The sequence below is a fragment of the Vulpes vulpes genome, chromosome 10 (genome assembly GCF_048418805.1).
Source record: "Vulpes vulpes isolate BD-2025 chromosome 10, VulVul3, whole genome shotgun sequence".
Classification (NCBI taxonomy): domain Eukaryota; kingdom Metazoa; phylum Chordata; class Mammalia; order Carnivora; family Canidae; genus Vulpes; species Vulpes vulpes.
In genome coordinates, this window is record NC_132789.1 from 51,827,153 (window position 1) to 52,255,068 (window position 427,916).

The following is a 427,916-nucleotide window of genomic DNA, read 5'->3' on the forward strand; positions in this document are numbered from 1 at the left end:
CCGTAGGGGAGGCAAGGGCTACAGGGGGCCTGGGGCAGGCAGGGGGCCTGAAAATATAGCTTTATATATTTATATTTATATGTCACATTCCACAGAGCGACTCACTAGGGGGCAGAGGGGAGGCAGGGCGGTGGGCAGAGAGGAGGCCATGCAGGGGGCAGGATGTGGCCACGGAGGGCCTCGCTCCCCGCAGAAGGCTGCAGGCGCCCTGGCCTGCCCCCCCCCCCACTCGGGCCTCCCCGGGATCCGAGCAGGGCCATGCAGAGGGTGTGCAAGTGTGGGCCTCACCTGGGGCGGGGGCTTGGGGAGGGGACAGCGAGCAGGACCCCAAGGCCCCCGGGCTCCCTGGGCTCGTGGAGGTAACTCCTCGGGGCGCCCGGGACCCCCCACGGCCGGGCGGCGGCCAGCGGTCAGTTGGGCAGCGTATCGAGTCCCAGCGAGGCGGCGTGCTGCTTGGCCCGGAGCCGCAGGTTCTCGATGCTCGTGGTTTTACTGTTCAGGGCGGCCGAGGCGGGCGCCAGGCCTGCGGGGGGCGCGGGCAGCAGCGGGGACCCCCACACGCCCTGGTGGGCCGCGGCGGCTGCCGACAGCGACTGGTAGTAGGACTGGCAGTGCAGCGAGCCGAGCGGGGCCATGTTGACGCCCAGGTAGGGCACGGCCGCGGCAGGGCCCGGGCCGCCCACCTCGAAGGACGAGTAGTGCACCAGGTTGTTGGTGGCCGCCATGTGCTGGCGGAACTGCTCCTGCAGGCGGAAGAGGCTCAGCGGGGACGACGAGTAGGAGTGCGAAGGGCCCAGGAGGCCACCGGCCGCGGGGGCCGCGGGGGCCAGGGCCAGGCCGCCCGGGGAATCTGCAAGCAGAGAACCGGGGGCCGGGCCTCAGGCCGGCGGGAGGGGTGCCCTCGGCACCCCCCCCCCCCCCCGAGCATCCCTGGGCGCCGGGCTTTGTGGGGAGCCCCCGAGGGCCCCGTGTCTGACTTCTTGGGGATACTCCTTCCCAAGGGCGCCCACTGCCCCTCGGCCAGCTCCCTGCCGGGCCTCAGGATGTGTGTCTGAGGCTCGCCTCCTGCCGCAGCTCTGTCCCCTTGAAACTGGCCTCTGGGTCTCTGTGACAATCCCGGGATCGGTGTGGCACTCACCGAACACGCGCTGGGGTGTCTGTACTGGTCGTTAAAGTGCCATCGCATTTCCATAGTGGTTGATAAATAGCTTTTGCCCCGAGCTCCTCCAACCCTCCCCAAACCCCGCAAGACCTTCTCAGGATTCAGCAAGTAAAGAGTGAATAGCCAGTGGCCCACTCTTTCCTAACGGGTTGGGGGGGTCAGGGCCGAGCGCCACACGTTAGAAGCTGACCCCACTCCCCGCCCCGATCCATCCCCCCTACCCCCCACCCCCGCACAGGCACCAGCCAAGCCTCACCTGCCTTGGGGCTGCTCCTCTTGCAGCCCAGCCCCTTTCTCTCAGCCCCAGGGCTCTTCTCCGTTTTGGGATCCTCCGCCCCTGCCCGAGGGTCCTCCTCCCGCTCTGGCTGGTCCTCGGGGGCTGACTCACTGGCCGACTGCTCAGACAGGCTCAGGTGAAGATCAGCAGGGGGGTCACCACTCGGCAGGCTTGGGGGCTGTTCAGTCTCCAGCTGGGTGTCTGGGGTTGGGGCCTCTGGCTTGCTTTCCCCATGGGAGCCCTCGGCCTCCTTCTGCTTCTGGAGCTGCTCTTTCTGCAGGCTGCGCTGCTTCTTCCGGAACTTGGCCCTGCGGTTCTTGAACCACACCTGAGGATGGGAGAGGAGCCGCGGGTTGTAGTTCTGGTGCTGCGAGAGGGGCCATGTGTGCTAACGGGGCTCCCCCCACCCCTGGGAAGCACACACCCTCAACCCCTTTCATACACCCTCAACCCCTTCGGAAGCTGCCCTCCTGTAGCTGCAGGCGCTGGTGGAGAGGGCAGTGACACCTGGCTCCTGGGCGGCAGGAAGCCAGGCAGATGGCCTGGTGCTTGGCTGCAAGGTCTCCTTGGAGGAACAGGGCCCTACCTGCACCCGGGCCTCCGGCAGGTTGGTACACATGGCTAGCCTCTCACGCATCACCACGTCCGGGTAGTGAGTCTTCTGGAAGGTCTTTTCCAGGGCCTCGAGTTGCTGAGCAGTGAACGCTGTGCGGCTGCGGCGCTGTTTGCGATGCTGCGAGCCATAGCGGGCCTCCAAGATGATGTCTTGAAATGTACAGCCGTTGGAGGGCAAGGAGAGGGGGCCCATTTAATTATGGGAAATGGGGGCAGCCCAGGTGGCTTAGCGGTTTAGTGCCACCTTTAGCCCAGGGTATGATCCTGGAGACCAGGGATCAAGTCCCACATCAGGCTTCCTGCATGGAGCCTGCTTATCTCTCTGCCTATGTCTCTGCCTCTCTCTCTCTCTCTCTCTCTGTGTGTGTGTGTGTGTGTGTGTGTGTCTCTCGTGAATAAATAAAATCTTAAAAAAAATAATTATGGGAAATGGGGAGTCTGCTTCTCCCTCTGTCTCTGCCCCTACCCCCACTCATGCTCTCTCGCACACTCGCTCTCTTTCTCGCTCTCAAATAAATAAACTTTTTTTAAAAAGAAAGGAAACAACTCAGGATAGAGGTCTGCCTATCAGCCCTTCTGCTTCACTAGACCCCGGTGGATGGACAGTAACTTGTCTCCCCAGGCTCCCATCATCCATAAATGGATCCTGGACGGTCTATATTGAAGAGAATCTGAGGGCTACCAGAGTTCTTCCCCAGACTCTGGGGAGTCATCCACAACATTCTAAATGAGGAAGGAAACAACTGGGTGTCCAGAAAGGCTCAGACTTTGGCTTGCTCTTTCCTCAGTTGAAAGGGAGCCCTGAACTTCTCACAAATTGTTACTAACCCCAGCCTGGACTGAGTGCATGCTGGTTACCTGGGGACTGGGGATCCCTCAGGCGGCCGAACCCTGGTGAGAGAGCAACAGCTCGACATCCTGCTACTGGCCCCAGGGACCATAAGGGTGGGTGATCATAGGGGAGGCCGGGCTGTCTGTACCATCGGCAAAACTTTCTGCCAGAAGGTGAGGCCTCCAAGCAAAGGCCCACGTGGAACTGATGTCCCCCTTCTTGAGAAGTAGAGAATGGGAGTAGGGCGCAAACATCCAGTTCCTCTACCCCACCAGCGGAGGTGAGCCTCCATCTCTGATTCCTCTGTGTCCAGCACAGTGAGAAGCTGGTGTCACCACAGGGAATTCACACACAGGGAATTCACTCCGAGGCAGGGAAGCAGCATAGCCAAGGCCAGAGCCACATTCCCACATTGGAGACGAATGCCCCACACTGATCTGGAGAAGGTAACCAGGGGCTCAGTTTTATCCACTGGGCCCTGCCCTGAGGCCTGGCAGAGTCTCCAGGAGTAGGAATGGCTGTTCCATCCTCCCTTCCAGGACAGCACCTCTTCCCAGGCAGGGTCCTCATATCCTGTCCCTCTACTGTGCCTTTGCTCATGTGGTCCCCTCACCAGTCATTCCTTTTTCGGGCCTGGCTCTGCCCCACAGCCTGCAGGAAGTCCTCTTAGACTGTACCAGCTGCCCCACCACCAAATCCTGCCCACCCCCCTGCCATGCTCTCCTATGCATCTCTGAGCACCTGCTCTCCCTGGGGGTGCTCTCAAGCCCCCAGAGTACTGCCTGGCACGGCGCTGGGCCCAAGGCAGCTCACCAGCCACTCAAGGTTTGACCTGGGACAGGAGAGAGTGGGTGGCACCACCTCCCAGGAATCATGCCCCTCGCTTATGCTGTCAAATCCTTCTCAGGCCCCGGGAGAGGCTGCAGGGCAAGGCAATGGTCAGTTGAAGGCAGAGGGGGACACAAGACAGCCACTCCCTCATGGGCACTTACCTTGGGACCTGAGCAATAATGACTTCTGAGCACTTTCTAGTCTCTGCCCAGTACTTTGCATACGTTACCTCAAATAACTTCCTGGCCAGCCTCTGGCCCCCACTTTGTAAGGGGAGATGCAGGCTCAGAGAGGAGAGGTAAACAGGCCCGGACTGCAAAGCTTATATTTTAGCCATCACCCAGGCCCACCCCCACCTAGACTGAACCTCTCTGAGCCTCAGTCTCCTTGTCCATAAAAGGGAGATAACAACCCCTCTTTATCAGACCTGAGTAATTTGACTCACAAAGTCTCACACAGCCCCTGATGCAGAATTGGCATTCAAAACATGGGTGCTGTAATTATTTGTGGGACCCCTGTGCCTGGAATAACCTCCCCTGGGCACCCCAGCCCTCTCCCAGCTACTGCCCAGCCCTAATCCTCGGGGCTGCTCCCTTCCCGTGCCCCCATCTGTGAGATGGGCTAACGAGTCCCCTTCGCAGGGTTGTCGAGGGAATCTGAAGGCCGGCCGCCCCGGCACCATGCCAGCCAATAAGGGGCACTATGGATGCTCATGCAGAGGTTTTGCATGGACACCTCTGTGTATCGCGGAGTGACCTGGGATGTCCAGGGCCCCCACAGGAAACACGGCCAGCACTCCGCCCCCCACCCCTCGGGGACCGCCGCCTCCACGGTTGTGTCCCCAGGGCCCCATCCCCAGGGCCCTTACCAGCCAGGCGCTCAGCCAGCGTGAGCGCGTGCACCGACGGCCGGTAGTCCGGGGCGTGCTGGGCCTGCTGGGCCGCCTGTTGGTGCAGGTTGTACATGGCACTGAGAGAGTTCATGGCGTGCAGCGAGTACCCATTCACCCCGTAGTGCTGCATCGCGGCGTGCGCCTGCAGACGGCAGGGAGAGGGAGCATGAAGCAGGCACCCCGCTCTAGCCCCCCCAGACCCAGGACGCCCCCTCGCGCCCAAGAGCTCCTCCCTCTCTGGGCTCTGGGGTCAGACGGCCTGGGCTGGAATCTCAATTCGGCCACTTAGGAGCTGTGTGACGTTGGGCAAGTCACTTATCTTCTCTGACCCTCAGTTTCTCCATCTGCTAATGGGGCTAATCATAGTACCTATCGCAGGAGATCGTGCAGGGATTTAGAGAAGGCTTGACCATAGGGCCTGGCACATGGCGTGTGCTAGAAAATGTTAGTCATTGTGATTTACCAGCCCCATTGCTGCTCTCTGAAGACGTGTTTTCACTTAGGCACCCAGGTGCTTTCTTATTTGTACCTTCATTGATTCACTCACACACTTACTATTCTATTCATTCAACAAACACCTAGTGGAGCCCACATGGGGCCAAGTCCAGAGCTGGACTGAGGACACAGAGGCATTTGCTCCAACGAGATAGTAGGGTCTTAGACCCTCTCGTGCCGCACAGACATAAGACTACTGACTGCTACATATTCACTACCGTTACCTTCCTCTATTTACCATTTCCTCCGAGAGCAAACCAACCCCATTTGCAGATGGCTCTGCTATGGCTTAGAGAAAGAGCAGGGCCATACAGAGGCCACACAGCCAAATCAGGGCCCCTCCTGCGCACCCAGCTTCCGCCTCATTCTTTGGCGGCCAAATCTTCATCCTTCCTACTGAGATGGCCCAGCTCAGCATGAGGTCCTATGAGCCCCAGGTCTCCTCTGGACCTTCATAATCCTCATCTGAGAGTCCACTGCATGTCAGCCTGAAATGTCACTTTTGGAATGTGGTCCCATGTCTGCAGTCTCCCAAAGAAACAGGTGCTTCCCGTTTCCTGGGTGTAGGAGGGAAAGGGGGACAGTGGGGCAAGGGCAGGTCCATTTGGTAAGAGGAAGAACTTGCCAAAGCGTCTCAACTCCCCACCCTCACTGAAGTAGACACTCAGGCTGCACACCACTAAACATCCACAGCGTACACGCCCGCGCACACACACCTTTCACACACAAATACCTGTACGTGGACATCCTCAGCAAGGCACTCACAGAAGTGGTCACCCTCAAACACAAACTCGGCAACATTTACCCATTCAGTGTCATTCTTCCCATGCTTCTGCACACACTCTCACGGATATCTATCCATGCAGCAGACATACCCACACACAAACCTTCCACTCTCACACATTTATATATTACACATATTCATCCAGTAAATATGTATGAAGCACCCAAACAAAGTCCTTGCGTCCATGGCACTTACATTCCAAAGGAGGACAACAGAACAGCAAATACATACATGTAATAATGTCAGGCAGGAACAAGTGCTCTGAAGAAAAATAAGACAGAGGAGGAGAATAACGAGAGGGAAAGGGAAGATTGTTTTAGAACATGAGGTCAGGAAAGGGCTCTCTGCTATTTGAAGGAAGCCATGCGAAGTTCTGGGGGAAAGGCTTTCCAGGCAGAAGGAACGGCAAGGACAAAGGCCCTGAAGCGTGAAGAAGCTTGGTGTGTCTGTAGACCAGCAAGAAAAGCCAGGGTAGCTGGAGCACAGAGGGGGAGGGAGCGAGCGAAGGGGATGGGACTGGAGGGAGAGGAGAGACCAGATACCACTACGCCCACCCTGCCCACCCCTCCAAGATAGCTTCTGGAGCTTCCACAGGGCCACTGTAAGGAGTGGGCTGGTGACGGGAGACTCCTGGAGGGTCTTGAATAAAGAGTAATGTGATACCATTTGTCATGAAAAGCTGGCTGCAGAGGAATCAAGGGGAAACGCAGAAGGACGCCTAGGTGGCTCAGCGTTTGAGCACCTGCTTTCAGCTCAGGTCATGATCTCGAAGTCCCTGGATCGAGTCCCGCATCGGGCTCCCCGCAGGGATCCTGCTTCTCCCTCTGCCTGTGTCTCTGCCTCTCTCATGAATAAATAAAAAAATTTTGAGAAGAAGAAGAAGAAGAAGAAGAAGAAGAAGAAGAAGAAGAAGAAGAAAGAGAGAGAGAGAGAGAGAGAGAGAAAGAAAGAAAGAAAGAAAGAAAGAAAGAAAGAAAGAAAGAAGAAAAAGAAGAAGAAAGAAGAAGAAGAAAAGCAGAAGAGACCAGGTCACAGAAGACTAGGCCAGCAACTGAGGTGCTTTCCGCCAGGCGGTAGGGGTGGACCTGGTGAGAAGTGGTCAGATTCACGACATCTTTTGAAGAATCAACAGGACTACTGATAGGTTAGCTATAAGCTGTAAGGTAAAGAGGTCAAAAAGGATGACGCCAGGTCTTGGCCGGCTCAGTCGGTAAAACATGCGACTCTTCATCTCGGGGTTGTGAGTTCAAGCCCCACTCTGTGTGTAGAGGCTACTTAAAAGGGATATTTTGGGTGGTTGAGTTAAGAAAATCCCTGAACAACTGAATGAAGATGCATCTTTTCTTGAGCCAGGAGCATTGAGGGAGAAGGGGGTCTGGGAAGGGAGCAATAGACATCAAGGTTTTTTGGGGGGACATGCTAATTGTAAAATATGGATCTGACTTCCAAGTAGGGGTGTTGAATTGGCAGGTGGATATACAAGTCAGGAGCTGAGGGCTGGATTTATAGATTTCTGAGTCAACACTCACATGTAACACCTACCAACAATGTTTACTTACAGAGGCCCACTCTATGCACTATAAACATGACCCCAAGGGCAGAGATCTAAGTGAAGAGAAGGACAGACAGGACAACACCATGTTTAAACACTGTATAATAGAATATACCATAGACAAAGCTAAGGAGCAAACAACAAACTTGGAAAAATCTTTACCATATCTATGACCTAGCAAGATTGATTTAAAAAATAATAAATAGCACAAATAAAAGTACGAGAATGTCCATAATATATAAAGAACTCTTTTCAAGAAACAAAAAGATGGTCACCTTAATAAAAGACTGCAACATAACTGAAGAGACAACTTATTAGGAAAAACACAAATAGCCACCTGACCTATGACAAAAAAAGCTCAGCCTTCCTTGTAACCAAAGAAATAAAAACAGAAACAATAAGATACAATTTTTTTTCACCCATGAGATTCACAAATATGAAAAAAAAATATTAGCCAGGGTTATCTAGAGGAGTGGGAAATGGTCCTTCTCCTACTTCACTGACAAAAGAGCTTTTTTAGTTCCTGCATCAAAGGCCTTTAGAAAGAGCATCATTTAACTCAACAATTCCATTTCCAGAAACGTATCCTTCAAATATGCAGAAGTGTGTACAGGAATGTTTATCACGGCTCTGCTTACGTGGCAAATGATTGGAAACCTCACTGTCCATCGAGATGGTTAGTTGAGTAAACGAGAGGCCAGTCATGCCGCCAGTGGAAAGCTGTGCCACAGTTTGAAACAATGATGTGTATCTGTGTGTGCTGATGCTCACAATATATCGTTGAGTGGAAGAAATGGGTAACAGTATGCATGATGTGATCCCATTTTTGTAATGTATGTATAAATATGCATAGAAAAGAAGTCTAGAAGGTTATACCCTGAAATGTTAACAGAGGTTATCTCTGGGAGGTAGCAGGTGGGATTACTGGTGATTTTCACATTTATATCTTTTCCTTTCTTTCTTTTTTTGAGGGTGGGGAGCCTCATCCATGCGTTCCAATGGATGTGGGGATGGAGCCAGGCCCCGAAAGGTGTCACAAGCTTCAGGTGGGGAAGAGGGAACAGAGTGTAGAAGTAATTTTATCCATCCCCTTCCCCCACCCCTGCGAGGCTTTGTTGCCTTAATACTCGTAGCTGTTGATGTGGTGACATCTTAATTGACTTAATTATTGCTGCTCTCACAGTTTTTGATGCACGACAAGTCTTTATTAACTAAAGCCAAGAGAGGTACCTCTTTCTCTCTCTCTCTCTCTCTTTCTCTCTCTCTCAGCGCCACAACTGCCCTGGCTCACTGGTCCTCTGAAGGTCTCCAAGACCTTCCCAGTCTGGCCTCTGCCCACCCCTCCAGCCAGATGCCCTCCCTTCCCCCAGCACACAGCAATCTCAGGTTACCTGCCACTCCCCCTTGTCGCAGCCTTGCCTATGCAGCCGCTGGGCCCTCCACCTGAAACACCCTTCCCTCCACCCCCTTCACCTGCCAAATTCCTCCTTCTCCAACCAGGTGAGTTCAACTGACGCCTCCTCCGAAACAGGGCCCTTCCCAACAAGTCCCTAAAAGGGCATCTCTCCCCTCTCTGGGCTCCAGACAGCCAGCACAGGTCACAGACATGATCATGCCAACAACAAGAAAACAAGAGCGACAGCTCCTGATTCCTGAACATGCCCTTCGAGCCCTAGCTCACCACACAAAAGCACCTTCTAGGGATTTTCTTAACTGAGCACCTGACTCGGAGTAGTGTGATGACACTTCCACCTCCCTGGCTAGACTGAGCCCCTTGAGGGCAGAAGGTGTATCTCATGCCTTTCTGGACTCCCCACCGGGGCCCAGATCACAAGGTCTGGCACAGAGGCAGGGCTCTGGAGGCGAGGATCGAGGATCGGATGAATAAATGAATGATAACAACTATGTATGAAGTGCCTCAGATACATCAGCCATCTCCATCAGTCCTCCCAACACCACAGGGGGTAGGGACTGTTTTTATCAGACGAGGAAGTGGAAGGTGAGAAAGACTGATTAATTTGTTAAAGGGCAGGCAGCTAGGAAGTGGTGGAACAGGTTTCCACGGTGAGATTCTTCCCACCAGCTAGTGGTTCTAACCCCAGGCTCTTACTCCAGTACGTTCTGTTCCCTGTTGTCCAGCATCTCTGATTCGATCGAAGGCAACAGCAGAGAAAAAGCACATTTCCCCACTGTGCATGCTCGTGCATGCATGTATGTGTGTGTGTGCACGCGTGCATGCATGCACGCACACATGTGTTGTGAGATAAGGCTGTGTTCACACACAAATCTTCCGAGCTGATCTCCTCTCTCCCCAGCCTCACACTCCTCTTCCGCACTCCAGGTAGACATCAGGGCCCCAGGTCTCCTCGGAGGCCACGGCAGGGTCCTTGTCTGTGGGTGGCACTGATCATCGTGGTACCACATGGTCCCATGTCTGCGGTTCCTCTCAGCTTTCAAGTGCACCCATGTCTGTGCGCAGCCTGACTGTGATTGGCCACATAACTGTGTGTGTGTGTCTGTGTTTATGTGGGTGTCGGCAGTTATTTATGCTTATGTTGTTGTGCGTATGTATGTCTGTGGCCCCATGTGCATGCCTGAATGGATGTGTGTAAGTGTGCGTGTGTATGACCAGGGGAACATACAGTAAACGTACCTTCCAAACAAGGTCTGAGGGAGAATGAGACAGAGAGATACAAAGAGAACAAAACAGGGAAAACCAAGAAGATGGAGTTTATGCAGAGACAGAAAGATCAACACAGAGAAAATGAGATTTGCCTCATTCATTTTTTTGTTTCTGCAACAGCCAGCACCGAGCCTGGTACAGAGCCAGTGTTTAGTGAATAGCAAATGTTGAATGGATGAGAAGGAACCTCAGGCTAAGAGAGATGAGGGACCAGTGCAGGAAGCGGGCCACCATGGCCCCATATGGTCCTCAGAGCAGAATGGACACTCAGAGTCCCAGTCCCATCACCTCCTGTGTCCCCAGGACCAGAAGCCAGGGTCTGGGGAGAACCCTGCCCAGTGGACCCTTTCCCAGCAATCAGCGCAGCCCAGACCTGCCGCCGGGGTCCTCAGCGAGGCCCAGCAGCTGGAACCCCATCCACATCCACTTCTGATGCCAGGGCCCGAGAAATAGGCCCAGAGCCGCCCAGGCCAGAGTCTGCGGGGCCGGCAGCAGCCTCCAGACAGGGTGCTGTGCTCCTGGCCCCAGGCCGGCCCCGCGCGGGCTCAGCCCACTGCACACTCCAAACAGAATCAATTATATATTTAAAAGGTGCCGCCCCGCAATTCCTGGTGAGCCAGGAGAGCCATCCATCACGGCGCGGCCGCGTTTCACAAGCTGTCGAATTGTGCTTACATTGGTTAAAAGAATCTTTATATTTCATTAAGCAAGCAGATCGGCGGATCTCCCGCCACAGGCGCCATATAGATGGCTTTAATTTTCCAAATCTGCAAATGCATCCGTTATGTCCCCGCGTCGCTGCTGGCTGCGGCCTAATGCCCAGCCAATCGAAGAATCAAGCAGAATTTTATTAGGGGGCATTTTTTATAAATTAACAGCAGGACTGCTAGGAAACTGCACGCGAGGCGTCTTTGATCACCGGGAGAGTGGACTCTTCCTTCCCGGGTCACTCCCCGCTCAGCACCCCCACAGGCCCAGGCCCTCTCTCCTCACCTCCTCGTCTGTTCTGAATTTTTAATCCCGCCTCGCTGTGGTGTCTTCTGGATCTCACAGGTGGGGAGCGAAGCAGAACAACTTTGTTTAAAGGGATGGAAACAAAGCAGGAAGGGAGGAACCAGGATCCTCTGAGGACCTGCCTCCTCTGTTCCCAGCCTGGCCAGACACATTATCTCAGGAACAATGACAGCCACCTTATAGCGCATACACGGACCATGAGCCAAGCCCTCTTCTCACTCACAAGCTTCAGAACAACCCTCCCAGGTAGGAATTATGATCTCCATTATGTGAATGAGAAAACCGAGGCTTGGGGAGGTAAAACCACCTGCCCCAGGTCCCACAGCATGAGAAGTGTGTAGCCCAGGGCTGGCCAGCCACCTGAGGGAGGCGGAGGAGGAGAGGGTCCCTCACGTGGGTACATGTGTGTGCACACACATGTCTGTGTGTGTGTGTGTTGGAGGAAGGTAGCTGAACAAGACGACCCAGGAGACTTCTGGCTCTAAGCAGGTGTGTCCACGATTTTGAGAGAAGCTCTGAGCTCTGAGACTCAACTGCGGGAACCTCACTAATCTCTTACCTCAGCTCTAGGAGGGAGCCACTGTTGCTATCTCTGCTTTACAGAGGAGGAGCTGAGGCTCAAGGAAGGTGAGTTACCCTGGACTGATTGGGAACAGGAAAAGCTGAGCCCCCATCCCAGTAAGAACCCCTATTCCCACATCGGTCCTTAGCCCTGAGTTGCCAAGAAAGAGCAATGGGAGCGTGTGATGTTCTGAGCAAGGACCCCGCGGGCACCAGGTCTGAGCGTGGACTTCAGATGAACGTGTCCCCAGCTGCTCCCTCTCTGGTGCTGTTTTACAGCCTCACTCTCAGGTCACTGCTGAACCCTCCAACTCCAAAAATCTCCTGTCAGGAACAGGCACTCAGTGGTGCAGAGAGCCCAGGAACTAGCCAGGACCTCCCCTTGCCAAGGGCCAGATTTCCCCATCCATGGCTCCCCTCCCAAGGGGGTGATCCAGGGCACCCAACAACTCAGTGATTCAACGTGGCCAGCAAGGCCACAGGAATTGGCCGAGGACACATTCTAGAGACACATATAAGGGCCAATGGCTGGAAACGTGGCATCATTTCCTCTCAGTGTCTGAGAGCTTGGGAATCTGGGGCACTTCCCTCAGATCCTCATCCCCTAGACTGCCAACCCCTGCCCCTCCGCTCCTATCGGTGCACATTTAAACCCATTTCCATTTCCCCCTTTTAAAATGAAAGGACTCATCTCTCAGGCCAGTTATCTCTGTTCCCTTTAAAGACTAATTTCTTGAAAAGCATTTCCAAAGTCATCATTTCCACTTCTCCCTAACCCACTACACCACACCACCCTCCCGCTGACCACTGAGATAGAGCTCTCCAAAGTCATCGTGTTGTGCCTCCTCCTCTGGGAACACTGTTCCTCCACCAGCATTCCCTGAAGAACTCCTGATCCCTCACGCTAGGCTTAGGCGTCCCCTTTTCCAAGAAGCCTCCCCCGGTACCCCAGGCTGGGCCAGGTGACTCCTTTGTACTATCATAGCATTGCCTCACCAGGTGAGTTGCCTACCTGCCTGCCCTTCACTCAAGACATAATAATCACTATTTTTTACCAGCCATCCTGATAGGGACCTGACAGGTAGCATCTCATTTAATCCTTAAAACAATCTCCTAATTCCCATTTGACTGATAAGGGACCTGGGATTCAGAGAGGTAAAGTCATATGCCCAAAGCCACACAGCTAAGCAGTTTAGCCAGGATGAAATCCAGGAAGTCTAACTCCACAGTGTGAACTCAGTGCTCACCATGAACTTGCCAGCTCCGGGGCTCCTGTAGGCAGGATCTGGCTCTAGAGCTAGTACTCAGTACCTAGCACAGGGGACATTAGACCCTCATTCCTCAAGGAAAGAGAGCCACTGTTTGTCAGGCAGTGGACTCTGTGGTAATGTAATGAGTTCTAGCCCCATGGGCTCAGATTCTGGGGGAATGGTCAGATGCCCTGGATGAGAAGAGACCGGCTTTAGAAATGATAAGAGCAGTAGAGCCCAGACCTAAGTGAGCCAAATCCCAGAGTCTCCTCCTAACCTGTCTGACCTGCCCTACCCATGCAGGAAAGATCGTATGACCCCACCAGAAGCCACACCATAGCTGGCTATAGCTGTGACCCTGACCTTGCCACCACACGATGCCCTGGCCACTGCTCTCACTCTGGTCATGCCCCATCTCCCAGTGGCATTTGATACAGGTACCATGACCCTACATTGCTACCATTAATCTCATGCTGCTTGATCCATGTGGAGACGGAATGGACTATTGCTGAGGTCCAGGAGCTCCAGCAGCCCCCTTCAGCTGAGGGCCCTCAAAGTGGTTCTGGATTTGGAGCCGAAGACCTCAGATGGGCCTCAGGGTGTGTACCTTTGCAAGGGTCAGATCAGATGGGGTGCTGGCCTGGCACCTAGAACTTATCAGTTCCTCAAAGGAGATTCTGACCTCCCCACTTGGTTCAGGGATGCCCTCCCTTGGCCAGAAGGGAGAGCTCCAGGGTCAGAGGTGGGCCTCAGGACAGGCCCCACCCCCAAGGCCCTCTGGAGGAGCCCAGGAGCTTAGTTCCCTACACAAACTGTTATCCATTAACATCCAATTATCCCTTGGTCCGAGCCATTAATTATAAATCAGAAGCTAATTGGGGTAATTAGCCCCCTGCAGGCTAATGGGCCGAGACTAAGGGAGGCCTCTCGGCCTACCCTCCTCTGATTTTCTGAGGTGCTTAGTGTTGGGGGGGTGCAAAGAAATCAGGCGGCTGGAGTTAATTTTTTTTAAGGCAGTGAAATGAGGCAGAGGGAGGGAGAAAAAAGATGAGAGAGGCCAATTTTTGTTCTTTTTTTCTCGAATCCCGAATCTCCTTCAGTGGGTCTGCTCTTGGGGACAGTCTAGGGTGGGGGGGGAGGCCTGACCCCGCGTCCTGGGAGTAGAACGCCAAAGTATTGCTTCCTCCCCACTTCCTTTCCAGCATAGATGCAGCTAGAACACCAGAGAAAACCGAGGAGACGTGGTCGGAGCCAGGGGGGCGCAGAGGTCTCAGCCCCGCAGAGGAGGGGTCTGGCCGCCTGGTGCGCCCCGGCCAGGGCTCCGCGGGCCGAGCTCGCCCACACCCAGGCCGGCGCGGCGCGGGGAACCGGCTGCAGGGTCCCCGCGGGGCCGCCGCTCAGGGCGCGGCCTCGGAGGAACCCGGGGAGGAGCGTGCGGGGCGGCTCGGCGAGCGTGGTGCCCGCCCGGCGCGGCCAGGACGCGAACAGCCCGGGGCTGGGGGCCGCGGTGCCCGTGACCTGGGCGCACCCAGGCAGCGCCCGCGGCGGGAGGCTGGCCGCAAGCGGGAGCCGCGTCCGCGGGAGGCTCTCCGATCCCTACAACTCCCGCTTTGCGCTGCCGGAAACCCGCTCAAGTTCGAAGAGCAGTCGGAGCCGAGCTGGGACTCCCGGCGGGTGGCGGCGGCGGCGGCGGCGGCGGCGGCGGTGGCGGTGCACGCCGGCGCGGCGGGGCTGCGTCAGGGAGCTTGTCCGAAGCCCCAGCCCCGACGTGCGACTAAACGGAGGGAGGCTGCTGGGTGGCGGGAGGGCCGGACTGGGCCACCGAGAGCCCCGCTCAGTGCCCTCCGGCCGGAGGAAGAGCAATGACTCCCCAAGGTCAGAGATGAGGGGTGCTCGGAGCAGGACGGCGCCCGGCCCGGCCCACACCCCGCTAGCAGCCCCCCCCAGCACCCCTCCCTACTCCGCCGCCCGCTCGGTAATGGGCTTTGGCGGGCGGCGCTGGCGTCGCCCGGGGCCTTGATTAGATATTTATTGCTGTCATTTACATGGGCACCGCAGGGCGGCCGAGCGGGACTGCGGGGGGGGGGGGGGGGGGGGGGGGGAAGGAGGGGAGGAATGGGGACGGGGGGGGGGGCGGGGCGGGGAGGAGGCCGGCACCACATGGGAGAGCGCGGGGGAATTGGGAGCGCTCAGGCCCGGCGCCAGGTGTAGACACGCAGGCCCTTGGGCTGCGGGGCAAAGAGGGAGGTGGGGTTGTTGCACCTCTGAGCTTTGTCCTCGGGGGTGTCTGCGTGTGAGGAGCAGTGAGTGTCCCTGTGAGTTTAACCTATGTACGTAACTGTCAGAGGGGTTCTGTGAGTGCGTGTCCCGCTGATCTGCCTGTGTGCCCCTATGTGTGTGTGTTCCTCTACCTGTGTAACTTCTCACCTTCGTGTGTCTTAGCGAGCTACCCCTAGCCCAGGTGAACCTATGCAGGCGGCTCTGGGTGGCAGTCAGTGTATGTGTGGCCCTGTGTATCTGTCCATCAGAATGGCCCTAAAATGTGTGTGTGTGTGTGTGTGTGTGTGCAGGATTAACTCAGAGATGGGGGTGGGAAGTTGTGTCCTTTGATCAGGTTCGCCCTTTTACCCCACAACCTACAGGTGGGGGTCAGGGTGCTCCAGTCCCCCAGAGCCCAGGCTCCAGGGAAGCTGGCACAGAAGGCAGTAACCAATCCCTCATTCCAAGCCCACAGGGCCAGAATACCACGGTTGGGGTCCTTTGGAAACTGTTTCCTGCTCAAGATCTAGCGTGGGAAGTGTGAGTGGGTGTGCAGGGGCCAGGTCTCCAGAACAAGTTGTTTGTATCTGAGCAGAGAAATGGCTCCAGTTGCATGACCACATTGGATAATGCCACATGTGAAAGTGACACTGACGGTGTGCAGGGGCCCCGAGACACTCACCCGGTGCCCTTGAAGCTGACCGGCAAGCCCGCCAACAGACAGAACCCATCCAGAGGCCCAGGGTGCTGGCCTTTGCGGGTGCCTTCGCCTGGGGCGGGTTTCCACTCCTCTGCACCTTTGCCCTTCTGTTTGGATTTCCACACAGGATTTGTTACACTGCAGCCAGCTTCCCATGTCCCAGCAGAAGTCCTCGCGGGAGAGGTCTGCCAGGGGGATGGTTGTTTACCCCCATTCTGAGTAGGGATTCCTGCTTCTGGTCCAAAGATTGTGCATACCCCAGCCACAGAGGAAAGAAATTTGAACCAATTATCTGGATAATTTGCTCTCACTAGGTAGCAAATTCGATTTTTTTCTGACTGCCTACACACACACATTAGCACAGCTGGCTCGCAGAGAGGGGAGGTAGGGACTAGGGACTAAATTCACCGATCCTTGGGTCAGACCGCTTTCCCTTTGGGGAAGTACTAGGGACGCTGGGAGTGAAAGGCGAATCCCAGCAAAATTGAAAACAAGTCCCTCCACCCCCCCTAAAGCTAATAGACGACAAGACCTCCCAGGAAGATGCTGGACGGGGCCAACCCGCCTGCAGCGCACGGGAGCCCGAGCTGGAGTGCAAGACACAGCGGCCACCGCCCGCCTCGGCTGCGAACTGGGAACTTGCACAATTTCCACGGCTGCAGCGCCAACAGCCTCCGAGAGCGAACTGCCTTCCCCCAACCCCTTTGGCAAGGCCCATGGAGTCTGTAAAGCCTTTCGCTCTTCCCGAGGTCCTTAAACCCGGGGAGCTTCACAAAACGAGCACCAGCCAGGCCGACTCAGCCTCTGCAGATTTTTCTAAAACGAAAAAGGTAGCCCGGGTCCGAGCGCAACCCGTCCTGAGGCTGCGCGGGAGACTCCGCGGGTTCGCTGCTTGGGGGGGACTCTGAACACCAACGACGGCGAACAGGCCGCGGATCCCAGGCCCCCCTCTCCCATCCAGACCTCCTCATCGAACAAGTCATCAGCCTCATGAGCCCCCATCCCGCCGCCGCCGGAATACAGAAAAGTTTAAGCCCCAGTTTCGGGGCGAATTTGCAGGAGACGTTACGGCGAGGCGCCCCCCGCGCCCCACCCGGGCCGCCGCGGCCCCAGCGCGGAGCCCGGGAACTTGTGACGGGCGAGAAAGTTGAGCCAGCGGCGTCCGGGACACCGCCGTTCCGCTCCTGAACCGGGTCGAGCAGCCGGGGAGGGCGTGCAGCGTCCCGGCCCCGTGGCCGCTCCTCCCGCTGCGCCGCGAGGGCCGCTCCGGGGACTGGCCCCAGCCTGCGGTTCCCGGGCTGCGCTCCCCCGACCCACGCCGGCCGAGGCCGCACAAGGCAAAACGAATTCCGGGGCCCGGGCCCGCCGCGCCCCGACCGTCCACCTGGGGTACCCTAGCCCGAGGCCGCACTCGCGCGGACAGAGGCAGGCTGCGCGCGGAACCACCCCGGACCGGAGCACTCGTGCAGAATCGCCATCCCGAGAGAAAAGGCGCGCTCGGCGGCGGCGAGTTGGAGCCGGACCTGAGCCGGATCCCGGGCAACGTCCCGGGCACCGAGGGGTTCGCCAGGCGGCGTGGACGCGGAAGCGGGGGGGGGGGCGTGGGCGGCCCCCGCGTTCCCCAGCCCCGGCCCCGGGCGCATCTGCTCCGCATTACCCCGGCCACCTCCTCCCCACCCCCTCCACACTGAGAAGGATTTGTCTCCGCTTAATATCCAAACCTTTTTTGTATTTATTTTTTTTCAGAGGCGAAGTAATATCTTCCAAATGAGGCACAACCGTGACGGATCCGAAGCGTTCTCTGCGGGCGCCTGCGTCCCCGCCGCGGCGCTCCTGCCCACGCTGTCTGCGCTCTGCCCCGGGATTCCGCGCGCCGCGCGCCGTCTGCCTCCTTGGGTCGCTCGCGGCCTCTGCCTCGTCTCCAGCCCTGGGTATCGCGCCCGCGCTCTCGCCCCGCGTCCCTCCGGCCTGCCCGCGGCCTCCTGTGTCCCTGCGCAGCCCGTCTTGGCTCCGGGTCCCCGACCGCAAGCAAACTTTCCAGTCCTCCCGCGGGCCCGGCAGGAGCGCAGAGCCGAGGCGGTCCCCGGGGTTCTCGGCCACGGCCCCCCGCCCCGGCGCCCCCCCGGCTCGGCCCGTCGGCCCCGCCCGCTCGCACCTGGTCTCCCCGGCCGCGCCGCCGCCGCCGCTGCCATCTACGCGCGCCGCGGCCGGGGCCGGAGTTTTAAACGGCGTTTCCCGGGCGCCCGGCGCGGGCCCATGCGCTCCCTAATGGCCCCGGCGGCTGCCAATCACGCGCCGTTCCCGCCCCCGCCCCGCCCCGCCCCGCCCGGGCCGCGGAGCCGCCGAGGGCCTAGGCCGCCCGGGTCCGACGGCCGGGGGCTCTGGGGGCCCCGCCAGCACCCGTCACCTCCTTCGAATCTTCAGTCGTTCGGGATCCCTGCCTCTCTCGGTTCTGCCGAAGTCGCAGGCCAATCCCTGGGACCGGGGTGGGGGGTCTGAGACACCTTTCCCTCCCAAGGCCTCACCCGCAACTGGGGGCTTGGCACCAGGATCAGCTGCGGTGGCTTGGGGGCGCTCCGGCTGACCCCCACCCCCACCGCCCTCCAAGATTGGTCCTGAGCTGCGCGCGCACACGGACACACTCTCTCTCCCCATAGGTCCCACGCCACCGGCACCGGCAGCCCTGCCACCCCCACGCCACCGCAGCACCACACAACCTGAAGTCAGAACTCCGGGCTAGCACACTCAGCCCATACACAGGATGGCGCTCCGAACCGCCGGCCTCCAGCCTGGCAGCTGCAGGCTTCCTGGAGAGGCTGCCATAGGAGACTCAGCTTCCCACGCAGGGCATGCACCTGTCTCAGGGGGGACAGACACACGGTTCCAGACCCACATGGGGAAAATCCTAGGCCCCGGGTGCTCACCCCCACATTCCTGCCAGTGCCCTACTCCCCCCCAGGCAGGACCAGTTCACAGGAAGATGACATTCTGGAGCTGGCTCTGGGGCCGGGTGGTGAAGGAGGCCAGCCACCTGTCTGAGGTGTGTGTCAGAGGGGCAGGATGACGCCCACACTACTGGCAGTGCCTGAGTGACAAGTGATTGTGTTGAGGCTCTGTGTGTGGCTGTGCGGTGACTGGAGAGGCACTTGGCCAAGGGTGTGTAGGTGTGGGGTGCATGTGGTGTGTGTCCCTGTGTGGCTAGGATTCTGTCCAGTCTGACTTTGGCCACAGTGGTAGCAACTGTGAGTCAAATGTGGAGCGTGTCCCTGTAACAAATGTTTTTGTGACTACAAGTCTACGTATAACTGTGGCCCTAAGTCCCTTTTGTGTGTGTAACCAATCTCTGTGTAATTGTGAGTGCAAGCATGATTGTGGATCCAGTTGGCTGTGTGTAAGACGGACACAGGGTGAGCACGTGATCTTAAACTTGGGGCTGGAGCAGCTGGACCCTGGCTCTGGCATTCCCTCTGGTAAGTGAAGCTCTCAGGAGCTGGGCTGTTTACTTGGGGGGCAAAGGCATGAGAGGTGGAAGATGGTGGCTGGCTGATGCTGCCCGGAGATTTGACTGTCCGGGCCTGGGTCGAGGAGGTCAGGAATTTTGGCCTGGGCAGGGCAGAGGGGCCATGGACAGATTTGAGGATTGATCCCCAGGCAGAGTTACGGGCTGAGCGCCTCGAGGGGGGGTGGGCAGGGAGTGGTGGGCCTCAGAAGGGAGGGGAGAGGAGGGGGCGGTAAGAGGATTAGGCCGCTTAGACCCTTCTCTCCCACCAGGATCCCCCACCCCCACCCCAAAGCTCCAGAAAAGATTTCTTCTGCCAAAGCAAAACCGTTTAGGCTCCATTTAAAGGGACAAGAAAGGTGGAGGCGGGGGCTTTAAATAACCTTTTAATTTCCCTTCAGGGATCCAGCCCTGTGAGGGAGGGGAGGGAGCAGGAGGGAAGGGAGGGAAGGGGAATGAAGCCTGTCTCTTTGGCTTAAATTATCCAGACTTTGGCCAGGGGCTTCACAAGCAGGAGAAATGGTGGGAAGGACATTGCGCCCCCACCTGGCTGCCCTCCACACACATGTGCACAGACCATCCTGGAGAAAACTGTAACCCCTGCACATGCACACGGTTATTCAGTCACACAGAAACCTCAATACAGGTGCACATATGGAGCATCCCATTTAGAGATGCACAAATGGAGGAGGGGTCACTGAAGTCCCTTCCATGGAAGCACAGATGTGGAATCCCTCCCTGCCCCAAACCATCTCTGCTTGGTGGTACCAGGGGAGGGTGCACTGAGGGCGCTCCCCCCAAGAGGAAGCTTGGCTTCAGTTGAGACTCCCTTCCCAGCAGGAAGGGGTTCATCTTTCTTTGCCCAGAGACCCAACTCTAACCCATCTCTCCCTAGTCCTCACCCCAGAGAGGACAGGGTGGAGCAGACTGCAAGGGTGGGGACCCCAACCCAGTCAGGGTTTACCAGGCCCAGACTTGCAGAGCAGGGCTGTTGAAAATAGTGGAGTTTCTGCTAGTGAGCAGAGGGGGAGCAGGGCGAGCAGATGATGGGGGATAGGGCCCAACTAGGCACCTGCTCTTTTTTTTTTTTTTTTTTTTTTTTTTTTAGATTTTATTTATTCATTCATGAGAGAAACAGAGAGAGAGGCAGAGACACAAGCAGAGGGAAAAGCAGGCTCCATGCAGGGAACCTGATGCAGGACTCGATCCAGGGTCTCCAGGGTCATATCCTGGGCCGAAGGCGGCACTAAACCGCTGAGCCACCCAGGTGGCACCTGCTCTTTGAGGGGAACTTGTCTGCCACACAGACTCTGAGCCTGGCTGGGGAAACCCCTCTTATCCCACGCCTCGGCCTGTTCCAGCTGTCCCAGTCCCAGAGGTCTGGAGGTGGTGGCTGGGTGGCCAGTATGCCTCAAGCCTCATGGTACACACTGGGCCTCCACAGACTGGAGTTCCCGGGCACCTGGAGAATCCCCCACTACCCTGCAGGGACACCAGGCCTCACAGAAGGGCACAGCGGCATGGGGGTCATCACTATATATTCTCACCCCCGTGTACTTCCAGAGACATTGCACCACACAGTGTTTAGGCCCCAGGCTGATTGTAGATTCTTACAGGACTGGGGGGCCGGGAAGGGAGGGGGGAGGTGAACAAAATCTCTGGCACAGGCTGGGACAGAAAGAGAGGAAAATGAGAGGAGGGGCAGAGGGAAGGTGTCCTTTTAGGAAGGCTTGGGGTGATGGGGAGCTTGGCAAGCCACAAGGTGGGTGGGTTTTACTGATTTAACAAAATGATTCCAAAGGTGCCACCGTCTAGACAGGAGCTAAGAAGTAGAAATGATTCAGGACTTCTCTCCCCTGCCAGCCCCTGGAACCTCCCACCCTCCCCGCCCCCCGCTGTGGCTGACACCTTCAAAGGGCTTAAAAGGAAGGCGTCCCCAGACTGGCTGGGGACCCGCCCCCAAAAGACTTTCCTGGGTTGCTGGGGCTGGGAGTGGGGGAAGCAGTGCATTTCGGGATGCGCTAGTATGTTTGTGTGCATTCATTACCCTGAGAGTCTCGGGCATGGGAGTTACATGTACGCACTCCTGTATTTGTGCATAACGTGCGCGCAGGCTTAAATACACGGTATGTGAATGCGCACTGTGCCTGTGCGGGCTGCGCGGCCTGTTGGGGCAGATGCTTCTAAACTGGACCCAGGCCGTGGGTGCGCAGGGATGGGTTAACTGGGGACCTGGGAGAAAACCGGGTGCTGCTAGGCCTGGAGACTCTGAGACCACGGGGTCCCAGCCACCTGTGCAGAAAGGTCTGGGAAGTGAGGGTCCGAGGTTCCCCAAAGTCCCAGCTCTGGGCCCAGTTTAGAGCAGCGATGCCGCACCAACCCCTTCCCCGCCGCCCCCACATGCACCCTCAAGGAGGACTCTGGCCTCCTCGGCCCCTCACAGCGCCAGAGGGAAGGGGGCAGATGCCCCAAGAGGCCGCTCGGTGGGCGCCCCAGACCCTCGAGCGGCCCGAACCCCGGCCCCATGGAAGAGGCTCTCCCCGCAGACTTGCGGCCGTGCCCCTCCCCGCTCCTTCGCGGAACCCCACTGTCCCCCGCGTCCCGATGAGACGCGAGTCGGGCCCCCAGTCCTGGCTCCGCATTGGGGGCGCCGGCCCCCCCCCGCCCCCACGGCCGGCGCTCCCCGGGGCAGTGGCCGTGGCCCGCGGCTTAGAGCTAATTCGAGAGTCGAAGGCGGCGGCCGGGCCCCCCGCGGCCTCCGCCCGCCCCCCCACCCCGGCCCCCCGCCCCCGCCCCCGCCCCCACCCCCGGGCAGGGCCGCGGGCCGCCCGCATCTGCGCGGTCCGCGGCGATTCATCATCTTGATCCATGGCGCGCGCTGACGGCGGCCCCGGCCGCGCTGACAAGACTAACAAAGCAATTTGCCACGAGCCATCTCCTGGACAGGTTATTAGCGCGGCCGCCGCTTAAAGAGCCCTCCCCCCGCTCCAGCCCTGCGCGGGCGGCTACCTGCGTCCGCTCCCTACGATGCCCACTGCCCCTCGCCGCTCGGATGCCCCTGCGAATTCCCGGCTCTCCGACCACCCCAAAGTCAGCCCCCCGCAACACGCACTCACCCTGCTGGCTGCCTGCGTTCCTGCCTCCCCTAGCTGGGGGTCCCTACCTGTTCCCCCCGCCTTCCTACCCCCTTCCCCCACGTCCCCAGCCGCCCCCCAACCCCCCACCACACCTGGCCCCTTCCCACCGTGTCTCAGCCTTATTCTCAACACTACCTGAATTAACTCCCACCTTCTTACTCCCAGAGGGTTCCCCCCCCCACTTCTCTGCGCCCTCCTCACCCCCTCTACCTATCCCCCTACCATCAGGGATTGGAAAACCCTATTAATTACCAGCTTTGGGAGGAAAGGGGTCTCCCCTACCCTGCTTTTGAATTTCCTCCCACCACTTTTGCCCTCAAGTAACCTAACTGTGGGGATCCGGGTGGCCCAAGGCAGCTGGTTAACTGTGGAGGTGGGAGGGCACTCTGACTTCTCCAATAGTACCTTGATAAGGGACCTTGATGGTGAGTTATGTGGCCTTTCTCTGAGGGGAGGCCATAAATGCCAGAGGAAAATGTTGGTCCCTATCCAAACAGAGGCTCAGAGAAATTCAGGGCCACACAGCAGGTCAGTGCAGAAGAGGGACTGGAACCAGGTGTGTGGCCTCCCAGGCCTCGGCTTCATCTCTGGATGCACCCCCTCTGGAAGTAAAGGAGGCGAGGAGATCTGGGCACCCTTCTTAAGCAACTCCTCTCCCACCTGCAGGGAGGGGTGGGGAGAGCTATAAATGAAAGGAGGTGTGTTTGGCCAGATTTATCTATGTATAAAAGATAATGAGAGAAGAACATGCCACATATTCAGGCCCCAAAAGCAAAGTGACTATTTGATCATTTCAGACAGAAATCTTCCTTTTTAAAAATCCTCTGGGTAGGGTGGATGTGGTTCTTTAGACATATGGCAGATCCCCATGAAGGGACTGGATGTGTCCTAGGTGAGCTGCTGGGTGTGTGTCTTGTACCGATAAAGCCAAGTGGTGTATACTTGTGCAGGTGGGGGGGATGTCAAGTGTGTCCCTCTGGATATACGTATGCACTGGGGGCCAAGTGTGTCTTTTTGAGTGTACATGGAGGCCTGGGGGTGGGCAGCAAGTGGCATATGTGTGGACATGTCAGTGCATACCTAGGGTAGCTGGCTTCAAACCAGGAAGGAGCCCCCACCCCATTGTTGACTCTTCTCCTAGATCCTCAACATTTCCACACTGTCAGCCTCTGTAGCTGGGTAATACAGAGAGGAGAGATGTGGCCAGGCTCTGAGAGCTGGGGTGGGGGGGTCGTGGCGCCCCTTCTAAGGGATTTGGATAGAGGAGGGGCACTCTCTCTGAAGGACAGGAGGTCTTGAACCTCTACCATGACCCAGGTTGGTGCTGAGTGCCCAGGTGGGGGCAGGGGAATGGACCATGTGCCAGGAACCTGACTTTCTTCTTTTCCTGTAGCCAACTAGGCCGTGTCTTCACCCGCAGGGAGACCCAGCTATGTCGCTGCCTGCGCCACCACTGCGTCCCTGACGTGAAATATGGGGGGCGCAGGCCGCGCTGGGGAGATTTGTCATCTGTGCTCAGCGGGTGACTCTATCTGCAGACTATTAGAGTATAAAATATATTTTACAAGAGTTTTAGCTACAGGTGACTTGCTCTTTATTACTAGATGTGGGCAAAATCAATACTTCTGTAACTAAAAGATCATTTATTTTGCTTTTTGAAACATTTTTCAACAGGGGCACTGGCTAAGCTTGCAAAGCTATGATTAAGAGTTATGGCGGCTCCTGTTTCCCTTAACCCTTTAAGGACCGCAGTCCAGGCGCTTCTAGTGCTGGTACCTGGCCCGGGAAAGCCAGACACACAGCCACACATCCCAGTTGCAGTAAACACAGACACACTGACTGAAGCACACAGGCCCCTATAAAGCCATTGTGCAGATCCTCGGATCCTCAGGTATGTATACACACACTCTCCCAGGTATGCACAGAAGTATAAGAGCATACACATTCCTTTCCACCCAGAAACCCAAATCAAATGCACATTTGCACAAATGCATGCTTCACGAAAGCCACCAGTGCATATGTCCACATACAAATGTTTCCCACCTCACATCTTACACTCACATATGTGCACCATGGCCCTGAGATGTGCACGATCACATCACACTAGCTGGTGACTCAGGGTCGGTGGCCAGCCGAGAATGGGGACTCTGAAAAGAGGTTGGAAGATGCTGAAGGGGGGCAGTGGGTCTCATGAATGCAGCTATGGCCACTACTGGGCAAGGAATGGAAAGAGGCCAGGAGTGTCAGAGCCAGAGATGGGATCTGTGGAATCTGGGCCCGACTCCAGTCAATCCAGCTCTCCCCAGGGCCTCATCCCCATGACTGCCCTGGACCTTTGCTGTCAACTAAAGTGGGGGGTGAGGCTGGGGGGTCTGGAAGCCACTGTATGAGAAAGCTGTAAAGTCACATAATTCTGTCAAAACTGCTCATTGGTGACCACCCCCAGCCTGGGTGGGTTCAGAATGATTAAGTGGCCACATGCCATTTCCAGAATGGCATCACCTAACCATCCTGGGACCATTAACTGATTCAGCAAATCGGCATTAGCAGTTGTTACTTATCTCAGGACTGGGGGGTAGACATGGAGGAGACAGGGACTTAACCCAACCATAGGTGAAGCTCTAATGGGGAGATTCCAGACCATGAGATTGGCCAAATGTATCAGTTCTCCGTCGTTGCATAACAGAGGACTCCTAAACTTAGGTGGCTTAAAACAAACAATTTACAGGCACACCTCAGGGATATTTTGCAAGTTTAGTTCCAGACCACCACAATAGAACAAATATCTCAATGAAGCAAGTCAAACGAATTTTGGGTTTCCTGGTGCATATAAAAGTTATGTTTTTACTATATTGTAGTCTGTTAAGTGAGTAGTAGCATTATATCTAAAAAACAATGTACAGGGACACCTGGGCGGCTCAGTAGTTGAACATCTGCCTTTGGTTCAGGGCATGGGATCAAGTCCCGCATCTCAGGCTCCCTGAGGGGAGCCTGCTTCTCCCTCTGCCTATGTCTCTGCCTCTCTCTGTGTGATTATTTATAAATAAATAAAATCTTCTAAAAACATAAAAATAGGGCAGCCCCGGTGGCCCAGCGGTTTAGCGCCGCCTTCAGCCCGGGGTGTGATCCTGGAGACCTGGGATCAAGTCCCACATCGGGCTCCCTGCGTGGAGCCTGCTTCTCCCTCTGCCTGTGTCTCTGCCTCTCTCTCTCTCTCTCTCTCTCTCTCTCTCTATCTATCTATCTATCTGTCATGAATAAATAAATAAAATCTTTAAAAAATAAAAAACAATGTACATATCCTTATTAAAAATACTTTATTGCTAAAAAATGCCAGTGATCATCTGAGCTTTCAGCAGGTCACACTCACTGATCACAGACCACGCTAAGAAATATAATAATGACAAAAAGATTTGGAATCTTGTAAGAATTACCAAAGTGTGCCACAGACATGAAGTGAGCAAATGCTGTTGAAAAAAAATGGCATTGATAGACCTGCTTGATGCAGGGTTGCCACAATCCTTCAATTCATAAAAAGAACAGAGTATCGACAAACTGAAATAAAGCAAAGCTCAATAAAGCGAAGGACACCTATATTATATCACAGTTTCTGAGGGGCAGGAATCCAGGAGCAGCTTAGCTGGTTCTGGCCTGGGGATCTCTTTTGGGTGGCAGTTGTATTGGTTGGGCTACACCCTCTGAAGTCTTGACTGGGGCTGGAGGATCTCTTCCAAGAGGGCTTCTTGGCATGGCTGGCATTTGGTGCTGGCTGTCAGCTGCGGTGCCTCAGTTCTCCTCCATGCAGGCTCTTCAGCAAGGTAGCCTGGACTTCTTTCTTATTAAATGGTGGCTGGAATATGAGAGAGCGAGAGAGGTCAAAATAGAGGCTGTAATCTTTTATACCTAATCTCAAAAGTGACATCCCATCACTTCCGCTATGTTCTTGTCTTGGTAAGCAAGTCACTGAGTCCAACCCACACTCAAGGAGAGGACAGTGAACTTCCACCACTCAAAGGAAGAAGTATCAAAGAATCTGGGAACATTATTTCTTTTTTTAAAAAGATTTTATTTATTTATTCATGAGAAACACACACACACACACACACACAGAGAGAGAGAGAGAGAGAGAGAGAGAGAAGGGCAGAGACACAGGCAGAGGGAGAAGCAGGCTCCATGCAGGAAGCTCGGTGTGGGACTCGATCCCAGGACTCCAGGATCACACCCAGAACCAAAGGCAAACTCTCAACCGCTGGGCCACCCAGGCATCCCTGTGGACATATTTCTTAAACTACCACAACTAAGCAAGAGGATGCTTCCATTCTACCCAGGGTCTGCAAAATGGCAAGCATCTCTTGATGCTTCCAAACAAACCCCAGGAAAACCATGGAGCATCCCGAGGTGAGGAAGGCATGGCCAGGTGATGGTGGACACACAGAGGTAACCCTTGCTCAGGGCCACAGTATAACAGTATAATTGCACAGTAATTCCAAGCATGGCCATGGAGCCAGACTAGCTGTGTGACTGTGGGCAAGTCACCCAACCTCTGTGCCTCAGTGTTCTTATATGTAAAATGGGGGAAATAATAGCACTTACCTCCTAGGGTTGTCATAAGGGTTACATGAGTTCACAGCACAGTACCTGGTATGTTATAAATCCCACATGAGTTTCAGCTGATACCATCAGTTCCTACCTCTCATTGGCGGATCCCTCCCTGTGGACAATTTCTCACAAGGAATTTATCGAACATCTTTGATGTTCCTCAAGCTAAGCCCATATAGCCACCACCAGCGCTCCAGTGCCCCTGGGCCCCTCCCTGTCCTGATCCCCTCAGGCAGGCCTGGTGGAGGGCTAAGCAGACAGGCTGGGCTCCATGAGCTCCATTTGACCCTGCCAGCCCAGCTCTGCCTTTTGTGGCCTCTCTGGGAATGTTGTGCAATATGTTGGCCACAAACATTTTATGAGCAAGAAGACAGGAAGAAATTTTCTTCTATCGACCCGCGGTCAGGCCTGCTCCCTCCCCCTCCTCTTCCTAGGTCTCCTTGGTGATGAGGGGGACAAGGTGAAGCCTGCTCTCACCGAACAGAGAAGCAGCCCAGTCCCACTGGCCCTTGGCTCCACCTCCCCAGGGTGAGACATGAAGCAACTAGCGCCCCCACCTGCCCCTGGCCCTTGAGAGGTAGGCAGGCCTGGGTCCTGGACACAACCCAGCCCCTTGGGGCAGGTACCCTCTCCATGTGCACCTGGTCCAGGAGTCCTAAGATGGTTTGCCCAAACAAGAGAAAAGTAAAATTAAAAAAAAAAGTAAAAATTTTAGAGGAAGTTGTGCAAAAAGCTACACCTATTCAATATGAAGCTCTATCCTCTCCATTCTGATATGATGTCTTTTCAACTTTTTTGATGTTCCGATATCCTTTCTTTTATGAAATGAGACTGAGAACAGTTGGTAACTTTCCTTCAGGGACCTCATATGGCAAAATTAATGGCTGGCAACTTTATGCGGGACCCCGCATTTTAAAAATATCACTCTGTTCTGTGCAAGAGGCACAAAGCAGTGCAGAGGAACACCTGCTGACCCCTGACCTGGGCTCAGACACCAGGTAAAAGAGGGAGCTCACCTCATCTCTGCCTCAGGTCTGCCGGTAACTTGGAATGACCCAGGACAAGCCCCTTTCTCTCCCCAGCCCTGGCTGGTCTCCCCATCTGCTGTATGGCAGGTTAGACAGATGCCCTTTTTCAGTCTGTGGTCCTAGACTCACTCTGACCTTTACCCTGGGTACCCCCACCCCTCCTTGCCCTCCACCCCCTTCAGCTCTAGCCTGAGATGACCACAGGTGGATGCTGACATGCTGGCAGAGCTGATGAGGCCGGGGGGTCACCTCTAACTGGCCTGAATGTCCCCTTGCCAGGGTCCACTGGAGACAGTCTCTGAGCTGGGGGCAGAGATGGGAGGGGTCTTCGGCCTTTGGCCAGGGGAACCCTCCGTGATGCTCCAGGGGGGAAGGGAAGGATTTGTCTCAGGGGCTCAGTCTAGGCCGAGTTCTTGGGACCCCCTCCCCTCCCTGCCCCCCAGGCTTGGCTGGAGCACAAGGGGCCCCTTTGTGGGGCCTAATCTCAAAGTACTGCGGCTTTAGCGACCTTCAGGGATGAAAGCGCCAGGAGCTGGCGGCCGGGAGGTGGTGTGGGGGCAGCCCCACTAATCCCTGCGCTTTCGCCAAACAAAGCTGCCAGGAGGGGCTGGCTCCCAGGAGATGATCCAGGGAACCAATTCCTGGAGCCTAACCCGCTCTGACAGCCCGAAAAGGAAAGGCCTGCCACTGCCCCAGTGGCCCCATCTTGGCCATGGGGGGATGTGGGAGGCCTGGCCGGGGACCTTCGGCACTTCCTCCTGTCCACCTGGGGACTCCTCTCCCTCTCAGTGACAATGTGCTCCTCTATTTTTCTGTCCCAGCTCAGCTCCACTGGGTGGTCCCTCAGCCCCGAACACCTTACCCTCTTTTCAGGTCTTGGAACCCTGGTCCCTCAACACGTGGCTCCTTGACTTTAGCATCCAAGTCTCCCAGTATCCCATTTCTCAGCATCCCAGGCTCGAATCCTTTAGCTCCCAATCCCCTGTCCCCTAATACCTCCCGGACTCCCAATGTCTCCACCTCTCCTCCCCAGCCCCTAACTCCCCAGCCTCAGGGCCCTCTGGCTCTCTTCCTCCTGCTCTCTTCCCCCGAGACCCCCACTCCTGCCTCAGAGATCTCCCAGCCCTGCCCAACCCCCTGTCTGACCTGATGCCCCTGCCATTTCCCCGGTGTGCCTGGCTCTCTGCCCCATTCCACTCCATCTGACCAGTCCTCAGCTTGGCCATGGAGAAGACTGAAGAGGGAAGTGACTCTGACTCAACCTTGATGAACCCCTGCGCCTCCCACCAGACACCCCCTCCAGCCAAGATCACCCTGGGATCCTGGCGTCAGCCCAGGCTCACAGGTAAGCACATCGTTGTGGTGGCCAGAAGAAAGGGCAGGGGCCCTGCTGGCTGAGGGAGCGGCCCAGAGGACCAGCTTCCCTGGGGCAGGGGGTGTCAGCAGGGCCGGGCTCTCTGCTGCTCCATCTCTCCCCGAGGACTCCAAAATCTCCACCAGATCCAGGGAGAGCCAGGTGCCAGGTGGGATCACCTGGGGCCAGCAGAGACCACTGAAGAGCCAGGGTGACTTTGGGGCCCTCGCGGAGGGACAGGGCAAGGCAAGAGGGCTGCATTCCCAGGAGAGGGGTGGGGGCCTGGCCAGCCCGAAGCATTTTCCCACCATAGCCTCCGCCGCCTCCACTCCACTAATCTGATTACGATATTTACCAACCTCCCATGGCCTGCTTAGGGCGGAGGGGGTGTTACACCGAGGAGCTCAGTTCCAGTTCCCAGCATAATGGGAGGCCTAGAAAGGTGTCTCTGGGTCCTGAAATGACTGTGCCAGCCCACCCCTCCTGCCTGCCAGCTCGCAGGGCTGTCTAAAAGACCCCTCGCCATCAGGCTGAGCCCCCTTCAGGAAGTCTGCTCTGGCACCCCCTGTCTCTAGATGCCTGGGTCCTCTCCAAGCCATTTCTAGGCCCTTCATGCTGCCCCACCCAGAGCCATAATTATTATGATATTATTCAAGTCCTGAGGCTGGGCCTTCCCTCCTAAACTTATGTGGGCTTTTAGGTAGGGAGGACAAAGAGGATGGTGGTGCAGGTCCCAAGAGGCCTCTCCATGCAGCTGGAGTCAATGTCACTCACACTTGCTTTGACCCCACACCCAGATTCAGGCCGTTCTTGAAGGAGTGTGGGGGTGGGGGATGCACCACAGCACCTGGCAGAGGTTTCACTGAGCAAAGAACCTAAGGAACCTTGGTGTGCTTCTCTCTCTCTCTCTCTCTCTCTCTCTCTCTCTCTCTCTCTCTCCTCTCTCTCTCTCTCACACACACATACACCTGTGCACTCACATGCACACATTATATATTAAAATGTCACAGACACAGCCGCACTGCTACACAGGGATGGTCTACCCACCCAGCCCCTCCCTCGCTTCTGCACCGCTGAGCACCAGACAGGTCCGTTGGGGACACCGTGGGCCTGAGGTGCGCTTACTGCCTCCCCAGCTGATGTAGGGGTGAAGTCCAGGGAGGGAGGACACTGCCTGTAGATGAGAGGAAAGTGCTCCTAAGGGGGCTGGAGGGCAGGGAGATGGCCCTCTCCAAGGAATGCCAGCACCTCTTCCTCCTCCCTCTCCCCAGAGGTCTGAGGCCCCAAGTTCAATCCTTGCAGGATTTCAAATAGAGTAGTTATTCTAAGAAACAGTCAAGTTTCTTTAAAAAGCTAACAATACAAGGCCAACTTCAGACCAGGACAAAGCTGGCCCCTTTCTGAGGGTTCCCACCCACAGTGTACTCAACACTTAGGTCTTTGGATCATTCTAGCTCTGAGTGACTCCCGCGGTGGGTTCTGAGACTAGAGCAAGGATTGGGCGCCCCCTGCTGTCTGACCTCCAGAACTGCGCCCTCTCCCCAGGGCTCCCCAGCCAGGATCCTTTGGTAGCTGCCTGCCGGGCCCCAATCACCCAAGGCCTCTTCCTCTCACCTCCCACCTCTGGATGCCCTTGGTTGAGTCAAAAAAACGTGTCCTGCTTGGGCTCCCAATTTCCCACTGGCAGCCACCTGGAGAAGGCAATAGCCTGGCTATAGGAGCAGTTGTTAGGGAGATGGAGTTCCATAGGCTGAATCTTGGCTTTTGGGTCCCTAAGGGGCTGAGGGAGACTAACAGGAGAATGGCAAAGAGAGGAGGTGACTGACTGGGGAGGAGGGGAAGGGAGAGGAGTCTGAGGAGGGAGGAGAGAGGGGGGCAGATCAGAGGGGCACAGGTGAGAAGACAGGTGAGATGGGCACAGGTGATGAGAAAAGGAGAGCAATGTACAGGTGAGGACACAGGTGAGCTGGGGAAGAGCAAAGGGGGCAGGAAAGATGCAGAGTGAAAAGAGGCCACCAAGGGCTCATGAGCAGGAGTCAAGTGCCCCCTGCCGCCTGCCATCTGCTGGGCCACATCCAACCGTGTGTCCAGCCAGCCCTGTGACTGATGGCCAGGCCTCTGCTGGGGCACTGAGGGCAGGCACGCAGCAGAGGCAAACAGCCAGGATGTCTGTGGCCTCTGGACTGTGGGGCATGGCAGGGGCACTGGGCAGAACAGATTGAGCTCAGTGCTGTGGTCGGAAGCCCAGGCCTGGGGGGAGGGGAAGACCTGTGGTTGTGAGCCAGGACCTGGGCTCCTCTCCTTCCCACTCCTCCACCTCTGCTGGACCCAGGGATCCTTTTTCAGCTGGGTTCAGCCTCTCTCTCCCATTTCAAAGCCCAGAGGGAGCCCTGTCCAGCTGGGATAGAGGCAGGGGTGCTCAGGCTTCTAGTCTGCCAGGTACCCTTAGGGCAGAAAAGACCTCTTCGTGGTGCACCCCACACTGACAGCTAGGCCAAGGAAGTGAGAGGGCAAGTTCACTTTCTGCTCTTAGCCTCATCTTCCTCCACCTGCTTAGTGCTGTGTATGTGTGGGTGGAGGGGGTATTAGTTAGACCCTACTCTCAGATTGTCCAGTGCCAAATTCATGATTTCTGCCTCCCAAAGCATTTATCTGCCCAGCCACCTGAGAGAAGCCAGGTTCATTATTTCCCTTTGTCAGGAAGGGCCCTTGGAGGTGGAGATGCGGGGAGGAGGCTGGGTGAGCAAGTGTAACTCCCCCATGGTCACCTGGCAGACAAGCCAGGCTAGGACTTGGGTGTCCTGCACCCTCCCAGGGCTCTGCCCACTACCTCCCCTGCCTCTCAGGGGCCCAGGAACGGGTCCAGCCATCGGGCTCCCAGCCTCTTAGAACCTTCACACACACACGATACATAAAGGCCAGAAGATCTATGGCCATGGAGAGGGGTGAGAACCAGGTGAGCAGACTTGATACAGATCTTCTGTCCCCAAATCCCGTGAGGTTGTCTTGGTCGTGAGGTGACTGCTTCTTAGGGGACCTCAGGTACCAAGAAAAGCCAATCAGGATCCCAAATAAGGGAGCACTAAAGCAACAAGGGGGCTGGGGAGATGCTGAGCTTACCATGCCTGGGAGAGTTCAAGAAGATTCTGTAGAAGGAAGGCTGGATGGGATGCTTCTTGAGGCTCCCTCCAAACCCTGGGCCCTGGGACACTCCTAGGTTGAAAAGGAAAGATCATCCACCTTCAGACCAACTCTTCTCCTCCCCAGACACATGGTCTAAGACACTGTCTGAGTGGCCTCATTTCTCCAACTTCCCTTTCCCCACCCACAAGCTCCCAAGGGAGCCTGGTGTCCAGGCTTAAAGATGGCCCAGCCAAACCCCCAGCAGCCTCCCACCTCGCCCCCCCGCCCCCCAGGCTTCTTTGGTGCCTGGCTGAGCAGGGATGGGGACCCCAGGGGCTGGGAAGGGGGCTCATCAGCAGTGCTGCTAATAGACCATCCTCAGCCACATCCTATTACCGCGCAGCCCCTCCCCAGCCCCCCAGCCTGGCTGGCCTGCGCCGCTCCGCGGCCCCGGGGACCACGCATCAGATTGGAGTCAAGATTCCGAGAGTGTCATTTGCCGCCGCTGATGGTGCTGATAATAGGGACGGGATGGCAGGCGGAGAGCAGCGGCGCATAGGCCGAGTCTCTATTAAGGCTTCCCCCTCGCAGCCACAAACGGGAGAGTTCTAGGATGGGCTGGGTGGCTCGCCCCTGCCATTAGTGCTGCCAGTTCCTGGAGGGGGTAGGTAGCTTGGGCTGGGTAGTTCCCAGATCCGGATCCAAGGAGGCCAAGTCCCAGAAGGATGGGACCGTGGAGAAATGGAAAGCCGCAGCCCACCCCTTCTCTTCTCAGCCACCGAAACTGTGGGTTCCTAACCCATCTCACTGCCTGGGAGCCCTGAGCCCTGCTGGGAGCTTGGCCAGGGGGTGTTCTTGGAGCAGGACCTCACTGCCCCCCCCCCGCACCCCCCTCCCCCACCACGGCTGGGCTGTCATCACTTCTGTTGTCACCATTACCAATGCTGAGCTCCCTCCATCACCATCCTTCCCACGCCCCCAGCACTCACCCTTGCTATCCCCAAGTCTGCCGGGGTCTCCAGCCAGCAAGGAGTCAAGGGCATAGCTCTGGAGCTCCTCTAATTACCAGCTGTGTACCTTCCATCAGGTATTTCAACACTTCTGTGCCTAAAGGTGTTTTATCACCTTTTAAATGGGGTTATTAGCCACCTCATAGGGTTAAGAGGATTCAAGTTACTACATGCAAAGTGCTTCCAATAGCAGGGCACGTGGTCAGCACTCCATAAACTGCAGGGTTGTTTTTACCATCCGTGCCCTCACCATTATCAACATCACTGCCACCATCTCTGTCCTCATCATTACTGTCCCCCCTTCCTTAAGAGCAATGGCAGCTGTCACTGACATAGTACCCCGTGCCAGGTGCTGCTCTAAGTATTTTATTTTATTTTATTTTTAAGATTTTATTTATTTATTTGAGGGAGAGAGCAGAGCAAGAGAGAGCACATGAATGGGGAGAAGGGGTAAAGGAAGAGAGAGAAGCAGGGAGCCTATGGGGCTGGATCCCAGGACCCTGACCTGAGCCAAAGCCAGATGTTTAACCAACTGAACCACCCAGGTGTCCCTGCTCTAAGTATTTTACATGGTGTGTGTGTGTGTGTGTGTGTGTGTGTGTGTGTGTGTTTTGGGGGGGTAGTATTTTACATGTGAACTCATTTAGCCCTTGATGAAGTAGGGATTATTATTATCTCTATCTTATAGATAAGGAAACTGAGGCAGAGAAAAGGTAAATAACTTGCCTATAGTCACACAGCTAGCAAATGTCAGAACCAGAAGTCAAACGCAGGCCAAATTCTTAGCTTCTCTACCAAGCTATCTCCCACTGGGGTTTACTTCCTTGCCTACAGTACTGCCACCTTTTGGCCATCGCCATCACTTCCCTGTCACCTCCACAATTATCAACACCTCCTACTCTCTCCCCACCTCTATTAGCACATTACCACCACCGCCATCTCCATGGCTGTCTCACCTGCATGGTCATCGTCCCATGCCAGTCTCAACCCCTACTGGTTCCTCAGCATGGTTACTCACAGCCTACCCAGAACAGAGTCTTGCTTTTGCCCTCCCTAGGCCCTGTGCTCCGAGAGGTATGAATGTTCCCTGACATACAGATCTGTTAATATGGCCAGACCTGGAAAAGACAGACAGAGAAATTTAAATTGCTACAAAGCTATTCAGGTACCAGCCAGAATTTAAGGTCAGCTGGAGCCGGCAAGACGTGCTTTGCAAAGCTGACTTCTCAGTTTCCCCAGGAGGCCCAGTATGGTTTAAACACCCTTTTAGCATTCTGAGAGCCTCTAATGTGGAAAGACATCTTCTACCTCACAAATAGCTTGGCTGAGAGCAGATTTGTCAATACAGACACAATCCCCTCCATTTGGCATCTTAGAAGTCTGTCTTCTCAGCCTACTAGAAGGCTTGAGGGTGGAGACACAGACTCATTCCTCTCCTTGTCCCATTTCTTCTCCAGGACACCCCCCACCTCCATCCCTGACCCCAACACACATCAACACACAATGAAAACAATGGACAGATGAGCCTAGTGGAGCCTGGAAGCGGGTGGATCTTGCTGTCCGTGGTACTGAGACAGAGTCTTGCTCTTTAGGGATCCACAGGTTCCCCCCTTATTCTCTACAGGTAAGAACTAGTCTTCAGTTTTTTCATGACTTGCCACTCCCATCACTATCCGCAAAGCCCATTACCATTTGCAGAACCTGTTCCTATTCACCAGGCCCATTATTGTTTGCAGAGCCTAGCATTATCTGCAGAGCCTGAAATTGTATGCCAAACTCATCAATGTTTACAGAGCCCATTACCATCTGTAGAGCACATCCCCTCCCTGATGTCTGAGCCTATTGCTGTTACAGATCCCATTGTAATTTTCAGAGTGTCTTACTATTTTCAGAACCTAAGACTTCACAACGACCATCCCAACTTGCTGGGCCAAACCCCACATTTGGATCTCATTATGATTTACAGAGCCTGTCCCCACCTGTAGAGCAAGGATCAAGGCTGAGTACATAGAGGGTGCTCAAGTGGCTCTTATGACCCATCCTGTCCAAGCACTGAGACAGAGAAAGACAGAAAGAAAGTAGGGAAATGAACAACGAGAAAATCTGTATTCATTCAGAAGATCCTATGGGCCTATGCTTCTGTTGGGCTCTATAAGCAAATGGGGGAATCCAATAAAAATGACTTCCAGTTCTTGAATCAGGCTCTGTCAAGTGTATTAGTCATGATCTCACTTTATCTTCACCATAATCTGGAGAGATAGGCACTGCTCGTATCCCCACTGATGAGGAGAATGTCCCTGGCTGGGAGAAGTCAAATAACTTACCCGTTATCACGGAGTGTATTCATAGCAGGTCCAGAATTTGAACCTGGGTTTTGCTTGTTTGTTTTGTGTTTACTCCAAAAGCCATCTCTACTGATTCTCATGGCATAAAAGAGAAGCTGGAGCCTACAGAAAGATTGGCTACCTGTCTGAATAGAGACAAAGCCCTGCCCTTGAAATAGTCTAAAGTGGGAGGCTAAGCCTTTAAAACTTTCAGAGTATCTCTGACCTGACTCAGACTGAGTACAAGTGCAAACTCTGGAGGACAAAACTCCCCCAGAGGGAACACTGAGCATCCAGGACACCCTGTCTCCCAGCCTCAGAACAAGCCAGCTTTCCCTCTCCATTCAGCTCTTGAGCTACAGTGACCTTTGAACCTGACCATAAAGATCTCCTGGAGCCATATAGAGACTTATCCAGTGTGAAAGACAAGCCTGGAGACAGGGATAGAGAGACACAGACTGAGAAACACCAGGATTCAGAGACAGGAAAGCAGAGGCAAAGAGAGACAAGCAAGAGCCAGAGAGAGAGAGTTGCAGATACAGATAGAGATACAGAATCAGACAAAGACTCAAATACAGATTCACAGGCTCATGGAGAGATAGAGTCAGAAACAAGGAGCCCCTGCGAGATAGAAATAGAAACAGAGAGACCAAGAGCAGCAGAGGCAGGGGATAGGAGCTGGAGGCGCATGAGGTAGAAGAAGGCTCAGTGGCATCAGTTGGGAGGAGCACCTGTTCGGGCCCAACTCAGAGGCTCCACAGCACCTGGCGAAGGTGAGGGAGGCTCTTACTGAAGAGGCAAAAGATGTCCTCCCCAGGATGCTCTGGATGCAGGCTGCTGAAGAATCTGCTGTATACAACCCCAGTCCTGGGTAAGAATGGGCACACAGCCCAAACCCAGGGTTTAAGCTCGCCTCTGCCCCCCTTTACCCACGTTGGGGGTGACTCAAAAGATCGCCACCTTGAATTCGAGTGGCTTCTGGGCCTGGGATTTGGTAGACAAGTGCTTTCCCTGAGCTTGAACCCAGGGTGGTGCCTTAGTGGCTTGGTGGCTTTAGCTCTCGCCTTCATCACCAGCGATGCCGATCCACCTAGATAGGAGGGCATCTTCGTAAAACAGCATGCTTGCTGTGCACACCCGGCAGGCAGCCACCCCAGCACCCCCCTATATGGAAATCCTCTGATTCCCACTACCAAGTCTTGCCCCCCAGGCTAGATAATTGGATGACTTTCTTGAAAAGGCCCCTGCTGGGGTCCAGCTGTGGCAAAGGCACAAAGTAAACAGGAGATGCTTGGGGGCCTAGCACCCAGTAGGTGCGATCAATTATGGTGGTGGTGTGGGCAGAGACCACTTGCCCACCCATGCCCAGGCTGGAGAAGAGCCTGCTGGGCTTGGCCTCTTCACCTGGTCAGAGAAAGGGAAGGGGGGGGAGCAAGGAGGCCTCAGGCGGAGCTGGAGTCTCATTCTAATCTGTACTCCACTAGCCCCTGCCCCTAGCCTCAGATGGGCCATGGGCTTCTCTCTCCGGGAAGGTAATGGCTTCTGGCCTGAAACAACTGAGCCGCTAAGCCACTTCAGATTGGCTTCTCCTCTCCCCATCCACTCCTCAGACGTGTACTTGGGCTGGAAGGGGGTAGCTAGGCTCCCTTCCCCTCAGGGCAGGCTGCCCAGACTGGCTCCCATCCCCTCTGTGCTCTCCTAGGTGATAAGCCTGAGTGGGGGCGGGAGGAATTGTAGTGGTCCCCATGTGTCCCTTCTCCCCAGCCTCCCTCCTGTTTGGGGTTCAGGGGTGGGGATGGGGGTGGTATGTCAAGACACCATTGGCTGTTAGAGTCCTTCTGCAGTCTGCTCTTCTGAAAATAATAGTAGTAACACAGTGCTCACAGCTTGGGTACCTACTATCGACCAGCCACCCTGCTACATGCCTTACATTTTCTTTATATGTATCCTATGAGGAAGGTATTATTTTATCCCCATTTTAAAGTTGGGCCCTAGGCCTACAAAGGTTAAGTACCTTATCCAAGGATACACGTATATTAAGCGATGCAGCAGGATATGGATCAGGACAGGCTGGCGGGGAAGGAAGGCCCAGCCCAGCTGAGGACCACTGAGGTCCTCTGAGCCCACACCTGGAGGCCCCCTAGGTGTGTCCAGATGGGGAGGCTTTTTCCTATCCTCATTTTCTTTAGTCCTACAGGCAGGCCTCCCCCTTGTGTACTCCTGAGGTGGGATCCTACCTAGGAGGCCCATCCCTACAGCCTGGTTGCTGATTATTTCTGACCAAGCCCTCCCTGCAGCCGAGGAATCGGATCTGCCCCATAGGCAGCCAGAGGAATCCTTCTTGAGCATGAAATTGGGTCTGATTGCCACATGCACCCCCACCTGGGCACCTCAGCAGGGGTTTGGTGCCAGGCCTGCTGGCAGGTCCTGCCCAGTGGGTCAGAGATGCTCAGGAGATTTCTTCTTCAGGGTCTTCTAGCCTTTCCTCCAATGGGTTCAGGACCAGAAAGGCTAGATCAGGGAGGGAAGGCCAGTGAGGGACTCAGGCCCAGGGAGGGGAATATCCTCCTACCATCCCCAGTGGCCTGAAATACCAGAGCACATCTTCATCCTACCACAGAATCCCCTCTCCCTCGACTGAATGGGATCCAGGGGTCAGCCCAGATCTCCAGGTGGATCCCAGATTCTGAGGGCAAGGTTCTCCCCTCCCCGCCCGGCCACACACACATATGCTCTTCCCAATGATAACAATGGTGTGTGCGATGGGCACGGAGTCACACATGTGCCTACAGCACAGGGGTGGGGGCAGCAGCCAGTGTTCTGCTTGAAGACTCATTAGCTGATTGAGTCAGCCACAGGGTCACTCTATCACTGCCTAGGGCATGGAGTGCGATGCCCTCCATGCCATGGTGATTGCCCTCTGCCGCCTAGGCAGCAGTTGTGAGAACTGAGAAGGCAACTCCATTTAGTGTTTACTGTCTGTGCATGCAAAGGATTGGCCTCTCTCAGAAGCTCAGTGTGTGTGTGTGTGTGCGTGTGTGTGTGTGTTAAAGTGTATGTTCACGGTCATTTTGTGTGTGTGGGATGAGCACCTTCTGTGTCTACAGTTATTATGTGTGGCTGTGATATTGTGTGAGGGGTGTGAGGCTAGGAATACACAAACCAGTGACCATGAATACACACTGTCCAAAAGCAGACATAGTACCCCAGACATACACAAAGACTATGAACATCACAGAGCATCAAAGCACATATATTCCCTGGACACACACTGATCACACATATGGAACATTTTACAGATAAAAAGAGAGTGGGGCTTTCCTGACATCTTGCCTGTGGTTGGCTTGTAGCTGGGTTCTGTGCTTTTCCCAGATGGAGAAGGGGAAGCTACCACCCTCTCTGCAACCACCTCCCTGACTGCACCTCAAGGAAGCAGTAGGCCCAGAGGACCTGGCGAGGAAAGTCTTGGACGCCCAGCCTGCAGAGAGAATGCCAGCACCTCTGCCCCTCACTAGCCAGAGTAGTCAAGGGGAACCAGCCTATCTCCCAGCCCGTACCTCCCTCCCTCCTGCCCGCCTGCCCTGAGAAGGCCCCATTGCAAAAGCCCAAGAGTAAGTGCAGACTCAGGAGATATGGGCTCTCCTGGCAGGCTCACACTCAAGCACACACATATTCACAGACAGTAGCACGCACTTGTCTTTAGGGTCCTTCCGAGGGAAAGGGTGGGGGAGGTCCTGCGAGGCTGTGCACCTGGCCACATCTCTGCCCGGGCCACAGTGTCGCTGACGTCATAGTCCTGGGGGGGGGGGGGCTTCCACTAGGATCACAGGAGGCGCCGCATCTGAATGTAGGAATGTGTGTCTGTCTGAGCGGTAGAGGGTCCGCCTGTGTGTCTGTGAGGGTGACCGGGAGCCCGCGTGTTGCACGCCTGGGTGAGCGACGGCGGGCCTGGCTTACGTGTGGTGCTGGGCGTGGGCGCGTGGGCGCGTGGGCGCACCTGCCTCCGCGTGTTCTCCACTGTCCCGGGCGCTTGGGAGGGGGCGGCGGGGGCTGTGCGCCTCGGGTCCCCGCGGGCCGTGGTGCGCGACTCGGCGTGCGTGCGCGTGTACTGCGCCTGCAGAGGGGCGGCCGCGGTGCGTCCGAGCGGCGCACGCCCCGCCCCGGCCCCGCCCGGCCCCCCCGGGCCCGCCCCGGCCCCGCCCCGGCCCCGCCGACCCGCCTCCGCTCGCCCCGCTGGGAGCCGCGCGGCCGCCCGCCGGGGGAGGCCCGCCCCCTCCGCCCCCTCCGCCCCCTCCGCCCGAGTAAACTTTTCCCAAATCCCCGAGCGGCTTAGGGCGAAGCCGCCCCCGCGGCCTAATCCGCGCCCCCCGCGGATCTGCATAATCGGGTTAGCGGCCGCGCTCCCTCCCGCTCCCGCCGCCGCCGCCGCCGCCGCGCGCGATTCTCTCGCTGTCACTTAGGGAGGCTCAGCGCGATTTGCGGCCTAATCCCCCGGGATCGCTCGGCCGCCGCTCCCCGAGGGGCCGCCAGATTGTTCCCTTCATAATTGATTGACTCTATTTGCCGGATTGGGACTTCAAAGCGCCGGCGGCGCGGGGGCGCCTGGGAAGGAGCGGGGCCCGCGGCGGGTCGGCGGGTCCGCGGGTCGGCGGGTCGGCGGGTCGGCGGGTCGGCGGGCGCCCTCCACCCCCGCAGCCCGTCCTCGGGCCCGGGCGCCGGCTGGAGCGCGGGACCCGCCTGCGACCGCGGTGGCCACGACGCGGGCTACGCGGACGGCCGGACGGCGGGGGGCGCGCCGTGACCGCGCCCGCACCCCCACCCCCATCCATCCCCCACCCCATCCCCCAATCCATCCCCCACCCCCATCCCCCATCCATCCCCCCACCTCCCATCCCCTATCCCCCATCCATCCCCCACCTCCTATCCCCCACCCCATCCCCCATCCATCCCCCCACCTCCCATCCCCTATCCCCCATCCATCCCCCCACCTCCCATCCCCTATCCCCCATCCATCCCCCACCTCCTATCCCCCACCCCATCCCCCATCCATCCCCCCACCTCCCATCCCCTATCCCCCATCCATCCCCCACCTCCTATCCCCCACCCCATCCCCCATCCATCCCCCACCTCCTATCCCCCACCCCATCCCCCATCCATCCCCCATTCCCCCCCCCCCCCCACGAGGGCGAGGGCGGGCTCGGAGCGCTCCGGGAGCCCAGGCTCTAAGTCCCCCCAACCTCCGGGCCTGCACAGTAGCCACGTCCCCATTTCACAGGTGAGGAAGCAGCTTCAGAGGGCGCTCTTCCTTCTCCAAAGAGCTTCTGTGGGCAGCGCTGTTTTCGGCTCTGGGGATCCAGCGGGAGCCAGACAGACGCTGCCTCTGCCACCAAGTGGGGCTTTAGTGAAGGGGGCAGCGCACACGCAGGAAGCGAGCAGAGAACGACTTGAACAGAAAGCAAGGCGAAGTGATGGGATGGTGCCTGCGGAGCTAACCCAGGCTGGGTGCTCAGAGAAAGCTGCTTCTGAAGGAGCGGCCCTTTCCCCTGAAACCTGAAAGCTGTGAAATGAAGGCACCAGCTTGGGGCAGCGCTTGGGTCCCCCCCACACACACACACCGGAGCAGAGGGGAACACCCCCCCCACCCCCCACCCCGCGCAAGGGCGTGCCTTTGGCAGGTAGTAAAGCCCAGGGGAGCCCTCAGGGCTGCTGGACTCCAGCCTCGAGAGGCTGAATCCCATTTCCTTTTGCACCTGCCCAGCCTAGACGAAGCACCGTCTTTAACACGGGCCGAGCCCCTGGCGAGAAATGCCCAGACCCAAGGCACAGGTACCTGTCCAGCTCCACACAGCCCACGCCTGGCTCCCGGGGCCTGGCCCATCAGTGCAGGAGGGCTGTGGCGCCGTATCCCATGGATCCAAGACTGCCTTGGGGGCAGCCCTGCACCCAGAGCCTTTTGGAAATAGGGCCTGCTGCCTCCTCCACTCCTGAAGAGACAGGGGCAGTGCAGGGGGCGGAGCTGGAGGGGGCCCCACACTCCTGCCCAGCCATAGCCAGGCTCCCAGGAATCCCTAGCCCAGACTCAGGAATCCCCAGAAACGCATAATTAATTCTTGATTACTCCCTATCTCGGCAGCTGCCATTAGCCACCTCCCCAGCCTGGGCCCAGTTAGGCCATGTAATTAAATTAGCGTAGGGAGAACACTTCCAGGCAGGAGCAAGGTATCCTTCCTCCTGCTGAGCCTCCTAGAAGTTCGGGGTGGGGGGCGCTGATGAGGAAGGCTCAGAAACACCAAGCAGACAGGGTCACACGGTGGGGCTAGAACAGGGGCTCGGGTGTAACCCCTCGAAATTAGTTCTGGCCCCCTCATCCCACCTCTCTTGAGACCTCTACTCTCAACACATATTTTAAACCTTAAGTGTCTTTAAAATGACAAGAGATTTGCTGCTGCCCTTAATTAAATTTATGCCAATTCACGGAGCTTTTGGAGAGATGGATTTGGGACAGAGGAGGGGAGAGCCGGATCTCCATGGGGTAGGAAGCAGAAGACAAGGGGGTTGCAGCAGAGGTGTCTCCCACCTTTGGATCAAAGGGGTGGGGTAGAAAGAGGTGGGAGCAGCAGGGTGGTGGCAGGGGAGGGAGGAGAGGCTCTGGCCACAGGATCTCCCTTGAGGGTGGGGTCTTCCTTCCTTCCTTCCTTCTTTCTTTCTTTCTTTTTCTTTCTTTCTTTTCAGAAACCAGAGAAAGTAGCCTAAAAGAACACCCAGAGGGTGGAAACTGAAGCCCTAAACCAAGGCAGAGGGGCTAGGGAATTAGGGCCTCTACACAGTGAAGAGGACCTCACTGGAGTCTAGACCGCCACATCCCAGGAACCAGGCTTCCCTCCCTGGATCCTTCCTTCCCTCAATCCTGGGAGATGCTGGCTGACAGCCCTCCCTCCCCCCAAACCCAGCTCCTTGTCACTTCAGAAAATCAGAAATAAGCCTTAGTGATTAGAGGGAGACGCGAATGAGATGGGGCTTAGAGGCCCAGGCTCAGGGAGGTGTTAAGAGGCGAGTGGGACTCAGAGTATTAGGGGGGCAGAGCTAATAGCTTCTCTGGATGCCCCTCCCCCCAGGACTGTGGTACTCAGGGGAGGAGGGGGGAGGCAAGGGATGAGATGATGTGGGGAAGAGAATGGAAAGAAGATGTGGAAGGGGAGAGGAGGCTGGGAAAGAGAGGAGCTGGAGGAGGGAGTGGGGAAAGGCGGGAAGAGGGATGGAGAAAGAGGGAGTGAGACTTGGAAGTAAAAGGTGAGGAAAGAGATGTACAAATGAAACTGGATGTCGCTGTCCCTGTTTGGTTGGGGGAAAAAATACATTTTATAAAGCTAATACCCAGTATTGATAGAGTAGGGACATGGATACTGGGGGTACAAATTCCCACAACCCTGGAGGGTCTAGAGGCAGAGGGCATTTTGGCAATAATCAGCAAAATTTTAAATATGCATCCCAGGGGCTAAACAATTGCACATTTCTGGGCATCTGTCCCACAGCAGCACTGGCCTGTGTGCAGGGTGGCATAAGGACAGGGATGGTTGCTGCCACGAAGCAGTACCTTGAGTGACGACAACCTAAGGCATCTCAGTGTGGCCATATCACAGAAGACTAGGTACCCAGGAAGAAGGAGGAGCTGGACCTGCGGGCCCTGGTTTGGGAAGACACAGCACATGTCCTTCAGTAACCAGAGTAGGTCATTAAACAATAGGAATAGTAGGGTTCCAATTTGAAATGTTAAAAAAAAAATCACTTAACACGATGTGGGGGTTGTGTGTGTGTAAATGTATACAATCAAATGGCTGGAAGGAAGGAGAACCCCCAGTTACTGTCAGTGGGATTCAGGGGTTAGGGATGGGGGGGCATTTAGCTTTTCACTTTGTATTCTTTTGCATTGTGTGTGTGTGTGTGTGTGTGTGTGTGTGTGTGTGTTTTAAGATTTGATTTTATTTGACACAGAGAGCACAAGCAGGGGGAGTGCCAGGTACCTGGAGAGGGAGAAGCAGGCTCCTCACTGAGCAGGGAGCCCGAGACACAGGGCTCCATCCCGGACCCCAGGATCTTGACCAATGCCTCTGCATTATGTTTTTAGAATGAGCTTTTTTTTTTTTGAACCTTGTATTAGTTATGTACACTTGAGAACAATGATTTTCTAAGAGGAGTGAGGAAGGGAGGGCAGGAGGAAGGAAGACAAGAAGGTGGTAAGGCCCAGAAGGAGAGGCCTTAGGAAGCAGAATGGCTGGGGCAGGAGTAGTGGTGCATGGGGGGTGGCCTCCAGGAAGGAGGGTGGCTTCCAACCAGGCAGTGCCCCAAAGTGCCCAGACACATTCCTTACCCCTGTCCCCATCACAGAAAATCTGGCTGAGGCCTGAGTAATTGAAGGCTAATTGGGTTTTAGGCTTGTTAATGCTCCTGCAGATGTTTGCACAGAGGAGAGCCAGTCGATCCGGATAAATGACTCCCCGTGGGACTCCAGTGGGGGAAGAGACACTGAGGAGAAAGGGAGCAGGAAGCAGTTTTTCAGCTCACTCGAGAGGGGTGTGGGTGTGGGTGTGGGTTCTGTCCCTGGGAACGCTGAGGAGCCCTTGTGCTTTGTGGAGTGGGGGAGGTGGAAGGGAGAAGCTGGGCCTGGGAAGTTTAGGCCCTAGTCAGGGCAGGATTCTGATCGCAGCAGGGAGGAGCCCAGGAGGGAAGCCAGGACTGGTGACCCTAGCCAGAACCCTACACACTGCAGCCGTGGGGATTCCTGTCTCCAAAGGAAGTGAGAGGGCAATCGAGCTACCTGTGATAGGCAGGGAGGACCACTAGAGCTTCTGCCCACACCCAGGAGCAAATTATTTGGCTCACAAAGAATGGGGTCCCTTTGAGAACTAGATCCTGGGCTGTGCTGAAGCACACCCTACGACCCTCTGAAGCATCCTGGACCTCCAGGCCTACCTCACAGTCCTCCCTCCCACATTCCTCACACCCCATCCTGCTCCAGAGCTGCCCAGCAGGAGGCAGCTTGCCTGCTGGGCTGCAGGATCTCTGAGGCTCCCCATTCTCTGACCAGTAGACATGTCAGCTTCTGGCTTTGAGCCTTTTGGAGGCTCCTGACTCTAGTACAAGCGTGTGAGAAGGAGGGATGGGACTAGAGGAATGATAGCCTCTCTAGGGCTCCCCTGAAGAGACCAGATGATGCCAGAGGAGCCCCCAGGAAGGGGAGTCAGGCCCAGACAGCCAAGGAAGAGAGAGGAAGACTCTAAGAAAACATAAAAGTGTTCTGTTTTGCAAAGTTACTGCTTGGGGGGAGGTCCATGTGCTACTTGGGAGCTGGAAATCTGGACTCAGGAGGAACCCATGGTGAGGCCCTTCCCCTGATAATCCCCAGCCTCCATAATCCCCTCATCTTCTCCAGGGGTCAGAAATACAGGATGTGCTTTTAAAGGATCAGCTGCACATTTGTTTCCTCTTCCTTCTCCTCCTCCTCTTCCTCCTCCTCTTCTTCCCCAGGCCTGATTCGGGGACTCAGGCCCCTCTGACAAGGCAGGGAAACGTTTAATGAGTTTGCACCCCTGAGAGTGCAGTGACTGACAGCCGCCCCGGGGGTCACCACTCTTCTTGTCCTGGAAGAGGATGCAGCAGCTGCTGGGCTCTGTGTGTGCATGTGCAAACACGCCTGTGCTCCCTGTACATGCACACCTGGGGCTGAGCTGGAGAGAGACTGGCCAGGGCCACCCTTCCTGGGGACAGAAGCTGCTTCGAGGGGCTGAGGAGAGGGGAAGGACTTGAGAGACTGCTTGGGGTCCTTTCTAGGGGTGCCTCTGGCCACAAGCCTCCACTCTCCCCCTGGTCTCCTCAGGTCACCCTCCACACTCTCAACTTAGGCCAGGCTGGTGGGAGGGAGGCCTGAGGCTGCCCACAGTGGGGTTTGAAGGAATTGGGGGGTATGGTCGATGTGAAGGCCTGAGTCTGCATGGGTAATGAGGCCAGGGACTGGCTTGTCAATAGCATTTAAGTACTTTTCTCCCATTTTCAGGCCAGACTGAATTATTTATTCGTTTCTGGTCAATCGCTGGTAATGTCATTAGCATTTGTCCATCAGAGGTAGGGAACAGAGTGGGAGTGTTCCCCCCCAACTGACCCCTGCATCCCAAACTGACTCAGAGGTCAATCCGTCCAGTTCCAGTTCCCTGCCCCTGTTCCTGAGTTACCCGAGGACCAGAATCTCTCAGAGGCCCTGCATCCAGAATGTGCTCTATCCCCTCATGTCACGGCTTCAAGCCTCATGGAGCTAAGGAGCCAGGTAGTGGGCATCCTTCCTATTCCTCTCATGCACACCCAGGTCATTAACTCAGAAAGTCGGTCCTCCCAGTCAGGCACCACACCAGCTGGCTGGCCCCTCGGAAGGCAGGCCAGGCCTGGCAAAGGAGGACCTGGGCTGACCGAGTGGCGGAAGGCCCTGGGAGCAGGCAGGCGGAGCACGGCCTGCCCCTTCTCGCGGCCCACAGCCTGCTCTACTTCCTCAAACTCAGCTCTTAACATGCTGTCCTTCTGTCCTTCCCTCTCAGACTGGGCTCCCAAGTCAAAGTTGTGCTTCTCCTCTCAGACCAGGCTCACAGGAAGTGACCTGCCTCCCCCCTCAGATTAAACTCTCAGAGCAGGCTTCCTTCTCTTGCCTCCTCTTTCAGGCCAAGACCCCAGGCTGGGTCTCCGGGGCAAGCCCTCCCTCCCAGCTCAGTCCACAGGATGGCCTACACCACAGAAACCCAGGGCCCCGTCCCCCGCAGGGTCCATCCTCAGGGAAGGGGCTGCTGCTGGCCCTTGCCTGGCTGACTGTGGGCATCGAGCTCAGGAGCTCCTAACGCCTGGCCCTTCAGTGACCAACTTCATCTTCCATCCTCAACTGTGGGACTCAGGAAAGCTGGCGAAGGGCAAGACGTCCTAAGGAGACCAGAGGGAGAAGAGGCTTGCTGGGGCGTGCTCTGGGGACCAAGCGTGCGAAGCAGCGGGACTGGGCAGAGGGAGAGGTCCAGCCGTGGTGCTGGGGCAACAGTGGCCTCAGCCGGTCCCATGGAAAGCTTGAGGTAAGGGGCCAGACCTTGTACTCCCGCGCTGACCAGTCATCTCAGGGAAAGGGCATAGCCTTGGGTGGGGCAACTGAGGCCCATTCCCCCATGAGAAAGTTGACCATGAGCCATGAGTAGCTGGCCCCAGGTGGCCACAGGAATGAGGACGCTGGGCAGCCCAGCAGCGGCCACACGGACTTTCCAGGCATCACAGATGCAGGGGCAGCAGGAGCCTCGGTGGGGTGGCTCAGTGTGTGGTTCAGTGTGTAGTCATGTAAGTCCGGGGGTGGCTACACGAGGCACTTTGGATGGGGATATAGGGATGAAAAGGTTTGGGGTCACAGAGAGGGCTGGGGTAGCATGAGGGACAAGGCAGAGATGGCCTGGGGGGACACCAGTGGACCAAAAGTTTGGAAGAAAGAGCTGGTGAGGGGGGTCTTCATGCTGCTGCCGCCTGGGCTGGGGCTGGGCTGGTGAGCTGGCCAGGTCTGGGCAGCCGGAGAAGAAGGGAAGGCCCCTCCTCAGCATGGTAGGCTCCTCAGTCACTAAGCAGGATTAGACTCCTCTTCCTCGGGAGGAGGGGCTCCCTCCTGCATCAGCTACCAGCTCTGGCCCTAATCCCCCTCGCTTTCTAATCCACCCACGACTTTCTTAGGCATTAACGTTGGGCTCTCAGCTCCCTAAGCACCACCCTGAAGATGGGAGCCGGGCTCTGAAGGGAATTAGGCCAGCCTCAGAGGATGGTTCTGCAGACAACCGGAGGGAGGCTGAGAACAGCCCCCACCCCAGCCTCTCCTCCTCTGCAGCCCACCCCTACCCTCCGGCCCCACCCCCAGACAGGGTCCAGAGTCTCCCAGGGGTCTCCTCCAGGTCACTGCTGGAGTCAGGCAAGGACGACAGGGGGTGAAGAAGTTCTGAAGAGGAAGAGGACCCCCTAGGGCGGGTGCTGAGTCTAGAGGTAGTGCCACGCACAGCCTGGCAAAGGCGAACAGGAGAGTTCAGGACACTGTGCCATGAGAGAGACGGGAAGGGTAAACTAAGGTCAGATGGTGTAGGGCCTTGAGCGCCAGCTGAGGAATGTGGACTTTACTGGGGGAAGAGTAAGGAGTCGTGGTGGGCAAGTGCCGGGATTCAGAGCCATTGCTTTGGTGCCTGCAAGGACTGGAGGGGTGGGGACAGAGACTGGGGATGGGGAGACCCCTGCTGTGAGGCTAGCAACAGGCAATGAGACACACTGAGGACCCCCACCCAAGGTCACCCAGCACAGCTAGACAGCATGGCACTCCATGTGGGGGCCGGGACAGGTGCAGCCCCCGTCAGGGAGGGTTTGCGGGAGCAACACTGAGGGTGCCCCAGAGGCAAGGTGGAGCAACAGCCTATTGGCTGTTGGAGGCTGCCTTCCAGGGCCTCTTAACCAATATTCAAACTATTAGAAACAGGTTGCAGCGCCTGCAGCACAGGACAGGAGTGGCCTGGTGGGCAGGACCTTCCCCTGCCCCAGGACACCTCCCTTTAGGGCTAAGTTATCTGCAGATGTTTGGGGGGTTGGTAATGAGTATTCATTAAACCAAGTACGTACTAAAATTCTCCTTATCGTACTAAAATTCTCCTTATCCTACCCCTCGGGCTGGGCAGCAGTTGTTTGCCCATTTTTTTACCCGTGAGAAAAATGAGGCTCAAAGGGAAGTCACTTTTCCTAGACCCACACAGCTAGTGACAGCACTGAAGCCAGGGATGCGGAGAGGGCAGGACAGCCATTCACAATTCGGGAAGGCAAAGTAGTGCAGTGGTTACAAATGTAAATTACTGGGGTCTGATGGGCTGGGGATCGAATCCACGCTCTGCCTGCCTACTACGGGGCAACCTCCTGGAGTTTCTCATTTGTCGATGGGTTAATAATACCAACTCACAGGACCCCCTTCAGTGAAGGACAGGGGAGGGGGAGGCCAGGGAGGAGAATATATGTACAGGGTTCCACTGGGAACCCAGGTCGGGGGCACATGGTTGCTGTTGTTGCTGCCGGAGGCCACCGAGTGGACAGAGGGACAGAGGCTGATTCCCGCTCTGTTTGCTTCTTGGATGCACCTTCCCAGAGGTGCTAGCAAACAGCTGGGGGCCCCAGACCCCTTGAGGGGGTTAGGCAGTAGGGCGGGCAAGTCAGGGAGTTGAGCAGGTGGTGGGATGTTAAAAGGCTTGGAGGTTCATCAGGGCAGGTTTGTTAGGCCCTCCTGGCAGGCCCCTCTCATTGGGCCCTGCTAATGAGCTTCCACTGGATTATCCGCTCCCACCTCCGCTCCGTTTACTCTGTCAAATCGAGTTTGCATTTTAAATGGGAATTTGACAAGACGGGCAATTTGTCTGCTGACGAGGTTAATGGGTGTTAGCCCTGCAGACTGTGGAGGGAGAACCCAGGCCCCAGCACGGCCTGGCCTCTGCCCAGATCAGTGACCCCGGCTGCTGCTCCTCCCGGCACTGCAGCCACTAGGGGCCTCCCGGTGGCCAGAGGCTATCCCTAGATGTCTGGCTCACCACCTCCAGGCAGTCTTCCCAAAAGCACTGTGCCCTACTGCTCAGGCTGGTGACATTCTCCTCCTCCTAGATCCAGACAGGGCTACCCAAGGCTGGGCCATGTCACCCCCTCTCAGACCCAGGTCCCCAGGGCAGTGGCAGATTTTCCCTCACAGTTGGGCTCTCAAGGGCTGGGCAGTGCCACCTCCTTCCTGCTCCCCCTCCCACTGACCTCTCCCAAATGTGACTTGAAATGGAGCCAGGAGGGCTGGAATCACCACATCCCTAGTCCCAGGGCTGGGATATGGACTGGTTGGCAAAAAAAAAAAAAAAAAAGAAGAAGAAGAAAAAGAAAGAGAAAGAAAGAAAGAAAGAAAGAAAGAAAGAAAGAAAGAAAGAAAGAAAGAAAAAAGAAAGATTGCAAAGCCATCACCTCCAAGCTTGGGACCCCATATAGACCAAGCCCCAGTGTTAAGGCTCACAGGGGAGCAGAGAACCCTGCTGAGACTTCCCGATGGGGCCCAAGTCCACCTCCCCCACATGGGACCCTTCATTGAGCCACCTCCTCCGAGGCTGAGCAAGAGCCCGGGTTCCTAGGACCCCAGCCAGAGCCAAGAACAGCACCAGGCCAGGGTGGGCTCAGGCCGTGGAAGATGCCTCGGCTGCCCCTCCTCCTGAGGACCCAGCGCCCTTCCCCGCCCCAGCTAATGTGCCACAATTACCTCCTAAGTGCCCAAACAAATGTGGCTGCTGGGGAAAGTGACACGGGCTCCAGGTGATGGATTCGTGCCATCGGGGAGCCGGGCGGAGCGGGCCCCGAGCGGGGGGGCAACACTAATATTGTATCAGCGTCGGCGCCGGCGCCACGAGCCGGTGATGAATATGTGTCACTTTACACGGCGCACACTCGGGGGCCTGGCTGCGCAGGCATGGAAAATAGAGTGTCTGGGATTAATGATATTGAAAATGATAGAGAGCAGATTGGAAATGGCTTCGCCCGCCCGACCCGCGGAGATGGAAACGTACCTCACAGCTATCTGCCCGGCCGGCCCCCACCTGCCCCCCCTCCACCAGCCACAGAGGCCCACGCAGGATAAGGACCCTGAGTCTTGTCCCCACCAGCAGCTCCTGGGGATGGCACATAGTTGGGGGGGGACACACCTGTGAGCCAAGACATAGGACATGAAGGAAATCTCAGCTTCTGATTGACCTTTGACCTTGGTCCCAGATGAGCCTGACCCCAGTCACCCAGTGAACCTTGACCTTGGCCACAGACCAATTCCTGACCCCAGCTCCAGCTGAGCCCTGCCTCTAGCCACAGACTGAGTCTGCTGGAGCCCGCCGAGCCTCCACAGACCACGAGGGCTGGGGCAGTGGAGCCAGGGAGGTGAGGAATGAGGTGGGAAGGTGTGGCTCACTCAACATAGGGCACCCGTGCTGGAGGGCAGCTAACAGGCCCGTCTGTTACTCCACGGTGTAGACCCCTGCGTCAGTAAACAAGCAAACAGGTGTCTTCTCCACTGATGTCATCTTGGTGGTTAACCGTGTTGGTACATGTTTGTGGGTATGTGTACATCTGTTCACAGATATACCTGTAGGGTGGTATCTAGTGGGTGCAGGGATGTGGGTAACGGGGCTTGCCCCCCTGCATGCCTTGGTGTGTCCAGACATCCACGGGGGCTTCTGAGCATGTATGTGAGTGTGCCTTATCTTAGGCCACTCTGTACAGGGGTGTAAGGATGCCTGTGGTGTGTGTGTGTGCATCTGTGTGTCTGTGAAGGTGCATGTCTGGTTGCCACAGATGGAGGGGCTCTGGTGGGTGGGCTCTAGTAGAGGGAAATCCTTCGATGAGGCCCAACCCTGTTTACAGGTTAAATTCCCAGTACCAGGGCAAGATGCCTCTCCCTGTTGGAATGGAATCTAGCACACTGGGATTTCAAATTTGCCACGTAGACAGCAAACCTGAGACCACCAGCCTGGCCTCATCCATCCCAACATCCATCCCAACCCAAACCAAGGTGAGGAGGATACATCTACATCAACATCATTCGTCCCATCATTCATTGGGCTCATCGTTGGTACTTACTGTCTTTGAAGAACAGAACAAACATGCAAGGTCCAGCCACCAGAGGAAACAGACACTAAAGGAGTAAACAGGTAAGTAAACAAATAATGACACAATGTAAAAAAATGCCACAAAATAAATACTCAAAAGACCACAATAGAGTTAATGGCGTGACCCATCATTAGACGGGGCAGGTGGTCAGGGTTGGCTCCTCTGTGCAGATGACATCTGAGCTGAGGGAGGAATGCAACAGGGAGTGCAAAGGCTCTGGGCCTAGTCTGGGCCCTGTCAGAGAGAAGTCAGGGGAGCAGCAGGAGGGGATGGTGCTAGAACAGACTGGCCTCAGGAACCAGGGTGAGGAGTTTAGGGGGTCGCTTCCAGTGAGATGTGGAGCCATCAGAAGGTTGAACCAAGAGTGTGATATGGTCATGTCTACATTTTTACAAGAAATTAGAGGTGTTGAGAGTACAAGCAGGAAACCTTCTAGGAGGGGGGCTTCTGGTAGCAGCTCGGGCCTGGTGTCCAAGTGCCCCCAGTACCATGAGCAGCTCCCACACATGCCATCATTAATACTACCACCAGCAGTAGCAGCAGGAAAGCCAACCGGTGTTTCATTGAGTCCATCCTAGCAGCGTCTGGGCGCCCTGGGTTCCCTGTCCACACTCTCCCCAGTCCTGCCACACCAGCCCCACCTGTACCCCTTTTCTGCCTCACTCTCCATCCTATGGGGTCTCCCGGACATGCTCCTTCTCCCAGACCACTGAGTCTTCCCAGCTTTGTTCTCATCCCAAGAACCAGTCCTGAGGAAGCCAAGAGCTCCTGCGAAGCTATGAACGTAGGTGGGAGCTTTACTGGTGGCAAGAAGCCAGCTCCTGGAGACAGCCTCCACCGCCCCCCTCAGGTCCCAAGGGAGAGGCACAGCTTACCCTGAACACCACCCCCTCCTGCCAGAGGATCCCATAAAGCCTAGTACACAGTAAGGCCAGGGGGCTCACCTCCCGGTCCGTGTGTCCCCTTGGCTGGGAGCCATGCGGGAGGAACCCTGGGTGTCTGGTTCGCCACTAGCATGGCGCTGGCACACACAGGGGCCTGCGGTGAAGCGTGTGGAGGGACAGGACTTGCAGCCAGTGCCACTGGGTGGGGGCAGAGCTGGGGGACCCGACTCCACCCCTAGACTAGGCCCCAGCCGCTCCCGCCCTGGCCCCCGGAGCCCCATGGCAGCGGCTTTTTGTACTTGGGGGAGGGGGAAGGGAGGGCTGTGAGCCCTCTGGGGGCTCCTCTTTCCCTCTCTGCTTCCCTCTCCGGCCTTCTGCGGGCTGCCTTCCTTCTCCTTCTCTCCACGCCTCTCCCGGCTCCTTTCTCTCCCTCCTTCCCTGCCTCTCTCTCCCGGAGTCATTTGCGGAGCGGAGATGGCCTAGCCCATCTGGGAGCGAGCGCGGTGACGGAGGCGCAGGTAATAGCGAGTGGAGGAGAGAGACGGGGAAATTTATGACATTGAAAATGACTGAGGGAGAGAGTGTGTGCGTGTGTGAGTGTGCAGGAGCGGGGGGGGGGGGGGGGCGGGGGGGGGGGAGCCCAGGCACTGGCTGGCTCTCACACGCACTCCCAGCCCTGCCCCCCTCCCTCCAACCTTGCAGAGAGGAGAGGACGGGAGCGGGCTGCCAGCCCCAGGAAAGACAGACGCGCAGACGGACCAACAGGCAGTGGGGAGGATGGAGAGGGCAAATGGGAGGAGGGGAAGACGAGCAGGTGAGAGGAGCCAGATCAAGCCAGACGGGGCAGGTGGTGGCGGCCCAGCAGCCGGCCCTGGGGCTGCACCCCCTTCAGGGCATCCCCCGGGCCGTAGCAACCCCCAGTCTGCAAGCTGAGTGAGACATTGTGGAAGGGACGAGGCTTGGGGTCGCAGGGCGGATCTCCTTCCTCCCAGCCCGGCTGTTTCCTGAAGGTGCTGGGGTGGGGGGAGCCAAGTAGACGGACTAGGTCTTGGAACCACCCCCTCTGGACCAGGAGGGAGGGGAATGGCCAGAATGACCTCCCCGCACCCTCTGGAAGTCAGGGGAGAACCTATTTCCTTGGGGTGCTAAGCCCAGAGTCCACTCTGCCCTAGCCACCCCTACACCAGGGTGTTACTGAAGACAAGAGTAATTAGACATCCTTTTTTTAAAATTTTTATTTATTTATGATAGTCACACACACACACACAGAGAGAGAGAGAGGCAGAGACATAGGCAGAGGGAGAAGCAGGCTCCATGCACCGGGAGCCCAACGTGGGATTCAATCCCGGGTCTCCAGGATCGCGCCCTGGGCCAAAGGCAGGCGCCAAACCGCTTCGCCACCCAGGGATCCCTAATTAGACATCCTTGAGAGAGCTGACCACTCCCCACCATGACCTGTGGCCACCCCAACCCCGAAGACTACACTCCACCCCCCTGTTCAGCCCCATTCTGCAGCCTCCTGGCCCTAATGCTGCTGAGTCTCCTCCTCGTCACCATGTCTTAACCCAGGGCTCTGTTCTTTGCTCAGATTCCTTCCTCCTCTGGGTCTAAGTTTTCCCATCTGTAAAATGGGAATAATAACGCCTACCTGTGCCCATTCTCCTTGGGCCAGAGAAGCGATGCCAGGACTCAGGGTAGACTTTGGTCTAAGTCTTGAGATTCTTCTCCATTGGAGAATGTGGGTCGTCTTAACTCCCAGGAGCTCTCAGCAGCTCTGGCTGACTCTGTGGGTGAAGGTGAAAGAAAAATACCCGACATACACATACACATGCATACACAAACACATACACACACACATACACACACACACACACACACACACATACACGCACACAGCCATCTATCTCCTGAGAAGGCCGACATATTATCAGGTATTCGAAGGGCAGAACCCGGGCACCCCCTTTGGCCCAGGGCACGATCCTGGAGACCCGGGATCGAATCCCACGTCGGGCTCCCAGTGCATGGAGCCTGCTTCTCCCTCAGCCTATGTCTCTGCCTCTCTCTCTCTCTCTCTCTCTCTCTCTCTGTGTGTGACTATCATAAATAAATTTTTAAAAAAAAGGGCAGAACCCTGCATGCCTCGGCTCTGGAAGAAGGCTGAAGCCTAGAGAAGGTGGAGCCTTGCCCCCGACGCAAGCTGAGGACCGAGCCAGGCCGTGGTCTACTAGTCCTGACCATGCGCCAGGCCCCTGGTCCTGCCAAGTGTGGGCAGAACAGGTGGCTTATTGCCTCCCTCCCAGCAGCTTGACTGAGAATAGGGGCCCAAGGTCACTTTCCCCTCCACAGCTCTGCCCCTTTCTCCCTGCCAGCCTGCCACTGAGGCCCCATCCTTCCCCTCTCTTCTCCTTCCTCCCCCGCCCTGCAGCCCTGTCCCTGACAGATTTCTTGGACTAACCCCGCCTAGCCCAGGGCATCTGAAGAGGTGACCGAATGCAGTAGTTTGAAGCACAAGCTTTCAACCCAAAAGACCCCAGATCACAGCTCTGCCCCTTGGCTAGGTGACCTTAGGCTCTTCATTGAATGTTTCTGAGCTTTATTTCCTCATCTGGCAAATGGAGCTATAACGGTCTGGCTCCAGGATTCCATGGTGATCCACGGTGAGGGTCCCAGGAAATCACGAATACAAAGTGCCTAGCACAGAGGAGTTGCTCAGCAAATGCCAAGGTGCTGGCTTCAGGCCCTCTGGCACCACATCTGTGTCTTAGCTTTCTGCTGTCCTTGGAGGGATGAGGGTGAGAGCTTAGGATAGAGAGAAGAGGAGGGGCAGTGGCAGCAGCTTCAGAAGACTCTTGCTCACTTAGAAGCAACAAAGCCAGAGCTACAGGGGAGAGACGCAGGTGAGCCCCAAGACGCACTTACCCTATTCTGAGAACCAAGAGGAAGCCACATTTTAAAGGGGCCGTCCAGTCTGTTCCAAGGCCCATATCCTCATCCTGGAGGCAGCTCCAAGGCAGCAGCGGCCACTGTCTGGGGAGCAGTGGGGGAGGTGAAGAGTTCACTGGGCCCATGGGCTGTGCTGGCCTCGGGCCTCCCACCCAGCCCCCTTGCCCTGGCCCGGCCCATTGTGGCCGCATAAAAGGTGACGGATGGTTAATGGGGGAGATAACAGGATTCATAAGGGAAATTTATCGGTCACTCTGGTGGTATAAATATGTTTATAGCAGACCAAGGGGAAATGAAGAAGCCCCAATAAATCATTGTGAAGCCACCAGCCACTAATAGGCGAGCGGTCGCGGGAACCCCAGCGTTGGCGCTTGCAGACACCCCCTCTGGCAGCCCGATAATGGCATGGTAGGGCTGCAGACTTGTCAGGCCAGACGCCCGGCCCACGCCATGGTGGGAACAGGACCCCAGAGGCTGCCTCTGCTGGACCTGAGCTGTCCTGCCCACTATGCAGCTTGTCCCTTCCGTAGTTCTGGGCTCATTCACACTCGCGGGGCTGAGGGAACCGGGCAGGGGTCACACTGGACCTCGTCTGGGAGGTCCTGTAGCGGAGGGGTTAAGGAAGCTCTGGAATCAGACCTGGCTTCAACCCTTTATGCCACTGCTTCCCAATCCCAGCCTCTCTTCATGTTTCCCTGTCCGCAAAGTGATTTCACATCATGGGGAAGTGGTTGGGAGGCAGAAAGGGATAATCCACTAATCATAGCACTTGGCACTTTGTAGGCCTCAGTATAGTAGCCATTCTTATTCTTTACTTTCCCTCTTGGGAGAGTGCTATGTACATGTGAGAACATTCTTAGAAAGTGTCCTGGGGACGCCTGGGTGGCTCAGCAGTTGAGCGTCTTCTTCGGCTCAGTACGTGATGCCAGGTCCTGGATGGAGTCCCACACAGGGCTCCTTGTGGGGAGCCTGCTTCTCCCTCTGCCTATGTCTCTGCCTCTCTCTCTCTCTCTCTCTCTCTCTCTCTCTGTGTGTGTGTGTGTGTGTGTGTGTGTGTGTGTATGTGTGTCTCATGAATAAATAAATAAAAAGTAAAAGAGAAAGAAAGTGTTCCAGTGTTCCAGATTAAGGAACTTGAGGCTCAGAAGTGAAGGGACTTGCCCCAGGTCACACAGCTAGGAGAGGCTTTGATGCCCAAGCCCAGACTCTTCCCTCTGTCCCATCTCAGACCCTGCTCCTTCTTCAGAGTTCCTGGGGGTTCCTCATCCCTACTGCCTCTAGGAGAGGCCTAGGATGCCAGGGACCCAGAAGTATAAGGCCTGGGGGCTCTGGCTGCAACTTACTGGTGCTGGTGGGCTGGGCCTCAGCTTCCGCCACCCCTCCCACCACCACCCCTACCCTCCTGCCCCTGCTCCTCCCCTGTTCTCCCCCAAGCCCTGCATAGCAACAGCTAGACTCAGTTTCTGTGATTTCACCCCAGCACGAGGGTGGCTTGAAGTTTTCCACTGATCTGTACAGAGTGCTTTACATGCAGCCCTGCCCTCTGAACCCTGAGCCTTGGTTACAGCCTCAGTCCAAGCCAAGGTCCCCTCTAGCCAGCTCACCCCTCCATTCACTTGTTCAACAAACGCTTAGGTAGCTCCGGGTAGCTCCCTCCAGAGGACCCAGGTGGGCAAGGCCCTGCCTCACCCCTGTTCAGGGTCTGCTGGAGAAGTTGGGCCTGGATTGTGGGACAGAACGGGGTGTGTGCTGGGCTGAGGCAGGTGCAGGTGCTGGAGAGGCCGGGAGGTGAAGCATTTCCAGGGAAGGGAACCGCTTGGGTGAGAGCCTGTGGGGCAGACAGGACTTCCAGAGTCCACTGAGGGTGGTTTCACCACCCCTCTCTCAATCCTGGGGCTCTGCAGACACCCCCAAGTCAGACTCTAGCCTCACTTTGGGCCTGTTTGGGCCTCTCCTCCTCTTCTGATGGTCACGCCCGCCAGCTCACCTCCACGCTGGACAACGCCCCAGCCTGCTCCCCGGTTTCCTGCCGGAACTGTGCTCCCCACCTTCCCCCGCAAGAGCTGGGACCAGCAGTCCGGTCTCCCCCAGCCCTGGAGGCCTAGGGTCCCTACACACAGGCGGGGGAGGGGAAACGGGGCCTCTGAGGTTCTGGCCGCTCCCCGCTCCCACCCCGACTCCCCCACCCCCGGCTCTCGGGAGAGGAGGGACCCAGCCGCCTTTGCCTGGCCGAGCCTCTGCGCGTTGGTCCAGGCCTCCACCTCCGGGTCCCCGCGGCTCTCTCCCGCCCGGTGTCGGGCTCCAGCTCCCGCCGTCGAGCCCTCCCGAGGCCGGGCGGGGGAGATCGCTCCGTAAATAGGCGGATGGCCCCGGGCGCTCCGGGCGCAGACACTCGTTTTTAGAGCCGGTAATTGACTCCTTTCAGTTGATAATTCATGGCTTGCATATGCGCTTTAATGCGGGCGCCCGGGGAGGCGCGGGGCGGGGGCGGGGGCGGGAGCGGGGGCGGCGGGGCTGGGGGGCTCCGCCGGGTCCGGGTGCCCGGGACCGCGCGGGGGACGGAGCTGGAGCGCGCCGGGTAAGGCGGAGAGGCTGCTGGCGGAGCCTGCCGAGGGCAGAGGGGGCGGGCAGACACGCGGCCCCCCGCCCGCGCAGCCGCGGGGGAAACTGAGGCCCCGGGGAGGCGAGCTCCTACCTGCGCCCCCAGCGCGGGATCAAGACCCGAGCTCAGGGCACCCCCTGCCCAAAGGGTCCTAGGCAGGAGCCTCCGTGCCAGGCTTTGTAGACACCCCGTCCCACTGGAATTCTTTTCTTTTCTTCTCTTTTCCTTTCTTTTCTTTTCTTTTCTTTTCTTTTCTTTTCTTTTCTTTTCTTTCTTTTCTCTTCTTTTTCTTTTCTTTCTTCCTTCCTTTCTTTTTCTTTCTTTTCCTTCCTTCCTTCTGTCCTTCCTTTTTTTAAAAAGATTTTATTTATTTATTTATTCAGAGAGAAGAGAGAGAGGCAGAGACATAGGCAGAAGGAGAAGCAGGCACCATGCAGAGAGCCCGATGTGGGACTCCATCCAGGGTCTCCAGGATCACGCCCTGGGATGAAGGTGGCGCTAAAATGCTGAGCCACCCGGGCTGCCCCTCCTTCCGTCCTTCCTTCCTTCCTTCCTCACAAGCAAGGAAAGTGCAGAAGCAGACTTCCCACTGAGCAGGGAGCCTGACGCAGGGCTCAATCCCAGGACCTTGGGTTCATCACCTGAGCCAAAGGCAGACGCTTAACCCACTGAGCCACTCAGGCTTCCTAATTCTCCGTTTTGAAGCTAAATTCCTCCCTGGAGTGACCCACTATTGCTCTCAGGCTCCTCCAGGAGGAGCTGGCTTTCCCAGGTGAATTCTGGACACTGACACCAGACCGGACTGAGGCAGCCTCTCAACCTGCAGTGACTCCCAGGCTGGGAGGGGACCCCGAGTCCTATCCCACCCGGCTTCCACCCTCTGGGGATCCGTCTCATCCGGTGGCTGGGGCAGATGTAGTCATTTCCACCTCACAGAAGAAGCAGGCTCAAAGAAGCTGGGGGACTTTCCCACTGCTCCCGGGCAGGCTGATCGGGAAGCAGGACACGTGTGCCCAGGCCAAGCCTTCTGCAACGGAAGTAACAGGAGTGGGAAGAGGAGAAGGAGGCAATGCCCTGTCCCTGGGCATCCCATGAGCACCCGCCCATGGCCTCAGCCACTACGGGAAGGGGCCCTGAGGAAGCCAATGACCTGACCATAGTCACACAGACCAGGGCTGATTTTAGCTGAAGACAATGCTGGCAGGTAGTGAGAGGTTACAGCTCAGTGCAGGAGCTGAAGCTGGAGCTGGGGAGGAAGGCAGTTTTGACCCAAATATCAGTTCAGGAGAAACAAGAGAAAGCCCAGCCTGGAGGGAAATCTGACCCAAGGAGAGGCTTCCCATGTCCTTGGCCCTTTGCGCTGGTATCGGCCACTCTTTCCCCAGGCTAATTTCAGACAAAATAGAATTCTGCGCCCTATCTCTTATAATCTGCTAATGTTGAAACCGCCACTTTATTCCCATGTTCCCCAATCCCAGTCTCCCCACCTCTAGTCTTCCAATCTGGACCACTGAGTTAAGGCTGGGAAAGTCCTGGTGACTGTGCATCTGCCAGCGGACAATTCTGGGCTGTGGAAAGCTCGATGCTGCCCCCTGGTGTCCAAGATGTTGCAGTCTCGGGAGCGAGAGAAGAGGCAGGAGGCACTTGAGGAAGAAAACCTCTTGGCCTCCCCCTCCCACCATTTTCTCCCAGCCTCCTAGACCTCCCTCTTAGGGGGGGAGAGGACAGAGCAGGAGCTCTACTAGCCCTGTGTGAGGAGAATCCATGAGGCTCCTTCTCCAGCAGAGACCTCAGCCTCTGGAGAGAGTAGAGGCCCCAGCGAGGTCAGCCCTGTCTCACCTGCACCGGGATACTCCACATGGTTCCTTCTGTTGCAGGGGGAGTCAGGCTTCCCTTCTGGTGTGATTTTTTTCTGAGTCAAACTCAGGTCTTTTTCTACCTGAAACTCCATCATTTGTGTTCATAGGAGGTACTTAACAAATGTAGGATTGTTACATTTGCAGGTGGGTGGGTGGATAGATGAAATCTATCCCTCTGCATTGAGGTTTTCTCTCCAGAGTCTCTGCTATGAGGCACAGAGAGCAATGAGTCCCTTAGCTTGCCTAGCTGGCTGGAAGTAGGACTGTAAAGAGGAGTGAGATACAAAAGGGTAAGTTTTGGGATGCCTAGTGGTTGAGCATCTGCCTTCAGCCCAGGGTGTAATTCTGGAGTCCCGGGTTCAAGTCCCACTTTGGGCTCCCTGCCTGGAGCCTGCTTCCCCCTCTGCCTGTGTCTCTGACTCTGTGTGTGTCTCTCATGAATAAATAAATAAAATCTTAAAAAAAAAAAAAAAGAAAAGGTAAGTTGTAATGGGGAAGGACTGCAAGAGAGTTCAGATGAAGGGAAGGTCATGGGAGAGTTGGAGGATCAAAGGCTTCCTGAAGGAAGTGGCATTTGATGCAGGGCTTGAAGGACAGAGAAGACAGTGAAGGTGTTTGGGTGGAGGCAATAATGTGACAGAGGCAGAGAAGCAAAAATGCAAAGTGCACTTGTGTGGCAAGAAAGCTCCAGGCTGAGGGAACAGAGGGAGGCTGTGCTGTGGTGGGGCCCTGGCCGAGGAGGCCATGGAGGATCTTGGGAGCTGCTGAGTGTCAAGCCAAGAAATAGGCACTTTGCAGGCTTTGCTCTGGACTGTGAGCCTGGGTGTGGGTCCCAACCTTCGATCTGTTCTGACTGGGTTTCACTCCCTTGGGCCTGCTCTTTGGAACTTTCTCTAGACAGCAGCGGAAGCCACGGCAGGTTCTTGATTGGGGAAGTGCTTACAAGTCACAGATCACAGAATAGTCTGGTTGGCAGGTTTCAAATCTAACCCTTTCAATTTGTAGATGAGAAAACTGAAGTCCAGAGAGGGGAAGTAACTTGCCCAGCATCACACAGCAAGCCAGTGGCAGAGCCAGGACTTGGACTCACCAGCCCCTCTGTTTGGAGCTCTCTCCCCTCTGCTGCAATCTGAGATGTCATCTGGGGGACTGAACTGGACGCAGAAGGCCACCAGGAGGCTACAGCCCCGCCTAGACCAGAGATCACAAGGCCGACCAATCAGAAATGTTTATTGAGCCCTTCACCCTGTGGCCCATCTTGGGCCAATCTGAAGAGTCCATGTATTGCGTACCCACGCAGAAGGACAACAAAGAAAAGGAATCCGGTGGGCTTCAAGGAGGAGAAGACATGAGGCACATACAGTATTCTTGAGAAGGGGCATCAGAAGCCAACTTCGAGGAGGCTGTAGGAAGGCCTCCAGGAGAAGGAGTGGCCTATAACTCTGGTTCCCTGTGGTTCTTGACTAAGGTCTCCACCTCCTTCATGAACCGGAGACACAGCTCCTCTTCCCATGGCAAAGCAATGCACTGCACCGCCACAGGGAGTCCCACGGACCCTTGTAAGGCCTGCCAGAGAGAGGGTGGGGGGACTTAGAGCCTGCTTTCCAGTCGCAGGCCTGTGCCCAGCCCCCCTCACCACCATACGCCTTAGCCCCAACATCACATCCCCAGGCTCTATTAAGGTAGAGATGTCCTGGGTCTCAGGGTTCCAGGCTTCCTCAGCTCTCAGGGAAACCTGGAGAAACTATTCTGACTTTACCTGTCTCTAGTTCTCCAAGGTTAAGATGTAAAACCTGCTACCTGTGCAGAGAGCTGACTGTAATCATGAAATATAAAAGTGATTATCCACCCAGTGTTCTCAGCAATGGAGGGAAGAATGTGCAAAGCCCTGATCCAGAGCCTGGTCATACTCCTGCAGTGAAAGAGGTACCTTGACCCCAAACACAGACTCAGGAACATGGGGACTGAACCTGAGTCCCTGCCATGAAATCCAAACATACTTATAGGAATTCAAACATGTTTTCATTGTTTTATGATGATAAGATAAGAACCCTTATTTGTCTATGTCCCTGGAGCCAAGTCAACTGGCTTCAAGTCCTGGCTCCCTCCACGTCAACTGCCCATGAGGTGTGGCGGCATTGGTCAAGTCTCTTAACCTACGTGTGCCCCCATTTCCAACTTTGTAAAACCTCACAGGACGGTTATCGGATTTAATGATTTAATATATATACAGCACTTTAAACAGCTCCTGGAACGGAGTAAGAGCTCAAGACACATTAGATAGTATCATTATTGTTATTTTCTCAGAATTCAGGTCAGCAGTTCCACTGGGTAACTCTAGCACTGAAATCAATTTCCCAAAAAGTAAGTTACTTAATGTCTGACTCAGACACATACATACTTTTCGGAGTCAGTCTGTCTCTCCTTCTCTTTCTCTCTGCCACCCAAGCAAGACAAGGTTGTTACTTTAGATCATGCATTAAATATGCGCATGAAGGGACACCTGGGTGGCTCAGCGGTTGAGTCTGCCTTTGGCCCAGGGTGTGATCCCAGGGTGCTGGAATTGAGTCTCACATCAGGCTCCTTGTGGGGAGCCTGCTTCTCCATCTGCCTATGTCTCTGCCTCTCTCTCTCTGTGTGTCTCTCATGAATAAACAAAGAAAATCTTTTAAAAATCTTTAAAATAAATCAATAAATAAATAAATACAATTAAATAAAATAAAAAATATATGCGCGTGGAAATATTTCCTTTTGTGAAGCCACCTCCAAATTAGTAATGGTAGCATGTATCGAACACTTCTTAGATACAAAACCTGATGCTAATTGCTTTCCAGTGTTTTGATGGAGACTTTAGGACAAACTGCAAAATAGATATTTTAATTCCCATTTTCCTGGCGAAGAAATTGAGTCTCGGAGAGGAGCCGTGTCCAGTCCAGTTACCTAATAAGCTCCTAACCCAGGGCATTTGCTCTACTCTTCCTGCCTCTGGGGTCAACCTTCCCTACGGAAGTGGCAAGAAGATTGGTGGTTTTGTAGTCTCCCCGAACAAGGACAGAGGCTGACTTGGAGCTCAAAGCCTGAGTCTTCGGAGGTGGGGTGAGACCACAGCAGACGTGACAATGGATGAACGCCAGGCATGACTGGCCTCACCCCACTCCCACTCGGAGACCCAGTCCTGGCTTGTGCCCCTGGGGGAGAGGCCCGCAGAGGGGAACTGACCTCCCGGAAATATGTGTCAGAACTGTCTCCGTAGTATCCCTTGTAGAAGGCCAGGTCCTCCTCGTCCTGCGGCGTCACACTGGTGACCCGCACCACGCCAATAGGGAAGTTCAGGATGTTGTACAGGTGCAAGTAGGAGAAGCTATCTGTAGGAAGATCCAGGCAAGCCCAGGGAATCTTCAGCGGACTGAAGACTCCAGTGAAGAAGCGTGTTGGGTGAGCACCCCGTCGGCACTGCAGCCCCCCCCCAGCCTGCCACATGGCCCCTTTGGGTGCTGGGCGCCCCCCTGACCACGGCCTCCTGCTCTCCCCACAGGGCAGGAGAGAATGGATGCTATTGAATCCTTACTCAGGGCCAGGCCCTCAGGCCAGTGCTGGCCTCCTTCCACTGCTGATTCCTGGAGTCCTCTCCACCCTGTGGGGCGGAGGGGACTCTTCCCTGTGTACAAATGAGGAAACCGAGGTGGTTGACGGGGGAGGTGGTTTTTCACGGGCCACAGTGTTGTTGGTGGCTGAGGCATGCAAGTCAAGCCTGAGTTAAAAGGCAGCTCCTGTGCAGCAGCCACCCATACGCAGGGAATAAGTGACAGAGGAGGGGCGGTGATGTCACAGAGGACATGGGTGCAGGGCCAGGGACAGGATGCGCCTTTGGGCAGCCACGGTGGGGGGAGCCAGGGAAGAGGAGTCCAGGCTTGAGGTGGGTTTTCATTCTGCATTGATAACACCTCTGAGGCCTGTGCCTCTGCTGGGCAGGGCGGCCCCACTTCTCCCACTCCCCCCACTTCCCCCACCCTTCCCACCCCCCTACCCCCCATTCCCCCAACTCCCACCACTTCCCCCACCCCTTCCACTTCCCCCACCCCCCAACCCCCACGTTGCCCCCATAAACTGCATTTCAGGGTGGCTAGACTAAAGCCACCTTCTGAAGTGAGACAGCAGGAAGTATGTTCAGAGCGAATGCATATGCTAAGTGAAAGAAGCCAGACACAAAAGCCTTCTTCCTTCTGATTCCATTTCTAGGAAACCCTAGGAAACGCCAAACTATAGTGACAGAAAGTAGATCAGTGGTTGCAGGATGCAGGGGCAGGGTGAACTGCCAAGGGCTATCAGGGAAACTTGGTGGATGATGATGAAAATAGTCTATTTTTATTATGACGGTGGTTATATGGCTATATGCATCTGTTAAAATTTATCAAATTACATTCTGAAAATTGGTCAGTCTCACAGCATGTAAATATATTTCAGTAAAGTTCATTTCTATCTTTTTTTTTTTTCTTTTTTAAGTAAGCTCTACACCCAACATGGGGCTTGAACTCATGACCCTGAGATCCGGAGTTGCATACTCTACTGACTGAGCCAGTCAGGTGCCCTTCAACAAAATTCATTTTCAAAGTGAATGGAAATTGGGAGTGTCTGCTAATGGGTACAGGTTTCTTTCAAAGATAATGGAAATGTTCTGGAATTAGATAGTGGTAGTTGTTGCACGGCATTCTAAATATACTCAAAACCACTAAATTGTACACTTCAAAATGATGAAATTTTATCTCAATTTAAGAATTTTTTTTTAATGGTGAATGGTGGGCAGCCCCGGTGGCTCAGCGGTTTAGCGCCGCCTTCAGCCCAGGGCATGATCCTGGAGACCCAGGATCGAGTCCCATGTTGGGCTCCCTGCATGGGGCCTGCTTCTTCCTCTGCCTGTGTCTCTGCCTCTCTCTCTCTCTGTGTCTCTGTGTCTCTCATGAATAAATAAATAAAATCTTTTAAAAAAATAAAATAAATGGTGAATGGTGACAGAAGTCAAGGCCACAGAGGCTGTGTGAAGTCCCAGACTCCGGGTTTCAACCCCACCAGGACCAGTGTTGTCTCACCTGATGCCTTGCCAGAATAGCCTACATCGAAGGCAGGGTCCACAGCTGGTGTCAGCAGCACATCCAGGTCTAAGGACCTCCACCTGGCTATGAACTCTTGCCTATATTCCTGCAGGAACAGTGGGGGATGGGAGGGGCAAGACCAGCAGAGGTCACTGTTTGTAGGACAAGGTCAGGTGCGACCAAGCCTCCCAGTACATTAGGCATGGGGAAGAATTCCCAGACTGCGAGATGCAGACTAAGATATCTGGGGAGGGTCAGGGCCTTCCCAGGGGCCCAGGTGAAGGGATGGGAAGGGGAGACTCAGGCTGCATTATTTGGGAACAACATATCATCCTGGTGCCAAAGAGAGGGACTAAATTAACCTCCCAGGTCGCCAAGCCTTCCCATCCAGGTGTAACTGGACCTCCCCTGCAGGCCAGGACAGAGCTCTGCCCCCATCTAGCCACTCCTGTCACCACCCAGGTCTCTTGCTGCCCCTGCTCCAGCAGTCCCTTGAGGTCTCTTCAGGCACACATCACCTCCACTGCACTGTGCTGCTCCCACAGCTTCTTGGGAGTCCTGGGGGAATAAGTAAGACTTCGAAGCCCAAAGGTTAGCATGAGAGGACCGACCCCCTTTTATACAATAGGGACATTACAATCAAGAGCTAGAGCCTAGAACCTAGTCTCAATGCAGGCTGCAAATCAGCTGACGGGCTGGGAATGACCCTGTGTCATGTTCTCTGACCAAAACACCTTGCTTGTCCAGTGTTCCCAAGAGTACACACCATCTGGTCAATGCCCCCCCCAACTACAGGGACTCACAGGCTACCCCCAAAACCACAGATTCTTCCCCTAACCTGTGAGGCCCCCATCAGCCCTAAGGCTACTACAGTCCCAATTCCAAACTAACCCCAGCCCCAACCACAACCCAAACCCAAACCCAACCTCAACTCAGGCCCAACCTTTACCCCAGCCTAAGCTAATTCTAGCCTGAACTCAGAGCTTAACTCCAAATCAAACCCCAGCCCCAAAGTAGCCCCAATCCCAACCCTACTCAAAAGCCTAAATTCAACCAGTGTCAGACACGACCCTAAAAATCTAATTAGATCCCAAAGTCTAAATAGTCCTCGCCCCCAGTGGATGCCAACTCTAGCCACATGGCCCTTCCCCAATTCCCTCCACCCCGTCGAAGATGCTTGTGAGCTTCACCTGAAGAGACTAGCACTCACCTCACCCCACGCATCTCTTCTAAATTCTGGCTAGCTCGGGGTTCCTAGAGAAGGGGAGAGAAGGAGCGACCCATTCAGAAACCACAGGGCAACACCAACCTGCCCAGAATTGAGGTCCAGGAGAATCATCTCTGCTCAGCCCATTGACTTGGAAGCTTCTACTCTCCCACAAGCCTTGAGCCCTGTCTAGGCCCCCACCTCCTCTCTAAAACCCCTTCCTCTTTCTGAGGCACCCCTCTCTCTGAAAGTACCCCTCTCTTGTGGCCCCCATAACCCCTTTTGGTTCCTCTTCTCTGAGCCCCCACCACTCTCTGGGGCCCATTCTCCTCTCTGAGTCCTTCTCCAATCTGGGCTTCTCCCTTCCTGAATGCCCCCCCTACCACCACCACCACCTTGGGCCTATACTCACTATGTACTTCAGGATCCAGGCCAAGAAACACTTGAGTAGGTCTGGCAAGCGGAGCTGGTTGATCATTGTCTTCATGCAAGGGTCCACAATGTCCCCCTCACTGAGGAACCACAGACAGTTATAGCCTTTCGGCCATCAACTGGCTCTCGTAGCCACCCAACTGCCCCTCCAGAGGCAAGCCCTGGATGGAGATGAGACCCAAAGAGACACTTCTGTTCCCCTCACCCCCACCCCAGGAACACATGCATACCAAATATGGAGCCCCAGTAGCTGACTTGCTGTTTAAAGTGACACAATTAACCAGAGGCATCCCACCATCCCAGGCCCATAGTCCCTTCCTAGGGCCCGAGTCCCTGCCAGCCCCGCCCCCAATCCCATGCCCTATATCTGAGTCCTGACAAATGTACAGCTTCTCCAGAAGGGTGGCTCCTCCATCGGCAAACAGACCCCCTACGAACAGGTGTTTGACAGCATACTCTATGCGGGGGATGGAGAAGGGGATGACCTGGGAAACAGAGGCTGAGTCAGGGCCTGGAATGCCCGGGATCCTCTCTACCTCCCTCAGGATTTAAAGAGAGGATACCACGTCACTGCTCATCTCCATCCACCTTAGCCCCTCTGCTCCCATGCACCCCACACAGAGATGCCATGGCATTCAAGCAACCCTCATTTCCTGCCTGCTTCACTGTAATCCTGCCCCCATGCCATGTGCTTCACATATATGAGCTCATTTAATATTCACTACCCCGCGTGGTAGAAAACTGAGGCTCAGGGGAGTTAAGAGACTGGCCCAAGATTACATAGGTACATGTGTCACCAATGAGAAATTCTCAAAGGGGAGGCAGGACTAGGACAAGCCATTGGATGTGGGAGGCAAGGACTGGGGTGGGGAGGTGATTTTGAGGACAGAGATCTCCTTACGGCCCTTTGATGGAGGCAGAAACCCAAGCTATAGGAGTTATAGGAGTGAGTCCCTGAGTCCCAACCACTGAAGTGGGAAGCTGCAAAATCTGGATGCCTTCCTCACAGGGTGGGCCCACCCTGCCTCCACCTGCAGCCCATCAGTCTTCTCCAGGAAACTTAGGGGGAAACAGTGATGTTAGCAGCTCACACTCAGATCTAACTCCCTTTCTCTCTAAGAATAGCCCAGCCCAGCATCCTCACCAGTCTGGCTTCCCTCCCTATCCAGGGCTAAGCAAGCCTACCTGATGTCCTGCATCCTGGAGCAGCCTGGAGGTGAGCCTCATGGCCCTGGCCATGCTCGGAGATGGTTGGGTGAAGCCATCTGATTCACAGTAGCCTATTCGAAGGGGCTGGTTACTGGAGTATATCTGTGGGCAAGAAGGGCTGGGTGGGGCTCTCAGGGGAGACTGGGTCTCTTGAAGAGCCAGACCAGGGCCTTGGGTCATGGTTGTCTTCAACCTAGAGGATTCTACAGAAGCTTCCCAAGAGCCCCTTCGGCTCCAAGGCCTCTCTATGTACTTTCCAGGCTCTAGGTCCTTTGGAGAAACCCCTGGAAGAGCAAATGGATGAGGACATAATTGGGTGGATGAAGTGGATAGGTAGATAGATTCATGAGTTGCGGGGTGGGCAGAGGGTTGAATGGATAGATGGGTGGATGGGAGAATGGATGGTTGGAATTGAGTGGGTAGGCAGGTAAGTAAGGAGATGAATAGACACAAAGACCTTTAAGCTAAGAAACAGCCAGGAGAGGATGGAGATGGAGAGATCAGTAGAGGCAAATAATGGATGATAGAAAGTGATCACGGGTTGATTATATTAGGATGTGTGGAGACATCAGATGAGTAGACATTGACTGAATGGTAGAGAGAGACTGTCCATATGGAGAAGGTTCTAGAGCAGTTAGGGCTGGCTTCAAAGTCCAGTTCTGCCAGTTACTAGCTATGTAACCTCACCTCATTTCCCCAAGTTTCCTTGCCTGTAAATGAGAAGCACAATGCTGGGGATCCCTGGGTGGCTCAGTGGTTTAGCACCACCTTCAGCCCTGGGGCGTGATCCTGGAGATCCGGGATCTAGTCCCACATTAGGCTTCCTGCACAGAGCCTGCTTCTCCCTCTGCCTGTGTCTCTGCCTCTCTCTCCTTCTGTGTCTCTCATGAATAAATAAATAAAATCTTTAAAAAAGAGAGAGAGAGAAGAATGATGCTTTCTATCAAATGAGTATTAGGATGAAGTACAAAGAGCTTGCACATAGTAGGTGCCAATAAATGTTATGAAATAAACTAATGAATAAATGAAGCTGCCAGAGCTGGAAGGGCCTGGAGCAATCTTCGTGTCCAACTTCTTTATTATACCAGTAGGGAGACTGAGGCCTAGAAAGATAACCTTGGCCAACGTTACCTGGAGGACTAAAAGCCCAGCTGAACCAGATACCAGACTCTCTAAACCATACCTGCTGAGTGTTATGTCTGTGTGTGTTGGGTATGTGACGATGGAGTCCTGCTCTGGGGGCAGTGTTAGCTATGGCTCCAAAGTAGCTGAGAGGCCAAAGCAGCTGGTATTCAGCAGGGGTGGGAGGTGTATATGGCTGAGGACTTCTTGGTCACTGGACCTTGGGCTGGGAAAGGATGTCTTCACAGAAGATGGCCAGATGGTAGACATGTCAATGAGGAATGAAGGGAGGAGAGAGGTGGGAGCCCTCCAAGCCTGCTCCCCAGGCCAGCTCACCTCCTCCCTGAAGGGCATGAAAGGCACAGTGGGGTCCAGTCGGTGCATGTCTTCACTTAGCAGGGCTCGCAGACACAGCACCAGGCTCTCCACATCCCGGGCCATGGGGCCAGCCACCGTGGTCACTGAAGAGAGAAGAGACAGATTCCTCTCCTCCTTTCTGCTCTGGGGACCCCCACTGCCTGGCCTTGGGGGGTGGGGCCCAGGGCCATGATGAATGTCAAAGGGGCCCTGGGGCCAACCTGGGTCAGGGATTGAGGACAAGGAAAGTTGCAAGCTGGTGCCTAACTGGAGAATCCCCTCTGGGGCAGAACATCAGGAGACAAGTAGGAGGGATTAAAGCTAAATAGTAGGAAGCACTTCTCACTGGCCTAGGGGAAGGCCAGGCGGGAGCCATGCTGTCCCCTCAAGCGCTTCATCACCAAGGGAGCTAATCTGTCTGAGACAGGGGCTGAGTGAACCGTCTTTGGGAGGAAGGCAGACAGATTTTCTTTCAATGGATATGGCCACAGGCACAGACAGGAGCATACCTGATTTCTGGCCCTTGATAGCAGAGGCAACTCCAGAGTAGCTGCAAAACCCCACCCACACAGTATCCAGCTCAGTACTTGCAGGGAGGAGCCTGAGTGCCAAGTACTTCCTGAGGGCCCAGCACCCAGAAAGAGGAGCTGCTTCAACCCTGCCATGACCCTACTGCCCACAGCATTAAGTCTGAACTCTCTAAATGCCTCCGAGGCTCTGGAGTATCCGCTTCTTCCATGGCTTCCCCTGCCAGCCCTTCCACATACACACATTACTCCAGGCAAAGTAAGCAGCTCAGTTTACAGCTTCTAGACTCTACACCATCTCTGTATACCCATCCTTCAAAGCCAAGCTCAGATTCCTTCTCTTTAAGGAAACTTTCCCTTCCCTTGCCCTGCCTCTGAAAGTTTAAAGTCTGGGCTTTTAATAAAACTCTGTTGAAGAAAAATGTCAGCTTTATCCTGTGATTCCCACAGGCTTTGACCATCTCTGAAACCCCACCACTTTCTGACTAAGCCATTTTCATGTCTAAGAGCACAAAAGGGGCTGGGACTGGGTCTGACAGTGTTCTGTGTCCCCAACATAGGGGCCACCCCAGTGTAGGTACTCAGGGTGGGGCTAAAAGATGAGTGAATGAATGAACAGAGGCAGATATGGGTGGATAGATAGTTGGCTAGGTGAGGGGATGACCGGGGAGGTAAATGGATGAGTGAGTGAATTAACAAATGGAAGGAAGGATGTGTATACATTTTTCAAGGGCTTCAATATTCATCCTTTTGTTTACCGATATATCCCATGTACCTAGGACACTGTCAATCACAGAGTGAACACTCAATAAATGTTTGTTAGATAAACTAAATGGTGGATGAATAGTGACATTGATTGATGGATAGAAACTGGGATGATGACTGTATAGGTGGGTGAATGGACAAAGGATGGATAGATGGAAAAATAAATGGACCAATGGGTGACTAAAGGAACAGGGAGGGAGAGGAGTCGACGTAAAGATAAATGAATTAATGAACAAATGAATTCATGAGTGAATGGAAGGTCTTTTCTATTGTCACCTATACCAGACATGGTGTGTTTATCTGGGGCTGAAACAGGAGTTCTTTGAAGCCCCCCTACCGTTAGCCACTTCCCCTAGTACTGAGATGAATGGATAAGACTAGATGTGCCAAGCAGACCCTCTGCACCCCCAGACCTCTGTTCCCCTAGGCGGGCTGAGCCTCCCCTTCCCCCTACACCAGCACCAAGTACCTGAGACGGTATCCTGTTGTCCGGAGGCCACAGACACCACAAAAGCTGGCTGGTATGCGGATGCTGCCTCCGGTGTCAGTACCCATGCCCAGGATGGAACCCCCTTGTGCAAGCAGGACTCCCTCGCCCCCCGAGGAGCCCCCTGGTGACTTCTTTAAGCGCAGAGGGTTCAGAGTCTGTCCGTAGATGGGGTTGCTGCACTCAGAGCTGACGGAAGCAGAAGAAAGGGGGGCTGGGAGGTGAAGGTTGAACTGGGGAAACATCCCTCCCCGTGTAGAGACCGATGCCCTCAGGAGTCCACCCGGGGCCTGCTTTGGCTCCCAAGCTCGTCCCCAGGGCTGAGCCCTCCTAGTCTCCCTTACGGCTGAGGGGAGGGCGCACGGGAAAGACCAAGAGTGGACACCAACCACAACTCCTAATTTAAGGACAGGAGGCCCCAGCCCTGCTGCCAGAGTTGGGAACAGGTTCCTCACAAAAGTAGGTAGTCTAAATGCTGAGGGAAAAGAGAGAGAATCAAGGGTGAGAAAAACTATGAGAGAGAGAAACTGAGATAATTAGGGAACTGGAAACTCTTCAGAACCTCAGAGCCTGAGGGCCCGTAGAGACTGTGAAGTCCACCCACACATTATAAAATAAGGAAACCAGGGCGCCTGGGTGGCTCAGTCAGATAGTCGTCTCCCTTTGGCTCAGGTCATGATCCCGGAGTCCTGGGATCGAACCCCAAGTTGAATGGGGCTCCCTGCTCAGCAGGGAGTCTGCTTCTCCCTCTCTCTCTGCCCTTCCCTGCTCATCTGTGCTCTCTCTTTCATAAATAAATAAAATCTTTTAAAAAATAAAAAGATGAAGAAACCGAGGCTCAGAGGACAGAAAAGACGGTCAACTTGACTGGCCCTCACCTCACCCTCCGCCCTGAATTGATACTTAAGTTGCCACCAGTCCTGGGCCCAGCCCCAAGCCCAGCCCTGCCTCCCCACTTCAGAGACCTGAACAGTGTCTGGGGGATGTTGGTCTTAACGAAGGGAATAGCTCCCTGGGCCTTCAGCACTTTCACAATGACCCCGTCCTTGGCCGCTGGCTTCTCCAGGAACTGGGCCAGGCCACACGTAGAGTCATGGCCCTGCAAGGAAGTGACATTAACTCCAGCCCATCGGGGTCAGGATGCAACCGCCCAGCGGACAGACTCTCATCCTCACTCTGCTCTCAATCACACACATTGTCACGGCCACTGAGACACACCTGCTATCCCCCTACAAGGTTCACGAGTGGCAGAAGAACGTGGTGGGCCAGAGCCAGACTGTCGGGCTCAGATCCCAGCTGGCCACGTTCTAGTTGTGCATCCTTCATTCAGTAACTCACCCAAAGTCACACACTCCGATGCTCACAAGCTCGGTGATATGTGAGGCGCACGAACATGCACACGTACGAACGTGTCCCTCCGGCTCACCTTGCAGTTGAAGGGGTCCTTGAGGCTGATGGGGACCCCATAGAGAAGGCCTCTCTCAGTCTTCTTGAGTTTCTTCAATGCCTGCAGTTGTTCCTCACACTCGTCCAGAAAATCCGTCAGGCAGTTTACCTCCTGGTGCACCGTCAGTGCCTGAGCAACAGTGAAGGGGTCGGGATAAGGGGCTCAGGCTGAGGCCAGACACGGGGCCAAGGCAGCTGGAGCACCAAGATGTCACAGCTGCCCCCCCACCTGTGAAGAGGACAACAGGTGACAGTCCCCACCCCAGTCCTGACCCCGAACCCCACCTCCTCTAAGTAGCTACAGAGGACGCTCTCCAGACTGAGCTCTTCATCCCACAGCTTCTGGACCAGCCTGTCCAGGGGCAGCTCCAAGATGGGCCTGGGGTCCAGGGACGGCTCCTGTGCAGAGGGGACAGCAGAGGCAATGACTGCTTCACTCCAGGCCACTCCCACCTACTCAGCATCACATCCCCACACTCCACTGGATACACAGCTGCATGCCCCTCACCCCTCCACCTGCTCCGCATAGGTTCCCGTGTGCATCCTTAGCATGAAGGACATTTCCTGGGATGTCTCCAGGCTGGCATGAAAGCCCAAGGGGGCAGATGTCCTCTCGGCCTCCGCCTCCCTGGTGCCCAGCCTGAAGCCTGGCATGGAGGAGGGCCTGCCCCCCACCCGTGTTCCCACCTAGAAGGGGCACAAGTGCTGTGGGAGTGGCTCTGTCTGCATGTTGTAGGATTCAAGGGTTATGGAAGTGAGGTTCATCTCTGTACGGTTTGCCTCTAGGGTCACCCCAACATCCCAGCTTTCCTTCCTACCCAGCCTTCCCACTCCTGGTGACCTGACCTGAGGAAGGGCAAGATCCAGTCTGGGTGGCAGGAGAGCAGGGACCCGGCCTTGGGCACACACACTGCTGGTCAGCTGAGTGACCCAGAGTGGATCCCTTCCCTCCCATGGCCATCGTCACTCCAAAGAAGAAAGGACTAGAAGCCAAACATGAGTTACCCAGCTGCTGCAAGCCGCATCCTTTGGGGTCTGAGGGGAGGCCTGACAGCAGCCCCTTAGGACTCTTGTCAGAGGCAAGTGTGACATAAGGACCTGGCACACAGCAGGCGCTCAGGAAGGTGAGGTTGTCTTCTTTTGTCCTGCTGGGCCCCAGATCGCCCCCACCCCTAAACTAGAGTGGGGGCTGGGTGGGAAGACAACACGGTGGGCCTTTCCTGGTCCTGGAGGGGAAGGCGCCAGACAAGGGAACTTCCCTGGGGGGTTACGGGCCCCCAAGGCTTCTCTTGAATTCTTCTTAGTCCTCATCTTACTGTCCTCAGTAGCATGTGACTCTTAGACTCTTTCCTTCTGGAAACTTTATGCCCTCAACTCTCCTGGCTTCCTCCTGTCCCGGACAGCTCCTTCTCAATCTCCTCTGCCCCTCTTCGTTCCTCTAAATAAATGTCGGTGCTCTTCAGGCCTTGGCCTCCTCTCTGCCTTCCCACCTACCTTCCCTGAGTATACTCAGACCTTAGCAGCCAGACGTGTCCCAGATTTCCCCGTGTCTGCAGCCCGGGCCTATTTCCTGCTATACCTCAGACCCACTTACTGACCCACAAGTCCACGGACACCCCGGGACTGATGGCTTTTCTCTCAAACCTGTTCTTCATGAAATTCCCAGTTGATGGTACTCATGTCACCACAGCAAAAATCCTCAGAGTCATCCCGGATCACTTCCTCACATCCCAGCTCTGATGAGAGTCGTGATAGCTCATCTCAATCACATGGAAGATGTGTTAACAGCACTCAATAAGTTTCAGGCCACATTCCAAGCATCTTACATATAATAGCTCATATCACTTACGACAACAACAACCTGAGGAGGTAGAGTGCGTTTTTTTCTCATGTTACAGTAGAAAGAGACACTGAGGCACAGAGAGCTATTTGTCCAAAGACCCAGCTCATTAAGCGGCAGGGCCTGGGTGCACACCTGGTGCCGGACCCCGCGACCATTCTCTTACCCACACGTATCGCTGATAGGTATTTCTGCCTCCTTCACATCTCCCACCTCTGACTCTCCAGGCTCCTTGCCTAGAATCTTCTCTGTCTCAGTATTCTTGGCAGCCTCCTCATTGGCTTCCCTGCCTCTAGTCTCTACCCCTCCAGCTCAGCCTCTTCGTTACAGCCCAGGGGACCCTTTTCAGATAAAGCCCATAGGTCCCAACTGCCCTCCGAATAAAGTTGCAAAACCACTCTCCTCGGTGTGTTTTACAGACCTTTCACTGTAAGCGTGTAACGTGTGTTCGTGTACGGACACACCAAGATTCACATTTACTGAGTACTTACTGTGTGGCTGGGAACCGTGTTAAGCACTTGGCCTGCACCATTTCATGAAATCCTCATGAAAACCCTTGGGTAGGTGCTTTTATTATCAATATTTTCACTTCACCAATAAAAGCAACTAGGACACACAGAGATTAACTCTCTGGCCCAAAGTCATAAAAGCAGACTTTTTTTTTTTTAAGGATTTCTTTTTTTTTTTTTTTAATCTTTTCCTTTTTTTTTTTTAAGATTTTATTTATTTATTCATAGACACAGAGAGAGGCAGAGACACACACAGGCAGAGGGAGAAGCAGGCTCCATGCAGGGAGCTCGATGTGGGACTCGATCCCAGGTCTTCCAGGATCACACCCCAGGCTGCAGGCGGCACCAAACCGCTGTGCCACCGGGGCTGCCCAAAGTAGAGAGACTTAAACCAAGGTTGTCTACACCCTCACCACTACCCTCAAATGGCTCTTGGGGAGGGAAGCTTTTCTGATGAAGCACTTCCTGAGTGCCAGGCACTCTACTAGGCCTTTTCCCTGCCTGGATCCTGGTAGGCCCATGTCAGCACCCTTGTCTTTCTCTGCCCCTGTCCCATATTCTGCTGTTTAGCCACACTGCCCAGTCCCTGGACTTGCTGGGCCTTTTTGCCACCTTGGTGTCTGAGTTCGGAACTCCCCTCCCCGTATGCCACAGGGACTTTCAGAAGAGCCCAGACGTGGATCCTTCTAGAATAGGGAGGGCATTTGGCTAGAATGCACCTCAGTGGCTGCACTGTGGCTAAAATGAAATCCTTCTGAGTCACTTAGCAAAAAGCCACTCACACGAGTACTCCACTGTCCCCAGCTGCCCTAGGCCCTGCCTTGGGACTCCACCCTCTCTTCACAGTCCAGCAGGTTAATGCCCAGCCCAGCAGGGACCCTCTAGGCACAGCCTCTGATTCCCTCAAGGACTGAGAAGACCCAGCCTATGCTCAGCCCTTGCCCTCACCCCCCCCCCCAGAGCCCTAAGGAGTCCCAGTAGGACCCCCTCCAGGGACCATCCACACACACAGTGACCATAGGCTCCAACCAAGACTGCCTGTCAACCCTGATTCCTACCCATCTACCTGGAGAGATGACACTGCTGGTGGCATGCCTGTTGGGACGTGCCCAGCGTCCATCTGGGCCTCTGAAGGACCTCCCCTGCAGTTGTCCTCACATGGCCACTGGTAAAAAGGGGAGACTCTCGGGGAGCTGGGGAGCGGTGGGGAGAGCAGACCGAGGGAGCTAATGGGGGCCACTGGAGGCGGCTGCTGGGACTGCTCCTCTGCCAGCACAGCGGGCACCCCAGGGACTGGGGCAGGTGGGGCTTTCAAGGGCCCAGCAATACATTCACAAACACAGTTACTCTTACTCGAGTGTCCCTTCCACCTAAAAGAATAAATTCATTGAAACTCACTACACACTGGCCCAACAAGGACAACATTAGTTTTACTGTTACTAAAGTGAGAGCCCTCACTTAGCTCCTGCTTGCTGCGAGCCAGACCCCACTGTGAACACTGACCAGCTGACCTAAGCACAACAACTGTAGTCCTCACCCCGTTGGAGACATGAGGCTGTTAAAGCACGAAGGACTTATTTACTATATACACATGTTGTGCCATATTGTTGGTTGGACAAGTGACCCTTGGTATGGGCTCAGGTTGTGATCTCAGGGTTGTGAGAGCCGGTGTTGGGCTCGGCATGGAGTCCACTTGAACTCTCCCTCTCCCTCTCCTGCTGCCTCGCCACCCCGCGCTCTCTCTCTCTAATAAATAAATAAATCTTATAAATAAATAAATAAATAAATAAATAAATAAATAAATAAATTTTAAAAATGCATCGGAGTCAGGATTCAAACACAGACAGCGGAGCCGTCTTTGAACGACCTTTTTTTAAAAAAAGATTTTATTTATTTATTTATTTGAGGGGTGGTGTGGAGGGGCAGAGGGAGAGAGAATCTCAAGCCAACTCCAGGCTAAGCACAGAGCCTGATGCAGAGCTCGATCTCACCACCTTGAGAGCATGACCTGAACCAAAACCAAGAGTTGAAAAAAACAAAAAACAAAATAAATAAGTAAATAAATAAATAATAAAATTTTTTAAAAAGAAAAAAAAAAACAAGAGTTGGACACTTAACCAACTGAGCCATCCAGGTGCCTCGAGATTGCTATAATTTATTTTGCCATTCTTCTTTTTTTTGTTTCAGATTTTATTTATTTATTTATTTATTTGAGAAAGAGAGAGAGAGAGAGAGACCGAGATAGCACAAGTGGGGGTGGGGAGAGGGAGAAGCAGGCTCCCGCTGAGCGGGGAGCCCAATGCAGGACTCCATCCCAGGAACCTGGGATCATGACTTGAGCTGAAGGCAGATGCTTAACTGACCAAGCCACTCCTATTATTCCCCTTTAATAATAATGTTTATGACTTAGCTGAGAATACAGATGCTTAATTATATAGAATCTGAGAGCATTAGAATAGCTAGACAATTATGAGCATACTTGCTACAGGTTTGGCAGAAGCTGAGTGAGGACTCAGTCCAAGGAGTGACATCACTGATGTGTACAGAAAGTCTCTACTTAATGAGACTGCCAGTCACCCAATAACTCTCAGTTTATTGGGAGATCTTTGAAAGATTGGGAAATCTTCCAAAGATGTGAGCCACTCAAAAGATCCCCACAAGTGTTCTAAAAATTAACACATTACTTGGACATTATTAGGATAATTTGATGAAAGAACTGAGCCTCAACTTATATCACTTACTTTTTAAAAATATTTTATTTATTTATTCATGAGAGACACAGAGAGAGAGAAGCAGAGACACAGACAAAGGGAGAGGCAGGCTCCATGCATGGAGCCCAACACGGGACTCGATCCCGGGTCTCCAGGATCACGCCCTGAGCCGATGGCAGACGCTCAACCACTGAGCCACCCAGGTGTCCCAACTTCTATCATTTTCAAGTCTTTTTAACACATACTTTGGGTTAGAACAAATCCCCCTCTTGCCAAGTCCCACGGCTCCATGCCTATCTCACCTTCTCTGTTCTCAACTGGCGCTGCCTCCTATCATGGTTTAAAAATCAAAGGAAATATATTGTTACGTTGTTATCAACGTATCAACATATTATTCATATTTATAGAGTGGTTGTGAAATATGTTTAATATAAAAACTCTAAAAAAATAAAAAATAAAAAATAAATAGAAACTCTCAACCTTCAGGGAGGCTAATTCCCCCTGAGGTGACCAGAGCTTTCCAGCCAGCCGCCTTCAGCCTTGAGCAGCTTGTCTATTATCCAGTGGACTGTGAGTATTATTTTCTATGTGCTCTACAGAAACAGTGATCTCAGGCTTTCCTCTCTCCGGCACTGCCTTTCCTCCTCCTTCCTCCTTTTGGAAAACTACACATCCTGTAAGGCTCAGCTCCAGGACCACCTCTCTGCGAAGCCTTCCCCACCCAGCCCTCTCCAGGTGGACCAAAGCCCTTCCTGCTGAGCCCTAGAGCTCTGCGGACATCCGGCCTTCACCACACTCAGCTGAGCTGCCTCCCATCACAGTTTGCGTAGATCTGTTCCCACCAGCAGGCCCCATTAGGACCAGGAGCACGTTTAAGGCAAGTCGAAGTCAGATGTCAGATTCATCTTGCTTATGAATCTGTCCCCAGGGTCCAGCAAAAGGCAAGACCCAGAGGAGCCCTCTGTAAAATTTTGTTAAGCTGAACTGAATTGGATTTGTTTGAACCCTGCCAGGGTTTGGCCTGTGTCTCAGTCCCCTACCTCCCTGGGACATATTGCTGGACACCTGAAGCCTTGAGGTGGGAAGGTACCCAGGACAGACTTGTGTGGCTTTGCTGGGGAGAGAATAAGGTACTGAGAGCCAGGAGGCCTGTAGCCTTGGGGGAAAGCTGGAGATCCCAGGGGTGACCTCACCCTAAACCCCTTCCACCGGCCAACCGACACACACACACACTCCCACCGGCTCCACATCCCAGATGCCCCCACGTATACCAAACAGATGCCCAGACCAACACAGAAGCGGATGTCCTCATGCGTCAGGCACCCGGCCACACACATACATGCTCAACCATTCAGACCCAAACCAGCCACACGCATCTAGATGTACACACTTGAATCAGTAATATAACACATACACAGCCAGCCAGGCACACACACCACAAGCCCATGACACAAGCACACACAGCCAGGCATCCCACTCGACCAACACACAAGAACAAGCTAGCAGGAGGCACACATAGGCAGGTTCTGGCGTGTGCAGTAAAGGCACCCAAACCCACCTCCACACGCGTGCGCACATGCACACACACACACACACACGAGAATCCTCTCCATCACGCTGATTCACCACAGCAACCCCATTAGCCCAGATTTCCTGCTCACCAACCGGGGAGGGGCAGCTGCTCTCTGGGGGCAGATTGATTTATCCAACTAATTAGCCCCAATTAATATTAATACACATTCTCAGGAACTGTAGCAGCTCAGGCAGAGAACCTGCCCCTCGGGGCCATCAATCACCATCCAGGGGACGGCAGAGGACACTCAGGAACTCCAGAGCGTGAGGCTAGCACCCCGGGCCCTGGCCCCAGCCCCCACTCCCAGGGCTCCCAGGTCACCATCAACCACAGTTGGGAATCCCGAGGTACCATAAGCCCACCCCTCACAGGGCAGTTGGGGAGCCCAGAAAGGGGCTGTCACGTTTTGCAGGCCCCCCAGCAGACCCCAAGAATGATGGAGGGTGGGCTGCCTCCCCTTCCCACCCTGCTCTCTGCCACCCTGGGCAGGTTCTGCTGGGACACCCACAGCTCAGTCCTTTCACCTTCAAGTCCCAGCCCAGCCACGATGACTGCCCCAGGGCCTTGAAATGTCCTCACCTAAGCTGTCAAAAGTCCCTTTAAGACGCATAGCTTCCTGGGAGGACCCCAATCCCAATGACCACTCTGTGCTTTGCATCTATCAGGTGCTCTCAAACATTTGCAGACCCCGGGGGTGGGGGCATGGGCGGGAGAAGGTGTAGCCAGGGTTCCTGTGTCAGTGGGGTTTGGGGGTATGCAGGGGCTGAAAGAGACTGGAAAGAAGATCTTCTGCCTCCAATCGCTGCCATCAATTTATCTTCTTTCTTTCTTTTTTTTTTTTTTTTAAGATTTTATTTATTTATTTGAGAGAGAGAGAGAGAGCAAGCACGAGCAGGAGGGAGGGAGAAGCAGACTGCCCGCTGAGCAGGGAGGCCGACGACATAGGCCTTGAACCCAGGACTCCAGGATCACGACCTGAGCCGAAGGCAGACACCCCACTGGCTGAGCCACCAGAAGCCCCAGTTTATCTCATTTCAACAAATAGCTTAAGTGAACACCCACCACGTTACTGAGTCATGTGGGGGCTCTGGGAAAACAAAGGAAAAACGGCCCCCCAGCTCATAGGCCCAGAGTGCATGGCTGGAGGGGGAACGGAGAGCAACACAAAAGCCAGCATGGGGGGGTGCAGGAGTGCCCCCACCAGGCTCCTCATCTTCTGAAGGCAACAGGGCAACGGCCCTGAGGTGGGACCCACCTGTTGGGATGGAGGGCTGGGGCCCCAGGGATAGATGTCCACTCACCTGCTCCCGGAGACGCCGTGCCAGGGCTTCCATCCGCTGCAGTGCCTCCACCCGGCGCTTCTGTGCCCTGGGGATCTTGCTCCGCGCTGGAGCACGCTGCCAGGAGTGCAGGGCAGCCACCAGCAGGGCCAGCAGGAGCAGCACCAGCAGCCAAGCCACCCCAGGCATCATGGAACCTGTTTGGACACAGCAACTGCTCCCTCAGGAGCACCACTTGCTTGCTTGCCAGCTATATGCTGGAGCACCCTCCCACCGCAGGATCACAGAGGGACAGAAACCACATATGACTCTGCCTGGGGCAGGATCCAAACTCCTCCCACCCAGTCCTTCTACCTACCTGGGCCTCCCAGGACCAAGCCCTCGTGCCCCAGGCAATGCAGAGGAAGAGGCTTTGGCAGAGACAAGCATGAGAGGCGGCCAAGCCTGCAGGTGGGCAGGTGACCAGGCTCTGACCAGACCTCCTCACATCCTTCTCCCCCACCCCACCCCTCATACACCCCACCAGAACCCTAGTCTGACCCATGGTAGCTCCTAATGGAGCTGCCCCTGGGGTTTCCTGTTTCTTCCAGAATAATTGCCAGCCCCCTTAACATGGTTCACAGGCTACATAGATGTAGACTGAACCGGTTCACTCTGGAGGGCGTCTGAGGCCCAAGCAGAGAAAAAAGGAGGGACTCTGGGGGCCGGGCAGGGTTCTGAAGGCCTCAGCCCCAGGGGAGACGATACAAGGGAGTGAGGACAGAGCAGTCAGGCATAGCCCCCTCCCCTGCCTCTGCTACCCTAGCTGCACTCTCATTCTTGACTGTAACACAAGGCCACATTCGTGATCCTGGGATTCCAGCCTCCTGGTAGACTGGTTCCCCCTTCCAGACTCATTTCCCATCTTCTCATCATTCCAGGAGCCCCCTATAGGCAGAGGGAGCAGTGGAGGGGAGTATGGAAGCTGGGGAGGTGAGGAGGTGCAGGTGGCTTCCTGGCAGAAGAGCAAAAAGTGATGGGAAGATATGGGGAAGCAGAACTGGAAGGACTGGTTTGGGAGCACTTTGGCTCTTGTTGGATCTTCTGACCCAGTTCAGAGGGGAGAGAGGAGCGACCCATCACAACTGAGGCTGACAGTCATCGGGACCGGGAGGATGATGGTTCCACCCTCAAGGCTGGGATGTTGGAAGCAGCAGGAGATACTTGTGGTTGGTGGGGTCTGAGCACCTGATGGTCACCTAAGGGCCAGTTGTTGAGTTGGCAATTGACCTGCTGCTCATGACCCAGAGGGTAACCCCAAGGCCATCTGCTCTCTAACACTCTGTGGCTTCACCAAAGGATCTCTGGAACTAGCCCCTCTCCATCCCCATGTCTTTCTTCTCTTTTCTGACCATTTCCTTCCCCCATACTCAGACTTCCCTCACTGAACCCCAGTTCTCCCCTGATGGCTCAGCTCCCCTAGGCCATTTGACATTTGCACCCCTTACAGCACCCTAAACCTTACTACATCATCCTTTCTCAAGTTGCACTCCTCCCTTAGCACATCACCCCATTTTATTTCGTCATCGCACTAATCATTAGCTGAAATTATCTTTTTTATTTACTTAGTCCTTGCCTCCCTCCCTAGAAAGTAAGTTCCATGAAAGAAGGACCTTGTCAGCCCTTTTCAAAATGTCCAACACAGAACAGGTGCTTGGTAATACTTCTTAAATGAAATCACAGGCAGGTTGAGCCCTTCCTTCCCAGCAACATTTAACATGCTTAAGTCTCTCTCATTAAAATAAAAAAAAAGAGGGGGTGCCTGGATGGCTCAGTTGGTTAAGCGTCTGACTCTTGATTTCACCTAAGGTCATGATCTCGGGGTGATGATCTCAGGACCAGGAGATTGAGCCCTGTGTCAGGCTCTGCGCTGGGCATGGAGCCTGCTTGGGATTCTCTCTCTCCCTCTGCTTCTCCCCCTTCCCCTACTCACTCTCAATAAAACAAAAAAACAAGCCTTCACCATGTACCTACTGAGTTCCAGGCACCGTGGTGGGTGCTGGATGCACAAGAGCAAATCCCACACCCCTTGAACCCAAATGGCCTCACCTGCCTAAGACACCCAGGGACACCACTCCCAAACTATGTAGTGGGAAACTTGAAGGGGGCAGCCCAGGCTGGCTGGTAGGCTCAGGAGTTGGTTCTGCGGGTGTCTTTTAAGGGTGTGGCCAATCAGATGGCCCTGGCAGGTGGCCTGGAGTGACACCCCAGGGTCTTTCCTTGGCCCTGATCCAATCAATATTGTATTGGTGACTCAGATGAAGTTAAAGAGGTCCAAAAGCTCAGACTTGTGGATGGACAAGCTGAGGCGGAGCAGAAACAGTGGCCAACAGAGCCGGGATCCCAAAGGCTCTCAATAGGCTGGGGCCCTGGGATGAGCCTAAAAGATGTTGCCTAACAGGGACAAATAGCAAGTTTTCCTGCTAAACATCAACGATCACAGCCCCAGGGAGACGAAGGGAGGGTGGACAGGCACATGATAGAACATCCCGTAGAGATACACCAGCAGGGGTGCCCAGTGAGTGGAACTTCCTCTGTCTCCAGTGTTTGTGATCACCTGCCCAGAACCTGGCACCCTGGATGTTTAGCGCATGTTCTCAGGATGATTGTGCAAACAAGGAAAATATACTTAGTCTGGAGTTGGCAGGTGGCTTCAAATCTCTGTGCAAGTCTTTGGCCTTGGGCAAATTGGCAACCATTTCTAAACTTGTTTCCCCACCTCTAAAATGGAAGTAATAACTCCCATTTTTTTCCAATGGGATAATGGGTTACCAATTCCACAGCCTAACAGACATCAGATTCTCTTACTAAGACACGGCCCCTGTTTTGGAGTATGAACAGGAGCACGAAAAAGCCCTTTCTGCCCAGCCTGCCAGCTGTAGAGGGAACACTGCCCTCACCTTGGTAAGTGGGAGGTCTGTAGGGGCAGATGTGAGGAAGAGCACGTATAGGAAGCAAACGGTGTGGAGGCGGGAGGTGTGCACGATGTCCCAAGTGCCACCCAAGGGCCACACTGGGACATAAGGCCTCGGGAAGGAGAGCAGAGTGGAGTGGCCAGCAGCACGGGTGGGTGAGGCATGGCCTTGAGGTCATGGCCAGGAGTCTGACCCAACATGAGTGATGCTCAAGGTTTCAGGCGTGATCGGAACTGTGTTTGGGAGGCCACCCAACTCCTATCTGAAGGACAATTGGAAAAGACCAGTCTAGAGCAGGGGAGGCCAGGCAAGAAGCCTGGCAGTGGACCTGGGGAGAGGGTAGAAGGCTGAGAACAGACAGTAGCCGCAGGGCCTTGAGGGCCTTGAGGCTGCGGGACTGACTGGTGGTCAGACAGGAAAGAGGTGGCTGGCTTGAGCCGTCACTCCTCCGTGCCTCAGGATTATGGGACACCAGGAAGAGCTCTCTGCCGAGACTCTGACATAAACTGACCCAGGTTTGATTCTCATCCCTCTTCTAGCTGTAAACCTTCCTGGAAAAAGGGGACAAAGACGCCTACCACAGGGTTAATGGGAAGATTAAATGACCCAAGGACGATCCAGTGCCCAGAAGGTAGAGAGTTGGGGATCCCTGGGTGGCTCAGCGGTTTGACGCCTGCCTTTGGCCCAGGGCGCTATTCTGGAGTCCCGGGATCGAGTCCCCCATCGGGCTCCAGGCATGGAGTCTGCTTCTCCCTCTGCCTGTATCTCTGCCTCTGTGTGTGTGTGTGTCTATCGTGAATAAATAAAATATTTTAAAAAAGAAGAAGGTAGACGGTTCATAGCGGGGTATGGGGCACATGTCATTCCGGATGCCCTTTCTCCTTTTTCCTGGTCAAGTCACCTTATCACTCCATGTATCTCCAGGGCCTTCACCAGCACACCTACCTGCCTCTCTTCCTCCTTTCATTCAACACACATCCTCCAGAATGTGAGCTCCAAGAGGACAGGAATCTAGTCTGTCCCAGTAATCACTCAGTCCCAGCACACAGGTCAGTGCCTGGTCCCTAGGACATGCTCATTTAATATTCACTGAACTAAGCACCTGATATGTGCCGCTCCACATGACAAGCATATAGTGATGAGCAAGACAACGTACAGCTCTCAGGAAGTTTGTTTGAGTGGAGGGGACCAAAAAAAAAAAAAAAAAAAAAAAGCTATATAATTCCAGATAGTGACAATGCTATAAAGTACAAAGGATGACATGGGAAGCTGTTTTATAAGTGGGTGATCAGGGATCCCTGGGTGGCTCAGCGGTTTGGCGCCTGCCTTCAGCCCAGGATATGATCCTGGGGTCCCGGGATCGAGTCCCACATCAGGCTCCCTGCATGGAGCCTGCTTCTCCCTCTACCTGTGTCTCTGACTCTATCTCTCTCTCTCTCTCATAAATAAATAAAATCTTAAAAAAAGAAAATAAGTGGGTGATCAGGGAAGGTGACACAGGAGCTGAGTGTTCCAAGCAGAGGGGACCAGTATAACACAAAAGCCCTGAAGCAGGGACCACCAGCTGGAGATGATCAAGAAATGGAAAGGTGCTCATGTGGCAGGAGCACAATGAATGAGAGGAAGACACGCCCAAGAGGAGGCTGGAGAGGTGAGCAAGGGCCATGTCCCACAGAGCCTCGTAAGACACAGGAAGAGACTGGATTTTATTCTGAGTTGGATGGGAAGCCTTTAGGTCTTGAGACAAGTGACTCGATCTGATTTACACTTTCAAAGCAACCCTCTGGCAACTGCATGGAAAATGGACTGGGGAACAGTGAGGCTGGAGGCAGGGAAGCCCAGTTAGGTTACTGCACAGTCCAGAGTGGGTGGCTTAGACCAGAGTGCTAGTGCGGCAGTGAAGGTGGAACTCGGGGGCCTCTCACTGGCTGCAGTGACCAGTTGCCCCATGCCACCCCCCACTCTCGGCAGCATTTGCCTCTTCGTCTAACCTTTCCCCAAGCCCTGATCACCAGGGAGCAGATGTGCCAGTGTTAATGTCCAAAACCCCCCGCTAAGTCCCAGAGCCTCTCAAGGATGGTAGCCAGGCTTAGGAGAGCTCTGGCACCGCTGAGCGCAGGGCTGGGCAAGGTCACGCCAGGGCTCAAAAGCAGCAAAGGAAAGAAGGCAGGCACCCCACAGCCAGCCACGTCGCTAACAGCACAAGGATATCAGTAACCAAAGAGAGAAATAGGGCAAGAGAAGGAAAAAAGTAGAGGCAGGTGGTTTTATGGAATGATGAGACAAATGGACACAGTAGTTACAAGGATCCAGGGCAAAATGAAGCAGCTACCCAGCCATCCCAATCTAGGCGTCCACGTGGGTTGCGCCCTCTCTGGTTACAGTGACCACCTGGCCCACCTCACCCCCACCCCCCCACCTCTTGGCATTTATCCCTTTGTCTAACCTTTCCTCAAGCCCTGATCACCCAGGGAGCAGATGTGCTAGATAATGTCCAACAGTCCCAAAAGCCCCAGGGCCTCTCAAGGATGGGAACCGGGCTTGGTAGAACTCCAGCACCACTGAGCACAGGGCAGGGCGAGTCCACACTGGGGCTCAAAGGGTGAAGCAGTGAAGGGAAGAGGACAGGCACCGCCCCACAGCCTTGTGACTAAGAGCACAAGGATATTGGGGCACCTGGGTGGCTCAGTTGGTTAAGCGTCTGACTCTTTGATTTCAGCTCAGGTCATGATGGTCTCAGGGTCCTGAGACCCAGCCCTTCCCTGCCTCTGGCTCCTCACACAGCAGGAAGTCAGCTTGAGGATTCTCTCTCCCTCTCTCTCTTCCCCCACCCCCCAACCCCCACTCCCACTCTGCTCATGCATGCACACTCTCTAAAATAAAGAATCTTTTCTTTTAAGATTCTATTTATGGGAAGGGGATGCACGAGCAGGGGGAGGGGTAGAGGGGGAGGGAGAGTGAGAAGCAGACTCCCCGCTGAGCAGGGAGCCTGACATGCGGCTCAATCCCAGGACCCTGGGATCATGACCTGAGCAGAAGGCAGAGGCTTAACTGACTGAGTGAGCTAGGCACCCCAATAAATCAATCTTTTATAAAATTTTTTAAAAAATCACATCAGTAACCAAAGAGAGAAATGGGGCGGAGTAAGACACCGAGGGACGGGGTGGTATAGATGATTCTAGGGAATTATATGGGGTGAAATGCCAGAGCAGTTACAAGGAATCTGGGCAAAGCATAGCAACTACCTGGCCATCCCACTCTAGGTGTCCATGTGGGTGAGGCCCTCCAATCAGCCCTGAAGTGTGAGGCCTCGGGTCTACCCTGAAATTGGTCCCACTGAGGCAGGGACACCACTGTCGGACAGTACAGGTGTCACTGGGCACGTAACCTGGAAGGAAAAGCCCTTCTGAAGGAGGAAAGTCAGGATGGAGAAGGAAGCCTCGGGAAGGCAGCCTGCCCTGAAAAGAATGTGAAGTGGGCCCCCGGTAGAACCAGGGACCTGCCCGACCCAAGACCCAGGCTCAGAAACACCTACAGTAAGCAGGGCAGTTAGGGCTGGGGCCAGGGAAGAGTAAGCTCTGCTTAAGGGAGCCAAGGAGCCCCCAGATTCGTCAGAGACTTGTCACCCCCTCACCCGCCAGGCAACGCAGTCCCCTAAGAGGCAGGCTGGCAGATTGGGTGGAGGGGAGACTGAGCTGAGACAGCTCCCTTCCGCCCCAACTGTTGATTCCCAAGCCACCCCTGTGCCACGGCCCTAGCTCAGGCCCCAGGCCCTCTTCCTCAGCTTAGGATTAGACCTCAGCCTCCATAACCCTCTCCAGGCGCTGTCCCCCCAGTCTACTCTCCTCACTGCATCTGTGTGATCCTTTAGGTGCTCCCCACTGCCCTTGAGACAGGATTCAAGTTCCTGAACCGACCTCCAAAGTCCACCTTGATTTGGCCTCCACCTACATCTCTGCTGCTTCTCCTACGCCCGTTCAATACTTCCATTTACTGAACTCAGTATGTCTGAGTTGGGTGTATGGCTCCTTCTCCCGGGAATGTCCTTACTCCCATCTCAGCTTCTGGGAACCTCCAACACTCAACACAGGTCCTCCTCCTCCGGGAAGCCTCTCTAGAACAATCCAGTTCCTGGCCGGCCCTGTGAGTGCTCTTGACCAGAGGCCTACAGGCCCCCTCCCCGCCACGGTGCCACCTCCTGGCCAGCACCCCAGACTCCCCGCTGCCCTGTGCTGGCCACTAAGGACAGAGCCTCAGGGGGGTCCCTGAGCATCAGGGTCCCTGCAGTCAAGGAGAGCCAGTGTGCTAAGAAAGGCAAAGCCACCCACAGATGCCCACCGCACAGGGCAGACTGGGAAGAAACAGCCCACCTATACCAGGGCTCAGAGGAAGGAGGGAAGGCCTTCTCGAGAAAGAGGGATCTGAGCAGGGCCTCCAAGGATTTAATGGCAGAGGAGCAGAAAGGGCATGCTTGGCAGACGGAAGGAGCAAAGAAAGGAGAGAAGGCAATGCCTAGCAAAGCAGGGCTTAGTCTAAGCGCAGGGAGCGGGGGAGGGGGAGGTGCCAGACCGCAAGACCCACTCTGAGAAGCCTGTGTCGCTCCTGAGGGTGTGGGGACCCAGGAGACTGCCAAGGCCGGAGTAGGGCTCAACCCTCAGTGCCCTGACAGTGACGGCCAGAAAGTACACAGACTAGAAACATTTCTTGACTGTTAAAGGCCTTTGCCCATGTCATACCCACCGCCTGCCACAGGGAGGGGTGTCAGGCCAGGGGGAGGGGACCAGGATGGAGAGCAAGGTCCAGACTCAGGGAGGACTGTGCTTCTTGTAGGGGATGGGGGGAGGCGGGGGACACAGAAGCCTCTGCCCCAGGCCGAACATTTCCTCTCAGGGTGGCAGCTGTGCCCAGGCTAGGCGGGGCACAGATGGAATGGTCTCAGGTCCTCCGGAGCCAGGCGAGGGGGGGCAGGCAGCAGTCAGGATGGCCGCTTTTCAGGGGTCATCAGTCGCTCCACCTCCCGCATGAACCGCAGACACAACTCTTCCTGCCAGGGCAGAGCCACACATTGCACAGCCACGGGCAGCCCCACACTCTTCTTCACAGCCTACAGGGGACACAGGCATCAGGAGGGCGGCAGTGGAGCAGAGCCCCTTCTCCCCCAGGGACCAGGAGGCACCGCAGCTGGAGAGGCTGCAGTCTTTCAGGCTCTCACATCAAGGTGGAGCCGGGCACGCAAGGGAGTGGCCAGCTGGCTCACTCAGTAGAGCATGCAACCCGATCTTGGGGTTGTGAGTTTGAGTCCCATGTTGGGTGTAGAGCTTACTGGAGAGGAGAGGAGAGGAGAGGAGAGGAGAGGAGAGGAGAGGAGAGGAGAGGAGAGGAGAGGAGAGGAGAAGAGAGAAGAGGGGAGGGGAGGGGAGGGGAGGGGAGGGGAGGGGAGGGGAGGAGAAAGGCAAGGAGAAAGGCAAGGCAAGGCAGGCAAGGCCTGCTCGTGCTTATGCTGCTTCCCTCACAGCAGCAGCCGGAGTTGGAGTGTGGGTAGGAGTCTAGGGGAAGGGGGACCCCAGGGGCCAGGCCAGGCCCTGCAGCCTCACCTTCTGTAGCATGTTGTCCCAAATATCCCCATAGTAGCCCTTGTAATGTTCCATCTGGGCCTCATCCTCGGTGGTCACCGTGGTGACAGGCACCACCCCCGCTGGGAAGTCCAGGCAGTTGTAGAGCACAGTGTAGCTGATAGCGGCTGAAAGGCAGCACAGGCAGTCGGAGCGGGCCGGTGATGCTCCTGCCAACTGTCTACCCTGGGAGATGGCACCCTGCCTCTCAGATGGGGAGAGGCTCTCTCCAGAGCCCAGACTTGAGGAGGGAGTGACAAAGCCCAGGAATCCAGATTCAGGGCAGGCTGCAGCACCTGCCGAGGCCTGTCTGGTGATGTTGCCCGGGGACCTTCCCCATCTGACCACTGGTCCTATTTTCTTGGTTTTCCTCAATCCCACCTGGACTGTAAACACCACCTCCCCAAACCATAAGCTCCATAACTCAAGATCTCCGACTTCAGTGGCGCTGAGGGCAGGGAGCTTGCTCCCTCCCAGAGAATCCCATCCAACTCCCATCTCTCCAGCCAGTTAGATTGAGGGAGGAAGGGTCCCAAGGGCAGGGCCCTCCCAACCCCAAGGCTCCTCCCACTTGCCGGCAGCCTGCTGGGCACTGGGCTGAACCCACAGAAGAGGAGAGGCAGGCGGGAGTGTCAGGGTGTAGTGGGGCAACAGGCCTCACCTGTGGCCTTGCCCGGGGCGTTCAAGTCCAGAGCGGGGCCCAGCATGGGGGTGAGCAGCACATCCAGGTCCAGGGCTCTCCACTGGGCAATCACGGAGTTGCGGTACACCTGGGAGGCGGCCAGCACACCAGAGGAAGCCCTCAGACCCAGCCCATCACACGGAGTCTTCAATGCAGGGACTGTGGCCGGGGTGGCTCTGGCCCCAGCACCTGGCCTGGGCTCTGGACTAAGCCACAGTGGGATGGAGGTGCTCAGGGCACACAAGCATGGCTGCTTTCAGGAGGCTCCACCTCCCACATGAACTGTGGACATCATTTTTCCTGCCAGAGCAGGGCCACCTAGTTCCCGACAGCACCAGTGGGCAAAGAGGCGTCCAGGCCAGCAGCCGTAGACTGACCTGGGCCCCAAGGATGAGCACCCAGCAAGTGAGGATCAGAGAGCAGGGCCTGAGTAGACCAGTCCAGGGGGCAGAAGGGGAAATGATAGGCCACTCCAGGGGACCAGCGGCTAAGAGATCCCATTGGCAGGTGTCCTGTCCAGCTCCACCCCATACCCCACCCCATAGTCTAGGGGCTCTGGCCTCACCTCAATCTCATGCTGCAGTTCCCAGAGCTTGCCGGCCGACCTGGGCAGAGGAAATGAGGTCACTGGCCATCGTGGCCACAGCCATGGAGAGTAGCAACATCAGATCCCTACTCTTAACACCTCCCAGATTTTACTCCTCCATGGACCCTTCTCAACTGTGGGAGCCCCGAGAGCTCCAGGAGCTACAAGAGTAGTACAGGAAAGGAGTTCAAATCCCTAAGTTCATGTCCTGTTGAGAAAATCAGGCCCCAAGAGGGATTTAGGCTATGTCACTCAGTGACTCTGCAGCAGAGTCAGGCCCAGCTCAGGCCTGATTCCCAATTATCCTCAGGATACAAGAGAGACCAGAGCTACCAAAGGTCCTAAATGCCTGGCAGTGAGAGAAGGGGCAAGTCCACAGGATGTCAGGGCCTAAAAATGAGGCCATTTGGGGCCTGCTTTCCCTACCCAAGCCACTAAGGGGACAGCAGGACCCAGCGCAGCTCAGTTCATGTCAGACCTCTAAGAGCAGCGTCTCTCAGGGCTTCCCCAGTGCCTCCCCAGTGCTTCCTTTCCTGGGCCTTTCTACCCTCACCTCGCCTCGCCTCGCCAGGCCTTCCCCTCTCTAGTCGGTCTCATCCCAAGATCTCCTCTCTAGCCAGACCTGGACCCCGCGAAGACCAATTTCAAGGTCCCATCTGAAAGCCACTGAGGTTGCCACCCTGGCCGGGCCACTTCCAGCCTCAGAAGCTACTTCCCTCCTCTCTTCCTGTCAAAAACCACTTAACCCCAGGTCAGGGAAAGAGGGAGGCAGATTCTAGGCATGGGAAAAGTCCTTACCGGGGCTTCATGCTGTTAAGAAAAGCTGCCACCCTCGGGAACTGCCGGAGGACAAACACAGTGTCAGTGACCCAGTGACTCAGTTCTGGGCTGAGTGCAGACAACATTCTTCCTCAAGCCAAGCCACCTGTGCCTCTTCCCTCTGTCCCTTCCCCCAGGTCCCAGGTCAGCACCTCTTTCAGCATGTGGGCTGGCTGAAGATTGCAGGGCATGGGGAGAGGAGAGGAGTCTGGGTAGGGGTTGGAGAGAAGAGGAGGCCATGCTTGCCCAAATCAAGAGAGGCGGAAGTGAGAGGGGACGAGCCCCACAGGCTCCCTCCCAGCCCACCCAGCCCTCTGCTCCTTGTGCCCTCACCAGAGGCTTCAGCAGGAAAGCCAGCAGTCCTTTCAACCAACTTGGCATCTTCAGAATTGAGATCAGGTCCCCCAGGCAGGGGTCCACGAAATCACCTTTGCTGGGAGACAAAGAGTCCAGTCCAGCACTCCCTTCCCAGGCCTCCCTCCTGGCTTGCCCCCATCCACAGCACCCCCAGTCAGTGTCATCTCTTCAGTGACACCCTCTCTATTCCCTCCCCACCAGACTCTGGTAACCACTGGTCTCCAACCCCTTCACTTGCCTCCTTTTTTTTTTTTTTTTTCCACTTTTCTCCTTTTATTTATTTTTTTAAGATTGTATTTCTTCTTGGGACCCCTGGGTCGCTCAGTGATTGAGCGTCTGCCTTTGGCTCAGGGCGTGATCCTGGGGTCCAGGGCTGAGTCCCACATCGGGTTCCCTGCAGGGAGCCTGCTTCTCTGCTTCTCCCTCTGTATATGTCTCTGCCTCTCTCTCTCTCTGTCTCATGAATAAATAAATAACATCTCTAAAAAATATTTTCTTTCTTTTTTTTTAAGTAATCTCTACACCCAACGTGGGGCTCAAATTCACAACCCCGAAATCAAGAGTCCTGTGCTGTACAAACTGAGCCAGCCAGGTGGCCCTATCTGCCTCCCTTTAGATATGTGACTTGTTTTTGCTGATCCTTTGGGACACCTGGACTCCACTCCATACCCGCTGGAGCTTCCCAAGGCAGGACTCTGTGTCTCCCTCCCTGGCAAACTCAGTTCAAAGCAATAAGGACTCATCTCCCTGGTGAGGGCTTGACACTGAGGACATCCCCTATGGATGCTGATGCCAGCTGAGAGGTACAAATGGAGCCCCCATGACTCTTATTTCTGAGGCTGTCTCTAGCTCTAGAACTCAGGCAAAGGTCTCAGGAGACTGACCCTAGGGCTTCATTCTGAGGGCCGGAGTGAGGAGCAGCTCCTTCTGCTGAAGCCTGTACCATACTCAGTATTAGAAGAGACCAGTCTTGGGGCAGCCCGGGTGGCTCAACGGTTTAGCGCCGCCTTCAGCCCAGAGCCTGATCCTGGAGACCTGGGATCGAATCCCAAGTCGGGCTCCCTGCATGGAGCCTGCTTCTCCCTCTGCCTGTGTCTCTGCCTCTCTCTCACTCACTCTGTGTCTCTCATGAATAAATAAATAAATAATAAAACCTTTAGAAGAGGCCAGTCAGCCCAGGCACATCCCCAAGAGATACCCTCACAGGTCTGTCTTGCACCCCTGTCACACTTAAGGACTGAAAGCTTCTTAGTAGAACCAGCTTCCCTAAACATGAGCTCTGCAAAAGTTGATTTGATCCAGCCCACCTACTCAATGAAAGAGAAAACTATTCAGACCCTGGGACACCTGGGTGGCTCAGTGGTTGAGCATCTGCTTTCAGCTCAGGTCATGATCCTGGAGTCCGGGGATGGAGTCCCACATCGGACTCCCCACAGGGAGCCTGCTTCTCCCTCCGCCTGTGTCTCTACCTCCCTCTGTGTCTCTCATGAATAAATAAATAAAATCTTAAAAAAAAAAAAGGCAAACTTTGCTCAATCAGAAGAGCCTGGAGTCACAGTATGATGTCTAGACCTCTCCCTTCCTGCTTCACCCTGCTCTTGTCTCTCAATCTTTCCCAAATAGATAAGCAACTCCCCTGCCCACCCCCTACCTCCCAACAAGCTCCCATCAATTGAGCTCTGCTCAATCCACCCTCCCCTCAAGCTGGTACCTTTCTAAAGTCTCCCTGGTGGGGTATCTCCAGGCTCAACCTGCACAGTTAGAGGGGCAGTGAGGTCCCTGCCTAGAATGCTCTGGCCTTCTTTGTGTTCAGCTGAGCCTGTCCCCCATCTTCTCCCAGAGTGGCCCATCTTGAGAATAACAGTAACCAGCTAGTCTCCCTGGCTCTACCCATGTCCTGACCCCACCCCAGACCCCAAAGTCTAACATCACTTACAAGTTCTGTAGGAAGCTGTGGCCGCCATCACTGAACAGCCCACCAGTTGACAGGGTCTCCAGAGCATGGGGTATGTTGCTTGGCAGGAAGGGAACCAGCTGCAGGATTGAGGGGTGTAAGGCCGCCACACCTAGAAACCCTTGACTCCCATGAACCCCATGCTGCCCATGCAGCCCAGGCCCCCCACCCTGCCCCACACAGGGTAGCCCTCACTGGAGCAGCCATACTGACCCACGAAAACTCCCTTAAAATGCACCTTATGAGAGAAGTCAGGCCACACATAAACTTCTCAGATGAACAGATTAAAACCCATTGGCCCACTATCCTGGGATGGTAGGAATCCTGGGATTGTGGTTGATGAAAGCCTCCCAATGCTGCACTCACCCATCCCCCACATAGGGTTGAGCTCATCATCAATCACTTAAATTAACACTCATGATCAGCCCTCTATCCACTGGTCCCACAGGGACAGAGTTCCCAACCCAACCACAAAACAATCAGGATGAAAGGACACCGGGGACAGGTGGCAGCCTTGGGTACCAGGAAGGTTTCCCTGAAAGAAGGCCTGTACCAGGACTTCCAGGTCCCCACAGCTATACCGTGTGGCCAGCAGCCTCAAGGCTCTGCTTGGTCTCCAGTACAGCCCGCTTCATGGCCGGGGTGGGCATGGTATAGTTGTCGGTCTCATAATACCCCACACGCAAGGGCCGAGAGCTTGTGTAGACCTGGGGGCAAGACACAGGAATCAGAACCAGGTCAAGGTAGGGAGGCCCAAAGTAGGGCTCTCAGAGATCGGAGAAGCTCCTCAGCCCCAGACACAGCTGAAAGGCTGCAGCCTGGATCCCCAGAAAACTGAGTGCTCAAGAGGCCAGCCCTTTCTACAGCGACCCTTTCACAAAACACCTTCACCAAGACCCTGCAGGAGGGGCCCAGCAAGGGTGAGGATTCCCCTGGGGCCATATGCTGAAACTGAAGGCTTCAGGTCTAGATAGGGAGATAGGCAAACAGGCCCTGAGTGGGGCTGGGACGTGCCAAAGTCCCCCCAGCGCAGACTTACACCACTAGGCCCAGAACCCAGGAATCCCGTCTCTTGGATTGAGGCCCTCCACTGCCTGTTTTGAGTCCTGGCTCCCATGATAATTTGTTCCAGACCACATAACGGGGACTTTGTCTCCTCTTCTCCTCCCTCTCAGGAAGGAGTTCTTAAACCACTGGGTTGTGAGAATATCCTCTGCCAAGGGGGGGCGGGGTCACCCCACCCAGCCCAGGTCTCCTGCCTGCCAAGAAACACCCTAGTGCTCCCTAGAGCAGAAGAGGCTGGGCCAGGAGGTGGGACCTTTCCTCAGCACAGGGAAACCCCCCTTCGCACCCCCACCCCCCCATAGGCATTCAGCACGTGGCTACAGACTGTCCCCACTGCTAGGCACAATCCATGAGGATCCAAACTCCAGGGCAAATGGGAATCCCACGGTTATGCGTCTTTAACAGGACCCCGATAATGAGAGAGGGGACCAGACCCCCCCTTCGCACCCCCCCCCCCCCACCAGCCTAAAAGCCCCAAGGTCACCGCATTCGGGCAAGAGCTCCATCTGGTGGCTGCTTGTGGAGCAGCAGCTGAGCCTGGCTTCAGACCCTTGGGGGCTGGTTTTCAGGGGACAGAGCCTCCAGGGCCTGCGCACACTGCCTGGGGGCTGCTCTCTGGGCTCAGGAGCACCAGTAATAACCAGACTCAATCCCATGCCCATCCCCGCCCCTGCTCACCTCCTCCTTGAAGGGCAGCGGGGGCACCGTGGGGTCCAGGCGGAACATGTCCTCACACAGCAGCGCTCGCAGGCACAGCGCTAGGCTCTCCACATCCCGGGCCATGGGGCCAGCTGAGAGCTGCACTGTGGGGCAGGCAGGGGAAGGAAGAAAGATCACCCTGCCCTAATGGGCTCTGGGGCTGGGGCCAGGCAAGGGCAGGGCGGGGGCCCAGGAGTGTGAGCAGAGACAAGGAGGTAGGAACTCAGACCTAGACTAGCCTGGGAGCCAAATCTGGCCCCTAGGAGAGGCCCAGGGAGAGGTGGGTGGGGCAGGCCCCCCCTCCTCCTCCAGGGCACGAGGGAACCCCAGACCTCACCTGCTACCTGTCCATAGACACAGCCCTTCAGGCCACTCTTGCTGGATAAGAAACACAAGATGTTGGAAACAGGAAACGGTCACCCTCTGTCCAACCACAAACCCATACAGCATCCTAGAACTCTCACCACTTTGGAGACTAGGAACCAAGGCCAACGGTGCCGTGACACTCCCTCCCAGCAAAACCCCAATGAGGGGATCCCTGCCTGGGGCCCAGAGAGGTTGGAAGCCAGGCCAAGATCACACAGCAAGAGACCCAGAAGCTCCCTTTACCCACCACTCCCACCATACCTGAGGCGGTTCGCCGTGGGCTTGAGGCCACAGATGCCACAGAAGGCGGAGGGAAAGCGGATGCTGCCTCCGATGTCAGTGCCTAAGCCGAGGGGGGAGCCTCCAGCTCCAATGAGGGCCCCTTCACCCCCGGAGGAGCCCCCTGGGCTTTTGGAGGACTTCCAAGGATTCAAAGTCTGGCCAAAGAGGGGGTTACTGCAGTCATAGCTGGGGGAAGCAGGAACGGGTCAGGGCAGGTCACAGCGGTGCCAGCGCCCCAGCCCCCACCCTGCACCCCATCCAACCTGAACATGGACTGAGGGATGTTGGTGTGCACGAAGGGCACAGCACCCTGTAGCTTCAGCACCTGCACCAGCACACTGTCACACTCCGCAGGCATGCTCTCGTTCAGGCTCAAGCCCAGGGTTGAGTCCTGGCCCTGGAGGGAGAGACGGGCACCCACGGGGGCATGGCTGATGGGTCCGGGCCCTCTGGTGGCAGAGGGTCCACTCCTCCACCGTCTCATAGGCCAGAGCAGGGCACACCACGGTCCCTCGCAAGGCCTCTGGACCCAATGTGTCCCATAAGAGCCCAGAGTAACCGAGGAGGCAGAGCTGGCGCCAGGGGAGGGGGGCTGAAGCCTGCTAGGAAGCAGGGCACACCTTGTAGCTGAAGCACTCCTTGAGGCTCACAGGGACGCCATAGAGCAGCCCTCGCCTCGGGGCCTGGGACAGCTGAGTCTCACAGTCCGCCAGGTAGGTGGTCACACAGTTGATCCCTTTGTTTACTTCCCAGGCCTGGAGGAGGGAGAATTGGACACAAGGCAGAGTGTCATTGGCCTTTTTTTATTTTTTAAACTGTGGTAGAGGGCAGCCCCGGTGGCGCAGCGGTTTGGCGCCACCTGCAGCCTGGGATGTGATCCTGGAGTCCCAGGATGGAGACCCACGTCAGGTTCCCTGCGTGGAGCCTGCTTCTCCCTCTGCTTGTGTCTCTGCCTCTCTCTCTCTCTCTCTCTCTGTGACTATCATAAATAAATAAATAAAAATTTAAAAAAATAAATAAATAAATAAAATTGGCTTTTTAAAGTATACCCAGCAAAAGGGTGACCAGCAGCATGGCCCAGAGCCAGCAGCACAAAGAATGTAGGGCCCAGCACCCACCTCGCTGGGGACACCTGGCCCCAGCCTTCCCTGGCAGTGTCTGGCCTCAACCCCAAGATGGAGACAATACTTCCTGGGCCAGGGCCCGGCCAAGCGCTCAAAGGAGCAAGACACGGGCCTCAGATGCCCCCCAGAGGGATGAGCTGGGAGGAGGGTGACCTTTGGCCACTCTACCTCTTCCTCTAAGCCACATCTCTGTCAGTGAAGCACATGGGAACCAGACAGGGGCAGATCCCCATCTGAGGCCACACTGGGAGTCAGCCCAGAGCAGGGCTAGACCCAGCTGCCAGCCTCCCAGAAGCCAGCAGGCTCTCTCCCACCCCGGGCCTGGCCCAAACCTGCCCCAGCTAAGCCTCTCCTCTCTGGGAAACTCTACAATGTGAGAACCAAGTCACCCCATCTGCCATGGGGCCTCTCCATGGCCCTCCACCCATACTCAGCAGCACCCTAGGGGAGGGCCAGTCAGGGCAGAACGATGCACGGCTTTCCACAATACTCCTGTCCCTGTGAGACATCTGAGGGAAATGGCGTGGGCCCCGCTGCCACACCCCGGCACGCGCAGTGTGTGTGTGGGCTGCCCACGGCCGGCAGGGACCAGGCTGATCTGTGACCAGAATGCTCTCCGGTGGGTGATTAGGAAGGGCAGCCACTTTCCAGGGACACGGAGAGAGGAGACACGGCACAGTCTGTTGAGGCCGCCTGTGTCCCCTGGGGCACCCAGTGCAGGGGCTGGAGGTCCTTTCTCTGTACGCAGCCTCCCTCCCCCTCACGCAGCTACAGTCACCCATACCCACAGTCACATGCACCCATCAGTCACCCGGCATGCACATCCGCTTGCTCAGTGGTCAGCCTCACTGTCACACATTCTGTTTCAAGAAACCACATGCAGGTCAACTCGTAAAGTACAGCTCTTTCTTTCCTGTTTCATTCCAAACATGTGCCTGGAACACTCCCTATGTGAAACACACAGTGTCCGGCATGAAGTCCCAAGACAAATGAGACAAGCTCTGTCCACAAGGAGCCCGCCTTGACAGCGGAAGGAGAAGGACGAGGCACACCCAACAACACGAAGAGTGTGAGAGAGTGGGCACTGAAGAGGGACGGACCCCTAACTCAGGCTGGGAGGGGAGGGGGGTCAGGGGACGCTTCCTAGAAGAGGGCCTCCTTCTCTGAGCCCCAAAGTTCAGCCAGCGGTGCCTGTTGCCCCAAATGGGTAAAGAAGAGGGAGAAGAACCTTCCAGGTGAAGGGGATCCCGCACAAGCCAGTGCTCAGTGTGGCAGGCTGGAGCCTGGGCCCCGCCAGGAGCTGAGCTACTGATGCCCACACTCCAGAAGGCCTGGGCCGGGCGGGACGCTGGAGACCAAGAGGAGCAGAAGAGCAGAATCTGAAGAACTGGAGGCCCCAGGGGGCATCTGGCCAGGAGGCAGGTGCTCCATCATGGAGGGAGATGGTGGTGGAGGATCAGAGTGGCTGCTGGGGGATGGGGACAGGGGATGGACTGGAGAGAGCTAGAGAAAGAGAACAGACCACACTTGATGACCCGTGGAGTGGAGGCGGGAGGGAGAAGGCAGTCTGGGCCGAAAGCCAAGTTTTGAGCTAAGACAACATGCTCAGTGTCGCCCCCACACAAACACACACACACAGAGTCAGCTCCTTTCCTCTCTCTCTCTCTCTCTCTCTCTCTCTCTCTCATGCAGCAGCTCCTGGCAGCCCCTGGCACTGTGGTCCCACCCTGGCCCTCAGAGAGCAATTCCAGGCCAGGTTTTCCCTACAACCCTTGCGGAGAGAAGCCTTCCGCTGGCCTTACCTTTCCCACATAGGTGAAGAGTGCAGCCTCAGGAGACAGCTCCCCGCTGTGTAACTTCTGCACCAGCTGAGGCAGGGGCAGGGCCAGCAGTGCCTCCGAGTCCAGGTCAGGGTTCTGGGAAGACACTCAGGTAAGTATCCCCTCACCCACAGGCCCCAAGCGCCTGCAGCAGGTCACCTGTGACCTGTGCCCCTAAGTCCCCACCCCTCGCCAGAGCAGATGCTAACTGTCACAGGCCCACCTGCAGCTGTCTGACACCTAGGCAGGCCCCTGTCACCTACAGACAATGCAGACATATCTCTTCCAGAAGCTTATCAGAGGGGGTGCCCTGGGAGAGGCCATGCCGGCCTCTGAGATTATTAAACCATCACAGACCACCACCACTGATGGCCCCTCAGGTTCATGCCAGCACACTCTCTGTCTTGGTCAAGTCTTGCTGCCGTTCCCACTGCACCGATAAACTGAGGCACAAAGAGGCTAAATGCGTCACCTAGGACCACACGGGTGAAGTGTGTGGTTCTCTCCCCATTCAGCACAGGCTGCCCACTGCCTAGCCACCTGCACTAACCACTCAGCCCCTAGTGGGGTGGGGGTGGAGGGCAGAAAAAGAAAAAGACACTGTTCTGGGGGTTGGGGTGTAGCTAGAGACCATGCCTAAGAGAGAGGATTTTTTCCTTCGTTCCAGGTACGTAGTACATGGATCAAGCACCACAGTGGGGATCCCACTGACCGGAAGGCATGGCCATGCTTGGGCAGCGGGCGGGCAATTCAGAAGGAAGCAGGAAGGACTTGAGGGAAACAAAACCCCGTGTGGTGAGTGGTGGGGCACAGGCAGGTAGAGGGGCGTCAGAGAGGAGCTCTCTGAAGGACGAGGTGCAATTTTTCAGACACCTGACTGCGGGACCCTGGAAGACTCTCAGAGTCTCTGAGGTCAGGACCTGCCTGCAACCCCAGCCTGTTCCTTCCTCAGAGGTATTGAGCCAATTAGCAAACACAGCTAGAGGAGGCTCTTGGAACCGCAGCCACCACTGTCCATCCCCACTCTCCGCTGCTCCTGCCAAGGTCATCAGGGACCTCCTGGTGCCAAATCCAAGAGTTTATTTGATTCTGTTATTTGCTCCCCATCTCCCTGAGGGATTCAAAGGCACTGAGGCCACACACTGGCTCTCTGCAACTTCCCCCTGGGCATGGAGATACTCCTCTCTCTGGTGTTGTCCTGCCACTCTGCTCTTCGGTCATCCATTTATTCAGTCAACAAACATGTTCTGAACACCTGCTATATGCCAAGGACTGGCTACGTCAAGGGCTATGAATTTAGAGGTAACTAAGACAAGTCTCTGCTTTCAGAGAGCCCACACTCAAGAAAAGAAACCAGTTAACAAACGACGGACAGCTCATGGAAAGTGCAAGAAGGCAAACGTACAGGGCTGTGATGGAAATAACAGAGGACTGACTCAGATGCAACGGTCAGGCCTCTCTGAGGTGACATTTCTTTCGGCTGTGATCCGAAAGATGAGAAGGAGACTTGAGATGTGAGAAGACACAGGTTCCTCTGGGCACCCCTTGTTACCTCTCTGATGCTGGGAGAAGTGAACCCTTCTCTCAAGGCTTCCAATCCAGGCTCTTCACCTACCCCATGGCCTCCTGACCCTCCACCCAGCCTCACCCAGTTGAGCCCTGGTGCTCATGGGCTAGTGTCATTGCCATCCACCCCTGTGTCCTTCTCCCCACCCCTGAGCTCCTGCCCCATGTACCCTTGCTCAGGGAAGGGCTGCCATCCAGCCATGTGGTAAAATGAGAAAAAAGGAGTCATCCCAGACTCCTCCCCCTCTCTTCCTCCCCCACATCCAAATCCAATCAGTCGCGGTGCCACTAAGTAGCTCTGGGAAACAGCCACTTCTCCATCCCCTCTACCAAGACCCTCACGGGAGCCCATCCTTTCTCTGCTGGGTCACACAGGGCCCAGCTAACCAGTTGCCATGCCCAAGCCTTGCCGCACTCACCCACCCTTCCTGCCAGGCCAAACAGTAAAAGCCAATCAGGGCTTGCCTCTCCCCTTGAGGTCCCTGTCACACCACAAGCTCCAGAAGTGTTCCAGGCTGTGGTCCTGTCAGACTCCTCTGTGCCCCTCCTTGAGCCGCCACCTACTCACACCCTCCAGGCCTGCCCACCACACAGCCTTTGTACCCCGGCCTTGAGAATAGGAACACTCTACCCCTTTCCCTTAATTTGTTAAACACATATAATACTTACATGGGACTTTTTTGTTTGTTTATAATACAGGGAGCCACAAAGAAAAAAATGGATCCATGATCTCTCCACACACACTAGATAATCCCTGTCTGTATATCTTTCAAAAAGATACGCAAAGTGAAAACTGAACATTTCATTTACCCCACCAACCCTGCCCTGTCCGTCTTCTAAAGAGGAAACCACAGTTAATGGTTTCTAATGAAACCTCATGGGGGGGGGGGTGTTTATGGAAAACCCACCATGTATATAATTATTTTTATATATTCTATTTTTGCACAAAGGAGTCATATTATAGATACAGTACTCACTACACCTTGCCTTTCTCACTTCCTGATGGAAATAGCAAAATTGCTTTACTTTTTTTTTTCTGATTATATAAATGTGCTCACTGTAGGAAAAAAAAAGTGCCTAACAGTATGGAGGAGAAAGTAAAAATCAGCTGAAAGCCCATCACACTAGGATAATTACCACCAACAGTCTGGTCACCAGCATCTCCCACCTTGCTACAAGATGCCACAAAGTCTCTGTGCGCCTCAGCCCTGAGCTATCAGCAAGTGCCCCTCTATTCTCAGCACAAATTTTAATTTTGTCCCGTGTTCTTTCATCTGGGTGGCTGATGACACCATTGCTAACAGTTATTTTTAAGTCTTCAACTAGTTATCAGGCAGCTGAGACATTTCCTCTTTCACAAGACACCCAAGAAAGCCCAGGAGGCCAGTCTACAAACACGGAGGCAATAAAGTTTGAATGGAGAATGCAGAGAAGTGTACAAATAAGTTCTAACTAAGCGTGTGGCCCCCTGTAGCAGTCCTTTCCAAGGGACAGATACTATAGCATTGCTGACCTGCTGTCCCCCCAGCAGCTGTCCCTTCTCCTTGAGTCCCCATACTGTCCCAATTTCAGGTATCCTACATCATCCTCCATGTCTTTTTTCTTTTCCCTCATGGTGTTTTTATCACTTTTGTTCTATTTCAAGATATCTTTTCCATTTGGTCATGTAGGCCATGGAGACTGGTCTCAACAAAAACTACTCTTCCTCAGTTCATCTACTGGATCATTTTGCTTTTAAAGAAAGGTTCAAGCTGGGCCTGGAGAAGGCCAGGAGACAGAATGACAGATCCAAGTGAAGGAAGTGGCATTTGTTAAGACCAGGGGGCTTCTGACAAGTGGGGCTGTAGGAGATGTCGGGGAGAGGCATTCAGGGTAAAACTCCAAGCGCAAAGGCACAGGGGCTTGTGCAGCTGCTCTGGCATCTCTCCCAGCCATCCTATTCCAGTGATGGCAGTCTCTCTCTTCAGTCTAGAAAGGATATTAAAACCCATTTGGGGGTAGGGTTGGCGGGGGAGGGGGGAGTAAAAGGGCAAAGAGTTGTTACAGATTAAGCCTCACATAGTCAACAGAGAGTTACCTGAAACAGGCCTGACTCTAGAGTTGTTCCAGAACTGAGAGAGGTGAACCATTTTGTGAGGATCCCAGAGATGCTTAGGGGTCCCCCTCCTCCAGCAATGCCTGGGAATGCCAGCGGTATCTGGGCTCCCAGCAAGTGGTGCCAGGAGTCTATGAGGCTGGAGAGGTACCAGGGCCCTGCTAACCTCACTGCCCCTTGCTCTTTGGGGCTGGACTGAAAAAAAAAAAAAAAAAAAAAACAGAAGGCTGCTGAGACAGCCTCAAAATCCACATTCCCATCCCCATCACCCAGCTACTCCAGAGCCAAGCAGAAAGGCACTTGGGGGCAGGATGGAGGAAGGACCTGGTCCCAAGTTCCCAAGGGACTGAGTTCAGCTAAACCACCTACCCCCAGGGCCTTGGGAGCCACTGTCATCAAGATCCCATCCCTTGGCTCACTATTCAAACCAATGAGCCTACTGAGATGGCTCTTTCTCCTCCACAGCCACGGGCAAATCAAAAAGTACTTTTCACCCACCTGGAAGAGCCAAGCTATTCTGAGAGCAGGCTTTCTTGCCCCAGGAGGGTGCATGAAGAGCTTTTTTGCGTTTTGGAGCCAAAACTTCTACCCTGGAAAATTTTGTTCTTAAAAATAATGAAAGGCGGCTGCTCCAGAGGGAAACTGTGTAGATCCTGGTGTTTGGAGCTAAAGTGGGGCGAAGACGCACCCTTCTACTACCTCACACCCCTGCGGTGGGTTTCTTGTGACTATGAGGGCAGTTCGGCAGGCAGGAGCTGTGGGCTGATCCCCGAGGCTGCCCCCACACAGTTCTTGCTGGTCGAACAGGCTGGCTGCAGTTCCAGCTGTTGCCGAAGACCTGGGGTCTGGGGAGCAGCTGAGGGTCTTCAGGCTGAGCTGGGTTATCATCGTCAGGATCCCTGAGGGGGGCACCTAGGAGCTGAGCCAGAGAAGGACTGGATAGTGAAGAACTGAGGCTCTGGTAGGGTCAGTGGTCAGTTTGGTGGGCTTTTCAGCCAGCTTGGTGAATAGAGGCTGAAACCAGATACATATTTACTTCAACAAATAAATGTGGGGATCCCTGGGTGGCTCAGCAGTTTGACGCCTGCCTTTGGCCTAGGGCATGGTCCTGGAGTCCAGAGATCGAGTCCTGCATCAGGCTCTCTGCATGGAGCCTGCTTCTCCCTCTGCCTGTGTCTCTGAGACACAGGCAGAGGGAGAAGCAGGCTCCCCATGGGGAGCCGGATGCAGGATCCTGTCCTGGGATCACGACCTGAACCAAAGGCAGATGGTCAACCCTAGAGCCACCTGATGCCCATCCCTACCCAATATCTTCCCCTTCTCTAGAATGATGCTGGGGAGTCCCACCGGGCATCTAGGTTCTAGTGGTTCCAGCTCTGCCCCAACTCTAAAATCACTTGCTGCAGGCGAGCATTGCCTTCTAGGTGCAATTTTCTGTGACTCTTTCCCTGGCTCCTACCCAGGCACATCCTCCTGATTCCTGCTGTGTCCCCAGTCACCTGGAATGGTTTCTCTCCCACCTGTCAGATCTGAGTCCTACCAAACACACACCGTCACAAACAACCGTGGCAAGTTTTTCCTCCCCCGGCAGGTGGGAACATGTCTCAGAATTTATCATTTTGACTTCTCGCTGGGTCCGGTGGCTCAAACACCTGGAGTGGAAGTCCTCCTCTAGGGCCCTGGCGCCTAAACACGCACTGAGCTGATCCGGAAGGAGAAAAGCTTGTTGACAGGTCACCCAGGGAAGGGCTGGAATTACACCTGCTCAAGGAAAAGGGGGCCTGGCAGGGCCGAGAAGGGACCCCCCGGGCGGCAGGGCAGGGCGGCGGGAGCCGACTGCAGCCCGGGCGGGCCCCTTGCACTCGGGCAAGTCCGCCTCTGGCTCGCTTTCAAGATCATCACGCGCAACCAACGACTTTGGACTGGGAGCTCCCCGGGTTCCCTTGCCCGTCGCTCCCTGATTCCAAAGTCCTAACCCCGAGCATCCTAATGGTTCTCCTGATGGTTCTCAGCCTCGCAGCTCAGCGTTCCACCAGTCCTGAGGTTCTCGGCCCCGAGCAAAGCCGTCTGTCTCGGACCGGCGCGGCGACGGCCCCCCACGACCTGCGGCCCCGCGGGCTCCCGCCTCCCGCTCGGCGGCACCTGACTCCGCGGGGCTCGGAGCGCAGCAGCGCGCCGGGCGGTTCCGAAAGCAAAACCTGCGCGGGTGCGGCCGACAATGCCGCCAGGGCCCCCCGCCCGGTGCCCCGTCCCCGGGCGGTCACCTGGAGGCGGAAGCGCTGCGCCGCCTTATCCATGGTCTCCAGGGCCGCCTGCTGCCTCCGCCGCGCCCGGGCCGCCGCGCCCCTCGCCGGCCGGCGACTGGACCAGCGCAGGGCCACGGCCGCCGCCACCAAGCAGCAGGCCAGGGCAGCCCCGGAGGCGCCGGACAGCGCGGCCCACAGCTCGTCCAGCACCATGGTCTCCCGCGGCCCACCGACGCCGGCAGCCGCGGACGAGGGCCCGGCACGCGCGCCCGCCGCCGCAAAACCCGGCCTGGATCGCCGGGGATCCCGCGCCCGCCTGCGCGGAAGGGCGGGAGGGGCGGGCGCGGCGGCCGCCCGCGGGGAGACGCGCCGTTCGTTGCCTGGCAGCGGCCCGCGGCCGTCGGCGCGCAAAGGTCAAGGTCAGGGCCGCACCCCGCGGGGAGGCGCGGGCCGCGCCACCGCCGCCCCGCCGCCGCCCGGAGCCCCAGCTCCCAGCTCCCGGAAGACGCGACCAGCCGAGGCCGGGCGGGAAAGGCCGGGCCGGCGATCGGGCTCGCGGACGCGGTCAAACCCCGCACACAGTTGCGAAGCATCTTCCCAGGCCCCCCCTCCCTGGGCGCCCACCTGTCCCGTGCTCGGGGCTTCCCGGGGCACCAGTGGGAGGGGCACAGGAAGGCCCCTGGGGAGCCCCGCTGCTGCCCCTTCTCTGTCCCAACCCCGGGACACCAAGTCTCTCTCCCAGGGCTTTTCTTCGTGGCCAGACCACCCATCGCTTGTCCTTTGGCTCAGCCACTTCCTACAGACTGGCCTTCTCCAGTCATGGGCCCTCCCGGACTCTACACACGGAGGACGCCTGGTCAGGACTCTGGGGACCCGGCCCTCTTCATTAGGGGGTAGGGGGTGGGAAACACTCCACAAAAACACTCCCATCCAGGCCTCTCTCATAGGACTTTATGTGCTTTTATCCTCCCAACAGACCTATAAGGAAGGCATTTTTAATTTTTTTTAAAGATTTATTCTTACATTTTTAAAAAAGATTTTATTTATTCATTCATGAGAGGCATAGACACAGGCAGAGGGAGAGGCAGGCTCTATGCAGGGAGCCTGATGTGGGACTCGATCCCGGGACCCCAGGATCATGCCCTGGGCTGAAGGCAGGCCCAGAACCGCTGAGCCACCCAGGCATCCCCAGAAGGCATTTTTTATTCTTATTTTACAGATAAGGTAACTGAAGGCAAGAGGGGTTAAACAACTGTGGGTCACACACGTGGCTGAGTAGGGACTGAAACTTAGCTCTAGTGCCAAACCATCAAGCTTTACCACCATTATGGCCCCCTGGAAATGAAACCCTGTGGGATGCAGGGTGGGAATGTGCTTTGTGGCTGGAAATGCTGTCTGCTGAAACCCTCTGCGGTTAACTCCAGTTCTATGTTTACCTCTCTGAATCTGTGCCTTAAGATGTAAAGGGTAAGATGGTTATGATGCCTACCTCACAGGATTGTTAGCTGTATGTGAGGTCCTTTATGATGGATGCCTGACACATAGTAGGCGCTCCATAAATGTTTATTGACTGAATAAAGGCCTACCTGCAAAGAGCCTAGATGTGGTAAATAAAAAATAAAACTATCAGTGGGGTGCTTGAGTGGCTCAGTCCATGGGTCCACCAGCTCTTCATTTTGGCTCAGGTCGTGATCTCAGGGTCAGGGGGATGAGTCCCGCCACCGGTACAGCCCTCCCCAGCCCAGAGTTTGCTTGAGATTCTCTTCCTTCCCATTTGTCAGCACCCCCCACCCTCTCTCTCTAAAATAAATAAAAATAAATCTTTAAAAATAAAACTATCAGTTATTTTAACAGCAAAATGGTTTATTTGAGAATAGCAGAGAGTTGCAACTCCTGACAACCAAGCCAGTTCAAAGCCACAGGCAAGTCTAGGAAACAAAGTGGACTCTCTTTTACAGAGGAAAGGGGGAAGTTAGGAGGGGTTGCAAGAAACAAAAAGTCCATTGGAGTAAACTGAGAAATTGAGGTATAGCGGCTTTTCATTGGCTGAGCTGTTGCTGGGAGAGAAGAAAAACTTTCTTTCCTCCAGCTGGGTAGTAAAATAGTAGGAATTTTTTAAGATTTTATTTATTTATTCATGAGAGACAGAGAGAGAGGGAGGGAGAGAGGCAGAGACACAGGCAGAGGGAGACGCAGGCTCCATGCAGGAACCCTGACATGGGACTCGATCCCGATCCAGGGTCTCCAGGATCAGGCCCTGGGCTGAAGGCAACGCTAAACCGCCAAGCCACCCAGGCTGCCCAAAATAGTAGGAATTTTTAAGATGTGTCCCATCCTGTTGGTTGTGCAATTGAGGAGTGATAGGGCGGGAGAGCTCTTCCCTCTGACCTGGTGACTCCACCTGAAATGAGGTTTTCCAAGGCACCTGGCTAGCTCAGTTGCTAGAACAGGTGATTTTTGAGCTTGGGGGTCATGAGTTTGAGCCCCACATCGGGTGTAGAGTTTACTTTAAAAATAAAATAATAAATGCAGTTTCCTTTTGTGAGTTTTCACACATGGTATTGGAAGAATCTGAACCTGAGGGTGTTCTTGTAAGTCGCTGTCAGGCCCTTGAGCATATTCTGGAGGGGTCCAAGGCCTTGTGTTTCTAAGTCTTCAATCCCAGTTGAAAGCTGCTGAGTTCCTACTTAGTAGCCCTTTTTAAGCTTCCCAGGACCTCAGTTTCCCTAGGAGAGCTGACAAAGCAGGATGATGGAAACCCCAATCTGAAATAGGTCTTGCAAGGTCATTTAAATCCATTTCCTGATAGATTAAAGGGATTCTAGCCCTTGATTCAAAGATTCAACGCTTGGCTTTCTGGGTGACCTTAGGTAACTCAGTTTTCCCTTTTGTAAAATGAGAAGCGTCCTTTCTGACACGCTCTCCCTCTCAAGAAAGAATTTAAGATTATAGTGGAGACACTGGGCAGGGCAGCCCGGGTGGCTCAGCGGTTTAGCGCCTGCCTTCAGCCCAGGACATGATCCTAGAAAACCCGGGATCAAGTCCCATGTGGGGCTCCCTGCATGGAGCCTGCTTCTCCGTCTGCCTGTGTCTCTGCCTCTCTCTCTCTCTCTCTCTCTCTCTCTCTCTCTCTGTGTGTCTAATGAATAAATAAATAAAATTGTTTAAAAATAAATAAAGTGGAGACACCATGGCCATTCTGAGGCGTAATCATGAAGTTTGTAACCTGCTGTGAGTTGGGCCAAAATTTGTTAATTTAGGAGCACCATTGACAAAATACTCACTTGTATTTCTTTGCTGTGATGATGGTTGCTCTAAGTAGTAGCTTCCTGGGGTCATATTAAACAAGATTTAATTAATTTTTTAAAAGATTTTATTTATTCATGAGAGACAGAGAGAGAGAGAGAGAGAGAGAGAGAGAGGCAGAGACACAGGCAGAGGGAGAAGCAGGCTCCATGCAGGGGGCCTGATGCGGGACTCGATCCCGGAACTCCAGGATCATGTCCTGAGCCAAAGGCAGGTGCTCAACCACTGAGCATCCCAAGCGTCCCAAGATTTAATTTATGGAACAGATATGGGGGATCTTGGTGGGGTCTGGAAGCCAAGATAGCAACTCCTGGATCAATTCTAATGTGCAGGTCAAGGTGGATGGCCACTTCATTCCTCTGAGAGAGGGTCGCTTCACCTTCTGATGTTCTGTGGTTTGATTCAACAGACTGCCACTGACTCCTGCTACTAATTAATAGAACTCTTGCTGTGAGCTGGGGAAATGGAGGCAAGTACCAGACCTCAGATGTGGCCTTGTGGAGCTCAAGGTCTGGTTGGGAAGGAAAAAACATGCATAGACCAAGAGACAAAGATATACTTTGGTGGAAAGGCAGCAATCATACTGCATAAACCCAAAGAGCCTTTGGATGCTGGGCCCTGGGCTAAACAACCCTTGGGGGAAGCAGATAGAACAGATACATAAAGCTCTGCTCTGAGGCTAACGTGTCTGGCAACCCATCCCTGTTGTGTGACTGTGCCCACTTCCTTACCTATAAAATGAGGACAATAATGGTAACCTCTCCCTCAATTCTAGTATTATAAGAATCAAAATTAGTTAATGCACATAACACAGAACAGGACCTAACATATAGCAAGGGTTCCATGCATGTTAACCATTGTATTATTATTATCATTATCATTATTATTATTATTATTATTATTATTATTATTATTATTTTATTTATCATTAAAAAAAATAGAGACCTACAGAGAAGGATTTTCTGGCCTGAGAAGCCCAAGCTCAGGAACCAGACTGCCTGAGTTCAACTCTTAAGTTTGACACTTGCTTACCAAGTAACCTTGAGGGATGCCTGAGTGGCTCAGTTGGTTGAGTACCTGCTTTTGGCTCAAGTCATAACCCCTGGGGTCCTGGGATCAAGTGCTGCATCGGGCTCCCCATGGGGAGCCTGCTTCTCCCTCTGCCTGTGTCTCTGCCCCTCTCTGTGTGTCTCTCATGAATAAATAAATAAATAAATAAAAATTTTTAAAAAAACCTTGAATAAGTCACTTTAACCTCTTGTGCCTCAGTTTCCTTATCTGCAAAATGGGGAATAATACTAGTGACTACCTCACAAAACTGGAAAGATTAAATGAGTTTAATCAAGGCAAGAGGTTAGAATAGCACCCGGCCCACTTAAGAGCTCAGTAAACATTAGTTCATTAGTAACCAGAAATGTGATGCAAGCCTACAGTGTCTGGAGAAAGTAATGTGGAGGAGGAGCGGGAGGCAGAGGCCACAGAATGGAAGAGCGAGCAGATGAGAGGATCCAGGGGGGATGGTTTCCAGAGCTCCACCTGTGTTATCCAGAAAGCATCCACTAATCAACACCATACCATTCTGTGAGCCAGAACAGCATGTACCTGCACTCAGGTGGTACAGGGAGAGTTGTTCCAGGTAAGAGCAATCTCTCCGGCAGGTCCTGGTGGCTCCTGAAGCAGGAGCAGGGTGTCCTCCCCCATTAATTGGTGACCTTCAGTAAGTCATCCCTGTGTGTCCTCCGTTGTTGGGAAGACAGGTAATACCCTGCCAGGTCCCCTGGGTGGTGGGAGCAGGGTTGCAAGAAGGGCAAGGAGAGCTTGTAGAAGGGAAGGGAGTTTCTCAGATTCCAGAGGGTTTAAAGTCTATCTTTGTTCTGGGGGTGAGAACATAGAGTGTGCCCCTGTTGCCAGCAATTGCTCTGCTTATCCATTTCCTTTTTTCTTTTTTTTTTTTTAAGATGAGGCAGAGACACAGGCAGAGGGAGAAGCAGGCTCCATGAAAGGAGCCCGATGCAGGACTCAATCCCAGGATCCCGGGATCACCCCCCAAGCCAAAGGCAGATGCTCAACCACTGAGCCACCCAGGTGCCCCTTCTCTGTTTCCTTTCGCTTATCTGAGCCTTTCCTCAGTACTTCAGGGGTGGGCAGGAGAGGGACACAGCCCTGCTCCAAGGAACTCACAGTCCCACAGGTAGGATACCATACTCTGAAGCATTACTTGTGGGGTGCTTTATAATTTTCAAAGCACTGTCTTTGACCTCAGTTGTCTGAGCCTCCTTACCACCTTAAAGACCCCCCAACCCCTACACTGTCCTCTGGGTTAGGGAAGTCTGTCTCCCGTGGTAAGCTGATTACATAAATGATGCCAATACTCCACCCCTTTCTAGCTCTATGCTTTTTGTAAAATAACTTTATACCTCCTCCCGTCAGGGGGTGTAATCTATTTTCTCACCCTTGTAAGCCTGGGCCGACCTTTGGGGCTTGCTTTAACAGAGTGCAGTGCAAGGCATGCTGTGCTAGTTCTGAGCCTAGGCTGCAAGAGTATTTTCTTTCCCTTTCCTGGAAGCCTGCCACTGCCATGAGAACAAGTCATGGCAAGCCAGACTGCCAGAGGATGAGACCATATGTGAAGGAACCTACTCAGCCCAGTCGTCCCTGCTCAGGCCCTTAACCCAGAGGAGAGCGCCCAGCCAAGATGAGCCACTCACATGCAAATACACGAATGAGTCTAACCAAAACCAGCTTAGCTCAGCACAACCACCAGTCCCCCAGTAGGCTCAGAGAATAATAATGGTGTTTAAACCACTACTGTTGAGGCTAATTTGTCACAAAGCAATAGCTAACTGATCCCCATTGCCCACATGACAACAAGCGACTTGCTCAGTGCTAATATAGCCAGTGTGTTTGTCTGTTGGGGGGTGGGGGGGTCCAACCATCCGTCTAACCTGATCTTTGAGACTCGCTGCTGACACAGATATCAAGACTTTTTTTTTTTTAAAGATTTTATTTATTCATGAGAGACACAGAGAAAGGCAGAGACACAGGCAGAGGGAGAAGCAGGCTCCATGCAGGGAGCCCGACGTAGAATCTGATCCCAGGTCTCCAGGATCATGCCCTGGTCCTAAGGCGGCACTAACTGTTAGGCCACCCAGGCTGCCCAGACATTGAGACTTTAGAACTGTTATTAAAAGTCCCTATTTGTTAGCTTGGAAACACATCAACCACACCTCACCTTAAATCTGTGTTCCTCAACCTGCTGTAGCCCATGCCCTCTTTGGACATTCACACATGCTCTGCTTTCTCGTTCCTAAATGTATTTGAAACTGTGGGGTAAGTTTCCTCACCATTCTGCCCCTGAGATTCCTTATCTGTAACATGGGGATATTGTACTACCTCAGTGGTTATGAGAATTAAATGAGTTAATGTCAGTAAAGTGTATAGAACAGTGCCTGATGTCTAGCAAAGGCCTTAAAAGGCCTTATTAAATAAAATAATAAAATAATGTGACTAGAAATGAGCCACAGCAGTAGCAGTTTTACTAGGGAAACATTTTTATTTTGATCCTGAAAGCTGCATATTTTTCACTTAGATCTGGTGACATCAGTATGAGTGTTGAGTCAGCTCATATGCCATAAGCTCTTCTCTCCAAGACGACGTGGGAGACATCACCTCGTGGGTGGCAAAGCAGTTCTTGAAAGCCAGACGTGCGGAAAAGCACACGCATCCCTTCTTGAGAAGCACTGGTGGACCATTATTACACATTTACCTCTTAGTCCACAGAGAGCATATTCCTGGTAGGTTGCATGGAAGTCAAATCCTAACATAAATCTGTGTCAAAGCTCATCTGGGGAATAATTTTGCAAAGTGAAGATGGCTTTTGTAAAGCAGATCAGTATCCCTTTGAGGGACATTCGAAATTTTGACTAGAGATGGATTTAGTTTCTTTGTATCTAAAACAAATCTGCCACCCAAGGTTCCCTCAAGGGACTCCAGTCCTTCTCTCTTTCCAGGATCCCCCCACAACTTCCAGGGCTGCCTGCTGCTGACCCTCAGTACAACCCCAAGAGGCATCCTCTCACTTGGCCTCTTGCCCTTGGCTCTCCAGGGCTGGGACCTGTGTGATTCCTGGCTCTACCGCAGTGAATCTCTTTGAAAACTGCAGGTGCAGAGCTGTTCTCTGCAGTGACTCTGATGTCCCTGTGCTGGCAATCTGGATGGGCAAGTACCAAGCTCTCTGGCTTCTTCCCTAGCAGGTAACAACCTGCTTAGAACTTCCTTCACAATGTGGTTTATGTATACAATGGAATATTACTTAGCCATTAGAAACGACACCCACCATTTGCTTCGATGTGGATGGAACTGGAGGGTATTATGCTGAGTGAAATGAGTCAATTGGAGAAGGACACACATTATATGGTTTCATTCATTTGGGGAATATAAAAAATAGTGAGAGGGAATAAAGGGGAAAGGAGAAAAAATGAGTGGGAAATATCAGAAAGGGAGACAGAACATGAGAGACTCTGGGAAATGAACTAGGGATGGTGGAAGGGGAGGTGGGCAGGGGGTGAGGGTGACTGGGTGACGGGCACTGAGGGGGGCACTTGATGGGATGAGCACTGGGTATTATTCCATATGTTGGCAAATTGAACACCAATAAAAAATAAATTTATAAAATTTTTTTAAAAAAGGAACTTCCTTCACAAACTGGGGCATCCAAGAGAGAACCCACAGTTCTAGCAGATGCCCACTTTTGGTTCTGGGAGTTGGGTGAACATAGATAGGGTTAAAACTCAGTATCTCATGGTTCTGGTAGGCTGTTGGGATGAGCACAAGTATGAAGAAGGGTCCTAGCTAACTTCTCAGCCTTCCTCAAACACTTTAGTCCTCAGTGTTGTCCTGTGCCTTTGAATACACCTTGACTTCTTTTTAAATTTTTTTAAAAGATTGTATTTATTCATGAGAGACACAGAGAGAGAGGCAGAGACACAGGCAGAGGGAGAAGCAGGTTCCTCGAGGGGAGCCCGATGCAGGACTCGATCCCGGGACCCCGGGGATCATGACCTGAGCCAAAGGCAGATGCTCAACCACTGAGCCACCCAGGTGACCCTATTCACTTGACCTCTAATGCCCAGTGTTCCTCCATATTCTTCTTCTAACCACCCTCGCCTGGAACACACAATGCCTGGAAACTTCTATTCATTCCTTAAGACCCAATTCAGAGGCCTCAGGTTCCAGATGGCAGATAAAGCTCACAATTATCTTCTCCATTAAAATAAGAGAGGAGGGGCAGCCCCGGTGGCCTGGTGGTTTAGCGCCACCTCCAGCCCGGGGTGTGATCCTAGAGACCGGGGATGGAGTCCCACATCAGGCTCCCTGCATGGAGCCTGCTTCTCCCTCTGCCTGTGTCTCTGCCTCTGTGTGTGTGTGTGTGTGTGTGTGTGTGTGTGTGTGTGTGTGTGATGAATAAATAATCTTTTTCAAAACTAAATAAATAAGAGACGGGATCCCTGAGTGGCTCAGCGGTTTGGTGCCTGCCTTTGGCCCAGGGCGTGATCCTGGAGTCCCGGGATCCAGTCCCACGTCAGGCTTCTGGCATGGAGCCTGCTTCTCCCTCTCCCTGTCTCTGCCTCTCTCTCTCTCTCTCTCTCTATCATGAATGAGTAAATAAATCTTTTTAATAAATAAATAAATAAACAAACAAACAAACAGTCCAGGTTTGAGTCTGGAGAAATACTCTGGAAATAAAGTGCTCCAGTCTGGGAAGAGCAACCACTAAGGGCATTAGGGCTTAGCAGGAATGGAACAGAAAGGAGTTGTACTCTGGTCCCCTATGATAGATCCAAAAGGGGGGGGGGGACATTGATATTGTAGGAGTCCCAATAAACTGCCCACTTCTTGGTCACACTCCCTTCTCGGAACCAGTCAGCCCTCTGGATCAGGGGAGAGGCCTCCCGGGAGGAAGCCATCCTACTATCCTACTCAGCTCCATAGGATATGCACACCACCAGCACCTTTACCCACCTTTGCCTGTGGTCCAATCTTTCTTTTGTTCCCTCGGGTACAGATGATTGAGTCCATCACATTCCTCAGTTTATAGCACATTATCATAATGGATCCATCCAAGCCCCTCTCATATTTAATCCATTTATTCTTTTTATCTTTGCACCCAATCTGGTCCTCCCCTTAGCCCACCTAGGCAACCACTGATCTGCTGTCCATCACTACAGATTGGGATGCATCTGATATTTTCTCTTCTATTCTCTCTTATTAAAAACGCAGAGTGGGCAGCCCAGGTGGCTCAGTGGTTTAGCACTGCCTTTAGCCCAGGGCATGATCCTGGAGATCCAGGATCGAGTCCCATGTCCGACTCACTGCATGGAGCCTGCTTCTCCCTCTGCCTGTGCCTCTGCTTTCTTTCTCTTTGTGTGTCTCTCATGAATAAATAAAATCTCTTATAAATTAATTAATTAATTAATTAATTAAATTTAATTTAATTAAAATGTGGAGGTTTTTCATAGCTGACTATGCCCGCTGCATCAGTCAGAACAGACCAAGTTCTACTTCAGTAACAACACAAACTTTCCGTGGCTTCACACAACCATGGTTATTTTTCACTCTTGCCACAAGCTTCACACAGGTCCATGGGGGCTCCACTTAGCACGGTCACCTGGGCACTCAAGCAGATGCAGATTCCATCTCAACAAATGTTCCTGTGTTGGGAATGATACAGTGAATCTGATGCTCACGTTCAAAGTTTCCATCCAGAAATATAGAAGAAAAACACCTTTTCTGCTAATATCACATAAAGCAAGTCACAGGGCCATGCCTGACTGCAGAGGGAGTGGGGATGGCAACTCTGCCCAGGGCCTGGGAGGATGAGTAACTTAGGAATCTATGAAAAGTCCTATAGCCTACCATACCCGCAAAACTGATTTCATGGCCACTGATGAGTCATGGTTGTGAACCATAGTTCAGAAAATACTAGCTTCAGGGCACCTGGCTGGCTCAGTCAGTGGACTGTGCGACTCATGATCTTGGGGTTGTGAGTTGGAGCCCCATACTGGATGCAGAGATTACTTAAAAATAAAATCTGGGAGAAAAAAAACCACACTAGCTTGAAGGTTTCTTATGGTGATCTGCAATCTGGACCACAACTTCTTACTAATGGCCCAACTCTACCCCTGCGGACACTCAACACACCTCTGCCCACCCTGCCTCAGAACAGTCCAGCTGAAGAAGGCATCTCTCTTCCCCAGGTGTTCCCCTCTCCTGGTTTAATACTCTCAATCCCCTCGACTCCTCTTCCCAGGCTGAGATTTTCAGTTTCCTCTCCTCCTCAGGCCCTCCCCACCTGCCCATGTACCTCCTAATATGTCATCTCAAAATGCAGTCTGAGCTGCTTGGCATTCAGCGACTCCCATACTTGGAGGGATGAAGCCTGAGCAAGCTGAAAGAGAGGACTGACCTTCAGAGGCAGCTTTGTTCAGCCTGTTATCTAATTTCCTCATTCAGCAAGTACTATTGATATATTCCCAGCGGGAGGCCCAAGGAAATCTGATCGGATCATTTTCTGGCTTAAAAATCCTATGACGGCTTCCAGTTACTCAGGATAAAACATCACTCCTTCAAGTGGCCTGCAAGGCCTGGGTGCAGTTGGCTTCGGCTTGCTTCTCTAACCTCGTGTTCCACAACCATCCCCTTCTGTTTCAGCACACTAGGCCACTTTCAGGTCCTGGAATATACCCTCTTCTTGCCTCACAGAGCAAGCTTCACAGTCATATGCCTTGTTCTCTTGAACATGCCCCAAATCCCCTTCTGCCTCCTTAACTCCCTCCTCCTCATCCTCAGGTCTGTTTAAACCTCTCTTCTCCCAGCTAGGTTAGGTCCCCTGGGTGAATGCACTCCACATTTTTCTCGGTACTCTGCTCACTTTCCACTTAGTTGAAATTCATTGGTAGTTACTTGTCTAGCTTACCCACTAGATTATACAACCTGTGAGAAGAACCACCTTGTCTGTTTTGTTCACCACTGTCTCCAGCATATAGGATTGGACCTCACACCCAACAGATACTGCCTACCTCATTAGGTACCAAGCGTGTTATTGGCGCTTGGGGGTTAGGGCTGCAAAGAATACTAGCTTCCTACCCCAAATAATTCCTAGTCTGGGGATGAGTCGAGAAGAAAAAACAAACATAGGAAGTGCTACATTCATAGGATATACAGAGTGCGAGGAAGCAGAGAGGAAGGAATAATTCGGTCTAGAGAGAGCAAGAGAGAATTTTCAGATTGTGTAATTTTTTGAAAGTGACAAGAGGTCTAAGCTTATTTCCTTACCTATAAAATGGAACTACAAAGAGTATCTCTCAGGGTTTTTGTGAGGACAAGAAAGAATGATGTCTATAAAACAGGGCTTAGCATCGGCCTGGGACAGACAACTGCTCAACAAGCAGTAGCGATTACTGCCACTGCTGTTAGGAGTGAGGCAAAAAGCGTAGCACAGTTCCCAGCTTGGGCAGCAGGCTCCTGGCAGCACTGTTTTGGGAGGTGAGGACTGCACACGGGAAGGAAGAGCAGGTTGGCAGAAGAGAGAATAGTGATTTGAGTTATTCCCCTTGCCCTCCTCTAAAGACTCTCAAATCCTGAGACCTTCTAACCCAAAGTTTTTGGTTATTTCCCTAAAAGTTTTCACCTTGGGGTTTGTGGATGGTCTTCAGGGAATGCTCAAACCCCTGAGACTATGTGTAAAATGCATTTTCCCCTGAGAATGCCAAGGCTTTTACCAATCTCTCAGATTTATGATCTCTGCCCCCCACAAGGTGAAGACCACAGACCCAAGCCATCTCTCTAATGTAACCCATGGCTGCCCCAACACTTGGTCCTCTGCCAAGGATGGGTTGTTGGATATCACACAGAAAGGTTAACTCACAAAGCAAGACTGAGGCACATTGCTAGGCTTCCAGGTCTCTAGATAGAGCCCCTCCCACAGCCCATATCAAGCCACATTTGGCATTATTATACTTTGTGACCTTGTTCTCTACCCCCTCCTCTATTTCTCTGATTATCACATGCACAAAATTGAATTAATCATAATCCTTTTTCATTATACATTTTTTTCATGTACAACATCCTTTAATGCATAGCTTTTTACTAATTTAGTTGACAATAACCTAATCTAACAATATGTTCCCTCCAGCTCCAACCAATCCCCCTTACCTGGGAACCATTATCTTGAATCCCACAGTGAGAATCCTTCCATCCTTTTTACATAGTTTTACTGCATATATGTTCTTTAAAAAGGTTTTTAAATTCTTAGTTGTATTTAACTCTAATAACATGAGAGAGATGCAAATTAAAACAATGAGATGCTCAGAGATACCAACTAGAATATAGTTTAAAACTGACAATACCAGGTATTAGCAAGGATGTGGAACAAAGCATTCTGTCTCTGGTTTGAATCACCATGGTCTGTGTAAGGAATCTTGGCGTTGAGGGAGCTCAAATTAGAAGTTCACGGAAAGGTTTTTATGCTACTCTGGCCATATAATCAAGTCAGACACCCATAACCAGTTAGGCCAGTTATAAACCATCAGTAAAGAAAGTGACCCTGGGAGTCATCAGGGGAGTTTCAGACTTTTTTTTTTTTTAAGATTTTATTTATTTATTCATGGGAGACACAGATCAAGAGAGAGGCAGAGACACAGGCAGAGGGAGAAGCAGACTCCATGCAGGGAGCCCGATGTGGGACTCGATCCTGGGTCTTCAGGACCATGCCCTGGGCTGAAGGCAGGCGCCAAACCGCTGAACCACCCAGGGATCCCGAGCTTCAGACTTTAAATGGCATATTAATAATTCTAGAATAGGCTAAACTATAGTGAAAGCAGATCAGTGGTTTCCTGGGACCAAGAATGGGTGGGGGAAAGGGATTGAGTACAAAGGAGCACGAGGAAGGTTTTTAGAAGATAGAATTATTGGAGATCCCTGGGTGGCTCAGCAGTTTAGCACCTGCCTTTGGCCCAGGGCATGGTCTTGGAGTCCCGGGATCGAGTCCCACGTCAGGCTCCCTGCTTCTCCCTCTGCCTGTGTCTCTGCCCCTCTCTCTCTCTCCCTCTCTCCGTGTCTCTCATGAATAAATAAGTAAAATCTTAAAAAAAAAAAAGAATTATTTTCTATACTTTATGGTGGTTGTTATTATAATTATCAAAATTCATTAATCCATTTAAAATTGATCAATTATGGGATCCCTGGGTGGCGCAGCGGTTTGGCGCCTGCCTTTGGCCAGGGGCGCGATCCTGGAGACCCAGGATCGAATCCCACGTCGGGCTCCTGGTGCATGGAGCCTGCTTCTCCCTCTGCCTGTGTCTCTGCCTCTCTCTCTCTCTGTGACTATCATAAATAAATAAAATAAATCTTTAAAAATAAAATAAAATAAAATTGATCAATTATATTGTATGTAAATAATAACAATTTTTTTTTCTTTTTTTTAGAGGGCATCATTGCTACATTTAATCTTTTGGAATTGAACTTTTTTATTTAATATTTAATTATAAAGATTCATCCATATCATTATGTAACACTGTGCTTCATTCGACAGCCATATAATATTCCATCATGTGAATATTCCAGTTTATTTGCCCACTCCACTGCTCATGGGCATTTGCAATTCCTTTTGGAATTGCTATGAACATTCTTGTACAAATCTTCCAGTGTATATGGAGGAGTTTCTCTTGGATTTACCCCTAATATTGGAATAACTGGGCTGTAGGGTAAGTAAATGTTCAATTACAGGAGATATTCAAACTTCTTTCCAAAGTAATTCTTTGCTTTTCCAAGCTGGGTCAGTCTGTCCAGGTTAGACTGGGACCCCAGGGGCAGGAGACCCAATCTTTTCCTGAATTAGCATTGCTTAGCATTCAGTTAGCACCAGGCTGGATACCCAGGAGCCCAAGGGCAGAAACCCAGGCACCTGAGGCCTCCCAGTCTCAGCCAATACTAAGAGCAAACAGCAGGCAGGCACCACATATCACACACAGAAGCTAATTAAAGTTCTACTCCCTGGAGCTCCCTCTTCCTAGTTTCACTTGATTTTGAGTATGAAAGATCTTCTACGGCCCTCAGTTATAATGCAAATCCCAAGAAAAGAGAAGGCTTAACCTTATCCAAAATCCTTCTCAGCTGACACCTCTAATACCAAAACAAGAATTGGCAGGAAAGGTATAAAGAGCAAAATGAGTGACAGAAAGAGGAAGAGGAGGGATAAAAAAAGTGGGGAGAACCAAGAACACAAATGTTCTAGAATTATACTCCCTTTTCTGCACAAGGATCAGTTTTTCAGAAAAAAAAATTTTTAATTAAAAAAAGCAGTATTTTGCAAGTGACCACGAGCAATTTTTAATATCCCTGCCATTAAGGGATTACCTTTTTATGTTCAAGTTACAAAAACAACATAATGAGCACACAGCAATGATATATTGCCCCAAACTTCACATCCTCTGGAAGGTGAGCCCCTGTGATACTGGGGAATAGCTCTCAGGGATTTGGTCGTGGGCCAAACAACTGGAGCTCAGCCACAGATCAGGAACAAGAAAAACAAAACAAAAAAAGCATAATATAACAGAAAAAGGCATCAGGAGATGCCTAGGTGCTCAGCAAAAGGAGGAGAGCTGCCATAAAAACAGATGAGTCTCATCTCCCAGCTGCTACTACACCTCCAACAGCTCCCTGGCTACCTGTCCCACCGGAGCTCAAGGAATACTTGCTGGATGAATGAAGAATGACAGAAACACACAGAAGAGGATCATAGCCCTGTGGTGGCAGCAGCTTTCTCAGCCACACAGGGCAGCAGTGCTGAGGACAGCAGGAGGTGGCTGCAATGATGCAGCTCAGGAGAGCTTTTTCCATGCAAGTAAGCAGATTATCATGATTGGCTTAACATTTTTAGTTGCTTGTTGCTTAAATTAGATCATGGGCCACCTGAAGAAACTACGGAGGCTCGCTTGGGCACGTTGGTTGCTGAGGACTGATCACACAGAACTCCAAGTGTGAGAGGTGCTCTGTAACCAGAGGTCTGTAACCAGGCTGAGTTCCTGGGCTTCGGGGCCCTAGGAGCTAGAGCACAGTAACAGCAGCTGGTACAAATGGAACTAACAGTACTTGGACCAATGTGAGGCCCCAACTACAGCCCCAGTGTGTGGAGCTTCAACAGTTTTATTGGCTAAATGCTTCTTCCCAAGTTTACAGCTTAAAGCGTAGGCCTCGTCACTGGCTCCTCCTCCTGAGCCCCTAATGGGGTAGGAACCTTTAGCACAGGCCTAGAAATGGGGGGAGAGGGTATAATAAGTGAGTTAGAAACCTGCTGATGCTCCACAACTGGACAGCAGGATGGAAAAACTCCTATTTTCTAATGATGGAAACTGTCTCTAGAAAGACAAACAGGATGGAGATAGGACCCAGGGTGCAGCTTTGCCACTGGTCTCAGTTTCTGGTGCCGCCATGGGAGTATACCCTTCACCTCCCCACACTAGGACTTCAGGAATAGGGTGATGCTAGGTCAGCCTACACATTTTGCAAAAGTACATGGGCCCAAAATTGGCCAAGAGGTTTGGAATTACCAGCTCCCCAACCTGGCAGGATGGGAAGAAAGAAAATGTGTCCATGAAAAGCTTTCGGAAGTGAGTCAGGTTTTCCACCTGAACCTTGATGCTGTACTGATTGGCCAGGAAGTCTATGGTGCCTTGCACCACATACTCGTTCTGTAAGTGTGACAGTGAACAAGTGGAATAGACAACGTGGCCTCCTGGTTTGGTGGCGAGGAGTCCAGCCCTGAAACCAGAAAGAGAAAAACAAGTGACTACTGAGTTCCCAGAAGCAGGAGGACAATGGAAGGAGCTGGAAGCATGGTGAGTGGAGTCTACTGTGGGATGGGCAGCTGTGTTAGCCTCTGAAGCCCCTTCCACAAAGATGCCCCTGAAAAAGTCATTCTCAAAGCAGGGAACAACCCGGCCCTACTCCACAGGCCCTCCTCCGGAAGCAATCCCCTGAACTCTGACTCTGGTTATGGTCCAAAATCTGACGTTAGCTGTGCATCGAGTCCTTACCAGCCCTACAGAGCCTTGACTTCAGTAACTTTTTTCAAGCTCTCAAACTTTTGCTACTCACTAGAACTGGGACAAGCAAGGAGGTAAGGTAATGTAATAAATCTGTGCGGCCCACCCTGCTCTGTGTGTCCTACCACGTAGGGCTTTCACGCTCCAGAGGACCCTCCTATCACGTCTGTCTCCTCCAGGTTGTTCCTCAGCCAGAAGACCCTTCTGTGACTGATGGTTGTGGCAAGAGCTTCCAATCCCCCAGGTGACCGGCCCCCTGGAGCCCTGTGGCACCGGGGCCTGAGTTTTTGTAAATCTGTTACTCACGCGAGCAGCTGCACCTGAAGCATAGGCAACATCTGCCGTTCCTTCTTCCTCGACCGCTGAAAGATGTTGTTCTCCTCCTCACGAAGGGAATGGCGGTCTGTGGTACAGGGCACATCCACCAGCACCTGCCAGAAGTGTTGAAGGGTATACAGTATCAGAGCTCCTTACAGGCTGTCTTCCTTATACCCTTGCCCCAAGAGGTTTCACGCAGTGCTCCCTCTGCCCATCCTTCAGATGCAGAGAACCTAACAAAGCTTCTCATTTTAACCTGGTTATTTCACAGATAACTGTGAAATAATGAGTGGTAACACAGTATATTTAGGTATACTTGTGGCTGGTCAAAAAACCAAAGCCAATGCCCAAATAACTATAATTAAATAACTAATATTGACCTAGAAAGAAGTCTTTTTTTTTAAAGATTTTTATTTTTAAGTAATCACTACACCCAACAAGGGGCTCGAACCTATAATGCTGAGATCAAGAGTTGCATGCTCTATCAACTGAGCCAACCAAGTGCTCCTAGTAAAGTCTTTCATCCTTTAGGGTTCTGTCTTTGGCTCCGTCTTTAGCTACTTGAATGAAACATCCAATTTACAGATGATACAATGCCCAGAAGGTAGCTAATATACTGAATAACAGGATCAGGATTCAAAATTATTTTATGCTGAAACATCATATCCAATATGGAAAAATTTTAAAGTGAGAAATATAAAATCACTCATGCATCTCCACTAAGAGCCTATATATTCTGTGCTAGGCACAAGAAAGAAAAACAAAAATTAAAACAACAAAAAAGGGCAGCCCCGGTGGCGCAGCAGTTTAGTGCCGCCTTCAGCCCAGGCGCTACCTCTTTCTGTGTCTCCTGTGAATAAATAAAAGCCTTAAAACAACAACAACAAAAGTCCTATATTTATGTTTCTTTTTTTTTTTTAAGATTTTATTTATTTATTCATGGCAAACACACACAGAGAGAGAGGGAAAGGCAGAGACACAGGTAGAGGGAGAAGCAGGCTCCATGCAGGGAGCCCAACATGGGTCTCCAACCCGGGTCTCCAGGATCACACCCTGGGCCAAAGGCGGCGCTAAACCGCTGAGCCACCAGGGCTGCCCTATATTTATGTTTCAAAAAAAATCATCTGTGGAAGAGATCTATGAATTTTAGTTAAGCAGAAGCTCCAAGTAAATTAATAATGATAATGAAAGCATGCAAGCACAAGCTGAGTAATGATGATGGCTATGTGTCTAATTTTCATGGCCAGGTACATGGCCAGGTACTATCCTATGTGCCTAATCTTCATGGCCAGGTACTACAATGATGGCTATGTGCCTAATCTTCATAGGCCAGGTACCATGATGATGGCTATGTGCCTAATATTCATGGCCAGGTACTACGATGATGGCTATGTGTCTAATCTTCATAGTCAGGTATTTCCTAAAATACTCTCAAGGAATTATCTGGATAATCCTATGTAGCAATATTTCCTACTTTACAAATGAAGAAGCTGAAATTTCAGCAAGATGAAGCAACTTGTCAGAAGTCAGTAAGTGGCAACCCTGGGGTACAGAAACAGGTTAGGGGACAGGAGCGGTCATGCTCTATCCACTCTGTTCTGCTGCCTCCATGTCAAAAAAGCTGAATACGGGATCCCTACACAGGCAAAAAACAGGCCTCTTAAGCCTATCCAAGATTCTATAAGCCTTAGAGTGGTTGAGGCAGAACAGTGAAAACTGAACAGGTCAGATCAACGAGTCAGATGACAAGAGAGACAATAGCTATATATTTTTTATATTTTTAGAAGCATATGTTTTAATAAATACTTTTAGAATATGCCAGTTAAAAGAAAATACAAATAACTTAAAAATAGGAAATGACTTTCAACATCATTCATAATAAGAGAATGTAAATTAGATGCTATCAGTTTGGCAAAACCCAAAAAGTTTAATAATACTAGCAGTGGCAGGATATGAGAACACAGTACTCTTACACATTACCAGTAGAAACAAAACCAATGTAACCCGCACAGAGAGTGATTTAGTACCCTCTGTCAAAATCTTACATCCATATAAATTGTTATCCAGCAATGATACTTAAAAAGCATAAAAGTAAAAAGGACTGAACCTCAGGGTATATTATTAAATGAAGAAACTACAAAGTTCAAATAGTGAGAATAATACATCACCATTCCTTTATTCAAAAATACACACATACTGGAACACCTATGTGGGCTCAATGATTTGGGCATTGGACTCTCGATTTCAGCTCAGGTCATGATCTCAGGGTCATGAGATCGAGCCCTACATCAAGCTTGTACTGAGTGTGGAGCCTGCTTGAGACTCTATCTCTGCCCCATGCTCTGCTCACACACACGCATGTGCGCATACATTTTCTCTAAAATAAACAAAACCCAACAACACACATGCACATTTGTATTTGTATATCCACAAAGAATAATTCTTAAAGGATACAGATGAAAACAAACAATGATCATCTGTGGGGAGAGGAAAGATAGCTGAGAGACAGAAGTAAAAGGGAAGCACCTTCTGAATTTTACACCATGTGCTGTATTAATATTCAAAAATAAATTAGGTTATTCATACTTATTTTAATGAGGGCTTCTCACCAACCAAAGAAGTTGAGAAATAAAATAAGTCTAATAACTCCTTTCCCACTCAGGTTCAAACTCTTTCCTGCTAACTGTCTTTAATGAAGATAACACCAATGATTGTGCAGATGTGCAGACTCTGTTCTCCCAATCACCCACAGAGCACGGGCCAGGTCCAGAAATGGCCGTACGTCCTCAAACATGGAGGTCTGGATCCCACCTTCTCAGGGCCTGGTGCTGGGATGGGAAGGCCAGATTTGGCTAGCTGGATATCAGGAATCACTTACCCGGTCATAGGTGTCTCCCTCCAGTTCTCCCCACTTCCTGCCATCCCATGAGGTGACTCGAACCCGATTTCTATCCCTGATATCTTGAGGCACATAGCTGCGAAGGACCCTCTGTAGTCTGCCTGTTCGAGAAGTGGACAGATCATTGGCAGCGAGATTGCCTGTAGGAATAGAAATTTTTTTTTAAGATTTTATTTATTTATTCATGATAGACATAGAGAGAGAGAGAGGAGAGAGGCAGAGACACAGGCAGAGGGAGAAGCAGGCTCCGTGCTAGGAGCCTGACGCGGGACTCAATCCTGGGACTCCAGGATTGCGCCCTGGGCCAAAGGCAGGCGCCAAACCGCTGAGCCATTCAGGGATCCCCAGGAATAGAAATTTTAACATTGTGAGCAGCCCTGGTGGCTCAGCAGTTTAGCACCGCCTTCAGCCCAGGGTGTGATCCTGGGGTCCCGGGATCAAGTCCCACATCAGGCTCCCTGCGTGTAGCCTGCTTCTCCCTCTGCCTGTGTCTCTGCCTCTATCTCTCTCTCTCTCTCTCTCTCTCTCTCTCTCTGTGTATCTCATGAATAAATAAATAAAATCTTTAAAGAAAAAAAATTTAGCATTTTTTTTTTCTAATTCTGAGAAAAAAAATGTCATTGGAACCTTGGCAGGAATTGCACTGAATCTATAGATGGCTGTGGGTAGTATGGACATTTTATGCCTGTGAGAATAAAGAAACTTCAGGTCATAGCCAAACAAAACATCCCACCAGCAATGGTGCTAATAAAGAGCCAAAACAATTCTCAGGCAGAGCCAATCAATGCAAATCCCAGGAGGAGAGGCAAGTGGAGAAGAAATGTTTGTTATGTACATGGCACAGTACTAGGTACTCTAGAACAGGGGTTGCAAGGGCAACCCCAGGCCAGAATGGATATGTAAATAAATAAATAAAACAGACCAAATATGAATATTTCTAAATAAATACGCTTTCTCCTACTTTTTTGAAACATGTGTCTCTCTCCAGCTTTGGCAGATTCTACACATTTTTTAAAAATTTTTTAAATTTAATTTAATTTTTTTATTCATGAGAGAGAGAGAGAGAGAGAGAGGCAGAGACACAGGCAGAGGGAGAAGCAGGCTCCATGCGGGAGCCTGACGTGGGACTTGATCCTGAGACTCCAGGGCCATGCCTAGGGTCAAAGGCAGGCACTAAACTGCTGAGCCATCCAGGGATCCCCTCTACACATTATTTAATCAAAATTTATTTTTCTCTCATTCCTTAGTAATAGAACTCTAATTTTATTTAAGAGAAAGGGGAACAACATGCCTCTTTTTTCCCTCCTTTTATAACTAAGTATGACTAAATTTTGGTCAATGAATTGTAGGCACAATTATTGTGTGGGACCTGTGGGAAGATGTTTAAAAGAAGGTAATACAATTAGATGTGCCCCCTTTACCCAATCTTTTCTTCCTGCCTTGAATCTAATGTGATAACTTAAGTTCTAGCAGCCACCTTGGACCATGAGGCAATCCTGAGGATGGATGCCAGAAACCGAATAGGCTGTAAAAAGAAAGAAGGAGCACAGGACACCTGGGTAGCTCAGAAGTTGAGCGTCTGCAGTCAGCCCAGGGCATGATCCTGGAGTCCCAGGATCGAGTCCCACATCAGGCTCCCTGCAGGGAGCCTGCTTCTCCCTCTGCCTATGTCTCTGCCTTTCTCTCTCTCTGTGTGTCTCTCATGAATAAATAAATAAAATCTTAAAAAAAGGAAGGAAGAAAGGAAGGAAGGAAGGAAGGAAGGAAGGAAGGAAGGAAGGAAGGAAGGAAGGAAGGGCGCGCAAGTTCCTGATGATTGTGGAGACTCCATACCAGCTATATCCTAGCTCTCTTATGTAAGAGAGAAATAAACTTTTCTTCTTTAAGCCAGTTCATTGATTTTCTATTGAATATGACCAAACCTAATCCATCTATCTTCTACTTTCCTTTTTGTGACAGACACAAATTCAAGAAATTGCTCACTTTGGGGCACCTCGGGCTGGTTAAGCATCTACCTTCAATTCAGGTCGAGATCCTAGGGTCCTGGGATTGAGTTCCATGTCAGATTCCCTGCTCAGTAGGCAATCTGCTGCTCTCTCTCCCTCTGCCCTTCCCCCCCTGCTCATGTGCTCATGCTGTCTCTCAAATAAATCAATAAAATCTTAAAAAAAAAAAAAAAAAAGCTTGCCTTGCTCTTGACTCTACCATAAGAAAAACCTTACTGCAAGTTTGATGATAAATGGTGATTGATACCTGGTCTCAGAGTCAAGAAGTGAAAGGGAGAGGCAGAACAATGGTGAAGAACTAGAGGGCACACCTTATCCGATGGGAGCAATCCACCATGCACCAGTTTAGTGTTTCCACACAGACCTAGAGTCCCAATTTTTGAGGAAACTCAAAGAAGTAAAAATTGGATTCTCTGCTCAGGAGGAATTTGTAAAAAGATGTGAATGGAGAACAGAAAAGCTGGGTTCTGGTTCTGGCTCTATCTCCAACTCAGGTAAAAGTTAAATTCTTAAATCTCTTCAGAGTCAATTTCCCCCTCCATAAAATACGAGGACTCTCTTGGGTGAGGAGCTGGCATGGGGGCAAGGTGCTGGTAATTTAATACACCTTACAAGAGCAACTCTCAATTACTTCTCATTGGCCCTTCTTCCACCTCTTAGAGTCCAGATCCTCCTCTTCTAGGTAACCCTACCTCACTCATCCTCTTTCTGATGGATTCCCACAGCACTGGGTCAGATCAGCCCAGCACAGAGGCTGGGCTCCTACACTGGACTCCTTAAACCATACTAACACTTTTTCTCCTCTGCCTCTGCACTACCAGAAGGGAAGACAAACATGGTACCATGCAATCACCCACAGGGCCTACCGTGAGGCTGGAAGCTAACTCAAACTGTGCAAGTAATTGGCTGACGAGAACTGGAAGACAAGGGGCTCAGCCCATCAAAAAGTCTAAGGCATAAGGCAAGAGAAGCCTGGCTGAGTTCCAAGGTGAGTGGAAAACCCATAGCCCCCCTCTGGATACTTCTCAGGTCCCTGTGGAACGAAAGGTGCCTATTTTAAGGCAGGATGTCAGCAAGTAGATAGCTGAAGTGAACATCATGGCGCACATGGCCCTGGCTGGTGGCTGCACTACTGAGATGAACAAGACTCGTGCCTGTCCCTAAGGAATTCATGCTTAGAGCAGGAGAAGATGCATACACCATAAAGCTCTGACACAGGCTAATGTGCTAACAGTTGCAAGAGTGACGCCCATGGCATGGGAGTGTAGGAGACTGAGGCATCACTTTGCAACCGGCTAGCAAAAGTCATAAGGGAAGACTTCCAGGAGGTGGCACCCTTGAGCTGAGGCTTGAAGGCTGAAGGCTTCAGACAGGCCAGCTGGGATAGATAAGGTGGCCGGTATTCTAGGGAGAAAATGGAACATGAGCAAAAGATGGAGGCTTATTCAAACAACACAGAGTAGCAGAATGTGGCTGAAGCACACAAAGTCTGGGGAAGATTAACAAAGCTTTAAAGGGTGGCTGCAGCCAGATCTTATTGCTTTAGTTGGCAGACTAAGGAAATGAACTTAATCTTAGAGACAAAAGTAAACAGGGATAGAGGAGTGAAAGTGTCATGTGTAGATTGATCAGGGCCCTGGTTTATTTTTTTTTTTAATTTTTTTTTTAATTTTTATTTATTTATGATAGCCACAGAGAGATAGAGAGAGAGGCAGAGACACAGGCAGAGGGAGAAGCAGGCTCCATGCACCGGGAGCCTGACGTGGGATTCAATCCCCGGTCTCCAGGATCGCGCCCTGGGCCAAAGGCAGGCACCAAACCGCTGCGCCACCCAGGGATCCCAGGGCCCTGGTTTAATCTGCCTTCAAAGACCTTGCTCTGCTCAGCAATCTTTCTTGGCCAATTGACAGAGGAAGAGAGGAGAAAACTGCAAACAAAAATCCACCACCTTAGCAAGCAGGCACTATACCCCGCCTCTGACCTTGGGACCAGAGAGCCCATCCTACTTGGCAAGTCCCTGACTGAGGTAGGGGGCCCTCCCTGCCCAAGACACCAACCCTCTGACTTACGGCAACAGCCAGTCTGAAGCAGTGCTAGTGTCTTCCCCCCAGGGGCTGCACATAAGTCAAGCACAGTGTCACCAGGCTGCAGACCAAGGGCTAGGACAGGCAGCAAGGAAGCAGCATCCATCAGGTAGTAGTCCATGACACCCAGGCTGCCAAGCCTAGAAGAGAAGAGACCACCTTGAAGTCAAATTCCAAGTCAGGAGACCCACTGGAAGTCAAGGCCACTAAGCTCATGCTCTCAGGGACTATTGAGTTCTACTCAGCAAAAACTCATTTCTCAGAACCACTCACTCACTCATTCACTCATACAGCAGCCAGAGTAACCCATTTAAAACACAGATCGAGGGATCCCTGGATGGCTCAGTGGTTTAGCGCCTGCCTTTGGCCCAGGGCACGATCCTGGAGTCCCCAGATCGAGTCCCATGTCGGGCTCCCAGAATGGAGCCTGCTGCTCCCTCTTCCTGTGTCTCTGCCCCCCCCCCCATATATATATATCACAAATAAATAAATAAATCTTAAAAAAAAAAAACACACAGATCGAGGGGTGCCTGGCTGGCTTAGTCAGTGGAGCATACAACTTTTGATATCAGGGTTGTGGGGGGGGGGGTATTGCTGTTTTGTTAAGGATTTTATATATTTATTAGAAAGAGAGAGACAAAAAAAGAAAAAGAAAGAGAGAGACAGTGCAGGCATTAGGAAAGAGAGGGAGGGGCAGCCTGGGTGGCTCAGCAGTTTAGCTCTGCCTTCAGCCCAGGGCGTGATCCTGGAGACCCGGGATCGAGTCCCACGTCGGGCTCCCTGCATGGAGCCTGCTTCTCCCTCTGCCTGTGTCTCTGTCTCTCTCTCTCTGTGTCTCTCATAAATAAATAAATAAAATCTTTAAAAAAAAATGGAAAGAAAGGGAGAAGCAGAGGGGGATGGAAAGCGACAAGCAGACTCTGCACTGAGTGCAGGGCCAGATGCGGCACGCAGTCCCAGGACCCCGAGATCATGATCCAAGCCGAAACCAAGAGCCAGAGGCCCAACTGACTGAGCCACCCAGGTGCCCTGAGATTGTGACTTTGAGCCCCATGTTGGGTGCACAGATCACTTAAAATCTTTAAGGAAAACAAAACAGCTCACAGATTAATTCACTCTTATCCAGCCAACCAATCCATTTCTTAATTGCCCTTCCTTAATTAAGCCAGGCACGTTCCAGTCTGAGGCTTTTGTAGCTGCTCTACTTTCTGGCTATAAAACTCCTTCCCTGGGACACCTGGGTGGCTTAGTGGTACAGCTTCTGCCTTTGCCCCAGGGCATGATCCTGGAGTCCTGGGCTGGAGTCCCACATTGGGCTCCCTTTATGGAGCCTGCTTCTCCCTCTGCCTATGTCTCTGACTCTCTCTGTGTGTCTCTCATGAATAAATAAAATCTTTTAAAAAATAAAAATTAAAAAAATAAAACTCCTCCTCCAAATAGCCCTGAATTGATTCCTCACTTCTTTCAGTCTCTCCTCAAAGTTCTCTCCATAAAAGTTATCTCACCAGAGAGATACTGGCATTCCCTGACTACTTTATCTGAAAATTAGCACCCCTTCCTTCCATCACCTCCTAGCTCTCTATGTTACATTATTTTTCTTTAAAGCACTTATTGTTCAAAAAATTAATTAATTACTTAATTAAAAAATTACAAAAGCACTTATCGTTCACTTTATATGTACACGTGTGTGTGTGTGTGTATGTATACTTTCCTTCTCCTCCTCCCCCTTTAGAATGAAGGCAGAGACTTTGTTCATTCACTGTAATAACCCCAGCACCCGAAACACCACCTGGCATACTGGAGGAACTTGGTGTTACTGGAGTACATATTAAGATACAAAACGCTTTGTTGCCTTAGAGAAGAATGCCATCTGTTGTGCCTCTCACGGTTACCTGAGTCAGGCCTGCTGAAGAAATAGGCCCTCATTAGGTAAAGGAAGGGAAGAAGGGAAGAAGGGAGGAAGGGAGGAAGAAACGGGAGCACCCCAAGAGAAGAAAAAAGAACAAAGCAAAAGCATGGAAGCAGGCAAACTCATAGCTCCTTTCAGAAACAATGAGAAATCTTGTGTCATAGAAATACAAAATGGATGAGACTGAGGTTGAAAAGCACATAGAGGCTAGATTCTAAAAAGTCTTAAACCCTATGCTAGGGTTTAAGACTGTAACCTGCAGGCAGCTACCCAAGTTTGTTTAAGACTGTAACCTGCAGGCAGCTACCCAAGTTTGTGAAGAAAGTAACATGATCACCTAAATAGAATTTTAGAAAGCTGGGTGGACCAGAAAGAACAAATTAGAAATCAACACCAGTGAGAAGGCTGTGATGAGTCCAAGGCAGGAAGACAGGAGCCATGTGAATAGAGAGAGGGGGATGATGGACAACAACCTAATGGGCACAGAAGGACTCTTCACTCCCAGGCCAGTTGTCATAAGCCATTCCCTGCCCCCGAGACACAGCTCAGCCACTGTGGACAGACTCAAGGAGACAGAAGCCTGATCCTTGCTGCTCTGATGGGAAGGCTCTAGGAGAAAAATGTGACAAGACAGGACACATAGTACCCTGGAGGGTCTGCTACAAGAGCTACAGTCCCCAGGCTTGAGGTGGTGACACCTTCACAAATAGGCTCAGACTATGGTGGGATATTTTCAAAGTCGAATCACACTAGGATTATCCCTGAAACTGTGTGCCTAATGCCTCACAGAGGAGAATGACAAGAAGTCTGAGAAAAGCACAGAATTCCTATCACACCAGCACGGGTCTAGGAAACCCATTCTCATCAGTTCCTTCCTTTTGGAAGCATCGTTCAACCTTTTTTTGGGTCACAGACAGAATCTGCTGAAAGCTATAGTCCTTCTTTCAAAAAAAAAAGGGGGGGGGATCCCTGGGTGGCTCAGCGGTTTAGCGCCTGCCTTCGGCCTAGGACGTGATTCTGGAGTCCCGGGATCGAGTCCCACGTCAGGCTCCCTGCATGGAGCCTGCTTCTCCCTCTGCCTGTGTCTCTGCCTCTCTCTCTCTCTCTCTCTCTCTCTCTCTCTCTCTCTCTCTGTGTGTGTCTCTCGTGAATAAATAAAAATATTTTTTTTTAAAAAAGGGACAATTTTTCAGACAATTTCAGGAGATTCCTGGACTCCCTAAATATATCCTTGACCTCCTGAGAGATTAGGATTCCCGATTTATAGGGAACCTATCAAGACAAGAAGGAAACTCAAACCTCTCTGCATAGAAGCCAAGCACCTCAGGCAACTTAGGAAACCACATGGTGCTGTGTCCACTGTTCTGCCTAAAATCAGTGCCTCCGAACTGGTCTCCAGCCCTGCCCCAATCTATCTCCCTCTCACCCGCATTTACTAACATGATCTTCCTGAAGCATAACTTTGATGAGAACACCGCCAGTAAGAGAGACTGTGAACTCTATATTGGAGGTGCTGTACTAGTGTCTCAGATACATCACTTCATTTATTTATTTTTTAAGATTTTATTTATTTATTCATGAAAGACAGAGAGAGAGAGAGAGAGGTAGAGACACAGACAGAGGGAGGAGCAGGCTCCCTGCAGGGAGCCTGATGTGGGACTCAATCTAGGGTCTCCAGGATCACTCTCTGGACCAAAGGCAGTGCTAAACCACTGGGCCACCAGGGCTGCCCCATCACTTCATTTAGACCTCACCATAACCCTGTGAGGCAGGAGAACCCAGATTCCAGAGAGAAACTGTCTGGATCTCAAATCCAGCCAAACTTCTCAACAGTTGTGTGCCTTCGGCAAATTACTTGACTTCTCTGTGCATCAGCATCCTCATCTGTAATAAGGGTGGCTACCAGACAGGATTATTTTGAAGATTAAAGAAATTAATATTAAAAAAATAAATTAATAGAAGCCAAGCGCTTGTACAGTAGTTGACACACAAGCTGATAATAGTATCAGTGCCATTATGTTCCAGATGAGTTTCCAGATAAGGAAACCGAGAGTCAGTTATCCAAAGCTATGTGTCCAATAAGTCATGAAGGCAAAATCCAAATCTAGGTTTTCTTGACTCCGAAGGCCATGCTTATAACCACTGTGCGTTATTGCCTTTCCCCTACCCCGTAACCCTTCCCAGTAGTTCTCTAGAACACATCTTGGCAGTTTACAACAATATGGCTAAAGGGTGCATGGTCTGAAGCCATCCAACCTTGGCAAGTAAAGCCATTTATAAGCAACCCTGGGCCATCAGGAAAATCCCTTCTCCCAAACCTGTAAGTTCCTGGCATTCAAGATTCCCAAATGTGGCCCCTCCACATACTCTCCAGCTTTGCCTCCTAGTTTTCCTAAGCATGCAGCCTTCCTTCAAACCAGTAGCTAGAACTATATATAGTCTTGCCTCTCTCCAATCTGCTTTCCACACAGCAGCCTGAATTTTGAAAATTCAAAGCTGGTCATGTCACTCCCTTCCTTAAAACTTTTCATGGCTCCCTCTTCCTTTTAGAGAAAAAGTCCAAAATCCCATATGACCTAGAAGACCTTTCAAAATCTGGCTCTGCCACCTTCTGTAGCCTCTCACCCCCATCCCCATCCCCATTTAATTCCTATTCATTTTCCAAGCTTTAATTCTTATTCATTTTCAGGTCTTCACTTAAATTTCATTTCCTCAGAAAAGACTGGGTTAGATCTCCTAATTATAAAACTTCATAGTATCTTGTACTTTTCCTTTGTAGCACTTATCACAATTATAGTTCCTTAATAGAATAGTTTCTCACTATATATAAATAGTTTCTCACTAGACTGTAAGTTCCGTGAGGGCTTCAACTTCATATATACCTGAGCACTGGCTGAGAAGACTAGAAGTCCCCTCACCAACAACCCCTCTGGTACTATGTGTCCCAGGTAAGTCTCACTCATTCTTTGCTACTGTGAGTTTATTTGTCCTACTCATCTGGATGGGTGGCTATGAGGGCAAAATGAGAAAGCAGGTGTAAATAATACACATTTTAACTGTAGAGGGTATAATAAGTGCTCAAGTCAGAGACGCAGTCTTCCATAGGGGGCATCAGAGCAGAACAGGTTCAAAGGGCAGGTTCTGGAGTCAAAATGCCTGGGTCTAAACACTAGCTGTACCACTTGGTATCTCAGGGACCTAAAGCAAGAATGTACCTTAACTTCTCTGCACCTGTCTCCTCAAATGTAAAAGAGTAACAATAATATTACCTACCTCAGAAGGCTGTTGACAGAACAAAGGAGATAATGCACACACAACACTTAGAAAAACACCTAGCATATATAAGCACTCAATAAATATTTTTTCCGTCTACTTCCAGAAGACACCCAGGACAACCCCAGCCATGGCTCCAGATCCTACCTGGCAGGAGGGAACCGACTGACATCCCCTCTGGCAAAAGTGAAGCATCGAAGGTTTGGGCTGTAGGCCCCAGAAGCTTGAGGTGGAGTTGTAGTTTGGCCACTCTCTGGCTCTGGTTCCCCGTGGGAGATGGCTTCACTCACAAAGTCCCTGGCATTTAGCTGCTCCAGCTCCCCACTCACATGATCCCAGGCAGCAAAGTTATTAACCAGCGCACCATACTTCTGCTCTGAAAGGAGACTGACCCGGATGGATGGCCAAAGATCACCAAATTGCACACTGTAGGTCATGTCAAAATTCTGCAGAGCCAGTTGGGTGGCAGGAAATTTGGGCTCTGTGGCAGCCTGAAAGGAAAAGAATGGGCTTAATAATCTTCCAAGTCTTTTTTTTTTTTTTTTAAGATTTTATTTATTTATTCATGAGAGAGAGAGGCAGAGGCACAGGCAGAGACACAGGCAGAGGGAGAAGCAGGCTCCATGCAGGGAACCTGATGTGGGACTCGCTCCCAAGACTCCAGGATTATGCACCAGGCCAAAGGCAGGTGCTAAACCACTGAGCCACCCAGAGATCCCCCCAAGTCTTGCCTCTCCCCTACCACCTGACCTCACCAATACCTCAGAGCCCTGCAGTAAACATGGAACCAGCTAGTGCCCACTCCTGCCTTTGCATCCTGCCTCTGCCAGCCAGAAAAGAAGTATGAAAGAGAAAAGTACTAGGTGCCTGCCTTTCTAAATCAGTTCCATGAGGGCTCCGAGTTGTGAGGAAAAAAGCTGTGGCTCTCACAACAGCATGTGTGGGTCACCCAGAAAGGGGGTGATCCTTGAGGCCCGGGAGGAAGAAGAACTTAAGAGAACTGGGAGCTCAGGATAGGACTCTGAGGAAAGTCTACAGAAGGTTGGAAGAAACTACGAAGGCCCTGGGGGAAGCTTCAGCCTGAAAAACAAAAGACGCTTTCTTTCTCAACAGTCCTTTCATCTTCTAAAGCATTTTGTCTCCTAGCTTCTGTGAGCACCAGAACAGCTCAGTGAGATACAAAAGATACCCACCTTCCACATTTGGTGGGGATATACAGTAACTTACCTAAGGTCATGCGATGCCGGACACCATAAGGCTTAGAATCACAGGGCTGAGGGTCATTTGGGGAGAGTTCCTAGACCCCAGGAAGGTGGGATAAGGAGAACTCACAGATACCTCATGGTATAAACAAAAAATGGGGACTTCTGCAGGGGTAGCAGAGCAGGACTGGAATCAGGCTTGCAGAGCAGAAACACAGATTAAAAGGAAAATGAAGACGTCGGCTGTGGGGTCCCTAGGTCGGTCCAGGTTGCCACAGCTGGGACACTCGCTCGGGCTAGCAGTCCTAATAGTATTAATTTTGCTCCAGCCTGCACTTTGGGTTTGGTCCTCTGGCCCTCATTTCTTGTTATGGCGGGGACTCTTGCTCCGACCATGACTTCTGCTGTGACGACCATGACTTCTGCTGTGATGGGGACTCTGGCTCTGGCCTTGACCTTTGCCAGGGCGGGGACTCTTGCTCCGGCTCCTGCTGTGGTGGGGACTCTTGCTCTTGCCCTGCCGTCTGCCATGGCGAGGACTCTTACTTTGGCTCTGACTTTTGCTACACTGTGAACTCTCACCCTGGCCCTGATTTCCGCTACCCTGAAGATTCTCACTCTTATCCTGATTCACACTTTGGTGGGGACTATTGCTCTGGCTCCTACTTCTCTTTCGACCAGGACTCCTGTTCTGGCTCTGAGTTCTTTGAGGATGGAAACTCTTGCTTTGACTTCGACTTCTTCTGGGGTGGTGGGTATTCTCATTCTTGCTGTGGCTGTCACTACTCTGGCATTCACTAATAATAACAGTTGAACTACGGCTGAGATTAGAGCTACAGCTAGAAGTCTTGGATGAAGACAAAGGACAGCTATAGGGGATCTGAGGGCACTCTTTGCGGGGGCCTCGAGGGGCCACAGAGTAGACATGGAAGCCACAGGGCATAGTATCAGGGTGGCACCGGGGTTGGGGGGCAATGGGTAAACACTGAGGATCAAAGGGTGTCCGCAAAGGGATAAAAGAATAGATGTGGGTGGAACAGGGAGGTGGCACAGGCAGGCGACGAGGTTGGGGTCGGCACTTGGGAGTGCTATAAATGCCACAGGGGGACACTATGGGCAGCTTATGACACTGAGGGGGGCCAAGGAGTGGGCAGGGATCAGAAGTTGAGGGAACCACAGAATATACATGGGTATTGCATGGGGGTCCTATGGGGAGCCCACAGGGGCTGCTCTGAACGTAAGTATTGGGTGGGACAGAACAAAAAGGAAGGCGAAGGGGAAGACAAGTGGGGATGACAGGTTTGAGGGTCCTAGGGATCACAGTAGGTAAGGCAGTTCTTTGGGGAAGTTCTTTGGGGCAGGAATTTGAGCAAGTGGTAATGGATGTCACCATACAAGAAGGACCAGAAGGGTGGGAGGGAGGTGGAGGAGAGGCACAGGCCTTAGGAGGCCTGGGCTGGTCAAAAGGACTGTGCTGGAGAGGAATGATCAGGGAGCGACATCTGTGGGGAGGACACGGTGGTTTTAACTCTGGGCATTTGGGGGACTTCACTTGTGGGCAAGCTGGGGTAGGGAGAGGTGGTTCATTATAGCTTCTGTGGGGGGGTGACTGGGGTGGAGATATGAACTGGTTGCCGAGGGGGGAAGGGAAGGAGAAGACAGGATAGGGACACTGAGAGGACAGGGGAAGAGGAGGTTCCGGGGGACAGGGGGAACAAGAGAGTGTGGTGCCTGGCTCCACAAAGAGGCAAGAGCTCCCACCAGTCTCCCAGGTGAAGACAGACTCAAAGCAAGGCTTCACGGGAGCCTGGGATGGGGGTGCGCAAGGAGAGCCAGTAGCCCTAACAGGCAGGCGGATGGCACAGCAAGGGCCAGCAGGCGCAGGGATGTGAGGGATGTGGGCCTCTTGAGAAAAATGGGAATGGTGAAAGGAGCCCTCCTGAGACGAGCTGGGAGGGCAGGATGTGCCTGCCTGAGAAGAAAGTGGGGGGCCACAGCAATTTTTCCCAAGGGGCAAGTCAAGCTGTGGTTTAGGTTCACAAGAGTCTGGAGGCTTAAGGCAACCTTGGCAAAAGCTGCCAGAGGGTGGGGAACATGCTGGGGAGAGAAGAGGGTCATTATAACTTTTGCCTGAGGACCAGGTGCAGAGCACAGGTGAGAAGACCGGCCCAGTTTCCAAAACCCTGTGAGAAAGGGGTGGAGAAACCACAGATCTGATCTCCATGGGCCGGTGAGCAAGAGGAGGTGAAATAACCAGGCCAGATGCCAGGGGCCTATGAGCAACAGTAGGTGAAACAATGGGGCAAGTCCCTTGGGACCCAGAGGTGACAGAAGGTGAAATCATGGGGCCGGTTTCCAAAGGCACATGAGGGAGGACAGGGGAAGTCACCGGGCTGGTTCCCAAGGGCCGATGAGGAAGAGGAGGGGAAGTCACCGGGCTGGTTACCGGGGCCGAAGGGTACCCACCACAGTAACAGAGGTAACTCGGCTGGTCAACACAAGGGCCTCGGGGGCAGGGACGCGGTGTTCTCGGGGGACTGATCCAGCTGCAGTAAGGGCTCTGCGGACGAACAGGGGGGGGCCCCAGAAGGCCGAACCGGTCAAAACAAGGGCTCGAAGGAGGCGAACGCAAGAGGATGGGCTCGCGGCAGCAAGGCCTGGCAAGGACTGGAGAACAGGGTTCTAAAGAACATCTCACGGGGCGCAGCGCGGGCTGGGGCGGCGGGGACGGGGGCGGCGGCGGGGAGGGAAGCCGTCTGGGTCTCGAGGAGGGCGAGGCGGTCAGCGGGGAAAGGCCGGGCCCACAGGGGAGGCCGCAGAAAGGGTCCCCGGAGAAGTGGGGGGAGTCGAGCGGGTGGGAGGAGTCGCTGCACGCTTCGCCTGGGTTCGGGGAGAGGCCGGGAGGGTGCGCAGGGTGATCGCTGTAACCCTTCCTGGGCGCCAGAGGCACCCCGAGGGTGAGGATGGGGTTGAATCCTTTCCCGGGGGGCGGTGGAGACCCAGGGAGGAAGGGGTTGTCGCTAAAACATTTTTCGAGGGGGGAGGTCGGCCGGGCTGAAAGTTCTAGGAGGAAAGGCGGAGGAGAGGTCATGGAGGGAGGGAGGGAGGGGGGAGGGCCGGGGTAGGAAAGGAAGGGAGGGAGGGGCGCAGGGAGGGATAGTGGGGGCCAAGGGGAAGGTCGCCCGGAGGCGGGGAGCAAGAGGCGGTGACATAACTGAAAGAATGAGGGCGGGTGATGACGTAACTTAGAGGGGCGGAGTCGGGAGGGCGCTGACGTAACAGCAGCGACAGCCCCAGCCTTGTGACGAAATAAAGGGGCGGACGGAGGCGAAGACGGAACAGACAGGAAAGGGGCGGGGGGGGGCCTCGCGACGCCCCTGCGGGCGGGGGAGGGCGGGGGCGTCCCGGGGGCCGGGCCGTGGAGGCGCCGGGGCAGCTTTGCGGGGGGCGGCGGCCCGACGTTACCCATTTCTTCTTGTGCCGGTGTCTCCGCAGGACGGTCGCGAAGTGCGCGCGCTTCAGCACGTCCCGAGCTCGCCTCCCGACCAGCGCGGCCATCGCCCGCGTGCAGCGCGGAGGAATTCCGGCCGGAACCGCGAGGGCGGACGCGCAGGTTCCGGAGACGCGGCGGCGCCGCTCCGGGCGCAGAGAGGCGGGGAGTCCGGCGGCCCCTGGAGCCCCGGGTCCGGCCCACCCTGACCAGCCAGGTGCCAGCCCGCCCGCCAGGGGTCTTCCTTGGGTGCTCGGAATGGGGCCCCTGCCGGGAGGTCTGGGCTTTGGGAGAGACTCGGTTAAAGCCCCAGCCCACCGGTTGGGGGAGGAGCGAGGCCTGGGACCGGCGGGTGAGCCCTGAAGCAGCGGGGCGGGGGCCGGGGGGCCTCCAGGCAGAGAAGTCGAGGCCAGACTTGTGGGCAGAGGCGGCTTTAGAGTGAAGCCCACGAAGCTTGAGGTTTGAGAACCTGTCACTTGCGGCGCTCCTTTGGCCCTGGGCTTAATGATTGTTTTAAAGAAGGCCCTCGAAGTGTGTAAGCGGTAGTCGCCACAAAACTTGACTCCACCGTACGGGGCCAGTAGAAAGGATATGATCAGATAGGGGCTTTTAAAAATGGGGATCCCTGGGTGGCTCAGCGGTTTAGCGCCTGCCTTCGGCCCAGGGTGTGACCCCGGGGTCTCGGGATCGAGTCCCGCGTCAGGCTCCTGCTCCCTCTGCCTGTGTCTCTGCCCCTCTCTCTCTCTGTCTCTAATGAATAAATAAATAAAATCTTAAAAAAAAATCATCCGGAAGCTTACTGGTTGGTGCATACACGTGTACTAGGTGTTGGGAGAGAGCGTGGGAGCTCCGTGTCCCTTCCCTATACTTTGCACTATGCATCCCTCCATCTGACTGTTTCTGAGTTATATCCTTTTTTTTTTTTTTTTTTTTTTAAGATTTTATTTAATCATGAGAGACACACAGAAAGAGGCAGAGACACAGGCAGAGGGAGAGGCAGGCTCCATGCAGGGAGCCCGATGTGGAACTCCATCCCGGGTCTCCAGGATCAGGCCCTGGGCCGAAGGCGGCGCGAAACCGCGGAGCCACCTGAGCTGCCCTGAGTTATATCCTTTAATAATAAACGAGCGATCTAGTGAGTAAAGGTTTCCTGAGATCTGTGAGCTGCTCCAGCGAGTTAATAGAGCCCAAAGATGGGGCCCTGGGGACCTCATCTCTAGGCAGAGAGTCAGCAGTACAGATGTGAGCGGTCAGTAAAGCTGAAGTATTCAAAAGATATCAGCCACTATTTCAAACTCCATCAGAGTCCTGTCAGTTTCAGGAGGCAGGAAATTGGGTACATTTTTATTGGAGTTACAGGAGTGATGAAGCAGGTGTGAATTTTAAGACAACAATCTCTTCACTACCATAGAAAATTAGAAGTAGTGAGGAACCCTTGTAGCACTTTGAGCTTTTCCAGTACTTTATGGATTGTGAACTCCCAAAGCTGCATGTGAATGAGGGAATTTTTAGCCTCTGCTCAAATTGTATTCTTCTTGATGTGGGTTGTAAAGTCCCGGTGAAAAACATATACCTTTATTTCCTCATTTACAGGAATAGTTACCAAAACTTTAAATATCATAAATAGAATCTTGTGTTTATCACTAAAAAAAAAAAAAAATCATCTGACAGTTGATAATTATAGTAAGTAGGCTTACAGCAGGGAGATCAGATGAGAGAAGATGATTCTGGATTACAGTGGTGCCAGTAAAGGTAGAGAAAAGGATTGATTCCGCTTAAAATAAAGGGAGAATTAACAGGACTTGCTGATTGGCCCTATCTATCTAAACTAGTATATCCTACACCACCAGTTAATAGCTGCCCTCCTAACCTGCTTTTATTCTTATAACATGTATTTTTTCATACAGTCTGCTAAATTATAATTTTCAAAAGGTTGGAAACATAATCCTTATACAAAGATAAAAAATGCCAAAGATTTTCTTCATCATAAGAAACTGCTCCTCCATCATTAGCCTAAGTAATGAGGGAACCAGTTAGATGGTAAGGCTTGTTCAAATGAGAACTTGAGTTTCAGAGATTTAGGTTATCAGCCAAAGGAATGCTGAAATGAATTTGTTAATAGTTGCAAAAATGTTGATATCTTATTAAGTAATAAACTGTAATGTTTGGGATTATTGCTTCTACCAGATGGAAATCAATCCCATCTCTACTGATCAAAATTCTGTTGCATCACTATGGCTAGGAATCACTTGCATTGCCATTGGTTTTCTTTCCTTTTTTTTTTTTTAATATTTTATTTATTTATTCATGAGAAAGAGGGAGAAGGGCAGAGACGAAGGGCAGAGACACAGGCAGAGGGAGAAGTAGGCTCCATGCGGGGAGCCCGACATGGGACTCAGTCCTGGGTCTCCAGGATCACTCCCTGGGCTGCAGGCAGCGCTAAACCGCTGAGCCACCCGGGCTGCCCGCCATTGGTTTTCTACAAATTAACCTAACACCTACAAAGTTGTGCAGTACCCTAGTCAATATAAAGTTGATCCAAGGTATATCCTGGCACTATGTAAAGGAGCACCCAGTAATTCTCTTCTGCCCATTTACAAGTTCTGAACAATTCTTCTTACCGGTTTTGCCCTCACTAGAATGTAAGATTTTAAAAATCAAGGATTTTCTTTAATTCATTGTTGAATTATCAGCACCTAGAACTGTATGTGGTACATAGTTGGCTCTCATTAAAGGTTTATTGAATGACTGAGTGACTGAGTGAAAGATGAGTTTGTTACAGGGACCTAGCAGTTGTAAGATGGAGGAAGGTATGTACATAGAGAAAAGCCTTTAAAAAAAAAAAAAAAGCTCATGGCAGCCTTTTCTGACCACAGGTCCTGTCCTCATGCTATTGTAAAAAACACTTTTTTGCACCAAAAGGAGAGAAATGAATAAGTAAATAAATAAATGGCTCATGACACTTAAATCCAGATAAGGATCCAGTGAACAGAGATTGAATACACTAAATAGGAGGTATCCCAGTATACCTGTTCTCAAAGGTTTATACCAAATATGGAGTGTGAAGACCACAACCACCATCTCCCTGCAAAGGACCCCTTACAACTCCAAGCCTCAGTTTACCCAACTATAAAATAAGGGATCAAGGGAGAAAGGGTTGGATTAGATCAATGATTCTCAAACTTTTTGGTCTTGGGACCCCTTTAGACTCTTAAAAATTAAGAATTATTAGGTTTTTATTTACCAATATCTGCCAGATTAGAAATTAGAACAAAAAATTTTAATGTTTATTCATTAAAAATAACAGTAATAAATAACAGTAATAAACCCATTGCATGTTAATATAGGTATCTTTATGAAAAAGTTATAGTTTTCTAAAAGAAATTTATTATAATGCATTATTTTACAAATATCTGGCAAATTAATGTCTGGCTTTTTTTTTTTTTTTTTTTTTAATTCATGAGAGATCTATATATATTTAGAGAGAGAGGCAGAGGGAGAAGTAGGCTCCGTGCAAGGAGCCTGACATGGGACTCGATCCGGGGTCTCCAGGATAGCGCCCTGGGCCAAAGGCAGGTGTCAAACCACTGAGCCATCCAGGCATCCCTCCAAATCCTAATTTTGCTTGAAAGCTTAATTTTTATCTCTGGCAACTAGTACTATCAATTGTTTTTCTTGAAGTGACAGGCTTATATTGTTCATTTTTCAAAAAAATGCTTTTAAAATATATTTGATTTCAAAAAATATATATATATATTTGATTTCTATTGATCTTCTGTCCTGACACTTTGCTAAGTTAAATTAGGTTTTGGGGGCAGGCCAGGTGGCTTGGTGGTTTAGCGCCACCTTTGGCCCAGCACGCGATCCTGGAGACCAGGGATCGATTCCTGAGTCAGGCTCCCTGTGGAGCCTGCTTCTCCCTCTGCCTGTGTCTCTGCCTCTTTCTGTGTGTGTCTCTAATTAATAAATAAATAAAATCTTTTAAAAAATTATGTTTTGGTAACTTTTTTGGAAATATCTTCACCTTTTCTATACATAATGCCATGTCTTCTATAAAGACACTTTTACTTCTTTACAATCTGAATTCATTTTTTTCTTTGCATTATTTTACTATTTATGATTTACAGTACACTGTTCAATACAGGTGGTAGTAGTAGAGTGCCTTGTTCCCATTCTTCAGGGGAAAGCATTCAGTATTTCATCATTATATATGATGTTAACCATAGTTTTTACAACAGATGTCCTATACAAGATTGAGAAAGTTGCCTTCTTTCCTAGGTAAGATTTTTTTTTTTTAAGATTTTATTTATTTATTCATGAGACACAGAGAGAGAGGCAGAGACACAGGCAGAGGGAGGAGAAGCAGGCTCCATGCAAGGAGCCCAATATGGGACTTGATCCCAGAACCACTGGATCAAACCCTGAGCCAAAGGCAGATGCTCAACCACTGAGCCATCCAGGCATTCCCCAACTTTGAATTCCTGTTAAAAAAAAAAAAAAAAACAAAGAAAAAACATACCAGTTCATGATGTATTACTCTTTTTATATGTTGTTAAATTCTTATATCTCTGTTGATGGAGGATATTGTCCTGAAATTTTCTCCTTCTGTAACATCTTTGATTTTGATATCAGGGTGATACTGGATTCATAACATGAGTTTGGGAAGTCTCCCATCATTTCTATTTTTTGAAGAATTTTTATAGAATTGGTATTATTTCTTCCTTCAATTATTACTTTTTTGTTTTATTTATTTATAAATAAATGACTCCAAGATCAAGAGTCACATGCCCTTCTGAGTCAGCCAGGTTCCCCACTTCCTTAAATTATTAATAGAATTCAGCAGTGAAGCCATCTGGGCCTGGAGTTGGGTGTTTGGGTGTTTTTTATTTTTGTTTTGTTTTGCAGGGATGGGGAATACAGGGTGAGAAGGAAGGGAAGGTTTTTTAATTATGAAGTCAATTTCTTTCATTGATGTAGGGCAGTGAATTTCAACCAGAGGTGATACCCCTTCCCAGGGGACATTTGGTAGCATCTGGAGATATTTAGGATTATTATAATCAGATGGTGCTTCTGGCATATAGTAGATAGAAGCCAGGGATACTGCTGAAAACCCTATCCCCCACACAAAGAATTATCTAGCCCCAAATGTCAAGACTGCTAAAATTTGAGAAACTGATACAGGGCTATTTGAATTTTTTAATTCTTCTTATAGCAGTTTTAACAATTTGAAACTTTTATTTTTTAAAGATTTTATTTATTTATTCATGAGAGATACAGAGAGAGAGAGAGATACAGGCAGAGGGAGAAGCAGGCTCCATGCAGGGAGCCCGATGTGGGACTCGATCCCGGGTCTCCAGGATAACACCCTGGGCCGAAGGCAGGTGCAAAACCGCTGAGCCACCCAGGGATCCCCCCTCCTTTTTTTTTTTTTAAAGCAATTTGAGACTTTTAAATAATGTGTTCACTTCATGTAAGTTGGAGATTTCTTCCTTTTAGTGTCTGTAGCAAGGGGCATCAAACTATAGCACAGGCCAGATTCAGCCACCCAGGCTGCCCTACTATCTGAATCTTTATAGAAAAAGGCTGCTGACCCCTGATTTGTAGGATCTATAGAAATGTCCCCTCTCTCATCACTGATATTGGTAAATTGTATCTTCTCTCTTGGGTACTTTTATCAGCCTAACTAGAGGTTCATTTTATTGAACCTTACAAAGAAACAATTTTGGGGGGACGCCTGGGTGGCTCAGCAGTTGAGCATCTGCCTTTGGCTCAGGGCCTGATCCTGGGATCAGGGATTGAGTCCCACATTGGGCTCCTTGCATGGAGCCTGCTTCTCCCTCTGCCTATGTCTCTGCCTCTCTCTGTGTGTCTCTCATGAATAAATAAATAACTTAAAAAAATAAATAACTTGGGGATCCCTGGGTGGCGCAGAGGTTTAGCGCCTGCCTTTGGCCCAGGGCGCGATCCTGGAGACCCGGGATCGAGTCCCACGTCGGGCTCCCAACATGGAGCCTGCTTCTCCCTCTGCCTGTGTCTCTGCCTCTCTCTCTCTCTCTCTCTCTGTGTGTGACTGTCATAAATAAATAAAATTAAAAAATAAATAAATAACTTAAAAAAATTTTTTTTGGTTTGTTGGTTTTCTTTTCTATTTCACAGATTTCTATTCTTTATAATTTCTACTTAATGTGTTCTTTTTATTGCTAACTACCTTTTAAATAAATTTTTAAAATAAGAAGTATTCTATGTACCCATGTTATTTTGTTTCTTTCATTTTTAAAAATTCTAGTTAACATACTGTGTAATAGGGCAGCCCGAGTGGCTCAGCGGTTTAGCGCCACCTTCAGCCCAGGGTGTGATCCTGGAGACCGGGAATCGAGTCCCACATTGGGCTCCCCGAGTGGAGCCTGCTTCTCCCTCTGCCTCTGCCTCTTTCTCTCTCTGTGTGTCTCTCATGAATAAATAAATAAAATCTTTTTTAAAAATTTACTTCTTTCAACACTTTTTTTTTCTTTCAACACTTTTTTAAACAGTTTTCTTTTTTTGTTGTTAAATATTTATTTATTTATGAGAGACACACAGAGAGAGGTAGAGACACAGGCTGAGGGAGAAGCAGGTTCCATGCAGGGAGCCTGTTGTGAGACTTGATCCCAGGATTCTGGGATCGTGACCTGAGCCAAAGGCAGATGCTCAACTCCTGAGCCACCCAAGCATCCCTAAAGATGAGCTTTCTTAAGTGGGCAGTAATTCTTGTCGTGCCTCTGTATGTAATGCATCTTTTCAAGATTTTCTTTTTATCACTGGTTTTCAGCAATTTGGTGATAAGTGACTTGATGTGATTTCCTTTCTGTTTATTCTGATTGGAGTGTTTTGAGACTAATTGGAGTCTGTTGAGCTTCTGGTAAAGGAGCTTATAATTTTCGTTATACTTGGAAAATTTCAACCATTGCTGTTTCAGATTTTTTTTTTCTGTTCCAGAACATCTACTTAAGCTCTTTCATTTGTACAGTCCTCCAAATAAAGTAATTTGGGGCACCTAGGTGGTTCAGTTAAGTGTCTGCCTTTGGCTCGGGTCATGATCCCAGGCCCGCGATCTAGTTCCACATTGGGCTGACTGCTCCACAGGAAGCCTGCTTCTCCCTCTCCCTCTGTCTGCCACTCCCCCTGCTTGTTCTCTCTCTCTCAAATAAATATTTTTTAAAAATTTGGTATCCCCTGCTCAGAATTTTTTTCCCTCTCTTCCTTTCAACTCTCTCCCACCCCTCAACTTCCTCCTCTGTCTTCTGGGCCATTTGATACTCACAGCTTGCTTTTTCCTTGTTCATCTATTTTTAGTGTTTTTCTCTTGTCCTTCAAGTTTGTATAGTTTCTGTTGCTGTATCTCCAAGAACATACAAGTACACCTATTCTTTTTCTTCCTCAGTGTGTAATATTTGCCAGTCTTGTCCAGTGAATTTTAAATTTCAGATATTGTGCTTTTTTTTTTTTTTTTTGAGAGAGAGAGTGTGAGTGTGAGTGGGGGAGAAGGAGAGGGAAAAGAGAGAGTTGTTTTTTTTTTTTAAGATTTTATTTATTCATGAGAGACACACACATACACACACAGAGGCAGAGACATAGGCAGAGGGAGAAGCAGGGTCCTCGCAGGGAGCCCGATGGAGGACTCGATCCCAGGACCTGAGATCACGCCCTAAGCTGAAGGCAGGGAGGCCTGCCCCAGGCGTCCCTAAGAGAGAGTAACTTAAGCAGACTTGGCGCTGAGCACAGAGCCCATCCAAGGCTCGATTCACAATTCTGAGATCATGACCTGAGGCAAAATCAAGAGTCAGACGATTAACCGACTGAGCCACCCAAGAACCCCCAGATATTGTACTTTTAAGCTCTAGAAATTCTATTTGATTCATTTTATATTTTCCATTTCTCTCATTATGTTCATTTCCATTAAATCCTTGGGCACATTTGTAATAGTGCTTTTTTTTTTTAAAAAGATTTATTTATTTATTCATTCAGAGAGAGCAAGAGAGAGGCAGAGACACAGGCAGAGGGAGAAGCAGGCTCCATGCAGGAAGCCCGATGTGGGACTCAATCCCGGGTCTCCAGGATCACACCCTGGGCTGCAGGCAGCGCTAAACCGCTGCGCCACCAGGGCTGCCCTGTAATAGTGCTTTCAAAGTGCTTGTCTACTATTTTTATCATCTTATCATCATGTGTCTGTTTTTATTGATTATTTTTCTCCTGGTCACGTTTGCCTACTTTTTTTTTTGCATGTCTAGCGATTTTTTATTGAACACTTGGTATTGTGAAATTTACATTGTTGAATGCTAGATTTTGTTGACTTCTTTTAAAACATCTTGAACTTTTTTTTAAAAGATTTTATTTATTCATGAGAGACACAGAGAGGGGGGCGGGCAGAGACACAGGAAGAGGGGAGAAGCAGGCTCATGCAGGGAGCCTAACATGGGACTTGATCCCAGGACTCCAGGATCACGCTCTGAGCGAAAGGCAGGCGCCAAACCACTGAACCACCCAAGGATCGCCAACATCTTGAACTTTGTTCTAACAGGCAGTCAGGCTTTTTGTGAATCAGTTTGATCTTTTCAAGGCTCCTTTTTAAGATGGGGTATAGCCTATCTTGAGTGGCCTCTTTCTAGGGCTAATTTTAGTCCTACTACTGAAGTATCTTCTGGAGTTTAAATTCAATGCTCTAGGTGTTTAACAAGTTCAAAAGGAATTCCCCACATTAGCTGGTCAAAACTCAAACATCGCCCAATCCTCTGCTAACTTTGGGAATTATTCAGTTTATGGATACCCAGTAGTTCATTGCCTGGCTACACGGAGTTTTGCCCTATTCATTTGCTGCTTAATATTTAGCAACAGACTCAAGCATCCTCTAAGCAGAATTCTGGAGCTCTTTCTCTGGGTAATTTGTTCTTTCTATGGTAACACTAATTAACACATTACTAACCATTCACTAAAATCTGAGTAATGAGTTTAGGGATGTTCACTATAAAATTTCAGCTTTACTGTATGTTTGAAATTTTAATGAGATGTTTGAAAATAATCAGATTATATACAACAAATACAATGCCACCATTTATAAAGGTATTTTTGAGATTATACATCATCATGAAATGAGTTCTAAATCAGAAATGGCTGGGAAATGCAGGCCATCCCTGTAACTAGGACAATAGATTGAAAGACCTTCTAGGTTCAAGTGGCACTTCACCCTATTTTTCCAAACATAATCCTTCAAGTTCTCAGAAGCTCCACATTTTCATCTATGAAGCTTCTGCAGTCGTGCTGGCTATACTGAATATCATTTACTTCTGAAGCACAAGGTACTCATTTTTGCCATGGTTCACTTTATAACTATTTGCATATAGTCTTTTTCATATGCAAACAGATTGCAAACTAGTGAGCCAAAGACAGCCCATAGATGTGTTTTATTTGTCCTAACTTGTCCTACCTAAAAATTAGCTGTCAGATTACCTGGGTGGCTCACATCATGATCTCAGGGTTCTGGGATTGAGGCCCATATCATGCTCACTGCTCAGCAGGGAGCTTGCTTCTCCATCTCCTTCTGCTCCCGTTCCCCACCCCCACCCCCACCCCTGGCTCCTGCTCTTTCTCTCTCTCAAATAAATAAAATCGTTTAAAAAAAAAAAAAAGGTAAAAAATAAACTGTCTACATTCAAAAACTGGGAAATGGGGAGGGGAAAAATAAATAAAAATTAAAATTGGGAGGGCACCTGGGGTGGCTCAATTGGATAAGTGTCTGACTTAGGCTCAGTTCATGATCTCAGGGTCCTGGGACTGAGCTCTGCATTGCGCTCCCTGCTCAGCAGGGAGTCTGCTTCTCTTCCCTCTCTGCTCTTCCCCACCCCACTCATTTTCTTTCAAGTAAATAGAATCTTAAAAATCTTTACAAAAATAAAAATTGGGAGATTTCATATAAAACTTGGATTTCTGGCTCCTTAACAAGTAATCTGGCAACACTGGACGTACATTTCTACATAGCAACAGCGGACTGCATTTGGAGAAGCCGTTCTCCAACACCTACAGGGCCTAATTCCCTCAGTTACTACTCAGGTGGTTGAATCTGCAACTCCTAGACCTCTGTTGTCTAATATGGTAACTACTAGCCACATGTAGCAATTTGAACATAAATTAATTCAAATTTAAATTATAATTAAATAAACTTAAAACCTCAATACCTCAGCCATATTTTGAGTGCTTAGTAGCCGTGTGTGGCTAGTGGCTACCATATTGGACAAAACTCTGCCACAGGGCACCTGGGGGGCTGAGTTGGTTAAGCATCTGCCTTTGGCTCAGGTCATGATCTCAGGGCCCTGGGATCGAGCCCTGTGTCTGGCTCCCTGCTCACCGGGAAGTCTGCTTGTCCCTCTCCCTCGGCTCCTCTCCCAACGCATGCTCTCTCTCAAATTATTTGACAGAGAGAGCCAGTAAGCACAAGCAAGGGGAATGGCAGAGGGAGAGGGAGAAGCAGGCTCCCCACTGAGCAAGGAGCAGGATGCAGGATCAGGACCTGAACCAAAGGCAAATGCTCAACTGACTGGGCCATCCAGGTGCCCCTAAATAAAATCTTAAAACAAAACAAAACTCTGTTCTGTCTCCCCAGTTAGAACAGAAGAACATCTTCCCTATCCTTTGAGTAACATACGTTACTAGCAGTACTGTGGAGACTCATCACTATTTTCTGTTTTTATAGGAAAATATGCCAAGATCTAACACAAGACATGGGCTTGCGAACCGTTCACAACACTGGCTGTTACGTCTCAAGTCTGCCCCTGTTCTACACACTTACTGAGGTGGTTTTTTTTTTTTTTTTCATAATTTCATTACACTGATTATGTTAACTGCCATCTAATTTCAGACCCCATTCGTTTTACCAATTGCCCCAATAATGTCCTTAATAATAAAAAGATCCAGTTTATAATCACATGTTGCCTTTAGTTGTCTCTTTAATCTCCTTGTGTCTGAAGCAGTTCTCTCTCTCCTGGACTTTTACCAACTTGAGACAGTTAGGATTATTTTGTAGAATATCCAGTTTTATAAAATGTCCCTCAGTTCATCTGTTTAGATTTAGCGGATCTTTTTTTTTTTGTAGAAATCACGGTGATGCTGTGTTTTTCTCATTGCTGCCTACAGTACAGCTATTGGTCTCAGTGTGATGTCAGCTTTCAACTATCGTGTATACATTCTCCTTTTGTATTTAAGATGTATCAACTTCCTCACCCTTTTTTTTTTTTTTTTAATTATTTATTTATTTATGATAGTCACAGAGGGAGAGAGAGAGAGAGAGGCAGAGACACAGGCGGAAGGAGAAGCAGGCTCCATGCACCGGGAGCCTGATGTGGGATTCGATCCCGGGTCTCCAGGATCGCGCCCTGGGCCAAAGGCAGGCGCCAAACCGCTGCGCCACCCAGGGATCCCCTTTCCTCACCCTTTTTTATTTTATTTTTATTTTTAATTTTTTTTCCTCACTCTTTTTATTTTTTTATTTTTATTTTTTAATTAATTTATTTATTTATGATAGTCATACAGAGAGAGAGAGAGGCAGAGACACAGGCAGAGGGAGAAGCAGGCTCCATGCACCGAGAGCCCGACGTGGGATTCGATCCTGGGTCTCCAGGATCGCGCCCTGGGCCAAAGGCAGGCGCCAAACCGCTGCGCCACCCAGGGATCCCTCCTCATTCTTTTTAAAAAAGATTTTATTTATTTGACAGAGAGAGAAGGAGCACAAGCAGGGGGAGTGGCAGAGAGAGAAAAGCAGGCTCCCCACCAAGCAGGGAGCCCAATGCAGGGCTTGATCCCAGTACCCTGGGATTATGACCTGAGTTAAAGATAGACGCTTAATTAACTGAGCCACCCAGGTGCCCCTTACCTTTTAATTGATTCATTTAGCTATATTAGTATGGAATCATGGCTTATTTTATTCAGTGAGTTTAAATCCAGTATTATCATTATATATTATGATGCTCACATTGTTCTGGATTTGGCTAGTAGCTTTTGTGTACTTCTGACATGTCCCTATTGTTCTTTGAGCATTTTCTTTTTGCTGGAACAAACAAAATGTTCCACGCTTATCTTATACTTTCCCAGTCCTGGATTCACCCATTTCTCCAAGGAGCCTTGGTTCCTTTTGCTGGAGAATTAAGCCCTCTGTGGGCTGAGCTAGAGAAATATACATTCCCTACATATACACACTAATGTCTATATATACTTACATCAAAATCTATATTTATCTAGTTTATAAATACCTCAATGCTGCTGGGTTCCTTCTGGCTTTTTCCTTTTCCCTAATTGTAACTCCATTCTCTGCTAGTACTTATTAGCTTCAATATATTAACTAAGTATTCCCCCACCACTCTATGGATGTAACCAATCTCCCATTACCAGCACTGCCTACCCCAGTGCCCTTTTCTCACCCGTCTTAGAATCCAATACTTCTCCCTTCACAAACGTGTATCTTCCTCATTCCTTCTTAAAACACGTATATTTTTTTTAAAAAACCACCTTGTGGGGTGCCTGGGTGGTTCAGTCAGTTAAGCATCTGCCTTGGACTCAGGTCATGATCCCTGCATTCTGGGATGTAGCCCCAGCTCAGGCTCCCTGCTTCTCCCTCCCCCCACCCCCGCCAACTCATGTTCTTTCTCACACACTCTCTCAAATAAATAAAATCTTTGTTTTTTTGTTTAAAAAAACCTGGTTGGACACTGAGACCAAAAACTGTCAAGACATTTTTGTGGTAGGAGATTTTCATATGGACTGGGTATTCAATGAAATTAAGCCATCACTGTTCATTTTAACTGTGACTTTGGCATCAAAGTACTTTTTTTTTTTTTAAGATTTTACTTATTTATTCATGAGAGACAGAGAGAGAGGCAGAGACACAGGCAGAGGGAGAAGCAGGCTCCATGCAGGGAGCCCAATGTGGGACTAGATCCAGGAACTCCTGGATGACGCCCTGAGCTGAAGGCAGATGGTCAACCGCTGAGCCACCCAGGTGTCCCAACATACATCTTTAAAAAGTCCTTATCATTACACATTGTCCTTATCATTACACATACACATTGGCGGGTGCCTGGGTGGCTCAATTGGGTAGGCGTCTGACTTTGGCTCAGGTCATAATCTCAAGGTCCTGGGATCAAGCCCGGTGTTGGGCTCCCACTGAGCACTGAGCAGTTGGCTTGTCCCTCTGCCCTTTCCTCCAGGTAGTACCCTTGCTCAAAAAAAAAGAGATATTTGCTAGGTGATGAGTACCAGGGAGTTGATTATTGTTTACCTAGTCTTACGTTTGAAATTTTCAAATTAAAGAAAAAAAGGAAAGGAGGCAACAGGTCTGCAGATCATTGGACTTTATTAAGAGGAATCACTGCTAATTACTTAGAAGCTACTGTCTAAGCCAAAATCCATGAGGTCCACATGAACGTACAGTTAGACGGATACGAAACAAATGCATGGTCAAAACCATGAAATATCCTGATGCCCGGGTGATGAAGGCTGGGGTGAAGTATGCACATTTATTTCAAGCTGTTAAAGAGTTTGTGGGCCACCTAGATGGGAAAGAAAAGGATGTCATCAACTGGCAGCTTTAATGTCATAGCTTACAAGGTCCTTCATGACCTGGAACACACTACTGCCCCTTCTCTCTCCATAGCGTTCCCACATACGCACATCCCTAAGTGCTAGTGAACTACCTTCAGTTACATGAATAGATAACTATCTCCCTTCTACTTAGAACTCTCTCCCACTTTTTCACCTCTTATCTTTCCTTTAGAATTTAAGTTTACATGTCATTTCTTGTAAGCCTTCTCTAAACAAACTCCTACCCCACAGGTCTGTCCCTCCTGTCTTCCCCACAGAAACTTATACCTCCCATATCAGTGTTTATTAACGTAACAAATATTTATATAATATCTACTGTATGTCAGGTGCTAAGGGAGCTACATTGGTAAACCAGGCAGTATCTCTGTCTCTTGAGGAACTTAAAGACTAATAACAGAAACATAATACACACATGAGGTTAACTTCTGACTGAGAAATGCTCTGAGGAAATTATGAGAGCAGGGGGTAGCGGAGTGGGAGAAGTGGCTTTAAATAGGAGCATCAGTGAAAGCCATCCTGAGAAGTTTATACCTGAAAGAGTTAAGTATTCTACTTGCCTTTTTTTTTTTTTTTTTAAAGATTTTATTTATTTATTCATGAGAGACACAGAGAGAGGGAGGCAGAGACACAGGCAGAGGGAGAAGCAGGCTCCATGCAGGGAGCCTGACGTGGTACTCGATCCGGGGTCTCCAGGATCAGGCCCTGGACTGAAGGCGGCACTAAACCGCTGAGCCACTGGGGCTGCCCTCTACTTGTCTTTTATGCTGGTTCAACTAAAGGAAGGGACCATGCCTATTTCATTCATTCCTACATCTCAACCCAGTGCTTGGCTCATAAACTATTTAAATAACATGCAATTTATCATTTTAACTATATATTTTTAAAGTAAGCTCCATGACAAATATGGGGTTCAAAATCACAACCCCGAGATTAAGAGTTGCACTCTCCTCTGAATGAGCCTGCCAGGGGCCTTTCTTTTAACTATTTTTAACTCTATGTTTCTTTTTTTTTTTTTTTTAAGGCTTTATTTATTTATGAGAGACACAGACATAGGCAGAAACACAGGCAGAGGGAGAAGCAGGCCCCTCTCAGGGAGCCTGACGTGGGACTCGATCCCAAGACCGGGATCATGCCCTGAGCTGAAGGCAGACGCTTAACCACTGAGCCACCCAGGCGTCCCTAACTCTACATTTCTGTGGCATTAATTTACACTGGCAACTATCAATTTTCAGAATTTTTTCATATTCTCAAACTGAAACTAAATAATCCCCCATTTCTCCTTCCTGAAGCCTGACAACCACCATTCCACTTTCTATGAATTTGATTACTCTAGGTACCTCATAAGTGGAATGACATATGTTTTTTTGTGATTGGTTTATTTTACTTAGCATGTCTTCAAGGTTCATACAGGTTGTAGCACGCCAGAGTTCCTTCCCTTTTTAAGGCTAAATATTTCATTGTATGTCTATACTGTAATGGATATTTGGGCTGCATCCACCTTTTAGCTACGAATATTGCTATTAACATGCATGTACAAGTATCTGTTCAACTGAACAGTTTCAGTTCTTTTGAAACTATACAACCAGAAATGGAATTGCTGGATCATAGAGCAGAGTTTAATTTTTTTAGTAAAGTGCTTGATTTCTTTTTATTGCCAAATAATATTCCATTATAACAGATATATTACATTTATCTGTTTCTCAATTGATGAACACTTAGGTTTCCACTTTGTGGCTATTGTGAATAACGGTTCTTTGAATATTTGTGTACAAGCTTTTGTATAGACATATCTCTCCATTTCTCGAATATATACCTAGGAGGGTTACTGGGTCATATGTTAACTTTTTGAAGAACTGCCAGACCAGTTTCTTTTTCTTTTCTTCTTTTTGCCAGACCACCTTCTATAGGGCTATACCAATCTACATCCCCAACAGCAGTCTATGAAAGATATACTTTCCAATTTCTCCCTCTCCCTCTACCTGCCACTCCCATGCTCATGTGCTCTCTGTCAAATAAATAAAATCTTTAAATAAAATACCTGTTATATGTAAGAGTCAAACACAAATTTACTTAAAAAAAAAAAAAAAGAAAAGAAAAGAAAGAAAACTATTGGGATGCCTTGGTGGCTTAGCAGTTAAGCGTCTGCCTTTGGCTCAGGGCATGATCCTGGAGTCCCAGGATCGAGTCCCACATCGGGTTCCCTGCATGAAGCCTGCTTCTGTCTCTGCCTCTCTCTCTCTGTGTGTCTCTCATGAATAAATAAGTAAAATCTTAAAAAAAAAAAAGGAAAAGAATACTTTTTGGACCAACTGCAATGTATAAGATATACTGGAGAATGTAAATGATTTTAAAGAATAGCCTACCACTTAAAGGTACAAAATCCAGCTTTTCCACTGTTTAGCAGTCCAAGTTGGGACATTGTTTCTCTTCTTTAAGCCTCAGTTTTAGTTTCTGTAAAATGGGGCTAATGACACCTATCTCCAGTGAAAGTAGTAGAATTAGGTAAGATTATTTATGTAAAGTGCTCAGCACTGTAGCTGACGTGTATGGGCCAATAAGTAAATGCTTACTGACAGAATTGCCCCTAGTGTGGAAGGTTGTCAGAACCAGGTCGGCCTGGCCACCAGAAGCGTTCCCCTTCCTGACTTCCAGCTAACTTACACAGTGGTCCCTTGCATGCAAGAAGTCAAAGAGCTCCTCTGTGCAATCCTCCTCTGTTTGTGACCTGGAGGATACACGCTGGTCACAGAGCTCTAGCCGCTCCCGAGCCTTTACACATTTCTCCAGCTGCTCGCATTGCTCTCTCACTGTTGTTAGGGGATCCTGAAGGAGAAACAGAGAAAAGAACCAAAATGGGGGTTTTAGGAGGAGACTCACAAACCATCTGCTTTGATTAATACAACCACCAAACCAAGGTGCTGCCTCTGAATTACCGTGCAGAAGGCCAGCTGGCAGAGCCACACTGCCGCCAGAAATGGCAGAATGGGGTCTCCCATTCAATTCTGATGCTAAGTAGTAGGGGAAAGTTTCACATTCCTGCCTTCCAAGGTTGCCAGTATGCACTGAAAGCCTCAGTCCTATCTGAAAAACAAGGTGGTAAAGGAAACCTAGCCAAACTTGAAGTAGATCTATAGGAGGCCTCACTTATTAACACATTATTTTGGGATATGTAATATCTGTGAATTTGAATTCCCCTCATCTGAGAGCCAGGCCTACATGCCCCAGCTGCCCAGCTAGAAGGGCAATGTTAATAAGGAGAAGGGCTACATAAGAAAAGTTCCTTCCAGAATCCTTTATTAAACCGCAAAAAGCAGATAGAAAATTGAATACCAGGCCCTCAAGATGCTGCTGTGCTCTCTCACAACATGACTGAAGCAGCTCCAAACCCAGAAGATTCAGCTTCCCAGGCCCACCCCCCCAAACACTCCACAGCACAGACAGTACTAAAGGCTTTTTCCACTTCCATTCTCTCCAAGATGTCAAGTAAAGACTCCTTAAAATGCCCTTAGAGTTTCATGAAGCTCAAACTTCCTTTTACTGAGATGTTCCAAACCTGAGACGGCTCTTACCACTAATTCCTCCTCCTCCTCTTCCTCCTACAAAAGGAAAACAAAATTAATGTCAGCAGCAATTTAGGACATATATTCCTAGTCATACTGGTGTCGTAATTACTGAGGAAAAACACTATTAATTGTTTTTAAATTTTCTCTATTTTATGATGCTTTGACATTTTAGAGGTTTTGCTAATTCTGGTGTGAAAGCTCTTCCCAGGGGACAATACCTTTCATATGTAAACCAACCAATCCAAAACACCACCAATCACTTCATCTCCTACACTAAACCAATTATTGCTCCTGCCCTAATCACCCTAAGGGCCAAGTACAAATAACTAGACCACCCCTATAGCCCCAAATTATTCAAATAATCCAGTCCTAAACTTTCCAGAGCTAACCTATCCTGCCTCACCCATTCTTTCCCTCAGAAATCAAGAGCTGATTTCCCTTGCTCTTTCCACTGGCCCAGGCACTTCTCCATGTAGCCCTGGTGGTATGCCTTCCCCTCCTTCTCTTGGGATCCATAAATAGTAAACTCTTCTTTCAAAAAAAAAGTGTTTTGGGATCCCTGGGTGGCTCAGAGGTTTGGCGCCGGCCTTCAGCCCAGGGCGTGATCGTGGGGAACAGGATCAAGTCCCACATCGGGCTCCTTGCATGCAGCCTGCTTCTCCCTCTGCCTGTGTCTCTGCCTCTGTGTCTCTGATGATAAATAAATAAATAAAATCTTAAAAAAAAAAAAAAAAGTGTCTCCATGTCTATAGTCCATAACCTTACCATGCCTAATTAAAACAAACCCAGAGTACATTTCAACAAGGACATACTATCCACGTTCATTAGCAACAACCTAGTGTGTAGGACACTCTACATAAAGTAGGGCACCTGGGGACTCAGTCAGTTAAGCCTCTGCCTTTGGCTTAGGTTGTTATCCTAGGGTCCTGGGATCCAGCTCCATGTTGAGCCCCACATCGGGCTCCCTGCTCAGGGGGAGTCAGCTTCTCCCTCTCTCTCTCTGCCCCTCCACCCTGCTCACACTTTCTCTTGATTTCTTTCTCTCAAACAAATAAAGTATATAAATTACTTTCATATCTGTAATTTGATTAATCACAACAGCCCCTTAAGGGCTCCACTTTACAGATAACAAACACTAATTAGACATTTTCTTTCTTTCTTTTCTAAAATAAGCTCTACGCCCAACGTGGAGCTTGAACTCACCAACCACCCTGAGATCAAGAGTCACATGCTCTTATCTACTGAGACAGCCTGGTGCCCCAATTAGACATTTTCTGATATAAATTCAAGCTGATGTTCACATGAAATTTTTGTTTGAAATTCTGGTAGGCCCTAGTATTAACAAAAATAGCTCAGTTTAGTCCTTCTATCCAAAACAAAATTAGGAAGAAAACTAACATTTTTTTCTAGACTCTGAATTTGAACTAGGAATATGAAAATAGCCAAACCTAAACTTCGTTAGCCAGAGCTTAACTAAAAACATTAGTCACTGCTTTTTGACTTGCTGAATTCCCAGGTCTCTACATAGACTATGAGCATAAGTGCATCAAAGGTCTACAGTACAGTGCTCCATTCACAACCTTGGAAATACCACCTTCTACCTATTTACTTCTGATTCAGGTACACAACCTCAAACTTTGTTTCCTTTTTTCCTAAGAGAGCAAAAAATTCCCTATGGAAGCATCATTATAGGTCTAAATCTGGGGCACAATAGAGTCTGATCAATATTTCAGCCTGTTTGCCTGCCTGCACATCCATGTATCCACATTTGGGGGAAGGGAAAGAAAAGGTATATAGGAAAATATCAAGACCTAGTTCAGCAATCCCTCATTATGTTTTCAAAAATCCAACACAATCTGCTTGTCCCTACCATGCCCTTTGGGGAAGAGACCAAAGCTCAGGAAAGCTGGGAGGGCTAAGGCTGCTATTTATCCTCATTTTAGCAAAGATCTCTTCTAAACATGAAGATTTTCAGGATGTCAAATTCTAGATTTTTTTTTTTTTTTAAATTTATTCATGAGAGACACAGGCAGAGAGAGAAGCAGGCTCCTCACAGGGAGCCCGATGTGGGACTCGATCCCCAGACTGGGATCACACCCTGAGCCAAAGGCAGATGCTCAACCGCTGAGCCACCCATGCGTCCCAAACTCTAGATTTTCATTAAGGTTTCTTACCCTTGCTCTTTAAAAAAATTCATACTGAAAAAATTCTTCCAAAAAACAGAAATCATATTCTGTTTCAGTTAGAGACCTGGAATTTGGGCAGGGGGGAGGCCCTCAGCGTTTTGGTGCTGCCTTCAGCCAGGGGTGTGATCCTGGAGACCTGGGATCGAGTCCCACGTCGGGCTCCCTGCATGGAGCCTGCTTCTCCCTCTGCCTGTGTCTCTGCCCCTCTCCCTCTCTCATGAATAAATAAATAAAATCTTTAAAAAAAAAAAAAGAAAATTATTTGTATCCTAGAAACAAGACCTTTGTATCATTTCTCTACTAGCAATGCTACTACATTGATCATTTTGATAATATTGTATGAAAAAATATTAGGAAATGTAGAAAAACAAATCCAAGTCTGAATATGGACTACTTCATGTAAAATTTCCAGTCAATAACAAAAACCAAGGTCAACTAAACAAAAAGATGTAATGTCCAAAAGGTATAGGTTCTTCATAAGCCCTTAGTTTTTAAAAATATTTTATTTATTTGTTAGAGAGTGCCCAAGTAGAGGTAGGGGTGGACAAGGGGCAGAGGGAGAGAGAGCAGACTCCCCACCAAGCAGGAAGCCTGTCGCAGCTGGATACCAACACCCTGGGATCATGACACAGCTGAAGGCAGACATCCAACCAACTGAACTGAACCACCTGGGCGCCCCAAAGACCTCAGTTTTCTTAATTTTAAAACTGACTACTTGCTTTTTCTCATCTACTGCTGTGGTAGGAGTGCTGAACTTTCTGGTATACTTCCTGAACATCCTGAGGCTGGTTCCATTTCATTCTGCTCCTCTTTCTGAAAATAGTAAGACTAGGAAAAATCTTGGGATAAACTAGTTTCCATCTGTTTTGAACCCATAAACCTGGAACAGCTGCCCTGAAGGGACTAGAGAACAAAGGAAAGGAAATATGACTGGAAAACAAAGGTAGCTGGCTTCTGTAAAGCTGTGAAGCACTGTGGCTAAGTCTTGATTGGGTCAGAAACCATGCTGCTTGGGTTCAAGTCCTGGCTCCATGATTTCTCAGCTGTGGTCCTTAGAAAAGACATTTAACCTTTCTGTGCTAGTTTTTCATCTGTAAAATGACAATAAGAACAGTACCCAATACTTACCTTCTAGGACTAGTGTGTGGCTTAAACGGATTAGTACATATAAATAACTTGGAATAGTAAGCAGTCAAAAAATAATTATTAAATTGGCATTCTTACTCTGGGAAAGAGCTCCCTCTTCCATCAGCACAGAATTATACTGCACATTCCTACACTGTCCCCAAATATATCTCCCACCTTCACCCCTACCGAAAAAAAGAAACCACCACTTCTTTACAGAAACTAGCATAAGGCCAGATCTTCGGAACCTGCACAGAAAATGTGGCAGGATTCCTGACCCGAGTGGAGAGAAGCACTAGGGCTGGTCAGCCTGCTCCCTAAACCTGCCAAACTAGGGTCTCGGAACACCTGATCGACTAAAAATAAAAATACAATTTTTACAAAAGTTTAGGCGACACAGCATTTTCTTTGTCGTTACACCTTCACTGCATTCACAGACGGGGGAAACCAGGAACCAGAGAAAGGCTAGTCATCTACTTGTCCAAGATGAATCGACAAATTCTGGGGAAGGGTCAAGGGAACCAGCAATCCCGACGGTGCAAACTCCAGGGGCGACTCCAGGGCCAACAGGGCCCGGTGGGTTTTGGCGGGCTAGGTGTTGAGCCTCCCTCCGGGCAGCGAAGAGGGTCGAGTCGGTCGCCCTGCCTTACCTCCTTGGGATCTCCGGACTCGGTCAGCATCTTTTGCTCGTCCTCCAGCCCCATGTCCCGCTACGGTTCTGAATTCAACACCAGCAGCAACAGCGGCACCTATTCCACTTCAGGATCAAGAAGGACTTGTAAGGGTCACTAGGCGGATATCCGGCGGTCTGGCCGGAAGTGCGGCAGACTCGTCGTAGTCGCGAACACACGCTCGGATTGGCATCTACTACCGTCCATACGCAGGGGATAGGGGGAGCTGGTATTTGCACCTGAGGAGGATTTGCTAAGAAATATCCCCTTCATCGCGCCGGGGCCAACTACGTCGTTCTCCGAATTTATTTAACATTTTGGCTCCTAAGAGACTTGGGAAGAATTCGGATTTATTCGGTGTTCCTTTAGCGCAGTTCCCAGTATTACCCACATCGCTGATGAAACCGTCCTAACTGCTGACCTTTTCAAGATGGCGGCCCGCGGGCGCCACTCTCGGGCTCGCGCACCTCCCCAAGATGGCGGCGCCCGAGGCCTGGCGCGCCCGGAGTTGCTGGTTCTGTGAGGTAGCGGCGGCAACGACCATGGAGGCCACGTCCCGGGAGGCGGCGCCAGCGAAGAGCTCGGCCTCGGGCCCCAGCGCTCCCCCCGCCCTGTTCGAGCTGTGCGGGCGGGCGGTGAGCGCCCATATGGGGGTTCTGGAGAGCGGGGTGTGGGGTAAGTCGCGGGGTGAGGGGCTACCTCTGGCAACGAGCGGAGGCGGCCCAGCGGCCGGGGGGCGCGGGGGGCGAGGCCGGGAGGCCTGGGGCAAGGCCCAGCCCGGGGCACTAGAAGCCACACCGTCGGGTCGGAACATGAATTCCGTGACTGACCGGGCTGTGCAGAGTAAAGGCGGGGAGCAAATCGGCAGGTGGAGCCGCGCCGCGGCCTGGCTGGGGGGCGCGGGGGGCGAGGCCAGGAGGCCCGGTCTGGGGCCAGACGGGCAGGGCCCGGGCGGCAGAAGCTGGAATGACGGGCCGGCCGTGGGCACCGAACTGACGCTCGGGGCCAGCGGGGCTGCGGGGTTTCGGATGCCGAACCGACGGCCAGGGATGGCCCTGCCGCTCGGGGGCGGGGGCCGAGGTTGGGAGTCCCGGCCTAGGGCGAGGAGGCCAGGCCCCGGGCCACCTAGCCTGACTGACGCGCGGGGCCTCCCGCGTCTGCTTGACAGACCGCGGGTGCCGAGCCTCGGGAGGGCAGGCTGATGGGCGAAGGCAGCCCGGAGGATGGGCGAGCGAGGGGCCGGGGAGAGGCCAGAAGGCTTGGGGCGCCGCGGCCTGTCCGACGACCCAGGCTTGAAGGGAGCGCACTGACGACCGGGGCCTCGGGTGCCAAACTGCTTGAGCGCCCGACTGACGGGCAGAGCGGCGAGCGCCGGAGGCCACTCGGATTGGCCTGCGCGGAGGAAGGGCCGAGCGGGGAAGGGAGGCCGGAGCGGGTCCAGCAATCGAGGGAGGCTCGAATGAAGGACAGGCGGGAAGGGCCAGGGAGGCCCCCCCGATCCCGGCGAGGAGGGGGGCGTCGCGGCGAGGAAGCCTTGGGCTGAGTGGGAGCGACAGGAGGCCCCGGCCTGAGCTGCCGGGACGGTCGGGCCGGGGCTGAGCGGCAGAGGCGGGCCCGCGGCGCTGGGCGGAGAGGCCCGACGGGCCAAACTGACGGGCCAGGCCAGTGGGCCTGGGAGTAGGGCGGGGGGCGCCGGCCAGGTAGCGCGGGAGAGGAGGCCCGCAGCCGACGGGCACGCGGAGGCCGGGCTTTGGGGTGGGCGCCCCTGGACCCAGACTGGCAGCTGATGAGAAAAATTCGAGTCGGCCTTGTGAACCCTGATGGTGAGAGTGAAAGAGGAGAGCGAAGGCTCTGGGTGGGGAGGGGAGAGGGGTAGGCCTGCCCGCACAGGGGATGAGGGCGGCCTTGGGCCTGACAGACTGGTGGTGGAGGGGGTGGGGTCCGAAGTTGGGTGAGGAGATCCAGGCCAGGCCTAGGGCCCAGAGAAGGGGGAAGGAGTGGCAGGAGAGGAGGCCTCAGGCCGTGAGGGGGTGGGGTTCTGAAGAAGGCCTTGGGAGTGTGGTAGTGTCTTCGCCAGGAGGACCTTATGCTAAGGTCAGGTTGAGGGCTTGAGATCCTGGGATTGGGGGCGTTGGGGGGGGGTGCACCTGGGGAGGTGGCTGTGAAGAAAAGGCCTGGGAGTTTGGGGGGTTGGGCCTCCAGGAATAAGCCCGGAGACTGTGGAGACTGGCTAAAGAAGGCCCAGGGATGCGGGAAGGCCCTTGGTGAGGTGGGGGTGGGGCGCTGGTCCTAAAGAGGCCCAAGTGTCTTCCTGTAGTGGGAAAGACTGTTAGAAGTCCTCAAGCTGGTAGGGGGAGGGGATTGTGGAGGCCCTATGCCAACAGCTGAGAGGAGAAGGGTCAGACTGACCCATGGAGAATAGGAGAAGTCTCAGTGGAGCTGGGCAGGGGGCTCCGGAAAGTCCTGGGAAGTGGAAGAAGGCAGAGAAGACTGGCTGTGTCAGCCCGGAACTTCTAGGATGCTAAACTTGGCTAGGAGGGAAGAGGACTGGGTGAGGAGGCCTGGAGTAGAGAAGAGGAAGCATTAAAGGTATAGGCTGGAAAGAAGGAAGAGCCTGGCTTAAGAAGAATGGAGAAAAGAAGAGTTTGTGAATAACAGGGGATGAGAATCCCCAGTGGCTGTGAGAGAAAATGGCTAAACAGAGCAGATTGGAGGGGCAGAGGAGAAAGAGCTCCTATGGGCCTAGCCCAGGTAAACACACAGAAAAAGCTGAATCAAGGTAGGCCTCTTAGGAGAGCCAAGTAATAGGCCTGCTGAGAAGCGCTGTTTTGGAGGAAGGTCCCTGTGTGGGCTAACAGCCAAGAAAGGCTTCCTGGAAGCAGAGGACTAGGGTTGCTTTGTGTAGCGAGAGAGAAGGGTAAAGTGAGTAGAAGCAGCAGGAAGGGACACAACGAGGAAACAAGTAGAATCGGTATGTTGTACCTTGAATGCCAGGATATGGAGCTTGGACTTTATCTTGAATGCAGTAGGGGGCCTGCCTACGTTAATGTAGTAGCTTAGGGAATTAATATTTTCATTCAGGAGGTACATCGAGTACTGTGTACAAAGAATCATACTAGACTCTTGGACATCAAAATCCAAATATTCTACAAGTAAAGAGAAAGGGAGATCATAGAAACAAAGTTTTGAAAGATTTTCCTTAGAGTTAGTATACTCTAAGATTTTAGACTTGTTCTTGACAGGACAGAGGCTATTGACAGGATAAGAATAATAATAGATAGACGCCTGAGTGGGTTAGTGGTTGAGCTTCTGCCTTCAGCTCAGGTTGTGATCCCGGAGTTCCAGGATCAAGTCCCACATCGGGCTCCCTGCATGGAGCCTGCTTCTCCCTCTGCCTGTGTCTCTGCCTCTCTCTCTGTGTCTCTCACGAATAAATAAATAAAATATTAAAACAAATAATAATAGACAACATTTAGTGAGCTTATTAGAGCCAGGCATGGTCTTAAAAAGATTACAAGCATGATCTTCTTTAATTTTTATAACAATATTATGAGGTAGTTATTATTACCTCCATTTTAAAATCGAGGAAACCAAGTCTTAAAGATATTAATTTGCCCAAGGATTCATAATTAACTAAGTAATAGAATCAGAATTTCCCCCAGTTTTGTCTAACTCTAGAGACTAAACCATTTAGCCACAATACTATAAAGTCTCTCAAATTTAGACATCAGCAAGAGCAAGTTGTTCTTATGATATGTTGAATTTAGAGTTAGGGCCTAGTTATTTCTATTGTTCATAGGAAAGTACTAGTTCAGGATATAGTAGGGGCCCAAAGAATGGGAGTTGCCAGCCTGGAAGAGTGGGAAGGGAATTCAGGAAAGGCTTAATGAAGGGCACATGATACTTGAAAGATGAGTAGTTGATGTGCTGAAAATGGCAAGGACATTGCTGGTAGAGAGCAGCATGACAAAGGCACAGAGGCAGAAAGCAGTGTAACATGTTAGGTAAGTAAAAAAAGTAGTTTAGTATGGCTGAAGGAGAGGAGGCAAAGCACAGAGCTGGAGAATTAGTTGGGCCCAGATTATGTTGAAGATTTTTATTACCCATATTCAGTAGGAATGGTGTTAAATGCAGAATGGTTCATTATGCTGGGCAGAAGTGAACTGACCACCTCCTCAATGAGCATATCATCCTGCCTTATTATCTCACCCTTGAAGATGTGCATGCCCCTGAAATTCCAGCTGCCAACTAAGTGGCTGAAGATAAGTAGACTAGAGTTTGAATTAGACTTAGGTTAACTTCTACGGGATTTATTTGCCAAATGAGAAGTCTGCCCTTCTTTTTTCCTTTCCAATAGGGTAAATAATGCTTGGAACCCTGGGAGAAAAAAAGTAAATTTTGTGTTTTGGTTTTTGTAGCCCTCCCAGGCCCAATACTCCAAAGCATCTTACCTCTGCTCAATATATATTACTTGGAGAGGATTGAGGAAACTGCCCTCAAGAAAGGTGAGTGTCTCTCTCTCTCTCTTTCTCAGTCAGTGACTGTAAGCAAGGCACCATGATGTTCTTCAGGTAAATATTACACCTGATACCTGTGTAGAACTTTGTGCTTTTCAAAAAATTCCCTCATACTGACTTTCTTAGGTTATTCCTCACAGTGTCCAGAGAAACACAAAGCAAGTAAATGATTCCAGTTATACTAATAAAATTGAAACCACAGGCACACCATATGAATAGCTAAGCCAGACTGAAACCTAGATCTTCTGAATCTTAGTTTTTCTATTTTACCTTGCTGTCTTCCAGACCCCTCATTGGACAGATCTGTTAACAGCTAAAATTTATTTAACTAATCCCGATATGCCAAGTGCTTCCTAGACACTTCACCTGGAGAAACTCATTTAAACTTTCTAACAATTTTATGAAATAGCTATTATTAACTACATTTTACAGATAAGGAAACTGAGGTACAGAAAAATTAAGTAAACTTGCCCAAGATCACACAGCTAGAATGTGGTTTGCTGATATTTAAACCCAGGCAGTCTGTCCGTAGAGCCAGTGTTCTTTACTGGCCTGCCATATCACTCCTGTGAACCCAGAGAAAGACAGCATTAAAGGCTAATGTGCGACATTCGTGGTGGCCAAAGAGCAGCCGAGTAAATGTGATATTTCTCCCCACAGGCCTCTCCACTCAGGCCATCTGGCGCCGACTATGGGATGAGCTGATGAAGACAAGGCCTTCCAGTTTGGAAGTAAGTGAAGGCACCAGGGAGAACTCTGGCTTGACTCTGCACAGTGAAAGCAGGAGTAGCTTACAGACACAAACTGAGGACTGGGAAAGTGCAGGACCAGGGGTGGCGTGACTTTGGGAGAAGGGCTTTGATGGCTTGTCACCAGGTTATTTCCATTTGGCATTTGTCACCGACTTGCTTGCTCACCATGTTTGCGGGTAACACAAAACAGGGAAGGGTAGTGATCACAATGGATGGCAGAACCAAGACTCATAGTGGTCAAACCTACCAAGATGAAAATTAACAGAATAAACCAATTCTTCACTTGAATCTAAAAAATTCTAATTGCATGACCTTAGGGTAGGAGGTGCAGGGGGTCTGGCTTACCAGCAACTTGTATGAGAAAGATTAAGGTGGTTTAGTCAGTAGTGTGCTAAAGCCACTCATATAATGACTCTACTCTAAGCTGTGTGAATTAATCTAACTATAAGCTAAAGGACTGTGGGGATAATAGACCGGCCTGGCTCTGCAGTTGGCAGGCTACCCCTGGAGTATGGAGAAAGAAGCCAAGGCCATATCACGTGAGTCACATTTGGAAGACTGGAGATGTTTTTCCTGAAAAAGAGAAGACCTGGGGAACATGAACTGTCTTGAAATATTTGAATGATTCTCACATAAAAGAGGAATTAATAGACTTGTTCTGGTAGAAGCAAAAAGAGAATAAATTTCTGCTAAACCGAACGTAGAACTTTTTTTTTTTTTTTTTAAGATTTTATTTATTCATGAGAGACAGAGAGAGAGCAGAGACATAGGCAGAGGGAGGAGCAGGTTCCCGATGGAGAGCCCCATGTGGGACTCTATCCCAGCACCCTGGGATCACTACCGGAGCCAAAGGCAGACACTCAACCACTGAGCTACCCAGGCGCCCCCTGGATGTAGAACTTTTAAATTCTGAGCTTATTGGTGATGAAACAAGCTAATGCCAGAGGTAATAAGCTTCCCATCTTTAAATGTTCAAAAAGAGTCTAGATAACTACTTGACACAAGGGTAAAAGACTTTCAGCATTTTAAAAGAAGTTGGGCAAGATGACTTTTAGGGCTCCTATTAGTCCTAGATTCTATTATTCATTGGTTCAGCTATAGCTCACTCTTACTTAAGTAGAATTTCTTTTGCTGCTCCTTATAGGTGATAGGACAGACTGAGTTCAATAAACATTTACTAAACTTAACCACATACCAGGTCTTATGTTAGATATTGGAAGCACAGACACGGTCCCTTTCATGTTTAGCAAAGAAATCTGCAAACAAATACATTGTGCATGGTATAAGGATAAGTGGTTCAGTGACAGTAGCAAGGAGGTTGAGGGAGAAGGGAGCATGACAGTCTTTCCTGGGAAGTAGTATTTGAACTGGGCTTTAAATGGTGGATGAGGCCAAATGATAAGAAAACAAGTTCTTATCAGGACTTAGAGTCTTAATTTCTGGGGATGCACTGGGTTCAGTAACATTCAGCTCCATATCCTTCAGCTTTCCCATTTCTAGATCTGGACGTCACTCCTGAAGCTCTGTGTGATAATGCTAAGGCCCAAGAAAATCCTCAGGCGGCATGTACAGGAATTGGGCCTTATGAGGAAGAGAAATGGATGCAAAATAGAAAACAGAAAGTTTCCTGAAACTTTTAAAGATGCATGAGATTCACTTTTTCCCAGTGTTTCCCAAATAGTATGGTTGACTAACAGATGATGGAGATCATAAGGTCTTTCACATAGAGTAAGCTTTTTTCCCAATATTATCTCAACCATCCTGGTAGTTTGTTATCTTTTCTTGTTCTGGAGCATTTCAGAACATTAAGGAAGCCCCAGGCTTGATGGCCTAACAGTCTCCCTAGACAGAGGTCCTTACTTGGATCATACGCATTCCAAAGGGTACTGCCTTCTGCTTCCCAGTTTTACATGACAGTAACCTTAACTTTGTAATCCAGAAACACTTATTGAGTGCCTGCTCAATTCGAGGTGCTGTTCTAGGTTCTAAGGATATAGTGGTAAACAAGATAGGGATAGCCCCTGATTGCTTATAAAGAAATATAATTTCAAACTGTGTAGTACTAGTGTATGTGTATTAAGAGATCTGTAGAATAAAATAAAATAATCTGTAGACAAACCAATGGGGAAATGAAGTATTCAATAAAGGATTCTCTAGTTATTAACTATTTGGAAAAGATAAAATTAGAGCCTCATTTTACAATATACTTAAATTATTTCTATATAGATTAAAGATTAAATTGTAAAAAGTAAAAGCACAGAACAACCAAAAAAAAAAAAGAATAAAGGTGACTGATTAACCTCAGGATGGAGAGTGTTAATTACTAAATTACACTTTTTTGAAAAAAGAAGGTATGGACATATTTGGCCATATAAAATGCCAACACTGTAAACACAATTTAAAAGGTACATAAACTAAGAAAGAATGTTTGCAACAGTATTTGTAAAACAAGAGGATAGAGGGAATGAGACAAAAGCAAACTATCCTAGTAGAATAAGTAAAGACGGGGCCAAGTCACAAAATATACAAAAATCTCCAATAAAGTGAAAAATACTCAACCTCAATAATTAGAAAATGGGAAAGTATATAACTCTTAAATTAGTAAAGCCTTAGTTTGTTTCAAAAGATAATTTCAGGAGTGGGTAAAACTTGCATTTTAATTTGTTATTGGTGGGAGCAAAAATGCTATGTAACTTTCTTGGTGGGGAGTCTGGTGATAATTATCAAGAATCTTAACAATAATTATTAATTAATTATTAATTAAGAATCTTAAATATTAATTCTTTGGAGTGCCTGGGTAGCTTAGTTGGTTAAGCATCCAATTCTTGATCTCGGTGTCCTGAATTCAAGTCCCGTGTCCAGTCCCATGTCCAGCATGGAGCCTACTTAAAAAAAAAAAAAGTTATATATGTACACTTATATTATTTGGGTAGAAATTCTATTTCTTAGAATTTATAGTATATAAAAATTGAGATACTCCTGAAGATTTCCAAGATGTTCATTATAGCAACTATTAAAAATCTAGAAACAAACTTATTCAGTAATCCAGGAATTATTAAATATATAGTATATTCATATTTTCAAAATATTAATAAAGTCATATTTTGAAAACATTTCAATACACCATGGTACAGTATTTTAAAAGCCCAGCATTTGAAACTGTTCAGAGTTGTCTCAACGTTATAAAAACAATTTTCTATAGCTATTCACATTTACATATACCCTCCAAAGAACTGGTTTACAGATTTTATCTTTCCAGAAACAGTATTTCTGTTATCAGAAAAATAGTGGACAATAGTTAATGAACATTTGCTCTTGTTTACAAGAAAATATTATTCCCTAGTTTGTACACACATTTCCTCCCCAACTATGCCTGAGCCACCAGCCTGTGGATGGGCCAAGGATTGTGTTGGTAGGTAAATGTCATTTCACCTCAGTGGTATCTCATTTCCCCTACTCTTGCCCAAAAGAACATGTTCAAATCACTTTGCATTCCCTGAGCAATACTGTACAAGCCCACGAAATGAGCGGCTTGGACTAGATCTCTTAGCTGTTTTTCAGCTTTGAAATTTTAGCAGAGATTCTTCTAAAAGGTGATGATGGAATAAAATGCAGTAATTACTATCTGTTGATAATTGATTGAGATAGTTGTCATAACCAACTTTAGATACTCATTTAATCTTTACAACTCTATTATATAGGTAGGATATATTCTTCACTTTACAGGTGATGAAACTGAAGCAGAAAGAGGTGAGGTGGCTTGTCTGAGGTTATAGTTAGTGATGGCAGATCCAGGACTCAACTTGAGGCATGTGGCTGTGGAGTGCATGCTCCTAACCACTATGTCCTGCTGGTCTCACTGCAGTTATTGTATCTGGGGTGTTCCAGTTTCAAATATTCTCGCATTGTCTTCATCAACCAATGAAATGGGGGGGGGGGGGGGACCACACTAATAGATATCTAAACTACATGTTCCACATGCCTTATGGTCAGAAATAGCTACAATATATTGGTTCATATCTTTGTCCATATTTTAGGCCCAGAATGTCTCACTTATGAAGTTGAAGCCTTGCTAGGTTACCTGCAAGTGTTTTCCAAGGCTGTGAGCTTGGGCCAGTAAATGTGTTAGCAAAGTGTTAGAGGTAGAATTCAGAAATACCCTCTCTGCTTCCATTTTTCCATTTGAGGCTGAGTGGAGATTTGGTTCCCAGGTATTTTTTCCTGGTCCCCCAATTCCCCCCCACCCCCATTGCTAGTGAGAGAAGTCCCTCCCTCTTTTTGCTGCCATGCAGTTAGTTCAGACATGAAGAAGTCATTCCTAATTATTACCACAGCAGGCAGTGTCATGGGGAATAGGGCAGGGCAAAGGGAATGACACTTCTGCTGAGAACAATAGGAGCCCAACTCCTGCCAAAAACCTCAGACATAAATTGAGGTCCACTCAGGTATGAGGGAGTGCATAGAGGAAGGCTAAGTACCAGAGAAGTGCCTTTTAATCTTGGGGAACCTCAGGCTCCTGCTACCATTTGCTTCAGACTAAACAAGCACCCTACTTAACAGGCTCTGCCTCCATCAAGTCCATTTCATATTGCCCATCTGGACTAATTATTAGCAGGAGCAGAAATAACATTTTGTATTTTAGTTTATGAAGTGCTTTCACTTGCACTCATTTGATGTTCACAACAAACCTGTGAAGTGATATTATCCACATTCTATAGATGAAGAAAGAAGGTCTAGATAGTGGCAGAGATGACATCTGTATCAGTTAACACTTTCTCCTGTACCTGAGGAGAGAATGGAAACTTAAGGACGTCTCTGTCCTTTTGTGGTGGTAGGAAGGGGGTGGAGGCAGTAATTGCTAACCTTCTCTATACATCAGAATCATCTGGAGGTGGTTTAAAAAATAAAGGTGCATGGGCCTTACTGCAGATATAACATAGAGAACCCTCAAGTCTGGATACCTGGCATATGAATTTTCAAAAAAGAAAAGCTCCACAGTCCGTTCTGATTTGCACCAAAGGTTGAGAAACACTTGCATTGAGAGTTCTTCTAAATGTACTAGAATAGTCTGATGAAGTCTCATGCATCAAAGCCAATAACTACTGCCTGGAGAAAACCAAAGATTTGGACCCTGATCTCCAAGAATTTCTAATCTGGTTGGGATAAAACACGTACACAAGCAGAGACTCGACAACCTAAGACAGACCTACCAATGTTTAAGACCTGAGTCAGAGTATCTGAGGAGTCCCACAAGAGGCAGAGCAGAAAGAGGCTCACGGAGAGAGGCTGAAATGAACAGCCTCAACAAGAGTGAAAGGTTAGTAGGTCCTCTTAGGAAGCCGGCAATGAACAGCATTTCTGGCAGATGTAGGAAAGGGCAGAGGAGGCACGTTTGGGTCAGTGTGGTGATCAGTTTGGCTGGAGCATAGCATTCACGTGAGCAAGATGTGGGAGATAAAGCTGCTCAAATAGACAGAGGTCATTTTGTACAGGGCTTTCCCTGCCAGGCTGAAGAACTTCAGATTGCCCCTCAGTAGTGGATAGATATGGGGGTGGTGGGCGCTAAAGCAGAATGTAATCAGACAGGTTTTACAAAGATTGAGTCCAGTGGATTTGTGCAAAAGTTTGGGAAGGGGAAAATTAGATAGAGGAACAATCTGGAAACTAATGAAGTGGTCAGGTGTGAGGTGATAAGGGTCAAAACAAAGGTGGTAATGGTAAGAATGGAAGGTTGGGACCAGGTTCTAGAAACAGACATGGAAGAAGTTACAGGATTGTTTCATCAGCACTATAGCAAAAGAATCTCTGGAACCAAATTTCCTGAGTTCAGTCTTGATTCTACCATTTATCTGTATAACCACAGGCAGTAACCACCTTTGTGCCTCGTTTCTCCTGCCTATAAAATGGGGCTAATAGGGACGCCTGGGTGGCTCAGCAGTTGAGTGTCTACCGTCAGCTCAGGGCATGATCCCGGGGTCTGGGGACTGAGTCCCGCGTCAGGCTCCCCATAAGGAGCTTGCTTCTCCCTCTGTTATGTGTCTCTCATGAATGAGTGAATGAATGAATGAATGAATGAATGAATGAATAAAATAAAATGGGGCTAATAGTAACACATACCTCAAAGATGGGAAGATTAAATGAATTTGTATAAATTAGAATGTTGCCTGGCTCAGCAAATAGGTATTGGAAGGGAGGAACCCGGGATGATGATGGTTCAACAGGTAGCACTCCTAGTATCACAGCTGTCTGGCATGTTCTCTACTTTCAGAGTGTGACCTGTTGGCGAGCCAAGTTTATGGAGGCCTTTTTTTCCCATGTTCTACGTGGGACCATTGATGTGTCTTCTGACAGGCGTCTCTGTGACCAGCGCTTCTCACCCCTTCTGCATAGCTCCCGCCATGTCCGGCAGCTCACCATCTGCAATATGCTGCAGGGTGCAACTGAGCTGGTGGCTGAGCCCAACCGCAGGGTTCTGGAGACCCTGGCCAGTTCCCTGCACACCCTCAAGTTCCGCCACCTGCTGTTCTCTGATGTGGCTGCTCAGCAGTCACTTCGGCAGCTGCTGCATCAGCTTATTCACCACGGGGCTGTCAGCCAGGTGTCGCTGTACTCCTGGCCTGTGCCTGAGTCAGCCCTTTTCATCCTTATCCTCACCATGAGTGCTGGCTTCTGGCAGCCAGGCCCTGGTGGTCCACCTTGCCGCCTCTGTGGAGAGGCCTCCCGAGGGCGGGCCCCATCCCGAGATGAAGGGTCCCTCCTACTGGGCTCACGCCGGCCTCGCAGGGATGCTGCTGAGCGATGTGCTGCAGCCCTCATGGCATCCCGGCGGAAGAGCGAAGCCAAGCAGACAGCCAGAGCTGCACCCACCACCCGGGTAACACGCCGGAGCACACAAGAGAGCCTGACAGCAGGTGGGACAGACCCTAAGAGGGATCTGCACCCTCCAGCAACTTCCTACGAGGCTCCTGGCACCAAGCAACCACCCTCTGCTCCAGCCACCACCTCCTCTGCCTCTGCCTCCTCTTCCACATCCTCATCCAAACGGGCTCCAGCTAGCTCAGCCCCACAGTCTAAGCCGCTAAAGCGTTTTAAGCGAGCTGCAGGGAAGAAGGGTCCTCGCACCCGTCAGGGGTCCGGTGCAGAGTCTGAAGACCTGTATGACTTTGTTTTTATTGTGGCTGGTGAGAAGGAGGATGGGGAAGAGATGGAGATCGGGGAAGTGGCTTGTGGAGCTTTGGATGGATCTGATCCCAGCTGCCTGGGGCTTCCAGCACTGGAGGCCTCCCAGCGATTCCGCAGCATTTCCACCTTGGAGCTATTCACAGTTCCGCTTTCCACAGAGGCGGCTCTGACACTGTGCCACCTGCTGAGCTCCTGGGTGTCTCTGGAGAGCCTCACACTCTCCTATAATGGTGAGTGCCCTGCAGGGGCAGGGATGGGTCTCACAGCAGCACCAGTTGTGTGCCCAGTCCTGTGAAGGGGAACAGGGAGTATGATCAGGAAGCTGCAGATGAGCCCTGCCGCTTCACAGCAGGACAGAAAGCACATACTTGAAGTAGGGGCAGACTTTGTCCTGGGGAAGAACATGAGGTCTGTAGGCTTGATTTACAGTTATAAACAGGGGTTCCTGAGAGGCAGTGAAAACCTGTAGAGTGGGTACATTTTAGCAATGGTAAGCAATCCATGGGCAGGTGGGAGCAATATAGTATATGCAAGCCCCCCCCCCCCCAATCCTATCAAAGCATCTGTACAAAGTGTGTACATTTTTCATCAGACCAGCAACCTGTGAAGGAGTCCTCAGTTCTTACCTACCTGGCTGCGCCCAGCTAGGCAAATTTCAACTCTGGGTAAATCCACCAATCTACCCAGGTTGCTGAGCACAGATGGAGAAAATCACACAACTGTGCCAACTGGTGCTACTACACATACATTTAGTCATCAACCTTATATGAATCCTGTGTTTGCAACATTAGTTCCCGTTCCTCTTACTTCTAAATGTTACCCCCTTTCTCAGATGACTACCTCCTGCTTCAGAGAAAGCCATCACACATGAACTTCAGCTTATTGTTACCAACCTATTAATTCTATGTCTACACTCCTCCTTTCCTCTTCCACCACAATAGTAGAGATGGCCATCCTAACCAAGACTAACTCTTTTACCTATGCTCTGGATCCATACCGTCTTACCTTAGGAAAGCTTGTTTCTCAAATGCTAAAGAACTTTTATATACTGCCTACGTGTCTGGCATAATTTAAGTATTCTATTAATTGAATCTTTACAACAACCCTAAGAGGTCAAGTGGCTTGCCGAGGATAACCTCACTAGTAAGTTGTAGAGCCAGGATTCAAACCCAAGCAATCGGATTCCAGGATCCCAAGATTTTAAATCACTACTTAATGCTGCCTTCCTTCTCCAGTGAGATGCTAAGTCCAATACATACTTTTCAGTCCTTTTATTCTCGGTGGCATTTGCTGCTATGACGCAGTCTTCATGAAATACTCTCATTTCCATTACCTCAAAATCTTTTTCTTTCTTCTCCCCCTCTGAAGATTACTTCTCTTATCAATGTTCAGAGTTTCTGCCATTTTACATTCTTCCTGATAGTTTTGTCCATTCCCTTGGTTTAAAAGCCAACTATGCTGCAGACTCCCCTATCTATGACGCTGGCCCAGATCTTTATCATAAACTCCAGAGCCATTTTAGCTGGCTGATTACTAGATATCACTTCATAAACCACAGCTCCCCAACCTGAATGCATCTTCTCCTCCCCATGCTGATCCTCCTCCTGTTCTAGTAGTGACATCACAGCTCTCAGCTGCTCAGAGACAGCTGGGTTCTTTCTTTTGCACATCTGTTTTTAAGAAATCTCAAATCTACCTCTTTAATACCTCTCCAGATCTTTAATTCAAGCTACCATTACTACTTATTTGTATTCATTTCAACAGTTCCTGACTCCATACTCACCATATAATTCACTGTCTACACTGTAGCATTTTTTAAGTGTAAAGAGCATTCATTTATTCACTCAAAAACCCTTCATTGGTTTCCTGTCACCATACTTAATATTCTTACAGGTCATTCATGTTCTCACCTCTGCTTACCTTTGTAGTGGCATCTTGACCACCCCACCCCCACCCCCTGTACTTTACACATGTCACATTACTTTTCAGTTCTTGAAACCTGTCACCTTCTTCCTTCAGGCCTTTATATATACGGAGTCCTCTCTGCCAGTCACTCCTCTCGCTCTTTTTAGCCTGTCTATGTTCTTTGGGACTCCACTGGGAAGATTTTACTGATAGAAACTGGACTGGGTACCAAGTACCCATCCTTTGTGCTTCCACAATACTCATACTTCCCCAGTTCCCTTCACACATTTTTGTTCATCAGGCTACACAAGCAGGAGTAAGATCTGTTCACTGTCTAGCAAAAACTATTTACTGGGTGCTGGTGAGGTTTTACGGAAGGAATGAATCCACAGGAACTTGCTCAGTCCAAGGGGAGATATTTGCTTTGTGGCCTTAAGCCTCTCCAACCCTTCTGTGAGATGGTTGTCCTTTTTTGGTCTATTCCCCACCCAGTTAATCCTTTAAAGTATTGCCTACTGGGTCATTGTCACTCCCCTGCTTAGATTTCACGTGTTCATTGTGACCTATAAGAGTCCAGAGACTGCTGCCCTCTGGGCCTGGGCCTGTCATTCAGCTGGCAGCACAAGATGCCCCACCATGTCCTATCTTGTTTTGTGACTGCCCTTACTGATGCTTGAGGGCATGGCCCAGTATAGTAGACATCAGTTTGCTGGTTACCTGAGGAAAAAGCAAGACAATGGATGAATAGTTGAGATAAATGATTTTAAATAAGCTGATCTAAAACTCAAGAAACTTAACATAAATATTTGGAGTTGTCTCTGAATGTTACTCCTGCTGACACTCCCACATGACTGATCTAACTTCTTTCCTGCTATAGGCCTGGGCTCTAACATCTTCCGCCTGCTGGACAGTCTGCGGGCCCTGTCAGGCCAGGCTGGATGCCGCCTCCGTGCCCTGCATCTCAGTGATCTGTTCTCACCACTGCCCATCCTGGAGCTGACACGTGCCATTGTGCGAGCCCTGCCCCTACTGCGGGTCCTCTCTATTCGTGTTGATCACCCCAGCCAGAGGGACAACCCTGCTGTACCAGGGAATGCAGGGCCCACTAGCCACATAATTGGAGATGAGGAGATACCAGGTGAAGCACTGCATATATGTGTGTGTGTGTGTCCACACAAATGTTCAGGTGCATTTGTGTGGAGAAGGTAGGAAGACCTCTAGTCCAGGCCTGGCACCACTCATTCCTTAAAGAGGGAATGAAATCCATTCCCTCTTTAGAGCCTGTTGTTCAAAGATAACCATGGGCTGGAGAGGGCCCAACCACTATAAGCCCAGTAGGAAGTGACCATGGTAAATCAGTTTCTAGTAAAGTGGTGTAGGTACCTCTTCAGTATATTCCCTTAGATACAGTATGTTTCCTATGTCACTACTCTGCACACTCATATTTGCTTAGTCTTTCTGAACTAAAGGCTCCAGCAGGGCAAAGACTAAATCTCCTATTTAGTGCTTTGCTCCCAGAACCTAGCATAGTACCTAATGTGGAGTACACACTACACTCAATGACAAGTAGATGAATGAGTTTAGTGAATCTCTAAAGGACAGGATGGGACCTGCTGCGGGAGAAGAGGGATGGCCAGCTAGAATCTTTCCTCCCTACTATATCCAGAAAACTGCCTGGAACAGCTGGAGATGGGATTTCCACGGGGAGCCCAACCAGCCCCACTGCTCTGCTCTGTACTGAAGGCCTCAGGTTCTCTGCAGCAGCTGTCTCTGGATAGTGCCACCTTTGCCTCTCCCCAAGATTTTGGGCTTGTGTTACAGACACTCAAAGGTAGGACTCAGCTGAAATGGTAAAGGGAGGGTAGGAGACCTCCATACTGTTCTTCAGGAAAGCTAAGGCCCATGGCCTCTGCCCCCATGCAGAGTACAACCTAGCCCTGAAGAGGCTGAGCTTCCATGACATGAATCTGGCTGACTGTCAGAGCGAGGTGCTCTTTTTGCTACAGAATCTGACTCTTCAAGGTAGGTTCTTTATCCAGAACCTGGGGCATTCCTGGGTCTTCACTGCAGCTCTGCCACAGTCTCACTAAATGAGCAAGCCACTATTCTTTTCTTGCCCTTATGTCCTCACCTATAAAATGGGTTAGAAAACCTGCACAATCTTCTTTCTAAAAGGTCCCAAACTCCATTCTTCCTAAACATTGGAAGATTACTCACTTTTAAAGTGCCTCACTCAAGTTTTTCTTACTTTTAAATAGCTGCAGAAATAATGGTGGTGGGGAAGGATAAATACGCTGTTTGCCCCTAATCCCCACCCCTGCATAGAGGGAAAAGAGGTGAATCAAGAACTGTTCATGCAGAGAACCCCCCAATAGTAGAATATCTGGGCTCAGTCTCTGTTTTGAATCTGATTAGTTCCAGTCTTCCTTGGGGTCTTAGACAAATTCCCTTTTCTGGGCTTCTATAAAATGTTCACCACCTCCCCCCCCTTGCTAGGGCCAACTGGGGTAGGATGGGTAGCACCAAATCCTAACGTTAGCCATCAGAATTTATTCTAATTTCTCTTGACAGAGATTACCTTTTCCTTCTGCCGTCTCTTTGAGAAGCGCCCGGCCCAATTTCTGCCTGAGATGGTTGCTGCTATGAAGGGCAACTCCACACTGAAGGGCCTCCGGCTGCCAGGGAACCGCCTGGGTGGGGGCAGGGCCCTGGGAAGGGACAGGGGGAAGGACCCAATCCTTTGACTTAGAAACTTAGTGGATGAAGGCACAGGCCTTCCCACTGGGGAACATGGGGGTTGGAATATCGTTGTGTGCTGAAGCTTCAGGAGGGTGGGCTTCTCCCTACCAGAATGGGGTTGGCATCCCCTTGTTCCCCTGGTTGTAGACATTTCTCCCCTTCTTCCTAGGGAATGCTGGCCTGCTGGCCCTGGCAGATGTTTTCTCAGAGGATTCATCCTCCTCTCTCTGTCAGCTGGACATCAGGTACTTGGGGCTGGGGATGGGACAAGGGATGGAACTGCAGGGATATAGACTAGGGATTAATTATTTCCTAGGTGTGTCTAATCCATCTCATCCCTACCAGTTCCAACTGCATCAAGCCAGATGGCCTTCTGGAGTTCGCCAAGCGGCTGGAGCGCTGGGGCCGTGGAGCCTTTGGTCACCTGCGCCTCTTCCAGAACTGGCTGGACCAGGATGCAGTCACAGCCAGGGAAGCCATTCGGCGGCTCCGGGCCACTTGCCACGTGGTTAGCGACTCGTGGGACTCATCCCAGGCCTTCGCAGATTATGTCAGCACTATGTGATGGGGCCCATGCTTCACAGGCCCATGCTCAGTACCATCAGCTTGCAGGGGCTGAGACATGGGTTGTGACATGGGCTGCCCAGAACTCCCAAACACCAGTTCTGTCTTTCTCTTTCTGCCACCTTTTTTTCTCTTTTTTCCTTCTTCCCTTGCACTGAGGTCCTGGAGGCCTTGATGGGACTCAGCAAAGGCATTTCCACAACTGAGCGTAGAGCCTTTGGGCCCCTTACCCCAGTACTCTGGGAACCTGGGCCAGGTTACAGTGCTCATCAGTCACTGGGGACAGCTCCCCTCCCCCTGCCTGAGGTTCCTGTTTTGCCTCCTCAAGCAGGTACCCAGGCTTTAGAGAAGTTTAGGAGTGTCCATTACCAGGCCTCTTCTCCACTGGGCTTACCATGCTGCTCCCAGGCCTCAGTCCCTTTCATACCTTTATTCCTTTCTTTTTTTTTAACCAAAAAAGGTTTTCTTATAAAATAAACTTTGGGCAAACATCATGCATCCTTGATGATTTTTGTCCCAGAAAACAAAATTCAGTAGGGTCCTATAGGGCAAGGAGCCCCTTTTCCCTGTCTCTTTCCTCTGACTGCTACACCCAGACCAGCTGGTTATCAGCAGAGGCCCCGCTGCTCCTCATGGGAACGCTGGTGGAAGACGAATGTGATGGCAGTGGAGGCAGCATCCCAGGCAGCCTGGAGTACCTCATCCTTGAGCCCCCGCTTATCAGTGTTATGATTCCACTGAGCCAGGTCTGAAGTACAGTCAGCACCATCAGGGGGTGGCCGGACCTGGTGGTTGTTGACACAGCGGCGGCAGCGCAACCTAGGGGCAGAGGACAGAGTCGTGGTAACTACAGAGCCCATCTCTATGCTGTGCAGGGAGTTCAGAGGTAATGGCTAGTAAGGGCCACCTACCTGTCATGTGTGTCACTAAGGCTAGCCTCATCCAGGGTAAATAGCTCCTTCAACTCGCCCAGAGAGAAGTGCCGCTCCACATCCTGCTCTTCATCCACCACACAGCTGCTCAGTGCCTTCTTGTGGCTCTGGCGCTGAAAGATCTTCTCCTCAATGGTTCCTGCCTGGGGTGGAGAGACCCAAAAACACATGGCTAAGTCATCCCTGTACACAGGGTGCAGGAAAACCTAGGGTTTGAAACTATAGCCACCCAAGAGAAGGGGAAATAAAACTAAAAATCCTATAGCAACACATCTGCTCTGCTGAGCCCATTTTCCCAGTCTGTCTGTTGGGAACATGACTTGTACATATCAGCTCCCCCAGGATATTTTCTGTACAAATGGGAGTGTTTCATGGCCTGGCTAAATTCCTTCAGAGTGAGCTGGGTTTGCAGCAGCTTGACCAGTGCTCCACACCAAGCCCAGGTCTCTCTCTCTCACTAAAAATCATTAGCATATCACAGGCCATGACCTGTGCACGAGGATACAAAGAAGAATCAAAGATGATCCCTATTCCTGACCTCCTAGGCTAGCTAGTGGGAGAGACCTAAGCTAACTGTATAATAATAGAAACCTATACAGGATAACCAAGGGCCCACAGAGGGATGGTAGGGGGAAAAAGTGTTGGAAAGCTTGAAAAATGATCCTTGAATTCAATTTTTAAAAATGAATACATGGTTTACAAGGGGAGAGAGAAGGGAAAACTAGGTAGGCCTCACACAGGAGCAAAGGAATAAGCATGACCTACTAGAGGATTGAGAACTTGAGCCTGTCTAGAGGATAGTGGGAATGTAGTCAGATTTGAGAAAGTCAGCAGAGGTCATACTGGAGAAATATGAATGCCAGGCTGAAAGAGCTTGGTCTTGTCCTGTAAGTGACAAAAAGCAAAATCAGAATTTTTCTCAAGTTCATTCTAGAAGCAGTATGTAAAGAACAGATTAAGACCAAAGGTTAAGAATTAGGAAGTTAAAAAAAAAAAAAAAGAATTAGGAAGTTGCTGCAGTATTCAAGTAAGAGAGGGCTGTGATGTTGGTATGGGACAGAGAGGAAAGTTAAAGAAATTTCCAGAAGGTAAAAATCAATAGTAATTTGTTGTTAGGAAACAGAGAAATTGTCCAGTAGGAGATACCCAGGTTTGGGTTGGCTGGATAATAGAGTCATTAAATGAAAAAATTCAGAAAGGAAATTAATTTAATCATCATGCATCCAAAGTATTCATAAGACACCAAGCGGAAATGTACAACACGGGATGGAAATGTGGGTCTAGGACCCAGGTAAGAGATCCAGGCTAAAAATTTAGAGATCTGTCAATGTAATGAGTGTATATAATCACAGAGATAGGAAAACCAGAGTGGAATTTCCAAAGCAAACAGAATTTTAAAGATTAGTGGTGGTCAATAGTGTCAGATACTCAGAGGAAAAATATCAAGAGTTCCTTGTTTTGGCAATTAGGAAGCCAACAGTACATTCAAAAGCAGGCTGAATGGCGTAAGTGGTCTGATAAGTGAGTGGAACGTGAGGAAGTGAAGTTAGTTTGTGAGCTCTGGAAAAATGTGGCTGTGAAGAAATAGAAAGTAACCCAAAGTAGTGGCTACAACTGGACAGAAGATTAAGAAACTGTTTTAAGGTGAGCACTACTCGAGCATGTTTATAGACCTGGGGAAATAAAGGAAAATTTAACTAAGAAAGGAAAGGATGGGAAACAGTCTAAGGCAAGGCTAGAATGATAAGCCTCAAACAAAGAAGGAAATTATCTTCCTCTGAAATGGGAAGGGAAGAGCAGGTGTGGAGATTTACAAAAGAAAGGCTAGAAAATTTAAGCCTGGTAGCCTGCATTTTCTGTGAAGTAGAAGACAAGGTCTCTGCAAAAAAGAAATGAGAGACCCTAATGAAGGTTAGGTAAGAAACTTGAGGCAAGTGGTGAAGGCTTGAAGTGGCTGTTGAAAGAAACAAGATACAACCCAGCCCAAAATGGAACATGTGAATTTGTAATAGTGATGATCTATACCTGCACATTTTATCTGGTGCAGAAGCTGAGAACAGCTGTAATTATCCAAGTGGAGAAGGTATTATGGAAAGAGTGGCTGAAAGGATATATAGTAAGAATCAAGCCAAACAGAAAGAGAAGTCAAGCCAGACTGGGGGGAGGTAGGGTACAAAGCACATTAGGTTGAAGCAGATAAAATGTGTATCTGGGTATGAGATGGGTGTGTCTCATGGGTATGAGAAAGTTGGAAGGATAGGAAGTGAGAATAGAATGATATCTATTAAAGTTTTGGGTACTAGGTATAGTTTTGGTACTATTTAAGTTCTAGAGTATGGGCTTGGGAGTAGTTAAATGAGAGGTATTAGGAGGTCAAAGAAACATGAAGGGCCAGAGTGCTAGATAACTCCATGGTCCTTGAAGTCAAGATGATTTGGGAAAAAAATGAAGACTGGGCTGGCATCCAAAGTCATCAATGAATTAGGAAAACAGCATAGGATAGAGGACTATAACAAGGAAGAAAAGAGAGTAGTGAAGTCAGATAACATGAGCTTTAAAAGAGAACTATAGGTGGATGGTCTGAATGACAACACAGCACTTGGCTAATGCCAACACCACTTCTTAGCCCCATGGGACACAGGGACTTTAAGAAGATTACAAGCCAAGTGGCCAGACAGAAATCAGGTATGAGGGAAAGCAGGTGGGAAGAGGATGCAGGGGTGTGTTAACCATAGAACAGGTGTCCAGACGGCATAGTAAGGTTTTGAAAAAATGGGGTGGAAAGAGGAAGAAAGAACAGAATAAAGGACTCTGGCTAAGCCCATAGCCTGGCTACTGCTAGAGGCAGAGGGGCCAATAAGAGGCACTGAGAAAAACCTAAGATGGTCCTGAAGATCTCATGACCCACCCCTACTATGACCACTGTCACCATCCTTACAGACAGCAGGCGATAGATATAGCAGGTCTTCTTTTGACCGTCACGCCAGACCCGGGCCATGGCTTGTTCATCATTGGCTGGGTTCCAGTCAGGGTCAAACATGACCAGTCGGTTAGCCCCGATGAGATTGAGGCCACAGCCTCCAGCTTTGCTGCTTAGCATGAAGACAAAATCAGGGCTCTGGAAAGAGAGGAAGCAAGAGAAGAACCACCTCTTGCAGCCTGAACTAGAATCCTACTCAACCCAGCCAACTGTTCTCTCACACATCTGTATTCTTACGCTGTAAGGACCACTAATTTGTCTGCCTACTAATTTCCCCACCCCGCCATCACCAACCAACCTAACCCTGCCACACCCAGCAGAAAAGGAGGGGGAAAAAAGGAAAAATCAAAGAGACCCTAAAGCAGAGCACCCTTATAGCTTCTCTATCACCCCTTGATTCTGATGGTACTGCATTGGTAGTGTGGGAACAGAGGTTGTACATTTACCAGCGGATTGTTAAAGCGTTCCACAACCTTGGCTCGCTTCTTAATGGACATTGTGCCATCCAAGCGGACATATAAGTACCTGAAGGGGAATCCAAAGATCAAAACACAAGAAGGTGCAGAGCCCTGCTACCAAAGGAACTGAACAATGCTTGAGGCTATTTGTGTACAGCCTGGGGACCTAAACTCCCAAAGGGACAGGCAGGGAGCTAGGGCCCAGGACTCTGTCCACTGGGATTACCTGAAGGACTAGGGGGCTATTCTGCTTAGAGGTGGAACTGGGACCATCACAGAAATAAAACAACAGATGTTTTCTGGGAAGCTCCTCCCGTACCCACATCTTGGCCCATATCCACCAGTCAGAACACCAACTCTTCCTAGCAGGACAGTTGGGGAGGCACCACTTTAGTAAACCAATTAGGCTCTTTCCTACCTTCGGGCCCGACAGAGCTTCTCAAAGAGGTCCAATGTCTGAGTGTAATTGGACACCAGCACTACTTTGTCACTGCTGCGGCTTCGGGTCACTGCCAGAATGTAATCAAGGACTAGCATCTTACCTGGAGAAGTCAGCAACCATTAGTTCTCAACAGGCCATCCCAGTGCCCCAGGAGTCTTACTCTTGATATCAAGCCTTGAGGCAAGGATACATCTAGCACAAAGAGACAATCTCCCACCCCTCCCCCAAAGGAGCCCAAAGACTGGCTTACCTGACAGCTGGGGCTCTAGTGCCTTGGCGCTATAAGTAGGGGGGAATATTTCCAAAGCACCTTCAAAGCCATCCTCCTCTTCCACACACTTGTCATAGATTAGAGCTGGATCTGAAAAACAAAAACAAAACACAAAATGCCAGTTATGATGCTTTCTGGAATTTCCACTTCAATGCTCATGGGAACCCCCTCTAGAAGCCTACTCAGCAGACCTTCCTCAGCCCCAGACTTGCTTGGGCCCAAATCCCAGGATACAGTCCGTTCCATCTGGACAATCCTGCTCACTAGTTAGTGTGTTCTCCCAACAAAAACGGAACTATACCGAGAGGGCAACGTTTGCTAATTTTCTTCCTAACATTTTATTATGTACATGTATGCATGCACATACGCATACAGAGTCTCACATACACCAAGCGTTGGTTGGGCAGAGGATAAGGTAAACTTTCCCAAACAAAGGGTGTGGTTTACGGAGTACACAATGTAGGGTTCATACCTCGGGAAGGGCTAGAATCACATGTGGCCTTTATGAGGACTCTAAACAAATTTGGAAGATGCCTGGACCATACAGGAGCCTATCCTTCCTTACGCACTCTTAGAGGACCTCAGAACATGGACCCAACTCACGATTACAAAGCTTCTTTAGTAAGGTAATGGAAGAAAGGGAAGACACAGTCATCTTGCCCTCACGCAACTCTTCTGCTGGCTTGGCCTGTTTCAGAAACCTCTTGTATAATTCAGTCTGAAGGGGTGTCAGCCTGAAAAAAGAACAGTTGGGTCAGTGGGAAAGGATGGACCACACTTCAGCCCTGAAGACACCATGAAAGCCCAGCCATGGCTCAAAGGCTGAGCTTTTTTTTACACACTCACTCTATACCCCCTCCTCAGTTGAGTTCAGTACCTACAACAAACCACCTGCTCAATCTTCACAGGCAGGTATTTAGAAAGGATATCAGATGTCCTCCGTATCAAACACCTAGGAAGACAGGGTAAAAAGACAAGAGGCTGGTAAAAATGCCATATTAACTACTGGAATAAAAGCTACCACCCAAAGAATCCAAAAGACTACCTTTTGTAGTATCAAATGTCAGAGAACCACCAGCCCTATGGCAAAGAAATCTTTTTTTTTGTTTTTTTTAAGATTTTATTTATTCATGAGAGAGAGAGAGAGAGGCAGAGACACAGGCAGAAGGAGAAGCAGGCTCCATGCAGGGAGCCCAATGTGGGACTCGATCTTAGAACTCCAGGATCATGCCCTGGGCTGAAAGCAGGCACTAAACTGCTGAGCTACCCAGGGATCCCCCTGGCAAAGAAATCTTTATGAGGGTCTCAGTCATGGGAACAAAGACCCTTTCAAACAACCTACCTTACATTGACAACGCTTTGTCTTCCTCTTCAAACGTTTAGCTGGTCTTCAAGAGAGGGCCAAGACCTCCCACTGAGTCTGGTGCTCAGACAGGGAAAGCAAGCTGCAAACCACTAAATCCTTAGGGGAGTTTTTGTTTGCATTTGCCCAAATACCACTTGGCCCAAGGTTCAAAGAAACTAAGTTCATACCTCCTAGCAGACTAGGAAGGACAGGGATTAGACACCTAAGGAGTAGCTCCTAAGAACGCAGTGATTCTCTTTCCTACCATCTAAAATTGGGGGGGAGGGGAGGAGACAGGACCCCAGGATATAAACCATCAAGTGTATTACCTACAACAGAGGAGTCCCAGATGTACTTGTCCCCTTGATTATGTGGACACTATGGAAAAGCCTTCTTAGTCTCGGAGCCACATCCCTCCTTCAGATCTATTTCTATCTGTCAAAGAAGGCTATGCGGCCTGAGAAGGGAAGGCTGGTGCTTTAACTCTGAGACCAACTGACAGGAAGCTTTGCTCAGGGAATCTAGCAACATCAGAGAAAAGCTTCCTCAACATGATGCTAAGCAGCCCCAAACCAGATTATAGAACCTAGGCCAGGAAGAAAGCAAGGACTTGGCCTGCAAGACACCTCCATTTATTCAGTGACCCTGATCAGGGCACAGATCCCACTCCCTAGAATCCCAGCCCTTACAGGCCAAGGCCCCAAAAGATTGGACTTGGATGGTTGAGTAGGCAATTCTGATGACCTAACTTGGGGGAAAGTCCTGAAGAAAGGTGCTGCTGTCTAGCCCAGCCCCCACCCTGCCATTACCTATTCACAATGCTGGTGAGCTCCCGCAGCCGCTCTTCGCCTAGCTGTCTGTCCGCCTCACTGGCAGCTGCATCTCGACCCTTCAAAATTGGCAACTCGAAATGCTTCTTGAACTCATGGGCAGTTCCTAAGACAAGAGAAAAGGGAAAATTAAAGCATTAAAGAATGTAAAAAGAGAGAAGACTCGTTCTTTTCCCTCCTCGCTTGTAGTCATGCTGTGCCAGCCACGCACTCCCATGGGGCATGTTTCACAAAATGGAAGAAATCAAGGACTTGCTGCTCATGGCCAGGCAAAGGATGCCAAACCTGTCAAGATCAAGAAACATATGAGTAAAGTGAAGTTTAGAGTTTGATGGAGCAGATACCTTTATATCTTGGTCATCACACACAAAGAGAAGACAGAGAAACTGAAGCAATCCTAGGTTTGGCAGTCAAAGAGCTGAAATGAACCTAACACAGTGATCTGAACTGTATTAAAATTTTAAAAATTAAAAAAAAAAAAGAATGTAAAAAAGGAATGATTATCCCACTGCCAATAATGACAGACTACTTTGTTATAGACCACTTTCCTGTCAAGAACAAAGGTGGACAATTACAGGCAATTTTGTTTGAACGGATCAGAGACCTAGTAAAGCAAGTGGGGACTGAAAGGCCTCAGAGACAGATTAACATTCAAATACATACCTAATTACATTAAATATAAGTGGACCAGGTAATCCAATTAAAAGACAATTGTCAGACTGGATTTTTTTTTTTTTTAAGATTTTTTACTTATTTATTCATAGAGACACACACAGAGAGAGAAGAGGCAGAGACACAGGCAGAGGGAGAAGCAGGCTCCATGCAGGGAGCCCGACGCGGGACTCGATCCTGGGTCTCCAGGATCACACCCCAGGCTGCAGGCGGCGCTAAACCACTGCACCACCAGGGCTGCCCTGGAATTTTTTTTAAAGCCCATCTATAGGCTGCTTGTAAGAGATGAAGTAGCATGAACCAGTGCAATGAAGTACTGATACCTGCTACAACATGGATGAAACATCACATACACTAAGTAAAAGTGAGATGCAAAAGGTCACATACTGTATGGTCCATTTATATGAAATGTCAGAATAGGCAAGTCCACGGAGACAGAGCAGACTGGCGACTGTCAGAGTTTGAGGGAAAGGAGAGATAGGCAGTGACTGCTACTGAGTACTGAGTTTTCTTTTGGCCAGGAATAAAAAAGTCAGGTATCTCACAAATGAGGATCTCCAGTGGCCAATAAATACAATAAAAGGTGTTCAATTTATTCAACATTAGGCAAATGCTATCAGGTATCACCGAAAACCCACCAAATGACTAAAATTTTTAAAAATCTCTCAGATAAATAGTGGTCATGATAGAGAGCAGAGGTCAGCAAACTATAGCTGTGGGCCAGCCATTTGTTTCTTTAAATAAAGTTTTATTAGAACACAACCACATCCATTCATTTACATTCTACGGCTGCTTTCTTGCCATAGTAGCAGCGCTGAGTAGACAGTATGGCCTGCAAGTCTAAAATACTATTTAGCCACTTAAGAAAAAATTTGCTGACCCCAGACATAGAGCTACTGGAATTCTCTTATACTACTGGCATAATCACTACTAGAGCTGAACACATGCATAGCATATGACCTAGCAATTCCACTTGCAGGACAGAGAATGCATATTTACACAAAAGAAATGTACATTATGCTCAGGTAAAGACATACAAGAATGTTCACAGCAACATTATTCAAAAGAATGAAAAACTGGAAACTCAACTGTCCATCACCAGGACAGACAAAAAAATTCTAGTATATTCATAAAAATGGAATAGTATAAGGGGATGTGCGTGGCTCAGTTGGGTTAAGTATCCAACTCTTGATTTCAGCTCAGGTGGTGATCTCAGGGTTGTGGGGTTGAGACCCACATCAGGCTTGTGCTGGGCATGAAATCTGCTTAAGATTCTCTCTCCCTCTACCTTCTGCTCCCCTCTCTCAAAAAACAAACAAAAGAAGAGATTAGTATACAAAGAAAAAAATTAACTGCCAGGAGCAACAACATGGATGAATCTCATAAACATAATGTTGAACAAAAGAAACAGGAATATATACTGTATATTATTTAGCCAAGGAATATATACTGTATTACTCCATTTATATAAAGTCAAAAATAGGCAAAAACCAATCAGGTGTCAGAAGAGTGTGCTTCCCAGGGAAAAGGAGAGAACAGTAATTAGAAGAGGGTGCTGCTAGGAGCACCTGGGTGGCTCGATTGGGAATCTGACTCTTGTTTTGGCTCAGGTCACAAACTTAGGGTACTGGGATCAAGCCCCCACACTGGGCTCCACATTTGGCATGGAGTCTGTTTGGAATTCTTTTTCTCCCTCTCCCTCTGCCCCTTCCCACTTGTGTTCACTTGCTCACTCTCTCTAAATTAGTAAATAAAATATTAAAAAAAGGGGGGGGGTACTCTACTGCAGAGATGGTGGCAGTAATTGATCTGATAGTGGTTACACCAATGTGTTAACTTTATGAAAATCTTGCTGCTTAGCTGGTTCTCATGTATAGTTCTCTTCCTGAGCACTGGCAAGTTGGGGTGGCACGAACAAACCCTCCCACAGATACTTATGTGCAAGAACTATCTACCTGTGGTTGCTAAAGGAAGGGACAAGGGAGTTATTGTTTAATGGATAGCATTTCAATTCTTCAAGATAAAAATAGTTCTGGAGATGGATGGTGGTGATGGCTGCACAACAAGGTAAGCATATTTAATGATACTGAGGGACGCCTGGGTGGCTCAGTGGTTAAGCATCTGCCTTGGGCTCAGGGCGTGATCCTGGAGTCACAGGATTGAGTCCCACATCAGGTTCCCTGCATGGAGTCTGCTTCTCCCTCTGCCTGTGTCTCTGCCTCTCTATGTCTCTCATGAATAAATAAAATCCTTTAAAAAAAATGATACTGAACTGTACACTAAAAGGCAGCTAAAAAACAAAAACAAAAACTGTCCAAGACCATCTGCCTTAAGGCCAACGCTCTTGTGAGGCAGCTAGGCTGTGATGAGCAAAAATGCCTGGGGTAGTGTTTCCAGCCCCAGCTCATAGTCACACCACACTGTGCATAGCCCCTGTCACCTCTGCAGTAGAAAAATAACTGGACTGGGCCTTGTTGAGTTGTTCAGTAGCACCAAGGTCCCCCCCAATGGCTAAATTACTCCCTGACAAAAGCAGCCTTCCTACAAGAGTGCCTAGTGACCTACATATAACTAACATTCTCTCCTTTCTCTCTTCAGCTAGAGTTACATTCCCAAGGCCAAAGCAAGGCTCCTTTCCAATGTAGCAGACAAGGCTGGTTTCTTACCCAGAATGCCTGAATTAACAAAATGTACCAAGCTGAAATACTCAAGGAGATCATTCTGGATGGGGGTCCCAGAGATAAGCACCCGTCGGCTGGTGTTCAAGCTGTCCAGGGCCTGGTAAGTCTGATTCTCAGAGTTCTTAAGTCTGTGTCCCTGCAAGGAAATTAATTTTCACTTAGGCCTCGGCATGATGTGGAATCCCTCATGATAGCAAAGTCTTCTGTAAACAGGAAAAGAGGAATCACAAACATTACGGGTCCTAGGATCTTGGGAACTGGGTAGAGTGCAACAAGAATGAGAATTTACCTGCTTGCCTAGGGAGAAAAGTCAGGTTCAAGAGATAGACTGTTAGCTTCCAGACCACCAGTGCTACATCCATAAAGCAAGGATTTCCTAGATTCCATTATCTACCCTCCTTTTCCCCACCCCAACCTCCAGAGCCTTAGCAGGCTGCCTATCCTCTTCAGAGACATTTTGCCATGTTCTAGACTCCTGTTTTCAGGGAATCCTCCCTCCCCATAAGCCCAACCAGCCCAGAACCTCCGGAGCCAGATGCCTTCTGGATTGGTCTACAGGCCATCTCTCAGCTGTGAGAGCTAAAGGGACTTGGCCCAGGCTCCTCCTTCCCTCTCCCTGCAGAATCCACAGCTCATATACCTAAAGAGCCTCTCCCTGCCTCCTTTTGTAGCTGTTCCCCAATCCCTATTCTCCCTGTCACCCATCCCTCATATACACCACTGTTTTATCTCTCTTTTTTAAGCCTTTTTCAAGAGGGTTGTAAAGGACCCTATTATCTTCCCTGTTTCCCCAAGAACCACATGGGCAAGATCAGGTCTGTGCCTCTTCCATCCACAGGCCCCATTTCAGCCTGTACTGAGCAAGGCATTCAAAATGCAATCACCAATGAAAGAATGAACAAGTCAGCATGCCCCCCCCTCTGGTCAGCCTTGTACAATGGAATTAAACACAGACCCTTTACTGAACCTCCTGTCTCTAGGATCAAGTCCAAGCTCATACTTTAGCATTTCTCAGTAAGACCCCAACTAACTTCTCTGACAACTCTCCACAGCTGGTCTTAGTCCAAGAAGCTGTAACTCTTCATGCTGGATTTCCTTAGGTCTCTTTGCCCATGCCATTTCTCTGCCCAGAATTCTCTCCCACAGGCCAATTCCTCAAAGGTCATCTCTTTTGCAAAGCCTTCCTCAATGACCCCAGCTTGTTGGTCTCTCCCACTTCCACGCTCCTATGGTGCTCCGTACATAATAGCTGTTTGCTGAATCTTTTCAAAGTGCCAGGCACTGTACTAATAGGAAGCACTTCCCTTATATTCTCTTCTGTAATCCAGATAACAATCAGATGAGTGGGAATTGTAATACCTATTTTAGAGAAAATGAAGGTCAGAAAGGTGAACAGTTTTCCAAAATCACACTGGTAGTAAATAGCAGAACTAGGATTTGAACTCAGGTATGTGTGGTTCCAAGCACTTGTACTACTCTGTCTCTCATCTACTGCTATATATACTAGAGACTAATCATACTCTACTATACTTAATCTCCTCAGCTAGACAGGAACTTCTTAAAACAGAAACCATGTCGGGCGGCCCAGGTGGCTCAGCGGTTTAGCGCTGCCTTCAGCCCAGAGTGTAATCTGGAGACCCGGATCGAGTCCCATGTCGGGCTCCCTGTATGGAGCCTGCTTCTCCCTCTGCCTGTGTCTCTGCCTCTCTCTGTCTCTCATGAATAAATAAATAAAATCTTAAAAAAAAAAAAAAAAAAAGAAAAGAAAAGAAAAAGAAACCATGTCAAATTTGCCTCTATATAACTTGGTGCGTAGGACAGAGCCCCAAACAGAGAACTGTTCAGTAAATGTCTGTTGAATGAAATGAATGAATGAATGAATAATCAGTATTGCTATTAAAGTAGAATTAGACATAGAATTTCAATCTTTAAGAATGACTGCATGTTGTATACCTAAAACTAATGCAATGTTATATGTCAATTACATCTCAAAAAATATTTAAGACATCCAAAACAAATTAAAAAACTAAAAATGACTAGAGGCTATAAGCACTAGCCCTGAAGGAGAGAAGGCTCAGATCTGGAGCCCAAGAGGGAAATGAAACTTGTGAGGAAATTACCCAAAAGACCCTAGGGAAATAGGTGTCAACAACTGGGTCCCCCTAAACTGAAGCTCCCTGATGGGCGGCATCATGGGACCCCCAGGACCTGACACATAATAGGCACTTAATAAATAATCCAGGGGATCCCTGGGTGGCGCAGCGGTTTGGCGCCTGCCTTTGGCCCAGGGTACGATCCTGGAGACCTGGGATCGAGTCCCACATCGGGCTCCCGGTGCATGAAGCCTGCTTCTCCTTCTGCCTGTGTCTCTGCCTCTCTCTCTCTCTTTGTGTGACTATCATAAATAAATAAAAAAAATTTAAAATAAATAAATAAATAAATAAATAAATAAATAAATAAATAAATAATCCAGTAAATGAACTGAGCTGACACATTATCCTTGTGGGTCTCTGTGGAAGGGAAAGCCAATCCCAGCTCCTTATGAGAATACCCAGACTTCAGACCCACCTCCTTCCACTATCACCCAGAGATTTAAAACCCAAACTCTCTGGAGTGGCTGGCTGGTTCAGTCAGAGGAATGTGCTCTTCTTGATCTCATGGTCATGATTTCAAGTCCCACACTGGGTTTTGGCTCTGTGCTCAAAAAACATGTTGGTTGGTAGGTTGACGTCAAGGGCTCTCCCTCTCACTGTGTCCTCTAAGGCAACAAGCTCTGTCCTTAATATTCCCCAGAGACTGGGATGCCTGGGTGGCTCAGTTGGCTGAGTATCTGCTTTCATCATGATTTCGGGGTTCTGGGATCGAGCCCAGCATCGGGTTCCCTGCTCAGAGGGGAATCTGTTTCTCTCTCTCTCCCTCTGCTCCTCCCCTTGAATCATCTCACTCATGCTTTCTCAAACAAATAGAACCTTAAAAAATATATACATATGGACACCTGGGTGGCTCAGTGCTTGAGCATCTGCCTTCAACTCAGGGTGTGATCCTGGGATCCGGGATCGAGTCCTGCACTGGGCTCCCTGTGAGAAGCCTGCTTCTCCCTCTGCCTATGTCTGTGTGTGTCTCTCTCATAAAAAAATACATACGTCTTTAAAAAAAACATTCTAAAAATAAATCTATATATGTATGTCATATTATATACATACATACATACATACATATATTCCCCAGTAACTGACACAGCCCTTAGATGACAGTTCTTAGGACATTTCTTTTTTTTTTTTTAATAAATATTTTGTGTTTATTTTTTTTTTTTTAATTTTTATTTATTTAAGATAGTCACAGAGGGATCCCTGGGTGGCGCAGCGGTTTGGCGCCTGCCTTTGGCCCAGGGCGCGATCCCGGAGACCCCGGATCGAATCCCACGTCAGGCTCCCGGTGCATGGAGCCTGCTTCTCCCTCTGCCTGTGTCTCTGCCTCTCTCTTTCTCTCTGTGACTATAATAAATAAATAAAAATTAAAAAAAAAAAAAAAAGATAGTCACAGAGAGAGAGAGAGGCAGAGACACCGGCAGATGGAGAAGCAGGCTCCATGCACCGGGAGCCTGACGTGGGATTCGATCCCAGGTCTCCAGGATCGCGCCCTGGGCCAAAGGCAGGCGCCAAACCGCTGCGCCACCCAGGGATCCCTCTTAGGACATTTCAACACTTTTTCCTACCACCCAGACTGCTGGGAGTCAAGTACCTCATCACATATGACCAGTCCAACACTCCCTTTCTGGAGGACTCCAACATGAAGGCGGAAAGTCTCATAGGAAATGATGAGGATGGGAGAAGGCACTCGGGCTCCACGCTGATTCATGAATCCTTCTATAATAGAAAACATGTCAAGGGAACAAATCTAGAATATCTTAAAGAAAAAGAGTTTGTCGATTCTTTAATTTTGCCTGGAAATAACTATCTCCACTATTTTCCATGGGAATTCTCTTCCATCCCCCTCATTGCCCTCAGCCTGCTGGCCATCAGTGAGCATATATACAAGAAAGGAGCAAGTTGTATGGAAGAGTGCAGCCAACTCTATTAAGGCTCCATACCTAGCTTTTGGTCTATCTCGTCCTTAGAGCCTCCGTCAATGGCCAGAGGTTGGATCCTCCCTCCAAGCCATTTCCCAACTTCATTGTACCAGTTCTTCACCAGGCTAGAGGGTGACACCACCACTGCCTTGTCAATTTCTGGTTTGCACTCTGGACTCTGGCGCAAAAGCGTCCATATCAACGTGATGCACTGCAGCGTCTTGCCCAGGCCCATCTCATCAGCCATGATGCAGCCGTGGCTGCCAGGGATACGCCGACTGGTGACACACTCCCACAGGAACTTTACTCCCTGGGGAATAACAGCATTCAGGCCACTTTGGTACCCACACCGGTGCTGCCCCAGGGATGGCAGCCTCCCATCCCATACCTCTTTCCCCCCAGTCCCTTTTACCTCTCTCTGATGAGGCCGCAAGACCTTACTGAGAATAGGATCCACAACCACATGGACAGGGAGTTTTTCCCTAAGAAAACACAGCAAAGAAAACATGTAGCTCAGACATGTGCAAGGATACGCCCTCAGGAAGTTGTATCCTGCTGACCCAGAGGCCACAGAGGCAGCTGCCTAAGAGAGGACTTTTGTGGCCTGATAATCATACCATAGCAAATTTTTGCTCCAGGAGTTAGAAAGTGAGGAGAGGGTTCTCTATGTCATCAATCCCTCCAGCTTTCCTGAGCAAGCTTGGCAAGAAGATGAACACCCACCAACTAAACATGCCCACAAACTCTTTGCTACACATTCTCCTTCCCCACCTAACCCACTCTCTGGATGGTGGTGCAGTGGTTATGACAGCACTCTGAATACATGCCAGTCCCAAGGAAAAAAATCACACCAAAATGCCCTCTGCCCTTCCAGGTACGTGCACTTAACAGAAGACTAGACCTGCCCAAGAAATACCAATGTACATACTTGTCAAGCTTCATCTGGTCATGGGCGCTCAGTGGGGGAGGCTCGTACAAAACCAAGGCACCTTCTTCCAAAGGGTCATGGAGGGCCCGGCGGACCCCAGCCCTTTTGAGGCCCAATGCCCGAAAGCCCAGGGGACCTAGAAACCAACAATCTGTCACCTGAGCCTCTGTATTGAAGAGATCAGCAGGCCCAGCTCAAATGCCTATCCTTCACATAACCTTTCCTAAGCTTGCACATGACCTTCTCTCTTCCAGAACCTCTCCAAACCTAGCTGGGCACCTCTATCTATTATCCTAGTCTGCATCAGATTAGCATTTTTCCCATCTTACTTATCCCATTTAACTATAAACTTCTGGAGGGCCAGGTCTTGTTCATCTCAAATCAATCCTAGAAAGGTCTAAAACTCAAAGAGGCCTTTGAAGATGGAGAACTCTTAGGAGTTGGCCTCCTCCCTCCCCAGCCCATTTTAGCACTATGCTATATCCTACACAGGCCAGGGAAAAACTCTGTGGAACCAGGCCTCAGTCAACCTCAGAAACAAGATGCTACTAAATTCACTCAGACTGAATGAAGCCTGGGCCCATCAGCCACCAGGGCCCGCCCCCAGGAGCTTCCCAAGTATTGGCATATCCCACCAAGAGGAGGAGGGGCAGTTAGTCCTGGCAGCTCTTGCTGAAGCTATCAAACACAGCCTTCATGCAGGCCTCTGGAGTGTTACCCCACACACTGTCACCACTGGGCTGGCATCTTCAATTCCAAGGTAAGCATGTATTCACAAAAACAGAGGTTTTAAATTATTCAGATACATTCAAACATGATTGATTAAAAAAACAGAAAAGTCTCCATTTTTACCTTGATAATTTGGAATGGGGATTTTAAAAGGCTTTGACAAAATGCTTCGAATAAACGCTTCCTAAAAAAGAAACAGGGATTCAGGACTGATTAGAGATTTTTTTTTTTTTTTTAAATTTTCATTTATTTATGATAGTCACAGAGAGAGAGAGAGAGAGAGAGAGAGAGAGAGAGAGAGAGAGAGAGAGGCAGAGACACAGGCAGAGGGAGAAGCAGGCTCCATGCACCGGGAGCCTGACGTGGGATTCGATCCCGGGTCTCCAGGATCGCGCCCTGGGCCAAAGGCAGGCGCTAAACCGCTGCGCCACCCAGGGATCCCTTTTTTTAAAATTTTTATTTATGATAGTCACAGAGAGAGAGAGAGAGGCAGAGACACAGGCAGAGGGAGAAGCAGGCTCCATGCACCAAGAGCCTGACGTGGGATTCGATCCCAGGTCTCCAGGATCGCGCCCTGGGCCAAAGGCAGGCACTAAACGGCTGCGCCACCCAGGGATCCCGATTAGAGATGTTCTAGGATATTTTTACAAATGCAGTCTAAAATGCCTATTTAGGGGTACCTGGGTGGCTGAGTCAGTTGAGCATCTGACTCTTGGTTTCAGTCAGGCCATGATCTTGGGGTCATAGATCAAGCCCCACATCAGGCTCTGTGCTCAGTGAAGAGTCTGCCAGAAATTCTCTCTCCTCCTCTCCCTCTCCCCCTCTCCTACTTGCACACACTTTCTTGCTCTCTCTAAAGTAAATAAACCTTAAAAATAAATTTTTTAAATAAAATGCCTATTTTTAAAAAAATTTTTTTTTAAGATTTTTATTTATTTATTCATGAGAGACAGAGAGACAGACAGAGACAGAGACAGAGACAGGCAGAGAAAGAAGCAGGCCCCATGCAGGGAGCCCAATGTGGGACTTGATCCCGGGGCTGCAGGATCACCCTGGGCCGAAGGCAGGCGCTAAACCACCGAGCCACCCAGGGATCCTCCTAAAATGCCTATTTAAAGGTAATACATTCAGAGCATTGTATTTTGATTACATCTCACTCAGATGCATCTAGAACAGAAGGAAATGTACTCCATTATTAGGTTATTAGGTTTTATACAACAGCTTTCATCTTTAAGGCTTTATGTACAATTCTACAAATACTCAGGGACAGCAAAGTACCACTGGCAAGTGCCCAGCTTCCATCAGCCACAAGGCTTAGACTCGTTTGTTTATAAAAGGCCATGCCAGCAAGGACAACTAACTATTCCCTAGGGTACAGCACCTTAAGAAGAAAGCACCACACTTACCCAACCCCAGTACTAACAACTCTGATGTCTGGATACAACCACTCTCCTACAGGGCTACATCTTCCCAGGCATACATCACATTTCTTTTGTTGTAACAGTTCTGCCTATTGCATCTAATTACTACATCAGCCTCCTTGGGAACTAACTAGACCTTCAAAAAATAGCAGCAGTAACAGGAACAGTAGTATTATTAAATAATATTAACAACAGCAAAAATGACAACAGTCATGATGACTATAACAGTGTATAACAGGTGCAGTGCTAAGCACTAGAGATGCCCACATTCAGGCTGCCATTGAATCCTCACTACCAGCACTATGAGGCCCATTATTACTGGTATCTCCACTGTACCAGATGGGCATATTGAGACTGAGTGGTTAAGTCACTGTCCCCAGTCACAGGGCCATGACGGGTGCAGGACTTTCCTGGTTTCCAGGACCCTTACTTTAACCAGTGGGCAGTATGGCCTCCTAATCCAACCTGTTTAAGTACAGCCATATGGATCAGCCCAGAGTCAGCATCTTCTTGCCATGGTAAAGCACAAGAGAGGGAACATGAGAAAGAGGATAGAAGGCCAAAAAATCACCAAAAGAAAAATGGGACAAGGGTGCCAAGAAGTAGACATACATAGGTCGTAGAGAAGAGTGGCCTTGCTGCCTCTACCTCAGGGCCTACAGAAGCCTCTGTGCCAGCACCTCAGCCTGGAACCAGCACTGGACTATGGGGCTGGGGCCGAAGAACAGGCAGGGGAGTCCATAGCACCAGCTCCTGGGGTAACTCTGACAGCTCCCATCAACATTCTGGTCTTCTGGTCTATAGATCTCTGAGCTCTTTGGGGAATTACAATGGTCTGTGAACCTCTACAAAACAAGAGCTGAAACCCAAGAAAGCAAGGAGAAAATAAGAACAGAAACCTAAAGGTAGTTTTAATGTAAATACATTATTGGAAAAAGAAATAATGAAAAATATTACCCTCAAGCAAAATGGTAGTTTAACAAGGAAAAAGCAAACCTATCTTGCCCTGAACTTTGTACCTTTTTATTCTGACCCATTTCTACAAAGATTATAAATTTCTAGAAACTCAGCGTACTTTTTTAAGATTTTAGATATTTAAGAGAGAGACAGAGAGCATGAGCCTAGAAGGAGAGGGGGAAGCAGGCTCCCTACTGAGTCGGGAGCCCGATGCAGGGCTTAATCCCAGGACCATGACATGAGTCAAAGGCAGACACTTAACTGACTGAGCCGCCCAGGCCCCCAGAAACTAACTCAGTGTACTTTAAATAGGAAAAATATAATTAATATATTTGACAATCTACTAGAAGATAGAAAAATAATGTGGAGAACTGACCGTGACACTAAATAACATGATTGGGGGAGGGGGGGGTCAAAGAAAGGCCCAAATTGTTTGCCTATTTCTTTGCAGCTGGATGAAATCTTATATTGACTATTTTTAATTACTGTGATTATTCTAACTATGAATGGCAATGATAATGAGAAGCTTGTATATGAACAATGCTAACGCAAAGCCACCCTTAAGTCGAAAGAGAGGAAAAGGATGGGGCACCTGGGTGGCTGCTGGTTGAGTGTAGCTTCTTGATTTCAGCTCAGGTTGTGATCTCAGGGTCTTGGAGTCACTGCATTGCATCTTTTGCATTGTCACTGCATCATTTGCATCATCAGGCTCCACACTCAGCAGGGAGTCTGCTTCTTTCCTTCTCCCTCTGCCCCTCCCCTAGCTCTTGCATGCATGCTCTCTCAAATAAATTAATTAAACAAACAAATAAGGAAAGGAAAGAGAATTCCTATCTAATTTGGCTTCAATACTAAAACTGAAGTATTATTTTTTAAAGTTTTTTTTTTTTTTTTTAAGTAATCTCTACTCCCAACATGGGGCTTGAACCTATAACCCCTGAGATCAAGACTGTCATGCTCCACTGACTGAGCCAGCCAGGCACCCCAAAAAATGGAAATATTATTTTCAAAATTGTCAACATAGAAGGCTAGATTTGAGGCTCTGAGTAGCCAAGAATTTAACTTAAAAAGCAAGACTTTGGGGACACCTGGGTGGCTCAGTGGTTTGGCGTCTACCTTCGGCTCAGGGCGTGATCCTGGGGGCCCGGGACCGAGTTCCGCATCAGGCTCCCTGCGTGGAGCCTGCTTCTCCCTCTGCCTGTGTCTCTGCCTCTCTCTTTCTCTGTCTCTCATAATAAATAAATAAAAACTTAAAAAAAAAAAAAAAAAAAAAAGGCAAGACTTTGAACTACAAGCTTGTGCAACCACTGTGGCAGAATGAGCATCCCTGGCCAAAAACATGAGGACACAGCCTACAAGACTTACCATGGCCAGCCTCCTGAAATCTGGTCTCATAAGACGGGCAGAGGCATGGGAAAGAGCATGCTCTCACTTTCTTTAGTTATGGAAAACTCATAGCCTCCTTTCCTTCTGATAGAAGAGGGAGAGCAACCACCTTCCCGACCAAGGTCAAAGGTTCCCTTTTCTGGACGTTCACTCTATCAGTTCTGCCCCATGTCTCCTGTATCTCAACCTCTCCCTCTCTACTGGGTCTTTCTCAACAGCATTTAAAACATGTTTAACTCTTATAAACAAAAATTATAAATTTTTTTTTTAATTTTTTATTTATTTATGATAGTCACAGAGAGAGAGAGAGAGAGGCAGAGACACAGGGAGAGGGAGAAGCAGGCTCCATGCACCGGAAGCCCGATGTGGGATTCGATCCCGGGTCTCCAGGATCGCGCCCTGGGCCAAAGGCAGGCGCCAAACCGCTGCGCCACCCAGGGATCCCCATAAACAAAAATTATAAACAAAAATTCCTTTGAGGCCCCTGGGTGGCTCAGTCGGTTAAGCATCCGACTCTTGACTTCAGCTCAGGTCATGATCTCAGGGTCCTGGGATGCAGCTCCATGCTCAGCAGAGAGTCTGTGATTCTCTGTCCCTCTCCCCCTGTGCACACACACTCTCTCTCTAAAATAAATAAATTTTGGGACGCCTGGGTGGCTCAGTGGTTGAGTGTCTGCCTTTGGCTCAGGTTGTTATCCTGGGGTCCTGGGATTGAGTTCCACATTGGGCTCCCCACAGGGAACCTGCTTCTCCCTCTGCCTATATCTTTGCTTCTCTGTGTCTTATGAATAAATAAATAAAATCTTTAAAAAATAAAATTTTAAAAAACAAAAGCAAAGATTCCTTTGACCTCTTATCTCCTCCCCTTCAAACTTCTAGAAAGAGTTGTCTGTCTCCCCTTTCTAATCTTCCACTCCTCTGAAATGACTCTAAGATCACCAATGGCCTACATGACCTAAATTCCAGTGGACGTGTTTCTATCCTTATCTGGCTAGACAAAGCTGGTTATTCTTCTCAAATATTCTCTGCCTTTGACTACCATGACACCGCTTTCCCACTATTCTGCCTCTCTAGGACCTCATGCTCAGTCCCCTGATAAGCTCTTCTTTGTCTACTTAACCTCCTTAAAAGTCAGTGTTCTTCAGGGCTTGCCTCTCAGCATCTCTGATTCACTCACCCTGACACCCCAAAAGACTTTGGAGGAGTCAACCATCATCTCTATGCTAGCAACCCCAAATCTATTTCCAGTGCCTACCTCCTTCCTAGGCTCCACAACTACCCATATTTGCAACCATCCCCAAACCTAAATATCCTATCCTACAAGGCTTCAAACTCAACACATTTATGACTAAGTGCTCATCTCCAGGGCTACACCTTATGATTTTTGTAGGCCTGAGGCACTTTTGCCTTTCAGGCCCCTTCCTCCACAGCTTTCACACAGGCTGTCCCCTCTAGCTAGAACATTGCCCACTATTTTTACCTGGCTGACTCCTCACATCTTTGAGGACTCAACCTAATTGGCACATCCCTCAGATTCAGGTATTTCACCAACTTCCAGACTGTTAGACACCCTGTTGTATAACACACTGCACTTGCACTTATGTCATATACTTACACGGAACTACACATCTTTTTGTTGTGGTTTTAAGATTTGAGAAAGAACGAAAGCATGCATGCAAGGGGAGGGGCCAAGGGAGAGCGTAAATCTCAAACAGAATCTGCTTGGCATGGAGCCTGATGCCATGACCCAGAGATCATGACCTGAGCTGAAACCAAGAACTCAAGTTCTTGGTGCCGAACCGAGTTACTCAGGTGCCCCATACACATCATTTTTAAAAGCTTAATAGTTAACTACATAAATGCATTTAATACATTAAACAATGTATCACTTAGTGAATTATATAGAGTTCAACTATCACAAAAGGGATGATGAAGATAAATCAGGATAGTGGTTACCTGTCAGAATGGGAAAAGGGATTATGACTTTTTTGGGGGGGGGGATTATGACTTTGATGATATTCTAGGGCAGGATGGTGGGTTCACAGGTGTTTATTCTGTGTTTTATATCTCCCATGTTATATACATATTCCTTTGTATTTATCAAGTTTTATGTAAAATGTTTTAAAATGTTTCCTGAATGTACAAATAACTAACGTCCATTACATATTCCTATCAACATATTCGCATTTTCCTTCAAAACGTCCTTATAGGGGGATCCCTGGGTTTGGCGCCTGCCTTTGGCCCAGGGCGTGATCCTGGGGACCTGGGATCAAGACCTGTGTCAGGCTTCCTGCACAGACCCTGCTTCTCCTTCTGCCTATGTCTCTGTCTCTCTTTGTGTCTCTCATGAATAAATAAATAAAATCTTTAAAAAAAAAACAAAAAACAAAACGTCCTTATAAAGTAAAAACAGACTCCTGTGTCTCCCCCACTCTACCACAGTACTTCACTTGACACCAGATGTGTGGGATGTCCACACACAAGAAATTATTCAGTACCACCTCTGTGTCCTACAATTTAACTCAATTCTGACATTATCTACCTAGAGTCAGCATCAGATCCCACAAGTTAGGAGCTCGGTCCCACATGCCTCCCTCCACCACTTCAGACATCAATTCCAAATCCAGGTTGCTCCCTATGCTTTTGACCAACAGGCTATAAATCAGAGGGTCCCAACCCCTCCTAGGATTCAATTAATTTTCTAGAGCAGCTCACAGAACTCAGGAAAAGTTTACTTGCTAGATTAACAGTTTATCAAAAAGACTATAAAAGGATATGCACAGCCAGATGAAGAGACACATAGAGCAAGGTCTGGAAGAGTCCTGAGCACAAGAGTTTCTGTTCCTGTGGAGTCTGGGGCGGCCACTTCCTGGCACATGGACCAGCGCTTGTTCACCAACTCAAAAGCTCTCCAAACCTTGATCATTTGGGGGTTTTATGGAGGCTTCATTACACAGGCATTAAACACTAACCACTGGTAGGTTGGTTCCCTGGCAACCAGCCACAAGGTTAGTTGCTTTACAAATGAAATCTCAGGGCAGCCCGGGTGGCTCAGCGGTTTAGCGCCACCTTCAGTCCAGGGCGTGATCCTGGAGACCTGGATAGAGTCCCACATCCAGCTCCCTGCATGGGACCAGCTTATCCCTCTGCCTCTCTCTCTGTCTCTCATGAATAAATAAAATCTTAAAAAAAAAAAAATCTCATTAACATAAACTCAGGTGTGGTTGAAATGGTTTTGCTTTTGTTTTTGTTTTATATATAAATAGTAAAAGACATCTTTACTGCTCTATCACCTAAGAAATTCCAAAGGTTTTGGAGCTTCGTGCCAGAGCTCAATACCATTCTCCTCAGAAAGTTTAGTGGAAAAAGCTTTGGTGAAGCTAAGCAGATCTGACTACTCTGTAATTCTGGGCAAATTACTTAACCCCTCTGAGACTCAACTTCTGCATCTTAAAACATGAGTTACATAAGATGATGCATAGAACCTGCCATAGTAAACATCATTTTTTATTTTACTAGAGGAAACACATGAAAGCTGTAGGACTCTGACACTTCTTAAAGCCATATGCTGAGTGAGAGTCTGAGCTGGCATGAGGATCCTGGGTGGAACACCCTGCCACGGCCTTCCCTTTCCTATAACCTCAGGTCCTCAGGAATCCGAGCCACCGGAATCCGGTGCCCAAATAACAAGGGAGACTCCAAGTCAGGCACACATTTTGAAAAGGTCAGGCCTCTTCCAGGTTATTGAGGCTGTGGTTAGACCCAAAGCCTCCAAAAAAGTCTGTCTATGAGGTAGAAGCCTCTCTTGACAAAACAAGAAAGGTGCCTCCATAGGGCGCACACCTTCATCAGCAGGCTGCAATTCTGACTTACATGTTGACTACTATCCAAGGAGGGCGGTCGATTGGTTAGTTGAGTCAAAGGTTTCCGAAAAGGAGACAGGAAACACTCCTGACTCTGAGTCCCACTGCTGGATTTCCGTTTCTTGGGAGTCTAGAAGAGTATTGGGGAAGACGAGTGAAGTCTAGATGACCACAGAGTTCACCACAGTGGCAATTAACATTTAAAACGTTTATTAAATGCCAGGCACTATGCTAAACTCTTCATGTATATTATCATGTATCATCTTCACAGCAATCTTATGATGTTTATTATTATTATATTTATTTAGTAGGTGAGAAAACTGGAGGTTAATGAGGTTACAGAACTTGTCTAATCTGAAGAGGGGCACTGGACAAAGTGAATAAAGAAAGCCAGTAAGCCCACACTGGAGTAGTGATGTCCCTCACACTGAAAGCATTTTCAGAAGCAAACAGCACCATTTATGACCCAGCTGCACCAAGTGCTGCCCCAAGTTCAAGTCTGAGACCCATATAAGTAGCAAGAGGCAGCCTTGTTCCTCACAGGGAGAGGAACCCCCCACCCTCCCCCACTGCCCCCGGCACACCAGCAGTGGTGCAACTACAGAGCAAGACTCCACAGAAACATCAAGCAAGCTTGTAGCACCTTGCCAAGGTATTTGAAGCTTCAGTGATCCTATAGGACACACCTGAAACAAACATCAGCCCCTTCACCTCTCACATACAGTCCCTGCCCAAAACTGCCTTCTAGATCTTCCTTAGCTAATCCCTTCCTCCAAAGTTCCAGTGGCTAAACCCTTACTTCTTGAACTACTCTTTCTTTCTGAAGTATATGCTGCATTATCCTATTGATATATGTTTACATAGGTCCTACGCACAGCCAGCCCCAAAAAGCCTCAAAAGCAGGGAACAGAGCACAGGACCCAATCCACAGCAAAAGTACAGCCAGTTTGTTGCCACTGGCGAGCCATTTTTTTCCAGGGGAGCCAAAAGGCCCAACCCAGTATGTTCTTTTGCTTGGGAATCCCTTTGTACCAGAAAAATTGAGGCTACATTAGCTTCTGTAAACACTTTGAAGACAAAAGATTTTTTTTTTTATTTTGTTCAATGCCTGACACAGAATAAGCACTAAGTAAAAGTTTACTGAAAGGGGCTTCTAGAGGGGAGTAGGCTCATTCCATGAAACCCCAGAAACCAAGCCCAGGATTCCTTTCTGCCCAAACAGCCCTGTCCTATCTCCCAGAGGGCAGAGTACTCACCACTGTCCCAGGCTGCCAGTCTTCATCATCACTAGGTCTGCCTTCTGGTTTTCTCTTGGCCAGCTGGCTAGGAGCTAAGCTCTTCCTCTGTTAAGGGGAAAACGGAAGCTGAGCACCTGCAGCCCGAGCCTATTAGACCCAGACACAGGGCTACCTACAGTCTCCCTTATGCCATACTTACCATCCTGGGCTTAGGAGCATGAAACGTCAAGTACCCATCAGCCAAAGGTCAAAGGCACCCAGCAGCTGAGAGCGCAGAACCAGCGCGGGTTTTAAGCGATCTGCTCTATTACTGAAAGCACGGGCTGATTAAAGAGGGGGCATGGGGCACGGGTGGAGGGGATCCAGCCAGGGCCCAGAGTTCAGGCCCACGCTGTGAGCGTCGGTCGCCAGTTACTGAGGCGGGAGAGCAGGCCCAGAAGTATCCAAGCAAAGGAGAACAAAAGTCTGGGATGCGGGGAAGAGGCGGAGAGGAACGAGGGTAGTGGTCGCGACGGTAGGGAGCAGTTGGGGGGCGGGGTAGAAGTCACGGGCCGGGGAGAGGGCCCGGTGAAACCCCGAGGCCTGCGGAGGGCGAGGCGCCAATCTGAAGCGGTTGTCCCAGGTCTGGAGCGCGGAAGCCAGGCCCGGACTGGGGGAGGCCGAGCAGGGGTCCAGGCAGGACAAGTAAGAGAACCTGCGCCCGGGAGGGGAATAGCGGGGAGAGCCGGGAAGAGCCGCAGCAGGGAGGCCGCGCCCCAGCACTCCCGCCAGAACCCTCCTCTCCCTAAAGCGCGCGTTAACAGCCGCCCGGACTCCGCGGCCCCGCCAGGCCCAGTGAATCGAACCTCCCGCGGTGCTGCCGCCGCGACACCCATTGGCTGCGTTCGATGCGTTCGGCGCTCGCGACCCGGGGAAGGGGGCGGGCCTGGTGCTGCGGCCTCCGCGGCCCGCGGCGGCGAAGGGGCTAAACCGACCCGCGAGGAGGTGGGACTTGGCGGGGTGGGCGGGGCCGGCAGAGGCGCGAGCCGTTGGGGGAGGTGGGCGGGGCGGACGGGGCGGGGCGGGGCCGGCTGCGTCGGGCCGGGCTGGAGGCGTGGCCTCTGGTCCGCTGGGGCTGGAGCTCGGGGAGACCCGCTGGCGAGTGCGCTGCCGACGCGCTGAGCCCGCGACTGTGCTGCGGCTCGGGTGTCGCCGTCCCGAGGGCGGTGGGAGCCTTCCGCCGCTGCCTGCCTGCCGCCAGGTCCGCTCCTGCAGGGATCGCGCCCTTGGGGAACAGGATCCTTCGGTCTGGGGTTTCCTGAAGGAAGCTGCCTTTGTTATCTAGGCAAAATCATGTTGGTGGAAGTGTGATTCCTGGAATCAAGCCTGATTCCAGAGACTTAATGACTGTCTCAAAACTACAGTTTCTTCGTATCTAAAATGTACATTCGGGCAATTCCCGGTGGCTGAGCGGTTTAGCGCCTCCTTCGGTCCGGGGTGTGACCCTGGGGCCCCGGGATCGAGTCCCACGTCGGGTTCCCTGCGTGGAGCCGGCTTCTCCCTCTGCCTGTGTCTCTGCTTCTCTGTCTCTCTGAATAAATAAATTAAATCTTAAAAATAAAATAAAATAAAATAAAATAAAATAAAATAAATAAAATGTACCTTCTAGGGACGCATGGGGTGGGAGGGGCGGAGTTAAGCGTCTGACTCGGTTTCCTCTCCGGTGGTGATCCCAGCGTCTAGAGATGGAGCCAGGCCTCCGCTGGAGTGACTCAGGACGCTCGCTTTCTCTCTACCCCACCCCCTCTTCTCTCAAACAAATGGGGGCGCTTGGGTGGCTCAGTGAGTCTGCCCTGGGCTTAGGTCATGATCCCGGGGGTCTCCAGATGGGCGCGGAGCAGGGGCGGGGGGGTGTCCTGCACAGCGGGGAGTCTACCTCTCCCTCTGCCCCCGCATCGTGTTCTCTCTCTCTCTCTCTCTCTCTCTCATAAATGAATAAAGTCTTTAGAAAATAAAATAAATCTTTTTTAAAAAATAAAATGTGCGTTCTATTAGTACCTTCCCCACAAGGTTATTCTGAGAACTAAGTAAATTAGTGTTTGAGTACTCAACACAGAGGGCTCCTGGCTGGCTCATTTGGTGGAGCATGCTGCTCTTTTTTTTTTTTTTTTTTTTCTTTTTTTAAGATTTTATTTATTTATTCATGAGAGACACAGAGAGAGAGAGGCAGAGACACAGGCAGAGGGAGAAACAGGCTCCCTGCAGGTAGACCGATGCGGGACTCGATCCCCACACCCTGGGATCATCCCCTGAGCCAAAGGCAGATGCTCAACCGCTGAGCCACCCATGCTACTCTTGATCTCAGGATTCAGTTTATCCCTAAGTCTGGCGTGGAGCCTACTAAATAATAAATAAATAAATAAATAAATAAATAAATAAATAAATAACTTTAAAAGTAAATAAAGTACTCAACACAGTGCCAGGCACAACCTAGGTGCTCACTAATAATAATAATAATAATATACATAACACTACCAAGTACTTCCAAGGTCCCAAGACAATAATAATTCATTTAATGCTCACAACTATGAGGGGGGTTTATTATTGTCCCCATTTTATAGGTGAAGAAACAGGCTAGGAAAAACCAGTAACTTGTCTAGAATTACACACCTAGTGTGTGGCTCCAGAGTAATTGTTCTTAGCCACTTTGCTAAGTAGGGTCAGAGCCTGGTTTTGTGGAGCCTGAACCTTTTGTAAATTCTTGTTGAGACCCTTTAAAATTAGGTACACATATTAATATTTGCTTAAAATGAGGGAAAAATACCCAATTATGGAATCTTGGAAATTTCAGTCACTTTCTTCTAAAACTTCTTTAGGTAATTGATTAGAAATGCTTCCTGTCACAATCTGGTTTCTTCCAGTTAGAACACTGATTACATATCTCTAGTAACTTGCAGCACTCCCTGTGTCCATGCAGGTGGGCCCTGAAGCTTACCCTTAGTAAATCTGCCTCTGATGAGAACCATTACTGTTTGGGTGGTGGAGGGCAATAATGTTTTACTTACTGATCTTTTTAAAGATTTTATTTATTTTTGAGACAGAGGGGTGGGAGAGGGACAGAGGGAGAAAATCTCAAGCCAACTCCCTGCCCAGTGCGAGCCTGATGCTGGCTCCATCTCACAACCCCAAGATCATGATCTGAGCCAAAACCAAGAGTCGGACATTCAACTGACTGAGCCACCCAGACACCCCACTTACTGATCTTTTTAAGTAAATGTTTTATCTTGAGATAATTGCGGAGGGCACCAGGGTGGTTCAGTCAGTTAAGCGTCTGCCTTCAGTTCAGGTCATGATCCCAGGGTGCTTGGACTGAGTCCTGCATCAGACTTCCTACGGAGCCTCTACCTCTCCGGTCTGCAGGTGCATGCTCTCTCACTCTCTCTCAAATACATAAATAAAATCTTTTTAAAAGGAGAGAGATGGGATCCCTGGGTGGCACAGCGGTTTGGCGCCTGCCTTTGGCCCAGGGCGCGATCCTGGAGACCCGGGATTGAATCCCACGTCGGGCTCCTGGTGCATGGAGCCTGCTTCTCCCTCTGCCTGTGTCTCTGCCTCTCTCTCTCTCTCTCTGTGTGACTATCATAAATAAATAAAAAAAAAAGAAAAAATTAAAAAAAAATAAAAGGAGAGAGATAATGGCAGATAAATGGCAGATGCTCAAGCACTGAGCCACCCAGGTGTCCCTATGAAACTTTTTTAAATTGGCTCTTTCAGCCAGCATAATGCTCCAGGATTCATCTGTATCGTTGCATTGTGTGTAACAATTTGTTCCTTATTATTGCTGGGTAATATTCTATGGTATGGATGTACCTCAGCTTATTTAATTACATCTGGGCTATTTCCAGTGTTATCGATGTGCCTCAGTTTATTTAATTACATCTGGGTGGTTTCCAGTGTTATCAATGTGCCTCAGTTTAATTACATCTGGGTGGTTTCCAGTGTTGGCTATTACGAACTGCTATAAACATTTGTGTGTAGTTTTTGTGTGGGATACATGCCTGGGAGAGCAATTGCTTGGTTGTAGAGTAGTTACATGTTTAGTTTTTTAGAAAACTGACAGGGGCACCTGGGTGGCTCAGTGGGTCAAGTGTCCAGCTCTTGGTTTTGGTTCAGGTCCTGATCTCAGGGGTCATGAGATTCCCCTACAGTGGACTCAGCAGGAGTCTGCTTGGATATTTTCCCTCTGCCCCTTCTCTCTCTCTCTTTCTCTCTCTCTCTCTAATAAATAAATATATCTTTAAAATAAATAAAAATTAAAAACTGGCAAAATGTTTTCCAGCATGGCTGCTACCATTTTACATTCCCACTAACAATGTATGAGTGATTCAATTTTTCCAAGTCCTCACAAATTTGATGTTGTTACTATTATTTTACTTTAGCTTTTCTGATAGGTGTGAAGTAATATATTATTGTGATTTTAATTTGCATTTGCCTAATTGCTTATGACGCTGAACATCTTTACAAGGGTTTATTTGACATCTGTTTATCCTCTTCAGTGAAATGTCTCATATCTTTTGCCCATTTTCTAATTGGATTGTCTGTTTTTTACTGTTAAATTTTGAGCATGTTTGGGATGCCTGGTGGCTCAGCGGTTGAGTGCCTGCCTTCAGCTCAGGTCATGATCCCAGGGTCCTGGGATCAAGTCCCACATCTGGCTCCCTGCATGGAGCCTGCTTCTCCCTCTGCCTGTGTCTTTGCCTCTCTCTGTGTCTCTCATGAATAAATAAATAAATTTTTTAAAAAAGAAAGAAAGAAATACCTGAGTCATCCAGGCAGCCCAGAACAAGCATTTTTAATCTTGACAATGTACAATTTTTGAATTTTTCCTTTTTATGGATCATGACTTTGATGTTAAGTCTAAAAATATTTTGTCTAACCCTAGATCCCAAAGATTTTCTCCTATATTTTTTCCTAAAAATTTTATAGTTTTATGTTTTATATTCAATATGTGATTCACTTTGAATGACTTTTTTTATAACATCTGACATTTAGGTAGAGATTCATGGTTTTGCCGATGGATGTTCAATTGCTCCAGCAGCGTGTTAAAAAATGGTTAAAGAAGACAATTGAGAAAATACAAACAAGCCTTATTTAATACTTCATAAAGGGACAGTCTCCATTTGGAGAACTGCAAAATGGGGTGGAAGGCAGGATGCTTTTATACCATCAAGAATAAAGAACAAGGAAGAGAAAAATAGAAAATATCTGATTGGCTAGGGAAACCTGGTGAACCTTGTTTGGGGTGAGAAGGAACAAGGAAATGAGTATAGAGCTCAGAGCTGGCCTGGTGTTTGGAGACTGGCTAAAGAATATGGTGTGTTTCTGGTCAAGCAGAGCATTTATAGGGACAAGAAAGTGATCAAGTTTCTGTTTGCTGACATAGCACAGAATTGGCTCCAACTTGGGCTTAGAAATTTACTTCAACAAACATTTGTTGAAAAGCCTGTCTTTCCTCTATTGAATTGCTTTTGCACCTTTGCCAAAAAGCAGTTGCTCATATTCGTGTGGGTGTATTTCTGTGGTCTTTATTCCATTCCATAGATCTATGTGTCTAACCCCCCACCAATACTACAGTTTTGATTATTCTAGATATGTAAGTCTTGAAATTGAGTAGATTAATTCCTCCCATTTTATTTTCTTTTTGGAGTTGTGTTAGCTATTCTAGTTCCTTTGCCTTTCCATATAAATTTGAAAATAGGGTGCCTGGGTGGCTCAGTGGTTGAGTGTCTGCCTTTGGCTCGGGTAGTGATCCTGAGGTCGTGAGATCAAGTCCCACACCAGGTTCCTCACAGGGAGGCTGCTTCTCCCTCTGCCTGTGTCTCTGCCTTTCTCTCTGTGTCTCTCATGAATAAATAAATAAAATCTTTCTTTTTAATTGAAAATAGTCCTTATGTTTACGAAAAAATCTTGCTGTGATTCTGATAGGAATTTCATTAAATCTGTATACCAGTTTGAAGAAAATTGACAACTTTACTGGATTGAATCTATGAATCCATGAACAAAGTATATTTCTCCAATTTACATAGATTTTCTTTTACTTCATTAATCAGGAAGCATTGTGTAGTTTTGAGTATATACACACTGTACATAGTTTTTCACATTTACACCTAGGTATTTCTTTTTTTTAATTGTAAACAGTATTGTATTTTTATTTTCAGTAGCTATGTGGTCATTGCTAGCATATTGACTTTTTTAAAAGTAATCTCTACACCCAATGTGGGGCTTGAACTCACAACCCCAAGATTAAGAGTTGCATGCTTTACCAATTGAGCCCGCCAGACACCTAAAATGCAATTGATTTTGGTATATTTATTTTATATTCTGTGACCTCGATAAAGCCACTTGTTCTAGGAAGTTTTTTGTAGATTCCTTGGGGTTTCCATGTAGACAACCTTGTCTTCTACACATAGGGACTGTTTTATTTCTCTTTCTGATGTGTGTGCCTTTTATTTCCTTTTCTTACCTTGTTGCACTAGCTTAGAACTTCCAGCACCTTGTTGAGTAAGAGTGGTAAATGAAGACATTCTTATCTTGTTCCCAGCTTAGGGAGAAAACATTCAGTCTTCCACCAGTATGTGTAATGTTAACTGTGGGGTTTTTGTTAATGCTTTTTAACAAATTGAAGAATTCCTCTTTATTCCTATTTTAGGTTTTATTATGAATAGCTTTTGAATTTTGTCAAATGCTTTTTCTGTATCAATTAATACAATCATATGATTTTCCTTCTTTAAACTGTTAATATGGTGGATTACACCAATTGATTTTTGAATATTGAGCTGGCTTTGCATCCCTGAAATAAACCCTATTGATCATAGTGTAAAATTATTTTTATATATTATTTAGTTCTATTTGTTAATATTGTCTTAATGACTTATTCAGTGGAAGATATTAGTCTGTAGTTCCTTTTCTGTACTGTTTTGTCTGGTTTGGTATCAGGTTAATACTAACTTTATGAAATGAATTGGGGACTATTCCCTCCTCTTCTATTTTCTAAAAGAGATTGTGTAGAATTGATGTTAATTCTTTTTTAAGTATTTGGTGGAATTCTTAAGTGAAGCCATCTGTACCTGGAGATTTCCTTCATGGGAGTTTTTAAATTATGATGGGACTATTTAAATTATCTATTTCATATTGGATAAGTTGTGGTACTTTGTATTTTTTGAGGAATTGGTCCATTTTGCTTAAGTTGTTGAGTTTATGTGTGTAGAGTTGTTTGTAGCATACCCTTACTATATACTTTTTATGTCTCCAGGGACTGTAGTGATAGTCCTGTTTCATCCCTAAATTATTAATTTGTGTCTTCTCTTTTTGTTCCTCAACGGTCTTGATGGAGATTTGTCTATTTTATTGATCTTTTCAAAGAACCAACTCTCTGTTTCATTGATTTTTTTCTATTTTTGTTTTCCTGTTGTGTTTTCTTAAATATTGCATTTGTCTATTTGTCATCCATTAAGCACAGAGCCAAACCAAAGTTGTTTACATCTCTCCTGAAATCCAGCTTTCATAGGCATTGAAAATCACATAGGGGCACCTGGGTGGCTCAGCTGGTTAAGTGTCTGCCTTCAGCTCAAGTCATGATCTCAGGGTCCAGGGATCGAGCCTGCATCAGGCTCCCTGCTGAATGGGGAGTCTGCTTCTCCTTCTCTCTCTGCCCCTCCCCTCTGCCATGCTTTCTTTCTCTCTCAAATAAATAAAATCTTTTTTTAAAAAATCACATTATAAACTCTTCAGCTAATCCTAAGTCTATACCCCCAATCACTTCCTTCACTTAACCACACATCAAGACAATATTCACCCTACCCTAGATCAACCAAAGCCAGGTTCCAGACAACCAGAGGCTGCCCTTATGCCCCAAAGGCCTCCAGAATTATTCAAATTAACCAATATTAAACTGTCTAACCACTCTGCCCTACCCTTCCCATGGAAACCCCAATAAAGACTGGCCTATGCCTCCCCTTTGCTCCTTTCTACCTCCTAATTAACACTGGTGCCTCCCCATGGCCCTGCATGATGAGCTGTGCTCCTTGTTTCTAGGAGAATTATGAGTAATAATATTAAACTTCTCTTGAGGGATGCCTGGGTGGCTCAGTGGTTGAGCATCTGCCTTCAGCTCAGGGAGTAATCCTGGTCCAGGGATTGAGTTCCACATTGGGCTCCCTGTGGGGAGCCTGCTTCTTCCTCTGTCTATGTCTCTGCCTCTCTCTGTCTTTCATGAATAAATAAAATCTTTAAAAAAAATAAACTTCTCTTGAGTAACATTAAACTACTCATTGATTTCTCTGTATTATCAGTCACCTTTATAAATTAAGACCTGTTAGTTACTTTTCACCTTCACTGATTTGTTCTTGTATTATTTCTTACTTCTGCCTTCATTGGGTTTATTTTACTCTTCCTTTTCCAGATGTTTCAGGTAGAAATTTAGGTTATTGATTTGAGATTTTTCCTCTTTGCAAATGTGTGCCATAAATCTCCATACCGCTGTAGCTGTGTCCCATAAATTTTGATATTTTCTATTTTCATTTCCATTCAGTTCAATATATTTTTCCCTTGAAACTTCCTCTTTGACCAATGGATTATTTAGAAATGTGTTTAGTTCTAAATATTAATAAATTTTGTTATCTGTTATTGATTGCTAGAGATTCCATTGTGGCTAGAGAATACACTCTGTATGATTTCAACTCTTTTTTTTTTATGCTATTGAAATTTGTTTTATGGCCCAGAGGGTCTATCTTGGTATATGTTCAGTGGGCGCTCGAAAAGAATGTATGTAGGGACGCCTGGGTGGCTTAGCGGTTTAGCACCTGCCTTCGGTCCAGGGCATGATCAAGTCCCACATTGGGCTCCCTGTGTGGAGCCTGCTTCTCCCTCTGCCTGTGTCTCTGCCTCTCTCTCTCTCTGTGTGTCCCTCATAAATAAATAAATAAAATCTTTTTAAAAATAAAATAAAAGAATCTATGTCATGCAGTTGTTTGGCAGAGTGTTGTATAATATCCATTAGATCCTGTTGGTTGACAGTACTATTATTTCTAATATTTTTGCCCATTTTCTGTGTAGTTCTTCTATTAAATATTTAGAGAAGGGTGCTGAAGTCCTCACCTATACCGGCATACTCATTTTATTGAGCTTTACTTTATTGCATTTGGCAGATATTGAGGGTTTTTTCTACAAATTGAAGGTTTCTTGCATCATTTCAAACTGGGTTAGGATTTCAGTTTTTTCCCACTGCTAGAGAGAGAATTTGGAGTCAAAGTCTAGCCAAGTTGGCTTTCCACTGAAACAAAAACCATTCTTCAAAAGAACATAACAGAATCTAGAATCCCAAAATATACCATTCACAATGTCCAGCATCCAACGAAGAATAGTAGACAAGTAAAGAAACAGGAAATGTGATGCATAAGTCATCAATAAAAACTTTCTCCCAAATGACACAAGTGTTAAAATTAGCAGACAAGAACTTTAATGCAGCTGTTAATAGTTTCAAAGACAAAAAGGAAAATTTATGCACAGTAGTTACCTCTACATACCTATTAAAATAGCTAAAATTAAAAAGACTGACAATACTAAGGGTCGGCAAGGATGTAGAGCAATTGAAACTCACATACATTGCTTATTGGGATATAAAATGGTACAGGCACTTTGAGAAAAGGATTGGCAGTGTCTTTTTAAATTATACTTGCCATAGAATTCATCCATATCACTCATAGGTATTTATCCAAGTATTTTTTCAAGAAACAAATATTTTTTAAAATGTTGACAAAAAGACTTGTACATTAATGCTCACAGAATCTTAATTCAGAGCAAAAAACTAGAAACAACTAAAATATCCAATATCCATTGATAGGTGAATAGATTAACAAATAGACATATATTCATACAATTGAATGCTTCTTAGCAGTAACAAGTAAAAACTCTTGATACATACAACATGTATGAATCTCAAAAACATGATGCTGAACAAAAAACCCAGATACAAAAAAATACATATTGTATCATCCTACTTATATGAAATTTTAAAACAAGAAGAAACTAATCTTGATTGACACAAAGCAGATCTGTGGTTGTTTGGAGCCAGGGCAGTAGAGAGCCTGACTGCAAAGGGGCATGTAATACATTTTTGAAATGATAAAAATGTCCTATGTATTGTTATTTATTTTTTTTTAATTTTTTTATTTATTTATGATAGTCACAGAGAGATAGAGAGAGAGGCAGAGACACAGGCAGAGGGAGAAGCAGGCTCCATGCACCGGGAGCCCGACGTGGGATTCGATCCCGGGTCTCCAGGATCGCGCCCTGAGCCAAAGGCAGGCGCCAAACCGCTACGCTGCCCAGGGATCCCTGTCCTATGTATTGATTATGATAATGATTACTTGAGCGTATACATTGTCAAAACTCACCAAACTGTATAAAGTAAGTTCATTTCATTATATGTAAATTATACCTCAATAAAGTTTATTTTACTCTTTTAAAAATAAAATGAAAGCAAAATAAATACAAGTTCAGATCAACAAATACAAAGAATCTGGATGCCTGAGTGGCTCAGTGGTTAAGCGTCTGCCTTTGGCTCAGGGCGTGATCCAGGTTCTGGGATCGAGTCCCACGTTGGGCTCCCTGTGAGGAGCCTGCTTCTCCCTTTGCCTGTGTCTCTGCCTCTCTCTGCGTGTCTCATAAATAAATAAAATCTTTAAAAAAAAAATACAGAGAATCATCACCATCAGACTCATACTACAAAAAGTGTTAAGGAAAGTCCTTCAGACTAACAGGAAATGACACAAAATAATCTATAGGAAGAAATGAAGATCACCAGAAATGATAAATATGTGGGTGTGGTAGGCAGAATAATGGCCCATCAAAGAGGTTCCTGGTTTAATCCCCAGAATCTGTGAATATGATTGGTTACTTGGCAAAGGAGAATTAAGGTTGCTAATCAGATGACCCAGAGATGGAGAGGTCATCCTGGATTATCTACCTGGTCCAAAGAAATCAGAAGTATCCTTAGAAATGGAAGACAGAGGGATGCCTGGGTGGCTCAATGGTTTAGCGCCTGCCTTTGGCCCAGGGTGTGATCCTGAGTCCTGGGATCGAGTCCCATATTGAGTCCCACATCGGGCTCCCTGCATGGAGCCTGCTTCTCCCTCTGCATGTGTCTCTGCCTCTGTGTGTGTGTGTGTGTGTGTGTGTGTGTGTGTGTGTGTGTGTCTCATGAATAAATATTTTTAAAAATAAAAAAAAAAGAGAGAAAGAAAGAAATGGAAGAGGGAGGCAGAGAATCAGTGTCAGAGAGCTAATGGCCTCTAGAGACTGGAAAAGGAAAGGAAAGTTTCTTCCCTCGAGCCTCCAGAAAGAATGCAACCCTGCTGCCCCTTGATTTTAGCCTGAGAACCATTTCACACCACTAACCTCCAAAACTGTAAGGTATTATGTTTGCATTGGTTTACACCACTAAGTTTGTGGTAATTTGTTACAACAGCCACGGAAACTAGTGTTGAGGTTTAATATAAAAGTCTGGCTTAGGGCAGCCTGGGTGGCTCAGCGGTTTAGAGCCTGCCTTTGGCCCAGGGTGTCGTGATCCTGGACTCCAGGGAGTCCCTGGATCGAGTCCCGCATCGGAACACCTGCATGGAGCCTGCTTCTCCCTCTGCTTGTCTCTGTCTCTCTCTCTGTGTGTGTCTCTCGTGAATAAATAAAATCTCAAAAATGAAAAAAAAAAAGTCTGGCTTAATCTTTTTTTCTTCTCTTAATCTTTTAAAAATGTGTGTTACATATTAAAATAAACACTATAAGCTATATTCTGGAGTTAAAAACACATGTAAATGTAGTATGTCTGTAGCTCAAAAGACTGGGCCAAAGTGGGAAAATGGAACTGTACTGCTGCTGCAAGATTTCTAGGTTTTATGTAGAGTAGTTCAATACTTATTCTATCAATCAGCAAGGGAGGGATGTTAAAATATCAAATAGAGGGGCACCTGGCTGGCTCCATCAGAAGAGCATGTGACTCTTGATCTCAGGGTCATGAGTTTGAGCCCCACATTGAGAGTCGAGATTACTTAAAAGTAAATATATAGGGGCGCCTGGGTGGCCTGGTCAGTTAAGTGTCTGTCTTGGGGTCAGGTCATGATCCTGGGGTCCTGGGATCAAGCCCGGCGTTGGGCTTCTTGCTCAAAGGGGAGCCTGCTTCTTCCTCTCCCTCTGCCTGCCACCCCCCTTGCTTTTGCTCTCTTTCTGTCAAATGAAAAACTAAAATCTTTTTTTTTTTTTTAAGATTTTATTTATTCATTAGAGAGAGGCAGAGACACAGGCAGAGGGAGAAGCAGGCTCCCCTCAGGAAGCCCAATGTGGGACCCGATCCCTAAACCCTAGGATCACGCCCTGAGATGAAAGCAGAGCTTAACCACTGAGCCATCCAGGAGTCCCTTAAAAACTACAATCTTTCATATATCAATCAATCATCAATCAATAAAATGAAAAAAAATCTCCAAAGAGGATTATGAATTTGGCCTTTCTGCAATTAGTTGTACCAGTATTTTTCTTCCCGCAATTTGAAAGCTCTTTTATTAGGTGCATGTATAGTTTATATGTATGTATTGGTCCTTTTATCATTATAAGATCTCTCTTTTTCTCTGGCCATTCTCCTTGTCTTATTTTTTTTAAAGATTTTTATTAATTTATTCATGAGAGACACACACACAGAGAGAGAGGCAGAGACACAGGCAGAGGGGGAAGCAGGCTTCATGCAAGGAGCCCGATGTGGGACTCCATCCCGGGTCTCCAGATCACGCGCTGGGCTGAAGGCAAGTGCCAAATTGCTCAGCCACGCAGAGATCCCAATAAAAATTTCTAAAAATATAATAAAATAAAATGCATTTCTTGGGGCATCTGTGTGGCTCAGTTAAGTGACCAACTCTTGATTTCAGCTCAGGTCATGATCTCAGGGTTGTGGGATGGAGCCCCAAGTTTGGCTCTAGGCTTAGCAGGGAGTCTGCCTCTCTCCTTCTCCCTCTGCCCATCCCCCTGCATGCATGCACAAGCTTTCTTGCTCTCTCTCAAATTAAAAAAACCTTAAAAAAAAAAAATAGGGGCAGCCCAGGTGGCTCAGCGGCTTAGCGCTGCCTTCACCCCAGGGTGTGATCCTGGAGACCTGGAATCGAGTCCCATGTCAGGCTTCCTGAATGGAGCCTGTTTCTCCCTCTGCCTGTGTCTCTGCCTTTCTCTCCCTGTGTCTCTCATGAATAAATAAATAAAATCTTTAAAAAATAAATAAATAAAATGCATCTTTTATAGACAGCATATAATTGGATCTTGCTTTTTTATTCAGGCTGATAGTCTATGTTTTAATTGCAATGCTTAATCCCCTTACATTTATTTATTTATAAAAATTTATTTATTTATTTGAGGGGGGTGCACATAGGTGGGGGGAGCGGCAGAGGGAGATGAAGAAGTTGACTCCTCGTTGAGAATGGAGCCCAACATGGGGCTCATCCCAGGACCCTGAAATCATGACCTGACCTGAAATCGAGAGTCATATGCTTCATTGACTGAGCCCCCCAGGTGTCCCAGTCCACTTACAATTAGTGTAATTGTTGATACATTTGGACTTAAGACTGCCATTTGCTATTTGTTTTCTATTTGTCTCATCTGTTGATAGAACAAGCAGATAAAAATTCAGCAAGGATATACTAAAGCAACCCTATAAGGCAGCCCGGGTGGCTCAGCGGTTTAGTGCCACCTTCAGCCCAGGGTGTGATCCTGGAGACCCGGGATCGAATCCCATGTTGGGCTCCCTGCATAGAGCCTGCTTCTCCTTCTGCCTGTCTCTACCTCTCTCTCTCTGCATCTCTATGAATAAATAAATAAAATCCTTAAAAAAAAATAAACCAACCCTATCAAATACTTTGACCTAATTGACATTTGTATAACATCATACACAACAACTGCAAAGTGCACATTCTTTTGAAGGGGATATGGAACATTCACCTAGAAAGGTCATATTCTGGACCATAAAAAATCTCAATAAATTAAAAAAAATAGACATTATACAGAATATATTTTCTGGATTTCTGATAGAAATCAATAAGTTTTCTAGAAAGCCCTAAATACTTGGTAAGCAATATACTTCTTTTTTTTTTAAAGATTTTATTTATTTATTCATAGACACAGAGGGAGAGAGGCAGAGACACACGGAGAGGGAGAAGCAGGCTCCATGCAGGGAGCCCGATGTGGGACTCGATCCCAGGTCTCCAGGATCACACCCCAGGCTGCAGGCGGAGCCAAACCGCTGTGCCACCAGGGCTGCCCAAGCAATATACTTCTAATTAACTCATGGCCAAAAGAAGAAATAGCAAAGGAAATCCTAAAAGTTTTACAACTGAATGATATTAATAATAAAGTATATAAAAAATGTATGAGATGGGGGCACCTGGGTAGCTCAGTTGGTTAAACATCTGACTCTTGACTTCTGCTCAGGTCATGATCTGAGGGTTGTGGGCTTGAGCCTTGAATAGGGTTCTGTACTGGGTGTGGAGCCTGCTTAAGATTCTCTCTCTCCCTTTGCCCCTTCCGCGCACTCTCTCTCTCAACAACAACAACAAAAAAGTACGAGATGTAGGTAAATCAGTGCTTAGAGGGAAATTTATAGCTTATTTATAAAATAGAGGCTTAAAAATCCATTATCTAAGTTTCCACCTAAGAAACTAGAGGAATATGAGCAAATTAAACCCAAAATAGAATAGAGGAAATAAAAATTAAAGTTTGATGAGGTATAGAATGAACAATAGAGAAAATTAACAAAGCCAAAAGTTGGTTCTTTAAAAATATTAATAAAATGAGTAAACTCCTAGGAAGATCAATGAAAACTAAAATAAAGAAACACAAATTATTTATATCAGGAATGAAAGAGAGGATATGACTACAGATTTTATAAACACCAAAGGATAAATGGGAGAGGATCCTGGCAAGATGATGGCATTGGGGGCAGCATAGTCCTATCTCTTCAGATCCCCACATAAAAACTTACTCAGTGACTGGTGAGTAAAATTAAAAAGAAAAAAACCACAGACAACATATATAACAAATTTGGTGACAAAGGCATCTCCACAACCCCCAAACACAAGAAAGTAGGAACAACAGCCACCAGACCTGCTCAAGATCAGCATCTGTACAGGAGAAAGAAGGAAACGAAGGGATGGCCTCTGACAGAATGAGAACAGGAAAACTAAAAAAAAAAAAAAAAAAAAGTACAGATAAGCAAGACAGGCCAATTGAGAGCAGTAAATGAAACCCGGAGGGATCTGCCATCTAAAATAGGAAGTGAAAAAAATAAATAAATAAAATAAAATAGCAAGTGAGCGCCAAGGGCCTTCAGTGAGGAGGTCTAAGGGGTGGGGGCAGGTCTGGCTCCTATGAATTGTCAAACTGACCCACCACGGCTTCTTTCTAGTACCGTGCTTCATACTGAGGAGAAGTTGCCTGGAGCGGATCAAAATGTAGTAGGGTGGGGACAACTCAGAGGAAGGAAAGGACCTAGGCTACCAGCACAGAGGAGGGGAACAGAGCCAGGATATCCCAGAAAGCAAGCCAGACAAAGTCACAGAAGAAGGAGCTCTGTGATGTTATAAATGTTTTTCCGAGCCCCATCTCATTCATTCATTCACAGAAAATCAACAATAGAAAAGCATCATGGTCAAATCCCATAGAAAGTTATTACAAAAGAACCATAAAAGTCACATGACTACGGATAATGAAGCACACCAGAAAGGTATGCCACAAAACAGACCAAAGCTGCTAACTACTATTTCAAAACAAGCCAAAAGACACGGAGAACATGATATGATCATGAAAGGGCAACATAAATCAGAATTAGAAAAATTCGGGACACCTGGGTGGCTCAGCGGTTGAGCATCTATCTGCCTTTGGCCCAGGGCGTGATCCCAGGATGCTGGATCAAGTCCCACATTGGGCTCCTTGTGGGGAGCCTGCTTTTCCATCTGCCTATGTCTCTGCCTCTCTCTCTCTTATTTATTATGAATAAATAAATAAAATCTTAAAAAAAAAGAATTAGAAAAACTCAGATATGATGCAGCGGGACTTAGGGTGGAATGAGAAATAAAAGAAAAAAATCATTTTAGACATGAAGACTAAACTAGAAAGTACACAAGAACAGTGAACACAATAGATGATGCCTTAGAAAGGTGGAAAAGAGGAAATGTTTAAAAATTTTAAAAATATGAAGAGATAAAGAGTTAGACATTGATAAATAATGAAAATAGGGAAAAAGATTTTAAAAATTGGATAGATGAGTCCCAGAAGAAAACCAGAGCAAAAGAACAGAATACTAAAAACTATTAGTTTCCTGAAATAAAGAAAACTCGAAACTATGTATTTAAAGAACATACTGCAAAATTGAGAATATGGTCCCAAAATGACCAACACTAAGACATTCTAATAAAATGATGATATTTATTTTATGTTAAGGATTTTATTTTTAGGTAACCTCTACATTCAACATGGGGCTTGAACTTAGAACCCTGAGATCAAGAATCATAGGGTCCTCTGACTTAGCCAGCCAGGTACTTCTGTAATGACTGAACTTTAAAGAAAATGAAAAAAATCCTTTGGGCATCTAAGCACACACACATATACACCACAGGAAATTTAAATCATCATGAGACTTTAACAGTACCACTTTATGCCAGAAGAAAATAAAGTAACATTTAAGAGACCCAAGAAAGGAAAGTGTGAACCTAGCAAAACAGACTTTGTAAGTATAAAGGGCATAAACTTATTAACATGCAAGATCTCAGAGAACACTGTTGCCAAGTGCCCTTCCTGGGGAATCTATTAGAAAATCAGCTTCAGATAACTGAGTAGAATGACGTAAAGACTAGAGATTAATATTAATTACAGGATTACCTGTAGAACTGGGATGCCTGGGTAGCTCAGTGGTTGAGCATCTGGCTTCGGCTTGATCCTGGTATGATCCTGGGGTAGGATCAGGTCCCACATCAGGCTCCCTGCAAGAAGCTTGCTTCTCCTTATGCCTAAGTCTCTGCCCCTCTCTGTGTGTCTCTCATGAATAAATGAATAAAATCTTTAAAAAGAAAAAAGATTACTTATAGAACTAAAACTATATAATAAGGCTAAGAACGAAAGATATATAATGATTATATACCCCGGCAATGTAGATTTACTACAAGGTTTTTTTTTTTTGAAGATTTTATTTATTTATTCATGAGACACACACACAGAGAGGCAGAGACATAGGCAGAGGGAGAAGCAGGCTTCCTGTGGGGAACCCAGTGCAGGACTCAATCCTAGGACCCAGGATCATGCCCTGAGCCAAAGGCAGATGCTCAACCACTGAGGTACCCAGACGTCCCTACTATGTTTTTTAATGAGGTAGAGAATGGGAAATACATTTGTAAAATACCTTCTTAATGTTTTCAGTAATCATATTGGTGGTAGTATGAATATTGTTATTCTGAAAGTGCTTTGTGGATGAGATAAAAGAAATGAGTAATTATGGAGGATTCTAATTTTATTATCACCCATGTCCTTGAAAATCAAGATTCTCGGTATAGAAAAAAAGGGGCTAGACAAGAGATTGAGTAAAAGCTCTTTAATCTTGAATGTGAATTGAAAGTATTAATATGTACTCATGAGGTATTTTATCATATATATGTTTGTGTGTTTGTGGGGGGGGGGTTATACACTATAGAGCTGACCCTCGAAGAACATGGGTTTGAACTGTGCAGGTCCACTTATACATGGATTTTGTTTTTATAAATACAGTACAGTACTGTAAATATACTTCCTCTTCCTTATGATTTTCTTAATAACATTTTATTTTTTCTAGTTTACTTTATTGTAATAAAAAATATGTAATACATATAACATACAATATGTGTTAATCAACTGTTTTTGTTACCAATAAAGCTTCCAGTCAACGGTAAGCTAATAGTAGTTAAGTTTTTGCAGAGTCAAAAGTTACATGCGGATTTTCAGCTGGGCAAGGGGTCAGTGCCCCTAACCTATGCCATCGTTCAAGGGTCAACTGTACTGTTTTCTCTATTTTTGTATATTCTTGAAATTTTGTATGATATAAAACAAAATAAACACAAGTGATTAAAAGACATTAAATATATTAAAAACTACAAATTCACAATAATTTAAAGAGAGAGTAAAACAAAACAAAATAGCTGAACACCGAGTTGCTAGGGCATCAGTTTACTAGTTTAAAAGGGATAAGTGCAGTAAGAGATTTAAGCATTCATCTTGCTATTCTGGTATAAACTTTATTTTAGGGTAACCAAATGGTCTAGAGGATGTGAAAAAGATTTTCTGTATAGAATTAGAACTAATAAAAGTCATCATTTTGTAATATCTTGTGAAATAGCCAATTTATGAAACAGACGTTAATGGATATTAAAACAATTTGGAAAAAGTTGACAGGAACTTTATGATGCAGAATCAGGCTATCACCACTTGAAAAATGGAAGGAGCCTGGGACCTGAAATGGACAGTGGAAGAGAGCTGTCTAGGCAGGAACACCTGTGCTTAAGTGAAAAATAAATCTTTACTGCGTTAAATCGCTGAAATACGGGGCAATTTATTGTGGAAGTTAGCTTATAGTAGTAAAGAATACCATTTATATATATTAAAACACATAAGCACACAATTACATATTTTTTTAACCATACAAATATATCCAAACACATACTAAAACATTAGAGGGTGTGCCTAGGTCAGGGAGAGGAATGAGAATAGGGGTCAGGGATCAAAGAAGAAAATAAAGCAATAAAGGCCCTAGTTATTAACTGAGGATGAGAGTTCACCATGTTCTGAGAGGCATGGTTTAACTTATTAAGGAATAAAACATAAGGATTTAAAAAGGTGACAATGAATCTACCCTTTTCAGAGAGAGCCCAGACTAGTTTGCTGGCAATTATCTTCTGCCTTGAGGAGCACAGAATGGTTTTAGAGAGGAGGCAGTGTTGAAGACAGAGCCTGCTGGAATCCACTACCATGTTCACTAGGAAAGTGTCAAGCCTCAAAATTCCCTAAACTGAGAATTTCTCCCTTCCGTCTCAGCTCTTCCTGGTAGTGCTGATGTAAGAGGCACATTGCACACTTTCCAGACATGGGGCCTGGACCTGGCCACCTTCCCCTTGGCCACCCATCTTCCTGCCACCCTTCTTCACTTCAAGCTTAGGGAATCTGGACAAAACACAGATGGATGCTGGGTGCATCCATCTACCCACCCTCCATCTCTGCTTTTGGTAGGCTGTATAATGGCCCTTCCACCAAAGATGTTCATGTTCTAATCCTCAAAGCCTGTGAATATCTTACCTTTTATGACAAAGGGGACTTTGAAGATAAGGTTAAGTAAGGATCTTGACGTGGGGAGATGATCCTAGATCTTCCCAGTGGGCCCAATATACTCCCAAGCGTATGTAATCACAACATAATCCTCATAAGAGAAAATAGATTTAGAAGAAATGAAAGCAGAGGTCAGAGAGGAGAGAAGATGCCATTCTACTGCCTTGGAGACGGAGGAAGGGGCCATGAACCAAGGAATGCAAGCAGGCTCTAGAAGCCAGAAAAGTCAAAGAAATGGATTCTCTTCTAGAGTCTCCAGGAGGAATACAGATAGGTCAACACTTTGACTTTACTTCAGCCCAGTGAAACCGATTTCAGACTTCTGACCTCCAGAACTGTAATATATTAAATTTGTGTTGTTTTAAGCCATTAAGTTGTGCTCATTCATTACAGCGGCGGTAGGGCGCTAGTACACTGGCCCTGCCACTGAGCAGCATAACCTGTTCTCTTAGAAGAGTAACGTCTGTGACAGTGACAAGTGAAGAATCAGGGAAGGCTTCCTGGGCGCCCAAGCAGTCGGCTGACTCAGGTTCATATCATAGTTGATTTCGTACCTCTCTGACCTTGAGCAAACGTCTAAGCAACCATACATTGTTAGGAATGCGTTAGTTATAGGGTTGCTTTGAATTAAATAGAATAAGGTTTTAAGTTACCTCCTACTATCTAATTACCCACTTTTTAAGAAAATAGGTCACATCTCCTGGCGGGTTTACACACATTCATTCTTTCATTCAATCATCAGGTGTCACTGAACACCCAGTAGCCCCTGGCACCATGCACAGTGAGCTTGTCTGCTACAAGCTCCGAGCCCTTCTCCCCTAGGCTGCCACTGAGCTTCCAGTCGGCCCGCTTCCAGTCGGCTTACTAAATGTGGGCCCTTACACTTGCCTTGTATCTCCTTCATGGACTCATTCTGTCAGCACCCCACTTTCCCCTCCTGGGCTTTGTTTCTGCAGCAGCCATGAGCAGTCTCATCTTGGCCTTTACCCAAATGTGCCTACCCAGCTGTACTCCCTTGACCTGGGGAGCTCCTCGCCCACTCCACAGGACCCATCTGGATTTCCTCATCCCAAATCTCCCCACCCCCACCCCACTTCTAACCTCCAGGTCTGAAATGCTGAGCTTCCCTGGAAAAACAGTTGGTCCAGGATGATTTTTCTTATATCTGCAGTCCAGATTCATGAGCCCTCTACCCAATCCAGGTCCAAGGTTCTCCTTCCTCAGAGCCTATAGCTCTTTCTCCAAACACTGAGCTGCCTCTCTAGAGTGGGGTTAAGAACCCAAATATTAAACTGGAGAAATTTCTTTCTGTTCTTTCGGCTTGGGTGATGTTAACTGGGTGGGGTGAGGGAACCAACAGTCTGACCAAGTGATGGCACTGTGGGCAGACAGGCAAGGGGCTCTCTAACCCAGCATTGGTGTAGATCTACAATGGTGACACTGGACAAGTCTCGGCCCTCTTCAGGCCTGTCTCTCTACCTGTCTGTGCACAAAGGGGCTGGTCTTCTGTCTCCTTGAACTTAGGGCTTCTGTGCAGTTACCCCGGCAATGGTACACAACGGCCACAAGAGGGTGCGCAACCTCTTCAGAAGTGTGTAGCCTACCCAAAGGAGTACACTGCACTTCAAAAAGGAATACAAGGCTTTGAAATGAAAAGGTAGTTTACCCAAGAGTACATTACAAAATGGCAACAGAGTAGGCACTGGAAAGGGGTATCTGAATTCCCAGCCTGAGGGGGCGGCAGGTGCCCCAAGTCCAGGAGAAGTGGCACAGAGAGGGCTGGCAGGTGGCAAAGGAGGAGGGGCTAAGAATATGCTTTAGAGAGTTCCATCACCTTGAGGAGATAGGAGAGAGTCTTTAGGCGAGAGCTACAGACTGAATGTATTGCCGCCAAACGACTGGCGCAGTGCTTGCAGAACAAAACCTGAGGAATTTAGGGGAAGTGGAGATGAACTTGGCTTCCTTCCCTTCCCCAGCAGAGAAAGAAAAGTAAAGAAACTGCAGGAGTTATTTTAGGATTGGAGGAAGACACCTCCACACAAGACGGCACAACAACTAGGTAAGGATCACCTGACATCCTTTTCTCTTTTTTGCCTTCCTATAATTAGTCTCAGGCCCCAGGAAAGACAAGGACCAAAATAGGGGCAGTTGGCTGGGGTTCCAAGGGTTAACTGCCAAGAATTCATTCTCTGACATCAGTCACAGCCCCTGCCCTCACCACCACTGTCCCTGCCGCCCAATCTGTCCCCTCCTTGGGCTCCAGGTTGGCAGCTTCTGTGAATTCTTTCTTCGTTGTAATTCCCTAGGGTCCTAGGACCCAGGCCCAGAACCGGTCTCCTGCCCTCTCCTCAGGTCCCAGGCATCTAGGGCTTGCTCTAAGGGAGGAAGGAAAGCAGGCTTCCCCCACTCACCATCTCTCCCCCTCCCAGGATGTGGGCCCTAGGACCAAAGGGCCTCTGTCTTTCCCTGCCACACCGCACCCCCCACCATCCATTGTAACCCAGACAAGGGGAGTTCTTGTGTCTCAGCCTCTGGCAGGCATCCTTGTGACCCTATGCTGGAAGGTCCCGGGCAGGATGGGGGAAGGGAAATCATGGGATCAGAGAAGACACCTCCCCACTTTGGAAATTATGATACACCCCCCCAGAGCCCAGAGACTTCAAGCTTCTCCTCCCTCAGATTTCCATCAGCAATGGGGAAAGAAGGTGTTTAGGGGGAGAAATGGGGAAACTCATCTGCATATAAAAGGCCTGAGGCCCCGAAGTGGAAGTGGAAACCGAGAAGGTGTGGAGACACAAAAGCTGAACCTCCTGGCAGACAGATTTGGAGCCAGAATACAAGAAGGGGGGCAAGCCAGGGACAAGGTAAGACAGGGGACCAAATAGGGCAGGCCATACAAACTTGTGAGAGCTGTGGGTAGAGGCCCCGGCATTTCCCTTCCTAAACGCACAGATATAGGGCTGCTGGCATCAGACAGGAATGTGGCCACAGAGGAAGTGAGACCCTCTGGACTAAAATGAGAACATTCCATTTAAAAAGTAAGAATCTTTCTGAAAAGAAGCACAAATCCCTGGCAGTGAGCAGCTTTCCTCCCAGGAGGGGGGAATGTCCCCACTTGCAAGAAATAATGGTATAGAGAATAAATGGTATGGTCTCACTTAGCAGCAGGGGCTCAGCCACCTGCATACTGACCCCTAAGGACCCATACCAGGGAGAGGCTAACCCATCTTGGCAGGAAGTGACATCACTCACCAGACAGGAAGGGGTGGTTCTACCAACCCCAAAGGCTTCTGGGAGGGCCAATCCATGGAGGGTTGGCCCTGAATGTCCATGTCCCTCCACAATCTCCATCCTGGCCAAGAGGGGGGCCAAGGCTCCAAGATGTTGGGTGAAGTCATTGTACCCCCATCTCTTCTTCAGTGATCTCCTAGGGTTCCTAAATCCCTCAAATCCTGACCTAGTTGCAGGGGCACGGGGAAGAGATACTATCACATCAGGAGCCACGGGCCAAGCCTCTAGAGTCAATGTATCTGTGGAAATAGCTCTAGGGTCCCAATAATGGAGGGATAAAGGACAGCCTCCTCAGGGACCAAAAGGATGGTAAGACCAGTTTCCATGGTAACTGATTTCAATGTAGCCTCTTCCTAGCCCCAGAATGAGGGAGAATAAACTTCTAGGGAGACCAGGGCCTAGTGATGAAAGAGCCACAGGAATACAAAAGGGTGGGAAAGTTATTATAAGAAGGTCACATCATCCTGGCACTGCCCCCAGTACCAATGGGCCTCAAAGCCCAGTTTGGCACCTTCATCCTCTAGGGGCTCAGGAGGTCCACCATGGAGCCCCTCCCCTGGGGGCTTCCACACAGCCCTCAAGCTCCCTAGTCTGCTGGCTGTCGGGTCCACCTCAGTCCTGGCCCTGTCCCCACTGGGTATAACCTTTGCCCAGTCCGTCTCAGGGCGGGGAGCACCAGGGGGGCCCTGTTCATCCAGCTCGGTGGGGGCCACCGTGTCTAGGAAGCTGCCAATGGAGAGACTGTCCAGCCGGTCCATGGAGCTAGTGTCTGGCAGGCTGTCCCAGCTGCCTCGCCTTGAGTGGCCTGGGCTCCCGCCTGTCAGGCTATACTGGCTGCTGGTGAGGCTGCTGCAGTGGCTGGTCAGTGTCCCCCTCTCCTCCAACAGCCAGCGCACAGCCTCGATGCCCTCATTCAAGGTCAACAGCTGCTGCAGGATCTTCACATCGATGGCTCGCAGGTAAGCCTGGGGGAGTGGGAGAAGGAATTAGTCCAAGGTTCTGAGACATGGGTTTCCCAAATCTTTCCAGAGGCCCCATTTTGTAGCTCAGCCAACCACGCCTCAATTTCAAGAAGCCTGGGAATAGAAGCATGGTGGGTTTTAGAGTGTGGGCTTTAGAAGCAGACAGATTGTTGTTAAATATCTCAGTTCTGGGGGCGCCTGGGTGGCTCAATCGGTTAAGATCGATTAAGACCCAAGGTGAAGGCCATGATCTCGGGGTCCTGGGATCAAGCCCCGCGGAGCCTGCTTCTCCCTCTCCCTCTGCTGCTCCCCCTGCTTGTGCTCTCTTTCTCAAATAAATAAATTACAAGAATGAAATAAAATCTTTAAAAAGAATCTCAGTTCTACCACTGATTAGCTATATGATTGTGGACAACTTTCTTACATTTTCTGAGCCTCGGTTTCCTTGTTTGTAAAACAGGGCTAACTCACTCATCTACAGGATGGCCGCGAGAAGTCTGAGATGCTGTTTATTAAGTATGCAACATCGGGCTAAACACAGAGTAAGGTCTCAGTAAATGTTTAGTATTGAAATCTGATCCTACTGAGCTTTGAACTTCATAGATAGGGTATTAACTACTGAAACAGTCCACATTCAAAGAACAGCCTAATAGGCTGAGTTGCCTGGTGCTGATTAGGAAGTGGACTGGGCCAAAGGGAGGCAAGAGCTATGGAATAAAGAGGAAGCTAACCTGGTCCCCCAGACCCTTCAGGGTGTTGGCAGCTGTTGTTCAAAGGGTCAGAATCCTATTGGCTGGGGATTCAGGGCTTGTCTTCACCACACACCTGTCTCTCTGTCTATACTGGGAGTAAGGATAACTTATTGGGTCATCTCCAGGGTCCCTCCCAGCTCAGATGCCAGAAGTTATTTTCCCCAAACACAAGTCTGGATCTGCTCCTCCCCTTCTCAAGAGCCTTTCTGAGCTTTGTGCTGCAATGAGAATAAAATCTGTCGACACCCAAAAGCTGTCAAAATATAGCCCTGGCCCTTCTCTCAGCTATTCCTTAGGTATATTTCCCTGGGAGCCCCAGGTCTTGTCACACGTGACTTTCTGATTTTGTTTTATTTAGTTTTCCTTTTTTTTTTAAAAAAAAAAGATTTTATTTATGCATGAGAGACACAGAGAGAGAGATGCAGAGACATAGGCAGAGAGAGAAGCAGGCTCCATGCAGGGAGCCCAATGTGGGACTCGATCCTAGGACTCCAGGATCACGTCCTGGGCCGAAGGCAGGTGCTCAACTGCTGAGCCATCCAGGCGTCTCTAGTTTTCCTTTTAATCAATGTAATGGATGAACATAAAGAGGCAGTTATCTTGAAAGCAATAGGCTCCCATCCTAACCCTAAATCTCACTTCCCACAGACAACTAGTATCCATTTTTTTTAGGTGTTTATTTTGGTGCTTATCTTCGAAAATCCAAATAACATGCTACTCATTGACTTTTTTTTTTTAAGATTGTATTTATTTATTCATGAGAGAGGCAGAGACATAGGCAGAGGGAGAAGCAGGCTCCTTTTGGGGAGCAGATGCAGGACTCAATCCCAGGACCACGGGATCACTCTGAGTGGAAGAGAGATGCTCAACCACTGAACCACCCAGGCGTCCCTACTCATTGACTTTTAAGTTGTAGGTGCTTTGTGTTGACTTCCCACATGATGGAAAGTTAAGGATTTAACTTTCATCCTACTACCCATTCCTCTGCCACACAGACACCTTTCCCATTTCTCTGTATCCCCAATATATGCAATAAAATGAGTTATTCGGTGATTACCTTATAAGGATTTGGAAACGCTATTCATAGCTAAGTTGTATAGTTTACTATGCTTACTTTTCATTTCTTACTTCATGTTTAGAATTATACCTTAGGGATCCCTGGGTGGTTCAGCGATTAAGCGCCTGTCTTCGGCCCAGGGTGTGATCCTGGGGTCCTGGGATCGAGTCCCGCATCGGGCTCCCTGCATGGAGCCTGCTTCTCTCTCTGCCTGTGTCTCTGCCTCTGTCTCTCTCACGAATAAATAAATAAAATCTTAAAAAAAAATTATACCTTAGAATAACAATAGATATATATCAAACCTTATATGATTATTCATTATTATCAGACTATATTACTACTACACTATACTACTACTCCTCTATTGCTTAGTTTGCTACATAGTGATCAGTAAGTTATCACAAAACCCCCTCCCAAATGTCTGAGTTTTCCTCTCAAGGCATTTTTTTTTTTTTTTTAGTATTTTATTTACTTATTCACTAGAGACACAGAGAGAGGCAGAGACACAGGCAGAGGGAGAAGCAGGCTCCCCGTTGGGAGCCTGATGTGGGACTCCATCCCAGGATCCTGGGATCATGCCCGGAGCCAAAGGCAGACACTGAGCCACCACCCAGGTGCCCCTTCCCCTCAAGGCATTTAAACAAATCACATTTCTACTTATTTTGTGTTCTTAGAGGGAGCTCTTCAGGAGCCTTCTGATCTGCTCCAATCTGAGCCTTCTACACAACCGTCCTCCAGGGATCCTCCTTCACCGTCATCCTAGGGATTCTCTGCTTCTTTTCCCGGGTCAGAGCCTGGTTTCCTGGGTCCCATGTCTTCTTCTTTCTTGATTTACATCTTCATTATGTCTGGTGCTTTTCCTCCGGGTCCTCCAGTAGCTTTCTGAGAAAGTCTACACAGGAGCTACATTTGTTGAAGCTTCACCTGTCTTAAAATGCTCTTCTCCCCTCACACTGTTGACAGTGTGACACATATAGAATTCTAGGCTGAAAATAATTTTTCTTCTGGACTCAAGACATTGTTCCATTGTCTTTTAATTTTCAGTGTTACACTTGAAAAGGCTGATGCCATTAGGATTCCTGATCATTTGTATGTGACCATCTTCCTATTCTTTCTGGAAGTTTTTAGAATTTTCTCTTTGGTCTCAGTGTTCTAAACTATCCCAATAATTTGCCATGGGGTGTCTATTTTCATCCATTGAACTGGCCACTCGTTGGACCCTTTTATTTTTTTTAAAGATTTATTTATTTATTTCAGAGAGGGAGAGAGAAGAGGGGCAGATGGAGAGGGAGAGGGCAAGCAGACTCCCTGCTGAGCATGGAGCCTGCCATTGGAGTAGGGGAGGCGGTAATCCACTTGGAGATCCTTACTTGAGCTGAAACTAAGAGCTAGATGCTCAATTGACTGAGCCATCCAAGCACCCCTTGTTGGGCTCTTTTAAACTGGAGACTTGGGACACCTGGGTGGCTCAGTGGTTGAGAGTCTGCCTTTGGCTCAAGGCGTGATCCCAGGGTCCCCAGATTGAGTCTAGTATCAGGCTCCCTGCAGGGAGCCTGCTTCTCCCTTGGAGTATGTCTCCACCTCTTTCTCTCTCTCTGTCTCTCATGAATAAATAAATAAAATATTTTTTATTTTATTTTTTATTTTATTTATTCTTTTTTTATAAAATATTTTTAAAACCCCAAAACTGGAGGCTTATGTCCTTCAGTTCAGGGATATTTTCTTTATTTCTTTGATGATTATTTCTCCTCCACTATTTTTCTGTTTTTTTCTGGAATTTCTATTATTTGAATAGAGGGTGTCCTGGATGGATCCTTTTTTCCCTCTTCCATCTTTTCTATATTTGTTCTAGTTTATGAAATATTTCAACATTATCAGTCCTTCTATTAAGTTTTTCATATTTTCCTGTCATGTTTTTATTTCTCTATGAGTTATTCTAGTTCTCTGAATGTTTTTGTTTTTTAAATTTTTTTCTGAAGATTTGAGAGAAAATACACACTTGAGCAAGCAGCAGGGGAGGAGCAGAGGGAGAGAGAGAATCCCCAGCAGATTCCACTCAGGGCTCAATCCCATGACCCTGAGATCATGATCCGAGCTGGAATTAAGAGTCAGATGCTTGATGCAGAGCCACCAAGGGACCCCTGAATGTTTTACTTTTTATAGCTTTCTGCTGTGGCTGCAATATTATCTCTTATCTTTTTAGGGACATAATAAATGATTTTTATAAGTTCTCATCTCCCAGTATTATCTCCATTTCATTCAAGGTGTTTTTTCTTTTTATTTATGTCTATATAGTTAGAGGGTCTCATCAGATGTCTTAGAGCCTTTAGCAGCTGCTCATACTTCAGAATGATCTCTAAAAAGCTAATTGAGGGATCCCTGGGTGGCACAGCGGTTTGGCGCCTGCCTTTGGCCCAGGGCGCGATCCCGGAGACCCCGGATCGAATCCCACGTCGGGCTCCCGGTGCATGGAGCCTGCTTCTCCCTCTGCCTGTGTCTCTGCCTCTCTCTCTCTCTCTCTCTCTCTGTGACTATAATAAATAATAAAAAAAATAAAAAATAAAAAATAAAAAGCTAATTGAAAGCTTTATGTACATATATGAGCCTTACCAACTCTGAGTCTCACTAGGAATTATCTGGCTGGGTTATTTGGGTTAGCCAGTATCTCTTGTGGTATTTTTCTGTTGGGTTCACCATATTCTACCCATATCAAGAATGTAATGCAAGCAGGGACATCTGGGTGGCTCAACAGTTAAGTGTCTGCCTTTGGCTCACATATGACCATATATGCCTTGGTCGTGATCCCAGGGTCTGGGATCGAGTCCCACATCGGTCTCCCTATGAGGAGCCTGCTTCTCCCTCTGCCTGTGTCTCTGCTCTCTCTCTCTGGGTCTCTCATGAATAAATAAATAAAATCTTTTTTTTTTAAAAAAAGAATATAATGTAAGCAAAGCTGCCAAGTAAGGGGAAAGGCTGGAAGGGTATTTAACTTGTTTTTTACTTAATCTTTCTTTTTTTTTTTTTTTAAGATTTATTTATGAGACAGAGTGTGTGTGTGCATGTGCATGTGCAAGGGAGTGGGGTGGGGGTATGGATAGGGGTAGGGGAGAGGCAAAGGGAGAGAGAATCTCAAACAGACTCCCTACTAAGCACGAAGCCCAACATGGGGCTTGATCTCACCGCCCTGAGATCGTGACCTGAGCTGAAAAGAAGAGTTGAATGCCTAACTGATTGAGCCCCCTGGGCATCCCGACTTAATCCTTCTTTTTTTTTTTTTTTTTAAGATTCTATTTATTAATTAATGAGAGAAAGAGAGAGAAAGAGGTAGAGACACAGGCAGAGGGAGAAGCAGGCTCCATGCAGGGAGCCCAACATGGGACTGGATCCCCGGAATCCAGGATCAAGCCCTGGGCTGAAGGCGGCGCTAAACCCCTGAGCCACCCAGGCTGCCCTACTTAATCCTTCTCGCTCTCAACTTTACATAGTGTCTCTCAATCTGGAGATCTTCTAGTTCTAGTTTTTAAAAAAATATCAGTTGAGGGATCCCTGGGTAGCTCAGTGGTTTAGTGCCTGCCTTCTGCCCAGAGCATGATCCTGGAGTCACAGGATCGAGTCCCAAATCAGGTTCCCCACAGAGAGCCTGCTTCTCCCTCTGCCTGTGTCTCTGCCTCCCTCTCTGTGTCACTCATGAATAAATAAATAAAATCCTAAAAAAAATTGATCTATCTTATCAATTGATAAATGTTTATTAAATTATTCATGAAATAACTGTCTTACATCTAGAATGATAAACCAGAATATGACCAAGTGCTGATACACTAAGCGGAATACAGGCACTGGAATTAAACACACCTGGATTCAAATTCCAGTTATGCCATTAATGAACCACAGGAAATTGGAATGTTTTCCCCTTCATTTCTTCATTGTAAAATCAGGATACTATCTCATTTAAAGGTTTATTTTATTTTTTTTAAATTTTTTAATTTATATATGATAGTCACAGAGAGAGAGAGAGAGTCAGAGACACAGGCAGAGGGAGAAGCAGGCTCCATGCACCGGGAGACCGACATGGGATTCGATCCCGGGTCTCCAGGATCGCGCCCTGGGCCAAAGGCAGGCACCAAACCGCTGCGCCACCCAGGGATCCCTAAAGGCTTATTTTAGAGGTACCTGGGTGGCTCAGTGGTTGAGCATCTGCCTTCAGCTCAGGTCATAATCCCAGGGTCCTGGAATTGAGCCCCGCATGGGGCTCCCTGCTCAGTGGGGAGCCTGCTTCCCTTTCTCCTCTCTGTTCATGTGTAATCTCTTGCTATCTATCTCTCTCAAGTAAATAAAATCTAAAAAAATTAAGAATAAAGGTTTATTTTTAAAAATGGAAGGAACATATTAACATGCACAGGATATTGCCTGACAAGTATCAATTCATAAATGGTAGCTATTTTGCTTTAATGTTATTTCTTTTTATTATTATTATTTATTTATGATAGAGAGAGAGAGAGAGAGAGGCAGAGACATAGGCAGAGGGAGAAGCAGGCTCCATGCACCGGGAGACTGACGTGGGATTCGATCCCGGGTCTCCAGGATCGCACCCTGGGCCAAAGGCAGGTGCTAAACCGCTGCGCCACCCAGGGATCCCTTATATGTTATTTCTATGCTCGACTTACTCACCATACATAAGCACAGAACAAAATTCTCTACCTGGAATTTTTTCTGATTTTGGAATAATATCACAACTCTAATTCTATTAAACAAATGATTTTTGGGTTTGTCTACTGATTACAAAGATCACGGAAAAACTGTCCCTCTAGATAGAAACTTACATTTTTCTTTCTTTCTTTCTTTCTTTCTTTCTTTCTTTCTTTCTTTCTTTCTTTCTTTTTTTGAAACTTGCATTTTCAATAAGGAGATATGGACATAAAATAACCAAAATGCTACAAACTATACAGATTATTAATGACATACAATAAAAGAGATTATCTTCAATTATTGCTTACTGGGGGCAAATAAATTAACAGTGAGACCAACAGTCCTAGTCCATAATCAAACTAAATGTATTAAACAAAACTTCTCAGACTAAAAATAATTCTTCTGCTATATTGTCTCCTTCCTTCCCTCCCATCTTCCCCTTCCTCACTTCCCTCTGTACTATTCTTTTCCAAAACTTACATCTCCAATCTTCTGTGAGAATAAAGAAGGGGCTGGCACCTGTTTGCCCAGTTAGGGAGGGGATTTTAGAGTACGATTCTTTTTTTTTTTTTTTAAGATTTTTATTCATTTATTCATGAGAGACACAGAGAGAGAGAGGCAGAGACCCAGGCAGAGGGAGAAGCAGGCTCCTTGCAGGAAGCCCGATGTGGGACTTGATCCCGGGTCTCCAGGATCACAACCTGGGCTGAAGGCGGCGCTAAACCGCTGAGCCACCCAGGCTGCCCTAGAGTACGATTCTTAAGCAGACATTCACAAACCCTTTTGTTTTCAGCTTCATCTGTGCTCCCAGTTCCAGAAATACCTGGTGCTTCTAAGTCCTGAGACCTCTGAAGGTTTCTGTAGTGCAAAATATTTTAGTTTTCAGCTTTCCTTGCTGCTGGCTTAGAAGTTAGCTTTTTTCAGGTCTACTAAGTTACCACTCTTCCTTCTGCTTTCCTGCTTCCAAAATTTTGTTCCTATCATCTTCTCTCCTGTGTTTGTTGTCATAATAGTTTCATGGCTTTTGAAATAATCCATCTACTGGCTTTTTAGTGAAGTTTCAGAAGGAAACAGGTAAATGCATGTGTTCAATCTGCTATCTTGAATTGAAATTACCGCTGACTTTATTCATCCTTCAAGCCCCAGCCTCAAATGCCACCTCCTCTAGGAAGTCTTCCCTGCTCTTCCTTAAGATAAATTTAATCTGTCCAGTTATGAAACAATATTCATTAAGTGTTTCTTATAGGCATCACATTGTGTTAAAGGAAGAAAAGATACCATTTCTTGATCTCAGAGAGTTCACAGTCTATGGGTAAATTAAGACAAAGATACAGGCACTTAAAATCCAATGTGGCAAATGCTAGGGAAAACGACTGTTATACAGAGGGCCATGACACCTAAAGGGCCATAACCCAACCCAGGCAGGTAAGAAAATGCTTCCTACAATAAGGCACATGAGCTGAGGCATAAAGGTTAAGTAGGACTTAGCCAGACTAAGCAGTGAAGAGAGGCATTCCAACCAGAGGACACAGAGTGTATCCCTTCCAATTCAAAGTGCCTTTTCCACCAGTGACTAGCTAGCTCAGTCAGTAGAGCATATGACTCTTTTTTTTTTTTTAAGATTTTATTTATTTACTCATGAGAGACACACAGAGAGGGGCAGAGACACAAGTGGAGGGAGAAGCAGGCTCCCTGCAGGGAGCCCGATGTGGGACTCAATCCCAGGACCCTGGGATCACGCCCTGAGCCAAAGGCAGATGCTCAACCACTGAGCCACCCAGGTGTTCCAGAGCATATAACTCTTGATCTAGGGATTGTAGGTTCGAGCCCCACGTTGGGTATAGAAATTACTTAAAAATAAAATCTTTAAAAAAAAAAAAAAAAAGGGCAGCCCAGGTGACTCAGTGGTTTAGTGCCACCTTCAGCCCAGGTTGTGATCCTGGAGACCTGGGATTGAGTCACATGTCTGTCTTGCCGCATGGAGCCTGCTTCTCCCTCTGCCTGTGTCTCTGCCTCTCTCTCTTTCTCTCTGTGTCTCTCATGAATAAATAAATAAAATCTTTAAAAAAAAAGTTTAAAAAATTAAAAATTAAAATAAAAAAATTTTTTTAAATATCTTTCCAGAGTACAAACCTGACCATGTCACTCCTTAATGAAGACTCTTCCAGAAAGCCCACCCTGGGTTCCAATAATTTGTCATCTTGTACCAGAGTTACTAGTCTGTCTCCCTCCTTCCTGTGAACTCAGACCGTGAGCTCCCTGAGAGCAGGCCCTGCACAGTTCTCTGATGGCACACAGCCTCAGATCAGATAGGTCAGGTTCAGCGCTGTGATTCTCTTGCCTTTACTATCCTTGGCCTCTCTGGTGGTCTCCAGGATTCAGGGGGGTTAAGCTTTACCGTGTTGAAGGGAAATGAATCTGAGAACTAGACTGTATAGCCCTGCGACAGTGGGATTCCCTGACTGTGACAGCATGGCTCCCCAGAATAGAAAAAAGCAACACTTTCTTGCCAGAAAAAGAAACACTCATTCCATACCATCTCTTTGGAAACAGAAGGGGTAAGCACCTCAGGAGAGAGGCAGCCTCAAAGGCCACTCCAACCCAGTTCTCTTCCCTGAGGAGATTCAGGTCCCCCACTACCCCTCTTAACACCTCCCCATCAGACTCTACTCAGTCCCAGGGTCACGAGTATGGCTTCTTCCTTGCTCAATCCAAATCAGGCCCTGGGGTAAAGCCAGGAGATTCCAGGCTCAGCTCCCTGGCCAAGGATTGAGATTCTCAGACTATCGTTACTAGGACTATCTGGTCCCACAAGCCCCTGTCCCTTCATCCTCCAAGAGGCAGGAAAACTGAGGCCAACAGAAAGTCAGGGCTCTACTCAAGACCTCAAAATGATTCAGAAGCTGAGTCAGGACTTGAACCCAGGACATCCCCCTCCTTGCCTAAAGCTTTTTTTCAGGTTGCCCTGTGAGGGTGGGTTGTCGCAGCAACAGTTGTTTGAGTAGGAGGATTAAGTAGGAGAGGTTGCCATTGTTTCCCTTCCCACAAACCCCAGAGTCTGGCTGGTTCACTGAACCTGGGAGAGGGGGAGGGAAGCAAGAGGAAAAGGAGCTTAGAGGCAGGAATAACCTTGGCCTTAGGAGCATGACTGCCCACTCCCTGCATGATTGCTGGGAGAGGGACAGTTGAAGGACTGTGTTCAGAGAGCTTGGACCAGTTCTGCCACTGAAACCCTCTGCCCAGCCCCCACAGTGGGCAGGGCTGAGTACACAATGACACTGACTGACATCTTGGCCAAGGAAGGAGAAAGGAATAAGGGAGGGAGCCTTTCCCTGTTCTGGCCCCCAGCAGGCGCCCTCCTTCAATGGGCAGCCCAGAGTCCCAGGCCAGGCTAGGTTGAGAATGCAGAGACCTAATCAGAAGTTAAATGTACCCCCTTTAAAGTTTACAGACAGGTAATCTCCATCAAAGGCAAAAGAATCAGAACCAAAGAAGAGGCAGGGCTCCTCTACTGGTTCCCTGTGTGAGGCCAGGCGAGCCCCTTAACACCGGCAAGCCTGCCTCATCTATGCGATGGGGAAACGATGACTGCTTTTCCCACTTCAATGACATAAAGCGTCTTTAAAGTCTTTAAAGTGGCACAAAGCAGATCTCAATGGTAAAGATGTAAAGTGCAGGCAGATGAGTTCAAAGGCTGGCTCTGCTTTTTACTTTTTGTACGACCTTGGGCAGTTGCTTAACCTCTCGGTGCCTCAGTTTCTTTATCTATAAAATATCACTTGCCTAATAGGGTTGCTGTGAGGAGTAAGAGAATATTTTGTCAAGTGCTCAGCATGATGCCTGGCAACACTTTATACAGTGAAGCAAAGTCAAGCCCCTCCCTCAGGTGGGCAGTCACAGGCCTGCTCTGAAGAATTTGGTATTTACCTCCAACCTTCAGGGCCAAGCACATACTTGGCATTTAAATCCTTCCCCCAAGGAGCCTTCCCTGATTGCTCTGCCCAGAAGGCTCCGGTGTCAGCCTAAGAGCCCCCATGCCCTCCTCTGCTCTCTCACAGCCCAGCTAGGCAGATGGTGGGCTCCAGAAAGACCTATTAGCTGACACACTCACTGTGGCCTCCTGGTTCTGAGCCAGAGAGAATTTTTCAGTTCCCCAGAACTGGCTGCAAAGTGGTGGCAGGTGTAAATTACCCCCTTCACTGGAACCAGGGCCTTGGGGAGCCTGGGCAGCCCCAAATGCCCTTCTGGCTCTGAATCTAGACTAGCAGCAAAAAGGAGGGGGAGGGTGCCTGTTTCCTTCTCTTCTCCCCAAGAAGGTACAAGATACAAAAATCCAGTATACCTGGGGGGCTCAGAGGCGATGAAGCCAATGCTGATGGTGCTATTACTCTGATGCCCGGGGTTCTAGGAACTTCCAAGTACTTTAAGTGGGGGTTGGGGAGGGGGGTTTGGGGAAAGGGAGGATGTTTTTAGTGGCTCTAGTCCAGGCAGTTTTCACCCAGATCTCTTCCAAGCTGAATCCTGTCATGAACACTGAGGCCTCAGATGAGCAAACTCTGGGGCCCAGTTTGCACCAAAAGAAGAAACTGGTTGCCCCATAACGGTGGCCAGGGGAGAGATGGCCCCTGGTGGAGGGGTGGGGTGGGGTGGGGTGGGGAGAGATTTGGGCTCTGCTAGGTTCTCAGTGCTTCCCAGCCTCACCTCTCCCCTCCCAATTATTTGGTAGGAAAAACTTCCAGGAGCCAGTGCCTCCCACCTCAAGTCTTCAGGACCCATCAATGCCCCACTCACCTTTGGGAGGGGCAATTAATGAACCCCGGGGTTTAAGGATTGATCTGGGAGGGATCCCGAGGAGTTAGGTAGGGAGTTTTAACTCTCGCCTCTCCAGCCCAACTCTGGGTGCCTAAGTCTGTCCCTTCCAACCCGGCTGGGGACTCCGGCCCCGGCCCCCGCAGCCCACACTTACCAGCTCCATCCTCAGCGCCATGATCTTGTCCCCCAGGCCGTGGCCCGCGCCAGGCGCCCCCGGGAGCAGCGGGGCGCCAGAGGTTCCCGGCTCCCCTTCGCCTCGCAGCCCGCGGAGCAGCCCTTCGGGGGTCTTCCTGCCCACCTTGCCCTCCACATCTCGCAGGTCAGGCGTCTGGGACTCCACAGTCCCCTCCATGCGGGCCTACGGCTGAAGAGGACCGGGCGGCCGGCCGGCTGGAGCTGGGTCGCAGGGGTCCTCGTCTCCCGGCTGCCCGCGCCCAGCGGAACCGGCGGGTCCCCGCCCGCGCCGCGCGGGGGCGGGCGGAGGGCACCGTAACTCTCAGAAAAGCCGCGCAGACTGTGCCGGCGTGCGTGCGTGTCTGTGCCTGTGCGTGTGTGTGTTCGAGTGCTGCGCACACACGTCTGGCCCTGGAATGGGTGGGGCTGGGCGATCTGTGTGTACTTGGATTTGTACTTGAAGGAGCGCTAGCAGAGTTCAGTGCCTTCTCCCCATTCTGCCGACTGAATCCGGCCCAGCATACAGCAGGCATACAGCAGGCGTTCGATAAGTGTTTGCTGAACAAAGCCTAAGCACCCTCAGCCATAGGGGAGTTTAAGGAACAGTGGTGACCCAGAACTGCAGAGGGTTTTGAAAGGCTTCCAGGGGTGGGGGGGTAGGGTTGGGTCTAGAACAGTGGTTAGAATCTAGCTAGCTACTGACACCCTCATGCACTTTCAGTGTAGCCACGGAATTTATTTTTTTAAGTTTATTTATTCATTTAATCTAAAGTAATCTCTAGGGCACCTGGGTAGCTCAGTGGGTTAAGTGTCTGCCTTCAGCTCAGGTCATGATCCCAGGGTCCAGGGATGGAAGGAACCCTGCATCAGGCTCCCTGCTTAGGAGGGAGTCTGCTTCTCCCTCTCCCTCTCTCAAATAAATAAATAAAATCTTAAAAAAAAAAAAAAGGAATCTCTATGCCCAACGTAGAGTCGGAACTCAGACCCAGAGACCAAGAGTTACATGCTCTTCTGACTAAGCCAGCTGGGTGCCCTGCCACTGAGTTTTAGATTAAAGAAGTAGAAAATAACATACTTCTGGCCAATGAGAAGCAACCAGTAATGAAGGTAAAAAAGTCCAGGTCGGCCAGATCATGCTTGATCCTGTAGACTGATGCCTTTTTTTTTTTTTTTTTTGCTTTTTTTTTTTAGACTGATGCTTCTTAAGCTTGACTGCGTTTGAATTTTCTGCAAGCCTTGTTAAAAGGCAGATTGTGATTCTGTAGATCTGGGATGGAGCCTGAGGTTCTTTTCTAACAAGCTCCCAGGTGATGGCCATGTTGCTGATCAAGGGACCACACTTGGAGTAATGTGGCTATAGAAGATGGTTCTATGGTGCTTGGGTTGTATTTTATAAGCCATGGGGAACCATGAAAAACTTTTTTGTTTTGGCTTGATTTGGGTGTTTAATCCAAGTAATTCCAGTGCATGGTCACAGAAGGATTTACAATGCAAAGATAGCTAACCTGCTCTATTCTTTCCCACCTCTAGCCCCACTCCCAGAGGCAACAACATTCAGCTTTTTTTTTTTTCTGGTGCTTATACACATAACGCCACATACGCTTATACAGTACTACTATTTCTTAATTTTAAATATTGTCTACCAACTTCCTAATATAATCAATATGATTTATCTCACTTATAATCTGTATTTCCCCTCCTCCATTCACCCTATATATTTCTATCACTATTTTTAGTTCATCTAACGGTTACCTTTGTAACCTTAAGTAAAATATTTTTCCTTAGTATCTGTTGGTCCATGGAAGGGTTTTAAATCAGAGGTTAAAAAAACAGATTTGCCTTTTTGAAAAATTACTCTGAATTTTGCAAGGGGAAAGGATTGGAGGGGTACAAATCTGGAGTCAAGGAAACTGATTGGAAATCAAGAAACTGAAATGGCCTGGACAAGGGGGCTGGTTGTGAGGTTGCAGAAGAGTTAGACCAGAGGGCACTTGGGTGGCTCAGTAGCTGAGTGTCTGCCTGTGGCTCAGTCCTGATACCAGGGTCCAGGGATTGAGTCCCTCATCAGGCCTCCCACAGGGAGCCTGTTTCTCCCTCTGCCTATGTCTCTGCCTCTCTCTGTGTATCTCTCATGAATAAATAAAATCCAAAAAAAAGACCAGAATGGATAACTCTTTTTTTTTTTTAAAGATTTTATTTACTTATTCATGAGAGATACAGAGGCAGAGACACAGGCGGAGGGAGAAGCAGGCTCCATGCAGGGAGCCTGACGTGGGACTCGGTCCTGGGTCTCCAGGATCATGCCCTGGGCGGAAGGCAGCACTAAACTGCTGAGCCATCTGGGCTGCCCAGAATGGAGAACTCTTAAGGAGGTAAGATTGACAAGACTTGGTAACTGGTTATGTTGATTTATTTATAGTGGCATTTATGAATGCTTGTTTAAAAAAGCAAGGATTTCAATAATATTATGGAGAGTCTACTAATTGCTAGCCAGTGTGTGTGGTACAGAGAATACAGGGGGGAGCAAACAGACCTGGACTTGTTGCTGGAGAAGAGGATTCAAGGGTGACTCTCAGCTGTTTAGCCTGATGCCATTCAAAAAGGAAGGGAACCCAGGAAGAGGTCTAGAAATGGGAAGAGATGATCACAGCAGGGGTTACATTGAGATGGAGGACCCTGTGAAGATGTCCAGCAGGCAGTCAGACCCAGGTCAGCCTAGAACTCAGGAGAAATGTTAGGACTGCAGACATGAGCATAAGAATCTTGGTGGTAATAGAGGTCAGGAGAGTGCATAAGATCTTCCCTGAAGAGTGAGAAGCAAAGATCAGAAAGGAGCCCTGAGAGATATCTTTTTTAAATGCTAATAAGATGTGTTGGATTTTCTTCTATTCTCTAATACATACTTATTAGGAAAAATCATCCAGTACTTGGACTTCTAAGATAAGTACTGTTAGGGACACCTGGGTGGCTCAGTGTTTGAGCGTCTGTCTTGGGTTCAGGGAGAGATCCCAGGTACAGGGATTGAGTCCCACATTGGGCTCCCTGAGGAGCCTGCTTTTCCCTCTGCCTGTGTCTCTGCCTCTCTCTGTGTGTCTCTCATGAATAAATAAAATAAAAAAAAAAAAAAGGATAAGTACTGTTAACATTTTGGACGATACCATCCCACCGCTTAGGAAGCAGGTGGAATATGGAGAACTCAAAAACTCTAACTGGTCTTCTGGTTTCCTCCATTTCCTTTTAAAACATTCTCCATAAAACAGCACATTTCTCTTAAATAGGACTCTATCACTTCTCTGCTTAAAACTTTCACGGCTAGCTACTCGCTTCAAGTAAGCATCACCATCATCTAGAAACTTGTTAGAAATGCAGTCTTCTGCTCTGCCCCAGACTATTGAATCGAAAACTCAGAATGGGGCCCAGCGATTTGTGTTTTAAGACGCCCTCAGAAAAAAAAAAAAAAAAAAAAAAAAAAAAAGACGTCCTCAGAGTGATTCTGATGCAAGGTGAAGTTTAAGACCCACTGTGTTCAGCTAAGTGCTTTGTATATATTATGTCATCAAAGCTTCACAACAACGCTATTATTCTTGTCAGTATAGGGCAGGGGTTAGGGGTGGAATCTGGAGATGTGATACCGATGTTTGAGTTCTAGCTCCCCCAGCTTTGTGCCCTGGGGCCTCATTACTAATAATATCTACCTCAAGGAGCTGTTGTGGAACGAAAAGAGCTGATGTCGGCCAAGTGCTTGGAACGGTGACTGCACGGCGTAAGCATCCTATCCTGTAAGCGCACCCCATCTCACAGACCGGGAATCCGGGCTGAGCCCAAGGTGAAGAGACCTGCCCCAGGTCTAGGCTAGAGGTAGCAGCGGGGTTTAATTCCCCTCGGCCTCCGAAGACACCCCTGCGCAGGCCAGGGGCGCGGCGGCGGCGCCCAGGCCCTCTGGCCCTCTGGCCCTGGCATCGAGCGGGCTAGTCAAGGCGCTGGGGCTCCGACTGCGGCCGGGCTTGCCCCCCGCTGCCCCCCGCTGTCCCCCCGCAGCCGCCCCGCCGCCCGTTGCGAAGCCGCCGGGGAAGCCAGCGCTCGCGGTCCCGCCGCCGCCGCCCCGCCCTAAGCACCGCCCGCCGCCCTCTCACCCCGCGGCGGCGGCGGAAGCGGGGAGGCGGGGCGGGCCGGGCCGGCCGGGGCGGGGCGGCGAGCGGCATGGAGGAGGCGGAGGCCGCGGCGCGCCGGGCGGAGCAGTGCGGGCCCGAGAGGCGCCGGAGCGGGGCCCGGGCGCCCTGAGCCGTGAGTGGTTTGCGGCGGGAGTCCCCGGGGGGTGGCGCGGCCGGGGCGGGGCTCCCGAGCCCTCGGGCGGCGGGGAGCGGGGCCGGGTGGGAGAGGGTGAGGGCGCCCGGGGCTGGGGACTGGGGGCCGGGGCTGGGGGGGGGTGCCCCGGCGCACCCCGGACTAGGAGGGCCGGGGCTGGGGGTTGGGAGCCCGGCTAGCGGGTGTCTGTGCCCTGGCGCACCCCGGGACTAGGAGGACCGGGGCTGGAGGATTGGGGGCCGGGGCTGGGGGGGCTCTGCGCCCTGGCGCACCCCGGGACTAAGAGGGCCGGGGCTGGAGGATTGGGGGCCGGGGCGGGGGGGGCTGTGCCCCTGGCGCACCCCAGGACTAGGGGGGCCGGGGCTTGGTCCTTTTAGGGGCTGCTGAACCTGAGAGCTGATTACTTGGCCTCTGCGCTGGGGCCCCGGGAGGCTCCGCTGCTCCCCCGCCCCAGGGGAGTCTCCAGGCGGGCTGACCCCTCTGAGGCTTCCTTTCCAGAGCAGTTGGGCCACTTTTCCCGGGTCACCCAGCCTGAATGATGGCAGGGAGGAGTTGCAGGGGGGGTCCTCCCTGGACTCCCCAGAAGGCATCAGGCTTTGGGAGGAACACCTGACTCCCTGTGACCCTCTCTCTGGTCCTCTCAGATTCCTGAAGGCATGGGTTGGCCAGGACAGTGGTGACTCCCCAACCCGGCATGGACGACTGGAAGCCCAGCTCCCTCATCAAGCCCTTTGGGGCTCGGAAGAAGCGGAGCTGGTATCTTACCTGGAAGTACAAACTGACCAACCAGCGGGCTTTGCGCAGGCTTTGTCAGGTAGAGAGATGTCCTGGCCCCTGCCCTGGGCTCCCTCGCAGCTTTACCCCAGACTCTGGGCACCAGGACCTACCTTGGCTGCTCCCAACCCTGGAAACAGGCAGCAGGTTCCTAGACGGGACACCTCTTTGTGTCATATCCCTACGAGGTGGTGGTTTGGGCCCAGAGTTCTGGAATCAGAACCCAAGTACAACCCTCTAGGCTTCTGACGGAAACCTGAAGTCTAGTCAGGAAGGCTTTGCTCAGGGGCCCATATCTGCCAGGCGGGCAGAGCTAAGACCCAGGTCTTCTGATCCCCAGCTTGGTTCTCTGGGACTGGCTCCCCCTCTGGGAACTAATTGTGGAGGGGACCAAGGAAATCAGGGCCTCAAATGGAAGCATCCAGGAGCTCTGGGTAGGGAGGGCCCTGATGAAGAGAGAGGGGTCAGGGGTGGTCCCCTGGAGGAGGTGGTCTTGAAACTGGACCCTGGTTGGGGGAGAAGTGGGCGGACAGACGGAGGAGAAAAAGGTCCCAGGCTCTGCCTGTGTCCCCCTGCAGCCAGGGCCCTCCTTTCAGGAAGTCCCTCAGTGATCTGGAGGGGACACCCCTCTTCAGTCATCCCTACCCCTCCCCTCAGACAGGGGCAGTGCTTTTCCTACTGGTGACTGTCATTGTCAACATCAAGTTGATCCTGGACACGCGGCGAGCAATCAGCGAAGCCAATGGAGACCCGGAGCCAGAGCAAGACTATGGTGGGGCCAGGTTGAGGATGGGATTGGCTGGTGGGGTGAAGGATGGGGGTGGGGTCCCCTAGGATCTCACCACTGCAATGGTAGGCACACTCCAGTGGATGATACTGTGCTGGAGAGACTGTCGCCACAACCTGTTGCACCCTGACAGATGAGGCCCTGGGCCGATTAGAGCCCTCACGGCGCAGAGGCAGTGGTCCCCGACGCGTTCTGGATGTGGAGGTGTACTCAAGCCGCAGCAAAGTATATGTGGCAGTGGATGGCACTACGGTGAGTGGGCCAGTGTCTGGGGTAGAGTCACTGTATTCTACTCAGGTATGGTCCCCTGGTTCTGGGCTCCACTGCCTGCGTGAGTAACTGCATCTCTGTCACTTTTGAGCTAGGTGGTTCTGGAGGCCTCAGTTCCTTATCTGTAGGCTGGAACTAATGATTTCTACTTGTTGGGATTAAATGAAAAGTATGTGAAATGTGTTACAGGTAGTGGGATATTATCAAAAGGGATCATTAGTAGTAGTAGTAGGCAGACAATTCATTGATTTCTTTATTTCATAACTACTTTTTGGTCTCTTCCTTGGCCTCAGCCTTGTCTTGGGCACTGGGGACCTAGGGGTAATCAGACCTGGTTCTCATTTGAGGGTTTTGATTGATGTATTATGGTATCTCCAACATGAGGAATTCACATTCTAGGGCTCTAAGTGCCTGAAAGCCATGGAGAGGAGGGTTGTAGAAAGATCTGATCTCTCTTGATGGGCAAGTTAAGGAGGTTTTCCGGAAGAGGTGGCATTCAGGCTGGGTCAGAAAAGAACAGTTCACAGAATCATAGGCAGGAGGGGAGGTTTCATGCAGCTCGTTTGTTGAGTTCCCATAAGACAGAGAAACCTCAAATGCCAGAGTGAAGAGGTGGACTTTGTCTCCGCCTCCCGGTAGGTGCTGGAGGACGAGGCTCGGGAACAGGGCCGTGGCATCCATGTCATCGTTCTCAACCAGGCTACGGTGAGGTTTTGGGGGCGGGGGGGGGGCAGTTGGCTACAGGGCTGAAGATGAGCCCTCCTTGCTGTTGACACTAACTCACAAGAGGTATGTCCCCTGCCAGGGCCATGTGATGGCAAAGCGTGTATTTGACACATACTCACCTCATGAGGATGAGGCCATGGTGCTGTTCCTCAACATGGTGGCGCCTGGCCGAGTGCTTATCTGCACTGTCAAGGTCAGTGACTGTTCCTTGGTTCCTTTCTCTATACCCCCAACTCCAACCTTGCTCACGACTCTGGGCTCTCTACCCCTAATAAAACATAGTGGGAAGAGCCTCTCGAGAAAGGTAATACAGGTTCCAATCTTAGCCTTGTCATTTTTATTCAGCAAATAGTTACTGAGCCCCTACTGTGTGCCAGGCACTGCTCTGGGTGCTGGAGATAGGATAGGAAGCAACCTTTATGGAGCTTCCATTCCACAGGGCAAGATCAACAACAAAAAAAACCCGGTACATGTATGATGTCAGGAGACGATAACTTAATGAAGACAATAAAGCAAAAGAGACAGAGTAGTGGGTGATGCATTTTAGAAGGGGAAGGTCTCTGTAAGGAAGTGACATGTGAGCAGAAAGCTGGACGACGTGAGGAGAGGGCCAGGCGAATATCTGGAGGAAGGTGTTCTAGATCAGAAGAATGGTGAGGGTGTGCTCTGAGGTAGGACAGTGCTGGAATGCTCGAGGAACTGCAAGGGTGCCAGTGGAGCCGGAGCAAATTCAGGGAGGGGAGGGGAGTGGGGGGGAAGAGGGTGGAGGGGCGCAGATTGTGTGGGATCCTGGTAAGGATTTACTAGCCCAATGACCTTGGATGATTCTCAGAATCTCTCTAAGCCTTTGGTTTTCTTATCCGTGGCAGGATAGTAACCTCAGAGGGTTGTCATGATCGTTTAATGAGCTAATTTAAAATCAAAGGTTTCACATGGTGCCTGACAGCGAATGTTCCATGAAGCCAGGTCTCCCAGAACCATGCTAGTCAGGCTGACTACCTTCTCTGGTCTCCCAGGACGAGGGCTCCTTCCACCTCAAGGACACAGCCAAAGCTCTGCTGAGGAGCCTGGGCAGCCAGGCCGGCCCTGCCCTTGGCTGGAGGGACACTTGGGCCTTTGTGGGACGCAAAGGAGGTACCAGCACCACAGACCATCCACCCTATGGGATGAGGGGCCCAGGAGGATCAGAACCCCAAGAGCTGGGGTGGGGTTGGGAGCAAATAGGAGCCCGAAGTGATGGGCTGGCTGAAAGTGGGCAGAGAGGAGAAGCAGCTTTAAAACTGGAGCCTGGGTCCCCATTGTGCCTCATTCCTGTCCCTGCTAGGTCCTGTCCTTGGGGAGAAACATTCTAAGTCACCTGCCCTCTCCTCCTGGGGGGACCCGGTCCTGCTGAAGACAGATGTGCCGCTGAGCTCAGCAGAAGGTGGGGTTGGGGGGCTGGTGCCGGGCTCCAGTGCCTGGGCTGGAGGTGGGCATTTGGGTCCTATTTATGAAACTTTATTTTCTTCACTGGGTGCCTGGGGCTCTGTAAACCACACTAGCCTTGTGGCCCCTCATGCCTCCTCCTGTTGACCCCTCCCTTCCCTCAGAGGCCGAGTGCCACTGGGCAGACACAGAGCTGAACCGTCGCCGCCGGCGCTTCTGCAGCAAAGTCGAGGGCTACGGGAGTGTGTGCAGCTGCAAGGACCCCACACCCATCGAGTTCAGCCCTGACCCAGTGAGTGAGGCCTTAGACAATGAGGCTCGGACTTCTTCTCAGCTTGGCAAGGAGCCCTTGGAAAGGGCCAGGTTGGGTTTCTGGACCCCAGGCCAAGAGGGAACCAGGACCCGAGGATTTGTGCTGACCTCTGAAAGGGGGGACAGGGCCGACCATGTGAACAAAGGCTCGTAATTGGAGTTGGGTTGAGTGTGTGGAAGGGCCCCAACAGAGAAACCCTCTGCTGCTTCCCTCTCTACCCTGGAATTGCCTTCTCCCCAAAGAACTCTTCCCTGGGTGGGGGTCCCAGTTTGAAGAAGGAGGGAGGCAAGAGCTAAAAGCTGTTTCTCCCTCAGCTCCCAGACAACAATGTCCTCAATGTGCCTGTGGCTGTCATTGCAGGGAACCGGCCCAATTACTTGTATAGGTGAGCCTGGGAGGGCGTTGGTCCAGCCCTGGGTGGTGCTTAGCCCAGGGTGAAGCTCCTTGGGCTCATCCACCTGTAGGTGGAACTTTTGAGGTGGGGGCAACAGGTTCTAGGCCCATTCACCCATGTGGGAGTACATGGGGAACATGGGCCCACCGATAAGCACAGGCGGGCGCTGAGTTGGGGGGACAGAGTACCTAACCCATCCCTGGGCTCCCCAGGATGCTGCGCTCTCTGCTCTCAGCCCAGGGGGTGTCCCCCCAGATGATAACAGTTTTCATTGATGGCTACTACGAGGTGAGTGGGGCTCGGGGGCTATGGGAAGGGCAGGGCCCAGGGCCGTGGAGACGGAGCAGCGATGATCACGAGACCAACAGCCCAGGCAAAGGCTGTGAAATGTGAATGGCTCGGCATGGCGGAGCCGTGGGGCGGCAGGGGGAAGTGCTTCACAGGGTGACCATAGCCGTGCCCCCAGGAGCCAATGGATGTGGTGGCACTGTTTGGTCTGAGGGGCATCCAGCACACTCCCATCAGCATCAAGAACGCCCGTGTGTCTCAGGTATGGCCAGGCGAGGACGGAAGGGGCAGACACTTGACCCCGCCGTCCACCCTGCAGCTCATGCACCCCATTTCCACTCCCCACCCAGCACTACAAAGCCAGCCTCACTGCCACTTTCAACCTGTTTCCGGTGAGTAGTCCAAAGCCCTTGGACCTAGGGAAGGGAAACGTGGGTATAAAGCCTGGTCTTACTATATAGCAAGCTCTTCCCCTGTCTGGGCCTCAGCTTCCTGATCTGGAAAATGGGGGGATTGCTGCCTGAGAAGTGAGATGGGGGTGGAGGAGGCACAGAATGGGAAAGGGCCCCTGGGGTCATGCTGTCCCCCTGCCCCCTGCAGGAAGCCAGGTTTGCCGTGGTCCTGGAAGAGGACTTGGACATTGCTGTGGATTTTTTCAGGTGAGGGGAGTACCCCTCCATAAGTGGCTCTCCATGCAGCTCCTACCTGCTGCTTCGGGCCTCTTTCCTTACTGGCTCTCCAGGGAGGCAGGCAGGGGGTGTCTGGGAGAGCTTTGTGGGGGAAGTCAGCTCAAAAGTGGGGGGAAAGCCTGAGCAAAAGTAGGATGGCAGGTGTTGGGGTTGGAGTAGAGAGTAGAAAGGATGGGTAGAGACAGTGGGGATTTAGGGGGAGGGACAAGCAGGCATGACTCCTGAGTCCCATCTCCAGCTCTTCCAGCATCACTATGTGACTGGGTTTGTCCTTGCCCTTCCCTGAACCCTTGGACCCTGCCTCTCTCAGTTTCCTGAGCCAATCCATCCACCTGCTGGAGGAGGATGACAGCCTGTACTGTATCTCTGCCTGGAATGACCAGGTAAGCCAAGGGGCCAGGGGTCACCTGGGGGAGTGGTACAAGCACTGAGCTAAGCCCTCCCCCACCCCACCCCCCGTGCCTGCCCCCCCACCACCAGGGATACGAACACACGGCTGAGGACCCAGCACTGCTGTACCGTGTGGAGACCATGCCTGGGCTGGGCTGGGTGCTCAGGAAGTCCTTGTACAAGGAGGAGCTTGAGCCCAAGTGGCCCACACCAGAAAAGGTGCCCTGGCAGGGGAGGATGGGCGGGCTGGAGTCCCCCATTGGCTGCAAACCCCTTCACCTTCATTACTTTCCGTGCCCCCCAGCTCTGGGACTGGGACATGTGGATGCGGATGCCTGAACAACGCCGAGGCCGAGAGTGCATCATCCCTGATGTTTCCCGATCCTACCACTTCGGCATCGTTGGCCTCAACATGAATGGCTACTTCCACGTGAGTGGGAAGCAGGATGTTGTGGAGGCGGGCACCGTGTGGTGGATGGAGCGAGAGCATGGGCTCCAGAGCAGCCCGGGAGGACGTGTCTTATCTTCTTTTGCCTCAGTTTCTTTATTTTTAAAAATGAGGATAAAAATACTGCCTATCTCATAAGGTTTTGAGACTCTGAGGTTTAAATGAGTTACTATATGTAAAATGCTTTGAACTGCAAGCATTATATAAGGGTTAGCTGGTATTATTTTTATTATTACTATTCTTAGCACCAGACTGTGGGTGTGGGGAGGGTATTTCTGCCACCCGGCACTTACACAGCCCTGCCCTCTCCTGTCCTTGCAAATGTGGGGGCCCACGCCTCCGCCTGGCATGAACAGGGACATCCTCGGTCCCACCATGCCTTCCCCAGCTGTGCCTAAAGGGCCAGTCCCCAGTTACAGCAAGAGTGTGCCTTGAGACAGCCCAGCCTGAAGGAACAGATGAACAAAACCTCAAAACCTCCTACAAGCCAAAAGGACCCTGAAGCCCTGAAAGCTGGCTTACACAAGACCCCAGTCACCTCCCACAGAGGGGCAGGCGCTTCCCTGAGGTCCCTGTTGGTACCTCAGTCACAGCACTCGCTTCCCCCTCAGCACAGCCTGTCATTTTGCACACCAGGCCTGGTAGGGCCCGTTCCTGCCTTCTGTGGCTCTACAACAGCAGACCCAAGGACAGCCCCTGGGAACAGGAACTAGCTCGGGGGTCAGTAGCTTGAGCTGCCGTGTGGGCATGAGCTCTCTAGCGATGGTGGAGCCCAAATTAAAGCTAGTAAGAGCCTGCCAAGGATGCTACGAAGAAGAGGATGGGGAAGACGGGGGCAGGGGCCGGGAGCAGTGAGAGGGACTTCTGTGGGTCCCGGACTTCATCTGTGGGGCTTGTTGGTGGGTCAGCGGGGGGTACGGGCCCCACCTGGAAGGCCTGATGTTCACCCTCACACCTGCTCCAGGAGGCCTACTTCAAGAAGCACAAGTTCAACACGGTTCCAGGTGTCCAGCTCAGGAACGTGGACAGGTGGGGGCTGGGGACAGGGCAGAGGAGCCTTGATGACCAATCCCCAGTATTCCCTGCCAACCTTGGGGCCTGTTTCTTACCCCGGCCCTCCTGCCCCCGAATTCCCACGTGATCCTTCACCTCGCCCCTGGAACCTGAAGGCTCGCCCCTTCTCCTGACCCATCTTCCCTTCTCCTTCAGTCTGAAGAAGGAAGCTTATGAAGTGGAAATTCACAGGCTGCTCAGGTATGGCCTCTGGCAGTCGGGATGTATAGCAGGGAGTGAGGAGGCGAAAACCGGGGGTCTTGGTGCTGTGACCCACTGCAAAATGAAAATCAGGGCATCTTGTTCAAAAATTAAGAATTTCAGGACAGCGATAGCACAGCATTAAAGTAAGCGCAGAAGACAGCCCAGGTGGCTCAGTGGTTTGGCGCCTGCCTTCGGCCCAGGGCATGATCCTGGAGTCCCAGGATCAAGTCCCATGCCAGGCTCCCTGCAAGGAGCCTGCTTCTCCCTCTGCCTGTGTCTCTCCTCTCTCTCTCTCTCTATGTCTCTCATGAATAAATAAATAAAACATTAAAAAAAAAAAGTAAGCGCAGGGCCTGGTTTACCAGACCCGTGAGGCAGGCTCCATCCTGGCCTTTCTACCCCCTCCCCCCTGCTGCAGTGAGGCTGAGGTTCTGGACCACAGCAGGAACCCTTGTGAAGACTCGTTCCTGCCAGACACAGAGGGCCACACCTATGTGGCCTTCATCCGAATGGAGAAGGATGATGACTTCACCACCTGGACCCAGCTTGCCAAGGTGCCCCACTAACACTCCCACCAGATACAGGGAGCCTTTGTTCTGGAATCTTCTACCTTAGAACCTCCTCTTCAGACTTTGGGAACCCCTCTTCCAGCCTCTGTCCAATACCATATTCTAGAAGATGCTACATCTTGCAGATTGAGGAGACTGCAGAGGAGGGGTGGGGGCTGGACCAAGGGTCCTCAGTTGCACCCCCTCCTGCCCCCGCGGCTCTCTGATCCCTGCCTCTCCCCCCACCCACTTCTTCCAGTGCCTCCGTATCTGGGACCTGGATGTGCGTGGCAACCACCGGGGCCTGTGGAGGTTGTTTCGAAAGAAGAATCACTTCCTGGTGGTGGGCGTCCCAGCCTCCCCCTACTCGTGAGTGACTCTTTTCTGCCCCGGGAAGTGGGAGACTAGTGGGATTATCTCTTCCCTATACATTGTCAAATTATCTTCCCAGGGTGAAGAAGCCACCATCAATCACCCCAATTTTCCTGGAGCCACCTCCAAAGGAAGAGGGAGTCCCAGGAGCCGCAGAACAGACATGAGACCTCCTTCAGGACCCTGCAGGGCTGGGTACTGTGTACCCCCAGGCAGGCTAGCCCTTCACCCCATCCTGTAGGATTTTGTAGACACTGGTCGGGGTTGGCGCTGGCTTGTTTTTAACATGAGATTTAATTACTAACCCAAAGGGGAAGCTTCCCCTGCTCCAACGCCCCTATACCTGAGTTGGAGGTCTATTTATTTACTTCCCTGTTGGGAAGGGGCAGGATAGTACCTGGGAATCATTGGGGTCCCTGGGCAGCTGATCCTGCCCTTTGCACACACCCTCCTCCCAGGCCTGGCTCAGAATCTAACCTATTTATTGACTGTCCTGAGGGCCTTGGGAACAGGCTGAAGCCTATAGGGCCTTGACTCCTTTCTTGGCTGGGGTGCTGCCCTGAGGGTGGGGCTGGCTCTTACTCAGGAACCTGCTGTGCCCAACCCATGGACAGGCCCGCTGGGGCCCACCTGCTGATGCAGACTCACTCAGAGACCCTCAGACACGGAACCAGGCCTCTTCTCAGCCTCCCCTTTGTCCAGGTTTCCAAAACTGGATAAGGTGGTCATTGATTAAAAAAGGAGAAAACCTCCAGGGATGTGTTTTATGATTGGGGGGGGTGGGATTATGTGAGTGTGAGAGAGAGAGAAAAATCGGTAAGTAGGAGAGAGAATGGTTATGATGGATAGTGAGATTTCCTTACTGTCCTCCACAGGATTTAGCTTCCATTTGGGGCCATTTGGCCACCAGGGGATGCCCAAGTCTCAAACTCCAGGATTTTTCCCTAGCTCCACCTTAGGACATGAACTTGACCCTAGCTTCACCCTACTTGAGGCTGAACTTAGAGCAGCTACCTCAAACCCCTTCCCCATGGGGCTGTTCACTTGCCTAGCTTGTCTGGGCAGGTACCTGTCCCCAGAGATGGAGCAAGAGAGCAAAAAGGAATCCTCGGGGGTGAGGGAGGCAATGGGAGAGCAAGGGAGACTAGTGGGGATATAAAGGAAGTGGGTGAACCAGAACCAGACCAGTATAATTCAGGAGGCTAGGACTGGGCTGCAGATGGGAGTTGTAAGAGGAAGGATCTGTGGTCCTTAGGGTACTTGGTATACGGATTCCATGTCTAGGCATTTTTCTGGAGAAAACCCATCATTTTCGTCAGATTCTCACCCAGCCCAGTGACCCAAAGAGATTAGGAAGATCTAACTAAGTCATAGAAGCACCAGGAAATGAATGGGATTGTCTACAGGTAGTGGGTGAGAAAGCCTAAGGCAGGGGGCAGGAGGATGTTTAAGGGATCTGTACAGGACTTAGGATCAGAGGTGAGTATGGGACACACCTCTTGAGAAGGGGTCAGCCTGCAGTCCTTTCAAGGTGAGCCTGGTGAGCTCCTTATGTAGAGCCCTGGCCAGGGAGGCAGGAATGGCCTAGAACTCCTGCCCTTTCACCAGCTCTACTCCACCCTCCCCCACTGGCGCCTGGAGCCCAGCTCCACAGTGACACAGGTGGTGTGCTGCTGGGACCGTTTCTTGCCACCCTGACGCCTTCAGTGTTTGCTAGAGATAGAGTACTTGAGGTACTGTTAGAGCCGGGGGAGGAGCAGTTAGCCAGTGAGGAGGCGGAGGTCCGCCCTGGGCAAACAATCGCCTGCAGCTCTCTGTAGGCACCTGGTGTGTGAGAGATGGTCGGGTGGTGAAGGCGGGGAGGCCCTAGCCTCCCTCCCTGCCAGGCCCCCGCAGCAGGCTCCTGGGCTAGCCTCAGACTGGCTCTGGGGCCCTGTGTGGCTCTGGCCAGGTTTCTGTTCCTTCTTGGGTTCAGCAAGGGGAAGGGGTAGTAGTTCCGGGCTGCCCTAGAAAAGCCAGGGAGGAAGGATGAGGGGTCAGAGGAAAGCAAGGAAGATGACTGATTTGCCAGGCTGGGTTTTCCTCCCTTGTTGGTGCTGTGGGTCCTGGTTCAGCCACAGTCAGATCTATGTTTGGGATATTCTGGTCTTCCACGTCAGCCAGGACCCCCCAGGCACCGGAGTCAGACAGCCTGGGCCCAGACCAAGGCTCATCAGCCCTCCAGGGAGGTCATGGACATGGAACAAGTCCCTCGGACTTTCTAGGCCCAGCTTCTGTACCATGGAGGTGGTTAAGATTAAGAGATCAGATCTGTCGAGTCCCAGAGGCAAGCCAAGACCAAGAATGAAGTTCTTTCTAAAATCCCCAGAGCAGGTACCAGGTGTAGGACTTTGCCAGAGTGAGAAGGGTAGGCAGCTCAGAGCCTCTGATGGGGGCTTCTGGAGGGCTTCCAAAGCCTAAGAAGCGACCCCCTCCCATTGCCTTGGCAGTATTTCTGTCTCTCCGCCCCCATGTGGGCACAGGCTTGTTATTTTCATAGCTTTCCAGTCCATTGCCCCTACCCAGGAGGGGGTAGTTTCAGGCCAAAGTCCTCCCACATTCGAGAAGGCAGACTGGCCCAGCCCCCAACTCTTCCCTGAGTGCCCTCTTGGTCCTCCCTGTTAGGCTCCCTCCCAGGCCTGGAATTAAAGCAAAGGGGAGAAAGAGGCACCTACCTCCACCCTATTTCCCTCCTGCGAACTAGTGCCTTCCCTTTTCAGGGGCCTTGTGAGTCACCAGCCCCTTGGGAATCTGAGGGCCAGATCTTAGGCAAGACGGGCCTGCCTCTCCAAGGATACACGAGAAGAATTCCAAATGGAGACATTTTAATTGGGTATTGGGTTCTGAAGTGCCTTCTACATATCCGCCTGGTGACTGCTGGTTTTGCACATGCCCGTACTATAGGGTGTCTTTCTCTCATCCCCCAGGAGGCTGCTGGGATCAGCAAGAGCACACCTGGGCCTGAGGCGGTGTCAAGCGTTTCAGGGACAGACTGGAGGTTGGGGCAGGAGAACTGGCTGCTTCAGGCCCCAAGCCCACCAATGGAAGGAAAAGTCAGGCACAGCTTGAAGGGGGTGATCCCCTATTTGGCCCCCAGTCCAGAGCAGCAAGGCCGGCCCACTCTGGCCCAAGTGACACTGTTAGATCCTGTCCCCACCCTAATCACTGCCACCTGGCAGTGCCAGGGTGCCTCTCCTCAGTTCGTGTGTGGCAGCAGCAGTGGCGGAGGCAGAGCAGACTTATTTCAGATTGCAGTACAGATACATGGACACAATCATGGCAGCCAGCTGGTGGGAAAGGAACAGGCAAAGGGTCTTTACTTTTAGTCCCCTGCCACCCAGACACCCTCTCTGAAGCTTTGTGAGAAGTCTGTCTCCTTCAGCAAGGCCTCCAAGATGGCTCAAGCACCCCGGTCCAGTGGGGCTACCCTGACCTCCCCACCCCCTTACCTCCAAGGCCCCGATTCCGGCTGCCACGCCCCCCACAGTGGCCGCGTTGGCCCGGAGGTCATACAGAAGCTGACTGAAACAACCCTTGGGGGAGGGGAGAGAGGTCCCCAGTCAGCAGCTGCACCCCCTCTTCATGCAGCACTTAAGGCCATCAAAGCAGCCCCCCGCTTTCCATACCACACCTGTACAATCTTGTCCTTAGCCCTCTCCTCCGTGCAGGCTTCTGTGGCTGTGCCATTGCCACTGTCGAAGCAACAGTACGGGGGAAAGGTATGGTTCCTCAGGAAGTAGGGGGAGCCCTCAAAGTCCGTGTAGTTGTTGAAGCCACAGCACCCGAGCTGAAGATGAGGAGGGCAGGGTGGTCAGTAGGGCTTTGCGCTTTCTTGCCCCTGCAGGGTCTCCCCCAGCCCACCTTACCCCTGCCATGGTGCTGTTCCACACTTGCGTGAAGTCCTTCTGGGAGCCATAGTCCTGCTTGATGGCGGGCACGACCAGCAACGTCAGGAAGTGCTCGGCCTGGGTGGGACGGGCCAGTGCTTAGGGCCCAGTAGGGACGGTGGCCAGTGGCCACTCACAGGCCACAGCCCACCTGCAGGGATCCTCCCCAGCTTTCCCCCTTGCCCAATCCCGCTCCTCACCATCGTAGTGTACACCAGGGCCACCACAGCAGCTGCCACCTCCGCGATGAAGATGAGGAGGAGGACCAAGAAGAACTGAGCGGGGAACAGAGGTCTGAGTTTGAGAAAGAGGAAGTCCCTCGTGCCTCACTTGTGACCCGCCACCCAGTAAAATGGGCAGCAGCCCCTTCTACCGAGAGCCCTGGAGTCCAGAGCTTGATCTGGGGATCCCTGGGGCCTGGATTCTGGGGTCAGGGGACCCTGGGTCTTGGTTACAGGCCTGTGGAGCTGGGCTTGACGCACCATCATAAGGGCGCACTTGTTCTCCGAGTGAGCACCATAGCAGCCCAGGAAACCAAGAGCGAAGAGTATAGCACCGGCTGCGATGAGGAAGTAGCCGACGTTGACGAACTGCATGGCACTGGATGACAGCGGCCCAAAGATCTTCAGGAAAGATGGCCCATCGACTGACACCCAGATGCCCACTGCCAACAGGGCAACACCACACAGCTGGGGACAGAGAGGCAGGCCTTAAAACAGTGCAGGCAAGCAGCTTCTTACCACGCAGTTGAATCAGGAAGGTGGGAAACGAGAAATTTCTCCCTTTATTGGCTAAGGACTGTAAAAACTCATCCTGTAGGGAGGAAAAACATTCTGTGGAGCCAGAAGGATGGGAGCTGGGCCACCCATAGCCAGTACCAGGCTGCACATCAATGCCGATTATAAATGGGATCATGGGTTCCAGAAATATCCACAGGTTGGGGGAGGGCAAGGCAAGACTTTTCCTCACTGCTGTCAGGGTCCTGCCGCATAACTAGGAGTGAAAACAAGCAGGTAAGGCTAACAAGGCCCCCCTCCCCCTATTTCCTTGCCCAGCCAAGCACCTTTGTCCTCCCATAGGTGAGAGTCACCATAGCAGCAGAGGAGGGGCTGAGGTTTACATCTGCTTCCAACCCTGGAGAGGAACTTGGTGAGAAGGGACACCTACCTTGAGGCCTCATTTGGCTTTGGATCAAACTCCAGGCCTACCCTTCATCTAACCGAGACCTCTTCTTGCCTCACCAGGAAAAATGGGGCACCAGAGGAGGGGTACAGCCAGGGCTTCCTGTAGAGGCCCTCCGGCTCAACCCCAAGACCTCAGGGAACCCAGAGGCCCAGACGGGGTAGGAGGTACACTCTCCAGATGCCACAGTTCTTAGAGCAAAGCCTTGCTGACCCAGAGCATCAGCGGAAGAATGAACCCGCTACCACGTTGGTGTCTAGTCCCCAGCTGTAGAAACTGAGGCTAGAACCAGGAGTGAGGTGCAGATTGTGGCTGGATCCCAGGCATGTTTGTCCAAGGACAGAGAGCCAGGCTCCCAGCCTACAGGGTCAAATTTCAAGGAGCCCTAGACCTGCTCTGCCCTGCCCAGCCTGGCAAAGCCTGAGCAACAGAGGCCAGAAACCAAACTGGATTTGCTTTTAACCCCCTCGGGCCAGAACACCTGCTCTCCATATCCCTGTGATCTGTTTGCCTTGTCCAGATATATGGATAAAGGTTAGTTCCCTGAAGCCTGAAGAAGCCCAAGTAATGGACCACCCCAGAGTCAGAGAGGCAACACCTGCAGCCCAATTTCCCCAAAGTCCTCTACACTTCATGTCTCCACTTCCTCGACCTCCACTCACTTAAGCCATTCTTTTTTTTTTTTTTTCACTTAAGCCATTCTAATTTGGCTCCAAGGTCTGTGATGCTGTCTTGTGCTAAATCTGGTGGATGCTTCCTGCACCATACCCTCCTGGCCTCTCTGCGGCCATGTTCTCCCTGTTTTCCTCCTATTGCTCTTTTTCTTTCTTTCTTTCTTTCTTTCTTTCTTTCTTTCTTTCTTTCTTTCTTTCTTTCTTTCTTTCTTTCTATTGCTTTTTTTCTGTCTGCTTCCTGGTGGCCATTTCTCCACATACCCTGTACAAGTTGGGTTTTGCAGAATTCACTCAGCCTGTGTGCTCTTACCCTCTCCCATGGCCTCGCTGACCCTTTGTGGTCATATGACTTCCAAATGTCCACGTCCAGCTCCAACTGGAGCTGCAACCCCCTTGAGTACTCAGCTGCCCGGGGCCCATCCCTTGGGTCGCTCATAGCAGAGACACGGGCTTTATCTTCAAAGCCTCTGTCTCCCCTGCCCCTCTGTCCGTCCCTCGGCCACCATCTGAGGGCTTTGTCCTTGGTCCATTTCTCCCCATCTCCACCACCATCTCCAGGATTCATGCCTCATTACTCAGCTTCCTCAGACATGCCCTATACAATCTGTTCCTGGTTTTCTGAACAATACCTGATTTCATTGCCTCTGAGCCTTTTTCATGGTTTACGACCCTCGCTCAGTGCAAATGCCCAGCCTCAGCTATTTCCTCCAGATAGTCTTCTCTGACCAGGGATCAAGCCCTTCCTGGGGGCTCCCATTGCCCTTGTGCTAAGGCCAGACCTAATAGTTGCAATTGTCTGTCCGTCTGGCCTGCTGGACCTGAGATCCTCAAGGGCAAAGAAAGGGCTCACTTACCTTTCCCCCCAGCGTCTTAGGCAACACATCTTTGTTGAATGAATAAGGGTGGCTTGAGGCAGACTCTCTGCTCTGGGGTCCCCATCTCTCCTTTCAGTTCCTTGTCCATCCTACTGAGGCCACTGAATTTCCTTGTACTCTAGGCAAGCTTGGGCAAAACTCTTCGCCTCCCTGGGCCCCCAATGACTATAAAACGGGGACAGTCACTCCTGTTAGCCTACTCCACCCTGCCCTATGTCAAGACTAAAACTTCCTGTAAGGGAGGGGCTTCTCTTAAGCTTTTCCACCCCAACTTGTGTTCCTGAGACCGGAACTCAGCATCTGGGGAGACTTCTGTACCCTATCCTCATGGGAAACTTGTGCAACAGAGTCTGGGCACAGCGATCTCCCATTTCGCAGCTTAGGCTCTGCTTAGGTTGTGACCCACTCCTGCAGGGAGGCCCAAAGAGCCCACAGCCCCCGTACTTACAAAGATGAGGAAATTGAAGAGGATCATCATGGTTTTAATGAAGCCGAAGCACTGCATGGTGGCTTCTAGGAGGCAGACAAGTGTGAGTTAGGAATTTGGGCCAGCCACCTCAGCAGCCACCTGGGCTGGCCCTGGCATTTGGGCCCTGACATATCAGACTCCAGCGTCCAGAACCTGTAAACCACCCAAATTCCCCTGCCTCTAGACTCTGACACCTCAGGACTGTTCCTAAGTCCTATCCTGACACCCCTGGCTCGCTGTACTGCCCAGGCCCTCTCCCAGCACCTGACACTCTGACACACTAAACCCCCGCAGGTTTCTCCACTGGCACCCCAAGCCCAACATCCAGACTAGAGGTCACTCCAGGCCCTTCCTTGGCACCTGTATACCCCGGACTCCTCCGCCAAGCCAGCCCTGGGCTCTTTCATTACCCTCCCCGTTGGTCTTCAGCTTCCCAAACCCATCTCCAGATTAAGTTTGCTTCATAGGATAATCCCTATCCTGTGGCATCACCTGTTCAGGGCTCTCGGTAGTGAGTTCTGAAAGAAGGATCTGCTGAGGCTCCAGAGGGCACAGACAACTCCAGGGAATCGCCACTTGAGTGGGCAGGCAGGGAGACAGAGCTGGCTCTCAAGCACCAATGCTCACCTGCAGGCGGGGCAGGAGTTTTAAAGTCCTCTGTTGGCCTTCCCCGCCCGCCCCACCCAGCAGCCAGTGGGCCTCCTCTTGCCCTGCTGCCCCCTGCTGCCGGGAGATCTATTCCCATAGTCACAGGAGCAGCAGGCCCCGTCGGCCTGGCAACGCCAACCGCAGCAACACCCTTCCTGATCTGGAGAAGGAAGAGAAGTCTGAGGGTAAAGAGCGGCCCCTGGAATTTCTGCGTGCCCTCCCCACAGCAGTGCGCGGTAGCTCCCTAGCCTACACCTGCCGCTCCGTGCACCTGCCCTGTGTGTTCACAGGCGCACCTGCCAGAGCTGCCCTCTCCAGTCACGCGCAGACACATATGTAACCCCCTGCCAGTGCTCGTGAGTGTGCAAATACATACGCACACCCATCACACACACTCGACACTGTGTGTGGACTGAGTCCCAGCAACTAAGAAACAACAAAGCAACATCTGAGGCACATACTTAAAGCCTGTCTCTGTCTCTGTCTCTGTCTCTGTCTCTTTGTCTCTCTTATACACCCTTTCGGGGAAATGATCCAGGTTTAGTAGCTTCTACTCCCTCCTCTGAGTAGCAAATGACCCCTAGTCCTTTTTCCTCTGCAAAATCTTGATTTCCCCATCTTTCTCCTCCATTCATCATTCCTCCTTACTCGTCTCCCTCCCCGTACTTTCTCTTGCTTCCCCTCCTTCCAGCGTGTTCAGCGATGTGTCAAGGACGCCCCTTTCCGCCGGCAGGTGGCACCCTAATCCCACGAAAGCGGCACCCCAACTCCAAGCCGGCAAACCCCTGCCCGTCTCTTTGCACTGTGAGTCCTGTGGCCCTATTTCCACTCTAGCGCTCCCGGCCTGCAGGTACTGGGGAAGTTCTGGCTTTGGAGTCCTTGGGACCAGGTACTCCCAGGCTGGTTCCGCAGCCTCCTAGCTGTGGGACTCCAGGGGTATTGCTCAGGCTCAGTTTTAAACCCGTTTCCTGGTCTATTAAACAGAATAGTTCTAGGGATTTTTTTATTTTTATTTATTTATTTATTTATTTATTTATTTTTTATGATAGTCACAGAGAGAGAGAGAGAGAGAGAGAGAGGCAGAGACACAGGCAGAGGGAGAAGCAGGCTCCATGCACCGGGAGCCTGATGTGGGATTCCATCCCCTGTCTCCAGGATCGCGCCCTGGGCCAAAGGCAGGCGCCGAACCGCTGCGCCACCCAGGGATCCCAGTTCTAGGGATTTTAAATAAGATTCTCTCCCCGCTCTGGGAAAAATGGGAATGACCCTAGAGTGGGAATGTCAGAGTGGAGAGAGTCATAGCCAGAGGGGGTGTGGGGTGGACAAAGTGGACTTTTACAATTTTAAAAATTTTTGAATACAGTTGACACTAGTTTTTGTTTTTTTGCAATGACAGGGAGCAGCTGAAGAAACGGGAGAGAGGGGGCCAATAACACTAGTATCTGTGTAGATCACGTTTTACATGTATTACATATATGGTCTCCCCTCCCCATATGTACAAAGAGATTGTTGTAAATATCTTTTATTCCCTTTTTAAATATCAGGAGACAGGGGCACAGGAAGGTTGAGTACTTGCCGTGATCACACAGCCTGTACGTGGCAAAGCCAGGATTCACCCCGAGCCATTCTCGTGCCAGAGTCTTTATCTTAACCACCAAGCCGACTGTCTATAGTGATGGAATCACTACGAAGGCAGGAAGAGCCGACTTCCAGAAAGAGCAGGAGAGGAGGCCTTGGTCTGGGACTTGAGGAAGAAAATGGCCAAGGGCAAGTGGGGTTACAGGTGTAATGGCTGGAAGTCGATGGGAGCAAGGTCCATTTTCTAAGACTGGGGATAGCAAGTGAGGCCTTTAGGGTGGTGCTGGGGACCCCAAAGTCTCCTAGCAGGAACAGAGAAAAGCTGGAGGCCGGGAAGGAGGGCTGGAGGTAGAGTAAGTGGGAAAGAGAGAGGGGGCTGAGGTCCACTGTTCCACGGCAACTCGGTGCAAGGCCTGCCAGAGCCATGGACGTTCCTCTCTCCCGCAGGAAAGGAGATACACCCAGGGTTGACACAACTTACATCCTTCTAGGGACCTAGCACTAATTATCCACATGGCTTTCTCTTTTCCCTCAGGAAGCATCAGAGCCAGGTCAGCTCCATCTATGACCCCAGTGCCCAGCACATATGAAGTTGTTAGTGAACAATTCCTGATTGATTGGATGAATAAATGAGCACAGAACAGCAAGAGTTAAACGTCTGGGCTTGGCCACCAGGGATTTGAACCCCTGCCTGCCTCTGGTTGTGTGACCTCACCTAACTGAGCCTCAGTTTCCTTATACAGTCGATCCTTTTTATTCATGGTTTCCATACCTGCAAATTTACTAGAATTTATTTGTAACCCCGCACCAATACTCATGTCACTTTTGCGGTCATTCACGGACATTTGTAGAGCTGCAAAAATGTTGAGCTGCCTCATTCACGTGTTCTCAGCTGAGGCCGAACAAGAGGCTACTCTGCCTCCTTGTTCTACCTCTTACCATGTAAACATATGTTCTTGTGGTCTATTCAGTGTCACTTTTTTTTTTTTTTGCATTTTTATGCTTCTTGTTGGTGATTTATCAAATAATGCTGTTATTCAAATAATGCTGAAGTGCTGTCTCATGTTTCTGAGCACAAGAAGGCTGTGATGGGCCTTACAGAGGAAGTATGTTAGATAAACCTCATCCAGGTAACAAGTTAGAGTGCTGTTGACTGTGAGTTCAATGTTAGTGACTCAACAACAATATACTTTAAATTAGGTGTCTCTATAAACAGAAATACACATAAAACAAGGTCATGTCCAGATTGATCAGTTGACAAAAATGTGACCAGAGACTGGTAGGAATCTAACCCTGTAGGTGCATCGGCTCGATTTGCTAATGTGCTATTTGTGGCGGGGACTTCATTAGAACATAGCTACTGTGAATAATGAGAATCGACTATATGTGAAATAGGAATAATGATAGAGTCTCCTTGTAGGGTTGTTGTGGGATTAATGAGAGAGTGTTTGTACAATACCTGGCACTGTTTGGCACACAGCAGAAGCTTAATAAACATTGTTAATATTGTCTATGTGGGTAAATGAGAAAGCGAGGGAGTAATTGTCCCCTACTCAGAATTCCTTTTCTCTAGGGGCCAAACTGAGGTTTTGCTGGCCCTTGGGCTGGACCCATGGAGAGAACCGTTGGGGAGCCTGACCTGTGGGGAGGGGCTGGGGACCAGGACCTACAATAAAGAGCACCACCCTAGTGCAGCCTCTATGTCATAGAGGCCCCAGCTGCCCTGGCCAGGAGCAGCCTCAGGCACACCACAGAAGCTCCCTGTGCCCATGGGGCCTTCTCAGTTGGTCCGTGCCCCTCGGCCCCGGGGCTTAAGTTCCCCTTACCGTAGGCCAGGGCTGGGTTGGCCTCGGCCTCGGTTTCCCAGGATGTTCAAGTGTAGCCGCAGAAGGTATCGGCAGAAACCCCAAGGCCCAGCTGCCACCACTGCAGCCACCAATCTTGTCACCATTGGCACAGGTATCAACAACATTCATACTGCCACCACGAGCATATGGATCTTTCCGCCACAAGGTTAGCCAAGGGTCCTGAGGCAGGGTGGGGAGTGGGTGGAAAGACAGGGCCATTGGTTTTCCCCCACCCTTAGCCCTGCTGTGTGGGCACTCTAGGGGGCACAACCTGTGTGAAATACCACCCCAAAAGTATGGTAGGGTCTTGATGACAGACATCCTGAAGGCTTGGAGCCTTATTAGAGAGGTATTGGCTGGAAGTGGAGGCCTAGGGAACTGTGGATCTAAGAACAGTGGAGCTTCCAGAACTGCTGTCTTCCTCACACTCTTCCCTCTCCTTCCTCTCCTCAGTTCTCAGACACCTCTGTCAACCTGGCAGCTTTCTGATCCTCTAGAAGTGTCCAGAAACTAGTCCAGAAGCTTGGCTGGCTCCGGACCTGCATCTCCTAAAGGTCATGGGTGGTTAACAGCAGACAAATACACTCATTTCTGCTCTGACTGCCTTACTCCGCTCCAAGGTGTTTCAGATAACTATGCAGAGTATGAGGGCAGGGTTGGGGCTGACCGCTCCCAGGGACAGGCTTCGGTGATGACAGCAGCCATCACAGTTAGACAATGGAAGGACAGGACTCGTAGGCAACACACACCATTTCTCCATCTTTGGCCTCAGCTTTTGATTTGCCCTGTGAGGTAGGGGCAAAGGGTCTCCTTAGACATCTTGGAAGTTATAGGGAGCCGGGTCCTTGAGGAGGGAGGGAGGGGCACTGATCAGAAAGGGGTAGGATGAGAGAGATTTCATTGCCAGAGTGACTTCATGAGCGCTTGGAGGTGAGCTGTATGTGGCTCTGTGCCTGTGCCGGTCAGTGTGCAGATGCAGATGTTGGTGTGTGTGTCTGAATGTGTGTGTGTGAAACCAGGACAATGAGAGTGTGAGCAGACAAGGGCTGAGTGTGCCTCTGTGGCTGCAGAGTATCAGGGTGTGTCCGTAAGGGTTTGGGTGTGCCAGAGAGAGGTGTCAGCTCACTAAGTGGAATGAAGGTCAGGAATGGGGTGGGGGCCGCCAGAAGCAGGAGGGGGTTGCTTCCGATGAGGGGAGGAGGGCGAGCCACCTTCAGCCCCCTAGGTCTTCTCCAAGGCCAGTGTTTTCCAGGACTGTCAGCTGAGCTGGGGCGGTTAGGGGTGGGGCAAGACTGAGTTTGAGTCCAGAAAGGGGGAGGGCGCTAAGCACTCTGGCCTGGGGATTTTCCATTTGGATTTTCTGAGCGTGTGCCGATGTGTCATCAGGTGTAACTGGGTTTCTGTGGGGTGTGTCTCCACGGAGTTATGTCTCAGTGGCAGGGAAACACTGGGAGGGACTCTTCCCTAAGGTGTCACTTTATGCATGGGTGTGTGTCTGGGGCTCCTTTCCCTGAGGGTTGGGGGTGAGAGTGAAGCCTGAGGGCCTTGGCCTGGCCCCCTGGGGTTCAGGAGGCCTGTGAGGTTTTGAATTGAATTTGAAAATGAATGGTGTCTGTGTCCTTCTACTCCAAAGCTTGCCAGAGACTGGGACCCTGAGAGGAGGGAAGGCAGAGAAGTCATTGGTGTGTCGTATCCAGACTGCACAGGCTGGGGGGAAGAGGCTCTTGGGGGTCTGGGGAAAGTGGCGCTGAATTTCAGTTAAACCAGGAAGGTGGCTGGGCTAGTGCCCAAGGCCCACAAAGGGGCCCACACATTTACAGACACATGTCACAGTCCATGAACATATGCAGACATGTAAATATAAGTAGACTCCCAGACACACAATGCAACAAACACAGGTGCTTGCAAGTACATGCTTATAAACAGAGATACACACTGCCACTAACGCACGTGGACCTCCCCACATGGCGTGTGTAACAACACATGCACATGCTTTCAAAATAGCACACACAGACATAAACATGCATGCATCTGGACAAGCACATGAGTCTATAGACGCATGCAATCACACTCATGCAAACCCAGGCACACACAGATGCACGCACACATGCAGACACACTCACCAGACTTCCCTGCCCCTGCGGCCCTGGAACCCAGAAGTTTCCCTCCCCTAGGAGTGTGTGTGTGTGTGTGTGTGCCCACACCTGTGTCTGTGTGTATCTGTGTCTGTGAGAATGTGTGTGTATGTGTGTGATGGGGGGGGGGGTGCTGAGCTGTGGAAACCTGATGACATCATCTCTTCTGGCTATTTTTAGCTCCCTCTGCAATGACGGGCTCCTCCAAGGCCCCTCCCCTTCCAGGCTCCCAGAGGCAGCCGCAGCCAGAGGGCACCCACCACTCCAGGCTAGGTGACCCCTGGATGACCGGGTACAGCTCCCCCGTCCCCACCCCACCAGAGCTCCCTGGAGGTTGAGGACCCCCGAGGAAGAGGCGTGGGCCATGTGGCCGCGGGGAGCAGGGGCCTGGGCTAGGTGAGCAGACCCTGCTGGCATCCAGCCCCTAGGGGTGCCTCTGCTTCTGCTTTTCAATCTGAAAGTCTCACCGTCAGTAGAGCCTGCCATGTGCCAGGGAGGGTGCCAGCTTCTGGAGGTAGAACAGTGTGCAACACAGCGGGGTTCTTCAGGTGGGGGTTACGGCTCAGAGGGGACAGACATTAAATAGATCACGCAGGTGCTGCGCCAAACTGTGGCAAGGACTCTGAAGGCTGGTAACAAGGGGGTTTGGTCTGGGATGTCCTGTCTCTTTCTGCCTCGTGGGGATAACCTGAGGAAAGCAGAGGGGCACCTTGAGCCCCAACAGCCACACTCCACAATTCCACAGAGCAGAGCTTCCCCCTGGGATGTTGGGCTGTGCTCCCAACACTGCGCCAACCCGACGGCCCAGCAGTGGCCTCCGCTATTCTGGGCCCCTTTTCTCCGGAACCCTACCACGGTTGATCCGTGGGAGTTGGTCCCTGGTAGTGGGTCCCAGTCTCCAGGCTCAGATGGGAGACAGAAACTGGAGAGGGTCCGTGCCTCCCGGTGCCCAGGCCGAGAGGGCAGGGCAGACAGGTGCAGGAGGAAGTGCTGGTAGCTCCAGTGCAGGAGGTCAGGAGGGAGGAGGACAGTGCCCTGAGGGGTCCTTGCCCAGAGGCGGCTTCCTGCTCCAGCCAGCCTCCAGGGCAGCCACCCGAAAATTGGGTTTGGCAGCTTCAGGGAGAGCCCCGGGCTGGAGGAGGGGTCCGGACACCCTGGGGAGGCGGCCCGGGGCGCTCTCCTCCCACCCAGAGCCCTGCTGCGGCTGTCTTGTTGGGGGAGCATTGTGTCACACTCAATGAGGGCCCTTTGGAGTGTGTGTGAGGGGACAGTTCTGGGCTGGAAGCAGGAGCCCATCATTCCAGTACTTGTTCTGCCCCGAACCCCAGTGTGATCCTTGGAAAGTCCTGCTCCCTTTCGTGGCCTGTGTGGGCCCTCCCAGGAAGGAGTGCTGGAGGGCCAGGCTCCTGGTCCCCAATTCCTGCTCTCTGGGTTTTCCTGGGAGTCTGATTCAGGCAAAGACACACAGTTTGTGTTTGGGACAATGGGTAGGGTCGGGAACAGACTGACCCCAGGGCGCCAGGCTGGAGGCCCCTTGTCACCAGTGGGTCAATGGCCGGAAGCCCAGCTCCAGCCCTACAATGCTGTAACGGGTCACCCCACCCTTACCAGTACCCTCACCCACACCCCCACTTCCGTCCTCTGTTTCTTCCTCACCTTCAGAGAAAGCTGCAGGGCTCCCTGGGGAACTTCCCATACCTACTTCATTGGCTCCCTGCCAGGTGCTCAACCCTCCCTCCCCCTCTGCCCACTTGACCGGGTCAGTCTCCCAGTTAACTTTCTGTCCAGAGATCCCAGCTGGGGCAGGCCAGGGAGGAAAGGAAGCTGGGTGGAGGGGCTGCAAAAGAGCCTGCTTTTCCTGCTCCCCTCAGTTACTAGAAGCCCAAATGAGGGACTTGGGAAGAGAGAGGTGGATTGAGGGTTGGGGCCTTGGACTGGGCTGCCCTGGGCATATTTCACCCCCCTAGGGCCCCAGGGGAAGTGGGAATGCTATCTTTTACCTACCCAACAATCCTCTTCCTCTGCCTTCAGCAAATTCAGGGAAGAGAGTCCAGATCTGAGACTTGTATCCTCCGGAAAATAAACACAAAAACCCAGGACAAGTGAGTCCTGGTTAATGTTACTATGTCAATGACAAATTCATGAAAACACAAAAACCATAAAATTCTAAATGCATAGAATCCATAGTCATGGAATCTTAGCATCCCAGAATTCTAGCATGGTGAAATCTGAGTTACTAAATCAGAAATATAGAATTCTGGTATCACCTATGTCCAGATCACAAGGTGAAGTATCCTTGAAGAGAGAAGTCTTGAGAAGTCAGTTAGTGAAGTCTTTACCTTCAGGTGGATGTCTATACTAGAGGATCCCCTACTGGGGATGGGCAAAAGAGTTCACACATGAACTCTAAGCAGGAGGCAGAGAGCTCAGGACACACGAGTTTAGGATAGGTTAAGAAGCCTGCAATAACTCAGGCAGAAGACAGACATCTTCCATGAGGACACATTCTTCTTTCCTGAGGATGAGGGGAGTGGGGTGGCAGGAGGGGGATACAGAGAGGGGAACTCCAGAAACAAAACATAGCCCGCAGAAAAAACGATCAAGTAGCATAACACACAGCCACAATGCCTCCAATTTCTCCACATTCGGGGTTAACACCAGCCCAGGACATTGTCAAAGGTTAGTAAGACTTCTTGTCACATAGGAATGGCAAGCCACATCTGGCTTGTTGGGAAGAAAAGTACCAAGTAGAAAATATTCTGTAGACCACAATTTCTTGGGACTGCTGGGAAAAGCTGACTCTCCAAAGAGGATGCTGAGCTGTGACCGACAAAGCCACGCTACGGGGTGGGGTGCAGACCCCCTAGCAAGGCCTTGGTAAGGGACCTTGTGGAGGGCATCTGCCTGGGGTGGTGCCTGGGAGAGGCATCCCTACAGAAGGAGCCAAACTCGAGGCAGCACTTGGTATGGGGACTCTTGCCTGATTATGGGGTTGGTTACTCAGTAAACAATGGGGATATTTACCTAGCATTTCTGAGAAACTACTGCAAACTTAGGAACCCAGAAGGAGCAGTTCCAGAGAGGCAAATGCCAAGCTCTTCTGGACATGGGAAATGCGGCAATGTCAGCTGGAGATCCTCTTGCTCCACTGCCTATCCGTGGATTCAGCTCAATACCTCAGCCTTGACCTCTACCCACATCCTCATTGGCCCACCCCTCCCTGCTTGCCTGCCATCCTCCCTGCCTCCAGCTCCTGGGTGACCTTTGGCAAATCGTGGACCTTCTCTAGGCCTTGGATCCCCTTTTCTTTTCTTTTCTTCTCTCTCTTTCTTTCTTCTTTCTTTCTTTCTTTCTTTCTTTCTTTCTTTCTTTCTCTTTCTTTCTTTCTTCTTTCTTTCTTTCTTTCTTTCTTTCTTTCTTTCTTTCTTTCTTTCTTTCTTTCTTTCTTTCAAGACTTTATTTATTTATTTGTGAGAGACACAGAGAGACAGGCAGAGGGAGAAGCAGGCTCCATGCAGGGAGCCCGACGTGGAACCCAATCCCAGGTTTCCAGGATCAGGCCCTGGGCTGAAGGCCGCACTAAACCGCTGAGCCACCTGGGCTGCCCTCCCCCTTCTCCCCTTTGCTTTCTTTTGAAGTCTACAATTGGGTCCTAAGCACAGGTTTTAGTATTTTATACTCCTGGTTTTGTCCAGATCAGTTCCATTTCAGATGTTTCCAAGCTCAGCTTCCAGAGAAAGTGTCAGGCAGCCTTTGGGGAGAATGGAGGGGATAGGGAATATGAATAATGCTCACATTCGACATCCTATATGCGTCAGTTCCTATGACAGGTGTTTTATAAATCTTATATGATGCTCACAACCACCCTGTGTCTATAAATCATTGCTCCCATTTTATAGACAAAGGAACTGATGCTCAGGGAGGATAAATAACAAGCTCAAGGTCATTCAGCTAGGGAGAACTGGGATCACAGCCAGCTCTGCCAATCTGAAGGCTATGGTTTTAGATTAGCAGTAATCCATGTGGCTTCAACAAGTAACATGAAACCCAGTGGATGGGAGTTTCAGGGAGCTGTAGTCCATGTGGCTGGCCCTAGGTAGGTAAGGAGTTCCATTTAGGGAAGTGTGTGATAGGGTCAGACAGTCTGTGCTGCAAGGAAAGCTGAACTGAGTCTCTTCCTATCAGAACTCTGGGTGTTCTCAGCTCAGATTTGAGAAAGCTGGGTGGGTGTATGCCGGGTGAGAGTGGAGAGTGGGGTGGTCCTGGGCTGGTCTTCAGGGGATTGAGGGGCTACTGCCCTGTTCCCAGAGATGGGTGTGTATGGGTTGGGGAGGGGTTGTGAATGGGGGCTTCTTCACTTTCCCCCTCACCAGAACTGGTTGTCTGGTCTCTGGAACCTGGGAGCAGGGGACTTTCTGGATAGGATAGCATCCCAGCATGTTGGCACTAGACTCACCTCTAGGAACCCTTAGGATCCCTAACCCTCAGCCCCCTTGCACAGTTGCCTCTGTTAACTGACTCAACCAAGTGGAAGAACTTCAAGTGGAGCCCCCACCTCTGCCCTTCCCAAGGTTGGTCATCGGAGGAAGGGGGGGAGGGGCTAAGTCACTGGCTCCTAGGGCCAGGGCTGGAGGAATCTCTGGAGGCCATCTCATCCAAATGCTTCACTCTGAGGGTGGGGGAGGACTTAGAAGTCCAGAAAGGGAGCAGGGCTTGCCAAAGATCACACAACGGCCCATGCTGTCCCCACCAAGTACCAGGCACTCCCCTTGGCACTGAGGATACAGCTGAATCATGTTCTTGAAAACTTGCAGCCTAATGGAGAAAACACGCGTGGTATAGCTACACGGAGAGAAGTGTCAGGGCTGAAAGAGAGGTTCAGACACTGGGGGCTTAGAGAGGCAGGGGCCCGGGCCCCTACAGGATTCATGGGAGATGTGTGGTTTGGGAGCTGGGCTTAAAGAGGAAGCCACGTTTTAGCTGATTTTCGGGCTGAGAAAGCATGAATGAATTGCCCCGCAAAGACTGGCCCGTGTGGGTGGAGTGGGAGTCTGATGCGCAGCAGTGCAAGCCAGGGCCGGGTCTTGAGGTCAGGGCCGTCTGCTCTGTGAGCGCACAGTGGTCACAGAGGTGCAGGCGCAGGGATCGAGGGCCCCCGCGGCGGTAGGGGATCTCAGGAGGCCAGGGCTGGGAGATTTTTTTTTAAAGACTTTATTTATTTATTCATGGGGCGGGGGCAGAGACGCAGGCAGAGGGAGAAGCCGCCTCCACGCAGGAGCCTGATGCGGGACTCGATCCCAGGTCTCCAGAATCACCGCCCGGGGCTGAAGGCAGATGCCCAGCCACTGAGCCACCCAGGGGTCCCCTGGGCTGGGAGATTCTTAGCAGGATGGGTGGCGCCGGCTAGGCCTTCCCACCCCCAGGGCCGCGGGGCAGCGTCCTTCAATCCAAGTTACACACAAGCACAGAAAACTTGGGTCCGCACTGCTCCCGGCGAGGACCCGGGCCCGGGCCGAGGCTCCTCCGGTGCGGCGGTCCCGGCAGGCGCACGCCCCTCCCTCCGAGCGGCGCCCCGCTCCCCACGGCTCCTGAAGCCGCCTCCGGCCGGGGCACGACCGGGACGGCCTCCGCTCTGGAGCTCGGGGGCTGCGTGGCCCCCCTCCGCCCCCGCGGCCGTGATGCAAATCCGCTCCGGATTTATTCTCGGGCGTCCTTTCCGTAAAGTGCGACGCACCCGGCGCCAGCGCTCGTCTGGAAGCGCCTCCTCCCGCCGGGACCCAAGGGCGCGGGGACCTCGAGCCGGGCGGGGGCGGGGGCGGGGGCGGGGGCGGGGCGGGGGCGGGGCCTTCCCGCGGCTGCCGCCCGGGGGCGGGGCGACGGTGGGCGCCCCGGGGATCCGCGGCCCGAGGCTGGGGGCGGGGCTGCAGCTAACCGCGGGGGGCGCGGGGGGCGCGGGGGGCGGGCCCGAGGCGCCGAGTGGGGGTGGGGGCGCCGTGGGCAGGTGGGACCGCGGCCTCGGGGTCCCGGCCGCAGGTTTTGGTAGAGAGCTGAGAAGGTGTAGGGCCGCGGAGCGTGGGGAGGCGCGCGGGGGAAGCCTCAGGCTTAGGAGGGGTCACCCCACGCGGGAGCGCGGCTCCGCACCTCGACTGTCTGCACAGTTGTGGTTTGTGCCCCGAAAACGAATTCGGCCGATCCCTGTCCTCATCCCGCTGGGAAACCAAGCTGTAGTTCCACCTCGGAGGCCTGGGAGCCTGACACTACTGGGGACTGGATGGATGCGGGAGTGGGGTGCTCTGTGCAACTCCCAAGAGCTCCAGATTCGAGAGACTGCGGGAATGGTGTGAGCACTTGATATAAAATGCTCTCCAAATCAGCCTGTATGCATAGACATAGAGAAATGGCACTTACTGAGTGCCTACTGCATACCAGACTAAGGGTATTCACCAAATTGACAAAAAGAAGAGTGAGTCTTACTTTTTTCCTTGATTTTATAACAGAAAAGAACAATACAGGTCTTTTTTTATAAAGATTTAAAAAAAAATTACTTATTCATGAAAGACACAGAGAAAGTCAGAGACACAGGCAGAGGGAGAAGCAGGCTCCATGCAGAGAGCCCAACGTGGAACTTGATCCCGGGACTCCAGAATCACACCCCGGGGCTGAAGGCAGGTGCTAAACCCCTGAGCCACCCGGGCTGCCCAATACAGGTATTTTTATCGAAAAAAAAAAAAAATAGGCTTGGGTTTTAGCACTTGCTAAGCCACTGATTTGGCCTTGGAGATGTCGCTTTAACTTCTGCAAGCCTCAGTTTTCTTATCTGTACACACACACACACACACACACACACAAAACAATAGGGGAACCTAGGCACAGGGTTTGGTGGGAAGATTAAATGAGTTAAGGCATCAAAGGTGCTGGGAATGGTGCTCACAGTAAGTGGCAAAGTGAGAACACTTAGTTTGGGAGTGTCTGTGCGCAGAAAGGGGGAGTAAAAAGCCTTCTGGAATAATGGAAATCTGAGCTAAGTCTTAAAATATGAAAAGGAACTAGTCAGTGGAAAAAGGAGGAATAAAAAAATGGAAGAAGAGAAGGATGTTAAGGACAGGGAATGACATGAGCAAAAACAGGCAGGTGAGAAACAGGATAGTGAATTGGGGGAACCACAGACAGGAGGAGGCAGAGTGGAGATGAGTTTAGAAAGGTAAGCCAGGACCAGAATGGAGCCATGTGGGGGGCTTAAAGTTATTGAGGCTAGTTTTCTGAGAGCTATTCAGGGGTCTTCAGAGGGGCAGGAGGAGAGAGGCTCCCTGTGGGGCAGTGTGAGGCCAGGAGACCTGTGAAGAGGCGGATGGTGGCTTGAACCTCAGAGGCAGCCCTGGATGGAAAAAAAATGGGAGGATTTGAGAGGTAGAAATGACAGGACTTGGTGACGGATGGATTGAATGGGAGACACAAATGAGAACTTGATTTCCAACTTGGGTCCCCTCGCTGGTGCTCTTCTCTGAGACAGGGAGCAGGAAGGGTAACACATTTGAGGGGAAGCGGAATTCAGTTTAGGACTTGCCTGTGACCACACCCCTGGACAGACCCTCAATAATTGGGGTCCTGCTATCCCACCTGGCAATTACTGTGTCCAGAAGATGGGAGAGGTATCATTAGCCACCACTGGCTGTCTGTTCCCTGGCTGCGGCTGGCTGGAGGTCTGGGTGGGGAGATTAGTGAGGGGGCCTGCCACCACTGCGCTGGGCCTACTGAGTATTGTTTTGTGGCTCTGGGCTGCCAGGCAGTTTCTTTGGGCACAATCATGTGGCTTTCTTTTTTTTTTTTTTTTTAAAGATTTTATTTATTTGAGACAGAGAGACCACAATAAAGGAGATGGGTCAGAGGAAAAAAGGAGAAGGAGACTCTCTGCTGAGCTGGGAGCCTGATGTGGGGCTTGATCTCAGGACCCTGAGATCATGACCTGAGCCGAAGGCAGATGCCCAACCCACTGAGCCACCCAGGAGCCTCTGGGCACAATCATGTTACAGGAACTTGAGAATAGGGTTGTCAGGTCCCAGGATGGGACAGTTCTCTGTGCTCCTTACTGTCTTCATTTTACAGCTGAGGAAACTGAGATTCAGGAATTGAGTAGCAGAGCCAGGGAGTGAACCAAGGTCTGTGTGATGTCGTCCCACAGTACTGGCCACATCATCACTGGTGACATTTGCCCCAAGAGGGGCAAGGAAAGTACCAGAGCCATGGCTCCTTGGGGAGAAATGTAATCTAGAGAGTAGTGGGGATCAGGGAAGGAGGCAGGGGAAGCTTCCTGGAGGTGGTACCATTTGTGTTGTCATAGAAGCATAATCTTGTTTTCTGTCTTCCAGGCCAGCAATCATTGGCAATCAGCCATTGCCTGCAGTGAGACCTTGTCTTCTGAGAGGCCTCTAGGCACAATGTGTCCGCAGAACCCAAAAAGTCGCAGGCTGGAATTCTTGCAGGCATTTCAGGCCTGAAATGGGGGCACTTTTACCTGCCTCTGGCATCCATCAGCCTGGGCATCCCTTCTGTACTGGCACTCCAATGGCAGCTGGAAGCCCAGTGCCTACTCATTTTCATATCAGAGTTCAGCACAAGTTTATGTTCCATTCCCAGGTTTTGTTTTACTTAAAAAAAAAAAAAAAAGAGCCATCATGTGATGAAGTGATGGATTCTTTCTATGGGAGGACTGGCAAATACAAGAAAAACTGATCTTTCTGTGAATGATTCGGGAAAAGCTGTAAGACACAATAAATGTTGCCAACCTTCTTGTGTCACAGACCATGTGTTTCTCCCCAGGTGTCCAAATGGCTGAGATGGTAAGTAGGTAGCCAAAATCTTAGGAGCTAAGAAAGGGTCACTTTCAAACCAATGTTTAAGTAATATTTGCTTATTTTGGAAAATATACGCAAGTAAAAGGAAAAAAATATATTTTATATTCTCATCCATTGAGAAGAAATGAATGCTACTAGCATTTATATATATATATATTTTTCCATTTCTGGACATATGTGGCTTTCTTTTACATGGTTAATATATTGTGTAGACAGTTTTGTGTTTTGCTTTCTTACTCAACAAATTGAAATGAACTATGCTGTATCATTTAATTTAATGATTGCATAATCTTCTATATGGAGTTATTTTATTTTACCAAACCCTAATTCTTTTTTTTTTTTTATATTTTATTTATTTATTCATGAGAGAGAGAGAGGCAGAGACACAGGCAGAGGGAGAAGCAGGCTCCTTGCAGGGAGCCCGACGCGGGACTCGATCCTGGGACTCCAGGATCATGCCCTGGGCCAAAGGCAGGCGCCAAACTGCTGAGCCACCCAGGTGTCCCCAAACCCTAATTCTTATACATATAGATTTTCTTTCTTCTCTTTTTTCTTTTTCTTTCTTTTTTTGCTATTATAAAAACTCTGTGATGAAAATCTTGGTGCCTAAATCTTTAAAAACAAACAAATATTTATTTAGGGGCTCCTGGGTGACTCAGTTAGTTGAGCATTTGCCTTCTGCTCAGGTCAGGATCCCCAGGTTCTGAGATCGAGCCCCACGTTGGGCTCCCTGCTCAATGGGGAGCCTGCTTCTCCTCTTCCCTACTCTCTCTCTCTCTATCTCTCTCTCAAATGAATAAATCTTTAAAAAATTTAAAAAATAAAAAAAACATTTATTTATTTTAGAGAGAGAGAGAGAGAGTGCAAGCAAATGGGGGAAGGACAGAAGGAGAGAGAATCCTGAAGCAGGCTCCCCACTGAGCCTGGAGCCCGACTTGGGGGTCTTGATCCCAGGACCTGGAGATCATGACCTGAGCTGAAATCAAGAGTTGGCTGCTCAACTGATTGAGCCACCTCTCACCACTTTGGTGCCTAAATCTTTATCCGTATTTTGGATTTTTTTTTTTTTTGCAAATATTTCTGGAAATGGAATTACTGGGTCAGAGGATCAAAATATTTTTGGAGATCTTGATCTGTATTTCCAGAATGCTTTCCAGAAAGAAAGGTTCTGCCAGTTATATACCATCACCCTGATAGAAATGTTGACATTAAAAAAAAAAAAATTCTTGCTGGGACGCCTGGGTGGCTCAGTGTGGAGCATCTGCCTTCAGCTCAGGGCATGATCACAGGGTCCCAGGATTGAGTCCCGTGTCGGGCTCCCTGCAAGGAGCCTGCTTCTCCCTCTGCTTGTGTCTCTGCCTCTCTCTCTGTGTCTCTCATGAATAAACAAGTAAGAGCTTAAAATAATTTTTTTAAAGATCTTACTAATTTGATAAGTGGAATCTCATTTTTTTTGGTGCTGAGTAGTTTCTTGGAGGCCAGAGCAACATGAGTCCACTAGGACAATGATTTGGTCCAGTCTGACTGGTAAACTCATCTACAGATCAGACTCTCACTAATTGGTAGGGTTTGGCTATAGTTGTGACCATCCATTGTTTTTACTTGCCTGGAATACTCTCTTCCTTTGGGTTGCAAGGTTTTTTTCAGAGAACATCCCTCCTCCATTTTGATCCATGTGGTTCAAATGGGCCTTCTCCTGCCCCCCCCCCCCCCCCCCAATTCCAGGGATGGGCATTGAGACCCTGGCCTGACCAATCATCACAGTGGTTGGTTCCATGATGGGCATTTCCAGTCCCTTTGACCCACATGAGTATAACTTTGTCATCTGGCTTTGGAGTCAGAACTGGTTTTAAATCTGGGCTTTGCTCCTGACGAGGGGATTATTTGCCATTTTATATAGGGTGCCAGCAGAGAACTCATTGATAAAGTGATATTTGAACAGAGACCTACAAGAAGGGAGGAAGCACACCTTGCCTGTACTTGGGGGAAGGATGTTTCAGGCAGAGGGTAGAGCAAAAAGTAGGACTATGTGGGACGTATTTAAAGACCAATAAGGAGGCCAGTGACTAAAACAATGAATATGCCCTCTCTGAGCCTCAGTTTCTCATCTAAAAAATGCCAATGATGATAGTACCTGTGTTTTAGAGTGGTTGTAATGAGTAAATGGGATAATGCTTAGCACAATTCCCAGGCCTTATTAGCTGTTGTTATTAGGATGACAACTAAGTCTTTAACCTTGTTGGCCTTTTTTTTTTTTTTTTTAAATGACTTGTGTTTCTCCTTCCATCCCAGTTCACTTCCTGTAATTCATGCTTTTGTTAGCCCACTACCCTATGATCTGTCTGCTGCAGGTTGTTCATCAGTCATTAATGATTACCAGCACCTACCATATGCTACACTAGGTTATAGGGCTTTTTAAAAATATGCCTGTTGTTTCATGGGGGAGAGTATATCTGTACATTAATTGCCAACACAGAAAACAAAGCAGTCCCAAGAGACTAACTAACAAAGGGCTCTGGCGGTTCAGAGGTGAGCTTATAAAGGGCTTTTTGGAGGAGGTGGCATTTGGGCTGCTTCTTAAAGAAAGGTTTTTCATGGATGCAGATGAGGTGGAAAGGGCATTCCAGAGGAAGAAAAAGGTGTGAGCATGGGCACAGAGGCTGTCATGTCCAAGTCACAGATGGGGATGGTGGGGCGGGGGGATTGCCTGGCATGGTACAAGCAGAGTGTGTTGGAAGGTAAGAAGTAGGGACAAAAGTTTGAAGGGGCTTGATTGTCAAGTTAGGGAATTTGGACTTACCCTGTCAATGATAGAGCCATTAAACTTGTTTAGGCAGGGAGTGATCCGGTCACAATTGTGTTTTGGAATGATCTGTCTGGCTGTAGAGGAGGAGAGTGTGGAGTCTGTAGGGACACAAGATGGTAGCCGGGATCCAGTAAAGAGGCTGTCACAGGTGCCCTGGTGAGAACTGATGAGACTTTAGGAATGGAGATGGAGAAGGATGCTAGAGATGCAGGGAGAAACAGGATACTCTAACTGCTCTCTAAGGATCATCACGGAACATATAGGAACTGCCCAAATATGGCTACAATGAAATTGTGCCGTTAAAACTCCTCTGAAATTGGGCTTTGGGCAATTGAGGTCAGCTATTTTCATTCCCATCCCCACAGAAAGACCTTTCAGAAACGAGAGCTGGATAGGAGTAACATGTGTCTGCCCTGGACACCTTCCTGTTTTGGCATTTGGTAATTGCACAAAACTTTGGCATCTTGGGGCACTCTGGCCACCACCCCATCCTTCAGGGATTAACTTTCTGAACAGGGATTTCTCAAAGCGGCTTGAATTGAGAGATGGAGAAATGAGTTTTGGCCCTAGGAATGTCAGGCTTAACGCTCTATAAACTTGGAGCGGGTAATGCTATGATTTCCACATAATCTTTTCAAAAGGCTATTTTGACTTTCAAAGTGATCTATGTAGCTGAAGAAAGAAATCAAAGGTCATCCAAAATTCGATAATTTGGGGGAATCCTAGATCTGCTATCTTGCCAATTCCTTTAAATAAGGAAAGCCAATCCAGACCCTGGGCTTCAGGATTTATACTAGTTGGCCTAGCATCAGGAGGTTACGGGGGCTCTGGTCTTAAACATGGGTGACCACTCGGTGACCTCTTCCAGAGTTTTCCCATCTGCAGACAGCAAGGAGTCCTGTGGGCCTGACTTTGGGGTAGAGGGAATTGGAGGGAGGGGATCCAGCAGATGATTATCATAATAGCCCAGCTGAGCGTTTTTCAGCTAGGAGCATTTTTACCCACATTAGCTAATTAACTGACAGCTTGTCCAAGTGGAGATGAGGGATGGTAGGAGACAGGGAGCTCATGCCTCATCACGCTTGCAGGGTCTGGAGGGGACTGATAACGTGACTATAGTGCTAGGGCCAGAGTGTTTGGACAGGGGCTAATGGACAGGAGCTAATTCACAGGCTCTTGGGCCCATGTGCATGATGGTCAGCTGGTTTGCCCGAGACAGTGTGATAAATGCCCCATTCAGTCCAGGAGCAGTCACGGTCAGAGAGACCCAGTCAAACCCCGTTACTGATCTGATGACAAGTGCACGGGGTATTAGCTGCTTCATCACAGATGTCTTCTCTGGAGAACTGTCTGTGTCCAGGAAACTGAATGAGATTCTTCACGGTCAGAGATGTTGCATATGATTTTTTTTTTGTTTTTTTAAATAGGAAAATCTCACATCAGAACCCAGTCAGTAATAAATTCCTATTATTCACTATTTATCTTCTATTAGAAAAAACAGAAAGGACATGCACATTTACAGAAATGAGTGTTAGCACAGCTCATACTAAATCAGTGTAGGCATCTTATAATTTCATATTTTGAAATTCACTTTAAAAATTTTATGTAAGTAAAACCTACTGGATTTTTTTGTGTACATTTCCATGGTTTAGATCAAGAGTTAGCAAACTTAACCATAAAGATCTTGGTAGTAAATATTTTAGGCATTGTGGATATACAGTGCCTGTCATAAATACTCTACTTTTGGAATGTCAGAACATCCTCATATAATAATGGTAAATAAATGACCATGACTTTATTTATGGACTCTGAAATTTATGTAATTTTCATGAACTATTCTTTTGATTTTCCCCTTCAATCATTAAAAAAATTAAAAACTATTTTTAACTTGTGGGTTGTGCAAAGACAGGTGGTGGGTTGAATTTAGCCCCTGGGCTATACTTTCTGACCTCTGGCTTAGACTGGGGTTTCTTAGTCTTGGCACTATTGACATTTGGGGCCAGATAATTCCTGGCTGTAGGGGCTGTCCTGTTGCATTGTAGCATGTTTAGCAGCATCCCTGGCCTCTACCCAAAGGTGCCAAGCATCCCCTCTCCCTCTGAGTTATGATAAGCAAAAATCTTTCTAGACACACCAAATGTCTCCTCAGGACTAGAGTTGCTCCCATTTAAGAATCACTGGTTTAAACAATTGTATACAGTCATTTGACCACCACCATAGTCAAGATACAGAACAGTTCTTGGAGGTGAGGGCAATATGGCTGTGACATCTCACCCCATTCATCATCAGGGTTCATGCAGCTGATCTGGCTGGCTATTCCCTTCCTCCCTCATGGCTCCATGTGTGTCCCTCCTGAAGCTGCTCGAATTCTGTCAAAGAGGATGACCTTCTCCCAATAGAGAAGGACAGATCTTTGGTCAAGAGTATACTAGCAGCTGCACTCCCCTGCTAAAACCTCCAAAAAGCTCTCAAGATACAGAATAGTTCTATTGTTCAAAAAATGTCTCTCTTGTACTACCCTTTTATAGTCAACACCTCCTTCCATCCCAGTTCCTGATAGTCATTATTTTCTGTTCCTATAATTTTGTATTTTTCTGAACAACATATAAATGGAAATCATACAGCAAGTCACCTTTCGAATTTGGCTTCTTTTACCTAGCATAATGCATTTGACATTCATTCCTGTTGTTGAGTGTATCAGTAATTCCTTTTTATTGCTGAGTAGTATTCAATTATATGGATATACTACAATTGGTCCACTCACCGGTTAAAAGATATTTGCATTGTTTCCAGTTTTTTGTGATTATGGATTAAGCTGCTTTAAACATTTGTGTGCAGGTTTTTGTGTGAACATAAGTCTATTTTTCTTAGGTAAATACCTAAGAATGGAACTTGTGGATCATATGGTAATTGTATGTTTAATTTTATAGTAAACTACTAAGCTTTTCCAAAGTGGCTGTACCATTTTATATTCCCACTGGCCATGGTTGAGAGTCTCATTTGCTTCACATTCTTTTTTTTTTTTTTTTTTAAGATTTTATCTATTTATTCATAGAAATGCAGAGAGAGAGAGAGAGAGAGAGAGAGAGAGAGAGGTACAGACACAGGCAGAGGGAGAAGCAGGCTCCATGCAGAGAGCCCGACATGGGACTCGATCCAGTGTCTCCAGGACCACGCCCTGGGCTGCAAGGCAGCGCTAAACCGCTGCGCCACCGGGGCTGCCCTTGCTCCACATTCTTATCAGCACTCAGTATTGTCAGGGTTTTGGTTTATTTTTTAAAGCCATTCTAATAGGTGCGTAGTGGTGGTTTTAATTTTCATTTCTCTAATGGTTAATGGTGTTGAGCATCATTATATGTGCTGTCTGTATACTTTGGTGAAATGTTCATATTTTTGGCCCATTTTAAAAAAGGTTTTTTTGAAGATTTTATTTATTTATTCATATTTATTCATGAGAGATACACACACACACACAGAGAGAGGCAGAGACACAGGCAGAGGGAGAAGCAGGCTCCATGCAGGGAGCCCAGTGTGGTACTTGATTCCAGGACTCTAGGATCATGCCCTGGGCCAAAGCTAGTGCTCAACCACTGAGCCACCCAGGTGTCCCTGGCCCATTTTTTAATGAAGTGGTTTTTCTTATCACTAAATTCTTTATGTACTTTATGTACCTTAAATATAAGACCTTTATTGGTTAAGTGATTTCCCAATATTTTCTCTCAGTCTGTACGTTTTCTTTCATTCTCTCTTTTTTTTGTATATTTTTTTATTGGAGTTTGATTTGCCAACATACAGTATAACACCCAGTGGTCATCCCGTTAAGTGCTCCCCTCAGTGCCTGTCACCCAGTCATCCCGCCCACCTCCCCTCTTTTATTCTCTTAACAGAATCTTTTGCAAGCAGAACCTTTAAGTTTAGGAAGTCCAGTTTATAAATTTTTAATGTTATGAATTATACTTAAAAGTTTTTATTTACCTATTTTTGAGAGAGAGAGAGAGAGAGCATGTGTGAACTGGAGGAGGGGTAGAGGAAGAAAGAGATAATCTCAAGCAGACTCCCTGTTGAGCACAGAGCCCCATAACCCTGGGATCATGCCCTGAGCCAAATTCAAGAGTCAGATGCTTAACCAACTGAGCCACCCAGGCACTCCTGTGGATTATATTTTTATGTCATTTTTGAGAAGTCTTTGCCTAACCCAGGGTCACAAAGATTTTCTCCTATGTTTTCTTCTAGAAATGTTATAGTTTTAAGTTTTACATTTATGTCTATGATCCATTATATAAGGTGTGACGTATGTGTTAGGGTTCTTTCTTTCTTTATCTCTTTTCTTTCTTTCTTTCTTTCTTTCTTTCTTTCTTTCTTTCTTTCTTTCTTTCTTTTTGTGTGTGGACATCTAATTGTTCTTAGCCCCATTTGTTGAAAAGACTATCCTTTCTCCATTGAGCTGCCGTTGCACTTTTGTCGAAAATCAATAAGCTTATATGTGTGGGACTATTTCTGGGACCACTGTTCTGTTCCACTGATCTGTGTGTCAGTGCTAATTTTGCTAATAACATTTATTGTCTAATCTCACATTTTATTTAATTTATTTTAAAGATTTCACTCATTTATTTGAGAGAGAGAGAGAGAGAGCATGAGGAGGGAGGAGAGGGAGAAGCAGGCTCCCCACTGAGCAGGGAGCCCAACGAGGGGCTCGACCCCTGGACTCCAGGATCTTGACCTGAGCTGAAGGCAGACGGTTAACCAGTTGAGCCCCCCAGGTGCCCCTAATTTCACATTTTTAAAAAATTTTTATTTGTGTTTTTTCTAATCTCACATTTTAAATAAAATTCCTAAAAGTGAATTCTTTGGGAATAATTATGTGTCTAATAAGTGTTCTGCCATGCTGAACACATCCAAAATTGTGAAGTAATTAAAATCCAAAGCTTACATTTTGGTGGAAATCTTGTAACAAAGTTGGAGGGTGGTAAGGTTGATGACTCAGACATTTGAGGGTGCTGAGAGAACACCGAAACACCCATGGCTTCAAGCAAATCCCATAGCTTCTCTAGGTCACAATTAAAAAGAAAGAGTGAAACTAAGTGCATTCAATAAACATTTATGGATCCGTGTTTGAGGTATTGGTTATATACAAATACAAACCATTCATCTGACTTCAAAGAATTTACTTTCTAGCTAGAGATGTACTCAATAATGACTGAGATGACTCAGTTGTAAGTCAAAAAAATGTAAGCAACATGATTTCAGGTTTTGGTAAGTGCTAGTAATCAATAAAAATAGGTACTGGGATAAAAGTTGATGTGGAGGGGGCTGCTTTGGCTAGCACCCTCATGGAGGGCCACTTTGAGGAGGTAACATTTGAGCTGAGACCTGAATGACAAGAAGTTATAGCGAAGATCGGGGATAAAGAATATTCTACATAGAGGGCCCTAAGTCCTCTCTGATTCTGACAGGGGGAAGGCCAAAGATAATGATGCAAAAGTGTGAATGTGAGTAGGGCGATGGGTAAGATGATGAGGCAAAAGATAGATAGGGGACCTAAACAGTTAAGACTCCACTGTGCCTCCTCCTCACTTCCCGCTGTTCTGCCCCTCACACTCTACTCTCCAGGCATTCTGAACTTTTCTGTTCTCCAAAGAAGCTATTCTTTTCTTGACATTTGCATAGTCTGTCCCCTAAATCAGCATGTAACCATTGGTTACTGGTGTAACCATTCTCTCCTTCCTTTGCATAATAGGATTTCCCTGAGTTTTAGCAGGGCGTATGGATAGAGCCTCCCACCTGACCTGGACTACTTGCCTACCTCTGGATTGTTACATGACAGAAAAATAAACTTCTGTCTTGTTTGATATGCCACATGTTGGCTTATAGCACCTTTGCTTCTACTCTTTTTCTCATCCACCTGGTGGACTTTTATTTCTTTTATTTATCCTTCAAGGCCATGCCTTACGTACTGCTTTTCACATCCTCTCTAGGGAAAGTTAATTGTTTCTTCCTCTGTGACCTCATAGTACTCTGCAGGTACACCTATCATAGTATTCTATTTAGCCAATGAGCATGGACTAGGAGCCTAGTGTAAGTCATGCACTGTGGTAAATAAGGAGTTTGTGGTCTAGAGAGAGAAACAGGCACATGATGGAATAATTGCAAAGTAGTGATAAGTACACTCTCTGTGAGGAGTGAGTCGTAGGGGAGCACAGATATCTCATTCTTCCTTCCTCTTTCACTCCCACATCCAATTGTAATGAGATGTCAGGGAGAGTAAGGCTGTATAACTCAGGTCTTGGGAAACTACTATAATGGGAAGGGGAGAGAGGAAGGCAGGTGGCATCAGCACAGCAGTTGTAAGTCACACCAGCCTCAAGAGGGCAGATTCTAACCCTGCCAGCAAAGGTGAACGACTGAGACAAAATGCATTGTCTCTCCTGGAGGCCAGAATGGGTTGCTGCTTTGGCCACTATTGGAGATGCAGTCCTTGGAGCTGCCAGCTGCTGGGAGTCATCTGCCACCAAAGCTGAAAATATGGTGGCAAGATGGCCAGCCTTTGGACTTATTCTCAAGGACTCAAGAGGCCCTGGAGAGACTCTCAGAAATAGCTGAAAGATGTTTTTGAGGCGGGGTTAATTCCTATAAGTAGGCAAATGGGCACTCTTGCTAGCATAACTTGATATAAAAAGATTATTAAATAATATAATATAGTATCTTTTTGTACAGGCAAATGAACCTGAAGACATGTGGATTATGTTTTGGGGGTTCTATCTGGGATTTCTAAGTGTTATCTGTAAATCTGTATCTGTGTATCTTTTATTTTATTGAAGTTTATATCTACACCATGGATTTATCACTACTAGAAATAAAGTCAACTAAAATGTTTAGGACAATGACCAAGATAACATTTGAAAATTGCATATGGAGGTAGATATAGACTTCTAGAAGCCTCTATGAATTGTAAGATTCAAAGGAATTGTGAAAAACCTGAAATTGAAGAGGCTGTGCAAACTTCTATTAGGTCCTTGAGCAGATAAAGAGGGCCCAGGTAGCTTCTTCAGGAAGGGTGAGAACACAGCTCTACTCAAATTTCCTAAAGATGTTAACTAGCCTGCAGTCTTAGGGAAATAACAGGGAACAGAGTTTCAGTTTTGGATACGGTTAGAAGTTCTGTAAGAAAAGAGCCCCAGCTGCCACCAGAATTCTTGGCCTAGTAAGTGGAGGCAGGTGAAAGGAAAGGCCATTCAATTCATACAGAGATTTACAAGGATCCAAAAGTTGAGAATATCTTTGAGGAAGGCCACTCCTGGCATGAGAGAATTGTGTTCTTGGTTGGATACTCCGCTGAGATGCTGTGAGTGGTGGATACCAGATGTGGAGAAGTGATAGCAGAGCCTCTGAGTGATGAAGGAAGTTTTCAAGGCTACCAAGGCTTCAGTGTCAGTTGGCTGAGTGTTGAATGTTCTGACCAAATTAGCAGTTTGGAGGGTTTAATATCTATCTATCCATCTACTTATGAGAGAGAGAGATTGAGAGAGAGAGAGAGAGAGAGAGAGAGAGAGAGAGGAGGGACCGAGGGAGAGGGGGAGAGAGAATCTTAAGCAGGCTCCTTACCCAGTATGGAGTCCAACTCAGGACTCGACAAAGGGCTGGACATGGGGCTTGATGTGAGGCTTGATCTTGTGACTCTGGGATCATGACCTGAGCTGAATTCAAGAGGCAGAGGCTTAATGAGTCACCTAGGCACCCCCGCAGGTCTTATAACCACAGGGTTGCTCAGATTTCCGCCCCCCCACCCCCCCGCTCTATCAGAGACTGTGAGAAAAGATACCTGCTTTTGAATTGAGGCTAGAGACACTTTTATAGAAGGCCAATGAAATAGTAGTGAAAGATCCAAACAGTATGGATCAGGTCCCTCATGTAACAGGCAAAGAGTAGAGTTGTCCCAGCGTAAGGCTTTAGAGAAAATTCCAGCTGCCAGACCCAGAATGGTCTTTTTAGAGTATTTCCACTGCTGAAAGTGACATGAGAAAAGGAGGAGGGGAGACAGCTCAAGTCTTGGGGTAAAGGAAATTCAGTCAACTGGATATTGTTAGATATCCAGCAAAGACTCCAATGACTATTATACCTGAGGACTTATTTTTTTAATTTAAAAGATTTTATTGATTTATTCATGAGAGACACACACAGAGAGAGGCAGAGACATAGGCAGAGGGAGGAGAAGCAGGTTCCATGCAGGGAGCCCGATGTGGGACTGATCCTGGAACCATGCCCTGAGTCAAGGGCAGATGCTCAACCACTGAGCCACCTGGGTGTCCCTATACCTGAAGACTTAAATGGGACAGATGAGAGCACCAATGATGGCCCTCCAGGGGGAAGGCCAGAAGCATGAAGATAGACACTTCTGAGCCTCTAAAAGGCAGAACACTGGAGAAAGTGGCGGGTCAGAGGGCTCCTGGCCAAGAAGAAATCCTGGCTAATATCCCTAAAGCTGAAGAGCGTCAGGGAAAGAGGAAGGGAGGTTGGGCCTGGAGTTTGAGCTATTTTCAATGCTCACAAGAGGAGGCCTTAGCCAGGCCTCCCAGAAAATCCTGTTTGTCTTATGGAGGCAGAATCCTAGAAAGAGGGGCAGCCAAGAAAAGCATCAAGTCCTCAGTGCTGTTTAATGGTGGATTTACAAGTAGCAAGCCCCCACGCCTTTCCCCGTGATAGAAATAGAATGGGTCAAATGTGGTTTTAGTACTGATTGTGGGGCTACAGATCTTGTGGAGCTGAGGGAAGAGGTGAAAAATCTGTAGTTAAATGTTGGACCCTGGTAGTGTTCAGGAGAGGTAGGTACATTGGGAGAGAGCAGGTGTAGACTATTTAGAGTGTTTACCAGAAGTATGCAGGGATAGACATCTGGATGTTCTATCTTCATCTGGAAGTGGAAGCCACAGGAAAATCAAGGCAAGGAAAAACTAAAAATTCCCACCCTCTCTGCTTTCACTCTGGGTCTTCTACCTTAAAGCTTTAATTTGGGGGATTCCTCAAATTCAAAAGTGGAAAGAGAAGGTATTATGGAAGGACAAAACCAGGAATAGTTTTCCTCTCAAAGAATGGGGAGAGACTGGGCTTAGGGTAAAAACAGAAGCTTAAGGTTGGAAACCCAGGCCCTTTAGAAAACAGTGCAGGAAATTTATATTGTTTTGAGATGGATGATCTTTTAGATCACTCTGAAGAATTACTGACTAACTGCACCATTTCTGGGTTTCATATCCCATAGATTCCCTTTTGTGATAGAGAAGAAAAAAAAAATCAGGTAGGATCTGGTTTTGTGTGGATTTCCTGGCTCTGAAAAGACAGTCCAAAATAGTCCAGCACACTGTGTTCCTTATACAGGATGGCTTGGCCACTTCCTATGGAGTTGGTTGTTTCCAGCATTGGATGTCAGAGCAGGTATTATAAAATCTCTAGACTGCAGAGGACATTAACAGGTTGGATTTTATCTGTCTTGTGTGTAGGTCTACTAATATGAAGGGATGGGAGTTTCAGGACCCCGTTACTGTTCAGGAGTGACTGGACAAAGTGATTGGTCATGTGAATTTATCTGGAAGTGTTTTATTTATTCATTTGTATATATTTATATAGTCATTATATACATATATATGTGTATATATATATATATATATATATATATATATATATTTATTCTACAAAACCTTGGAAAATCAGAACAATGACTCTTCAAGAGTAGGGAAAGTGTTTTTTGTCAGCCCAGACTGTTGCTGAGAAACCGCCTCTTCCCAATTCATAATGTTTATGTAGCTTGGGAGCAACTGACCCCCACACTCTGCCTCCAAGGATGCCACATGACCTAGGCCTCTCCAATTAGAATAGCCCATATCACTGGACTCAGTGATTGGTTCAGGGGTGAACATGTGACCCAGGTCAGGCCAATGAGACTCAACCCCCAGAATTTTTTGGGAATTGCGTGGAAAAACTTGCACTCTGCCGGATGGAGTTGCTAAACAGGTATGTTGCAGCCTGCAGCTGCTGGAGACTATCCTTTTTGCCACCTGAGGAAACATTAGATGGAAGGAGAACTGAGAATGCATCTGGTTCCTGCTAACATTGTTTGAGCCCTTCTACTTAGCTGTGTGTCAAGTAAGACTACCCTTTTATTTAGCTTAAATGAATTTTCTGACATAACTAAAGTCACACTAATACAATGGTGATACTAGACCATGTGGGAGATTTTACAACTTGAGTAATTTTATTCGATCTCAATAAAAGGTGATGACATGTAATATCACATGGGGGTAAACACAGGCCGTGAGAAGATATACATTGTTAATAACTATTCCCACCCTATCAAATATGGAAAACTAGAAATATTCATAATGTTTGTGTTTATGAAAAACTCTTCCAGGGTTACACATCTTTTTTTTTTTTTTTTTTTTTCTAACTTGATATATCAAGACAGACCCAGAGCACTGATTCAGATGTCAGCTTAAAATCCAGAAGGAAGTCAATTCCCTCATTTCTTTTACTCCTTTCTGGAGTCAATGGCCTTGGTAACCTTGGTGAACTACTTAGCTCTGGCTTGTCTTAGCAATTGTGCCCCCGCACTGATAGCAATTTTGAGGGCATCAGAGTAGGTACTATGTTAGAAAAATGAAGAAGAGGGAAAGTTTATTGTTTTTGTTAACTTTGCTTCCAGGGGTGCCTGGTTACTTTGTCCAATAGTGACGTACAACACTATGAAAAAAAGAGTTCCTGGATCCAAAGAGGAAAATCACAGATAAAGAGAAAGAGCAGGTGTTTCAGGTACTAGACTACACCTTATATGCACCTTATATGCTATAGCACATGCTTATGCTAGTCACAGTGGTTGACTAATTGCTTCTGGTAACTGGCTGTTATGGGTCTGTGAGCATCCTGGTGATCTCTTTTCACTGGCTATACTCATAGGGCTCTGAGAACCAGGCTCTGAGACTGGTCTAGCAGAAAGCCTTAGATACCATGTTTATGGTGGCATTTGACTGTATGGTCCAGGGAAAATCGTTACTACCCTAACTGAATGTAGAGTTGAAGAGAGGAGTGCTGAGCAGGGCCCAGGCCAAGTGTATGTATATGGGGATTGTCCCTAAAGAAAATGCTCTAAGCTTCCCAAGGGAGAGGACCAGAGCATCCTCCAAAGGAGATGGCTTCACGTCCTGATTAATGGGGCTATACAGAACATTTGACGTTTTTGGCTGCCGAGCATTTGAACACCCTTCCCATTTTGGAGGACTCCCAAATCAGATGGGAGGTAAGGCCCATAAACTCTAACATGTTGTTGAATGTGATGCCAGAGTAGCAGGAGTGAAGTAAAATGCTGTTTTAGGATTTGAGGCTGCCCATTAAACTCAAAATAGCTAATTGGAAGTATAATATATGTAGCCTGAGAGAAGGAGAGTAAAGTCACGGTGATTGATCACTGTCACTGGGGGAGAACCTGTGACATAAGCTGCTTGGCCATTTCTGGCCCACTTGGTAAGCATTAAGGTTCTTGAGGAAGCCCTCTTGGGCACTACCACAGGCCCCTCGGGGAAAGAGTGAGACATTTGGACAGTAGTTCAGAGGATAAAGATAGTGGTCTTAATTAGTATCTAATTGGAGCTTGCTTAAACAAACAAGGAATTCATACAAGCAGACCCTATTAGACCTGGGAAACAGGGGCCCGAGACAGGGTAAAAAGGGTCTGATCCCACCTCTCCTCGGAGGATGAGAAATCAGTCAAGGGAACTCATTCATCCAGAACCCTCTGGTTTCCCTCTTCTTAATCATACTCTTGGAATTCTTGTTTCCAAGATCTGTATTGGGCTTTTTCCATGAATCTCTTCTTCTAAGGACAGAAAGGAATGTCAGTGTCAGTAGTATCTTTAGACCAAAGGGGTGGTCAAGGGGTATCTGTTTGTGGATGGATGGAAGACACTTGGACACATACATAAGGACCATCTTCCCAGTGCAGGATGAAACCAGGGATGGGAAGAGATGGGAATCAGGGATGGGAAGAGATGGGAATCCATTCTCCTCCAACCACCATGTTCTGTCAGAACTCTAAGGACCCGAGAATTCTGAATTTGAACCTAGTCTTCTGGATTTATGTGAAGGTTTATTTGTCAAAATAAGGGGATTTAATATATTTTATTTAATTATTTGTTAACTTGATTTAAAACTTTCAAGTATTTTGGCATATTGTATGCGAGCCTCCATTTACATTCTTGCTCTGGGCCCTGCAAGTGTTACAGGTGAGCCTGACCTTAGAACAGGTACAGATCTGGGTATTAGGGGGCTATAGACTCAAGAGATTGACTATTGCTTGTGTCCTTTCCATTTCTCATCCCTACTTTCAGAGCATTTCCTTCACCCTTCTTCAGCTTTCTGAACACTGGTTTCCTTTGAACTTAGCTCTCATAAGAGACAGTGGCCACAGTCAGCTCCAGAGATTCTATGCTACAGGTACAGACTTCTGGAGAGACCAACCCTTGTTTGAGGTACTATTTCCAAATATTTGTGAAAGAAACTTTGACTCAGCCCATTAACTATGGAAAGGTGCAAGGTCATGTGCAAATTGGGAAGAGGAATATCATGGTGAACCGAGCAGAGGTATTAAAAGGTGTCCACTACGATGAGGCAATTGGCCAACTAGCCTGAGTCATTGATCCACTCAAGCCCTTAGGTATTAACCCATAAGCAGGGCTCTTGGGACTAGTTGATCCACCCACTGAAGTCCTGGCAGTGAATGAATCACCTGCAGAAGCAGAGGAGAATATTACCAATAAAGGGAAAGATTCTCAACCAGAAAGGTTGTAATCTCATTTTGCAGTTGTTTAGGGTGGGGATGTACTAGTCACCTAACCATTCATCAAGTGTGGCCTTTTCTATCTCCTAAACATCTCTCAGAGCTACACAGGACTCTCCACCTTTTGCCTACATTGTTTCAACAGTGTTTTATTTGTCTTTTTTTTTTTTTTTTTTTAGATTTTATTTATTCATGAGAGACACAGAGAGAGAGGTAGAGACATAGGCAGAGGGAGAAGCAGGCTCGCAGGAAGTCGGATGTGAGACTCAATCCCAGGACCTGCCTTTGGGATCATGCCCTGAGCCAAAGGCAGACACTCAACCGCTGAGCCACCCAGGTGTCCTTGTCTTCAAATGTATTTAGAGTCATCCCCTTTAATTTACTCTGTAATCTGTGATGATTCTCAAGTGCAAATATGACCATGCTGTTCCTCTGCTTAGTTCTTTAATGCCCTGCCCCCGTTCTCCCTTGCTTTGAGCATCAAGCATACATTCCTTATTTTGGTTTACCAGCCTCTTCATGCTTACTGTGCAACTTCATCCCTCACCGTCTTCTATCTTCTTCAATTTAGACCAGCTGCACAATTTTCAGTGCCTCCAAGAGGCATATGCTCTCCCATGGGCCTTGGCACATGCTGTTCTCCCCGTGGGTCCATATTTCTGGCCCTGTCACCTAACTCAAGCTTAAATATGATGATTTTGAGCTGTTGGGGGGGCATCCAGTAGGCATTTGGGTTGACAGGAGATGGACTAGGAATAGTGCTTTAGGATGCTAAGGAGGGTGGCATCAGAGGTCAGCTTTCTACTGGAGGAAAGACACATCTCTTCAGAAAAGAGGAAGCAAGGATGGGTCCCAGTTTATAGGGTCTGATGGATGGAAGAGGCTTGTACACATACACAAGGACTCTCTTCACCGTGCAGGATGAAACCAGGGATGGGAAGAGATGGGAATTATGCTTGTTGGTCTCTGTGACGTAAAAGGCCAGGTCACATTTACTTATCTGATGATGGAGGGGAGTCATTTGAGATGAGGAGTGAAGGTTTGGAATGTCAGAGGAAGCAGATCCAGGATAATTAAAAGGAATCCAGTTATGACCAGAGACCAGTCCAGAGTGAAGTTGGCAAATTTGGTTTTTCTTTACTTAAGCATAGCTGCCTGAGTATAAAAGACGGAGGGCTCTTGTTTTGGTCTGGGATTTGGTTTCAGCAGGATGACTTTTTTTTGAAGGACAGGAGGGAGACAGTTGAAGGAACTGGGAAAAAATGGTTACAAAGATCCACCTTGGGGGATCCCTGGGTGGTGCAGCGGTTTACCGCCTGCCTTTGGCCCAGGGCACGATCCTGGAGACCAGGGATCAAGTCCCGCATCGGGGTCCCTGCATGGAGCCTGCTTCTCCCTCTGCCTGTGTCTCTGCTTCTCTCTCTCTCTCTCTCTCTCTCTCTCTCTGTGTGTCTATTATGAATAAATAAATAAAATCTTAAAAAAAAAAAAAAGATCCACCTTGGGGTTAGGTCTGTGGTTTCTAGTCCTAGAACTAGTCTGACAAAATTTCATCAGTTTGAGCACCATATTTAGTTTAAGGTGACTTTTAGTCATCTTGGGAAGGAACTGCCTTTATTTTGAAATTATATTCTATTTCTTTTTTTTAAATTAATTATTTATTTATTTTACAGAGAGAGAGATTGGATGTGCAGGGTGGGGAGAGCAAAGGGAGAGGGAGAGAGAATCTCAAGCAGATTCACCACTGAGCATGAAGCCTGACTCAGGGCTTGATTTCGTAACATTGAGAACATGACCTGAGCCAAAACCAAGAGTCAGACACTTAACTGACTATGCCACCCAAGCACTCCGCTATAATTGAATTTTTAAAGACATCTTAATACCAAGAAATAAAGAGAATAGGACACCTAGGTGGTGCAGTTGGTTAAGTGTCTGACTCTTGGTTTTGCCTCAGGTCATGATCTCAGTGTCTAGGCCCTGATCTCTGCACTTAGTGCAGAGTCTGCCTGAAATTCTCTCTCCTCCCCACCGCTACTGCTTGTGCTCTCTCTCTCTCTAAAATAAATTAGTAAATCTAAAAAAAATTAAATTATGGTGTGTGTATTAGTTTCCTAGGGCAGCCATAATGAATTACCACAAACTGGGTGACTTAAAGCAATAGATATTATCTCATAGTTTTGGAAGCCAGAAGTCCAAAATCAAAAGGTTAGCAGGATTGTTTTTTTCTGGAGACTCTGAAGGGAGAATGTGTTCTATGATTCCCTCCTAATTTTTGGTGGTTGTAGGTAATTTGGGTGTTCCTTGGCTTATAGATACATCACTCCAATCTCTGCCTCTGTCTTTAAATTGACTTCCCCTCTGTGTCTTAAATCTCCCTCTGCCTTTCTTTATAAGGACACCTGCCCTAAATCCAGGATGATCTCATCTCAAAATCTTATATCTGCAAAGACCCTTTTTTTGTGAATAAGGTCACATTCAGAGCTTCTGAAGGGTTAGGATTTGTAGATGTCATTTAAAAAAAAAGAGTTTATTTATTTATTTTAGAGAGAGCAAGCAGTGATGGGGGCTGAAGGGGCAGAGGGGGAGGGAGAGGGATAAGATGACTCTGTTCTGAGTGCAGAGCCCCACCTGGGGCTGTACTCAGGGCTGATCTCACAACCCTGAGATTATGACCCTAAGATCATGACCTGAGCCAAAATCAGAGTTGGATGTTCAGCTGACTGAGCCACCCTAGCACCCTGGTATATATAATTTTTGGAGGCCACTATTCAACTCACTACAGAGATATTAGATGGTAAACATTTTCCCCCAATGTCGATGCTTGGGGAAAAGAAAGAAGTGAGGGAAGGTCAGAGAGAGTCATCTATTAGAGTTGAGATTTCAAGGAGGGAGCAGTGCAGGGTTCTAGGAGAACTCAGGAAAAACACCAGCCACAGGCCCTATATCAGTGTAGGATAATGGGCTGGATTTCTATCCATTATCCTGAAAAAGAAGACAAGGGCCACATTTAAATTGTGGTTAGGGAACACAGGTCGGCAGTCAATGCTGCAAGAACAGAATCATTGAGGAGTGTGAGGTTGAGACTCAGCAGTCCAGGAGGTCAGGAAGAGGCTGGGAAACAGAGTAAACTTGTTGGAGAGGAAACTTGATGGAAAGGGTCAATTCCCCTGCTCTTAAGGCCTCAGGGAGTTCATCAGTTTGAAAGCACAGGGTCAGTGAAACTGTTATTGCTTGTTCACATGCATCTCCCTTACTAGGTGGTGGGCTCATAAGGACAGGAATAGTATCTCATTGAGCCCTCAGCACAAGATCTAGACTGCGAAAGGGGCTCAGGTTGAACTGAACTGAAAGGGTGTGTCATTTTGAGCTGTTCTTCCCTTCTACCTTTAACATTTGATAACTCTACTTTAAGTGCAACTATCATATTACATATTTAATATATATGATGACCAATTACTTTTTTTGTTTGTTTGTTTACAACACGAAAAGAGGTTGCTTTTGAATATATACTCCCAACACCTTGGGTGCCTTTACTCAGCCCTAGCATTACATAATTTAGAATTTCACACATTGGTACAAATACAAAGAAGGGAGAAACAGGACCCAAACAGAATAATAGTGATCTTCACTGAGTGCCTCCTTTGCAAGAAGCATAAGATGAGCAGCACACAAGGTAGTCCCTGCCCTTGAATTAAAAGGATGTCACTGTGAGTGTCTCATTTTTCATATTCTCTGAACTGAAGATATAAATGACCAGGTCTTTCATGTTCTATATTTGTACTTTTCTTACTCAGATGGTGATCCTTAAACCCCAGAGGTTGCATCGTTTCCCCAGATTTCAGGGATGATGCCGTTGTAAATGTATCGGGGGAGGATGCAGGAGGCCTTGTTTTAATATATTGATTTTATAAAATATTTCTAAAGGATGCTTGCGATTTTATTGTTCATAGAAGCAAAGAACAATGCTATTAGTTTGTTTTTTTAAAATTTTTTATAATGTTTTTTAAATTTTTAAACCAAATCTCCAAAATAAGAACTGCACTAATTTTGCCCTGTAACAACAAAACATGTAAGATAGTTCGGATTTGAGACCTGTGGAATTATAGGGTAATTATTGTACATTCCAGAAGGGAGGCACGAACTGCAAATTGTTCTAAACTATTGAAATAATGACCACAGGAAGTGAGCATACTTTAAAACCCTACATGGTATTACATTTCAGAAATGAGTTGGGCTAGAAAATGAAACCAGCTTCTCTTCTTGCTGCTGAGTTTTCCTGAATTACCTACAAACTGCTTAGAATTTTGCAAACAATTCACAGCTGATAAAATAGAAGAGTAGCAGAACTGAGTGACTGTGGTGAAGACCCTAGAGGCAGCCAGCAGGATAGAAGGGTCACTGTCTGCCCCTCATATTTCTGTAAGCCAAAACTGTACAATTTTTTAAATTTTCTTTTTGTCATCTTAAATAAACAGGAATCAGCCGAAGACCTACAGAAAGGATTATCAGGGTAACCTGAACTTAGGCTGCTCCAGAACCTTCTTGGAGAGTTTGGTTTCTTCTTACAACTTTTATTTGCTCAAAGAACATTCACTGGCTACCCACTGTGTGCCAGGCCTGATGCTGGGCACTAATGATTCAACAGCATGCTCTCCACCTATGAGGAAATCCTTCATCATGGGGGAGAGATAGACCTGGAAACAGACACTTTAAACATGGTGTGCCAAGGCTGTGCAGAGGCTGGCGCAGGTGGCTACATGAGCAGAGTCTGAGAGATTAGATGCATATAAGTCGGAGTTTGCCACTTAACAGTCGAGTGTGTTTTGTGAGGAGAAATTTCTACTGTTCTGAGGGCGGCAGTGCTTTAGTATGACTAGTCTTAGGAGTGACAGGAAAAAACTGTGAAAAGGGACGGAAGAGGTAGGCAGGGGCTAGATCATCAAAGTCTTTTTTTTTTTTTTTTTAAGATTTTATTTATTTATTAGAGAGAGAGAGAGAGGCAGAGGGAGAAGCAGGCTTCATGCAGGGAGCCTGACCTAGGACTCAATCCCTGGTCTCCAGGATCACGCCTTGGGCTGGGCTGAAGGCGGCGCTAAACCACTGAGCCACCCAGGCTGCCCCTAGATCATCAAAGTCTTGAATGCCAGGCTGAGACTTAAAATTTAACCTGAAGGCAGAAGGAACGAAGGCAGGGTTTATGCAAAGGACTAATATGATCAGATTTTTTATTTAGAGCCATCGTTCTGTGTCGAGTATGCACTGGAGGAGGCAAGGCAGGGAGATTATAATGAGGTTGTTGCAGAGTCTGATGATGAGGGACTCTTTGGTGACTTTTCAGGGAAACTTTTTCAGGCTTGGAGCTAATCATACAGATTTTGGAAACAGAAATAAATAGACCACATGTTTAAATCAGGTGTATAAGTTTTGGGGCAGCCCACATGTCACCTTCTTTAGGATGCCTTTACTCACCTGCATGTGGGCAAAGATCATTACTGTCTTGGGGGCTCACATAGAACTTTGCCAATTTCTCTATCAGAGCACTTACATGCCTATAATTATTTATTCTTTTGTTGGCTCCTCCTCTGTGGGCTCCAGACTCAGTGTTAGGCACTCTGTCTTATTCTTTTTTGTACCCCAGTGTTTGGAAGCATCAATAAACATTCACTAACTGAATGAAGGGGAGAAGAAAAGGTACTGAAACTGGCTGTCAGGACCTGGGGCTCTAATCCTGGCTGTGTTACTAAGTGGCTGAGTGACTTTGAACAAGTCCCCTCACTGCTCTGGGTCTCAATTTCCTCATCTGTAAAATGAGAATAAAAATACAACCCTCCTCCTCAGGGTTATGGAGATTAAATGAGGTAACAGAGCTCACCAGCTGCCTGCCCTGTTTGTGCCCTGCCCTTGTCAAACAGCCTAGACAATTGTTCGTGTAGTTTGGACCTCATTTGCTCTCTCTCTCCTGGTGAGAGCTGAGCTGAAAGCTGTTGCCTTGATGGAGGGGAAGTTTGCAGCAGTAGCATACATACCATCCAGGTGGTCCTTGTGCTGCTGGAAGGGCAGACAACAAAAAGAAGGGAGTGAGAGTATGTTAGGTTAAAGAGAGAGACACTGCTTTTTGTGAACCCTAAAGCTGCAGAAGGCCCTAAAGTGGGGTGCATGAGGCAGAGAAGATTTAGATCATGTGCTGAGGGGTGTGAGGAAGCCCTCAAACAATGCTCCCTAAATCCAGGAGTTTAGCAGCCTCTGGAGGAATGCCACTTTATGAAGACTACTCATTCAGTGCCTTGGGCTGATAAAATTAACACTGTCATAGTTTCTTTTCTCTTTCCTTTTTTTCATTTTTTTATTTATGATAGTCACAGAGAGAGAGAGAGAGAGAGAGGCAGAGACATAGGCAGAGGGAGAAGCAGGCTCCATGTACTGGGAGCCTGATGTGGGATTCGATCCTGGGTCTCCAGGATCGCGCCCTGGGCCAAAGGCAGGCGCCAAACCGCTGCGCCACCCAGGGATCCCTTCTCTTTCCTTTTTAAGAAAAAGTTTTTATTTAATTCCAGTTAGTTAACATACAGTATAGTATTAATTTCAGGTGAACAATTTAGTGATTCAACACTCACATACAACATCTGATGCTCATCACAAGTGCACTCCTTCATCCCTATCATAGAGTTTTTCAAGTTTTAAGAAAGATTTGCAGGAGAGGGAAAAAATTGCAAATGCCAAGTAAAAGGAATACCATTCTGAAAAAAATGGAAAATCATGATTTTAGACACTACTATCTCAAGAGATGATTATCAATTCCCATGTGCGAGGTCTTTTTGGAAGATCCACTAGCATTGGTCTTTTTACATTGGTCTTTTTACTTTTTACAAAAGTAAAGGCAAACTTTTCCATCAAAATTTGATGTATCCTCAACTTACAAGGCATATGGCTGAGGAGGTCCTCAAATTTGCAACTGGTGATTTGTAGAATTTTCTTAGAATGCTATTTATTAAATTTATTTAGCTCCTGGACTTGGCCTTATCAAAGATATTTGGTCAAGAAAGATGATGAGAGAGGGGAAAAAATTAGGGGAGGGGTGATTGAGGCCGTGATCCTTCCCCAAAGGCTAAAGTCAGTCCTGGCGTTAAAGCTAGTGACCTTAAAAAAATAATAAAAGTGTGTTTCCATTTTGCAAGGCTTTTAAAAAATATTGTGTGCTCAGATGGCACCTTTAATCACGAAGAACTTTTGGCTGAGTTCCAGGCTGATTCTGCTGGCACAGAGAGCTCTGAGATCATACCCTATATTCGGTGCACAGGAGAAATATTTCATCCATCTCTGAAATAAAGAGGGGGGAAATGGAGCATATTTGAACAGTTTGATAGCAAGACCATATCAGGGTGAAAAATGAAGGACATCTATCCATTTGGAGTTACAGAAAGGTACTATTAATTCTAAGTACTTAAGTGGCATTTTTTTTTCATTCTCAGTTTCACAATAAGCTAAGAAGCTTGCATAAATCTGAAGGCAATCTCCTATTTCACAGATACATAAATGAAGGCAGACAGATTTTTTTATTTACCTAAGACTACTTTAAGTTAAAAAAAAAAAAAAGGGAACTTGAGCGGCTCAGTTGGTTAGGCACATCTGACTCTTGATCTCTGCTCAGGTTTATGGGATCCAGCCCTGCATTAGGGTCTATATGCAGTGGGGAGTCTGCTTTGGGATTCTCTCTCTCCCTCTGCCTGCAACCCCCTCTCAAATAAATACATAAATATTTTTTAAAAATTAGAAAAAAGAAAGGAGGGAGGCAAAGAGAAAAAGAAATCCTCAAGTAGCAGGTTGCGACCCAGGAGTTTGAGCTCTTAGAGCTGAATTTAATCCACACCCAGGCCAAATATAATTCTCCAGGATGGAAATGGTCCAGGACACCAGAGCGAACATTCTCTGCCTTTGCCAAAGAGCCTGAGGTGGTTTGATGACATGCAGTCACAACCTCACTTTTATTTCTCAACTGAAGGAAAGTAAGGCCAGCATCATACGACAGGCACTTCCCACCATAACGGGGCAGTGGTTCAAACCTACCCAAAGGAAATGTGCTTCCCCTTGATTCATCACTGCCTCTTGCATCACTGTTATTTTTTGGAGGTATCCTATTCAAAGCTTTATTTGTTGGATAGTTGGGTCATATAATTTGAGGTGGCAAAGTTGACTCAAGCTTTACTCCATGTGCCAGTGTTGAGGATCGGACTATATCCTATATACTGTGCTGTTTCTTCACTACATCCCTCAAAGTCGTGGGAAAGGCTGGGTGATTGTTCTGCATATTAAAAATTGAAACCCCACCACTAAATAATGAAAAGTGGTCCAGACAAAAGCTGCTGTGGAAATCTGAAAGCCATTATCTTTTCCACACTTCCTCTCTTCACCTTCATTTTGTTTGGGAATGCACAGGGACACCCGTGAACAAAAATAAACCAACTTGCCCTTGACTGATTGTTCTGCCTTTTGAGTTATCACATGTGAGTGCTTCTGGCTCCCAGATATGGTGAAGTAAAGAGACTGCTGGGAAGCCAGCCACAAATTAGAGTTGATCTTCTAGCATCTTCTATCTAGAGAAACGGCTCAGGACGTCCCGATTAACAACATGGTCTGCCCCAAAGTTGATCTGGCTTCTGAATCATGTTTGGATTTCAGAAATGTAAGAAAGGAAAGCATATAAGGATCCTGATGTGTTTTCTCCAGTTCAACCCTGTCCATTTTATTCTTCATTTTATTCTGGCCCTTTTAAATTCAAGACTGTACATATTTCAGAGCCCATACACGTTTGGACTGTCAGCTCCCAGGAACTATCTCAACTTAAGAGCACCTTTAAGGAGGGCAGAACCACTTTAGGAGGTAGAGGGTGAGACGTGGCAACTCTTCCACAGGAATGAATCAATATAGCAGAGCCATTCAGGGTAGGTTTTACTAGAGCTTAAAACAGGTTGTCAACCCCAACACAATGGGCTTTGTTACTCCTGTGTAGAGAGGAAACGGTGCAGTTTTTGGCCTCCCCAGACTGTATTGTAGGGCACGCAGGATGGCAATTCCAGGCGTAACCTTCAGGAGAGACAAGTCTGCTTTTGGCTCTTCAGTGTTCCCCAGCAAGTTAATTAGCTGTTTCTGAAATTCGTGGTAATATTCAGCATTTTCATCGTGAAGCCTGTTACAGTTCTAAGCTTGGGGGAGGGACCGCGTAGTTGAGGAAGGGGGTCTGTCAGGGAAACAGAATAGAGCTCTTTTGGCTGGGGATTCTAACACCTGTGATTTATCTCAAAACATACGCGCACTGTAATTTCAAGGCATGTTTTCTGGCTTGAGGGGCCTGCTATGGCTCCCTATTTCAGGTGTAGGGAGTTCTCCCTGGGTTCAAAAGCCTTTGGGTGGGAAGCCCAGAGGGGCTGCGAAATGCCTCCTTAAGGACAGCCGAACTGTTCCAGGGGAGAAGCCGGGCCGGGTTCTGGTAGCGGCCTGGGGAGGCCACAGGGGACCTCGGGCATCTCCTCTCACCGAGTGGCAACGGTCCTACAAGTGGGTTTGGGGACCTTTTCTTTATTTGACAACTTATCGCGGGGGGTGGGGGCTGTCCCAGCCCAGTGAAGGGTCTGCGGGGTGGGCCGTCCGCCCAGGGACTCCTAGGGGCCAGAGCAGCGCACGTCCCGCCAAGTGACAGCACGCGTCCCTCGCAGTCAGTCCCCTCCCCCGCGGCCGGTCTCCGGGCAGAGGTGTCTCGCGCCGGCTCGGACTCCCCCCCTCTCCCTCCCAACTCGCCCGGCCCGACCGAGCCTCAGCGGGAGCCCCGCCTGTCTCCGGGCAGCCTGAGCCCCTGAGCGCTCGCCCAGCCTGTCAGTAACCGCCGTTTGCGCTTTCTTTCTTTCTTTCTTTCTTTTTTTTTTTTTCTCCTCTTCTTTTCTTTCCCCCTTCTGCCTTTGTCCCGCTTAGTAACTGGGCTCCGACCAATCGCCGCCTCGCCGGCCAGCGCCGGCTGCCTCCTGATTGGCCCGCTCGGGGCGCGCAGCCGTCTCCCGCTCCTCTGCTGGAGGAAGGCAGACAAAAGACGCAGGCTCGGGGCTCCGGCAACCCGGATCAGCCAATCACCGGCCACCTGATCCTCCCCCCACCCCTTCCCTCGCTCCTCTCCCTCCCGGCCTGGCTCGCGTGCTCCCAGCACTGACTCCTGGCGTGCGGCCAGCGCCCGGACCGTGCCATTCTGATCCAGGTTGGGGGGGGGCGGAGAGAAGGAACGATGAACGAGTCGAAGCTCGGGGAGCGTAGGGGAGAGTAGAAAAGCGAGATGGAAGACGGTTTGCGGAGCGCTTTCACAGGCACCTGAGCGACTCTCCAGTACATCGGGTCGGAGTAGAGGGGAAGGAGCAGGATCGATGCCGCTCGCCCCCACCCCCCCCGCGCGGTGTGGTTGGGTGGCGCCTCAGCGGGGGAGCGTGAGGCGGGGGAGGGTGTCCCCCTCCGCGCCGTTAAAATGAAACTCTAGTGGCTGGAGTCAGGGCAGAGCGTGAGGGGAGCCGGCGCTGGCGGGCAGACTTGCAGCCGGGCGGGAGCGCGCCGCCGGCCACAGCTAACTGGACTTTCCGACCGGCCCCCATCCCGAGGCTGCAGCAGCTTCGGTTCCGAGCCTGACTGGAACGGAGCCCGAGTCCCGGCCCCTGAGGGGATCGCTCTCTGCAGACCAGTGGGACCCCGAAACTTGAACGCAATACCCGCCCCCCCCTTTTATGCCTTCCTTTGTCACTTCCTCACCTTTCTCCCAGCGCGTTCTCCCCCCCCCCCCTTCATTCTCCCTCCCTCGGAGGACACAAAAGTGGCTGCCGAGGAAAGATTCGGAGGCAGCGGGAGCTTTTCTCTTCGGAGAGCGACTGTGTGGAAGGGATTTTTTGGGAAGCTGCTTTTTAACACCTCAGCCCTCTGCACCCCAGGCTTCCCTGTACCTCCCTGAGGAGAAAAAGCCCGTAGATTGAAAGTTCCGGGGGGGGGCGGCATTTTGCTGGGTGCTGTAAGAGGAGTGGGGGGAGGACCCCGTCCTCGTCCCGGTAGTTGGCTGGACTTGTACCGGCCGTTGGAAACCCCGAAGTACATACCCGAGCGGGACTTTACAGATCTCTATTTTTAGATTTTTTAAAAATATCAGATAAAAAAAAATATATGCTTTCTATATATTTCCTGACGACCTGCCCCTGACAGCGCGATGTACAATACGGTGTGGAGTATGGACCGCGATGACGCAGACTGGAGGGAGGTGATGATGCCCTATTCGACAGAACTGATATTTTATATTGAAATGGATCCTCCAGGTACTTGGGAGAGGAAAAAAGAATCTTGTGATGGGTCTGATTTGTCTGTAACGAGACCTTGGTGATGTTTTCAGGGCAGAAGTGTTCCTGGGAGCGCTAGGTTTGGGATGAGGGGCAGATTTGCAGTTAGAGCTGCAGTAAAACTGCTTCTGGTTTATCCGTTTAAAGTTTGCAGTTAGGACCCTGATCCTATTGTCCTGCGAGGGTGGGGGTGGGGGCTGGAGTGGGGGTGGAAGGAAAGACCCGTTTCTTTTACTTCTTTGCCTTTGCGTGTCGTTCAGGTTTTTGTTGTGCCCCCTCCCCCCCCAATTAAAGATTCTTCTACCTGCAAAGGATGCTTTATATCTGAGCCTTGAAGTCAGTCTTTCCCTTTGGGGGAATTCTTGAAAGCTTGTCATTTCGTACGTTTGTCTTAGTCGGTTCCTTGTGTTTTACCTTCGTTAACTTCTGAAACTGGGTTGCCTATGTGATTATTCATTTTAAGACACCCCCCCCCCTTTTTTTTTCCTCTTACAGAAACCAAAAGCCGGTTTAGTGATTTTCAGGGATTGGGCGTTTTTATTCAGTCACGGTCTTAGTCTGAGGTTTTTCTTCTCAGGATATAGTCTCTCGGAGAGATCTACGTGCAGTATTTTATTACTCTTTAATTTATGGTGATTTAACTTAATTTATGGGATAGGGTTTAATGTAACTTCAATTCTTGGAGCAAAAAAAGGAGGAACCTTCCTTTTGTGTGAATGTATGTGATGCGTACATATATGTAATAGGTTTGAATGCACGTAATGTAAAGTATACATATACTGTATTTTTACTTCAGAGCTTTGTCTGAGACCCTTACAGACATTTTGTGTATCTGGTAGGAAAGGAGAAGGGAGGGAAAATGGAAAAGTTGGGTAATTGTTTTTCTTTAAATTCTAAACCCATTTTTTGATTATTAACTGTCAGATTTTCAAATCCTTTTTTTGCGGTTATAGACAGTGCTTTACGTAATGATTTTGAGTAAGTAGAGGGCCTTTGTGACTCCTTATTTTTGTTGAAGATGAATTGGTTAGGTCTTTTAAAAATGTGGTATAGTTAAGCTTCCAGAATAAATTGTGTGTCATTGGGGAACCTTAATTATTATAAGACTATATATTTTTGGAAACCTTTTAAAGGATTGGAGTCCATGCAAGTGTAATGAAGTATAACTGTCTTGTAGGATGCATAGAAATTATTTCTTGTGTCCTTGTAAGCAGTAAATTATCCTTTGTTTTTTTTCTCCAATTAGTCATAGAGTATTAAATGATGCTATATTAAAAACTAATAATAAATCAACCCTTTTTGCTCTTAATGATCACTTAGAATTTTTCTCTTTTCCCTTCATTTTGGAGCCTTCTTTATTTGCTTTTGTAATTGTGACTGCAATCCAGATGCAGCTTTTCAGTGTTTTGCAAAGTTTGTAAGATTTGCCACCCATCTATTGTGTGTATCTCCCCCTTTGTTTCCCCCTAACGGTAAAGCATCATTTCTATTAGATGCATTTGTCATTCATGTAAATGAAAATTTAGTACATCATTGGATCTTCCTGTAAAAATTAAAGCTAATAATTCTAGATTTCTGTTTTAAGAATTATATATTCAAACTGCCTCAGAATCACTGTATCATAGTATCTTGCCTTGCAGACATACAAAGGGAATTTGTTGGGCGGAGAGGTGAGTAGGGAGGAGGGGAGAAAATGAAGAAGGCACTAATGTTTGAAAAATATGGGCCTCATAGCAAAATGTTGGCGAGTTGAGTTGAGTTGTCCAAAAGTGATTTTTAAAAAAAGTTGACTATTATAATTATGTAGTGATGTAGGTCTTATAAGGTTGTATAGAAAATTCTGATCCAAACTTTGTGCATTTACGTAGAAATAAACTTTTGAGTTTAAATTGTTCATCCTTGGATGAAATTGTGCATACTGAGATTCTATTCAAAATATTGGAAATAGGCATATGGTATTCTTTATTACCCATTTTGCAGCCTTAATGTAGATTATGGGTTAGTTATGCCTAACAGCTTTTTGTAAAGGAAGCACACTTGAGTATGCTGGAATATTGCCTGTGATGTGAATGGTTTTTAATGGGAATAATGTGAATGCCAGTCTTGTTTTGTGTGATAAATTAAGGTTTTGAAACATTTAAAACTAAGTAAATTATTAGTGAAGTGGCTGCAGCACATCTTGTATCTGTCTTCTTCCTACCTCCTATCCCAGCTCAAGCTCTTATTATTTCCTGATTGGACTCATTTGATAGTGTTCTAACTGTTCTTACTGTTTTCCCTGTTTCTACTTTGTTCAATCCATAGTATTATTTAAGTACCATCTGATGATTTGCCTTCCAGTGGTAAAATTCCCAATGACTTTGAAAACCTTCTAATGGCTTTTCTTTGCCTGTGAAAGAGTCCCAGGTTGCTTACCTTGTCATAGAAGTCCCTCTTTTTTTTTTTTTTTTTTTTGCTTCCAACCTAATTTTCCGGTCTAGTCTCTTCTTGGAGTCCATCACAAATTCTGTGGAAGCTATTTTATACTTGATGTTTCTTGAATGTATGCTTTTTCATCTTCCTGGGATGCTTTGCACTATCATTTGTTACTTGTTGAAATCTTACGTATATTTAAGGTATGTATTAGGTGTCTTCACTGCCAGGATGTATGTTTCCTGATCCCTTCTATTAGAAGATAACCTTCCTTTCCTTTCCTTTTCTCTTCTAGCACTTCTCAGAACTTCTTTTCATTCCGTCTATGGAATAGCTTCTGCGCTTATGTATATTCCCCTGATGGAGTTGTCTTCCCATCAAGTTAGGAGTTTCTTAGCTTGCTCAAGGTCTTGCAAGCAGTAGACAATTTAATAAATGTGTTGAATTAATAAATAGCTCAAGAGCACCATTTCTTTCTAGCCTCTAAGTGCTTTCCTACTTAAGATCCTTGGTCACCTCATTCCTTGGATATCTCAATAGCCTAGAGTTAAATAACTTGAGTTAGATGGTTGTTGACTAAGGTTCCTTAACTGTAATATTAGTATTACAGTTTTTAAAATATGATTTTCATCTTAATTTTAGACTGAACCATAAGTGCAAAATTGTTTTTCATTATTGCTTCCAGCGTCCTCAGAAACTTTTCCAGAGGTGTTTCCCTCCAGCTCATTTAAAAAAAAACTTCCATTACCATGCATCCTAAAGATTTCTCATAACTACCTGGATTGCTACATCTACTGTAATTCACTGACAATGTAAGGATTGGATCTAAATGGAAGTTCGATGTCTTAATCATTATATATTTCCCAGAAGCATTAGAAACAGTGAACTGTTTAGATGAAACAAAACTTTTTTTTTGGAAATGTTAAGAGTGTGGTACAGAGAATTGCTTCTGAGCATCTTGGTTCGTCCTGTTGTGATTTGGGAAACAAGCTTATTCCATAACAATAGTTGCTGGGTAGGCTTCTCCAAGAGCCCTGTCTCTTGCACAGGAGTTACTGGAGGATTACAAATATACAGCTGATGGTAAACTCAGAGCTTATAGATAGTGATCTGTCAGCTAGCACTTTTGTTTTGATGTTGTTTTTATTTTGGGAAAATGTTACAGATGCTTTTTTTTTAAAAAGATTTTATTTATTCATTCATAGAGACAGAGAGAGAGAGAGAGGCAGAGACACAGGCAGAGGGAGAAGCAGGCTCCATGTAGGGAGCCCGACGTGGGACTTGATCTCGGGTCTCCAGGATCACACCCTGCGTGGGACTTGATCCCGGGTCTCCAGGATCACACCCTGGGCTGCAAGCGGCTAAACCACTGCTACCCTGGGGCTGCCCAGATGATTTCTTTAAAAGAGCTGTATCCAGGGGATCCCCTCAGCGGCGCTCAGTGCTCAGGCGCTCAGCGGTTTAGCGCCTGCCTTTGGTCCAGGGCGCGATCCTGGAGTCCTGGGATCGGGTCCTGCCTTGGGCTCCGGGCATGGAGCCTGCTTCTCCCTCCTCCTCTGTCTCTGTCTCTGTCTCTGTCTATCATAAATAAATAAATAAATCTTTAAAAAATTAGTTTTTAATGTCAAAATATAATTATAGGAAGGTCTAAAAAAGTGGTTCTTGAGGTTTTTTTTTTTTTTTTTTTTTTTTTTTTGGTCTTAGTACCTGTTTTATAATCTTAAAATTTTTTGAGGATGTCAAAGAGCTATTAAGTGGGGCAGCCCCGGTGGCGCAGCGGTTTGGCGCCGCCTGCAGCCTGGGGTGTGATCCTGGAGACCTGGGATCGAGTCCCACGTCGGGCTCCCTGCATGGAGCCTGCTTCTCCCTCTGCCTGTGTCTCTGCCTCTCTCTCTCTGTGTCTATGAATAAATAAATAAAATCTTTAAAAAAAAAAAAAGAGCTATTAAGTGATATTTACTGTATTAGGATAAAACTAAGAAATTTAAAAAATATTTAAGGGACACCTGGCGGCTCAGCGATTGACCATCTGCCTTTGGCTTAGGGCATGATCCCTGATCCGGGGATCAAGTCCCGCATCAGGCTTCCTGCATGGAGATTGCTTCTCCCTCTGCCTATGTCTCTGCCTCTCTCTCTGTGTCTCTCATGAATAAATAAAATTTTAAAAATATTCATTTAAAAATAATAAAGCATTACATGTTAATATCTTTTTTTTTTTTTAAGATTTATTTATTTGAGAGAGTGCGTTGGGAGGGGCAGGGGAAGAGGGAGAGAATCCTCAAGCAGACTCTGCTGAGTGTGTAGCTTGATGCAGGGTTCCATCCCATGATTCCAAGATCATGACCTGAGCCATAGTCAGCAGTTGGCTGCTCAACCAGCTGAGCCACCCAGGCACCCCTAACATAACTTCTTTTAATGAAAAAATACCAATTATATTAAAAGTTAGAAGAGTGGCATTGTTTTACATTTTAAAAATCTTTAATGTCTGGCTTAATAGAAAACCTCTAAAATCCCATGTCTGCTCCTGTATTCAGTCTGTTGAGATACCACAGATCTTAGCCTCTGAAAAACTCCACTGTACAGATGTGAGAGAATGAAAGTGCAAAAGGGAAATAATGTCTTAGTAATACAGGGCAGCCCCGGTGGCGCAGCGGTTTGGCGCCTCCTGCGGCCTGGGGTGTGATCCTGGAGACCCGGGATCGAGTCCCACGTCGGGCTTCCTGCATGGAGCCTGCTTCTCCCTCTGCCTGTGTCTCTGCCTTTCTCTCTCTCTGAATAAATAAATAAATCTTAAAAAAAATTATGTCTTAGTAATACAGTAAAAATATTTCTGGCCCCTTGGATCCTCTGTGTGTCTAGGGGACACACAGAAATCTCTGGGCTATACTTTGAGAACTACTAGTCTAGAAGTTACATAGTTTGACTACATAGTTTGATAGTCAATCTAGGAAAATATTTTCTGACTTTTTTGAATACAGATGAAAAGATTGTTTCAGGAAACTTACTTGTTTACTCTGGCATACTTGGTATTTTCATCCTGGTGAAATTTAGATTAAGTAACATTCTGGTGGAGAACTGGCACACTGCCCTGTGGTTGGGGAAAATATTTGCTGAGAAACACTGAAGAAATAGGTCACCTGCCACCATGTGGTTCTTACTGTTAGCAGGTTGGGCATCCTACTGTGGTTGAATTTTTCTCTGGAACTAAACAATTGATGGGTTAATATATAAATGCTTCTCCTGTGTGTGGTAAGATATTTCTTTTATGAGCTTAGTGTCATTTTAAAAATGATATTGTAGTGTGGGACAAATGTTAATATAATCAAATGATGTAAAAGCCATGCCAGATTTATTTGTGTTTTCTTATCGAAAAAGATTAGTCATTGATTTCATTTAACATAGTTTATAGTACACTCAGCTGTATTTCATTAGAAAGTATGGTAATTCTCCATTTGATAATGCTTTTAAAATTCATTCTTATTGTTTTCATGCTGAATACTTTTATATTTTTCTTAGAATATAGAAAAGGTTGGACCTGTTTATGGTCACCATATTTAAGAAGGTAGATAGAAAAATAATTACAAGTATGTCTCTGTGATATGATATAATTTTATTGATATTAAAGTGGGATGCAGTGTGAGTGAAGTAGAAAGAACACAGACTTTGGAAACATGATATGGGTTCCAAACCTAGTTTGGGTTCCTAGCCTAGTTTTGTTTCTTATCGTTACCAAGGTTATATGGCTCTTTGAGCATTGAGAAGCAGGATGCTAGTGCTCCTTTGTAAAATTTAGTACTCTACCTTTCAGAGTTGCTCTGGGGATTAGATGTACTATATCTAGCACAGTGTTTAGCACATGGTATGTACCCAATTCATTGTAGCTTATATTTTTTCCATTTTTTTTTTTTTTTTTTTAGTAATCTCTATATACAACATGGGGCTCAAACTCATGTCTCCAAGATTAAGGGTCACATTCTCCTCCGAATGAGCCAGCCCACCACTCCAGTTGTAGCTTATGTCTTAAAGTATGTCGATAACATGTAATTGTTTCGGGTCTACCTCTTTGAGTACTCTTGCAGTCAAAACCTTTTGAGTTATCTTGCTCCTTTCCTCCCTCCCCCTTCATCCCTGACATTTAAACTGGGGCCATTTTGTTTTTGGAAGAATTCTCAAGGGTCTTTTCTAATTATAGTATCTCATGAGTTTATGGAAATGTCACTCCCAAGTTACCCTTCCTTTTTAGTTTCTATTACCTTGTCTAGTTTCTCATCATCACACATTTGAAATGATTTATAATGAAGGTAGTAGTTACTAAAATTTGTTGAATATATTGACCAAGCACTGTATTAAATGTTTTTACATGTGCTACTACTGTTCGCCACACAACAAACTTATAAAATAGGCACTATTATTACCTCACTTTACAGACAGGAAACTGAGACTTAAATGTATTTAATAACTTACTCAGTGCCTCGCAGCTAGCAAGTAGCCGAGCAGGTCTGTCTTGCTAACGCCTTGTTTCCTAACCTTCTAACGGGTTGCTCTGTTTCTAATTTCTTCTTCTCCTCCCCTATAAATTTATCTAGAATTCTTCAGCCAGGTTAATCTTGCTCAGATGTTATTTTGAAATAATTTTTGAAATGATAATGAAATAATTAGCAGCTATCCATTTCTTTTAAGCAGAGGCCACGTTCTTAAATTAAACTAGGCACACATGATCTTTATTACCAATTTACATTTCCAACTTAATTATCAATCATCTATTCTCATTTTTTTTAAAGTTAACTCTACCCTCAACGTCAGCTCAAACTCAGATCCTGAGATCAAGAGTCCGCACCTGCTCTACTGACTGAGCCAGCCAGGTCTTCCATCCCTTCTGCCCCCCACCCCATTCTCATTTTTACTTTTAGCCTAGTTCCTTGCTAATGTTAGATTATGTGCATTCTATCCCCATCTTCAAATCTGGATCCTTTGTAGGTCCCTTTTCTTTTCTTCCTTCAAAAATTCTAGCACTGAATCTGTAATTATCTGGGACTATGGTCTATTGTTTTGATACAAAATCATATTAATGAAATTTAATTATTTTGTGAATATAATTTATCTTCCCAAAACAAGATCAATTTCTTGAGGTCAAACTACCATATTTCTTTTCTTTCTTTTTTTTTTCTTAAAATACTCTGTTCTCAAATATTTTGTTGAAGTCTTAGGCCTGTGGACCCAACCAGCTTCATTTTGTGACTTCAGTTTTAAAGTGTTGATTATATTTATTAATCAACATGTGACCTTTAAACTTACAATTTATTCTAACAAAGGAAATACTGAAAAAGTACAATCCTTAATGTTAGCAAACTTTTATGGTTTTGAATAAAAGTCATTTTTGAAATTTTGAAGAATTACGAGTAGTAAAATTTTGAAAGTTGGTTAGGCTAGTTATACACAGCACTGAGCCTAATGTAGATTTGAGTTACCCAATGTGGTGTTATACCAATTAAATTTAGATTGTATAGGACTTGATTGAGGATAACAGGATCAGGTCAACCATGTAGCCTTTTAAGATTAGTTTCCAGATTGGTGATATATATTTGTTCTTTGCGAATATTTTTAAGTTCATATAAAGTAAGAAGTTTATCTTTTTTATAAAAGAGGCAGTAGGCTAGGTCCAGCCTGCTGTATCCTACCATTTTGCGTGTGTCTTGTCAATATAAAAACTGCCCTGTGCCCTGGGAATATAAGCAACACAAAGCTAAAGTCAATACCGTGATGTCATACCATTATCCAGCCTTAGACTTCTGTTTGTGGGCTAGATTGTTTACCCATGTTTATGGGTATAGTGCAACAAATCCAGAGCTTATGGCTGTGTCATCTTAAATACTTTTATAGTTTTTATTTTTTTTATTTTTATTTTTTATTTATTTATTTATTTTTTTTTTTTTAATTTTATTTATGATAGTCACAGAGAGATAGAGAGAGAGGCAGAGACACAGGCAGAGGGAGAAGCAGGCTCCATGCACCGGGAGCCCGACGTGGGATTCGATCCCGGGTCTCCAGGATCGCGCCCTGGGCCAAAGGCAGGCGCCAAACCGCTGCGCCACCCAGGGATCCCTATAGTTTTTATTTTTAAAGATTTTATTTACTTATTTATGAGGGACAGAGAGAGGCAGAGACACAGGCAGAGGGAGAAGCAGGCTCCCTGCAAGGAGCCAGATGTGGGACTAGATCCCAAATCCTGGGATCATGCCATGAGCCAAAGGCAGATGCTCAACCACTGAGCCACCCAGGCATCCATAGTTTTTATTTTTAAACTTAAAAAATAAATTCAATCATGAATCAAAATTTAAAATTTGTGTATAAATTGTTTTGGAGAATGCCTTATTGAATTGTTTGTGCTTGAAAAATACAAGAGTTTGTTCTTTCATGTATACTATTAACTTTCTAACTCTACAGGAGTATTCAGTGTGGTATAATTTGTGTTGAATTTCTTTTTCTAAAGATTTTATGGGCAGCCCCGGTGGCCCAGTGGTTTAGCGCCGCCTTTGGCCAGGAGGGGTGTGATCCTGGAGTCCGAGGATCGAGTCCCTCATCGGGCTCCCCATAGGGAGCCTGCTTCTCCCTCTGCCTGTGTCTCTGCCTCTCTCTTTCTCTCTGTGTCTGTCGTGAATAAATAAATAAAATATTAACAAAATATTTTATTTATTCATGAGAGAGACAGAGAAGCAGAGACCTAGGCAGGCAGAAGTGGGCTCCTCGCAGGGGGCCTGATATGGTACTAGATCCCCAGACCCGGAATCATGCCCTGAGCTGAAGGCTGACATTCAACCGCTGAGTCACCTGGGTGTCCCTGTGTCGAATTTCTAATACTTTTTTTTTTTCTAAGATTTTAAAAGTAATCTCTATACTCGAACTCCTAACTGCAAGGTCAAGACTTGCACACTCCACAACTGAGCCAGCCAGGCGCCCCAATGGTAAACTTTTGAGATTAGTTCTGGGATATGTTAGCATGGGATATAGTTAGTATGTTTTCAACTCTAAGAAGCAAGAATCTAATTCAAAATAGATTAAGTGGGATGCCTGGGTGGCTCAGCAGCTGAGCATCTGCCTTTGACTCAGGGTGTGATTCCGGAGTCCTGGGATTGAGTCCCGCATTGGGCTCTCTGCATGGAACCTGCTTCTCCTCGCTCTTCCTAGGTCTCTGCCTCTCTCTCTGTTGTTTCTCATGAATAAATAAATAAATTCTTTAAAAAAATTCTTAAAATTTCTTAATCCATTTCTTATCTTCTTAGAGCAGTTCCAGGTGTTGGTTGATTACATCAGTTCAGCAATGTCAGTAAAATCTCATATTCTTTCCATTGTTCAATTCTGCACTCCTTGGAATTGGTTTCATCCACAGGCTAGTAGCAAACTGGTACAGTGGTTCCAGGTATCATATCCATAGAGAACTTTTTTATTTGTAAATAGAATTGATTAAAAAAGTTTTTTAATCTAGTATAGTCAAGATATAATGTCATATTGGGTTCAGGTGTACAGTAGAGTGATTCAACAATTCTATATACCTACACAAGAACTTCTGAAAGAAAAAAGATGTCTCTTCCTATGCCTCTTTTCAGAGAACCTTTCTCTAAAAACTTCTAGCAGACTTCTTTTACATCTTTTTGGCCAGAATTGAGTCATATGCTCATTCCTGACTCAGTCACTGGTGATCACCCTTGATCTAACCATGCCCATGCCTGAATTTGGAGTGGTAATAATTTCCACTGAGGCATTTTATTGGGGGGGGATTCTGTTAGGAAGGAAGGAGGGCGTGAATGCTAGCTAGGTGGATAATCAACAGTGGCCATTTTGGAAAGTAATTTGGAGAACCATACCTCTTTCCAGAGTTCTTTGTGTTTGTAAATAAGAATTAGCTTTTTTTTTTTTTTTTCCTTTTTCAATACTGTAGTCATGGGAAACATGTTTCCTTATTCTAAATTGGAATTCAGCATCACATAATATTGAGAGTTAATATAAGACAGGCCTTTTTGGGGCACCTGGGTGGCTCAGTTGGTTAAGTAGCCACACTTGATTTTGGCTTGGATCATGATCTTAGGGTCCTGGGATGGAGGCCCATTGGGGGAGGGTCTGCTTGAGGATTCTCTCTTCTCTCCCTCCCCCTGCTCATGTTTTCTCTCTCCCTCTCTCTCCCTCCCTCTCTCTCTCTCTGTCTCTCTCTCAAATAATACATATTAAAGGCCTTTTTTTGGTCAGTTGCTTACTAGAATATGAGGAAGCTAACTTCTCTGACAGTTTCCTTATTTGAGGCATATAGGTATTGGGAATGGAGTATATTAGTGCATCAGTTAAATGGGTATGAGAGGGCATTTTGCCAAATCGTAAATTCCACATTCCAAAGTTTAGTAAATTAAGTAATAAGCTTAGGACCTGTAGCATGATTCATGATTTGAATGACGAGCCTTAAAAATTAGGACACTACTTTAACCTGTAGGTCATGTCTTTCAATTAAAATTACTGTGCAGCTAAGTATGTTGGAAATCCAGAGACATTATAGTGGGGGTAGTTCAGAGAGAGGTCTCTGGAATCAGACTGCCCAAGTTTAGATTGTGCCACTGCCACTTTCTAGTATGTGTCCTTGAGCAATTTACTTATTTATTCTGTGTTTTGGCTTCCTCATCCCCAAATTAGGACTGATAATGATTTTCAATGGGATTTTTGGGAGGATTTAGTAAATTAGTAACTGTCAAGTGCTTAACATGGTGCCTAGAACATACTAAGCACCCGTAAATGTTTTTGTTCATGTATTAATTCATGTTTTTCAGTAAATATTTGATGTCCAGGCACTGTTCTAGGTATAGCAGTGAACAAGACAGCAAAATTTGTTATATTCATAGATTGTTTTAAGGGAGGGGAGAAAGCAGAATAAATTTATGGGGTGCCTGGGTGGCTCAGTCAGTTAAGTGCCTGACTTTGACTCAGGTCATGATCTTGGAGTCCTGGGATCAAGCCCTGCATTGGGCTCCCTGCTCACTCTCAAATAAATAAATAAAATCTTAAAAAAAAATAATTATTTTAAAAAAAGACAGGGGCACCTGGTGACTCAGCAGTTGAGCGTCTGCCTTTGGGTCAGGGGGATCCTGGAGTCCTGGGATTGAGTCCCTCATCGGGTGAGCTCCCCATAGGGAGCCTACTTCTTCTGCCTGTGTCCCTGCCTCTCTCTCATGAATAAGTAAATAAAAATCTTAAAAAACTCCACAAAATTATAAGTAAAATAAATGATAGGGAAAAAAGAGAATGAAAATAGAGAGTATTGGGAGGGGGAGCACTATTTTAATTTTTACTTTTTTAAAGTTTAAGTTGCAGTTAATATACAGTGTGATATTATTTTCAGATGTACAATATAGTGGTTTAACACTTCTATCCAACATCCAGTGCTCCTTGCAAGTGCTCTCCTTAATTCACCTCACCTATTTAACCTATTCCCCTGCCTACCTCCCTGCTATAATGATCAGTTTGTTCTCTATAGTTGAGTCTGTTTCTTAGTTTCTTCTTTTTTCCACTTTTTCTCATTAGTTTTGTTTCTTCCACATGAATGAAATCATATGATATTTGTCTTTCTCTGACTGATTTTGTGTAGCATAATATGCTCTAGCTTCATCCATGTTGTTGCAAACAGCAATATTTCATTCTTTTTTATGGTTGAGTAATAGTTGATTGTGTTTCTTCATTCATCAATCAGTGGACACTTGGGCTGATTCCATAATTTGACTATTGGATATAATGATGCTATAAACATTGGGGTGCATGTATTTCTCTGATTTAGTATTTTTGTATTCTTTGGGTAAATGCCCAACAGTGCTGGATCAGGAGGTAGTTCTATTTTTAACTTTTTGAGGAACCTTCATACTGTTTTCCATAGGGCTGTACCAGTTTGCATTACCATTTCCTATCAAAAGTGCACAAAGGTTCGCTTTCTTCATATTGTTGCCAGCACCTGTTGTTTCTTCTTTTTGTTGATTTTAGCCATTTTGACGGGTATGAGGTGATATCTCCTTGAGTTTCAATTTGTATTTCCCTGATGATCGGTGAAAGACATTCCATGCTCCTGAATTGGAAGAATAACTATTGTTAAAATGTCTATACTACCCAAAACAATCTACACATTTAATGCGATCCCTGTCAAAATATCAACAGCGTTTTTCACAGACTGGAACAAACGACACTAAAATCTGTATGGAACCCACAAAAGACCCCAAACAGCCGATGCAACCTTGAAGTAGAAAAGCAAAGCTGGAGGCATCACAATTCCAGACTTCAAGTTATATTACAAAGCTATAGTGATCAAAACAGTATGGTACTGGCACAAAAAGAGACACATAGATTAATGGAACAGAACAGAAACTTTGGGAGTGGGCCCACAACTATATGGTCCATTAATCTTCAACAAAGCAGGAAGGACTATCCAATGGGAAGAGGACAGTCTCTTCAACGAATGGTTGGGAAAACTGCACAGCCCCATGCAAAAGGAGGAAAATGGCCCACTTACACCATTCACAAAAATAAATTCAAGGGATTACAGACCTAAATGTGAACTGAAACCATACAAATCCTAGAGGAGAACACAGGCAGTAACTTCTTTTACATCGGCTGTAGCAACTTCTTTCTACACGTGTCGCCTGAGGCAAGGGAAACAAAAGCAAAACTAAATTATTGGGACTACATCAAAATAAAAAGCTTCTGCACAATGAAGGAAACAGTCAACAAAACTAAAAGGCAACCAACAGAATGAGAGAAGAGATTTGCAAATGACTTATCTGATGCAGTGTTCATATCCAAAATATAGAAAGAACTTCTAAAACTCAACACCCAAAAAATGAACAATTAAAAAGTAGGCAGAAGGCATTAGCAGACGTTTCTCCAAGGAAGATATCCAGATGGCCAACATGAAAAGATGTTCAACATCACTGATCATCAGGGACATGCAAATCAAAACAGATGAGACAGATAACCCTCACACCAGTCAGAATGGCTAAAATCAGCAACACAACGAGTAGTATTTTAAATAGGGAGGGCCTGACTTAAAGGAAGTGCAGAGCGAGGCACCTAGATCTTTGGGAAGGTCAGGGGATTGTGCCTGGAAGAGGGAATACTAGATGGCTTACCCTGAGGCACAAGCATCTCTGTCATGTGTTCAATGATCATCTAAGAGGCCAGTGTAGCTGGAGTGGAATAAGTGGAAAGTAGTAAGAAAATGAAGGTGAGTAGGGGCCCCTGACTGCCTCAGTCAGAAGAGCATGTAACTTTTGATTTCAGGGTCCTGGGTTCCAGCCCATGTTGGATGTAGAGATTACTTACATAAATTAAAGATCTGATAAGTATTTTTAAAAATGAAAAGTAGTGTTGTGGGTGGCAGGGAAGACCATGTAGGACATTGTTAAGAATGGCTTTTAAAACTTGACTGAGATGAGAAGCCATCTAAGTATATTATACAGTGATGTATTATCCCTGGCTTAAGAGGATCATTCTGGCTGCTGGTGGAGAATAGGAAAAGGTGGAAGTGGAGAAAGTGGTTAGGAGGCCATTGTAGTATACAAGCTGAGGGCTGATGTACCTTAGACACAAGGGTGGAAGCTCCAGAGGTAGTGAAAAGTGGTTGGATTGTGAATATTACTAGTTATATATTAGTAACTTGATTTTTCTGATTTCTTAGTTTTATATTTCTCTATATGCTTTTTTGAAAAAGATTTTGTGTTTGAGAGAGAGCAAGAGAGAAATCATGACCTGGTGGGGAGGGCAGAGGGAGAAGGAGAAGCAGCCTTCCTGCTGAGCAGGGAGCCTGATGCAGGGCTGGATCCCAGGACTGTGGGATCATGACCTAACCCAAAGGCAAAAATACTTAACTGACTGAACCACCCAGGCACTCCTCTCTATATACTTTAATAATTAAAAGATTTAACTTTTAAAATAACATCAAAATCATTTATATATTTTTTGATGTATTTTTCTCTATTTATTATTTTAGAGAGTGAGTGTGAGGGGCAGGGACAGAAGGGGAGAGGGAGGGAGGGCATGAGAGAGAGAGAGAAATCTCAAGCAGACTCCCCACTAAGCGCAGAGCCTGACACAGGGCTTGATCACACAACCCTGAGATCATGACCTGAGTCAAAATCAAGTGTTGGATGCTTAACTGCCTGAGCTGCCCAGGTGCTCCAGTTTTCTCTTTTTTAAAGTGTTATGATTTCTGATCTTTGACATCTGGGTTTATCTATTACTCTTATGAACCTTATTATATACATCTGGACTGTACTATAATTTACTTTCAAAAGTAACCTTAAAAAGGCAGTTATCGGGCAGCCCCGGTGGCTCAGTGGTTTAGTACCACCTACGGCTTGGGGCATGATCCTGGAGACCCCAGGATCGAGTCCCACGCCGGGCTCTCTGCATGGAGCCCGCTTCTCCCTCTACCTCTCTCTCTCTCTCCTCTCTGTGTATTCTCATGAATAAATAAAAAATTTTTTTTTAAAAAAGAAAAGGCAGTTATCTTAAGGTTATTAGTTTCTATGGTGGGCTATGAAGGGGAGAAAAAAGTTATTTTATTTTTTTATTTTTAAAAAAGATTTTATTCATGAGAGACATACACAGAGAGAGAGGCAGAGACATCGGCAGAGGGAGAAGCAGGCTCCATGCAAGGAGCCCAATGTGGGACTCACCCTGGAAGATTGGGTGGATTGGATTTCCAATTCTAGCCCTGTCTATTTGTAGTTTGTGACCCTGGACAGTTTCCTAAACTGTACAACAGGGAGAAGAATGGGATAATTATATGGATCAGTACATGTAAGACCCTTAGAGCAGGTATCGTTGTTTTATTATTATTTTCATTATTATTAACCTGGGATGCTTTGTGATATATTTCCTCTCTTCCATTCAGAGGAAGCACCAGCCTAACATTTCAGTTAGGTTGAAAGTAATTTAAATCTTTATTCCAGTTTCTCAAAAATGTCAAAGGGGATAACATTCATACCAAACTAGAACACTACCTAAAATCTAATTTCTCTAGTTGTGATCAGTGTCTTTGCATGATTAATCCCAGACTTCCTTTTCTTTAAAACTTGCCAAACTCATAACGGTCTCATTCTGTTTTCCTCCCTTTCTCAAATTTATTCTTCCCTTTTCTAGGAGTATCCGTGTCTCCCTTTAAACTCTCTTTTGCCTGTTTCATTGCTTTGATTTATATAGTAAGGGTCAGGAACCAGGGGAGTAAAGAAAAGAAGTTATGAATGCTCACACAGCAATATTTTTTATTTTGTCACACTTAGGTGCTATAGAAGGTGCAACATGTTTTGACTTTTAGAATTCTGTTTAGTTTTAAAAGGACTGTCAGGTGGTACAGACCTATTGCAGGACATTAGTTCAGGACTTCGGTTTAGTCTTTTCTCCTCCTAGTCACTAACTGTAAAAGCAGCTATTGCACTGGTATGACTGAAACTGATATGAACCTCTCTTCCATTTACTAGGGATTAATCAGGGGATTTAGAATAAAGTTGCTGGATAAAATACATGCAATGTCTTGTGCAATATTTGTACTAATACTGAAAAATTGTGGTTTATCTGACATTCTGATTTAACTAGGTGTCCTATATATTTTTTTAATTTTTAATTTTTAAAAAAGATTTTATTCACAAGAGAGAGAGAGAGAAAGAGAGAGAGAGAGAGAGAGAAAGGGGGGGCAGAGACACAGGCAGAGGAAGAAGCAGGCTCCATGCAGGAACCCCAATGTGGGACTCGATCCCGGATCTCCAGGATCATGCCCCAGGCTAAAGGCGGTGTTAAACCGTTAAGCCACTGGGGCTGCCTGTGTCCTATATTTTTATTTGCTAAATCTGGTAACCCTAATTTAGAGGCTAGACCGTTGACTAGATAGTATTTCCTAGTATACTTTCCCTATGGTGTTTAGGGATAGATAATGTAACTTGATGTAGCAGATATCAGGATACTTTCAGTTTTATGACAAAAATTCCAACTGAAATTGGTTTAGACAAAGAGAATTTATAGTTTCATGTAATTGAAAAGTCCAAAGGGAATAATAAGGGCCCCTGACATAGTTTGATCAAGACTGTCAGACTTTGGTCCTGTTTTTCTGCATTTCTCGTGGCTCTCCCTGCTTATCAGCTGCTTACTCAGGCAGTCTTCCTTCGTATAGTACAAGATGACTGCCTTTGGCTGCTGGGATTACATGTTTGCTAATTTCTGGTGGAGAAAAAGGATGCTATCTACAAATATAACACAAATCCTGACCTTGACATTAAACTATCTTTGTGTTCCAAAGGATCACTCTTAAAATCTGAACTATTAATTGTAGTTTTCTCTGTTTAGACCAGTGGCTCTTAAACTTGAACATGTATCACAACTACCTGGAGGACTTGTTGAAACACAGATTGCTAGGCCCAACCCCTAGAGTTTCTGATTTTAGGTTTGGGGCTGAGTTCTAAGAATTTGTAGTTGAAATAGGGTTCCAGATGTTCCTGATTTGGCTGCAAACACTTTGAGAACCACTGCTGTGTCAAATCCGGGCCTACTCCTGGAGCTGAGGAAGGGTTCAGTCCTACACAAATACCTTACCAGTGTGTGGGAGGAACAAGATAACCTTTTTTTTTTTAAAGATTTATTTATTAGACAGCAAGAGTGAGTGCAAGTGTGGGAAGGGGCAGAGGGAGAGGGAAAGAGAGAATCTCAGACTCCCTGCTGAGCATGGAGCCTGACGCAGGGCTTGATTTCACAACCCTGAGATCATGACCTGAGCCAAAATCAAGAGTTGGACACTCAACTGACTGAGGCACTCAGGCACCTAAGAACAATGTTTTCTTTCTTTCTTTTCTTTTCTTTTCTTTTCTTTTCTTTTCTTTTCTTTTCTTTTCTTTTCTTTTCTTTTCTTTTCTTTCTTTCTTTCTTTCTTTTTTTTTTTTTTTAAGCTTTTATTTACTTAGTCATGAGAGACCGAGAGAGGCAGAGAGAGGAGCAGGCTCCCTGCAAGGAGCCCAATGTGGGACCCTGGGATCAGGTCCTGAGCTGAAAGCAGATGCTCAACCGCTGAGCTAGCTAGGCATCCCAGAACAATATGTTTTTGAGTAGATAATTACAATGTCCACTAAGGAGAGGACTACTGTTTTTTGTCTACCCAACTTTCTTGCTCTTATTTAGGTAACAGCTTCCTGATTTTTCTCTTGGAACCATTCATTCCCCATTTGTAATCAGTGTGGCTTGTGCAGAATCAGTCTAACCCATTGGCTTTAATGGTGGGCACATGACCCAGGCCTGGCCATTAAGATTATTGCATTCACCTGGCCTCAGTGATTAGCTCAGGAATTAATAGGGCAGCCATCTTTGGCTTTATAATATAGTCAATACACGTTACTATACATTATTATTTAGTGTCCTGGCTATTGATACAAAGATGGCATAATCCCTGTCTTTAAGAATTAAGGAATACCAACATGTAAACAAATATGGTAATATTTCTCTTTATAACTCCTTTCCTTTCTCTTGGCTTTCATTTAATACACATTTGCATTATATATTACTTCCTTTGTAATCCTTAACCACATTTTTTTTTTCTTAACCACATTTATTACTAGTTGTTTAGTGTCTTCAGTCTTCATTAGATTATAAATTCCATCAGGATAAGGACTATAATTAACTACTGGATCTCCAGTACCTGGCATTGTCTGTGGCACATAGAGGTGTTCAGTAAATGTGGGTTGAATGAATATTTTAACTGTATAAATAAAAAAAGGGGATCCCTGGGTGGCGCAGCAGTTTGGCGCCTGCCTTTGGCCCAGGGCGCGATCCTGGAGACCCGGGATCGAATCCCACATCGGGCTCCCGGTGCATGGAGCCTGCTTCTCCCTCTGCCTGTGTCTCTGCCTCTCTCTCTCTCTCTCTCTGTGACTATCATAAATAAATAATAAAAAATATATATATAAAAAAAATAAAATAAATATAGAAATAGGGATCCCTCAGTGGCGCAGCAGTTTAGCGCCTGCCTTTGGCCCAGGGCACGATCCTGGAGACCCGGGATCGAATCCCACGTCGGGCTCCTGTTGCATGGAGCCTGCTTCTCCCTCTGCCTGTATCTCTGCCTCTCTCTCTCACTGTGTGCCTATCATAAAAAATTAAAAAATAAAATAAAACTCATTCTTAAAAAAAAAAAAGAAAAATATAGAAATAGAAGAGAGAATGATTGGTTTACTGATGGGGAAGATAGAGACATAATAGCCTGGATAAATGCACAGGGTTGTTAAAACACCTCAGTGTATTTTGGGAACTGTAAGTAATTCAGTTTTGTTGAAACATGATGTATGAGGTGGGAAGTGGTGGTAGATGAGTCTGGAGAGATAGTTGAGGGCCAAATCCTGAAAAGCCCTGAATGCTTACACCTACAGGTTGGGGAGCCATTGATTCGTTTCAAGTAGGAAAAAGAATATGTTAGCTGCAAAGTGAAAAGTGGGTTGGAGAAGAGTGAGATTAAAGAAGGGAAACTGGTTAGGAGGCTATATTGGTACAGATGAAAGATGTTATGAAAGCCTAAGGTGAAAAAGAAAAATATGGAAGAAGTGGGGAGCTGGAGACCTTGTGCACAGAATTCATATGGACTCATGGAGATTTAGATTTCCACTGTAAATTTTATTTTAGCAGCAGAGACATTGTATTAGCCACTTTTTTTTTTAAGATTAAAACAATTTTTTAAAAGATTTTATTTATTCATTTTTATGATAGACATAGAGAGAGAGAGAGAGGCAGAGACACAGGCAGAGGGAGAAGCAGGTTCCATGCCGGGAACCCGATGTGGGACTTGATCCTGGGACTCCAGGATCGCGCCCTGAGCCAAAGGCAGGCGCCAAACCGCTGAGCCACCCAATGATCCCTAAAACAATTTTTTAAAAGAGTTTATCTGTTAGCACAAGCAGGGGGAGCAGCAGAGGGAGAGGGAGAAGCAGGCTCTCTGCTGAGAAGGGAGCCCGATGTGGAACTCGATCCTGGGACTTGGAACTGGGTGTCTGAGCCACCCAGGTGTCCCTTTATTTCATTTTCTAATCATTAAAAAAAGAAAAATATTACCCTCCCTCCCCCACCAAAAAGCCCCTACCAAAAAGATAAGGTAATGGCAGTGGGAATAAATAGAATTGTTTAAAAAATAGAATTGATGGGACTTAGAGACTATCTTGAGAAAAATGAAAGAATCTAGAATGACTTGGTTTTCTGGCTTAGGAGATGGTGGTACTATAAACCAAGAGACTCAATTTTAAAAAGGAAGGACAGGTTTGGATCATATGGCTTCTTAAAATGAGGCAGAGGTGAAATGGAAAAGATTTTCTCCTAGAGAAGTTCTTTTTCTCTTAGGCTTTATTGAGGGAGAAAAGGGAAGAAACACCTTTTACTGCTTCTAGGTTTGAAATGTAGAGCAGATGGTAGTAAATCAGATACTATTGCGTTCCTAAAGGTATGGGAGAGATTGCAGTGGGTCTTTGACTACTCCCAGGGTATTAGTTACTGAGGTAAATTTAAATTTCCAGAACTGGGGCACCTGGCTGGCACAGGGGTAGAGCATGGCTGGCTCTTAATCTTTGGGTTGTGAGTTTGAGCCCCACACTGGGGATAGTTTACTAAAAAAAAATTCTAGGTGTTTAATTTGCTTCATCTTGGGACACCTGGGTAGCTCAGTGGTTGAGTGTCACCTTTGGCTCAGGCCATGATCCCAGTCTGGGGATCGAATCCCACATCAGGCTCCCTGTGAGGAGCCTGCTTTTCCCCCTGTCTGTGTCTCTGCTTCTCTCTTGCTGTGTCTCTCGTGAATAAATAAATAAAATCTTTTTAAAAATTAGCTTCATCTTATTTAAGCGACATCTTGAAAGCAAGTGGGCATAAACTTTATTTTGTATGTTTTTTTAAAGCTTTTATTTAAATTGCAGTTAGTTCACATATCGTGTAATAGTTTCAGGTATGTAATGCAAGTAGTTCAGTACTTCCATACATTGCCCAGTGCTCATGACAACAGTGCATTCCTTAATTCCCATTACCTATTTAAGCCATCCGCCCACCCAGGTTCCCTTCTACCATCAGTTTATTCTCTATAGTTAAGAGTCTGATTCTTCGTTTCCTCCCCTGCTTCTCTCTTCTCCTTCTCCCTCCTCCCTATGCTCATTTGCTTTTTTTTTCTTAAATTCCACATATGAGTGAAATCATATGGTATTTGTCTTTGACTTGCTTCACTTGTTGTAAATGGTAAGATTGCATTCTTTTTTAATGGTTGAATAATATTCCATTGTATATATAACATCTTCATTCATCAATCGATGGACACTTGGGCTGATTCCATAATTTGGTTATCATAGGTAATGCTATAAACATCAAGAAGTGTGTATCTCTTTGAATTAGTGTTTTTGTATTCTTTGAGTAAATAACAGTGCAATTACTGGATTGTAGTGTAGTTCTATTTTTAACTTTTTGAGGGATGTCTGTATTTTTCACACTGGCTGCACCAGACTGAATTCTCACCAGTAGTGCAAAAGGGTTCCCTTTTCTCCACATTCTCACCAGCACCTGTTGTTTCTTGTGTTGCCGATTTTAGCCATTCTGACTGGTGTGAGGGTTATCTGTCTCACCATGGTTTTGATTTGCATGTCCGTGATGATCAGTGATGTTGAGCATCTTTTCATGTGTCTGTTGGCCATCTGGATATCTTCCTTGGAGAAATATCTGTTCATGCCTTCTGCCTACTTTTTAATCGGATTGTTCATTTTTTGGGTGTTTTATAAGTTCTTTCTATATTTTGGATATGAACACTGCATCAGGTCATTTGCAAATCTCTTCTCCCATTCTGTTGTTGCCTTTTAGTTTTGTTGACTGTTTCCTTCATTGTGCAGAAGCTTTTTGTTTTGATGTAGTCCCAATAATTTAGTTTTGCTTTTGTTTCCCTTGCCTCAGGGGACACGTGTAGAAAGAAGTTGCTACAGCCGATGTAAAAGAAGTTACTGCCTGTGTTCTCCTCTAGGATTTGTATGGTTTCAGTTCACATTTAGGTCTGTAATCCCTTTTGAATTTATTTTTGTGAATGGTGTAAGTGGGCCATTTTCCTCCTTTTGCATGGGGCTGTGCAGTTTTCCCAACCATTCGTTGAAGAGACTGTCCTCTTCCCATTGGATAGTCCTTCCTGCTTTGTTGAAGATTAACGGACCATATAATTGTGGGCCCTCTTCTGGATTTTCTGTTCTGTTCCATTAATCTATGTGTCTCTTTTTGTGCCAGTACCATACTGTTTTGATCACTATAGCTTTGTAATATAACTTGAAGTCTGGAATTGTGATGCCTCCAGCTTTGCTTTTCTACTTCAAGGTTGCATCGGCTGTTTGGGGTCTTTTGTGGGTTCCATACAGATTTTAGTGTCGTTTGTTCCAGTCTGTGAAAAACGCTGTTGATATTTTGACAGGGATCGCATTAAATGTGTAGATTGTTTTGGGTAGTGTAGACATTTTAACAATAGTTATTCTTCCAGTTCAGGAGAATGGAATGTCTTTCCATTACTTTGTGTCATTTTCAGCTTTCATGAGTGTTTTATAGTTTTCAGAGTATAGATCTTTCACCTCTTTGGTTAGGTTTATTCCTAGGTATTGTTTTTGGTGCAGTTGTAAATGGAATTGATTTCTTAATTTCTTTCTTCATTATTGGTGTATAGAAATGTAGCAGACTTCTGTATGTTGACTTTGTATCCTGTGACTTTTCAGAATTCATTTATAGGTTGTAGCCGTTTTTTGGTGGAGTCTTTCAGGTTTTCTATATGGAGTATCATGTCATCTATACTAGTGAATGTTTTACTTCTTCCTTGCTGATTTGGATGCCTTTTATATCTTTACTGTCTGATTGCTGGGATTAGCACTTCCAATAAAAGTGGTAAGAATGGACATCTCTGTCTTGTTCATGACTGTAGAGGAAAAGCTGTTTTTCTCCCATCGAGGTTGATATTCATTTTGGGTTTTTCATATATGGCCTTCATTATGTTGAGGTATGTTCCCTCAAAACCTACCTTGTTGAGGGTTTTTATCATAAATGGGTGTTACACTTTTTCAGTTGCTTTTTTAGATCTATTGAAATGATTATATGGTTATTATACTTTTATTAATGTGATGTGTGTATCACATTGATGGATTTGTGGATATTGAACCACCCTTGCCTCCCAGGAATAAATTCCACTTGATCGTGGTGAATGATTTTTTTTTGTTTAAAGATTTTATCTGTACACTTGACAGAGCAAGCATAGCAGGAGGCGCAGCAGAGGGAGAGGGAGAAGCAGACTCCCTACCCAGCAGGGAGCCCAGAGTGGGGCTCGATCCCAGGACTCTGGGATCATGACCTGAGTCAGAGGCTGATGCTTAACCAACAGGGTGCCTGCGTGGCTCAGTGAATGATTTTATAAATGTATTGTTGGATTTGGTTTGCTGATATTTTATTGATAATTTTTGCATCTGGTATATTGGCCTATATTGGCCTATACTCTTTTTTTTTTTTTTTTTTTTTTTTAGTAGTGTCCTTACCTGGTTTTGGGTAATGCTGGCCTCCTAGAATGAATTCAGGAGTTTTCCTTCCTTTTCTGCTTTTGGAATAGTTTGAGAAGAATACGTATTAGCTCCTTTGAACATTTGGTAGAATTCACCTATGAAGCCATCTGGTCCTGGACTTTAGTTTCTTGGGAGTTTTTTGATTACTGATTCAGTTTCTTTGTTGGTTATTGGTCTGTTCATGTTTCTGTTTCTTCCTATTTCAGTTTTGGTAATTTATGTTTCTAGGAATTTATCCATTTCTTCTAGATTGTCCAATTTGTTGGCATATAGTTTTTCATAATCTCTTAAAATTGTATTTCTATGGTATTGGTTATTTCTCCTGTCTTATTTGTGATTTTATTTATTTGGGCCCTTTCTCTTTTATTTTTTTGAATCTGGCTAGGGATTTATCAATTTTGTTGCTTTTTTCAATGAACCAGCTCCTGGTGTAATCTGTTGTTTGTTTTTAGTTTCTAGATAATTTATTTCTGCTCTTTATTATTTCCTTCCTTCTGCTGGCCTTAGGTATTGTTTGTTCTTTTTCTAGCTCCTTTAGGTATAAAGTTTGGTTATTTGAAATTTTTCTTCTTGAGGTAGGCCTGTATTACTATATACTTCCCTCTTAGGATCACTTTTACTGCATTGCAAGTGGGCATAAATTAAAACTCTTAAGATTCATGAGTTAGGTCCAGTATTGGTGAAAATGAATTGCTATAGCCATTTTGGAAAGTTTGGGAATAATAATTAGTCAGATTCCTCTTCTGGAAATCTCTTCTGTAAGAATGAAATTATGAACATGAAAAATATATGTATGCAATGTTATTTCTAATGGCAATAATTGGAAATAGCCAATGTACTTATGTTGTGGAATATTATGTAACCCAAGGAGAATGAGTTAAATCTGTATACCTTAATCTAGAAGGATATCTGTGAGAGGTTATAGATTAAGACAAGTTAAAAAGAAAAGTGTAAATAGTATCTTTTAAAAAATATATAATATGTAGTTTTGTTTTAGGATTATATGAACATGGAGAAAGGTGTAAAGATATATTTTCTAGGTACTCTTCTAATGGCTGGGAATATAGCAGTGAACAAAACAAAGTCCTTGTTTTATGCAGGAGGAGGTATGACAATAAATTAAGTATATTAGTATGTTAGATGAGGATAAATGCTATAGAAAAAAACCCAAACTGGGGCATCTGGGTGGTTCAGTCAGTTGAGCGGCTGCCTTTGGCTCAGGTCTTGATCCCAGGCTCTACAGGGAGCCTGCTCCCTCTGCCTGCCGCTTCCCCTGTATATGTGCGCACGTGCTCTCTCTCTCTCTCTCTCTCAAATAAATAAATAAATAAATAAATAAATAAATAAATAAATAAAATATGTATTAAAAAAAGAAAGAAAAAACCCAACTGGCTAAAGGGGATAGAGGGCAGAGAGGAATTACTGTTTTATTCGGATAATCGGAGAGGCCTCCCTGGTATGGTGATTTAACCTTCTTAATTGTGAAATAAAATACATGCTAAAAAGTATATAAAACATAAATGTTTATGTAGTATATAAACATTAATGAGTTTACTGACATTTGTGAACAACTATGTAACTACCACATAAAGATGTTGAAGATGGCCAGCTTCCCAGAAGCCAAAAGCATACCCCTTTCCAATTATATCCCTCTTCTTCCCACCACAGTAAACCATTGACTTAACTTTTTATGATAATTATTTTCTTTATAATTGGTTTTCTAAATAATATATTTTAGTTTTGCCTGTTTTTGAATTTGATACATATGGAATTATGCTATATGTATTTTTATTTTTTATTTATTATTATTTTTTAAAGATTTATTTATTTATGATAGAGAGAGAGAGAGAGGCAGAGACACAGGAGGAGGGAAAAGCAGGCTCCATGCCGGGAGCCCGACACGGGACTCAATCCCGGGACTCCAGGATCCTGCCCTGGGCCAAAGGCAGGCACCAAACCGCTGAGCCACCCAGGGATCCTATATGTATTCTTTTTTAAAAAGATTTTATTTATTTGAAAGAGAGAGAGGGAGAGAGCGCAGGAGCACAAGGCAGGGGACAGAGGGAGAGGGAGAAGTGGACTTCCCTCTGAGCTGGGAGCCTGATGCAGGGCTCTGTCTCAGGATTCAGATCATGACCTGAGCCAAAGGCAGATGTTTAACCAACTGAGCCACACAGGCACCCCTACACTATATGTATGCTTTTGTGTGTTTTGCTCACCATCACACTGAGGCATCTATACTGTTTTTATATAGCTTTAGGTTTTTTATAATTATATGGTGTTTCAATTTAGAACACAGTAGATATCTCCTTTTAATAGACATTTGGGTAGTTTCTATTTTGGCTATTATGGACAATGCTGCTATGAATATTTTGCACATATGTTCTATATGCAGGCATTTCTGTTAAGGTGTATCTAGGACTCAGAATTCTGGTTTATAAAAATATGTATATCTCAGCCCTTTTAGAGAATGCCAAATTGTTTCCATCTATAATGGCATATGAGAGTTAACTACATCTACAGTAACCTTAGGTGTTGTCAGACATTTACATTTTTGCAAATGTAGTGTAGTGGTAGCTCATTATGGTTTAAATTAATTTGCATTTTCTTATTCCTAATGTGGTTGATCATCTTTTCACATATTGGCCATTTGGTTATTCTCTTTTATGAAATGCCTTTTCATATCTTTGCCCACTTTTCTATTGGATTGTCTTTTTTTTTTTTTTCCTTTTTGGTTTGTAGACATTAAAGATTCTGGATATTCTTGTCTATTACATGTATTGCAAATCTTCTCTTAAGGTGACATTTTGAGTAGAGACAGGAAATGAAGAAGTGAGTTGGAGATGGCTGAATAAAAGGTATTAGAGGGGTAGAGCGAACAGCAATGAAAGAACTTGGTGCAGGAGTATTTTTGAAATGTTGCAGGAGCAGGAAAAGATGCTTAACTGAGGTTGGAAAGAAGAACAGGTTAAGAGGATCTCAGAAAAAGATGAAGCAAAATGGGAAAGACCTCTTGGAGTAAGTGAACAGGTTATAAAATCCATTCCTTGATAATACCACAAATATGTAAAAAAATATGGTGAAGGAAAAGAATATGATCAAATGAAAATATGGATTTGATAGGATTGTGGACAATTTTTTAAAAAGATTTTATTTCTTTATTGATGAGAGAGACACAGAGAGAGGCAGGGATATAGGCAGAGGGAGAAGCGGCTTCATGCGGGGAGCCCGATGCAGAACTTGATGACAGGATCCCGGAATCATGACCTGAGCTGAAGGCAAATGCTTACCAAGTTCAGGGATTGCAGGGATCCCTGGGTGGCTCAGCAGTTTAGCATCTGCTTTTGGCCCAGGGCGTGATCCTGGAGTCCCAGGATCGAGTCCTTCATTGGGGTCCCTGCATGGAGCCTGCTTTTCCCTCTGTCTCTGCCCCCCTCCTCGTGTGTCTTATTATTTACTTATCATGAATAAGTAAATAAAATCTTAAAAAGTTCTACAAGATCTGCCATAGAAAGCTAGCTTAGAGTTAGCCTTATACATGATATGAGGGGGTACCTGAAAGACAACTGGAAGCTTTCAAATCATATATTCATGTAGTTGATCAGCCTTGAGAGGAAAGAGGATTGTACTTTGTTAGGAGACTGGTTTAAATTTAGCCTGCTTATTAACAAGAGTGTGGCATTGAACAGTTCTCATCTATAAAATGGGAATAGTAATATTTAATTCACAAAGATTTTTATAAGAATTCTAAAACTTTTGGGATGCCTGGGTGACTCAGTGGTTGAGTGTCTGCCTTCAGCTCGGGGCATGATCTCGGAGATCCGGGATCGAGTTCTGCATCAGGCTCCCCTTGAGGAGCCTGCTTCTCCCTCTGCCTCTGTGTCTGCCTCTCTCTCTGTGTCTCCCATGAATAAATAAAATCTTAAAAAAATTATAAAACTATTATATGTGGACACATATATACAGAAGTATACATATAATGAAATAATACTTAGCTTGTATCTGGCATATAGCAGGTACTCACTTTCCTGGAAGGTCATTGTTTTTGTGATACAGTGATAAAATGTTAGAGAGGTTAAGATGAGGAGCTTATGCTAGAGACTGTTGAACACCTGACTTGCTAGGAGCTAACTGACTCTAATTGTGTATCTGGCCCTAAGATCAGTATGGGTAAAATATTGGGCAAAAAGAAGCGGTGAGTGAATATTTGTAGCAAGTATGGCTGATTATCCTTTTTTTTTTTTTTTTGTTAGCCCATTTTACCTTTTTGTATGGGAAATTCAAAAAATTTTTTCTCAGGCACCTAGGTAGCTTAGTCAGTGAAGTGTCTGCCTCCAGCTCAGCAGGTCATGATCCCAGAGTCCTGGAATCAAGTCCTGCATTGGACTACCTGCTTGGTGTGGGGTATTTGCTTCTTCTCTTACCCTCTATCCCCGCCCCCCACTTGTGTGCACATGCTCTGTCTCTCGCTCTCTCAAATAAAATCTTAAAAAAAATTTTTTTTTCCTCTCTAGGCTGATTTTTGTTGTTGTTGTTGTTGTTGGTCTTCAGTAAAATTCCATGCTGTACTTTCAGCATGATTATTCTTGGATCTTCACTTCTCTCTGGTAAGCCTAAATGCTGATCATCTCCTGTATTAACTCAACAAATATTTATTGAATGCCTTCTCTCTGTGAGACACTCAGCACTGGTGATACAAAAGATAAAATGCGTGTCCTCAAGGAGCTCACAGTTTTAGCACAAAGGCAGGTCAATAGCTAAACTATAATGAATGAGCTTATATTAGAAGGTTGAGAAAAGCTCTGTGGAATCAAAGAAGTGGTATTTAGACTACACATGAGGAAGGATTTCACACACAAAAACCTATGAGTTAAAAAAAAAGCTGGATATAAGCGAATGTGGTGAGAGAAAGGAGTGGAGAGGAGGGAGGAAGAAATGGGTGTTCTGTGAAGTACAGGGAACCATAAGTACAAAGGCATGAGAAAGTGTTGCATGTTTGGATGAGCTGTGGGTGTTTTTGGTGTGGCTAGTGTGAAAGGTGCCTATGGAAAGTAATAGAATGAGCTTAGAAGAGTAAGAAGAAGGGCACCTGGGTGGCACAGTAGGTTAAGCATCTTGCTCTTGGTTTCGGCTCAGGTCATGATCTCCAGGTTGTGGGATTGAGTACCGTGTTGGGCTCCATGCTCAGCACAGAGTCGGCTTGAGTTTCTGTCTCTCTCTGCCCCTCCCCCTTACGCGCATGTGCGTTCTCTCTCTCCCTCCCTCTCTCTCTCTCTCATGTTCTCCCTCTCTCTTAAATAAACAATCTTAAAGAGAAAAAAGTAGAAAGAAGAGTAAGCAGAGGCCAAACCATGAAGGGCCTTTTATGCCATGATAAATGAAGAGTTTGGACTTTATCCTATAGGTAGTGGGGAGCTCTTGAAACATTATATGCTAAACCAACATGATTAGATTCCAGACTCAAAAGCAGCAGGGAAGGTAGGCAATGAACAAGAAGACTGGTCTCTGGGGAAACCCAGGGAGAGATTTTCAAGAAAGAAAAAATGGCTAACAGTATATAATTTAAAGTGATTGTAAAATAAAGATAGAAAAGTTTCTGCTGGACTCTGTTGCTGAAATTTCTATATTTCTTCACTATTTAAGGTAGAAATCAAGAATTTATCCACTATTTAAGGTAGATTCAAGAATGAGTGGGAGGTTAGAAAATAGTCTATAAGTATAGACTACTCTTGGAAAACTTGATAGGAAGCAAAAGTGAGAAGTAGCTAGAAAGAGATGTAGATCTCAGTTACACACCTCTTCTATCTTAAAAAAAATGTGTGTGTGTGTGTGTGTGTGTGTTATGTTATGTTTTGGCAGAGAAGATAAGGCAGAGATAAAGTTGAGTTATATGGGGTATGTGATTTGATGGAATGGAAAGATGATGGGTTTGGTGGTGAGAAGAGATTATAACCCTGGGGAAGGAGGAGAGATACTTTTGTCTAACACTCAAAGAAGATGGGTTTGAAGAAGAACATAGATTGGAAAACTGTGTAAGGTCAGGTTTTTTTTTTTTTTTTTCTGGTAAAGGGCAATTGTGAGAGAAGAGGTATATAATGTTAGACTGTAGATATGGCATAGTCACAGATCTCTGTGGGATGGAGCAGATCATTGATCAGAGGCATGTAGATAAATTAATAGGATAGTTGATCTCAAAGATTAGAGACTGGTAAATTTATAGGGGCACAAATTGCCAGCTTGAATTTTCTTCAGAATTCAGCAGTTGTGGTGTAGGAATAGAGGAAGCAGATGGTTGGATTGATTCCTCATGGTTGAAAGATTTACTGGGCTGGTGTGGTAGAAGTATGAGAAGCTGGGTGAAGATATTGACAAGAGAGTAGTTGATGCCCAACATCAAGGGAATAGTTAAGTAAATTACAACACATTCATATAAACTGTTTTGTAGCTATTGAAATTTATGTTTATAGTTTATAAAGTGCTTATTTTATAATGGTAAGTTAATAAAAGTGTTCTATGTTGTACAGAGGTTTAGTAATGATCAACTTGACTATTTAGTAATAGTCAAGGGATTGTGTTAGACATAATGATGAAAAAATGCTCTGACCAGAGTATTGGTCATCCCTATTAGCACATAGACAATCATTTGACAGGGATGATTATTTCTAGTTTATAGATGAAGAAAATGAGAGTTCGCAAAAGTGACTTCAGAGTCATAGATTTGATAAATGGCAGAGAGATAACTTTCATAGTACTTATTGAATAGTTACTGTGTCAGGCATTATTTTAGATTTTCAGTCTTAATATTTTCCTCATGTATTGCTCTAATTTTTATTTTCCAGTTAAAACACTCAGTGATGAATAATAATATGAGCAATAGATAATTGTCAAAAGAGTGATACCAACGACGCGTTAGAAGTTCAGCAGGAGGAGGTCTTGTGGACTAGGGTAGAAGACTTCGGAGATGATGATATTTGAACTTGGACTGAAGGATATGTAGGCTAGTCTTATTTTTCGGTCTCTTTCACTTGTTCTTTTCATGTTAAAAAATGTTATAATAGTTTATATCATGTTTCTGGAGCCTTTTGCTCAGATAAGAAAAAAAATACTATTCTTGCTTTTTTTTCCCCCCTTGCTTATTTTTAATGAAAGACCAAGCCTATCCGTAGATGTTGTAAAGGGACCCAGAATTGTTTTTGGATCTGTAGTGCATAATTTTTGAGACTGCTTTGAAGGGAGTTGAAGAAATACTGTCTTCTAAGTAACTTTGCAAGTTGAATCATGAACTCATTGGTAGGCCTTCTAGAATACGTTTCAAATATAAGTGTAAATCTAGTTCTTCTTCAAATATAATTCTATCTAACTCTTTTTCCCCTTACACAATCATTTATATTTGAGTACTTATTATGGTTAATGGAAGAAAACACTTCATTTGAAACAACAGTTAAAAGACCACTGAAACTAAGAATTTATTCTTCCATGCTGAGCTGAAAGGGGAAAAATAAGGACTTTTTTTAGGGTAGTAAACTTCCACTTAGCTTTTTCTCTAGTCTTGGCACTTTTATTCTGTAGTTCCAGTGGAAGAAGCATTTGAATATAAAACATTTTACATATGAGGATTCTTCAAGAATTATCAGAAAGGACTTAATAAGAATGATCTCACATTACTTGTAGTTAAAGTAGGGATTGCGTGTGTTAGTTACATTATTTATCAGTTTTTATATTTGGAGATGTCTATCATTGGCATGTAAATTTCTACCAGAAGTAGTCACCATTGTAATTTGTCTAATTTTTAGATCAAGTCCATATATAATGGCTTATGGCTTTCAATGAATACTTGATACTTTTTTTTATAGTTTTTTTTAAAGATTTTATTTATTTATTAGAGATACAGAGAGAGAGAGAGAGAGAGAGACAGGCAGAGGAAGAAGCAGGCTCCATGCAGGGTCTCCAGGATCCCGTCCTGGACCAAAGGTGGTGCTAAACCGCTGAGCCACCCGGGCTGCCCTACTTGATACTTTTTAATAGGGCCCATCTGGTAACTACAAAGAAGTAAAGATAATATAGACATTTTAATGAGCTATGAAAAGATTGCTTCAATAGTGAAAACACATTCTAAAAACAACTAAGAATAACTTACCAAAACTGACTTGAGAAGAATTAAAAATCTTCATAGTCCTTTAACCATAAAAGAAATTAAGTTAGTAATTAGAAAAATCTACCTACCCAAACAATTCCAGGCCCTTATAATTAATTACAATTTTAAAAACAGAAAATTTACCGGCATAACCATTTTTAAGTGTGCAGTTTAGTAGTGTTAAGCATATTCACATTGTTGTGGAAGATCTATCTAGAACTTTTATATCTTGCACATTTGGAATGCTATCCCCATTAAACAGCCACTCCCTTTTCCATCTTTCCTTAGCCTCTATAACTACTATTCTATTTTCTGTTTCTACGTGTTTTACTACTTTGGTTACTTCATTTAAGTGGAATCATACTGTGATTGTGTTTTTGTGACTGGTTTATTTTGCTAAACATAATGTCCTCAAGGCTCATCTGTGTTGTAGCGTGTGACAAGATTTTTTTATTTTTTAAGGCTGAGTAATAGTCCACTGTATGCAAATGCTGCTATATTTTGTTTATCCATTCATCAGTGGACATTTGGGTTCCTTCCATCAGTGACTATTGTGGATAGTGCATCTATGAACATGAGTGTCCAGAAGGTCTCTTCTAGACCCTGCTTTCAGTTCTTAGATATATATCCAAATTGAGATTGTTGGATCATATGGTATTTCTATTTTTTAATTTTTTGAGATATCTCCATAGTATTTTCTGGAGTATTGTGCCATTTTTACAATCCCAATAACAGTCCTCCAGCGTTCTAATTTCTCCACATACTCACCAACACTTATTTTCTCATTTTTTAATAATAGTCACCCAAATCAGGCTTATATTGTTTTATAAGTGAGTGTGATAAAATATTTATGGATAATCATAACTTAGGATAAACTACTTGAGTCTAGAAAAATAGTTATGAATTTTCTTGTTTTAGGTATTTCATAAATGTAGAATAAGTTTTTGTCCTTTTTTTGGTCTGGCTTCTTTCACTTAACATGTTTTTAAAGTTTATCCATATTGTAACATGTATCAGAACTTTTTTTTTTTTCCAGAACTTCATTTTTTTTTATGGCTGAATAATGCTCCATGATCTGTGTATACCACCTTTTGTATATTCATTGATCTGTTGGTGGACACTTGTGTTTTTACAACACCTGTAATTGTTAAATGATAAAATTTATTATAGTAAAAAACACAACTTAAAAAGTACCTCAGAACAACCAGCAAAAGATGGACATGACCTTTTATGGAGAAAATGATAAAATTTTATTAAAGGACGTTAGAGAAGATCTAAATAAATTGGTAAACCATATGAATGGATAGGAAGACTCAGTTATCATAAACACATTAGTTCTTTCAGAATTATTTTATGTGTAGTATCATTCTATTTAATATGATAGGATATTTCATATAATGCAGCAAGTTCTGTCCAAAATTTTTAACAGGAGAGGAAACTGCAAAAAAAAAATTGAATTTACTTATTCAGATAGTATGACTTATAAAGCCAAACTAATTAACAGTGTGCTAATGTATTAACAGTGTGTTAATCAATGGCATGGGATAAACCAACCAATGGAACAGAACAAAGACACCAGAAACTGAACTCCTTCATATAAGGAAACCTAATATATGATTGAGCTTTGCAGACAAGTGAGGCAATGATGGACAGACCAATACATGATAAACAGTTGGTTATCTATATGGGAAAGAATAAAATGGAATTTCTCTTCACCATATATGTAAGTTCCTAATGATGAAAGATGTAAATGTGAAAAGGAAAACTTTTAGAAAAAATATGGAAGAATATTTTTTGGAAGAATATTTTAATTTTTATTTTTTAGTAAGCAAGAATAAGTGGGGGGAAGGGGCCAAGAAAAGAGGGAGAGGGAGATGGGGAGGGAGAGAGAGAGAGAGAGAGAGAGAGAGAAAGAGAAAATCTCAAGCAGGCCCCACACCCAGTGCAGAGCCTGGTGCCACGCTCAATCTCACAACGCTAAGATCATGACCTGAGCCAAAATCAGGAGTTGGTTACCCAGGCACCCCTGGAAGAATATTTTTATGATATCAGGGTAGGGAAGATAGGAAGAATTTCTTCAGTAACATTTCAGATTTGAATTGTAGATGAAAAGATCAATAAATAGGTCTAGATCAAAATTAAAGATGTACAGTTATCAAAAAACAACATGAAATGAGAACTACTCTGGGAGAAAATGTTGGCAGAACATTTAAAAAGGATTAATATCCAGATGTATAAAGAATATTTTATAAATCAATGATAGCAAATAGAGAGTGGGTTGGAAATTTATAGAAGAGGAACAGAAATGACCTGTGGACATGAAAAAGTGTTCAGTCTCCTTAGTTGTTATGGAAATGCAAGTTAAAAATCTCACCATTTTGTTGAAGATGTGGAATAATGAGAACTCATCATACACTGCTGCACTGAGTATCAGTTGGAACTCCGCTTTTAAAAGGGGCAATTTAGCAGTATCTCGTATATAGTTTATGTTAACTCTGGGAGGTGGGCAAGAGTTTGTATGACAAGTAGAAGAAAGTTTATAGCAATGTTATATGTTAAAAAACTGGAAACAACTAAAGAATCCATCAATAATAGAACAAAGAAATTATAGAATAGTCATGTAATGTTAGAAAGCAGTGAACATAACTACAGTTATGTATCAATATAAGTGAATCTTAAAAACAATGCAGAATGAGGAGCACCTGGGTGGCTCAGTTAAGTGGCTGCTTTGAGCTCAGGTCATGATCCTAGTGTCCTGGGATCAAGCCCTTTGTGGGGCTCCCTGCTCAGCGGGGAGCCTGCTTCTCCCTCTCCCTCTGCTTTCCGCATCCCCCACTTGTGCTTGTCTGTGCTCTCTCTCACTCAAAATCTTTTTAAAAAATGCAGAATGAAATACTGTGGGGTGATTCCTTCTATACAAAAGTTTAAAGAGACAAAGTATGTTGGGAGAGATAGAGCTCCTGGGGAAAAATAAAGGAACTTGGAAGGGGTGAAAAACAGTGGCAGAGGAAGAAAAGTGAGGTTAGGAGCTTAAAAAGGAACAACCAGAACATATAACTGAAAAGGTTCAGAACCAGGTAGTTTTTCTGTTATGTATAAAATTGTGGTAATGGATTGAAAGTAAGCCCTGCATTGAAACACATCCTCCTCTCTGTAATTGGTCTTTTATGTATTTTTATATTTTCTTTGCCATGACTTTAAAAGGTTTGATAAAAGTCTGTTTTATATTAAATTTTATTTTTTAAAGATTTATTTTAGAGTACATGAACAGAGGAGAAGAACAGAGAAAGGGGGAGAGGGGAAACAGACTCCTTGCTGAGCACAGAGCCCCATGTGGGGCTTGGGCCTCAATTCCAGGACCCCAAGATCACAACCTGAGCCAAAACAGAGTCAGACGCCTAACTGACTGAGCCACTCAGGTGCCCTAAATTAGGTGGAATTTAAAAAATATCTTTGGCTTTTTCTCTTTTATTGAGATCTAATTTACATGCTTTAATATTCATCCTTTTAAAGTATATAATTCAGTGTATTTGAATTTTTTAAAGATTTTATTTATTTGACAGAATGAGAGAGGGAGAGAGTGTGTGCACAAGAAGGGGGAGTGGCAGGCAGAAGGAAAGGGAAGTGGATGTACCACATTTGTTTTCCATTTATCAGTTGATGGGTATTTGGCTTTCCCCCCCCTTTTTAGCTGTTATAAAGAATGCTACTATGAACATATACAAATTTTTGTATGGGGGGGGCGCTTGGGTAGCCCAGTTGGTTAAGCGTCTGCCTCCAGCTCAGGTCATGATCTGGGGGTCCTGGGATTGAGCCCCATGTGGGGCTCCCTGCTCACTGTGGAGTCGCTTTTCCCCCTCCTTTTGCTCCTCTTCCCTCAGCCCCTGCTCATGCTCTCTCTCTCAAATGTTTTTTTTTTTCTTTAATTTTTTTTGTATGGACATTTTCAATTCATTTGGGTATATAGCTAAAAGGGGAACTTCTGGGTCATATGTTACCTTTAGCTTTTTGAGAAACTGCATAACTGTTTTCTATATGTTTGTGTTGTGAGTACATGATTTTACACTTTTACCAGCTTTTATGAGGGTTCTGCTTTTTTTGTATCCTCACCAACACATTATCTTTTTGTATTTTTTAGTCTATTGTCTTTTTAAATTACAACCATCCTAGTGGGTGTGAAGTGGTATCTCATTGTGGTTTTGATTTGTGTTTCCCTAATGAATAATAATGTTGAACATTTTTTCATGTACTTATTGGACATTTGTATTTCTTCTTTGCTGAAATATCTATTCAATTTTTTATTCTCTAGGGGAACTATTGTAAAGAAAATTGTTTTCTGATTTTTTTTTTTTTTAAAGTAGGGTCCATGCCCAATGCAGAGCCCAACCTGGGGCTTGAACTCAGGGTCCTGAATGAGATCAAGACCTGAGCTGAAGGACGCCTGGGTAGCTCAGCATGTGAGTGTCTGCCTTCAGCTCAGGGCATGATCCTAGGTCCAGGGATCGAGTCCTGCATCAGGCTCCCTGTGAGGAGCCTGCTTCTCCCTCTGCTTGTGTTTCTGCCTCTCTCTCTGTGTTTCTCATGAATAAATTAGTAAAATATTAAAAAAAAAAAAAGAGTTGAGATCAAGAGTCAAACACTTAACTGACTGAACCACCCAGGCATGCCTTCATTTCATTTTTGGATTGTTAATTGTTAGTGTATAGCAATTCAATTGATTTTTGTGTTGCTTTTCTATCCTCCAATCTTGCTGAGCTTGTTTATTAACTAATAATTTGTATGTGTATCTTTATAATTTTCTATATGCAGGTAGAAGTAATTTTACTTCTTTATTTTCAATCTGGGTGCCTTCGATTTATTTTATTTCCCTAATTGCTCTGGCTAGAACCTCCAGTATAGTGTTGAATAGAATTGGCAAGAGAAGACATCCTTGTATTATTCCTGACCTTATAAGAAAGGATTCAGTCTTTCACCATTATGTATGATCTTAGCTGTAGGATTTTTGTAGATATCCTTTATCAGGTTGAGGAAATGCCCTTCCTTATTTGAGTGTTTTATTGGGAAAGAGTGTTTGATTTTTGTCAAATGCTTTTGCTGCATGTATTGTGATAATGAAACCTTTGTTCTATTATTCTGTCAATATGGTGTATACATTGTTAATATTTTGTTAGTTGAATTAACCTAGCATTCCTGGAATAAATCTCACTTGGTCATGGTATATAATCCTTTTTGTGTGTTGTTGGAATCAGTCTGTTAGTATTTTGTTGAGGATTTTTGTGTTTCTGAAGGATATTGGTATTGGTCTATAGTTTTCATCTTCTCTTGTATTGTCTTTTTTTTTCTTTTCTTTTTTAGAGCATGCATATAAGCGGTGTGGTGGGTAGGGGGGGAAAGGTGGAGAGTGAGGGATAGAGAGAATCTTAAACAGGCTCCCACCATGAAGCCCCACACAGGGCTTAGTCCCATAACCCTGAGATCATCACCTGGACCAAAATCAAGATAGGGATGCTTAACCAACTGAGCCATCCAGGTGCTCCTCTCATATTGTCTTTTTCTTGTATTGGCTTTAGGGTAGTGCTGGCCTTATATAGTGATTTGAAAAGTGTTCCCTTCTCTATTTTGCTCCTCCACTCCTCTACCCATAAATCTAATCCCAGTTTTCTTCAGCTGTATTACTCATTTAAGAATATACTGGTGCATTTCTTTTTGGTTCGTGGTTATTCTTTTCATGAGCACCCAGAAAAACTTTGTGGTCTTCATGATTACATTTAGGTTACCAGTTGGGAATATGACTTATGGTACTGAGTCAAGTCTTCTGTTTTGTTGTTGTTAAGATTTATTTATTTATTTTAGACCAAGAATGAGAATGAACATAGAGGAGTGGGGCAAAGGGAGAGGGAGAGAGAGAATCACTAGCAGACTCCCTGCCAAGTGAGGAGCCTGACATAGGGCTTGATCCCATGACACCAAGATCATGACTTGAGATGAAACCAAGAGTTGGATGCCCAACAGACTGAGCTACCCAGGTGTCCCCCCTTCTCCCTCAGTCAAGTTTTATTTTTTTAATTTTTTTTTATTTTTTAAAGATTTTATTTATTTATTCATAGAGACAGAGAGAGAGGCAGAGAAGCAGGCATCATACAGAGAGCCCGATGCGGGACTCGATCCAGGGTCTCCAGGATCATGCCCTGGGCTGCAGGCGGCGCCAAACCGCTGCGCCGCCGGCGCTGCCCCCTTCAGTCAAGTTTTAATGCTATTTGCTTGGGGTACTATCTCTCTGGATGACCAATTACAAGGGCCCATTAAAAATTAGAGACAGGAGGGACTAGGTAGATGTAATCAAACATTTTATAGATAAGCAGTCAAGAAAGCATAAGGAAAAGGGCAGCCCAGGTAGCTCAGTGGTTTAGTGCTGCCTTCAGCCCAGGGTGTGATCCTGGAGACCTGGGATCAAGTCCCATGTCGGGCTCCCTGCATGGAGCCTGCTTCTCCCTCTGCCTGTGTCTCTGCCTCTCTCTCTCTCTGAATAAATACATAAATCTTAAAAAAAAAAAAAAGGAAAGTATAAGAGAACTGTCCAAAATTACTTTGCTGGGTTATGGCTGAACCAGGAGAATTTTAGATCAATAGCTTTCATTCACCAGTGATTAACAATCTGTGAAAAGGATAAGTTAAAAAAATTTTTTTCAGTTCCATTTGTGTGTTTGTGAGCAATGCTAAGAAACAGTATTCTGTTTATTTGAATTGAATATGTCTAAAACTTATCATGTCTTAATCATCCTATTCAATTGGAGAAGTCCTTGAAAATATAACTAATTCATTGCTATTGGGAGGAAATTATTATTAGCACTTGTGGAATATTCAAAGCAGTTAACTAACTGAAAAAACTGCTGTTTACCTAAATTATATCATGTGAGTGGGCAAAAAAGGCAGTATCAAAATAAATTGAAATCTGAAGGAGCTCTGTCTCTAGCTTGAAGATGAGCACAGAGGGAGAGAGAAAATCATTACTGTTTCATCCTAAATGTTTTAACTTTTAATTATAATTAAATATTAAATATTATTTCTCCTTATTGTTGAAATCATTGCTTTGGTTGTGAGACAGTCTTTTAGAAAAACATACTTTCCAAAAAACCCCCCAAAAACGTATTTTCCAAAAAAATATATAATTTTAAGAAAATATCATATATGTCTCCAAAGATCATATTTCAGTTTTGCTGAGCCAAGAAATGTAACTAAAACTACCTGCTGGAAACCGCAGAGTTTTCTCTCTCAACGTCAGTAACATACGATCCAAATTCTCTGTTCTGATTGGCTATTTTACTGTTTTCATTCAGAGATTAGTTTTGCCAACAACATCTGATTTGGGATTGGGATTTAGCTCACAAAGCAGGTTGGTTGTGGGACATAGGAAGGGGGGTTAGTGTTACTAATGAGCACGCTACAGATAAATCATTTCAGTGGTGAAAAATAGCATTTGTCCACGCATGAGCAATATTGTTCTGTAATTCAGTGCTGCATGCCAAATAGTCATTGAAGTCTGGATTTGAATGGGGCAGCTCACTAATGTTCAGGGGAAATTTCGCTTAATCGTCTTTTAAAAAGAAGTTCATAAAAAAAATAAAAAGAAGTTCATTAGAGCTGTCAGTTGTTTCCACTTTAATTTTTTTTTTTTTAGTTTCAGAGGTAGACTTTAGTGATTCATCAGTTGAATATAACACCCAGTACTCATTACATCAGGTGCCCTCCTTAATGCCCATTACCCAATTATCCCTTCCCCCTACCCACGTCCCCTCTACCAACTCTCAGTTTGTTTCCTCGAGTTCACTATCTCTTATGGTTTGCCTCCCTCTCAATTTTCATCTTATTTTATTTTTCCTTCCTTTCCCCTGTGTTCATCTGTTGTTTCTTAAATCCCAAATGAGTGAAATCATATCGTATTTGTCTTTCTCTGACTGACTTATTTTGCTTAGCAAAAAATCCTCTAGTTCCATCCATGTCCTTGCAAATGGCAAGATTTCCCTTTGAGAGAGAAAATGTTTTTGTTACTCTCCTCCTGTTTCTATAGTTTTATTTTTAGCCTTTCAAAAAGCTTAAGATTTAATTTAAATGAAAAATTTTTTTTCTCCTGAAGATTATTGTTATTTTCTTCTGGGTAGCCTCATCAACCAGTCATTTTTTCCTAAGCATTTTTCTGCATCTAAGATTATATTATATCTAGGGTAGTTTTAATTTTTTTGTTTTATTTTTCTTATTAGTGTTATTTTGAGTATAATTAAAATACAGTTTCTGTTAGTTTCAGGTGTATATTTGTATTCCTCTAAGATAAAATAGATTGTGAGTTTAGGAGATGTATTCTAATAACATTGTTTAGTTTTATTGTTTTTTGTATTTATAATTTTGTATGATTTCTGATTATTCACAAGTATATGTACTAGGCTTTTTGTTTTCTTATTCCCTGGTTCCTTAGCAGTAGTTAGTAAAAGGTGTACTAATTTACAATAAGTAAATTAATGTTTCTAGAAACTTAAAATACCTTTCTACTAATGTGGTCAGAGTACCGTACCATGGTTAAAACTTTCTATTCAGGTGGTCAGAATTTGTCATCTGATGAATTATTTCAGGTTTGTCATGTGTCTTCGATAATATCATTGACTTCGGCAATATTTAATAGGATAATCTCTTTATGTACTTAGTATTTATTTATTTACTTAAAAAAAATTTTTTTTATTCATGAGACACAGAGAGGCAGAGACGTAATAGGCAGAGGGAGAAGCAGGCTCCCTGCAGAGAGCCCAAGGACCCAAGGTGGTGATCCCAGGACCCCAGGATCACCACCTGAGCCAAAGGCAGACGCTCAACCACTGAGCCCCTGTACTTAGTATTTAGACACAATACCACCAATACCATATAGCAAAGATTTATATAAACGAAGTAGTTTTCTTAAACTGAGAATTTTTATGTCAAGGATATTTATAGAAGATAGGATTTACCATTTGTAGGATAAATATTAAGAATTACAACCAGGGGTGCCTCAGTAGCTCAGTTGATTGAGCCTCTGACTCTTGATCTCAGCTCTCAGGTCTTGATCTCTGGGTCCTGAGTTCAGGCCATACACTGGGCTCCACACTGGACATGGAGCCTACTCAAAAAAAAAAATAAATAAATAAACCCAATTTAAGACTTTGAAAAATAAAGGGAGATATTAAGAGAGCATTGCAAATTCCTTTGTTTCTTTTTAGTTGATCAGAACCAGTAACTGAATGTAGCTTAAAGGAGTTAACTGCAAAAAAGGAGACATAAGTTTTTTTTCATCCTTTTCTTTATGAAAGTAAAGATAGTTTCTGTTCTACTAGTTCATCATTTCTAGTTATTTTAACCTACCACTAATAGCTGACTAAGCCAGACGAGTTAGGGACTTTTACTTAATACAGAGATGAATGCTTTTTATTTGTCATTTTGGTTGTGCATGTGTTACTTAGGTCTGGTTTAGTGATAACTGAAATACCCTATGAATTACTGATGTTTTTGGTGTCTACTGTGTCACCTTTACTTAAATGTAAGGCAGGAAAAAAACTTTTCCTCTACTCTCATAGGTTCAGTTTCTAGGGTCTGTGAATTAGGCTGACAAACACTGGGTTAACAGGAGAAAAGGTTTATTACTCATATACCCAGGAAGCTTCACAGGAAAGAAGTGGAAACCCAAAGTAGCAGTTAAGCTTGACAGTTTATATGCCATTTTTCTTTTTTATTGAGCTACAATTGAATATAACATTATATTAGTTACAGGTGTACAACACAATGATTCAATATATATATATTGCAAAGTGATCACCATAGTAAGTCTAGTTAACATGCATCACCATGTGTTGTAATTTTTCTTCTTGTGATAAGAACTTTTAAGACTTACCCTCTTAGCAACTTTTTATTTATTTATTTATGATTTTATTTATTTACTTGAGAGCATGCAGAGCAAGAGGGTGCACAAGCAGGGGGAGTGGCAGATGGAGAGGGAGAAGCAGACTCCCTACCGAGCAGGGAGCCCAAAGTCGGGCTCAAACCCAAGACCCTGAAGCCATGACCCTAGCCAAAGGCAGATGCTTAACTGATTGAGCCACCTAGTCGCACCTCTTAGCAACTTCTTAAAAAAGATTTTGTTTTAGAGAGCATGCTTGTAGACAGGGAAGAATAGCAGAGAGGGAGGGAGAAAGAATCTCAAGCAGATTCCACACTGAGCCTGGAGCCTGATGTAGGGCTCGATCCCACAACCCTGAAAGCAAGACCTAAACTGAAACCAAGAGTTGGATGCTTAACGAACTGAACCACCCAGGTGCCCTTCTTAGCAACTTTCAAATATACAATACAGAATTATTAACTGTAGTCACCATGATGTGTACATTATATCCCTATGATTTATTTTATAGCTGCAAGTTTGTACCCTTTGACTACCTTCACCCATTTCACCCATCTCCCACCCACTGCTGGCAACTACCCATCTGTTGTCTGTGAGTTTTTGTAGATTCCGTATGTGAGATTATACAGTATGTGTCTTTCTCTGTCTTACTTCACTTGGCATAATGATCTCAAGGTCTGTTCATGTTGTCACAAATGACAGGATTTTTTTTTTGTAATAGCCAAATAATATTTATGTGTGTACACACATGTGGTGTGTGTGTGTGTGTGTGTGTGTGTGTATCACAGTTTATTCATTCATTCTTAGGCTGTTTTGATATCTTGGTTATCGTAAGTAATTCTGTAATTCTGCATTGAACATGGGAATGCAGATATCTTTTTGAGTTAGTGTTTCTGTTTTCTGTGTCTTCACATAAATACACAGAAGTGGAATTGCTGGATCATGCAGTAGCTCTATTTTTAACTTTTTGAGGATTGTCCATACTGTTTTCCATAGTGGCTGCACCAATTTGCATTCTCGCCAATAGTGCACAAGGGCTCCCTTTTCTCCACATCATCTCCAACACTTGTTACTTCTAGTCTTTTTGAGAATAGTCATTCTGGCAGGTATTAGGGGGATATCTCATTATGGTCTTTATTTGCATTTCCCTGGTAATTAGTGATGTTGAGCACCTTTTCGTGGACCTGTTGGCCATCTGTATGTCTTGGGAAAATATCTATTTAGATCCTCTGCCCATTTAATCGGATTGTTTTTTGTTATTAAGATATATTCTTTATATATTTTGGATATTAATCCTTTGTCAAATATGATTCGCAGATATTTTCTCTCATTTGGTAGGCTCCTGTTTCATTTTGTTGATGGTTTCCTTTGCTGTGCAGAAGCTTTTTACTTTGATGTAATCTTACTTTTTTTGTTGCCTTTGCTTTTGGTGTCAAATTTAAAAAGTTATCACCAAGGGCAGCCTGGGTGGCTCAGCAGTTTAGTGCTGCCTTTGGCCCAGGGCCATCTTCAAAAAATAAAAATAAAAAATTATCACCAAGACTGAGGTCAAGGAGTTTACTGTGTATGTTTTCTTCTAGAAATTTTACGGTTTCAGGTCTTACACTCAAATCTTTAATCCACATTGAGTTTATTTTTGTGTATGGTGGAAGATAGTGGTCCAGTTTCATTTTTTTGGCATGTGGCTGTCCAATTTTCCCAGGCACTGCCCTGAAGAGAATATGTCTACTGTATATTTTTGGTTCTTTCTCATAAATTAATTGACATATATATGTGGATTTATTTTTGGGCTGTTTCATTCTGTTGATCTGTGTGTCTGTTTTTATGCCAATACTGTAATTTTTGATGAGTTTTGTAATATTGATTGAAATTAGGAAGTGTGATACTTCCTTATCTTAAGATTATACTTTGCCTATTTGGAGTATTGGTGGTTCTTTTTTTTTTTTTTAAGATTTTATTTATTTGTTCATGAGAGAGAGCGAGAGAGGCAGAGACACAGGCAGAGAGAGAAGCAGGCTCCATGCAGGGAGCCCGATGTGGGACTCGATCTCCTGTCTCCAGGATGATGCCCTGTGCTGAAGGCAGGCGCTGAATCTCTGAACCAACCAGAGATCCCGTCTTTTGTAGTTCTATACAAATTTCAGGATTGTTTATTCTATTTCTATAAATAATACCAATGGAATTTTGATAGGGATTGCATTGAATTTGTTGAGTGCTTTGAATAGTATGGACATTCTAACAATATTAATTCTTCTAATTCATGAGTATGGAATGTCTTTCCATTTTTGTGTGTTCAGTTTCTTTCATCAGTGCATTATGGTTTTCAGTACAGAGATCTTTCATCTCTATGGTTAAAATTTGTTCTTAGGTATTTCATTCTTTTTGATGCAGTTATAAATGAGACTTCCTAATTTCTTTTTCTGATAGGTATATAGGAATGCAACTGATTTTTATATATTGAAATTGTATCTTGCAACTTTACTGAATTTGTTTAACAGGTTTTTTTTTAGAGAGAAGTTTTCTTGTATTATACAAGATTTTTTTTCTAGATTTATTTATTTATTTATTTATGAGAGAGAGAGAGAGAGAGAGAGAGAGAGAGGCAGAGACACAGGAGGAGGGAGAAGCAGGCTCCATGCCGGGAGCCTGATGTGGGACTCGATCCCGGGACTCCTGAATTGCGCCCTGGGCCAAAGGCAGGCACCAAACCGCTGAGCCACCCAGGGATCCCCTGTTTAACAGTTTTTTTTTTTTGTAGAGTCTTTAAGGTTTTCTATATATAATACATTGTCATCTGCAAATAGAGGCAGTTTTACCTCTTCCTTTCTGATTTGGGTAATTTTATTTTCTATAACTCATTGCTCTGGCTATGACTTCCAATAGTATGCTGAATAAAAGTGGTAAGAATAGTGCACCTGGGTGCCTCAACCAGTTAAGCATCTGACTTCAGCTTGGGTCATGATCTCAGGGTCCTGGATCAGCCCTGCCTCCATGCTCAGTGGGGAATCTCCTTCTCTCTCTCCCTTTGCCCCTCCCCCTACTTGTGCATGTATACTGTCTCTCAAATGAATAATCTTTTTTTTTTAAAAAAAAGCTAAGACTGGGCATCTTTTTTTAAAAGTTATTTTATATATATGACCCCATTTCTAATTTTATTTATTTAAAATATTTTATTTATTCATCAGAGAGAGAGCGAGCAAGAGAGAGAGAGGCAGAGAGAAGGAGAGAGAGAGAGAGGCAGAGACCTAGGCAGAGGGAGAAGCAGGCTCCGTGCAGGGAGCCCGATGTGGGACTCAGTCCTGGGACTCCAGGATCACGCCCTGAGCTGAAGGCAGACGCTCAACCACTGAGGCACCCAGGCTTCCCTGTAATTTTTTTATAGTATTTTTCTCTAGTTTGGACATAAGTGTAATGCTGACCTTGCAAATTGAGTTCAGCAGTGTTTCCTCTTTTGCTTTTTGGAAGAATTTGAGGAGTGATATTCTTTAAATGTTTGGTAGGATACACTAGTGGAGAGCCATCTGGTCCTGGACTTCTGTTTTTGGGGGGCTTTTGATTACTGACTTAATCTCCTTACTAGTAAATCAGTCTGTTCAGATTTCCTATTTCTTCATGATTCAGTCATGGTGGGTTGTATGTTTCTTTTTTTAAAAAAATATATTTTATTAAGGCACCTGGGTGGCTCAGTGGTTGAGCATCTGCCTTTACCTCAGGTCGTGATCCTGGGGTCCTGGGATCGAGTTCCTCATCAGGCTCCCTATAGGGAGCCTGCTTCTCCCTCTGCCCATGTCTCTGCCTTTCTCTGTGTCTCATGAATAAATAAATAAAATCTTTTAAAAATATATGTATTTTATTTATTTATTTGAGATAGAGTGAGAGGGAGTGCGTGTATCGGGTGGGGAAGGGGGTAGGAGAGAGAGAAAGAGAATCACTGAGCAGGGAGCCCAACATGGGGCTTGATCCCAGGACCCCAGGATCATGACCTGAGCCCAAGGCAGACACTTAACTGACTGAGCCACTCAGGTGTCCCCGGTTGTATGTTTCTAAAAATTTATCCACATTTCTGGGTTGTCTAGCTTTTTGGGCAATATTTTATACATAGCAGTCTCCTTTGATCCTTTGTATTTCTGTGGTATCAGTTGTAATCTCTCTTTCATTTGATTTTTTTTTTTCATTTCTGATTTTATTTGAACTCTTTTAGCTCTAAGTCTAGCTAAAGGTTTACCTGTTTTGTTTATCTTCTCAAAACTGGTGAGAGTTTGTATACCATTTTAAGAAAGAGTGGCAAATAGTGGAGAAGTGATTAAACAAAATAAAAGGCTTGTGGGGGCAGCAAATTATGGGAAGGTAAATATGTGGGAGAAGCTAATGGAAGATAAGGGTTCTTTTAATAAAGCATGTTTTCTGTAGACATAAGTTGGCTGCAACCTGTGCTAAGAATAATCTCCATGGTTAAGAGTCATTCTCCTCTTCAGGGTATAGGAAAGGGAGATATCTTTATAAATGGAAATATAGAGGATCCCTGGGTGGCTCAGCGGTTTAGTGCCTGCCTTTGGCCCATGGTGCGATCCTGGAGTCCCGGGATCGAGTCCCATGTCAGGCTCCCGGCATGGAGCCTGCTTCTCCCTCCTACTGTGTCTCTGCCTCTCTCTCTCTCTCTCTCTCTCTCTCTCTCTCTCTCTAAGTCTATCATGAATAAATAAATATATCTTTAAAAAAAAAAAAAAGAAAATATATGCCCTGTTTTTTTAGGCAGAAAGAGGGAGGGCACAGAATTCCTCCTGTGTTTGCTATTTCTTAATTGCCTTCAGCAATTAAGTAATATGCCAAAGTGGCATATTTTGGGCTGGCATATTCTCATTTCCTTCATTGAGCATGTTTTGTTCCTTAACAAATATGGCTTTCTGAATAGGTTGTAGGATCAGAACTTGAGCCTCTTCTTTATTCTAGCCCCTTTTTTTTGTTCCCTTTGTTTCAAGGTACAATTCATATATAAACTGAATATACCTGAATTTTTGTACGTAAATAAAGGGGATAATGAAAAAAGTCCCTTTTTGAAACAAAGATCAGTGGTTCTTAAACTTTTTGCTTTTCAATATATTTTTCTTCTTTTTTTTTTTTTTTGTTTGTTTGTTTAAGCAATCCCTACACTCAATGTGGGGCTTGAACTTACAACTCCAAGAACAAGAGCCGCATGCTCTACTAACTGAGCCAACCAGGAACCCCCCAACCTTTTTGTTTTGGGACCCTCTACACTCTTAAACATTATTGAAGGCCCTACAGACTTTTTATGTGAGTTATATCTGTTGTTACTATATTAGAAATTAAAACTGAGAAACTTTTAAAATGTTATTTTATTTAAAAATAACAAAACTGTTATATGGAACATATAAGGCATATTTTTAATGAAAAATAATTTAATTTCCAAAACAAATTTAGTTAGAAGAATGGCATTGGTTGACATTTTTTCAAGTCTCTTTAATCTCTGGTTTAATAAGAGGCAGATGGATTCTTATAGCTGCTTCTTTCAGTCTGTTGTGATATGTTATTTTGGTTGAAGTCTATGAAGAAAAATTTTGCCTCATACAAACACATAGTTGCAAACAGGATTTAAATTTAAACTTTATTTAAATTTAGGATTTAAATATTAAATATTAATATTTAAGTTCTTCCTTGATACTACACCAAAACTTGACAAGTGTAGTTTTTTTTTTTTTGACAAGTGGTAGTTTTTTAAAGATTATTTGAAATGTAGAATCAGAAACTATATCGAAGAACTTTTCATACTCTGTTACATTACAGTCCATTGGTCTTACACTTTAATGGATTTCTTACCCATGCATGATTTTGTAACACTATGAATTAATTGGTCTTTGTTGTAGTCTGTTTGGGTTGCAGTTACAAAAGTACTATAGACTGTATGGCTTATCAAAGCAGACATTTAAAAAATTTTTTTTTATTGAGAGAGAAAACACGAGCAGGGGGAGGAGCAGAGAGAGAGAGGGATAAGCTGACTCTGTGCTGAGCATAGCCCCATGCAGGACTGGATCCTAGGACCATGAGATCATGACCTGAGCTGAAATCAAGAGTCAGACACTTAACTGACTGAGCCACCCAGGTGCCCCAACAGCAGACATTTATTCACAGCTCAGAGGCTGAGAAGTCCATGATCAGGGTACCATCAGATTCAGTATCTGATGAGGGCCCACTTACAGGCTGTGTTCTCACTATGTCCTCAGGTGGAAGAAGGGACAAGGCAGCTCTCTCAGTTCTCTTTTATAAGGTGCTAATCTCATTCATGAAGGCCCCACCCTCATGGCCTAATCACCTCTCAGAGACTCACATCTAAATTATATCACTATGGGAGTTAGAATTTAACATGAATTTTCTGGGGATACAAACATTGTTTATAGCATTCTTTTTGGAAATGTCGATTGACTGAATTATGTAGATCTTCAAATGTTTTCACATGTTATTCTGCAATGTGAAGTAATCACATTAATTTCACCATTGATCTCAGCAAAACAGTTTTTTTTTTTTTCTTAAGATTTTATTTATTTGAGAGAGAGTGCTCACAGAGGGGGAGCAGCAGAGGGAGAGGAAGAAGCAGGCTTCTTGCTGAGCAGGGAGCCTGAAGTGGAGCTGGATCCAAGGACCCTGAGGTCATGACCTGAGCCAAAGGCAGATGCTTAACTGACTAAGCCACCTAGGTGCCCTTCAGCAGAACAGTTTTTAAGTTTACTGGGAAGCATTCAAGGTTTGCAAAACTCTAATATATTTTTTTTAAAGCTTGATTTTATCAGTGACAACAAATACTGTGATTTTCTGTAAAGTGATAGGCTTACTTTATTTCTAAGAAATATGTCTGCCAAAACTCAAGTCTGAGTAGTTATAGTTTGTTAGTCATTCTTTTAAGTAAAAGAAGAGTTCTGTGAAGAAAGCAGTTGCAAGTCAATCACATAAATGTTTTTCCTCAAGATACCCATTATATTGCATTGTGCAGAACTGTTTTATGTGCATTTTTCATATCATCACACAAAGTATTAAGAGGCTTTTTTTTTTTATTATTCATGAGAGGGAGAGAGAGAGAGAGAGAGAGGCAGAGACACAGGCAGAGGGAGAAGCAGGCTCCATGCAGGAAACCCGACGTGGGACTCAATCCTGGGAGTCCAGGATCACGCCCTGGGCTGAAGGCAGTGCTAAACCACTGAGCCATACTGGGCTGCCCACAAAGTATTAAAAGATGTGTATTCTGGGCACCTGGGTGGCTCAGTTGGTTAAGCAGCTGCCTTCAGCTCACATCATGATCCCAAGGTCTGGGATCCAGTCCCGCATCAGGCTCTCTGCTGAGCAAGGAACCTGCTTATGCCTCTCCCTCTGCCCGCAGCTTCCCCTGCTTGTGCTCTTTCTCTGTCAAATAAATAAATAAAAGACATGTACTCAAGGGTCAAGATTTATAAAATCTTAGGTCTTTGTATATTTTAATAATAAAGCTAGAGATTTAATTGATTTTTTTTTTTTTTTTTACTGCTGTATATTGAACATTTTAGGTACCATTGACTTTTTTTTTTTTTTTTTTTTAAGATTTTATTTACTTATTCAGGAGAGACACAGTTAGAGAGGCAGAGACATAGGCAGAGGGAAAAGTAGGCTCCATTCAGGGAGCCCGATGTGGGATTTGATACCAGGTCTCCAGGATCATGCCCGGGGCTGAAGGCAGATGCTCAACTGCTGAGCCACCCAGGCATCCTGGTACCATTGACTTTAAAAAAAAAAAAAACTCCAGGTGTGTGATAGTGAAGAATAGAGTACATATATTGATGAAACAGTAGTTTGATGCCACTGCTTTATCTTTTATCCAAGGTGCTTTTACACTATTACTGAACCATAACACATTGAAAAAGGAAATATTAATATGAAAATAGTTCTGACCTTTATATATTCCCTGGCAAAGTCTCAGGGATTCCCAAGGGTTTGTGAAACACACTTTGAAAACTGCTGCTCTATGTCAAGAGAATCATGACTGTTTTAGTGAAAATCACGCTGGCCATTTATTTGGTACTGTGTAGGAAGACAAAAAGAAATGGTTTGTGAATTTATTTTTTTTTAATTTTTTTTTTTAATTTTTATTTATTTATGATAGTCACACAGAGAGAGAGAGAGAGAGAGGCAGAGACACAGGCAGAGGGAGAAGCAGGCTCCATGCACCGGGAGCCCGATGTGGGATTCGATCCCGGGTCTCCAGGATCGCGCCCTGGGTCAAAGACAAGCGCCAAACCGCTGCGCCACCCAGGGATCCCTGGTTTGTGAATTTAAACAGATTGTACTAATAGATACAAAATGTAAATTTTATTATTTTAACCATTTTTTTATTTTAACCATTTTTAAGTGTGCAATTCAGTGGCATTAAGTACATTTACAGTGTTGTACAACTACTACCACTATCCATTTCCAGAACTTTTCATCATTAGCAGTAAGTCAGTACCTACTAATACTTTCCCTGCCTTGCAGCTCCTGGCAACCTCTGTTCTTTTTTTCTTTCTTTTTTTTTTAAGTATATATTTTTAAAAGATTTTATTTATTCATGAGAGAGAGAGAGAGAGAGAGAGAGAGAGAGAGAGAGAGAGGGAGAGAGGAGGGACATAGGCAGAGAGAGAAGCAGGCTCCATGCAGGGAGCCCGATGGTGGGACTCAATCCCAGGATTCCAGGATCACGCCCTGGGCTGAAGGCAGATGCTCAACCACTGAGCCACCCAGGCATCCCTACCATTATCTATTCTAGGTCCCTCATATAAGTTGAGTCATACAATATGTGTTCTTTTTTTGTCTGGCTTATTTACTTAGCTTAATGTTTTCAAGATTTATTCATGTTGTAGTCTGTCAGAATTTCATTCCTTTTTAAGGCTGAAGAAATTCATCATATGTATATACCACATTTTGTTTGTTCTTCTGATGTACATGATATTTCTAGTTTTTGGCTTTTGTGAATAATGACACTATGAATTTTGGTACCTTGGGTACCTCTGCTTTTAATTCTTTGGGGGCATATACTTAGAAGTGTAATTGTAGATCACTTTGAAGTTTGATGTTTAATTTCTTGAGGAACCATCAAACCGTTTTCATAGAATCTGCATGATTTTTACATTCCCACCAGTAATGCACCAGGGTTACAGTTTCTCTGGACTTTTCCCAATACTTGTTATTTTCCATTATTTTGATAATAACCACCTTCCTAATAGGTGTGAACTGATAACTCGTATTTTCGATATGCATTTTCCTAATGACTAGTGATGTGGAACATCTTTCACTGCTTATAGGCCATTTGTATATCCTCTTTTGTTAAATTCTGTTAAGTCCTTTGCCCATTTTTTAATTGAGTTGTTTTTGATCTTGATTTGTTCTCTATATATTCTGGATATTAAACCTGCATCAGATTTATGATTTGCAAGTACAGTTGACTCTTGAACAACTTGATTTTGAACTGTGTAGGTCCATGTATGCATGGCTTTTTTTTTATAAATATAGTACAGTATTATAAATATATTACTTTTAATTTTCTTAACATTTTCTTTAGCTTACTTTATTGTAAGAATGCAGTATACAACACATACAACATGTGAAATAGGGGTTAATCAGCTGTTTATGCTATCAGTAAGGCTCGCAGTCAGTAGTCGGCTGTTAGTAGTTAAATTTTGGGGGGAGTCAGAAGTTATACACAAATTTTAACTGTATGGGGGTTGGCATTTTATTTTTTGGATGCTGTTATAAATGGAATTGTTGTTGGATTCATTGCTGTTTATAGAAACACAAATTTTTACGTGCTGATCTTGGAACCCTACAATATTTTTTGATTATTTGGGATTTTCTATATTTAGGATCATGTCATCTGCAAATAGAAATAGTTTTGCTTTTTCCTCCCTAATTGGGATGCCTTTTACTTCTTTTTCTTGCCTAAATGCTTTGGGTAGAACTTCCAGTCTCACTCCATTCTGCATCATTGTGCTCAGGTTTCAAAGTCCTGTGAGAAAAGATCCAATTAGCTTTATTCAGATTATGTGCCCATCCCCTAGCCCCCTTTAGCCTAGGGGATAGGAAGAGACCATGATTTATGAAGATGTATACATGGGGAAGGAGTTGTTCTACTAGATGCAGTGTGGTACTGTTACCAAAGAAGGGGAGATGGATGCTCAATAGCCAAAGAAACCAGACAAACAACTGTTGGCCCCACGGCCCTATTTGGTCATCATCATTTGTGGCAAGTTTAAGACTGGAACCCAGGACCCTTGATTAATAGGACAATATTTTTGTCTAGTGGTTTTCTGTCACATTTTTTAAAAAATATTTTATTCACTCATGTGAGACAGAGAGAAAGAGAGGCAGAGACACAGGCAGAGGGAGAAGCCGGCTCCATGCAGTGAGCCTGATGTGGTACTCGACCCTGGGTCTCCAGGATCATATCCTGGGCTGAAGGCTAAACCGCTGAGCCACTGGGGCTGCCCTTCTGACACATTTTAACCACAAATTAAACCTATTGAACTGAGTATTCAAAGAAAATTAAATTTTTATATTTACCAGTTTCCACAATGAGACTCCTTTATTTTTTATTTTTTTTAGATTTTATTTATTTATTCCTGAGAATACACAGAGAGGAGAGAGAGAGGAGAGGGAGAAGCAGGCTCCATGCAGGGAGCCCGACGTGGACTCCAGGATCAGGCCCTGGGCTGAAGGTGGCGCTAAACCGCTGAGCCACCAGGGCTGCCCTAAAGAGACTCCTTTAAAACAGCATTTTCTATTGCATAGAAAACTTAATGGGTAATATCGAATTCTTCCAAAGGCCCCTCAATCTACAAGTTTTTGTTGAATGTGTGTATACAGCATTTTATCTTTTTTACTCTCCATCCAGTAAGAACTACTCAGGCATTTTTGCAGTATTCAAAACTTCATTTTGATACTCCTGTTTAAGCATTTTCAAATTATTTTATTTGTTCAAGATGTTGAATTATGAAGGGATGACCACTTTCATTCAAGATCATCTCCCAAAGCATATTGTAAATTATTGGCTTAGAAAAGGATCATTCATTTCTGTATGAATAAGAAGTGGTCTTCAAAGTGGTTAAAATGATAGAATCTGGAGCAAAGCAACACTGCTTGGGTTCATTTCCTAGCTCTAACTCTTAACTAGTTACTTAATCTCCTTCTCTTTGTGCCTCAGTTTTCCATTTGTAATATGGCATAGATAACTAACAATGTAAAGCACTTAGAATAATGCCTGACTTATAGTAAGTAAACATTCAGTAATTGGTAGTACATGTCCCCACTGAAGAGGAATATCAGTCCAAAGATTTTTATTAAGCTCTGTACAGTGGATTTCTAGTCATTGTTTGCTTTGGTAAACCTAGGGTGCATTAGTATATCAGGAAATTCCATTACTAACTCCGCAAAATAGTTGTGGAAATTAAGCACTATATTAGGTACAGAGGTTTCTTTTCTTTTTTCTTTTCTTTTTTTTTCTTTTCTTTTCTTTTCTTTTCTTTTCTTTTCTTTTCTTTTCTTTTCTTTTCTTTTCTTTTCTTTTCTTTTCTTTCTTTCTTTCTTTCTTTCTTTCTTTCTTTCTTTCTTTCTTTCTTTCTTTCTTTCATTTTATTTATTCATGAGAGACACAGAGAGAGGCAGAGACACAGGCAGGGAGAAGCAGGATCCCTGTGAGAGCCTGCTGCGAGACTCTATCCCAGGACCCTGGGATCACACCCTGAGTCAAAGGCAGCACTCATCCACTGAGCCACCCAGGTGCCCCTGGGTACAGAGAGGGTTCAATGATGGCCAGGATACAGAGCTTTCTAGGATCTTGTAGGCTCAGAGGGACCACAAGAAAATTATTTTCATAGAGACAATTACTATAATAGGGAATACTTATGGTATCAAATAGAGGGCACCTCAGTCTCCAGGGGAAGGGGGTATCTGAGAAGGTTCCCTGAAGAGGTACTGAGAATGAATTACACATAGAAATTAGGGGATCCCTGGGTGGCTCAGCGGTTAAGTGTTTGCCTTCAGCTTGAGGTGTGATTCTGGAGTCCTGGGATCGAGTCCTGTGTTGGGCTCCCTGCATGAGGCCTGCTTCTCTCCCTCTGCCAGTGTCTCTGCCTCTCTCTGTGTGTCTCTTATGAGTGAATAAAGAAAATCTTTATTTATTTTATTTATTTTATTTTTATTTTTTTGAATAAAAATCTTAAAAAAAAAAAAGAAATTAGGTGAGGACTGGGTGGCTGGAAATAAGATTTGGAGGTCTACAGCATGAAATTACCCCAGGAAAGTGTACATAGCATAGTGTTGCAAACTTACATGTCTATAAGTAACATCGAGTGAAACAGGCTGGATATTTTAAATAATTTTTTTAAAATTTTTATTTATTTATGATAGGCACACAGTGAGAGAGAGACAGAGACACAGGCAGAGGGAGAAGCAGGTTCCATGCACCGGGAGCCCGACGTGGGATTCGATCCCGGGTCTCCAGGCTCGCACCCTGGGCCAAAGGCAGGCGCTAAACCACTGCGCCACCCAGGGATCCCCAGGCTGGATATTTTAAATACTACACCAGCAAAATGAAAATAACACCTGATACCATAGGTATTTGGGAGCCTCTAGAGAGTATTGCTTTGTTGTAATAGGTTCAGGATTTCCAGACTTCCCAGTTTTTTGAGAGAAGTCAGAAATGAAGATTTTGATATGAAATTCCCTAACTTAAGTGTTGGCAAATCAAACATTCCAATAGTGGAGTTGGTGGTGGAGAATATTTATTGTAACAGGTATAGAGTTCTGACAATTAAAATCAGCCTTGTGGACTGCCAGTCTGTGATGTCTTTGCTGTGTAGAGTGGTAGGTAAGGAGACAGCCAAAGATAGATCTCTAATGATACCCCCAAATGCTGGGAAAAGTTGCCTGTGGCAGATTTAGAAAGAATGTCCAGAGGGGCATATGAGTGGCACAGTTGGATGTCTGACTCTTGGTTTTGGCTTGGGTTATGATATCAGGGTTGTGGGATCATGACTCGCATTGGGCACCATGGTCGCTGTGGAGTGTGCTTGAAGTTCTCTGTCTTCCTCCTTCTGCCTCTCCTGCTCATGTTCTGCTCTTTCTCTAAAATAATAAATGAATAAATCTTAAAAAATTCCAGAGAAATAGAAAAAGTATAGAGGAATAGAAGGTCTCAGGTGCTGAGTAAAGATAGTGTTTCAAAAAGGAGAGAATTGGGGGATCCCTGGGTGGCGCAGTGGTTTAGCGCCTGCCTTTGGCCCAGGGCGCGATCCTGGAGACCCGGGATCGAATCCCACGTCGGGCTCCCGGTGCATGGAGCCTGCTTCTCCCTCTGCCTGTGTCTCTGCCTCTCTCTCTCTCTCCCTCTCTCTGTGACTATCATAAATAAATAAATAAATAAATAAATAAATAAATAAATAAATAAATAAAATTAAAAAAAAAAAGGAGAGAATTACTAGCAGCATCACCTTCTGTAGATAAGGACTGAAAAATGTCTACTGAAGTTAGCAACAAGGGTCACTGACCCTTGGTAAGAATGTTTTTAGTGGAGTTGCGAGGTTAGGAGGCAGGATTGCAATAGACTCAGGAGAGAATTTAAGTGGAGAGGGACAATGTACACCTCTTTGATAAAGCTTGGGTATGAAGGAAAAAAGAATGGAAGTTATGCAGTATGGGTTCTTACCCAGGTATTTATGGATATGCATTTTTTTTTTTTTTTGGAGAGAAGCCATAAAGCTTTCCATCACCTCTTCAAAAGAATTTATAATCCAAAAGAACAACTTCTGTCAGGGCCCTGTAAGAGCAGGAGAGCTAGAGTAGGAAGAGGGTGGTGGAGGACTGAAAGCAGATGAGATCCAGAGTATTTGGTAGAGGGAATAAATTAGATAAGAAAGAAAAAAATGAGCGTAGGTGCACATTTATAAGTAAATGGCAGGAAACTGAAATAGCTTTCTGCACACAATTTTTAAAATAAAGATTTATTTGAGAGAGAGAGAGAATGCAGTGGGGAGGGGCAGAGGGAGAAGGAGAGTGTCTTAAGCAGACTCCATGCTGAGCCTGGAGCCTGACACAGGACTCCATCTCTTGACCCTGAGATCGCACAACCTGAGCCAAAACCAAGAGTCAGATGCTTAACTGACTGCGCTACCCAGGTGCCCCTGTGCACAATTTTTATTTTCTCTCTTATATAGGGGGTGAAATGGGATTTGCTAAAAAATAAGTGAAGAGAGGTGAAATGTGATGCTTGAGGAAGGTGGAGAACATTTGAAGTAGTTGTAGTGAAGAATGGGAGAGAAATCTAGGGAAAGACACATTTTTTCTTTTTAAAAATGTTTTTTTAAAATTAAAATTAAAATTTTTAAAGATTTTATTTAAGAGCGAGTGAGAATGAGCATGATAGAGGGAGGGGCTAAAGGAGAGAGAGAAACAGACTCCCCACTAATCAGGGAACCTGACATGGGGCTCAATTCCAGGACCCTGGATCATGACCTGAGCTGAAGGTAGATGCTTAAACAACTGAGCCACCCAGGTGCCCTGGGAAAGATATTTGGATCATGTTGAGGGTCTGCTTGTGATTGAAGATCATTACTAGCGAAACCATATTGAAAATGGTAGAGCCCCCCCACCCCCAGCAGCCCAAGGAGAGAGCAGAAAAAGCATGAAAATTGATTGAGTTGTGATTGGGGTCTTGCCAGGTAGGTACCGTTGAGAAGAAAAAAGGGACAAAAGAGACAAAGGTATTAGTTGAGATAGAGGGGGCATGAAAACCAGTACAGTATAGAAAGTAATGAATTTGTGGAATTGGAGGTCTCATAGAGGGGAAAGAACATGGGGAGCATTGGAGTAAGTGGGAAAGCTGTAGAGATCGAAGTCAGAGTACATTTGTGGGATTAGGAACAGGGTTCCCCTCCCAAGTAGCCAAAACAATCTTGAAAAATTGAAGCAAAGCTGGAGGCATCACAATTCCAGACTACAAGCTATATTACAAAGCTGTAGTAATCAAAACAGTATGATACTGGCACAAAAATAGACACATAAATCAATGGAACAGAATAGAAACCCAGAAATAAACCCACAACTATATGGTCAAATTAATCTTCAAAAAATTGGAAAGAATATCCAGTGGGAAAAGAACAGTCTCTTCAACAAATGGTATTGGGAAAACTGGAGAGTACATGGAAAAGAAAGAAAGTAGACCACTCTTTTAAAAATTCTATTTTTATTTTATTTTTAAGTAAACTCGACACTCAACCTGGGGCTTGAACTCATGACCCTGAGATCAAGAGTTGCATGCTTTACTGACTGAGCCAGCCAGGCGCCCCCTGGACCACTTTCTTACACCATACACAAGATTAAATTCAAAATGGATTAAAGACCTAAATGCTGAGACATGAAACTATAAAAATCCTAGAAGAGAACACAAGCAATAACCTCTTTGACATTGGCTATAGCAACTTTTTTCTAGATATGTCTCCTGAGGCGAGGGAAACAAAAGTAAAAATAAACTATTGGGACTACATCAAAATAAAAAGCTTCTGAAGAGCGAAGGAAATAATCAAGAAAACTAAAAGGCAGCCAGCAGAATGGGAGAAGATATTTGTAAATGATATATCTAACAAAGGATTAGTATCCAAAATATGTAAAGAACTTCTTAAACTCAACACCCAGAAAATGAATAATCCAATTAAAAAGGCATCCAGATGGCCAACAGATGAAAAGATGTTATCACTGATCATCAGGGAAATGCAAATCAAAACTACAATGAGATACCACATCACACCTGTCAATGACTAAAGTCAACAAAAGAAACAACAGGTATTTGTGAGAATGTGGAGAAAAAGGAAACCCTATGCACTATTGGTGGCAATGCAAACTGGTGCACCCACTCTGGAAAACAGTAGGGAGGTTCCTCAAAAAGTCAAAAATAGAACTGCCCTATGATTCATCAATCACATTACTAGGTATTTACCCAAAGAATGCAAACACACTAATTCAAAGGTATTTGTGCACCCCCATGTTTATGGCAGCATTATCTATAATGGCCAAATTATGGAATCAGCCCAAGTGTCCATCAATTAATGGATAAAGATATGATAAGTGTACAGTATAATATTCAGCCATAAAAAGTGAAATCTTACCATTTGCAATGACCTGGATTGTGAAATAAGTGAAATACTAAGTGAAATAAGTCTGAGAAGGACAAATGCCATGTGATTTCATTCGTGAAATTTAAGAAACAAATCAACAAAGGGAAAAAGACAAATATATATTTTTTAAGATTTGATTTATCTATTTGATATAGAGACAAAAAGCACAAGTGTTGGGGAGGGGGGAGGAGAGGAACAGAAGGAGCAGCAGACTCCCTACTGAGCAGGGAATCTGACTCAGGACTCCATCCCAGGACCCTGGGATCATGACCAGAGCCAAAGGCAGATGCTTAACCAACGGAACCACCCAGGTGCCCCAAGAGATAGATTCTTAATTATAGTGAACAAACTGATGGTTACCAGAGGGAAGTGGGTGGGGAGATGGGTTAAACAGGTGATGGGGATTAAGGAGTACGCTTGTGATAAGCACTGGGTGATGTATGGAATTGTTGAATCACTAAATTCTATATTTGAAACTAATATAACACTGTATGTTAACTGGAATTAAAATAACTTAAAAAAGGAACAGGTTTTTTTTTTTCCCCCTAATCAGAATTGCCAGCTGTGTTTAAAAAAAAAAAAAACCCACAGATGCTCAGGTCTGATTCTGGATCAGCTGAATCAGAATTTCTAGGGAGTTTGAAGCATCTTCATATAAAAAAAGTTCCACATGCGATTTAAATAAAATTTTAAAAAATTACATATAGTAAAATTTGGTCTTTTTGGAGTATAGTTCTATGAGTTTAACAAATGCATAGTGATGCCCATTATTAGGATAGAGTACACCAGAGGAATAGGTTTGGTAAGGAAGATATTTTTTTTTAAGTTTTATTTAAATTCAATTAACATACAGTGTATTATTAGTTTCAGAGGTAGGGTTCAGTGATTTAATCAGTTGCATGTAACAGTGCTCATTACCCAGTTACCCCATCCCCCCCACCCACCCCCCGCCGCCTCTCCTCCAGCAACCCTCAGTTTGTTTCCTATAGTTAAGTCTCTTTTTTTTTTTTAATATATTTTTTTAAGATTTTATTTATTTATTCAGATAGAGAGAGAGAGAGGCAGAGACACAGGCAGAGGGAGAAGCAGGCTCCATGCCAGGAGCCCGACGCGGGACTCGATCCCGGGACTCCAGGATCACGCCCTGGGCCGAAGGCAGGCGCCAAACCACTGAGCTACCCAGGGATCCCCTAGTTAAGTCTCTTTATGGTTTGTCTGCCTTTCTGATTTCGTCTTATTTTTCCCTCCCTTCCTCTATGATCCTGTTTTGTTTCTTAAATTCCACACAAGGGAATCCCTGGGTGGCTCAGTGGTTTAGTGCCTGCCTTTGGCCCAGGGCGTGATCCTGGAGTCCTGGGATCAAGTCCCACATCAGGCTCCCTGCATGGAGCCTGCTTCTCCCTCTGCCTGTGTTTCTGCCTCTCTCTCTCCTCTGTGTCTTTCATGAATAAATAAATAAAATCTTTTAAAAAATTCCACACATGAGTGAAATCATATAATTGTCTTTCTCTTAATTGATTTATTTTGCTTAGCATAATACCCTCTAGATCAAAACCATAATGAGATACCACCTCACACCAGTCAGAGTGGCTAAACTTAACAAGTCTGGAAACAACAAATGTTGGTAAGGATGGAGAGAAAAGGAAATCTTACGCTGCTGATGGGAAGGCAAGCTGATATAGCTGCTCTGGAAAACAGTATGAAGGTTCCTCAAAAAGTTAAAAATAGAGCTACCCTACCATCCACCAATTGCACTACTAGGTATTTACACCAAAGATACAAATATAGTGATCAGAAAGGGCATTTGCATCCCATGATTATAGCAGTGATGTCCACAATAGTCAAACTATGGAAAAAACCCAGATGTCCACTGAAGACATGAATAAAGATGGTAGTATATGTATATGCAATGGAGTATTACTCAGCCATCAAAACAGTGAGCTCTTACCATTTTCAGTGACGTGGATGGTGAGGATGATATATTTGTTTTTGAACACCATATAATTTCATGTTACACTAATGCTGGCAGCCATAGAGTTAAGATTATTACACTGAATCGACATTTTCTCTGTTAGATCAGGGACGATGCAATATTTATTTATTTATGTATGTATGTATGTATGTATGTATTTATTTATTTATTTATTGTAGAGAGCCAGATAGGGGATACTTCAGGCTTAGTAGCACACATTTGGTCTGTGTTGCCTATTCCTTGTGTGTATTTCCAGCTATTAAAAGATATAAAAATCATTCTCTGCCCTGTATGAAAACAGAGGGCCATAGTTTGCTGACCCCTGGTAGATAATAAATAACAACAATAAATCAAACCGATTTGTAGCATTTGCTGATTTCTGAAGTGTAAATACTCCCACTGTGGCTGGTTTTAAGCTACCAATGTGTTATACTGAATGAAGAGTTTGAAAGAGATGTGCACAAAGTACTTCTACTATACAATTAACAATTGTAGATAGGTAAATAAAACAGTAAAATTTTAATGAAGTAATGAATTTTGAGTGTTTATTAACACCCCCCTTTTCTTCAAAGATTTTATTTGAGAGAGAGCACAAGTGGGGGATGGACAAAGGGACAGACTTTCCTGCTGAGCAAGGAGCCTGCTGCAGGGTTCAATCCCAGGACCCTGAGATCATAACCTGAGCAAAAGTCAAGCTGAAGTCACTTAACTGACTGAGCCACCCAGGCGCCCTCTTCCCCCCGCCCCCATGTAATCTCTATACCCATTGTGGGGTGGCTCAAACTCCCAACCCCAGATCAGAGTCGGATGCTCCACCAGCTGAGCCAGCCAGGTGCCCCACATTTATTTTTATTTTTTAAAAATATTTTATTTATTTATTTATTTATTTATTTATTTATTTATTTATTCAAAGAGACGGAGAGAGAATGAGAGGCAGAGACACAGACAGAGGGAGAAGCAGGCTCCATGCAGAACGCCTGACGTGGGACTCGATCCAGGGTCTCCAGGATCACGTCCTGGGTTGCAGGCAGCGCTAAACCGCTGCACCACCGGGGCTGCCCCCACCTTTATTTTTTTAAATTTTTATTATTTTTTAAAGATTTTACTTATTCATGAGAGACACACGGAGAGAGGCAGAGACACAGGCAGAAGGAGAAGCAGGCTCCATGCAGGCAGCCTGACATGGGACTCTATTCCAGGGTCCTGGGACCACGAACTGAGCCAAAGGCAGATGCTCAAGCGCTGAACCACCCAGGTGCACACCCCACCTTATTTTTAATATAACTTCATTGTACATTTATGTAATTTAATTTTTAAGAATGTATATAACTTTGGCTTGCAAAATTCCTGAAAATGTAACAATCAGCTTTTGCTAATCTATATGAATTGGCTTTAACATGTTGAAGCTAAGTCCTAGAGAGGTGAGATAATTTCCAAATCAATTTTAAGTGCCAGAATCAGAATAAACTCTTTTAATTTGGCTTTTCCTTTTAAAGATTATTTGAGAGAGGGGAGTGCATATATGTTCAAGAGCTGGAGGGGCAGAAGGAGAGGGAGTGAGATTCTCAAGGTCATTCCACCCTGGGCATGGAGCCCAATGCTGGGCTCAATCTCGTGACCCTGAGATTACAACCTGAGCCGAAACCAAGAGTCAGTGCTTTACTGACTGTGCCACCCAGGTGCCCCTGATTTTTATTTTCATCAAAACAATATAAGTTCATAATTTAAAAAGTCAAAAATTGACTTCAAGGTTTGTAGTGGGCTCCCCCCCCCACCAAAATAAAACCCTAGCAGTTCCCTGGTGTACCCTTTTTATCCTCAGTTTCTAATCTACAAAGCTAATATTTAAGTCTTTCAGTTTTTTTCTTCTGATTTCTACCTCCCTGTTTTTCATGATGCAATACTATTCACTGCTTCTAAGGAAGATGGGGAGTTCTCTTAGGCCTTATGTAGTCTTCTTTACCCATTTTTCCAAAATACTTACATGACAATTATAATTGTTTCTTAAGTCTTTTTTTTTTTTTAAGATTTTATTTTTAAGTATCCTCTATACCCGAGGTGAGGCTTTGATTTACAATCTTGAGATTAGGAGTTTTTATGTTCTACTGACTGAGCCAGCCAGGTGCCCCTTTAATTAGCTTTTAGTATTTACATGTTATGATCATGTAAACAGTGCTCACAGGTAAGCCATTAGTATATTATGATTACATCTTATATAATTTTTCAAAATTAATTGCCATAAATTTTATTTATTTTATAATTTCCATAAATTTTAAACATTTGCCTGATTTTTAAATGTACTTATGACAGCATTATCCCCATACTCTGTGACAGAACTATAAAACTTGTCTGATTCAGTGTAGTTAAACATTAGATAATTATTTCCATTTTTTTCCCCCTTCAACATACCCACTAAGCTGCCCTTCATTTATTCTATTGCTAGAATCCCAACTATTGTTTACAACTGTCATCCTGGTACTCCTGTTCACCATTACCCTGGGGGTTGCTTTTGCTTTTCTCCTTAGCATTGGCATCCATTTTCTTGAATCCTACATATCTTTTTTCCCCTAGGTTTATCTTTTCCTTTTGCTAGAGTTTCCTCAGAAAGGATTCCAAGAGAGATAAGTTCTTTGAGATCTTGCATGTCTGAAAATGTCAGTCCTACCCTCATGTAATTGGTAATTTGGGCAGGACATACAATTATAGCTTGAAAAATCATCTTCCATCAGAATTCAAAGGTTTTTCTCTAGTGTTGTTAGTTTCCAGCCTTGCTGTTGAGGAATTCAAAGACATTCCAGGCCTTAGTCTTTGGGACTTTTTTTTTTTTTCTCTTTATCCATGATGTGAAATTCCACAGGGATGTACTTTGATGTGGATCTTTTTCATTTATTATGTGGCATAGTTGTGGACTTTTTGTTTTTAAAGATTTTGTTTATTTGATAACGAGAGAGGGAGAAAAAGAGAAGAGAATGAGCAGGGTGGGAGGGAGAGGGAGAAGCAGAAAGCAAGGAATCTGATGTGGGCTTGATCCCAGGGCCTCAGGATCATGACTTGAGCTGAAGGTAGCTGCTTAACTGACTGAGCCACCTAGGTGCCTCTTTGGTGCGGACTAATTTGTGTCCTTCATTTTTGAATATTTTTTCTTATATTTTAAATGTTTCTCTCTGCTTTCTGGAACTTCTGTTAGTTGAGTATTGGGTCTTCTGGGTTTATCCTCTGATTATTTTATCTTCTATTTTCATTACTTTCTCTTTTTGTTGTACTTCTTGGGAGATTTCCTCAACGTTTATTTGCCAGCTCGTCAGTTGAGGTTTTTTAAAAAAAAACCTCTTGTAATTTTAATATGTAAGGGCTCTTGTTCTTTAATGTTAATTTATTATAGATCTTGTTTGTATTTAACAAATGCAGTATTTCCTGAGGATGTTATACTTTTTTGTGTGTCTGTGATGTTTTCCTTTGTTTGGTTTGATTTTGGTTTTATTTAATTTTGATAGCTTTTTTATTTTCTTTTATTTTTTTTAAAGATTTATTTATTCAGAGAGAGCGCGAGAGACGCAGAGACACAGGCAGAGGGAGAAGCAGGGGGATCTCTGGGTGGCGCAGTGGTTTGGCGCCTGCCTTTGGCCCGGGGCGTGATCCTGGAGACCCTGGATCGAATCCCACGTCGGGCTCCCGGTGCATGGAGCCTGCTTCTCCCTCTGCCTGTGTCTCTGCCTCTCTCTCTCTCGCTCTATCATAAAATTAAAAAAAAAAAAAAAAGGGAGAAGCAGGCTCCATGCATGCAGGAAGCCCGACGTGGGACTCGATCCCTGGTCTCCAGGATCACACCCCAGGCTGCAGGCGGCGCTAAACCGCTGCACCACCGGAGCTGCCCTTGATAGCTTTTTTAATGTATTCTGGTTCTTTTAAAAAATTATGGTAAATATACATAACAGACTTAACATTTTAATAATTTTTAAGCGTACAATTCTTTGGTATTAAGTACACTCACATTGTTGTGTAACCATAACTATCATCTATCTCCAGACCTTTTTCATCTTAACTAACTGGAATTCTTTTTTTAAGATTTATTTATTTGAGAAGAGAGCACAAGCCAGGGGGAGGGGGGAGAAGCAGACTCCCCGCTGAGCAGGGAAGCTCGACTTGGGGCTCCATCCCAGGAGCCTGGGATCACGACCTGAGCTGAAGGCAGATACCTAACTGACTGAGCCACCCAGACACCCACTCACTGGAATTCTGAACCTGTTAAACACTAACTTCCCATCCTCTTCCCCCTAGCCTCTGGCAGCCACCATTCTACTTTCTCTCTGCGAATTTGATTACTCTAGCTACCTCATATAAGAGAAGTAACACAATATTTGTCCTTTTGTGACTGAGTTATTTCTCAAAGATTCTTCATGAACACATGTCTTCAAGATTCCTCCTCCATGTTGTAGGGTGTGTCAGAACTTCCTTTTCAAAGTTTAGTTCTTATTTAAGAATGATATACTAAAAAGCTGATTGGAAGCTCTATCCTTGTCAGTGTGTGGCTGTGTTAATTGGAGGCCTTCACTCAAAAGTTGAGAAGATGGTGAATATCTTTTTCATTGGTAACTCCCAAATATCCATATTTTTAGGTCTTTTTTGGATTCTTGTCAGTTTCCCCAGAGAAAAATCTCCCTGACTCCTCCCTGGGAATATAAGCTTGGTGGTTCAGTGTTAAGAAAACTGAGGTGGGGAAGGAGGTTGGTATATATATCTTTTCCTTAATTCTGTTTTCTTTCTTTCTTTTTTCTTTCTTTTCTTTCTTTCTTTCTTTCATGAAAGAGAGATGCAGAGACATAGGCAGAGAAGCAGACTCCTTTGGGACTTGATCCCAGGACTCTGGGATCACGACTTGAGTCAAAGGCAGACACTCAACCCCTGAGCCACCCAGGTGCCCCAATTCTGCTGTTTTCAATAAAGGATGTCCCAGCTGTGCTTGGTGGTCCCTGAATCTAGAGCCTTTCTAATTGTTTCTTTGGCTTATAAGTTGACAGGTAGCATTTGTGCAGGAAGTTACCTGATTGCTTGGGGGTTGGGATGGAGAACTAGGATCTAACTACTTTTTCTGTAGACTGTCAGTTCTGGTTATGGCCCCATCCCTCAATCTTCCCTTCAGAGATGTGTTGTGCTTTTAATTTCTGACTTCCTAGAGTACAGTTCAGAATTAGATTGTTTTTTTTTATTGAACTTTCTTCAGGTTAGGTTTCAGTTTTGCATTCTACCAATCAAATTCAACTATTTTCTTTTTCTTTATTAATATTTTGTTATCATCAGCTGTTGTTTTCTCATCTCTTTGGTATTGTGTGTTTATACCATTAAAATATATTTTATTGCCAATTTGAAGTGATTTTAGAGGTAGTAAAGAACCACATGTATTAAATCAACTGTATTTTAGCTATTGTAATCTACTTCCCCTTTTTTTTTCTTACCCCATAGAAACTTTTCAAAGAGATACCTCTATAAGCTGCTTGCTACTCAAAGTTCGGACCAGCAACATTGGTATCACCTGGGAGCTTGTTAGAAGTGCAGAATTCCAGGCCCCAAACCATACCTAGCAAACCATATTCTACATTTTTATAAGACCCCTAGGTTATTTATAATTTATTACAGTGTGAGAAGCACTGGTCTGATTCACTGTGCTTGTTACAGTGCTTGACACATGTTAGGTGTCTTCTGTTGGACACGCAGAAATTTAGAAAAGACTCTGTAGTTGGAAATAATGTTTTGAGATCAGAGTACAGATATAATTTGAAGCTTTGGGGTTATATGCAAGTATAGAATAAAAAGTGGGTCGAGGAAATAATCAATTTTAAGGTGTGAATGAAAGGAAGAAAGGGCTTTCTAGAAAAATTGAGAGCTAAGGAAGAACAAAGGCCCACATCCATAAGGTGTGGGAAAATGAGTAACCTTCCAAGAGCTTGGGCTGCAAGATTTTAGTAGTGTTCTTCAGGAACAGCCAGGTTTCAGAGTAGGCTGGGAAGTGGGGGAAAAACAATTTCTGGAAAGATACTGAAATTATAAGATAGTTTAATTACAGTGTAGGGGGAATGATCAGGGAGGAAGCCCCAGAGGACATAATGGAATGATGAACAAGGAGAAGATGATTTAGTGGGGAGGCAGCTACACTGGGATAAGAAGACAGGTGGCTAAAATGAATTTCCACTATTCCTCACCTTGTACTCTGTTTCAGGCATTTCTGTAAACTCTCTCTTGGGCTTTTTTTTTTTTTTTTTTTTTTTGTATACACGCTCTTCTTTGGTCTGGGATATTATCTTGTTTTCCTTGACTCTAGATTTAGTGCCCTTATTTTGTGCTGGCATCCTGTCCTTTCTGAGTCTCTTTTTTTTTTCTTTTTTCTTTTTTTTTAAGATTTTTATCTATTCATGAGAGACAGAGAGAGAGAGGCAGAGACCTAGGCAGAGGGAGAAGCAGGCTCCATGCAGGGAGCCCGACACGAGACTCAATTCCGGGTCCCCAGGATCATGCCCTGGGCTGAAGGTAGCGCTAAACAGCTGAGCCACCCAGGCTGCCCTCTTTTTTTCTTTTTAAAGATTTGTTTGAGAGAGAGTGGACAGGAGGGGCAGGAGGAGAGAGAGAGAATCTCAGGCAGACTGCTTCAGAGCCCGACACTGGGCTAGTCTTAAAACCCTGAAATCACGACTCGAACCAAGAGTTGGGTACCCAACAGACTGCATCCATCATTCAGGTGCCCCCATCTCTCTCTTTTTTTTCAGTTGAGATAGAATCATATAATAAATACCCTTTAGAATATACTTTAAAAATACTTTTACTTGAGGCACCTAAGTGGCTCAGTTGGTTAAGTGTCTGCCTTCACCCCTTGACCGGGGTCCTGAGATCAAGCTGAGCAGGGAGCCTGATTCTCTTTCTCCCTGTGACCCCCCCCCCCTTGTCCCTGCTCTCTCTCATTCTCTCTATCAAATAAAATCTTTTTAAAAAATAATTTAACTGTTTAACCATAGCATATGGTTAAAAGGTAGGTATATATTTTACCTATTTAAATTGCTCACTGGACAGTTGGTCTTATTACTGTCTTTGTCATCTAGCGTAGCACCTGTATCTAACAGCTAATATTTATTGATTGCAGTGTGTCATACACTGTTTTAAGTTTGCATATATTGACTCACTTAATTCTCATAGGATGTAGATATTACTTTCATCCTATTTTATGGATGGAGAGAAACAAAAGCCTAGGATAAGTAGGTCAGTCACTGTTGAATGAACACATTTATTGTGTATACGGTGTACCAGGCACTGTGCTATATGTTTGGGCTTACAGAATTAATAAAGTCTTTGGTCAGAGTTTCAGACTGAATGTTGGTTAAAACTTCACCCTGAAATGAGGGATATATAGCTGGGTTCTGGTTTTGTAGTACTTGGAATCAAAAGGCTTGATGGTCTCTCCTACTGCTTATATAGTTAGATGTGCTGCATCTCCCTCTAGCACAGACTGGAGACATATATTCAAATGTTGTTTTACCCTTTTTTCTTCCATTTTTTTATTTAGAGCCATCCTTTATAAAGTCAAACCCTAGCATAAACGGTAAGGGCTGAGACCTGCCATCCCCCCACCCCCCCCAATTTTAATAAGTACCTAACTCTGATTCTTAATTTTTTAAAAATATTTTATTTATTTATTCATAAGAGACACAGAGAAAGAGGCAGAGACACAGGCAGAGGGAGAAGTAGGCTCCATGCAGGGAGCCTAATGTGGGACTTGATCCTGGGACTCCAGGATCATGCCCTGAGCCAAAGGCAGACACTTAACCACTGAGCCACCCAGACATCCTTGATTCTTAATTTTTTTAATTAAATATTTTATTTGGAAATAATTTCAAACTTACAGAAAATGTGCAAAAATAAGAATGCAAAGAACATAATCAGTTTCACTTGTTAACATTTATTCCATTTGTTTTATCATTCATATTCTCTCTTTATATAAAGTCATACTGCTTTTTTCTGAACTATTTGAGAATAAGTTACAGTCATTTCAGCCCTTTACTCCTGAATACCTTAATATGTATTTCTTAAGAATAGGAATGTTCCTTTATATTCCACAGTGTACCACAGTTATCAACTTCAGCACATTTAACTTTGATATGATACTTTACTGTTTATAGATTATTTGTAGATTATGACTGAAGAAATAATCTTTTTACAGTGTGGTAGCCCCTGAATACCTTTTTTTTTTTTTTTTAAAGATTTAGTTACTAATTCATGAGAGACAAAGAGAGGGAGGCAAAGGGAGAAGCAGGCTCCCCACGGGGAGTCCAATGTGAGACTTGATCCTGGGACTCCAGGATCACACCCTGAGCTGAAGGCAGACGCCCAACCGCAGAGCCACCCAGGCGTCCCCTGAATACTTTCTTTAATTAAAAAATACCAAAGTGAATTTTTGGAAGTTTTTTTAAAAAGTTGGAAAACACAATAGATTAAAATGAAAAATTCCTCATAACTCTTTTTTTTTTTTAAACATATATAAGGAAAACATACAGGGACACCTGGGTGGCTCAGTGGTTGAGCCTCTGCCTTCAGCTTCAGGGCGTGATCCTCGGTCCCGGGGTCTAGTCCCACATCAGGCTCCCTGCGAAGAACCTACTTCTTCCTTTATGTCTCTGCCTCTCTCTCTCTCTGTCTCTCATGAATACATAAATGAAACCTTAAAAAAACAAAAAGTACACAAAGTGCCCTCATCCCTGTTATATACACTATTAACAGTTTCTGTTTTTTTAGATGTCTTTATGCATCTATATACATACATGTGCACAAAAACACATATGCATTTGTGTGTATATGTTCATATATCTACATATTAAAACTGAATTAAAAAATCTTTGTGTATTGGGACGCCTGGGTGGCTCAGTGGTTCGGTGCCTGCCTTCAGCCCAGGGCATGATCCTGGAGTCAGAGGATCCAGTCCCATGTTGGGCTCCCTGCATGGAGCCTACTTTTCCCTCTGCCTGTGTCTCTGCCTCTCTGCCTCTCTCTCTCTCTCTCTCTCTCGAATAAACAGATAAAATCTTAAAAAAAAAATCTTTGTGTATTGTTGATATTTAAAAACTTGTACTACAGCGTCTGAAAATGGAAAGAGAAATGCTTACCTATTAAACAGAAACAAAAGTGCTAGGTATTTTACAGGTACTTATTTAGGAAGATATTTGTTCAGGTGCATTTAACATCACTCAGCACTGCAGTGCTCATCCAGTGCAAGAACTACCTTGTCAAGTGGTTGAAAGATAATTAATGTACCTTAATTAGCTTTTCTCTCAATATGTTCCATTTGACCTACTTAAAATAATAAGTGATTTAGAATTTTTTAACCTTATTTATAATATCATGCTCTTGGGGCAACATGTAGATACAAATTTGCGTATCTCCATATAACTAGAAGGTTAAGATATATTTTTATTTGCTTTTATTTAGTAAATTCTATAATTTACATGATGATGGGGATCAAATACTAGAGAAAGCAAAGCTTTTAGTTTGAAGACTGTAGTTGAGCTAAATTTGAACATGCTCATGATTTTAGGAATAATGAATTGTCTTAATTTGTTTTTTTGGACTGTAAAGTCTGTAAGTATAGGGACTGTGTCTAGCTTATTGCTATAATTTCGACTTTTAGAACCTAGGAGGTATTCAATAATTATATAATATATGTATAGAATGATAATAAATTAGAATGTATAAATAGGCCAGTATAGATTCATTTCAGGTCTTATAGTTTATTATAGTTGTGATGTTTTAGAGACTTTCTGTAGGAACTTCTTTGTAATCATTTCATTCTTATTTCTGCAGATGAGAAAAACGAGATACAAGGAGGTTCTGGGCAACCCTTTGTAACTGATGAAATGGTCATTATATGTTTGTTAGTTGTAGAAGAGCTATTAGTGAACTATTATTATCCATGAATAACATATTCCCCACACAGCCTGGTCAACTCAATTTAGCATAGAATGTCTCCAGAGAAGGGATATAGATAAGACCAAGTCTGTGATTCCTCCTGGTGATTAGGGTGTAACCCACTGCTAACCCCAGGAGGTATACTGGTTCTTGTTGGGCTTTGCTGGTCATGGCACTCAGTTCAGTAAGGACTAGGTTTGAAAAGCTTAGTGTTTGAATTAAAGTTTCCGCAGAAAGCTATCCAGTGCTCCTTTTGCTGAGTTTCCATTACACTTTGTTCTTACCTTTATTATGGTATTTACTTTGCACCCCCCCCCCAAAAAAAAAAGTTTTTACTTTGTTCTGCTGAGTGTTAATGGTTAGGTGTTTCTATATGTCATTCTCTCTAGGTTTGTTCTTCTGAGTGCTGGAAATACTTTGTCTTTGTACCTTTCATAGCTATAACACAATGCTTTGTATGGCGTAAGTTTAAACTGTGTTAATCCTCATGAATACATAGAAGAATTTTAAATTTTGCAAATTTTATATGTCCAACTGCAACTACTTTTTATAACCCACGTCAAGTCCTTTTCAAACAAGATAGATATAAATAACATTTATAAAAAAGTATGGATTATAGTAAACTCTCTCATCTAGTAATTTTGGTAACCTGATAATTTTTTTCTTTTTTTAATAGCAGCTTTATTGATATAAAGTTCACACTTTATTTTTTTAAATTTTTATTTATTTATGATAGTCACACACAGAATGAGAGAGAGAGAGAGAGAGAGAGAGAGAGGCAGAGACACAGGCAGAGGGAGAAGCAGGCTCCATGCACCGGGAGCCCAACGTGGGACTCGATCCCGGGTCTCCAGGATCGCGCCCTGGGCCAAAGGTAGGCGCCAAACCGCTGTGCCACCCAGGGATCCCAAGTTCACACTTTAAATTTAAATTATAGGGATGCCTGGGTGGCTCAGCGGTTGAGCGTCTGCCTTCAGCCCAGGGCCTGATTCTGGAGACCCAGGATCGAGTTCCACATCAGGCTCCCTGAATGGAACCTGTTTCTCCAACCCTTCCTGTGTTTCTGCCTCTCTCTCTCTCTCTCTCATGAATAAATAAATAAAATCTTTAAAAAAATCCTTAAAAAAACTTAAAAATTTTTTAAAAATAAATTTAAATTATACACTCTAAAATTCATCCACTTTTAAAGTGTATATAGTACATTCACAGAGTTTTGCAACCATCACCACAAACAGTTTTGTAACATTTTCATTATCCCACTCTGCACACATTAGTTGTCCTTCCCTTTTCCTCTTTAATCCCACCCTTAGCCCTAGGCAACCATTAATTTACTTTCTGTCTCTGTAAATTTGTCTGTTCTGGACAGTGGAATTATCTAAATATGTGGTCTTTTGTGACAGGCTGTTCACTTAGCCTAAATGTTCTTTGGTTCATACATTTTATAGAATATTTCATTCTTTTTACTGCTAAATAATAATCTACTGTATGGATATATACCACATTTTATTTACCCATTCATCTATTGATGGATATCGAGTTGTTTCCACTTTTTGGCTATTACAAACAATACCATTATAAACCTTCATATACAAGTTTTTGTGTGGATGTATGTTTTATTTCTCTTGAGTATATAACTAGGATTGAAATTGCTGGATATATTTTGAGGAACTGCGAAACTGTTTTCAAGACAGTTGCATCATTTTATATTGCCATCGGCAGTGTACAAGAGTTCTAGTTTCTCCATATTCTCACCAACACTTGTCTGTCTTTTTGATTACAGTTTACCTTTGAATAACATGGGAGTTAGAAGCACCAATCCCCATGCAGTCCAAAATCTGTGTATAACTTTTGACCCCCCGAAAACTTATATACTAATAGCCTGTTAACCAGAAGCCTTATTGATAACAAAAACAGTTGTTTAACACATATTTTGTATGTTGTATGTATTATATATTGTATTCTTACCATAAAGTAAGCTAGAGAAAAGAAAAAATCATAAGAGAAAATACACTTTTACAGTACTGTACTTACCGATTGTATAAGTTTATGTTGTCTGTTTACATACAAAATGAATGTGTTTGGTACCTACATTATTATATGATAGAAAACACTGTAAGATATTGTCCATATTACCAACGCTAGACATCAAAAATGAAAAGATACTGTGAAAATTCATGTTTAACAGATAATAATTTATGCACTGATAATGAAGCATCAGTACAATTGGCAATGATGATGACAAAAACACCTGATGCAATTCTTGCTATATACTTATTAGATTTTCATATCAAGACACATGTACAACAGATAAATTTATTAACTCTATGGTATGACAGTGACTTGCTGCTAAGTGGAATTGGGTCATCATAAAGATCTTCATCTGTGCCACCTTCATGTTGAATAGGTTGAAGAGAAGGAAGAAGAAGAGTTACTCGTCTTGCTGTCTTAGGATGGCAGAGGCAGAAGTGGTGGAGAAGGTGGGAGGAGAAGCAGGCATGCTTGGTGTAACTTTGTGGAAATATGTAGTAATTTCTATCTGACATTTTTGCTTTTTTTACTAAAAAATGTTTCTATACAGTACCAATCCTTCCATCATTTCTTTTTTTTCAGTGCTTGTGTCATATCCTAAATGAAGTCAAAAGCAGTTTTGAATATCTGGAATCCGGGATCCCTGGGTGGCGCAGCGGTTTGGCGCCTGCCTTTGGCTCAGGGCGCGATCCTGGAGACCCGGGATCGAATCCCATGTCGGGCTCCCGGTGCATGGAGCCTGCTTCTCCCTCTGCCTGTGTCTCTGCCTCTCTCTGTGACTATCATAAATAAATAAAGAAGAGCTCCTTTTTTTTAAAAAAAAAAAAAAAAAAAAGAATATCTGGAATCCTTCTGCCACATTGTCTAATGTCAGTTTGTTTTCTGGGACTGCTTCTTTACCTTCTTATCATATGACACCATTTCAGAAGCACTCATCTCCGTCATGTTGTCCTCTGTTAATTCCTCTGGTGTGGTGTCACTTAGCTCTTGAATTTCTCTAAGATCCATATCTTGAAACTCTTCACTTTCCACCTTTTTCTCCCCACCCTCCCGCCCATATCCACAATCTCTTTCAAGATTTCCTTGATTTGCTCTATTGTAAATCCTGTGAAGTCATGTACAACATCTGGACACTATTTTTTCCAGCAGGAATTTATTGTTTTGGGTTTGATGGCTTTCACTGCTTTTTCTGTAACAGTGATGGCATCTTTAATGATGTAATCCTTCTAGACTTTCATGATGTTCTATCAGGGTTCTCTTCTAGACCATTGGCAATCCTTTCCAAAGAGTACTGTGCATAATGAGCCTTAAAGGTCTTTATGACCCCCTGATCTAGGTGCTGATTTAGAGATGTGTTTGGGGGCAAATAGACCATTTTAACACTTTTGGTGTTGAATTCATGACCAGGGACTTTGTCCAATATCAAAAGAATTTTATTTTATTTTATTTTTATTTTTATTTTTATTTTTTTTCAAAAGAATTTTAAAAGGCAGTCCTTTACTGGCAAGGTACTTCTTGGCTTCAGGAACAAAAAGCATCAATGGAACTAATCCAGAAAAAGGATTCTCATTGTCCAGGCCTTCCTGTTGTATAATCAGAAGACTGGCAGCTGGTGTTTATTTTTTCCCTTCAAGGCTTAGGGGCTAGCAACTTTATAGATAAGGGCAGTCCTCCTGATCATAAACCCAACTGCATTTGTGCAAAATGGTAGAATTAGCCCGTCTTTTTTTTTTTTTTTTTTAAATCCCTTCCTGTCTTAAATCTTGGTGCTCACTTCTTTTTCTTACCGATGAATGTCCTTCGTGGCATTTTTTTCCCCCCCAAAAAGGGCACTTGTGTCTGCATTAAAAACCTATTCAGGTAGACATCCTTTCTCATCCATGATTTTCTTATGGGCCCCTGGGAACTTGTCTGCTCCCACTTGGTTGGCAGAAGCTGCTTCTCCTGTTATCTTGACTTTTTTTTTTTTTTTTTTTTAAGATTTTACTTTTTTCATGAGAGACACAGAGAGAACAGAGACATAGGAGAAGTAGGCTTCTCACAGGGAGCCTGATGTGGGACTCGATCCCTGGACCCAGGATCACGCCCTGAGATGCTGAGCACCCAGGCATCCCTGTTATCTTGACATTTTTAAAGCCTCTTTCTAAAATTATCAAACCATCCTTTACTGGTTAAATTCTCCAGTTTTGGACAGCCCGGGTGGCTCAGCAGTTTAGCGCCACCTTCAGCCCAGGCCTCTGCCTCTGTCTCTACCTCTCTCTCTCTCTCTCTCATGAATAAATAAATAAAATCTTTAAAAAAAATTCTCCAGTTTTAGATCCTTCACCTTCCTTTCGCTTTCAGTTGTCCTATAATGGTGTAGTTTTTTCTTGAATAATATTAGAATCTATAATTAGGCCTTTCTTAGAGCAGTCCTGCACCCACGTAAAAGCTGCATTTTCAATACAGCATAAAAAGGTATATATCCTAAAACGTGCAAGGTTTTTGTGCCAACTGGCATAGCCAATTTGTGGCTTCACAAATTTTTTATTATTTTTTAAAACAATGGTCCTTAGGCTGGTGGACAACTGCAGACCTCAGTCAAGCAATTCACTTTTTCTTGTAATGTCATGACTCTTCTTTGCTTCTTGGGAGCTTCTAGCCTCACTAGTGGCACTTTGTATGGGTCCTCTGGTATTACTCAAGGTTTATGGTACTGTGCTAAACACAAAAAGTATGCAAGAACCATGGGAGATTACTTCTTACTGCAATATGCAATTCACTGGAGAGATGAACTGCTCATGCAGATATGATTAGTGTCACAGGGCATTTTAAGCTGATACTCGTAACACTTGAGCTCACTGCAATAGCAACAAGAGATGGCTACAAAATTATTACAGTAGTACAGTATGTACTACAGTTTATGCAGTTATTTAGTACTGTATCTTTACCTTTGTTTACATTTCTGCCAACTGCAAATGGGGCCATGTACAGTCTGTTTGCATAAAATGTTGATAATTTTAACTTTTTATAATTTGTGTATATTTTATGGTAGTAAATGATAAGATAGACTGGTATATACATATATCTTATGCATTTGTGATAAATCTTTTTCTTAAGCTTTTTGATATTTCTAGCTTTTGATGCTTTCTCTGCAAGATTTTTCAAACTTGCAAATCTTCAAGAAATTTTCCAGTATATTTATTGAAAAAAAAATCTGTGTATAAGAGGACCCATGCAGTTCAAACTCATATTGTCGAAGGGTGAACTGTAAAGTCATCCTAGTATGTATGAAGTGGTATCTTTTTCCCCCCAGAATTGATTGATTCATTGATTTAATGGGGTTGTGAGGAGGAGAGCACTAGCAAGTGAGGGAAGAGGCAGAGGGGGAGGGAGGGAGAGATAATCCAAGACATGCTCAAATGACTAAGTAACCCAGGCACCCCTAAAGTGGTATCTTATTGTGATTTTGATTTTCTTGATGGTTGATATTATCTATTCATGGGTTTGTTGGCCATTATCTTCCTTAGAGAAATGTCTATTCAGGTCCTGTCCCCATTTTTATTTCAGTCATTTGTCTTTTTATTAAGTTGCAAAAATTCTTTATGTATTCTAGATACAATTTTGTTTATCATATACAAGATTTACAAAGATTTTTGCCATTCTGTGTGTTGTCTCTGCATTTTCTTGATGTCATTTGAAGCACAAAAAAAAGTTTTATAGTCTTAGCTCTTACAATTAGGTTTTTGGTCCATTATGAGTAAATTTTTGCATATGGTATGATATGGGGGCCTAACTGTATTCTTTTGAATGTGGGTAACCAGTTGTCCTAACACCATTTGTTAAAAAGACAAAACCACTGAATTCTTTTACCACTGAATTTTCTGACATGCTTGTTAAAAACATTTGACAGTAAGCGGTTTCTGTTTTGAAGAACATATTCACATTGTTCCCCTCTTCCGTCCATATTATCTCAACTTTTTCATTAGTAAAAAAAATGTAGAAACCATCTCACACTTCTAGAAGTTGCAAGTACAGTCCAAATAACTTGTTTTTTTGAACCATTGAGAGTAAGTTGCCAACATGATACATACCCTACAATGATCATGTGTGTATTTTCCAACAAGAACATTATCCTACATAACTGCAGTACAAAATCAGAAAATTAATGTTGATGGATTATTTTTTTTTTTTTTTTTTTTTTTTTTTTATGTTGATGGATTATAATACCAATCTTAATCCTCAGCTTCCATTCAAGTTTTTTCCTTATTCCAGTAATATCCTTTATAACAAAAAGGATCTAGTCCAGAATCACACATTGCATTTGTCATGATTCTCTAGTCTTTTTCAGTCTGAAACAGTTCCTCAATCTTTCTTGATTTTCATGACCTTGACAATTTTGAAGATTACATGCCAGTTTTTCTGTAGAATGTCTCTAAATTGTGGTTTGTCTGATGTTTCCTCATGATTAAACTCAGTTTATGTGTATTTGGCAGGAATATCACAGAAGTGATGTTAGTGTCCTTCCAGTGCATCCTACTTGGGAGCCCAAGATTTTATCATTACTGGTGGTATTACCTTGATTGATTACTTTATTAAAGTGGTGTTTGCCAGGCTTCTCCACTATTATTATTTATCTTTTTACTTTTGTGACTAATCATTTTGTGGGAAAGCCCTTTGAGATTATATAAATCCTCCTTGTTAATCTTTCAGTTTTTCATTTATTTATTTATACCTGCTTGGGCACATGGATTCTTATTTTGCTTGATGGCTTATATTCCCTTACTATCATTGTTTGTATTGATGCTCCAATTGTTCCATATTCGATAGTGGGAGACCCTTCAAGCGGGCTTCTTTATTCTTTTGTCTTGGCCACTCATTCTTAGAGCACTTGCTTACTAATTTTTGGCATAGCATGGTATTCAAGGTTCATTTGGTTCTTGCTCTAGCCTAGCTCTACCTCAACCCTGGACTTGGCTTTTCTTCAAAGAGTGGCTCTTTTATTTTTTTTTCCTTTTTTAAAATTTTTTTTCCTTTTTAAAAAAATTTTTTAAAAAGATTTTATTTATTCATAGAGACACAGAGAGAGAGGGAGAGAGAGAGAGAGAGAGAGGCAGAGATACAGGCAGAGGGAAAAGCAGGCTCCACGCAGAGAGCCTGACGTGGGACTCGATCCAGGGTTTCCAGGATCATGCCCTGGGCTGCAGGCGGCGCTAAACCGCTGCGCCACCGGAGCTGCCCTTTTTTAAATTTTTTAAAAGAGCAGTTCTTTTTAGTTCTCTTTTTAGTTCTTTTTATTCTCAAATTAAGAGAATAGTATTTAAAACCAAGATCTGAGTGCTAATTATGCATATTGGGGGTTGCTGCTGATCTTATGACCTCTTGGGGGACAGAGCTAGGGAATAGTTCTATTCCCTGTATGTACAGACATTTGCATCTAGAATCTGTCTTGCTATTGAATCATGAGTGTGTATCAATGGCTATAATTCCAGTTCCAAACCAGAAGGATCATTCTGTTTTTTCACCTTTCCATATCTAACTAAAAAGGATTTTTAGGTAGACTGTGAGAAATCTGGTTCCTGTTATTTGTAATAGTTTTACTTATTTGATCTATCTCTCTGTGTGTACCCATTCTCTTATAGCCATTGCCGTGTTTCCCTTGACACCTCCCAGCCTTCCCTCCCCCAAGTAGAAACTCTTTCACCCTTATCTGACGGTATTGGTATGCCTTCTTCTGAGGACTGCATCCTCATTGCCTTGGTCTCCACAACTCCATGCTACATGGGCCCTGCCCAGCTGCCCTTCTTCTTCCTTCATTTAACTTTAACACCTCATGCCAGGCTGCCTCAGTGAGGATCTCCTCCTGACCCTCCTCAAGCACTGAGATCCTGTGCTTCCTGCTGCCCTCTTCTGTAGACCTAATCCTCCTTCACCTGCTTTGGGCTCTGACACCAATTCTTGGCCACCGTGACTTAATGGCTTTTGGACTGAATTGTTTGTGAAGGGGCTTTCTTTACATTGTCTTTTGAGAGATGATGAAGTTTTTTTGGACATTCGTTCAGAATTAAAAGTTAGCAGTTTATAAGAAGGGGGGGAACCCCAAGTAGCTTGAAAATTTCACATTTTAGGCAGTTAATTGGTGGAGTTCTAAAAGGATTCCTTCTTTGGCTAACATTTAACATAAAATAACATTTATTTTAATTTATAATTATTTGAATCTTAATGTACATTGGTTAATGAGCTGTTCCTGATTGAGGAAATTAGAAAACAAATATTAATTTACATCTACAAAATAATATTCATTTTTCTTCTAGCTCTTCCACCAAAGCCACCTAAGCCAATGACTTCAGCCGTTACAAATGGAATGAAGGACAGTTCTGTTTCTCTTCAGGATGCAGAATGGTACTGGGGGGATATCTCAAGGTAACTAAAATGCTACTATAATTCAATGCAGTTTAGAAACAAATCATTTTTGAGAAGTTAAAAATAAAACCTTTTCATGCCCTGCTAGTTGTCATTTAAAGATTACTATTTTAAAAATTGTGAGAACACTTCAAAAGTTTCTAAGTACTGTCCTTCCCACAAGAAAATCTTTATTTATTTATTTTTTTAATAAATTAATTTTTATTGGTGTTCAATTTACCAACATACAGAAAAACACCCAGTGCTCATCCTGTCAAGTGTCCCCCTCAGTGAAGAGAATCTTTAAATTACAGGTGTGGTTATTACTTTTAATACTGTATTAAGCATAGATTTCTGAATAAATGAAACTTAAAAGATTCAGGATAGTTACATGTGTTTTTGTATAAAAGATAGTATAGGTACCTAATTTTCTTTACCTTTCTGTGTCTAAGGCAACAGTTTCACAATCTTTGCATGCACAAGAATCCACTGAGGTGTACCCAGGAATGTGCATTTAACAGCTTCCCCAGATGATTTTGAGGCACTCTTCACATGCTTCATCTTGAGAAACGGGACTCTAGAACAGTAAAATGCTTTTGGGGTAAAATGTAGTTTTGGAAAACTTTGAACCTAGAAAAGGGGGGAAAATACATATTGAATATTCAAATTTCTTATTTTTCTTGAATTTTGTTTTTAAAAAAGACTTATTCATTTCTGTCAAATTGGGTTCAAGGTTGATGCTTAATTCCGGTATACCTGTATTTTTTTCTCTAGTCTGTTCTCTTCAACTACCAAAGTGGCACTCATTTCTTTTTTTTTCTTTGTTACCATTTTAACCATCTTTAAATGTACAGTTCAGTGGCATTAAGTATATTCACAGTATTGTTCAACCATTACCATCATCCATCTCTGGACTAGTTCATCTTCCTCAAAGAGAAGCTTTGTACTCATTTAACACTAACTGCCTTTTCCTCCTATTCTCCCCAGCCCTGGAAACCACCATCTTACTTTCTGTTTCTATGAATTTGACTACTCTAGGTACCTCACATAAGTGGAATCGTACAATATTTATCCTTTTGTAACTGGCTTATTTCACTTAACAAATGTTTTCAAGGTTCATCCATGTTGTAGCATGTATCAGAATTCCCTTCCTCTTTGAGGCTGAATAATATTCCATTATGTGCATATATCACATTTTTATATATTCATTCATCTGGACATTTGTCTTTGAACAGTTGGATTGTATACAGCTTTTGGCTATTGTGAATAATGTCGCCATGAACATTGGTATATAAATGTTTATTAAAGCCCCTGCTTTTATATTTTTTATTTTTATTTCTTTATTATTGGGGGGGAGGGGCAGAGGGAGAAAGAGAATCTTAAGTAGGCCCCACGCCCAACTCGGAGCCCAACATGGGGCTTGATCTCACAACCCTGAGATCATGACTTGAGCTGAAATCAAGAGTTGACTGCTTAACCAACTGAGTCACCCACGAATGCCCCTCAAGTCCCTGCTTTTAGTTCTTTAGGGTGCATACCCTGAAGTGGAATTTCTGAGTCATATGGTAATTATGTTTAATTTTTTGGAGGAGATTTAATATATTTTATATTAAAATGGATCAGAAAATTTTTAGAATTGTACAATGAAAGAGCCTATTATATTTAAATACCATTTAAATTTATATTCTAAGACTTTGTGGGTCTGTAACTCAAGAGTCTTCTATGCCCTGCCATATCCTGAGTGTTCTAGTGTTTTTTTTCTTAGAGTTCTAAACCAACTCTGCAGGAGGAATTTGTCATCAGTATAAATTCAAACTGGAGATTATATTGAAAGGTTGTGAAGTTAGTGAATCTTTCCCTCCTCTTATCAGACACAGCTGCCACTGTTGCTTAAATACAACCTACTTTCTAAACAGCTGCTGGTTTTTCCTGAAACCCTACAAGTTCAGACCTGCCTAAGGAAGCCCTAAAGGCTTAATGGAAATACTATCCCCTACAGATGGTTGAAATCTGGAAGGGTTTAAAAAGCAAATAGCCCTCCTTTAGATTGCATAATACCAAAAATCAAAACAAAAAGATCATATCTAAGGGGAGGAATTAAATGACCCCTGAAAGCCCCCATAATTCTGTGACCTTAGACATACTCACCTAACTAGCCTTAGTAGTAATATGTGAGGAGAACAATCAATGATTACATTTTTTCCATTTTTCCTATAATCCTACTTTTCAGGGAGGAGGTAAATGACAAATTAAGGGATATGCCAGATGGTACGTTCTTGGTCAGAGATGCCTCAACAAAAATGCAGGGGGATTACACCTTGACTTTGCGGTAAGTATTTTTCAGTATTTTGACTAGTGTTCTACTAGTGTTGTTTATTCCTGGGTATATGGAGATTTTTATATGTATTTAAATGTTTACACATTTAAAAATATTTGTACTAAAAAAAATAAAAATAAAAATATTTGTACTTAATTTAGATAATTTTTAGTTGTTTGGCTTACCATCCTTTCCCTATATGTTAAATATTTAAATGTTTTATATGAAAATGGCAACAATTTTCATTTTTATGTAGGAATAAAACAAAAAGGCTAAAATCCTTAAAAGTAAGTTGCAAAGGTAAGAATTATACTGTGAGTGAAGTAGAAGTCATCAGCCTGAGGTTATTTATGATATGTTGGGAATCCACCCCTCTACTAACCCCATTGTTTTCCTCAGTGCAGACTTCAGAGAGTAAAACTCAACAGTTTAGGCTGATGAAGATATATATAAGATAAAGCAATTCTCAGCCTCCTCTGTCATGCCATATGTGTGGGCATTTTAGAATTTCCTAAGTCGTAGACGTATCACCTTTTAAATTTACAAAGATGGGACATTTATTTTATTTTATTAGATTTATTTATTTATTCATGACAGACACACACACACACACACACACACAGAGAGAGAGGCAGAGACACAGGCAGAGGGAGAAGCAGGCTCCATGTTGGGAGCCCGACGTGGGACTCGATCCCAGGATTCCAGGACCGCGCCCTGGGCCAAAGGCAGGTGCCAAACCGCTGAGCCACCCAGGGATCCCCAAATGGAACATATATTTTAAAAGATTAGGAAAACTGCATCAGATATTTTTACATTTAATTTTAACAGTTAAAATAGCCTAATTAGGGCAGCCCCAGTGGCGCAGCGGTTTAGTGCCGCCTGCAGCCCGGGGCGTGTTCCTGGAGACCCTGGATCGAGTCCCACATCAGGCTCTCTGCATGGAGCCTGCTTCTCCCTCTGCCTGTGTCTCTGCCTCTCATTCTCTCTCTGTGTCTCTATGAATAAATAAATAAAATCTTTAAAAAAATATTTAAAAAATAGCCTAATTATAACAAAGTGTTATTTTTTTAAAGGGACCGTCAAATAAAAATATAATGAAAACAGCAGTGATAACAACTCCCTTGTACTGAGTATTTTACATGCAATATCTTCTTATTCCTTACAACAACCTTTTGTGGTTGGTATTATTAAGATTTCCATTTTATAGACAAAGCAACGAAGTTTAACCTAGTTAAGAAACTTTCCTAAAAACACACAGCTAGTAAATGGCAGATAATGGATTCAGATCCAGATTTACCTGACTCCTTGCTGCCTTTCTGCCTACTATCTTTAGGAAAAATAATATATTTTGTATTAGAAATTTGGAGTTTCTGGTAAGGACATTATAAGAAGTTAATACCTTGGGACTTTAGTTGTGCTGAGGAATAATCAAAGTTCTGTAATGATTCATTTGACTCAAGTTTTGTTTTCTGCTCCCGTCAGGCTTTTCTTTATCACTCTGCAAGGACTGCTAAACCAGTGACCATTTCTCTCATCTTAACTCACCTGACCTCTTAGCAGCATTAGTCATAGGCACTTCTTCCTAGAAACAGTTTATTGTCTTGGCTGTTATGACATCACACTCTCCTGATTTTCTTCCTAACTCTAGGCCAACCATTCCTTTGCTCGGTATGTAAATATCCAGTGTTCCAGGCTGGGAGTTCAGCCTCCTTCTTTTCTCTGTATTCATTCTCCCAAGGTGAGCTTGTTCTGTTCTGTGGCTTTAATATGCAATTACATGGTGATGATTCATAAACTTCATCCCAGCTCTGACCTCCAGAACTCCACATGCATATATCCATTTGCCCACTTGAGTGTGCCACTTAGATAACTAGGGGACATATTAATTTGAAACATGGTCAAAGAAGAATTCTTGATTTTTAACCCAGTTCCTCCTCCTCAAACTGTTTATCTTCTATTTACTTTTTTTTTTTTTTCAGAAATAGAATCACCATCTTTATAGTGCTCAAATTACAGCTCTTTTTAACCCTCCGTTTTTCCCTCATCCTCACATCCAAATCCATCATTAAACAAGTCCTGCCAACTTTACCTCCAAATCTGTATTCATAATCTCATCATACTTCTCTACCACCCAAAATAAGCCACCATCCTCTTGCTTGATCTTTTGCAGTTGTTTCCTGACAGGCCTCTCAGCATCTTATAAATTTCTAACCTTCTCCACCCCTGTTGCCCATTTTCTGTACAGAAACTAGAGTGATCATTTTAAGAAATGAGTCTGATTATTCCTTTGCTTAAAATTCTTTTAAGAATTACCCTACTGCACTTAAAGTCAATGATTTTGGATTTTATTTTAACTTACAAAACTCTATTTGACCTGGACTCTGTCTACTTCTTAGACTTCTTCGTTGCTCTCTTCCCTCCCTGCACTGCATTCAACCTCACTAGCCCTTTTGTACCTCAGACAAAGGAGCCCTATTCCTGCCCCAGGGCCTTTGCAATAGGCCTTTCTGATCTTTGTATCTTTGGTTCCTTTTCATCATTCAGATCTCTGCCAGATTGCCAGTTCTTCAGGGCTTCCCTAATCACTGAATCCAAAGTAGCCATCCAAAGATATATATTGCCTCAATTTAATTCTTTGTATGAGCCACTTCAGTATTTTCTTCTCCTCTCCCACCTTGCCTGTCTCACTCCACTAGAGTTTAAGTTCTCTGCTAAGAGGACTTTGTTTAATCATCATTACATCTCCAGACTCCAGTGTGTGATAATGGATAGGTATTAGACAATGGATGCCTAATAAATATATATTAACAGAATGAATGTCCTCATTTATCTGAAAGATGGTTTTAATCCCACACAAAGGTATTATTTTATGTTGGTTAGATTCCTAAATGCACCTAACTAAAAGCAACAATTTTTGTACCTTGGGATGAGGAAAAGAGCCTGCAGTTACTTCCCTTAAGTTGCAGTACTGTTCAGGAACAAAGGTGGGCAAGGGGTCCCACTCACAGCCTCCTGGTCTACAAGCCACTATGAGAATGCTTAGGCTCCTACAGCCGGAAGGGATCTTTAATACTGCCTCATCCAGCTGGATTTTGACACATATTGGAATTCCCTGCATAACATTTTTCAGAAAGAGCATTGAGCTTCCATATGATCTTTCAATCAGAGGGAGCTAGCATCTTCTTCTTCCCTTTGAGGCAGCACATTTTATTGTTGCAGCTTTAAAGATTAGAGAGTTATCTTTGTGCTAGATATTATGGTAGGACCAGGAACATGGACATGAGTAAGATATGATTTTACCCTCAAGAGTTTATAATCTTAGTGCGTAATGGTGGAATAGGAAAGACACATATATACTACACCTTAATGCATTGTGGTATTATATTAGAGTTCTCCCCATTCACCCCTTCCCCTGAATCCTGGTAACCATTGTTTTACTTTCTGTCCTTGTGAATTTGATTATTCTAGGTACCTCATATAAGTAGAATCATACAGTATTTATCCTTTTGTGTCTGGCTTATTTTCCATATAGTAGTGTTTTTAAGGTTTATCCGTGTTGTAGCATGTCAGACTTTTCTTCTTTTTAAGGTAAATAGTATCCTATTGCATGTATGTACTACATTTTGTTTATCCATTGGTCAATGGACATTGGCAAGAATATCTTAAAAGTTTTTGTGTATCTTGCAAAGGGTCTGACATATAGGTACTCAGTAACTATTTAAAAGGAAAGAATAAATGAAAGAAAGAAGTTTTCTCAGAGAGAATGGTAGTTAGCTGGGCCATGTTAGGCAAAAAAGTGGCAGTTAGATTTTGTTAGGCAGAAAAGTGATGATCTTTCTAGAGTTTAGTAAATACACCTAACTTATTACTCTGCAGAAGATCTAACAATGAGTTAACATTTTTGTCTCAAAGAAGCCAGAGTCTGGTGAGGGCAACTGGAATAAGAAAACTGCTTTGGGGCAGCCCTGGTGGCTCAGCGGTTTAGCGCCGCCTTCGACCCAGGGTGGGATCCTGGAGACCCGGGATCGAGTCCCACATCGGGCTCCCTGCATGGAGTCTGCTTCTCCCTCTGCCTGTGTCTCTGCCTCTCTCTCTCTCTGTCTCTCATGCATAAATAAATAAAATCTTAAAAAAAAAAAAAGAAGAAGAAAACTGCTTTGAACTAAACCAAAATAATAGGAGAAGATCAAACATTATACTTTGGTGTTTCAAGGAGGGAAAGAGAGATCTTGTTGAGAGGATATAGAAAGCTGTCCTTCATGGAACAAATTGCATTGCAGTGTATCTGGAAGAAGGGGATAGGTTTGGCCATGTAGAAAGTGAGAGAGGAGATTGCAGGATTAGGTAACAATAAGAACAGAGATATGTAAGTGAGAAACTATAATCAATCCCCTGTTCTGTGAAATGCAGTTGGCAAGAGGGCCAAGTGCCTCATTTGCCCCATTTGGCAAGAGGGTCAAGTCCACAGAAGGAACAAGTGATAGGGGATGAGGGTTAGAAAAAGGGTCATGTTAAAGAGGGTCTTGATTACTAAAATGTGGAGTTTGCATTTAATATTGTAGGTAGGCAAAGGAAACCATTGCATTTTTTCAGCAGGGGAAGTATATGAACAGGGTATATAAGGGTATGAACAGACTGTATTTGATGAACAGACTGTATTTGAATAGAAAGAAGAAAAGAGAATAGATACTAGTAAAGAGTTAGAATATTATGAATCATTGAGGTGCCTGGCTAGTTCGTTGGTGGGGCATACTACTCTTGATCTCAGGGTGGAGAGTTCAAGCCCCACATTGGGCATCAAGCTTACTTAGAAAAGAAAAAAAAATATAGAATATTATGAATTGAGGAGTAATGGTGATCCAGAATAGAATTTATCCTTTAGTCATTTAATATTTATTGAATGTCCACAATGTTCTAGATACTATTCTAGGAAAAGGAAATGATGAACAAGCTGGATGTGATCTCCTGTCAACAGTGTTTATATTTGGAGGTGGAAGTAGGAGTAGGGAAGAGGGAGACAAAATAAACACATAAAAAAAACATAACTTCACAGTATATGAAATGCTATCTAGGAAATAGGGCTATGTGATAGGTATATAGGGAAAGGAAATTTAAGATAATTTTGAGAATGAAGGCCTCTCTAAGGAAATGACCTCTGAAAACTGAAGGATATGTAAGAACTGGCCAGAAAAGTGTTCCAGGGAAAGGTGAACAGAAAATGCCAAGACACTGAGTTTTGGAAAGATTTGGTGGATCTAGTGAATACAGAGACTGCTGTGGCTGGCTTACAGTGTGGACCACAGAGTAGTCAGAGATGAACTTGAAAGTGGGAAGGAGACAGATGCACAGAGCCTAATGAGCCATGGTAAAGAATTTGAATTTTATTTCTAAGTGCAAAACACACACACATGAAACCACCACCAAAAAAGGGTTTTAAGCAGGAGAATGAAATGATGGAAAGGTAAGATACACTATTAGCTAGGATAGCAGCTCTAGGAAAGGAGTTAAGGAGTCAAAGTCAGAGGCAATATGGAGCTAAGAATACAAGGGATTTAATAATAGAGTAGGGAGTAGGTATGAGGTTGAGCAGAAAGCTAAAGATGACTGGTTTGAGCTTGCTGGGCTTAGAATGGATGTGCCATTTATAGAAATAGGCAAGTCAGGAACAGTTGTTTTATGGAGAACAGGGGAAAGATGTTGATTATTACCTGCTTCAGAACTTCCAGGTAAAAATATATCTAGAGTATAGCTAGAAATGCAGGTTTGATGCATAGAGGAGTGCATAAAACTAGCAAAAGATTCAGGTACCATCTACATAAAGTAAATGAGATGTAAAGGAAAGAGTTATAGACCAAAGAAAAGATAGAGGCTAAGGGCAAATATTTTTAGCAGCAGGAAGGAGCAGAGGAAGAACAGAAGTTCTTAGAAGTCATAGAAGGTGTCATAGAAGTCATGGAAGGACAAAATATCAAAAACAAATGGTGGCAGGGTCGAGGGGAAAGAAGGGAGAGTAGAAATCCCAGCCTTGTAAAGATATCTGAGCCTGTGGTAGAGAGAGGAGGCAAGCAGAATCTGAATTTAGTAAAAGTCATTAGTGACCTTCAGGTGCCTGGGTAGCTCACTCAGTTAAGTGTCTGACTCTTGGTTTTGGCACAGGTTGTGATCTCAGGGTTGTGAGATTGGGCTCCATGCTTGGCATGGAGCATGCTTAAGATTCTCTCTCTCCCTTTGCAATCCTCTCCTGCCCTTCCACCCACTGCCACACTCTCAGCTTTTCTCTCTCTCTCAAAAAAAAAAAAAAGTTGTTGGTGACCCTCAAATAAGAGTAATGAGCATGAAATCAGACTGGGAAGGGTAGATGATAAGTAAATAGAAGTTTTTCAATTCGGTAACCTTTTTTTTTTTTTTTTTAAGATTTTATTTGAGAGAGGGCATGTGAGTCAGAGGAGGAGCAGATAGAGAGGGACTAGCAGACTCTATGCTGAGCTCAGAACCTGATGCAGGGCTCAACCCCATGATTCCCAAGATCACAACGTGAGCTGAAACCAAGAGTCAGATGCCCAATCAACTGAGCCACCCAGGAACCCCCAGTAACTATTTTTAAAAATAGTATTCATTTTTAGAAAATCCGTATACTTAAATTTTTTATTTTACTTTATTTTTTTTCTAAGATTTTATTTATTCATGAGAGACAGAGAGGCAGAGACATAGGCAGAGGGAGAAGCAGGCTCCATGCAGGGAGCCTGATGTGGGGCTCAATCCCGCGACTGTGGGATCACACCCTGAGCCAAAGGCAGGCACTCAACCACTGAGCCACCCAGGTGTCCCAATTTTTTTAAAGATTTTATTTATTTATTTATGAGAGACATGAATAATACTCTGTGGAGAGCCTGATGCGGGCCTTTATGCTGGGACTCCAGGATCACGCCCTGAGCCAAAGGCAGATACTTAGCCACTGAGCTACCCAGGTATACCAATAAATAGATCTTTGAATTAATTAATTAATTAATTTATTTATTTTTTATTTTTTAAAGATTTTATTTATTTATTCATGAGAGACACACAGAGAGAGAGGCAGAGACACAGGCAGAGGGAGAAGCAGGCTCCATGCAGGGAGCCCGACATGGGACTTGATCCCGGGTCTCCAGGATCACACCCCAGGCTGCAGGCGGCGCCAAACTGCTGCGCCACTGGGGCTGCCCGATCTTTTTTTTAAAAAGAAGATTTGGGGCACCTGTGTGGCTCAGCAGTTGAATGTCTGCCTTTGGCTCAGGTTGTGATTCTGGGGCCCTGGGATAGAGTCCCTCATGGGGCTCCCCACAAGGAGCCTGCTTCTCCCTCTGCCTCTGTCTCTGCTTCTCTCTGTGTCTCTCATGAATAAAAAATCTTGAAAAACATCTATTTATTTATTTATTTGAGAGAGAGAGTGGGCATTAGGGGCATAGAGAGTCATAAGCAGACTACTGAATATGGAACCCAATGTGGGGCTGGACCAAACCAAGAGTCAGGAGCTTAACCAGCTGTGCCACCCAAGTGCCCCTGGGTAGTTAAATCTTTAGGAATCTGCTATATGCCAGTGTTAGGCCAGGTGATAGGATACTAGAAGAAATAGCATGATTCCTCTGTTTAAGAAGAGTATTGTGAGGGAGAGATATATAATTAAAAATTCACCATTCTTTAATTCTTTTATGTCTTCATTTCCTTCCTTCTCTGCGCAAGAGTCCATGATCTATTAAAATTAGCCTTGTGAATATATCCTCAGTAAACTTGCTCCTCTTTTCCTATGCTGTAGGCACCCAACTTTATTCCAACACTTGTTAAATTCAACTCTATTCCTTGCCTACACCTGAATAGCTGAGTGTGGAGAAGAATAACACTATCCTCACTGGTCTCACATAAAATTGATGACTACTGATCTTAAATGGGCCTTTGGTATTGCTCTGCTGAGTTTCTGCATTTTTGCAATCCATTTGCTCTCCCACTTTCCTATATGACAATATCATGTGTTCTTTTTTCCTTCAAATCAACAACTCGTCTTTCCCCTCCTAACTAAAGAAATTACTTCTGGGACACCTGGGTGGCTCAGACAGTTAAACATCTGCCTTCTGCTCAGGTCATGATCTCAGGGTTCTGGGATAGAGCCTCTCAACAGACTCTCTGCTCAGGGGAGTCTGCTTCTCCTGCTCACTCTCCCTATGTGCTCTCTCTCTCAAATAATAAAATTATTGAAATTGCTTCCTGTTTCACTGGTAACATTAAGATAGAAGATACCTAATTCCCTCATGATCCTGTTGCCACAGCTATCAATGTATTTACATCTGAATGTGAATACCCTCTTTCTCTTGTTCCATTGGATGACTGTTCAAGTTTTTGTCCAGGATCCACACATCATTACTTGTGGACTAAGTCCCATTCCATCCCTCTATTCTGTTCAAGGACATCACCCTCGGAATTATCTTGTCCTTTTTCTTTGGTGATAGCAGTTTTTGTGTCTCTACTGAGCCATTCTTGTCAGCATATAAATATGTGATACTGTCTCGCATTTAAGAATAATGAAGAAAATTCCCTTGAGCCTCTATCTTTCCAGCCACTTCCGTATTTCTCTCCTCCCTGTTTACAGCAGGACTCCTCAAGACAGTTGTCTGTAGACATTTCTTTTTTATCTTCTTTCATTACAACGAAAGCCATTACAGTCAGACTTCCATCCTTACCATTCCATTGAAACTATTTTGTCAAGATCACTTGGGGATCTCTATTTCATCAAGCCCCGAGATCATTTACTTGGTTGATCATTTTCTCTTTGTTGAAATGCTTTCTTAAAAAAGTACCATGCTCTTAGTTCTCCTTTATTAATTGCTGTCTGTTGGTTTCTTTTTTTTTTTTTTAAGGATTTTATTTATTTATTCATGAGAGAGATAGAGAGAGGCAGAGACATAGGCAGAGGGAGAAGCAGGCTCCCCATGGAGATCTTGATGTGGGACTTGAACCCAGGACCCTGGGATCACACCCTGAGCCAAAGGCACACTCAACCACTGAGCCACCCAGGTGCCCCGGTCTCTCTTGGTTTCTTTTGCTGGTTCTTCCTCATCTTCCTAACTGCTAAACATTGGTGAACCCAGGACTTAGACCTTAGACTTCTTTTTTTGTTCTACTATGCTCTGTAGGCAGACAGCTCTTGATTTTTTTTTACCTCTAGCCCAGCCTTTCTCCTGAACTTCAGATTCTTCAAGTAGGCTGCTGGATTATCTACTCTTGGATGTTCACTAGATATCTCAAGTTTAACATGTCTAAAAACAAAATACTTTTTCTCTTTTAAATATATTCTTTTTATATAGCCTTCTTCATTTCAATAAATAACCATTCCATTCTTCTAATTGCTTAAGATAAAAAAAACTTGAAATCATCTTTGTTGTCTTTCATTCATACTCATCCATGTCCATGACATCAGTATGTCTTGTCAGCTCTTTCTTCAAAATATATGTAGAATTCCACCATTTCTCACTATTGCCTCTACTACTATCCTTGTTCAGGATGTCATCCATCATCACTTGCCTAGATTATTTTAATAGTTTCCCAACTGATCTTCCTACTTCTACCCTTGCCCACTTTGGTCTGTTTTCAACCTGGCAGCTAGAGTGGGCCTTTTAAAAATAAAAAAGTGGACCTTTTATATCATGATAGATGATATAATTCTGTTCAGAATCCTCTTGTGTCTCTCCATCTTACTCATAAAAGCCAAAGCCCATAAATTGGCTTACAGATTGTTACATGATCTGGGCTCCTTTTACAGCTCTTACTTTTCTCTCCTATTAGTTCTCTCCTTTTTGCTCATTCAGCTGCAGCATCACTGGCTTCCTTCCTTAAGCATCAAATTACCTTGTTCCTTGTGCCTTGAGCATGCCAAGCATGCTTCTACCTCAGGGGCTTTGCACTTGCTGTTCCCTCTGCCTGAAAAACTTTTCCCCTAGATATCTGCTATGCTACTTCCCTCATTTCATTTAGGACTCTGCTTAAATGCCGCCTGAAGAGAGTGGTTTTCTTTGTGCAACATATATAAAATAGCAGACCATCTACCCCCAGAACTCTTTCCTTTACTCTGCTTTTTTTTCCCCATAGGACCTATTACCATTTGATATATCTAGTTATTTTTTGTTATGTTTATCTTAAACTAAGTCTGGCTTGTTCATCCTTATATGCACTATACCTCATACAGTTCCTGGCACATAATAGATAATCAAAATAAAGTTTTGTTTGTTTTTTGGTTTGTTTTGTTTTTAAGGCGGGGAGGGAGAGAGCATCTTAACTAGGTTCCATACCTAGTGTAGAGCCCAGTGGGGGCCTCAGTCTCTCCACCCACCCTGAGATTATGATCTGAACTGAAATCAAGTTGGATGCTTTACCAACTGAGCGCCCCCTGTGCCCCAAATAAATTTTTTTGAAGGAATGAGTGCCTTTTAACTTTTCTCTAGCAGATAGATCAGCCTACATTTATTGTGAGTATATGCGTGGGTGTATATACCCATAGTAACTACATATGATTAGGTGGTCCTTCTAATGTTCATTTTATAGGAATAGTTCTTCATCTATCCAAATCCTGACTTTCTATAAGCATTACTAAATCAGTCCATAGATTCAAACTTTTTGTGTTTAACCTTTCACAAATCCTGATGTCTCATTTATCATGTGTAATAGTGTGGCATAAAGGGATGTGGAGATGTATTTCCCCCCCATTAAGTCTGCATGCTGTTATAAGAAGAGTTGAGTGGGAATGGTGCAGTGTTTTGTTATGATAGAATGAATCAACCTGCTGTGGTTTGATACTGTGTGGGACTTGGAAAACACTGCCATTTTAAGCTTTGGTTATAAATTATGTTTAAGGGACAACTGGATATGACTCAATAAACTAAAGTGGTCTAAACTATTTAAGCATCAAATTACCTCATTCTAATATAAATGGCTCTTCAAAAGCTATACTTTATACAATTGAATGACAGTTGAATCATTTACTTATTGTCATGGTCTAAATAAATAGTCATTTCCAAGAATTATAAGCAAATATAAAAGACAAAATAATGTAAGGTGTTAGATTAATTACTCAGTTATAAATCATTCAAGGAGCTTAATTATGTTTGTGCATTCACAGTCAAACCTTGAGTGTGTTGGTGATTATGTGTGACAAATGCTTATCCTTCTCCTTCATACAGAGATGGCTTCTGCTTCCCTCCACAGGCACACCGCCACTTATCTTTAGGTTCTAAAGAGATTGTCTCTGTTCTTCCTGAAAAAATATTAATAGATTTTAAAGTAGAAAATTTATTCAGAAAATAAAAGATAGAATTTGCTTCTGTTTTAGTTATTTTTAAGTGACTATTTTTGTTTAGTTTATTGATACTGAATGCAGGTCAGATATATTGGCCTTTAGTAACCAAGATATTTTATAGACAAATAGTTGTAAAATAATAAGATATTACATATATATTTTTACATACCTAATTATATATGCCTTTTTACCTAATTATATATGTTCCAGTTTCATTAACATAGTAAAACTTGTTTATTTTATGACACTGTGCTTTTATATCTCTATATGAAAGTAATACTTTGATAGAATTTTTTGGGAAAAAGGTCTACAGTTGCTGTCTTGTTCACAGGAAGGGAGGCAATAATAAGTTAATAAAGATCTATCATCGAGATGGTAAATATGGCTTTTCTGATCCTCTGACATTTAATTCTGTGGTGGAGCTCATTAACCACTATCATCATGAATCTCTTGCTCAGTACAATCCCAAACTTGATGTGAAGCTGATGTACCCAGTGTCCAGATACCAACAGGTATGATTATAGAAGTTCTTTTTTTTTTTTAAGACTTTTTATTTTTTTGTTTGAGAGAGATTGAGTGCACACATGAGCAGGGGAAGAGCAGAGGGAGAGGGAGAAGCAGACTCCCCACTGAGCAGGAAGCCTGATATGGGGCTCGATCCCAGGACCCTGAGATCATGACCTGAGCCAAAATCAGATGCTTAATCAACAGAGCTACTCAGGTGGCTCCCTATAGAAGTTCTTGATAGCTATTCAATAAGTCACTTTAACATCATTTCATTTTAATTTACCAGGCTTATCAATAGGAAAAAGAGAAAAATCTAGTCATTTGAAATTTCTTATTTAAGATTTAAGATATTTTTGGAACTTCTTCTGTGACTACTAGTCCTTAATAGCTTGTTGCATGTACTTATCAACTTTATATAAAAATACTTGTTTATGTTTCCTATTTATGTATCAGTCCTTACTTTTTTTATAAATAAGTTTTTATTTTGATGTTATCTAAAGGTTGGTCATAGTGTTAACAAAAGGATTTAGTGCTTTTGCATGCCTAATATTAATACAGTGGCTTAAACTTACAGTAGAAATGCAATTTAAAAAGAAATAGATGTGGAAAAATTGATGTACCAGAATTGTTAACATTCTTTATTTCTTTTGTTTAACTGTACAGGACCAATTGGTAAAAGAAGACAACATTGATGCAGTTGGTAAAAAACTGCAAGAGTACCACTCTCAGTATCAGGAAAAGAGTAAAGAGTATGACCGGCTATATGAGGAATATACCAGAACATCCCAGGTTAGTAAATTTTTGCTGTTGAGGCTGGTAAGTAAGTATGCAGTGTTACAGTTACTGTACATTTTCTGTAATTCACCTGACAATCCTTAGCTGTCTTAGTATCTCGAACAGCCTTTTTGAGACTTTGATAATACAAATTCTTCTCCCATTCATAAATAAATTTTTTATTGGTTAAGGGTATAATTTTTTTCAGTTATATTAACTGGGATAAGGTTTGACTGAAATGAAAAAAAATAACAATAGCAAAAGTGTCAAATAGAAATTTATTTTTCTTTTATGTATACGCAGTGCCAGGGATATTATGTCTACTATACAATCATTAGGGCTTAGAGTTCTTCTCTTTTGATGCTTTGCTATCTGTAGAAGTTGGCTTACTCCAGTATCAGCCATCACAACAATATTCTAGTAAACAAGGTAGAAGAATAGGAAGGAGAGAGGAAAGTTCCCTGTTTTTTAAGGCTGCTTCCTAGAAAAAGTACACACTGCTTCTACTTTCATTGCACTAGTAAGACATAGCTACGGATTATAACTAGCTGCAGGGAGGCTAAGAAAGCTAGTTTTTATTTGGTCAGGTGTACCCAACTAACATTTGAAAATTTACTGAGGAAGAAAGAATGAATGGGAATTATGAGACCACTAGTAGTCTTAACCACAGTTTTTAGATCATAAATCTTAATATTTCTTTTATCATATGTGTGCAACAGAACAAAATTCTGAAGAATAATCTAGTTCTCTTCCTAGAACTTTTTTTTCTAGTTCCTTTCCTAGTACAATTTAAAAAAAAAAAAAGATTTTACTTATTTATATGAGAGAGCGAGAGCAGGAGCACGGGGAGAGGAGGCAAAGGGAGAAGCAGACTCCCTACTGAGCAGGAAGCCCATGGGCTCCATCTCAGGACTCAGGGATCATGACGAGAGCCAAAGGCAGACACTTAACCAACTGAGCTACCCAGGGGCTCCTCCTAGAACTACTTGGATTCTTTTTTAGTTAGCTTGGGTTGGTTTAATTTGACTGGAGTTGTTACATAATATATAAAAGGTGCTGGGAATTTTTATGAAGGTGCAGGTGTTCAGGGAAGTTTACTCATTGCAGTATTTGGGTCACTAGTGGCCTAAAAAAATACTCCTAACTGGATTTCTTATCTACATTCTTTTAAATATTATTCATTTATTTATTTGAGAGATAGAAAGTAAGAGTGTGAGTGGAGGCACTGGTAGACGAGGAGGGAGAAGGAGAGGGAGAAGCAGATTCTGCTCAGCCATAGCAGGGCTCAATCTCACCACCCTGAGATCATGACCTGAGCTAAAGTTAAGAGTTGCTTAACCAACTGAGCCACCAGGGTGCCCTCATTTTTGCACATTCTTTTGAAACACAGATTATTACTTTGAATATCAAATTATAAAAGCATTAGTCTGTGTTGATTAGTCCATCTTATGATAGCATTTGTTCATTTTACTAAATTCATAGTGAATTCTCAGTGCCTTGATAACTTGGCTGAATCCTTTATTGAACATAAGAGTAACAGATTTTTTCTAGTGTTTGTTTTCTGTTGTATTTGTTATTTATGTTATTATTATTTGCTATTATTTCCTTTTTTTTGACTTTCAATTTAATTTGCTTTTCTTTTACTGTCTTAAGGTGAAAATTTTGTTTGCTGGCTTTAAAACTTTATTTCCTAATAGAAGCATTTAAAGCAATAAATTTCCTTCTAAGCAGTCCTATAGGTAAATCCTATAAATTTTGTTATACTGTTATTTTCCTTATTCTGTTTTAAATGTTTTCTAGTTTCCCTTATGATTTCTTCTCTGGGCATATGTTCTCTAATTTCTAAATATTTGGGGCTCCTCTAGATATTATATTTCTGGTTTAATTTTTTTGTAGTCAGTGAACATATTCATTAAGGTTGCAGTCTTCTGAAATTTATTAACTTATGTCTTAATACATGCTTTATCTTAATTTGCACACTTACAGAGACTAGTAAAGTTGTTGGTACAGTGCTCTTTCAGTTGTTGGTATAGTCCTGTATAAGTATCTATTAGATCAAAATGATTTATAGTGTCATTCAAATATTCTCTATCGTTACTGAATTTTTTTTTTTTTTTGGCTAGTACTGTCCATTAATTAGGAATCTTAAAGTCTCTAGTACGATTGTAGATTTGTCTATTTCTCCTTTTAGTTCTGTTAGCTTTTGCTTTATGTGTATTGAAATTCTATTAAATGCTTATATATTTATAGTAAATTTACTCCTTTATCAATATGAAATATTTCTTGGGACACCTGGGTGGCTCAGTTGGTTGAGTGTTGGGCTCTTGATTTCAGCTCAGGTCAGGATCTTAGAGTCATGGAATTGAGCCTCATGTCCTCCTCTCTGGATCTGCTTGAGATTTTGTCTGTCCCTCTCTCCTTCCCCCCTCCCTTCCCACTCTCCCAAATAAATAAATAAATCTTTTAAAAATATGAAATATTCCTCTTTTTATCTGGTAATCCTCCTGGTCTTGAAGTCTACTTTTTTTAATATATCCCCACCATCTTTCATATACTTAGTATTTGCATGATATGTTTTTTCTGTTCTTTTACTTTCTTACTTATCTATTTTATTTTATTTTATTTTATTTTATTTTATTTTATTTTATTTCCTGTTCTTTTACTTTCAATCTATTTGTGCCTTTATAGTTAAAGTGTATCTCTTATAGATAATAATATATATAGTTGGGTCTGGCTTTTTTAAAAAATGCAGCCTGACAATCTCTGCCTTTTAATTGAGATGTGTAATCCATTTGTATGTCTTGTAACTATTGACATGGTTAGGTTTATATTTACCTTTTAGATATTTTATTTTATTTATTTTTGTTCCATCTGGTTTTGTTCCCCAGCAATTCCTTCATGGTCATCTTTTGGGTCAAATATATTTTAGTATCCCATTATGATTCTTCATCTGGCCTTTTAGCTATATCTGTCTCTCTTTTTTTTTTTCTTATAGAAAGTTGCTCTAAAGATTACAGCGTGCATTTTTAAAAAATATTTTATTTATTTATTTGAGAGACAGAGTGAGCGAGAGAGCACACATGAATGGGCAGAGAGAGAGGGAGAAGCAGACTCTCCTGCTGACCAGGGAGCTTGCTTGATCCCAGGACTCTGAGATCATGATATGAGCCACCCAGATATCCCTACACCATGCATTCTTTTTTTTTTTTTTTTAAGATTTTTATTTATTTATTCATAGAGACACACACACACACACAGAGAGAGAGAGAGAGAGAGAGAGAGAGGCAGAGACACAGGCAGAGGGAGAAGCAGGCTCCATGCAGAGAGCCTGACGTGGGACTCGATCCAGGGTCTCCTAGGATCACGCCCTGGGCTGCGGGTGGCACTAAACCACTGCACCACCGGGGCTGCCCTACACCATGCATTCTTAATCCCAGTTACTTCAGTTCATACTGTACCATGTAGCCTCTGAATGTAATAACCGTGCTATTATATAATTCTATTTCTACCGCTTATTGTTGTTATGTATTATATATATGTATGTTAACCTCGTAATTCATTGCCTATTCTAAGTACTTTATATAGTTGGAATCACACAAGATTTGTCCTTTGGTTTACTTCAGTAATTGTAATGTTTTCAAGGAAAATCCATGTTGTAGCATATATATATATATATAAATATTTTATGGGTAAATAATATTGCATTGTATGTGCATATGACATTTTGTTTATCCATTCATTTGTTGATGGACATTTGGGTAATTTTCCACAGTTTTTGGCTATTGTGAATATTGCTGCTTATGAACATCTAGTGTACAAATAACTGTTTAAGTCTCTGCTTTTATTTCTTTTGGATATATACCTAGAATGGAATTTCTTGGTTATATAGCAGTTTTATATTTAACCTTTTGAGAAACTGCCAGACTGTTTTCCATACTGGTAAAACTATTTTACATTCCTACCAGCAATGCATAAAGATTCCAGGTTTTCCACATTTTCTCTAACACTTGTTATGTTTTATGTTTTTATCTTTAAATTTTTATAGCCATTCTAGTAGTCTTGAAGTGATATTGTTTTTGTTGAGTTTTATTTTCTTTAATACCTTACCAAATATGTGATTTTCAGATATTTTTCCCATTTCAGATATTTTTCCCATTTTTTTCCCATTTTTATATGTGATTTTTGCTTTTCTGATAATATCCTTTGACATGCAAATGTTCTTAATTTTGATGAAGTCCAATTTGGTTTTTGTTTTGTTACCTATACTTTTGGTATCATATTCATGAAGTTTTTCCAAATCCAGTGTCATAAAGATTTTCTCCAATGTTTACTTCTAAGAGTTTATTGTTTCTACTCTTAAATTTAGATCTTTGATCCATTTTGAATTAACTTTTTATATGTAGTATGAATTATGGTCTGGCTTTTTTTTTTTTTCTTTCACATGTGAAAATACATTTTCCCTTGCACTGTGGTCCCAACACCATTTCTCCATTGGATGATCTAGGGATTTTTGCTGAAGTGAGACATAGATCATAGGTGTGAGGGTTTATTTGGGGGCTTTCCATTGTATTTCATTGATCTATAGGTCTGTCCTATGTCAGCACCATATTCTGATTACCCTAGCTTCTTAATAAGCTTTGAAACCAGGAAGTGTGAGTCTTCCAAATTTTTTTTTTTAATTAAAAAAAATTTTTTTTCCAAATTTGTTCTTTTTCAAGATTGTTTTGGCTATTCTGGGTCCCTTTTAATTCATAGGAGTTTGAAGTTCAGTTTTTCTGTCTCTGTGTAAAAAAAAAAACACAAAACAACAAAAATGCATGTGGGATTTGATAGTGATTGCATTGAATCTATATGTATCACTTTGGGTAGTATTATCATCTTAATATGAAGTCTTCTGATCCATGAACAAGGACATCTTTCCCTGTCTTTATGTCTTTAATTTCTTTCAGCATTGTTTTGTAGTTTTTGGTGTATGGATTTCTTACTTCCTTTGTTAAATTTATTCCTAAATATTTTATTCTTTTTGATGCTGTTGTAAATGGAATTATTTCCTTAGTTTCTCTTTTGGATTATTTATTGCTAGTGTATAGAATACAGTTGATTTTGTATTCTGCAACTTTACTGAATTTATTAGCTCTAACAGTTTTTGGTGGATTCTTTAGGGTTTTATACCTATAAGATCATGTCATTTGAGATAGTTTTAATTTTTCCCCTTCAATTTGGATGTCTTGTATTTCTTTTCATTGCCTAATTGCTCTGGCTAGAACTTCAAGTACTTTGTTGAATAAAAGTGGTAAAAGTAGATATCTTTGTCTTGTTCATGATCTTAGGTGGAAAGCTCTCCCATTTCACCATTGAGTATAATGTTAATTTTGTGTCTTTCATATATGGCTGTATTAGTTTCCTATGTCAGCTATAACAAAGAACAACAAACTGGGTGGCCTAAGACAACAGAAATTTATTCTCTCACTGTTTTGAGGGCTCGAAGTCCAAAATCAAGGTGTTGGTAGGGCCTTTCTCTTTCTGGAGGCTCTGGAGAACTTTCATTGTTTTTCTTAGTTTGTAGTGGTTGCTTGCAGTCCTTGGCATTCTTTGGTTTGGACACATCACTCCAATTTATGCCTTCATTATCAATGACATTCTCCCTCTGTCTGTTTTCTCTGTCTCTTTTTAAAAGATTTTATTTGTTTATTTGATAGAGGGAAAGAGAGAGCAGAAGCGGGAGAGTGGCAGGCAGAGAGAGAGAGAGAGAGAGGGAGAAACAGGCTCTCTGATGAGCAGGGAGCCCGATGTGGGGCTCTATTCCAGGACCCTGGGATCATGACCTGAGCCTAAGGCAGATGCTTAACCAACTGAGCCACCTAGGCACCCCTATTTTCTCTTTTTATAAGGATACTAATCATTGAATTAGGACCTTTCCTAATCCAATATGACCTCATCTTAATTCACTAAAGACCCTGTTTCCTAATAAGGTCACATTCTAAGGTCTTGAGGATTAGGACTGATCAAATCTTATGTGGGGGGGCACCTTGGTGGCTCAGTGGTTGAGTGTCTGCCTTTGGCTCAGGTTGTGATCCTGGTCCTGGGATCCAGTCCCACATCAGACTCCTCACGGAGAGCCTGCTTCTTCCGCTGCCTATATATCTCTGCCTCTGTGTGTGTGTCTCATGAATAAATAAAATCTTTTTTTTTTTTTAATTAATGTTTGGTAACTTCACTAGTGAGTCTATCAGGTCCTGGGCTCTTCTTTGTTGGGAACTTTTTGATTACTGTTTGAATCTCCTAATGGGGTTATAGGTCGGACTGTCTGTTTTTGTAGGCTCCACACCCAGCATAGAGCCCATGCAGAGGTTAAACTCACGAGCCTGAGATCAAGACCTGAGCTGAGATCAAGAGTCAGATGCTTAGGGATGCCTGGGTGGCCTAGTCAAGTCAGTTAAGCATCTGACTCTTGGTTTTGGCTCAGGTCATGATCTCTGGGTTGTGGGATTGAGCCCCTGCATCAGGCTCCATGTCAGCAGAGAGTCTGCTTGGGATTCTCTCCACTCCCTCTACCTCTGCCCCTGCTCGTATGCCTTCTCCCTTTCTCTGTCTAAAATAAATAAAATCTTAAAAAAAACATATTGACAGCTATAAATTTCCCCAGAGTACTGCTTTTGCTACCTCTGTAAGTTCAGTATTTGTTTTAGTTCTTAATTATCTCAGGGTATTTTCTAATTTCTCTTCTCATTACTTCTTTGGTCTGTTGGTTGTTTAAGAATGTGTTGATTTCCATATATTTGTGGGTTTCCCCATATACCTGAGAAGAATGAGTATTCTTTGCATCTGAAGCAACTCTCTTGTAGACAGCATATGGGTGGATCATGGGTTGTTTTTCTTTTTTTCTTTTCTTTTCTTTTTTTTTTTAAGTAGGCTCCACACCCAGCGTGGAGCCCATTGTGGGGCTTGAACTCATGACCCAAGATCAAGGCCTGAGCCAAGATCAAGAGTCAGACACTTAACCGACTGAGCTACCCAGGTACCTCGGGTTTTTAATTTTTAATCCATCTGCAGTCTCTGACTTTTAGTTGGGGAGTTTAATCTATTTACATTTAAAATAATTACTGATTATTGGTAAGGAAGAACTGACTTCTGGCATTTATTATTTTTATTATTATTTTTCTTTGTGTCTTATGTGTCTTTTGCACTTCAGTTCTACCATTACTGGATTTTTTTTTTTTTTTAGTATTCTAATTTTTTGTAGTGTACCCTTTTATTGATTCCCCATTTCTTTCCTTTTCTGTACTTTTTTTTAGTTTTTCTTAGGAAATACCTTGGAGATTACAATTAACATCTCTTTTTTTTATTTTAATATTTTTGTTTATTTATTCATGAGAGAGACAGAGAGAGGCAGAGGGAGAGAAGCAGGCTCCTCGAAGGGAGCCTGGTGCAGGATTGGGACTCGATCCCGAATGCAGGATCATGCCCTGAGCTGAAGGCAGATGTTGAACCACTGAGCCACCCAGGCATTCCTACAATTAACATCTTAACTGCACAACAAACTTGTATCAATTATAAACTTGTTTTTTTTTTTTAAGATTTTATTTATTTGAGAGAGAGGGATAGCAACAGCATGAACTCTGGGGCCAGGGAGAGGGAGAAGCAGTGGGGAGCCAGATGTGGGGTTCAGTCCTAGCATCCCAGAATCATGACCTAAGCCAAGGGCAGATGCCCAACTGACTGAACCACCCAGGCCCCTCAAATATAAATTATTATTCAAATTTGCAGTGGAATATAAATACTTTGCTCCTATACATCATTGTTCCTCCCTCTTTATACTGTTATTGTTACTGGGATTATAGGGGCCAGAAATGCTATAATTTCCTATTTTCCTATGTGAGATGTTTAATTCCATTTTATTTTCAGGTTTTATTTTATTAATTATTCAGAATGATCTTAGTAACTTTTTTTTCTATGTGATACTTGAGCTGTATTTCTGGTGTGCCTGTGTATGTTTTTTTACACTGCAAATTTAACTTCTCTGTATTCCTTCAGTTCTTCCGGATGAATTATCTGTGATGGAGGCCAGTGTTTGGGGTAGAATGGGGAAAGAGTTACTGATGCTTCTTCAGATTGAATCAACATAATTTTTTAAAATTTAAATTCAGTTTGCCAACATATGGTATAACACCCAGTACTTTTGCCATCAAGTGCCCTCCTTAGTGCTTGTCACCCAGTTACCCCATCCCCCCTCACACCTCTCCTCTTGTAATCCTTTGTTTGTTTCCCAGAGTTAGGAGTCTCTCATGGTTTGTCTACCTTGCTATTCTTTCCCCACTCATTTTCCCTCCCTTCCCTTCTAATCCCTTTCACTATTTCTTATATTCCACATATGAGTGAAACCATATGATGATTGTCCTTCTCTGATTAGATTGAATCAACATAAATGGTCAACATTAGGGGATGTGAAATGGTCATACATATAATAGAATGTTATACAGCTATTAAAATAGGTTTTCAGAAATTATTTTAAAACGAATTTTTGGAAAGTATAAAAGCTATATAAATATGTTAAATTCAGTATAAGTTATTGCTGAATTCTATATGAATTATTGCATACAAAGTAAAAGTTCCCATTCCCTGGAGGCAACTGCTGTTACTAAGTGCCTTTTAGGAATTCCTGGTGACTTGAGAAATGCTTATGATATAATTTCAGGGAAAGAAGACAGCATGTAGAAGTGTGTGAACACTGTGATTTCAGTTATGGGTATGCCCACTAATCTGAAGGGAACACTTTATCAAAATATGCTGGGATGAAAAAATATGCTGGGATGTTTGGGGTGATAGACTTAAGAGGATTTGAGGGAAATATGGTAAAACTAGAAAGGAAATAATAGAAATAATATGCACATTAATAACAGTAATATAAAAATGACCTTTTTAAAACAAAATGATATGAAATTATTCTATAACCATCAAAAAATGATGGTCTACTGATTTTGAGTTATTGATTTTTTTAAGATTTATTCTTTTTTTTTTAAGAGAGAATGTGAGCATGGGGGCAAGGGGGGGGGCAGAAGAAGAGGGAGAATCCCAAGCAGGTGTCCAGTGAGTGAAGCTGGATATCACCCTGAGATCATGACCTGAGCTGATACTCAGCTGATGGCAGTACCCAGGTGCCCCCTGATTTTGAGTAATTTCTAAGATACATTATGTAAAAAGGCAATGTAGGGAAAAATGTGTGGTATACTGTCATCTATGGTTAAAATATACCACAACTAGACTAAGGTATTCAGTAAGTGGTTTTGGATGTATAATCCCCTCCCCCCTCTTTTTTTTTTTTTAACCTGATTCTCTCTCTCTCAAATATAGCTGGAGTTGTCATTATCTCCATCTTATAGATGGGAACTTGAAGCCTAGAGAGTTCTTTTAAAGGGTTGTAACCAGTTTTTAGCATAATCAGGATTAGAATATAAATCTCCTAAATTCCAACATAGTTCATTTGCAATACATAGGCATGATTGCTGTGTTTAACTGTAAAAATAGGGAGAGAGAGAGATGAGACTCTATTCTACAAAAGGTTGAAATACTCTGACATTTGTCAGACACAATGTGCATTCACCAAAATGGAATACTTTAAAACCTTTTCTCTGTATCAGATAAAACAATGATGGATTACTGTATTCCTTTGTGTATATTTATTTAAAGGGCAACATATAACACTATGTTTAATCTTACAAAGAATATTGAATAAAAGATGCAAAAGAACATATATACTATGAGTCTGTTCATAGAAGCTACAAAACCAGGTAAATTTAACGGTTTGATTTTGGATGGGGATATAAAGTGGTAAAATCATAAAGAACAACAAGGAAATGATCATCATAAAGGACAGGGTAGCATTAACACCAATGTAGGGGAATGGAGTGGGAAGAGGCAGCGAGTTATGATACACAAGGAATTTCCGGGGTTGCTGGTAGTAGAAGTTCATTTTATAATCATTTGTGAAGCTGTGCATTTATTGTATTCACTTATTATATCTCATACTAAAAAATGGTAAATATTAAAAACACATGGCTATATGCAAAAACAATATGATTATTTCTGTAGATCAGAGGTAGAACAGAAAACCATAATAATCATCACAAATGGAACTTCCAGATCTAGAAATAAGCAGAGACAGCTGAGATTTTGACCTCCCTGGTAGTTTCTTCCTTCTTGGACTTCTTTGCTGATTTCTTCTCTTTTACATTGGTCCTCTTCTTTTTCCTGGTTACTTCACTCTCTGGCGATCTCAAATAGCCTCATGGCCTTCCAGAACATCTGTATGCCAGTAATTCCCAGACTCTGCTTCTTCTAATTTCTCTTAATTCTAGACTCATATATCTAACTACCTTTTTCAACAGTTCTACTTGGATGTTTCATAGGTTCATAGGTATCTCAGATTTAACATGTCAAAACTGAATTCATGAACAAAATTGAACTCAAGGCTGTTCTACCCTTTGCCTTCCCCATCTCAGTTGAGAGCAGTCATATGTCTTGCTTAGGTCAAAAGCCTTGAAGCCACTCAAGACTCTTTCTTTTTTATCTTCCATCTTATCCATCAGGAATTCCTGTTTACATTTAGAATATAGCCAGGATGCAACCCCTTCTCCCCACATCCAGTGCTGATACCTTGATCGAAGCCCGCTATCATTTCTTACTTTGAGTTACCACAGAACCTTCCTAACAGATCTTCTTGCCCTTATCCATGCTCCCCTCCCTCTGATCAATTCTCAGTAGAGCAGCTAGGTGACACAGGTATCCCCTATATTTTGCAAGTTCACGTTACACCACTTGGCTTTTATGAAAGACCTACATTATTAGTGCTTTTTTCGATAACTGGAAGAAATCTGAAGACTTCTGCTTTTACAGAAGAGAGTGAAAAGTGACAGTAGTGTTCAGAGTTTGTTTTGCAGTAAACTGTTAGAGGCAGCGCACACCCTGAGCGGTGGGAGTAGTGCCGCCTAGTTCCTTCCCTGGGAACTACACGCAGCATCTCAGCATCAAGCCACCGTTACTTTGAACTGTGTCTGTGAGCATCTGTGCTTTATCTGCATTTACTTTGTGTATCTCTTAGCAAGATGTGTCCTAAGGTATCAGGAAAAAAAAAGGTCCAAGGGAAGTTATTTTTCGAGTCTGAGAACACTAAAGATTTTTCCCATGTAAATTAATGGTAATTGTTTCTTTGCTTTATGCCATTTTGGCATACGAAAGTTTTCATAGGACTCATATGCTTCGAGAATGCTGGGGAAACCTGTACTTGTAAAACATAGGTTGGATCACAGTACCTCTTTGTTGAAGACCTGTCTCTAGTTCCATGGTTTATACATAGGAAAAGTTAGAGTGCTTTTTATAGTGCCCAGGATGATCTATGCCACTCCTCTTCGACCTCATTTCTTTTCTCTTCCTCACTATACTCCAACCACACTAACCTCTTTGCTGTTCCTCAAATATACTATACTGCTTCCTATGTTTGAGTGTTAGCACTGGCTGCTTCCTTGCCTGAAACACTCTCCACCCATCCCATAATCACCTGGTCAATGCCCCTCACCTCCTTCAAGTCTTTGCTCAAATGATGTCATCTCAACAAGGCCTAGCTGGCAACTTGATTTAAAATTGCAACTCGCATTTCAGTCCTCCTTTCTAACTCTACTTTTCTTTTTTCCATAGTAATTCTTACAGATTCTTAATAATTCTAATAAACACGTAAATTACTTATTATGTCTCTATAACCCCCTAAACTGTAAGTTCTGTGAGTGCAGAAATATTTTTCTAAGCTTGCTTACTTATGTATCCTAAATGCTTCAAGTAGTGCCTGGCATATAGTTAGTGTTCACTTGTTGAATGAATTTATACAAGATAATGAACCAAAACACTCCATCTTTGGCAGGGCCCTGGAGTCAGCTTCATGATCTGAACTAGAGTCTAGGGGAGGACTAACCCTCCTGTGAAAAAGGCTAGAAAAAGTGGCCACTGATGTCTGTAGCTTTGGCTTGTATAGAACTGTATTTCTGTATTCTTGTCATGGCTAGACAAACTGCTGCCCACATGCTCAGCGATACTGGGGACTTAACAGCAGTATATGAGTTCTGAGGTGCTGATGTGAGACTGGTTCTGGACTTGGTATCCTTGGATGGAGAGTTGGGTATGGGAGTAGATGGAGGCAGCCAAGAAAGCTCCTGGGTCAGAGCTAGGAGAGGGCTAAATCTGTCTGTGTGAGAATTGAGAGCACAATGTGAGCTGGCTGAGCAGAGCAGAGCTGTGGAGGCTTAAAGCTTTGGGAGGTAGGGGGAGAAAGGGAGGAATGCAGTGATTAGCAGTATAGGGGGTGTGCTGAGACAGTAAGTGTTAAAGGGAGATTAAAGAATTTATCTCCTTTGTTTATAAGTATTAAGTGTTATAGACTTACTCGGTTTTTTTCTGTGAAATCTTAGATAACATTTGGATTGCTTTGACGTAAGCAAATTCTTCCCAGAGAATGGTAAGAGATGGCATATCCTGAGTCATAGTTGGCACGGGGTAAGAATAGACTGCATGTGGGGATATTTGACATCTGGATTACATGTAATTAGGAGGAAGTGATAGGACTTAGTGATGGATTGGGATAAGGGACAGGATTTGGCAATAAGATCATTGGTAATCTTGCATGGAAAGAGCAGTCTTTTGGAATGGTAGGCACAGAAGCCAGAATGTGAATGAGAGATGAGGAAAGAAAGGCAGCCCATATGGACTATTTGTTCAAGAAACTTAATCAACTAGAAGAGAATTTAGGGTTACAGGATTATTTTTTCAAAGTGGTGTTACTAGAACTTGTCTATATGCTGATGAGAAGGAATCATAAGAGGGGTTGGAGAGGAGAAAGAAGAAAGGAATCATAAGAGGGGTTGGAGAGGGGTTGGGTGTAGATACAGGTAGATTTATAGTTTTGTGGTAGGTATAGTGGCATTGTTTATGGGGCAGCTACTGCTTTGGCAATGCTGTAAAATACTTTTCTTTGTGCTGCCCCCTACCTACCTATACATACACTAGTGTTAGTAAAGGCCAATTTGGTGTCTTTAAGGATACAGGGCCAGGGCTTCATAGGTAATTTTTGACCTTGGAAGGGATCCAAGACCCTCCACTGTGATTTGAGAATTGTAGAATTTGTAGCTACATATTTAGATATGGACATTTGAATCAATAAGTTTGCACTACTGTTTGAAATAGGTAGGATACAACCTCAATCATATGGAGCATTGTAAGGTTCTTGTCTCTTCCATGAAGTCTCTGTAAAGCAGTAGATAACTAACTCACCCTAACTTGATTGACTCTACCATGAGATGAAACAGAACTTTATTGGAGTTCAGAAATGTATTTCACTTGTGTGTTCTAAAACCTAGAGGGCAGGCTTCATGTTTTATTAATCTCTTTATTGCCAGATTATACTTTCTGTATAATGGATTCTCAGTAATAATTTGTTGAAATTAATCAGTGCTAGTTTTGAGAAGTTATCCCATAAGCATCAAAACTTTTAAAATTGTAAACATTCAGGATAGCAGTTCTCTAGACCTTTATACATCTTCTTGACTTTCTAATATAAATTGAACAAAGTTTAACCCTCTGAAGATTTTGGGGAATCAAGGTTCAGATGCTAAAGTCTACAAATAACCTCAGAACTCATCAAAACGTATAGGACTACTTACCCTAATGCTGACTGGCTTAGCCTACTGGGTATTTGTTTTGTGAAGCTTTTGGTTTTTCATTTTATTCTGTATCTAATTTTAGCTGCTACTCTTTCCCCTTTCATTTTCTGCTTCTTTTTTGTTTTCATTTTAAAGATCTTTTTTATTTTTAAGTAATCTGCACCTAACATGTGGCTTGCCTTATAACCCTGAGATCAGACTCCATGCTCTACCAACTGAGCCAGCCAGGCACCCCTCATTTCTTACTTCTAGTCAGATTAATATGTTGATGAATCTGTTTGGGAAATTATAGGTTTTGGAATTGATAGACTCTATAGGACTCCTCTGGGAATAAGGTTATGCACACTGGTGTGGGGACTCCTCCACTCTATCCATTCACTCTTTTAGCACCTTTTGAGGGTCAGCACTACAATAAGTGGAAAGGTATAACTTGATCCTTGTCTTTAAAGAGTTTTGGGTTCATCTCTTTTACCAACTCAAGCCTTTTTATGGTGATTCTCAGCTATATTGCAAGTAATAGTTCTTTTTTATTTTAAGGTTTGAATGATGTATTTTGCATGTAAGTAATAAGGGTAGGAGTTAAAGAGAAGTTTCGGCTGTCTTAATTCAGTCTTATGTGAAATTGTAACTAGGATTATAAGATTTTAGGTTATGAGACCACAGTTACCAAAAAAAAAAAAAAAAGCTAATAAAATGTTTCTCTTTTTCTCTCTTATAGGAAATACAGATGAAGAGGACTGCAATTGAAGCCTTTAATGAAACAATTAAAATATTTGAAGAGCAATGTCACACACAAGAACAACATAGCAAAGAATATATTGAGCGATTTCGCAGAGAGGGGAATGAAAAGGAAATTGAACGGTAAATCTACCTAACCCTTCCAAGTGCATCAGTGAGACAAGACTTCTTTTCTTCCCCAATAATTTCTTTTGTGTTTGCTTTTGCCACCTTAAACTTCATATATGGAACTATTTGCTGTTCCCACTAATGGCACCAAATGAACCTTCTCTTTTCTGTGTTCCTTCTACATCCTTCCAAATTTTTAATGCCTGCCCATCCTTTAGGAATCAGCTTATGCATGACTTTTCTAAGAAAAATTTCCCTGATTCCCTAGACTGGTTTAGGAGCTTTTTGTCCCTACCCCCTCCAGTATCTGGTCCTGACTCCTGCTGTAACATTTACTGAACATCACACCCACTAAACTGCAAGCTTGTTAGTGGAATAAGAATGGAGGCTTATTTTCCCTCATAGCTCTAGCACCTGTTATGGTACCTGAGAGTGCACAGTGAGGCTCACGGAATTTTTGTTGAAATGAAAATCAGCAGCAGCAGTCTGAAAATAAATTGGAGGCTGAACAAAACCGGGGGCAAGAAAGACTAGGTTGACTGTTGAGGGCAGCTGCAGTGTTTGTGGTCATCCAGTTAAATGATGGTGAAGGCCTGAACCAGAGCAATGGCAGGAAAGGAGGAGGAATTAATGGAAACGCTGAGGACTTGATACCTGGCCAGATATGGTAGATGTGAAAGAAGTCAAAGACTATTCCTAGATTTCTGATATGAATGAATAAGGAAGGGTGTTATTCACCAAAATAGTAAGTACATAAGGAAAGTTCAGGGTTAGAACCAATGAGTTTTGAGGTTCCTGTGAGAACCGAAATGGAGTTGTCTGACAGACAGACAAAGGTTATTTGGTTTTTGGAACTCAAGGTACAGAAGGGTTTGGATGCCTAAGTGTGTAGGTGATAGTAGATGCTAAGAAGATTACACAGAGTGAGTGAAGCATGTGAAGTATTGGTCTGGCAACTAAAAGGATATTGGAAGTCTTTATCATAGCAAATTTAGTGGAATATTGGAAGACTGAGCCAGATAAGAGTGGGCTGAGGAATAAAAAAGTGGATAATAAATAAAAATGAATCATCTGCAAGGGAAAAGCAAAATTATTTCTCATATTAGCACCAAAATGTCCGTAAACTTCTGTGTGCGTAAGAATTGAGCTAAGCGCTATTGAGGCAGCTTAATGGTGAAAACCATGGGCTTGAATTCTGTATTGCTCACATATAGCTTATGTGACCTTGGATAAGTTACTTAATTCTCTTAACTCTCTGAGCCCGTTTCCTCCTCTAAACTGTAGATACCTTTTTGAAATGCTGTGAGAATGAATTGATAGACATACACATGCATATTTATGGCACAGAAAGGCACGTGTGTATGTATTTATGTATCTTGGCATATGATATCAATAAATAGCCATTATTATTATCAACAGTGAAGAGATAGAAAAGAACTTGCAGTTTAGTTGCAAAGGAAGGTAAAGTAGTTGAAGTTGTTTTTTTTTTTTAAGATTTTATTTATTTATCCATGAGAGACACAGAGGGAGGCAGAGACATAGGCAGAGGGAGAAGCAGGTTCCCTGCAGAGAGCCCGATGTGGGGGCTTGATTCCAGGACCCCAGGATCATGACCTGAGCCAAAGGCACTCAACACTGAGCCACCCAGGCACCCCTAATGATGAAGTTTTAATAGTAATATAAAATCACATTGTTTTGAGGTACAAGTGATGAGAACAGTGATTGCCTTCAGAGCACAGCAAAACTTTGTGTGCTGGAAAACCTTATTGTCATTATCTGCTGAGTGCTTACCAAGATGTACCAGGCACTGTTTAGTCCTTTTACATGTATTACCACATTTAATTTACATAATAATTTAGTGAAGTGTAGGTACTGTTTTAGCTATCCACTTTAAACAAATGAGGAAATGAAGGCACAGAGAAGTTGAATAACTTGCCTATGGCCATGCAGTAAGTGGTAGGGCAGAGATTCAAACTTAGGCAGTCAGAAAGACTTCTGACTGCAAAGCTATTGCTCTTAACTGTTATATTGTGCTACCTTCTGAATATCATACATATAGCTTACTTGTTCAGTCATGGCTTGATCCAGGGGCCAAACAAGGTCATCAGGATTTTTTCTCATACTTTGCCTTTTGCCTTAGTTTTTCTCTGTGTTGGCTTTATCCTCAGGCAGGTTTTCCCTATGAGGTGGCTGCTGGAAGTCCTAGAATCACATATTTATAAGCAGCCTCAGTGGGAAGAAGAGAGAATCTCGGTTTACAATAGTTCTGACAAACTAGAATTAACTCTCATTGGGTCAGTTTAGGTATTATTCTCATTCCTGAACCAGTCACTGTGACTTGAGGGGAGCAATAGGATATAATGGAATACTCTTACTGGCCAGGCTGGGTTGTGTGAATATTCACCTGTGACTCTGAGATGGGGGCAGGGAGCCCTTATCTACAGGGAACATCAGGTGCCATTACCAAAAGAATGAAAATGGACACGAGCTGGGCAAAAACAACAGATATCTATCACATTAAAGTATTAGGACCATGCCCACATTATAGAATGCTTCTGCATGGTTCCTGTTTAAGCCTTAATATGTCAATATTTTCACAGAATTATGATGAATTATGACAAATTGAAATCACGTCTGGGTGAGATTCATGATAGCAAAATGCGTCTAGAGCAGGATTTGAAGAAACAAGCTTTGGACAACCGGGAAATAGATAAAAAAATGAACAGTATCAAACCTGATCTGATCCAGCTGCGCAAGATCCGAGATCAGCACCTTGTGTGAGTAGTCTGGGCCAGTATGGGAGGAAACACCAGCACCAGATTACTGTGGGCTCTAGACATGTTAGAGATAAAAGAAGAGATTTGTAATTGAGAACTGGCTAGTGAGCTTGTAAGAATTTAGGAAGGTAATCCTGGTAAAATAGTTGGTGGTACCAGAGTTTACCTAAAGTCAACATGTGGGGCAAACCAGAATGTAGCATTCTAGACTTTAGTCCATACAAATGGGAAATCTCAGAGGGTGCCTGTGGTATGAGCCATATAGTGTAGCTTAAAAAATACAGGTTAATGTTTGCCTAAATAAAAAACCAGAATCTTTGATTACATAATAGAACCGCAGAAATAGAAATTACCCCTTATGGGCGCAGACAAGAACACTAAGTACACATAAGTATACAGGACAGTCTCTTAAAGGGTTTTTATGTTTAAGAAATGAAATTCTATATTTCAAGTAATAGAAATGTGCCAGTAGCAGGCATGCAAGATAATTTGACCTGAGGAGTAAAACCCAACTCTTTAATATTACGGAAAACTGTATGATTTAGGAAGATACAGGGGTCTCACTCAAAGATAGATTGAAAGGTATATTATGAACAAGATGTTAGATTTTTAGGACAAATGACTGCCTTATAGTAGGAGAGAATCCATTAAAATGAAAAATGTTAGGTTTTGTTCTAGGTAATGAATAGACTGGTTTATGGGTGACTTTCATTTGTATAACACAACTTGATTCAAACTCTTGGTAGAAGGGAGTAAAGATTTCTGACTGGATTTTCCATAGACTTCAGAGTTTCTTTGTATGAAAAGGGACAGGGGAGAAAATAAAAGCTTAGAGGAGGGAACAGTAGAGTAGAATTTAAGGTGGTAAGTTTTGGGGCAAACAATTAGAACTGCTATACTGAGTAGTTTTTTATTAACTCTTCTCTAGAGATCATTTCAGTTTGCTATTGTGGGCAAAAAGAAAGTCAAGCAAGTACACATAGCATACAGAAGAGCTTTGGAAACAAGGCAAGGAGGTACTTTGTCTAAAATCAGGGTGTGTCTGCTCTTGAAAAGCTTATGTGATTCTGGTCACATAAGAAGCTGAAGAAAGGCCCAAGAAGAAGGCTTATGCCATGAACCAAAGGAATGAATGGAAGCGCTTGTTTGCTCTGGAAAGTGAGGAGATTATTAAAAAATACACCATCCCAAGAGGCATGAATAAGTGTGGCAAACTAGACCTTGAAAGTTCCTTTAATGAGTTATGTAAACTAAATTAAAGAGAATTTAGATAACATCGTGGGTGATAAATCATGATCTGACAGTAAAGACAACTAGGGTGTTTAGGGAGAGATTTCTTGAATATCCACTATATGTAGATATAGTAGATATATAGTAGATAATGTTCTCAGCATTGGGACTAGCCATGAACAACAGGACAGACTGAATTAATTTCTTTCTTTTCTTTCTTTCTTTCCTTTCCTTCCTTTTCTTTCTTTCTTTCTTTCCTTTTCCTTTCTTTTCCTTTTCCTTTTCCTTTTCCTTTTCCTTTCCTTCTTCATTTTATTTATTTATTCATGGGAGGCACAGAGGCAGAGACACAGGCAGAGGGAAAAGCAGGCTCTTTGTGGGGAGCCCGATCCCCATCTTGGGATCATGACCTGAGCCAAAGGCAGACACTCAACCACTGAGCCACCCAGGTGCCCTGGACCCCTTTCTTTAAAACAGCTAAATTTTAGTGGGGGAGACAAACATAAGTGAAAATATAAAATAAAGAATTTCAGGCATGTACTAGGAAGATGATAAAATAAGGTAAATTATAGAGAATGAGTGACAAAGGGACTACCTTAGTTGGAATGATTAGGGTAGCCCTCCCTGAGGAGATGATGTTTATGATGAGACCTAGATGATCAGAAGCCTGGTTGGAAGATGGTGATGAATGAAAGAGTTTTCAACTCAAGTGAGTCCATGTCAGTGGAACTAAATGTAATGGTATATTGTTTTACATCTAAAGTATTGATATATTTTAAAATACTATGATTTGCCTAGTGATGAAGTAAATTTGTATTAATTACTCAGAGTATTTCTTGTGGCTGGCTTAGATGCAAGAATAGATCTTGAAGTTGTTTTATAATATTAATGTAGTGGGCCACACAGAATTGAGTCTTCTGGCTTAGTGGAGATTGCAAATGTGACACCATGGTCACAAAACTAATAATTTCAGAAACCGATGTCCCCGTGTGTTTGAGTGCAAGTGTGTGTGTGCTTATGGTGTACAACCTCCTAGAAAAGGAACATGAAAAATGAGAGAAGTGTCTAATTTCAGGTAACTCCCCGTGTTTCTGCTTTTTTGCAGAAAGTTGGAGAAAAAGTTAAGGAAAAGCTAGCTTATGGAAATCCCTGGCCACTTTTAGTGGAAATGGGTTAAAATAAGAGGTTCCTGGACTCAAAATTTGGTTGGCTTGGACATGTCTACTTTGGGCAGAGTTTGCAGATACTGACACTGGTGTTCTCCCTCCGCAGATGGCTCAATCATAAAGGAGTGAGACAGAAGCGTCTAAATGCCTGGCTAGGAATCAAGAATGAGGATGCTGATGAGTAAGTTCTCTACCTTTCTAAAACCCCCTTTCAGAGGGTTTTATTCCCAGTATAAGACATGGGCCTTCTTTGTACATGCTAGGTTGTCACCTGAGGACATTGAATCAAGAACTTTGCATCTCTTTTAAATTGAAGTGCTTGACGAGTACCCTATAGGCAGTTGAGACCAGAGACCTGCTGAGCCATGTGAAACCTGGGTGTATAAGCATTGCTCACTCAGACATTCATGTGTCAGCTGATTGGAAGAAATGTGTGAATTTTGTGCTTTCTGTACCATAGCAAATAATGAAGTTCTTTAAAAATGTCCAAGTAATCATAGTTTTACTTTGTCATTTCGTAAAGATTTAGAAGAGTGTTTTATTCCTGAGTTTGCTTTTAGATATAAGTAACCTGATTGTTAGAATAATATTTTAACATTTAATTTTTAGGACCTATTTTATCAATGAGGAAGATGAAAACCTACCCCATTATGATGAGAAAACCTGGTTTGTTGAGGATATCAATCGAGTACAAGCAGAGGACTTGCTTTATGGGAAACCTGATGGTGCATTTTTAATTCGTGAGAGTAGCAAGAAAGGATGTTATGCTTGCTCTGTGGTGTAAGTCTTCTTTGGGGATTTAACCTTTTGAAAATTTCTGCATTGATCAATAGAAACTCAACCCCTCATAAAATTTGGTTAAAATTATTTGAAGTACAGTAATGAGGACCCATGGCTTAGACCATTAATATTTGTACAAAGAAAACAGTTAGTTGCTGTAGGAGAAATGATATCTGAAACTATTTGGGGGATTTTAATTTTGAATAGTAATCTGATTAGGCCCTGAAATGTTGCTTTTGGATTTTCAGGTATTTGTGAAAAGTAATGTGAGATCTTCAATTGTAAAGGTCACCTAAGGGGTGCCTGGCTGGCTCAGTTGGTAGAGTGTGTGACCCTTGAACTCAGAGTCATCAGTTCAAGCTCACATTGGTCATGGATTCTACTTTAAATTAATTAAATAATTTTTAAAAATTTTTAAGAAAGATCACATAATTTTCTAGTAGTCTCCTACATGTCTAATTTGAGCTTCAGTGTTAGCTTAAGCAAAGCTTGATTAAAAACTTTTTTTTTACTTCAGAAGAAAAGCTGTCTAAATTTTGTACTTAAATAGTATTCTGTTGGGGTAGTGATAGAAAATTTTTTTTTTTTTTTTTAAGATTTTACTTATTTATTCATGAGAGACACAGAGAGAAGACAGAGACATAGTCAGAGGGAGAAGCAGGCTCCTCACAGGGAGCCCAGTGTGGGACTCGATCCCAGAACTCCGGGATCACACCCTGAGCTGAAGGCAGATGCTCAACTGCTGAGCCACCCAGGCATCCTAATGTTGGTTATTTTCCATAAGATGGTCTTATGGCTTTGTTTGGAAAAGCGTATTTTTATTAGTTTCCATTTATTTATTTATAAAGGTTTATTTATTTGAGAGAGAGAGTACTCAGGTGTGAGTGGGGAGAGGGGCAGAGGAAGAGAGTCTTCAAGCAGACTCCCTGCTGAACATGGAGTCTTGGGGTCAGATCCCACCCCACAACCCATGAGATCATGGCCTGAGCTGAAATCACAAATCTAACACTTAACTGAACCACCCAGGTGCCCCTATTAGTTTCCTTTTAATGGAAAGTAAAATTCTGGGGACAGCTAACCATGTCTGTCACATTTTGCCTAAGTGTTGTGCATACTCCTCCATTGACAAAGATCATACTTAGAGTGAAGGTATAGTATGATTGTTAAAAGAGCAAGCTTTGATACCAGATATATTGCATTCAAATCCTGACTTTACTTACCAGATGTGTGATCTAAGGTAAGTTACTTAACCTTTCTTTGTCCAGTTTCCTTATCTGAAAAATAAGAATAATGATATCTGCATGAGGGTTTTTATAAGTATTAAGTGTGATAATATATGTAATGTGCTTTGATCAATGTTGGTATATAATAAGTAATTGTTATCTACCAATATTGTTATGATAATGATGCTACTGATGAGCATGACAGAACGCAAGCAAAAATAACGAAATGATTTTCCCTTCAAAGAGGCAAAGTTGGCAGCCCAGTGGCTCAGCTGTTTAGCGCTGCCTTCAGCCCAGGGCCTGATCCTGGAGACCTGGGATCGAGTCCCATATCAGGCTCCCTGCATGGAGCCTGCTTCTCCCTCTGCCTGTGTCTCTGCCCCTTCCCCCCTCCCTCCCTCCCTCCCTCTCTCTCTCTCTCTCTCTCTCTCTCTCTCTCTGTCACTATCTCTCTCTGTCTCTCATGAATAAATACATAAAATCTTAAAAAAGAAGCAAAGAGGGCAAAGTGGTGAAGGTGGACAAGAGACACTCATATTAACAGAGTGCTCAGTGCTTTACATGATCATCTTGTCCTTAGTGGTCTATTTCTGTCATGGAGTCAGAGTTTGAATCCAAGTTTACCTGGTTTCAAAGCCCACACTTTTCTATTGCACTATACTTTCTTCATTTTACAATTAAATGTCCAAGATAAATAGAATTGTTGTGAAATAGGTATCATCAATAGGCTGTACACATTAATTCTGGTGGAGAAGGAGGGGGTAGGGAGGTTTTGTGGAAGAGATAGCATTTGAACTGGACTTTGAAAGGATGAATAATGGGATGCCTATGGGCAGGATACGGGGGAGGACTTGAAAAGTGCATTGGATTACTGTTTTGCAAAGATACAATTATTTAAATATATTTTTTAAAGATGTATTTATTTGAGGGAGAGACTGGGAGAGAGTGAGCTGGCAAGCAGGGGGAGAGGCAGAGGGAAAGGAAAAGCAGATAATTTTCTAGTAGTCTGAGCATGGAGCCTGCCTTGGGACTTGATCCCAGGAACCTGAGATCATGACTGAGTTGAAACTGAATCAGATGCTTAATGGACTCAGCCACCCAGGTGCCCCTACAATTATTTAAAACATTTCTTTTGTCTCTTACCTGGGCTGCTTAAATTATCTGAGTGGAAATGCCAGGAGAGGATGGTTCTTGCAGAGTATGAGATCTTTTAAGAATAAAAAGAAAGGAAATAAACCCAGTGCATTGGTACCCTCACTCTCACCCAGGTCAATGGGGGTGGCAGCCTGTGGGTCAAGGCCTTGGCAGGTGGGAGGTGCTGCCCAACAACTCAGCTAATTTCTGGGAGACCAAGGAGCAGCTTGAGTATCTTGAGGAAGTATATTCTTTTTCTCCTTCATTCAGCTACAGACTTGACCAGATTTAAGTCCACAGCAATGTGGATTTCCCTTGCTTATGAAAACCACCTGCAGTCGTATATCATGTTGGCATTCACACGGAGGATGGTTGGAAGCAAGAGAGTCTGGTATCACAAAGACTTCCACTTGTTTGCCAGCCATTCTGGCTTCAGAAAGCCTGCCTACAGTAATCTCCCAGTATACTTAGAACATTTGCTGAAGTAGGGATGTGAATATGTTCAGTTTTTTAGGAGATTCTTATAGTAAAATTAACATGATCATGTAGTAGGAAGTCATGCATGGAACTCATTTGTTTTTCCACTTTAATTTCTGTTAATTACATCATCAAAAAGTCTAAGAAGAATTTGCTAAACTCTATAACCTTCTTAGGCTAAAGACCTGCAGCCAGCAATGCCTGTATTCACTAGGTTAAGGATTCAGGTAGTGAGCACTTGTGATCCTTATTGGCATTTGGGATAAGAAATTTGATTAGGGCTAGAACTAGACAGATCAGAAAGGAAGCAGAAGACTTGAATGATATTATAAAACAACTAGACCTAAATAGACCTACCCAGAACACTCCCATATAACAAGAGCAGACTACACATTCTTCTCAAGTGCACATGAAACATTATCCAGGATAGACCATAGATTAGGTCACAGTCTCAATATATTTAAAAGTGTTGAAATCCCACAAAATACGTTTTCTAACCACAGTGGAAAGAAACTAGAAATCAAAAACAGAAGGAAATTTGGGAAATCCTTAAATGTGGACAGTAAATAACACATTCCTAAATAACCAATAGATCAAAAAAAGAAAACAAGGGAAATTAGAAAATACTTTGAGATGAGTAAAAACAGAAACACAGCTTATCAAAATGTATAGAATTTGGCTAAAGCAATGTTAAATGCTAAATTTATAACCATAAACATTTATGTTAAAAAAGATCACATATCATTAAAGTAACCTTCCACCTTTAAGAAACTAAAAAAGGAAGAACAAACTAAATCCATGCAAAAAGAAGGGATAATAAAGATTAGAATGGAAGTAAATGAAATAGAGTAGAAAACAATTGAGAAAATCAGTGAAACCCTAAGTTGGGATGGAACAGAACTACAACCTCTATAGTTAAAATCCTCCCACCTCCATAGAGAAGACACAAATTACTAAAATCAGGATGAAAGAGGGGTCATTACTTATCGTCCTTATAGAAATAAAAAAAGATAACGAGAGAATGCTGTAAACAATTATATACCAAAAATTAAAACCTAGATGAAATGAACAAGTTCCTGGAAGCACACAAACCACCAAAACTGACTGAATTAAGAGGAAACAAAATTTGAATAGAACGAAAACAAGAAATTGGATTATTAGTAATAAAAAATAAAGCTAACCATAAAGAAAAGCCCAATTATCTTCACTGGTGAATTCTACCAAATATTTAAAAAATAATTAACAGAAGTCCTGCACAAACTCTTCCAAAAAAAGAGAATACTTCCCCACTCATTTTATGAGGGTGATATTACCCAGACACCAAAACCAGACAAAGATATCACAAGAAAACTATGGACCAATATCCCTTAAGAGCACAGACACAAAAATCCTCAACAGCACGGCCACTCCAGCACCATGACTAAGTAGAATTCATCCCAGGAAGACAAGGGTTGTTCGACATTAAAAAAAAAAAAAAAAAAAAAGCAATGAACGTAATATACTACAATAATAGAATAAAGGACAAAATGACATGATTGTGTCAAATGCTTTTTGTGATTCTATTGAAATAATCTAGTACTCTTTCATGTTTTTTTTTAATTTTTAAAAAGATTTTATTTTTATTCATGAGAGACCTGAGCCAAAGGCAGATGCTCAACCACTGAGCCACCCAGGCGCCGCTCTTTCATGTTTTAAAAAAAAGTCTCAACAAACTAGGAATAGGAGGGTACTTCCTCAACCTGATAAAGGGCAACCACAAAAAATTCAGAGCTCATATACTTAATGGTGAAAGACCGTGCTTTCCCCTGAGGTCAGGAAGAAGACAAAGATGTTCCCTCTCACCACTTCTAATCATCATTGTACAGAAGGTTCTAGTTAGGGTAATTGGGTAAAAAGAAAAAGCATCCAGTTTGTTAAGGAAGATGTAAACTATTAGAGCTAATAAGTTTGGCAAGGTTGCAGGTTAAAAGATCAGGATTCAAAAATCAGTTGTATTTCTAAATACCAGTAATAATCTGAAAATAAGATGAAGAAGGCATGCTGTTTATAATATCATCAAAAACACCTAGGATTAAAACAAAAAAAAGTGCAAAATCTCTATAGTGAAAAACTATAAAACATCATTGAAAGAACTTAAAGGAAAGACATCCTGTGTTCGTGGATTAGAAGACTTAATATTTTTTTTAAGACTTAATATTTTTAAGATAGAAGTAACTTCCCCAATTGATCTTCATGTTCAGTGTAATCCCTATCAAAAATCCCAGCTGGACTTTTGCAGAAATTGACAAAATGATCCCACAATTTGTATGAAAGTACAAGGGATCCAGTACAGCAAAATGAGCTTGAAAGAATAGAAAAAGTTCAAGTATACCTCCTGATTTCAAAATTTAAAAACAAAGGTATAGTAATCAAATTGTGAGGTGTTAACAAGGATAAACATGTAGATCAGTGAACAGAATTGAGAGTCAAGAAATAAACCCTTACATTTTATGGTCAGTTGGTTTCAACAAGGACCATTTGGTGGGGAGGAAATAGTCATTTTAACACATGAAGCTAGGACAACTGGAAAGCCACGTGGAAAAGAATAAAGTTGGACCCTTATCTCACACCATATATAAAGATTAACTCAAAATGGATCATAGACCTAAGGGTAAGAGAACACATAGGCATAAGTCCTTATGATTTTGGATTAGGCAGTGGTTTCTCACAAACCAAGAGCACAAACAACAAAAGAAGAACTAGATAAATTGGATTTCACCATAATTAAAAATATTTTATATCAAAGAGCACTATCAAAGTGAAAACAATCCACAGAATGGGAGAAAATATTTGCAAATCATGTGTCTGTTAAGCAACTAGTGTCTAAATCATAACCCTTAACAGTAAAAGAACAAATGCCTCAACTTAAAAATTGGACAGACATTTTAAAAAATGGCCAAGGATTTGGATAGACATTTTTAAAAATTCACCTACAATTTACATAGTGTTATATTAGTTTCAAGTGTGCTACATAATTCAATTCTATACATTTCTCAAAGTTCATCAAGATAAGTGTGCTTTTAATCCCCTTTATCTATTTCACACATCCCCTATCCACTGTCCCTCTGGTAACCACCAGTTCTCTATATTTAAGAGTCTGAGAGGTTTTTTAGGTCTTTTTCCCCCTTTGTTCATTTGTTTTGTTTCTTAAATTCCACATATGAGTGGGGCACCAGGGTGGCTCAGGGTTGACATCTACCTTTGGCTCAGGTCGTGATCCCAGGGTCCTGGGATCGAGTCCTGCATCAGGCTTAACTTCAGGGAGTCTGCTTCTCCCCCTGCCTGTGTCTCTGCCTCTCCCTCTGTATCTCTAATGAATAAGCAAATAAAATCTTAAAAAAGAAAATTCCACATATGAGAAAAATCATATGGTATTTGTCTTTGACTGATTTCACTTAGCATCATACCTTCTGGTCCATCATGTTGCTGTAAGTGGTAAGATTTCATTCTTTTTTTTTTTTATGGCTGAGTAATATTACTGTGTGTGCCTGTCTGTGTGTATCTCCCATGTCTTCTTTATTCATCTATCTCAGTGGACAATCTGGTTGCTTCCATATCTTGGCAATTGTAAATAATGCTGCAGTAAACATAGGGGTGCATGTATCTTTTTGAATAGTGAAGGAAATCATCAACAGAACAAAAAGGTAACCTACTGGTTGGGAGAAGATGTTTGCAAATGATATATCCAATAAGGGGTTAATATCCAAAATATATAAAGAACTTATATACCTCAATACACAAAACCCCCCCAAATAACCCACTTAAAAATGGGCAAGGGACCTGAATAGACACTTTTCCAAAGCAGACCTACAGATGGCCAATGGATACATAAAAAGATGTTCCATTACTTACCATCAGGGAAACGTAAATCAAAATTACAATGAGATGTCACCTCACATTTGTCAGAATGGCTAAAATCAACACAAGAAACAATCAGGTATTGGCGAGGATGTGGAGAAAAAAGCCCTTATTCACTGTAGTGGGAATGCAAACTGGTGCAGCCACTCTGGAAGACAGTATGGAAGTTCCTCAAAAAATGAAAGAATTGTCTTATGACTCAGTAATTGCACTACTGGGTATTTACCCAAAGAAAATAGACATTCCTTTAGAGAAGATCTTATAAATGGTCAATAAACATATGAAAAGATGCTCCATATCTTTAGTCTTCAGGGAAGTACAAATCAAAACCACAATGAGATACCACTAGGATGATTATAATAAAAAAAGATGGACAATAACAAGTGTTGACAAGGATGTAAAGAAATTGGAACCCTCATATGCTGCTGGCTAGAATATAAAATGGTGCAACTATTTTGGAAAACAGTTTGGCAGTTCCTCAAAAGATTCCATATGACTCAGCAGTTCCATCCTTAGCTCTCTATAGAGCCAAGAGAATTAAAAACATACGTCCATACAAAAACTTGTACACAGATATTCAGAGCAGCATTATTCATAATAGTTGAAAAGTAGAAACAGCCCAAGTGTCCATCAGTTGATGAATGGGTAAACAAGATGTGGATATCCACACAGAACACTGTGCAGCCACAAGCTGAAGCACGGACACATCTACAGCGTGGATGAACTCTGAAAGTGTGCTAAGGTGAGACCAGTCGGGTAGAGAGAAGGTTGTGTGATATTGGAGGTTTCCATTTGTGTGAAATGCCGGAATAGGCACATCCGTAGAGATGGAGCCATTAGTGTTGCCAGGGCCCGGGGGAGAGAATACCGAGTAACTGCTAATGAGTACATGGTTTCTTTTTAGGGTGATGAAAATATTCTGGAATTAGATAGCGATGACTGTTGCACAACCTTGTGAATATTCTAAAAATCACTGATTTGTATACTTAAAAAAAAAGTGTTCTCTTTCCAGTGCATTCTTGCCTCATGAAGATCCCGAGCTGAGTGATTAAATGCAGCCATCCATTTTAGTCCCACTGGGGCTTGGTGGGAGGCGAAGGATACCTCTGTGAGAAGTCTGTAAGGGGGTGAGGGGACACACACGGATGTAACATTGTACAGACAGAAGGCAAGGCACTTCTCCTTTGCAGAAAAGTTGTTCAGACTTCTGGTCATTTGGGGTCTCTTTATCTGTTGTTACCTGTCTTAATTCCCTGTGGTGTTTGTGTTGTGTCTTCGCAGTGCCGATGGGGAAGTGAAGCACTGTGTGATCTACAGCACTGCTCGGGGCTATGGCTTTGCAGAGCCCTACAACCTGTACAGCTCCCTGAAGGAGCTGGTGCTCCATTACCAGCAGACGTCCCTCGTGCAGCACAACGACTCCCTCAACGTCAGGCTTGCCTACCCTGTCCACGCACAGATGCCCTCACTCTGCAGATAAAGAGGGAGTGGGAAGAGAGGTGGCTCTCTAGCATTTTTTTTCTACAGTTTTTATTAGACTATGAGGGCATTCTTTCTACGTAGACTGCTTGTTTTGCACAAGAAGTGATTCTGTGAATGTGGAGAGGCCGAGCAGTAGCCGGCCAGGATGGGGGCACAAGAGGCCTTGAGGTTCTCTGAGACTCAGCTGTGCCGCTGCACTGACATAGGAAGCTGGAAGCAGATGTTGTTTTTTTGGAAAGTCTGTTTCATTGGGGTTTTTGTTTTGTTTAGCCAGGCACCCTCAACAGAACACATTAGGCTTGATGGGGGTGAGGGGTTATATCTGGAAATCTCTGAAAGAGTCCTCGTTCTCTCTTGGTCTTCGACTCTGAGAATGTGGCAGGGCATGGCTCTTGGGGAGTTCTGTTTTGATCTGACAGTCTCTTTCAACTTCCTCCCAAAACGAAGGCTGTTTTGGTTCTGTGGTAGAATGGCATTTGGTGAAAAACACAACCAAAGGAAAATGGGGAGACCTGGGATTTCATGTAGAGAATCTTAGTCAAGTACCTTCCACAGAAGGTACTTTATTAACTAACATAAGTTAGGGGTCAGCATCTCAGTAGCTCCTCCCTCTAAAGAAGCATTATGTTTAGAAACCAAATTGATCTCAGCAGAACAATGTTCGTTGCCAGACTAAGGTCTGACGGAAGAAGACAGCACTAGTATCTGAATGCACACTTCTGTACCAAAACTTGAAAGTGAAAGGAAAACTAGAATTGTTAGTTTTAGCAAACACTAAAATTGGTCAGTGTGACTCCTTCTGCCCTGCCCTTGTTTCTCAGAGATGAGGAATAGTGTTCTTTTTGTGGGCATGGTGAGCTTTGAATCATAAAATGAAGTTGGTGCTTGTGTGGTGTTTCCTTAGCCTAAAGAATGATCTGTTGTTGAAAACCTTTGTAACTTGTTTGTATGAGTAAAGAAAAGGTGCAATCCAGTGCTTTTAGATGGCTTGATATACCAAATAATGATATAGAACAACAGTCTTCTATGTGCTTCCCCAAATTTAAAGGCCCTACAGAAACTGTAAACGTGATTTCCCTTCATCTCCCTGTCCTTTGCAGGGTAGGGCTTAGGGGAGCCATAGGTGGCTAAGGTTGTAGCAGGAAGGGAGCCAGACTGTTGTCAGGGACCTCAGTAATTCAGAGACTCAGAGGCTCTGGTGTCTAGGGTGAGGGTCATCCACGTTACCCATGTGCTTCGACGCAGTGGTTTCTGAAACTTTTGTAAGGAGAGAAAATAATGGCGTGGAGTTTAGACTGTTAGTAAAAGCCATCTGGAAGTTTTTCTCTTTGCCATTTTTGTGAGCCTGCCATTAAGATGATGTGCACAGACTGTCCTCATGCTCCAGTGGCCCTGATTTTAGGCCAGGAATCTTCTGCTCCATGTGGTTTAAGCCTTCCAGCTGAGTGGAGTTGGAGGCAGGCTCTACTCCTACCTCCATTATGCCCCACCCCCACCAGTCAACACTCATTCGACAAATAGAGTTCAGCTGCTTCTGAGCCAGTGCTGGAACCATAATAGGCTCAGAGTGAGTCAGCTGTTTGAGTCCAAAGCTGTGCAGTCAGGCATCCTGGCTGAACTAGAGAAGCAGCCCGTATCTGGGTCTTGGTACATAAGGTTTACAGCTAGAAAAGCTCCAGTTTATGGAATGGAAGAAATAAATACTGCTTTCCCTGAGCACATATCTTGGTGACAGGGTCTAGAATGGACCATAACGTAACAATAGATTACAAATTTTGGAAAAACTGCCAGAATTACTACCAATGAGGATAGGAAGGAAAGGGCCTATCTTCGGCTTTTCTTTGGTTCCATTGCAGTTTCAGGATTAGGTGAGGCAGACAATAGAACCCCTCCCTCCAGTGTCATGTTCTGACCTAAGCCCTTAACTGAGAGCCAGCTGCACATCTCTTCTCCACATTGCCAGGTTGAAATCTTGCCAAACGTTTTATTGAGTAATGTTGGGCTAGTTGCTGCTGGATGGCCTTACACCTGGTGTTGAACATGCTTAAGCAGTTGGATGCTCAAGGTTGGGTGCAAGAAATCCCTTCTTTCTGGTACTAAAATTTAGTGTATTCTGACTCTCTTTTAAAATAAAATGGGAGTAAGGATACATGCCTGTGACCTTGAACCATGTGTCATTGCTCCTTTTCAGGCAGACATAAAGGGTGTGTGGGGAGAGTTAGCCCTGTCTAATATCTACACTTATAGACAAAAGCTGGCTTGTGGAGAAGGACTACTCTTTTTTAATCCTATATTCCTTCACTTTTTTTTTTCCTGTTTTTCATTCTTGAATTTGTTGCTTTGTGGGAACTAAGGCCTAGGGATCATTTGAGAAGTTGGAAAATATCTTTTCTGACTAGTTGCCATATGATTTGCTTGATCCTGAGCCAGTGGAAATGGCATAGGGACCAATCTGTTAACCACATGGAGGGGTAGCTCCTTTACTTCTGGGCCTTGGTGGCCTTTGTCAGAGTCTAGCTCTGTGTTCTGTCCCATGGTTTGGGCCTTGGGACTCTCTCTCGGCGTCCTAACTACAGCCTCACTGAAGCAGAGAGTAAGAGGACAGACTGAGACCAGAGAAGCTCATTGCTTTTCTGGCTAGGGAAGCCAGCCACTAGCATGGAAGCAGCTTGAGGGTGGCTGAACACAGGTTCCAGGCCTATCTTTTCCAGGTGGAGATTTCATTACAGAACAATGCTCTCTGTCTCTTCCTGATCACAGATGCTAAATCTTGGCCATGGCTCAGGACTGTGTAGGCTGTGTCCTTACCACCGATTTGGCCGAGGTTGAGGACTTCGTAACACCTCCCCTACTCTATCTCCAAGCCTTGATGGGACCTCTCACTTACTCTGGACCTCATGTGCTCTAAAGAAGCTTTGATAGCCAATGTGGTGTCTTCCATAGGTCTCCTTTTCTTGCTGCAAGGAGCCAGCCTCATGGGTCCTCTTGGCCAAGAATTGCATCTGGACAATTCCTGGTTTTCAACGGTCTCTGTTGCCAGTTAAGACTCCAGAGTAGGCCTCTGTGAGGCTTCTGTGGCCTCAAAGCAGAGGGTGCAGATGGAGGCCTGGCTGAGCCCTCTGCTGTCAACTGCTCATCCTTGCTCTAGCTCTAGCCACTTGTGACAAACAACCTTGTTTCCTTACAAATTCCAGCATGACTTTGGTGCCCTGTTGTTACTTGTGAAAAATCTACTCTTCTGTTGTCTTTGATGTAGTAAAAAAAAAAAAAAATGTAGTTTACGTAAAAATATCTGATTCACAAAGAAGCCAACTATATGTCTTGTGTTGGGACAGTTCATAATGTAGCTCCTAGACCACTTTTGCAAATTGTTCTTGTCACCAGATGTGTTCAGACATTGCTGTGCAGTTGTGGGGGAGGGTGGGGGGAAAGTGAGGGGAGATACTTTTTGGTCTTTTGTTTTTTTATCTTCCCCAAGAGGGGACAGTCTGGCCAACTTGCTCCAGTAATGCAATAAAAACATTGCAATAAAGCACCTTTTTGTCCTCCTGCTATGGGGGGTGGGGGTGGGGGCTGCGGGCTGTGGCGGGTGGCAAGAGGAGGACTGGGTGTTGAAAGCCCTGAAACTCCCAAACCTCCTCTCCCATGAGCACCAAAAGATTGGTCCTGGGGCCGAACTGGGGCCACCAGAGATGCTCTTCCCCTGAACAAGAGAAAGTTGACCCTAACAGGCATGATGCCGGTATCTTGTCCATCCAGCACAGGACATAGACTCAGAAACTAGTCCTGAGAAAGTTGAACCTGAGAGCTGTTTCCTCCTCACTCCATTCTGGAGTTTTAGAAAGTGCAGCTTACTGATTCTCATCACATCTTTCTGCCCAGAAATAAAAGTGTTTTCAGTCTATTCTGGGGACTAAATGTTTGTTGCCCAAGGCCCTTGTCACCCTCCTGCCACAGCACTTTAAGGTTTCTATATGTTAGGAACATAATTACCAAAATGTGACCACCTCTTTGCACCGGACATTGCAGTTGTCACGCAGTCTCTCAGGCCCCACCCAGGTGTGTGGTGAATTATAAATCAGATTGGGTGCGGGAAGAGTCCATTGCTCCAAATTATCTTGCCTATGTCCTTTCTCCCCTCTCCTAAGAACTAGAGGATTTCCCCAAATCCCAAAAGTTATTCCTACTCTTTGCATAGGACATTCAAATTCCTCTCTCCAGCCCAGTCCTGTCTTCTGAATTCCATCTGTTGGCTGGGTATCTCCACTGGGGCCCGGAGTGTCCTACAGGCACCGCGTACTTGTCTATGGAGAAAACATGCTTGGCTATGAATTCCCTTTTCTACCACCAAATCTGCGAACCTGCCTGTATCCACAGAACTCCTCTGCTTCTCACCTGTTGTTAAATTACAAATGGTAGCCCTCCTCTAACTGAAAGCCAACCTTTCTACAATACTCTATTTTTGTATCCTGTTTTCTCCCTCCTCAGGAATTTTCCATGATCAGTTATCAATTCTTTCTCTCCACCAGATCATCCGTTGACATTTCAACGTGGTTGGGAGTGTCTCACTCCACTTGCCAACCCCTACTGAATCCTATATCTCTTTATCTCTTTGCCCCCCTTCAGAAGGGGGGGGCAAACCTTTTTATAAAAACGGTCAAAATTTGTCTTTATTTCCTCTCCACCAGATCAGTCCAGGTTCCACGAACCAGCTGAAGCTGTTCTCCTTGAGGTCTTCAGTAACCATCACCATTGACCACTTGCCGTGAAAAACTGTCCTGTGGACTCATGATGACTTAGCATCTGGTTTTCCTCTTAGATCTCTGACTGTTCCTTTGAGTTTTCATGGACGACTCTGCCTATCTTCTTACTCATTGTCTTTTTCCCTGGCACTTTTATCCACATCCATGATTTAATCTATGATCTTTAGGCCAATTATGTCTGTTTTTGTTTCTCTTGCTCAATCCTCTATTGGGAGGTACCTCGCATCATATTGAATCAGGGTCACCACCTGGCCCAGCTTCTCTTCCATTATTTCACATTTCAGTGGTGCACATATATGTCATTTGGTATGTAAGTCAGAAATGCATTCATCATCCTGGAGACTTTCCTGTTTCAGGTCTACATAAAACACCACCAACCCATATCAATTTTACTAAGTGTCAAAAACCTCACTTTTCCCCAACTTCATTGCTTTACTACTTTCTCTAACTTTAATACTGAAAAGGCCTCCCTTCTTCCATTCTTGTCCCCCTCCAGTCCGTTCTTGAGATAACAACCAGTTACCTTTTCAAAATACAAATCTGAACCTGTGTAAAGTCATTAACTTTCAATTGCTCTTAGGATAATCTTAAAGTGTCTGGTTTCTCCCAGGTTTAGGATTTCATCTCCTAATTCAATTACTCTTTCCTGGCTCCTTCCCTTCAGCCAGGCCCAATGTCTTGGGTTTTTCCTCTGCACATATTCTCTGTACAATCACCGTCTATTCCTGTGGCCCAGCCATCTCTTTGCCGATGGCTGCCAAATCTGTGGCTTGTACACTTTCCGTCCTCAAGGTTGTCCTAGTCAGACCACTACAGCGGGTCACTTCATCCTTTCTCTCTGGCCTGCTCATTCCACTGGAGCTTCCTTACACTGCAGCCGGCATCTTCCTAAAACATAAATATGATTATACCACTTCCCTCAGTTATCTTTCAGAAACTCTGCTCCCCTCAGGCTAATCTGGCAGTCTCTCAAAGGGAGCACCACTGGCACTGGGGCAGCTGCCTGTGCATTGCAGGATGCTTTGCGTCCTGTGCCTACTCCCCCCCCCCCCCCCCCCCCCCCCCCCGCCCACTTCCAACCCCGAGGGGGCAGGTTCCTTTTCAAACTGTTGATGTGCCTGCCCCACCTCCTCCACCTCTGCTGGGTAGCCAGATCCTGATCTACATGGGAGGCTCCCGCAGGCAACCAGTTGCCTGTGGGCCCAGCATCCGGTACAGGCTGGCTGAGGGTCTGCTGTCCGTGAGGGACTGAAGGAAGGAGTTCAGGAAGGGACTGAAGGGCCAGACAACTTGTGGACTTGGGCACCATGGGCAGGGCACGCCCCCTGGCGGCCACAGCCTTCTCCATGCAAGGTTACAGAAGCTGTGGGGTGCATGAGGCACCCAGCCAGTGGCCCGAGACATCCCCTACCCCTGCCCCCACCCCAGGCCTCTCCTTCAAACCTAAGCATTGGATTATGGGACAGCTAGTGCAAGACCAGTTTGAAAAGGCCTGCGTCAGAGGTACTGCACCACAACCCTACTCCTGGCTCAGCGATGCCAGCTCCTGACTCCTCCAGCACGATGACCCCGTAGACGTCCTCCCCACTCCGCCATCCACTCACCCACCTGCTGCATGCAGTCCTACTCGCTGGGGGCTGCCCACCTCCAGGGGTAAGGAGGCCTGACAAAGACCCAGGGAGGGCTCACTGGCTACAAACATTGTCAGGTCTGTAGTTTCATCTTAAGTGGGCCTTTTAACAAGTAACTAACGTCCCCAACCATTCAAAACTCTTCCCTTTCTTGGATTGTAGGAGTGGACTCTATTCTAGCTGCTGCTTCTAAGTCTTTCATTGCCTTAAATGCTAGTGCTCCTCAGTGTACCACTATTGATACACACACACTGATGGTTCTCAAATTTCTATCTTCAGTCTAGATCCCCACTGAGTTCCCGGCCCATGCATCCAGTTACCTTCTGGGTGTCCATCAAGTACCTCAAATATATCCCAAGTTTAACTCCTCTCCTCCCTCCACCTTTTTTCCCCTCATTTTCTGGCTATGAAGCACTTCAAGTTAGAAGATCAAGGTGGCTTCTGGAGTCAAGGAGAAACCTAGGTTCTAATCCTAGTTCTGCCCAAGCTATGTCACTATCTGAAAACCTGAGGTCCCCCCTCTGTTAGGTGGAGATATTAGTTGCTATGTGGTCTTCTGTGGTTCCCCATCACCTATAGAAAGTCTAAACTCCTGGAAGTATTAAATATGGCTTTTGCCTAACTCACTTGACCCATTTCCACTTTGGCTTCAGTTCCTTGAATATAC

At 46.2% G+C, this 427,916-nt stretch overlaps 12 protein-coding genes and 4 long non-coding RNA genes across 28 annotated transcripts; 7 read left to right on the forward strand and 9 right to left on the reverse strand.

Annotated features, from left to right (window-relative positions):
* Positions 1–211: 211 nt before the first annotated feature.
* On the reverse strand, positions 212–4,748 carry DMBX1 (diencephalon/mesencephalon homeobox 1). Its single transcript, XM_025992300.2, has 4 exons — positions 4,586–4,748; positions 2,026–2,204; positions 1,419–1,767; positions 212–850 (listed from the first exon to the last, which is right to left on the reverse strand). Exons 1-4 carry the CDS (start codon positions 4,737–4,739, stop codon positions 411–413), a joined length of 1,122 nt encoding a protein of 373 aa, XP_025848085.1. The 5' UTR covers positions 4,740–4,748; the 3' UTR covers positions 212–410.
* Positions 4,749–25,841: 21,093 nt separating this feature from the next.
* LOC112914761 (uncharacterized) lies at positions 25,842–41,441 on the reverse strand. Of its 2 annotated transcripts, none has more exons than XR_003233929.2 (3): positions 41,219–41,441; positions 32,645–32,737; positions 25,842–26,393 (listed from the first exon to the last, which is right to left on the reverse strand). It is a non-coding gene; the product is annotated as an uncharacterized lncRNA (long non-coding RNA). The 2 variants fall into 2 exon arrangements; XR_003233930.2 differs by lacking the exon at positions 41,219–41,441 and adding an exon at positions 39,939–40,123.
* Positions 41,442–61,188: 19,747 nt separating this feature from the next.
* Positions 61,189–83,996, reverse strand: LOC112914762 (fatty-acid amide hydrolase 1-like). Its single transcript, XM_025991903.2, has 15 exons — positions 80,551–83,996; positions 72,902–73,015; positions 72,597–72,746; positions 72,136–72,269; positions 71,153–71,359; positions 69,901–69,941; positions 69,371–69,495; positions 67,889–68,014; positions 67,091–67,188; positions 66,684–66,783; positions 66,275–66,318; positions 65,583–65,622; positions 65,062–65,170; positions 63,194–63,339; positions 61,189–61,540 (listed from the first exon to the last, which is right to left on the reverse strand). Exons 1-15 carry the CDS (start codon positions 80,719–80,721, stop codon positions 61,409–61,411), a joined length of 1,737 nt encoding a protein of 578 aa, XP_025847688.1. The 5' UTR covers positions 80,722–83,996; the 3' UTR covers positions 61,189–61,408.
* A 1,169-nt stretch (positions 83,997–85,165) lies between these two features.
* On the reverse strand, positions 85,166–105,205 carry LOC112914763 (fatty-acid amide hydrolase 1). Its single transcript, XM_025991904.2, has 15 exons — positions 104,775–105,205; positions 98,832–98,945; positions 96,526–96,660; positions 96,169–96,302; positions 95,885–96,091; positions 95,595–95,635; positions 95,237–95,361; positions 94,075–94,200; positions 93,476–93,573; positions 91,516–91,615; positions 91,162–91,202; positions 90,343–90,382; positions 89,757–89,865; positions 89,078–89,223; positions 85,166–88,587 (listed from the first exon to the last, which is right to left on the reverse strand). The coding sequence occupies exons 1-15, from the start codon at positions 104,967–104,969 to the stop codon at positions 88,459–88,461; spliced, it is 1,740 nt and encodes a 579-aa protein (XP_025847689.2). The 5' UTR covers positions 104,970–105,205; the 3' UTR covers positions 85,166–88,458.
* A 4,327-nt stretch (positions 105,206–109,532) lies between these two features.
* Positions 109,533–112,727, forward strand: LOC140594201 (uncharacterized). The gene is made up of 4 exons (XR_011994822.1): positions 109,533–109,698; positions 110,021–110,147; positions 111,652–111,856; positions 112,073–112,727. It is a non-coding gene; the product is annotated as an uncharacterized lncRNA (long non-coding RNA).
* A 5,843-nt stretch (positions 112,728–118,570) lies between these two features.
* Positions 118,571–138,513, reverse strand: NSUN4 (NOP2/Sun RNA methyltransferase 4). 2 transcript variants are annotated; one of them, XM_025991905.2, is made up of 6 exons: positions 138,322–138,513; positions 133,802–134,145; positions 128,458–128,612; positions 124,362–124,522; positions 121,472–121,596; positions 118,571–120,881 (listed from the first exon to the last, which is right to left on the reverse strand). In XM_025991905.2, the coding sequence occupies exons 1-6, from the start codon at positions 138,412–138,414 to the stop codon at positions 120,605–120,607; spliced, it is 1,155 nt and encodes a 384-aa protein (XP_025847690.1). In that variant the 5' UTR covers positions 138,415–138,513; the 3' UTR covers positions 118,571–120,604. The 2 variants fall into 2 exon arrangements, with proteins under 2 accessions (XP_025847690.1, XP_025847691.1); XM_025991906.2 differs by lacking the exon at positions 138,322–138,513 and adding an exon at positions 137,323–138,111.
* LOC112914765 (uncharacterized) lies at positions 137,723–149,300 on the forward strand. Its single transcript, XR_003233932.2, has 3 exons — positions 137,723–137,813; positions 138,352–138,563; positions 149,070–149,300. It is a non-coding gene; the product is annotated as an uncharacterized lncRNA (long non-coding RNA).
* Positions 149,301–151,702: 2,402 nt separating this feature from the next.
* Positions 151,703–159,630, reverse strand: UQCRH (ubiquinol-cytochrome c reductase hinge protein). Of its 2 annotated transcripts, XM_025991913.2 has the most exons (5): positions 159,494–159,630; positions 155,539–155,565; positions 154,903–155,050; positions 154,631–154,792; positions 151,703–151,917 (listed from the first exon to the last, which is right to left on the reverse strand). In XM_025991913.2, the coding sequence occupies exons 3-5, from the start codon at positions 154,963–154,965 to the stop codon at positions 151,885–151,887; spliced, it is 258 nt and encodes an 85-aa protein (XP_025847698.1). In that variant the 5' UTR covers positions 154,966–155,050; positions 155,539–155,565; positions 159,494–159,630; the 3' UTR covers positions 151,703–151,884. The 2 variants fall into 2 exon arrangements, with proteins under 2 accessions (XP_025847698.1, XP_025847697.1); XM_025991912.2 differs by lacking the exon at positions 154,903–155,050.
* Positions 159,611–177,667, forward strand: LRRC41 (leucine rich repeat containing 41). 4 transcript variants are annotated; one of them, XM_025991908.2, is made up of 10 exons: positions 159,611–160,189; positions 163,933–164,019; positions 164,692–164,762; positions 171,052–172,195; positions 174,748–175,008; positions 175,537–175,701; positions 175,794–175,892; positions 176,442–176,564; positions 176,779–176,854; positions 176,955–177,667. In XM_025991908.2, exons 1-10 carry the CDS (start codon positions 159,991–159,993, stop codon positions 177,172–177,174), a joined length of 2,445 nt encoding a protein of 814 aa, XP_025847693.1. In that variant the 5' UTR covers positions 159,611–159,990; the 3' UTR covers positions 177,175–177,667. The 4 variants fall into 4 exon arrangements, with proteins under 4 accessions (XP_025847693.1, XP_025847696.1, XP_025847695.1 ...); XM_025991911.2 differs by lacking the exon at positions 159,611–160,189 and adding an exon at positions 160,255–160,382; XM_025991910.2 differs by lacking the exon at positions 159,611–160,189 and adding an exon at positions 161,160–161,337.
* RAD54L (RAD54 like) lies at positions 177,589–203,371 on the reverse strand. Of its 3 annotated transcripts, XM_072724095.1 has the most exons (19): positions 202,575–203,345; positions 202,394–202,480; positions 201,148–201,267; positions 193,634–193,694; positions 193,417–193,528; positions 192,782–192,917; positions 192,266–192,335; positions 191,875–192,163; positions 191,526–191,650; positions 187,770–187,920; positions 184,411–184,537; positions 183,134–183,208; positions 182,860–182,990; positions 182,236–182,346; positions 181,962–182,085; positions 181,532–181,610; positions 181,044–181,223; positions 178,085–178,248; positions 177,589–177,992 (listed from the first exon to the last, which is right to left on the reverse strand). In XM_072724095.1, the coding sequence occupies exons 6-19, from the start codon at positions 192,793–192,795 to the stop codon at positions 177,782–177,784; spliced, it is 1,851 nt and encodes a 616-aa protein (XP_072580196.1). In that variant the 5' UTR covers positions 192,796–192,917; positions 193,417–193,528; positions 193,634–193,694; positions 201,148–201,267; positions 202,394–202,480; positions 202,575–203,345; the 3' UTR covers positions 177,589–177,781. The 3 variants fall into 3 exon arrangements, with proteins under 3 accessions (XP_072580196.1, XP_025847699.1, XP_072580197.1); XM_025991914.2 differs by lacking the exon at positions 193,417–193,528 and having other exon boundaries at positions 202,575–203,371; XM_072724096.1 differs by lacking the exons at positions 192,782–192,917; positions 193,417–193,528 and having other exon boundaries at positions 202,575–203,329.
* A 16,639-nt stretch (positions 203,372–220,010) lies between these two features.
* Positions 220,011–237,899, reverse strand: LURAP1 (leucine rich adaptor protein 1). The gene is made up of 2 exons (XM_025991916.2): positions 237,500–237,899; positions 220,011–226,041 (listed from the first exon to the last, which is right to left on the reverse strand). The coding sequence occupies exons 1-2, from the start codon at positions 237,695–237,697 to the stop codon at positions 225,520–225,522; spliced, it is 720 nt and encodes a 239-aa protein (XP_025847701.1). The 5' UTR covers positions 237,698–237,899; the 3' UTR covers positions 220,011–225,519.
* LOC140594202 (uncharacterized) lies at positions 224,510–241,345 on the forward strand. Its single transcript, XR_011994823.1, has 3 exons — positions 224,510–224,649; positions 225,964–226,035; positions 241,221–241,345. It is a non-coding gene; the product is annotated as an uncharacterized lncRNA (long non-coding RNA).
* Positions 241,346–241,682: 337 nt separating this feature from the next.
* POMGNT1 (protein O-linked mannose N-acetylglucosaminyltransferase 1 (beta 1,2-)) lies at positions 241,683–251,259 on the forward strand. The gene is made up of 22 exons (XM_072724097.1): positions 241,683–241,803; positions 242,469–242,638; positions 243,256–243,370; positions 243,519–243,637; positions 244,295–244,360; positions 244,461–244,574; positions 245,398–245,515; positions 245,706–245,804; positions 245,971–246,098; positions 246,434–246,504; positions 246,726–246,801; positions 246,980–247,063; positions 247,152–247,193; positions 247,402–247,460; positions 247,801–247,873; positions 247,971–248,099; positions 248,185–248,310; positions 249,293–249,357; positions 249,538–249,582; positions 250,004–250,139; positions 250,393–250,502; positions 250,585–251,259. Exons 2-22 carry the CDS (start codon positions 242,519–242,521, stop codon positions 250,670–250,672), a joined length of 1,983 nt encoding a protein of 660 aa, XP_072580198.1. The 5' UTR covers positions 241,683–241,803; positions 242,469–242,518; the 3' UTR covers positions 250,673–251,259.
* Positions 251,260–253,352: 2,093 nt separating this feature from the next.
* Positions 253,353–258,287, reverse strand: TSPAN1 (tetraspanin 1). The gene is made up of 8 exons (XM_025991917.2): positions 258,124–258,287; positions 257,611–257,675; positions 254,914–255,120; positions 254,632–254,706; positions 254,411–254,509; positions 254,176–254,331; positions 253,994–254,077; positions 253,353–253,831 (listed from the first exon to the last, which is right to left on the reverse strand). Exons 2-8 carry the CDS (start codon positions 257,665–257,667, stop codon positions 253,784–253,786), a joined length of 726 nt encoding a protein of 241 aa, XP_025847702.1. The 5' UTR covers positions 257,668–257,675; positions 258,124–258,287; the 3' UTR covers positions 253,353–253,783.
* A 3,339-nt stretch (positions 258,288–261,626) lies between these two features.
* P3R3URF (PIK3R3 upstream open reading frame) lies at positions 261,627–272,334 on the forward strand. The gene is made up of 3 exons (XM_072722476.1): positions 261,627–261,870; positions 262,325–262,413; positions 272,206–272,334. Exons 1-3 carry the CDS (start codon positions 261,627–261,629, stop codon positions 272,332–272,334), a joined length of 462 nt encoding a protein of 153 aa, XP_072578577.1.
* A 26,132-nt stretch (positions 272,335–298,466) lies between these two features.
* PIK3R3 (phosphoinositide-3-kinase regulatory subunit 3) lies at positions 298,467–424,387 on the forward strand. 5 transcript variants are annotated; one of them, XM_072724099.1, is made up of 12 exons: positions 298,800–299,644; positions 377,135–377,243; positions 379,453–379,551; positions 391,191–391,234; positions 391,318–391,371; positions 392,030–392,155; positions 406,562–406,704; positions 409,290–409,466; positions 411,969–412,043; positions 412,472–412,642; positions 420,655–420,872; positions 423,616–424,084. In XM_072724099.1, the coding sequence occupies exons 4-11, from the start codon at positions 391,232–391,234 to the stop codon at positions 420,851–420,853; spliced, it is 948 nt and encodes a 315-aa protein (XP_072580200.1). In that variant the 5' UTR covers positions 298,800–299,644; positions 377,135–377,243; positions 379,453–379,551; positions 391,191–391,231; the 3' UTR covers positions 420,854–420,872; positions 423,616–424,084. The 5 variants fall into 5 exon arrangements, with proteins under 5 accessions (XP_025847703.1, XP_025847705.1, XP_025847707.1 ...); XM_025991920.2 differs by having other exon boundaries at positions 298,494–299,644; positions 391,191–391,371; positions 423,616–424,387; XM_072724098.1 differs by having other exon boundaries at positions 298,588–299,644; positions 420,655–424,387.
* Positions 424,388–427,916: the final 3,529 nt, after the last annotated feature.

Bases quoted from the DNA above. Each gene is read 5' to 3' on its own strand.
- NSUN4 (XM_025991905.2), bottom strand. From the start codon at position 138,414: ATGGCCGCGCTGGTCGGGAGGCGAGCTCGGGACGTGCTGAAGCGCGCG. The intron at 124,523-128,457 runs GTAAGTCAGAGG...CTATTCCTACAG, and splicing joins GCTTCAGACTGGCTGTTGCC to GCAATCTCGCTGCCAATGAT. The intron at 120,882-121,471 runs GTGAGTAACAGA...TTCTGGTTTCAG, and splicing joins CTTCAGGTGCAGCTGCTCGC to GGCTGGACTCCTCGCCACCA.
- DMBX1 (XM_025992300.2), bottom strand. From the start codon at position 4,739: ATGCAGCACTACGGGGTGAATGGGTACTCGCTGCACGCCATGAACTCT. The intron at 2,205-4,585 runs GTAAGGGCCCTG...GTACATTTCAAG, and splicing joins GCTGGCTGAGCGCCTGGCTG to ACATCATCTTGGAGGCCCGC. The intron at 851-1,418 runs GTGAGGCTTGGC...CTCTGCTTGCAG, and splicing joins GAGGAGCAGCCCCAAGGCAG to ATTCCCCGGGCGGCCTGGCC.
- UQCRH (XM_025991912.2), bottom strand. From the start codon at position 159,547: ATGGGGCTGGAGGACGAGCAAAAGATGCTGACCGAGTCCGGAGATCCC. The intron at 155,566-159,493 runs GTAAGGCAGGGC...TTCCTTTTGTAG, and splicing joins AGTCCGGAGATCCCAAGGAG to GAGGAAGAGGAGGAGGAGGA. The intron at 151,918-154,630 runs GTAAGTTAGCTG...TTTCCCATCTAG, and splicing joins TGCATGCAAGGGACCACTGT to GTGGCCCACAAACTCTTTAA.
- LURAP1 (XM_025991916.2), bottom strand. From the start codon at position 237,697: ATGGAGGGGACTGTGGAGTCCCAGACGCCTGACCTGCGAGATGTGGAG. The intron at 226,042-237,499 runs GTAAGTGTGGGC...CCACTCCCCCAG, and splicing joins TGGCGCTGAGGATGGAGCTG to GCTTACCTGCGAGCCATCGA.
- LRRC41 (XM_025991908.2), top strand. From the start codon at position 159,991: ATGGCGGCGCCCGAGGCCTGGCGCGCCCGGAGTTGCTGGTTCTGTGAG. The intron at 172,196-174,747 runs GTGAGTGCCCTG...TTCCTGCTATAG, and splicing joins CCTCACACTCTCCTATAATG to GCCTGGGCTCTAACATCTTC. The intron at 175,009-175,536 runs GTGAAGCACTGC...TACTATATCCAG, and splicing joins TGGAGATGAGGAGATACCAG to AAAACTGCCTGGAACAGCTG.
- LOC112914762 (XM_025991903.2), bottom strand. From the start codon at position 80,721: ATGATGCCTGGGGTGGCTTGGCTGCTGGTGCTGCTCCTGCTGGCCCTG. The intron at 67,189-67,888 runs GTAGGCTTGCTT...TCTGTTTCCCAG, and splicing joins TCCAGGATGCAGGACATCAG to GTCATCCCCTTCTCCATCCC. The intron at 66,319-66,683 runs GTGAGTATAGGC...CCCCTTCTCTAG, and splicing joins CCTGGATCCTGAAGTACATA to GAACCCCGAGCTAGCCAGAA.
- TSPAN1 (XM_025991917.2), bottom strand. From the start codon at position 257,667: ATGCAGTGCTTCGGCTTCATTAAAACCATGATGATCCTCTTCAATTTC. The intron at 254,510-254,631 runs GTGAGGAGCGGG...CGTCCCACCCAG, and splicing joins CCCTGGTGTACACTACGATG to GCCGAGCACTTCCTGACGTT. The intron at 254,332-254,410 runs GTAAGGTGGGCT...CCTCATCTTCAG, and splicing joins GGAACAGCACCATGGCAGGG to CTCGGGTGCTGTGGCTTCAA.
- LOC112914763 (XM_025991904.2), bottom strand. From the start codon at position 104,969: ATGGTGCTGGACGAGCTGTGGGCCGCGCTGTCCGGCGCCTCCGGGGCT. The intron at 96,303-96,525 runs GTGTGCCCTGCT...CTCTCCCTCCAG, and splicing joins AGGAGTGCTTCAGCTACAAG to GGCCAGGACTCAACCCTGGG. The intron at 89,224-89,756 runs GTGAGGCCTGTT...GCTGCCTTTCAG, and splicing joins CGCCCCGGGCAAGGCCACAG to CCGCTATCAGCTACACTGTG.
- POMGNT1 (XM_072724097.1), top strand. From the start codon at position 242,519: ATGGACGACTGGAAGCCCAGCTCCCTCATCAAGCCCTTTGGGGCTCGG. The intron at 245,805-245,970 runs GTGGGGTTGGGG...CCCTTCCCTCAG, and splicing joins GCCGCTGAGCTCAGCAGAAG to AGGCCGAGTGCCACTGGGCA. The intron at 246,505-246,725 runs GTGAGCCTGGGA...TGGGCTCCCCAG, and splicing joins CGGCCCAATTACTTGTATAG to GATGCTGCGCTCTCTGCTCT.
- P3R3URF (XM_072722476.1), top strand. From the start codon at position 261,627: ATGGGGCCTTCTCAGTTGGTCCGTGCCCCTCGGCCCCGGGGCTTAAGT. The intron at 261,871-262,324 runs GTTAGCCAAGGG...CTCCGCTCCAAG, and splicing joins ATGGATCTTTCCGCCACAAG to GTGTTTCAGATAACTATGCA. The intron at 262,414-272,205 runs GTTAGACAATGG...TCTGTCTTCCAG, and splicing joins TGATGACAGCAGCCATCACA to GCCAGCAATCATTGGCAATC.
- PIK3R3 (XM_025991918.2), top strand. From the start codon at position 299,539: ATGTACAATACGGTGTGGAGTATGGACCGCGATGACGCAGACTGGAGG. The intron at 299,645-377,134 runs GTACTTGGGAGA...TTTTTCTTCTAG, and splicing joins TATTGAAATGGATCCTCCAG to CTCTTCCACCAAAGCCACCT. The intron at 392,156-406,561 runs GTTAGTAAATTT...TCTCTCTTATAG, and splicing joins AATATACCAGAACATCCCAG to GAAATACAGATGAAGAGGAC.
- RAD54L (XM_025991914.2), bottom strand. The intron at 191,651-191,874 runs GTATGGAGCCTT...TTTCTATTATAG, and splicing joins CGAGATAGACCAAAAGCTAG to AAGGATTCATGAATCAGCGT. The intron at 183,209-184,410 runs GTAATGGCAGGG...CTGTCTTCCTAG, and splicing joins CTCACCAGCATTGTGAATAG to GTGTTTGATACGGAGGACAT.